This window comes from Balaenoptera musculus, chromosome 8 (assembly GCF_009873245.2).
Source record: "Balaenoptera musculus isolate JJ_BM4_2016_0621 chromosome 8, mBalMus1.pri.v3, whole genome shotgun sequence".
Taxonomy (NCBI): domain Eukaryota; kingdom Metazoa; phylum Chordata; class Mammalia; order Artiodactyla; family Balaenopteridae; genus Balaenoptera; species Balaenoptera musculus.
In genome coordinates, this window is record NC_045792.1 from 101,934,775 (window position 1) to 102,403,048 (window position 468,274).

The window sequence follows — 468,274 nt, forward strand, 5'->3', positions numbered from 1 at the left end:
AAGCCAACCCTGAATCCAGGATGATTTCATCCTGAGATCCTTAACTTAATTACATCTGAAAAGATCCTATTTCCAAATAAGGTCACATTCACAGGTACCAGGGGTTGGACTCGGGGACACTATTCAACCCGCTACAGGAGGCATCCCCATGGAGGGGCTGGTTGATGCCACGACCTAGTATCTCCATCTGCTTTGGCTCAGGTGTCACCTCCTCTAGGGAGCCTGCTACCTCTCCTTTGTGCCCCACAGCACGGGTGCCTGGTACCACCACTGCACCGTTATTCCTTCAATGAACATCTCCTGACCACCTGCTCTATATCAGGCACTGAGCTGGGTCCCGGGAGTTCAGAAGTTCAGGTTGCCAGATTTAGCACACAAAAACACGAACACCCAGTGAAATCTGAATTTCAGATGCAGAGTGAGTTCCAGTTTGCCCCCCCCCACCCCGTATTGTGTATTGTATCTAGCAACGCTAACAGCAGCGGGGGAGAGAAGCACAGCCTTCAACTGAAGGAAGCCTATAGTCTTGTGGGGGAGATGGCAGGGTGCAACAGGGGGAGAACAAGGCATCAGGAGACCCAGGGAGTGCGCCCGGGCCAGCAGGAGTGAGGGGAGTGAGAGGAGGCTTCTTACATCTAAGCTGGGACCCCAGGGGTGAGGAGGAAAAAGAGTTTCCAAAGGTGGGGAGATGGGGCCCTTGCCAAGCGGGCAACACCAAACATGCAGTCCCTAACCCTGAACAGAGCCTGCAGCTTCCGAGGGCTTTAACTGGCCCACCAGATGTGCATTTTAGAAAAAGGGCAAAGGATGGGGTCACAAATGCCAAAGAAAAAGAGTGTTTCAAGGAAGGGGGAGAGAACAGGCCAGGTGTGGCAGGGAGGCCCAGAAGGATCTGGACTGAGACGTGTCCCTTGCAGGTAGCAAGGCTGCTGGAGGCCTCGGGAGAGGCTTCCGTGGGGCGGTGGGAACAGAAGCGAGGCTGCAGCGGCTCGAGAGCGGGCAGCGTAAGAAGCGAGGAGGAGGTAGAGACAGGGAAGGCCTCTTTCTCCAAAGGTTTTTGGGTGGAGCGAGGTGGAGAGCAGGAGAGCAGGGTTGAGGGAGGCTGGGGGAGGGCGGGGTGACTGAAGGGAAGGACCCTGAGGGGAGGAGGCTCAGCAGCTCTGCAGGTGGCAGGGAGGGGAGGGTGGAGTGCATTCAGATTCTTTTCTGGTCTTTTTGTCTTTTCTTCGTTTTGGGAAATGGAAGGACTCTCCTTGGCCAGCTGATCACAGGGTGCAAAGTCTGCCCATCCACCCCCCACTGTGCTGTGAGTGCCGTGACAGGCCGCCTGCGGGGCAGGGCTACCTCCCAAGGCTGTTCCCCTGCACGGAGGACTACAGTGTAAGGCAGCCCCCAGGCCTCTGCTGAGCATGTGAGTGAATAGATAGTCGGGAGCAGTTGAGAGCCGTGGAACGAGGAAGGCAAAGCACGGTGTTTGGGGGAGCGGCCGACTTGGAAGGAAGGGGAGTCCAGGAAGGAGGTGGGAGGGGTGCAGGGCCTGGGAGAGAGGGGAGACAGTGTCCCCATCCTGAGAGGTCAGAGGAGGGTGGAGAAGGTCGCCTGGGTTCCCTGCATGCACAAGAGCTGGAGGGCGTGGCTAATGAGTCAGGCCTAGACAACAGCCTGGTCACTAGGGGCAGAGGCTTGGCAGAGAAGGGAGGGAGGGTGGTGAAGGGGGTGGGGTGGGGTGTGTGTAGGGGTGGGGAGATGTACTTTTGTCCCAGGGAGGGGGTTCCTTTCCTGCCCCAGGCCATGCCAGGTGCCTTACAACATAATCTCATTTATTTATTTATTTTAAAATATTTATTTATTTGGCTGTGCCGGGTCTTAGTTGCGGCACATGGGATCTTCGTTGCAGCATGCGGAATCTTTAGTTGCAGCATGCAGGCTCTTAGTTGCGGCATGCATGTGGGATCTAGTTTCCTGACCAGGGATTGAACCTGGGCTCCCTGCATTGCGAGCGTGGAGTCTTAACCACTGGACCACCAGGGAATTCCCTCATCTCATTTAATCTCATGAATTCTCACCACCTTGCCTGGAAGATGATTCCAATGATGAAGATGACTGCTATTGGTGGTCTCACTATAAATAAGGAAACTTGATGCACCTTGACTAAAGTCACAAAGGACGGAAGTAGCACAAAGGACGTTTAAACCCAGGCCGGTCCAACTCCGAAGCAGGCTCTGTCCTCCACCCCATGAGACCAAGGAAGCCCTGAGCAGGAGAGAGCCCAGAATTGGGGGCAGCCCCCAGGGAGAAGGACACTGCTGTGGGGCAGGAATAGGGCATTGGGCCTTCTCAGGCCTCTCGGGGGCCTAGGTGATGTCACCTCCCCAAGGGACTACTGGGCTCACCTCCCGGGCCTTGCCTGGTGTCCAGCAAATTCCTGCAGCCTGGGGAGGATGGACCCAAGAGTGAGGAGTGGCAGAAGAGACAGGGCACAGGGCATCACAGTGGCGGGCATCTGTTCCCTGAAACAGCTGACCGTGAAGTTCAATGTGGGTGAGGAGACAAGAGAAGCCAAAATAGGGTGGGGAATTGCACTTTGCCCCTCCTCCCTCTGTGAATCCCCTTGCCCCACCCCTTCATGCTTCCTTGGCTGGCAAATACCATTTCCTCCCCTGGGATCTCCTTGCCTCCTCCTCCTCCTCCTCCTCCTCCTCCTCCTCCTCCTCCTCCTCCTCCTCCTCCTCCTTCAACGGCAAGCTCAGAAGCCCCCTCTTTCTACCTTGGCCACGCTCCTCCCACCCTTAGCTCCCTCTTCTGGCCCCTGGCGTGCTAGCAACCAGATTTTCTGACCCAGGAATGGGATGTAGGCCAAAGAGTCATTCATTCTAGTCTACCTACATTCTCTCCACGGTCTCACCCAGTCTCATCCAGCTTTAAATACCATCCAGACCTGATTGCGCTGAAATTTGTAACTCCAGCCTGAACCTCTCCACTGAGTTCCAGACTCTGATTACTCCACATCTCCATGTGAATATCTAAAGAGACATCTCAAGGGACTTGCCTGGTGGTCCAGGGGTTAAGACTTTGCACTTCCACTGCAGGGGGCATGGGTTTGACCCCTGGTCAGGCAACTGAGATCCCTCATGCTGCGCGGTGTGGCCAAAAAAAAAAAAAAAGTCTCGTACCTGACGTGGCCAACACTGAAGTCCTGATCTTCCCCTCCTCCACCCACCTTGCTCCTTCCAAAGTTGTTCACATCTCAGTTGAAGTCACTCCATTTTTCCAGTAGCACAAGATACCTTGAAGTTATCTTGACTCTTCTCTTTCCCTCACACCCCACATCCAGTCCATAGGCACGTCCTGTTGGCTCTCCCTTCAATACGCATCCACATCCTGAACCTTTCTCCCACCTCCGCTGCCATCCAGCTGGTGCAAGCACCATCACTCTCGCCTGGGTTATAGCAGTGGCCTCTGCACTGCCTCTCCTTTGACCTTGCCCCTACACTCTTTTCTCAGCCCAGCAGCCAGGGGGTCCTATGAGCACATAAGCCAGTCCTAATACTCCTTCCAAACTCTCTAATGGCATCCCAGCTTGCTCTAGTCCTGGCCAAGGTCTTTATTTTTTTTAAATAAATTTATTTATTTATTTAGGCTGTGTTGGGTCTTCATTGCAGTGCGCAGGCTTCTCATTGTGGTGGCTTCTCTTGTTGCGGAGCACGGGCTCTAGGCGTGCGGGCTTCAGTAGTTGTGGCGTGTGGGCTTCAGTATTTGTGGCACGCGGGCTTAGTTGCTCTGTGGCATGTGGGATCTTCCCCGACCAGGGCTTGAACCCGTGTCCCCTGCATTGGCAGGCGGATTCTTAACCACTGCGTCACCAGGGAAGTGCCCTGGCCAAAGTCTTTTAAAACATACAAGCCCTAAATGATTCTCTCCTTACCTGTCTGATTTCACCACCCACTCTTCTCCCACCGGCCCACTCTGCTCCAGCCACATTGTGCTACGTGTAGTTCTTCAAACATTCCAATCATGCACCTGCTGGGGAGTATTGCACTAGCTGTACCCCCAGCCTGCAATGCCCTTCCCCCAGATAGCCTCACCTCCTTCAGATCTTGACTCAAATGTCACCTTTTGTTTGCCTTCCCTGAACATCTTAGTTTAAAACTATAAACCTGACTTTCCCCATCTGTCTCCCCTGCTTTATTTTCTCCATAGAACCTATATCATCTAACGTGTTACGTATTTTACCGGTTCATTCATTTAGTTTATTATCTGCCTCTTCCTTCTAGAATACAAGTTCTATGACGGCGGTGCCTTTTCTGTTTGGTATTTTCTTTGCTGTCTGCAACAGCGCCTAGCATATGGTTAGTGCCAGTGTTGCTTGAGTGGCTGTTTGGGGGCCGCCCCTGTGCTGAGCACTGATGATGGGATAATGAGTAAAACCTGACAAAGCCTGTGAAGTTTGTCTTGGGCAGCGTTTTTCTGAGTTTCATGAGTACGACCCTATCTGGGAAGTCCTAGAAGAGAAGACTCTGGCTCCACCCCTGGAGATTCTAGGGTAGGTCCCGGGTGTGCGCAGTGCACAGGCTCCCCAGGTGATTCTGATGCGGGTCAAGTGGAGGTCACACTGGTCTGCTGGGATAGACTGAAGTTAATATTGTTCAGGACGCCTAATGTCTCATTTTCACAGCACCTTCCACTCTCCAGTATACAGTTGTTACATGCCTGTCTCACCTCTAAACAGTAAGTTTTGGACTGGGATGGCATGTTGCTCCTTTCTGTGCCCCCTGGGCTCTGCACAGCGTAGGTGTAAGTGCTAGTCAGTGTTTGAGAGAGCGAATGAATGGAGGGTGAATGAATGGTTAGAAGAAGGATGAATGACTCTGGTTAGAAAAGGAATTTCAAGAGTTCATGATCTAGAAGGTGGGAATTTTCCAAAGACTTCCCCTGTGCCAGAGGGTTGTAGGAGGGACTGGTATTTCAGAGGTCGTGACGCGTTTGGTTGTCTGGGAAGGTGGCTGCTGCGCAGGCTGACCCCGGCGGGCGGGGGAGAAGCGGAACAGAGCGCAGAGGCGGTGCTGCCACCCACCCAGCTGCCCAACGGCGCGCTTCTCTCGGGGCGGCGCGGCCGTTGCCATAGCTACAGACACAGCCAACCGAGGAGGGGGCGGGCCCGGGCTACGTCATTCCCAGAGCGACGCTGCTCCTCGCCTCCCGCCTCTTTCGGGAGCGAGACCCTCCGCCCGCCTCCCCAGCTCTCCACCTGCGCGCCTTCCCTCCCCGCCCCGTCCCCTCCACGGGCTCTGCGCCGGCGCGGTGCCCGCCGGGGCTCGCGGGGGAGCCCGCGAGGCGCATGCGCCGTGCGGGGACCGCCGCCGCTCTGGTGTCGCTGCCGCCGCCGTTGCAGCCGTTACCGCCTCCCTGCTGGCAAGTGTGGGAAGGAGGAGCTGAGGGCCACCGCCGCCGTTGCCGCCATGGGGGTGAGTGAGGGAGGGAGAGGAGACGCGAGGGCCGGGAGGGCTCCCCGCTTACCCCGTCCCCTGCGCCCCCATTGTTCCTTGAACCCCCTCTCACGTGACCCCGAACCCCTCCGGCCTCACGTGACCCCCAGCCCCCACATGACTCGACTCCCCCAGTCTAAGTGTCCCGATGCCCGGCCCAGCCCGGGAATCTCCTGGAGAGCCCCGTCTCCGGGCCCCACCCCCTCCGGTGCCCCCCGCCTCTCGCGTCGTGCTCGCCCTTGCCTTCCTCTAGGACGTGTTATCTTCTTGGCCTCCCCTCTACCCCCGCGCGGTCCCTGGGTATCCCCCCTGCCCCCAGGGGTCACCCATCACCCCGCTGTCACCGGCTTCGCGGCTTCCCATATCCTAGGCCTACACTGGGTTGGAGGGAACCGAGGCCCAGAGAAAAGAAGGCACCCAGCCAAGGTCACACGGACAGCGACTGGGCGCCAAACCCCGATTCAGGGCTCTCGAGACCCCGGCCGCCCGCCTCCCGCTAGTCGGCTTCTCAGCGAAGCTGGTTTCCCCAGTCTCTTTCGAAATCTTTCCACCAGGTTCCTCCTGCTCCAAAAACATTCTGTTCCTTTTCGACAGAGGCCTGCCTTCAAGGCCTCCCAGATGCGCCGAAGTGGGTCTTATTACTTGGGTTGTTAGTAGTCTTCCTACTTCAGGTGGCTTGGGGTGGGGAAGCTGTGCAGAAGGTGAGCAGGGGGACGATGGAGGAGTACTGGTGATGGCCCCAGCCGGGGATGGATAGTGACCACCTGTTTTGCACAAGGCAGCCTGGAGGTGCATTTTATGCCCTTCCTGGCATGTGCTGTTAGAGGGTTGAGCAGAAGTTATTCGCATGTTTCTGTGAGATCACCTTCCTAAGTCCCAATTAGAGTAGCACCAGTCACTCTCCTAAAAATGTAACTGGCCCTCCCTGGTACCATGTATCTTAGTTTTTACATGAAATTTCCACCATCTTTAGGGAGTCCTGACTTTGGAGCCAGAGAGACCTCAGTTCCAGCCCCACCTTCCCTGGCTAGCGGCATGATATTGTGCCAGTGACCTGGCCTTTGTGGATTTGAATTTCCTCATCGATGTAATGAGAATGATGATACCTCCCCTTTAGGACAGATGTGAGGATAAAATCAGAGAGTGGCTGTAAATAGCTACATAGGTGCCTCTTAAATAGTGGCTGTTATTTTTGCCTGTATTCTCAGCCTTTAGTCATCTAAAATAGATTTGTGCTATTTTTAACTCATTGGGTTTGTCCCTACTATTATTAATCTAGATTTTTTTCCTCTCCACTCAAATAGTTATTGACTGAATAAATCAACTTGTTAGACAAAAATAGTTGTCTTATCCATGTCAAAGCACTTTATGTAATCCATGTCAAAACACATTCATCATGTTTCAACAAGGACTTTTGGACTGTGTACTTCATGTATAGAAAATCAAGTCTGGAAACCTTAGGCATATTTAACCTAGATTTTAGTGAAAGGTCCCAGACCCCAGGTCTTGTTGAAACTAAATAAAATATTGAGTCCCTGGTATTACTTGGTAAACGTCTACCCAGCATCAGCCACTCCAGACTGAGCAGAAAACAAGAAGCATAACATGCCATTCTCGTTCAACACTTCCTCATTGGTTGAGTTGAAATAGCAGGCCTCAGAGATCCTGCGATCCTTGCTGCTTCCTTAAGGGCCCTGATTGATCTTATTACTCATACTTCACAGATGTGTTTCTCAGAACAGCCCCTACTTAGTCTCTGCAAAAGAGGAATTGAATTTTCCTCCCTGAAGCAGAGCTGGAACCCCCTCATCATACTCATTCCTTATGGGTGGGGGCTGTGGACTCCCCACCTCAGTGTCAGGAGCGTCATGGTTCCTAATGGTCACCCTCCAGAAGAGGGCCCTGCTCCATTTGACAGCCTGACCACAGGCTGAGAGAGTGCATCAGATGGAGCACTGTTCAGAGTTCTTGCACCCTTGCTGTCTCACGTGTTTTAGGAATTAGAATTTAGAGCTCTGTCTCCCTTTGCCAAAAACTGAGGGTTTTTTCCCCTGGACTCTGGATTCTTTGTGGGATGGAGGCATTAATACTGAAAAGCTAAGGGTTGCCAAATCCTTTTTCTGAAAGGTGCCTCCTGCCCCCATCTGGGCGTTTTTTGTTTTTTAATTTCTGTGTGTGACCCCTATTAGTCATGGAACTACTCTTATGACTAGCAGTCAAAGAGATACTCCTTTGAGGGAATTCCCTGGTGGTCCAGTGGTTAGGACTCCACGCTCTCACTGCCGATGGTGCGGGTTCAACCCCTGGTTGGGGAACTAAGATTCCACAAGCCATGAGGTGCGGCCAAAAAAAAAAAAAAGAGAGAGATACTACCTTGATAGGAAAAGCAAGGGGAGGAGTTTGACAGCTGCATGTGAAAACAACATTTATATCACACTTGGTAACAAGTGTCATACACATTTAACTGATGTAGTGGAAGGAGCATGGACTTTGGGGTTCAGACCTGGATTTGAATCTTGGAGGATTCATTCAACAGGTATGAACTGAACACCTGCTGTTTGCTGAGCACTGGGTATACATCGGCAAATAAAGCAGATGTGACCTCTCCTCTACCTCATGGAGTGTACAGTCTGGTGGGAGTGGAGGGAGAGGGTGGCCAGAAGACCTCTTTGAGAATCCTGTTCACGGGCTCTGTGACCCTGAAAGTTATCTAATCTCTCTGGGCCTGTTTCCTCATCAAAGAAGTAGGCAGGCATTCCTTGCTGAGTTATTGCAAAGGTTAAAATAAATCATCTTTATTAAAGCACTAGCAGAGTGTTTATCGTTAGTAGGTCCTTGTAAACAGAAGTCCTTACAGTAAGGAATTTTTATATCTAGTACATTGTATCATTTTGTCCTTACAACAGTCCTGTGAGGTATAGGCATTGTTAGCCCCATTTTATGGATGTGGAAATTGAGATTCAGAGAAACTGAGTAACTTGTTGGAGAGAGAGTAAATAACTTGCTCAAAGTCACACAGCTATTAAGTGGAAGAGCTGAGAATCAAATGTGGGTCTCTTGACTCAAAATCCCACACTCTTTATTATATAAAGCTCCCTTGGGAAAGACACTTAACCACAATGAGCTTTACTGTTCACTGTGCTTATTTCCCATTTTAATTAGGAGAATTTCCCTGTGTCCCTGCAGGATAGTCTTACCTCCGCAAGGCAGGACAAAGCTAATTGGAACAGTAGGAGACTACTCTTCCTAGCGCGTGCTGGGTTTGAGGGAGGGCCCCTGCCTGTCTGGCCCCGCCTGCCGCAGCCTGCCTCCTACCCCGTGTGCGGGCAGCCAAGCGCTTCAGGGGCTCTTTCATTATCCGCAGTCTCTGGCCATGGCGGCCCCAAGCGTCACTGAGAGTTGCCTGGCTCACCTGTTCCCCTGCATGAATGAGCCCATAAATCTCCTGGAGGCCCGGGCTTGGCCCTCCTGCTGCTTGTGCTGAGGAACTACTTACTTCTGGTGCTTAGAAATGAGATGCTGCGGAGGGAACCTACACGTCACTGCTTTCTGGGTCCTGGGAGTCGCGCTTTCCTCCCAGCACCTCTGAGCCCTCAGCTCTGTGCCGTAGAGCTAACGTGCAGGGTGGGGGCAGGCAGCTGGCACCGACTGGGATGGTGTGCTGGCTTCTGACTGTCCTTGGCTGTTCTGTGAGGCCAGCAGTTGTGTTCCCATTTTCCTGGAGGTGGAGTTCCTTTCACACACGGCGGGTGGCAGGAGGAACGGTGGCCTGGCCTGTTTGATGCCAGAGCTCATATTCTTTCTGCCCCATTGCACAGCCCTGGCGACCTTCCGTCTCAAGTTTCCCTGTCCCTTACCCCTACCTCAGTGTGGACGTAGGGTCTGGGGTGGCGCTGTGCGGGCATGTCACGCCAGCTGTTACCGAGCCAGAAGGGTAATGAGAAGTGAATCACCAAGTGGCTGCCTTCAGGCTCCTGAGGTCTTGTCTTGACCTTACCTTGGCGGAGCTGAGAAGGCCTTGGACGCTGGTGTAGGCTCTCCCGGAGGGAGGCAGGGTGGCTGGTGGGACAGACACTGAATCTGCGGCCCAGCCCTGGGGTTGAGTCTCCCCTCTGCCGCTTACTCTCTGGGGAACTTCGAACAAGTCGCTCCAGCCCTTTGAGCCTCAGTTTCTTGTGTAAAGGGAGGTGATGGTTTCTGCCCTGAGAATTGAACCAGATAATGTTGGTGAAAGTGTTTTGCAAGATGAGTGTATCTCTCAGTGTTGTCTTGAAACCCAGATTCCCAGAGGAAAAAAGGTGGATGATCTAAAACCTCTCTGTGGTAGAGAGGGGCTAGTTCTGCCCCGAGATCCCAGTGTTATGAAGACAGGCTATTCTCTTCTGTTTGCTCCTCTAGGGAGGTAAGAAATGGGCGCTAGCTCTTGGCTTTCTGCACGGTGCTCAGCCTGCAGATAGTAAACAGCTGGTGCTGGGCGAGTCTATGCCTAGAAGGGCCATCCCTGTGAGTCCCTAGTATCTGAGCTCTTGCCTTCTGGTTGCTTGAAATAGGAGTTAAGCAGTGTCATGCCTTGAGGAACCGAGGGTAGAATTTATCCAGCAGCTGGGTATTCAGCGCACCGTTTCCTGGGCCAATCAGTGTCAGGGCTACTGTGGGATCGGAGGAGGCAAAACCTCTCTCCGGTGAGGTCAGGGAAGGGAGGGGTGGGGGCAGAAGAGGCAGTGCGGTTGGTAAAAAGCAGAGCCATCTTCCCAGTGCCTTTGGGGTACCTTCAGGTCTCGGGCTGGGTGGGCAGGCACCTCCGGATGCCTGTGCTGCTCTGCTCCTCCTTGGGAGTGAGGAGGAAAAGTGTCATTTATTGAGCACAGGCCATAGTAACCCTCATGGGCTTAATACTTCAAAGGAGGTATCAAGGGCCCTGCTCATCAGATGAGGGAAGGGGGCTCAAAGAATGGTTGTGTCTTGTCCTAAGACCCGAAGGGAATGAAGGGCAGAAGGAGGCTTTGGACAAGGTCTGTTGGACCCCAGAGCTTGGGCTCTTTTCCCTGTGCTACCAGTTTTTACAAGAGGGTAAGAGGGTCCATTTAGATTTGAGAAAACCTCACGTGAGCCTCCAAACAGGATCTGCTCCATTTGGAGTTACGGGCGGTTTGCAGTTTGCTTCTCTGTGTAAGGACAGCCTCCCTTTGCTCCTCCTCTGTTGCCTATGTGCCCTGCAACTTGGCTTTGCTGACCACGTGTCAGTATGGCCTCTGTCCCCAGATGAACCCCTTGGGGCCCTTCACTCTGCCCTGTCGCTACTAGGTGCTCGGTGTGTCTGCCACTCACTGGCCTTGGCTGAGCAGCTGTTTCTGGGAACAGCTCCGCCGCCTTAAGCCGGAGTGCCCAGCCCTAGCTTAGAAAGGAGACTCAGCTCCCAAAGAGGCTGCCCCCAGACCAGATCTTTGTTTTCTGAAGCCAGAATACACTGAAAAGCCTTACTGAATGAATTTATACTTAGAAACAGCTGTCAGCCGCTACCTCAGATGCCATCACTTCCCTGAAACCTGCCCTGAATGTGTCTAAAATTACTTGTTCCTACCTTAGGAGGGAATGAATGAGTGAATATTTATTAGGCAGCTGCTGGGGGGCCAGGCTCTGCTTCAGGTGTTGTCACGTGCTCTCACTGGGTCCTCACAGTGACCCGGTGGTCCCAAGGGTCAGTACTCTCCCTGATAGGGAAGCTGAGAAGTCTAGTGACGCTCCCAAGGTCTCACGACTGGGACGCGCTTGGGTCTTTCCTACCCTGCCAAGCAGGACCCGGCAGCCAGGATCCGGAGTTTCTGCTGTGGATTGGGGACTGACCCTTAGGGTCTCCAAAGGGAAAGTCAAAGTCAAGTCTTTGATTGGTCACAACCTTCCAGCCAACTTTGCTTTTCCCTGTTGCAGAGGAAGTCCAGCAAAGCAAAGGAGAAGAAACAGAAGCGGTTGGAGGAGCGAGCAGCCATGGATGCTGTCTGTGCCAAAGTGGATGCCGCCAACAGGGTGACTCTCCCCTCCTTCCTAGTCCCTTCGTCCTGGAACTGCAACTTGGTTTTTAATTTGATTTCTTTTGGCGCCACCCTGTGGCAGAATTGTGTTACTACGCATCCATACCTCTGCTGCCTCCTTGCTGCCGGGGAAAACTAGCCTGGCTGGCAGAGAGCTGCGAGGAGGGCCAGCGGATTGGCCCAGGCGTGCAGGGAAGTGTGGATTGAAGTGGAAGTGGCGTCTTCTCTCTGTGGGTCTCCTTCCTTAACACTAGAAGAGGGTCTGCAGAAATTTTTCATAGGGTTTTGCATTTTGGGGAGGAAACCTCCCTGGTAAAATGTGGTATAGTTTTCTCATTCTTTCCTTCAAACATTTATTGCCTGCCCATGAAGTACCACAGGTTGTGCCAGGGATGCAGCAGCCTGGTTTCGAGGGGCCACAGTCGGGGGAGGAGTAGCTGAGATTCTGAGCACCCGGTGGGCTTGACTGGGAGTGGCTCAGCTTTCCAGTGGAACCAGAGAGATTCTGGTCACCCTTCCTGCCCTGGTTCATGTCCCAGTTTTTGTTATTCTTTTAGTCCACTCAGTAAACATTCACACTTACAAGGATGTGGTGCAGGGACATGATTTTTCATTTTGGGTTTTGACCAGGGGAGGTTAGTTGGGGGCCTCTCAAAAGTATGTGAGTGGTGTTTCCCTAGTGGCACAGTGGTTAAGAATCCGTCTGCCAGTGCAGGGGGCACAGGTTCGAGCCCTGGTCCGGGAAGATCCCACATGCCGCGGAGCAACTAAGCCCGTGTGCCACAACTACTGAGCCTGCGCTCGAGAGCCCGCGAGCCGCAACTACTGAAGCCCGCGCACCCTAGAGCCTGTGCTCCACAACAAGAGAAGCCACCACAATGAGAAGCCCACACACCGCATCGAAGAGTGACCCCGGCTCGCCACAGCTAGAGAAAGCCTGCGTGCAGCAACAAAGACCCAATGCAGCCAAAAATAAATAAATAAATTAAAAAAAAAAAAAAAGCTTATAGCATGTAGCCAAAACTAAAATCAGAAGAAAATATATCATTTAAAAAATATATATATATTATGTGAGTGGAGCAAGGGACCTGTCTTCTCTCTTGGGTCAGGTGGGTGCTGAGTAGGTTTTATGCCCAGAGGCCAGTCTTAGAATTAGGCAGTAAAGTCTCTTCTTACCCCGTCAAATGAAGCTAAAACCCTGTTGGGCCTTCTTCCCAGAGTCTCCCTCCTACGTGTGATTTCAGAGCTAAGGCAGGTGGAGGGTCTGTATATAAGGGCGGCTCCTGGCCCTGGGAGCTGAGCCTCCACTTGGGTCCGCACAGCGTGGTACTTCAGGGTGGAGCCTGTGACTCCGCTAGGCGAGTGTTTGTGCTACTCCTCTTTTCTTTCCCTCCACAGCTTGGAGACCCATTAGAGGCTTTCCCAGTGTTCAAGAAATATGATCGGAATGGGTGAGTGTTCAGCATTCCTAACTTGTCTCCTTGAGTCTCTTCAGGAATTCACCTTTCCAGAGTAGGCTTCCTCAGACCCAAATTGTTTCATTCTTCGTTAATGAAAAAGCAGAAAAGATGGCTAGTACCCTGTTGATATAAAATCCCCCAGTTAGGGAGACAAAGGAATCTGCAAATGAGCAAAGACTGCCTAATGTCAGACTGATGTCTCTGTGGGACTTGTTATTCTCTCCGACGAAGAACCATAGAGCTGAAACAAACTTGAAAAATCATCTAGGCCGGCTCCCTCATTTTATGCAGAGGGAAACCGAAGCTCCGAGAAGCTGAATGAGATGTCTGAGCTTATGGAGTTTCTCCCTGACCGCGGCGGGGAGCTTTTAATTCCCAGTCCAGCGTTCTTTCCCTGGGTCTGTAGTATAATTGTTAAAAGCCACTTACTGGCTTTGTGACCCTGGACAAATTACTTAACTTCTCTGTGCCTCAGTTTTCGAATCAGAAATGGGTACCTTCCTCATGGAGTTGTCAGGAGGATTAGATGTAAAGTGTTAGTGCCTGGAACATATGAAAGGCTAGGTCAGTGTTAGTTGTTATTACTACTGTTCTTTTTACTAATCCAGTTCACTGCAGAATCTAGACTAAAGCCCCCTTCCACTTTCTGTTCCTTTGGTTTGTAAAATAGGTAGCATTATCTGTCTTACCCGAGATGCTGTTGGCTGAGGGAAAAACAGGGGCTATGATTTTACAGAGTCATTGCTATGGGTCTGAATCATAACAGTGCCTCTTATTAACTGTATTTGGTTAAGTCAACATATTCTTGAAGCCTCATTTTTTATCTGTTAAATGGAATGATGATGCCAAACTTGGAAGGTTGTTTTAAGGAGGAAAGAAACTATATCCAGCTCTGTAAGTTGCAACTGGTGTGAGTATTTTAATGAGCAAGATAAGACAAATGTAAATGCATGAATTATGAAGGAAGGACTATAGTAGGTAATACTACATTTGCCTTTCATAGCTGTGTCTGAATTTCATAGTATCATATTAATTAATTCTTTCTGTCTGTGATCAGATGCATTATGGTTCCTCTAGAAGCTTTGTCATCATTCAGCCTCTGGGAAGTCCTTTGACATAGTTCAGAGATTCCTCACTGTGATCTCTCTCAGTGTTCCCTATCCCACATTCCCACTGACTTCCAGAAATATGGACCAGCTCTGAAGCAGGCATTGTCAGCTGACTCTGGGCTCATTTGGTGCCTGGAATTGTGTGTGATTTGTGTGGCTGTGATCCTACTTTCATGTACTTAAGGAACTCAGATTAGTGGAGAATTTATACTTGCAAACCAGCCTTGAGAAAATTTATAGCTAAGACAGTTGCAGTGCTGTGTGTGGGCATTTCTGACCACTACATGGTCAGTACTTGGAAAGAAAGGAAGGCTGTTCAGAGCCAGGAAGTTCTGAATTCACAAGGCCACACACATGTGCAGCTCATATGACATACCAGACAGCAGAGGTGACCATGGATTCCAGTGGTGATGTCTTCTGAGGAGTCGAGTCAGTCCTTTCAGAATGTGGCACTACCTGGAGAATATGATTTCACAGTTTGGCCAAGGAGTTTAACTGTAATTTATTTAATTCATTTAGACCTAAATAGCAGATTGAGGGAGCTCCCTGGCGGTCCAGTGGTTGAGACTTGGCACTTCCACTGCCACGGCCCAGGTTCAGTCCCTGGTCGGGGAGCTAGGATCCCGCAAGCCACGGGGAAAAAAAAAAAAAAAAAAAAAAAAAAATAGGTCGATACCTGAACACCTACATCATTCATTAGTTTAGGAAAACAGAGCATGGGGTGAATCCCGATCTACCCTGTTTGATCAGCTGAGAGCACCCACTGTGTCCTCAGAGGAAGCAGTGGGCAGGACTCCTCAGGGGGATGTGGGCCATAGTCTTCTTGAAGGGCCTGAGGTCATCCAGCTGCTTTTGCTGGCAAGATTGGTAGATAAGAAGGAAGACGTCCCCTGGGAGCCCAGTGAAGACTTGATTCCAAATGAAAGCAACAGGAAAAATGCCTAAGGGCAGGAATTGAGGGAACAGAGAGGACTCCGGTGTTTATAACAAACTACAGAAGAGAGGGTGGAGAGAGCAAAGAGCTGGCAGAGAGGGACCGAAGTTTACAAAGTGCTGAGTCTGATAAGGGCTGTGCAGGGAAGGCAGGAAATGGGGCTTGTGGTCAGGGTGGTGGGCTGGCGATGACAGTTGTTAATCTCGGCTTGAACGGCCTAGTTCCTTCACAGGCACCTTCTGTAGTCACGTCCGGGCCCGGCTTTTCTCTGTAGATTAAGTGAGACCAGGCGGGCTTCGTTGTCAGGCTGTCAGGGCAGCGGGTGGTGCCGGGCCTGTAGCCTCCTCCAGACGCCTCCTTTTCCTCTTCTCAGGTTAAATGTCTCCATTGAATGTAAGCGAGTGTCTGGCCTGGAGCCGGCCACCGTGGACTGGGCCTTCGACCTGACCAAGACCAATATGCAGGCCATGTAAGCACGCCCTCTCAGGCAGGGAGCCTGGCCCTCCTCTCCAGAGTCCCTGTCCTGACTGCCCCCCACCCCCCACCCCTGTCTCCCAGGTATGAGCAGAGCGAGTGGGGCTGGAAGGACAGAGAGAAACGCGAGGAGATGACGGATGACCGAGCCTGGTACCTCATCGCTTGGGAAAACAGTTCGGTTCCCGTAGCCTTTTCTCACTTCCGGTTTGACGTGGAGTGCGGGGATGAAGTCCTGTACTGGTAGGGGCCCTGGCCTGGGGGTGGGCGCGGGCGGAGGAGGCACCCCAGCCGGTGGCAAAATGCAGCACGCCCATCTGGGTCTGTGGCAGGCCTCGCAGCCGCTCCACGCTCACTCTGCTTTCCTCCCCCAGCTACGAAGTGCAGCTGGAGAGCAAGGTGCGGCGGAAAGGCCTGGGGAAGTTCCTCATACAGATCCTGCAGCTCGTGGCCAACAGGTGAGGGCCGTCCGTGCACCGCTCGGTTGGGAGGAGCTGCCTCTGAGGCATCCCCCGCGGGGGACAGGGCTCACGGGACTGTTCTGGAAGAAAGGTGTCTAGAACCCTCTCAGTAAGCTTCTCTCTGCCCTGCCATGACTCCAGATTTTGTACACTGGGCTCAAGGAGGCAAGCACCTCTGAGTGCCTGCTCCGCGCCTGAGTAATGGGGTGCAGAGAGGACCTGGAGGGGAAGCCAGTCAGGTGGCGGCCTGATCAGCCCTGTCACAGAGGGCGGCAGCCAGTGCTGTGGGTGCCCAAGACAGGCTAGAGTCGGGCCTCAGGAATACTTCTTAGGAGCAAACGGGAGACAGCAGGCAGAGACACGAGAGAGCAAGCGGGATTTAGCACCTGTTTCTCTTTCTGGAAGGTTCTTTCTCTTTCTGGAAGGTTCTCTCTGCTTCCTTCTCAGCACACAGATGAAGAAAGTTATGTTAACGGTATTTAAGCACAATCATGGTGCCTACCAGTTCTTCAGAGAAGCGCTGCAGTAAGGAGCTGGGCCGCGGTGTGGGACCCTCTGGGTGGTAGCAGCTGCCTGCCCCAGTGTCTTTTCCCCCATCCTGGCCCCATTCGTCCTGACATTGAGCTCTCGGTTCTGAGGTCCTTGGGGTTGGCAACTGGCGAGATGGTGTGGGAGCGCCTGTGGCTTGGTCCCCTGCCCTGCTCCTGAACCCTGGCTCCTGGGGAGGAAGGCAGTCAGCTGCCCATAGCCAACCCTTTCCTCCTGCCTGCCTGCAGATTTGAAATCGACGACTCTTCCCCAAGCATGTCCGGTTGCTGTGGGGAGGACTGCTCCTATGAGATCCTGAGCCGGAGGACCAAGTTTGGGGACAGCCAGCACTCCCATTCGGGCGGGCACTGTGGTGGCTGCTGCCACTGAGCTCTCAAGCTCTCTCCAAGGCCTGTTTTCTCCCCGGTTTCAAGCCGCTTGCCAGGTGCCCTCAGAGCTGTGGCCTCCTCTGCCCCAACCCTGGGGAGGAGTGGTCCGCGCCACCCCTCCTGCTCTCTCCTAGAAGAGCGGGGTGCCGGAGGGAGCAGAGAGGAGAGGATGCTGCCGGAAGAGCCGGCGGAGGCCGGGGCACGAGGCGCATGCTCTCACGGTGGCTGCCTTCTCACTCGGCTCTTGGCCCTGAGCGTGGGTTCTCCGCGACTTCCCTACAGCTGGATTCCTGACAAGCCCCCCTCCCCGCCACACACACTGCTGGCCAAATGGAGTGTTTATTCCCACCTTCATGGAAGTCCTGGAGCCCTGGGTCAGGGTCTGGCTGGTTCCCAAAGAGGAATGGGCTCAGTGTAAGATGTGGGCGTAGAGAGAGTCTTCAGAGAGACTCCTGTTTCATGGATGGGACGCTCCAGTGGAGACCTCAGGAAGGTCTTTTGTGCCACGACACAGGGAGTCGAGGGAGCTCTTTCTGGCTGTGCCTTCGTGGATCCATTTAGAGTGGAGTCATCCCAGGGGACCAGCCGACTCTGGGAGAAAGGCTGCCCCCCTCTCCCCATTGCTGTCAGTCAGGGGCCGAGAGGACCAGGAACAGGTGTGAATGGGGTCTGCCATGGGGACTATGGCTTCTCCGGGCTTTGGGACCTGGCTGCACCCTGAGCTTAACCTCTTGATCTCACGGCAGTGACTCAAGATTTTTATTCACAGAAAAGAGCTGAAGCCCTGCCTGCTCTTCTCCGTCACCTCTCACCACTGTTTCTTCCCCTGCCTCTCACCCCACTCGATACCCCTGTTCTTACTCTCAAGGGGGAATAACATCAGGGAGCCCCTTGTCTTCCCCCAGAAGGCCCCTTGCTCCTGCCGTATTTAGTGCCGTTTCCTCTCATATCTTGGTGCTGTTAGCTCTCTGAAGGTGGGTACCCCCCACCGCCACTCCCCCCTTTGGAGAGCCCCCAGCCAGCAGCAGCCCTTCCTGCACTCCCCAGCCTGGCCGGACGCTGCTCTTCTCTCTGGTGTCACCTGCGGGGGCGGGAGAAGCTTCCTCTCCCCTCCTGGGATAGAGAGGGCGCAGGGTCAGAGCTTAGACTTGCCCTCATCCCCAGACCGTATACCCTTCCAGGGAAGAAAATGACCAAATCCTTATCCAGGAAGAAGCACCTACCGCCTCCCCTTGGTCAACCTTGAGCTCTGCCTTAGGGAGCGTCTCAAAGGCTCTGCCTTTGCGAGGTTGTTCCGGAGGAGGTCTGTCAGTCCTTCCGACCTCGGTCTGCTCACTCCCCACCCTCTGCCCTGACTCAGGCTGCCTGTGCCGGCCACCTCCCCGATCTCCTCTCCCCGGAGCTGCTCTCGCCTCTCCCCCAGGGTCCTGCCTGTGCCGGGCCTGTGCGCACAGCCTCTCCGCTGAGTGCTCCGTGTTGCTCTTGACCTGCCAGCAGTGGACGTGGCACTCCCTCGGAGAGGGCCTTGCAGCTTTACACTGGAATAAGCCCACCTTTGCCCCTATCCTGCTGACTCCCAGGAGATTTTACCCAAGGGGGAGAGTTTTCATTGCTGGAAGGGCATTGGAGGGCTCCTTCCAAGAATCATGGAATGACGGAATCATATTTAGGAAGAGCTTTTCCTCTGATCCCTGCTGTCTGTCAAAGGACAGAGAATGATAAATATTTATTGTCTTAGATCATGGATTTCTGATACCTCCCACCCAAGGGGACCAAAAGGGACCCCAGCGTAAATCCCACATAAAGGGAGTTAAGTGTGCGTGTCTCCCCTCATTGGACACCTGGCACCGAGCCCCATTGGTAGATGGGCACTTGGTGTTGGGCCCTGCTTGTCCAGCCGCCTGTGCCACTTCCCAAGGGCTGCTGGGGGCTCTGGCTGGGTGGGGAGGCGCTGCCTGAGACCCGCAGGTCACCCTGTTGTTGGTGTTGAGCCCATTCAGTTCTCAACCATCAGTCTCTCCATTTCCCCAAGGTCTTGGTTTTAAGAAACATAGCAGGCCTTTTGTACCAGGCTTTTTGGTTTGTTTGGGGCATGTTAAAATATTAATTTTGAGATTTGTTTTTTAGTTGTATCCACCCTATTTCAGGTTATTTTCATTGATGTCAGATGTGTATATGACATGTGTATGGTTCTTTTTAACCCTTCCTGGTGTGTGTTTTTTTTTTTTTTTTTTTTTTTTTTTAGAGGAAACTGAAGATAAACTTCTTGAGATATATATATATATATATATATATATTTTTTTTTTTTCCTTTAGCAACTTATCACTGGAATCAAAGGGAAAAAGTGATCTCTTTTTGCATTGGTTGTATTTGTATGTCACAAATAAAAGACACTTTGTTCAGCTGCTGGGACGGCTTCCTGCTGCTGGGGTGCCATTGGCAGCGTGGGCTCAGACCATCCCAGCGTTGGGCCTAAACCCTGGGGGGCACATAGCTGTGACGCCCCACACCTCTTCCTGTGAAGGAAGCTTTGGGCTGAGAAAACCTCAGGGTGTCTGGGGCGAGGAGCCAGAGATGGGAACTGAGACCGAATGCATGTGTTTGTGCCACTTCCCAAAAGCCCTGGGTAGAGGTCACAAGTCTTCTCCTGAGGGGCACCTGCTCCGCTGCTGGAGAGAGTCCCAGGCCAGGCGTTGTGACATTGGACATATGTGGGTAAAGGTAAATTCCAGAACACTTGTGTGGGAGTTGAATAGACGAGAGTAGAGTGTTGGTGTCTCTTTCCTCCCTTTTACTTTATTGGGTTCCTCAGAATATTCTGTGTCTCTTAAAAAGACTCCAGCCCCCTCTTCCCTCCACTCACAAAAGACGAAGGCTCAAAGGAAGGGTAACTCACATCAGGCCTGACAGGGCAGGAAAGTTATGAGTTGGGGGAGGCTCTGGCCCCTCGAGTGTGACAGATGGAGCTGTGCACTTCTCTCCCAGGCCCGTGCCTGGCCCGGGGGAGCCGGGAGCAGAGGCAGGAAGTGGGCCGGGAGCCAGGGCTCAGAGCGCTTCCTGTGGACACCGGAGGGGCCAGCCTCCTTGTGCTGCTGCTTGGTGGTCACATCTGCCGGAAGGTGGAGAGGGCGGCCAGGACGGAGCCCCAAGCCCTACTGAGCCTTCGAGCTCTGGTGGGGCAGTGATCTGGGGAAAGAGGAGCGGGGTTAACAGCTGTCTCGTGGGTGCCAGCATATTGTGGCCTCAGCCCCGTGGGTGGGGACACAGCCAGGGCACGGTTTGTGCAGCTGCCTTACCTTGGAGGCATGAAGAAAGGCCTCCCAGTCCTTGGGAAAGGAGAGAGCATTTCAAATGCTGGCGAATCAGAATCATTCAACAGACGTCTCCTGTGAGGGAATTCTGCCCCCTCCCCACCCCGGAGCTCTTTGTTCCTTGAAGGCTGTCTTAATCCCAGGCAGGAATTCCTTGGATTGACCATCCCCTTGCCGCAGGGTGAACGGCCGGAGCCGGAAGGACTGGGGGCCCTTCCTTCCCCGCTGCTGGCCCCATCTGCGCCCTCCACGCCACCTTCCTACGTGGCGGGCTCCCTCTTGGGTCCTCCGAGGTGGCTGCCCCCACCCCTCCCTCCACCCGCAGCTCAGACTTTGTCACTCAAGCGGCACCGGCTGGAGTGCCACCCCGTCAGTGGCGGATGGCACAAGAGGCACAGTGGCTGGACGAGAGGGCCTCGGTTTCGGTCAGAGCCTGAGATGGTCTGAAAGGGACTGCGTTTCCCCAGTGTGAGAAACCTGGTCACCAGACGTTTCTACTGGCAGGCCTTGAAAGTGGTCAGTTCAAACACAGCAGGTGTATTCTAGTTTCTTCTGCTTTTCCCTCTCCAAGTGCAACAGGTCGTTTCTCTACCGCCTGAGGTCAAGGGTCTGGGACGGTAGGGGAGGTGCTGCAGAGGCGGCTCGGAGACTGGACAGCCCCATGCAGGCGCGTTGTTACTTGGCTGCGGCGAGGAAGGAAGCTGGCATTTGGTGATTCCCTACTCCGCCAGCAACCACTCACACTTGGTCTTCATGGTGCTGGGTGCCAGGGCAGGGTCTGCATCCGCCTGCAGTGCCCTGGCACGTGGTCATGCCCCTGGACAGGATGTTGTTGACATCCAGGTCCTTGTGGATGTCGATGTCACCCTTCACGATGCAGTCGTGGGTTGTCTTGTTGGTCCTGGTGGGCTCCATGCCTGGTCTTGAGGTCCTGTCTTCCCTCTCAGGGCCTGGCCAGTAGGGGCGCTTTCTCCTGAGAGAGGCCTGCCTTCTCTCCCATGCAGGGGGCTGCCCAGAAAGACGGGGACTGGAGTTGAGAAGGTCAATATCAAGGCATGTCCGCCCTGCGGAAGCAGAGACTCACCCACAGTGGAGGGCTGGAAGAGGGTCTTAGGACAGGGGTGGGGCCAATGGTGATGACCTGCCTTCTCCAAGGGAGGAGGAAGCAGCCACAGTCATCTCATGCTCAAAGTCCAGGGCCACAGACCCCAGCTTTCCCTCCATGTCCCCGCATGATCTCCTGCCGGAGCCCTGGCTCCAAAGCCTGCAGCCCAGCTTAGCCCCCTCTGACCCAGGCCCTCTGAATCCCATCCTTGCCCAGGGTGGGAGAGCAGCCCCCGCGGGGGCCCCGCTGCCACGTGCGCATGCGCACGGTTTCTGCAATGCCTGGATCCTACCTGTGCAGAAGACAAGGTGAACATGAAAGCCTGTCCTGGGGCTTTCGGGATCCCTGCTCTAAGAAGATGAACGTCTGCTACAGGCTGGCAGGGAAGGGCTGCCCTGTGCTCAGGGTAGGCCACCCCAAGGTTGGAGGGAGGAGGCCCTGAAGGAAAGGGACCAGGTGAGAGGGCTTGGAGCCGCCGGCAGAATGGGATTGGGGGGTGCAGCCATGAGCCAAGGTGTGAGAGCCGACCTGGAGATGTCTGCAGCTGCCCGCGGGTGCCACCTGCCCTCCTCCGCACCAGGACCCAGGAGAAGGTTGGTGCGCCAGGCCCTGTGCTGCTGGGTGGTTCTGGCCTGGCACAGGAGGGTGCTATCGTGGGGAGTGGGCCAGAGGGTGCCTCATCCACCCCAGCCCCTCACCAGTGGTGACAAAGAAGTAGCCGCACTCAGTGAGGGTCTTTATGAGGTCGTCAGTGAGGGTCTTTATGAGGTCGTCAGTGAGGTCCCGGCCCTCCCGGCACAGGTGCTGCGTGGCAAGGGGCAGCACACAGCCCTCAGATGGGGTGCTGCCACCCCCAGGGTCCAGCATGATGCGTGGGGGGTGCGTTACACAGGGGCTTCAGGCGGAGCTGGGGAGGGGCCGCCAGGAAGTGGCCTGTACTCCTGGGGCAACCCGTGTCCTGAATGCTGGATACAAGGAAGAGGAGGGGCGGGGACGTGGCAGGAGGGGTGTGGGGATCAGGGATGGGGCTCTCAGGTGCTGGGCCTTAGGGCCCTCTGGGGGTCTGGCTGTGAGATGGGGTGTGGAGAGCAATGAAAAGTTATGGGGGTTCGCCCAGGGCTGGAGGTCAGACGTCAGGAGTCCAGAGGTGGAGAGGGGGCCCAGGGTTTGGAGTAGTGAGTCCAGGCTGGGGGCCCAGACGTCAGAGGGCTCTGGACACGAGGTTACAGCACAGTAGGGGTGAGACTGGGGGCCTGGTCCTCACTGGCGCGGCCAGAGGCATATAGCCTCAGCACAGGCTTGGATGTCACCTATGTGGCAGGAAGGTTCAATGTCTTGAACATGACCCGAGCGGTCCTCAGCTTGCTGTTGGCCTTCGAGTTGAGTGGGGCCTTGATGAGCAGTGCCCAGTGCTCCTTCCAGGCCACGCACAGCTTGTCGTAGAAGCTGTGGTGCAGATCTCCGTGTCGTCCTAGTTGGTGATGATGCCACGCTCCGTGGGGTACTTGAGCAAAAGAATGCTGCACTTGCTCTGGGCCTGTTGCCCACATACGAGTCCTGGTCCAAGCCCATCGTGACCCCCTGGGGAGCTGGGGAAGGAGACCTTGGGTGTGCTGGGGGGGGGTCATCCAGCCCAGCAGCCCTCCCCTTCTGTGGGTCTCCAGTTTACCCATCTGTAAGATGGGTGCCTGAGTGCCGTGACTGCACAGGTGTGGGGGACCTTCCCCAAGCCAGCACCATAGTCACACCCGAGCTGGCTCGTCACACTTGGCCGCTGGCTGTGGGCTGCAGGCAGAAAGGGGTTAACTACCACCTGGCTCCAGGCGTGCACCCCGCACCCCAGCCCACAGCCTCCTTGTGCCCTGGCAGCTGCACCTTTCCAGCCAGCTGCGGGATGCCTAGGCCAGGACAGCTGAGTCCCCCTGGGGCGGGCAGCACCCCGGCCCTGCCCCCTGCCCTCACCCTCCCATGTTGCTCCGCCCCCGACAGCTGTGTCCTGGCGTGCCCTGGATGTCTGGCCCCTGGTGACAGCTGTGCCCCAGGAAGAGCAGATGCCCCTTTGGGACCCTGCTCCGTTCCTGTTCCACCCCCGCCCTGGGGGCTCTTTGCTCCTTGTTGAGGACAACCCAGACCAGGGCCGGCTCTACCTAACCCTTTCTCCCCTTTTTTGCGTGAAAGCCCCCATTTTTAATTTCTCTGTGTGACCCCTAGCAGTTATAGAACTACTATTGTGACTGGCAGTAACAGAGATACTACTTTGATAGGAATAGCAAGGGGAGCAGTTTCACAGCTGCATGTGAAAACAACGTCACACTTTATAACAACAAGTGTCAGTTACATTTAATTGATGTAGTGGAAGGAGCATGGACTTTGGGGTTCAGACCTGGATTTGAATCTTGGAGGATTCATTCAACAAGTATGAACTGCGTACCTGCTCTTTGCTGAGTGCTGGGTATACATCGGCAAAGAAAGCAGATGTGACCTCTCCTCTACCTCATGAAGTGTACAGTCTGGTGGGAGTGGAGGGAGAGGGTGGCCAGAAGACCTCTTTGAGAATCCTGTTCACGGGCTCTGTGACCCTGAAAGTTATCTAATCTCTCTGGGCCTGTTTCCTCATCAAAGAAGTAGGCAGGCATTCCTTGCTGAGTTATTGCAAAGATTAAAATAAATCCCCTCCCTCTTCTTGAACCCTCCTCTTTGGACACTGGGCTCTTCCTGAGGCTCTACAAGGGCGTCCTGCTGCTACCCCCACCATAGGGAGACAGTCCCCACTGGCCTATAGAGAGGCAGCAGCTGCCCTCAGCGGCCTGGGAGGGGTCTCTTCACCCTATAGCCCCGGGGCTCAGTGCCCAGCACTCACTTGATGTGCCAGGAGGGGAGTTCAGGCCAGTGGGGAGACTGGAGACCCCTAGCTCAGGTTCAGACCAGCTCTGTGTCAGATGCTCTGTGAGGTGGCAAACTCCAGAAGGTGTGTGTGTTTGGGTTGAGGGGGTCAGGTCTGACCCCCTCCCTAGGTCTCACAGCTCCATATTTGGAGAGAGCAATGGTTAAGCCAGAGCCTTTAATGGATGGGGACCAAGCCAGGGGTGGGGTCACCCGGTGTTTCTCTAACCCATGTATGGCCAGTAGGTTCTGGGGGTCAGCCCTGGGATGGGGCACCTGGAATCTTCCCAGTCCATATATGACCATCAGGGACTGGGGGCCTGGATTGTGACACTGGTCTCAGGAGTAAGGACCAGCTCCTCCACCATCCCCAAGGCTTGGGATCTATTCCTACTGCTCCATTCAGGGAAGGGGGTGGGGTGGGGGGACAGCTTGGGCCCTGGGATCAGAGCCAGGACCCACGCTGGGATCTCTAGGCCTCATCATGACGCAGGAGAGACTCCCAAAAATGCGAGCGTAGTGGGCAGTCCTGGGGTAGGAGAATGAGGTCCCCATCCTTGCAGACAGCACAGCAGTTGCCAGGGTGTTAGAAGAGATCCCTGCCTCCCAGAGAGCCTGTCACCCACAGGGTGACAGACCCTGGACCAGTCCAGACCCTTCCCTCCCTGGACCAGTGAGCCCCCTTCTCCATGCTTGCTTATTCTCTTTTTTTTAATAAATTTATTTATTTTATTTGTTTATTTTTGGCTGCGTTGGGTCTTTGTTGCTGAGCGCGGGCTCTCTCTAGTTGCAGTGAGCAGGGGCTACTCTTCATCGTGGTGCTCGGCTGCTTCTCATTGCGGTGGCTTCTCTTGTTGCAGAGCACGGGCTCTAGGCGCGCGGGCTTCCGTAGTTGTGGCTCGCGGGCTCTAGAACGCAGGCTCAGTAGTTGTGGCGCACAGGCATGTGGGATCCTCCTGGACCAGGGCTCAAACCCGTGTCCCCTGCATTGTCAGGTGGATTCTTAACCACTGCACCACCAGGGAAGTCCCAATGCTTGCTTATTCTAATGCCAAAGGAAGTGCCCAAGGGACTGCCCTCATGACCCAGTGGTTAAGACTCCGCGTTTCCACTGCAGGGTGCGCAGGTTCGATCCCTAGTTGAGACAGTAAGATCCTGCATGCTGCAGGGCGTGGCCAAAAAAAAAAAAAAAAAGTGCCCAATGTGCAATATTGGAAAATGCAGCAGAAAAAGACCATTTTCCTGCCATCATCTAGAGAGCGCTACTGTTCACAACTTGTGTGTGTCCTTCCAAACTTTTATCTCTGCATATCTATTTCCCTAGGTATGTTTTCTTTGTTTTAGAAAAACAAGATCCTATCACACATTATGTTTTCCTTGCTTTTTTCTTATCTGTTTTAAAACTTTTTTAACTGAAGTGTAACAGGCATACAGATAAGTGCACAAGTCGTGAATGTCCAGCCACTCATGATGGAATTATCACGGGTGGACGCATTCTTGTAACCAGCCCCCAGAAGCCCCCTCGTGCCTCTCTCGATCCTATGCCCTCCCTCTTCCCCCAGGATCCCCACCACCTGACTCCTCGCCCACCACAATGGCTTAGTCCTGCCTGCAGTTGCACTTTATATAAACAGGACCACACAGTCTGTGCTCTTGGACATCTGACCTCTTCTGCTCAACATTATGTTTGTGGGAACCATCCATGTTGCAGCTGTAGTTTGTTCATTTTCACTGCCGTATAGTGTTTCATTATATAAAATACCACCTGGGTTCACTGCTCTCGTGTTGATGGACTGTCCCTAGTTTTGGGGAGGGGTGGGCTGCTGGGGGACTGGGGAGAGAGCAGAGACGTTGGTATTAATCCAGCTGCCTTATTTAACCTCTGCAAGCCTCCTTCCTCCTCTTTGATGGGAGTTCTGAAAGAAGTCACATCACAGGGGCCACGAGGAAAGCCCTGGAACAGAGCACAGGGGTACCTGCTTGACATACATTCACTCTTTTTCCTCCAGACGCAGGCGGAGGAGAGGAACATGAGATTCCTCAAGGGAGTAACCCAGGGAACCACAGAAAGGCCATCCCTTCCCAAAGCCTCTCCAGGGCTCCTGCCTGGCAGCGCTCTAATCTGGGCGTTATTACTTTGTTCACAGGACAAAAGCCTGACAAAGCCCCCGTAGGGCCTCAGGGAGGTCCCTGTCTCTTCATTCTCCCGGGGGCAAGCAGCTGGGGTCTGGGCCACCCAGCCCTGTGTGCCTAGGCTATGCCCCTTGGGATGTGGGGGGAGGTGCCTAGAAGCATCTGTCCTGGGCTGTTTGCATCTGTCCTGGGCTGTTTGCCAGGGCCCAGGGCAGGGTGAGGGCAGGGGGCCTGGTAGCTGGCGGTCAGGCTGGACCAAGACTGCTGGACATTAACAATACCCACAAACAGGGTGGGGGAGATGGGGAGGGGTGGAGAAGGGCCCTGGATGGCTCAGGGCCTGGGAGACCACCTCTCCAGAAGAAGCTCAGGCACAGACCACCCTTTGGGGCACTCTGGGTCCATTCCCACCTTTCTGTGAGTACCCCCCTTCTCCCATGGGGCCGAGGCTTCTCCTCTAAAGCCCCTGTTTTCCGGGTCTCTTGCCACCTCACCTCATCCCCATCCCCTTAGGCAGCCTTTGATGCTATCGACCACAATATCAAAACTGGAACTGCTGGAACTTCTCCCTCTTGGCGGTTACTTTTGTGGTGGTTAAAAGCATGGGTTTTGGAGTGGATAGACCTGCCCTGGAATCCTGGCTAGGCAGCCTTGGAGCTGCGTGACCTTCAGCAGGTCACCCAGTTCTCCAGGCTTATTTCCTCATTTGTAAAACATTTGAAATAATAATAGCATCTCCCTTGTGACATCGTTGTGAAGGTGGAGTGACATTATATAGGTAAGGCCTGGCTCAGTGGCTGGCCCCTCACCCCCTTTCCTGTTCTCCTCTACCTATTGTTCAGTCTCCTGCAATTCATAAACGTCTGAGTGTCTGAGTGTGTGCCAGGCCCTTTGGAGACAGTGGTGAACCAGAACAGGCTCTGCCCTCACATGGCCCCCAGCCTAGAGACAGAGATCACTCCCGTGGGCAGGGGCTGCTGAGCACAGAGGCGGCACAGGCCTGGGGTGGCCAGGGAAAGCTTCCTGAGGCAGTGCCACCCCTGTTACTTCCTATCACATCATGGCACTTTCAATAGCTTCTCATTAAGTGTTCGTCTCTTGTCTGTCTCTTACCTCTGGAATGTCAGTTCTGTGATAAGGGAGTCCTTGTTCACCTTGTTCACTGTGTGTCTAGAACAGTTCCTGGCAGACATAGGGGCTAGGAAACATTTGATGAATAAAGTAAGCTGTAACGGTTAGTGGAGACCTGGAAGTAGGAGCTGGAGTGGTGAAAAAGGAAGGCTATGTAGGTAAGAGATGAAAAAGTGTTCTGTAGAACATAAGATACAAAGAAGCAAAAGGCTTGGGGGTGGGGGGAGGAACCAGAGGGCAAGGAAGAAGGTGTGGAATACTTAGAGATGAGGCTGGAGAGTGATGTCCGGGAATTGGGACTTTGTCTGGTAAGCAATGAGGAGCTTTCAAATTAGGTGTATGACTTGGTTAGATTTATGTTTAAAGAGAAGGGAGGAAGGGAGGGAGGAAGGTCGGCTGCCTACTGCATGGAGACTGGAATTGGAGAGGGTAATAGTAAAGGGGGAGAGTTCATTTAGGAAGTTAGTGTCAGGCGGTCGGACCAGAAATAATGGAGTCCTGGCAGGGAGAGGGGATTTCTGAGTAGAGATTTGAGTATGAATGGAGGGAGGAGTCAAGAGTGCCGCCTGGGTTTCTGGCTTATGTGATTGGGTGGGCCACAGATGTCACTCACGAAGATAGGCGGCTTTGGAGGCGGGACATAATCGAAAGGAACGCCCCCCTCTGTGCCCCGCCCATCGGTGGTAGGATGGCGTCGATTGGCTGTTTCGAGGAAGGCGCCAAAAACTGACAAGGGCGGGCGAGAGGTGTATCCTTACGTCACGTCCTAGGAACATCCGGGCCCCTCTTTTCCCGGCCCCACAGCTGCGGAACTTCCGGCTGGGGCCGCCATCTTGACTTCGCGACCTTGGGTTCCAGCTACTCGCTACCTGCAGTCTGCTCCGTGTGGTCATGTCCATGCTGACTCCACTGCTGCTGAGGGGCCTGACAGGCCCGGCCCGGCGGCTCCCGGTGCCGCGGGCCCAGATCCATTCCAAGCCGCCGCGGGAGCAGCTCGGGACCATGGTGAGGAGCGGGCCGGGAAGGACATGGGAGATGCCGCCGGCCGCACCTGGGGTCCCGCGGCAGGCTGGGGGCCCGCCGGGTCTGGCGCGCTGCACCTCGCGGCCCGCAGCCTAACGGGGAGCGGCAGTGCTGGTTTGGGTCTGGAGGGCGCGAACGAGGGGATGGTGCCCGGGGTACAGTCGGTGTTCAGTCAGCCCCAGGGTCTCGGGTCAGACCGTGTCAGTGGAGCCCTGCCGCTCCCTCGCTGTGCGGTCTCGAGCAAGCTTCCTTAGCCCTCTCTGAACCTGTTTACCCGTCGGTTCATTGGGGGATGCCTGACGGCTGTCAGCGCTGTCGTTGTTACCGCTTTTATTTATTTGGGGTGGGGAAGAGGACCCCAGCAGGCTTTAGTAATGCCCAGAAACGTGGGCGAGTTTAACCCTTAGTGACTTTCACCTGTTTGGCGCATTTCTACATCTGCCTCAGTGGCAGAACTCGGCCTTGAGTGCGAGTCTTCAGGGTCCAGGTTAGTGGGCTTCCGGTTAGGAGCAGAGCCCGGAGAGCGCTGCGGCGGAGGAAATAATAGTGACAGGAATTGCAGCTGAGTGCCTGCTGGGTGCCAGGCACCGTGCTAAGACTGCTGTGCTGGCCTCATTCGGTCCTCCCAGTCACCCCGAGAAAGGGCCATTTTCTCCATTTCGTGGCTGAGGGAGCGGAAGTTTAGGAGCAGTGTATTGACTTGTCAGAGTCACACCTTCAGTGGCAAAGAAGGAATTTGAACTCCAGTCTGACTCCAAGTTGTGCTGTGATCTTAACTGCTGTCGGTAATATGGAAGTGGCTTTAAAAACGCTTACCTCTAGGACGAAGTGAGAGAGTGGCATGGACATATATACACTACCAAATGTAAACTAGATAGCTAGTGGGAAGCAGCCGCATAGCACAGGGAGATCAGCTCTGTGCTTTGTGACCACCTAGAGGGGTGGGATAGGGAGGGTGGGAGGGAGAAGCAGGAGGGAGGGGATATGGGGATATATGTATATGTATAGCTGATTCACTTTGTTATAAAGCAGAAACTAACACACCATTGTAAAGCAATTATACTCCAATATAGATGTTTAAAAAAAAACAAAAACGCTTACCTCTAGCCCCAAAGGTTTGGGAAGGGAGGGCTTTTTAAGACAAGGAAGGGGAGATGCATTTTTTTTTAGAGTTATTGGTCTGTGCGAGGTCTCTGGGTCCCAACAGACCAGCTTTAAAACAGGTTTAACATCCTTGTTCCTGTCCCTTCACTTTATCATCTGGTGGTGGATTTCCCCTAACCCAGGCTGACCCCCCACCCCATATCTGACCCTTTACCTTAAGGCCTACAGTGGACCTTGGATGCTCTGGCCCTGCTCTGGAGCCTGAATCTTGACTCCTGGAGGGGGCTGTCTGGGCAGACTGCTCGGACTACGAGAAGCCTGGGGGAATCCTGACTCTGAGGGTTCCTTTTTTCTTGTGCTCTGTGTAGGATATCGCCATTGGGCTCACCTCCTGCTTCCTGTGTTTCCTCCTGCCGTCGGGCTGGGTCCTGTCACACCTGGAGAACTACAAGAAGCGGGAGTGACAGGAGCTGTCCTCTCCCTCACCCTGTGACCTGAGCACCCCGGCCTGTCCTGATCGTGTCTGCTGCATTCCTGGCCGGCCTCCCCTGGATCCTGTCCCTCAGTTACAGTGACCTCTTCTGCAATCGTGACCTCTTGATTTCTCCATGTTGACATCCTGGGACCACATGTATCCATTTAGAAGGCCCTGCTCGGTAGGGCCTCCCTTGTAACAATAAAGTCTATTTAAACCCTGCTTCAGAGGGAATTCCCTAGCAGTCCAGTGGTTAGGACTCCGCTCTTTCACTGCTGAGGGCCCGGGGTCAATCCCTGGTCAGGGAACTAAGATCCTGCAAGCTGTGTGGCGTGACCAAAAAATAAATAAATAAATAAACCCCACTTCAGAAACTCATCATGCCTTTGGCCTGGGCTCCTGCCTCCATAGTTGAGCTGAGAATGGTGTTGGGTGGGGTGTGGAGAAGAGGGCCTGGCCAGCTGCCTGGCCCTGCCGGCTTACTGCCCTGTGGTAGGTCCAGTGTGCTCAGCCGTTCTCCTCGATACCTGGAAGTGGTGCTTCCATTGCATGCTCTCCTCTGTTTAAATGTTTTCTGGCTTCTGTGGAAAACAAATCCTGTTGTCGTTGGGCAGCCTTTCTTGCTCCCCCTCTAGTCCTCTTGGTTGTACCCAGCTCGGGGCTCTGTGTCTGTGTCTGCCCTCTCCCAGTGGGGCCGGCTCTGCAGCTGGAAGCCCGTTCTCTGTGGGGCCAGCCTTCCCTGTCCTCCTTGGTCGGTGGGCTCCAGCCATTTCTCAGGTGCTTGTTGCCCTTCCTAGTTGCAGGTGGGCAGCGTTACAGTATCTTGCATTTTTATGTCAACCTGGGGCCCCTTTCCTTTTAGCACCATATCTGTAAACGCTTATGCACTGACTGGCTTCCTTGTTCTCTTCCTGCCTGCTTCCCTGTATCCTCCCCTACTTGGCTTGGAGAGTTTGCTGCTCCTCCATCCATCCCAAGGGCCCTTCCTCAGTGATTCTTCCTGGGGGCGCCTCTTAGCTGGGACAGGCATGTGAAGCGCTCCCCACTGCGCTGGAATTCTGACTGCCAGTGTCTGGAAGGAAGGCTCTGACCTGCTGGACCCACCCCTGGAGAAGGACATGGCTTTAGTTCTCTGCATCCTCTTTGCTGGGGTGACATGAATGATTTCTGAGCAGACACAGGTTCAGCGTCCCCTGTGGAGCTGCTGGATGGTGGGCAAAGACGCCAGGTGAGAGCTGAGGGGCTCTAGGTTGTGGGTGCTTTAGGCCCTGGGTGTCAGAACATGCATCTCGCCAGCCACTTTTGCAGGGCTCGCTTTATGTTGACAGGAGCTGAAGGGGGACCCCGCTCTCCCTCCCTTGTCTAGTCTTTCCTGGCCGTTTTGTGTGGTGTCCAGTGACGCCTGGCTGCTGTGGGCACAGAGTAGGCTGTGAGCTGTCTTGTTTCTGTGGTAGCTCCACTGCCCTGACAAGGGTTTGATTGGGTGTCCCCCATTTTTGCGCCCCTGGATCCCAAAGGGACACAGTGGTCCCCTTGGCCCAGGAGGGCTACCTTAGCCCGAAGCTGTGCGTCTTGAGCCACCTCTGAGACTGATGGGAAGCCAGTGGTTACAGGCCAGATCTTCAGGACCCGGTCTGAGAAAGCCCTTAGGAAGCCCAATAGCACCTCCAGCCATTGTGCTCCCACACCTGCTGGGTGCTGCAGCGTGCTGGAGGGAGGCAGGGTTGTAGACTTGTGGGTGGGTGGGAGAGTTTTGGATGTGAGTGAGCTGTCATGCTTGGACCATATCTTCCCCTTGTTCTCAGTGGAGCCACTAAGCCTAAATCTGGTCACCTTTGTGTGTCCCTCTCTTATCCCTAACCAAGTCAGAGGCCGAGGGGCCATTCTTTGTAGCAAAAGCAAGGCTCCTTGTGCTCCCAAACAGCATTTTCTGTGTCTGTTTGAGGATGTCTGTCAGATCCTGAGTCCGGAGGGGTGGAGGTCTGTCCTGATGTGCACACTGGGCGGGGTGGAGGGGTGCGGGGGTGGTTACAGTCATGGCAGATGATATAATGTCAAGAATAGTGGACTGGGAGGAGGCCTGGCTTGGAGGCCTGGCTTGGCCATTTACTGTATGACCTTGAGCAAGTCATTTAGCCTCTCTGGGTCTCAGTTTTCATGATTGTACAATGAAGGTGGTGATGTGGCACGAAGAATAATGTCTTCCCCAAGATGTCCGTGCTGCCCTAATCCCTGGAACCTTGTGAATATGTTACCTTCATGGCAAAGGGGACTTTGCAGATGTGATTAAAATTAGGCATGTTGAAATGGGAGGTTATCCCCTGGGCCTCGTGTAATCATATGGGTCCTTAAGGTGGACGGGGAAGGCAGATATTTTGCATCTCAGAGATGCCACCTGAGGACTCTGCCTGCCTTGGGGCTTTGAAGATGGAGAAAGTGGGCCATGTTCCAAGGAATGCAGTGGCCTCTAGAAGCTGGGAACAGCTCTCAGTTTACAGCCAGCAAGGACATGAGGACTTCAGCCCCAGAGCTGCAAGAAACTGAATTCTGCTAATAGAATCTGCATGAGTGGGAAGCAGATTCTCCCTCAGAGCCCCTGAAAGGGAACGTAGCCTACAGATACCTTGATTTTAGTCTGATGAAACCCATTCCAGACCTCTGACCTCTAAAACTGTAAAATTATACATTTGTATTGTTCTAAACCACTAAGTTTGTGGTGATTTGTTATGACAGCAATAAGGAGACAAATGTATCATTCTCCTGGTGCTGTGAGGCTCTCAAAGGAGAGGCTGGTGGCTGGATCCTCGACAGACTTGAGGTGAATTGCAATGTGAGGCATTTGCAGGAGGAAGGTGCCCCAAGGAGCGTGGGTGGTGTGAGTCGGGGGGTGGCGGGGCTCTCCCTTTGCCGCCTCTGCCCCCTCCTCTGCTTGCTTCCTGCCTTAGGTGGTGTGAACCCTGCAGGCAAGCATCAACCCAGCCAGTGGCCCTGAAGTACAGCCCCTGCTCAGCTTCATCAGCCTGGGTGCACCATCAAAGCCTCCCTAGACCATGATTTTGGAGCTGGCTGCCTGTGGACCGTTGTGCATTCCTGCAGTGGCATCTCCAGAGGTCCGTTTCTGGGCTGGGCACGCCCCCACTCTTCCCACTTGGGCAGCTGCCTGACTCCCAAGCCTGTGTTGGGAAGGATCACCGGGGCCTCATCTTTGGCGCACCTTGAGCCTTTCTCCTGGCCATGACCCCCCTGTGAGGACTGTGGCTTTCCCAAGGCCCATACCATGTCCTGTTGCCTGGCCCCTGCCCCTGAGAGGTTGGGTGGGCCTGGAAGCCTTGTGGCTCTCTAGGGCCTCTGTGCCGTTCCATAAACTCTTCCTCTGTGGCTGAGGTTTCAGAGTCCCTGGGTCCTGGTACGGGGTCTCCTCTCCCTCCACCTGACAGAATCCTAGGGACAGGGATGTGGGGTCTGGACACATGCCAAGCCTGTGAGGAGGCATCTATGCCTTGTCGGTTCCACGGAAAATAAAGTCCTGAGCCGCTGCCTGTCACCTTTGTGACTATTTCCAACAGCAGCCTGAACCCAAGCACCAGTGCTGCCTATTTCATTATAGGCCTCAGCAGGCAGGACCAGCAGTGCTGGACCATTTCTGGGTCCAGAATTGGAGTCCAAATCTGGGTCCAAATTGGGAGGCAGGGATAAACGTCTGGAGCTATGCTGGTGATTCCTGGCAAATATGCTATTGGGTTTTAGACGCTTCAGGATAGAGAATCAAAACCCGAAAATGGTAAAAAGTACCAGGAGAGATGGAATGAGGGTAAGAGAACAGTTATTAACTACTAAATAAATTGGCATGGGAAAGAGTGGGGCAAAAGTTGACCATCCTGGGCTGGATTGAGAGCCAAAGTTTCCCCCTGGGCATTTCCTTCCCATTCTGCCTGACAAGAGGGGGAGAGTGGGCAGCAGGTAGGAGGACCCCTCGTTTACACACCCTGCGTACATTGAGGGTGCAGGTCTGTTCTTCAAGCCCCAGACCCTTGTGTGGGAGGGAGGCATTTACTTGGTGTTGGCAGCCTGCCTGCAGTCCAGCACTGGGCCACAAATGGATTCCTTCTCACTCCAGAGCAACTGTGTTCTCTGTCCCCGCCATTAATCCCAATCCCAACTCCCCCTGAATGCTCCCCACCCCCCAGACTCCCTAGTCAAAGTAAGGAGTGGGGGTAAGGGTGGAGTTGTCTTATAGTTATTTTCAAGATTTTGTAAAGCCAAATAGAAATCATGTTTTTGTCATCAACTATCTTAGCTCATTTGGTAATACCAGTGCTACTGACTGAAGATCTGATTGGCAGTTACAGATTGCATTGTTAAAATTGGGAAAAGGAATGAACACTTTGGTAGGCATGGAATCCAAACAGGGTGGCCCGTTGCTTCCTTGAGTTTGGAAGCAACCCCAAGGCTCAGTGACCCAATAAATAATAATTTGCAATGTGGCTGGGACACAGACTTGGCATTTGTAGCGTTGCTGTGAGAGAGCCACTGGGCTGTGTGGTGAGCCTGGGCACCAAATGCCCCTGCTCCAGGGCTGGATGTAGCTGATAAAGACATTAGATCACATCCCGCTCCTGTATTGTCACGAACTGAGGGATTTGATTGGAGCTCTGGCACAGCCTTCTCAAGTGCTAACAGACCACCGTCACTTCATGAAAGAAGGCCCTCCATAGTGAAAAGCTGACAACCAGAGCCCCAGACTGTAACCTCTCTAAATAACAGCATCTTTAGCATCCAAGGCCTTGCTACTTTTTAAGTTTTATTTTTAGATAATTCACAGACAATTTTAATAGAATACACAGAAAGATCCTGTCTACCTTTTACCCACTTTTCCCCTATGGGTAACATCTTGCATTTGAAACTACAGTACAGAATATTCCAGGATACTTATATATAATCAAGATAAAGAACATTTACATCTCCACAAGGATTCTCTCCTATTTCCTTTTTACAATCACACCCACCTCCCTGCTGACGCCTACTCCTCCCTAACCCTTGGCAACCACTAATCTGTTTTCCATTCTTATCAACTCCTTTCTTAAAAAAACCCAAAAAACCAAACACCCTGATTTTCTCATAACCAGAAGGGCAGGGAGTCCAAAGTTAGGTCCTTGACCCCAAGGGACATGTTCTCCCTGTCGTAAGCGGGACACCAAAGCCCGCTCAGAACCGAGGCTCAGTGGAGCAGGGCGGTGAAGCCCAGGGCTCTGATATTAGCACGATTCCTGGTCTCCTCCATCAGGTGATCCTCAATCGCCTGCCATGAGTTCTGGAGCCCGCAGCAGGAATGTTGCCTTGCGTGATTTTAATTTCATCTTCCTGCTTATCTCAATAACACAATCCGCGCTTCAAACTCCAGTGAAAAAAAAAACTGAAGTGGCCCCAGGAGGCTCTTATCACCACCCGGCACCTTGGGAGCCTGGGAAGATGGAGCCGAGCGAGCGGGCGGGTGGAGGGTGGGCGGGGACTACCTTCCCTTTAACCTGCTTCCGCGGCGGCCTCACCGGACCGTGAGCCCCTCAGGTGACGGCGCCCGAGGGTATCCCGTTGCTAGGGGCGTTACCAAGGAGGGGCCACGAGGAGGGGCTCTCTTCCGGGAGGAGGGCAACTGGTAACCCGGAAGCGGTCGGCAGTGCGGCGCTGTTTAAAGATGGCGGCGGAGGAACCTCAGCAGCAGAAGCAGGAGCCGCTTGGCAGCGACTCCGAAGGTACCAACCGGGGGAGGGCCGTCCGGCCTGGGCTAGCGGGGGCGATGCCGGATGGCCGGTTCCCAAGGAGTGGCCAGGGGTGGGGCGGCCGGCGGCGGAGCGCGCGGACGGCCCCTTCCTCCGCCGCCTCCCCCCCTCCCCCTCACAATGGAAGGAGCCTCTGTCGCGACCCCCGGCCGGGCGGGCGGGCGAGCGAGCGAGCGAGCGGGGCGGGCCCACGGCCTCGGCTCTTCTCCCTCGCGCGCTCCCGGGGCGGGGCCTAGGCCGCCCCGCCCAGCGCCCAGCCCCTCCGTGCCGGGCGCCGGGCGCCGGGCTCCCGGGTCTCTAGCTCTCCCGCCCCGGTCCTTGCAGTCAGCCCCGGGCCTCCTCCGGGCCCGGCTGTCCGCCTTCTCCAGAGCAGCCCGAGCCCGGAGGGACGTCGAATTACGCCGGGCTGCGGAGCACAAAGGACTGGGTGGGCCGCTGGGGATGCTGCGGGCGGCCCGGGGTTGTGAGCGGCCGCAGGTGTGTGCCCCTGAGGGCAGCAGCCTTCGTTTCCGGTGGAGCCGCCTCCTCTGGCTTTGCAGCCTCTTTCCTCCTGTCTAGGCATTGTTTTCTTAGACCCCTGAAGAGCTGGACCTTTCAGAACGGTCCCACCCTCTTCTTTTCACCCCTGAGTTAGACGCGAAGACTGAGTAGGTCACTAGGGTGGGAGGGACAGCCCTGTTGCAGGGCAGCATAGGGGATGGGTGGAGGCCCAGCTGAGGATCCGGGATGCTCAAGCTCAGAAGGATTGGCCTTAAAAATCATTCAGCACCCACCTCCCATTCCAGTCGCACACTTGAGGGACTGAGCTTTCGGAGACCCAGCCCCCTAGAAGGGACTTGTTCAGGATCATGTAAGTTAAGAAAGAGCCAGGGCCAGGATTCACATCTCCTGGCTCCTCACCAGTGGCTGCTCAGAGCGGGGCCCACAGGGTGGACCTGCCCAACTCACTGATGAGTATTTAACACTATGCCTCTAAGGTAGCACCTCCTCATGACATTTCAGTGAAGGGGGAAGGTGGTGGTATAAGTCCCTATTCACAGCTGAGGATAAGCCTCGCAGTGAGGTAGCAGAGGAGGGTTATTGTGATGAAGAGTGCAGGCTTTGAAATTAGACAAACCTAGGTTTGACCACAGGTCTTAGACCTTGGGCAGATTACTTCACCCGTCTGCATTTGTTTTGTTATCTGTAAAATGGGCACCGTTAAGAATACCCAGGATGGCAGGTGGAGGAGGGGTGTGATTGAGCAAAGTGCAGGCTCACAGGAAGCTCTCATCCAGCCCAAGACTCTGCCTCCTCATCTTTCTTTCCTCAAGAGACCCTGCCTGGCTCCAGAGCATTCCCGGGCTGCTGGGAAGTGGTGTTAGAAAGCAGCGGAAAGGGTTTGTTAGAGCTTTAAGAGTGTACCTTGGGGGTGATCACCTTGGCCTCCTCACTTTAAAGATGAGAAAACTAAGGCCCAGGAAAGGAAAGGACTTTGCCAAGATCACACAGTTGGGGTGGAGCAGGGTGTGACACAGGCTTCCAGATTCCAAGTCTGCTGTCCTCGCCTGCTCTTGTCCTCTGCCCAGCTGCCTGGAGTGGGGATAGCCAGGGCCCACTGTAATCCTTGGCCTCCTACCTTCTTCCAGGTGTTAACTGTCTTGCCTACGATGAAGCCATCATGGCTCAGCAGGACCGAATTCAGCAAGAGGTGAGGGGCTGTGGCCAGCGGCCCTACTTTGGGGATGCATAGGGTGGACCTGAGGCCTATGTTTGTCTCTACTTTGGAAGCCCCCTCCTCTCCAGGCTGAGCTGGGTACTAGATACCTTTATGGGGCGGTGGTCACTGTGCCACTCGGTGACTGGCCCAGCAGCTCTCATTTAGGTGTTCTGGCCGATAGGTGTGGGTCACTCCGTTCACCTATCAGAACATGATGGATTTCCTGCCCTCTGCAGATTGCTGTGCAGAACCCTCTGGTCTCAGAGCGGCTGGAGCTCTCTGTCCTATACAAAGAGTATGCTGAGGATGACAACATCTATCAACAGAAGATCAAGGTGGGAGCCTGGCTGAGGGGGCAGGAAGAGCTCTCGGGTAGGGACAGGGCAGGAGCGTGCCTGCCTTCGACCTGCTCCTCGCTGGGTCTGGCCTCAGAGAGGGTGGGATGTTGGGGGAGCCCTCTGGTTCATAAGCATGCAGACTCTGGAACCAAAAAGACCTCGATTCAAGTCCTGACTGCCACGCAGCAGCTGTCTCCTCAGCCGCTCCTTCGACGTCTCTGAGTTGTGGGGTCTTCATCTGTGAAATCAGGATGATGAGAGCATCTGCCTACAGGGTGGTTGTGAGGTTGAGGGAGGTGATGCCTGTGGGGCCTGGTGCAGCCTGCGGGCAGCTGACGCTTTCAGGGCTCCCGGTGGGGCTGAGCGGGCTGGGGCCGGCTGCGGGACGAGGGTGGCAGCGGGGACACAGTCCTGCACCCTGCTTCCGGGATGCACGGAGAGGTAGGCAGCAGTGGGGAAAAGGGGCCTACAGACCTTTGTGCAAGGCCCTGCTGCATCACTTACAAACAGGTGAGTCCTTTAACCACTCACTTCCTTCTCTGTGAGCTGGGAGTTTGAAATGCGACAGTGAGTATGTGTAAACTGTCTAATTGGCACAGCCTAAGGGTTTAGGAAAATTTTTTTTTTTTTAATTTTATTTATTTATTTTGGGCTGCGTTGGATCTTCGTTGCTGCGCACGGGCTTTCTCTAGTTGCGGCGAGCGGGGGCTACTCTTCATTGCGGTGCGAGGGCTTCTCATTGCTGTGGCTTCTCTTGTTGCAGAGTGTGGGCTCTAGGCGCGGGCTTCAGTAGTTGTGGCACGCGGGCTCAGTAGTTTTGGCTCACGGGCTCTAGAGCGCAGGCTCAGTAGTTGTGGCGCACGGGCCCAGTTGCTCCGCGGCATGTGAGATCTTCCCGGACCAGGGCTGGAACCCGTGTCCCCTGCATTGGCAGGCGGATTCTTAACCACTGCACCACCAGGGAAGTCCCAGGTTTAGTAAATATTACTCCTCCCCACTCTCCCCCAAAGATCAGAGATGCTTAGAACCTTCCACCTGAAAGGATGGACCCTTGGGGTTAGCCATTTCAGGGGCCAGTCAGGTAACCCAGGTGATTGAAGGTGGCTGGGCAGGTGGTGAACAGCCACGCCACAGCTCGGGTCAGCCAGTAGCAGGCAGTGGAAGCTCATGGGGCTGATGGGAGTGTCCATGCCTGTCACTCCATCGGTGCTTCCAAGACAAGCCAGAGGTTATTTGGTTGTAAAATCTCCAGACTCCTAATAGTTGTCAGCTTATCCAGATTTAAAATGTGTGGGCCAAACAATGCACACAGATCCAGCTATGTGTGGCCTGTGGTCTCCTCTGACCCCTTGCTCAGGGTGTTTGTGGTTTACCCAAGAGGCCTGTAGAGAGAGGAAAGCACGGACTCTGGGGCCCGATAGACCTGGGTTGGAGTCCTGGCTTCACCCCTTCTGTGTGATCTTGGGCAACACCCTGGGAGGAGGAGTAGGAGGATAATGGATATTAGCCCGCAGCAAAGGGCCTGGCAAAGAGTAAGTGCTCAGAATGATTCTGGTAGCGGCAGTGATTTGGGCTCTTTGTACACATTTTTTCCCGTTCATTTAACATTTCTGAGCACATACTGTGGGCCAGGCACTGTTTTAGGTGCTGGAGATAGAGTGATGACTACAGCTGTCGACTCCTGCCCTTAAGGTGATGGTTCATAGTGGAAAGACAGCCATTAAATGAGAGGTAACCCTAATGTATGTCAGAGGTGGTAGGTGCTGTGGAGAAAAGTGAAGCGGGACGAGGAGATCAGGAGTGGGAGGGTTTGCGGTTTTATTTTTTAATTAAAAAAATTTTTTTTTTAATAAACTTTATTTATTTATTTATTCATTGCTGTGTTGGGTCTTTGTTGCTGTGCGCAGGCTTTCTCTAGTTGCTGCAAGCGGGGGCTACTCTTTGTTGCAGTACATGGGCTTCTCATTGCAGTGGCTTCTCTTGTTGCAGAGCATGGGCTCTAGGCACGTGGGCTTCCGTAGTTGTGGGCATGGGCTCAGTAATTGTGGCTCGCGGGCGGGCTTAGTTGCTCCGCGGCATGTGGGATCTTCCCGGACCAGGGCTCGAACCCACGTCCCCTGCATTGGCAGGCGGATTCTTAAGCACTGCGCCACCAGGGAAGTCCCCGGGTTTGCGGTTTTAAATATGGGGGTGTGTGAGTAATGAACTGAGAGGCAAGGGAGCAAGCTGGCGCAGCCGGCTGGGCAGAGCTGGGTGGGGGCCAGTGTGGCCGGAGCAGAGCGGGTAGGAGACGCGGGGGTTGGAGCCGAGAAAGGACTCGGAGGGAGCTGAGTATTTAATGGGTTTCTCTGGTCGCTGGTGGCCTGGGTGGGGATAGACTGAGCAGTGAGGTGGAGGCAGGGAGACCTGTGCGGAGGCTTGTGCAATGAAACCGGCCGGAGATGGAGGAACAGCCAGGGCGGCTGAGTGGCCCAGGTGAGAAGCGGTTGGATGTGGGCACAGCCGAAAGGGTCTGCTGCTGGGTTGGATGGGGTGTGAGGGTGGAGTCGGCAGTGGCTGGGAGGTGGAGGGCAGGCGGTTGAGGGGAGGCCGGGAGGAGGTCAGGAGCCGCCTGTTGGCTGGGTCGGTCTGAGGCGGTGGAGGCAAGGCATTTGGGTGTGAGTCGAAGTTGGAGTTGAGGGCCAAGAAGGGGGCGGGTGAAGAGTTACGTTTAAATCCCATGAGCCGTGAGGTCAGGAGAGCGAGTAGAGCTGACGCCGAAGCTGCCCCAGGCCTGAGCAGGTTGTGCTGTTCACATGGCAGGGGCTGTGGATGGTCTGTGGCGTGGTTGTCTTCTGGCAGGTGACACGTGGGCTCTTGAGGAAGGGTGCTCTGTGGTTTGGTGGCAGCCGTGACCGCCACAGGTTAGATGAGGAGGGGCAGCGGTGAGGTTGGAGGACATGGAGAGGGTGGGCCCGGCAGCACGTGAAGGGAGGACGGAAGTGGGGCGGGTGCGTCACCACACCAGTGGATGCAAGTGGACGCTGCTGAGCGGCTGGTCTGGGGAGGAGTGGGTTCGACCTTAGGGCTTGGGAGGCCATCCGTGACCTTCACTAGAGTAAAAGCCTGCTGGGATGGAGTTCACAGCAGAAGAGAAATGGAGACAGTGGGCACAGACGGCTTCACTAGAAGCCCCACAGGAAAGCAGAGAAATTGGGTGGTAGCTGGAAAGGAATTCACGGGAAGCAGAGCGTTTTTTTCGAAGGGAGAACTGGTCTGGGTTTATATGCTGATGGATCTAAATGGGTCGGGAGAGAGAAATTGATGATGCGGGAGGAGAGGGGAGACATCCTGGAACGGTGACCTGAATCCAAGAGAGGGGCGGCTCTGGTGGCCGCCTCAGACCCTCTGAGGATAGAGAGAGAGGCTGTGGGTGGGTGTGCTGCAGGGGCCGAGGGGTCCTCAGTCGGAGAGGAAGCAGGGTCATCGGGAAGGTGACTGGGGTGGGGGGGCTTCAGGAGAACGGAGAAGGTATGAGATAGGAGAAGGGGAGGGGCCCAGGCCAGGGGAGTGAGGCCTGCTTGCCAGACAGCACTGAGGGCCAGACACCCCCAACTCATTGGGGACGTTCAATAGGCAGAAGAAATTTCGTTGAGCTGAGGAGGAAACTGGAAAAGAGCAAACCAGTTCCTGTGAGCAGGCAGGGTAGAGATTAGATGGGGGTGAGGGAGGCCGTTTCCCACCCCGGGGCTGTGTGGTAGGGCCTCAGGTGTGGCACTATGCCCCGTACCCTAACTTGTTTGCCCTGGAGCTCTCAGGGTTTGAAAGGCTGTTCACTGGAAAAGCTGTGTCGGTCAGGGACCCATTCTCTTGCCTGTTTTTATGAAACAGCAGCCCTTCGGGCCCAGCAGCATGGCATACCCATTGGCTGGTGACCGCTTCGGCAACCCGTGCACGCAGTGTGTCCATAACTCAGTTTCCTGGGGCTTTGGGGGCTCCTGGCAGTGGGTTGCTAAGTGAGCCCCCACCCCAGAGTCAGCAGCCAAGGCTGCCAGGTGGCTGCTTGGAGCTCAGTTGCCACCCGCTCTGGTGTGACCTTTCTTGGGGGGGTTTCCTTGGCCCGCCATGGTTCTGGCCTGATGTTGATGGGCACGGGGTGGGCTGGGGGCTGCCTCTCCGCAGGACCTCCACAAAAAGTACTCATACATCCGCAAGACCAGGCCTGATGGAAACTGCTTCTATCGAGCTTTCGGATTCTCCCACTTGGAGGCGTTGCTGGATGACAGCAAGGAATTGCAGCGGTGAGGAGGGTGGCCACTTGGGCACAAAGGAAGCAGGTAGGGGAGGGTTCCATGAAGGGCATGTGGGCCCCCTCCTCCCTCTTGATGACTGGGAGGTGCGGTTCCACCTGAGGCCCAATGACGGGCTGGGCCTCTGCTTGGGGCTTCCGTCAGTGGCCAGTCCCCCACCCCTGGGCTGGTCTCTCTGGGCCCCTGCTCTGCTGGCCTACGAGCTCATGCCAGCCTCTTCTTCCCTTCCATCCACAGGTTCAAGGCTGTGTCCGCCAAGAGCAAAGAGGACCTGGTGTCCCAGGGCTTCACTGAGTTCACAATTGAGGATTTCCATAACACGGTGAGCCCAGCCGCCTGGTCACCCGGTCAGCCAGAGTGGAGGGTGGGTGGCCTGGCTGTGGCAGGGTTGACCCATCTCCTCCCTCATCTTGCCCTCCGTCCCCCTCGGGTGGCAGTTCATGGACCTGATCGAGCAGGTGGAGAAGCAGACCTCAGTGGCCGACCTGCTGGCCTCCTTCAACGACCAGAGCACCTCGGACTACCTGGTGGTCTACCTGCGGCTGCTCACCTCGGGCTACCTGCAGCGCGAGAGCAAGTTCTTTGAGCACTTCATCGAGGGTGGCCGGACCGTCAAGGAGTTCTGCCAGCAGGTAGTTCTGCCTCGGGTGGGGAGCCCTGGGGCCGGCGGGGCGGGGCCGGGGGAGGGGCACCGAGACTCGGGCCCTGAGCCGCCCCTGTGCCTCAGGAGGTGGAGCCCATGTGCAAGGAGAGCGACCACATCCACATCATCGCGCTGGCCCAGGCGCTCAGCGTCTCCATCCAGGTGGAGTACATGGACCGCGGCGAGGGCGGCACCACCAACCCCCACATCTTCCCCGAGGGCTCCGAGCCCAAGGTCTACCTTCTCTACCGGCCTGGACACTACGATATCCTCTACAAATAGGGCCGGCCCCGGCCTGCCGCTGCCCTGCCTGCCCTCCCCTCTGCCAGGCGCTAGACATGTACAGAGGTTTTTTTGTGGTTGTAAATGGTCATACTTCACTCCCCCACCCCCTTCCGTGTCACACGACCTTCCATGTTTTATTAAAGGGGACGCTGGTGGTGAGCCGCGTGTGTGCGTGTCCCTGCTCTGCTGCTGCCCCCCTGGCTGCTCTGTGTCTCGCTGCCCCCCTTCCCCGCAGGTGGGTTCCTCTCAGCCTTCCACCTGTCCACCCGCGAGCTTCCCCGCCAGGAGCAGTTTTGAGGGGGCTAGGCCTCTTGGGGATCCCTCCTGCTTATTGGGGTTCTGCTTCCTTCCCTTCAGGCCTCTGCCCCTTCCCTCTTTAGCTGGCCAGGGGCTTCCATGGGGATGTGGAAGTCCCTCAGAGACTTGCCCAGGGACCCAGGACCACCAAAGCTTCAAGCTGCTCCCTCATAGGCCCCACCGCCACCCTGCTGTCCTGGCCAGGGCCTGGGTTGCCTGCCCTCCATCAGGGCTCTGCATGGCGGAAGAGTCCCGGGCAGAGAGGGCCGGCGTGGTGGTGGGGCCTGGCTCCGGGCAGGTGGAGGAGCGGGGGCACCCCAGAGCCCCCCAGGTGGTGCCCACCAGGTGGGGGAGGGGCAGTCCTCAAGCCTGTGCTGGGTCCTCCATGCCCAGGCCTAGCGGGGCTTGCCAGGCCACCATTCTCTTCCCACCCCTCCCCTCAGCCCGCTGCCTGTGCCTGCTTTGCACCCCCACTGCTTGGGCCACGGTGTCTGCATCGCCTTCCTTTTTGCCTTCACTTCTTCTCTTCCCCCCGGCACATGTGGGGTCTCGGCCCCCAGGCTGTGAGCTCCTTGGGGGCAGGCCCTCAATAAATGTGAAGTGCTGCTGCCCACCTCTGCTGTCCGGCCCGTGCCTCCACCTGCCTGGCTCACCGAGAGCTCTCGCCAGCCCCTTTAAGCCAAAGCACCTGTCCACACCTGGGCTGCTTCCCTCAACCCCCCAGCCAGGGCTGGGACAGTAGGAGCTGCAACAGTAGTGGTCTTTATTAGAATAGAGGCTGCTGAGGGGGCAGGGGGCAGGGGGCAGGGGGGCGGAGGGAAAGAATAGGGTGGCCAAGCCAGGCCCTGCTGCAGGCTTCCGTGACTTCTTAGAGCTGGGAGCGCGGTCCGGTAGGCCCAGACGAGTCTGTGGGCAAAGCCAGTAGGTCAGAGCATGTGGGCCATGGGCCTCCCCCATCCTCCCAGGCTTGCCTCCCTGGCTTCCCTGCGTGGGGGTGAGCGGAGCGCGGGGTGAGCGGGTGTGTTAGTGGGCACGAGGTTAGTGGGCAGCCACACGGAGGGCCAGGCCCTGCTTACCAGTCCTGGTCAGGGTAGGCGGCGGGGCTGCCGTCATGCTGGAAGGCAGAGGACAGTGAGAGCCCGCCCGGGGTAGATGGGGGCGGGGCGGGGCAGGGGCTGGCCGGGGCGCGCACCGCGGGGTACATACCGACGGGGAAGTAATGGGGGAAGCGTTGCCGGTAGATGTTTTCGTCCTTCTCCAGGAACACGCATATGATCAGCCGGTCCACCTGCGCCAGGGCCTGTTCAGCCTGGGCGGAAACCACCCACACCCCGGCTCCCCGGCTCCCTAGCTCCCCGGTCTTAACACCGCCCGCCCCAGCAGGTTTTCACCTGCCTCGCCCTTGGGGCGCTCTTCGACCTGAGTTTAGAGCTCAGGCTGCAGAAGGGGCTCATGGTGTGGTGTGCTATTGCCTTCCCGCACTACCCTGTGCCCTGGCTGCAGGGGAGGAAACAGCCCCGAGTAAAGGAGAGGGGACGCAGAGAGCAATGGCAAGGCCTGAACCCCATGTACCCGGCACTCTGCACGTGACTGGTGGGGCTGGTCAGCGGGGCCGGGGTGCGCCCCGCCACCCACCCCCGTCCGGTCCTCTTGGCTGGGCCCAGGCCTCACCTTGTCCTTGTGCTGCTCCAGCCACTCGCGCAACGTGGTCAGCACTACCTCGGCCGCCGCCTCGTTGGGGTAGCCTGCGGACCGGACCCGGTGGGGCGGGAGTGAGTCCCAAGCTCCCACCCGTCCCTCGCCGCTTCGCCTCGGCTCCCACCCACCCCCGTACCGGGCCCCGCCCCTGCCCCGCCCCCCCGGGCCCCTCCCTGCGTCTGGGCCCACCTGCTGCCCACCCGCGCCCTTCCTCCTCTAGACCCCACTCACCAAACACTCCGGTGGAGATACAGGGGAACGCCTGGGGTGGGGGGGTGAGAAGGGATTGGGGACCACGTCACTCTCCGCTCCGCCTCCCGCCAGGCCGTGCCCCGCCCCCGGCTTCACGTCGCCCCCGCCCCCGCCGCCTGGCGCCCCTCACCACCGAGCGGAGCCGGTGCTCCAGCAGCAGGTCAAGGCTGCTCAAGTAGCAGCTGCGGAGCTCGGCAGCCTGGCTGGCGCTGGGCTCTCCGTGGGCGATGGGTCCCACCGTGTGGATGACATCTGTGGGAGGCGATGAGATCAGACCGGCCGGGGCTCCGTACGGTCCTCGGCTCTCCCTCCTGCCGGCCTGGGCCCTGGAGCGGACAGGAAACAAGCCCCCTCCTCCCCAAGTTCTGAGACTCCCCGGGGAAGGACCCCACCCAGGTCGGCACGCAGGTGTACCCTCGAGCCTCAGTTCACGCCTCCACAGACACAGGCAGGCCCACGCTGGGCCCCTCCCCACATCTGTAGGCACCCGGCTGAGGCAATGGGGCGTTGCCTCCTTAGCTCTTACCCTCCCTTCAAGTCCTGGCCCTTCCCTAGCCTCCACGCATCCCCTCCCGCCACCGGCTTCCTGGGGAAGGCGAGGAGGGGCCAGGTCCTGGCACTTCAGAAGTGCCCCGGAGGAGGCCTCAGCAATTCTGTGGACGGTGCACCCCTGATCCCCAGTTACAGCACTCACACAGGCGCCCTGTCTGCGCCCCACCGGGGTGGGAGTGTCGGGGACTCACACTTGGCCGGCAGCCGATAACCGCAGGTGATCTTGGCCTTGCCGGTCTCGCAGCTCTGAAGGGTCCTGCACTCGTCGGTGAGGAGGGGTCCGGCGGCTCGGTGGATGCAGCCGTCCACTGCAGGGGACGGGGCAGTGAGCCTTGGGGTTCCCCGCCTCCCACCTGAGCCCGTTTTACAGAGAAGGCCGAGGCCCACGGACCGAATACTCCCGATCCCCTGGCTGTGCTGGGACTCACAGGGCACCTCGCCTTTCTCCCGCGGCCTCCAGACGCTCCCTCACCTCTCCACCCCCTACCCCCACCCCTGGTCCCACACTTGTTTCACGTCTAGGGAAATCGAGGCGAAGACAGGGGCCAAAGCGGGCCCCGGCGGGAGCCGGCGCAGACCTGCCGGCAGGGGGCGCGCCCGGCCCGCCCTGCTCTTTCCTGGGCTCTCGGCAGGGGCGCGGGAGGGGTTGGGGTCTCCCCGGGCCGAGGTGGCTCCGGGAGGCAGGGTCCGGGACGGCAGGAACCGCAGCCCGAGCCGGGCTAGGGGGAAGTCCGCCCTCCCGGCTCCGGCCCGGACGCCCCGCGGGGCCCCGCTACCAGTCGCCGCCTCCGCGCCAGGAGCCCAGAGTCCCAAGGTCGACCTCCCAAGGCGAGGCCCCTCGGACCTACTTTACAAACTCTAAGACCCACTTTACAGACGCGGAAACTGAGGCCACCTAGTTACAAGAGGCAGATCCGATCCCGGCCTTGAGCTAGGTCTTACAGCTCCTTCCCTGCGCCACGCGGGGAAGGTGATCCGGCTCGCGCAGGTGTCTCCGGGAGTGCACCCCAGCTCGTTAACGAGCCGCCTCGTTAGTGCATCCGGCTTAATTGGGGCCGGGCCTGGGCTTATTTATCCGAGGGCGGCTCTGGGGCTTCGCTAGCGACCTTGGGGACCCGGACCCAGATAAACAACTTGGGCGCGGGCGGAAGAGACTCTTCTCCTGTCCGACCCCGCTCCCGCGGCGCTGAGGGACAGGCGGGGTTCGGCCTTGTCCCTCATTGGCTGCCGCACCTTGGTAAGCCCTTTCCCCGCTCCCAGATTGTCCACTGCCTCATCTGAAAATTAGGCACAGTGACCGCGCCCCCCCCCCGCCCCCCCCCACCCCGGCCTCAGGGGAGGCGTTAACATCCTGGCCAGGAGAACATGACCCACCTCTGGCAGGTCCCCAGCTCCGATTGCACCCTAGGCCTGTGCCAGGGGCTTCTTGGACACCGAGCTCAATGCTCTGCAGCAGGAAAGGACTATCATTTCCTCATTTTACAGATGCGCAAACCGAGGCCCTAGCTCCTTCATCACAGCCCCACCCTCAACATCTTGGCACAGGACCAGGGACACCAGCTGGACCACCCCCTTTTCTTCTGTTTTCTTTTATGCCCTGTGAGCCCAATTAAACCTAATTTTGCGACTTCACTCAGGGATGGCACCAGGCGATTTCCCAGAGCGTCCCAGGAGTGGGGGTGGGCGGGTTGGGTAGAGGAGTTGGGGGAACCCGGGGAGGAAATCTGGGACTGGGTCCCCCGCCTCCTCCTCTCGGGCAGGGATGAGGACGGTGGCACCCAATGGGAGGGGGCGGAGAGTGTGGCACAGTGGGTGTACAGCGTCCACGTGCAGTGTGTCTGTTCTGGGTGGGGGTGCCAGGAGACCCACCCAGCACGGTGTGCCACAGCAGGGGCTGTGGAGCTGGGCAGCCTGGGTTCAGACGCCAGCTCTGCCGGGCACATTTGTGTGACCCAGGGCACTTAACCTCTCTGGACCTCGATTGCCCCATCTGTAAAATGGGATAATACTAGTACCCACCTCATAGGAGTATTGGAAGGATTAAGTTAATTCCTGTAACATGCTTAAGGCATGAGTGAAGGTGACGCCAGTGTTGGCTATTACTAGGTAAGTGAGACTGTATGGGCGGGTGCCCAATGTGTATATACCAGGGAGCGGGGCGGGAGGTAGCGTACAGGGTTAGCACAGGGACCTGCCGGAGCCGGCTCACCTGGGGACCTCCCAGCCCTGCCCCAGTGGTCTCATCCACTTGGCACCTGTGGCAGCCTGCCATCTCCCCGTGCTGTCCACCCTGCAGGCGACCTTGGCCCACTGTGGGGGCCGTGTGGAAGTGGCGCTCAGCGAGATCTGTGTTTGAGGGACTTATTGTTTCCTGCAGAAGTGGACGGGCCTGCAGCCAAGCGTTTGGGGCTGACCTGGGGGCATGAGGGGGGAGGCGGAGGGAGGAATTGGCGCTGGCAGAGCCCTCGGGCTGGAGTCCCCCGAGCAGCATGCAGAACAGGGCCGGGCCGTGTGCAGGTGCCCAGGGAGCAGTTCTCCCAAAGCAGAGCTGAGGGACAGGCCTGGGGTTCCAACCCTGCTCACCCTTCCCCCAAGAAGCCAGTGCCCAGACTGGTCCTGGCACTCAGGGTTTCAGCAGCCAGGCCCCCTCCTGCCCCTGCTCCCTGTCCACACAGCAGCCTGTGGCTCTCCCATCCCTGAGTGCCAGAGGAGGCCCCCAGCCCAAAGGGCTGCCCTTCCCATGTCTCCACCATGACCTGCACCTCCCCTGGCTCTGACCCCCAGGCCCGGTCCCGGCTCTTCCTTGGGCTAAGCTGAGCCCTGGAGACCAGAAGGAGGAGGCTTCCTGGGGTCCCATCCAAAGACAATGTCCTTCCTCCCCACTCCCCACCTGACCCTGGGGCAGCTGGCCCTTGGGCCTGCCTGGTTAGGGGGTGCCCCAGTTCATACCAATTGACCTTCGGTCCCCTCCCTGGTCAGCCACATCCAAAAACCCTCTAAAGCAACTATACACCAAAAAAATTAAAAAAAACAAAAACAAAAAACCCTCAAAGCTCCAACCTGACCCCCACCTCACTCCGAGTCAGCAGAAAACCTGGGGTCTCTCCTGGGGAGACTGAGCCCACATGGGTGGTAGGGCCTTCCTCAGATGTCCCTCCACTAAGGTCAAGGCTGAATCCTTCCTCTCCCGGAAGATGGCCCTAAGGCCACTCTGCCTCCCTCCTCAGCCTCCCCCTCGCTCCTCCACCTTTAAGGTCCTAGATCTGGCTCCTTAATTTCAGCCTCAACAGCTTCTTTTTTTTTTTTTTTTTTATAAATTTTAAAAAATTTTATTTATTTATTTTATTTTTGACTGCCTTGGGTCTTTGTTGCTGCACGCGGGCTTTTCTCTAGTTGTGGCGAGCGGGGGCTACTCTTCATTGCGGTTCATGGGCTTCTCATTGGGTGGCTTCTCTTGCTGCAGAGCATGGCCTCTAGGCCCGTGGGCTTCAGTAGTTGTGGCCCTCGGGCTCAGTAGTTGTGGCTTGCGGGCTCTAGAGCGCAGGCTCAGTAGTTGTGGCGCACGGGCTTAGTTGCTCCGTGGCATGTGGGATCTTCCCGGACCAGGGCTTGAACCTGTGTCCCCTGCACTGGCAGGCAGATTATTAACCAGTGCGCCACCAGGGAAGTCCCTCAACAGTTTCTTGGTGAGCAAGGCGCTGAGCCATGTACATCCACCGTCTTATTTGGGCCTCACAGCCTGGCTGTGCTATTATTTTTCCTGCTTTAGAGAAGAAGAAATTGAGGCACAGAGAGGGTGAGAGACTTGCCCAAGGTCACACAGCTGGACTGCTCTACTTCCTCTAGGACCATGAAAGGACCTGTCTCTCCGTTCCCATCCTGAGCCTCCCTCCCACCCTGGCTGTCTGTACTGTTTGCCCTCCTCACCCAAACACTTTGGGAAGACGTTTTGTCTACGGCTGCTGTCTCCTCACTGCTGGCCCCTGCCCCCTCCCCACATCTACATATCCCCCTCCCAACAGAGGGACTGCTTTGGGGACCTTTGGTTGCTGAGCGGTCTGGGACCACTCCTCTTGCACGACTGTTCAGCTGCACCCACAGGCTGACCACTAACTGTCTCCATCCGATCCAGCAAGGCTGCCTTGGAGACCTGCTCTCCCCGTCCTCCTGCCTCCCTGATCTCTTCTGTCTGGGGGCCCTGTCTGCCCTCTCTCTGTTCCAGCCCTGACTCTCCGCCCTGGTCCAGGCACGTTCCCCAGAGAAGCCAGCCGCCCCTGCTTGGAAGCCCACCCCAGCCTCCTGCCATCGGTGTGGCCTCCACAGCCCTGCACTGAGCCTTCAGGAGCATCAGCTCAGACTCAGCCCCTGCCTCACAAGTCCAGGGCCTGGAGCCGGGCCCTCCTCAGAGCCAGTGGAGGTGAAGCAGACAGGCTCCCGTGGGGGCCATTTGCCAAGGCGCTTAGGATATTTTGGCCGCTATTTAGAGTGCTGTAATATTCATGAAGGGAAGATTAGATATTTAAATTTATTCAGCAATAAATGCATCTCAGTGGGGGAGCATTCCTCATGCTAAACAAACAAGCAAGCAGGGGCTAATTAATTATTTACAGGAACACAAGGAGGCCTGTGGCCTGGGGGAGAGGAGGGCAGCTGTGCCCCTGACAGAGGGCAGGAGACCCTGGCTGGCCCTGGGCCTACCACTCCATCTCCCCCCAATTCCCCTCCACTGTCCTGTGGGTCTGGCCCCCCTGCTCGCCCCCTTCTGGGATTTCTCTTTCCAGAAATCCTGCCCACAAGCTTGCCAGTAGCTTTGGGCCAGTCACTTAGCCTCTCTGAGCCTCAGAACTGGCCTCAGAAGGTTTGTGGGGAGGACTGAGGTTTGCTGAGAGGTGGCCGGGGGGCGGTGGGAGACTGAAGGCCAGAATTATTAAGCAACTTGTCCAAGATCTCACAGTTACAGGAGAGCAGATGCTCAGAGCCGCTTCCCCAGCCTCCATCTCACAGGAACAGGGACAAAAGCTCGTGGAGGCAAAGCCACTCTCAGCCAGGTGGGGGTTGTGAGGCCTTGCCTGGGCAGCCCCCAGCCCTACCCTGTGGGCTCCTGTGGGTCCGCAGGGCAGCGGAGGGAGAGGATGGGCCTGGGCAGTGCCCTCCCAGGGTGCCAAGTCTCAGAGCCTCTGAAAGGAGCTCGCTGGGGCTGTGTGGGCCACGCCTCCTGGTAGCAGAGCAGACCTGGCCCCGAGAGACCCAAGGCTCCCTCCCCCCAGCTCTCCCGCCACGCCACTCCGCTGGGTCACTTCACCTCCCTGCGCCTCAGTTTCATCTGTACAAGCTCAGTAACAGCACCTCCCTCTGCATTTGGTGTGAGCGTTCAGTGCGAGATGGTACCAAAGGGCCCTGCACGTTATCACATGTCGCCCCATTTTACAGATGGGGAGACCGAGGCACAGCCACGGACTCCGTAGGCAGAAGACTCCTCTGTCCCTCATGCTCTTGGGGTCCCCTTTGCCCAAGGGATGGGACACACTGCCAGGTGGAAATGTCACCCAGAAAGCCCTGGCAGAGAGAGGGCTGGGGAGGCAGAGGGGTGAGCTTGAGGCTCATGGGGCCAGGGGAGGGGTGCACCTCTCGAGCCCGGGAAGGCACCTGGGTCTGGGCCCTCGGGACCACCTCCCACTTAGACGTCTCACCCCGCAGGCCCCAGGGGCTGGGCGCCCGGCCTGAGAGCCCTCCCACTCCAACCACGTTGGCGCAGCCTGCAGCTGCCGCCCATCCCAGCCACCTGCACAAACGCCGAATGCCAGGGCTGAAAGGGGGCAGAAGCCTGAGCCGCTGCACTGCCGGGCCACTAACCTGCAGGGGGCAGGCCCAGCCATAAAGCCTGGCCAAGTGACCCAGGCCAGGGCCTCGGGCCCCCTCCTCTCTGGCCCTTCCTGCCCTCTTCATCTCTGGCCTCCATCTTCCTCCCAGGCCCAGGCCGAGACTTGGGATCCTCAGCCCCACATGATACCCCATTGCCAGAACTGCCTCGGCCTCTGCCTACACCCTCCTGGTCACTCATTCAGTCAACAAACCCGTGCCAGCCCCCGCTCTGTGCTAGCCTTGGGCTCATCCCACTGTGGGGGGCGGGATGCAGAGCCCACCCTCGCCAGGACCCACCCTCGAGGGGCCAAGGCGGGTGGGTGCCCCAGGGAGAAGATGGATGAACGACAGCTCCGCGATGTGATCTGAAATTCATTACAGGGTGAGATCAGCTCCTTAAATGGGGATTTGAAAACATTAGGGCTTCATTATGTACACAACGGCAGCTCCTCATTCATCATGCAAAAATCACTCCCGTTATTAAAAATCCCTGTGGCAGCTGCAGGCAGGGGCTTGGAAGCATCTTGCCCGCTGGGGGTGGGGCACGGGCCCCAGAGGCCGAAGCTGGAGTCCCCGCCCTTCTCTCTCCCACCCAGGGAGGGCTGGCTGAGGGGTGGGGGTGGGGAGCGCGGTTCAGCTCAAGGGACTTGGTACCTCAGTTTCCTCATCTGCAAAATGGAGATGCTAACGGTACGCGTGTCCCACAGTGCTGTGACGGGGGTGAGATTCTGCAGGGAGAGCCCAGCAAGGCCCTGGCATCCACGCAGGGAGCGCTCCACACGTCTGGCAGCTGTTAGCACCTCCTCCTCCTCAACTGGGGCCTTTACTTGGGGGACCGTATCACTCCCCTGCTCATGAAACCTCCCATGGCTCCCACAAGTCCATGAAATAAAATCATCAACGCTGAGCAAGGCTGGGGCTCCCTCCGGCCTCCGCCTTAGATGACATCCGGCCTCCGCGTGCCTCCCCCACCATCCTCGACACAGGCATTGGGCAGTGGGGAGGTGGACCCGCCAGGCGCCAGGCCCTGGGCGAGGGAGGCGAAGTGCGGCTCTAATATCACCGCAGTGAAACAGCAGAAGGAAACAGACTCCAGAGCCAGAGGAGAGGGAAGGGAGCTGGGCAGGCATGGGTGCGGTTCAGGGTTGGGAAGGTGCCTCTGAGAAGGTGGCATCTGAGCAGAGCCCTGAGTGGTGAGAAGAAAGGCTTTGGGGAGGTCAGGGGAGGAGGGGTCCAGGCAGAGGGCTCAGCAGGGCAACAGGGGGAGAGGTGGGAGGGGAGGGCTGCATCAGCAGGAACCATTGCCGTGGGAAGGTGCCAGCAGGGCAGGAGCGTGGTCTGAGATGGCCTCTGGGGCCCTTTGCTGTGCCCTCGTCCAGGAATGCCCTTCCCCTCTCTGCCGCAGCACGGCCCCCTGCCCCAGACAACTTCTGGCCACACACGCCCCATGCACCCCCTGCCGCAGCCTGGCACGGAGCCGTGCTCAGGATTGGCTGGTCGGCCCACACAGCCTGGCCTGGAGAGGGCCACGGGGGCCCCCTGTCTGCCTGCTGTGCCAGGCCCCAGCTAATCGGAGCAGAGCCGGGAAGCAATCACAGATCAGCGGCGCTGGGCGATGGAGATAGTGCCAGGTGGAGGTGCGCGGGATGGCAAATGAGCTGGGCAGAAGTCGAGGCCTGAATCCTGAGGGCGAGTGAGCAGGAGAGAGCAAGAGGTGGAGAGAATGCACGTGCCGGAGGAGCCGGCGTGGAGGAGAGAGACAGAGAGATGGAGCGAGAGTGAGACGGCAAGAGACAGACGGAGTGGGGGCGAGGGAGACTCAGACGGAGACAGAGAGAGGAAAGAGGGTGCCCCCCGCCCCCTGGACTCATGGGTCCCTGTGTGGAGAGAGGAGAGGCTGGGCCCCGGGTGGCAGGTTCTGCCCGAGCCATGTGCCTGCGTGGTGGGTGGGGGAGGAATGCACACAGATACCTGGGCTGTGGGGAGGCACCCCTGGGCATGACTGGGTCACCAACAGGTCCCCACTGAGCACCTACTGTTTTCCAGGAGGTGGACAGACAGACGCCCTGTGCATGCCCCTTAGTGGGGGAGTCTGATGGGGAGCAGTTGGTACTTAATCACACGAACAAGAGTCTGATTTTCAAGGATGACAGAATACTGGCCCAAGAGGGGCAGTGGCTGCTGTGTCCCAGTGCCTGCTGTGTTCCAGCACTGAGGACAGTGCCAGGAACGTGGCAGGCCCCTCAGCAAATAGAGCAGTGTGTGGGCGTGTGTGGGCGTGTGTGTGTGTGTGTGTGTGGGGGGGTGTGTGTGTGTGGGCGTGTGTGTGTGTGTGTGTGTGTTGGGGGGCTGCTGGTGGGAGGGGCTGCCCTGACATGGAGATAACTAGGTGGGAAGGTGTGGTGGGCGGGCACAGGAGCAGCATGTGCAAAGGCCCTGTGGCAGGAGAGGGCTATGCCGGGAGCCGAGCCACCTCTGGCTTCTCCCTGGTGGGAGATGCCTGGGACCCTGCAGTGTAAGGGACGCACACGTGAACTTGCAGCGTGGGCATAGGGAGGCGGGCGTGCAGAGCCGATAAGCAGGAGGGCAGGGTGGCTGCGCCCTCACAGGCCTGCAGGTTTGGGTGGCCCGCTGACCTCCGGAAGGGAGGGTCCTTGGCAGTGGCTGTGTGTGGACGGGGCTCCATCCTGCCCTGCCCCTGCCAGGGACCTGCCTGACCCCAGCCGCCCACCCCTTGGGCTGCCCCCGGGGCTCTGGACAGGCGGGGGCAGAGATGGCTGCTGCAAGCAGAGGAAGGCGGCCCTGAATTAATCTGTCACTAAAGCTTGGCCGTGGCAGGCGCAGTCATGATTTAGATGAATAATTGAAACGCTCCGATACATTTATTATCCCTTTAGTGCGAAAGTGGCAGAGAAAGACGAGGGGTAATTGAAAAAGAGTGCACAAATCTCCACCAGAAGCCTGGCTCCTTATCGCCGAGTAAACATTTCAGTCCCAATAAACAGGAGAGACACGCGTCAGGGCCCTGTCGATTCCCATCCTGATTTAGGGCCCGCCTCCCTTCCTACCATACAATAGGAGAGTGTTTGTTCACAAAAATTTTTTATCGAGCCAGTAAGAGGCTCTCCAGGAAGGAGGCGGGAGCAGGAGTGGGTCTGGCAGTCCCCAGGCCTGAGGGTCCGGCTGGGTAGCTGCCCCAGCCCTGTCAGGTCTCCCCACCGCAGACACTGGGCTCTCTACCTGGTGGGCCTCTCCATCCCTCTGTACCCGACGAACTCCTATGCAGTCTTTGGGGCCCAAGTCAAATGCCCCCTCTGTTGGGAAGACTTCTACCAAAATGGATCTCTTTGAGGGCAGGGTCAAGTCCTGAGTCCCAGGGTTTGACACAGGTGTCCTCCCCAGCTCCATATACACACACACTTAGAAAGAGTGCTGGGAAGGAATGGGGAGTGGGGGGCCTTCACTGTGTTATCACACCACCTACCTTGGCCTCAGGGCCTGGTGGGTGCCCAACCCCAGTGAGGCAGGCCCAGGGGCCCTGGACCCTTTGGGTTAAGTCCTTTTGGCCCCAGCGGCCCCTGGGGGTTCCCACTGAGGTTTAGGGTGCCAGAAGACTCCCCTACATACTTGCTGTAAACACTGCGGTTCCCTGCACCAAAGCCCCGCAGGCCAGCCTCAGCCCCCCTTTCAAGAGCTCCTTTCTGAACTGATAGCTTCCCTTCCCCAACAGGACTGTATGAGAACCCCGGGGCGGGCTGTTAGTCCCCAGCTCCTAGGGCAGCACCCAGCACACAGGGGTGCAACTAACCACCCCACAAAGGCTGATCTAGGGGCTTGGAATCCCCTGAACCCTGTTCCTGGGGAGAGTATGTTCTAGTGGGGAGAAAGGCAATAAAAATAAGCACAAAACACAAGCATGTCGAAAGGGCATCCGTGCTCTGGGAACAGGCACAGGACAGGGGAGAGGATCAGCATGGAGGGCTGGGCTGGCTGGGGGAGTTTTCAACAGAGTGGCCAGGGCAGGCTGAACGGGACCAGTGCTTGTTAAATGCATGGGTGGTGGCTGGATAGGTAAATGGGTGGTGATGGGAAGTTGGGGGTGGGTAGAGGCCTGAACCCCTGCAGGGCTGGACTTGGGAGAAGAGGGCACCTGGGAAGACCAGGGTCTGTCTGGGCAGAGTTAGATGGGGACCCAGACCCCCCAGTCCCAGGCTGCCCCTGCCTGTGCCCTCCCTCCTGGCAGGTCGGGGCGTTAAGGCTGGATGGACCAGGGGGCGGTAGAGGGTACAGGTGGCAGATGTGAGAGCAGAGGACATCCCGGGGGCCCAGGGCCTGTTACCATTCCCATCCCAGGTGGGCGCCAGGCCCCCCCAAGCCCCAGCCTCTCCCTATCCCCTGTCCCCTCCCTGCCACCTCCGCCTTGTTCCAATCACATTAGCAGAGTGACAGCCCCAGTGAGCACTGGCGGCGGCTCCATAAATCTCGGCCGGCACTAAAAGGCTGGACTCCGGGCCCACTTCCTCCTGGGTCCTGGCCCACCCCATCCATCTCTGCGTCGGTCAGGCTGCGCTTGGGGCCTGCTCCAGCCTCCTCTCACCCTCAGTGCTGCAGGAAAGGGAGCTAGAGGGACCCCACTGGGCCTCCCCCCTCAATCTGGCCAGAGCAGCTGTCCTTTGACCTCCCAGAGTGAGGTCACCAGGCCATCTATGAGCCACTCCCTGCCCTGCCTGAAACCTCAGTGGCTCCCACTGCCCTCATCAGCAAGTCCTTTGCTTGACATGTAAGGCCGTCTGTCCCTGCCTTTACCTGTAGTTCATTCATTCATTTATTTATCAACCATTTATTGAGCACCGACTGTGTGCGCCAGCCCCAGTCCTAAGTGCTGGAGATACAGTCATGCCTTCTGGAGCTATCATTCTCCGCGGGGAGACAGCCAATAAACAATGAACATAATAAACAAGTAAATTATATAGCACATTAGGAGAGAGGTGCTTGGAGGAAAATAAAAACTAGAGCAGTGTGAGGGGCCTGGGGAGGTGGGGCAGGGGCAGGGAGCTGCAATTTCGAGGGGTCAGAGTGGGCCTCACTGAGTAGACGGCACGCAAGTAAACACTTGCAAGAGGTGAAGGGAGCAGCCACATGGCTCTCTGCGGAAGAGCGTTCGGGGCAGAGGGAAGAGCCAGTGCAAAGGCCCTGAGGCAGGAGTGGGCCAGGTCTGTTCCAGGAACTGCAGGGAGGTCGGTGTGGCTGGCACAGAGTGGAGAGGGCCAGGCAGTCTGACGGGTGGCTGGAGACCCTGTGGGCCGTGGGAAGGAGGTGAGGTGAGAGCCCTGGCAGAATTTTGAGCAGAAGAGGGGTGATGACCTGACTTAGGACTTATAAGTCCCACACCTTTCTGCGATCCTTTGCCTTCCTAACTGAACGGCTAAAAATCCAGCTCCGCACGTGGTCTCTGAGGCCCCTGAGCCCTCTCCCGTCTCCCCTCCTCCCGGCTGGGCTCCGACCACTCCAGTCTTCGGAGTCTCCCCGAATGCCCCACGCTCTCCCTCACTCCAGGCTTCACCTGTGCCGTTCCCTCTGCCCAGCACACCCTTCCCACTGCTCTTCACCGGCTGCCTTCTACCCGTCCCTTGGGTCCCAGTGGAGGCACCATCTCCTCCAGGAGCCTCCCTGGTCCCCAAGCCCGGACACTGAGGCTGTACTCCTCACTGAGCACCCGGCCCAGCGCCCCCCGATCGCACAGACCACCCTGCGTCGTGGTGGTGCTCCCGTCTGGCCTGTGAGCTTGAGGAAGCAGGGACCAGGCTCCTTTGGTGCCCGGCAGATCTGTCCAGGCACTTGGCTCAGAAGAGGGTCCTAGATGGGCCTGTCTGTGGACCCCCAGTCCCCAGTGAAGCCACCTCATTCTGTGAGGCCGCCAGGGTAGCTGTGACCTCCACAGGGACAGCTGGAGGAGAAGCAGGGGAGGGAGGGAGGGAGGGAGGGAGGGAGGGAGGGAAAACGTCTCTAAACACAAACAGGCTCCCCGCGCCCCCCCCCCATCCTGCATCCTGGCCGGTCATCAACAGCTCTTAACGCTGCTCTTATTTATTCCTGACCTTCTATGCCCCTTTTATTTTTCCCCTTTTAAAACCTGGCCTGGGCCCCGCCACGACTGCCGTAAGCGCACCCTGGGATTTATCCGACGGCGCATTAACCCCTGACCCTAGCTCACCAATCGTACCGCTGCCTGCACAGACAGCGGGCGGCCCCGCCAGCCGGGGGGGGGTGAGGGGCTGGGGCCGAGCGGCTGGTGTGGCCAGCCTGTGCTGGCCTGGCCGGGCCCCGGGGCCATAGGGGCTGTTCCCCCGCCCCTCCCCCCCGGCACCTGCTGACCTTGCCCTGTGCCCCTGGGGGCCGGGCCCACGCTGACTTCCAACGCCCTGCCCGCCTGGCCTGCCGGAACCCCTGCTTCCTGGTGGTCCTTGACAACAGTGAACACACACGCATTGCATTCTCGTGGGCTTAACCGTTGGCGGAGCTCCCCCTGACTTGATGAGAACTTGTCCTGGCGGCAGAGCCGCCCTGCGAGGTTGCAGGGCAGAGCAGAGACGCTAATTTTGCCCTCACAGGTGGCGAAACTGAGGCCAAAGGAGCGCAGGGCTGGCCGAGGGCCCGTGGGCGTCAGGGGCAGGGCTGGGCTTTCCCCACCACACCTGTGCCCCGGCCCCGCAACGACCCGGTCCCAGGCCCAGTCCCTTTGAAAGCTCAGGGGGCCCTCCAGCCCCCAGTTACAGACCAGGAGGCCTCTGCTCAGAGGGTGGGGACCTACCCCAGTCACCCAGTGCTGAAGCAGCCGGGCCTGCCAGCCAGGTGTCCGGCTTCATCCACAGTGAGGGCGACGCCGGGCAAGGCCGATGGGGTGGGAGGCGGTAAAGAAGGGCAGAGATGGAGAAATGGGAACGGCGCACCGTGGGGACCAGGGGGAAGGCTGCGGGGAAGGCGCATGGCAGCCAGCTGGGCTCCGCGGGTGAAGGGGCCAGGAGGAGAGAAGCAGACCCCCAGCCAACCCCCAGGCCGCAGGAAGGGCGTACTCACCGCCGCCGCCTCCGAGCAGGGAGCTGTTGGCTGCAAGAGAGAAAGACGAAGGCGGTCAGTCGGGGAGAGGTTGGTGGGGCATGCAGCTGCGTGGAGGGGGCGATGGGGGGCTGCCAGCCAGGCCCGAGGGCCAGCCCGGGTCCCTGGACACAGGGTCCCTGAAGCAGGGGCAGATAACCAGGAGGCGGAGGGGGCTGGGACTTCCTCTCCAGCTGAGGCTCCCAATGGGCCTGGGTTTGGTAGGGTGGTGGGAGTGGGAGGCACCATGGTTGGGTCCGCTCACCCCGGAAGCAGCTGCATGTGGGGTCTAGAGTGGCAGACGACCCTCGGCCGCACGTATCCTTCATTCACTCGTTCTTTCTTTCTTTTTTTTTTTTTTTTTTGGCTGCACAGTGCAGCATGTGGGATCTAAGTTCCCCGACCAGGGGTCAAACCCGCGTCCCCTGCATTGGGAGCATGGAGTCTTAACCACTGGACCGCCAGGGAAGTCCCACGCTCATTCTTTCTTCCCACAGGGTCTCCTGAGCCCCTCTGTGCCAGGCCTGGTGTAGACATGCGGAGCTCACAGACTGTGGGGGACACAGAGCTGCAGCCACTAGGAACAAACTGCATCACTGCAGCCGTGGTAAGTGCCGCCCAGGGGATGACTGTGAACCAGGGCTGGGAGCCTCATGGACGACAGCACTCACGTGCGAGGTCAGGACCCCACCCCGGGGCAGCGCAGGGAGGGCCCAGGGCACTGGGACTGGAACCGGACTGGAACAGATGGGTGACTTGTGAAGGTCAAGGAAGAGAGAGGGCTCCTCAGCTCCGCCGGCCCCTGGCCCCCCGCACCCTCGACCAGAGCTGGACCGCCAGCTGCCGCGGCTGCCCTGTCCGTCTTGCTCTGTCTGGCCAGCTGCCCTCTCTGGCCTCCCCAGGGGCCGACGCAGGGGCGAAGTGAGACTGGCAGCCTCTCCGTCAGAATGTGAGGGCTGTGCAAGTCAGCGCCCCCTCCCAGCCTGGCCTCCAGCTTCCGGCCACACAGCTGCCTCTGTGTGAAGCACTGATGCTAATGAGTGCAAGTGATGGGTGAGACAGGGCAGGTGCGTTCCCCAGGCCCAGGTGTTGCCCGGTGGGGAGATGGGTCAGCTGTGCCTCAGCCCCTCTGGCCCCACGGGTCCTGGCTCCCAGGCGGGGCCTCCAGCTCCGACACCGCTGTGGCATCCCTCCCTGCCTTCCCAGGTCCTGTTGCAGCCCCTCTGTAAGAGGGGGACCCGGAAAAGAGCCCAGGCCAGGAATGGGGGCCATTTGTGAGCCGGCCCAGCCGTAGGCCCGGGGTGCGGCGCGGAGGCTGTGGGCGCTGCTAAGCGGTGTCGGGTGGCTCTGAGTGGCTGGTCTCCCAGAGCTGACAGCTCTTCGCTTGGGGAATAATTAATTCCACAGCCCGAAAACCCAGGGCTGCAAGTTGCCACGTTACTTGCAAGATTAATACAAGCAGCTAATTAAGATGGAGAGGCGAGGAGCGGCTGGGCGCTCCCAGAGCAGCGCGGGGGCCGCGGGGAATGTGGGCGGAGGCGGCCGGAGCCGGAGCCAGAGCGCGAGCGCGAGCAGGAGATGGACCGCGCGGGACACCCAGGCAGACGTGGCAGGCCGCTGGGGGCTGGGCCCGCAAAGGCTTGGAACGTGGCCTCTGCCCCAGGAATGCACGTCGCCAATGACCGAGCGAGGGCTATTTGCCAGGCACAGACTGACCCCATTCACTATCATAACAAAGCCACAAGGGCAGTGCTACTGCTCCCATTTTACAGATAAGAAAACCAAAGCTCAGAGGTTGAGCTGCGTGGCAGCAGGATCGGAACGGGCTCTGTCTGACTCCAAAGCCAAGCCACAAAGCAGGCCAACCTCGAAGCAGACTGCTGAGGGACTGTGGGAGGGAGGCTTCCCCGGCCCCGCCCCTGCCTCCCCCCCCCCGCCCCCCAGGGCTGGGGCCCGCCTCCTCCACATCGGGCAGAGCACACAGTAGGCCCCTCTGATGCAGTCTTGACCCGCCTCCCACCCCAGCAGGTTGGCTGCAAAGACGAGGGGTCGGACGTCCGGAGAGCTCTGCCTTGGAGCCAGCGCGGGAGACCCAGGCATCTTAGGTCGGCGCGGGTCCAGCTCCCGGCCCCCTTGGCTCCCAGGGCAGTCCTGGCGGCTGTCGGAAGCTGCCCTCCACGGCCCTTCCCTGCCTCCCCCCATCACCTCTCTCTCTTAATTAACACCGGCCGCAAACGAGCTGGCTCCCGCTGGTGGAGAGCTCAGTGTCAAATGCACTGGCAGCGAGCCTCAAAGGGGCGGGAGGGGAGGGGCGCCGACCTGCTGTTTTGCAGGCCCCTTTGGAAGGAGATGCCAACATCCACCTGCTCTGCATCCCCTAAACCCCACCGAGTGTGGCCCTGCCCGGGTGAGGGGACTGGGGTGGATTGGCCCGATGTCTCATCCAGGGGCTGAGGAGGGAGGTGAGCCTGGGGCAGAGGCTGAGCTGGGGGAAGGGGGGACCAGGTAGCCAGGTGGCATTACCTGCCACAGGTGGGAGAGGGAGGTGTGGCCCAGCACTGGGGGCTCAGACTCAAGCTGCACGGAGGACCTGGTCACCAGCCTGTCCCCAAGTTCAGCAGGTATCCCAGGAGGCCAGTCTGCAGTGTCCCCTTCCCCCAGCCCACCATGCCTGGCAGTCCCATGGCGGGGCTCAGGGGGAAGGGCTGCAATCTGATGGTCTAGACCCCGTTCTCCTGCTCCTCTCTCCCTTAGGCCCCTGTCTGGCCCTCTCCCCAGGGGCCTGGACACCTGGTCACATGGTGCCCCTATAGGGATGCCCGAGGCACTCACAGTTGGGAGGATGGCCTGGAGGCTTGGGGGGAACATGGAAAATGGGGAGCAGTACCAAAGATACCACAGGCGGTCCCCTGGGTGTACCGCCCAGCCTCCCATCCAAAGCAGGGCAGTTTCAGGCCTTCCTGCTCCCCGGCCCGGGCTGGCCCTTCCCACCTCACCTCACCCGCACGCTGGCCTTGAGTCTCCAGCTCCTCCCCTTTCTGCCGCCCCGCCGCCCCCATGCTCCCCTCAGTTTGGTTTGAGGCTCTAAATCACAACTGGTCATTAGTCCATTTTTCCGATGAGGAAACTGAGGCTCACAGCGTGACTGGTGAGGGGAGGAAAGGAACCAGGATGCTGGTTGTCACACCCATTTTCTTAACCCCTGCACCCTCCCTCTGTCTGAAAGGGCTTCCTTGCTGAGGCAGGGTGATGGGCGAGCAAGACGTGGACGAGCACTGGACCTCAGGTCCAAACCAGAGTCTGTAACACAGCCCCACCCAAAGGACCCAAACCTGCCCCAGCAAAGCAGGGTCATCAAGCTTGTGAGGGGGGGGCCCATGCCTGGCCCTAGGGTTTGAGCGGGGCTTGAGGCTTGTTCTGGCTTTGTGGCGGGCATAGGCTCCTGGGCCAGAATGTGCGCCTCCGGGGCTGTGAGATGCCTGGTCCGAAGCCTGCCATCCGAGTTGGCTTGTCGGCCCCCATGCAGGACGAGGTGGTCCAGCCCTGCCGCGGGCCCTGCCCGTGAATGTGCCTGTGCCGTGCTCTGTTGGACACGATTAACTGGCTAGGAGCCTCAGTGCTGCGCCTGTGACCTTGGGGCGGAAATGAGGTCCACCCCAGTCACTGCCAAATCCTCTGTCCGCTGACAGCGGCCAACCAGGCCAGGGGCTGGGGCTGGGGTGTGCTGGGGGCATCGCTCCCCGCCTCTCACACATTCTGCCAGCCCTTCCCTGCCCCCACACTGCTGCTCACGCAGTGCAGTCCCCCGACCCCCATTTCTCTCTTGCCTACTCTGCACCTTTTCAGGCCCGGGGCACCTGGGGGGGGGGAAGCCCCTCCCCCGACTCCCAGCACCTGTTGTCCTGTGGGTGGGGGAGAGCTGCTTCCCAGTTTGTGCCCCAGCTCCCGGCCCAGTTCAGGGGCTGGAATGTGGCCACTGCCTGGTGAAAGGGAGAGGGCCAGACCCGGAGTGCTTGGCCACTGTCACTTCAGGGGACCCAGCAGCCCCTCTGTCACTCTCTGCACAAAACATTTTAATTGGGGACTCCCCTGGTGGCTCAGTGGTTAAGAATCTGCCTGCCAGTGCAGGGGACATGGGTTCGATCCCTGGCCCGGGAAGATCCCACACGCCGCAGAGCAACTAAGCCTGTGCGCCATAACTACTGAGCCCACATGCCACAACTACTGAAGCCCATGCACCCTAGAGCCCGTGCTCCGCAACAAGAGAAGCCACCACAATGAGAAGCCCGCGCACTGCAACAAAGACCCAACGCAGCCAAAAATAAATAAGTAAATAAATAAATAAAGATAAATAAGTACTAGGGGGTCTTCCCTGGTGGTGCAGTAGCTAAGAATCCGCCTGCCAATGCAGGGGACACGGGTTCGAGCCCTGGTCCGGGAAGATCCCACATGCTGTGGAGCAACTAAGCCCGTGCGCCACAACTACTGAGCTCATGCTCTAGAGCCCACGAACCACAACTACTGAAGCCCACCTGCCACAACTACTGAAGCCTGCGCGCTTAAAGCCCATGCTCTGCAACAAGAGAAGCCACCGCAATGAGAAGCCCGCGCACTGCAATGAAGAGTAGCTCCCGCTCACCGCAACTAGAGAAAGGCCGCGCACAGCAATGAAGACCCAATGCAGCCAAAAATAAATGAATAAATTAAAAAAAAATTTGTTTAAAAAAAATAAGTACTAGGGATGTAATGTACAACATGATAAAAAAAAAAACATTTTGCTTGGGTGCCAGCTGTGTGCCAGGGGCCACCAAGGGTACCCAAGTTGAGTCGAGGGGAGTGTGTAAATGTCCAGGTGAGGAAGGTACCAGAGCTGGAGCAGCCTGGAGTCTGGAGGCTTCACAGAGGAGGCGGCAGCACACCTTGGAGGGAAGGAAGGACATGCAGGGAAATGAGTCTGAGCATTTCCCTGGTTGGACGGACGGGGAGCCACAGGGGTGCCTATGCTGGGGAAGGACGTGGTCGGCTTTGCCTGACTCTCCACAGGCCCAGGGAGGATCAAAGGGGCCAGAATGTGGTTGAACCAGGGCAGCAGCAGAACAGGGATGGAGGGAGGGGGAGGCGAGGGGAGAGGGCGGAGGGGAGGGGGACACACAGATACATCTTCCTCTTCTTTTCTTTTGGGGCCACCCCCTCGCAGCATGCGGGATCTTAGTTCCCGACCAGGGATCGAACCCAGGCCGTTGGCAGTGAGAGTGCTGAGTCCTAACCACTGGACTGCCGGGGAATTCCCTCCTCTTCCTCTTCTGGTTGCTCCCCACTGCACACCCCCTCCTGCCCTGCCAGGCAGCACCTAGAGTGGCCCCCACTTTGAGGGCCCAGGCAGGGAGTAATAGGCATGTATCTGGGGCTCATAATACTTTTAGGGACCATGAAAACGTAATTTCTTTTATTTATTTATCTTTATGTATGTATGTATTTTTGCGCTTTTTATTTTATTTTTTATATTTATTTATTTGGTTGTGCCAGGTCTTAGTTGCGGCAGGTGGGCTCCTTAGTTGTGGCTCGCCCACTCCTTTGTTGCGGCACATGGACTCCTTAGTTGAGGCATGCGAACTCATAGTTGCGGCATGCAGACTTCTTAGTTGAGGCATGCATGTGGGATCTAGTTCCCTGACCAGGGATTGAACCTGGGCCCCCTGAATGGAGAGCGTGGAGTCTTAACCACTGTGCCACCAGGGAAGTCCCTAATTTCTTTTAAAATCAGAAGACGGGCTTCCCTGGTGGCGCAGTGGTTGAAAGTCTGCCTGCCGATGCAGGGGACACGGGTTCGAGCCCTGATCTGGGAAGATCCCACATGCCGTGGAGCGACTAGGCCCGTGAGCCACAACTACTGAGCCTGTGCGTCTGGAGCCTGTGCTCCGCAACAAGAGAGGCCGCGACAGTGAGAGGCCCGCGCACTGCGATGAAGAGTGGCCCCCGCTCGCCACAACTAGAGAAAGCCCTCGCACAGAAACGAAGACCCAACACAGCCAAAAATAAATAAATAAATAAATAAATTTATTAAAAAAAACAATTCCAGGGGAATAAAAATAGAATCTGGCTGTGCTCTGCAATGGGAGAGGCCGCGACCCTGAGAGGCCCGCGCACCGCGATGAAGAGTGGCCCCTGCTCGTCGCAACTGGAGAAAGCCCTCGCACAGAAATGAAGACCCAACACAGCCCAAAATAAAATATAATAAATAGATAAATTAAAAAAAAAAAATAGAATCTGGGTAATAAAGTCTAACCTTTAAAAAAATAAAAAATAAAAATAAAAGATAAAAAAAATTAAAATCAGAAGAAAAAGTGAATTTTTAGGTTGAAAACAAAAGTTATACATAATTTTAAGTATATATAAAATATATAATATATATAAAATGTTAATAAATTCGTCTTTATGCCAACAAAGTCATACAATTAACTTTTATTTTTGTAGAGGAAGGGCCCACAGTGGCAGAAGGGCTTGGGCCTGGGCCAGGTAAGCCCTGTACTTGCATGAGCTCATTTAATCCTGACCTTGTGTGGAAGACACTATTACTAACTCATTTTACAGATGAGAGAGCTGAGCCATGGAGAAGGATCTTCTCACTATGCAAATATGAGCATCTCCTGTGTTACCCCCAGCTTCCTGGTTAAAGGTCCAAAGCCCCCTTTTGCTCTCAGGATAAAGAACAAGCTGCTCCCATACCCCAGGCCCATGACCCTGCTGACTCATCACCTTATCTCTGTCCTCTCTCCCTCCCATCTATCCCTCAGCCACACTCCAGGTCCTCAAACTTGCCCCATTTCCTCTGGCCCCAGGGCCTTTGCGTGGGCTGGTCCCCTGCCTGGAGGAGACCCTCACCATCTCGGCCCTGAGAGCCGGCAGTGTCTGGAGCTGGTCTCCGGCTACACCCTCCCATGGGCCCTGAATCACTGCCTCCAGCATCCTCACCTCCCAGGTGAGCGTCTACTTTGCTACCCTACCCCCACAGCCTTGAGTGTCTCATCTACAGTGCGTCCCCAGCGCCCAGCACAGAGCCCAGTGCACAGCAGGCACCCACTAACAATACACTGAACAAACCTGACAGGTTACGATTGTGCCCAGAGTCACTCAGCCAGGCCGCATGGGGTCCCCTGGCTCTGAAGGAGAGGCTCTCATCCACCAGGCCTCACAGAAGAGCCCACCCGGGGGGGCCCTAAGAGGCAGGATCTGGGGTGGGGGCCATGCAGGTGACAGGGCTGGTTCAAGGGCAGTGACAGGAGGTGGTGTAGGAGCTGCCTAGGCTTTTCCCTGACAGGGACTAAATCCTCCAGCCCGGGTGGGGGAGTGCCAAGGGAGGGGGCGGTGGGCCGTGTGGGCCACCACAGAGGAGACTCGGTGACCCGAGGAAAGCGCTGAGCAGGTTACTGGGCCAGGGAGAAGCTGGGTGAGCGGGCACAGCAGTGACTTTGCAGCAGGCACGGCCCCTCCGGGTGTTTCCGGAGGCTGCGGCTGCCACGTGGCCTCATCCTCGCCTCCAAGGCCTGAGAGGCTGCCGGCCAGGCTTGGGGTGGGGGGACTGCTCCCCCAAATCACCCAGCCCCTCTCCCTGGCCCCTTTCCTCCACCCTCCCCTGTAAGGCCAGATCTCAGCTTTCTATCATTTGACAAAGGCACATCCAGCCCCTGTATGTGCCAGGCTCTGGGACACAGACCGGCAAGGTCCTGCTGGCACAGATCTCATCATCAGGCAGGGAGACAGTCCAGAAACAACCAGATAAACTTGAACAAGAATTATCATTAGCGCCAGAGGTTGTGAAGTGGAGAGAAGGGAGGAGAGAGTGGCAGGCAGGTGGGTAGGGGCTCACCTAGAAGGAGTCGGGGACCCGCTGAAAAGGAAGCCACTTGTGAGGAGCACAGGCCAGGCAGGGCCTGGCCTGTGCAAAGGCCCTGAGGCAGGAGCCCGCCTGGTGGGTTTGAAGCACAGCCAGGAGCCGCTGTGGCTGAGGCAGAGTGAGTCGGGGAGAGAAGCAGGAGAGAAGGTCAGAGGGCAAAGGGGGCAGGAGGGGTCCAGGGGGCTACTGCACTTTCCAGGTGATCCCTTCCCAGACCTCCTCCTTGGTTCTCCCCCAGTGTCTGTGCGTCCCCGAACAGCCCCTACAATTCCACTGCACCTGCCCCATTCCTGGCCTGCCTCTGCCTGGCCGAGCCCCCACTGCTCCCCTGTGCCCCGGAGTCTAGCACAGCGCCCGGCACCTATGAGGTGACGATTGACTGACGGCCCGCGCGATGGAATGGAATGGTGGCCCCAGCCCCACGGGGGGTTTGGGGGAGTGGGCTTTGTTCCCATGAAGTCCTCACCGTTTCCTCCCCGAGTTCCCACAGGCCTGCAGTGGGTGTCCACATTACTTGAGGGCGAGCCGTTCAAAACAGGTTTTAGATTAGAAACGTCCCACAGATGGAATAAAATGTGAAATGTGCTGAATTTCTGAAGAGAAAACAATAGACTTCAAAGGCATCTCAAGCTGTAAGAGCAGTTGCCGTGTTTGACAAGCTCTGTCTCCCAGGCCAAGGTCACTGTCCTGTGAGGTGAGGCTGCCTGGTGGAAAGTGTGAGGCTTACTGGACATTCCCCAGGCTTGGGGGGCCCTCATAGGGGGCAAGGGGCTCACACTTATTGGCACCAGGCTATCAGACCTCTGCTGATCAGCTCAACATGTGTGTACGTGTGTACACACACCCCTTCCTGCCCTGTTTACAGATGGGGAAACTGAGGCCCAGAGAGGCAAAGTGACTTGCCCAAGGCCACAGCCCTCATCGGAGGAGCCAACGTCCTCGTGCTTTGCAAGGTCTGGTCCTGTAACCCTCAGCTGTGACCTTGGGCCAGTTGCTCCACTCCCTGGGGCCTGAGTTTCCTCATCTGTGGGGTGGGGAGGTCAGTTAAGTGAAGGCCTTTGGGGCATGGATGATAATGTTTAAAATGCCTCTAAAACTGTTACGGCGTCATAGAGCTTCGTGATGGCATTGGGTGCAGGAGCTGGGGTCCCCAGCTCTTCCCAGTCAGCCAGGGAGAAGGGTGAGATCAGCCTGCTGACAGGCTGCATTAATAATAATAACAACAATAATAATGACAGCAGCTTCTTCTCATCAAGGTTTGTTCACCAGCCTCCTAGGGAGAGCCATGGGGACCTTACTGGATGCACCGCTCCATTTTACAGATGGGGAGACTGAGGCTCAGATAAGTGCCTGGCCCGAGGCCACACAGTGAGGGTGGTGGAGATAGAATTTCAATCCCATTGATCTGACTCTGGAGCCTGGACCACTCAGCATCCTGCTCAGCCAGATTTGGCTTTTTTGCCTCCAGGACCAAGCTCCTCACTCCATCTTCTGTGAGCAGAGCCCTGAGATTTCCCAAATCTGTTGGGAGTTGTACCCAGCTGGGCTCCCTCTTCCAGAGTCTCCCCCTCAGCCTCCTCCTTCCCACTGGCCCTGTGCCAGGCCCCACCCCCTTCCTCGGCTCTCCTGAACCTCAGATGGGCCTCCCTCACTCCTGCCCCTTCACCCACGTCCATTCTGGTTCTGCAGTCCCCTCCCTGGCCTACCCCGGGCATCCCACCCCCATGCCTCTCCCTACAAAAGCTGCCCAGTCAGCCATTTAAGCTCAAAGCAGGTGACTTGGCTGCGGTTCCTGCTGGCCTAGGCCCCTCCTTTGTCCCCTCCTGCCTGGGTTCCTTGGGCTCTGCCCCTGGAGACCCAACCTCCCAGCTGGCGGTCCCCAAGCTGGACCCCAAACTCTTGGATCCCACCCTCCCACAACACCCATTCTCCAAGCCCCCTGGACACCTTCCACATATTGGTATTTTGTTTTGCAAGAAATTCATGTTCATTGCCCCAAATTGGATAATATACATAAAAAGCAAAAGAAAAGTGAGTCACCCATTAGCTCATTGCACAGATTTGGCTAGCCCCCGTTCACATTTTCCTGGAGGAACTTTTAGACTTTAAACAAAAACAAAAAATAGTTAATAACACATTTATCGAGCAAATTCTTTGTGCCAGGCATTGGGCCAAATATTTTCAGTGGATTCTTTCATTTTACCCTTCCCTCCCTGGAGAGCCTAATGAGAGGGTACTATTATTTTTCTCACTTTACAGATGAGGAAATAGAGGCTCAGAGAGGTTGCATGACTTGCTCAAGGGAGCCAGGCTTTGCATCAGGCAGTCTGATGTCTGAGGGAGTGCTGAGTCTGCAGTGCTGTGGGACCCTGGTTGCTGCCTGGGCCTCCCCTCCCCCAGGAGCCAGGGGTCCCAGCGCTCAGCGTCCCACCATTAGCATAACCACAAACATCCCTGAAACCCAATTACCAAGAGATGACTTGGGCCCCAGCCAGCCGGGCGGGCACAGTCTCCAGCCACGCAGGAACGAGGGGCTGGGGCCCAAGGGAGCCCTGGCGGGTGGAAGAGTGGACGACGAGGGGAATAGGTTCTGGGGGAGGGGCCTGGAGAGGCTGCTTCTCCTCTGCTCCCGGGGAGGTGTGGGTGTGTCCTGCAGGCAGCCTTGACCCCCTGCTCAGCCCCAGCTGGAGAGGCCCCCCTACCCCTCAGGAAGGGTCACAGGTTCCTCTACCCCCAGCTTGCTGGGTGATCCCAGGCAGCCCCTTGCCCTCTCTGAGCTTCAGTTTTCTTCCTGAAAGGAGAGAACCAGGGCTAATGGAGCAGAAAACAAATGACGGCCTGGGAGGAGGAAAGAGTGCAGGTTCTGAACAGCAGGGCAGGTCTGGGGCTGCATTTCTAACTTCCCCATGAGGTCCAACCACCGTCTCCTCCCACCTGGGCAGCTCCTCTGCTGGCCCTCACCCTCCACTCCGTCCTCTTCAGCAACCGGGGCTCCTTTTCTATTGAACACACACACACACACACACACACACACACACACACACGGCCCCTTGACCCACCAACAGCCCAACAAATACAATGTCATAGAAGAGCTGAAGCCCTCCCCTCCCCTCCCCTCCCCTCCCCTCCCCTCCCCTCCCCTCCCCTCCCCCACAGAGGAACCCACCACCCTGAATCGGGCATGTATTTTCTTTAGAGTTTTACTATGTATACCCCTCAACAGGTTATTACCCAGGTATTCGTGTTTTAAATTTTTTTTTTTGGATTTATTTAATTAATTTATTTATTTTTGACTGCGTTGGGTCTTCATTGCTGTGTGCGGGCTTTATCTAGTTGCGGTGCGCGGGGCTACTCTTCGTTGCGGTGTGCGGGCTTCTCATTGCAGTGGCTTCTCTTGTGGAGCAGGGGCTCTAGGCGTGCAGGCTTCAGTAGCTGTGGCACGTGGGCTCAGTAGTTGTGGCTCGCGGGCTCTAGAGCGCAGGCCTAGTAGTTGTGGTGCACAGGCTTAGTTGCTCCGTGGCATGTGGGATCTTCCCGGACCAGGGCTCGAACCCATGTCTCCTGCATTTGGCAGGCGGACTCTCCACCACTGTGCCACCAGGGAAGCCCGTCGTGTCTTAGTTTTATATAAAGTGGAACTCCTGGGATTGGCTGCTACCCTTTGTGGTGAGGCTTGGGAGGCTTATCCGGCAGGCCCAGGCTGCTCTGGTCGGTCTGCTTTCACCGCTATGTAATATTCCAGGCTGGGACTGTCCCACACTCTTCCACCCGTCCTCCCACTGACCACCAGTCAAGCGTGCCCAGTTTTGTCTCTTGCAAACCCAGCTGCAGTAGCATCTTGCACGCGGCCCGTGAACCCATGTGCTGGAATTTGTCTCCTATACGCCTGGCAGTGGGACTGCTGGTTGTGGTATATGCACATCTTTAACTCTACTAGTTATTGCCAAATTGTTCTCCAAAGTGGTTGTTCAGATGATCGTTTTAAAATATAAATTAAATCATGTCACTTCCCTGCCTAAAACTCTCAAATAGCTTCCTATTACACTTAGAATAAAATCCATACTCCCCTCCACAAATGCATGGCTGCATGCCACGCTCCTTTCTCCCCAATTTCCTGGACTTCTTTCTCTTCCTCGGATAGGGCTGGCTCTTTCATGCCCCAGGGCCTTTGCACATACTGCTCCCTCTGCCTGGCACACTCCTCCTCCATCTCTTTCCAAACTGTCTCCCGCTCATCCTTCAGGTCTTCAATGAAAATGTCACCTCCACTGAAAGTCCTCCCCTGAAGTGCCTCCCACCCTGTTCCTCATCACCCTGTTTATTTCCTTCAGAGGGCACGTCATGGTCCTGTAGTGATCCCGTCCTCTCATTTATTTGCTGGTTTATTACCAGCATGGCAGCCTGTGGAAGAGGGCCTGGTCTGCTCTGGTCATTCCTGTGCTCCGGAGGCCAGCACGGCCGGCACTGAAGCTCTGCTCTCAGTGACATTCATTCATTCAGCAGATGTGGATTAAGCCCCATCTGGTTGAAATGTCCAGAGGGGAGTGAGCCCGAGTTGAGGGCAGAGGGGTAGCCAGGCCCATGGGGCCCTGAGCCTTCTCGCACGGCCATGGGGAACTATGGCAGGTGCTAGAGTGAGGGGGTGGCAGGGTCAGGCTTGCACTTTAGAAGGCTGCTCCTCAGAGCTGAGGGGGAGCAAATTGGAGGGAGTGGACCTGGAGGCAGGGGCTGGAGGGATGGTGGTGGCCGAGGATGGGTTGATGGAGGGCCAGGAAGAGAGGCGATGCTAAACCCACAGGGACCAATTAGAGGACCACGGGAGACAGGACTGGATCGGGCACAGGATTGGCTCAATCCAGTCGATGGAAGGAGCACCTTGGTGTGAGGAAATGGCAGGGCTCTGGCCCCCTTGATGCCCCCCACCCCCATCTTCCACCACTGCAGGAAGCTGGGAGGGAGCTCTCCCAGTGATTTTGAGAGGGCGGCAGAAGTCCAGATGTGCCTCCTTGGACCCCAGCGAGGCACACCTTGATCTAGTCCAGCCCCTCTGTGTATAGACAGGGAAACCGAGGCCCTAAAAGGAAAGGAACTAGAAGAAGACCACACAGCTGAATCCTCACGCTAGTTGTTGCTTTTGGAACATGAGGTGTGGTACTGAGACCAAACAGACATTCCCTTCTTCCGATATAGACAGAGGAAAGGGGCTTCCCTGTGGCGCAGTGGTTAAGAATCCGCCTGCCAATGCCGGGGGCACGGGTTCGAGCCCTGGTCCGGGAAGATTCCACATGCCGCGGAGCAACTAAGCCCATGCGTCACAACTACTGAGCCTGCGCTCTAGAGCCCGTGAGCCACAACTACTGAGTCCACGTGCCACAACTACTGAGGCCCACGAACCTAGAGCCCATGCTCTACAAGAGAAGCCACCGCAATGAGAAGCCCGCGCACCACAATGAAGAGTAGCCCCTGCTCGCCGCAACTAGAGAAAGACCGTGCACAGCAACAAAGACCCAATGCAGCTAAAAATAAAAAATAAATAAATAAATTTATTAAAAAAAAACAAAAAAAAAAGACCGAGGAAAGGCAGCCAGCCTTTGCTGTGCAGGGAATTTAAGTTAGACACCAGGAAGGACTTCCTTAGAAACTCCACCCACCAGACACAGCCTTGTCAGGCCCGCCTTCTCTGGGCAGCCCCTGGCTGACAGTCCTGCAGCTGGCCCTCTGGGACACTCAGGACATGCGGTTGGGGAGGTGGCCCATTCAAGGTCATTCAGCTGGGAAGAGGCGGTTTCATCTGGGTCTAAAACTAGAGCTCCTTTGGCGGGAGGGCCAGGGTGGTGCTGAGGAGTCCCAGTTCCCTCCTGTCCCAGGCCCTGCGGTCCGAGAGCCCAGGGTGTCCCCTGTCCTGAGGGCCTCAAGGCGGCCTTCTTGCCCCCTCCCAGGTTGTGTCCTGTGGGGACAAGATAGGACCCCAGTGTGGTTCCAGGCCCAGCTGCCTCAGGTCCCCCTGGGCTGGGCACCCCTCCTCCCAGTCCTGCCACCCTCCCAGCTGGAGCTCCACTCTTGGAGGGAGGAGGAGGGGGAGGCCGGGTGGCAGGCAGCCATTGGTACGCGAGGCCGTGCCTCCGCCCCTCCAAGCCCAGCCTTTTCTGCTCAGCTGTTTAAGGATCCCTCCTCACAGAGGCAGCGTGGTGGTTGCTGGGCAACCCCATCCCCCCACCGTCACTGGAGCCCTCCCCCTCCTTCCCCACCCCTCGTCTGTGGCTCCTCCCAGCACCCAGTCTCAGAAGTGTCCTGAGCTCAGAACCTGCCAGGCCTGGCTGCACCTGTGCCAGGCAGGCGAGGGGCCTTGAGTGACCCCACCCAACCCCAGCCCTGGACCCCAGCTCTGCTCCACCAGGACTCAGGAGGGGGAACCCAGGCTCAGGACACCCCGTCTGATCTTCAGTGGCTTCAGCTGCCCTGAGGTGTTGGAGCCTGTTGGGAGGACAGAGAGGACCAAAGGGAACCAAAGGGGAAGGGCCCAGGAACTGTCTGAGTCCCCGGGGAGGTGGCCTACACAGGGCATCGGGCCTCAAGAGCCCCTGGGTGGTGGTGGGGACCAAGGCAGTAAACTCGGACGGGGGCAGGGGTGGGAGAGAGGGGAGCTGAGGGGGAGGGTGGGGTTCTGAGCCCGGAGAAGGAGGTCTGCAGGGGGTCAGAGAGGCAGTGGTGGGGTGGAGGGGTTGTCAGGCGAAGCCGGGCTGCAGCAGAGGTTTCTGAGCCTCCAACCTCAAAACCCCGAATTTTCTACCCCACCATCCTCCACCCTGCCCCCGCCTTCCACCTCCTCGGGCAATCAGGCAGACAGTGCTCTCTGGCTCCCCAACATCTCGGGGATGTTCTCGTTCTTCCAACTTCCTTCCTGATCAGGCCTGTACTTCTGGCCTCGCCTCTGACTCTCCTTCCCACAGCCCTCTGCCCACAAGCTGCTCCCCATCTGGCCCTCTGTACCTTGGCACAGGCTGGTCCCTCCACTTGGACTGTCTTTTTTAAAAATTAATTAATTAATTTTTTGCTGCGTTGAGTCTTTGTTGCTGCGCTCAGGTTTTCTCTAGTTGCGGCGAGTGGGGGCTACTCTTCGTTGCGGTGCGCGGGCTTCTCATTGCGGTGGCTTCTCTTGTTGCGGAGCACGGCTCTAGGCGCGCGGGCTTCAGTAGTTGTGGCACTCAGGCTCAGTAGTTGTGGCACAGGGGCTTAGTTGCTCTGCGGCATGTGGGATCTTCCCGGACCAGGGCCCGAACCCGTGTCCCCTGCATTGGCAGGCGGATTCTTAACCACTGCGCCACCAGGGAAGTCCTGGAATGTCCTTTAAGACACAACTCAGGTCTCCCTTCCTGAACTTGACTTGGGATGTGTGTAACAGGTGAATGATAGCCAGAGTCAAGAAATGCTTAAATCACCATCAGAAGCATTACTTCTGGGAATAATGGCCTAGGAGTGAGTGGGTGAGGGAGGCAGGGAGCAACAGGCAGCCCCAGGTGCCTGGAGGAGATGGGGGATGGGGTGGTGGTGATGTCATTTGTGGGGGGAAGAGGAGGTTCCCAAGGGAGAGGAGGGCCCATCAGAGACAAGCCTGGACAGCAGCCTCAGTCCTGCCAGGGCAGGGGAGGGTGGGCTGGTGGGGAACCCTTGCCCCTGGGGTGGCATGGTCCTGCCTCTCCCCAGGCCTGGTTCTAACTCTCTCTGGCGTACTTCTCCCCACCCACCCAGGGGCCTGGAGTGGTATCTGTCCATTCTGATCTCCATCCTTCACCTCCCATCACCCCCAACTCATACAAACACATTAGGACCCTACCCTGCCATACTCCAGTAGCTGGAAGTGTGTCTGGCGCCCCTCCGAACCCCTGGAACCATCATCTTGGGGCATTTTTAGGAATCACGATTGGCCTTGGGCAGCTCTGTCACCGTTCCCTGCAGGGCTGTTCCAGCCTGACACTCAGCAACGCCTGATTGTTCTCCCCAGGTGCCCGGCACTGCAGCAGGTGCTGGGGACACGTGGGGACCACAAGAGGCCCAGGATGTGCCCCCAAGGGGCTCACAGTCTACTGGGAGAGACAGACACTAGCAAAACACACGACACTGAACACGGGCTCCATCGATTCTGAGTCTCACCACGGCTTCATGTACAACTGAGGAAGAAAACACACTACCAGCCACGCCCCGATTTCAGAGGTGTGAAAGTTTGGTCTAGTAGGTGAAGAATGGAAGCACACAAACCATGCATAATCACAGACTGAGCTAAGTGCTACCAAGGAGAAGCTCAGGGGTCAGAGAGAACAAGGTGACCCAACTGGGAAAAATGGGTTCAGGGAGGCCTCTCAAAGGACACGATGGTCAAGCCCTGGGCTGAGAGGTGAGTAGGAGCTGGCTTGGTCTGGAGAGGCGGGAGAGTGCAGGGAAGCGGGACCCCTGATTCAGCGCCCGGACAAGGCGGAGCGGGTGTGCTCCCGGCCTGGCCAGCGGCTTCCCAGGCCAGCTGCCCCAGGCCACCATTCCCCACTGCTCCCAGCACCTGTCCTCGGGAGTTGCTGGCTTTGTCCTACCTAACTTTGTCCCTGCTGTGCCTGTTCCCTGGAGCACCCTCTCTGGGACTTCCGCCTGGGCTGGGGCCTTGCTGTCCCTGAAATTCTGCCCTGGGGGCCACCCCTGCCTCTCCTGTACCCTGACCCTGTGCTTATGGGGAGAAGCCCCCAACCCTCTGTGCTGTGCAGGATGGAAAGGTTTAGTGCACAGTGGCAGAAGAGAGAGCGTGGTGGTGTTAGGACTTGGATCAGAGAAGCCGCTGAGACTTTCTGGTGAGAACTGTTGTTCCCAGCCAGATGTGCACAGCCAGCCTACCCACAGGCCACACGCCCACGAGTCATGGAAACATATCAGGGCGCCCCTGGGCGTCACCAGGAGACCACAGTCTGGGATGGCCAGGTATTCAGTGACTGCGATTCTCTGGGTCCCCCCCCCCAATCAGGTACCCCCAGATGCAGTGGACCCTGGGGATCTTGGAGGGCAGTGATCTTCAAGACCAAGAACCCACAGATGGGGCAGAAAGTCCATTAGGAGGCTCTCTGGATCCAGGTGAGAGGCTGGAGGTCTGTCCTCCCTGGAGATGATGTCCAAGCTGGGGCCTGTGGGGCAGGCTGAGCCTCTGACTCTTGGGCAGCTGGCTGAAGTCCAAGGTCATGCCCTCTGAACAGCAGCTCTTGGCCTTTTCAGTGGTGCTGATCCCTGACCACTCCCTCAGGGGGCTTCATTCCTGGATGCCCAGCACTGAGCCTGGGGCGAAGGGGTCCCTGGTGATGCCCATTGACCAGCCAGTGGGGCAGACCCTACCCCTCTCTTGAGTCAGGTAGTCCCTTCTGCTGCCCCCAGCCCGGAACAAGCCCAAACAGGGCCAAGGGTGGCACAACCTTGGCTGACAACAGTCTAATCATGGTGAGTTGTGTTGTTGCCGCACTTCACAGTATACAAAGCACTTTTCCTTGGGGCCTCATCAGACTGTCACAGCAGCCTTAGGAGGTCTGTGATGGCCCCATTAAGATAAGGAACAGGGAGGCTGCGACAGTGCCCGGGGTCAGCAGCGGGGAAGTGGTGAGGTGGTGAGCAGAATCCACATCCGAGGACTCCCAAGAAGGTGGGCAGATGGTGGGGAGGCCGGGGTGCTGCAGGCGGGGCCAGCGTGACCTTGGCTGCCCAGCATAGGGCCCACCGCACCTGGATGCCAGACACTGCCTGGGTTACTGCCGCCCTGGGAGCTGGGGAGCTGGGGCTTGGCGAGCCCACGGCTGAAGCCACAAATTGTCCCTGCGTGACATGTGCTGCCTCGTGCTGAGAGCACCTCTGTGACTGCCTGGCTCGAAGACTAGCTCAGTCTTCCTGGGCCAGGGCCCCACCAACCCATGCCCTCAGGGAGCCCCACAGCACACAGGGGCTCAGCAAGTGTTTGTTGAATGAACGAGGGATCTTTCTGAATCTCATAGCCAACAGTGCCTCTGCCGTACTTACCCTCCCTGGCACCCTACTCCTTCCAAGATAAAGGCCAGACTCTCCAGGCTTGTCCAAGGCCCTGTATACCTGGCCTGGCTGACATCAGTTACCTCATCTTCCACCATGGTCCCCGTTGACTCCTAACCCCCAGCTCCAACCAACAATTCCAGATCTCCAAACCCCAGGCTCTTTCACATCATAGCCCCTGAGAACAAGCTGAAATGAGCTTCTAGTGTCTGCCAAGAACATCCCTCCCTACCTTCCAAGACCAGCTCAATAGCCACCTCCCCTGGGAAGCCATCCTTGGATCTTTCAGTTGACTTGGCCCCTGTGTCCAGGGGTCACGTGGTAATGATGTCTGTTTCAGCAAGATCCTGCTAAGCCAAAACTATTTAGGTGGCCATCCCCCGGCTGGATTTCCAGCTTTGCCAGGGCAAGGTACAGCAAGGTCTGATTCCCTTTGGTCTTTGGTACCCAAAAAGCACCTGGCACGGTGGACCTCCACATTCCCTGAACTGTGTGTAGCCACCAAGTACATCAGCTCAATGGAATATCATGCAGCCATTAAAACCACTATTATGAAGAAGATATTTTGATATCTAAGTGCAACCTGTCAAACCGCTATATCCATGCCATCCACTCCACTCCGAGGCTGTGAGTGCCTGCTTTGTGCCAGCCCTGTGCTTGGCATGGGAGTGGCAGGGATGGAAAGGGGTCCCTCCTTCAAGGGATTCAGTTTAGAAGAGGAGAAAGACACACATAATTCCTGAGCAACACGCCAAGTGCCACAATGGAGGGAAGATGGAGCCCCAGGGCCCCCACGTCCATCTGGGGGTCTGGGGAGGCGGGACGGAGACCATAGCTCTGTAAAAATTACAGCCAACAGTGCATGGACAAGCCTGGAAGGGAGCGGAGGAATGGAGGCTGTTGACGCCACAGGATGGTGGCGGTGTGGGTGATTTTTCTTTCCTTTATTGTTGGTATAATGCGGTTTGGACAATAAATAAAAGTTGGGAGGAAAAAAATAGCTGTTTGGTGAATTGAGTATAAAGCAGGGGAAGGAAGAGAGGGAGATAAGGGGAGGAAATGGGAAGGGAGGGGTGAGGAGGGAGAGGCAAGAAGGGCCAAGGCAGGAGTGCTCACAGTGAGGAGAGGCAGCAGCCTCAGGCAAGGCCTCAGCCTGCTCCCAGGCTGGGGGCGAGAGGGCCGGGAGAGCACAGGACGGGGGAAGAGAGGGGCCAGTATCCCTTACGGTGACCTTCTCCCAGGGAGAAGCCGGGAGGGCATCCCAGGGGAGGGGTGGCCTGGCCAGGCATTGAAGGACAGCAAAGCACAGGGAGTGCTGGGCTCCGGGAAGGGTCTAACACGGGCCTGCAGTTGGGACAGTGGGTGGGAGGTGCTGGGATGGGTCTGGGGGGAGGCGTCCCAGCCAGACTGTGGGCATTCTGGGTGTGGACCGGCAAACAGTGGGGCCTAGGTGGAGGCGGTGGGGTTCTACGTAGAGGCAAGGACTCAGAGCAGCCCTCCAGGGAAAGGGTTGCAGGGCCTGATGACTGAGCTCGGTAAGAAGGTCTGGCCAGGGGGAGGCCAGGCAGACAGAGAGCTCCTTAGTACCCCAGAGAAGGCCTAGAGCATGGGGACTTTCCAGGCTCAGAGGAGGGAGGTCTGGTCCACCGGCACCCTCACGCCCGCACCAGACCCCACACAACAGGTGCAGACATCTCCTTAGTCCCCAGTGTGTGCCAGGCATGGCCCTAGCCACCTTTCTGTTCAAGGTCTCCTTCAACCCTCCTGTTAACCCTTGCAGGTAGGTTGTAAATGCTCCCATTTTACAACAGGGGACACTGAGATTCAGAGAGATTAAGTAACTTGCTCAAGGTCACGGTCAGCTAATGTAGGGAAAGGCGGGGCTGGGATCTGACCCGGGGCACTGCCTGCTCAGGCAGCTTGGTGGAGCAAGGCGAGCAAGCCAGACGAGGGGGTCCCCGCGGGGAAGGCGAGCCAGGCAGGGAGGAAGGGGTTACCTTGGCGCGCTGAGTAGATAGTGGGTAACTGTTTGTGAATGAATGAATGGACGGATGGTTGGAAGGATGAATGAATGAGTGCAGAGAGGAGGGGTGTAAGGGGAGGCGCACGTGAGGGAGAACGCTTTTCTCTCTCCCCGCCCCCGCGCTGGAGGCTGGCTCCGGGAGCCTCCCTCCTCAGACCCCCCCGCGCACTGAGGACCGACACCCCAACCTCCCCACCCTCCCCATCCATTTTAGCCGAGGGCAGGAGGAGGGGGACGCGGAGGCCGATTCTCCCAGGCTGGGCCCGAGTCCCCGCGCGGCGGCGCAGCCTCCCGCGCCCGGTCCCGCCGGCCAGTGCGCAGAGCGGCGCCCCCGCCCCCGTCACCTCCTCCCCGCCCGCTGCCTCCCCCCTCCTCCCCTCCCTCCCCGCTCCGCGCCTGCACGCACGGCCCCCGCCGCCGCCGCTGCCGCCGCGAGGGGAGAGGCGGCCGCACAGCCTGGTTCCCCGCGCCCTGCTCGCCGCCGCCGCTCGCGCAAGCCCTGCTGCTGGCCTTCGCCCCACCGAGCGCACCCACCCGGGCACACGCACCCCGGCCGCCGGGCGCACCCCCGCGCACGCCCCCCGCGGCTCCGCCGGGCGCCGGAGCCGGGCAGATGCGCCGCCGCGCGCCCCCAGCCCCGGGCCCGCCACCGCGCCCCGCCGCGCGCCGGGGGCTCCTCTCCCGGGCCCCCGTGGGCGCCCTCCGGCTCCAGTTCCCGCCCGCTCCTTGGAATAACCCCTGAGGCTCCAGCCGTCGCCGCAAAGTTTCCCGAGGAGACCCGCCTCCCTGGCCGTTGAGCAGGTAAGGGTGGATGCACGGGGCGGGGTCCGGGGTCCGAGCGTGCGGGACGGGACGCCGGGGCCAGCGGGGCGGGGTGGGAGAGTGCAGGGAGGCGCCGCAGGATCCGGCTGCCCGGCTTTGCCCGGCAGCCGCGGGGGCCGCGCAGCCTTTGGGATTTCGAGAGGGGGGCCCCCCCAGTCGACAGCCGAGTACCCATGGCGCTGGCTCCGCCGCGGGGAGGCGCGGGGTGCGCGGCCGGCGGCTCCAGTCTCCCCAGCAGAAGCTGGAAAGGGCGGGGGCTCGGCGGGAGCCCCGGTCCGAGACCTCGCTGCGCCCCCAGGGAGACGGCCCCGCCCGCGGGGGTCGCCTAGCTGGGCTGGACTGTTCCGGCTCCGGTCTCGTACCCGGGAACCAGAGGGCTTGGCGCACGCGAAGAGAGGCAGCCTGCCGGCCCGGGCGCCGCGCTCCCGTCCCCACCAGCCGCGTGAGTCACGGTTGGAGCGAGGTTTTATTTTTAAAACGACTTCAAGGGGGGCATAAGCAGCCTCCAACTTCCCTCCCTGTGCGCGCGGTAGACTGTCAGCCCTGTGCGGGGCAGGAGACCAGGGCGGTGCACCTGGCGGCTAGAACGGTGGGACCTCTGGGCTGGAGGCCGGGGGCAGCCGGTGACCCCCCAAAGCCAGGGGCCGGGCGCATGCCCCTCCTCCCGGGGGACTGGGGAGTGTGTTGCCCAGCTGCAGGGAGCCCTGGCTGATCAGAGCTCTCCGAGGAGGAGAAAGTTGTGGAGCATCGACATCAGGGAGCTGCCCTAGGCTTCCCGGCGGCCCCGAGGGCTGTGAGGCTCTCTGGGGCGTGTGTTTTTAAGAGAACACAGCCCAGCTGGGCTGTGCGAGGCCCTTGTAGCCCAAGCCGGAGACCTGATGTGAATAAATAAAGCCTAGGCTGGGGGCAGAGGTGGGGGGCATCTGGGTCCTGCCCTGCCCCACCCTGGCCCCTGCATCCTTAGGGAGGACAGAGACCAGTCTCTCTCTCCCTCCCCAGGTGGCTCAGGAGTTGGGGAGGCGGCTGCCTGTGTGGGGCTCAGAGCCCCACAGAACGCAGGATGCCCCTGGCAGAGGGATGTGGGCTGGGGCATGACCCTCTCTGCTCAGCAGCCGTGGGGAAGGTGGCTACGCTCAAGGGCTCCAGGCTCAGGTTTCTGGAGTGAAAGCCAACTGCATCTCTTCCTGCCAGCCCCAGGAGGAGAGGCGCAAACATCACCTGTCAGCTGGTGCCGACTCCATGGGCGACTGTTCAGGGCTTCCTCAGAGGTTTAAATGGAAACGGCTTGAGCTGCCAGGGCCCATGCCCAGGAGGGAGTACTGCCCAGCTGAGCAGGCAGAGAGGGGGCCCTGGTAAGTGTGAGGTACAGGAAGAGCCGAGGGGCTGTCACATCCTGGCTGAAGGGTCAGACATGGGCCAGTTTGAGAGCAGGAGAGAGGAGGGCAGACAGAGTGTCTGTGTATGGAGGTGGGGGGTGGCCTCTGTGCACGTCCCTGGCCCCTTGACCTCACACAGACACAGGGCTGGACACTCTTCTGTAAAAAGCCTCCCCGGCATGAGTTTGAGCCAGGCATGCCCCGGGGCTGCTGTAGCCTGTAGCATGTCCCCTAAGCCCCGGTCTGTGTGCCTTCGCTCTACCACTTACTGGTTGAAAGTCCCTGCCTCTCTGAGCCTCAGTTTGCCTTGTTGAGTGTACTCACCTCCTGAGGCTGAGTTTGGCGGGGACAGGATGCATTATGAAATGGGGTGAGGTGGACAGGTGCCCTGCTCCTGTTGAAGGGGTCCCCGAGGGCTGAGGGCACCTGGAGGGCTGGGGGGGTCCGATTCCCCCCAGCCAGGGGCCTGTTGGTAGACATCAGCCTGACGGTGACCCTCAGCACCAGCGCCCTTCTTGGTGTCCCCCCTCGTACCTCCTCTGAGGCCCCCCGTCGTCGTGAGCCCCTGGGAGGTCCACCCGGCTGGTCTCTAAGGAGACGGTGGGTGGGAGGGCTGCTGCCGCCCCATCGCATCACCTGCTGCCAGGGCTCCGTGGGGAGGGCGTTGGCCTGCAAGACTCAGCTCTGCACAGACTGAGGTCTGGTGGCTGAGCCTGTGTCACCCACTGGGTGACCCCAGGCCTGTACCTCTGGGGACCCACTTCCTTGCCTGCACAGGGGGATATAACGGCTCTCCCACCCTGTGAGAACGGGTGGGCACCCTGAGTGTGGGTGTTGAGGGACAGTGAGGCAGGCCCGGAGCCGGCCGACTGCCGGCAGAGGCCCAGTACAGGGGCAGTTGTCAGGAAGTGGCTACCCTGGTGCAGGGGAGGATGAGGCCCCTGGGGCCTGTGGGGCAGAGCTCCCTCTGCCCAGTCAGGTGGGACAGAGGCAGGGAGGCAGGGCTGGGCGGGGCAAGGCAGGTTGCCCCCCTGCCCGGGGAAGGGGCAGATGGCTCAGGAGTTGCGGTGAGTGGGTGAAGGCCCTGCCCTGAGATGTAGATGGCCCCACTGTGTGTCCGCGGGGAACTGGGGACCTGCTGGCAGCCACCTCCCCAGCCAGCCAGGCTGCCCTGGAGTCAGGGCTGAGAAATGGCCTGATCTCAGAGATGGGGCCTGTCTGGGGCTGTGCGGGGGGGATCTGGCTGGGCCAGCCCTTCTGCCCCAGGGTCCTAGGGACTTGTGGTTCCTGGGGAGGGTTCTCTGCCTGGCCTGCTGACCTCGAGCCAGTGACTGGATCTCATTGGGCCTCAATATCCTCATCTGTAAAGTGGGGTAATAGCAGTTCCCACCTTGGGGTACCCACTATGAGATGATGCATATGAAGCTTCTAGCAGAGTTTATGCCTAGCAATGCGTTGCCCCCTGGGGTCCCCACCCCTGGATCACGCTGGGCTGAAGGCTTTCAGCTTCTTCAGGCCTTGGAGTAGCAGGAAGGATGCCTCGGCACCCCGCCGCAGCCACCAAAGTCCATTCCGGGTGGGATCTCACATGCCAGCTGGCTGGGGTGTCAGCTCCAGTGACAGTGGGAGTGTCCAGGAGCAACAGGGGTGAGGCTGAGGGGTTTTGTCTTGGATCCCTCATGGGATGGGGTGTGTGGGCTGTGTGGGCTGCGAGCGTATGGACCAGGAGGGGTGTGAGGCCTGTGGGCGTGGCTGGGGGTCTTCAGTGCCTGCAGTGGGATGGGTGGTGGGTGCCCCAGGGTGCTCACCGTCCGGAGAGGCCGCAAAAGCTCTGGAAGGGTGGGGCTGGCACGGGCCTCAGGCCTGCTTGCTGCCCTTGATGTGTGCATTTGGGGGGTCGCCTCCCCAGAACCTGGGTTGTTCTCCCCGAGACAAAGTTCAGGCCTGCTCTGGCTTGTACCAGACATGAAGCAGCTGTATTCTTTCCTCTGCCACGAGGCAGTCACCCCAAGAAGGCCAGGGTGGGGGGATGGCTGGAGGAAAAGACAGGGGAATGGACGGTGTGACCCCAGGGTGCTCCTGCCATGCTCCACATCACGACCCCGCCCCGCCGGCCTGGCATCCCCTAGAAGCAGCTGGAGTGGAGAGGGCCGTGTTTGTGCAGGCCTGTTTGCCTGAGCGGCGGGTGGATGTCTGTTTACTGCTCCCTGCGGCCCCCAGATCTCAGCCGCTCCCTGGGGTCAGCGGCTCTGCGGATGATGTCAGCATTCGGGGGCCTCGATTCGCCTTGTGGAAGTTGTTTGCTGGATTCACTGCAGCCCTGGGTTTCGAAACTCCCACCGTGGCCTTGCTCGTGCTGCCTCCCACCCCGCAGAGCTGGGGGGGGGGGACATGGGGGGGTGGGCAGTGAGCGTGGGGGAGGGGAGGTCGGCCACAGGCATTGCTGTGGGGATGGGGGGTTGGCTCACAAGGTGTCCTGCAGGGCACTCCTGGCTCCCTGGCTCTTCTGTCTTTCCCTCCCTCCTTCCTTTCCTGCCCATTCATTCATACACTCATTCATTCGTGTTGAGCACCGGTTGTGGGCCAGGTGCAGTGCCGGCTCTGGGGGAAAGGGAAAACAAGAGCAGCTGTTAAGTCTTGCTCTCGGGGAGCTACAGTTGGGAGTGGGGGGTCAGACTGCAATCAGTTACTTTCCCTCCCACCTCGGAGCCTTGGGCTCTGAAGGCAGGAAGGCAGCCCTCTGAGGTGGGGTGACCGGGGAGCCTGCTGGGGCCCGGGATCCGGGAACGGGGTGCTCGAGCCAAGGACGTGAAGGTGGAGCAGGAGTCGGTGAGGAGAAGGGACGGGAACAGGAGCCCGGAGGACAGAACCAACAGAAGGGGCTGCCTGTGGACCCCTTGGCAGGTGTGAGGAGCGTTGGGGGGTCGGGGAGGCATCTGGACGGCGGGTTTGTTCAGAGCTTGTGGCCTGTCTCCCTGGGTCTCTGCTGGCCTGTCCATCTCCATCTCTCGGGACTGCCAGGCCTGCCTCAACGACCGGCTGCCTAGTCCTCCTGGGTGGGCCCCTGGAAGGGTGGGCTTCCTGGGCTCAGGGTGGTCCCCTGTTCCTGAGAGCTGTGTGTCCGCCTGCGTGGGCAGCCTGACCCAGCCTCTGATGGGCCAGGAGGGAGAATATTTGGGCTGGTTTGTGATGGGGGCAGTGGCCCCAGTGTAGACAGAGGGCTGCTGGTGACGGAAGGGTGTTCCTTAGACACCCCTCCCCCCCCTCGGCTTTGAATGTCCCTCAGTCAGGGGCTGGGGAAGAAGGCAGTGAAGGCCGGGTCTCCTGGAGGCACCAGGACCCAGCTGTATGGGGCTCAGCTAACCGCTAGGGGACACTGCCTCCCAGGCAGAGCGCGGGACCCAGGCTTCCGGAGGGTGGCTGGGCCCAGGTGCTGCAGGCTCTGCTCACAGGGTGGGGGTGGGGGTGGGCCTCGCTGTCAGGGAGGCAGCGGCTGGGCCTTTGGGGAATGGCTTTGTACTTAATTAAAACTGGGCTTAAAACCGGGGTGGCCGAGGCGCTGGTCCTGGCCGCTCCTGTCTGCACTGCTCCCGAGAAGCAGCTCTGTGACAGCACGTTTTTTGCTCCCCATTCCCTCCCTCTGGCTGAATTAATCGTTGGCACCAGATTACAACAGATTTAGCAAACTGTAAAAAAAAAAAAGAGAGAGAGCGCGTGCGAGCGAGGAAGAGAAAAGAAAGGGGGATTCACTTCGGAGGAGAGGACAACGGCGTTTATCTACAGAAGCAAATTGCTCTTGTCGCCCTGGTGCCCCTCCAGCCTCCACCCTGACGATGCCTGCCTGGGAAGTGCTGCGGGAACATGTCCTCTCAAACGCCGCTGGGCGCTGGTGCCAGGATGGGCTTTCCCTGGGGGCGGGCTGCCAAGGGCTGCCTGGTGGAGCAGAGGGGAGAGCTGAGTTTTCAGGGGGCCATGGGGGGCGTCCAGGGCTGCTCTCTGGGGGAGTGCCCGGCTGGCTGGTCCTGAGTGGTGGGGTCCGGGGACAAGGGGTCAGAGGGCCCGTGCGGCAGGGATGGCTGACGGCAGGGGTTGTGTCTGTCTTGCTCATCCCCAGGTCCTGGTAGGGGGCCTGGCACATGGTAGGTGTATCCCCAGGTCCTGCATCCCCAGGTCCTGGTAGGGGGCCCGGCACATGGTAGGGGCTCAGTGTGGCGCAGGGTGGATGAACGGATGAGTGAAAGACGAAGCCATGGCTGAACCGCCTCAGGAGCTGGTGTGGGGGGCAGTGGAGTGAGCTGCCCTTCAAGGGACACGCCCCCCTGGGTCCTGGATCAAACTCGGACGAGGGTCCCTGCGGACCCTGCCCAGGAGCTGCCCGCTGGCTTTCCCGGGATGACCTTGATTTCAAACATGCTCCTCTGTGGTCAGACCTGAGGGGCCTGGTTCAGGCTCAGGGAATCTGGCTGCCAGCAGGCCCACTGGGCTCCTAGACTGGGCTGGGCTGCCCCTGTCCTGAGTAAGGGGCTTAGGTTCGGTGGCTGGGGGGGTCTCACTATCTCCCTCAGAGAAGCTGCCCAGGATGGGCCAGGCCTGGAGCCCGCCACAGGTGAGTTATGCACAGTCCCAGTCGTGGCAGAGCCAGGTCAGGACGGGAGACAGGTGTGCACCGTGCTCACACCTCCCGCGTGCCCACACACACTCACACTCCTGCACAGAGGCTCACACCCATCCCTCTTAACCTGCCTTCCCTGAGCCGGGCTCTGGTGAATGACCCCACAGCCCGTCTGACCCCCAGGGCCCCGCTGCTAAGAAGAGCCTTGAGTGGCTGCCACCCACCCAGCCCAGGGCCTCTTCCTGTGCAGCCCCTGCCCATCCCGACCCTGCAGACAGGGCCGTCTGTCGCCCATGTGCTTTCCCTGGGCCCCTCTCTGGGGAAGGGGTGGATGCAAAGGAGTGAGAAGCTGGGGTGAGAGCCCCTCCCCAAGCCCTGCTCCAGCTGAGGAGGCCTGGAGATTGTCAGCCTTGCAGCCTAACCTCAGACCCCAGGAGGGAGCCCAGCAGTCAGGCCGGCATGGCACTCGGCAGGGCCACCTGCTTGGATCCAGCAGCAGGGGAGGGGTGGCCCATTGCTCATAGCTGGCCAGCGAAGAGAGAGGGCTCCTAGCAGAGAGAGGGCGGCAGGGGTCTTGGAAGCCCCTCCCCTCCTCTCTAGACTGTACCCCCTAGAAACTGCCCACCTGTCCCAGGGAGACAGACCACACACACTCCCCTACCCCCTGTCCCAGTCAGAGTCTGGGGCTCTCTGTGCCTCAGTTTCCCCACTATTGTTGGTCAAGGGGTTGGACCACCAGGCTCCAAAGGGCCCGAGAGCATCATGGCTCTGCGACTCTGAGCCCTGAGACCCCCCCCCAGGCTTGGGCTGTTGAGGGGAATGGGCAGTGCCAGGCCCCCACTCTGCCTGGCTTGTCTTCTTCCCACTGTGAGTAGGGAGGCTGAGGCACAGAGTGGACAAATGCCTTGTCCAAGGCCACGCGGAAGTCAAGATCCACCAGGAGGCAGCCGGACTGTGGAATGAAAGTGCCCAGGCTCTGGAGTCTGGTGGACCTGAGTTCCAATCCTACCGCTGTTACTTATCAGCTGGGTGCCCCTGGATGCCTCACTTTCCCTCCGCGTGCCTCAGTCTCCACACCTGTGAAAGGGACCGACAGAGTGCACTTCCCAGGGTCAGTGTGAAGATTCAGTGTGACAGTGTCCACAGAAGGGCTCTGTAGGAACCAGCAGTTACTGCACTTCAGCAAATAGGCCAGGTCCTGCCAGACGCAGGGCTGGGATGCTGGCCCTGCTTGGGGTTCTGAGGAGCTCAGGGCCTGGGAAGGGGTGCACACGCTGGTCTCTTGTGCTTCCTGGCCGGCAGGCTCACGGAGCATTTGCTGAGCTCCTCATGGGGGCAGAGGTCGGTGTCTGAGGCCTGCGGCTCTGGTGGGTAGCAGGTGGATAGATGGGGGAGGGGAAGGGACCCTATACCACTCAGCTGTGATGAGGAGCGTGTTGGAATGTGGGTAACTCTGGGGAAATTGGGGAGAACTGAGCTGCCGAGGTCTCCGGGAAGCAGTAGGGTTGGGGGGTGGGAGGAGTGGAGGGGTTAGGGGCCAAGGAAGAAAAGGGAGAACGTGGGGCTCAAATGTCACCTTCTGCCCAGGGTGAGTCCCCTGGTATGGGGTCAGGCGGGTCTCCCTTGGGTATTTACTTACTGGGCACCTCCTGTGTGCCAGGCCTCGGGGTGGAAGCCAGGCACAGGGACCAGTGACTAGATCCCTCCCGTGAGGGCAGCAGAGAGGCCATTACCGCTGCCTTTATTGACTGTTCACTGTCTACGCGGCAGGCCGCGAAGCACCATGCTAGGGACTCTTCCCATGCAGGACTCCTTGAGGCTTCAGAACAACCCATTTTACAGAAGAGAAAACTGAGGCACAGACAGATTAAAGTGACCGGACTGAGGTTGCACAGCCAGGACAGGGCATCTTACCCCTTACCCCCCAACACATAAGGAAATGGTGGTCATCCTAGAGGTAGTAGCCGACAGTTTGCACTTGCTACGCACCCGGCGGTATTAACTGGATTTATCCCCCCCAACAAGCCTCTGAGGTAGACTAAATTATTATCCTGATTTTACCTCAGGAAACAGACACAGCTGAAGTGACTTGCCCAAGGTCACACCAAGGAAGGGCAGCTATCGAGGCACCCTTGGTCCTTACAATGCTCTTGAAGACGCAAACCCAAGCACAGAGGTTCATCTCTCAAGCTTCCCCCTCCCCCTTGCCCCTCCCCTGCTGTCTCCTCCCATCTCAGAGCCTCGCGCCTCCTGTAGGGCCCCCCACTCGGCCCGCCCTCCCTGAGGCCCCACTGTGTGCAGGCGAGGTGCCGCCCTTTAACCCGCATGGGGTGGGAGGATGAGGGGAGGGCTCTGGCGGAGGTGCCAGGAGCCTGGAGGGAGAGCCAGGCAGGGGACCCTCTGGGCCGGGTCTGCTTCCCGGGCTGCAGGGTCGGGCTGCTAGCTGGCGGTGGGCAGGCTGGGTGGCGGCATGTGCTTCCCCTTCCTCCAGCTGCTCTCCAGCCAGACGCTGCCCGAGACGTCAGCAGGCGGCCCGTGGGGCCGGGAGGAGCTGGCGGCGCGGGGTCGCGGGCGGCCTGCGGCCTGCGGTCACGGAGCAATCTCCATTAGGGCCCAGAGCGAGTGGCTGCAGCTCCTGGAATCCTATTAAAAGCTTTTTCATTGTTCCCTGCGATATGCTCCGCTCCGCCGGGACCTGGGCATGTTGATAATTTATTTGTGGAAGGGAAAGGGGCGAAGAGCGCAGGAGAGAGGAGGAAATGTCATTATTTGCTCAGCCGGCTTTCTGCAGCGCGGCCCTTCCGCTGGCAGCTCGAGTGGGGGCGCCCCATCCTCCCCCCGATTCTGGAGGTTGGGGGAGCAAGGCTCTGCGAGGGTGCAGCTGGGGTGGCCTGGGCCAGGGGAGGAGGGAGGCCTGGGGGAGGTGAAGGCCGCATCCTCTGGGGCCCTGACAGTCAGAGGCCCCAAACCCACACCTGCAGCAGAGGGGGTTCTCCCGGCAGCTTCATTGAGACTCTGGTGTGGACCGGGGTGCAGCTGGGGCCTCTTGCTGTCCTGATTCTGGCATGGGTAGGGGCCGGGGCAAGCTCGCGGGGTCCTGAGGATGCAGAGTCGAGAGACGGCTCCTGGGGTCTCCAGGGTGGGGAGGGGAAGCCGGTTGCTGGGAGGCGGTGACTGGGGGGCCCACACCCCTGCAGCTGCCAGCTGTGTGATTACAGAAGTCCCTGTACCCCGGACGCCTTAAAACAGGAAGAGGCCTCGGCCTCTCTGGGGGACGGGAAGGGATTCAGAGCTAACAACATGGAAACAGCAGCGACGCAAGCCCATTTACAGAGTTCTCACGTGTGCTGAGTGCTTCACGGGCAGCGTCTCACGCAATCCTCACAGCATTCCTGTGCGACAGAATGCCTAGTGTCTTATTACGCGTGAGGAAACTGAGGCACAGAGGGTCATGACCACACAGCTTCGAAGAGGCAGGGGTGGGATTTGAACGCTGGCCTCTCTCAGCACAGTTACTGACTCTGGTCAGGGCTCCACAGAGACCCGGCTTCCCCTTGGTCCCCAGCCCCCCTCTTCCAAGGTGAGGAAAGCCCAGAGGAGGGAACAGGGGTCCCCTCCTGCAGGCACCTTCAAGGGTTGAACTTAATCGTCCCAGGGGCGCTGTGGGGCTCAGGCATCCTTATCCTCCTCACAGACGTGGAAACAGAGGCTCAGAGAGGTGGTGTCATTTGTACCAAGTCAGGGCGGGGCCGGATTTGAACCCAGGCTGGCTCTGGGTTCTCAAAGTATCCCCTGTGCTGGGTGCAAGGCTGCCCACAGGGGCATGTCATGGTAGCCCTGGGCAGTGCTGGCTTTGGGACTAGGACCCCACAGAGGGTCAGGCTCTGGACGGCTCTGCGTGGCCCGAAGTCCCCTTCACATACACAGCCCTGACCGGCCCGCTCTAAACTGCAGCGGTGGGAAAGAGGATGTCACGTGGAAATGTCCCCCATCCCTGCACCTCTACCACAGACACTGCCAGACAGTTAAAGAGTTCATACTTGCTCCAGTCACTCACTGGCTTTGAGATCATCAGTGACTCCCTATTTCCTGAAACACTGACCAAAGCCCTTGGCCTGGCATGTCAGACCTCCCCAGCCCAGCCCTGGCTGGCCCACCAGCCTCTCCTCCAGACCCTCCCCCACTAGGCCTGTGGATGACACGGCTCACACCTCTGCTGTTCCTTGTGTCCAGAAGGCCACCCTCAATCCCCACATCGGGTGACCGCTGCCTCCTGCGTGAAGCCGTCCCTGACCGACTGCAGGAACCAGCCCTTCCTGCCTCTCATCCCCGGAGCACTTAGCCGGCCTCCCTGTGATGGGGTAGGTGGCTGCGTTTACACATCTGCCCCACCTCCACCCACCTTTACTGCTCCTCCTTCCCCTCCCCAGGCCCCTGCAAGGTGCTGCTTATCTCTGGAGTCGAACCTGGGATTCCTTAATTCATCCAACCAAGGCTTCCTGAGCCTGAGGTGTGTTGATAAATGGCTTTCTCTTCACAGCAGCCCTGGGAGTGGGTGGCATTAGCCCGTTTAATTTTATTTAAAAATAAATTTTTTTTTTTTTGGCCGCGCCGCAGAGCTTGTGGGATCTTAGTTCCCCGACCGAGGATTGAACCCGGACCCTCAGCAGTGAAAGCACAGAGTCCTGACTGCTGGACCGCTGGGGAATTCCCGCACTAGCCCATTTTATAAAGGAGAAACCAAAGGAGGTTCAGTCGCCAGGCCAAGGTCACCCAGGCTGAGCTGGGGTTGAAGCCAGGTCCCAGGTAGGAGTAGTGATGGGGTCATGATTAGGTCGACAATCCCTGAGTCCTCACGCCTGCCTGGCACCAGGTAGAGAATTAAATGCAGGAATCATTTGATTCTCACAGATGCTCTGGGGGTGGAGGTGGGGAATGTACTTGGAGGCTCCATTCTACAGATGAGAAAACTGAGGCTGAGAGAGGAAGGGAAGCCTGGAGGCAGAGCCCCGGCCCCGCAGTGACGTCCTGAGAGCCCTGGGTGGGAGGGATAGGGGCTTTTCCCATGTTCTGTGTGCCAGGCCTGGAACTGTCACTTCAGAGCAGGGATGTGGGCAAGCCCTCCCCTCCACCCCCTGAGGCCCAACCTGGCTCTCAGGCCTGCAGCCTGCCCTGGCCAGGCATCCTCTGGGTGAGAGGAGGCTGGGGAGGCGGTGTGCCCAGCAGCAGGGTGGGCGTGGGCCCTGCCCCCACGGCAGCTGCCTGCCTGGCCCGGTGGCCTCACAGACAGACAGGGCTTGTGAGAGCCGGGGGCCTTCAAGGAGAGCTCAGCTCCCGCTGGCAGCTGCTCAAAGGCCTCATTGTAGCAGGAGGGTCCTCCACGGGCAGCTGCCCCCGCCTCAGGCACAGGCAGAGCCCAGCCTTTGTGCCAGCACACTGCCCCTGCCCTGACCCGGGGTCAGCAGGACAGAGGCTCTTGTCTGCGGGAGGCTGGGGGCCTGCCCGGGGAGGAGCTGCCCTGGACCCTCAGATGGCCTAGGATGGGTGTGGTCTGTGTTGCCAAGACCCAGGAACTCTTCCCAGCGCCCAGATCTGGCCTTGGAGGGGGCTGGCTCTTGGTCTGGCTCAGGCTTGAGGAGAAGGTGTGGAAGCTGGAGGGTTAATTTAAAATAATAATAATAATAATAATAACAGCAATAATGACGATGGCTACTGCCGTTCGTGGAGCTCTTACTGTGTGTCTGCTGAGAGGCGTGTGTGTGTGTTTTATCTCATTGATTCCTCAAAGCAGCCCTACAGGTTGTAGACAGTCATTTGCCCCATTTTAGAGACGAGGAAACTGAGGTTCTGCGAGGTTAGACATTCACCTCCCGTCACAGAGCTCTAGGGAAGCATTGGGACCCAATCCAGAGCCCATTCCTAAGTGCCATCCCTGCTGAGCACCCAAATGGCCACCACGGTGTACAGGCACAGAGCCACCTGCCCTGCCCCGCAGAGTTCCGAACCACTGGGCTTGATCTGCACTGCAGTCCCTTGTGAGGGAGGCCCCGTCACCCCATTTTAGGGCCCAGGAAACATGCTCTGGGAGCTGTCTGGGTGCCTGGCCGGTGAGGGGCAGACTGCGTCTATGTGCGGCTTCCCCACCTGCTCCTTCCTCAGGCTTGCCCTTTGGGGTAGGTGGGACAGTTGCCCAAACTTCGTGGCTGGGCTCCAAGGTCCCACAGCAGGGGGTGGCGGAGGAGGTGATGGAGTCCCAGCAAGAGACTGAGCCTCCTCCGACACCCACAGCCCCTCCTGGGAGGACCCTCAGAGACCATGTGTTACATCCACACTGTGTAGTCAGGGAGACTGAGGCACAGAGAGGGGGAAAGGGCCTGGCCCCGGTCCCACAGCCTTGGGGACTGAACGTGGGCCCCCAAAGCCTGTGCTGTTCACTAGGACACCACCGCTGACCTGGGGCGGGGTGGGAGAGAACGGCAAACTCTGAGCACTTTCCGTGTCCCAGGCCCAGTTCTAAGCATTGACCTGGGTAACTAATTAACCCTCACAAGGACCTTATAAGGGCTGTACTGTTATAATCTCCATGACACAAATGAGGGAACCGAGGCAACTGTCCCCAGGCCACACCCTGGAGGTCTCCTGGCTCAGCTGGTTAGATAGCCTCTCCCCTCCCCCAGGACCCTGACCTCTGGCACAGACACCCTGATGGTTCAGGGTCGGAGGTGCCTGTTGAGGGGGGGATGGGACTTCGGGTGGGGCCAGATGGACACCTCGGTGACCTTCTGCAGGACAGTGTCCTGTTGCTGAACTTGCCTCCTTCTCATCCTGAGCTGGGTGGTTTTCCCACCTGTGAAATGGGCGCCGAGCCTGCGCAGCCCCTTCCTAGGGGACCCACAGGTGAAATCCTGTCTGTAGACCCCCTCATTGCTGGGGCCGGGCCTCCCCTTCCCTCCCCTCCCCCAGCTCTGCCCTAGAAAGGTTCTGCCCCAGACCCAGACCCCACAGCCCTGGGGAGGAGACTGAGCCTCCCTCAGAGCCTGGTGGCCTGGGGATGACTCACAGCCAGCCCAGGCCTGGATGCCGGATTAGAAATAATTAATGCTATTAATATTCATAATGAGCGGGCTGGTGAAATGATGAGGGTGACCGTCTGCTCTTCCCTTGGGCTCTCTCCCAAGGATGGGAAATCAGGCTCTTGGGCCCTTATGCCCCAGCACCTCCTGGGTGGGCGCAGGTGACCCCCGCAGGGGAGCCAGGTGCCAGGCTCCAAGTCCCCTGTTCAACCCTGCTGGCTCGCTCCAGGACCCTCACACCAGCCTGAGGGGGTGGGTGGGGGCTGACGGCTCCGTTTCCCACGCGAGGGACCTGAGTCCCAGAGAGAGAAGCAGTCCCAGAGGACTGTCAGCTTCCAAGAGGCCCAGCCAGGGCTCCGTCCCAGGACTTGACTCTGAGTCCAGCGCTCTCCCTACCTGCCCTTCTGGAAACGTGCAGGCTGCCCGAGGGGAGCTGGACAAGGCCAGCGACGTGGCCTGCCTGCTGCCCAGGGTGGCTGCTGTCCCGGGGGCAGAGCCTTATGCAGCCCTTGGGAGGACACGGTGGTCCCAGCCCCGCTCCTTCCTGTCCCGGGGGCAGGGCCTTATGCAGCCCTTGGGAGGACACGGTGGTCCCAGCCCCGCTCCTTCCTGTCCCGGGGGCAGGGCCTTATGCAGCCCTTGGGAGGACACGGTGGTCCCAGCCCTGCTCCTTCCTGTCCCGGGGGCAGGGCCTTATGCAGCCCTTGGGAGGACACGGTGGTCCCAGCCCCGCTCCTTCCTGACCGTGTAGCTGTGGATGCTTCTGGGCCTGCACCCCCTCTGTGCTTCAGTTCCCACTGGTCTCCAGGGGAGGACAGTCCCCCTCCCAGGGCTGTGTGCAAGCCTGGCACAGTGAGGGCCACACAGCGGTTGATGGGTGTCACCCAGCCAGCAGACTGAGCACGTTCCTTTCGGCCGAACTGTGCTGGGTCCCAGGTGGTTCAGCCCCTGCCCTGCACCTGAGGATTCTCATGGGGGAGGGACAGGTTCGCGTGGTCCTGGGCAAACCACACACGCGTGCTGGGGCGGGAGTGAGGGCAGGGCTGTGGCTCACTGTGCAGAAGGGTCACTGGCCCCAGGCAGGGTTCTGACTCATAGGGGGAACCAGAGGGTCCTGAGAGCTGAGGCCGACTCTCCTTTGCCCAGATGTCTGAGCCGGGACTTCGGCACCCACAGCCTGACTCCTGTCCAGTCTCCAAGGCCTTCCTGCTGTAGGTGGCCTTGACTGTCCCCTCAGCCCCCACTTCTAAGTCCTCCTCTCTGAGCCTCGCCAGGGAACAGCCAGATGTCCCCAGTCGTGCACGCCAGGGCTTTGGGCCCAGGTATTGTGCCCACCTGGGGGTTGGCTCCATGGTAAGCCTCCCTCTGGGTGCGGCTCCAGAGCCCTAGGTCTGAGTGCCCTAGCCACTCACCTGGCCTCCTCACTAGGCCTCAGCCTCCTCATCTGTAACACGGGGCCAGGGATGCCAAGACAGGATGATGTGGGCAGAAGCTCACCTCTCGTGGATGCCTGGTCAGGGGAGGGAAGGGGCTGGTCCCTCTGGGCGAAGCAGCTCTGGAAAGATACCAGCACTGACAGCCCTCTGGGCACCCAAGTGGGTGACAGGGTGGGTGTGTGCGCCTTCAAGCTGGGGAGGGGGCGGGGGACTCCAGCGGCTTGGCCTGACACTGTTGGTAAGTGACAGCCGAGTGGCGGCCCCTCCCTCGCCGGGGCCTGGCTCTGGCTGAGTCTTATCATTACAGGGCGGGGGCACCCTCGCCGGAACCTCGCTTCTGGCTCCCGGGCTGGTGGCAGCGCTGTCGGCTGAGCAGGCTAACAGCTGTTTGCATGGAGACTAAATCTGTCCGGGTCTGACAGATGGGCCTTGAGCCGCCACCCTGCAGTTTCAGTGTGGGAGGGGGCTGCGAGCTGACAGCCGTGTGTACTCGGGACCTGGGCCTAGACGACTCTCTTCTCTGAGCCCAGGGTCCCTGAGCATATGGGGGCAGGGGGCCAAGGTCAGTGATTTCCTCCCTGCACAGTGGGCTGGCCAAACTGCCCTTAGGCCTTGTCCACAAGATGGGCAGGGCTGGGGCTCAGACCCTCAGGGGCTCCCTCCTACCCCCAGGAACCTTTCTACGTCCTAAACTGATGGACAGAGCACCCGTGGCCTCTAATCTCACTCCCTGCCCGTCCCCCAGGGACTCTGGGGCCTAAGCGGGCTCCTTTGGATCTTGGGGTCCACCCCCACCCCATCCCCAGGTCCTGTCTTTCCTCTCTGGGGTTGGGGGGCTTCGCAAAGGGCAGCTAGTGACTATTCCAAGGCCACTTGGTTCTGACGCACCATGTTACGTGTTTATGCCATTTCTGCTTGAGAAAGAGGTGGGGGCTATTCGTGAACTTGGCTGGCATCTTGGGCAGTGTTCGGGGGAGGAGGAGGGCAGGGTCTCCAAGCCAGTGCAAATTCTTTCCTTGGAGGATGCCCCCACCCTCCTCCTTTCAGTGAGAAGGAATACCCTCAGGGCCAGGGGATGGCTCCGGACAGGCCACCCCAGAGTCTCAGTTCTGAACCAGGGTTGCTCAGTTCCAAATCTTGAAGGGTGGCGGGAAGCGCAAATGAATATTGTCTGTTAAAAACCTTTTTCAGCAGTGAGGGCTTATGTTTGAGGAGTTGTGAAAATTGTTTTCCTCTGACTGTGGGAAAGGTTTGAAATATTGACACAGAGATAAGCCTCTTCAGAGGCTGGCAGGATGGTTGGGATCAGAGTGGCACACGAGCCTACACGCCTACACGCCTTACCCACTGCCCTGGGCAGACATGACTAATCAATCCCAGCACTCTCCTCTGCTGAGCTGGGGAGGGCCTGCCTGGGAAGGGAAGTTGTCAGGCATCTCTGGCAGGTGTTTTGCAAATGAAGAATGGGGGCTCAGAGAGGCAAAGTAGCTGACCACAACCACCCAGTCTCTAGAGGTGGAGGTGGGATTTAAACCTGGTTCTCTTGACCCCAGAGCTTCGTGATCATGGAAGCTGGTGGTTCAGGGGCTCCTTGCTCAGGTGGAGTTCTGCTACAGTGCCAATAGTGCTCTTGCTAGAGCCCACCCAGCTCCCTGTGGGACAGGCACAGTGTGGCCAGGCTCGTCCTCTCTACCATGGCCATCCCTCCCTCTAGGCCTGCTAACCTTTATCAGCTGCAGCCTGTCTGTGCTGTCTAATTACGGCCACTTACATTCCAGGCTCTTAACTGCAGCCAAGTGGTGCGTATGAATGTGGGACTTCCAACTCCCGCCAGCACGCTGAGCCTGACTGAGGGGTGTGTGGGGCTGGGGAGCTGGTCAGCAGTCACCAGGCCGATGTAGGCTGGGAGCTGCCAGAAGCTGAGGGCTGGGCTGGGCCCTAGGAGGGGCATGCTGGGGGGCAGGGTGGGGGGCTCCCCTCTTTGGTGCCAGCGCTGCCTCTGCACCGCCTCGTGCCTTGTTAGGAGGTAGTTCTGCTGGCTTCCAGGTTACCCTTTTAATTAAGCCAATTAATTAGTGCCTTTAATGAAGCAGATTAATCAGGCTGGGCTCTGCAAACGGGGCTGTCGCAGCCCACGGTTTCCTGCAGGTTGGGATCTGGAGGTGGCTGCTAGGCCAGGCCTGCAGTCCTGGGGGGCTGACGTGCTGGGTCAAGCTGGGCCAGGGATGTCTGTGTCCCCCATGGGAGTGTGGCCAGGAACCCAGGCCTGGAGAGGGGCAGGCAGGGCTGGTCTGAGGCCACAGGAACCTCTGGACCCAGATGCCTCAGCACAAACAGCCCAAGGTTGGAGCGGGAGGGACACAGGGATTCTGCCTTGGGGACCCACGAGGGATGTTTGCTCAGTGGGGTCCTCGGCAGGTATGATTGCCTGGGGGCAGGGGCTTGGGGGAGCTGGAGTCCCTGCCCACCTGCCCTCCCCTCTCTGGCTGCTCCCAGCCTGGTGGCACAGCCACCAGCTCCAGAGCCCCTCATTCGCCTGCAGGTGGGGAAAGAGACTTGGAGAGGGGAAGGGGTCTGCTCAGGGTCACCCGGCAGCTAGTGACAGGGCTGAGATGTGAGGCCATGTCCTGGGTTCCTTCCACACCATCCTGCTCACCACCTCGATGGCCTGGGGTCGGCTTCCTTACCAAGTGCTTCCTACGTACTGGGCACCGTGTTGAGTGCTCCACCCAGGTGATGCCACTGACTCCTGTCTCCAGCCCAGTTCAGGAACGGAGGCCTGGCCTGGGGTGGCAGGAGGTGCCCTAGCCTGTGGATGGCCCAGGCTTCTCCCACCAGGTAGAAGAGAGGAGCCGGATGCTAGCCAGAGCCAGAGAGGCAATCCCCAGTTCAGAGAGGAGCTTTGGGAAGAGACCAAGGGGGCCCCAGCTCCCTGGAGACGTCTTTGTGAAATGAGCACCCACTGGTGTGAAGAGGGTGAGGCCTCAACGCACTTCTGCCCTCAGTGCCCATAGCCAAGGGCGTGGGAGCAGGGCGGGCCTCCCCTGCGGGGCAGATGGCAGCCTGCTCCAGGACGGCCGAGCCCCGCAGAGACTGCTGGCTCAGCCATGACAGGAGAGATTTAGGTTAGACAGAGGAAGGACTGCCTGACAGCAGGGATTATTAACAAGTTTGCGAAGAAGGCAGCAGCCGCTTCCCCAGAAGACTGTGCTTGGAAGCGGGCTTGATCTGAGCGTTTCGGAAAACACGCTGCCCTACATATGCAGGTGGCATTTCCAGCAGGTATCAACAAAGTGGGCACTGGGCTCCCCATAGGATGCCCTTGGGCCCTCACCCCTTTCATCCCCTCTCAGCCCAGAGTTGCCTGACAGAGCGCAGGCCGGCAGCTAGCTAGTGGGCCCCAGACGGTCTACGAGCCAGGGCAAGCCATGGAACCTTCCTGGGCCTCAGTTTCCTCATCTTTTAAATGGGTGAGTCCTTCCTGGGGAGAAAGATGACCTCATCTCTCACTTCTCAGAGAAGACAGAAAGTCCCCTCTTCTTGCTATCTACCCAACCTGTAAACTTTCTTGTTCCAGGCCTCCACCCACCCCTGGCCAGCCCCTTCCTGCCTTGAGGGGTCCTCCCTTTGCAACTCATCTTCTCTTTTCTTGAGTGGCCATCCCTCCTCAGATAGCATTTTCCAGGCAGCTTTTAAGGAGGTTTAGTGTCTCCTATTAAAAACACCCTCCTTGGACCTCCCTTTTCCCTCCAGGTACTGCCCTCTATCTCTCTTCCCCTTCACAGCCAAATTTCTCAGAATAGTTGATGAATCTCCCACCTGCCATTTCCTAATGCACTGAAGTCTGGCTCTTGCCTGCCTTTTCTTTTCTGTGCTGACATTGCCTCCTCCAGGAAGCCTTCCCTGCTTTCCCCACCCTGATCCCGAAGTTGACCCTCATTCACAGCCAGCTGGGGTGACCTGAGAGCAGCCCTAGGCCTTAGTTGTCCCTGAATCTGTCGTGCCCCGCACAGGGCCTGGCAGGGAGCCCAGCCTGGATGAGGCACTCCTCTGGTGCCAGAGCAGGGGCGAGGGGCAGCCAGTAGCTCTGTCTCCAATTTACCGTGAGAGGGACACTGTGGGGTGGGCACAAGACAGGAATGGGAACGAACGCCATCATCACACTCAGAGACACCTCTTTAAATACCAGCTGGAAGCAGCCCGGTTTCTGGGTGGGTGGAGTTGCCCTTCATTAGCAGGAACCACGGGGGACAGGGGCTCTGTACAGCCCCCTGGGGGTGGGGAGGGGAGGCAAAGCCAGAGCTGGGGGTGGGAGCAGGCAGCTCAGGGTCTGCCTGTCCCCATCCCACATGGCTCCCCACCATAGGGTCTAGGAGGAGCTGGGGAGCATCTCACCTGTGTCCTTTCCCAGCACAGGGTACAACGTGACACTTTCTGTCTATAGCATAACTCCTCTCCATTGTCTGTCCCCACCAGGCAGTGAGCGCTGCAGAGGCAGGAACCTCAGCTCTCTCCCGTTCCCCAGGGCCTGGCATGTTAGACAAGCAGTAAATATCCACGGATGGATGGAGGGTGGGCCGTGGGTGGAGTGCCAGGTCTATTCCTTGCCGCTCTGCACTGCCTCGGTGCCCCCTCCGTACAGGGAGCCCTGGTCCGGGTACAGTTCTTAGCACCAGGCCTGGCTTGTGACTGGGTGTGCTCTCGTCCCTTAGGGGCTGCTGGAGCACGCAGGGCACAGCAGAGTGGGGACAGAGGCCACGCTGGCCCCCGCCGAGAGCCACATGGGCCAGTCACTTGGGGAGCTCTGTGAGCAGGGGGGCCCCAGGAGACAGTGTCAGTCCTCAGGGTCTCGGGCCTCCCGCCCACAAAATGGGAGCACAGCGTGTTCTCCCTGTGGGGAAGGGTAGAGGAGGGGGGGGAAAGGGTGCTCAGGAGTCTGCTCTGAGCCCCCAGTTTGGAGCCAAGGCAGGTGGGACCACAGCCCGCTTGTCTCTCAGCCCCCGGGCCATCCGGGCCTGGATGTCGTTGCCTGTTTGGCTTCGTAGGAGCTGTGGCAGGCGAGCCACAGGAGGCACCGAGGGAGCCAGACCTCAGCCCTGGTCTGCAGGGCCCCTGGGGAAACCCACTCCCCCTCCCCAGCCCCACCCATCCACCCAACTGCTTCCTGCTCCCTCCCCAGGCTCAGGTTCAGTAACAGAAGGAACAGGCCCTCCCTCCTAGTGGAAATTCATGCTCACAGCCCAACCAAGCTGTCTGCAGAGAGGAGGGTGGTGAGGAAGGGGGAGCAGCTGCGGGAACAGGAGGCTGTACGAGAGAGTGGACAGACGGATGGGGAGACAGAACCCAGACCTCCATCTGTAAGTGACAGCCGGGGGCCAGGTGGGCCGCCAGCCCTCATGGCCCAGAGGGATGGGGCCTGGGTGGTGGGTCCTGAGTCTGGTGGCAGCAGGCAGGGTTGGTTGTGACGAAGATGCGTGGCCAACAGGTTGTGGGACAGAGGGGACCACGGGGGCTCTGCCCACTAGTGGCGCTCACTGGGGACAGCTGAGAACGCAGTAGGGTTGCCAGGCCAATCCTGGGGTCTCCATGATTTGGGGCTGGGACGGTATGAACCTCGGGCTGAAGTCAGGGGTCTGAGGCACTGGGGGAGGGGCCTGTCCCACCCCCCTGGGAAGGCTCCCAGTCTGTCTTATAAATCACGTCTGTGCTCTTCGGACTTAAGGCGCCAGGCTCGGGGCTGGTCTACCTTCCAGACTCACTACCACAAGGACAGTGAGTCCTCCTTTCCACCCCTGCATCCCTGCCCAGCTCAAGGCCTTCCCTGGCCTTCCATTTGGCCTCTGCTCCCATGCTGCCTCCCCCAAGAAGCCCCCCTAGGCCACCCTGGCCACCAGGCCTCTCCCTGCAGGCCAGTCTGCACCACACTGGTTACCCCTAAACAGGGATCTCAGTATGCCCATCTAGTGGCCCTGGGTGGCCCCTACACCACTCTTGGCCTCGGTTAGCTGCTAGTTTATAAGGCTGGGTGAAAGGGCAGGGACCAGGTCTCTGAGGTGAGCTGGCCGGAGGCCGGGTTTAGGGGAGGGGGCAGCCTACTACGGTTCCTCCCAGTCCCCCCACCTGCGGACTGAGAGCAGGTGGGGCCCCTGTGCTCAGGCCAGAGAGGTGGCAGGACCCTTGTCTGCCCTGTTCGTGCACAGCTCCTGCTTGATAAGCAGTTTCACCTGCCGAGGTGGACTCAGTACCTCGTGGGAAGTGACCACTTGGTGCCAGGCTCAGTGCCAGCTCCAGGACAGAGAGAAGCCAGACAGACCCAGTCCCAGCCCTGGGGAAGCTCCCAGCTAGCAAGGATGCCGGGCATGGAGTGAGTGCTCTCCAAGGCCGAACAGGCCATCATGGCCCCTTTTTAGACGAAGAGAGAGAGGCAGAGGGGCGGAGATCCTGAGGCCATCTGGCTCCTCTCTGCCTAGAAAAGGGCGTCTTCAAACAGGAAGGGGACTCTTGCACGACTCTGTGGGCCCCAGAGGGCACATAAGTGTGTATGGTGGGGAGGGCAGCCCCGCACCAGCACCCATCACCCCAGGGGCCAGATTAGGAGAGGGGGCTGCAGAAACGTGTCCCTCATGCAGGGTGCTCCTTTCTGTCTGCAGGTCTGACGGAGAATTTCCCAGAAAGGAGGGTCTGACATGCGGGGGGCACTGGCGCTCTTGTGGGAGGAGGGGGAGGGGACGGTCCCTTGTTGGGCACTTACTCTGTGCTCAGCACTGCGCCAAGCGTTCTGTCCACGAGCCCACTGAGTTCTCAGAAACCACCCTGGGAGCAGGCAGCAGCGCCCCCAATTTACAGATGCGGAAATGGAGGCATGAATTGGTGAAGTCACAGGATTTGAACTCAGGTGGGTCCAATCCCAAAGCCGTTCTTGTTCCCCCAGGCCACTCCTGGGCCGTGGCTGCGCACACAGCACTGCCGGGCGTCTCCCCATCGCCGGTCTGGAAGGGCGGCCCAGTGTCACCCTCGGCTCAGCCCTCCTGGGACAGCCATCCCCTCCCTGATCTGTGAGCCACAGCGTGATCTGCTAATATCAGGTGCGTTATGTACAATCGCAAACCCTTTACAGTCCAGTTTTCCTAATACATGACAGACTATCAGAGCTCCCAGTGGTGCTGTGTTTCTGAGCGCTGCCCACCCGCGGAATGATGAATCCTCTCGTTCGGTGCCTGGTAGAGGGGGCGAGGCATTTGAGAAGGGTGACCTGCTCCTTATCCCCGAGGGAACCCTGAGATGGGGCAGCTGGGGACTCCTGCCAGCCCAACTGTGTGCTCCTCGCTTCTCATCTCAGCTCCTGGCCTGAATACTCCTGATCTGTAGGAGAAGAGGCAGCCCAGGGCAGGGCTCGGCCTGGACCATCACCTGTAAGTGAGGAGGGCCTGGGGGGTGGGAGCTGGCAGCCGCTCCCCTGTACGCCAGGCCTGGCTGGGGGGGTCACATGAGTTGCGCACCTGGACAGGGGAGTATCAGGGCAGGCCTCTCTCTGGGCAGCTGCCTGGTGCTTTCTGGAAGGGGCAGCAGATGCCCCAGGCCCAGAGGTGCTGTGAGGACACTGGGGAGGGGGCGGCAGCGGAGCCGGCAGCTGTCGGGAGTAGCAGGCCTGGCCCTGTAATTGGGCAGCCTGTTCCCAGATAAGGCTGATGACACTGAACAGCTTCCCGCTCCACGCGGCCTGCGGCCGTTCATTTCCTGCTCCCACAGCCGGCGATCCCAATTACCTCACCTCCTGCTCGCCAGCGGCGGCTTCTGAGGCTGCCAGATGATTCTTCTGTCATCGGCCAGGCCTGGATCCTCTCTGGAGAGCGGGAGGGTATGGAGAGGGCAGCGGTGGGGTGAGCAGAACCAGCGATGGGGGGTCGTACTGGGCACAGCTGGAGGTAGGGGTGTGACACACAGACCCAGGCCATCCTGGGAAGGCCCCATTTCCTTCCTGCCCGCACCCCCAGAGCGGGTTCACTGTTTGCTGAATGGGCTGAGGAGCTGGCGAGTGGGCACGTGAACAGGACAGACAGAGCTTCGCCCACCTCTGGTTTTCCAGCAGCGTTCCCTGGCCTTGCTACCTCCACTCTGCCTGCTTCCTCTCTCTCCTGGGCCCTCCAGAAGACCCTGGACATGTCACTGAGCCCCTCGGCACCCATTGCCTTATCTGTAAAGCGGGGTGATGGAGGCAGTACCCTTGCAGCGGGTGAGATGAGAGCTCAGAGTGGAGAGGGCGAGCTCCTGCTTCAGCGCCCCACACTCAAACCATGCCTGTAGGATGAGGATGGGCACCCATTTTGCGCTGGGGTAAACTGAGGCTCACACGGGTTTGGCTAGTGTTGAAGCAACGAAACAGCCCCTGGCCCTCCTCCTCTGCTGCGACTCCCCAGAGGATAGACTTGGGGGAAGAGAGGAGGAAGGGGCAGCCTGTCTGAAAGGGGCAAAGGTTGGCTCCAGACTCCTATCACCCCAAGGGGATGGAAGAAGCACATAGGACGTGTGGGCTGTGAAGAGGGAACATGCAGGTTCCAGCTCCTCTTAGGGTGGGTGTGTCCAGCCACAGACTTGGGAGTTGGTGAGCACCCAAGAGGGGTGCCGCAGAGCGGGCTACTTGTAGGGGTGGTGGGAGGCTGGACCTGTTCCGAGGGGGCATTCCCAGGGCCTTCCACGGCTGGACCGTGCGGGCTCTGGGTCCCCCAGGCCATACCTGACTGGGGGAACCCCGCTGTGATTGGGGGAACAGGTAGCACAGAGGCAGTGGGCACGGAGGTGTCTGTACCTGGATAGAGGGCCTATGGGGGCAGCCCTGCGGTGGCACAGATACGGAAACCGAAGCCCAGGCCCAGAGAGGGGTGGATCACCCAGCTACTCCAGGCGGATCAAACCGAGGCCTTCCCCTCCAAGTTGGGGTCCATTCCCTCGCCAAGGTGTTTCAGAAGCGCATTTTTAGGTGGAACCGAGCTTGACGGCGAGAGGCCCGCCCCTAGGCGCTGAATGGTTGCCTCTCCCACTGGCCCTGGGGCGGGGGCTCGAGACCCCTGGCGCCCAGACTGGCACTGGGGCTCTGGGGGGATGGGGGGGCGGCGCCCAGGTGGCCCCACAGGCAGGGAAGGGCTGGGCGGCGCGGGAGGCGCAGGGATGGCTAGGGGCCCCCTCCCACACGGCGTGGGTAGGGGGAAGCGGGTAACCAACTCCCTAAGGGGCAACTAACAGACCAATTAAGCTGCCAATAAAAAATTTAATCAAGTAATAATGCACCTTACTTTGTTTAATTAGTGTTCTGTCAAGTGAATGAATATTTAAGGCGCGGGTGGCGGTGCCAGCATCTGCCCAGCGGGCAGAGAGGCCGGACCCACATTTCAGTTGGCCTGACAGCTCCCCACGCAGGCACTGATTGTCGCCCACCGCCACCCAGGAGGCCCAAGAGCGCAGAGCGGTGGGGAGCTTTCCATCCCTGCGCAGGCAGACTGTGGCCGGCCCGTCTGGGCCTCAATTTTCTCATCTGTCTAATGGGAGCAGGAGTCCAGGCGAGCTCTGTCAGTCTTTAAAAAATCCTTGGATTGATTTTTTTTCTGAAACCCCAGAGTCCCAAGTGGGTGCGGAAGGCATTTGGAGCCTGAGAGCCCAGTGTGCTGCCCCGCCAAGTCTACGCCCCCAGGGATGCCCAGTGTCTGTCAGCTGTGTGAGCCTGTGAAGGGGTACCTGGAGAAGACCCCAGACCGGCGATACCCTGGGAGGTGGCCCCTCCACGCCCCCCCAGCCTGAGGACCGAGAGTGGGTCCTCAGGCCTGTGAGATCCCGGCAAAGACTGTCTGGGCTATACTTCATCCTTTCCTTCATTCAACAACTTGGGGGCTTGTGCTCTGTGCCGGGCCCAGTGTTTCTTTCCTTGGAAAATGCAGGACTTGCGCTGCCTCTCGAAGACCCTGTCTGGGAACCCTGCAGGCCCCACATCGCTCCCCTTCCCCACGCCTCTCTCGGCCTCGGCCGGTGTGGGCAGTGGGCCGAGCCCTCTGAGCCAAGCGAGTCAGCCCCACCCTACCTCTGCGGGGCCTATTTGCATATTCATAACCTGGGCGGGCATGCGCATCGCATCGCGTTCGGGCGGGCGGTGGGGCATCCTCAACCGGCGGCCTGTCCCTGCCTTTTCTTCATGGAAAGTGCCCGGCGTTCCTCCACCTCCCTCCCCAACCACCTGAGAGCCTCGCGCTGGAAGGACTTTGGTAATTATTTGTTTCAGTTGAGCTGTTTTCAGTCTAGGCTAGGCTGAGTCTTGTAATGAGTATGGATTTGCCAGTAAATAAGTCCCCCGCTTCTAACCCCTGTAATAAATGCATTTGGAGTAATCTGGCGATCACGCGGTGTAATTGCTGGCTGTCAGGGCAGATGGATGCGCCGCGCGCTGACTTTGCCACTGTCTGCCCTTCCTTCACGCTATGCCTCCGTCCCGCCCCCAGCTAGAGGTGAGGACCCTCTGCTAGGGGAGAGGAGTAGGTAGGCCCTGCCTGCTCGGACCCCAGTCCAGCCTCCGGAGCCTCGGGTCCCTCCTTGTGCCGGCACAGGCTTTCTAAGTCACCTGCCTCTGACCCCGTAGCCAGGGCCTTGTTCAAAATGCATGGTCCTGGGTGCCACCCCTAACTTGCAGGAGTGGATTATCTGTGGGTGGGGTCCGGAATCTGCATTTTAAAACACCTCCCTCTGGCCCCAATTTAGGCAGCCAGGGCACTTTTGAGAGCATCCCTCAGGTGGAATGTCAAGTTCCAACTTTACTTTTCAAAGGAGTAAATGAGACACTCTTATACTTGGCCACCCGCTCCACCCCCCCGCCCCCCCATTTCCATTCCTTCTGTTGGTTAATTTTCCAAACAAATATGGCCTTGTTCATGCCTCTGAGACTTTGTCCAAGCCTCTGCCTGGCATGCCTTGGCCCCTTCTCTGCCTGGATGTCCACCTGGCCTTGCTCAAATGCCCCCTCTTCCATGAAGCCTTCTCGAACTTCCCTAGACAGGGGTCCCTCCTCTTCAGTCCTCTGGCTGGGCAGACAGTTGTCTTTCTACACAAGTGCCTGGTTCCGCCACACTGTGAGGGCTGCACCTCCCCTTTGCTTCTTTGAGCAGCCCCCTGCACCTTGCACGGTGCCTGGCACACAGTAGGTGCTCAATCAGCGTGAGGTGTGTGAACCAATGAACAAGTAATGAGCCTTGGCTGCCTCCCAGAGGGAGCCCTGAGTTTGTGGGCTGACTCGGGCTGGGCTTATGCAGAGGTCTTCCCAAATCCTGGTCTTATATCTGCTAAGTCCTCTGCCCATACCCTGGGACCACCTGGGCATTCTGGATGTGGAGGGGGCATATCCCACCACATACGAGGCCAAAGGAAATGTCACAGATTTCAGCCCAGTTCAGCCCAGCCTCCTCCTGCACTCTGGCACCCAAACTCGGGTGAGTGTGAGGTTATGTAACAACTCGGTCAGCATTTACTGAACACCCGCCCTGTGCAGGCACTGTTCCAGGCACTGGGGGTGGAGCCACACTGACAAACTGACATTTGATGAGACTGACATATGCTGGGACAGGGACACCACCGCTGCAAGGGGACAGGGCTCCTGCCGCACCTCCCGGCTATGAGGGGATTAAGGCGGTGTGAGGGCTCAGTTGCTGTAGTGCAGTCTCCACTCGAATGAAGCCTTTCAGGGAGCAATGTGGTCAGTGAAAAGGCCACTGTAGAGTGGTCAAGGGCACAGACACAGGAGCAGGGTGAACTCGAGCTCTGTGTGCCCTCAGACTGATCGCTTAACCTCTCTGTGCCTCAGTTTCCTCATCTGAGCAGTGTGGAGAGTGATACTAGTGCGCTCCTCCTAGGGTTATTACTGGCTGCAGGAGTTAACAGTTATAAAACACCTAGAAGATTGCCTGTTCATCGGAAGTGCCACTCGTGCGTCAACTAAAAACACAGCCCATATGTATACCAGCTGTCACGGAAGCCCAGGGAATGAAGGAAGGAGAGGAGGAAGACTTCCGGGGGAAGTGACATTGTGCTTTTCTTGAAGGATGAACAGGAGTTCGTCAGGGGGTGGGGGGAGGGCAGTCTCAGGGCCCCAAGAAGCCCCCATTACTGCCCAGCAACCCTCCTAGCAGCTCCTTCCCCCTCTGCTCGCTGAAGCTCATATGGGAATAAAACCACCTTGAGAGGAGTGAGGTTTGGGTTACCTGGGTGTGTGTGCTGGAGGGGGCGGGAAGTGGGGGGTAGCAGAGACAGGCCTCAGTGTGTGCTGAAACCGGGCTCTCCCTACACGGGCAGCAGCTCGGCTGGTTCTCGCCGGCCTGTCAGCCAGCAATCATGTTTAATAAAGGCCCCAAATTAGACAGCCAAGCGCAAGCACCCTCAGTCTAACAATGCAATTAGCACAGACAAAGCCTCCCACTTCCTCCCCGGCCCCAGAAAGGGTGGCAGAGGGCAGGGGACGGGCTGGGCCCTCCCTAGAGAGCTGTGGAGAGGTTTAAAAAGGAACCAGCGATAGACGAAGAGGTGACGAATCGCATCTGAGTGACGGCTCCTCTTGTTGTCAGGCAGCTGCGAGAGAGCGCATCTTTGGTGGATCTTTGCAGGTTACCTGGCTTTGAACAGGGACACCCACACATACCTGAGGTCTCCTTGTCTCCGAGCCCCTCAATCTCTACGAGTCCCCCCCGTCTCTCCCTCTCTGTCCTGCATCTTCTCTCTTGCCATCTGAGGACAGATGCAGGCTGGGTTTCCATTAATAAACATCAGCAAAGGGGGGAAGTATCCCAAACTGCACAGCCCAGGTTTGAGGACAGAAAGCAAGCAAGCGACATTCCCAGCTCCACGTGCAGCCCTTCGGGTGCTGGGGGTGGCTGTCTCACCCAGGGAGGGCCTGCTTGTTCGGGGGTAGACCTGTCCAATGGCTCTGGCTCCACAGGGAGGGGGACGTGAGGTCTGGGAGGCTGATCAATGTCCGCACTGGCGCTGGGGCCCCGGGGTCCTGACTCTTCAGGACCTGGCACTGGAACAAGCAGTCTCTGTTTTCTCTTGGCCAAAGAGCCAGGGCCCTCAGGCCCTGCCCTGGCTGGGCACATGGGGCCGGGTGTGTGTGTGCCTGACACACGGTCCTCGCCTGAGACCTGCCTGCTGGCTGTGCTTCCTCCTCTCCAGCCCTATTAAAACCCAGAGCGTGTCCTGACAGCGACAGAGCAGCAGGGTGCAGAGGGTAGGGCCTCTGGCCAGACATTAAACAGTACAGAGCTCTCTCAGCTCTCCCCTCCCCTCTCCCCTGCCTCCCACTGCCTGGCACCCACTGCCCAGTGAAGGTTGGCAGAGAGGGGGCTGTCAGACAACACCTCGGGCACTCAGTGGCCAGGAGCCCAGAGTTTCACAAAGACCTTAATCAATCATTTGTTCATTCATTCATTCATTCATTCACCAAGTGCCTCCAGGGCCCACCTAGGACACACCAGCCAGGCAGGAGGGACACCATGGTCGCTGAGACACTCAGGTCCTGTCCCCAGCACCCCAGCACAGTCTAGTAGGGGGACAGGCCAGACATGGGGCAGTGATGGTGCTGGGGACATGAGCTGTGATGAAGGAAACTGGGACAGGCACCTGACCCTGACTTGGGGGCCTCGGAAAGGCTTCCCAGAGGAAAAATGGGCTGGACATGTGTCTGGAGGTACGGTGGTGGCCAAGGAAAGGGGTGCAGGATGGCATTTCAGGAGAAGGGCCGGGGTAGGAGAGGCCGAGGAGTGACGGCACAGAGGTCAAGAGTGGGGGCAGCATGAAGCGTGAGAGGTGAGGTAGAGGGCGGCAGGCCGGGGCAGGAGGCTGAGCTTTGTTCAGAGGTGGCTGGGGCCTTGGAGGGCTGCAACCCAGGGCCTGACACGGTCAGATCTGCCTTTTAGGATTTCCCTCCCTCTCTCCTTCCTCCCCTCCAAAACTGAACATTCATGGGGGCTGCGGTGAATGTGGCAGGGTGTGTGCTTGTCCTGAGATAGAGAAGGTTTAAAAGATGAAAAAGAGAGAGTCCACCATCCCTCGGTGCACAGCCAGCCGGGTTGGAGAGGACGCAGCAAGGTTCACCCCAGCACCGCGAGAGCACAACTCACCCTGCCTCAGGAAGGCTTCCCAAAGGAGGCGACCTCTGGGGGGGGGGGGGCCTTGATCGATGAATCGGAGCTTGCCAAGTGGCTATAAAGGTGTATTTAAAGAGTTACTCTCGGGCTTCCCTGGTGGTGCAGTGGTTGAGAATCTGCCTGCCAATGCAGGGGACACGGGTTCGAGCCCTGGTCTGGGAAGATCCCACATGCTGCGGAGCAACTAGGCCTGTGAGCCACAACTACTGAGCCTGCGCGTCTGGAGCCTGTGCTCCGCAACAAGAGAGGCCGCAATAGTGAGAGGCCCGCGCATCGCGATGAAGAGTGGCCCCCCACTTGCCGCAACTGGAGAAAGCCCTCGCACAGAAACGAAGACCCAACACAGCCAAAAATAAAATAAAAATCAATTAAAAAAAAAAAAAAAAGAGTTACTCTCCTGAGGAGATATCTGCCTCCAGGGTGGGCACACGGTGAGGCTTCCTGCTTCCAGGTGCTCCTGGGCACTTTGACCCACTTCATCCTCACAATGCTCCTCTGAGCACCCGTCTTACAGAAGGGCTGCTTGCCTGGAAAGCAAATGGCCTAAGATCACACAGCTGGAAAGCAGCAGAGCCAGGATTTGGACCCAGGCATCCAGCGGCAGCGCCCACACTGATAACCAGGGTGCCCTGCTGTCCCCGTGCACAGGACGGGTCTGTACCGAACACCTGCTGTGTCAGGCCCCTGCCAGGTGCTGCGGAGGAGGTGCCAAAGCATCACCAGGGTCCCGGCCCTCCTCCCCCGGGCTGGGCGGACCCTGGGGAGACCAGTGAGGTTTCCAGTGACTCTCACTGACCAGTGTCCCGGTCCATTTGGCAGGGGCTGGCAGCTCCCCAGGGTATGTGAGGTTTAAAGGGCAGAATGGAAGTGTCTCGTTTCCTCACAAGCAGGGACTGGCTTGGTTGAGGGCTGCTGGGGGTCAGGCGGGCAGGACGGCGGGGGTAGGAGGCCAGCATGCCCACCCGTAGGAGCATGTAGCTCCAGGAGGTGGGAGGGGAGAGCCTTGCTCAGGGCACCCGCCGGCCCGATCGGCACAGCAGCGTTGCAGACAGGACACTTGGCCTCCCCCTGCTGCTTCAGTCTCCCCCGGGAGAGCCGTGAGGGGGAGTCGAGGGGGAGTCCATTATCAGGCAAATAGCAGCTACTGATGTGAAAATGAAATATAGATTGAATACCTGTGCCTTACAAATCATGCCCCCAGCCCAGGTGTCAGCCTGCACAGACGCCGGTTCAGATTACAGAACGCGGGAGGACAGACCTCAACCCCCCCACCCCAAATCCCCAGCAGTTCTCCCTGGGACTCACGGACCCAAAGCAGAGACCAGGCTCTGGCTCCCTGCTGCCCTCAGGGGGTAACGGCACAGACGGGCCTGTGGCTCCTGCACACACACCACCTGGTGTCCCCAGAGCAGGGAGCCCAGGGAAGGAGCTGCCCCAGCCTGCGGCATCGGAGGCGTCGGACTCAGTCGGCCCTCAGGGGCCTGGCAGGCATGGCCCCGCTTGGGAATCGGGGCTGGCTCCAGAGCTGTTGGCGTTCCAGCCTGCAGGTGGCTTGCCAGTCCCGCGCTCCCAAAATGGGCACCAAGGGGGTCTGGGAGGAGCTGAGCGGCGCACTTCCTGCTCCCGTCCATTTAGCCGACGTTCACTTGACTTTCAGTGGGCTGGCAGTGAACTCATCCCCGTTACAATGCACTCAGGGACCCTGACAACTAATTTAATTTAAAACATCCTTGCAATAAAAGCTCAGAACGGAAAACCACCGAGTCCTGGGGGTTATTTAACAAGTTGCCTCACGGATAAATACATTAAAACGATTCTCAAACCAGAGTCATGCGAAGTTAAAGTAAAATTAAGAAAGTCGAATCAAAATATAAATTAATGGCATTGAGATACAGCGTTTGAATTGGCAGGAGTCATGTGAGGGGAGCGTTGGCAAGGGCTCTGCCTTCTGTTCAGGTGACATGGCACCTCTGGGCAGTGCCAGAAACCCCTTCTGTACCAGGCATTGGGGAGCTGGGGGCGAGGTGGCTCCAACCACACCCAGCACCCGCCTGGCCCACCCTTCCACCCTGGAGGACACTTCACACCTACCAGCCCTGGCAGGGACTCTGGCTGGCTTGCTCCCTGCCTCTGGCCCGGCTTTTGGCGTGCCCCAGCTGTTATAAAATGGAGGTGCCCACCACACCTGTGTTGCCAGCTGGCATCAAGAAATAAGGGAGGGGCTTCCCTAGTGGCGCAGTGGTTAAGAATCCACCTACCAATGTAGGGGACACAGGTTCAAGCCCTGGTCCGGGAAGATCCCACGTGCCACAGAGCAACTAAGCCCGTGTGCCACAACTACTGAAGCCCACGCGCCACAACTACTGAAGCCCTCGTGCCTAGAGCCCGTGCTCCGCAACAAGAGAAGCCACGGCAATGAGAAGCCCGCGCACCGCAACGAAGAGTAGCCCCCGCTCGCCGCAACTAGAGAAAGCCTGCGTGCAGCAACGAAGACCCAACACAGCCAAAAATCATTAAAAAAAAAAAAAGAAAGAAGGGAGATTGGGCATGTTAAGGCCTGGTGCAGAGTGGAGCCTCGCATAAGCATGAGGTCCTAGGATGATGATGGTTGTTACCGCTGTTGCACATATTTACTGCTGAGTGAATCTTAGAGCACCCCACAAAGCTGGCAAGGCCAGCATTCCCATTTGATTGACAAGTAAACTGAGGCCAGGGAGGCACAGGCAGAAATGGGAAGGGCTCCACACGCCGAGGGGCTTTTGCCTCCATCTCTTCCAGCCAGCATGCAGGGTCCTGATTTCACTTCTCTGTGTCTCTGTTTCTCTCCCAGCTGAGGGCAGAGAAGCTGGGGCTGGGCTGGCTGCCAGCCTGGTGCTCAGGTCCCGGCTGCAGCCCTATGGGCACGCCCACCCCCACTGTGGGCCTATGCTCCCAAGCAGCCCTCCCAGCCTGGCCAGGGTCAGCCTCTGGGCTTAGCTGGAGGTTGTCAGAACTGTAGGGGACTTGGCGGGAGATGGGCACCCATGTAACCACCCCCTTTTCCCAGGCTGGAGCGGCCCCAGGTGCCGACAGGCAGCATTGGGAACATTATCTGGAGCTGCCTTTCTTGATAGTGCCACGAGCTAATCAGTCTGGGAGGGCAAAGAAGAGGGAATCCCCAGGGAACAGCGGCAGGGAGGGGTGAGGAAGGATGGGGCAGGAGATGAGCCTAGGAGAAGGGAGGTGGGGGGGAGCGTGAGAATGCGGGCGACCCCCGCCCCCAGCTTTTGATGGCAGGGTGGTGGAGAGAGGTGGAGGGAGGGAGAGCGGGAAGGCACTGGGGTGTGTGTGTGTGTGTGTGTGTGTGTGTGTGTGTTGAGGGGGGCACGGGGGATGTCTTCACCTGGAATCACAGCCCATCTGACACCCGAGACAGCTCTGAACTGGGAGGGGAAAAGCGCTGCCAGGCCTGGCTGAGGTGCAGCCTGTAAGCTGTCTGCGCCTGGTGGGGCGGGTGGCCTCCTGGGCCAGCTCGAGGAGGGGATGGTTCTCCGGTGAGCCCGGCCACTGGAAGCCTGGGAGCGGGGGTGGGGGGCTCTCCCTGCCCAGCAGTCCTCCCAGATGTGGGGCCAGTTGCGGGGGCAGGGCTGCTGGCTCTGCCCTGCAATGGCTGGACCCCATCCTGGGCAGGGGGAGGCAGTCCCCTCCCTGCAGGGACACATGCAGAGCGGCGTGTTCACATGGGAGGGGGCGCAGTGACACTCCCGAGCCTGGCCTGGGCAGCTGTGTCACCTAAATGCTTCATCGGGAAACCTCTGCGAGCGGGCAGTGCTGCGGACGCAACAGGCTACTTATTGACAGTCATTAAGTCTTTAGCAAATGGTTTCGGGAGAAAAAATAGCCATGATGACGATTTATCTTGGGCGTCCATCTCAGACCTCAGCTATGAAGGCATGTGCTTCCCCGACCCCCGGGGCGCCAGATCCGTGTCCCTCTGCAGGGGAGCAGAGCAGGGGGTCCAGCAGACCTGTTGGAAGCTGGGGGGCTGGGGGAAGGTGGTGATGAGAGGTGTTGGCAGGTACCAAGCTCTGTGCTAAGTGCTCCCTGCATCTCAGTCTTCATGGCGGCCTTAGGAAGAGATGCTATTATGATATCCCTTCTACAGATGTGGCAGCTGAGGGCCCGAGATGCCAGGTCGTGTGCTCAGGGCCACGCAGCTGGTGGGTGACAGGGGTGGGAACTGAATTCCTGCTGAACCAAGTGAGGTGACCGGGACCCGTGATCAGAGCCCAGCGCGTCCCCTCCAAGGAGGCCAGGCCAGGCCCGCAGAGCTGCAACTAAGGGTTAGGATTCTCCTGGCCTTGGGCAAGCCCCAGAGCCTTTCTGAGCTTGAGTTTCCTCTCCTGGGAAATGGCAGGGCTGGGCCTCGGGAGGAAATGTGCGGGAAGTGTCTGGAAAACTATAAAATGCCAGATAAACAAGAGGCTGTCGGGAAGCTTCCCCACACTCCTTGCAGGTGAATGGAGGGTCACCTGAGAGCCAGGGGCAGGTCCAGCGGGATCCAGCCCCGCCTGCCACTCGGGGGAAGGGCTGCTGCCACAGTGGTGGAGAAGGAAACACCGTAACTAACCCGGGCGTGCTGGGGCCATGGGGCCGCCCAGCTGATCGGGGCAGATTTAACAGGACTTTGAAAAATAAAAACGTAAAACAGCAAACCGCTGCCCGCTCCTCCCGCTGCAATAAAAATGGATTTATTTGTTAGTGGAATGAAATTTAATAACTTTGGTGGGAGATGAGGCGTGAACAATAATAGTTTTTTTGCTCTTTCTCATTTTGGAAGCGGGGAGAGAAGGAAGGAGGAGTGAGGCCGGGGGCCCGTCTGGGACACTATCGGGGAAGGGGATGCTCGGGGGTCTGCATCCTCCGGGGGTTGGTTAAGTAAACCGAGGAGGGGCTGTCTTTATTCATTGCTCCCAAGGAGCAGTGCATACAGTTCATCAAACTTTCACATTTCCCGTGCTGGCCATACTCATCTCTCTGTTCTCCCCGTGCTCCCGTGTGGGACACCAGGCCTTTGCTCTGCTGAGCCCTCCAACTGGGGTGCCTTTCTGCCCTCGTCAAAATTGTACTCATCCCTTGGAGGCCCCTCAAAAGACTCCTCCTCCGAGGCTCCTGTGGTGCCCCCAGCTGAAAGCAGCCTTCCAGCTCTCCTGAGCCCTCCGTTAGCACCAGCCCTCAATTTCTGCCCAGTGCGGGGCTGTGCGGGGGGCCTGGCGTTCCTGGGGCCCGGCACAGAGCAGCAATCTGACAATATGTGTTGAATGAATGCGTGAGTGAAGGTCATGGACAGAGACCCAGTGTCTACCTTTCCTTGTAACCTGGTACATCCGGGGCCGGGTTGAGGCCAAGGACAGAGTCCCTTTGCCAGCTTGCCAGGTGGCCCCTGCCCCTGGACTGGGCTAGGACAAACCTGGGGCCTTCCCTAGACCAGGGCACCTGTTCCTGGAAACTCCTACTCCTCCAGGTACAGCTTGTGCCATTGCACCTCTCTGGGCCTCAGCTTCCCCATCTGTGAAGTGGTTGTGGGGTCTGCACGAGACCAGGGCCCTTTGTCAAGCAGGAGGCCCCAGCATCAGGTGAGGCAGGAGACTGGGCCTGTGAGGGACCCTGAGTCAGGACTCACCAGGCCAGGCTGTGCACAGGGGCTGGGAGTGGCAGGAGGCCTGGGAGGGGGTCACAAGGAGCCCCCCAACCTGCCCAGTGGTGCTTCCAGCTCCAGGCTCCGCAGCCTGGAGAGGCCTGAGCAGCCGAGGGGGACGAGCCGCCTCCTGCGTTGTGCCGGCAGGTCGATAACAAAACAAGTGCACTATTGACCAACAGCGCACTAAATCCTCCCGGCAGACAAGATGATGCGAGCCTGAATCGACTGCTGAACTCATAACCCGCGTGGCCCTGCCCCGCCACTGGCAGCCAGAGGAGGGGACAGGCGGAGTGGCGGCTGGGGCCTCGGGGGGGCAGGGATGGGGCGCAGGGCCTCACATCATCCTCACGCTGCCCTGGGATGGAGAGGCTGATCCTGCCCCCATTGCTGGGCTGGGCCCCAGGGAGGCGGGCCTAGGACAGTCACCTTTTGGGGGCTGCATCGGGAGGAGGCTTTGGAAGCCAAAAGTGCAGGAATCCCAGAAGCTAAAATTAGGAGGTCAGCTGATCCAGCTCTTTTGTTTTTAATTAAAATAATGACATAACATCAGATAAATACAAAAAATACATGTGGCATCTCTGTAAGTCATGAAGCACAATGATAAAGCACACACTCTGAACCCGCCACGCAAATGAAGCCCAGTGGTTAAATGCCCAGACTGCTGGGTTAAAATAACAGCTGTGCCGCTTCCCGCTGTGTGGCCCTGGACACGTTGCTTCACCTTTCTGTGCCTTAGTCTCCACAACCATAAGATGGGGAAAATAAAGAGTACCCCCCACCCTGGTTATAGGGTTGTTCTGAGGATGAAATGAGTTCGGATTTCTAAAGCACTAGGAGCACAGGAAGAGGTAACTGCTCCCGGCGGAATCTGGGATTTCTTTCTCCCTTGCTTCCTGTTGCAGCTTCATCCCACGTGTGGCCCCGGGGTCCCTCACCTGGCCTTTTGGGAGTCTGTGAACCCTAAGAATCCCTTGTAAACTTGAATGTCTGGGGGAAGAGGTTCATATTCCAGGAACACGATCAGATTCTCAAGGTGAGCCCTCTGAAAGTGAAGACCCCTGATCTGCTCCAACTGCCCCATTTTATGAGGGGTCCTGTGGCCCAGGGAGGTGTAGAGCCCCACCCATGGTCAGCTAGAGGTGGAGCTGGCAGGCCAGAGGATGCTGACGGCTCAGAGGATGCTGGGCCATATGCAGGGGAGGGGGCCAGAGACACCCCCCCCCCACTGCAAGGTCCTGAGGGCCATGGGGCACCAGACCCCCAGGGCTGCCTGATGCTGTGCACAGGGTGTCCGGTTGTGACCAACGTGCTGTCCCCCGGCCGTTGTCCTGTGGTCTCTGTAGATCCCTGCTGCCCTGTGCCCATCCTCCCTCCTTTCTGAGGCAGTCAACACCAGACTCCAGGTCCCACAGGTCTGCCTTTGAACCCCACTTGCCACTTTCCAGCTTCTGCTCTGGACAGGTTACTTAGCCGCCCAGAGCCTCAGTTTGGGCATCCGTAAGATGGACAGAATGAAGCTGGGAGGTTTAGGGAAGGACTGACTGAGGTCATATGTGGCACTTGTTAACTTATTAATTCAAAGTTAGTGCCAGTTTCCTGCTGTCCCGAGGCCGCCCAGCTCCGGCCCCAGTTCAGGAGGCGCAGCCCGTAGACGGCGCTGGGGCGGCACATCTGCAGCTGGGCCGGGAGCCTGTGTGGTCTGGCGCGTCAGATGGTGTGGGAGTGGGCGTGTGCGCGTGGGTTCTCGCCTCCTAAATGCACTCCTCCGGGAGTAAAAGCTGGGCCTCTGCAGGGTAAACAGTGCAGCTTCCCGCGGAGAAGCCGGCGTCCGGCTGGGCTCAGGGCGGGGAGGCCCCACAGCCCCAGGAGCCTTGCAGGGCCCAGAGTCGCAGCTGGGACTCCGGGCTGTGCAGCTGGAGGCCTGGCTGGACCAAGAGTGCAGGGGAGGGAGGCTGGGGCCCTGGCCACTGGGGGTGCCGTGGAGGCCCAGGCACGAGGGAGCGGGGAGGCATCTTGCCAACCGCATCCCCAGCTGTCTGCACCACGGGTGACCTGTCAGCCTAGCCGGTCAGAGGGATGTTGGGGGGATACACCCTCCTCACTCCAGTCCTGCCTTCCCCTAGGGAAGAGTCATCTAGAATGTCACAGCTAGACATGAGGCTGGCTCAGGGCAATGGTCTCCTTTTATGATGGGGAAACTGAGGCACAGAGAAAGGAAGGGCTTCCCCAAGCCCTCTGAAGCCTGTTTGTGGGGTTCTTTCCTCTCTCTAGCAGGGGGGTAAGGCTTATGAGGGAGGTTCCCTCACCTCTTCTACCTCCTGAATTCCTATGCATCCTTCAAGTCCCCAGCTCTGGGAGAACTTTCCTGACCCCTGCCCTCTTACCTCTGAGGTTTGTGACCACAGCTTTCTGTGCTGAGCCCTAGTGGGTCCCCCTACCCTGGATCCCATGTGACTCTCAGAGCAACCTTGGGAGGGAGGACTTGTCTTTATGCTATAGAGGAGGAAGCAAGCTCAGAGAGGTTGAGTTTCTGGTCCAAGGTCACACAGTAAATACAGGGTGGACAAGCAATCCCCCTCTGTGCCCTCAGCCTCCTTCTCTGCGTGCCCTCCATTGTAGCCCTTCTCCCATCACTGAACCAGGCTCTCCTCGAGGGACAGCCCACACCTTTCCAGCGCGTCCAGATAGACCCCCTTTTTCCCAGGAGCCAGACACCATTAATCAGCCCTGTGGGCCCCTGAGCTGCTGCCTGGGGTTCTTGGGCTCAGCGCTTTACTCGCAGCAAGCAGATTATCAAATCTCCAAGTTCCAAGCTCTTGGAGCTTGGGGTGGGGAAGGCTCTGGTTGCCCCAGTGATCTCTGACCTCATTTTGGGATCCTGAGCATACCCTTTCCACCTGGGAGTCTCCTGCTCGGTCAAGGAGATGGCACCCGGGCCAAAGGGGTTGTTCCCTATCAAATCAGTTGGCCTCCTGACTTCCCCAGGGCTGAAAAGGGAGGTCTGGGATCCAAGACCCTGCCCCAGCCACCCACAGGATAGGAAGGGTGTGAGGACCCGGGCATGTTGGACTTGAGGAGGCCTGGTCTCCATTATGGCCCCAGAAAGCACTTTATCTTCTCTGGGCCTGTTTCTTCTCCTTGGAGAAGATGAGAGGTGAGGCTGACCCCACAGGGTGGCTTATGAGGACCTTCCCCGGGAATCCTGGGCCACATCTAGACAGGCTGGGACCTACCTGGCCAGCCCCTGACCCCGCTCTCCTGATGACCCGTCATCACCCCATCTGGATAGAACTGGCCCTGCCCGGGGGTGGCCCTCCTGGGTCTGAACCACTCCCTGGGCACCATCTAAAGCCTGGCACTTTAAACGCTTCGCTTCTTTGGAGCCTTAGCACAATCCACTATTATTCCCATTTTACAGATGGGGAAACTGAGGCTCAGAGAGGCTAAGTAGCTTGTCCAAAGCCACCCAGCTGGTAGGTGGCAGAGCCTCATACAGGCTCAAACCGAGGCTCAGGCAGAGGTGGATAGATTACCTGGCCCTGCTGACCCTCCCCTCGGTGGCTGGATTCTTGTCCTGTTCCCTCCTCATTTGAAGTGACAATCTACACAGCTCCTGAGGAGAGGGAGGGGAGACCCCGAACCTGGCCCTGGGGTGAAGGGAAGCTGGAGGGAACAGCCCGGAGGTCCCGCTCCACGTTGTTCTCACTCCATTCTGCTGCCTCCTCACTGGTGCCCCCTCTCCCTGCAACTAGAGGCATCTCCCTAAAACACAGTCTTACGCTGCCAGTCACCTGCCTGGGCCTGGGTCCTGGGGGAGACCATGGAGGGCCTCCACCTCTGGCCCCAGCAACCTTCCCAGCTCTCCCCACCCTGCCCCCCCTTCCCCTCTCTCCCTTTGCTCCTCAAATGAGCCACGTGCCCCGCTGCATATCACCCTGCAGGTTTCTACTTCCTAAGCAAAGCCCTCTGACCCCTCATAGGCATCCCCACTGAGGTACCTCCAGACCTCCCACCTCCTGGGTCAAAGACCCCCCTCACTGCACCCTGGTTCAGCAGCTCTGAAGTCAGGACAGGCCTGGAGGCTCCCTGGGTGCCCAGAGCAGCCTAGCGCTCAGATCCCTGATCTGTCTCCAGCGCCCAGAACAGTGCCTGGCATATCACAGGCCGGCCTTATGCTCTGGGTGAATGAATGAATGAATGAATGTCCTCTGCGCTGGGCTCTGTGCGGGCACTTAGGATCTAGAGATGGCCGACTTTCATGTCACCGCTCTAAGCTTTCAGCCAGTATCAGCTCATTTAATCCTCACAACAGCCATACACGGTGGACACTATTATCCCCATTTTCCAGAGGAGGAAGCTGAGGCACAGGGAGAGATGTGAAATCACCCAAGGTCACACAACCAGGAGAATGTGGGCCCCCCACCCCGACTTCAGGAGCTGGAGGTCTGGTCCCAGCAAACACTAGGATGACTTGGGTGGTTTGTGGCACCAGAGCAGAGGGTGTGACAGCTGCCCCAGCGGTGAGAGGGGGCAGGACCCAGGGGTGCAGTGCAGCCAGGATGGAGCAAATACCTATTGGCCACTCCCCCTTTAGCAGCTGGACTGGCTCAGGCAGAGGGGTGGAGAGAGACTTGATCCAACGAAATAGAGTTCAGATTTAGCAAATAAAAATGCCACATGCTCGGGGCTTCCCTGGTGGCTCACTGGTTAAGAATCCACCTGCCAATGCAGGGGACATGGGTTCGAGCCCTGGTCCGGGAAGATCCCACACGCTGTGGAGCAACTAAGCCCATGAGCCACAACTACTGAGGCTGTGCTCTAGAGCCCGCGAGCCGCAACTACTGAAGCCTGCGTGCCTAGAGCCCGTGCTCCGCAACAAGAGAAGCCACCGCAATAAGAAACCCACGCACCACAACGAAGACCCACTCGCTGCAACTAAAGCCCGTGCACAGCAACGAAGACCCAACGCAGTCAAAAATAAATAAAATAAATAAATTAAAAAAAAAACAAACCAGATGCCCAATTAAATTTGAATTTTGGAGAAATAACCAATAATTTTTGTAGTATTAAGTATACCCCAAGTGATCTTTGGGACTTACTTATACCAAAAAAAGTATTGGTTGTTTGTCTGAAATACACGTTTAAGTGAGTTTCCTATATTTTATCTGCCAGTCCTACAAAGAAGAGGTAGAAAGGACCCCGGTGGGTGAGAGCCAGGTTGTAATGTGAGATTACAGCCACTTTACAGAGGGGAAACTGAGTTTCAGAGCAGCAGGCCCTTGTTATTGAGAAAGCCAAGACAGGACCCAGGCTCTGGACTCCCAGCCCTCGTACTCAGTGGGCTGCCCCAGGAGACCAGGCCAGGAACACCCCCCCCAGCCCCACCCCCAGCCCCACAGCTCGGCAGAGATGCCCCGTGCCCTCTGCCAGGTGCCTGATGCAAGCCACAAGCCACAAACCAGCCAGAGGGTCTCCTCTCCAACTTCCCCTACCACCATCCCTCTCCTTCTCATACTCCCGCCCTCACTCATCTCCTCGGCTTGGGGCTAAGACTCCCTCACGTGGAAGGGATCTGCATGGAGTGAATTTTCACAGCTGGGTTATCACCTCCCAAAAATAGGGCCGAGTGATGGATGGGGGCTGTTGCCAGGCCCTCCAGCCGTGGGGAGCAGCGGTGGGAGTGAGGGAGGGGGATGGGGCCCAGTGAGGGGTCCACAGGCCCCAGCCAGTGCCCTCGACCCTGGGGTGACTCCCCAGCCCCTGGTGGGCTTCAGCCCCCACTCATTGATGAGGGGGAAGCTGCTCTGTGCCTGAGGTCTTCAGAGATGGGCCTGAGCCTCCAGGAGGAACCAGCTGGACAGGCACCAGCCACACCAGGCCAAGTGATTCATCTGCCCAACAGGTGCCCCCGCTGGGAAGCTGCAAGTGTCCACAGTGGGACTGGGGCTGTGCCTGGGGCAGGGGTGTCTGGGAATCAAGGACCCTGTGACAAGGCCGCCCTGCCCTCTCTCCCCAGCTGTGCCCTGTTCTCAATTTTGTCTTTTAGCTTCTTGGTTTTTAAACACCCATCAGCCTGGCCTCAGGATCCAGGTGCTGATGGGCATTTGTGGAGACATGGCTGGGCTTCAGGCTGCAGATGGGAAGGTGGGGGGCACGGGGGCTCCTTGCCCCCAACACACATACACACGTGCTCAGCCCGGACACACTGATGGGCACGCACAGACTCACAGACAGACACACCGGCATGCACACACCCACCTCTCCCCCTTGGTCTCTGGAGGCACTAACATTTAAGCCCAGGTCTGGAGGGGCGTCCAGCTGGTGTCACTGCCCATTATCTCAAGGTCACCTAGCATTGGGCTGACATTTTTTACAGAGGATCCCCCCAACCCACTGCCGGCCTGGGTCTCTGGCCACCTAGGAACCTGGAAAGGCTGCTGCTTGGCCACTTGGGCCAAGGGCCTCCCATGGTGATGGGTGGGCTTCAGGAGACCATTCTGGCCCAGCCTGGCCTCCTTCCCCAGTCCTTCAGCAGCCGGGGACCCAGGGGCTCTCCCCACACCCCAGGCCTGGGCCGTCTGGCATCAGGTCTGGGAGCGGCCTGCCCGTTTGTGAGTCTTGCCCTCGGTCCAGAGCTATGTACAGAGCGCCACCCCCGTGGGTGCTGGCGACAGCCCAGTGCTTCCTCCCTCGTGCGCAGCCCCCTGCCCAGCCCAGAAAAGCTGGAAGAGCAGGCCGTGTCCCTTGCTCAGAAGGACATTGCCCCCCTCCCCCTACTCCGGAGATCAGCACGCTCGCCCTCCGCACAGGTGGGAGATGGGAGACCCCTGCCCCTGGCTTCTTCTCTAGGCCGAAGCCCCCACCCAGTCCCGTCTATGCCCATCCGCCGATGCTCTCAGGGGGCGAGGTGGCCTCGGAGTTACGATATTAAATGCAGCTGCACCGAAACATGGCCTCAATCCAATTACACCAGGAAACAAGAGGAGCCGCTTAGGCTAATCTGGTTATTCTGCCTTGGCCTCCCTCGGCAGCGTCGGAGGGATGCCCAGGAGGGGCAGCTGTCTGGGTGGGCAGCGGCCTGAGCGCGGCCCTGTGCCCCACAGGGTCCCACTGGGTGGCCGCGGGACGGACTGCCCATCTCCAGGGCTATGTGCCCGGCGCACTCGGCTCCGGCTGGCGGGGAAGCCACGAGGCTGTGGAGGCTTCTCGGCCCACAGCCCGGCGGGAGAGCCCGTCACCCATCCTCCTACAGATATTAACTGAGCACAGAGCTTCGAGGGGCCTGATCTGGGCAGGGGGACCCCGCAGAGAAGGGAGAGCGGGGCTCTGCCCTCAGGGAGGTAACCGAGCTGGGGAGACAGGCCACAGGTAAATCCGAAAGCTGGTTTCAGATGGGCGATGGCGGGGAGGAAGGGCCCTCCGAGGAGGACACGCTGCGGCGCAGGCGGGCATGGGAGGCAGGCCCAGGGAGGGAACTGCAGAGCCCAGAGCGGGGAGGGATTGGGCCGGATCCAGGGCCTAAAGGCAGCCAGTGTGTCGGAGTGTGGTGAGCGGGGAGGTGGAGGCCTTGTGGACCCTGGTAAAGAACTTGGATTTGTTCTAAGGGGAGAGTTGCGATGGATTTAGTTTCCCAGGGGCTCACTCGGGCTGCCGGTGGACAGACCGCTGTGCGGGGGCGGGCAGGAGGCCATCGTGGGCTCCAAGCAGAGGCGGAGCTTAGCGCAGGGTGGGAGCGGGCGGGTGGACAGATAGACGAGAGAGAAGTGGTTGGATTCCGTCGGTTCTGAAAGGACTTGCTGACCACTGTGAGGCGGGTGAGGGGGTCCAGGGGAGGCCCTGTGGCCTCTCCCTGCTCCCGCCCGAATAGCTGCCCATGTGGTGCTTTAGGATTGCAGGAGTTCTCCCACCTTTGCTGTGTGCTCCCCAGCGCTGGCGCTGTGGGTGCCTCTGGGAATTAGACAGACCCGGGTCTGCCCTCCGAGAGGTTGTGGTTAAAGGGAGAGACAGATTTGGAGTAAGAACTTATAGGCAGGAGGGGTAGCTATGCGGGCACGTGCAGCGGGTGTCAGAGCCAAGATCCAAGGGATGAGCACGAGTCAGCCAGGGTAGTTGGGGGGAGTCGCGCATGAGAAGTGTCCCAAGCAGAGGCACCAGCAAGTGCCAAGGCTGGGCGGTGGGAGAAATTTCAGCTGTCATGGAACGGAGAGCAGTCCAACGAGGCTGGGGGAGTGATGGACGGGTCTGGGGTGGGAGATGGGCTGGACAGAGAGGCAGAGTCAGGGCCCAGGCCTGAACAAAGCCTATGGGAGCCGAGACCCCTGGAGGAAAGGGATAGGTGGGGTGGGTGGGCTGGGCACAGGCAGTACTGGGCGGTGGATGGGGGAGGGGGGAATGTGGAGTGGGTGAGGAGGAAGAAGAAGGCACTTCTATCTGGAGGTGTAGCCAGGCCTGGAGGAGCTCTTGGGCCTATGGAAGGAGCAATAGGGAGCCAGTGAAAGTTCTTGAGTGAGGGAGTAGTAAGATTAAAGCTTGTCTTCAGTCATAAATGAGGGAAGCAGGGATGTATTGTGGGAAGTGTTAAAATGACCTGGGTTCCAACCTCAGCTGTGTTATTTGTTCACTTGAGACCTTGAGCAAGTTCCTTCCTCTCTCTGAGCCTGTTTTTTTTTCTTTCTTCTTTATAAGGTTCAAACTCACTTAAAAATATATATATATAATTCATGTAAGATAAAATTCTCCTTTTAGGGGCTTCCCTGGTGGCTCAGTGGTTAAGAATCCGCCTGCCAATGCAGGGGACAGGGGTTCGGGCCCTGGTCTGGGAAGATCCCACATGCTGCAGAGCAACTAAGCCCGTGCGCCACAACTACTGAGCCCACGCACCACAACTACTGAGCCCACGCACCACAACTACTGAAGCCCGCACACCTAGAGCCTTAAAAAAAAGAAAAATTCTCCTTTTAAAGTGTAGAATTCAGTGGCTTTTCGTATATTCACAAAGTTGTGCAACCATTGCTTCTATCTAATTCCAGAACATTTTCATCACCCCAAAAAGAAGCTTCAGGTTTGTCCTCTGTAAAATGGGGACACAAATAAGCACCTGAGTCAAAGGGAGGTGGTGAGGGTTGAATAGGAGACAGTGTATAGTGCCTGTTTGATAAGGAAGGGTTACATTTATGATACAGAAAAGGGCCCTTTCCTGTGTCCCCGTTTCACCCTTCCCTGTAGAACTTCCTTCCTCCACGCACCCACTGCACAGGCCCAGACTACTGAGGACCGCTCAGAACCAAGAGAGAGCAAACAGGAAACAGGAGAGGGCGCAGAGGCCGTCCAGTGGGTCCTAGGGTTGCTTTACAGCTAGGTGAGCTCACGAAGCCCTGGTGTGGCCCTAAGGGAGACAGTGACAGGAGAACTCTCAGAGCAGGAAGTGAAGAGGCATCATATGGCCATCGCTGGCGACCACAGCATGCAGCCGGCAGGGGAGAATTTGGGGGGGGGGATCCCCGATTCTCCTGAAGTCCCCACACTGACATTATTGGAGTCTATTTAACGAGGGGACCCTCTATCAACTTCCTCTGAAAGGCCTACACTTTGTAATTCTTTTAACATCAGTTACCGTGAACCAGTTTATCCCGAGTTTATCCCCGCTTGTCGGGCACACTCGGCATCACAGCACGGTGGTCCTGGAGCCTGGACTGTTCAGGATATGGACTGTGTCTGGTGTTTGTTCTGGCCCCATAAAGCTTTCTCCACTTGAACCCAGTCGGTGAGGGGGTGGCGGAAGCCTGTTCCTACAGGCAGTTGGCCGCCCAGCACCAACCCCGCCTTGAGGTCCCAAGCTGAGCTGGGCAGGCATATGCCGCTCCCCATCTGCCTCCTTCAAGAGTAGCTAAGGAGCCCGGGAGAGGATGGGTGCATCCTCCCAACTCACAACGGCGGCTGCTGGGTGGTGGAGCTGAGGGGCCAGTGGTGGGGGGTTCTGCACTGGACTCCCCAGGCTCTGTCCTGGGTGCTGCTTCCCACCGGGTGCTTCTAATAGGCGTTCAGTCCCCACGGCTGTGTCAACAAACCCGCCACTCGCAGAGTAGGCAGCCGCCTCCCAGGACAGGATTACAAATATGTGAGCGCCAGCGTCCTGGGCTGGGCCAGGGGGGAGTCTCTGCCTGCTCTGTGCACGCCTAGAGTGGCCTGGCCGGCCTGTGGATCATGGGGCCTGTGCCTGGCTCCCCGGGCCCCTCCTGGCTGCCAGGCCTGGAGCCCCCAGGAGGAGGAGGATTTGGGGGAAACCATAGAAGACAGGACGGGGGGCCTGGAGCAGTTGATGGCTGGGGAGAAGCCAGACCACGCTCAGGGCAGGCTGGGAGGTCCCCCTGGAGGAGGTGATGATGATGGTGAAGGGGTTGGGTGCAATTGGGGGCTGGGCCAAGGGACTGAAGGTCAGGCTGGGGCCAAGAGCCGGTACTGGAGAGTGAACCAAGGCCACGGGAGTCAGAGCTCAAGGCTAAAGTGGGGTTCGGATTCGGGGTGAGGCTCAGGGGCCAGGAGCTGAAGACCCCACCTCTGGGTGCAGGTACTAGGTGTGAGGGTGGAGTCCCCAACCTGGAACCCCAGACCTCTCCACCCTGCAGGCTCTAGGCACCCCAAGAGGGGCAGGTGGGGTGATGGTGCTGTTGCCCTCTGAGAGGAATCTGGGGGGAATTACTGGACCTTGGCATTCGAGAAGTTTGAGACTCCTGCCCAGACCGCTTTCCTGCAGTTCAGGACCCGGAAGGCCCCAGGATTCGGAGATGGGCTGTGCTGTGCCTGCTATAGCTCTTCACCCCCACCTGTCCTGCCCTGACTTCCTTCTCCTTCACCTTCTCTCCTAACCACGAAAGCACCCAAGAGCTGTTTGCCCCTCCCGTGTGCCAAGCACCTAGTCGCTCCGTCTCCCCTGGCGTTTTCTCATTTCATCCCCTTAACATCCCTCTGGGTGGGCATTATTATCTGCATTTCCCAGGTGAGGAAACTGAGGCTCAGAGAGGCACGGTGACCCCAGAGCAAAATAAGTAAATGAAGAGCAGGATTTGAACCCGAGCCGGTCTGCTTCGGAGGCTGCGTTTTCCCACCCTACTCCACTCCCTTCTCTCTATCCTCTCGTATTAGGTTGTATTTCTGTAAGCTGCTGCAAATCCTTTAGGATGAGACGGGAATAAATAAATAAATACATAAGTAAATAATGAGAGGCTGCAGGGGGATGGTGACACCAGGTCAGAGCTGGGAGTGGGAGACAGCATGGACAGGGCTATTTCCGGTCCCTTCTCTGTATGTGTGTGTGTGTGTGTGTGTGTGTGTGTGTCTCCTGAGGTGCACCAGCCCCAAGGCTGGGTCTCCCAAGGTCAAGGGTGAGTCGGGGCTGACATGCAGCACCCACGGGGGGGCGGTGGGGCACCAGCCCGGGGAGGGTGCTGGGTGCGTTGGAAGGGGTGTGCACGGGGTGTGCACAGGGTGTGCACGGGGTGTGCACGCGTGGGGTTTGGGAGATGCAGCAGCAGCAGCCTCTGCTTCCTCACCATGCTGCTGGCTTCTTAGAGCCAAGCCCCTGACTCTCCTGTTATAATGCAAATATGTTGACACGTTAATCCCTCCACCCTTGGGAGTACACTGGGAGGATTAGCCCAGCACTTGGAAGGGACAGAGCTGAGTTCCCAAGCAAGAGGACAGACGCAGGGCCCTCCAGCCCAGGCTGGAGCAGAGGGTGGGAATGGCTGCTGCAGTTGGAGGAGGCCGAGTCCAGGCTCCCAGATCCCCGCGTGTCTGAAAGAAGGACCTTGGATTCCTGGGGGGACTAAAGGATAAAAGAGACCCCCAAGGGTCCCCGCTCAACACCTTGGCCCCAGCTCTGTGTGCGAGGGTGCTGGGCAGCCCCGGCTAAGGTCCAGCGATCGCCAGGAGCTGGCGGCCACCCACTCTTCAGTGCAGACCCTGCCCACACCCCACCCCGCCACCGGCACTCCTGCGGGGCCGGGTGAAGGGTCTCATTGCACAACTGGAGAAGAAAGGTGCCGGGATCAGGCCCAACCTTTATTGGTCCCTCAGGAGGCCAGGACGGTGACATCTGAAGCTTGTCCCTCCCATCCTGTGAGCATGTGTGAGTTTGTGCATATGTGAGCGGGTGCATGTGGGAGGGCGTGTGCACGCACACGTGCCTTGTACAATCCTGGTTACTGCAGCCCCCTCCCGTCACCTCCTCCCCAGTCCTAGGCAGAGCAACGTCGGGGACTCAGCCTCGGAAGGTGACATGGCTATTTCCGGGCCTGGATTCCTGCCAGTGGCAGCACGAGCGTGCGTGCGTGCGTGCGTGAGTGTGTGTGCGAGTTCTGGAGAGGTAGATGCTTCTGCCCCCCCTTCCCTGAGCCGGCCCAGCTCCCCCTCATCTCTCCATAACCCCCCACCTTGGACAGGAGCTGGGAGGCAGCAGAGAAATTGCAGGGGGCAGTTTCTTCACCTCTCTGAGCCTCACTTTCCTTATCTGTAAAATGGGTGGACAGTGCCCACTCAGGAAAGCACCTAAGAGGGGCCCAACATGGCAGTGGGGTGAGAACATTGATGGGGCCGCTCAGGCAGGGGATCAGCCCGGAGCGAGCAGGGTTGTGCATGGGGGCCCACGTGCTTGTGCTGCCACAGCTCAGCCTTGGGGACCCCATCACTGTTCCTTATTCAATCAGACTGCGCAAACCCAAAGTAGCACCCCCAGGTCCAAAGAGATGACCCCCTGGCCCTGGTGGGGAGCGAGACCACAGGATTCTTGGAAAGTCAAAGACCCTCCTCGGCTTTGCAAACCCCTGCTCCCTCCCCTTCACAGCCTGGGCGCTGCCCTGTGACAATGAGGGGGTTCCACCTGCAGGGCCGTGGTTACATTATTACATCAGCTAATAACAATAGGTCCTCTTTTACAGACTGTCCCATTTTACAGATGAAGAAACAGACCCCAGGAGGTTTAGTCGCTTGCACAAGATCTCCTAGCCTATCTGGGATTCCAGCCCAGGCAGTCAGGGTCCAGGGAGGATCAGGGTACTGGGCAGAAGACAGGGCTTGGGGACAGAGGGCAGCTGGGTGGCACACGGAGTGGACAGGTGGGGTGCCGGGCCACCTCCCCCAGTGAGGAGGCTGGTGGGCATGGCGGGGCCCCTCTGGAGGCAGTGCTGACCCTAGGTCCCGAGGGAGGCCCCGGCAGAGGCAGTTCCCACCCAAAGCCCATTCTGTCCCGTTCAGTTTTGAGCTGAAATGCAAACAAGGCTCAGTGCCTGCTGCCGCCCCCCCCGCCCCCCCACGCCAAATCAAATTCAGTGCTATGATTTCAATGTGGGCGGCGGCCTGCCTTCCGGGGAGGGAGTGCGGGGGAGGCTGGCACAGGGGCCAGGCCCAACCACGGGGCTGGCAGGCGGGAGCTGGCGGGGATGAGGCCATTTGTCTGGGGCAGCCGGCTTGGCTGGCCGGGATCTTCCACCCAAATTAAATTTTAACCCAGCTCATAGATCTTCCAAGTCCGTCCCCTGCCACCCGCCATGTCCACCACAGGCTTCCGCTTGGGCCGGCACAGGGACAGCTTCGTGCAATGTTCTGTGTGCCTGCAGGGCAGCGGGGTCTGCCTGCCTTGGGGAGAAGGGACAGTCATGCACGGACAGGCCTGGAGGTCCTGCCAGGCACTGGCTACTGGGGTTGACCAAGGGCCCAGCCTGTCTGTCCCAAGCGGAAGCTTGGTGTCATCAGCTGGGGGCCCTAAAGGCCTGGGCCAGGGTTCCAGTGGGGCTGTGGCTGGCTCTGCTGTCAGAAAGGTCTGGGTTCAAATCACAGCTCCACCTCTTCCTGGACAGGAGGTGGGTTTCCTAACTTCTCTAGGCCTCAGTTTGCTCAGCTGTGCGGTGGGGGAATCATAGCGTCCCCTGGAGGATGTAGGGGGAATAAGGAAGGTGATGTAGATAATGCCCTGGAACGGAAGTGGGCTCCTCTGGGGGCCACCACCAACCTGCGCTGTCAGAGAGGTGGGCTGGGTGCCCCTTCCTCTCGCCGCAGCCCCTGCCCCCAGCAGACAGCGAGTGGCCTGGCGCCCAAACGGGAAGAGCAGGGGTGGCCACCGCAGGAGCAATCTGGGAAGCCCACAGGCCTCCTTCCTCTGCCCCCTCCCCCTGGAGCACTAGGGGCTGCACCCTGGGATGTGATGGGAGCCCTAGGGCTGGGGTGGGGAGCTTGGCCACCCTGCCCAAGGCCCTCTGTGCAGGGCCAAGGGAAACTTCCCTTAGCTGTTAATTTGTTGTTTATGGAGGTGTAAGGCGCACGGCCAGCCACACACGAGCTGAAGTGCCAGCTCGGGGAATTTTATCTTGTACGCACCACCCCCAGCTCAGAGGACAAAACATTCCTGTGCCTGCCCCAGACCTCCCCTCCCAGGTTTTCTACTCTCAAGTCTCAACCTGCCCCTCCCCCTCCCCTCCACCCTCCCCGGGTACCCCGCTGCCCTCAGGATGAAGTGCAGACCCATTCCCCAGGTGCCCCCAGCTGACTGACCTCCCCCCCAACCCCCCGCCCAGGTGGGCTTCTCTCATTACCTCCCCGAGCCAGCCTTCTCCCTGCTGCTGCCTCCCGCCCTGCTCCAGGCATCATATTGTCCATGTGGGCTCACGTTTAGGGAAGAAAGGGAGGAGAGAAGGAAGGAGGGAGGGTTATCATGCCCACAGCACAGGTGACAGCACTGAGGGATCTGTGACTCGCCCGGGTCCCCAGGCAGTTGCTAGCAGAGCCGAGGTCTGTGGGACTGTAAATTCGCCCTCCTTCCTCCCCCGCGCTGTGACTTCTGCAGCCGCCCTGGAAACAGGGGTAGGAGAAGCAGGGCTGACGCTGCCCCCTCTCCTCCGCTGCAGGGGTACAGAGAGGAAAACCAGAGAAGCCTTTTCCATGTAGCGACCCCTTCCTTGGCCCCGACATCTCCTGGCCGACGCTCCCAGAACACACTGGGTCCTGACACACGCAGGGTGCCTGGTTCCCCACCCTTCATGACCCACAGGCCCTCGGCCCACCTTGCTCTGCTGGCCTTTCCCCACACAGTGGCCACGCGGCCACCTCCCCGGTGGCGGCCACCTCACCTTTGCCCCCAGATGCATGTTTGTCCTGCATCAGTGGTGCACAGTTAATATCCCCACCAGTAAACGAATCGGGGCCGTATTTCACCCGCACCCAAACGTGGACCACGAAGGCATTAAAATAAATGATGGCGCAGTCAAGTGAGGCCCGGGAATTGCAGGTCTGGCAGAAGCGCACCTGTGCTGGCCTCCTGCTCCCCTGGGGCTCCAGCCCCACGTCGGGGCCCAGAACTGGGCCTTCTGGAAGGCCCCCAGGACCTAAGGAGGGAAACAAGCCGGCTGCCGTCCCCTCTGAACGCAGGCCAGACGGGGGATCCTGCTTCTGCGGCCCGGGGAGGGAACAGGCGGGCAGATCAGGGCAGGGGAGCTCCTTCATGGTCTCACCACTCAGACCTCCCGCCTCTTCCACCCATGCCCCCCGCCCCGGCGCTGTAGGTCAGGCCGGCTCCCCACAACCCAAGCCCCTTGTTCAGGGCAACAGGAGAACCCAGGCCGAGGGAGGGGCCTGGGGCATGTGGCTCTCACCGAGCAGGCTGTGTTCTCTAGGCCCTAGAACGGGCAGGGTCAAGCTGGGTGCAAGCCTCACCACCCCCTGAAGGAGCTCTGGGCTAACAGACAGGGACCCAGGCCCCAGGCTGCCGGGCATCGCCAAGGATGCCCCGAGGTGATGGTGGCCCGTAGAATGGGCACAGCTAGAGCCAATGTCCTGCCAGCCTCACTCCCCACAGCCCGGATATGGATGGCTGGAGGGCGGGATGCCTGGCCCAGCGTCTCTGCACTCCGGGGTCCATCGACCACTTTCCTTGTGGGCGAGGGCGGGTGATGGCTTAGCTCCCCTTAGCTTCTGGGGTGAGGGAGAGGCCGGAGAGGCCCAGATTGTGTCAGGAGGGGAGTCCAGGCCTCCTCAGCTGTTTGAGGGCCCAGGGGGGACTCTGCCCCAGGTCACCCAGTCCAGCGTGGATAGACAGACAGGTTCCCACATTATCACTGCCCCCCATCACCATCTGCCTCTCCTGGCCTCCTCCTCTGGCTCTTCCCATAGACACGTGGGCCCCTGTGAGTCTCCTGCCCCCGCCCCAGGGCCCCGGGGACTCAGTTACTCAGACAGTGCTTGCAAAAATAAAGTTGAGCCACCTGGGGACTCCTCCAGGTGAGTCGATTAAAGCCGCTGTGTCCCCTGGGGAGAGACAGGAGGGCGCCCTGGGGAGCCGTAACCAGGAGATGGAGGGGCCTGTGTGTCTAGAGGCTCAGCTGCCAGGCAGGGCTGGGGACGGGCAGCAGGGACTTGGGGGCAGGGAGGCCGGGTCCAGCCCCAGCTCTGCCCCTCTGAGGCCGCGAGACCTCAGACAGGCTGCTCTGGAAGCCTCAGGTTCCTCACCTGTGAAAAGGTGAGGAACCATGCATTCCTCACCATGCTCCTTGTAGGGCCGCCGCTGTGAAGGTGAGCCTCCGCAGAGAAGGCGGGCACTCGGTAACCGCCAGCCTCGCGCTCCCCTGCTTGTCCCCTGCACGTGGCAGCCGGGACTGTGGCCATCTGCAGTGCAGCCGTGTGACGGCCTTAGTCCCTGTGCTCTCCTGGGCAGAGCGCCCAGCTCAGGGCTCCCTGTGAAGTATCTGCGTCCCCCTTCAGCCCCCCGGCCTCCGCACCCCAGCCCCAGCATCCCTCTTGCAGGTACTCACAGGGTCCCTTCTGGCACCATGTCACACACACCGGGACGCCTGTGAGGGGCTGCTCACTGTCTGCCTGGCAGCCCGCGATGGCACCGCCTCTCATCCCTGTGGCTCCAGGGTGCACAGCCCTTTACAGTTTTGTCCTGCACTTAAGTCACTTAAACTCTCTGGGTCTCAGTTGTCTCATCTGTGAAAAGGGGACAGTATGCTTCCTCACAGGGTCGTTAAGAGTATGAAACGAGTCAATGCAGACAGTAGAAGACTTTGAACGTGCATGGCACGCAGTAGGCCCTCAGGAGGTGGAAGCGGCTATTCTGTTGTCACTTCGCAGGGGATCAGAGTGTACTGGAGGGGCTGTTCACACAGCCATGGACAGGGTTAGGGAAACCCGCAAGGGAAGGGGAGGCTCTCTGGGCTGGGGACAGTAGGGAGAGTCACCACGCAGGTCTGAGGGGGAGGGGAGGCAGTGGTAGCCAGAGAGAGTAGCCAGAGCCGTCAGCGGGTCCCTGAACAAGAGAGGGACGCGGCCGGGGAGTCCGTGCTGCACCCGGCTCCCCTCCCTCCCTCTGCGCTGCTGCCGGGGCTCCCCATGGCCGAGCCCAGCCAGAAGCCAGGGCTCCAGGAGCTCGCTGGTGACCACAGCCTCCTGGGCCTAGAGCAGGCTGGAGAGTGATCTGAAGGGACAGCGTGCACAGCCTCTCAAAGTCCCACGGGCCCTGGAACAGGATGCAGGCAGGTGATGGTGAAGACATTTCACATAGGTTAAGAGCACCCACGGGCTCTGGGTCAGAAGGAGCAGGGTCCTGGCCTTGACTCTGCTGTGAGACCAGGGTAGGGTGACCAGCTGTCCCGGGTTGCCCAGGATTTGTGCTAAAACTGGGAAAGTTCCAGGCAAAACAGGACCTGTGGGTCATCCTGGACCTGGGCCAAGGTACCTCACGCCTCTGAGCCTCAGTTTCCTCGTCTGTAACATGGAGAAGGAGCCTTCTACCTGGGCGAGCAGGCCTGGGAAAATCAAATCAGACCCAGCCGGTGGATGGGATGGGCGTGTGGGTCTCCCGCCCTTGCCTGTCCTCAGGAAATGGATCCAAGGGTGTTTTTCCTGACCAGGAGCCTAACAGTCAGCAGTTATTTATCGTCGAGTTCTCAGTGGGTAGGAAAGCCACAAATAAGTAAATTCAGGCAGCAGGGCACAATTATCGAGCCCAGTGCTTTATTTCCCCATCTCGTCTCCAGCCCGGGCCGGCTTTCGGTCAATAATAATTTACGATGCAGGGCTTCCCTGGTGGCGCAGTGGTTAAGAATCCGCTTGCCAGTGCAGGGGACACGGGTTCGAACCCTGGTCCGGGAAGATCCCACATGCCGTGGAACAACGAAGCCCATGCGCCACAACTACTGAGCCTGCGCTCTAGAGCCTGCGAGCCGCAACTACTGAGCCCGTGTGCCACAACTACTGAAGCCCGAGCGCCTAGAGCCGGTGCTCCACAACGAGAGAAGCCACCGCAGTGAGAAGCACGCGCACCGCAATGAAGAGTAGCCCCCGCTCGCCGCAAGTAGAGAGAGCCTGCGCGCAGCAACGGAGACCCAACGCAGCCAAAAATAAATAAATAAATAGATAAAATTTATTAAAAAAAAATTGTGATGCAGCCCCTGCAAGAGAGGGGAGGTGGCCAAAAAACCACGGTAGGTTGGAGTCACCCTCCCTGTACCAGCTCTGCGCTCACAGGTGGCTGTGACGGCTGGGGTCGGGGCTGGGGAGGGAAGCCAGCGGCCCAGCGCACAAGGGAGGAGGCAGAAGGGGAAGCCTGGGCGCCGCTGCAGGGGCGCCCCTGGAGGAGAGCAGAGGGGAGCAGGCAGCTGAAGTGCTGACCGGCCCCAGGCGTGTCCCTGACCACCAATCAGGCCCACATTCTGAGCCAGAGGTATCGCAAGACTAAAATGGGGCAAGGGAACAGCAGTGGGTCTCTCCATGGAGCAGTTTGGGGTTTGTCTCAGGTGGGAGCCGAGGGGAGCAGGGCCTGAGACAGGGGTGCTGTGCCTGAGCTCGTGGGAAAAACCTAAGGGAGGACGTGAACCGGGAGAGGAGGGGAAGGGAGGAGGCTAGCAGTGGTCCTGGCCCGGATCTAATTCACGGGGGCTCCAGAGCAGAAATTGCACAGAGTGGTGTCTCGCTGAGGCCTCGGGGCCAGCCAGTGGTCTCTGGGACCCTGCTTGCTGGAGGAGGAGGGAGAGGGCGTGAGTGGCTGGCGGGGCGGCTGGAGCCGCCGGCAGCCGCCATTCACAATACCTGGTCTAGGGGTTCGGGGGCCCGGAGGCCTTCACCAAAGGGTCTCCAGCCCACATAGCCTTTGCCAGCGTTTACCCTGCTGCAGAAGGAAAGGGCTGTGATTTGGATTTCATAATTTACATAGCTGATCTCATCACGTTTCATGTTCTGTCATGTTTCCTGCCATGACAATTTCATTCTTCCCTCTGGGGACACGAGGGCGTTAAACTGGGATGCGGGGCGGAGGTGGCACCGAGCTAAGCTCCTGTCCCATGGCCAGGCTGGTGCGAGGGAGAGTCAGACACAGCAGGAGTCTGCTGGTCTGGGGCCACAGGCTGAGGCTGGGGCAGAGGGGCTGCAGGAGGGAGGTGGGTTTCCCAGGCAGTCCGACGGGACGCCGAGGGAAGAGCTTTACCACGAGCACTTGTCTCAGGGGTTATGATAATAATGATCGCTGGCTTCCATATGTGCCTAGAGTGCAAGACTGGTCCTTAGGGCATCCACACGGTGCCTCCTTGGATCGTCACCACAGGCCCATGAGGTGCTGTGAGGTGCTTCCCTCATTACTCCATCTCATAGATACAGAAACCGGACGCTCAGAGACATAACACACTGGCCCCAAGTAATGCAGCTGTTGAAGCTACACAAGGAGTTCAACTCCGACCTCCGACTCCAGGCTGTTAACCACCTATTAACGGCCCTCCTAACCCCGCAGCCACATCCCAGTGCCCCAAGGAGGCAGCTGAGGCCCCAACAGGTCAAGGACTCATCCAAGGTCATCTAGCACTGAAGCACTCTCCCTGTGCCCACTGTGGGCACTCCCAGGTTGCCCCTGCCTCCCAGCCCTCCCTCTATCCCCACGGTGACCCCAGCCCATGTGGGGAGGCCCCGGGCTCCACTTTCTGACAGGAGCTGGGCAGAAACCTAATTTGCAAACAGTGGAGAGGCAGCGTGGCTGCCTTAATTAAGGGGGCTCCCTCCTGAAGGCCTCAAAAAACAACCCTCCCAAGCCAGGGCCAGCAGCATGCCCTGGTATGTTCAGAAGGCCAGACTGGGCCCCTGCCCCTGTCCGCCATCCACTGGAAAATGGGCTGCCCCCCTGCTTGGCCTGTTTTAGGGACAGCAGGCTGGTCCTGGGATAGCTGGTAGCACCGCACATGGCCGACCCCCTCCTGGCCCTCATCAGGGGCAGTGTGACCATGGTGGGGGGGGGGCGGGGAGGGGGAGGGAGGTGGCACTGCACCTTCTCAAGGCCAGTCGCCCAGAGAAGCTCTGAACACAGCCTCAAGGAGGGCCCCAACTTCCACCACTGATGCTTCCCTTTTCTTGTCTTTTCTTTCTGCCTGGCACTTACAAAAATTAAACACGGATGGTTTCATCTTGGGAGAATTAGTATTCTAGGCAGGGCTGGGGGATGTGATCGGAATGTCAAGGCCAGAGCCACAGAGCTGGAAGGGAAGGGAAGAGGGGCCCTGGGGTGGGGGCAGAGGGCACCAACCTGCCCGGGAAGCACGGTAGGGCCTGCGAGGGGCAGCCTGCTTCCCGGCCACCTGGCCTCACCTGGCCTCCAGGGGTAAGGATGAGGCTGGGCATGGCCGGAGGGGGCAGCATCGGTCCAGGGCTGGAGGAGGAGGCGATGGGGGCGGCTCAGGACAGAGACTGCGTCTGGCCAGGACCTGTGGCTCCCCGTGGCCCCAGATCAGCTTATCTACACATCCATCCCCTCCCTCATTTGGCCCTCATTTGCTGATGCGTGTGCCTCTCGTGCGCTGGGCACCGAGCTGGGGGGGTGTTAAGGGCAGAGACATGCCTGTCCTCACCACTGCCTGGCACACAGCAGACACTCATCAAACATCATACTGTGTCTCCCAAAGCCTGATCTGAAGAACGTGCTAACAGGTTAACAGAGGTTAACACGTAACCGCTGGAGCGAACAGGGTTAAATTGGTATCTTTGAGACGGGACTTCTCAGAGCCTTTAACACGCTGATGCGCCCGGTGAACCGGGTTGGGGGAGCGCTGGCCTGCAGCCCCCTGCCCGTCTGAGCGCAGCCCTCTGGTCCTGGCCACACAGGAAATGTGCTGTGGGCACAGAGCTGAGTCGAGAGTGGGTTTGTGTTCGGGCTCCGCGGTGGACCCACTGTGTGACCTTGGGCAGGCTCCTGAATATCTCTGTTTCCTCAGGTGGAAAATTGAAACGGTAATAATAGTGCCTGTGGGTTCAGTGAGGTGATGTAAGAACAGCGCCTGCCTCAGACTTAATACGGGGTTGCTACTGTTGTTGTCATTGCTGTATTATTATTATCCACTTAGCTCTGTGTGCCTGGGCTGTAGTCAGAACTCAATCAGTTTAGCTACGGTTGTTGTCACTGCTGCTGACACACTCCTTGCCCTTAAGAGGTCACAGCCAGGGGGTTAAAGACAATTAGAATCCAGGGTGGAGAGTACAGGGCTGGGGCTCTGTGGAGGTAGCCAGAAGGAACCACAGCATGGCTGCAAGAGCAGACCTCAGGGGATTGGCGAGGCCCCCACCTGACATGGTCATCCTGGTCCAGCCTCACTGCTAAGCGGCCATCCAGCCTGGGCCTTGGCACCCGCGGCAATGGAAGTCTGGCCCATCTTTGGGCATCTCTGCCTGTTACAGATTTCTTCCTTAACTGAATCTCTCCTGGTCCTTCTAGTTCTTGGGCCTCCCAGAGTAGGCTGGTCTTCCTTCTCTAGGTCAGCTGTCCAGAAAACGGAGGACAGGGGACCAGCTCTCTTCCCCGAACCGTCCCATCCTCCCTCCGTCACTGCCCTAGCTGCCTCTCACTCCTCTGGGTCTCCTGTCCTGCAGTGTGGCTGTGCATCTCGTGGAGCCCAGACTGAACAGGGTTCCTGTTTAGTCTGACCCGGGCAGAAGCAGGCAGGGAGCAGGGTGCAGTCTGTCCCTCCTTTTAACACAGCCCATCCAGAACTAGGAGCTGGGGCCCTCCGTGTCTGGAGCAGTCGGTCACCTTGCTCTGCAGACACAGAGAAAGCCAGTCTAATAGAGAGCAGGGTGCCAGGGGAGCCTGAGAGGCCATTCTAAAGGAGGCTGGGGACAAGGAAGGGTCAGGGAAGGCTTCCTGGAGGAGGCGGCAGCACTTATCAGCCAGAACCAAATGGCAGGCTCCCAGAGCAAAGACCTTCTGAGTCACCCAATCCGCCCCTATCTGACCACAGGGAGACTGGCAGAGCCGTTTGGTTGCTTACATCGTAGGTCAGACTCCAGGAGCTAACTATTCAGGTGTTATAGGAGGGATCATTTATCTCGAGGAAATGTGGTTCGGGGAGGCCAACCACAGAGGCCAGAGACCCGGCAATGCTGGATCCCCAGCTCCTTGTCTACCAGGATTCAGAAAGTCCCCCCACCCATCATGACCATGGCATCCCTGGCTGTCCATGGGGTCCACGGGGGTGGGGGGATTCTGAGGCCAGAGAATCGCTCTAGCCCAATGCCCCCTGTCTGGGCCTGTATCCTGGGAGGTGAGTGCCGGTTTTTTGGTGGCCACAGGACAGGGAAGCAGCTGCCAGGCGAGGCCGGCCCATGTGCTCCAGGAATGAAGGTACCAGGGGCCTCGTTAGCCGCAGCTTCAAAGAGCCCCATTATTAACAAAGTACGCCATGAATCCTTTTTCTTCCTCTTTCCATCCTTAAGGCAGATTCCCAAATGAAAAGGAAAATATACAATGAGTGGCAATGAGGAAACCTCAGAGGAAAGCCAAGCGGCTGCAGAGCCGGGAAGGAACATCAGTCCACCCTCGCGTGGGGTGTGGGCTTCCTTTCTTTATTTAAAATAGTCTCTCCCTTTTCCCTTCCTCCCAATTCAGCTGGTCTCTCAGGCTGCACTTTAAGTCCTTTTGAAGTGTTACAACCATTTTCTCCTCTTTCAATTAACAACAAGAAAAGGAAGCTAATAGCTTCCTGAGCCACTCGCTGTAAATATTAACAAAGCCTGGCCGCCTGGCCTGGGCGCACGCGTTGCTCCCAGCTGGAGAGTGAGTTTACGGGAAGGAGGGGAGGGGCGAGAGATTTCCAACGCAGAGGCGAAAATCCCTTGGCACAGGCTTCTGCTGGTGCAGGGAATCTGAAGAGCCGGGGAGCCAGGCGAGGGGGAGCCAGGCGAGAGGGCGCCTGTCCCTGGGGGCTGGGGGTCGGCACAGCTGGCGAGAGGGAAGTAAGATACTTCTGGAAGAAAAGGCAGCTTCCACCAGCTGCACCTGAGTAACTTGGAGGATGTAGGTGGTGCGTGCCCTGGAATCCCCAGCTCATGGCTTTGCGTGTGGTCAGTGGTGGAGGTCTAAGGAGGAGTGGCATTTTGAATGCAGCAGCTGGAGGGGTGCTGGGGTCCCCCGGGTGCATGCTAAACCCCGAGCACCTGCCTGTGCCCATAGGGTGTAGGGTTCCTGAAGGAATCTGAGGCTGGGGAGGGGGCTGAGGGAAGGGGATGTGGACGAGGGGAGCTAAGACCCCACGAGCAGAGCCTGGGTTCTGAAAGCTCCTCATCCTGCTCCCTGGGAGGCTGCTGACCGTGACCCCCATGACCCCAAGCCTACCAGACACACCAGCAAAGTCCTGCTTCAAACATCTGCTTGAGAGTTATGGCGTGTAGACTCCGCAGGGCCCATCTTGTGGCCAAGGTGGCCAGGGGGCCCGGGTAAAAGCACGCAGAGGCTGGTGGCCGGGAGGGGACCAGGTCTTCTGCCTGGGGCTCCCACCACCTGCATCCACTGAGGGCCAACCCGGCTAAGAGCTCACGGTGGGGTGCGGTGGGGAACGCACAGCCACTGTTCTGTCGGCAAAGGAGGCTAATTTCCTGAGAAAGGCCTGGCCTTCTCTGCCGCTACGCCAGACTCGTCCGCCCCGGGCTCCCACGGGCTGGACACAGCCGGTTACGACAAGCCCTGCGGGGTAGACCTGGCCAGCAGGCAGCCCCTTCCTGGGAGCCGCGGGCAGCGGGCAAAGGCCACGAATGCCCCGTGTCGTGCACAGGCTGGCCCCACCGCTGCATCCCTCTACGCGGGCAGAGGGGCAGGCCTTGGAGGTCCTTGTGCCCTCGCCCTCCTCCGCCCCTCCCGAACAGCAGGACCACCTGCAGCCCCCTCGAAGGCCTTCCCGCCCTCGGGCTGAGAGCAGTGGTCATGAGCCCAGCTGAGTGCCAGCGCCCTTGGCCAGCCCGCGCCCTCGCCCGCTCTCGCAGCTCCCGCGGCACCGAGTCCCTCCCGCCGCCCGCTGGCTCGGAGGAGATTTCAAAGGCACGAGACCACTCCAGGTGCGGGAGTCCTCCGCAGGCACCTGCTCGCTCTTCTGTCTCACCGCTGCCCAGGGATGACAGTGCCCACTTGACGGCCTTTCTAGGTGCCCACTGCTCGGCCACATTGTGGGGGCAGCACCCTAAACTGGTACAGCCAGGCCTGGAGGAGCCTGGGACCCTGGAGCCGGCGGCTTCTCTGCTCTGGGCACTGCCCGCCGGCTCACACGCTTGCACACCCATCCCTGAAAGTCTGGGTTTTGTCAGGAAATGGTTTAATTAGTAGAGTGGAGGCTGGGAGGGTTCACGCCCGAATGCAGGCTCCCTCACCTCCTCCCTTTCTCACCCGCGATGCTGTGCGGGTGCCATGCTGCCGTGCCAAGCCTTGGGGCCAGAGCGAGCGAGAAGGGGGCAGGGGGGCCGAATCGCATGCAGAGGCAGGAGCTGGAGCCTCCAGCACGCCCCCTCCAGAGGCCTCCCTGCTGCCCTGCCCAGGGCACCTAGGACCAACACCCGCCTCGGGCAGGCTCGGAGCCCCCGGCGGGCCAGCCACCCATGGTGCTGCTTCATGCGGTCACGGGAGCCACCCTCAGCCACCCTCCAGCAAGGAGGAGAAGGGGGAGGGAACCCACTCAGCTCCTGGGCTTGTCTTCAGGGAGGCTCCAAGTCAGCCCCTTCCCCTCAACCCCCCTGCTCCCCACCCCTCCTCCTGAGGACATTGTCCCAGCCTCTCACTGGTCCCCTCCCATGCACGCTGGTAACCTCCAATTCTCCAGGAAAGTCTGGTCATGCCCCTTCCTGCCTGGGCACCCTCGCTGGCTGCCCGCTGCCCTCAAAATGAAGACCAGGCCCCTCAGCAGAGCATTTGAAACTCCCCCCAAGCATCCCATCTCCCACTTCAGCTTAGATCACTGCCCTCCACTAACTCAGAGCTTTGGGACACCAACCTTCTCACTGCACCAAGCCCTCTCACCTCTGAGCCTTTGCATATGCTGTTCCCTCAGCCTGAAACGCCCTTCCTGCCTAAACCCCTACCGTGCTGACTCTGTTACAGGAGCAGTCCACACTCCCAAAAGGAAAAGCTCTCCCTGACCCATGGCCCTGGCCCCCAGCCCTCTGCGTCCCGGAGAGAGGGCACATGACTGTGGCAGCACCTGGGTCCACGCTGGCACAAGCGAGGAGTGACCCACACACTGCAATGCGGGAGAAGGGACAGGCCCTGTGGATGGCCGTCCTCACGGCAGGAAGTCAGCAGCCACGGAACAAACCCCAGGTTTGAGTCACAAAGAGCCTTTTCATCTCTAGAGGTCAGATACAGATGTTGACCTCAGCCTGGAAGTCTAAAATGAAAGAACACCCTGGGTCTCCTAGCTCGAGCCAGCTTTGACCTGCTTACAATGATCTAAACTCTGCCCTCTTTGCCACGGGGCAGCTCTGCCCAGGGAGGGGGGCAGGCATGTTGTTCATTTAAAACGCCACTCGGCTAAGTCACCAGCCATAAAGCCCACCTGGGTTTCCAGCAGCGCATACAGGAACCTGATTAATGACACACACATAAAATCCATCCCAAAGAGCCATAGGTTGGAAAGAAGCAGGAAGGCTAATTGCTAATATAGGAATTAATATCAGTGAGTACTGATCTTCAAGGCAGGTGGGAACTGTAAAGCTACAGAGCGTTTCCACTTCAGGTGGAGGCCCTGGGGTCCAAAGTTGGGGTGGCCACCCTGAAAGATGGATGGGGGGACCCCGGCCACACCTGCACCACTCTAGCTTGCCATTGAACCCACGTGACTATTGTGATGTGGGAGTCCAGAGGACCCCAGAACCACAGCACAGTGTCACCTTCCCCAGAAAGCCCCCTGTGATCCAGGCACCCCCCCCACACACACACCCAGGCTGGGCAAGGAGTGGCTTTTGGCTCTGCTAATGCCCTATGTGTGTCTCACAGTGTGGCCTTCTGCAAACCAGTGGCCTCCCCCACTGGACCATGAGCTCCTAGAGGACAGGGGCTCCTCTTCAGGTCCATGTGTCCTGCACAGTGGCGGGAGCGCGATGGGTCTCAATACACATTTGCCAGATAGATGGATAGATGGATGTAGAGATGGAAAAACAGACGGACAGATGGAAAGATGGATGGATGGATGGAGAGATAGATGGTTGATGGATGGATGGAAAGATGGATGAATGGATGGATAATTGCATGACAGGGACTCAGGAGAAACCCAAGGTCTCTGGGTGCATGGGCCTAAGGGCCACCTTGTGTTTCTGTTGCACTGAGACTTGGCATCCTGCAGGGAGAAGGAAACTGGCCCAGGGTTCAAGGTCCTGGCTGTCATGTAAGTCATACAAACTTAGACAAGTCCCCCCCTTCTCAGTGTCACTGCACCTGCACAGCGCGAACAGTCCTCCCTGCCCCGCCAGCTGTGCTGGGTTGTCCCGAGGCTCAGGGGAAATGGCAAAGCAGAAATGACCTGGAAAAGGGTAAGGGACATTGTCCCCTTGTAAATGGCGTATATGTAGAGGCAGACAGATCCGGCCAAAATGCAGAGAGTGCTGAGACGTGGGATTGTGCGCTTGGCTTTCTTTCCCCCCTTTCAAATTTCTTTTAATACAGTTATGATGTTGTTATTTATAACAAAAAGTAAAATTGTGTAAGCATCTCAAGTACTTACAGATGGAAGCTTTTATTACGCTGACCCAAAAAATTGTTCTTTGGCACTGGAATGCAGGGACCAGACCTATGGGAACAGGGGACGGCCGAGGCAAGGAGCGTGAGCAGAGGCTGTCCTGTGGTCAGAGTGCCCAGAACTGGCCAAGGAGCGGCTCCCGCTTACTGAGACCCTGGGACCATGCAGACTCACTTTGTCCTTGGTCAACTTGACGGAGGACTTTGCTTGCACTGTGTGGCCTAGGCTTACTCGATCCAATATTGTGCCCACTGGGGACTGCATGGCCCTGATGATAGGTGTGTGCCAGAAGGGCTCATTTAGGAGGTATTCCTGGGCCCAGCGCATGCAAGTGGCTATAACAATCATAATCATGCACCCATGCGGGGAAAGTGCTCTCACCTCACAAGCACTGTGGCCAGGCTGCCCTTGGAGCACACACACCCCAGACACCCGAGAGGCACCCGCTCACCCAGAAGCACTCAAGGAGCCCATATCCTCAGTGGGGCCTGGGGAGTGCAGTGCTGCCTGATTCCCAGGAGGACCACACTCAGGGAAGGGGGATGCAGGGGAGGGTTACCCAGAATGCACAAGGCTGGACAGGCCCACTGAGAGCCTTGCTTGGACCCTTGATTTTCTAAATGAGAAAGCAGAGTGGGGAGTTCACTGGGTGCATTTATTAAGCACCTACTGTGTGCAAGGCACTGACTCAGGCACTAGGGGATCAGCCTCAGGTGAGCAGATGTGGTCTCTTCCTTGAACCAGCAAGATAATTCCTTTCAAGACATTATGTCATTGCCCTCACGGTTTGTGCAACCCTGCAGACAGAGAGGAGGCTGAGGGGTGATGTTGGATGGATACTTGCAGGAGGGGGAACAGCATGGGGAAGGGCAGGGGCCAACTCGGGGAGTTAGGGGGAGGTGGTGGGAGTTGAGGCCGGGCGGGCGGGGTGGGGGCGTCAGGCAGGGCCAGGCCTTGTGGGGCCTTGGAGGCTGCCACAGGAGTGTCGCCTTCATCCTGAGGGCTGTGGGAAGGGCCTGACGCCAGCAGGATGCAGCTGCCTTCCTGGATTCATAATTTCGAAAGCAGAGCTCTGTAATGGGGGATCAGCCGGCCATGGCCAGCTGGAGCCTTGGCTCTGAGGACACTGCCACCATCCTCTCTAAATACGGAGGCCCAGCAGCCTCTGCCCCCACCCTCCAAGGTATAAAACAATTTCCTTGCCCCGGCCAGGGAGGCAGATGACCTCATTGGACGCTTTCCATCTCTCCCTTTCACAGAGAAATTACAATTTATAATTGGATGAAATCACGCGGGTGTAATAGCAATAAGAGCCGTGCTGGAGCCCAGCATTCACCTCTCCTGTGGGGACTCTGTCCTCATCTTCCCTCCTGTCTAACCCCCACCTGCCCCTTCCCAGGGAGCTGCACCCCACCTGCCTGCTCACACCTTGAGTGTTTGCCAGACCCTGGCCATGCAGGGGTGATGTCCTGTGAGCTCTTAAACCTTGCCGTTTCTTAACCCTCCTTGCTCCTGGGGAAGCTTGTCCCAAGACCTCCCCACTTCTCCCGTCAACCCATCAGCCTCCACCTGCCCTCCACCTGGCCAGCGCCTGCCCCTCTTCCTACACGCACTCCCTGCAAGGCTGGGCGCCCAGTGAGTGGTGACCCCCCGGCCTGTACTCTAGACTTGTTATAACGTGCACCCTAAATATCCTTGTTTTTATTTGTGACAGCCTCAGACAACACGCATTTCTCAAATCAGCCACCTTCGGCCCTACAAAGAAAAGTGCCCAGATGCAGCCGAGCCCATCTGGATCCAATTTCAAACCAGAGCTAACACTCTCAGATGTGTAATAAAAGCCCTTTTCCAAAGAGGGGCTCCTGCAGGGGGAATATGGACACCGGGGCACTGTGGGCCTTCAACACGCCATGCTAATGAGAGGCGATCCAGAGAGCTCAGGCTGTTTTGGATTCTGAGGAACAGCCAACCCTGCTCCCAGGTCTCCGGGGAAAGGGAAGGTGGCCGTGGAGGGCAGCCGGGGTGTGAAGCACTGACCCTGGCCTTGGTGGGGAGGCCAGGGATCCAGCTTCCCCAGTTCCCCGATGCTCCTGCTTCCCACGGTGGGGAAAGGCAGCACTTGTTCTGGAAGCCGAGGCCACGGTGGCCCAGTTGGATCCTTTGAATGACATTTAGCAAGAGGAGCAGGTGCTGGGGGAAGCAGAGCCAGCTCTGGGCCAGGCGGGCGGCCCCTGCACAGCCGGGAGCTCTCAGAACTTCATTTTTCCCTTCCCGGTCCTCCCACCCCCAGGAAAAGGGAAAGCAGGGAGCTGCGAGGAAGGGTGCTCGGCACGGCCGGCTGTTTGTTATCTGGATTTGGAAAGAGAGGGGAGAAATCCCAGATCACGGGAAAGTGGCGTTCAAGAAAACAGGTTCCTGAGGGATGGGAGGAGAGGGGGCTGCAGCCCAGGCTGCCGGTCCCGTGCGGCTCCGAATTTCCCTGGGCTTAATCGCTTGTATTGCTTTTTGCAGGTGAGGAGGCAGGGAGTGGGTGAGAAGGACTCCTTTTTGGACAGACGAGACCAGGGCTGAAGCAGGAATAACCCGTGCCTCCACCTCCCCAGCAAGAAAGCCTTCCTACAAACAGGAGCAGCCAAGCAAGACTGAGTGCCCCCCCCCCCGCCCCGCCCAAACATCTTCCCAAAGAGGGGCATGTGGGGCCTGACAGCTCGGCAGCGCATGTCAGCAGCTCCAGCCCCGCGGTGAACATCTGAACTCCTCAGCGGGGTAATGGACCCCCTCCTTCCCCCGGAGACACAGCCTGAGTGGCAGGAATACCGATTCTTTGGAGAGTGACTCCATCTCAGCTCTGTCACGCAAGAACGCTCTCTGCACCAGAGCCCATTCCGCCAAGTGACTTAAAGGGATTAAAAACAAAACAAAACAAAACTTGGTAAAGAAAAAGGGGTAAAAGCCACGCAGAAGCCTTTCAGAAGAGGTGGCGGCCAACAGACAAAAGGGCGGAAGTTGAAAGAGGGTGGGGAGGCCACCCTCCCCAAGGATGGGCGCCCGGCCCTAGGGCATGCCTGGAGAGCAGGGGCCCAGAACACCCTCAGGTCGCGCACGGGAGCCCCGGGGCTTCGGGGGGCACCCCTGCAGGCCCCTCACGCAAACCCCTCATTCCAGGAGGAGAAGCCAGCAGTGCCGGCAGCCTAGGGCGCGGGAGGTGCTGCTCCGGACCCGCAGCCACGTCTGAACACGAGGAGCCCAGCAGAGCGAAGCACAGGGTCTCCTCCCTGAGCCCCGGGCACCCCCAGCACCACCCAACACCCCAGGTCTGTGGTCTGCACCCTGAGTGCCAAGGCTGGTGGGCTGGAATGTAAGCACGGCCCAGGCCCACCTCGACGGAAGCGCAGCCTCCAGAGCTGCGGGCTGCCAGGCTGCAGCGAAGGAGGTAAGGCGGATGCAGATGGGCTCCGGTGGCCCAGAAAGGCCCAGGGGCTCCTCGTGCCCAGAGAGGGCACAGGACAGATGGGGCCTGTCCTCTTCGGGCTGGGTTGAAGGTCTGCAGCTCCACCCCGCCCACCCCACACATGCAGCTGAAGCAACTGGTGGCATCTGCTTGCCAGGGGAGGGGTCCTTTGCTACCTGGTGGCCCCTGCGCTGCTGGGCTCTGCCCCAGGGTGGGTGGACCCAGGATGTAAGGGAGTGACCTTTCCTGGAGGAAACTCCTGCCCCTCCCAGCCGTTGCCCCTTGGGGGAGGTCTCACTTTGAGCCCTTCTGAGTTCTGACCAGAGGGGGCAGCCGTGAGGCCTTGGAGAGGCAAGACCTTTGGTGAACTAGCCACTGGCCATGGCACCTGCTGCCCTCCAACTGGAGAGGGTCCACAAGTCCCCTCCATCCAAGGCCTTCCCCTGCCCTGGCCAGGAGAACCCAGGGTGGGGTTGATCCAAAGCCACCATCCAAGGCCTTGCACCTGCCGGCCCTTAGGCATCATCTGCTCTGGCCTCCAGTTCAGCCCTTTTGTTGGTGAGAGTGGCTTGATGGGCCCAGAGATGTGCGTTTATTGCCCTAAGGTCACACAGCAGGCGGCGGCAGCAGTGGCGTGGCGCGGTCTGGCTAGGGGTGTGGGGGGTGTGGGGCCTACTTCTTCTGGCTTCCCAGAGGCCAGGGGGGAGGGTTCATGCCTCCCCAAACACAAATCCCAGAAACCCCAGGGCACCTCTATCGCAGCGCTCTGGGCAGGGCAGGGAAGCCCCAATTCATTACCAAGATGGAAAATGACAATTCCCCGCGCTCTTCCCCAGGAGAGGGGCTGATTTATGACGGCGCCAGGGCCTGGGACATTTGTCAGCGCCGCACTGCACGCACGCCGTCTGAGGGGGCGTTAATAGCTGTGTTATTAGCCACCAGCGTGAAAGATGCCCTGCGGATCGGCTATTTACTGTTATTTATTATAAAGGTGCACCAGCCCGGCAGCGGGGCCGCGAGGCGTCGTGAGCTCGCTGGAGCCCGAGCTCGGCCCCTGCCCAGCCGGCCTCCCTTCCCCCACCCCTACCTACCGCCCCATCACTTGCTCCTATTCTCCTCCCATCTCCTAGGAGACTGGTGGGTAACGCCTGGGGCTGAGGCCAAGCCAGAGGCGGGCAGCAGCAGGCCTGCAACCCAGACATTTATGGAGCATCTGCTCAGTGCTGGGCTCTGCCTCTGCTGAGCTTCCCTCCATCCCAAGGCAGGAAAACAAAGACCGACTTACTGGGCTCTGGGGCCAGACAGAGGTTGGTTAGCACCCTGGCCCTCCAGCTGTGAGCAGTGTGACCTTGGGGACGTCCCTTCCCCTCCCTGAGTGTGCTCCCCTTTGTGCACTGGGGACACAGGCTCCGCAGGGCTGTGGCCAGCTGGAAAGGAGAGGCGTTTGTGCAGGGTTGAGCATGCAGCAGGTGCTCAGCTTTGCCAGCTACTGCTACTAGTGGGACTGACCCCACAGGGCTAGAGGGGTCTGCAGACCTGCTGGTGGGCAGCCCCCATTAGATCCTGCTTGAGTTGGATACTGTCCACCATCATCCTCTCCATGCCAACACTTTGGGAAAGGGTTTGAGAGTTCAGTGCTGGGGCCAGAGGAGGCAGGCAAGGGAGAGGGCTGTTCATGGCTGCTGGAGGGTTCTCTCTGCCCTGGAGCCATCCCTTCTCCTCTCTGGGCCTCAGTTTTTCCAGGGTCCTCTACCTCCCTGATTCCAGGGTCCTGAGGGTGAGTTCCACCCTTGTGCATATCTGCGGGGTGGGAGGGAAGGGACCATCTCTAAGAAAGTGGGGCCAGCCTCTGTGCCTGGAAGCAGACCTGCAGTCGGACAGGGCCTGGTTGGCCACCCCATGTCAGAGCAGACGAGAGGAGACAGCCAGGGGTTTTCCCTGGGTTTGCTCCCTCGGGGCCTGGGGTGGCCCCACCGGGCAGCTGAGGAGGGCAGGTAAGACACCTGGGAAAGGAAAGCCTGGGTTTCCGTCCAGCTCCTCCATCACCTGCTGCACAATTCAGACCTATCCCTTTGCCTCTCTGGGAGGCCGTGGTGAGGGCACCTGTCATTATTACCTCCCAGCGTGGGGCTGACAAAGGGCCAGCCTCCCTCTTCTCTCCCACTGCCCTGTCCTGGCTTTCAGATTCTGGGGTCTCCCTTTTGGCATCCTCATTCATTCATTCATTCATTCATACATTCATGCAACAGGTGTTTATGAACACCTCTGATGCCAGGCTCTATACTAGGCCAGTGAACAAGACAGAACATATTCTGACTTGTAGAAGTTTACATCCTAGTGGGAGGGCTTGACAATCAACTTGTGATAAACAACTGGGGGAGGGGAGGGGTTGCCCCAAGAACAGGGCCTGCATGTGGGGGATGCCACACAGCTCCTAGGGGAGCCCCAGCCCCACCCAAGCCTCTGTCTTATGATCAGTAAGCATCACCATTCCCGGTCTTTCCTGATCAGCCGGCTCCTCTCCCAGCCCCTGGCTGTCAGGATCCCGCTGGCTGCTGAGAAACCCAGCAGTGCAGAGCTAGGGCCCCTGCCCTGTTCTCTGGGCTGCCCCTCACCCAGAATAACAGCCCTTAGGCCCTCCTCCTACCTTCTGAAAAACACCTGACCTTTCCTTTTTCCTTCCCAGAAGGAATTAAGCCTCAGTCTAGGCAGCTTTACTAAAAATGCACACAGACAGACAGAAATATAGGTGCAGCAACATCTTATTAAATAATACAGAGAAAGAAAGAAACAAAATTACATGTGTCTCCTTTCATCCCCCCCAACCCCTCCTGGCCCTGAATAGTTTAATATCGAACACTGTTATCAATATAATTAACCTCCTAAGACACAATTTTAAAGTCTTGTTTTTTAAAGCAATTTGCATTCTCTGAAGTTCAGGACATCCCACCGCCCGGCACAGCCCAGACGGCCTACGCAGTGAGGTGAACTCCAGGTACATTTTTAGTGGATTTGCGTACCTGTCTGTAATTACCGCCAGTGATAACAGCTGATGCATAATGCATGCGGCATGAAATTAGAAAAATAATTAACTTTAGGTTTTAAAAGAATCCCACCCCCTTCCCCCATGCATTACAAGTTCTCAATGGCACCAGTAGCCGAGATCAGGAGCAAAGTTGTGCCACGCAGGGTTGGAAGGGCCTTGAGGTCATGGCATCCTGCCTGAAGAAGGGGCCTCCAGTGGGCCTAGACTGGGCTGGGCAGGAGCAGGCCCGGGGCTTCTGCCTGAACGAGGGTGGGCTCGGAAAAGCCCCACTCACACAAAAGTCGCAAGTCCCCCTCCTGCTTGCAGTTCACATCTCCTGGACCTGCAGCAGGCCCTCTGCTCAGCACCCAGGGCAGTAGATCGTTTATGGTCCCATTTTACAGATGAAGGCCTGAGACCCAAGGCCACTCTTGGTTTGTGGAGCAGCTGAACTGATCCCAGGCAGGCCTTCTCAGGGAAGGGGCTTCCTAGAGGGGAGCTCTCCCCAGGCCTCCGTGAGCACCAGGAGGTGGAGGCTGGCCCCCCTGCCTCTAGGCCCTCCTCCCTCCATGTTGCTTGTAGCTGAGCCCCGAGAGACAGTGTCAGCTGGTGGAGGAGAAAAATGCGGGGTCCCTCATTGCTTTAAACAAAGGTTTGCTGAGGACCCATCACAGGCATGGAGGTGACCCTGCTCTGGTGGAGCTCTCAGCCCGGTGGGGAGGTCACTGCTTCCTGTGGGGCAGGGGTCCTTCTGGAGCTGAGAAACTGCTTCCGCCCCCAGTCTGCCCTGCACACCTCGCTCCTGCCTCGGGCCCTGCTCTGCCAGTAAGGACCCGAGGGCCTGGCAAGGTTTAGGGAAAACACAATGAATGCTTCTTGCTGAAGGAAGGGACTGAGAGAGTGCACAGAAAGGGCGAGGGAGAGGGGCTTCCCTCTCTGAGCTGTGGCCCCCTTGCCCACTCGTGTCTGCCCTCCCTCTTTCTGAAGTTCAGCCAAGACAGGCGGGCGGCCGCCCTGAGTGGGTCATAGGAGGACTTTGGGGTCCCTCCCAGGGGCAGGGTGGGGCAGCCCTTCTTTCCAAAACCTCCAGGCCTGTGCCGGGCACTTCACACAACCCCTCCCTTGTCATCTTCCCAGAAGAGTGGGGTTCTCAGCAACACGTTACAGATGAGGAAACTGAGGCCCAGAGAGCGTCACTGGAGGTCACACAGCTGAGGACTGGTGAGGTCAGATTCAAACCTAGCCCTGGTGTCCTCTCCCCGCTTCTAGTCTACACGCCTCCTTCTCGGGGTCAGTGCCACCTGGAATTCTCTGATTCCCATAGTGGGGACAGAGACTGTACCTGGCACTTCGGGGGACGCAGCATCAGGACAGCCTCACATGAGCTGCCTTCATTGGCAAATGGGGAGGAAGGCCAGGACTGGGAGGCAGGGGGAGGCCTATCCAGACTTCCCTCTACTGCCTGGGATGCCCAGCTCCCTCCTGCCACGTGCCCCCACCCCTGCTCAGCCCCTGGTGCGTCATGTCTAACTGTGCCCCACTCCCCAGAGCCTGTGGCGGTAGATGCCCTCTCCTATCCAGTGTGCCAGGGCCTGTGCTGGGCCTGGGGTCCTGCAGCTGCCCCCCTGCCCTCACTCTGACTCCCCAAGAAGACCCCCCCAAAGAGGGCCGTGGGTCTCTGGCAGCCCCAGCTTGATGGGATTTGGGAAAGACAACGGGGCAGAGTGCCAGGAGGCCAGGCGTCTCCAACAGGGAGGCACCTCCATCCAGTTGGCAGGTATTTACAGATATTACTCATGTCCGACTACCACCAGTCAAGTGGGTATGGGAAGCAGAGCCAGACACAACTTGGGAGGCTTCATGGAGGGGGCGTCCAAGCTGAGGCCTGGGGGGTGAGCAGAAGCTGGCCTGGCAAAGCTTGAGTGGGGAAGGTGTGTTGATGTTCAAGAAGCAGGAACAGCACGTGCAAAGGCCCAGAGGCAGCACAAGGGAGAGCAGGCTTAGGGTCAGTGCTTCTACCCTAGCTTGGGGGGACAGGGCTGAGGAGGCACAGTTTGAGGTTGGGGAGACCCAGCATCACAGCAATGACAGGGAGTCTGCCAGGAAGCAGCTTGGCCTACAGCCTCCCAGTCGACCCTGGAGGCACAGCAGGGGCAGGGGAGTAAAGAAAGGGTCTCTGGATTGCAGAGGAAAGAGACAAGCAGTTAACACAGAGGCTAGACCGGTATGCCTGGAGCAGTCAGAGAATTACAGCAGCTTTTAAACCTCATGCACTTACGAGGGTGTACTTTGCAGGTTTTACCTCACTGAATGCTCAGTAGTGAGCTCCCCTCTAAGGGGAACTTGATGACTACATTCATAGATAAGGAAACTAAAGCTCAGAGAGGGCAAGTAATTTCCTCAAGATCTCACCGCCTGGAAGAGGGTGAGGCAGTACTCAAACCCAGGTGTCTCTGTCCTAGATGGCAGGAGCTAGCGACTGATAGAATATGCCAAGAATGACGCCCCAGGTCTCCTCTCGGCTAGTGGGGGTCTGGATACCTCTAGTCTGAGCCATCTCACTGCTCCTCTCCCCCACTTCCATTGCACACCAAGGATCCGGCTGTCAGTCATGGAGCTGGCAGGTCGTAACTCACAAAATGCTTAAGTCTAAGGGATTCTCACAACAATGAAAAGTGACCCCGTAAAAGACGGGCGATTTACCGGGTTTAATCTGATGGCCACATAAACCATCAAACACAAAACAAGGGAATAAAAGGGCCTCGTGGCACCCGGGCAATTAAAGGCTCCTCAGGCAAGGCACGCTGTCTTCCTCCCCACCCCAGGCCCCTCCCTGCCTTCCTGGAGCCAGGGCTCAGCATCGGGAGGCCTTGGGGAAGGGGGCGGCAGGGGAGACTCAGCCAAGATGGATGAGGGCCGCAGACAGGGGACGAGAAAGGCCTTGGGTTCCTGCCTCCCAAATGCTTCTTGGTTATCCATCAGGCATCTCTGAAAGGTGTAATTTAGACTCTATTATGATGCCGGGGCCTCTGGAGGCTGAGGGCTATGGCCATGAGCTGAGCGGGCACTGGGAACTGATGTTCATGCCAGAGAAGGCGGTCTGGCCTCGTCTTTGGCCTTAACAAGTCCGCCCCCTGCTCAGGGCACTGCTCCGGCATCTGTGCGCCCAGGGGCCAACAGCATCCCTTGTGCCAGGACTCAGAGGAGGGTGTGCGTCCTCTGGCCAGGTGCTGGGGGCCTGGGCAGAGGTGCTCCTGGGCTCAGACCTGACCCCTGAGACCGAGGCAAGGTGGCCTTGAGCAGGCCTGAGGCTTCCTGTCCCCAGGACCTGCCCTGGCCCTGCCTCTTTGCTCATAAGCATCTTGAGACAGGACCTCTAGGCTCCATAACCTTCATGGCTCTGGCTTTGTGCAGAGGAAGGGACAGATGTGCAGCTGGAAACCTGGGCTGGCTGTGACCTTGAACGGGCCCCTCACCTCTCTGAGCCTCAGGCTGCTCAACTGTAAAATGGGACCGAGGACCTGTGTGTATGTGACAGGTGGGTGCAGATACAAACATGTGCCTGTGAGGGCGTTGGGCAGGGCCTGGCCAGAGGGTTGCCCCTTATGCCTGGGTTTATCCCTGTCCAAACCCACTGAGAGCTGGGAACACATGTGAGGGAAGCAAAGACCAACTCCAAGTCCCAAGGGGCAGGGGTGTGAGTGGGGTCATGACCCATAGACTAAGGACAACCTCCAAAGAAGCATCAGGAGTAAGTAGGCAAATGTCCTCAGCCCCTCAGGCCAGCTGCGGCGGCTGGGAGGGGGCTTGAGCTGGCTTCAGAGGCCCAGAGTGTCAGTCACAGTCTCACCAGTCCCCCTTCCTCCCAGCTTCCCTCGGGACCTCATCCCCCTCTGGCTCCTTGCGCAGATCCCGTGCACCCCTCCCCCTCCCCCTCACTTGCTTCCAGCCAGGTGTCCTCGGCTGGCCCTCCACCTGCCTTCGGTCCACCTCATGGATAAAGCTTCATTCCGCTAACAGGCCCTGAGCAGAGTTAGTGCGTTAGCCACGGGCAAAGCCTGAGCTCCCTCCAGAAGGCCTTGGAGCTGCCGGCAGCCTGGGCAAAGGCCCCTGTAATGCAAATGGGGCAAGAGTTGAGGGGTTGGCAAGGAGCAGGGCAGAGGCATTCCCGCCTTGCCTGGCACCTCAGCCGGCTCCCTTCTGTCCTTGAGTGGTCACTGATGGCAAGCCACACCAGGCCTACACAGCCCACAGGCCCTGCCCTCGAGCACCCGAAATTCAGTCAGGGACCTTAAAACACTAGTCACTAAATAGTGCAACCCGCAGCCCACAGAGATGGGCACGAGATGCAGCACCACAAGCCTAGTGGTCAAGATCCTGGCTTAGGTTCTTCTTCACCACTTATCAAGTGGTCTCGAGCAAGTTAACACCTCCGAGTTTCAGTTTTTTCATCTGTTAAATGGGAATAAAAAGGGCACTGACCTGACATTCGCTGGGAGGATTAAATGACTTAAATATTCATAAAATTCTAGGTGAGACCTTTATTATAGTGTGAGCTACTATCCCATCAGAATAGAATCCCAAGTGGCTAGAACACAGGTTGGCACATGGTAGGTGCTCAATAAAGACATGTTGAATGGCTGGATGGACAGATGCATGGATGGATAAGTGAGTGGGTAGGTGGATGGATGGATGGATGGATGGGTGAGTGGGTGGATGGGTGAGTAGATGGATGGATAGATGGGTAAATAGGTGAGAGGGTGAATGGATGGATGGATGGATGAATGGATGATGGATGGATGGATGGATGGATGAGTGGGTAGATAGATGTATGGCTGGGTGGATGGATAGATGGATGGGTAAATAGGTGGACGGGTGGATAGGTGGGTGGATGGATGGACAGATGGATGGATGGAGCAGAGGGAAGCTCTATATGGCATGAGGAAGACCTAGCAGAGGAGGAGACGTTTGAGCATGGTCCTGAAGGGTGACGAGCAGTTTGCTAGACGGAGAGGAGCAGTCCAGGAATACAGAGGGACAGAAGGAAGAAGGGTTTGACATGGTTGAGAAATGGAGACACAGGGTCCCTGGGTCATGGGAGTGAGGGCCCCACCGTCTCATTCAGTGAGTGGCTCCCAATTCTGCTCTGCACACCAGGGCTGCCCTCCAGGCTGCGGCCTCAGCTCAGGCTCCCAGAGGCCATTGTGTCTCACACTGAAAAGTGTTTGTGAACCTGGAGTTATAAAGCAGACCTTTGCCGGCTGCATGAACACCACTTCCCCACTGAGGTTGAAAGATAATTTCTCTTTAATTGATTTTTTTACCACTATGAACAGTAACGTAATATGAGAAAAATCTACACTGCAATTTTTCCACTTGCGAAAACCAAAATTACACCTTGCAGACAATTCCCTCAGAGTGTGGACCCCTCCCTCCTTTTATTTGTTTCCTGTCTTTAAATGCAAGAAAACAGATATATATATTTTTCAAAATAGCTGAAAATTTCGTGATTTAGGAAGGGGGCAAAGTATGGAATAAGTTCTCACGTTACGTGGAACACAGTAGGAAGGGCACCGCTGATAGAAAGAGATTTCTGTAAAGCCATGGGAAAGCAGTTCTGTTGACACCTCATTCTTCTGTCTATAAGATGCACAAGTGCAAACAGGACATGTTGTTTTAACACCAGACAATGAAGCGCCCCACTTTCCCCTGCTCGCCAGTGAGGACGCTGGCAGATTCTTTCTGCAGGTTCTAGTGACGCCCCTCCCCCACCTTGAGCTCACAGGCCTCGCAGAAACAAGCTTTCCCTTCAGTCCCTGGTTCCGAGCCGGAGAGGGATACGAGATCCCTGTTCCAATGAGAAATGGTGGCTCTAAATCCATCCCATCAACATTGAGCAGCCACTTTCAGCATCAGCCATAAAGACTGGCTTAGTGGGGGATCTTGAAAGAAGAGACTGAAACTGCAGCCCGGCTCCCAGTAAATTAACGTCACGAGGCCCACGGCCACGGTCCAGGAGGGGCCAAGGCCACGTCTGTCTTGTTCACGGGCAGCATCTTTGCTCCCGCTGAGATTAACGGTAACCAATGTCATTAGAGGCTGACCTCAGCCCGAGCTATCACCTGTGATGTAAACTTGACATTTGGAAGGGCCACGGGGCATGCACCTCGAGGTCTGACCTCTGCCCCGTGGCCTCGACTGCAGCCACCCCTCAGCGGCAGGTGGGTGGACACCCGACTCGCTCTCACCGCACATGTCTTGTGCTCCTTGCAGGTGTAGAGGCTGCAAGTCAAGTGGGGCCCGGCTCCCCCAGCCGTCCACCATGGTGGTGGCACACCCCACAGCCACCGCCACCACCACGCCCACCGCCACCGTCACGGCCACCGTCGTGATGACCACAGCCACCATGGACCTGCGGGACTGGCTTTTCCTCTGCTATGGGCTCATCGCCTTCCTGACGGAGGTCATCGACAGCACCACGTGCCCCTCCGTGTGCCGCTGCGACAACGGCTTCATCTACTGCAACGACCGGGGGCTCACCTCCATCCCCGCCGACATCCCCGACGACGCCACCACCCTCTACCTGCAGAACAACCAGATCAACAATGCCGGCATCCCCCAGGACCTCAAGACCAAGGTCAACGTGCAGGTCATCTACCTATACGAGAACGACCTGGACGAGTTCCCTGTCAACCTGCCCCGCTCCCTGCGGGAGCTGCACCTGCAGGACAACAACGTGCGCACCATCGCCCGGGACTCGCTGGCCCGCATCCCGCTGCTGGAGAAGCTGCACCTGGATGACAACTCCGTGTCCACCGTCAGCATAGAGGAGGACGCCTTCGCCGACAGCAAGCAGCTCAAGCTGCTCTTCCTGAGCAGGAACCACCTGAGCAGCATCCCCTCGGGGCTGCCCCGCACGCTGGAGGAGCTGCGGCTGGATGACAACCGTATCTCCACCATCCCACTGCACGCCTTCAAGGGCCTCAGCAGCCTGCGGCGCCTGGTGCTAGACGGCAACCTGCTGGCCAACCAGCGCATCGCCGACGACACCTTCAGCCGCCTGCAGAACCTGACCGAGCTCTCGCTGGTGCGCAACTCGCTGGCCGCCCCGCCCCTCCACCTGCCCAGCGCCCGCCTGCAGAAGCTCTACCTGCAGGACAACGCCATCAGCCACGTGCCCTACAACACGCTGGCCGAGATGCGTGAGCTGCAGCGCCTGGACCTGTCCAACAACAACCTGACCACGCTGCCCCGCGGCCTGTTCGATGACCTGCAGAACCTGGCCCAGCTGCTGCTCCGGAACAACCCCTGGTTCTGCGGCTGTAACCTCCTGTGGCTGCGGGACTGGGTGAAGGCACGGGCGGCCGTGGTCAACGTGCGAGGCCTCATGTGCCAGGGCCCCGAGAAGGTCCGGGGCATGGCCATCAAGGACATCACCAGCGAGATGGACGAATGTTTCGAGGCGGGGGTGCAGGGCGGAGCGGCCAACGCCGCCGCCAAGACCACGGCCAGTGACCGCGCCTCCGCCACCACGCCCCAGGGCTCGCTCTTCACCCTCAAGGCTAAGAGGCCGGGGCTGCGCCTCCCTGACTCCAGCCTCGACTACCCCATGGCCACGGGCGACAGTGCCAAGACCCTGGTCATCCACGTGAAGCCCCTGACGGCGGACTCCATCCGCATCACGTGGAAGGCCACGCTCCCCGCCTCCTCCTTCCGGCTCAGCTGGCTGCGCCTGGGCCACAGCCCAGCCGTGGGCTCCATCACGGAGACTCTGGTGCAGGGGGACAAGACAGAGTACCTGCTGACGGCCCTGGAGCCCAAGTCCACCTATATCATCTGCATGGTCACCATGGAGACCGGCAACACCTATGTGGCCGACGAGACGCCCGTGTGCGCCAAGGCGGAGACGGCCGACAGCTACGGCCCCACCACCACACTCAACCAGGAGCAGAACGCCGACCCCATGGCGGGCCTGCCCCTGGCGGGCATCATCGGTGGCGCCGTGGCCCTCGTCTTCCTCTTCCTGGTCCTGGGGGCCATCTGCTGGTACGTGCACCGGGCCAGCGAGCTGCTGACCCGGGAGCGGGCCTACAACCGGGGCAACCGGAAAAAGGACGACTATATGGAGTCGGGGACCAAGAAGGATAACTCCATCCTGGAAATCCGCGGCCCCGGGCTGCAGATGCTGCCCATCAACCCTTACCACAGCAAAGAGGAATACGTGGTCCACACCATCTTCCCCTCCAACGGCAGCAGCCTCTGCAAGGGCACGCACACCATCGGCTACGGCACCACGCGGGGCTACCGGGACGGTGGCATCCCCGACATAGACTACTCCTACACATGATGCCAGCACCCGGCTCCTGCCTCCTCCTGGTGTGGCGACTGTGTGGCTTTGACCAGCCTGCTGCCATCTGACAGAACAAGGAAAAGAAATTCCACGATGACTTTCCCATCAGAAAGCAGAGTTTGGGGAGGGCTGACAATTTTGTAGAACACAACAGTGAAAAAAATAATTTTTTTTAAGGAATAGAAGGCAGGAGGGGGATTTGACATTGATGAAGACATAATTTATACCAAATTATGCCAGGTGGGGAGGAAAAGACTAAAAATAATATCGCAGGAAGGGTTGGGTCGGGGCTTTTATTTTTCCTGAACTGGAAAGATGCTACCTGTGCACCGTCTGTGTGTGCCTCATGCTCTGTGCAGGGCCGTCACAAAGGAGCCATTAGAGAAGCAGCCAACACGCGCAGCCCCCGTGCAGCTCTCACTGCCGGCTGCTCACTGGAGACGACATGATGGAAGGTTTTCAGGCTCCTCACAAAGGAGAGGGGAAGAAAAGATGTTTTGCTGTGGAGATATTGTCCTGAAATCTCTTCCCTGGTTCTTTCCATGCCATTTCCCTTACAGATTTGCAGAAATAGCGCGTCTTTCACTGCATTCTTTGAACAACGATGTAGTTGATTAAAAAACAAACTTTCTTTTTCCTATACTGAAGCCCTCCTCAATTCCATGCACCATAGTCCATGGAAGCACCATGGAAGCTGTGGCTTTTCCAGGGCTTGGAGGTGCATCTATCTACCTGTTTATCTTTATGTCGTGTCTCTATCTATAGATGGGTAGATAGAGCCACATATACAGCCCTTACCGTACTTCTTGGGTCAGTTCGTACAATTTCTTGAGACAATAGAGTCACGAAAATGTTGCTTTCTCCTAGAAATCATTGAGTAAGTAGACAAAGTGTGTTGGGGATGGGAGTGGGGTGGGGGATAACGCTGTTCCTAAGGGCGGAGGCATGTCTGTCCTGGCTGGGTGGCTGGGGAGACCCTGGGCAAGGGGTGTTTTCAGTTCAGTCAGTCCTATCTCAGGTTGGCCAGAGCTGGGCCAAGCTCCTTTCTGATATAGAGAAGAGCTTTCTTTGACTTCCAGTGTCCTCATCTCTCTCCCCCTACACCCCCACAGATGCAATCACCTCAACAGCTACTTCCTGAGCATTTACTCTGTGCAATGTGCTTCCTCCAGAGACAGGTAATTGGTGCAGAGACTTTTTTTTTTTTTTTTTTTTAAATATCAGCTGATTAGACCTAATGGTTTCCATGGCTGCTCAAACAAAGCCCGGAAAAAGACATGAAAATTCTCAGAAAAGCCCTAGGAGACAGCACGCCCCCCAACCCCAGAATGCAGAACACCCCACTGTGCCCACCCCTGGGATGCTGCTCTGAAGAGGAAAGACCAGATCCCTCTAAAAACGCCAGCCTCCAAACGGGTAGTGACTGGAGCCCTCAGAAGAGTTAAGATTTTTTTTTTTCCTCCCTCTGGAATCAATGTTGCCATCATTTATCAACTGACAGTGCTGTTTGGCGAGCCATGAGATTAAAACGATGATGAAATAATGACAGCAAATCTGGAAAGAAGAGAGGAGTGGTGCCTGGGGTTCTGATATCTCCCACATTCCAGCACTCGGGGAACTCGGGTCACCATCTGTCAAGGTGCCAGTTGTCCTGTGCCCAGGAAGGGCGATGTCAAAGGAGAGATGCTGTTCTGAGGGCAGGGAGGATGAGAGGGGTCCAGCTCCTGGCCGTGGTGTTTTCAAAAGGCCTTGACTGCTTTGACAAAAGCCAAAGACAGGAAGAGAAAGATGAACGGCAGTCACAGGGCTGCTGTGACAGGCCCGGGGTCCAGACATTTGCTGGACCTGAAAAGATGCTGCTGGCCCCTCAGGGAAGAGGCTGGGCTTGAAAGAAATGGACACAACAACCACGTGAGCGAGGTGGAGAAGAGGCGCGGCTCTCATTGCCAGGCTGGATGGATGGTCTCACCAAGGGAGGAACCCCAATCCCCAGCTCCAGGGAGAGGCCGAGGGTCATGGACACATTTCATTCTAGACTCAAGCTTTTTCTCTTTTCCCACCTGAAGCATTTTCTCATACAATGAGGTCAGGAGAGAAATGTTTCCAAGGCTGGGACCATGTTTCCAAGGCTGGGACCGTGTAAAGGTCACATCCGTGTAAAGTTCGCCCTCCCTTTGGCACCCCCCAGACACAGGCGCATTCCCCGCGGCTCAGGGAGGAGCAGAGGGGCCTCGCTAGCAGCATCCAGGAGGAGAGGGTGCACGAGGGTGTGGGGCACTGGCTGGGGGTCAGAAGTTCAAGGTCTCTGCTGGTTCTGAAATGCAGTTTCCTCCCCAAGGCACCACCCCTGTCTTTGGCCAGCGTTCCAGGAAAATCGGTCCCAGCCTCCCCACTTCCAACCCCCAACCCCTGCTGCCAACATGCTTGGTCCCCTGTTCTCACTCTTCATCCTCCTTTCTCTTCTCCCAGAGCCAGGCGGGAGGTCAGATCATCCCCTTAGAGGCTAAGAAGGCATTTGGGGAACAGCAGGTGGCCCTGTACAGGGAGGGCTACAGGGGAGACCTTGCAGCTCTGAGAGCCTGCCTGTGCCAGCAGCGCCCTCCAGGCCAGGCCTGGGTGATGAACTTTCCTGCCCCGTAGCACAAAGCAGGCCCAGGCAGGCCTGGGCCTGAGGACACATCAGTCTCCTGCTCCCCCCTCTTGCACTGATGGGGCTTGGGCCCCACCTCACACCAGGGGGAACCCGGGCCCTGCCTGCCTTGCTGCAGGTGTCCTCCTGCCAGCGTAAGTGCTGAAGACAGTGGAGACTCAGCCCAGCCAGGGCCCAGGGGCCCCCCCCCTCATCTTCTCTGCCCTCAGCATCCCAACATCTTTCCAGCATCCTTTCTAAGAACAAGCCTCCAAATGTCTGCTGTCTCATGGCCCCCCAAGCCAGGGATGGGGCCTGAAGACAGGTCCACTCTGAAACCCTATCCCTTCCTGGTCCAGGCCCTCTGAGCCAGCCATGCAACATAATGAGAAAGGATGTTCCAGGGCACCCAGCCTCCTCCACCCCCTAGAAGCACGTGAGGACACAGGGCTTGGGCCACCACTTCTGTCTAGAATCTCCCTCCTGTGGGCGGCCAACCTGACCCTTGCAGCCTCTAACTAGCCAGAACAACCTCACTGACCTCAGCGTTGATGAGTGTATTTTGTGGCATTTAAGGCAGGTTTCAAGTTAAAAAAAAAAAACTCATGACACTTCTTTGGTTAAGTGGTTTACCCTTTGTGGTAATTACATGTAGTGATTGGAATCTCTTTTCTATTACATGGCAATTTTCCTTTAAATTTCCCCTGAAAAAAAAAAAAAAAGGAAAGAAGGCAGCAGGGCCAGGCGAGTCATTTGCATTTTGCGAATGAGGCCTCTTGTAAGCTCAGCTCAGGCGTGGGGCCCAACGTATGGAATGCTTAAGAGATTACTAAGAATAAAATCTATTAATTAGTCATACTCAATTCCACAGACATGATGTGCATCAAAAGCTTCTTTTCTTCCCTTTTCTCCTTCCCTCTTCCTGCGGCCTCCCACAGAAGCCTCCATCTTCTCTAAATTGCCTCCTGCTTCCTGGACCACCTCCCATTAACATGGCGGCTGCATGGCTGACTAGGGGGCCTCTGGGGTTTGGGGGTCGGAGCTGGGGCACCGGCTCCTACCCACTCTGGGTGACGCTGGCAGGGGAGGTGACAGTGGCTGGGGGACCCAGGCTTCCCCACCCAAAGTCCAAAGCTTACGCCTGCCTGTGCCTCTTCCTTCCTCGATGGGCACCGGGCCTCCTCCCCGCTCCCCTAGGGGTCAAGGGAAGCCCACCAGCCCCAGCAAAGAGTAGAGTGCGAAAGGTCAGGGAGAGCTTCCAGGGAGATGCAGGGAAAGCAGGTTTTGCGAATCCACAGCCTCTGCCTCTGTTTCCCCTTCTGTAATGTAGGGGTGGGCTGAGGCTGGGTCTAGCTTCACCCAGAAAAGATGGGGGCTCCAGAAGCCACATGGGGGCTCCCCACCATCTGCTGATTCTGGAAGGTTCTGGTTGGCCCAAGGCAGGTGACGGAGGCCCAGAGTGAGAGTGACAGGCCAGGTGAGGGATCCTGGGGGTCTGAGGGGGCTGACTGGGCAACGTGCCAGGACTGCATCTGAGCCTCCCTCCTTCACCCCCTCAGAGCTGTGGAGCAAGGGGAGGATACCGCCACCCCCCTCCAATGGCAGCTCAAGTCCCAAAGCCAACCCACTCCAGAAATCTGCTTCCTGCTGAACGTGCCAGGGAGGACGGGGCTTCTGAGCCTCGCACTTATGAAAAATACAACAAGGAAAATTGGATGCGGCAGACAGGGAGCAATGGAGTTGGGAAGGCAACCAGGAGGGAGCTGGGGCATTTTCTGGAAGGAGGGGCCTCGGGGCGCATGGCAGCCTGAGTCCCAAGGGCCAGACCACACTCTCAGGGCCAGGGCTCAGGCGGGGTCAGCTGGGGGTGTCCCCTGCGCCCATGTCCCCCATCACTCAGATCAGTGCAGGTGACAGGCAGCGGATGCCTGGCTCTGGATCTGCGCCAGGGTGAATGCTAACAAGCAATTCACAGCCCTGCACAGGCCTTCTAGAATGCAGACAGAGGAGGCATCTTTTTTCTTAAGGAGGGATAAAAAGGCTCAAAAATGAAAATCATTACCGTTTACAAGCAAGCGAGTCTGCTAAATTGATTAGGAGAGATTAAACTCCTTGGAGGTGAAAGGAAAAGGGGATTTTTCGCATTTTTTGAACCTGCCCCCAGTGGCCAAAGGCAAAGCAGGGATTTTTCTGGGCCTGGCTGGTGGGGAGCTGGGGTCTCTGAAGGCTGACACCACGCGTGCCCCAGCGCTGGCTCCGGATATGTTGGTTGGACAGAGCCTGGGCTCGAGCTCGGGGTGGGGCGGGCGGGGAAGCAGTCCTGCCTCCATTGAGTGCCGTGCGCAGCCCCTGGGACGAGGTGGGGGGGTTACGTGGCCCACACAGGTCACTCAGAAGCTGCCCTGGCCCCCAGGCAGAGACTCTGCCCCTGCCCTCCAGATTCCATCTGCCTTCGGGGTGAAAAGCTGGGGGAAGTGGCCGGGCTAGTCCCTTCCTGAGTAGGACTCTAAAGCCACGAGTCCTTCTGCTTCCTTTCTGTTCCAGGGTGGGTCTGTCTCTGATCCATTCCCTGCAGCCAGTGAAAGGGAAATGGGGCCAACGGTAAAGGGAAAACTGAAGTCAGGGAAGAGAAATCTGGCCCAGCAAAAAGAATCAGGCAGTGAGCTCTTTGTCACTGGCCGCATTCAAGCACTTGATGGGGAGGTGGCAGATATTTTCCTGCCTAAGCCAAGGCCTGGTTCTTTGAGAAGATCCTGGTTCCCACTATCACTTTTCCGTCCCTGAGGACCCTTTAAGGAAGATATGGAGAGATTGCTCAAAACGACCAGTGTCCCCTAAAAATCGCAGGTCAGGGCTATCTCACAGCCAGGCCACCCAGCCCAGTCAAAGAATCGGTTTTGCCACCAGACAGCCTGCAAAATCCCCATCCTCAGTGTCTAAGGGGCACCGGGAGAGGAAGTGCAGACATGCGCCGCCCCATCTAGGAGTCTGGACAGGCAGGGAGCACAGAGGGTGACCCACCACCCGCGCTGGCTCTCTTGGGGCCGCTAGGGGGCCACCTCCCAGGCACTGCAGCTCCCCGTCCCAGGCTGCCTCCTGGCCATCCTCGGTGCCAGGACCCGCGCCCCCCTGAGTTCCCACCACCATCCCACTGGCTGTTCTCCCAACAGCAGGCTCACGGCTGCCGGCTCAGTGCACCCGTCCCAGCCAGGTTGACGGCAGCCTGGGGCACTTTTCACTCTACATTTTTAAGCATTTACCATTTCTTTTGAAATGTTCCAAGTAGTTGCCTGAAATATCCACATTTGCTTCTTTAAAGACACTCAAGAAGATTCCCTTGGCTCTTCATTCTCCCTCCCTTTACTTCCTCCCTCCCTTTGCATTTTTAACACACTGTTTTTCTCTAGTTTTGGAAATTCTATTATCACTGGGGTCAGGCCCATTTTTCTCACGTTAATATGATTTCCAGGATTGCCCAAGACCCCACCCCACCTCCCATGCTGCAGGGGCAAAGCCCACCTTTCCCCATGTCTCCCCTGGGGACATCATTCCCCGGGGCAGATCTTCAGCCGGTGGGTGGGCAGCTGCTGCCTTGCTCCCCACTGGAGAGGCCGGCAGGCCAGGGGCTTTTTGAGACCACTGTCACTGCCCCTCCCACTTGTGCTGGGAGGGCAGTGTGGGCATACTGAGGGCACAGGGGGTCCTGTGGGGGGCTGACCCAGCCCCCACTTCCTGGCAAAGCCAGTCCCTGAGGCACTGTGGCCATCGGAGCTACCACGGTGCCATGGCCCCTGTCCTTTCCACTCCCACCCATGCTGCCCCCCACCTGAAGGCCCAAAAGTCCAAGCCCGGAGAGTCCTTGCAGGAACATCTTTGCTGTCACCGCCCTTAAATCTCTTTTACAGCAGTCAGGGTTGACGGCCACTCGGGCAAGATGCCAGGTCCCTGCGCTCCTCCGCGCTGGGTCACTGAGGCCCAGCACAGGGCACGGCACACAGGGGTGCCACTCATCTCTTCCTCCCTCCTTGCTTGTCCCTGGGGCTCAGTGCAAAGGGCCCAGGCGGGTGTGTTGGCAGTGGCCTTCCTCTCATCCTGCACCCACCCCGCTGGCAGCCTGGCCCCAGGAGGGGCTCCTTCTCCCTGAAGCATCTCACTCCACCCTCCCTCGGACCCGCGATCACCAGCTCTGAGCCTGATGGGGAAATCCAGCCACTTGGCGAGATCTGGCCGCCAGCCGGGGTGACCCGGTTCCCCCTCTCCGAGCCAAGCCTCAGGTGGGTGACGAGGGGGGCAGAGAGTTGGGTGCCCCCCCCCGGTGTCTGACGCTTCTGTCAAGAGTCCCCGCACCCGAGCCGCCCACCTGGAAGAACTAACAGGCTTTCTCCTCAAGACGGAGGGAAACAAATGCAACACGAGCCAACGATCAAAGCCACAGCAGACACGGGACTGCCACTTGCTCATCTCCCAGGAGCCAATGTCCAGGGCGCCTCTCACCTGCCCTGTGCAAAGGACATGCTTGCAGAGGGTCCCAGAAACCACCCACCTCTGGCTGGTCCCGTTTTCAGAAGGTTCTGTGTACCCAGGAGGAAGACACACAAAACTCTGAAACTTGCTTAGATATTTTTACCCGACCCAGAACACCACCTGCCTGCAGGCCAGCGGCCTCAGCTGAGATGCCCACCTGGCATCCAGCTCCTGAAGAGATGCTGAGAGCCGTGGGGAGGAAGCAGAAGCGCCCAGTGTTTAGAGGTCTGCCATCTGAGAGGGAGAGAAGCGGGGAGATGGGGTTGAAGGTTGAGGACAGACAGCTGCAGGGCTGAGAGCCAGAGAGACAGTGCAGTTGTGCGCCTCTGCTGGCTGGAGCGGACGCCCCCTAATTATGAATGTCACAAGGCGGGTGTGAACGGAGAGGCAAAGGAGAAAAGTAAACTAGAAGAAACCCCACGCATAGGCCCTGTGGAGCAAATGTTTTTAACAGCCACCAACAGCAATTCCCCTTCCCAGTGTTCAGAGGTTACTGTATCTGGTGAGGTGTGGAGTGCTAAAGCGCTCGCTCGGGGGCCACCCAGCGCTGTATCAGCAGAATCCATCCCTGGCGCCTGGGGAGGAAGAGAGCAGGGAGGGGTCCTTAGCCAGACCCTGGTGAATGCAGGGTCTGCTGCAGAAGGTGGATGCCCGGCCAGCCAATGGCATGGGGAGGACGGGGCTGTGAACAAGGTCCCTTCTGCCAACTGAGGGACCCCTGCTAGGGGCACCCCTGGCTTTCCTTGAGCCCCTGCTCTTTCCTACCTGCAGAATCAGCCCAGTGGGGCCATCTGGCCACCTGCTCCTTGTCTTCTTCCTTTTTCTCTGAAGGGCAAAGCAATCTCGGGGGTCTGAGTGACGGGACCAGTCCTGCTGCTGCCTGCTGCCATCTGACACCTGGCTGGCTGACTTGGCCTGGCCCCGGGCCCACCTGCTTCCCTCCCAACCTCGCCACCAGACACGCAAACACCCACCACGACAACAACACAAGCCAAAGTGCACTGCGAACCGCCCTTGGGCCTCCTTCTTGTAGGTGCCTTGAAACTTCAGTGTTGAGATGAATGTGATGAACTATTTGGTCCTATTTTCTGTTTGTCTGTTTTCATATAAAATGTCCAAGTCCACTTTCCTTGTCCTTTCTTGAAATAAATAGAAAGATTTAACTTTTACTGTCCTCTCGGCTGCTGACTCTCAGCTCGGCGGCCCAGCGTGCCAGGGGCCGGTGTCTGTCACCCACGTGGTCTCGGCTGCCCACACCCCCTCCCCAGGCTTCGCCCCGAGGGTCAGCCCCGCTGTCAGGGTCCACTGGCACAGAGGTGGTGGCCGGGAGGGATGGAAGCTCTGGGTTAGTATATTCCCTGGGCACCATGGGAACCAAAATAATGATTCTGTTGCAGGATGGAGAAGGGACTTCTGGCCCCATCCCGCGGGCCCCAGGGAAGGCGACTGCCAGCTAAAGGCAGACTCCAAGAGGGTTTCCATGTGGAGATGTATTAATCAGAGCCATGGATTATCTTGTAACAGGCTCCAGCAACCATGTGGGCACCCAGATAAGACTGGCACCATACGGGTGCTGGGGACACGGCTCTTCCTCCGCTTGCCTGGGTCCCGCCACCTCTGACACCCCTCATCCCCTAGACGCACCCACCACATTCACAACTCTCCAGGCCTAGCCTGATATCTCACACTCCAAAGAGGGGGAAAAGGAAAAAAACTTATTTTCCGTGAGAACAATAGCAGTTTCTGCTAAATTTAACATATAAAATAAGAGCTCATTACTTCTGCCTTAGATCTGATTTCACATCTGGATACGAGTTAATGAGCTTTTCCTTATATTCCAAGGAAGCAAAGTTATTTCTGGATGTGCCTTGGTGGCAGGTGGCCTGGCTGGGGTGACACGGGGTGCTCTGACCCCACAGGTGCCCGTCGCCCCCCCATCCTCTTCTCTTGGTCCTCACTGCCGGCCCCCTGGAGGCAGGAGCAGCCCGGAGATCATTCCAAAGGGCGGCTCGCCACATAGGCTTCGGGGAAAGGACCGAGTCTGTTTCCCCAAACTCTTCCTAGGGCCCAGCGCACAGTGGGCGCTCAGGAGGGCTGCCTGCTCTTCCTCGCCTGACACTCACCTTTCTAGAACCTGATCAGCCAGCCAGTCAGTAGATATTTACTGAGGGCCTACTATGTGCTGGGGCTGGGGCTGGGGCACCCTTCCAGCCTCACGGAGGGGGAGGGAAGGATGCTCACGGACAAGATTGGGGTGGGGAGGCTCTCTGGGAGCCAGGTCTCCACTGAGGGTGTTTCCTCAGATGAGCAGGACTTGGAGAGCAAGGGAGAGGGCCTGCCAGAAGCTCTGAGGCAGGGGGCATGAAGGCGAGTCCGATTCTGTCCCCCTCTGGAAGACTCCGCTTCCCCCATAAGCACAGGACCCATCTGCTGGGCCCAACTCTGGCCACACCGAGTACAGTTCACTCCCCAAGCAGGCCCTGCCTACCCAAGCGGGCTCTGGGTCTGTGCTGACTTCTCCGCTGGGTGCCCTTGAGGGCCCTTGAAGGTTCAACCCAGGCATTGTCTCTGGAGAGGCTGCCCTCTCCGGGCCACACCTGCTGGTTCTCACCTGGACAGGTAACTGGTTCCAGCACCTCGCTCACTAGGGGCCCCTGGCCAGCAGGTCTTGCCTTCCACCCCTTCAGATCCCAGAGGGCACTGGCCTGGCACACAGGAGGCACCGGAAACGTGAATGGAGGGAGTGAGTCAATAAACACCAGCAAATCAATCAACCAACAGATCAATCTATCAATGCTGGGCCCAAGGAGGACGACTTTCCAAGAGCAGCAGCCCTGGCGTCCCAGTTGTGAGGCAGTCTCTACTTCTCCTCCCACCCCTCCCGGCAGGGGGAGCCTCGGACGGGGCTGACCCAGCTCACCTGACCCTCCACACACTGGCAGCAGCACCACAGACCAGGTGCCCCGGCCACTCTCTTCAAGCCGGAGCGGGGGGGCTGGCTTCCCAGACTGTGTTCCTGAGACCCTAGAGCTAACGGAAGTTCTGCCCAGGAAGGGTTCATGGTCACATGCGTTTGGGAACCACTGGATTAACGCCTGTCCTGGGGGCTCCTCGGGCAGGGCCTTGGAGTCCCTCAGAACTGGGTGAGACCCACAGGCTCCACCACCCACCCCCTGTGCCTCTGTAAAGCGTACGCATGATGACAGCTCGCTGCTCTCATTTTTCCCACCACGACAGCACCGACGCTGCTGACGTGTGCCGGGGCCTCCGTGAGAACGCTGCTTTCCCCGCCACTTGTCCGGGGAGTGCAGGCCCCATCCCTGGCGCCCCCGGGGTTTACCCAGCATCCCTGGCCCCCAGGTACAGGTGCTGAGCTGGCTGGCACTTCTCCCAAGGAGGCCCAGGTGTCTCCGCAACAGCAAAGTGCCCCCAGGTCTGCACAGAGGAGAGACGTCGGAACAGGGCCTGTTCTCCAAACCACCCCGACCACACCCAAGGTCTGCGGCCTGCTCCCGAAACCTGCTAGACGGGCTCTCAGGCTGACCCGAGCTTTCGGCTTCTGGAGAACAGGGGTGGGGACGAGGGCACCTTAGGTTTTAATAAGTGGCCCGGAGGGGCTGGAGGCCCAGACAGGGTTGGGCCCCACAGGAGGAAATCACCAGGAACCATGGGGGAGGTTCCAGGACCTGTATTTCAGGTCAATGGAAAGAAGACCCTCCAAACATAACTGACCCTTTCTGAAGAGGAGGAGGTGGTCTGAGCGGTAGTGAGGCCCATCCTCACAGGAGAGCAAGCAGAGCTGGCCGGCCCCTCAAGGGGGTGCAAGTTCTGGGTGGTGGAGGCAACAGGCTGACAATGAAGGGCCCCTGTCTCCCTATCACGTCTTCAGATGGACCCTGGGAGACAGGGAGGTCTCCCCACAAACCCGGGACTTCTCCTGCTGTGGCCTCCTCTCCAGCCAAGCAGTTTCCAGCCCTTCCCTTCCCAAAGAAATCTCAGGACCCACATATTGCTGAGGTTACGGATATGTATGGGGCAAGTCCCCTGAATAGCTGCTCAGCAGACAAGGGGCACGCCAAAGTCCAGCGCCCCTGCTTCATGTGTCCAACTCCTCCTGTTCGGTCAGGCTCAGGACTGAAAGTTCCAGTTCAAGTGGGATGAAGAGTGGGTGGCCGCCATCCCCATCCCTGGACGCTGCTCTTACCTGGCTATCACCAGGTTCCAGAAGCTTCCCTCCTCCTGCCCCCACTTCCTAGGAGGGGTCCCTGCCCTCATCAAGCATCCTGAAGAAGCGACCAAACCCGGGAAGGGTCTAACACCCCAAATCCCACCTCACACCCAAATTCCGAGGCCAGCTCTTAGCACCCTGCATACAAAGCCCTGGTCGGATCTGAGGTCCCCAGCCAGCCCCAAAATGCTGCCTCAGAAGGGCTGGGTGGGGACTTCCCTGGTGGCGCTCCCGATGCAGGGGGCCAGGATTCGATCCCTGGTCGGGACACTAGATCCCACAGGCATGCCGCAACTAAGAGTTCGCATGCCACAACTAAGGAGCTGGCGAGCCGCAACTAAGGAGCCCGCCTGCCACAACTAAGACCCAGTGCAACCAAATAAATTAAAAAAAAAAAAAGAAGGGCTGGGTGGAGCTTGCTCATCACTCTCAGATGCCCCCAGCCCACCTGCTGGATGCCTCCCCTCCCCTCCTCCACACCCCTCGGCCTCTTGTCAGCACCTGCTTCTGCACGGCCTGCCGCCCCCAGGTCCGGTACCGACACCTCCAAGGGACCCTCTCCTCCCGAGGCAGAGGAAGTAGGATCCCTCGAGCCGTTAACTGACAGCACAAGTGAAAACCCGGCACTCCCGCCTCGGAGACTTACAGAGGAAGTGAAATCTTATTTGCACTGCTGCCAAGCCTGGGACGCGATGAAATGATGCCTCGGGGAGAGACCAGACGGCTCCCCGTGGAAGCCGCGGCATCGGAGTTGGACTTATTAAAAGCCACAGTGGCCACATTTCAACCTGTTTCAGGTGTTAAGTAATTTACCGCCACCCAGAATTCAGTGGCAGGTTTTTATCATTTTTATTTCCGTGATGCAGGCCCGAGGTCCCTGCACAGGGAACTGTGGGTCTAAATGCTCCCTGCACCCCCAGGACTGCGATGAAAATGAGGGAGCAGGGGCCTGGGAGGGGGTGAGGGTGGAGGCTGGCGTGGCAGCAGATGCCCCGATTCTCTCCCGGGTTACACCAGGCTTGGCTCAGCGTGACAAGGAGGACCGGCTCTAAGATCCCCCCGGACCCCACATTTAGGGGCTCAGGGATTCCCCAAAGACCCTGCGGGTGTTTTCTGAAGGCAGCAATAGTGTAAGCTCTGTGAGAGCAGAGGCTACCTCTTTCAGGACCTGTCCACCAACCACACAATCAACAAGTCTTTATTGAGCACCGACTGTGTGCCAGGTCCCGACATAGCAGTGAGCGAGACCCCAAAGACCCCTGCCCTATGGACTGCACACGTTGCTGGTAAGTGTCGAATAAATATTTGTGGTTGGTTGATTAAAATCTCTAAAAGGCAAACAAGCTCTTGAAAGAAACAATGCTGGCATGGGGGGCACCGGAGGGAGGGGCAGGGGGGAAGTGAGCCCACCTGACCGGGCATCCGCTCCATGCGAGCCGCTGCAGCCACCCTTGAAGCAGGGCCTCCACGTCACAGACGAGAAGGCTCAGCGCCACAGTGCTTCTCACTGTTTTGCAGATCGTGCGGTGAGGGACCCGTGCCCCGACCTTCCATGGCCTTGACCCTCTTGGGGAATGCAGAGCCTCACATTCACAGAAAGCCAGGGGCAGGGAGCCGTGCGGTCTGGGGCCCACAGGGTCACAAGCCTTGAGCACCTTCTCAGCAGTGCTGGGCGGAGGACTGTTTGACGCCTGCTGGCTTTGGGGGGATTAAGCCTATTACTGAGGCTCCGGGGGCTTATCCGACACCATTTCTGAGGCCCCCTTTCTCCACCTGTTTTCAGCTACTCCAGGAAGACCAAAGGGAATCTTCAAAGTCCAGGCTGAGCCAAAAGCAGAAATTCTTTAATTAGCTTTCTCTTGGATGGGGGCCCTGGCGAATGGATTAGTTGTGGTGGGCCAGAGAAAGGGATTGCAGTCCCTTAGAGCTGAGATTACAGGCCCGGGTGAAGGGCTGAGGGGCCGTCACCAGGGATGGTGGCTCCCCAGGGGCTGGCAGATGGAACCTGTCACCAGGAAGACACAGGAGATGTGCTCTCAGTGAGGCCTTCATCCCTGGGAAGCTGGCACGGAGAGACGCTTGGCATGGCCGGGCTGTGTGCCTGAGTCTACTAATGAATGTGCCTCCTTCTCATGTGATGGCCCAGATCTGGTACTTCATAATTTGGGGGGATTTCCTAAAGGGGCACCCATCTGTGAGAGGCAAGGCAGTGCAGCCCAATGGTGCCAGGCACCAGACACCTGTCACTGCGTTCCATCCTCACTCATCCCTGTTTTCAAGCAAGTAAACTGAGGCCCAGGACTAAGGCGCTTGCCCAAGGCCACGGTGACAGAGGTTAGTATGGGAACTCGGTCCTGGCCGGTGAGACAGCCTGATTGGGGTCTGTGAACCTGAAGGGAAAGGCACAGGTACACCCCCACCAGAAATCGCTGCAGGGAAGTAAGCCTCCCCAGGCAGGCCTCCTCCAGGAAGCCTTCCCAGACCGGCCCACAGCACCTTGGATTCCCCTACTAGGCACTTACACCCTGTGCTGTACCCAATAGTCCCACTATACACTGAGTGTCTTTTAGAGGCAGGGACTGGGCCTTCATCATTTCATACTCTCTGAATGAAGGAAGGAGGACTGTGTCCTCCTCAGTCTGGGGGCGTCCAGAAAGAGAAGGTGGGCAGGAGGCTGGGTCTCGGGAGTAGAAGGACAGGGAGGACAGAGCCGAGAGAGGAGGCTGCCAGGGATCCCGGGAGCCGAGTTCCAGGCTGAGGTCTCCCCCAGGCCTGCGCTCTCCTGCTGCCCGGCTTTGCCCAGGGAGGCACAGGAGGGGCAGGATGATTCCAGGACTTGGAGACCCAGATTCCTCGGGACTGAAGCCCTTTGAAGTAGGACTTGTGCTCTCCCCCTTGAGCTCTGCATCAAAGGCAGCTCTGCCGTGGTCGGGCCACGCTAGGCTCTACAGATAAGGGCTGCCCTCTTGGGGCAGAAGGCGACTGGGCTCCCGCAGCAGCCACCACCCACCCCAGCCTCCCTCTGGCTTCCCTGCCCCCGGGGCAAGAAGCTGAGCCACCCCCAGGGCGCCACCTCAGGCCCCTGTCTGGGATGTTCCCCTGGGCTTCCCCTTCCTGACCCTCCCGACAGCTCTGCCTCCGGGACCAAGTGCTGCAGGTGACCATGTCGCTCCCCAGGGTGTCCTGGCTGCCTGGACCACATCGCCCTTGCTCGCCCTTGCAGCCTCAGCACCCAGCACCTGCTGAATGAATGAATGTATGGCTGCGCTCGGGGGCATGTGGGAGGGATGCCTAACCCAGGTCAGGGCAGGTGTCTGGAGGAAATGACATCTAAGCCGGGGCCTGGCGCCTGACCAGAGTCAGCCAAGTGGAAATGGGAGGAGGAGGTGCTCCAGGCAGCGGGGAGAGCCCAAGCGAAGGCCAGGAGGTGAGAGAGAACACGCAGTTATGAGACCCAAAATCATTTAGTTGGGCTGGAATGGGAGAGGGTAGGAGAGGGAACCAGAAATGGCAGGAGAGGTTCTGGGGCCGGACGATGAGGGAGAGCCAGTCACGATGCCTGGGGAGCCAAGGTCACTATTAGGGCAAGACCTTCCCTAAATCGAGGATTCCCTGGGGTGTTGGAAGAGGCCATGATATCAGCCAGGGCTGCCCAACTCTGGGGGCCCCCATTTCCATTGTGGCCTCCATGAATACCACCCCCCACCCCCGTTGTGCAGTGCAGCTCAGGCACCAGCCATGAGGTTGCAGAGACAGCTGAAACCCAGAGGCACTGTCCAGCAGCAGGAAATGGCATCCACCCCACAAGAGGCCAGGCCCAGAAAGACCACAGCCAAGGAAGCGTGTGGATCCCTGGGGCCAAGGAGCTGAGGGTGGGAATGAGGCCAAACCCCCCAGGAGCATCACCAGCGGAGGGTGTGGCAAACCAGGGGCCACAAAGGCAGCAGTGGCCCTGCGGAGACTCCCTGTGAGCAAGGAGGAGTTCTTTGTATTTTCTGGGATAAAGCAAGTATTTCCAAGCACCTACTGTGTGCCGCTTGGTGCGAGCTGCAATGGTGAGCCCAGCAAAGGCCTGTTTCCAGCACCACGCCTGTGCATATCAATACTTCCAGCCTTTGCCTCTTCTCCAGCCATGGAGAATGATGTCTCTTATTTAGATTAGGCTTTTCCTGATTGCTGGCGAAGTTCTGCGTCTTTTCACTTGTTTACTGCCCATTTGTTTTTCTCCAACCGGGAATTGGCTGTCCATATCTTTTGCCCACTTTTCTTATTGATTTGTAGGAGCACTTCGCATATCAAGAGAGAAGTAGAGAAGCAGCCTTCGCCTGGGGCAGACCCTCAGGGCCTCCCTTGAGGGTCCTCAGGCCCAGGAAAAGGGGGAGGATTTGCGTGGGTTTCTGAATGCTCCCACTGCATCTCTACACCCTGCCCAGCTCCCAGGGGGCCAACTCTGCTCAAAGATGAAGCACCGTCTGCAGGTGGGAGCCCCTGCCAGGCCTGCATCTCAGCTGGCAAAACCCAGGCTTATTTTTTACTGCACTGAGAAGTCTACACTGCCAGTAGCTGGCAGGGTGCCCCGGATGGCACCTGAGGGGAGCCAGCTGGTATAGCTGGGCATCCAGGAAGAAGGGATGACCATCCCAGCCCAATTCAGCAGGACCCAGCCGACAAAAGAGGCAAGTCCCAAAGCCTCAGGCTGACCCTCCCAACAGAATTCCAGGGCCCCCTCTGGTGCACACCATCCCGGCCCCCCGTCCAGCTATGACAGTCCCCAAAGAGTGACCCAGGCGTGGAGGACACATGTGAGCCCTGCCCCTTCACCCTCAGCCATCTGACCTTTCAGGGCTAGAAGCAAACCTGTGGTTCATTCCCCTCCAGTGCTTTCCACATTTCAGCAGACAAACAATGCAGGCCATAAAACTGATTTCCAAAGCCTATAAAGGCAATAACATTTAGGGAGCCAGGAAAAAAAAACAACCCTCCTTTCCCGGAGTAATGGCTGCCGAGAGTCCTCGTGGGGCCCTTTCAGTAGCTGGGGTGGCAGACGCGGGGACCAGCCCACAGACCTCCCTGCACCAGGTGGTAAATGACCGCTCAGCACGTGTTCCGACAGGGCCACGGCAGCCAGGGAGGCTGCAAACTTCCCGCTTATCTTTTCCGACTGCCCTGAGCCCAGCTGCACTGGCTCCCCAAAACCAGGGAGGGCTCACTGGCACCCTGTGACCACCCCTCTCCCACCCGCCACTAAGCTCCTGGCAGAGGAGTCAGACTGCAGACTGCAGGCCACCTGGTGCCGGCCAAGGTCACCCCCCTGCTCTGCGCCATGCTTGGGTGAGCCTCCCGGGAGGACAAACAACACCGCCACAAAGGTGGCCACAATTACCTCTGCATGACAGAAGGGGGGGTTCCCTGACCTCCCCCAAGCTCTCCAAATACCCCCATCCTGGGCTGACACCATGCCCACTCACCAGACACCTAGAACTACGAGTGGTTGCCATGAGCCCACTGCCCCTCATTCATTCATTCATTCATTCACTTACTCATTCATTCAAAGGGGATGTGACACAGAGGAAAGTACCCAGGATCTGGTTCAAGCTTCCGGACTGTCTGGAGACAAGTCACTTAATATCCCAGCACCACTGCTTCCCAACCTGAAAAGCGGGACTACTAAAAGCCAGCTCCCAGGTCATTGTTATGATGATTATCCTGGGCTCAGAGAACTGCTGGAAGAGGAGGGGACCAAGGTCTGGGTCTGTGGGGCAGGAGGCTGGGTCAGGTCTGAGGGCAAAGTGCCAGGGGCAGGTCTGCCAGCCAGAGGGGAAGGGGCCTGTCTGGAGACAGGGGGATAGTCAAAATGACCCCAACAGTCCCTTCCCAACAAGGATGAAACAGGGTCGGAGGACAGGGCATCCAGGCCCTAAAAATCCCACCCTCAGGGCAAATCCATTGTGCAGCCAACAGATCCACAGACAAGGGTAAGGGAGGGACCCCCTCCCCTTGGGGACTGTGGGGACCCCCTCTCAGAAGTCATTCCTCCTCCTTCTCCTCCAGGATCAAAGCACATCGTGACATGGAATTAGCCGCAAGCTCAGCCTCCAGCTTAACCACAAAGAGGTGGAGAGAAGTGAGTATCTTCTAACCAAGGACACCCCCCACAAAGGGGCCCCCAGAGTCTCTGTGGGAGCATGAGAGGTGGGGAGGTGGGGTGCCAGCCCATGGGAGCTTGGGGTGGGCTCCGAGGGCCTCTCCAGGCTGGCTGTGGGGCTGACAGGTGGCATTTGCATGGAGAGCCTCTGTGGCTCTGGAATTTATGCAGCTGCCTGTGTGATTCCTAAGGCGAGACGAATCTCCAGGCCGCTTTTCTCAGCAGGAACAAGTCTTTTCTTCAAATTGATGGTGACACATTTTTAAACTCGATATTAAGGAGGGAAAGATTTTGCCGCCCCCCCGGGGGCAACCCTTATTAGTCACTGGCTCATCTGAGAGAAGTCACAGTGGCGGACCCAGTGGGCCTGCACAAGGCAAGAGGCCCAGAGGCCAGGCCGCTGACAAGGGAATGGACAGCGACAAAAGAGAGGGCAGAGGGGCCTCCCAAGTCCGGAGCAAAGCACTTAGAGATGGCGCTCTGGAGCAAGGGATGAAGAATCTGTAGGGGTAATAAAGAAGAGTTGGTAAGGGTGATAGAGGGAGACAATGGAGGGAAAAGGGACAGAGTAGAAAGAGAAAGAGGCATTAAGCTGAAATATAAATGGATTTCCAAGTTTAGAGTTACAGAACCTAACATCTTGTTTCCCTTTTTGCTATGGCTGCCAGGAAGCTCAAGGCCACTTTTCATATTCAGTTGCAATAGACTTGTTACAATGGCCTAGCTTTGAGGTGTCTTCTGGGCGGGGCCAAGGTAAGTGCCAGGAGCCAAGCTGCCCAAGCAGCATAAAATACCAAAATACCACCAAGAGCATAAAATACAAGGGCATGGTCCCTCAGTAGACCAGACACCAGCATCCCAAGGCAGGAGGTAGGGCTGAGCAGACCCAGGAACCAGGCAAGAGGCCAGCAGGTCAGAAAGCACGTGCAAAGAGCATCCAGGCCAAGGGGTTCCAGGTGTGGCCAAGAGCACGGGGCACATTCTTATTGGATGCCCAGGTCAGCGTCCTCCTTGTCACTTGTTTCTTTTTATTCCTGTTTTAATCCTTCCCCGGTTTTATTATATCTGTTTTTCAATGGAAACAGGTAGGTTAAACATTTTTAAAAAATCAATTCCAGCTCAAACGCCCACTTGCTCAGTGATAACAGTCACCATTTACTGAGTTCCAGTGACTTGCCAGGCATTTGCATGCATCTCCGTCCTCCAAACCACCTTCGGAGGGGGCATCACTCTCCCAGGTTTACAGACGAGAAAACCGAGGCTCAGAGGGGAGGTGTATCCTGGTCAAGGTCACAAGAGCTCCTAAGTGGCCACAGCAGCCCTGGCCCCTAACATGCCCCCACTCCCATCCCCTGAGCCCCAGAGCCAGCACCCTATTCTACGCACCAGAGGGGGCTCCCATCTGCCTTGTTAGGAGGGAGATGAGGCTGAGTCAAGGTCAAGGCCAGGGAGGCCAAGAGGTGGTCAGGTGACCCACAGAATTCCATCACCAACACTCTGGTCCCCTCCCTGCCAAACCCCAAAGCTTCAGCCACAACCTGCCCCACCTTTGCGTGACCCGTGAGCCTCACCAGAAAGTTCCCCGCCAGCTGCCAAGCAGGCCTTAGCTCCTTTGACAGAGCTGTAAGGCTCCCGTCACAAATGTCAATTCTGGGCCATTTGCTTCGTAGATTTTAATGTTCCTGTTTCTCCTCAACATCCTCAGCAAGGTAGCTCTTGCTTTTCAAAAGGGATGTGGCGTTTGATGATGTTTAAACCTACGTGAAATACAGCCAGGCGGCAATAATAAAACAGACTCGAGCCCTGCTGGTAGGGGGATGGCTGACAGCCGGGCCTCTCTCTTCCCACACGCTACGCAGCCGTCACCGCAGCTAAGCTCCTATTTTTATGGCAATTACAATGTCCGAAGAGGGGGAGACAGCAGCGAGGGGGAGGAGGAGGGTGGGTACCGCTGTACAGGACCACTTGTTGCCGCTGGGTGTGGGGTGCGGCTGATGGAGTTTTAATGCACCAAAGCGGGTGATGCCAGCCAGCCGTGTCCACCCCCCGCTGCCACCCTCCCAGGGCCATCCAGGCTCACCGTCAAACCCGGGTCCACATCCCAGCACCTATCCTCCCCGGAGGCTGCAGCCCAAGCTCCTGGTTCCCGAGTCCTCACTGGCTCCTGACACTCCCACAAGGACATAAATATCTGTGGTCCCTCCCCTGCCCGACGTGCAGGCAGCAGGAGTTCCCGCCACTGTGCCCACTGGGCAGCCTGCTTTCACCCAGCGGTCCTCGGCAGAGAGGAGTTGTTAGTTCCTGTCCTTTTGTGTCCCTCCTGGGGAACTGCTGTGCAGACATTCTTGGACGGGCCCCGCCACGGATGGGCACCGGCCATGTGCCAGCCCTGTCCGGGGATGGAGACCAGGGGTCAGTGGACCCTGCCCCTGCCCTCCAGGGGCTCCGGTCTAGTGGGTGGTGCAGTGAGATACTTCACTAATAAGAACAGTACTTATCATTTACTGAGCCCCTCCAGCGCGCAAGGCATTACAGGCACTAACTCATTTTTTCCTCTTAATCCTCCCATAAGGTGCACATGTGGAAACTGAGGCCCGGAGAAGCAGCTAGTGGAACCAGATTTTACCCCAATCTATCAATATTTTGTGAGCTGGCTCTGAGGCCAGCCCATGCCACACCCGTGGGGGGGCTTCCAGCCCAGGCCTGGCTCCAGGACCCCCCAGGACAGCTGCACCCCTTCCATAAGTGATCAGTCAAGATTACAGGGGGGAGATTCCCTGGTAGTCCAGTGGTTAGGACTCCTCACTTTCACTGACGAGGGCGTGGGTCTGATCCCTGGTTGGGGAACCAAGATCCCACAAGCTGCTCAGCGTGGCAAAAAAAAAAAAAAAAAAGATTGCAGGGAAAGGGAACCCATGATGCAGTCACTGCAGCCACGTGAAACACGGCTGCCAGCAGGGCCTGAGGAAACATGAGTAGAAATAATTTGCAGAATAAATACATGAGCCCCAAAGGTGAGCTTCTGAAATGCAAGAAGACCCCGAGGAGGGGAGAGGAAGGGAGGGCTGGAGGCTACAGGTGGCTTCAGGTCTGCCAGCTCAGGCTCAGGCGAGGCAGCCAAGCTCTGAAGGAGAGCTTCAGTCAACACCCCACCTCCTGGCCCCCGGCGGAGAGGGAACATCCCCCGTCCTGGGCTGTTCCCATGTGACACACACACCATTCCCGACAGAAGGCAGAGCAGACACTGACAGCCCTGCCACAGAGGGGAGGGGGACTAGCCCTCCTGCCCTGCGTGCTCATGGTCAAGAGACCCCAAATCCAAAAGACTGGGGGTCAGGAAGGGCCCTCCTCACCTCCTCGGGCCCAGCAAGTGCTCAGCTCACCACAGGGAGGACGGGAAGGCGGTGCCCTCGACATCCCCTGACCCAGCCCTACTGAGGGCTGGTGCACAGCAGTCCTGGTTCCACGGGTCTGAGCTGCCCTCCCAGAGAAGCAGCAACAGCAGCGGGCCCAGAGCTGGCATTTCTTGGGTTTCCTCTATCCCAGACGTTGCCGTGCTGAGCAAATTGTCTCCCATCAAATTCACGATGAGGGACTTCCCGGTGGTCCAGTGGTTAAGACTCTATACTCCCAATGCAGGGGGCCCGGGTTCCATCCCTGGTCGGGGAACTAGAGGCCGCATGCCACAGCTAAATCTCCCGCACGTGGCAACAAAGATCCCGCAGGTGGCAACGAAGATCCTGTGTGTTGCACCTAAGACCTGGCTCTGCCAAAATACATAAATAAATATTTAAAAAACAAACAAACTCACAATGACCCAGGACGTGGGTCCTAATGCACATTTTTTTTTTTTTTTTTTTGGCTGCACTGGGTCTTCGTTGTTGCGCACAGGCTCTCTCTAGTTGTGGCGAGAGGGGGCTACTCTTCGTTGCAGTGCGCGGGCTTCTCATTGCGGTGGCTTCTCTTGTTGCAGAGCACGGGCTCTAGGTGCGCGGGCTTCAGTAGTTGCAGTGTGTGGGCTCAGTAGTTGTGGCGCACGGGCTTAGTTGCTCTGCGGCATGTGGGATCTTCCCGGACCAGGGATCGAACCCGTGTCCCCTGCATTGGCAGGCAGATTCTTAACCACTGCGCCACCAGGGAAGCCCCCTAATGCACTTCTATCCCTGTTTTACAGATGAGAAAACCAAGGCTCAGAAAGGTGAAGGGGCTTGCCTGAGGTCACACAGCTGGTGCACAGTGGAGCCGGGACTCATACCTAGGACTCCAACTCCCAATTTCAATGTCCTGTAATGGAGACTCCAGAGCGGGTGGGGCTGTCTGGAGATTGGGAGGTGAGGAAGCGGGGGCTGGATCCTTTCACTCTCTTTTAGGTCATATTATGTCCTAGAGGCCACCCCAAGTTGGGACCAGGGCAGGTCCCACCCAGGAGTCCCCAGAGCCAGGCTCTGGTGTGTGTGTAAGCCCACCCTAGGGGTCTGGAGAGAGCAGATTCATCTCAACACCCCCACAAACAGCACTGTCTGCACAGAGCTTTGTGTTGAGAGGGAGGGAGGGGAACCCCAGTTCCTGGGGGGAATCCATGGCTTTCACATGCTGCGCCAGACCCCCTTCACCTCCTAGGGACACAGGGTACCCGTGCGTTAAACGGCGGGCAAGACACAGCCTCCTGGGGAGGCCCGAAGCTGGCTGGGCAGCCCTTTGCCAAGGCACTGGAGGATCATTCCGGGAGAGCGATCCAAGGGCTGCAGATCCAGCCCTTTTCATGCTTGGCCAATTTAATGGTCCCCATTAATTTCAAAACACACACATTCCCACAAGCTCCAGGCTCCTCAGCTCAGTGCTTGGGGTGGAGAGCACGTCAGGGACACAGGCCGGCACACTGGTGTGGGTGCTGAAGGCTGGCGGCCTCAAGGACGAGATGAGCCGGACAGAAAGAGCTCAGGGCCCCTCAGCAGGGGGTGGCGGGCAGCGGAGCCCTACCTGCGTTTCCTGACCATTTGTGTGTTGTGATGGGGAGAAAAAGGCCCAGGAGAAAGGGCAGTGCTGGGAGTTAGGAAGGCCTGCTTTGCCACTTCCCTGCTATGTGACCCTGAGCAGGTCACCGTCCCTCTCTGGGCTTCAGATGTTCCCCTGTCTTCCCTACAAGACTGCAAATGCCTTGGCGGCAGGCACTGGGTCATTAAGCCTCACACTGAGCCAGGAACCTCACAAGCAGCCCTCACAAGCAGCAGTCTGCCACTGTCCTCACCTGCATGATGCTTTAGTCCCGTCCAGCCCTGGCTTCTATGACCAACCAAGAGGGGCTGCGTGGGGTCTGGGCTGGGGCAGGGGGAGGGGGCCCAGAGGGGATCACTGGTTCATCCAGTCCCTCCTGCTGCCTGACCAACTCTCAAGGACATCTGATCACTCATTCATTCAACAAACATTTACTGAGTCTCAGGACAAAAGATCATTGGGTCCAAGGTCCATTGCCCACTGTCACGTTCCCTATGGAAGGACAGGAACAATCTGGCTAATAAAGGGAAACTTGGGAGAAGACCTTGGGGCAGAAGGACCTTCCAGGATCCTCGAGTCCCGCCCATCGGCCAGAGCTCGGCTCACTGGCCCAGGTCCTGCGAGCCCTTGAGGGAATCTCAATAATTCAGGAGGGATCCATCATTTATGAATTTATGTAACCGCTTCTCGACCTTGTGGAAATGAGCCTCCCTCCTCCTGCAGTGGTGGAAATCAGGCCTTGGCACAGTCTTTGGTGTCCCGGGCTTTCTAATGTGGGGAGGGAGCTACCTGCACCCCAGGCCTCCCTGTTGGCCTCCCAATCCACTCAGCCCCTCACCCCCAGACTGGACCCAGAGGGAACTTCTGAAAAAGCAAACGTGACGGCATCCTTCTCAAACCCAAGTCTTAAAGATGAGGGTTTGATTCCTGGCTCGGCCTTTTACCCAGCACTGTGGTCCCATACGTGCCTCAGTCTCCTCATCTGTAAACTGGGGGAATATTATTGCCTGCCTCAGAAATGAGGTGATATGTCCAGTGTGGGGGCAGCCCCTGGCCCAGAGGGAACACACAATAACACACTACCCCCACCCAGAAGCAGGGCTTGGTGGGGTGCTCAGGGCAGGGACTGGGGCACAGGACAACCAAGCAGCCGCAGGAGCAGGAGTCCACCACGAGTCCTCGTGGGGCCAATGAACCCGGACCCATCTTTTCTGCACTGACCACCTAGTCCCCATCCCGCTTCTCTGTTTCCCTGTAGTGAGGACAGATGGCAGCAGACCCACTCTGGGGACCCAAAATTTTAAACCAGAAAAGAAAAGGGAACAAAGAGAAGGTATTCCCAGCTACCCACAAAAAAAGTGGGGGTGGGGATTTCCTGGAGGCTCTTCAGTCTGGCAAACCTTCCCTACCTGTGCCACTACTGTTTAGCTGTGTGGCCTTAGGTAAGTTGCTTCAAGTCTCTGAACCTCAGTTTCCCATTGACACCGTGGGGCTGATATAATAACACCAGGAGGCTAGGAGAGGTAGCATGGGGGGTGGATACAGCCTAGACCTAGAAGGAGACCCTCAGCTCAGGACCCACCACGGCTCATTCCAAGCCCCCCAGAGCTTCCCTTGAGTCCCACCCGCCTCACCCTCCCTGCCAGTGCTCTCCTTCTCTCCCCTTAGAATGTCCTTGTCCAACTTCTAACTCAGATCTCTACTTCTCAGCTCAAGCACTGCCTCCTCCAGGCAGCCCCCCAGATTGCCTCCCACCCTTGCAGGTGTGATTCCCATCCCTCATGCACTTTGCTGTCCCTTCCATTCATATTTTTCACTCTGCATTTGGGAATTGAGATTGAGTCTTCTGTAGCCCAGGATCTACCCCAATGCCTGGTGCACAACAGGCCTGCCATGTACGCCTGCTGATCGAATGAATGAAAGGCTACACATGAGCTTGAATTCTGACTCAGTCACCTGCCAAGCTGGGGCATGTTATCTCCTTCTTGAGCCTCAGTTTGATCACCGAAAATGGAGATCAGAGTCCTGCTTGCTTTGCGGGGATGCCAAGTGGGCGGCATGGAGGGAGTGGCCGGTCTCATCTGTGCTCCCCAGGGGCCAGGGCCCCAGGAGTCTTCCGTGGCTCACAGGTTCCCGCCCACCCTTCTTGCCCACTGCGAAGAGGCTGCTGCTGAAGCTAGCTGTGGAGGCCCGGCCTCAGTAAACACATTTAAATCTGAAGTGACAGGTAAAGCGATTTACGGAGACAGTTCAGCGTCAGATCACTTCCCACAAGGCAGTCGGCGTCCCTCGGCCCCCCTGCTTGCTAGTCCATCAAGGCGGTCTCTAAATCACTGACTCCGAGCGGTGGCCCAGGGACAGCCAGGGGGCCAGGCTCCTCCGGGCCCTCCTGGCAGCAGAAGGGATGAAGCAAGGGCTTTGGCTGGCTTGCGGAGACGAGGGTGATACAAGCAGCTGGCAGATTTTCACAAATCAAAGCCCCAAGACTTAAGGAAACAGAGCACCACTTCATGCCTTATTTTAAATAAATAAGCAACTTAAAAAAACTCCCAGTGAGGCCAGCTTGTCGCTGTGAAACATGGCTTCCCACCTGTTCTGCACGGCCCGGCCCGCACGCCGGGGCCCCTCAAAGGCTCCCCTGACCCTCCTCGCCTCCCGCGCCCTCTCTGCAGAATTAACTGGTCCCTGAGGCGACGCGTGGCACTCTGTTCAGACCTCGCTTCCAGTGCTTTGTCACGTTATATTCTACTTAGTTTCTCTCATGCTGACTTTCCAACACTACTTTACAGGGGCTTACTATGCGCCAGCCCTGGCGTGGGGCCAACGATGCTCCATTTTTCAGACGGGGAAATAGAGGCTTGGAGACGCCTGACCGGAGGCTACAGCACGGCAAGCGGGAGTGCTGGGATTCCCACCTCGCTCCTGGCCTCTGTGCCCATGGCCTTGACTCAGTGGCCTGGGACAGCTTTGCAGTTTAATATTCCTTCTGTCTTTGCACAAAGCATCACATTCACCCCTGCTCTGTCCCGTTATGCCCTGAAGGCCAAAGCCGGCAGCCGGACCCTGGACTGGCCAAGAATGGGGGTCTTTCTTTGTGCCAGGACATTTCCTGCCTGGGATTCAGCTGTCTGTCGGGAACTAGGGGCCCACAAGCACAGGCTTGGTAAGCTGGCAAACTCAAGGGCATGGAAGGGACCCCGTCAAGGTCATGCTGCCTCTCCCCATAGTCCCCACCATTCCGTGGCAAAGAGAAGACATAAACACTCCAGAAGCTGAGGTGCCCCCCCAGACCCAAGCTTTCTCTGGAGGAGATGCTAGGCGTGGCTCTCCCTAGACACAGCCTGGGGGACGTGGGGCCGAGCTGGAGAGGCAGGCGCTGCCCCAGAGAATCTCCTGCTCCAGAATGGGGGCTGCAGGGGCTTCCTGGCTTATCTCACCAGCGTGGCAGCCCAATTTAATTAAGATGGATGCAGTGTGCCCCCGTGGGCAGGAGCCGTGGCCAGCACAGATGGCAGGAGCCTGAGACTCTCCAGACTCTGCCCGAGCAAGTGGCCTCAGCTGGCAGCCACTGGGGCAAGACCAAGGATGGCCCGGGGAGGCCTGCACTGCCCCTGGGGGCTTGAGAGGGTTTGGTCCTGTCTCCTGTGACCTCATGCCCTGCCACCGGCCAGGCACACATCCTTCTGCTCTGTCCCAGCCCCCCTCCACATATCATATAACATCATACATCATATTATACACACAACAAATCACACACATATCCACTATTACAGGCACATAATAGCACATACACCCCAATCACATATCAAATACCAACAGAGTGGGGTAAAAACCAGCCCTGGACTTCAAATGCCAGGGGAACAGTTGGGAAACTGAGTCTGATTTTCCAAAGTCCTGAGCGAGGCTGTGGGTGGAGTCACTCTGCGGGGAGGGGAGAAGTGAAGGGGGCAGGAAGGGAGGACACCCAGCCCCTGCCCTCTCCAAGGACCCCCAGGGTCCTCCCTAGGGATGGGAAGAGCACCTGTGTGGCTGGAGACACCCCTGAGACACAGCTCTTCAGGATGGAGGGGTTCTGGGGGTGCTGACCGCTTTCTCGCACAGGCCCTTCCCAGCCCCCTGCAGGCCTCCCCCTCCATGGTCCCTGCAGCTGGAGCAAGGCCCAGGCAGCGATGGCATCTTCCCTACCCTTCCCCATCTGGCCTCAGGGACAAAGAGAGACTCCCCGCCCCCCACCCCGTCCCGAGAAAATCCACAAGCTCCACAGTGGACCTCAAGCCCCCAGCCCTGTCCGACCCACATGGCTCCCCATGGGCCACAGACCCTGGCGGGGCCAACACTGCCCCTGACTTCAAAAATAAAAATTAAAAAATTCCCACCCCGAGATAATTGCTCGCTCCTTTTCCTCATTGTGGTGGCTCCGCGGTCGGCGCTGAGAAGCAATTATTCAGGGCTAATGATTATAATCAAGTCAAATAGAATTTAATGGACACGTATTCTCTTCCTGCTTGAAACTTTACATATGAATTAAGCACATGTGGGTTTCACGAGGCACAGACCAGATTTATGCAGCCCTGAAAAGCCCCGCGTTGCCGCGACTTTTATTCCGCTAATAAACAGGCTGATTTACGGGCTCTGCTGCGCGCAGGAACCGCGATCTCTGCTGCCCCCTGGTGGGCGGCGGCCCCAGGCCATGGCGGGGGCCCCAGGGAGGATGCCGGAGGGTACCAAGACCACCAAAGACCCCCGAGGTCTGATTAGTGCCAAGGCCACCCAAACACCAGGCTGGGAAAACCTGCAGGGAGGGTCCGCAGGGGATGCAGGCTCTGTGTGGGAGCTCTGGATCCAGGGCCCGCCTCAGCCGTTTTTGGGGGGTTCCAGGCAGGTTCTGGGTCCTCTCTGCTATGAGACTCTTTCCAGAAAAAAAGGAGATCCCGGGAAGACCCACCAGGAGGTATTTAGTAAACTGAGGCAGGCAGGGGGAGGCATAGCTGCTCATTTGTAGGAGGTACCAGGATCCCTTGGCATCCCTGGGCCAGGGTTGACGTCCAGTGACTCTGCTGGCATCACTTCTAGCACCGACAACAGCGGTAGGCGCTGAGGGCTCTGTTCATGCCAGGGGCTGCGTGAGCATCACTGTTCATGGGCGTCAGACCCTAATATCCCCAACTATCCAGTGGGTGGGTTTCCCACCATTCCCATCATGCAAGCCCAGGCGGGTACATGGAGAAGGGGAGCCCCCAGAAAGACACAGCAAACACTGCCACGCCCAGCCCTGGCGAATCAAATGAAGCCAGGACCAAAGGGCTTCCCTGAGAGCATGAGAGGCTGACAGAGCTGCTGCACTCAGAGTCTGGCCAGGCACAAGGGCACTTAGGAAGAGCCATTAATCATGCCTGCAGCCCCGCGAGCAGGCTCCAGAGCCCCCACCCCACTCCATCTGCATTCTGCCCACACCCTGCCTTGGTCCCCACACCCTCCCTCCTGGCCGCCAACCATCAACCTGGCTGGGAAGGAGGTGATAAGATGCCCTACTTTTCCCTCTGGCCACTTTGCAGCTCAGGAAGAAAAGTACCAGTAGGGGGACTTCCCTGATGGCTCAGTGGTTAAGAATCCGCCTGCCAATGCAGGGCACACAGGTTCGAGCCCTGGTCCGGGGGGACCCCACATGCCATGGAACAACTAAGCCCGTGCGCCACAACTACTGAAGACCTCGTGCCTAGAGCCTGTGCTCCGCAACAAGAGAAGCCACTGCAATGAGAAGCATGCTCACCGCAACCAAGAGTAGACCCCGCTCGCCACAACTAGAGGAAGCCCGCGCACAGCAACGAAGACCAAACACAGCCAAAAATAAATAAATAAAATAAATAAATTTATTTAAAAAAAAAAAAAGTACCAGCGGGGCGCCCCCCACACGCTTGCCTGTGACTGACAGGGCCAAGGGCACTAGGCAGGGCAGCCTCGCGGCCTGTGGCAATGTCCCCTCAGCCGGGGCCCCAAGGCTTGGTCCTTCCACCTCAGGCCATCCCTCTGGGGTCCAGGCAGCAAGAATACCCTTCTCTCCTGGGCCACTATGACTTGACTTGTCTTAGATGGGGACCTCACTGCTACCCCCCATCCTAGTGGCCCAAGAGAAACACATCAGAGGAAGCACCAGCAGAAACCCAAAGGTGACCCCACCACTCCCTGCTCCGAGTCAGAACTCCTACCTTCCTGTGACTGGTCACCTGTGCACTGAAACAGGCAATGAGGGGGGAGGGAACACCCCTGTGACCACACAGTTCTGCGAACATCAGCAGGGAGACATGCAGAGCAATGCCACTGCCGGAAATGCAACCCAGATCACAGACAAGCGGGCCCAGAGCGGATGAGCGGCCACCTCTCCCCTGGTCTCTCAAGCCCAGTCGCTTAGCAAGACCAGCACGGGCACCACCAAGACCCAGAGTCACTGGGCCACTCCACGTCCTGGCCAGCACTGGGGTCAGCCACTGGCTGCAAGCCCAAGGGTGCGATGAAGGAGATTTGAGACGCTCCTGGGAGCGCCTGAGACTGCGCAGGTGGGGAGGGGCTAGCACAGTGGAGTTTCCCTATGAGTCACAGCCCAAGACAAGGGGGTCTGCCCAGGTCTGCGAACCTTTCTCCAAGAAGGAGGCTGCGTCCTGTGACACTTGGCAACCACAGAGGGGGGATTCGGCCCCCACTCGCCCTTGTCCTGTGAACCACCTGAGCACCTGCTGGACTTGACCACCCCTTGAGACACCACTCCTGACCTCAGCCAGACAACCACTGCCTGGGAGGAGAGCCGCCACCTTCCTCCCTCTCCCAAGACGGGAGAGACACAACAGACTGCTCAACTCATCACAATAAACTGCCAGCCCGCAAGAGCCGTTGCAGGAAGCTGACAGGGGTGCAGGGGCCTCTGCCCCCACCCTTCTTCTGACATGCTCCCCAACATGCTCCCTCGCCCACCCCAATTAGAAGGGGGGCTGGGAGGGCAGGAGGCGGAGGAAGGAAAGCACTGGTCAGGGGCACCTGCAGCCCCCAAGGTTGGACCACCCCATCTGGCCACCACCTTCCTGGCAGGGCAGTCGGGCGCAATTCCAGCGGAGCTCTCTCCCTTACCAGCCGCTAATGGGTCTCAGAGCTTCGAGGCAGCTCAGCCAAGGCGCTCCTGACACAGCAGTCAGGGTTTCAAGGGGAGAGGAGTCCACGCTGCCAACACGCTGGGCTCCCGTGGCGCCAGCAGGCCACCTTCATCCAGCCACCCGAGTCTCAGTGGAGCCAGGTGGCATCCACGCGTGCCTGGCACAGTGACGAGGTGGCCACCCAGGTCTCTGGCTCAGGCTGGCCAGAAGCCCTCACTCACCGGCGTTGACGATGGCGTCCACCTCCAGCTTGGTGATATCGCCTCGGAACAGGGAGATCTTCTCGTTGAGCTGCTTGTCCTTCTTGTACTTGGGCTCCTCCACCTTCATGGTCACCCCTGGAACAAGCAGAGGCCAGGGGTGGGGTCACAGAGAGGTCCCCACTGCAGAGTGACCCACCAGTGGCCACCAGTCAGGCAAGCCGCCATCAACTGCCCTCCACCTCCAGAGGCAATGTGACACGCAAGGACTGATGACACGGTAATGACAGCCCACACTGACTAAGCACCTACTGTGTGCAGCACACACTCATCTCCTTGAATCTTCACAACGCTGCACACAGGTAGAGTATCAATGCCATCCATCCCCATTTTACACACTAGGTACCTGAGGCCTAGGAGGGTTAAGTAACTTGGCCTGGGTTCCCGGTTACCAGGCCTGCAATTTGCAGGGCCTACGTGCTCACCAGGACGCCGCGCTGCAGGCCACTACACCAAGCAGCAAATCCCAGCTCCAGCGGCCATGGGATTGCAGGTCTAAGGCTCAGTTTCCCAACGGTATAATGGGGATAAAAACCGAGCCTGCCTCAGGCTGTGTTAATAATTAAATGAGGTGACACTGCAAAGTGCCCCGCACATAGCAAGCACTCATAAATGCTGCCGCCATTCTTCTTCTTGGCCTTGTCTTTATGATTCTCCCAAGATACGGGCCTGAAAGGACCACACACCACCCAGCCAGCTGGGCCCCCCAGCGCAGGGCCTACCTTTCGCCGCCTCCTTCCACGTCGGGATCTTCTTCAGCCTGACGAAGTCCCGGCAGAAGTAATGTTCCTCCCGCTGCTTGTCACTCAGGCCCTTCAGAAACGCTGCAGGGGCGGGGCGGGGTGGGCAGGAGAGTCAGGCGGGCCGGGAGAGGAGCAGTCCAGGGGGCCGCCCCACCGCCCACAGGTCTCCTACCCTCACGGAGATGCTCGCCTCGTCCAAGGATGCAAAGCAGCCCCGCACGCCCATCCTTCCAGCAAGCACGCGGGGAGGGGCGCGGAAGGAGGGTCCCCTAGAAGATCTTGCTGTGCCCTCTCTGTTAGGAGGGGAAACTGAGGCCCATGGAGGTGGAGGGTGTCTCTCAGGCACCACAGACCTGAGTTCAGAATTCAACTCTGCTGCTTTCCAGTTGCGTCCACACCTCTGGGTCCCTAATACCTTCAAGACAGCCAGCCCTTGCAGACTAATTTCAAGCTTACTCATACATGCTAAGGCCAGGCAGGTCGGCGGCACTGACTCAGTTACATCATCCGTCAGTTACATCATCATCGTCGTTATTTGTAGGCAGCAGGACACAGGGAACCAGGACACCCGTGCTCCTCAAAGAGCCACAGAACCAAGCAGGTCTGGTGCCCATTTGTGACAAACCCCCTGCATTGGCAGAGGGCTCCCCGCGGAGAGATGCCCGCTGGGGTGAGTCATGGATCAAGGGAGTGGCTGGAATTGTCCCCATTTTACAGATAAAGAAACAGGCTCATGAAGGTCAGGAAGCCACCCGTGGTCATACAGCTAGTGAGTGGGAAGCCAGGCCCCCCATCCACTCACAGACTCTGGGTCCACCCAGGCTGGGTCCCCTGCTGGGCCTGGTCTTCCCTTTGGGCGGCCCCAGGCAGGGGAGCATCTCTCCAGAGCAGCAGTCCAGGCTCGCGGCTCGTGGGCTCCCCCTGCCGGCCTGAGGCCACCAGGGCAGCCGGGCTCTCAGCCCAGCCTTCTCCTCCTCCACCACACACTCCCCAGGTGGAGCAGCCCCCGGTGACCACCAGGGGAGGGGGAGACGACAAAGAGGAAAGACCACAGTCAAGGAACCCAAAAAGCATCAGAAAATGTGCAGAGGTAGGAGGGCAATTAGAGGGGGTAGGGGGAGAGGTAGGGTCTGTCTGCTGGAGCCTTCTGTGGAAAGGCAGAGACGGACAGATATTCAAGAGACAGGTGGGTCCCCCACATGTGCCTCTGCCCTGCCACAGTCAGTCCATCCAAGCCTCTGCTCCTCAAGATGCCCGAGGAGCCTGGAAAGGACCCCGTTCACAGTCCAGCTCAACACTGTAGGGAATTATTACAAAAAGCTCGTTACACCTTGAATCTGCTTACACCAACTCCAGCTCAAGATAGAACCACACTCTCCGGCAGCCACTTTCCACCCCCTTCCCTAGACACCCATCACACACAGGTCCTACAGGTGGTGCTGGGGATCCAACCCCCAGCAATGCAGACGTGGTCCTGGCCTTCGTGCATTTATAATGCAGCAGGGGAGACAGAGGCTGACCAGGCTTTACCCAATCAAGCAAGCAATCCAAATTCCAAGAAGTGCTATGGAAGGAACGCTTGGGGACTGGGAGAGGAGGTAGCCGGACCCCCAGTCCAGTGGGGCTTAGCAGAGACTGGGAAGAGGACTGAGAGGTAGCCAGGGTAGGGAAGGGTGTTCCACCATCCGGAACAGCATCTTCGAGGTCCTGGGTGGGTGCAATCCAGGGTGTGGGGCAGGGGGCAAGCACAGGGGGAGAACGATGCTGAGGGGAGACAGGGGCACCCAAATCAGATTAAAAATGCTTCCACCAGGTAGAGATTAAGAATCCCCCCACAGCAGTGCCATTCCCATTCTTTCAAAGAGGCAAGGGTATCCAGCGTGGATGGTACCCAGCGTGGACAGTCCCCTCTGTCACTAGAGTCCCTGGATACTCACAGCCCATTTCCCAGCCTCCTTCTCAAGGGTCTGCCCTCCCCATGATCTAAGAAACGGGCCAAGAGCTCCTACTTTAAACGCTCCTTTCTTTGTGTGTTGGGGGGGTGGCGGTGGGGGGATGGTGCTGGTATTTGAAGGAACTGAAGTGCTTCTCCAAGCCTTGCTTGCCTTCTTCTGTAAAATGGGGGCACAGAAAGCTCCCTCGCGTTAAATGAGAAGCAGAACAGGCTTAGTTGGGCACAAAACAAAAGCACTCAGCTGCCGGCAGACGGTACCACCAAGCAAAGAACGGGCTCGGCTCCATCCAGGCTCTGCCCCTCCCTGGCAGTCTGAATACAGATCAGTCAGTTAACAGACATTTACTGAGGACCCACCATGCACCAAACCTGGGAGGTGAGGTGAGGTCTGGCGCCTGACCGAGCAGAGGGGCGGCCGGGACAGTTTCCTGGAAGAGGTACCCCCAGTTTCTCTGGTCTGCCCCAGGAGCTGCAAATCGCTCGAGAAACTCTCACCAACCAAGCAGAGGCTCCCTCTAAATTCTTCATCTTCCCCAGGTGGCCACTCCAGCTGCTCCTTTGGAAGTGGGTGCCCCCTCCCCTTCTCCCTCTCCCAGGGCTCCTCCGCTCGTCCTCCCGGCCAGCCATCCAGCGGATGCTGCCTCCCCCTCCCACCAAGGCGGGAACACCCCCCCACACCTGCCCATACCTCGTTCTCCCTCCCGCAGGTCACTGGGCACGAAGGTCCTTCCTCCCAGCCGAGGCCGCCCAGCTCACCTTCCCAAGGACTCACTCCTGCGGCTCCCCCTCCACTGGACTGTCCTGCCTGCCCTCAAACACTTTCTGGTGTACCCCGGCTTTTAAAACAAAACCCTCCCTCAACCACGCATTCCACACGCTGTAGCTGTGGCCTCGTTTCTCTGCCCCACTCCACTGTCTACACTCGCTGTCTCCACTTCCTCCTCCCCCCGACCCCACCTCTCCATCAAGGCCAAGGTCAGAGGCACCACACTGGCCACTTGTCCTTATTCAGTGGCCCTTCCTGGCCTCCCCTGTACGCTCAGCACCCCCAACCCCTTCTTTCTTCTCAGGACCCCCAACTTCCGACCCCAGGCTGCTCGCTGGCCCCCCTTCTCAGCCTCCTTGCTGCCTCCCCTCTTCCTTAATCTACAGCCTCTCCCTGGGTTTTCACATCAGTTCCACGCATTCGAAAACGCTCATGATCCCAAGGCTGCACCTCCAGCCCCTCACCTCTCCCGAGCGTCTGCTCCCCAAGGCCCACAGCCTGCTCTCATCCCCAAATGCTCTGTGTGCAGAACTGAACTTCTGACCTCTCCATCCTTCCTCCTTCTCAGTGAACGGCCCCAGACTTTGCTGGGGCCCCAAACCAAGAGTCTTTCCTTTCTCTTCTTCCCTCTTCCATCCATCTGCAGGCTGTTAGATTTATCCCCCCAACACCACAGACACCATGCCTTCTGCTACCCCCAGCAGGGCTAAGCCTGCGTCATTGATTGCACCCTAGACCCCTCTGGAAGCACCCCACGCACCCCAGCCAGCTGACTCCGTGTGTCCACTCTATGGTCTGTTCCTAACACAGCAGCCCAGAGATATTAGGGACAGAAGTCAGATAGAAGCTGTCTCTCTGTGTGAAGCTCAGTTCAAACTCCAAGTCCTTGCCAGGGCTTGGAGAGCCTGCCTCTTTCCCAACCTCCTCCCGTGCTACCCTCCCCACTGCACTTCACCCTGCCCACAGCCCCTCAGCCTTTCAGTTCCCCCAACAGCCAAGCTGTTTCCCGCCTCATGGCCCTTGTACCTGCTGTGCCTCCTGCCTGGTCTTCCTTTACAGTTCCCTCCTCACTGCCCTCCCCCTCCCAGAGCAGCTGCCTCCCCTACCATCTGTGCTTTGCTTGACCTTGGCCATATGGGGATATGTCATGTTTATGTTGGATTCCCAGCACCTGGCACAGCATAAAGCATGTGTGAGTGTCCCTGGGCATCTGTGGGATGAATCAATGAACCAAGGAGCTGAGACCTGAAGGTTGCAGGCAAGTTTGCTAACAGAACAGGGTCTTCCAGGAGGAGGGAACAACGTGTGCAAAAGCCCTGAGGTCGGAGAGAGCATACGGGTGGGGAAATGGAGAGAAATCTAGAACAGCTGGACGGGAGAGCAAAAGCAAGGCTCTGGCAGCCTCCCCTGGCTTGTCTGAGGCATTTGCTGGCCCACAGCCCGGCCGCTGCTGGGGTTTTGATTCTGCTCGTGCTCCTTGGTCCCCCCAGGTTTGGGCTCATGACCTCCCACCATCATGTTCATGGGCAAGGTGCTCACCCTCTCAGCCTCAGTTTTCTCATCTCTAGAATAGGGACAAGGCCGGCCTTCCGTGGCACCCAAGCTTGCTGTGAACAAGAAGACTGGCTGCGAAAACACAGAGGAAGCTGTCGAGTGCGACAGACACATCAGATATACTCACTCTTTCCTGTGTGTGAAATAAGAAGGCCCAAAGAGAGCAAACGAAAACAAGACAAAACTCGGGAGGAGAAACATTATTTTTCCAACTTGGGGCAAAGCAGGTGCAGGAGCTTTTTAAGTTATTTAGGTCCCCATATTTATCATCTTGCACAACTGTGACCAAAGGCCCCCTCCGAGGCCTTGGCATGCCCAAGTGCCAGTACTCAGAGCTGGCTGGACCTGCGGCCAGAGTGCAGGCCCGTACTGTGACACTGGAGGGGCTGGTCAGCCAGAGCCCAGACCAACCCCATAGGACTCCCGAGACCAGAGTCCCTCTGGCTGGGGCAGGCCCCAGGCACCCCACGGAACTAGTCTGGGATGCCCAGAGATGGCTCAGGTCCCCGAGCAGACACCATCTGGCAGATGCCACCACCTTGCTTTACAAAAGCAGTAGAGCAATCGCCCTGGCCACAGGCAAGCAAAAGGAAGCCAGGGCGGGACCCAGTCCAGGGCTCTGTCCTGCACTGTCCTCCCCAGTACCCGAGGTCTGCTCTGAGTGACCCACAGCCCGCGCAGTCCTCTCCCTCCAGCAAAGACCAAAACACGACTCCGCTTCCCGGAGACGGCAAAGAAAGACCGTCAGAGCTTCCAGCTCAGCTACCGGCTGACAAGGCGCCAACCCTGGGGACACCTGTCAGCCTGCCCTTCCGGCCTGTGGTCCCCAAGCGCACACCTCTCGAGGCCAGTGTGCGGGGTGCCGTGTCCTCACTCATCTCCAGAACAAGGTTGCAGCCTGACTGACCCCGAGGAGCTACAGGCGGCACTGCTCTCTGATTTATGCGAAAGGAGAAGCCAGCTGAGGACCGGAGCGCTGTCTTCACAGCCTCAGCTTCACCGTCAGCGGGGCCGCCCCCAGGCCCTCCTCACTCGCTCTGGGAGGAGGAGAAGCAGGACCCTTACGGTGGGCATATGCCCCACGCATTTATAACACGCGCTACCTCCCTCTGCCAGGACAGGTGCCGACTTAAAGCACAAGTGAGTTTTATTTTTCTTATAAAAGATGTACAACATATGTTTTAATTTTCTTTCTTTTTTGGAGAGGCGAGAGTATTTCACAGCTCAGTGAGACAGGTGCTGTAAAAGGATGTTTGCAGTAAATTTTGATGGGGAGGTCTGACCCCAGATGAAGCTTTCAGCGGCTCCCGGGCACGAAAGCCGAGCTGGAGGAAGCAGGCTGCGTCAGAACCATAAAGTGCACCGGGTGAACGGGAATTCAATGACGTGTTTTAAGAAGTGTCTTTATGGCACTTCACAAGACGGTGTTCGGAAAGGTGAGGGCAGGCTGGCACGGAGGGAGGCTCCTCTTCTGGAGAAGGGTGGGTGGGCAGGGCTGGTAACAGCTGGGCTCTGGGAACACGGCGGTGGGGGCATTAATCACCTCTCACCGTCCCCCAAGAGCAGGGGCTCGTCAAAGCCTATGGCACGAGCAAAGGGGAGACGGCAGGAGGCACGTTGGAGCTTTTCTGCTCTCCCAGACCCCCTCGCCTCCACCTGCACCGGGACGTGCCAAGGCTGCTTCCCCAGAAGACAGGTGGGAGAAGCCCACCCAATTCCCAGGTGTGCCTGGGAAATTTTCTGGTTCGGCAGTCGAATCAGATAAATCATCCGCTCTGCATGAAATTCCACAGGGGTTGAAATCAGTCTTTGCCCTGCCCCATGCAAACAGGCTGGAACACATGAGCCCTATCCTGAGCCACCAGGGAGAGGAAACAGGGCTCAGGACCTGAGGGTCAGGGTTCTAGCATTTGAGACCATGGGGGAGACAAGTTTATATAAGCCCAGTGTCCCCATGGCCAGAACAGGGCAGAGAAAGGAGACAGACCCAAGGGGTGACAAGGGACAGGGGGCATTGGGAGGTGACAAAGGGGGGACCTTTGGCCACTGTGTACAAAATGGTTTCTAATGTGATCCCAGCACAACCTACAAATCGGGTGCTGTTGGTCCCATCTTACAGATGAGGAAACTGAGGCTCAGGGAGCATGGAAGCAGTGGTGCCAGGGCTTGCCACGTCTGATGACACCAATGCCCGTTCTCTTTTTTAGCACACAGCTCTGCCCCTACCGCAGGTCAGAAGGAGGATCTGTGCCCTTCTCCTGGAGGCCAGGTCCCTCCTGTGGTGGCAAAGCCCCCAAATACCCCAGTGCCTGAACTTAAGTCCCCTCGCACCCAACTGCCTTACAGCAGGACTGTTTCCACAATCTTCTGATGAAAAGGCACAACCTGGCGGGGGCGGGTGGTAATGAGACACTCCAGAACTGAGGGAATTAAATTATAGAAATTAACCCCTGGCCAGTGAAATCAAATGCTGCAGAGGTCTCTCAAAAAGACTGAATGTCTCCTAGCCAGGAAGGTCAGCCTGATGATATTTACTTACCTAGAGAAAGAATAGGTCCACAGAAAGAATAGGTCCACAGAAGTGGGCAGTCAGCTTGAACCCAAGAAAAAGGAATGTGCAGAACCCAGGCAGAATTTGGCTATCTGTCCAGAGGACTCGCTGGGCCATGGACTGAGGCATCTGCACCTGGGGCCCAGAGCAGGCACTCAGCACTGCATTTGTACTGGAACACTGAGCAACCGCCCGGGGAAGGGCATCCTCAGTGGGTAGGCGCACCCCTGGCAGGGAAGCTTGCCCAGCCTGCCCAGGGCAGTGGGATCAGCTTCCAAAATCATTCAACCAGCTCCCTAGTTGAGAACACCTGCTGCTGAGCAAACTTAAGACTATGAATTGGCTTCCACATGGCTTTTCTACAGGGAGAGGAGGCCCTGCCCAGGTGCACGAGTTTCCAGACCCACAGCTATTACATTTCCCCAGCGTGAACTGCACCTCAACCCTCTGAACTATACATCAGTCTCTTGTGAGTTTGGTTACTATGTGCCAGTCTTTGAGAGAGGATCATCTCAGGCATAGACAGGCATTTAGATGTCGGGCTTCCCTGGTGGCGCAGTGGTTGAGAATCTGCCTGCCAATGCAGGGGACACGGGTTCGAGCCCTGGTCTGGGAAGATCCCACATGCCGCGGAGCAACTAGGCCCATGAGCCACAACTACTGAGCCTGCGCGTCTGGAGCCTGTGCCCCGCAATAAGAGAGGCCACGACAGTGAAAGGCCCGCCCATCGCGATGAAGAGCGGCCCCCGCTTGCCGCAACTAGGGAAAGCCCTCGCATAGAAACAAAAGACCCAACACAGCCAAAATAAATAAATTAATTAACTAATTAAAAAAAAAAATGTATAGAGGCCTATGTAGGTATATCCCCAACAGAAAGATGAACACATGTCCATCAAAGACATGTACAAGGATATTCACAACAGCTTTATTCTCAACAGTCCCAAACTGGAAACCAAATGCCCATCAACAGGAGACTGGGTGCACAAACTGTAGTACATCCACACCACGGAATATTACACAGCAGTAAAAAAGAGCAAACTGTCGGCACACCCAATAATGTGGACGAATCACACAGATATTAGTAAAAAGAACCAGACACACTGTATGCCTCTGGTGATATGAAGTTCAAGAAGAAACAAAATGAATAGATAGAAAAATGATTAGCAGTAAGGGGTACTGATTGGAAAGGGGCTCAAAGGAACCTTGTGGGGTGATGGCAATGTTCTACCTATTGATCAAAGTAGTGGTTACACAGCAGTATACTTAGGTAAATGAACACTGATTGTAGGAATTCCCTGGCTGTCCAGTGGTTAGGACTCGGCACTTTCACTGCTGGGGGCCCGTGTTCAGTCCCTGGTCGGGGAACTGAGATCCTGCAAGCCGAGCAGCGTGGCCAAATAAATAAATAAATAAAGGATCAAAGCTTGGACTCCAATCAGAGGCAGAATCCAGTTGAGGCAGTCCCTCAGTGCGGTGGTTTTAAAAATATGCCCCAAATTCTTTGATCCTCTTTCCTCCCAAAGGTGGAAACTAATTTCCCTCCCCTTGAATGTGGGCCAGATGAGGCATTTGGGCAACAGCCATTTCACAGGAGTGAGCCATCTGGGAAGGGCTCACTCCACCCCTAACCAAGTCCCCGCCAACCTCCTGAGAAACCCTGAGCCTGACCACCCAGCTAAGCTACTCCCAGCTTCCTGAGCCTCAGAGACTGTGAGATAACGTAAATGTTTGCTGTTTTAAGCCACCACGTGTCTGGGTAATCTGTTATTATGCAGCAATAGCTAACTAAGACACAGAGACGTCTCTGTGTCTCACCCCCACAAACTACCACCTAACGGCTGCTGGGGGGCGGGCAGCTTCACACCTAGGGCTGGGGTTCCTGGGGCAAGCCCACCCTCCTCACACTGCCCCCTGACTGGACACTGGCACTCAGGCGGCCCCATCTGCCACGGCTTCTTTGCAGCACTGACCTCTACCTGGCATTGTCTCATTGCCTTGATCACATCCTCTACTGTTTCTTCCCCCTAAGCTCCGTGAGGGCAGGGTCCTTGTCTGTCTCCCCAGCACAACAGTGCTGGCTACACAGAAGGCACTCGATAAACATGGACTGAATGAATGGAAATCCCAGCTCCTAGCAGAGAGCAGCCTGGGAATCCCTGACCCATCAGCTTCACGAGGTCTGGAAGTTTTCAGTGGCACCCAGGAATGGGAGGGGCGGAGAGCTGGGTCCTAGAAAAAGTGGCAGATCCAGGAACAGGTGCCTGGGCCCCTGGCCTCCCCAGCTCTCTTTCCCACCACCCTGGGTTACTGTTCTCTGACAGAGAAGGGAAAGCAGGGCTCCCTGTGGGGACAGTCCCCGTACCAGGGGGCCAGCCCCCTACTCCCCACCCTGAACGGTGTTCTGGGGCCAGGGCTGAAGGGCTGACAAGCACTCCTTGTGTTCCCGGAGCAAAGTCAAGTGCTTCCTGCTGGTGCTTTAAGATCCCAGTGAAGGCAATGCAGTTCATGACAGTGGTAAGTCATCTTGAACTCTACCTCCAATCCCAAGAGGATGCCTTCCCCTTGCCCGCAACCACAGCCCGCCCTAGGCCTGCCTTCCCAACCCAATTGGCTGAATCCACTTCACCACAACGGCCCAGCCAATGAGCTGTTGTCCCTGCTCTTTTGAAAGGGGATCCAGCCTGAACGGTCACAAGAGCCCAGGGAGCAGGCCCTGAAGGGCAGGGGCAGCTGGACAGGCAGCCGGGGCTATTTGGGGCTCTGCAGGTCAGGTTGCCTGCCTTCCCTGCTCTATTCGGGCCCAGAGTCCAGCCCTGGGATTCATGCCCACCAGGACTCATGCCCTGCCCCAGAGAGGGAGGAAATGGCTTGATTCCTGGGTAGGGGGGGGTGGGGGGGGGGAGGGCGGAGGGGGCGGCGGGGGGTCACTGTTCTCATAGGCACAACGCCCCATCTCTGCCCTGCCCCGCAGCTCCTCTGTCCTGTGTCCCCCAGGAATAAGGCAGAGAGTGCTCACAAGTGTCCAGAGGCCAACGTTAAGGGCAAAAGGGCACCAAACCACGTGCCTAGAGAGGCAGGCCCCCGGGGTAGGCGTGGGGGAGGTGGAACCGGCCTGCTCAGGGAGGCCACTCCTTGTGGCTATCTGATCCCACCAGGTGGGATGCCAGCCCCAGAGCTGTCCCCTCAGCCCATTCCCTGCCACTCTGCCTAAAATGCCACCCCTTGAGAAACCATGCTATGCAAAACCTGGGGAGTTCAGAGCCTACTGTCAGATCCTGAAGCAAACTCCAAGTGACCTTGGCCTATTGGCTCTGGCACTGGGCCTCAGTTTCCCTCGTGCACAACAGATTAAGGTACTAGGTCTTGGATGCTCCCTGGGGGTGCCCAGCAACACATTTCAATGGCGTGAGGCCACCCTCCTCACACTGCCCCCCACTGGGGACCTGGACCTGGTCGGGGCGGTGAAGTAGTTTATGGGGCTGGGCACATGGGGGGCGTGGCTGTTAATGGGGGTCCATACCGGGGCACATGGGACCTTAACTTCCCCAGTTCTCTGGGGTGGACGAGGCTGCTGGTGGGGTGCTGTCCAGCCGGAGAAGGCCCACGTAGAGCCGCCCTCGCCCCTCGCGCCCCCCTCCTGCTTACACTTACATTTTGCCTCCTTCCAGTCGGTGGAGGTGCTCAGGTCCACCTTCGCCGCCATGGCCAGGGGGGCCCAGGTGCGCACCCCGGCTCTCCGCCCCACCGCCGCCGCCCCCCAAGCCCCAACTCCCGCTGGGGTCCGCGCGCGCGGGTCGTACGCGCCCAGGGACGCCGGGGGACCGCACGCAGTGCTGCGGGTCCGCGTGGCACCCGCCGAGGGGCCGGGCCAGGGGCGCCGGGCGCCGAGCAGCTGCCCCGCCGCGCGCAGCTGTGCCAGGCGGCCGGACACTCGGCTCTGCAGAGACATGAGCGGGCGGCGCGGGGCGGCTCCCCGCCCACTTCGACTCTATTTACGGTGCTCGGGGAGTCTCTCCCTTATTTACTCGGGAACCAGGTGACGCGTGCCAACCCGCGGCGACCTGCTCAGGAGCCAGCGGGCCGCGCGGCCAGAAAACCCAGGCGCGCCGCTGGGCACCCTGGAACTTGTAGTCCGGGCCGCTGACGGGCCCCCGCACTCGTATACACACGTGCGCGCCCCGCCCGGCCAGCGGGGTCGCGCTGCGCCTGAGCCCCGCTCTCGCAGGGTCGCGCGTCCGCCGTGCGCCTCCTCTTGGGGCTGTCTCGGCCGCCGCCAACTTCCTGGTGGGAGGTGCCTCCCGCCCCCGGCCCCGCCCCTCTGGCCGGGTGTACTGAGCCGAGCGCGGCTGCCTAAGGGTCACCGGGGACCCACCCCGTCCCCAGTCGCCGGGAGCCGCGCGTCCCCGCCGGCGATGGGGAGGTAACGAGTGGCACGAACAGGTACGTCCGGTTGGGCGACTTTCCCCAGGCCGCTGCGCTGCTGCTTCTTAGCCGGCGGCGGCAGGAACCGAATCTAGAGCAGCTAGGGAGGCAAAGGTGGAAATAGTGTAATTTGAAGGCAGAAAATTAGAGTTCCAAGTGGCCTTCTCGGTGGAAGAATTGGGGTGATTTTTTTTCTTTATATTTTTCCTAATTTTTTACAAGGACTGTAAGGATGGATTTTTTTAATATAAATATTTTAATGTCTTTCTATACCATTTTATTATTTGATAAATATGATACTGGATATTTTTTTGTTTGTTTTTGGCCGCCTCCCGTGGCTTGCGGGATCTTAGTTCCCCGACCAGGGATTGAACCGCAGGCCCACGGCAGTGAAGCGCAGAGTCCTAACCACTGGACGGCCAGGGAACACGCCATAGTGGATATTTTTTTAACCTGGGACAAGAAGCCAGGGTTCCAGAGAAGGTTTTAGCACCAGCTTTGCTCGTTCTTACTCGGGTACACTGGCCCCTTGTACCTTGCTTCTTGAGCTGTATATGAGGAAGACAGCGCTCAGGTCTGACTGGTTGCAGACCTGCCTTGTGCTCCAGGCCTCTCTGGCGCTGAGTGTGGCAATAACTCTTCACAGGGCTGTGAGGAGGATCACAGAACCCTCCTGTGGATGCAGCTGGCACCACTGTGGTGCCCAAGAGAGGATCAGTGGGAGACCTGTGTGCAGAGAGGGTAGATCAGAAGCCAGGGGACAGGAAGGAAGGGCCAAGGGCCCCCAACACTCCAGGACCACCAACGACGAGGCCTGCGCCTTTCCCCGAAAAGGTCAGCAAGATGAATTCAGGATGCTAGGCCCCCAGGCCTGAGGTCACCTCACCACTTGCCGCTTCTCCAATAACTTACCAGGGCAAGAAGGGCCTTGCCAACTGCATCCAGGACAGCAGCCATTCACAGGGGACTAGGTACCAGCTGGCGCTGAGCTAAGCCCTCTACCCCCATTTGCTCTACTTGCATTAACTCACTATGTGCTCCCCACAGCCTGGTGAGGCAGCAGTGCCCCAGGCACACATGAGAAGCCTGGACTGGCCCAAGGTCAACATGGCCTATGGGGGTCAGAGTCCAGGCTTGGGTCAAGGTTGTTTGGTTCCTATCTGTGGTCTGGTAAGTGATTACACAGATGTCACTGATTCAGGCAATGAAGCATGTGGGTGACCATGTGTATTAGCTTCCTGTTGTTGCTATAACAAATTCCCATAAATGTAGCAGCTTAAAGAATAAACAAGGGCTTCCCTGGTGGCGCAGTGGTTAAGAATCCGCCTGCCAATGCAGGGGACATGGGTTCGAGCCCTGGTCCAGGAAGATCCCACATGCCGCGGAGCAACTAAGCCCGTGCGCCGCAACTACTGAGCCTGCGCTCTAGAGCCCGCAAGCCACAACTGCTGAGCCCGTGAGCCACAACTACTGAGCCTGAGTGCCACAACTACTGAAGCCCGCGTGCCTAGAGCCTGTGCTCTGCAACAGGAGAAGCCACCCAATGAGAAGCCTGCGCACCACAACGAAGAGTAGCCCCCGCTCGCCACAACTAGAGAAAAGCCCATGTGCAGCAACAGAGACCCAACGCAGCCAAAAATAAAAATAAATAAATAAATAAATTTAAATAAATAAACAAAATTCATTTTCTTAAAGTTCTGTAGGATACAAGTCAGACATCGGTCTCACTGGGCTAAAAATCAAGGTGTCAGCACCAGCTTCCAGAGACCACCCACATTCCTTGGCTTGTGGGCCCCTTCCTCCATCTTCAAAGCCAACAATGTTCCATCTCACTGACCAGTCTTCCCTGGTGGTCTTTCCCTCTGACTCTCTTCCATTTTCAAGGCCCCTTGTGATTACATTGAACTCACCGGTGATGATCCAGGACGATCCCATTTAAAGTCTGCTGATTATCAACCTTAATTCCATCTACAACCTTAATTCCCCTTTGCCATGTAAGGTAACATATGCACAGGCTCCAAGGATTAGGATGTGGACATCTTTGGGGGGCATTATTCTGCTTACTACACCCTTCCCGGCAAAGTCTGGGGAGGAGAACACAAGGAGAGGCAGGGGACCCAGCCATAGGAAGTATCAGTGCCTATCAGGAGGCTGCCTTCTGCACAGAGCCTGAAATCCATGTCCCCCAGAGCCAGGCCATGGAAGCACCCTGGACACCCTCGGCATCTGAACTAGTCCTTCTGTTTCTTTTTGCTGGGATTCAGCTCTGTTCTCACATGGCAGCCAGGATAGAGAAGGTCCCAGACAATAGCCTACCAGGGTCTGGTCTAAGAGAGGCCTGGGCCCCACACACGGATGGGTCTAGGCAGAGAAGTGTGATTCTGACTTGGCAAGGCAGGACCTCTTCACAGAGTTTCAGCTGGACCTTTTAGAAAAGGTAAAATCTTGCCAGGTACCACAGATGTCTATGTGTGTCAGGAGCATTCCAGGCCGAGAGACCCACGGAAGCAAAGGCATGGGAGTCTGTGGAATGCCAAATCTGGTGGGGCTGTAACACCCGCTGTTGTCTGTTGAGGATTTTTAATGTTGGAGAGGGGGTTTTTTCATGCAGAGAAAAGTTACCTACTGCTGCTTGTATTTAATACTGTATTTATTAAACTTATAAATTAAAAGAACTAGCTTTTCTTAAACATCCAAATGCAACTTGCAAATCTAGTTTTCTATTTATAAATCTAATTTTTGTGTAAAAATAAGAACAATTACTTTCACTTAGTCTTTGATGAATATTTAATTAAATCACAGGTTCAACAGGTTAAATTCTGAAAATGAATGCCAATTGCAAACTTAGGTAATTAAATTCCCTAATAGATTTTAAACTACATTTTACAGAGTTGAAATAGCTGGTCCTCTCAAATGCCTCAAACTCTCAGCAGAAGAGACTTACACATCTAACAAGCATATTTTTTTCTTTTTTGTTTTTTTTTTCTTTACAAGCAGGGAGGGAGTAGGGGGTAAAGATGCCTTCATCCCCCACCTTATTCTCGCCTCCCAAGCCAAGCATATTTTTTTCTAATCAGTTAGCAATTCTTATACACTAATAGATTAAACTTATAAACATGGTAAATCAGTTCTCTTAAATATTCAAACGCCGTTTATGAACTTAGATCCTTTTATACTGTCTCAGTTATCTTTTGCTGCCTCATAAACCACTGAAAACTCATTGGCTTAAAATGACAACCAGGCCTCTGCATCAGCAGTTTGGGCTGGGATGAGCTGGAAGTTTCATCTGCTGGTCTTGCCTGGGTCACTCCTGCGGCCACAGTCATCTGACAACCCAACTGGGGCGGGGGGCCCAGGATGGCCTCACTCATGTGACTGGCAGTTGGCGCTGGCTGTCAGCGAGGCCCCTCGGTTCTGCCCCATGTGGCCTCCACGACGCCAGGCTGGGCATCTTCACAGCATGCTGCTCTCAAGCCCTGCTCCAAGAGGATGTCAGCAGAGGCTGCAAAATGCCTCGAGGCCTGACTCGGAAGTCACACTACATCACTTTCACCACATTGTGTTGCACAGAATTCACACAGTCACGGCATTCAATGCATGTCACAAGGCCAGCCCAGAATCCAAGAAGTGGAGAAATAGACTCCATTTCTTCATAGAAGCAGCCAAATCCCATGGCAAAGGGCAGGCATGCAGGGGTGGGAGGCATTATTACAGTCATCACTGCAGGCTGTCTCCCCTTCATTCCTTTCTAATTAAAATTGCAAATCAAATAGGGCAGATTGATGCATGTTTCAAAACATTTAATAAACATACAGGTATTAGCACAATGATTACAAAACTTCCTAAACTGGTAGCAAGATTCTGGGTTTGCTTTTCTGGCTTCCACACCTTTCAGGGTTGCAAAGGTACCCAGAGGAGCAGATTCACCATCTCAGCAAGACTGAACATGCAGTGAGGTGCGGGACCACAGTAGGGTGAGGGTTTCCAGCTTCTGGTCTTTAAGACCAGAGCAGGACCCAGGAGAACTGCCAGATCTAAAGAGACCCCCAAGGCAGTGCACTCCTCTCCCCAGGGGCTTGATTTTAAAGCCCAGTGCATTATTGTTTCCTGAGTCTTTCGAGTTTTAGCCCTACCCCATTTTACCTGGCCATCTTTCTTCTTTTTACTGCCTCATTCAGGTAGAGGAACCCCTGCACCTCCCGGGTCCCCCTAACATCTTTGCTGTGTGATCACAATTTTGCACCTCCCTTCATCCAGGTTGTAGTGCTCTCTTCATATTTTATCACCTGCCTGTTTCATTTTACTACCTGTTTCGTTGGCCAATATCATATTGTTGTTATACTGAGAGGTGTGAAGGGGAAGGATGGGTTACAAGGTACTAAATGTCCAGAACATGTAGCTATAAATCATAGGCCTGCATGGTAGAGGCCCCGCCATCTGCTTCCTCTCAGGGTGGTCTGAGGACCTGGCCGGTGATCCGGAGCGGCTCACACTGCCTTCCTCAGGGGAAGGGCCTCAGAGGGCCCTGGAGCTGGCTGGGCTGGCAGAGGTCACTAGCTGCCCCTCCTCTGACTTCAGAGGAGGCCTGGGAAGGAGGTGGATGCTCTGGGGACATTTAGCTCGAATAGGAGCGTTCAGTGTAAGAAATTTTTTTGCCCCCTCACCCCCCCCACGCCACACCGCGCAGCCAGTGGGATCTTAGTTCCCTGACCAGGGATCAAACCCATGCCCCCTGCAGTGGAAGCGCAGAGTCTTAACCACTGGACCACCAGGGACGTCCCCACTGTAACAAATTTTCACAACATAATAGAAAGTGAAAGCCTCTGTTATGGGCTGAATCGTGTCCCCCCCAAAAAATTCATACGTTAAATTCCCAACCCTCAATACCTCAGAATGGGACAGTATTTGGAGACAGAGTCTTTAAAGGGGTGATGAAATTAAACCGAGGCCCTCAGGGTGGGCCCTGATCCAATCTGATTGGTGTCCTTATAAGAAGAGGAAAGTTTGGGAGGTCCCTGGTGGCCTAGTGGTTAGGACGCTGGGCTTTCACTGCCGTGGCCCATGTTCAATCCTTGGTCAGGGAACCGAGATCCCGCAAGCCACGTGGTGTGGGGAAAAAAAAAAAAAAAAAAAAAAAGAAGAGGAAAGTTGGATACACAGACACTGGGGATGCGTGCTTGCATAGAGGAAAGACCATGTGAGGAAACAGTGAGAAGGTAGCCATCTTTAGGCCAAGGGGAGAGCCCTCAGAAGAAACCAGATCTACCAGCACCTTGATCTTGGACTTCCAGAACTGTGGGAAAATTAATTTCTGTGGTTCAAGTCACCGAATCGAATCTGTGGTATTTAGTTATGGCAGCCCCAGCAAATGAATGCAGCACCCCTCCCCATTCCCAAACCACAGAAGCAACAACTTTAGCAGTTAGCTATATATCTGTCTAGACTTTTCCCATGCATATATATAATCAGATAGAAAGATACACACACATTTTTTTACCAAAAGTAAGATTCGCCATACACACTGCTGCATGACTTTCGTCGTTCTGCAGTCTATCATGGGCATGTTTCCATGTCAATATCTACCGGAGTGTTCTTTTGAACACTCACTAATATTCCGTCCTCTGGCAGCAACATCGTGTTTCCCAGTATCCTCCATGGATGCACATGTAGTTGGGTACTATTCCTTTTGGCTGTCACAAACAGGGCTGCAGTATACATCCTGTGCCACCAGGCTGGGCCCAGGTGGGTATAATCTGTTAAGCGAGGAATTGCTTTTTGTATTTTAAATAGATGTTACTAAGTGTAACTTCCCATCAATAGGACATGAGAGGGCCCATTTCCCCCATGCTCACGCTCTGCACCACTTGGTATTTCTCAAGAAACAGATATCAGAAACAGCGGGATTGAGATGTTTGAATCTGATGGGACTCAACCATTTGGCCCAGAGAAGGGTAAGCAGAATAGGGAGCAAGGAAGTCTAGAGGGAAGAAGGCCAGAGAGCCTCCCTGGGAGGGGCTGAGGGTCCCATGGGGGGTAGAAGGATGATCAGCTCCATTTGCTCATTCACCAAACTCTTACGAGCATGGACTAGCTCCCAGGCCCTGAGCACACACGGCAGTGAACAAATCACAGGCCCTGCCCTCTGGAAGCAGCATCTAGCGTGGGAGGCCTCGATATGGCCTGGGAGCCCAGGCCGGGGGTCCCTTCTGCCTCTGGCCACCTACCAGCTCAGGGAGCCAACACTCTGTTCCCCTTCCCAAAGCCAAGAAATGGCTGGGTGATGAACTGGATGAACTGGATGAACAAGGATGCCTCCAAAGTTTTCAGCCTGAACCAGCCCAAGAATAGCGAGGCCACTGATGAGAGGGAAGTCAAGGGAGGAACAGCTTCAGGGGAGATTATCAGGAGCTCTGATTCGAACACGTTGGGAAGTCCATTTGCCAACCAAACAGAGACATCGAGGAGGCAGCTGGGTAGACAAGTCTGGAACTTGGGAGCGAGATCTGAGCCGAAGCTAATGTGGGAGTCATCTGGGATTGTGTTTATAGCCACGAGACTGGCTGAGGGCACCCCGGGAGGGCCTGTGGATGGCGAGCTCCCAGACTGGGCTCTGGGCTCTCTGATAAATAATTATCGGATAATAATTACCATCGTTTTATTCCTTGAAGTATCCGGCACAGTTCCTGGCTCTGTACGAGTTTGCTGAATTGAGCAGCACTCTATGGCACTTTATTTCCCCCCACACTTTTCCTGCTAATCAGGACTCAGACTCTGTGGTAACAGGTAGCTCAAAGTTGGAATCACTCGGTTGAGTGGGAAATGAAAATATTCTTTAGGGATTTCTCAGAACATGGAATGGAACTTCACTCTCACTTGGAGAAGGAAACTCAGGTTGTCTTAAATTCCCACTCCAACACTAAAAGTTCTTATAAAAACAAAAATTCCATGTTCTACAGACGCCAGAATTCTGAGCTGCAACCCTCCCCTAACCCCCACTCCTAACTCCTCACTCCCATGCTAAGCTTCCTGAGTTCCAGCTGTTTTCTTTTTTCTGATATTGGGAGAACTTTTTTTTTTTTGCCGAGCTTCAGGGATCTCAGTTCCCCAACCGACCAAGGATTGAAACCTGGCCACGGCAGTGAAAGCCCAGAATTCTAACCACTTGGACACTAGGGAACTCCTGGGAGAACTTTAAAACTGGGAATTTGCTCTGCAGAGAATCTGGTTGCACGCGGTGACCCCTTCAGTCTCTCATTTGCTGCAGGATTTGCAGCCTCAGAGTTGACTCCAAACGCAGCCCTTGCCATTTTGCTCCCCACCTAAAGAGCAGCGGCACTAAAATAGCAGCATGAATCACTCCGAAGCGTCATGCATCGCCAAGGGCCAGGATGCCTGCTGTGGTGGAACTTATGCTTGAGTTCCAGGGACCTGGGGAAGGGGACACTGGCTAGCCAGCCTGTACCACTGCCTCCTGGCCCCCAAGGGAGGGCTCTGAGTTCACTTGGAGAAGCCTGAGTTGGTGGAAATCATAATGTTCAGAAGTGGCTTTACCATGACACTGAATAAGCTTAAACCTCAAGGTGCCTCATTCGCACTCCTTCTAAAGCGCCATGGTTTTTTTAATCTGTATTTTTCTTTTCTCAAAGAGGGCTCTCTGGAACGTCCCTGGTGGCATAGTGGTTAAGAATCCGCCTGCCAGTGCAGGGGACACAGGTTCGAGCGCTGGTACGGGAAGATCCCACATGCTGTGGAGCAACTAACGACCGAGCCTGCGCTCTAGAGCTCGCAAGCCACAACTACTGAGCCCGTGAGCCACAACTACTGAAGCCCGCATGACTAGATCCCAAGCTCTGCAACGAGAAGCCACCACAATGAGAAGCCCGTGCACTGCAACGAAGAGTAGCCCCCAATCTCCGCAACTAGAGAAAGCCCGCACACAGCAACGAAGACCCAATGCATCCATAAATAAATAAAATAATAACAAACAAACAAAAACTTGAGATAGGGGTACTTGTTTAAACTATCCTCAAAAGTGACCTTAGGGAAGTCATAGGCCAGTTCAATCATTTTCATTTACAGACAAGGGGGAGACTAGAAAAGGAAACGCCGTCTTTGGGTTCCTTGAAAATTCCAAAGGTTTGTTTCAGTCTCATGTCTTTTGCACTTCCTGTTGCCCTGTCTGGAACGCTTCCGTGTCTTGCTTGTTCATAACTGCAAGTCTAAGGGGCCTTCACTACCTAAACCCCCCACCTCTAGGCAACTCCTTCCCTGCCTCCTGGTACTCTTTATCCTTACTGTTGTTTTCTTTATAGCACACAAAGCAAAACCAACAACCACCACTCTTTTAGAATTATCTTCTTATTGTAAACTTTATTTTATTTCACAAATGTATATGGTAATTCTTCTGTTGGTCAGGCAACCTGTTCTCAAGTGCTTTGTAAATATCCAATCATTCAATCCTCACAACTACTCTGACACTGAAACTTTTTCATCCACATTTTAAAATGAAAGCAACTGAAGCACAGAGAGGTTAAGCAGGTTGCTAGAAGTCACAGAGCTGTTGAGTTTAAGTACCATCTGTCTCTCCCACTACAAGAGAAGGTCCATGTGTGCAGAAGCTGCATCTGCGGGCTGCCTTGTTCACTGTTGAGCCCCTGTACCCAGAGTACTGTGCCACACACAGAAATATAAAAAAGATGTATGACAGCAGAGACCAGGTCACAGAGAGGGAGGGATGGCAAAGAAGCCTGGAGAGAGGCTGTTGAGGAGACAATATAAGGCCTCAAAAGGCCTCCAGAGGTGGAGAAAGAGCTGGGCTGGGGGGCAGCAGTGGGATTGGCAGGAGTGCGGTGGTCTGGGGATGGTGCCAAGAAGAAAGGAAAGGTCTCGTTGACAGATATAACTTAGCAGATGAGTAAGAGGCCAAACACCTTGGAGTCACCTCCTTCCTTCACGCTCTGCATCCAATACATCAACAGATCCTGTCAGCTCTTCCAAAATGCATTCTGAATCCAACTTTCTCACCCATCCTCTGCTCCACCCTGGCCCATCCTCAAACCCCACCCCACCCCACCACTGCCACATCCAACAACCCGCTCTCCTAGAATCCTGCAACAGCTTCCTAAGAGGTTCCTCTGCTTTCGTCCTCTTCATTGATACAGCAATCAGAGGGATCCTGATAAAACTGTCAGATCACACACATCACTTTTTCTGGCATGTCCCCAATGAACACAATGGCCTCCCATTCTGCAGGATCTGCTCCTGCTTCCTCTAGCCCCACTCCCACTCCCTCCCTGCCCCTGCCATTCTGGTCACCCCAAGGCCTTTGCATCTGCTGTTTCCCCTGACAGCAAGGTTCCTCCCTAGGATTTCCATGAATCTCACTCCTTCACTTCCTCAGGTTTTTTCTCAATATTAGCTTCTCACTGTGTCTGATCTGGACCCCTACTGAAAATGCAACACTACCATACCCCACCCTACCACCCCACTCCTACCGCTGCCCCAATGCTCTGCTTTATTTTTTCTCTACTGCAGATACACTATGCAAACTTTTTTTAGTTTGTCTCTCTCACTAAAATGAGCACCACAAAAACAGTGATTTTTGTCAGGATTGCTCACTGCTTTTCCCCAGTGCCCACAATTACACCTAAAAAATGATAGGGCATATTTGATGAATTAATGATTACCTGCTATGTGCAAAACGCTGCACAACGCACCTGGAAGACAAGGATCTAAAGGAAAAGACACAAAGCCCTTGTAGGCCCTACAAAATGTGGTACAGATACCACAGTCTCTGGTTTAATATGTGATTGGACACATGTGTAGACCATGATGCTGTGAAAGCAAATAATAGGTGGGCAGAAATTTGTGAGTTCATTGGGGGCAGGTCGTCAAGGAACCCTGTCAGATCATCTCAGCCTGAAAGACCTGAGGAGACGCTAACCTGGGAGAGTTGGTGGAAGGGCGATCCCAGCAGAGGAAACATCTTGCAGGCAGGCCCAAAGTGAAGGAGCCCACCTAGTTCAAGGAACAGACAGGTCAGTGCGGCTGGAGACTGGTGCTGAAGGTGGAGGACAGGGAAAGAAGAGGTGGGAAAAGTAGGCCTGCCATGTTAGACAGGCCCTGATCCCCAGTGTAAAAGCCTCCAAGAGTTTCGAGCAAAGGAGGGGGTTATCAGGCAAGCGGATCTACAGTGACCTTGGCTGTAGTGTCGAGAATGGGTCAGACAGCTGGGATGGAAAAGGACGCTGTGGAGACAACCTAGTAGCATAGAGGGCAGTTAAAACCCTGGGAAGGGATGGCATTACCCAGCGGGGGCGGGGGAGAGAGGTCACAGCAGGGCCCAAGACCCTCAACTAAGCTCCCTCCAGACCGTCATGCGGCTGCTTTGTTCCGTGAACCACATGCTGGTCCAGGACGAAAAATCATTTCTCTCTCACGTTCTAAATCCTTTCGCTTCTCTCCGGGTACCTGCCCTGCCTCTTGGCAGAAGAGCCGAGATTTTAAGGACCGCCCAGGCCGCCGCCGCCCGCCAGGTGATGGAGCACCTCAGTGAGGTCTTTTGTCTCCCTCACCCCTTTACCTCCGAATAACGGAGATACCTCCCCTTCATTAAGTGCTAAATACTCTACTGCATAAATATGAACGATCCACGGCCCTGGATTACCAAACCCTCTTCCCGAAAGGTTCATAGAGGTGGTGCGATTCCACGGAGGGTCCCCGCCAAGATGAGATTCCAGGCCTGTCCTACCCAAGCCCCAGCGCCTTCACCACCACGCGGGATTTTGGAACACCCAAATCCAACAGCGGGATCCGGGGACGCGTCGGGGGGCTCTCCCGAAGCCGACCCAAACGGCCAACCGCCCCCCCGACCCCAGGCTGGGACCCCCGAGCCCGACGCTCGGGCGAAGGACCAGGTCTCTCTGCCGCCGGGGAGGAGCGAATTGCCTCGGCCACACTCCCCGCAGAGCGAGAAAGGAAGCGGCCAGCATCGCTAGCAACCCCGCCAGCACCGCAGCCTTGGGAACCACCGCGGCAGACGGCGGCTGTGGCCTCGGACTCCCATAAACCACGGCTATAGTAAAACCCCACCCTGCTCTTTGAAGGGCAGCAATTTTAACCTATCAGAGCAAAGTGTCTGCAACTCACCGCCCAATTGAAATTTTTTAAAATCTGAAGGCGATTCCGTCATGGAGTCCGTCAGCCCAATGGGAGAGGTGGAAATTTCCAGAAAGAACAGGACCAATGGGCGCGGCCAACGCGGCCACGATTGGCGGACCAAGTGACCAATCATTGTCGCAGAGGTCTGCCCTTCCCTCCAATCATAGAGCTTATGGTGGGCGGAGCTTTTAGGGGAACGTCCAATCCCGAGATGCGGGGGAGGCAGGGTTCTCCATATTGTCCAGTGAGAGAGAAGCAAAGATGATGGGCTAGACTTCAAGCCAATAGTAGAAAAGCTCACAAAGACCCCTAGAGGAGCGCGACCAGTGAGCCCGAGAGGAAGGGGCGGGATCTGGGGGTCCCGGCAGCTTCTAGTAGGTTCCAGAAGGCGGCGCGTGCGGTTGGGAACGCGGAGCGGACGGAGTGTATTCAACTGGGTTCCGGGCCGGGCTATGGAGCAGGTGAAGGGGGAGGGGCGGACTGAGGCCCGGGGCCGCTCGGTGACCCTCCGAGGCTAGGCCGCGGCTGGAGGAGCGGGGCGGGAACCCGATCGGGGAGGCCGGGGCGGCCGGGGTGGGGGCCGGGGCCGGCGGAGCAGCTGGGGCGGCGAGGGAGTGAGGGCCGCGGCGGGCGGGCGGGGAGCGAGGGTTGGCTGTGGGGAGCGCGGGTTCGGCTCAGCGCCTGTCGCCACCCGACTCGGCGAGATGGGCTGAGAGACGTATCAGTTCGGCATTAAGTCCGGCTCTCGGCGGGAAGAGGAGTCGCGGCCGGACTCCGGAGGTCTCTCGGGAAGTAGGTCCAGGCTGAGCAGGGGGATGGCGCCCGAGGCGCTGGGAGGGATGGAGGTGGGCGAGGGGCCTTGCGAAAGGCAGGAGGGATCGGGTCAATCTCTGGGAGTTCGTCATGTGAAAGGGGGATTAGAAATTGCGGACGAAGAGGCTACCCAGGACTTGGCACAGTTAACTTGGAGGAATTCGGGGAGCGGGGACGGGAATACACTGGAAGTAGCTGTATTCTTAGTAGCCGGTTGGGGAAAACCCTACTTCTCTGCATCTGAAAAGGCCGGGATGGAAGAGTGTTGAGTGAAGGTATGACGAGCAGCAGGCCGACTTCTTTTCATGATGCAGGAAAGGGGAGGGTGCAGCAAAAGTCCTTGGAATGAATTTCATCCCTACCAGTGTTTTACAAACGTATGTGCGGCTCCTCCCCCTTCTCGTTTTTCTTTTTGTGTGCGTGCGATTCAAGAGTAACAGGACTGATACTTATAAAACTTCGGTTTCAAATTGCAGAAGGAGGAATTAGTTGCTTAGAAAATATAGAATATACAGGTAAACAGTAAAAGTAAGTTATTTAACTCCGCTCAGCATTATTGGGGGGCCGAGTTTGAAGCTGCTGCTAGTTGCTTTCAGTGATTTAATTGTACCCTCTGTGGCCTGAGGGTTGTGAAAAGCCCAGAGAGGTTTTATTCAATTGGAAGCTGTTATTAGGCTGTAATGATTGACTGGGGGGAGTGGGGGGGACAGCTCGGGTGTTCAGGTGTGATCTACAAAGCCGAACCTTTTGCCTTAGTATGGGTATTGCTCTTTTAGCCAAACCTGGGGCCTCTTCGCTAAATTTTTAAAAATTAGAGTGGAAACGGAGAGGTTAATAAACATTTGGCGCCCTTGTGATAATTAAATTGTATCTGGGATTCAGTAGGCTGTGATACAGACAAGAAACAGAGGGCTGATGTGAGAAACATATTGCTGTGTTAAATTCAAGAAAAGCTCTCATCCCGCCATTATCAAAAGAGGAAAAAAATTTTTCTTAATCGCAATTGCCTCTTGTAGAAGTGTACGTACAGGTAGACGGTGAGTGACTAAACTCAGGGACTGCACGTTTACCATGCCCGTTGTACAAATGGCCTGGCATTTTATTCCAGGTGTGTTAGAACCTACTGTCTTGCCCCCATTCAATATGTAGCTTCTTCCTTTTTTGTTTTTTTTTTTTTTATTCTGAGATCCATGTTTCAGTTTTAGGAAATATTCAAGTTGGACAAATTTGAGTGTCCAAAATTGTGTTTTTTTAACTAAGCACCTTTCAAATCTCATAGTGATAAACTTTTAAAATTTGACCCAATACAGACATACAACTGTATAACATGTCAGACAAAACAACTTCCTGTATTATATGTACCACATGCTGATATTTTCTATTCCATTTGATGTTTTAAAGTGTTGCTTGTGTACGAACTTGATTTCCTGACCTGCAGGTAGGTGCCCGGTTTGGAAGATGTTCTGTAGGATAGGCAGGGACATCACCAAGCTGTTCTCAGCTGCCTTGTGGTATTAGTTGAGTTTTTAAACTTTTTGCCTTCTGGCCTGCATCTTGGGCTTTAAGGTTTTTATCCCTTGCTTGCTAAATTTGGTAGTTTCTTTCCTTTTTTCTCATAGAGGTTGTCTCTCTAAGATCTCTCTGGTTGGTGGAGGTTCCCATTTGGTGTGCCTCAAGGTTCCAAAGTCATTTCTCATAACAGAATTCTTTCTTGTATCACTACACTGGGTCATGGGCAGATGATAGGTACCAAGAAAGAATGACTTTGTGTCTTGAGGGACACAGCTTGATCTCACCAAGTGTGTATGCCTTTGAGGGATGACCCTCCCCTCTTGTAGGGCTCCCTGGTTAGAAGCCCTTTAATTAGGATCCTGTTCTGATAGGGCCAGGGTCACTTTATTAAACGTTTTGATGCATTCCTGCTGTTTTCATTCCGGATATTTGAGAGGATAGTGGATTGAACCACAAATAGTGTTTCTTTATTCTTCTCCATCCTTTTAGTAACATATTAATATTTAAGCATGGCAAAAACTGTTTTTTTCTAGCTTTCCTTTACGCGTTAAGGAACAGACCAGTAATCTATCGTGTTGTGACATGTTACCACATCTGTAAGTGGAAACAGATTGTTCTTTGATCATAGGTGAGCGTCTTGATGCTCCTGGAGCCGGCAGGTTGCTGAAGCACGTATCAGTGCATGCTCAGTCCACTTCCTTCTTGGTCGCTTCTTCCTGTGAGGACTAATTAGGCCTGTGTTCAGTTTATCATTTGAACTCTGGAAATCCATGGCAAACAAATTTGTTTTTCCACAAAAGGAACTCATGAGTATGTTCTAGAGTGACTTTATCAGCTCAAAGTAGAGACTTTTGGAAGAGTGGCTGGAGTTCTCACTGATCCACAGGGGAGCCAGCAAAGAACAGTGTCAGGCCGCTTCTTCCTGGTTATTTTTTCCTTGCTGGTTCCCAAAGGTGTGGGAAATGTAAATTAATTAATCTGTGATTTCTCTTTTCTGATCCATAAAGTAACCTGTTTGTCCGTAGTTGCAGAAAGGAATGAGTATCCCCTAAGAAATTGGGACTAAAGAGACATTTTATGGAGAGAAACTGTATTGGTTCCTTTTCTTCTCAGGTAAATGAGCTCAAAGAAAAGGGCAACAAAGCCCTGAGTGCTGGCAACATCGATGACGCGTTGCAGTGCTACTCAGAAGCCATTAAGTTAGACCCCCAGAACCACGTGCTCTACAGCAATCGTTCCGCAGCCTATGCCAAGAAAGGAGACTACCAGAAGGCTTACGAGGACGGCTGCAGAACCGTGGACCTGAAGCCTGACTGGGGCAAGGTAAGCTGCGCGCGCGCTGGGGCTCCTCAGGTGCCCAGAAACTCCTTTTGGGGGCAGTTCTTAAATACCAGCCCTCCTGGCTTGCCTAGTTGCCTATCCCGAGAGACTCATAGTTGATTATCCCCCTTCCCCCAGTATTCTTCCTACCTGTTTGAGAATGTTCCTCAGAATGATGGCATGTTTCATCAAGTCTGAGGTACCATCGGTTAAGACATGTCTTATTTTTTGTACTACTAGGAAGGAAAACACTACCCAAAAACTGACAACACTTAGGGTCATAAGATGAACTGGGAAGGGGCAGGTGTGCACCTTAGATATTTGGCTGTGTTCTGCAGGGTCGATAATGTACCATTGTTGCATCCTGCTCCTCTTTCTGTTTTTTCTTTGGCCTTCATGTGAATACCCATTTTGTTTCATGAAATGTAAAATAGATTTTTTTGAGTTCATCTTAGGAATTTACCACTAGGTGTCTTTTATTTTTTATTTTTCTTTGCTGGTTTAAGGGCTATTCCCGAAAAGCAGCAGCTCTTGAGTTCTTAAACCGATTTGAAGAAGCCAAGCAAACCTATGAGGAGGGTTTAAAACATGAAGCAAACAACCCTCAGCTCAAAGAAGGTTTACAGAATATGGAGGCCCGGTTGGCAGGTATGCAGGCCCCACGTATACTGCTCTTCTCCTTTTATTTACTATTATTTTTTAATTGGGATTAACTTTGAGGCTCCCCCATCCCCCAGTGTCGGTCTAGTAGGCTATGTGGGCATAGTAACTGACTTCTCGTGATGTGCTTTCCTTTGAAACAGAGAGGAAATTCATGAACCCTTTCAACATGCCTAATCTATACCAGAAGTTGGAGAGTGATCCCAGGACAAAGATTCTGCTCGCTGATCCTACCTACCGGGAACTGATAGAGCAGCTGCGGAACAAGCCCTCCGACCTGGGCACGTAAGTCAAGGCAGCACCGTTTGTCTCTGGAAATGGACATGAACGTTGTGCTTTCTTCCTGGGATCCTGTGGCAGGGGGTTCCCTCGACCAGAATGCAGGGTTTCTCCCTTTGTTTTTTCTCCAAAGAGCTGTAGGAGTTTATTGCTTTGTTTACTGTTTATTTGTATTTTTAGAAAGGGTCAGGGGGAGTATATATCAGAGTAATCTAGTGTTTGTTCTAACCCTCCCCTGCCTCTTCACTGCTCTCCTGCTATGCTGACCTAGCACCAACCCTATCCTTTCTTTTTTTTTTTTTTTTTAAAAGAAATTCACGTTCTTTTATTTATTTATTTATTTATTTATGACTGTGTTGGGTCTTCGTTTCTGTGCAAGGGCTTTCTCTAGTTGTGGCAAGTGGGGACCACTCTTCATCGCGGTGCGCGGGCCTCTCACCATCGCGGCCTCTCTTGTTGCGGAGCACAGGCTCCAGACGCGCAGGCTCAGTAATTGTGGCTCACGGGCCCAGTCACTCCGCGGCATGTGGGATCTTCCCACACCAGGGCTCGAACCCGTGTCCCCTGCATCGGCAGGCAGACTCCCAACCACTGCGCCACCAGGGAAGCCCCTATCCTTTCTTTACACATAGGACCCCCTTTCTCTGTTGGTATATTGGAGTGGAAACTCAAGGTTGAAAGGGTGTCAGATCTAAAGAGGTCTCTCTAAACCTTGTACTGCTATCTGTGACTGTCTGAATCCCTCTGGCTCCTGAGATCAGACAAAGTGTGTCTATAACTCATTTCTCTGTGTATCTGCTGGTCTCAAGAAATAAATTTGGTCTGTGTTACCTCATTTTATATGGATATTTGAAGGGTTGAGGATTCCCCATTTGTAACTTTTAGTACAGGGTCTAGGAACCTTCTCATGGGTGAGAAGCTTCTATATACAGTAATCTGAGCTTTAGCAGTAAATGGGGTTTAAGATCAGTCATGGGGAGGACTAAGTGCTGTTTTTTGTTTTTGTTTTTTTAACCAATACCAGGAAATTGCAGGATCCCCGTATCATGACTACTCTCAGTGTCCTCCTCGGGGTCGATCTAGGCGGTGTGGATGAAGACGAGGAAGTTGCGACACCTCCACCGCCGCCGCCTCCCAAAAAGGAGGCAAAACCAGAGCCAATGGAAGAAGATCTTCCAGAGAATAAGAAGCAGGTGTCTCGCTCTCTCTCTTTTTATTTTATTTTTTTTTAAACACTGTTTACTATCATGCATTTAGAAGAAACAGCCAAGTCAACTAGAAATATGTGTGTCAGGTGGGACCATCTATAGACTTTCATTGGCTGTGATTGTTTTTTGAATGCTCAGTATGTGCTAAAGTTACTATTGTTAATTAAAATGGTCAGGGGACTTCCCTGGTGGTCCAGTGGGTAAGAGACTGTGCTCCCAATGCAGGGGGCCTGGGTTCGATCCCTGGTGGGAACTGGATCCTGCTTGCATGCTGCAACTTAAGAGTTCGCATGCCACAACTAAGAGTCCACGTGCCGCAACTAAGACCCAGTGCAGCCAAAATAAATAAATAAATAATAAATAAATATTTTAAAAATAAAATAGTATATTAAAAGGTCCACATAACAAGCAGTTTCATAGGAATCGTGTGTCTCTAAGTCTTCAGGCAGCGGAAGCTACTAGCCCATAGTCCCACGGCCGCTGTGGTTCTGGCCGTGTGGATGTCAGCCAGGGCCAGCCAGTAAAGTCGTGTGTGGCCCTTGTCCTTGCGGAGATCCAGAAGAATGCTGTCTATCATTCCTTACGCTTCTGTTTCCTGGTTGGACGTGGTGTGTAGTTGAAAGTTGTCTGTGTTGCTAAGTGAACAACGTTCAGTCTTCCAGAGCAGGAGGCATGTGCCTGAACGATTTTATTTCCCTTCTTATAAATGGGAACAGCAGATTGTTGCCAAATTTAGTACCTTTAAATGGGTAAGCGTTGGTTGTTCATGGTGCCGCAAAGCTGGAAAAAGGCCCTATAACGTGGGTGGTAGTGAGCTCTGCTGAAGACTCCTGCCACCAGGACAGCCCCTTCTGCTGCTCCTCACCCTCTCTGCTGGTGTTGCCTGACAGCTAAGACCTCGAGACAGCACGTGTCAGAAACCAAACTTGCTCAGCCTCTCAGAATTAAACCTAGCACAGAACTATGTTGTCCTCTCTGAAGTTCTTTCATGCTGAAGGGATTTCCTATCCCCTGAAGAAGCCCTCACTTGCTGACAAAGATCCAGGAGAGTAGGTGGGATAGGGGGAGTTTCAGAGGAAGCAGAGATGAAAGTCTATAATTTTTCATCCTAACAGCTGATACTTCACTGTGGGTGTGGAGAATCTGCTTTTGTAGCCTTGTTAGTTGTGTATGCTGCGTGGTACCTGTGATGTCACAGGCCGTTGCTCTCTTTGCCGTCTGGTTAGGTGTGCTCAGCACTGACTTCTCCCACACCTCATCTAGGCACTGAAAGAAAAAGAGCTGGGGAATGAAGCCTATAAGAAGAAAGACTTTGACACAGCCTTGAAACACTATGACAGAGCCAAGGACCTGGACCCCACCAACATGACTTACATAACCAACCAAGCAGGTGAGACCCAGGACTCAGGTGCAGGAGTTGTTACGTGGTCCTGGGGGTGAGGCATGGGCTGACTCTTCCTTTTTGACCCTCCTGCCTGGCAGCCGTGTACTTCGAAAAGGGCGACTATGGTAAATGCCGGGAGCTTTGTGAGAAGGCCATTGAAGTGGGGCGAGAAAACCGAGAAGACTACCGACAGATTGCCAAGTACGCTTGACCTGGAATGCCTTGAGCGGTGTGGAGGGTTCCATGTCTGCATGGGGAGGGGGCTGCTGGCTGCACAACCTACTTTGTTAGCCGTGGGCTGGAAAGGAGGCTGCAGGATCCTAGACAGGAGGTGTTGGAAGGGCATGGTGCCTGGGGCAGTGATGTGGGCCTTGTGTCTAGTTGGTTGCAGGTGTTTTTTTCTCTGCAGGGGCTGACGTTGTCTGTGTTCTGCCCTCAGCAAATTCTTTTTCCTCTTGTCTTTGTCAGAGCTTACGCTCGAATTGGCAACTCCTATTTCAAAGAAGAAAAGTACAAGGATGCCATCCATTTCTACAACAAGTCTCTGGCAGAGCACCGAACCCCAGATGTGCTCAAGAAATGCCAACAGGTGGGTAGGGAATACGGAATGTTTTGCTATTTTTTGTTTTATTTATTGTAGTCATTACTATTTAATGACAGATCTGTTGTCTTTGGTCATTGTATATGATGCTGCCCCTGTCACTTAATGATGACAACATGTAGGGAATAACTCAGTTTTTTCTGCTGTACTTTTTTGTCGGCCAAGGTTTCCACCATAAATTTGTTGATGTTGAGGGTCAGTGTTCTGAGAGTGTTGTGGTTACTGTAATTTAAGTTTCTTCTTACCTTATACAACCAAATTATGTAGGGGGGGGATTTTATTCACAGAAAGATTAGGCAGAAAATTGAGCTGTCAATACATACATCATTTTCATATAGAGCATATCTTTGTACCAAGTGTACATCAATACCGTTCATTCTGCTTCATAGTACCTACACCTTGATGATGAGGAATATAAAATTTTTTTTTTGAATTGAGGTTAAGTTGGTTTACAACATTATACTTCAGTTGTACAACATAGTGATTCAAAATTTTTATAGATTATACTTTATTTAAAGATATTATAAAATATTGGTTATATTCTTTATGCTGTACAATATATCTTTGTAGCTTACTTAAGCTATACATAGTTTGTAAGGAATATAAAATCATTAAACCAAAAGGTAAATCTTGCCACTCTGAAAATTGAAATTCTAATCAGACTTTTTATTAGGCCAATGTTTATGAGAGTTTAAATGACTATTCCAAGAATTAATATTTTTTTTAGGCAGAGAAAATCCTGAAAGAGCAAGAGCGGCTGGCCTACATAAACCCTGACCTGGCCTTGGAGGAGAAGAACAAAGGCAATGAATGTTTTCAGAAAGGTACCTACAGCTCAGATGATGGAACTTTTGGATAAGAGCAGCGTAGATGTTGCTTTCTGTGCCTTGGCTGACTGTGTGGTAGATGCGCTCTGGTGGTGTGCTTTATTTTATTTTTTAAGTTTGTCTTTTCCATGTTCAGGGGACTATCCCCAGGCCATGAAGCATTATACAGAAGCCATCAAACGGAACCCAAAAGATGCCAAATTGTACAGCAATCGAGCTGCCTGCTACACCAAACTCCTGGAGTTCCAGCTGGCACTCAAGGTGAGGCTCTGAGAATGCGGAGCAGCCGTTAATGTAGCCTGTGCACGAGGAGTGTGTTTTCCTCTTTTCGTGTTTTCATCAGCATCAGCTTGATGTTATTTTGATCATAGATTCAAGGTGGTGATGCACATGTGAAATTTGTAAAAATACAGGGCCTGTGTCTCTACCCTGTCCTGGCCTGTGGATTTATTCGTGGTTGGGAGTATTTGGGAAAGTAGATCCTTTTCCCTCCCCTTTGTCCTTCCTTACATTTTTTGTTGTTGTTTGCCTTTTTAACATTTTAAATGTATGGTTGAGTGGCATCAAGAACCTTCACATTGTTGTGTAGCCATCACCAACATCCATCTCCAGAACTGTTTCATCTTCCCAAACGGAAACTGCATTTTCTTTTTTTAAAATAATTTAGCCCCCAGATCTCAGTCTTTTTTTTTTTTTTTTTTAATTAATTAATTTATATTTGGCTGTGTTGGGTCTTTGTTTCTGTGCGAGGGCTTTCTTTAGTTGCGGCGAGCCGGGGCCACTCTTCATCACGGTGCACGGACCTCTCACTGTGTGGCCTCTCTTGTTGCGGAGCACAAGCTCCAGACGCACAGGCTCAGTAGTTGTGGCTCACGGGCCCAGTTGCTCTGCGGCATGTGGGATCTTCCCAGACCAGGCCTCGAACCTGTGTCCCCTGCATTGGCAGGCAGATTCTCAACCACTGCGCCACCAGGGAAGCCCCGAAACTGCATTTTCTAAACACTAATACCCCAGCCCCCTCTCCCAGCCCCTGGCAACCACTGTTGTATTTTCTGTCTCTCTGAATTTGATCTCTCTAGGGACTTCTGTAAGTGGAATCATACAGTGCTGGACCTTTTGTGTCTAGCTTACGTCACTTAGCATAATGTCTTCAAGGTTCACGTTGTAGCATGTGTCGGCAGTTCCTTTTTCGTGGCTGAATAATATTCCATTGTGTGGATAGGCCACCTTTTGTTCATCCATCCATCCATGGACATTTGGTTGTTTCCACCTTTTGGCTATTCTGGACAGTGCTGCTGTGAACATGGGTGTACAGATATCTGTTTGAGTCCCTGGTTTCAATTCTTTCAAGTATTTTATGCAACAGTGGAAGTACTGTAGTTCTGTGTTTAATTTTTTTGAGGAACTGCCTTACTTTCCACAGCAGCTTTACCATTCTTCTTTTCTTCCATACTCCAGTTAGATAGATCTGCTGTTGTCAGTCACATCAAGTATGGTCAGGTATGATAATGTTCAACACTGAAGGAGTTACTCTCCATAGCTCTCTTGAACATGAGCTACTCTGTGCCTCTTGACGATTTTTAAACTGTTCTCTGGGAGGTAAACCTGGACTATCTTGTGGGAACAAGACAAAATGTTATCTATCTAGACACCCCAGTACCTGAGCCCGTGATGGGTTTTGTTTGATGCCACTGTCTTCTCGGTCCATCTGGCCTAGAGATATCACTGCTGCTGGTGGGACTGCACAAGGGGAATGTCAAAAGCAAGTTGGTTTGCAAAGCAAAGAATAACATTGTTAGTCACCTGAGAGGTGGAGCAGGACTTTCCCAATCTGCAAATGGGAGGAAGGGATGAGTAGAATTGCTTCCAGTCTTAGAGCTTCTTGGTAGAAGTTGATTGGGCCTCAGTGCACACACTACACTGCATAGCATTCTTTTCTCTGTGATTTTGTTTTGAAGATATTTCAGACAAAAATACACAGAATACCTATGTTTTCCTCCTTTTCTTCAACCATAAGCATTGACACTTTTGGCGAACCATTTGTGAAAGGAAATGATACATTCTGGCACTTGACCTCTGAATTCGTGAGCATACATCTCCTGAAATGGCTCTCCCTGTCCAGTCACAATATTATTAGCACCTAATAATAGCAAAACTCAGGCCATAATGTCATCTGCTGTATGTCTATGTTCAGATTTCCTTAGTTGTCTAAAATAAAGTTTTAAAGTTGTCAATATCAAGGTCCATTCGTTTCATCTGGTGGTCATGTCCTCTTTAGTTTCTCAAACTAGAAGTTTCCCCACCTTTTGGGTTTTGGGGTTTTTTTTTCCTTTTTAAATCATAACATCAGCCTTTTGAAGAGTCCCAGTCCCCTTATATGAGATGGTCCATGATCTGGCTTTGTTATCCCGTCTGGTTCTGCTTTCCTTCCTTCTCTACTCTCCTTTCGTTGCGCCTGCTGTTAAATTACCAAGCTGCCAGGAACAACAGAAGCACTAGAGGGAGGAGGGATGAATTGGGAGGTTGGGATTGACATACACACACTACCATGTATGAAATAGGTAACTACTAAGGACCTACTGTATAGCACAGGGAACTCCACTCAATACTCTGTAATGGCTGTGTGGGAAAAGAATGATCTACTTTACTGTACACCTTTACAGCACCTGTAAATCAACTCTACTCCGATAACAATTTTTAAAAAATAGAACAGAAGCATTAGAACAAAAGCAGAATGTTCTGTAATGGCCCTGGGTGAACAGTTAGATTTGTAATTCCAAGTGATCAGTCTGCCCTAGGGTAGCTCCTCTAAAGGAATGAGCCTAATTCTTTTTTTGCCTTTCCTCCCTAGGACTGTGAGGAATGCATCCAGCTAGAACCGACCTTCAGTAAGTGCCTTTCTGTGCTGCTTCTCTGTCCCCTGACTGGCCAGAGGGTTGAGAGAAGGAGAGAGCATATTCTTTGCCTGTGTGTCTTTCGGGTTTGTAACATTGAGGAGCTAGTGTCAGGCTGAGGAACGATGGTGTTCAGATGAAGAGGTGAAACAGCAGCCTTTGGAAGTGTGTTTTAGGTGATGCCTCACCTCTCCCTTTCTGCCTGTAGTCAAGGGTTATACACGGAAAGCAGCTGCCCTGGAAGCGATGAAAGACTACACAAAAGCCATGGATGTGTACCAGAAGGCCCTCGACCTGGACTCCAGCTGTAAGGTGGGGCTGCCCTGGCCTGCAGTGAGCTCTCCGCTGCCTCCGTGTCTCTGATTCTTCCCTCTCGCCTGTTTCTCTGTTTGTCTGTCTTCCCCTCAGTTACCTCTGTTGTCTCGGACCTGCCGCAGCAGTGAGCCAGGTAGTGCTAACACCCTCCGCTTTTGGCTTTGCCGGAATGCAGGAGGCCGCAGATGGTTACCAGCGCTGCGTGATGGCCCAGTACAACCGACATGACAGCCCCGAAGATGTGAAGCGGCGGGCCATGGCCGACCCTGAGGTGCAGCAGATAATGAGTGACCCGGCCATGCGGCTCATCCTGGAACAGATGCAGAAGGACCCCCAGGCGCTCAGCGAGTGAGTCAAGTTAGGGGCAGACGGCCTTCGGGGGAAAAGGTGGACAAAAGCATTGAGAATGCACAACGTTGGCAGCAGTGTGATCTGAGTGGAATATTTATAGTGTAATTCTTACTTGGAAGGTTGGCGGTTGATGGTGAGCTGGAAGGATTTCATTTATATGTTAGTGGCGATGGCTTAAGTGGTTAGTTGGAAAGCCCAGTTTTGCTGGGAGAATGGTCTCAGCTTAAACCTGTGTCCGTGGACTCCTGTGCAGCAGGACCAGGAGCAGGACTGGTCAGGTTCTGAACACTGGCAGAGGAGGCCCGTGTGGGTCCCCCTGGGCAGTCTCTGCCAGGACTCCCTTACCACCTCTTGTTGGTTGGTGGTGTCCAGGGGGGTTTGTGTTGGTTGGGGCTTGCTCTGGGAGCAAGTAAGAATTTTTATAGGTTGTCTCATTTCAAATAACTTGGCCTCTTGTTTGTCAGACACTTAAAGAATCCTGTGATAGCGCAGAAGATCCAGAAGTTGATGGATGTGGGTCTGATCGCAATTCGGTGATGACTTGCTCGTCATGCCCCTTCCCTTCACCCTCACGTGGAAAGAGGAGCTGGGACCGCGGCAAGCAGCACGGAGCAGAAGGGAGAGAAGGGGAAACAAGCGAACAACTTATCTATATATTTATACAGACGTACGAGGAAGATTCAGAGACTTGTACTCGCGTATTCGTGCAGCCGCTGCCTCTGGGCCCTCCCAGCACACGCATGGTCTCCTTCCCCTGCCCCCAGTCGCTGTCTCAGCTGCTCTCCCATAGTTGGTTATTTTTTATTTGGGGCAGTGGGCTTGTAAGGGGAGGGGAGGGTGTTCTTCCCAACCTCAGGTCCCAACTGTCTTCACGTTGTTAACTCCACGTCCTCTTCTCCAATAAAACAAGCCAGTCAGGCGTGGCTATACATTGCTATGTCCCCGAGTAATTTTTTTGCCAAAAGACTTTGAAGCAAATGTCCTGTAGGGGTCACAGCCTGGATTGGGAGAGCTGAGTGCGAACTGAACACCGGGAACCAGGCCCGCACGCTCTCTTCCTTCCTGAAGGGTGGGGTGGGTGTGAGCTTTGCTGGGTTCCCTGGCCTAGCAAGGTGGCCACTAGGTGGTGCTGTCGCTCAGTGAACAACTGAAAGGGGACATGGAGGCTCCTGACCCAGAGTGGCTCCAGCTCCGGAGGGTCAGATGAACTTCCAGGTGATTCCCGTGCTGTCAGTTCTCCACACTCAAATCGCAAAGCCAGAAACCAGTTAGATCCAGAGAACAGTGGGTTCCACTCAAGAACTGAAAACAATTGCTATTGCAAGAGACACTTCAGACCTCCTTTTTGGAAAGGTCAAATCTGTCAGCTGCTGTATGTTAGTTGTATGTTAGTTGTAGTTCTTAACTGCTCTCAACTGAGTTAAAAGTATGTTTTAATTACACTTTTCCACAGTTGCAACAAACTTTCTAAAAACCCTCTACTTGGACTGGGGTGGCTTCTGAGGCTGGACTGAAACTTCATTTGTTCCAGGAGTGCAGCTTTGGGGCTAGGAAGCTGCTGAGGCCAGCAGCTGGCTGCACTTCCTGCTGCCTTGACTTTGCATAAGCTGGCCTTCCCCTGGGAATCCCCAGCAGGCCTCCCCCATCTGGGTGGCACAGTCCTCCACAGGGATTCTGCTGCACCTCTGGTGCTACTGTCTCTTCAGGCTCTGTTCCCTCCATCCCCAAATTGATTGTCTAGAAAGGCTGAATTTCTGCTGGGAGCCAGTGACTATAAGACCTTGCTTTCCCAAAGCTTACATCCTGTTGCAGGTGATAAGAAGACGCTGGGCCACCAGGGGCCCTCTGAGTCACATTTGTGTAGGGACATGACAGGAGTGAGTCTCGTGGGTACTGGCCCCAGAGGAGAGTGATGCAGGTGGAGGGACAGTAGAGGTGGCAAGTCTGAAGTCTTGAAACCTGAAGGCGTGGGGGAGGCAGGTCGTGAAACATCAGGGGCCAATTTCTGTTCAGCTTTTCCCCTGGGCAGCTCTAAGGTTGACAAGTTTGGAAAAGAGGCCCTTAACTGGGGACAGGAAAGACATAAGGAAGTCGTTTCCCTCAGGGCCTTTAAGGATCTACTTTGTGGTGATAAAGGACATTCGGGGCTTGAGCTGACTTGACCTGCCAGGTCCCTAAATAACCCAGATCCAACCCTTTGAACTCCACCGCTCTCCCTCTCTGCAGCTGAGTGATGCTTACAGCCCAAGGACCCCCACCTCATGACAGGTTGGAGATGAGAGATGGCTCCGACAAGGGAACATAAATAGGTGGCTTCTCTAGTTTGAAACGAGCTTCCCTCCAAATGACGGGACCCTTTGTGTGGTCTGGGGTCCACAAGCCCCACTTGCTTCCTGTGCTCACTGGGAGCAAAGGCAGGGCCCCACTGGAACCCCTGCCGCGCCACCACCACGGTGCTGCTGGCCGTTGCTTCCTGCCCCCAGTGCCAGCACGCCCTGGGGAGGGGCCAGGCCCGCCCTGCTCTGATAAGGCGCAAGGGCTGCCCTCTGAAGGAAGCTCCACGGAGAGAGAGGAGAAGGAAGCACGCAGTGGTCTGCAGGTGTGCGGGCTGCAGCCGGGAGTGGCTGACGCTCCGACCCCCACCTCCAGCCCCAACCCCTTGCAGGGAAGGTAAGCCGGCCGGTGGCTGGAGACCCAAGGACCCTTCTCTTCCTCGCCCTCCGGCAGCCCCTCTGCCCAGCATGCCTCTCTCCATGTGGCAGCCTGGACTTTCCACTGCCCTAGAGAGGCTTCGGCTGGTTTGGGACGATGGAGCTGACCTTTGGGCCTGACTGGAGCTATTTTCTGACCTGGGCTCACAACCATTTCTAGGGTGGGCAGCTGCCAGTGCGGGCTTGGGCTGGGCTGTGGGCTGAGCAAGCTGACGGAGCTTGTGCTCAGCTCTGGCATCGAGCTGGGTCATGTTGAGTGAGGCCCTTCTTATTCTTACCGGGCCTCGTCTTCCCATCTGCAAGAAGGGAGAGGGCTGGGCAACATAGACTCTGAAGGTCCCTTCAGCCCAATCATCTGTGATGGAGAGAGGGTCTGAGGTTCGCCTGCAACAACTCAGCTCCCAGTGTCTTGCTGCTGCCGTGGCATTCTGGCTTACGGGCTTGCTCTCTGGGACCCCGCCTGTCCCGGGCACCACAGGCAGCCTACCAGGCCCCAGCTGCCCACCCTGCCTCCTTCCCACCCTCTCCCCAGAGCTGCCGCAGCCATGGCGGGGATGAAGACAGCCACAGGGGACTACATCGACTCGTCCTGGGAGCTGCGGGTGTTTGTAGGAGAGGAGGACCCCGAGGCCGAGTCGGTCACCCTCCGGGTCACAGGGGAGTCACACATCGGTGGGGTGCTCCTGAAGATCGTGGAGGAGATCAGTGAGTGCCCACCGCCCCCGCTGCCCACGGGGTCCCCTGGCACTTCCGGACCAGCCCTGCTGCGTGGCCCTCGATAATGGAGTCACAGTGACTCAGGCACCAGCTTAATCATTTGGTTCCAAAAAAGACATTTCCCCAACTTAACTTCCCCTCCCTCCCACTGTTTTTCCTCCTTCCCTCCTGCTCCAACGGGTTCCACTAAGACCCCAAGGAGCAGACCTGGCCACGGTCCTCCGTTCAGCCACTTCTGGGGCAGGAGAGGCCTTGCCTGGGCTGAGGCAGAGGTCCCATTCTGGGGGTCGAGAGGAGCCCAGAGGGGGATCCTGCTGACTTGGGGACAGGCTCCCACACCCTCTCCCCGGGGCGGGCGGAAGCCCTCAGCAGGCGGGTGACAGGCCCAGCCTGGGTGGGAAGGCCCTGCCCCCACAGGAAGTTACAGCACAGCCGCCTGTGGTATCAGCCCTGGAGGGGAGCAGGGCCACTGACACGGGGGCTTCTCATCGCCTTTCCCTGCTGGGGGTGTGGGCTGCCCCTTCCTGGGAGGGCGGCAGGCTCGCTCCGATAGCCAGAGCCGGAAGGCAGGCCCGCGATAGTGCCGGCCAGCCTGGGTCCTGGGTCCCCCGGCGGTGGGGGTGAGTGGGCTTCCTCAGACCCAGCCAACCCGCCGTGGGCGGCCTGGGAGGGAGGTCAGTGGCTTGTGGACAGCACGGGGCCTCAGGGCAGCCCGGCCACAGGGCTGAGGTGGTGAGGGAAGCCTCCAGAAGGCAGGGCCCAAGGAGGTTGTGAAAGCAGAAGTGGAGAGTAGAGGGTCCCTCAGGAGACCGGGTGTCAGAGACTCAGGCAGGCTTGGCCGAGCAGGGCGGAGAGGGTGAAGACCAGGTGCTCCAGGAGAAGAGCCGGCTGGCCCCGGGGCATGACCCACAGCGAAGCGAGAGGCCTGAACCAGCGGCCAGCCGGACCCACCCCTCCACCCGCTGCTGAGCCCCCGGGGTCAAGTCCCTCCAGATCCTGTCCCCAGCCCCGAGGATACTGTTGTGCCCACTGCCCCCCCCCAACTCCCACTCATTCCTTAGCACATCAGAGGTCTACTGACGGCCATGCTGGCTGGGCCAGCCCCTGATCTGGAGCGCAGCCGGGCAGGTGGGACCCGCCCTTTAGCTGCCGGCACAGGGCTGAGTGTTGGCTGCTGCACCCAGCCCGGGACAATATGAATCCTGAGAGGGGGGCCACAGCAGGGAGGAGCGAGGCGACACACTGGGGCACGGGGACGTGCGGCTCTGAATTGGAGCCCCAAGGCTGGGGAGGACTCCTGGAGTATGACAAGAAACGAGGCTGGGGTGAATGCCATAAGGCATCTTGGACTCCATCCCAGAGGTGGAGAGCAGCTGTGCCGAAGGGTTTCCAGTGCGAGGCTGTCAGGCTAAGGCAGGCCCCTTGGGTCGGGTGAGGATGGACTGGTGAGTTTGGAGGAGGGCTGGCATTGGTAAAATGTGGTGGCTAAAAGTGAAAGGGAGGAAGCTCGGGCCTGGCAGGAGAGCCGTTGTCACCCAGCCCCCAGGGAGCTGACGATGGGAGGGGGCACCTCTGTCCAGTGTCAGGCAGAGCGAGGTGAAGTGGAGCACCTTGAGGGCTGGGACTAGGAGTCACTGCGTTTATAGTCCCAGAGCCAGGCACGTGGGCTGGTGAACAAGGGTTTCTGGAATGATCGAAGCCAGTGGACGTGCCCCTTAGCCAGTGGCTTGGGGGTTTCTGGCCTGGGGCTCACAGCAGGAAGATGAAGCCGTAGACTAGGTGAGACCCCGGGAAGAGGCCGTGGCTAAGGAGGGAGAAGAGGGTCCTCTGACTGAACCAATGGGGAAGCACGGGGGCAGGCCAGGAGAGGGGGCCAACGAGACAGAACAAGAGCAAAGGGTCAGGAGGAGACGGGGAGAGTGGGTGCCACAAAACCAAGAACAGAGTGAAGGCACAGAGGGCGACTTCAGGGCAGGAGGAAGAGGGAGGGGGGTGGGGCAGAGGACGGGACCACTCCCCAGGAAGGGCTTTGACACTAGTGGGCTCTGCTCTTCCACTGTGCTCACCTGGCACCAGTTCAGGCTCCTGAAGGGAAGGTGGAGAGGAATGCACGTGTCCTCCTTCACTAGCTGCATGACCTCGAAGTGCTCGCATTTCTAACCGAAGGCCAATGCGCTGTGTTGACGCGGCCACATGCCTGGGTCACTCAGTGTCCATTGCTGCTCACATCTCAGGAGCTAGAAAACTGAGGCCCAGAGAGGTTCAGGTCTTGGCGAAGGTCACAGAGCTAGTAACCGCTAGATATTTATGGAGTGCCTGCTGCTGCGTGCCCGGCACAGCCCCAGGCCCTGCAGTTGCCTCTGGCTCCGGGAATGCCAGGGAGAAGCCATGAAGCCAGAACTGCGGGAGGACACAGGAGGTGCTGGATGGGGGAGCCCAAGCACTGGAGTGTGTGAGGCGGGAGCACTGAGATTCTGGGTGGGGGCTCCCTGGAAGTGACTCCCCTCAGTAGCCACTGAGCCCAGGGGACAAGCAGGGTGAGCCAGCAAGAGCCGTTCTGCCGTGACCTCCGTCCTAGCCCCCAAGGGCAACCCCAGCCTGGCCCCCGCCCCTGGCCTGGGCAGGGGAGCGGCGGTCACCACCTCTGAATTCCAGGCTGGTGCTCAGCACGGGGGCGGGGCCTCCAAGGCTGACGTGGTCCCCCCTTGCTGTGGCCTCACAGAGCGGAAAGCAGGACTGGTCAGACCATGCATTTGGTGGGAACAGAAAAGACAATGGCTGCTGCAGACCCACTGGACGCTGGACAAATACGGGATCCTGGCGGACGCCCGCCTCTTCTTTGGGCCCCAGCACCGGCCTGTCATCCTGCGGTTGTCGAATCGCCGTGCCCTGCGCCTCCGAGCCAGCTTCTCCCAGCCCCTCTTCCAGGCTGTGGCTGCCGTCTGCCGGCTCCTCAGTGAGTCCCGGCTGGTCCCCACTCTGCCCCCTGCAAGGGTCCTGCCAGGGGGCACGTTCCCTCCCTTTCCAGGCCCAGCTGTTGTCACCTCGGTCTTGCTGATCTGTTCCCCACCCGGCTTGTGGGGCTGGGCCCTGCCCCAAGCTGCCCGTGGGTGGGGCGGGCAGTCACAGGGCAGGACCCCAGCCCCCGCTGAGACCCTTGCTCCTCTCAGGTATCCGGCACCCTGAGGAGATGTCTCTGCTCCGGGCTCCTGAGAAGAAGGAGAAGAAGAAGAAGGAAAAGGAGCCGGAGGAGGAGGTGTATGACTTGACCAAGGTCGTCCTGGCCGGGGGTGAGTGCAGGCGGGGCAGCCCAGGGGCGGCCACAAGGGCAGGCCCCGGACGCCTGGGGTCGGGGCCGGGCCTGGCTGACCGTGACCCGCACTCCAGGGGTGGCGCCTGTGTCGTTCCGGGGGATGCCAGCCCACTTCTCAGACAGTGCCCAGACCGAGGCCTGCTACCGCATGCTGAGCCGGCCGCTGGCACCGCCAGACCCCCTCCTGCTCCAGCGCCTGCCTCGGCCCAGCTCCCTCTTGGACAAGACCCAGCTCCACAGCAGGTGCCTCGCCTGCCGGGTCTTCACCTGCCCTTGTGCCTGAGCTTCTGCTCCCAGAGCCCACACCCTCCCCTGTGTCCTGCTCGTCCCAAACCCGCGCCTGTCCCCAGGCCCTTCCTGCATGGCTGTGCTCGCCCCAGCCCCGGCCCCGCCCCTGCCCAGCCCGCCCCACTGCCCCCGGCTCAGCCCTGACCCTGCCTCTGCCTGCGCTGCGGCCCAGGTGGCTGGACTCGTCGCGGTGCCTCATGCAGCAGGGTGTCAAGGCTGGGGACATGCTCTGGCTGCGCTTCAAGTACTACAGCTTCTTCGACCTGGATCCCAAGGTGGGCTGGGTCAGGGAGAGGGGTGTCTGGATCAGTGGGACACGGGGACCTTGCTTCGGGGGTCTGGGCTCTGGGAATGTTAGACACTTGTAGGGGTCTGTCCATCTGTCCATTTGTCCATCCACACCCCTTTATTAACTCCACCGACATGGTGCTGGGCCCCAGTTGATGGCAAGACCTGTTTCTCAAGGACCATCAGGGAGATAATGACCACAGCTCAGTGTAGACGGTTGTAGGTGCCCCTGGGAAGGCTGCTCAGGTGGGAGGCACCCACACCTGCACTCAGGGAAGGCTTCCTGGTGGCGGTGGCACTGGGACCTGCAGGGACTAGGGCCAGGTGAAAGACGAGGCTTTGCGGGCAGCCACCTGTGTGCCTCTCTCCCTCCCTGCCTGCCGTCCCCACCGGCCACCAACAGGCTCCATGAATCCATCTGGAAAACCTCCAGGTGCTCCCTCTACCTGTGGCCCCACTTCTCTGCACCCCTTCACTGCAAAACTGCTAAATGCCATTGTCTCTAGAACCCTGGGGTCCAGCGTCTTTGCTCCCCGGAAGCCTTTCCTGTGGGTGCCCCTCGACTCCCTCTCTCTCCTCAGCCAACTCTATCCTAGAGTCTTCTATCCTGGAGTCCCTGTCCTGCTGAGGTGACCACGCCCTCCATGCCATCTGTCCCCTGCTCACTTCCTGTCCACTTCTTTTTTTTTTTTTTTTTTTTTGGCTGCGCCACGTGGCATACAAGATCAAACCTGCACCCGCTGCAGTGGAAGTGTGAAGTCTTAACCACTGGACGGCCAGGGAAGTTCGCCATCCACTTCTTAGTTGGCCACTTGGGATCCCCACGCGCACAGGGGTCTGCAGCTGCCTTGCCCAGGTTCCTCAGCCCTTCCTCCTCTCTCCACAGCCTCTGGGAGTTGTGGGCTCCAGGGCTCCATCCCCAGCCTCCTTCTCTCTCCCCTTTCTCCCATGAAGTTCCAGCCTCCTGGATTTAAGGATCATCTCTGTGCTCTTTATAGATTTACCACCTCCAGCCCAGACCTCTCTCCCCTGAGCTCTAGACTCTCATGTCCAACTGGCTGTCTCTGCTCTGGCACCTAACAGGCATCTCAGCTTCTGCCTGAAACAGAACTCTTTTTTTTTTTTGAAAGTAGCCTTCCACTAGGATAAGCCTACTTGTTTTGGACATAGTAACCTTTTAAAATTATTTATTTATTCATTTATTTATTTATTTATTTGCTGCATTGGGTCTTCGTTTTTGCGTGCAGGCTTTTCTCTAGTTGGGGTGAGCAGGGCTATTCTTCGTTGCAGTGTTCAGGCTTCTCATTGCGGTGGCTTCTCAAAGCACAGGTTCTAGGCGCGCGGGCTTCAGTAGTTGCAGCACACAGGCTCAGTAGTTGCGATGCATGGGCTCAGTAGTTGTGGCGCGTGGGCTCAGTAGCTGTGGCACGCGGACTCAGTAGTTGTGGCTCGACGGGCTCTAGAGCACAGGCTCAGTAGTTGTGGCGCACGGGCTTAGTTGCTAGGCGGCATGTGGGATCTTCCTGGACCAGGGATCGACGCCGTGTCCCCTGCATTGGCAGGTGGATTCTTAACCACTGCGCCACCAGGGAAGTCCTGAAACAGAACTCTTGATTCCAAGTCTGCCCAGCACATCCTCCCACCATGGACTCATGGCAAAATCCCTGCACTTACACTATTCTGGGTCTTTCCCTTTCCCTCTCATCTCATCCCTCATTGTGTCCTGTTGATCCTTCCTTGAACTAAACATCCCAAACCACCCGTTCCTCTCTGTCTCTTCATCTGTCCAGCATCAGGCTCTCTCGTGTGGGTTGCTGCAACCCCTCCTAATGGACCTCTCTCCTCCTTTGGCCTCCCCAACCTCCACGCAGCATCTGGAATGAACGTTTACAGGTGCATTAGGTCCTGTCAATCCTGCTTAAAAGGCTGCTGTGGGTGCCTGTGGCCCAGGACCATGCTGATCTGGCCCAGGCGCTGCCCACTCCCTCCCACCCGCCCGGCCTCCCTTTCCTCTCCTTCCACATCCCTGCTCCTTCCTCTCCTCCAGACTGTTGTGCCCTTTTCCCGCCTTCCCTGCCTTCTTTTGTTTGTTGGTTTTTATTGAAGTATAGTTGATGAACAATATGATCTAAGTTACAGGTATACCGTATAGTGATTCACAATTTTTAAAGGTTATACTCCATTTATAGTTATCATAGAATATTGACTATGTTCCCTGTGTTGTACAATATTCCCTGCCTTCTTTTTATTTTTTAAATTTTTTAATTAATTTTTTTTTTTTTGGCTGTGCTGCGCAGCTTGCGGGATCCCCCACCAGGGGTCAAACCTGGGTCCCTGGCAGTGAAAACACCGAGTCCTAAACCACTGGACCTCCAGGGAATTCCCACCCCTGCCTTCTTTTGGATTGAGTAGTTTTCATGATTCCATTTATCTCCTTTATAAGAGTGTATTATCTATGCTGCTTTTTTTTTTCTGTTTTTGGCAGTTGCTTTAGGGGTTATAATTACCATCCAGCGAAACACTGCTTCACTACAGTGTAAGAACCTTGCGGTGGGATCCCCTCTTCCCCTCCCAGCCTCTGTGCTCTTGTTATCACACACTTCCCTTCTACATACGTCAAAGCCCACGATACATTGTCATCCTTGTTGCTGCTATTCTTATTTATTTATTTATTTATTTATTTTGCCGCGCCGCGCAGCTTGCAAGATCTTAGTTCCCTGACCAGGGATCGAACCCGTGCCCTTGGCAGTGAAAGCACGGAGTCCTAACCACTGGACTGCCAGGGAATTCCCTGTTGCTGTTATTATTATGATGATGGCTGTATTGAGAAATAATTCATTACCATATAATTTGCCCGTTTAAAGTGTACAACTCAATGGTTTTTAGTATATTCACAGAGTTGTGCAACTATCACCACAATCAGCTTTAGAACATTTTCATCATCCCCAAAAGAAATCTCACACCCATTAACAGTCACTCCTCATTTATCCCCCACCCTCCCTCAGCCCCAGGCATCTACTAATCTCTTTTCTGACTCTATAGATTTGCCTGCTCTGGACATTTCATATATATGAAATCGTGCAATATGTGGCCTTTTGTGGCTGGCTTCTTTCACTTAGCATAATGTTTTCAAGGTTCATCCATTTGTAGCCTGTCTCAGTGTTTCATTCCTTTTTATTGTAAAATTATATTTCATTGTACATATATGCCACACTTTGTTTATCCATTCATCAGTTAATAGATGTTTGTTTTACCCCCACTGGTTGGTTGTTATGAACAATCCTGCCATGAATATTCATGTACAAGTTTTTGAGTGGGCATATATTTTCATTTCTCTTGGGTATATATCAATACCTAGGAGTAGAATTGTTGAGTCATCATCATGATTATTTTTACTTTAACCAGTCCATTTTTTTTTTAACATCTTTATTAGAGTATAATTGCTTTACAATGGTGTGTTAGTTTCTGCTTTATAACAAAGTGAATCAGTTATGCATATAAATATGTCCCCATATCTCTTCCCTCTTGCGTCTCCCTCCCTCCCACCATCCCTATCCCACCCCTCTAGGTGGTCACAAGGCACCCAGCTGATCTCCCTGTGCTATGCGGCTGCTTCCCACTAGCTATCTATTTTACGTTTGGTAGTGTATATATGTCCATGCCACTCTCTCACTTTGTCCCAGCTTACCCTTCCCCCTCCTCGTATCCTCAAGTCCATTCTCTAGTAGGTCTGCGTCTTTTTTCCCGTCTTGCCCCTAGGTTCTTCATGACCACTTTTTTTTTTTTTTTTTTTAGATTCCATATAAAAATATGAAACGCTTCACGAATTTGCATGTCATCCTTGCGCAGGGGCCATGCTAATCTTCTCTGTATCGTTCCAATTTTAGTATATGTGCTGCCAAAGCGAGCACAGTCCATTATTTTTTTATTACACTTTTAGTTTTGAGATAACTGTAGATTCACAGACAGTTGTAAGAACTAATACATGAGATCCCAGATACCTGGGGACTCATTACCCAGTTTCCCCCAACCAGTATCACAACCAGGACTTTGACATCATACAGTCAAGTCCCAGAACAGTTCCATCAGCAAATTGTCCTGCAAATGCATTTTTAAAATATGGAAAGCAGTCTTTTCTCTCTGCCTACACACTCACCATTCCCTGTGCTCCTTATTCCTGTGTATCGATCTGGATTTCCAGCCGGTATCATTTTCTGTCTGCCTGAAGGACTTCCTTTAACATTTCTTGTCAAGCTGGTCTACTGGTGATGAATTCTTTCAGCTTTTGTATGTCTGTATAAGTCATTATTTTGCCTTTGATTTTGAAAGATATTATTTGGTGTAGAGTTCTTGGTTGTCATTTTTTTTTCCTTAAAAATTCTGCCTCACAGTCTTGTGGCTTGTCTCTCTTTGTTCATCTGTATGTAACGCGTGTTTTTTCTGACTGCTTTTTTTTTGTTTTTTTTTTAATTTATGGCTGCGTTGGGTCTTCGTTTCTGTGCGAGGGCTTTCTCTAGTTGTGGTGAGCGGGGGCCACTCTTCATCGCGTTGCGCAAGCCTCTTCACTATCGTGGCCTCTCTTGTTGCGGAACACAGGCTCCAGACGCGCAGGCTCAGTAGCTGTGGCTCACGGGCCCAGTTGCTCCATGGCATGTGGGATCTTTCCAGACCAGGGCTCGAACCCGTGTCCCCTGCATTGGCAGGCAGATTCTCAACCACTGCGCCACCAGGGAAGCCCCTTTCTGACTGCTTTTATGATTTTCTCTTTATCACTGGTTTTAAACAATCTGATGATCACGTGCCTTGGTTCGCTTCAGGTTTCTCATGCTTGGGGTCCATTGAGCCTCCTCAATCTGAGTTTATAGTTTTCATCAACTTTGGAAAAATTTTGGCCTTTATTTTTTCAGATATATTTTCTGCCCCCCCCCCTTTTATGGGATTCTGATCACATGACTATTAGACTGCTTAAAATCATCCCACAGCTCACTGATGCTCTGTTCAGTTTTTTTTTTCCCCGTCTTATTTTTCTGTGTTTCATTTTGGATAGTTCTATCGCTCTGTCTTCAAGTTTACTAATCTTTTCTTCTCCCGTGTCTAATATGTCATTAATACCCTGCCTAGAAGTTCAATTTTGACCTTTTTTAATATTTTCCATCTCTCCTTAACATGCTCATGCTTTTCTCTACCTTCTTGAACATACAGGATATATTTAAAATAATTTTTTTTAGTGTTTTTGTCTACTAATTCTATTATCTGTGTCATTTCTGGATTTACTTTTATTGACTATTTATCTCCTAATTATGAGTTGTATTTTTCTGCTTGTTCTCATGCCTGGAAATTTTTTTTGTTTTTTGGAAAATTTTTATTTGATGCCAGACACTACAAATCTTATGTTCTTGGGTCCTGGATTTTTTTTTTTTTTTTTTGGTAGTGCTTTATATATCTTTAAACATTGTTTGCGGATGAAGTTAAGACACTTGGAAACAGTTTGATCCTTCTAAGGTTTGCTTTGAACATGAACTAATCATTATAATTTATAATAATTAAATAATAATTAATTAGATCAGAAAAAAAGCATCTTTTAATCTAGGGCTAATTTACCCCATTATTGTGGCAAGAGCCTTCTGAGTTTTTGTTTTTTTTTTTTTTTTTTTTGCCACACGGCTTGTGGGATCTTAGTTCCCTGACCAGGGATTGAACCTCGGCCCTTGGCAGTGGTCACCGCTGGACCACCAGGGAATTCACGTGTTCTGAATATTCTGATGTTATATATATGATGAGGCTTCTCTAATCTGTGTTGGGAATATGAACTATTCCGACCCTCATGCGAGCTCTGGTAAGTGTTCCACCTGCTCCTTTTAGTGTTTCTTTCTAGCCTGGAGTTATTTCCTTATACACATGTGCTGATCAGTACCCAGCTAATGACTAAAGAGGAGCCCTCTGCTGATTTCCATCCAGAGTTTTCTCTCTGTGCAGCTCTCTCCTCTGCAACACTCTGTCCTGTGAATTCTAGCTGCCTTGGACTCCCCAGATTCTCAACTGCACCTGCTCACCTCAGGGAATATGCTGGGCTCCGTTTGGGGTCCTCTCCTTTCCCTTCTCTCAGGGATCCCTGTTCTGTGTGGTCTGTTGTCCAGTATCTAAAATCCGTTTGGTCTTTGTCGTTTTCTTTGTTTTAATTAAATTTTAGGGAATTCCCTAGAGGTCCAGTGGTTAGGGCTCTGTGCTCTCACTGCTGAGGGCCCAGGATCAATACCTGGTTGGAGAACTAAGATTCCACAAGCTGTGTTTCATGTCAAAAGAAAAAAAAAGCTTAAATTTTATTTTATTTATTTATTTTTTAAAATTTATTTATTTATTTATTTATTTATGGCTGTGTTGGGTCTTCGTTTCTGTGCGAGGGCTTTCTCTAGTTGCGGCAGGCAGGGGCCACTCTTCATCGCAGTGCACAGGCCTTTCACTGTCACGGCCTCTCTTGTTGCGGGGCACAAGCTCCAGACGCGCAGGCTCAGTAGTTGTGGCTCACGGGCTTAGTTGCTCCGCGGCATGTGGGATCCTCCCAGACCAGGGCTCGAACTCGTGTTCCCTGAATTGGCAGGCAGATTCTCAACCACTGCGCCACCAGGGAAGCCCCTTAAATTTTATTTTTAATCAAAGTAACATATGGTGGCTTAAAGAGTTGAATTGTCCTAATAGTAATAACAATAAAACAAAACAAAACAAAACAGTTCCCTGCCCCACCTCTCTCTTTCCCAGATTTCTGATCCCTAGAGACTATAGGTTTTGACTCTGTAGCTTTTTATTTATTTATTTATTTATTTTTATAAATTTATTTATTTTTATTTATTTATTTTTGGCTGTGTTGGGTCTTCGTTTCTGTGCGAGGGCTTTCTCTACTTGTGGCAAGTGGGGGTCACTCTTCATCGCGGCGTGCGGGCCTCTCACTGTCGCGGCGTCTCTTGTTGCGCAGCACAGGCTCCAGACGCGCAGGCTCAGTACTTGTGGCTCACGGGCCCAGCCGCTCTGCGGCATGTGGGATCTTCCCAGACCAGGGCTCGAACCCGTGTCCCCTGCATTGGCAGGCAGATTCTCAACCACTGCGCCACCAGGGAAGCCCCTCTGTAGCTTTTTATTCTAGTGTTTACATCTATATGACAAGCTTATATGTGTCTATTCCCTTGACTTTTTCATTTCACGCATAATCTATTCACTTTGTATGAAAGGTGAAGATTTATCTGTCTTATATCCTCCCTCCTTCCCCCACAACACACGCATCTCTTTGCATCTTTCCAGTTGAGCTGTGTTGTAGCTTTTGGTTAAAACAACGTGAGTGTGGCTGTAAATAGTAACACATATAAATAACGTTCTTAGCTAAGCCACAGAGTAACTATACTTCCTTTCTTGGTTTATTTCTTTTCTATTAATTGTCTGTCTGTGTACAATTAGAAGAGAGACCCCAAAAGGCTATCTGGACACTCTCTGTGAGTCTGTGGCTTGCCATGGGGCATCTTCAGAGTGATGAGGTGGGATGTTCCATAACCAAGCCCCTCCAACATTGCAACCTAAGGACAATGCCCCTTTCAAAATGACTGATCACCTTAGGATATCAGTCAGTGTTATTTCCTGGTCAGAACCATGGAATGGTAGCAGTCTAGACCCACTGCTTAACTGTTGTCCTTGAACTTCCCTTCACTATTTCCTGGGAATTCCTATATTGGATTTCTTGATTCCTGGATCTCTTGTGTTCCTTTTTCTTGACTGACTCCCTCATCTTGATGGAGCATATATTTCAATAGCTTCCCCTAAAATGGTAAAATAGTAATAGCTTCCCCTAAGTGGTTTGAAATCCTGCGTGTTTGAGAAGGTTGCTGTTCTACCCTCACTTGCATGATAGTTTGGCTAGGTACAGAATTCTAGGTTTGAAACATTTTCCTGCCAAATTTTGAAGCCACCTTCCCATTGTCCTCTAGTTTCCAGTGTTGCTGTTGGGGAGTCCAATGCCATTTTTTATTTTCAATCCTTCCATGTGTGACCCTTTTAATTTTTCTTGAAAGGGGAGGGGAGGCCCCAGAAGCTTTTAAGAATCTTCTTGGGAGTTGCCTGGTGGTCTAGTGGTTAGGATTCAGCACTTTCACTGCTGTGGCCGGGTTCAATCCCTGGTAGGGGAACTGAGATCCTGCAAGCCATGCAACGTGACCAAACAAAAACAAAAGCAAAAACACAAAAGAATCTTCTCCTTATCACTTGGTGTTTAAAAATCTCTCAATAGTATGTCCTCGTATGAATCTTTCGTCATTGATTGTCCTGCACACTTGCTGAGCCCTTTCAAATCAGGGTCCTCCAGTTCTAGAATAATGTTCTATACAATCTCTTTAATAATTTACTCCCCTCTATTTTTCTGCTTTTTTTTTTCCTGGAACTTAGTAGATGTTAGACCTCCTAGATTAATTTTTAAAAGAAAAAAATTAGACATTTATATTTTCTTTCTTTTTTTTAATGCTTGTTGTCTTTTTGTTCTACTTTCTGGAAAGTTCCTTGACTTATCTTCCAAATGAGCTATTGAATTTTTAATTTCTGCAACTGTCTTTTTAAATTCTAAGAGCTCTTATTTTCTGACTGTTCCTTTCTGAAGTGTTTTTTGTTTTGTTTTGTTTTTTAGTGTAACATACATTTAGAAATATTCACAAATGTAAACCAACAAAACTTTACCAGCCTTCAGAAGCCAAGCAGTATTTCCCACAGGGGGAACCACTAATGTTACTGCTAACACCATAGATTAGTTTTGCCTGTATTTGAAATTTACATAAATGAAATCACGTAGTCTATACTCTTTTGTGTCTGGCTTTTTTCACTCAGCATTATGCTTGTATAAGTCATCCATGTTCATATAGTGGTAGCATATTTCTCACTGGTGTGTAATATTCCATGCTGTCAATATACCACAACTAATTTTCCATTCTGTTGTTGATGAGCATTATACAATTTTCAGTTTGGGCTATTATGAATAGAGATACTGTGACCATTCCAGCATATGTTTTTGGTGAACATATGTACACGTTTCTATAAGGTATATACCCAGAGGTGGAATTGCTGGGTGTGGGGCAGGCATTGGTTTAGCTGTACTAGATAACTACACACTCATACACCCCCACCAGCAGTGTATGAGTTTCAGTTGTTCCACAACTTCACCAGCAGGTATTTCCTACCTTTTCCATTTTAGCCATTCTGGTAGGCGTATAATAGTATCTCACATGGTATTTTGTTTGTTTCTTCAGGCAGCTTTACTGAGATATAACTTACAGACAATAAAAATTGCCCACTGTAAGCAGTTTATTTTTAGTAAAGTTATACTGTTGTGCAACCATCACCACAATCCAGTTTTAGAACATTTCCATCACCCCAGAAAGTTCTCTAGTGCCCATTTGCAGTCATTCCTCATCCCACATCCAACCCCAGGCAACCAATGATGTGCTTTTTTAAAAAAATTTATTTATTTGTTTGTTTTTATTTTTGGCTGCATTGGGTCTTCGTTGCTGCGTGCGGGCTTTCTCTAGTTGCAGCGAGCAGGGGCTACTCTTCGTTGTGGTGTACTTGCTCTAGGTGACTGGGCTTCAGTAGTTGTGGCACACAGGCTCAGTAATTGTGGCTCGTGGGCTCTAGAGCATGCAGGCTTCAGTAGTTGTGGCATGTGGGCTCAGTAGTTGTGGCTCACGGGCTCTAGAGTGCAGGCTCAGTAGTTGTGGCACACGGGCTTAGTTGCTCCGTGGCATGTGAGATCTTCCCGGACCAGGGCTCGAACCCGTGTCCCCTGCGTTGGCAGGTGGATTCTTAAACACTGCGCCACCAGGGAAACCCTGATGTGTTTTTTATGTGGCTTTAATTTACATTTCCCTGATGACTAATCAAGTTGACAACTTTTTAATATGGCTATTAGCCATTTGGATTATCCTCTTTCGTGAAGTTTCTTTCCAACAGTTTTGCCAGTTTTTATATTGAGTTGCTTGTCTTTTTCATATTGCTTTGTAGGAGTCCTTTATATATTCTGTACATGAGTACTTCGACAGATAAATATATTGTGAATATATTTTCCCACTCTGTGCTTTGCCTTTTCATTCTCTTAGTGGTTTATTTTGCTAAGCAGAAGCTCCTAATTTTAATATAATCTGAGTCGTATTTTTTCTTTTATGATTAATATTTTTTGCACCCTGTTTAAGAAATCTTTTATTCTAAGATCACACAGATGTAGGCCTATTTTTCTCCAAAGCCTTTATTGTTTTAACTTTGATATTTAGATCTTTGACCCAAATGGAATTGATATTTGTATGTAGTGTGAGGTAGGGATACAAAAACTTTTTTAATTTTTAAAAAAAATTTATTTATTTTTATTTATTATTTAATTTTGGCTGTGTTGGGTCTTCGTTTTTGTGCGAGGGCTTTCTCTAGTTGCGGCAAGCGGGGGCCACTCTTCATCGCGGTGCGCGGGCCTCTCACTATCGCGGCCTCTCTTGTTGCGGAGCACAGGCTCCAGACGCGCAGGCTCAGTAATTGTGGCTCACGGGCCTAGTTGCCCCGCGGCATGTGGGATCTTCCCAGACCAGGGCTCGAACCCGTGTCCCCTGCATTGGCAGGCAGACTCTCAACCACTGCGCCACCAGGGAAGCCCTTTAATTTTTAAATTAAAAAAATTTTTACCATATGGGTATCCAATTGACCCAGGTCCATTTAGTGAAAAGAGCGTCCTTTCCCCAGTGATGGCAAGGTCACCTTTGTCTTAAGTCAGGTGAACATACATGTGTGGGTCTCTCTCTGACTCTCTTTGATTACATTGATCAATTTGTCTCTCTTTGTGAATGCCACGCTGTCTTAATTACTATAACTTTATAATCACGTTTCTTTTATTTGTTTATATTTTATTTTAATTTAAAAATATTTATTTATTTATTTATTTTTGGCTGCGTTGGGTCTTCGTCACTTCGCGTGGGCTTTCTCTAGTTGCGGGGAGCGAGGGCTACTCTTCGTGTGGTGCACGGGCCTCTCATTGCGGTGGCTTCTCTCGTTGCAGAGCACGGGCTGTAGGCGCACACTCTCAGTAGTTGTGGAGCACGGGCTTAGTTGCTCCACGGCATGTGGGATCTTCCTGGACCAGGGCTCGAACCAGTGTCCCCTGCACTGGCAGGCAGATTTTTAACCACTGCACCACTGGGGAAGCCCTGCATTGGGTCTTTGTTGCTGTGTGTGGGCTTTCTAAAGTTGGGGTGAGCAGGGGCTACTCTTCGTTGTGGTGCGTGGGCTTCTCATTGCGGAGGCTTCTCTTGTTGCGGAGCACAGGCTCTAGGCACGTGTGCTTCAGTAGTTGTGGCTCACGGGCTCTAGAGCATAGGCTTGGAAGTTGTGGCACACGGGCTGAGTTGCTGTCTTCCAGGACCAGGGCTTGAACCTGTGTCTCCTGCATTGGCAGGCGGATTCTTAACCACTGCGCCACCGGGGAAGCCCCACATTCCTTTTAAAAATAGCATCCTGTTCTTGTTTTATGAGTGCAGTATTTTGTCTCTGTAAGGATTCTGACTGGTGTTTGAAGTTTTTTCTGCTCCCTGCGTTGTCTTTATTTCCTCCAAGCTCTTTTTTTCCCCTGTCTGACTATAGTTCATGGGTCTCTGTTGTTCATTCCAGCAGCTTTCCTAAAATGTGGGTAATCCCTGCCTGTCTTCTCATATTTAGAAGTAAGGCTCTAAGAAGCCAGTTGGAAACCCTGAGTGAATGAATAGGGCTTGGCATTTTAGGCCTCCTGGGGAAGAGGGGGCAGGAATGCCACTTTCTGTGGGGGTTTTCTCTTTGGCTTCTCAGCAGTGAATGCTCTGATCTCCTGACTGGGGAATAGAAGGCTCATTGCCAATGTCTTTGGTGACAAGTGGGGAAGGGCTGGGGATGTCTCACCTTTCAAAATGCCAACTTTCCCTTAATTTAGCTGTTTTCAGCACAATGCACACCCAGATGTACCAAATGCAGGGGTACCTCTGTCTCAGCATCTCAAGAGTAAATCTCTGGTTTCTACCTGGTGCCAGCTGGCTGTCATTTGGCTGCAGGGAGTGGGGAGGGAAGTGCTCTTTTTATAGATTTTCTGTGGTCCTCATTTCAGCCCACCCTCGCCTCCCAGAGGATCCCAGACCTGAGCCTGTCCGCCATGTGAACTGGATGCCTTTGTTCAGATCTTAGTTTTTTTGCTGTTGGCTTTCTGATCTTTTTTTTTTTTTTTTTTAACATCTTTATTGGAGTATAATTGCTTTACAATATTGTGTTAGTTTCTGCTGTATAACAAAGTGAATCAGCTATATGTATACATATATCCCCATATCCCCTCCCTCTTGCATCTCCCTCCCACCCTCCTTATCTCACCCTTCTAGGTGGTCACAAAACTCATTAGTGCTTTTGCCATAAAACAAGAAAGGGAAAAGTGTGTGAGATCCCAGCTCTCCTTCCCTGCAACTCAGTTCCTGTTCATGTTTTTGCTTGTTCATCTTCCAAAATTTTGTTGGTATCTCTCACCAGCTGTAGTTGTCTCCCCTCTCTCTTCTTTGTCCTTTTGGGTTTATCCTTTTTATGCCTTTGCTATCAATTTTGGTGGGTTTCAGAGGGAGCATGGGCTTGGTCTTCTGTGGGTAACTGGGATCCCCCTTTGAGTTCCTTCTCTCTGGAATGTTCTTCCTACCACTCTTTCCTTCAGTGGCTTGTCCATCCTCAGGTCTCAGCGCAGCATGTCACCTCCCCAGGGAAGCTTTCCTGGAATGCTTCCTCCTGTGGAGTAGCCCCCCCGCCCCCGCACCCCAGTTCCATTCTCTCTCATCACCATCAAACTTGTGGGCTTCCTGCCTGAGCACACAAGTGAGGTGCCCTTTGGAAGCTACTTCCTTTATCGCTTTGATTGTACTCCTGAATCACTTCACTTACTTACTGACTGGTTTACTCAGTCCCCCTTGTCCATTCAGCAGCATGCAGGGCACGCAGTAGACAAATACTCAATATCTGCACAAAGAGGTTTAGAGGGAAGGAGCTGCCGCTTGCCTGGGCAGATGGGGCTGGCAGGCTGGGAGGCTGGGAGGCTGGGAGGCTGGGATTGGGGTTGTGGAGCCACCAAATGAGCTTGCACAGCACAGAGGCAGGACTGAGGCCTGAGGCGCGCAGGAGCTGGCTGCAGGGGGTGTTCAGGGCAGTTAACACCCGGCCAACCCAGCCTCCCCCTCCCACCACTCCAGACAGAGCCGGTGAGGCTGACGCAGCTGTACGAGCAGGCTCGGTGGGACCTGCTGCTGGAGGAGATTGACTGCACCGAGGAGGAGATGATGGTGTTTGCAGCCCTACAGGTGCCGGGCAGGCCTGGGGACCCTGGGGGGCTAGGTGCGCGCCAGGCCCAGGGCAGGGAAGGTGTTCCAGAGGGGACCCATCTCCGGGGAAGCCCAGATGAGGGCACTGTTGGGCTAAGGGGCTGCCCGCTCAGCCCTCCTTGGTCACATGCTCCTCCCAGTACCACATCAACAAGCTGTCCCAAAGTGGGGAGGTGGACGAACCGGCTGGCACAGACCCGGGGCTGGATGACCTGGATGCAGCCCTGAGCAACCTGGAGGTGAAGCTGGAGGGGTCGGCGCCCACGGATGTGCTGGTGAGGAGGGGCCCCAGTCAGGGGTTGGGGTCAGGGTCAGGTGCAGGGACCAGGTCCCCCCTGACTCCTCTCCTCCCCAGGACAGCCTCACCACCATCCCAGAACTCAAGGACCATCTCCGGATCTTCCGGTGAGTTTGGGCCCAGAATTGGCAGCCCGGCTGGAGGGGCCCAGTGTGGAGAGAGGACAGGAGGGAGGGAGGGGGCCTGTCACGAACCTCCCACCTCACCCTCAGGCCCCGGAAGCTGACCCTGAAGGGGTACCGCCAGCACTGGGTAGTGTTCAAGGAGACCACGCTGTCCTACTACAAGAGCCAGGATGAGGCCCCCGGGGACCCCATTCAGCAGCTCAACCTCAAGGGTGAGTGAGGGCGGATTGGCCAGGAGAGGGACAAGGGCTGTGTGCTGGCCGGGTGAAGGCTCTCACTTGTCTCCTCCTGGGGGCGGGGAAGATGCCCTCTGACCTGTGGCCACTGTTCAGGGCTGGCGTTCACCCAGGGCCCTCTCAACAGGGCTCCCTTCCCCAGCCTAGCCTACCCCTTCTTCCTCCAGGCTGTGAAGTGGTCCCTGATGTCAACGTCTCAGGCCAGAAGTTTTGCATTAAACTCCTGGTGCCCTCCCCTGAGGGCATGAGTGAGATCTTCCTGCGGTGCCAGGATGTGAGTGAGGGCTGGGCAGGGGCCAGGGCTGAGGCTGGAGTGGGGATGGGGCCAGGGCTGAGCCAGGCCAAGGGCAGGGGGCTGAGCTAGAGCCTCGCCAGCCCCTCACCTCCCTCTCCGCCCCTCCCACCCCAGGAGCAGCAGTATGCCCGCTGGATGGCCGGCTGCCGACTGGCCTCCAAGGGCCGCACCATGGCAGACAGCAGCTACTCCAGCGAGGTGCAGGCCATCCTGGCTTTCCTCAGCCTGCAGCGGACAGGCGGCGGGGGCTCGGGCAACCACCCCCAGGGCCCTGACGCCTCTGCTGAGGGCCTCAACCCCTACGGGCTTGTCGCCCCCCGCTTCCAGCGAAAGTTCAAGGCCAAGCAGGTGCCAGAGGGAGTAGGTGGCGGGAATGGCCAGACGGTTTACCTGGCCACCCTTGCCCCTGGATGTCCACAGAGCCTTCCTCTGGAAATGCACACGCTCACTCGCTCCTTCTCCCACCTGGGTCCCTGAGACTGAACGTGCTGGTCCCCACCCTCTGGGGGGGGTGGTCACGGTCCAGCTGCCCACGTCCACCTCAGGGCCCGGCTCAGCTCACATTTGCTGAACGGTGAGAAGGTGCACTCGGGTGGACCCACACTGGGCACTGGCCCTGCCCCAGGCTCAGCATCCTGTCTTCCTGATGGGGACAGGCAGGGGGTCTCAGGGACCTTGGCAGCCCCTCACCAGCATTGTCCCACAGCTCACTCCACGGATCCTGGAAGCCCACCAGAATGTGGCCCAACTCTCGCTATCTGAGGCCCAGCTGCGCTTCATTCAGGCCTGGCAGTCCCTGCCGGACTTCGGCATCTCCTATGTCGTGGTCAGGTATGAGTACCACCCCAGTCCACTCTGCTAAGCACCATCTCTGAAGATGGTAAAGCCATCTGAAGGCTTCCTTCCTGTCCTCTGCGGGGAGACCTTACCGAGGGCACCCTGCGTGCAACCCCTCCATCCTGCAAACACAAGAGAGGGATCAGGCGGGGAGAGCAGGAGATCCCTCACCCGTCCCAGCTCTGCCACAGACCATTTCCTCTCTGGGCCTTGGGCAGCTGATCTGCAGGACAGGGTTGGGTGGCTGCTGTGACAGGAAGTGCCCCCTTTGACTGCCCATTTTCCAAGCCTGCAAAGATAGGAGCAACTGGAGGACGATGCTACAAGAAAAAAGTTGCTATCGAAGAGCATGGACTCTTTGCCTGACGCTGCTAAATGCTATCATCGTGATTATATTGATTAACCCCCATTTTCCAGATAAAGAACTTGAGACCCAGAGGACCTAAGTGATTTACTTGCCAGCTTGCTGCTGAGCTCCGCACCTGGCTGTCTGGGAGGGCTCTGGGGCCATGCGGGGTGGGGCCCCGGCTCACACTCTCCCCTTGGGCACCAGGTTCAAGGGCAGCAGAAAAGACGAGATTCTGGGCATCGCCAACAACCGACTGATCCGCATCGACTTGGCCGTGGGCGACGTGGTCAAGACCTGGCGCTTCAGCAACATGCGCCAGTGGAACGTCAACTGGGACATCCGGCAGGTGGGCCCGGAGTGAGGGTGGGGGAGGGACACGGGGCTGGGCCAGACCCAACCAGGGCCGGGCTGCTCCCTCATCCCACCCCCTACCAGCCCTCTGACTGCCCACCCCGCAGGTAGCCATTGAGTTCGACGAGCACATCAACGTGGCTTTCAGCTGCGTATCTGCCAGCTGCCGCATCGTGCATGAGTACATCGGGGGCTACATCTTCCTGTCAACGCGGGAGCGGGCCCGCGGGGAGGAGCTGGACGAGGACCTCTTCCTGCAGCTCACAGGAGGCCACGAGGCCTTCTGAAGCCTGTCTTACTGCCCCCGCCCCACTCACCACCTTCCATGACCGCTCCAAAGCCCACACCCATTGGGATTCACTGCCCACACCCTCTCCAGACGTGCACTGACCGAGCTGGGCACATTCACCCACTGTCACTGGCCTTGTGTAGACCAGGGACCTGGCTGGGCCAGACTCCACCATCCCCCAGGCTAGGGAGGGTGGGCTCTAGTTTGTACAGCACCCGCCCTTCCCTTGTGTAAGTGACCAAGACCAACACCCCTGACCTAGCTGTAGTCCCCGAGCACATGAGGAAGACTGGCTACAGCTACAGGACGATGACTCGTAGGTTCAGACTGGAGTTTCTCTTTTGTTATCTTTTTACATTTAAAAAAAATAAATATTTTATTGTTGGGTCATCCTTCTTCCTCTGGAGCTGTGCTTGGGGTCACTCTGACACTCTGTCTCTTCATTACCAGCCAAGGAGAGGGGCTTTCCTGAGAGAGGAAAGAGTTGGTTAGAGAAGGGAGAACTAAGTCATTCTGGGGTTGGGAGCTGGGAAAGAGGTGAGGGCAGAGGGCACAGGCTTCAGGCACAAAGAATAGGGGTGGGGTGGTGGTTCTTACGGGTAGGGCGTAGCTGCAGGGCCTCCTTGAAATACTTGGGAGGCAGGACGCCATCAGCGTTCCCTGGAGTCAGGATCACCCCATTAGCAGAGCGGAAGAAGGGGATTCCATCTGCAGACAGAGCCAGAGATGTGACTCATGCCCTCTCTGAAGGCCTGGGGCAATACCTGCTGTGTCCAGACTCACCTGCCAGGGCCAGGGGCCCGTTGATGAACACGGCCACTTCGCAATTTGGCCGCATGCCTGAGTAGACAATTGGAGCTGGGGTCTGGGGCGTCTGGATTGTAGTTATCAAACCTGGGTGGGCTGGGGTCCTGAGCTCATTGCGGTGCGGGTGGGGGGTTGCTCCTGCATGCAGGGCTTGGGCTGCCCCTGGACAAGAGGCTATGACCCTTGGAGGGGGACCTGGGAGGACAGAATGGGTGGGAGTAGCTTGGGGGGGCACTGACCACTGACCACACCAGGGTCCCCAGGCAGTCCCGCGGCCAGGTGGATGTGCGTCCTCCCCCGGCAGGACAGGCCCTTGAGCAGGATGGATGGCCAGTGCCGCCAGAATGTGCCATGGACGAGCATCAGGGGCAGGGCCTGCGGGGCCTCCAGGGGAATCAGCTCCAACTCAGGTACCTGGGATGGATGGGGGAATGGGCAGCAGTGAGACCCCCTCACAGACAGGGGTCTCACATGGCTCTCCCACTTGTCCCCTTAGCTCCCACCTGCAGGGAGTGACCCTGATTGGCCCGGATGAGAGGGCCGGCGCCGGGGTCCCCTGGCCGCAGGGCGAACCGCTGCTTTCCATTGGTGTTCACCACGCGCTGCACATCTTCAAATGAGAAGCTGCAGAACTGGGGCAGCTGCAGGAGGGTGCCCAGGGGCACAAAACCATCTGTGGGCAGGTAGAGTGGTCAGGAGCTGAACTTGCTCTGGCTTGGGCCAGAGTTAACAGGGGAAGCCACAGGCAACAAGAACAGAGCCTGTGTGACCTATAGAAAATCTGCCCTGGGACTTCCCTGGTGGCACAGTGGTTAAGAATCCGCCTGCCAATGCAGGGGACACGGGTTCGAGCCCTGGTCCAGGAAGATCTCACGTGCCGTGGAGCAACTAAGCCCATGCGCCACAACTACTGAGCCTGCACTCTAGAGTCCGCGAGCCACAACTACTGAGCCCGCGCGCCTAGAGCCCGTGCTCCGCAACAAGAGAAGCCACCGCAATGAGAAGCCCGCCCACCACAACGAAGAGTAGCCCCCACTCGCCGCAACTAGAGAAAGCCTGCACGCATCAACGAAGACCCAAGGCAGCCAAAAATTTAAAAAATAATTAAATTAAAAAAAAAAAAAAAGAAAGTCTCCCCTTTCTGAGCCTCAGTTTCTCAACTTATATGGGAATAGGATCTGCCTCATGGAGGGTCACAAAGATCAAGTGACCCTTTTAAGCACAGTACCCAGCCCAGAGTGGACGCTCAATAAACATCAGTTGCCCCAACACACCCGCAGTGCCCAGTCTTGGGATAAGTGTTTATTGGGCCACTGGGCTGGAGGTATCACCAGGCCTGGCCCAGATAGAGGCTCCTCTCCCAGTCTGCCCTGGACATGATACTGGGCTCTGGGCCTCGGTCTTCCCTATACACGGAAGGGATGTACCTTCTGTGCTGTTCCCATAGGACTGCGGTGGGAGCCATGAGGGAAGGCAGTCACAGACAGGCTCACACTGTTCCCTGGGCTCCAACCACTCCTGGGCCCAGCCTCTAAGATGCTCACTTACCAGCCCCCATGGGAAGCCCCAGCTTCAGGGCCCCGTGGCGCAGGGCATAGGACAGAGCCTTGGACAGTTGTACATCTCGGTCCTGAAAGAGCCCAGAGGTGGCCGTTAGTCCCCGTGGTGACCCTGCCCTGCTGCTCACCCTGAACTCAGCGATCTGCTGTAGGAGACCAGAGGGAGAGGTGTCCCTGTGCTCCCCGGGAACAGCACAATCCATCTGCCCCCACTCCCACCCCACCAGCATTTCCCAGGGAGCAGGACTCAGAGTCCCCCTCCCCTGCCCTCCCACATTAGGAGCAGGGGTGAGGGTGGAGGGGGCGCACCTGTTCCCGGGGTCTGTGAGCCCTTCTACCCTTGGGCCCTGCTGCTTCGTGCCTCCTTTCTCTAGAGGCGTTCATGGCCAAGACCTGTGGGGAGCAGTGAAATGTGGAGACTGTTAAGGACCTTCCCATGTCCCCACGCTGCCCAGAAAGTCACAAAGCCTCAGGATGTGAGAGCTGGGGGGAGGGGGATATTCAGATTTCTAAATTCACTTCCCACCCCTAACTCCCTGGTGCAGATAGGGAAACTGAGGCCCAGCAGGCAAGACTTGCCCAAGGTGACACTCTGTCAGCCACAGGGCCCAGGGGAGTCGAGCCCCAGCGACCCAGGCTCCTGGTCTGCCCCGCAAAGCGGGCCTGGGGAGGCGGGGCCGGCAACCAGGCTAACGGGGCAGAAATGTCTGGGCCGGCCAGAGAGACAGAGCCGGGACACACGGGAAGGCTCACCGACTCCGGGGCCCAGGCTGCTGACCCCGACGGGCCCTGACCGCCAGGACCGGCCAATGAGAAGCCGAGGAAGAAGGGGGCGGGTACTTCCGCTCCGGGGGAAAGAGGCGGAGCCTGCGAGGAGAGTAGGCAGGTGATTGCCGGCTGCAGCCTGGAGCTTCCGGACCCTGGGAAGGGTCCCGGCGCGTCAGGGGTTGGAGGCGGGACTTTTGGTTTGGGGAGGCAGAGGCATTAGGGGGTGACAGGACCCAAGACCTCTGGGTCGTAGGGATGCCCGGGAGTCTCAGGGATGTCTGGTAGCAGGAGCCTCGGAGCTCTTGCTGGGACGATAAGACATTTTACAGACGAGGGAGGGGTCACGGGGGTGCAGAAGGGCTAGGAGTACCCTCAGGAGGTTTGTGGCAGAGGGGGCCAGCTGTCGGGCCCAAGGGTGGCTGTGGGTCCCCCGGGGTGACAGGCCTGGCTGTGCCCTCCCCCAGAACTGCCCTATCCAGATCATGGACCCTGAGGTGTCCCTGCTGCTGCAGTGCCCCCCGGGGGGGCTGCCTGAGGAGCAGGTACGGGCTGAGCTGAGCGCTGCCTACGACCGTCGCCCACTGCCAGGAGGGGACAAGGCCATCACCGCAGTCTGGGAGAGCCGGCTTCAGGCCCAGCCCTGGCTCTTTGACGCCCCCAAGTTCCGCCTGCACTCTGCCACCCTGGTGCCCACTGGCTCGCCGGGGCCACAGCTGCACCTGTGCCTGGGCCTTACTTCCTATCGAGACTTCCTGGGCACCAACTGGGCCAGCTCAGCTGCCTGGCTGAGACAGCAGGGGGCCACCGACTGGGGTGACAAGCAAGCCTACCTGGCGGACCCCTTAGGGGTGGGCGCTGCACTGGCCACTGCTGACGACTTCCTTGTCTTCCTGCGCCGCTCTGGGCAGGTGGCTGAGGCAACTGGGCTAGTGGACGTGCCCGGTGGGCACCCTGAGCCTCAGGTGAGATGCCAGGCTGGACGCAAAGACCCAGAGAGCTCGGCTTTGTTTTCCTCATCCCTTAAAGGGGGAGTTGGCCTGGTGCTTATCCGAAAGTCTCTGCTCAGGGCAGCCTCTCAGCCTCCCTGCTGAATCCTGCCCCAGACCCATGGGAAGTTAGGGAATTGGGGGTGGGGGTAGGGACGGAGGACCTAGCTGGACCTGTGGTTTTCCATCTGGAAAAACAGGGCCTGGGTCAGGGGATCACCAAGGCTCTTACTCTGTGCCCAACCAGGCCCTCAGGGCCAGTGAGTGTGGGGAAAAGCAGGGCGGGAAGAGGGGAGCAGGGGCTGAGCCTGACCTCTTACAGGCCCTGTGCCCAGGTGACAGACCCCTGCACATCAACCTCCCTGGGGAGCTGGTGGTGCATGAGCTCTTCTCCAGTGTCCTTCAGGAGATCTGTGATGAGGTGAGCGAGAGGCAGGTGGGACAGAGTGGTGGGGAAGGAGGGAGGGGGTAGAACAATGCAGAATTTTACAGGTCCGGGATGGCAGGAGTGTCTGCAGGCATCTAGCTTTTTTTTTTTTTTTGGCTGCCTCACGTGGCTTGTGGGATCTTAGTTCCTTGACCAGGGACTGAACCCAGGCCCTTGGCAGTGAGAGTGTGGAGTCCTAATCACTGGACTGCCAGGGAATTCCCAGGCATCTGGCATTGAGCAAAGAGCTTGGCTTTGCAGCTAGGCACACTTGGAGTGGAATTCTGACCCTCATCTCTGTGTGCCTCGTCTCTGTGTTCCTCTTTACAATGGAGACAATAATAAATGTCTTGCCTACTCCCCCCAGGTTTGTTGAAAAGAGGAGTAAATGGGAGTCCCAATTACTTTTTTAAATTTTATTTATTTATTTTTGGCTGCGTTGGGTCTTCGTTGCTGTGCACAGGCTTTCTCTAGTTGAGGCAAGCGGGGGCTACTCTTCGTTGCGGTGCGTGGGCTTCTCATTGCAATGGCTTCTCTTGTTGCGGAGCACAGGCTCTAGGCGCATGGGCTTCAGTAGTTGTGGCATGCGGGCTCAGCAGTTGTGGCTCGTGGGCTCTAGAGCGCAGGCTCAGTAGTTGTGGCGCATGGGCTTAGCTGCTCCCCAGCATGTGGGATCTTCCCGGACCAGGGATCAAACCCGTGTCCCCTGCATTGGCAGGCTGATTCTTAACCACTGCGCCACCAGGGAAGCCCCCAATTACTAAACTGACTTCCCTAGGGTGACCCTGGGCTAACTGTTCAATCTCTCCCGTTGTGGTTTTCCTATGTGAAATGAACATGCCCAAGATCTGACATTCTGTGATTCTGGGCACTTGAATTACACACTGTAAAATGCTGTACAAGGGTAACATGCTGTTCTTCATTGAGAGGGGCAGGGATGTGGGCAGTGGGCACTGACAGGTGGTACCCCTGGCCCCAGGTGAACCTGCCACTGCTCACCCTGAGCCAGCCGCTGCTGTTGGGCATTGCCTGCAATGAGACCAGTGCCGGCCGTGCCAGTGCTGAGTTCTACGTCCAGTGAGTGAGCTCTGGGAGACAGGATCCTGGGTCCTGGAGTAGGTGGGTGGTTGAGCGGCATGGCTGAGGCAGCTGGGACTCCACAGGGACCTTCCAGGGTCTAAGCACTCACCAGGCCACTCTCACGTCCTTGTCCAGGTGCAGCCTGACTTCTGAGCAGGTGAGGAAGCACTACACGAATGGGGGACCTGAGGCCCACGAATCCACAGGAATCATCTTTGTGGAGACACAGGTTTGTGGTGGCAAAGTGTGTCTCATTTGGACAAGGAGCTGGGTTGGGGCTTGCAGAGGCCTGGTGATGCATGTCTGTCTCCTGGGCCTGGGTCAGAGGGGCCTCCCAAATCTCTCAGAGCTTCCCTCCAGAGGCACAAGGCCTCATTGGGGATGCCCTCAGCCCAAGGGAGAGGGCCAGGGACCTGTTCAGCCCCCCAGCATGTCTCCCTAGAGGGCTCTGAGGCTCAGGAACTGTGGGCACAGCTCCTGCAAGAAACCCGAGGTCGGAATGTTTGGGTCTCACTGTCTCCCCACAGAGTGTGAGGAGGTTGCAGGAGACTGAAATGTGGGCCGAGCTCTGCCCCTCAGCCAAAGGCGCCATCTTCCTCTACAACAAAGTCCAGGAAAGTTCCACCTAAGTCTCCCTGAAGTCCCCAGCCCTATCACCACAGCTTGGAAGACAATAAAGGACTTTATTCTTGGATTCCGTTGGCGTCTGCTGTTTCTGTGAGACAGAGAGGGGCTGCTGGGAGAGCCCGGGGTGGGTGAGAGCGACAGGACAAGTGACTTGGGGGTAAAAAAGGCCCAGCCTCAGTTTTCCCCTCTGTAAGCTGAGGGCTGTGCCCCCTTGCCAGGCTCCGGTGAAGTTCCAGGCCGATTATGGGGTGGAAACTGCTTTGTGAAACGCGTCTCGCTGCAGAGCGGAATAACAGCCATGTCCGAGGGAACAGGGCAACGGGGGCTGAGCCGAAAGCCTCACTGAGGGTCAGGCCCCGTGCAGCCGCCTCCCCAGCTGGGCGCTGGCGCCTTTCTGCAAGTCCCCGGGCTGCTGTCTCGATGGGTGGGTCCGAGGCGTCAAAGGCCAATGGATGTGCGGGGGCGGGGCTTCGCCGCTGGTCCGCACCTTCAGGCCCGTGGGCGTGGTCTGGGTGCCTAAGCCAATGAGAGTGTGGACGCGGGGCCTGAATAGGAGCAGGAAACGGCGGCTGCCGAGGGGTCCGTGAGTGAAGCGGGGGCGGGGCTTGGTGTGGCTCTTCCTGCACCCCGCCCCCCGAGCTCCCAGGGTGGGAAGGGGGTTCCGGCGTCCCGGGGATGGTTGTACAGACACCGAGCACAGTTGTGGAGCGGGGCCCTGGACGCCCGGTCAGAGGCGGGGACAGGGCCAGGACACTGGGGTCTGGTCTTCAGCAGGGAGGTTCCACCCGCCCCTGAGTCCCCCAGGCCTGCTTCAGTTTTCCTTTGCATCTCAACGGGGCCAGGCCCCTTCCCTCTGCCCCCAACCCCCACCCCTCATCCCCGCTGCAGTGGTTGAAGTCTGCTCCCATTCCCACTGTTCTTTGTGACCTCCTTCACCAGCTGCCCCGCCTGCCTTCATGCTGCCCCTGCGGCCTGCGCCGGCTGTGGCCCCACAGCCCTCCCACTCGGTTCTTCGCAGCGGCCGCCCGGCAGCGGTGAGTCGGGCGCCCGGAGCCGGGCCCGGTCGTTTCAGTAGGTTTTGTGGCTGGCCTGCCCATTCTAGGCCCTGCGCTAGGTGCCGGGATAGTCCTAGGTGCTGGATAGTCGTGATCTCCTTACTCTGCGTCAGGCGCCTTACAGTCTTGTCAGATTACCCTCACCTTCACTGCTGAGGGCACAGGATCAGAGATTAAAGGATGACCCCCAAGGTCATACAGAGAGTAAGTTAAGTGGCACATCTGGAATTGAGCCCAACCAAACCCAATGCACTTTCCACAACTCAGGTGGTTGTCAAGCATCGCTGTGCATAACCCAGGCGGGGTGTGGGGAGCTTACAAAACTGCAGATTCCTGGGCGCTGCTCTGGAGATTCTGATTTGCAGGAATGAGGTGGGCCTCAAGAATCTATTTTTTAAAACATGCTTTTCAGGCGTTTCTGATGCAAGGGGTCTGAAAACAACACTTTGAGACAATCTGATCTGCCCCTTACCTGGAACACTCAAAAAAGAAGGGATGATTTAGAGATCTCCCTTGGCACCTGCCTCAGCCCCCTCAGCATCTGGATGCTGAGTTGAAGGGTGTGGTCCAGGGGGGCTGGGACGGGCAGGGAAGGGGTATCCTCTGTGTTTTCCTTAGCCCCTGCAGGTTTGGGTCTCTCTCCACAGGTCTGGCCCCAGTAACTACTATGAACTGTTGGGGGTGCATCCTGGTGCCAGCGCTGAAGAAGTTAAACGAGCTTCTTCTCCAAGTCCAAAGAAGGTACCAGTGGTCTTAAGTGGAGAGGGGGAAGGGGAGTCTGAGCCAGATGGGTACGCTCCAAATTTCTCAGGAATGGAGCTGAGAGGCTCACTCTGGCTGGTGCACATTCCCTCAGCATTCATAGGGAGGGGGAGCTGCCCCAAGGGGAGAGATCTGGCCGGGTGGAAGGAAAGGCTGTGGGGCAGGAGCCAGGAGTCCTGTCTGATGGGCTGGGCTTGGTTCTCTTGACCTGCCTGCTCTTGAGAAAGCTGGGACCAGGGCATACAATCAGAGCCAGGCAGCAGGTGGGGAGGGCTTGAACAAGGGGAGGGGGCAGGAGTTTGTGCTTCCTGACTCTCTGGTCTTCTAGAGGGATGCGCAGGCCTGAGAGTGAGGGTCACTCCCCAGGGAGGGCCTTTGGGTATGATATGAGCCCTTGTGGGTGGATATTATCAGGATAGGTCATGGGAAGGGAGATGAGGGGAGTCCTGCCCCACCCCAGCTGCACCCTGACCGGGACCCCAGGAACCCAGCCCTGCACAGCCGCTTTGTGGAGCTGAGTGAAGCGTACCAAGTGCTGAGCCATGAGCAGAGCCGCCGCAGCTATGACCACCAGCTCCGCTCGGCAGCTTCCCCAAAGTGTCCAGGAACCACAGCCCATCCCAGGTCTGCTCATCAGGCACACAGGTACAGTAGTCCTGCCCCCAGCTTGCCACCCCCAAGTCTCCTGGGGAGCCCCATCTTTACACTGTCCCTTCTTCTACCTCCCAGCAGCTCCTGGGCACCCCCCAATGCAAAATACTGGGCCCAGTTTCATGAAGTGAGGCCGCAGGGACCAGAGTCAAGGCAGCAGCAGCACAAGCACAACCGGCGGGTGCTGGGGTACTGTCTACTGGTCATGCTGGCAGGCATGGGCCTGCACTATGTTGCCTTCAGGTGCACGTCCCCCTAGGGTGATGGGCAGAGGGCAGGAGGGTGGGTGAAGCCCAGTGTCAGCCATCCATCCATACCACCCCTGTGGCCTGCACCCTTGTGTCTCTCAAGCTAAGAACTACATGAAATAGGTCTCCTCCAGAGCCTCTTCTTATTTAGCAAAGGCAGCTCTGCACTAAGGGCTACTGTCATTTTCAGTTTTTTATAATTTGAATTTAAATCTTTGGTGCTGGTTGCCAGAGAGTGCTGGAGCCAACCAAAATCCTGCACAAGAAGGAAATGCATTGACCTGGGCCTCACCAGCAACTGTCTTCATTTGTTTGGCAGTTGCTGTTTTCCTGCCACCCTCTCATGCGTGCCATTGCCACTGAGGTTTGATAGCAAAGACACCTAAAGGCTGGTGCACACTGCTAGCAGTGTGCCTAGTTCAGTGATGGAGTTAGATGAACAAACCTTTCTAGTCGCCTTCAAGGACCTCCATGACAGAGCTGCTGTCACCATCTTCAGGACAGTCAGGGACCTGGGTCGCCATTAGGCCCTGGACAAGTCCCAGCTACTCTCTGCCCCTCTCCTCACCTAGCACAGGCAGTTAGCTGAGGTCCCCACAAGTGTAAAGCTGTGAGACCCTCAAGTGGGGTGGAGGGGGGTGGGACTTGGGGGACAGCGGGGATTGGGGATTCCCAGAGTCAGTTGTAACCCCCTTGCAGGAAGCTGGAGCAGATGCATCGTAGCTTCATGGATGAAAAGGATCGGATCATCACAGCCATCTACAATGACACTCGGGCCCGGGCCAGGTCTGTCCCAGCTCTTTCCTGCCCTCTCCTCACTGTCCTGGCACCACCCTCCAGGATCCCAGTCCCGACTACCAGGTGCTCTCCCCTGCAGGGCCAACAGAGCCAGGCCCCGGGAGGAGCAACGGCAGGGGCAGCAGCTGCAGCCACCACCCGGGCCTCCTCAAGGCCCCGGGATCGTGCCCCCCGGCCCCAGCCCCTGAGCGGCTCACCTTGGAGAGCTCACCTTGGATGGGGCCTGCGGTGTGCTCCCTTCTGGGACACCCCACTCCCCAAAACGCGTGCAATAAAGTGATTCTCAGAGCTCTTGTCTGGCTCGCTCCTACAGGCCCAGAGCCCCCGGCCCGGGCCCCGCCCTCCGGGTTCTGGCGGCGGCAACCCGGGAGCCCGGCCCCCTGGGCGGTGCGTCCCCTTTCCCCTGCTGCGGCAGGAGGTGGGGTGTGTGTAGAGGGGGCGGGCCCCGCCGGCGGCCTCGCCCCCCCTCCCCCACCCCGCCCCCGCCCCGCGGCCCGGTGGGGAGCGCGTGTCTGGGTCACATGAGCCGCCCGCCCGCCAGCCCGGGCCCGGCCCCCCGCCGCCCCCGCCGTCCCCGCCGTCCCCGCTGTCCCAGCCGCCCGCCGCCGCCACCACCGGCCGCCCGCCCGCCCGGCTCCTCCGGCCGCCGCCGCCGCTGCGCTGCGCTGCGCTGCCTGCGCCCAGGGCTCGGGAGGGGGCCGCGGAGGAGCCGCCCACCGCGCCCGGCCCCCGCCCGCCGCTCCCGGGCCCGCGCCATGGGGCTCTGGCTGCCGCCGCCCCCCGCGCCGCCGGGCTAGGGCGATGCGGGCGCCCCCGGCGCGCGGCCCCCGCGGGCACCATGAGCCCCCTGCTCCGCCGCCTGCTGCTCGCCGCGCTCCTGCAGCTGGCCCCCGCCCAGGTACGTGCGTCCGCGACAACCCGCTCGCCCGCCGTGCCCTCTCTCAAGGTTGGCGGAAGTGGGGAGGCGCGGAGCGGCCGGGTTCTCGGGGATCCGCGGGGTCGGGCCTCGGACGGGGGCGTCTCGGGAGCCCGGCCTGGGCATCCCTCGGGAGGTGTCCCTCCCCGCCCGCCCGCCGGCCCAACTCCGGGGCCACTCCCCCGCCCCACCCCGTCCCCAGGGCGCAGCCGGGGGCGGGGCCACCTCGGTGCCTGCAGGATGCGGTTCGGCGCTCACTGTGCCCCCTCCTGATCTGCGACCTCGAGAACAGGCCCGGTCCCCAGGCTTGGAGGTTCGACGCTGCCGGCAGAGCGTGCCTGGCGGGTTGTACCCAGGGCAGGGCCCAGGTCCCAGGTGGCCTGGAGAGGACAGGTAAAGCTAGAGTGGCCCCAGGAACAGAGTAGTCTGGAAAAATGTCGGAGATGAGTTTAGGCCTCCTGACTGCAAGGGCAGAGCCCTGGGGCCAGCGACAGGGGTAGCCCTTCCTGGAGTGCACCTTGGGTCCAGGTTTCTTCTCTCCTGCAGGGCCCGGTCTCCCAGCCTGATGCCCCTGGCCATCAGAAGAAAGGTAATAGTAACAATAGGAACTTTCTACTAGCCAGCACTAAGAATCTTTTCTTCCAGTCCTGATTCCAGACTCTGTGTATTCCTCACCTTGTGTAATCACACTCCTCTGTAAGATGCAAACTCTTATTCTGCCCATTTCACAGAAGAGGAGATTGAGGCAGGGGGGTTCCTGGGTTCTGGATGAACAGGGCAGGGAAGACAGATGGGGAGGGCAGAAGTGGGGGCTAGTGGAGGGTGGCTGTGACATGGGAACTAAGGAGAACAGCTTCTGGGCGCAGGGGTAGGGGAACCAGGGAGCAGCTGCAGGAAGCCCAGTGGGGACTTAACCCTTACGTATCTGCCCCCAGTGGTGTCATGGATAGACGTGTATGCTCGTGCCACCTGCCAGCCGCGGGAGGTGGTGGTGCCCCTGACCATGGAGCTCATGGGCACTGTGGCCAAGCAACTGGTGCCCAGCTGCGTGACGGTGCAGCGCTGTGGCGGCTGCTGCCCTGACGACGGCCTGGAGTGTGTGCCCACTGGGCAGCACCAAGTCCGAATGCAGGTATGGGGCAGGTGGAGCGTGCCTGGCTGGATGCTAGCGTTCTGGGGACTGAGAGGGTGGCAACCAGAGCCCTGGCTGGTGGGCAAGGTATTCTCATCTCTCCAGCCCATGGAGCGTCCCCTTCCTCTCTCTCTGACTGTCTCTCTCCCTGTTCTTCTGAGCACAGATCCTCATGATCCGGTACCCAAGCAGTCAGCTGGGGGAGATGTCCCTGGAAGAACACAGCCAGTGTGAATGCAGGTGCCAGCCAGGCCCCACTCCTGAGTTCGCAGAGACAAGGCTTGGGGGGGTGCTGGGTGTTGTGGTACACCATAGTGGGGACCAGGTTTCCAAGAGTATAGCCGGGCAGGCCTGGGATCTAGGGCAAGAGAGTAGGATGCTTGGCTTCCTGATCCTCTTTTTCCTTGTCTCTTTCTGTGTCTCTTACTTTTCAGACCAAAAAAACCTGAGAGTGCTGTGAAGCTGGACAGGTGAGTCTTGGGCTCTTGCTGAGGTGGGGTTGGAGCCCAGGCCCAGCACCCAGAATGTAATGTGTGGGTGGGGCAGGGGGTGTAAGAGTGTGTCAGGAAGTTGTGGTCCCCCGCCTTCTCCTCCCACTCGTGTCCCCCTCTCCCCTTTTCCTCTGCTCCCCAAGACTATATGCTCTTCCCCGACCCCAGCTCCCGGGGAGACTCTTACTTCTCACCCGAGACATGTTGCTTCTCCTCCTAGGGCTTCCACTCCCCACCACCGTCCCCAGCCCCGCTCTGTTCCGGGCTGGGACCCTGCCCCCGGAGCACCCTCCCCAGCTGACATCACCCATCCCACTCCAGCCCCAGGCCCCTCTGCCCACGCTGCCCCCAGCGCCGCCAGCGCCCTGACCCCCGGACCTGCCACTGCCGCTGCCGACGCCGCAGCTTCCTCCGTTGTCAAGGGCGGGGCTTAGAGCTCAACCCAGACACCTGCAGGTGAGGAGTCGGGTGTGGCGTCAAGGTGCCATCCTGGAGCAGGTCCCGGTGAGCCTGCTGGTGGGAGAAGAGCCAGGGAAGGGGAAGCTTTGAGTGTGCTGAACTATTGACCAAGCGCCTGCTGGCACTGGGGTCAGCATAAACAAGGCTCACATTCTGATGCGGGAGTCAGACACGAGGGCACATGATGCCAGCAGAGGATGTCAAGTCAAGAGCTGTGGTGAGGGGCACCTGACATCGTCTTTTGAGAGGTTAGAAATGTCCTGGAAGAGGTGACATCACCAGGTGTAGAAAAGAGAAAGACAGCCTTCCAGTTTGCAAAGTTCTGAGCCTTCCCAGAAACCCCTGTGGTAGAGTTTGTTCCACCTTATGTGCTCCGAGAGGCCAGGGGATGTAGTGGAACGCTGGTCCACCCTTGTCCAAGTTGCTTCTCACCACCCCTCCTTTCCACAGCGGGGCCCTGGGGTGGCGTCCTGTGGGCCAGGCCAGCTGGGGCTTCCCAGGAGTGTTAGTGGAGAATGAGGTTCACAGAAGGTAAGGGGGTGAGTCTAGAGGAGCAGGGGCTGAGCTGTGCCAGCATGAACAGACCCCTTCTTTCCTTCTCAGGTGCCGGAAGCTGCGAAGGTGATACATTGCTTTTCAGACTCGGTGGGGCCACTTGCCTCACAGGCCTGCCCAGAGGGGAACAAGAGGGCATCCTGGTGGGCACAGTCCAGTCCCCGAGACCTCAACCTGGGCGGAAGCTCCTCCAAGCCCTGGGCCTCTCAGAGGGCTTTCCAACTGCCCCTTGTCTCTCTGAGGCTGCCGTCCAACAACGTGGACAGAGTTGGGTGAAGAGACCTGGAGGCAGCACAAGGGGTCATGTACCATCTTGGGAGAGAACGGGGTCCCGGCTCAGTTTTTAACCACCTTGTGCAAGTGAGCATCTTACAACTGGCTCCTCCGTCCCCTCACTAAGAAGACCCTGGTCCTCTACAACAAAATGAGAGTTGGGCTTCAGTACAAGAACTGTGAACCCCAGTCCCGATAAAAGAGATAGAAGGAACTGTCCCTGCCTGTGTCACTGTTTGTCACCGTCCAGGCTGGCTGGTTTGGACATGAATGTCTGCGTCACACTGCCTCCTAGACATGGAGCTTGGAGGAGATGAGGCCCAAGGCCCCACAACAGGTCACAGAGCCAGAATCGTGCATCCTTCACGTTCATGTTGTGCTAACAGGCCCTGGGGAGTCCCTGCCCTTCTGCTCATTACAAGGGTTCCTTTCTGGAAGGAGAGGGCCAGTGAGCTTGAGGTGGGACCCAGATCTGCTGAATGACCTTGTTGTCACTGCCCCTCTCTTTCTGAGCCTCAGTTCCCACATGTGCACACGGAGGGAACAGATGATTACTGTGGTCTGGGCCCTTGGGCTCCAAGAAAGTTCGAGAGTCACGTAATAGGAAAGAACACCCATCTTCCCTGCCGGGTTACACTGTGTTTGCAGCTTTTTGCTCCCGGTAGCTTAACTCAAAGGTCACGCACCTGCTCTGCCCCCACCTCACTCCCACATCCCTGAAAGGGAGGCAGCACCAAAGGTCTGTGGTCGGTGGGCCCCACTCACCCCAACCACACAGTCTTCTCCACTCTCGCCTCCCTTGCACCTTGGGCTCCCCTCCCCAGGCGCTGCTTGGGACTCTCCTGACCTTTATCTGACCCAGCCCAAGCTCAGTGGCCAGCTTTCGGCCTGCAGCCTTCAGTGCCCCTGGGGCTGAGTGATGAGGGGGTGAACTGAAGGGCAACCTTGGGCACCAGTGCTTTGCCCCATCGAGACAGAACATTCATGGCAGAGGTTAAGCCAAAGCAGCTACCCTAATGGAGGCCTTCTCTGAAGTGTTAGATTAGAGGGTGGGGTAGTGATCTTGTTGGGCCCAAACCAAGAGTGGGGTTAAACCAGAAGAGGCAATTCCTGACAGTGAGTGCTACTTTCAAATCATTTTCTCAGCTATTCTGTCACCCAAAATGCCAGAGCTCAATTAGAGTGAGACAGATGAGGGTTAGGGACACTAGCTACCACCTCCCAAGCCCATTTAAGCCTGCCCAGCGTGCACACTGCTCCGTATGTGCCTTCTCGCCGAGTCCTCAATTCTGAGTGTTGTAATTATCTTCCTTTTTCAGTTGAGGAAATAGGCTCGAAAAGTCTGACTGACCTGGGGATTTGGCCTCAGGTCGGCTCTCTCCCTAACACTCAACTTAGGTTTAGCTGCCTCCCAACTGCAGGTTCATTACTTCAATGGACAGATGTTCACTCCTGGGTGCTGTGGTGCCTGGAAATAAGTCCGGTTGGGGAACGGACCCAGCCAGACCATTACAGTCATGATTCAGGGGTCATTGTACAGCAGGTAGAGGCAGGCCTGTACGCTCGGAGAGAAAAAAAGGAGAGCATTCGCCGTGGACCAGGGCCTGGCAGTGCACATCACTTGCAGCAATCCTACAGGGGCCCTGCGGGGTGGATGTTATCAAGCCCGAGTTACCAGGCCAAGGAACTTGCTCAAGGTCACACAGCTAGTCAATGAGTGGCAGACCCTGGATTCAAACCCAGGGCTCACTCTGAAACCAGGCTCTTTCCACAGTAACTGAGGATTGTGGATCCTGAAGAGGCTCAGGGGCAAACAGGAGAGCCGTGGGAGAGGGTGGGGGCGACATAAAATGGCGTCTCAAGACCCCCTCCGCGAACCCGCGCCCACCTGACCTTAATTTCACCTCGACCGGAAGTGCCTTCGGCCCTTTCAGAAGTCACTTTCACCTAACCTTATGGACTACAGAGCCACCGGACATGACGCATAAGTCACATGGCGGCGCGGGGGGCGGAGCTAGAGAAGGCCGCCCAGGCGGGCGTGTGGCCGCGGGTTTCGCACGGTCCAATGAGGGCGGGCGGCGTGGCCGGGTCTGGTGGCGACGATGACGCGCCTGCGCAGAGACTGCAGCACGACTGGGGTTGACTCCGGGGGCGCGGCGAGGAGGTGAGCGGGGGCCACAGCCCGGGCTGTGGGGAGCCGGGGTGCAAGGGGGCAGGCTGGATCAGGCGGGGCAGGAGCGGGCCGGGGCTCTGAGTGTCAACAAGGGATAGGTTACGAGGAAATTGAGGGTTGGGGTCAGAGCTGTCTGGGGATGCCGCAGGGGGAGGGTTCTCACGCCTCACGGGGCGGGGCTCCGGGAGTCGGGGCGGGACGTGGAACGGAGACGGGCGGGACCTCTGAGCTTGTGTCGGTGGAAGGCGGAGCTCCAGGGCGGGGGGCGGGGTTAGGACTGGTGAGGGACGGAGACCGGCCCTTGGAGGAGGAGCTGGAACAGGCGGAAGGAGAAGCCTCGGGTTTGGAGACCGAGGGGGAAGGAGCCCAGGCACCGGGGGCGCGGCCTCAGCCGGTGAGTGGCGTGGCTACAGTTCAGGAAAAAGGGTCTAGTCCTGTCGGGGGCGGGACTACAGGGCCGGGGGCGGAACCACGCCCTCTAAAGGGTGGGGCTAAGGAGCCCAGCGAAGGGGTAGGCCCAGGTAATGGCCCGGGGCGTCCACGCGGGGGCGGTCTCCGTGGTGGCCGTGCCTGGGGACGCGGTAGGCCGAAAACTCCCCCGGGAGAGGTGGTGTGGGTGGAGCGGGCTCGGCGGCCACCCGACACGGGGCCAGTGTGGGTGCCCCGCAGGCCCCCGAGGGCTCAGAGTTGGGGCGGCGCCTCGGGCGGAGGCACAGGACCAGCCTGGGGGGTACCCCCGGAGGACAGGGGCTCCCCGGAGCCACCCAGTGGCGACGTGTGGGTGCCTCGGGGCCGACCCCCTGCGGCAGCCGCAGAGGTGTGGGTGTGCTGGGCGGGAGGCAATTGGGTGTGGCGTGAATGGGGTCGCCCGGTTGGGGCAACTGCTGCGCAGCCAGATAAGGTTTGGACTTTGCGGAAAGGGACGGGGGGGAATTGAAGAGCAGAGCTGGGGACTGGGAGGGACGGAAGGGCAGGGGGTGAGCAAAGGGGCTGGACCCTGGCTGCTGTGGCCTCCCCTGACTCCCTCCCCCCGCTGCTGGGGTCCTCGGGCAAGCCCCCTTCTCACTGGACTGGTAAGTGTGGCCGCGGAGCCTGGGGGAGGGGGCGGTGACCCGGGACAAGGGGATCCCCAGGGGCAGGCAAGGTACGGTGGGGTGGAATCCTCCTGGTACCTGCCCGTATTCCATGCCCTCCCGTTCCTCTCCCCCGGTTGGTTGGTCGGGGTCTGTCCCCGCAGAAACATGAGGCTGAGCTGGGTCCTGACAGTATTGTCCATCTGCCTGAGTGCTCTGGTCACGGCCGCCGGGGCCGAGGGCAAACGGAAGCTGCAGATCGGAGTCAAGAAACGGGTAGACCACTGTCCCATCAAATCACGCAAAGGGGACGTCCTGCACATGCACTACACGGTGGGTGAGGGAGTGGAGCTTTTGTGGGTGGGTGGGCCTTCCGGGGACCAGAAAGGACTTGGGAGCCAGGTTTGTCTGCCAAAAGGTGGGTGACCCTTGGGCAAGTCTCATCTACTTTGCATGATCCTATCTTGCTCTTCACTGTCTAATCCCAACTGGCACCAGCAAGCAGTGCAATGTACTGTGAGCTGCCCAAGGTGCTGTCTCTTTCTAGGACTATGGCCGCCAGTGCTGTGGGCTGCCACCTTGATGGGAAGAGCACCTGGGGGTGGGGGTGTCAGAGCAGACCCTCCTCCTCACTGGCCTTCCCATGGTCTCACAGGGTAAGCTGGAAGATGGAACAGAGTTTGACAGCAGCCTGCCCCAGAACCAGCCCTTTGTCTTCTCCCTGGGCACGGGCCAGGTCATCAAGGGCTGGGACCAGGGGCTCCTAGGGTGAGTCGAGGGGCCATGGCTGTGGTCCAGGAGGTGAACTGTGGGAGGCAAGCTCCAGGTATGGGGTGGGGGCAGGGAGCCTGGGTGCTGCCACATGCTGAACATGTGTTGTCCTACAGGATGTGTGAGGGGGAAAAGCGGAAACTGGTGATCCCATCAGAGCTAGGTAAGAGGCCCTTCCTGAGTGGGGATAAGGAGTTCAGGGTTATATCTACGTAAGGGTGAAGACTGGTTCAGCCTCTGCATTGATCTCCACTCAATCCATTCAATACATGCCACTTCCAAGTCTAGTTGTGTCCAGCAGTGAGGACAGGGCAAGACCCTTGGGACGCTTGGCTCTGGTGCCCACTCTCTGCCCTCTACAAGACCTTTAGCAGCCCCCTCCCAAATCCATTACACCTTTTCCATTTCTGGCCTTGTGCTGGGATGGGCAGAGGCTTGGTTTCAGCCTCGTTGTCTGCAGAACACCTCACTCTGCCTGGCCACGGCTCACTTTCTTTGTGCATCTTTGCAGGGTACGGAGAGCGGGGAGCTCCCCCAAAGATTCCAGGTAATAAACCTTCCTGCCCCCCATCTCCTGCACCCATTCCATCTCCCTGTGGCCCTGGTTCTCATTCTGATCCCACTTCTCCCCTGCAGGAGGTGCAACCTTGGTGTTCGAGGTGGAGCTGCTCAAAATCGAGCGACGTTCAGAACTGTAGCCAAACTGGGGAGGGGTGGTGGAGAGGCCCCCATCAGGGACCAGACTGTTTAAAGAAAGAAAAAAACTTTAAAGCCCATGAAGTGAGACTGTGTTTGTCTGTGGGCCCTGGAGACTTAAGAAACCACAGCTTCAGCCTTCCCTCTCCCTCATCCTCCCCCCATCCCTCCCTCTCCTTTCCTGGTTGCAGAGCCTTGGGGTCTAGTAGGTTCAGTGGCATGGAGGTCATGATGGCCAAACCCTGGGTGACGTGGTGGCCCTTGTCCAGAGGGAAAAAGGAGTATTCCTGCCTGCCAGTAGCAACACGGCTCCTCCCCAACTCCCCAGCCACTTCCAGATCCTGGTCTGGGAGCCAGCACTGGGCTATCGCCATGGCTACGTGGCCCTCAGGAAGGCCTGCGGTCACCTGGGGAGAAGCTGAGCTGGCAGCAGTTGTAGAGCAGTGTGTCCCCCCCTAAAAGAAACCAGGCGAGCCTGTTAACTGCACCAAAGGCATATCCTAGCTTTATTAAAGGGCCCGCGCCGCAGTCAATATAAAAACACAAAAAGTCCCGTCAGTTTAATAATAATAAAAAACCCCAAAAATGGAAAACTGAGGGGGCAGGGAAGAGGCCCCTGGGCCAGGGGCACGGGGAGCACTGCGCATGGCACCAGGCCTGGCCGCAGGGCCCCCCGGTATTGCTGTTGCTACGAGGTTGCAGGGCAGCGATTGTCCTGTGGGAGCCACCGTTCACCTGGGTCGAGGACCCTTACTTCTTCTGGGGTGTGCTCAGCTTCTGCATGCCCCGGATCTTGTCCAGCAGGCCAGAGATGAAGGCCTGGAGGGAGGGAGGACATTAGGGAGACCAGAACCCAAGATGACAGGACCCCAGGCTCCTCACCCCACCCTCTGGGGAAACCACCTCCTTACCTCAGTGGGTTTGTAACAGTCAACCAGCAGCTCCTAATGGGGCATGGGGGAAAAGTATAACTATGAGTCTCTAGAACACGGGCCTAAAGTTCACCTATACCCTCTTCCAACGCACTGGGGCCACCCTGAGGCACAGGAGATGCCACAGCTACTGAACAGCTAGGCAAGTACCACTGGCCCTATTTGACGGAGCCAGAAGCTGAGCCCAGGAAGGTCACAGAACTGGCTGACTCAGACCAAAGAAGGCCTGGCTCCAGAGGCTTGCCTACCCACGGGGCAGTGCCTCCAGGCACCCCTCTATTCCCTGCTCCCCTGACCTGGCCCTGCTGCCCCCCAACCCCTCTCACCTTGACCCTGGCAGCTCGGGTATCATCGCTCTCCATGTCCAGGAGTTCATCCACGTCAATCTCCAGCTCCGGGATCTCCTCTTCCTGGGGTAGGGGTGGGGGAGGAGGGAGAGACAAGGGCGTGAGTTGGGAGAGAGGGTGTGAGAGGGGCTCTCTGGCTGAGGCCCCTGCCCTACTGCAGATGAGCCAGCCCTCTTGCCCAGCAGACAGCGGCAGCTGCTCCGAGGAGAAAACAGATCAGGCCTGTGCCAAGGCAAACTGCCCAATGAGGGGGGGAGCTTCCTGTCCCTGCCAGTTGGGCACCCTGGGTGCCAGACAGCTAGGGCTGGGGATCCTGGGCTGGGAACCCTGCAGATGTGTCTCCCCAACTTCCGGGCCCCCCATCTCAACCAGAGCACAGGTGGGGCCAGCTGTCCCAACTCATCACAGCCCCTTCCCCTCCCCCAAACACCTGTCACAGCTTCCCAGGAGTGAAGAGGAAGTGAAGGGTGAGGGGTCAGTGGGAAGGACCCAGGCCTGGTAAAGGGGGAACAAAGAGCCCATGCTTTGCTGAGGGAGGGGGTGCCTGCCACCCCTCCCCCCCCAGGAAGCATCTCTCCGGTCTGGAGTCAGCTGCATCCCAGGGCTGCACTAGGGTAGGCAGCACAGGGCAAGCCCACTCCTCCACCCTGCCCCCCGGGGACTGAGTCACCATTTGATCAAGGAAGGAGTCATAGGGTGGAGAACTAGAACCCAGAGAGTGGGCTACCCTACCCCCCATGGCAAGATGGAGCTCCAGGTTAGCCCATGAGAATAGGCAAGACCCGTACCACCACCACTCAGGCTAGCTAGCGCCTTTTAACCAGTCTAGGCTAGCAGGCAATAGGTAGATCTCCTTTCCCCGCCAGCCCAGACAATCTCCGAGTCTCCTGTCTAAGGCAGCAGATAAGAAAGGAGTGACTTAGGTCAGACAAGAAAGAACATACATTGAGGGCGGGGAGTACGGCGAGCTGGGGAGCGCGCGGAAGCGGAGCGCCCATTGACTCCGGGTGACAGGCGGGCTCAAGGTGGGGTTCCCAGGCGGCCCGAATCGGGACCGATTTTAGGGTGTCGGCGCAGGGTGGGGGACACACCTGGCAGTCGTAGAGGCGAGTGAGCTGCTCCAGGATCCACTCCTCCAGGTTGAGGCGCTTCCGTAGCTCCTTGCGGTCGTACTTGACCGTGACCTTCCCTTGGCGCCTCACTGGGCCCTCGTCGTCCGCGCCGCCAGGGCCCTCGCCTGCAGCCCCAGGGGGGCTCTGAAAGTAGACACGGGGCCCTGGGCCGCCACTCCCGGGTCCAGGGGCCGGAGCCGCCAACGCCGCGCCCCCTGCGGGGCCGCTGTCCGCCATGGCGGCCGCCGGGGCCACGTGCGCGCGTCGGGCCCCTCCCTGCGCCGCCGCCTCCGGGACGCCCGCCGGCTGGCTCCGGGCCGCTGGCTCGGGTTAGCTCGTGAGCTCGGCTCCGCACGGCTCCGCGGCGAGGGCGGCGGCGGGGGCGCCCGGGGGCAGCTGCAGCATGCGGAGCCCCCGGGCCTGGCCTGGCCGCGCCCCGCCCCCTCCCCGCCGATCCGCCCGCCCTTTGTCCCCCGCGGCCGCCGCCCGAGCCGCCGCAGCCGAAGCCGCTTTCTCTGTCTCGATCGCTTCCCCCGCCCCCCGACCACACCCCCTTAAAGGGACAGTCCTGCAGCAGGCCCCTCACCTCTACCCCGCCCCCGGGCAGGGGCTAGGAGAGGGTCTAGTACTTAGAGGTTTGGACCTAGCTGTCCGCTATCCCTTTTAACCTTCCTGCCCCAAGCCCAGGCGTTCGAAGCGTCCGGTAGCCGGATTTGCGCTCCTGCGGGGAACCTAGTGTTCTGACCTCACTGAAGCAAAAACAGGGGACGTCTGAGAATGTAGGGGTGTGGGCACTGTATACAGGACAGAGGTCCGAGGAAGAGACGTGGGAGCCCCCGACTTCTGGGTCCTCAGGCCCTTGGCCAGCGGGTAAAGAGCAGGCTTCTTCGCGCGGACGGACACGTGGGCCGGACGCCCGGGGGTGGAGGAGTGGAGAAGGCGGGCAGGCGCTGCCCAGGTCACCGGACGCCCTACTCGTCGGGGTTCCGCGCCCCCCATGATGGAGGCCTAGGTTGGGGGTGAGCTGAGCCATCCGGGCGGCCTGAAGGGCCAGACCCCAGGCAGCCACCGCCCACCCGCCAAGATGGCGGCGGGGGACGGAATTATGGGAAATGTAGTCCCCAGGGTCCGGCCCCCATGGCCGCCCCTCCTCTGGAGCGGAACCGGGTCCTGGAAGCGCAGAACTTGTTTGGAGCGCTCTCGTAGGGCTGGTCTCCACAGGGCGCGGTTCTCTGCACCCCGCAACCTCTGTGTGTACAAACTGAGGTGTAAAGAGCTGGGAAGTGGGGGAGCCGGTACTCACGATAATAAAGATAATAACAGCTGACCCTAATGAGAGTTCCTCCGGTCGGTTCCACATAGTCGGTTCCAGTGTGAGGGCACCTCCCTCGCTCTCCGGTAGATCCTCGCCCTGCGGCCTCCTCTGTCCTTCAGATCTCACAGGCGCCTTATCTGGCCCACCTCTCTTAAGCAGACCGTGCGTCTCATTCCCGCACCTGCTTTGATTTTCCATATTTTTAAATAGTGTCTCTCATTCATTTGTTCATTGTCTGTCTCCCATTTCTCAACTATGAGCTCCATGAGGCCGAGACCTGTCTGGACCTTGTTTACTGCTGATGCCCATGGCTGAGTGCGCCTGCTGGGCTTCAAACCCACATGCATCGTGCAAATTACCTGACTCTTGAACTCTCAGCACCTAGGTCAGACTCATAGTAGGTGTTCGATAACTATTGGTTGAACAAATGACCGAATGAAGGAATGAATGGCTTCTTCTGTGCATCCATTTCCTCTGAAGGCTGTGGCAAAGATTAAATAGGAAAGTGCATGGAAGATTCAAGGACTGAACCACAGGGGTTAAGTCACACAGCCAGATAGAGATGGAGCTCAGCTTGTATACCCAGGTCCCCTGACACAAAATCACTACTCATACCACTGCACAAGGCTGTGGAGCTCTGTTTGGGATACTTCCACAGACAGCAGGCTCACCCTCTGCAGTCCCAACCAGAGTCTCAGGGTCTGAGAGGCAGTAAGTCCCAACCCCTCACAGACACCCTCTCTCTGGATGCCAGAGAAGTCCTCTGCAGTAGGTGGAGTTCAGAGAGAGGTTGACACTGGCCCAGGGTCACACAGCTGGTGCTGCAGACAAACTCAAACCTAGGACTGTAGGCTTACCTTGTAGCTGCGGAGAATAGATAATGAGAAGGCACTGCTGAGAATGGTGTGTGTGGTGATGGTGGTGGTGGGATTCAGGCCAGGGTAGGGGGCAGGTTAATGTGGCTCGGTGACGGGCTGACACCTCCTCCCTCTCCAGCCCCCATTCTGGCCTTAGCCTCCCTTTGGCCAGCCTGGGGGGCCAGGGAAGGACTGACCCTGCTCTTGCGGATTAGGCAGGACCCACTCGTTCAAAGACAGCCCCATCCCCAGCCTGGCCTCTGGCTCTGAGCTTGGCCTGATGGGAGAAGCAACTTACCCACGTCCAAATTCCCCACCACACCCCACCTCACCCCATTGGGGCGGGTCTGTTCTTTCTGAACTGGAGCATTGATTCAGGCCTTGGGGAGCTCACAGTTACAAGAGAGGATATACCATAGCTTGTTGTGGGAGTGAAACCTACTGGCGGTGAAGACCTGGGTACCAGTCCCAGCTCTGCACCCCCCAGATGCTATGACCCTCAGCAATGATCTTCCTGTCCCTCCTCCCCTCAAGGCTGGTGTGAAGGCTGCCGGTCATGTCCAAATTTCAGGGGTCCCCTGAGGATTCTCTAGGCTGAACAGGGAAGAGCCAGGGATGCTTTTCCTGACTCTCCCTCTCTCCACCTCCTGTGCTACCCCCAGGGCACTCCCAGATTCCTGGGGCTGACTCCCCTGCACATCCAGTCCCTTCCCATGGCCGCCTACCCTGTGAACAGTTAGTGCAGATGGCCATGATGGCCTGCAGCTGTCTTGGAGGCTGGGCTGCCCAGCACAGAACCTTGGAGTGGAAGAACTGGGTTCAAATCCTGCCTCTGCCCTAGGCTTCGAGGCCCTGGGCAAGTCACTTACCTGCCCTGAGCCTCTTCAGAGGGGCAGATTCTGCTGACTTCTGGTGGTTTGGGGCTGAGGTCAGGGCTCCAAGACCATATCCCAGCCCTTGCTCTCCTGTCTGAACCTGTCACCGCTGCTGCTCTTCATCCTTCCAGCCTCAGGCTGTGGCCTCCCCAGCCCCACCCCTCTTGGGATCCTGGCCCCCCTCCACCAGAGGGCAGCTAAAGCTGCTTTCAGCACCTCCTCAAAGCAGAGGCCCTAGGGAGGGTCCCTTGGCTGAGACCGCTCCTTTAATCAAGGGTAGAGGCCGGAAAGGCTGCCTTCCTTCCACCATTTACTGCTTGCCGAGAAACTCCATTACCATTACCAAGGCTGCAAGAAAGTGTCCGAGGAGGAAGAAGCCCTCTAATGGGGGTTGCCCTGGCCTCGGGAGACACAGGGGTGGAGGGAGAGGGGGAGGGGCTCAGGCCCAGGAAGCAGGCTCCCATCCTGTTTTCCAAGGAGCTGCTGCCTAGAGCTTCTACCCCTAAACTCTAGGCCCCGCTAGCCCCCTGCCCCAGAGCTGATCCATGCCCTTTCCTCCTTCCTCCCCCTTGTCCCCACAGCCTGCTCTCACTCCTTAGAGATCCAGCTGTCTACACCTAGGGGTCATCTCATACTCATTTGATTATTTCATCCTCTGACAACCTTCACCTTCTGGACAAGGTGACTGAGGCACAGAGAGACGAGGTTCTGCCGGTAGACTTGAACCCAAGTCAGCGGGAGCAGAGGCCAATCTCTACCCGGCATGGCTCTGCCCAATGAGACCCCGTAGTCCCTGAGTCTCTGAGGGCTATGGCTCTGTTGCTCTGGTGAGAGAGGACAAGGATCACAAGTCCTGTCCCCCTTTCTTTGTCTCTTCAAGGGCAAGGAGTAAAGGCAGGACATAAACTGGCCTTCAAGACAGAGGGCTGCAATCTTCCTATGAAGCTGTGTGACCTTGGGCAAGTCCTTTCCCCTCTCTGCGCCTCAAGTAGAGATAATAATCACACCCCACAGGGCCTCAGCCAAAGGCTAGGAGATCTGTTAGGTTAGAGTTGGTACCCAACATGGTGGGGATTTTGAGGATGGCCAGTGCTAGGCAGGGCTCCCCTTGGGGGTCTGAGAGCCTGGGGCAAAGAGGCCTGTAGGGCTGGCTCCTCCTTGACTGACCCCTCCTCCCCCAGAAGCAGCTCCATCTCTTTCTGGGTTTCTAGGTGACTTGGCTGGCCCCTCTGGATGAGTTCTACTTTAAACCTGCTGCTGCTACTGTCTCTGTATTGGGGGGGCTCCCACAGGGGCCCCCAGGCAGGAGCCCCCCCAGCCAAGCCCTGCGGGAGGGGCTGCAGCCCCCACCCATCTCAGTGCCCATGCGCCTTCCCCGCTCCCGTCCCTGGCATGCAGCAGATTTCAGGGCACCTGCTGTGGGCCAGGAGTGGCAGAGCCCCTCCTCGACCCTCCTTGTTCGTGGACACCCAGGAGGCTTCTGACCCCTCTGGGCAAACGACCAGTTGTCCCCTTCTCAGTTTGCAGTCGAGAGCCCCGCAGGGACAGGCTCCAGGTTGAGCTGTGGGGGGGTGTCTGCGGAACAAGAAGGGCGCTGTTCCAGGGCTCGCTCTGGAAAGCCAGGGTGCTTGGGTCCTCAAAGGAGGCGACAGGCGCCGGGCCTCCCCGGGCTAGGGACGGGGGAGGGCCGCCCGCCGGCGGAAGGCCCATTAGCTTGCTAATTGCTCTCAGGGAGGGGGGGGGGCGGGTACCGAGCTGCTGCAGAAGGGGGTGAGGCGAAGTGAGGGCAGAGAAGGGGGTGGGAGTGTCTTTTCCAGCGCTCAGCTAAGTGCTGCAGGAGTGGGGTGGGTGGCAGGTCTCTGCGCCCCCAGGCCCAAGTCCTGCTCTCCGGTAGTACCCCCCGCCCCTGCCCCTCAGAAACCTTAGCGGGCCGACCCCGGCCGGTCTTCGGCAGCGCCCTCTGCACGCAGTCCCTCCAGCTGCACCCCAACAGCCTCCCCGCCCCGAAGCGCCTTCCTCCAACCCGGGGCGGGTTCAGCTGAGCCACCCCCAGCGAAGTGCCCCAGTCCGGGCGTGCCTCTGCCCCATCCCTCCTCTGGCTGCAGTCGCCACCCCGGCCGCCAGGGGGAGCCGACGCGGGGCGGGCGGGCCCGACGCCGGGGGAGGGGGCGGTGCCGCTGCGGCCCCGCCCCCGCCCCGCCCCGGCCGGGCCCCGCCGATTCTCTGGTCTGTCCCGGACAGACTGGCGGGCGGGCGGTGACGCCGCCGGGCCGGAGCGGGCCGCGCGGGAGCGCGCGGAGGGAGCAGCGGCGCCGTCGGGTCCCCGTCGGGGCTCCGTGGGTCCCCGACCCGCCCCCGGCCCAGCTATGGCGGGCGCCAGGCCCGGCGTCCACGCGCTGCAGCTGGAGCCGCCCACCGTCGTGGAGACCCTGCGGCGCGGGAGTAAGTTCATCAAATGGGACGAGGTAAGTGCAGGGGCCCCCTGCTCCGCCCAGATCCGGGGACTCCCTCACCCCAGCTCCGCCAGACGCCGGGGACCCCCAGCCCAGACTGGCCTGGCCACCGCCCCCCCACCCCCCATCCCAGCCTGGCTGCGCTCCGGAAACTTGAGTCCCCAGTCGTCCTCGTAATGAAGACTCTGTCCCCCACCCCCCACTCCAGTCCCTCATCTGCGGAAAATTTGGCGTTCATTCCTTGGCCCAGAGATTTCGAACCCCAGTAAATTCCAGCCCCCCACTTTTCTCTGGCTCTTCTCACCTCTCCCGGCCGGTCTAATTCTGGTTCCCCCAACCCTGGCCTGGTCCCCAGACCCCTGCCCGGCACTGGACAGTCTGGCTCAAGAACCATAGCCCCCAGTCTGGTTCAGTGTACCCCCATTCTGAGTGGGTGCCTCTGGGACCCTACTCTTCCCAGTGCCCTAGTCTGAACATTGTTCTCCATTCATCACTTTTTCACCCTATTCTGGCTGGCACCCCTTTGCCCTGCTTCTGGATCCCAGCCCAGCTCGCTGCTCAGGTGGGAGCACCAAGTCACCCCACTAGTGGAGACTGTGCCCCCCCCCAAGTTCCTCCACCCCGGGGGAACTTTGCTCTCCACTTCTTAGCATCGGGACTTTGAACCCCAATAGATCCTGACTCCCCCTCCCCCCCCCTTTACCTGACCTGCCCCTGGAGCTTCCCAGAGGCCCCGCTCCCACCTGCGGCTCTGCGAGCTGTCCTGCACCTCACCCTCGTTTTCACACCGCCCCCTCCTCTGCCCCCTGGGCCCCTCCTTCCCCGGGGCTTTCCCCACCGCCTGCCGGAGCTGCCTTGCTGCTCCTTCCCAGCCAGGCCGGAGGCCTGGAAGACTCGGCTCCTTTCCGGCTGGGTGGGGCGGGTAGGCGTGGGAGCTGGGGGGAGGGGCTGGGGGCGTGGCCTGAGGTAACAGGTGTGCCATAGAGGGGTGCCCCGGCGCCCCTGGGGCTAGGGGAGACCCCTCCCCCCAGGCCGGCTTGAAGGGAAAAGTTTCTCCTTTTCCTTCCAGTGTGATAAACCCAAATAAGGAAGTGGGAACAGGGAGAGGGCCCTGGGGGTGGGGTGGGGGTTGCTGACAGGGACTTGGGGCCTGAGAACCTGGGGCCTGGGCTGCCTTTGAAGACCAGACCCCTGAGGAGGGGGAGAGGGAGGCCCTGGAGGCAGTACCCACAGAACTCCCCCCTCATCACACTCCTGGGGGGCCCTGAGCCCAGGGCAGGGTTGGTAATCCCAGAGAGGGGCTGAGGATGGGTGTCAGCACAGTGAGGTGGGGAGGCCCAAGCATCCCAACAGTTCCCAAGCCTCCTATCCCCTCGGCCCCCAGATCAACCTCCTGTCCTTTGTAAGTAAAGGCTGAGATGGGTGGGGCTAGTGCAGTCCCCGTTCTCCAGAAGGTGAAAACTGAGTCTGGAGAATGGAGGCTAATCCCAGGCCCCACAGTGGGGTTGTGGCTGAGGTCAGGAGCTGGGAGTCTGGCAGGGGTCCTGGTTCCCTGCTTCCCAAACCTCGGGACTCTGGAGCCATACTGCCTGCATGCAAATCTTGGCTCCTCTTCTTGACGTTAGGCAAACTAGGTAGTCTCTCTGTGCCTCAGTCTCCTCACCTGTAAGATGGGAAGAACAAGAGTGCAAACCTCGTAGGTTGTTAGGAGGACTAAGTGAGCACCTAGATATTGAGCGCTTAGACCCGTACCTGGCAAGCAGTAGGGGCGGCGTCAGGGTGAGCTGTTGTTACGACCATAGGATCGTCCACCAGTGAGCAGCAGCTTGGGGTGGCACCAAGGTGAGGCAGCGTCTTCTCTTGGCCTGGGGCAGGAGAGTTCTACCTGGGGCCACGTGGTCACTTGGGCCCTGGCCGAGTCTAAGCCTCTGATGACACCACCCCCTCCCCCACTGCTGCTGGTCCTGAGTCACACAGGGTGGCCCTCCTCAGAAAATGGGGCCAGTGCACCCCTTTCTACCCTCCTGCCAGCCAGGGCTGTTGGAGCGAGAACAGAATTCACTGTCTAGTCCTGAGGGCAGGGTGAGTCCCCTTCTGAGGGGACTTAGCCTGTGCTCTGTAGGATGGGGCGAGCCTCGAAGCTGTGAGGCTCCAGTGGGGCGCAGGGTTGGGGGGGGGTGATGGACTTTGAAGCAGACGTAAGGGGCGGCTGGTCTTCATGGGGACCCGAGGGACACAGAAGGACCATGGGGGTCAGGCTTCCAAACCCTCTTCTTTCATTCCATAAATATTCCCAAGGGGGCTGTGAGGGCTTCAGCCACCAGGGAGCTCTCAAACCTTATGAGGAAACTGAGCCCAGGCTTGGGGTCTGGGGAGGCCTCCCCAAGGAGGCAGGTCAGATTTCGGGGATAGAGAAGGAAGGGAGAATATCCTTGCAAAGGAGCAATGATGCAAAGACTGGAGGTGGGGAAAGGGTAGTTAGTGGTCCATGTGACAGAGTCTTAGGGCAAGAGAGCAGTGGGGCTGGGAGGGGACTAGGACCTCAGCTTTGTCCTGAGGACTCGAGGGAGCCACAGAGGACCTATGGGCTGGCTGAGGCTTCGTCTTCGCTCACTGAGAGAAAGACTGGGGCGGGGGGGGAAAGGTATGGCCCCAGGGGGTCCAGGGACCAAACCTGGGCGGCGGCCCTCACCCCCTGACCCCTGCCGTCCATCTCGTCCCCAGGAGGCCTCCAGTCAGAACCTGGTAACTCTGCGCGTGGACCCCAGTGGCTTCTTCCTGTACTGGACAGGACCCAACATGGTGAGGGCGGGTGCTGGTGCAGCTTGCTCAGGTCTAGGGCTCCCACCCCAGACCCCCGAAACCACCCCCAGCCCCCGCCCATGGGGGTGGGGCCCCGCTGCTGCCTGACCTCTCCCACGGTTCCCTGGACAGGAAGTGCTAAGGGCGGGAGCTGAGGCTGGGGCTCCAGCAGGGGGTGGACACTCCCTGGCCTGGGTGGGGAGCTTGGGGGCTCCCAGCTGTCACCCTGTAGCCTCTCAGACCTCCCCTGGCATCTGGTTTCCCCAGGAGGTGGACACGCTGGATATCAGTTCCATCAGGGACACGAGGACAGGCCGTTATGCCCGCCTACCCAAGGTGAGTGATGGGGGCTCAGGACTCAGGATGGGAGTGAGGCTGTGGGGGATGGGGACAACCCTCTTCACCCTTGGCTTTCACCTTCTCAGGACCCCAAGATTCGGGAGGTGTTGGGCTTTGGGGGCCCTGATGCCCGGTTGGAGGAGAAGTTGATAACAGTGGTGGCCGGGCCAGACCCGGTGAATACATCATTCTTGAACTTCATGGCCGTGCAGGATGACACAGCCAAGGTGGGCTAGGATTGATGGCTCGGCCTGGGGGAGCTACAGCCTCACTTGCTGAGTCAGCCATCACTTAGTAGGCACCTGTTGTGTACTAGGCTGATCTCTGCCCCTGTTTTTAATCATCCTCTGACAAAGTGGTATTTAAGCACTTAGTGCGTGCCAGACCTAGTTCTGGGCATGGGCTGTGGCTGGGCCAGCCCCTCTGGGCCCCCCTCACCCGCTCCCCCCGGATCCTGACCCCTCAGGTCTGGTCCGAGGAGCTGTTCAAGCTGGCTATGAACATCCTGGCTCAGAACGCCTCCCGGAACACCTTCTTGCGCAAAGCGTGAGCCCTGGGCCTGCCCCGGGGCGGCCGGGTTGGGGGGGTGCATCGGGGACGGGGGGGGGGGGTTCAGGTAGCTGTTCCCAGGGCGTGACCCTTCCACCTGTGTCCCCAGGTACACGAAGCTGAAACTTCAGGTGAACCAGGATGGACGGATCCCTGTCAAGAAGTGAGCACCCCTTTCCCTCAGCACCTTCTCTGCTTTTCTGACCTTGGTGACCTTTGCCCCCACTGACCCTAACCCCTCCCATCTGCTCAGCATCCTGAAGATGTTCTCAGCAGACAAGAAGCGGGTAGAAACTGCGCTGGAATCCTGTGGCCTCAATTTCAACCGGGTGAGGGGGCTGGGGCCAGGGGCCAGGGTTGGGGGGTGTCACGGTGGGCGCCTGCTCTTTGAGGGCTGGCTGTCCCTGGGTTCTCACCCTCCACTCCTGGCCCCTAGAGCGAGTCCATCCGGCCTGACGAGTTTTCCTTGGAAATCTTTGAGCGGTTCTTGAACAAGCTTTGTCTGCGGCCGGACATTGACAAGATCCTGCTGGAGATGTGAGCAGGGCTGGGCCTGCCTCCCAGCCCCCCATACACCGTGTCTGGCCTCTGCTGGCATTCCTTCCAGTTCAGGGGAGGGGAAGTGGAGCTGTCGGGGTCTCTGTGTGCTGGAGCTGTGCCTGTGCTCAGAGCTGCCTTGCCTGGGGCTCTGTCGTGGACAGTTCTATGCTGACCCTTGGCCGGGGTTGCTGTCATCTGCACACACTGGGGCTGAGGACCCAGTGGCTCAGATGTGTTGTCGGTGAGGGCTGGAGCTGAGATCGGGTCCAGAACCTGGAAGCATGGTGTGGTGGGCCAAGCACTTGGTGGCTTCCAAAGCCCTTGCTGATACCAATGGCAGCACCAAATGGTTAGGAGAGCGGATGGGGAAACTGAGGCCCAGAGGGGCCAGCAACTTGCCCAAGTCCCAGTCAGAGGGTTCTAGAGCCAGGCACGGCCTTCTGACTCCTCACAGGGTGAGGGTTTGGAGCAGGGGCTGGTGAGGCTCCAGCCTGACTCCACTTCCCGCCCTCTCCAGAGGCGCCAAGGGCAAACCATACCTGACGCTGGAGCAGCTCATGGACTTCATCAACCAGAAGCAACGGGACCCGAGGCTCAATGAAGTGCTGTACCCGCCTCTGCGGCCCTCCCAGGCCCGGCTGCTTATCGAGAAGTATGAGCCCAACCAGCAATTCCTGGAGAGAGGTGAGCCGGCGTGGGAGCTGGGGGCAAGGCGGGAGGGCCCCAGCTGCCCCTGCTGACCCCACCCCGCCCCCAGACCAGATGTCCATGGAGGGCTTCAGCCGCTACCTGGGAGGTGAGGAGAACGGCATCCTGCCCCTAGAGGCCCTGGATCTGAGCACAGACATGACCCAGCCGCTCAGTGCCTACTTCATCAACTCCTCACACAACACCTATCTCACGGGTGAGCAAGCCCATCCTAGCGTGACCTCTGCCCTCTGCCCTCTGGCCCTTAGACTGCTTCCCTCCTTTTGGGGTGGCCCCTGCTAGGGATACACGCCGGGAACAGACTGCCTGCCCTGGGGAGTGGGCTTCTATGCTTGGGTTTCTCGGGGTGGTCCAGGAGGCTTCCCTGGGGGAAGGGCTGAGGCCTGCATCTGCCCCGGGAAGGAACAGCCTGTGCGTAGGCCTGGGAGCAGGAGACCCTTTGGTGCTCTTAAGCAGAAAGGAGGCTGAGAGGTGGGGTGGGGCAGGGTGGAGCAGGGTGGGGCGGGGACTGGGGCAGGTAGAGATGAGAGGGACCCCGGGGGCACAGAAGGAATGGGAAGAATTTGGGCTGATCCTAAGTGAGTGGGAAGGCTTCTTGCAAGGTGTTTAGCAGGGAGAGGTGACGTGACCTGGTATGTTTTTAGAAGGATGATGCCAGGTGCTTCGCAGAGATTGGATGGGAGGAGGGGAGGGGCCTGCTGTCCCCAGGAGGAGGTGATGGAGGCTGTTCCAGGGCAGCAGCGGTGGAGGGAGGAAGGGGAAGTGAGGGGCCATGGGGGTGTTGGGGCTGACTCCCCGGTTCAGGCTGGTGGGATGGGGGTGGTGGGTGTTTATCGGAGAGAGGGTGAGACCTGGAGGAGGAGCCAGCCTGTCAGCCGGTGCTGGTGGATGCCGACGCTACCCAGCTTTGGGACTTCGGGGAGAGATGGTGCTGGTTCCACAGCGAATTAAGGAGTGGTCAGAAGCTGGCCAGACAGAGCGTGCCAGGGCCAGGCCACCCCCGGGGCTCTGCGTCCCCAGCATGGCCCGGTTCAGCGCAGGCCTGGGGAAGAGGGCGAGGCTGGCGGGGTGGCCGTGGTGACGGAGCCTCGCCCCCAGCGGGGCAGCTGGCGGGAACCTCGTCGGTGGAGATGTACCGGCAGGCACTGCTGTGGGGCTGCCGCTGCGTGGAGCTGGACGTGTGGAAAGGGCGGCCGCCTGAGGAGGAGCCCTTCATCACCCACGGCTTCACCATGACCACGGAGGTGCCACTGCGAGACGTGCTGGAGGCCATTGCGGAGACCGCCTTCAAGACCTCGCCCTACCCCGTCATCCTCTCCTTTGAGAACCACGTGGACTCGTGAGTGGGCCCCTGACCCTGGGACCCCAATCCTGGCCTGGGGACCCCTGGTGACCCAGCGACAACCACCTCACCATGGCACTGTTGGACTGCTCCTGTGACCTCTGACCCTGGGATCTTTCACTGACCCTGCCGGCCTCTGACCTACCCTGGGGACCTCAGCTTCACCCCCAAGAACCTCTGACCTCTGACCTTGGCCCCACAGGGCAAAGCAGCAGGCCAAGATGGCTGAGTACTGCCGCTCCATCTTTGGGGACGCACTGCTCATCGACCCCCTGGACAAGTACCCGGTATGGGGCACAGAGCCGGGGCGGGGCATGGGGGTGAGGGCGCCCAGCAGACCCTGACCTGTCCGTGCCCACCAGCTGGCCCCGGGCGTCCCCCTGCCCAGCCCCCAGGACCTGATGGGCCGCATCCTGGTGAAGAACAAGAAGCGGCACCGGCCCAGCACTGGCGTTCCCGACAGCTCCGTGCGCAAGCGGCCGCTAGAGCAGAGCAACTCGGCCCTGAGCGAGAGCTCCGCCGCCACCGAGCCCTCCTCGCCCCAGCTCGGTACGGCCCTGGCCCGACCTTCGACCCCAGTCCTGACCCTAGCCTCCCACTTCGCCGAGCTCAGCCCTCCCTGGGGATGCTCTCTCTGCTCCCAACCTGACCTCCCTCCTCACCAAGCCGCTCGCCACCGCTCAGCTGAGTATGGGACCTCTGACCCCTGACCCCAGGTGCTCACCTCACTGAACTTCACCCCAGTTGGATTTGGCTCCATCCGCCTCCTGACCCCTCAATCTCAACCTCCACCTCACACCTCACAGAGCCCTCCCTCTCAACCAGGTTATGACTCTGAATTCTGACCTCTGACCTCAATCACCTCTCACCTAAACCACCTCTCTCCTGAGACCCCTACTGAGTCTACCCACCCAGCTGGTTCTAATTTCAGCTCACCCTGGACCTCTCACTTTACTGAGGTCCCGCTTACATCTGACCCCTGAGTGCTCACCTCACTACGCGCCCTCACTGGCTGTGGCCCTCACTGACCCCTGACTTGGAACCCCACCTTGTCATCCTTTACCCCCACCGTCAAGGCTGTTGTACCCCAGTTCTCACCCTTCTGAGCCACGCTACCTACCTCCCTGCTGGATATAACTCTGCATCCTGATCTTTGACCTTTGATTCCTCTACACCATCGTTCGGTTTGATCCCATCCAGCTCCTGAGCTCCCCTCGTCCCCCAGCCACACTGCTCTGAGAGTACCCCTTGACTCCGTGAGTCGCCTCTACACACTGGGCACAACTCCTCCTGGCTCCTGTGTGTCTGTGTGTGCCCTGACCCCCGACCTCCTGTGGCCTCGTACTCTGCAGGGTCCCCCAGCTCTGACAGCTGCCCAGGCCTGAGCAATGGGGAGGAGGCGGGCCTTGAGAAGCCCAGCCTGGAGCCTCAGAAGTCTCTGGGTGAGGAGAGTTTGCAGCGGGGCCCTGATGCTCTTGGATCTGCCTACCGTGAGGATGAGGAAGAGGATGAGGAAGAGGAGGAACAGACGGACCCCAAAAAGCCGACCACCGACGAGGTCAGGCCTACAGGCAGGAAGAGGGGGTGGTGGCACATCTTCACTTCCCAAGTGTTTGCTGAGCCCTGACTGTGCCAGGCACGGCACCGGGTGCTGGGTCCGCTCACGATCAGATGTTATCCCTGCGCTCCCAGAGTTCAGAGGGGGGAGTGTGTGGAGTGGGGGAGGGGTCTTAGATAAACAGGCACGGAAGCGAGTGTGAAATTGTGTTCAGGATGTGGGCCGGGAGGAGTGAGTTAGGGTGCAGAACTGAGGGGAGGAGGGGGAGTCGGACCTCAGCGGGGACGTTGGGTGAGCAGACCTGAGGAAGAGGGAACATTGTGCAAAGGCCCTGTGGCAGGGCCAGAGAGTGCAGGGGGAGGGGGCAGTGCAAGACGAGGGAACGCTGAGTTTTGAGGAGAGAAGGTGACAGAGAAGGTCAATCATGAGATTGGGTTTGAGAGGGGCCCAGAGTGGGGAAGGGTGGGGGCAGCCATGGTCGAGCTCAGGTAGCAGGGCTTGAGTTTGAGGCTCTTGTGAGCCACCCAAGAGGAGATGGCAGGTGGTGGTTGGAAATGAGACTGGGGATGGAAATTTGGGGCTCAGCTGCATGTGAATAATTGAACCCCTGGGGTTGGGTGAGGAGTTCCAGCTTCTAAGGATCAGGGAGGTAGAAGGCAAACCAGGAAGGTGGGGTCCAGGGCACATTGGAGAGGCCCAGAGAGAAGGCTGCGGGGCAGATGGGACCTGGACTGACAGGCCGTGGCCAGGCTGGGGTCTTTGCTGAGAGAACTGGGCAGTGGGATTGCAGGGCTGGGAGGAGGGTCAGTGCCTCCTTTGTGGTGGGGGGGGCAGGTGAGGGAACTTCCAACTGATGGCTGGGGGCCATGGGACCGCTGACCCTGCATTTGGGGGCCACAGGGCACTGCCAGCAGTGAGGTCAATGCCACTGAGGAAATGTCGACACTTGTCAACTACATCGAGCCCGTCAAGTTCAAGTCCTTCGAGGCTGCTCGAAGTGAGTGGGGTGAGAGGTGGAGGAGTGGGAGGGGGTCTGGCCCTGCCAGGCCTGACCCCCTCCCACTCCCCACCCCCCAGAGAGGAACAAGTGCTTTGAGATGTCATCCTTTGTGGAGACCAAGGCCATGGAGCAACTGACCAAGAGCCCCATGGAGTTTGTGGAGTATCCTTCCGTGTTGCTAGGGCTGGCGGGGTGGGGCTAATCCCTCGGAGGCTGGCTCAGATTGTTCTGACCCCACCCGTAGCACCTGCGCAGGATCCTGATGCTCTAGCACCCCGCTCTGGGTTTTGAGCAGGCCTGGGAGACTGTGTAGGGCCTAGGCCGAGAAGCGGGGGACTGAAGGGGCAGCTTGAGCAAAGGCGGGGAGGTGGGTTCACAGGAGCTGAGGATGGGCCTGGAGCACTGGGCTCAAGGCAGAAGGCGGGGCCGCTACCCGCCGGGGCCAGTACCCAGCGTGGCCCCTGACTGCCAACCTCAGATACAACAAGCAGCAGCTCAGCCGCATCTACCCCAAGGGCACACGCGTGGACTCGTCCAACTACATGCCCCAGCTCTTCTGGAACGTGGGCTGCCAGCTCGTCGCGCTCAACTTCCAGACCCTGGGTGAGCGCTGGCCTGCCTTGACCTTTGACCTCTGGCCCCCAGCCTCACTGACTTCTGCCCCATGACCCTGTTACTCTTGACTGAAGGGGCCTCTGACTGTCTAATCCCAGATCCCCAAACCCAGCCGAGACCTTGGCTGACCCTAACTCCTGACCTTGGCTGATCCTAGACCCTTCCCCTTGTTCATTCTTTCCTGAGTCTGGATCCTTGATGCCATTTGATCTGACCTGAACGACTCCTGGTCCCCCCTCTGCACGGCGCTGTTCTTCCTGACCCCTGACCCCATTTGACCTGCTGACCCTCGCCCTCCCCCTGTTGCCCCCAGACGTGGCCATGCAGCTCAACGTGGGCGTGTTCGAGTACAACGGGCGCAGTGGCTACCTACTCAAGCCCGAGTTCATGCGGCGGCCGGACAAGTCCTTTGACCCCTTCACCGAGGTCATCGTGGACGGCATCGTGGCCAATGCCGTGCGGGTCAAGGTGGGGCCAGGGAGGGCTCAGGCCAGGGTGTCCTGGGGATGGGACTCTCAGCAGCCTCCTCACCCTCCTGGCCCCCCAGGTGATCTCGGGGCAGTTCCTGTCCGACAGGAAGGTGGGCATCTACGTAGAGGTGGATATGTTCGGCCTCCCCGTCGACACGCGGCGCAAGTACCGCACTCGGACCTCTCAGGGGAACTCGTTCAACCCCGTGTGGGATGAGGAGCCCTTCGACTTCCCCAAGGTGAGCCCCGCGCCTGCGCCCTCCCCGGCACAGGGAGCTGCAGCCCAGACCTGCCGGGCTCTCTTAGTGGGGGGACGGGAACCGGGAGCACCGGTGGCGGTTGGGGATGCGAAGGTGGGCGTGCCCCGGCACCTCAAGGCTGGGCCTGTCACCTCGAGGCCCCACCCCGGGTCCTGCAGGTCCCCGCATCAGGCTCACACTCCCTTCCCTCTGTGGGGTGAGAGGAGAGGACAGGAAGCTGAGCCAGCAGGAGGTCCCGCAGCAGGGAGTGGGTGCCGCCCACCCCGTCTCCCAGGCAGGAGGGACTTGCTCCAAGCTCACCCCAGCTTCTCCCTGCCCCCCAAATGGATGGGCCCTCTGCAGCCTGCTGGGGTGGGGCGTGGCCTCAGGCCCAGATGCATGGCTCACTCCAGTTTCTAAGCTGGCAGTGACCAGACCTGTCCCACCATAGCGATGCCTGGAGGGGTCCATCTGCCTGTTCTCTTGACTCAGGGCTCTGGTGGAAGCTGGTCATCCCTTTGGCGAGGTCACAGAGGTGTGGGTCCACCACTGGCTCAGTGGCGATGGTGACTGATGGTCAGTGGTTGGGTCAGATTGTCCAAGGGCCCACTCTGGGCGTCGGCCTTGGTGGCTGTGGTCAGCTGCAGCTCAGACCAGTCTGGGCCCTCAGGTGGTGCTGCCCACGCTGGCTTCGCTGCGCATCGCGGCCTTTGAGGAGGGTGGCAAGTTCGTGGGGCACCGGATCCTGCCTGTCTCTGCCATCCGCTCAGGTGAGGCCACCTGGGCTCTGGGCAGCGTGGGGGGCAGGGTGTGTGGGGACCTATCGGGGCGCAGCCACCTTGCCCTCCCGCCCTCCCAGGGTACCACTACATCTGCCTGCGGAACGAGGCCAACCAGCCGCTGTGCCTGCCGGCCCTGCTCATCTACACTGAGGCCTCTGACTACATCCCCGATGACCACCAGGGTGAGCTGGAGGGAGCTGGGGCGGGGCAGGCCAGGCAGGGTGGGGACAAGGACACCACCAGGGCCTGGGAGTGGCTGGGACTGGTGGCCCCAACTGAGGGTGGTAAACAGAGCTGAGGGTGGGTTCTGTGCTCCCTCCGTCCCTCCGTGAGACCAGAGCCGGGGAAGGCTGGTCCGGAGGCTGGCTCCGGGGGTTCTGTCTCTGAGACCCTTGCCCTCTGCTCCCACCCAGACTACGCAGAGGCCCTGATCAATCCCATCAAGCACGTCAGCCTGATGGACCAGAGGGCCAAGCAGCTGGCCGCCCTCATTGGGGAGAGTGAGGTGAGCCAGGGCAGGTCGGGGGCAGGCAGGAGGCAGCAGGGCTCAGGCTCACCTGGACCCTGGGGGCCCCTGGGGGTCGGGGTGTGGGTGGGGTAGGGTGGTGAGGGCTGACCTCTGGGCCCAGCCCTGGTGGAGAAGCACCCTGCAGCCTTCTCTGCTCTCCTCCACCTGCACCATCCCATGCCACTCCCAGCTGGTGGTCTGGCTCTTCTCCCCAAGTGGGGCTGTTCCCTGCCTGCTGCAGATGCTAACTTCATGCAGTTACCCACACCGTCCCTCCAACCCTGGGCTCCGCCTCCAACGCTGGCCTTTCTGCCCTGGTACTGGGCAGCGTGGGGCCTCAGGGCTCTCTTGTTCAATAGGCTCAGCCGTCTCCGGTTACTCTCCACATTTTAAGGAGGTGGAAACCACCCCTTTTGCATGAGAAAGGCCTTCAGGATAGTCCTGGGCTAGAACTCTTCCTGCTGCCAGCGGGTTCGAAGCCAGGGTTCAGGGCTCAGCCATGGCCGCTTCACCAGGGCAGCTGGAAACCCTGAAAGCTTTTAAAACGCGGGTCCTGGGAGCCGGGCAGTGGCTTCTGCGGGGAGGGGTCAGGAGCAGAGGCTCGCCGCAGATCTAGACCCAGTCTCACGGGGCCCCGCGGCAGGCAGGGAAGAGAGACGGCTGCCTAGAGCTGTTAGTGGGAGAGGCTGGTGCCCACTCTGCGGTCACTTCCTTCATTGATTTAATCAGGAGCTAAGCAACGAGAAAGATGAGCAGCTGTGGGCAAGGGTGGAGGGGGACTTGGAGAGGGGAGGAAACGGGGCTGGGCCAAGGCTTTCCGGAGCAATCTGGAAGTTCCTAAGCATATGCAATGAGGCCTGGCATCCTAGAGACACGACCTCACGTTATCTTCTTCATGCCTCACGTGGAAAGAGAGGTTAGAAATGCTTGTTTTATACCTCTCGTTCTCATGGAGTTGTCCCAGCAGCCCCACATTACAGAGGAGGAGTCCAAGGCCAGGCAGGCTGAGGGAGGTTGTGAAGGACAGAAAGGTCTGGAGACAGGGAATTCCCTGGTGGTCCAGTGGTTAGGACTCCGCACGTTCACTGCTGTGGGCCTGGGTTCGATCCCTGGTCGGGGAACTAAGATCCCACATGCCGCGTGACGTGGCCAAAAAAAAAAAAAAAAAAGGGTCTGGAGAGAACAGCATTTCTGGAAAGAGCATAGAGCATTCTACTTTCTCCCCCACAGGCTCAGGCTGGCCCGGAGACAAGCCAGGAGACCCAGTCTCAGCAGCCAGGGTCCCAGCTGACCCCAAACCCCACACCCAGCCCACTGGACACCTCCCCCCGCCGGCCCCCAGGCCCCGTCACCTGCCCCACCAGCACCTCCCTCAGCAGCCCAGGTGAGGGGCGGCCTGGAGTGGGCGCAGGGGCATAGCTCTGCTGCTGGCTCCTCCAGCTTCTGACAGACTTGCTTCTGCTCTCCAGGTCAGCGCGATGACCTCATTGCCAGCATCCTCTCAGGTAGGGGGCAGGCCTGTTCTGGGGGCGGGTCTACTCCCGGAGGGGGCGGGTGCTCCTGCAGGGTTGGTCTGCCCCAGCCCAGCCTGGCCCGGCCCATCTTTGCTCTGCTGCCCACAGAGGTGGCCCCGGCTCCGCTGGATGAGCTCCGAGGCCACAAGGCCCTGGTGAAGCTCCAGAGCCGGCAAGAGCGAGACTTTCGAGAGCTGCACAAGAAGCATCAGCGGAAGGCGGTTGCCCTCACACGCCGGTTGCTCGACAGCCTGGCCCAGGCCCAGGCCGAGAGCAGGTGCCGGCACCAGCCAGGTGTCCTGTGAGTGTCCAGCCTGCCTGTGTGCAAGTGTGCTGCGTGCATGGATATGAATATGAGGATGTGTGTGCACATGGGGTTTTGCACTACGTGGGCGTGGAGGGACGGCCAAGCACTGCCCCTTGACCCCAGGGAGGAGGGTTTGGTGCAAGGAAGACAGAGGAGTCTGGGTCCCATCCTCTTTCCGCCAGGGAGCGATACCTTTTTTGAAGTCCCTGTAAGAGCGTGTTTCCAGAGACTGTTGCCCAAACAGGCTCCCAACATTTGGGTGGAGCTAACGGGCCTCCTCATTGGCGTAACAGATCCCACCCCTCTGGGCTGGCATCTCCCATTGCCTGCTGGAGTATGCCCTGTCCCCCTGCCCTCCCAGCCCAAGTCCATGTGACGACCTGAGCATCAGCCAGAGGGGTTCTCCCCACAGAGGCGGGGAGGACGAGAGGGAGGAGGAGGAAGAGGTGAAGAGGTATCAAGAGTTCCAAAAGAAACAGGTGCAGTGTCTGCTGGAGCTGAGGGAGGCCCAGGCGGACACAGAGGCCGAGCGGAGGCTGGAGCACCTGAGACAGGTGAGGGGGACGTGTGGCAGTGGGGGAGAGACTGCCTCCTGGACAGGCCTGTCACAGCCTGTGTCACCTGTTGGCCACCCGTGTCTATAGGCTCAGCAGAAGCTCAGGGAGATTGTCATGGATGCTCACACCACTCAGTTGAAGAGACTGAAGGAGATGAACGAGAGGTGAAGGCAGGGGATCTCATGGGCAGACGCGGGATACTCCCTGGTGCCAGGAGGAGGGCAGAGACCCCAGTCCTGCCATTGAGCCTTTCTCTTCCCCCACTGGCTCCTCCAGGGAGAAGAAGGAACTGCAGAAGATCCTGGACAGGAAGCGCCACAACAGTATCTCAGAGGCAAAGACCAGGGAGAAACATAAGAAGGAGGCGTAAGGGCATCAGGGCCGGGAGCCATTTGGGCGCTGGGCAGGCCGGGCCGGGTGCCTGGGCACTGAGCCCATCCTGCCTTGCTCCTGTGCAGGGAACTGACAGAGATTAACCGTCGGCACATCACTGAGTCGGTCAACTCCATCCGTCGGGTGAGTGAAGCTCAGGTGCCACCCTAGCCCACCCCTGTTCCTTCAGTCGTCGTAAACCTGTATCCTGGGGGCCAGCCTGGTGCTACGTTGCCCTAGGGGGATTTCTAGAGCCTTTTCCTTTGGGTCTGGAAGGTTTGCTATAAGAGTCATCTCAGGACCCTGGCCACACAACTCCGGGAGCCTATGCCTGCCTGACTTCTGTGCCCAGGCAGAGCCCTGGGGTCCGGGCCCCTTCCTTAGAGACCCTTGGCTGAGCCCTTGCCCCCCCCACACACACACAGCTGGAGGAGGCCCAGAAGCAGCGGCAGGAACGCCTTGTGGCCATGCAGCAGCAGATTCTCCAACAGCTGACAGAAGAGGAGCCCAAGGTGAGGCCTTGGATGAGGGGCAGGCGGGCAGCAGGTAGGCAGAGCGCCGGCTGGCCTGGCTTTGCCTGTGATACTCCTCTTCCTGCAGCTGCTGGCCCAGCTGGCCCAGGAGTGTCAGGAGCAGCGGGAGAGGCTGCCCCAGGAGATCCGCTGGAGCCTGCTGGGCGAGACGCCGGAGGGACTGGGGGACGGGCATCTGGTGGCCTGTGCCAGCAATGGTCACGCGCCTGGGAGCAGTGGGCACCTGTCTGGCGCTGATTTGGAGAGCCAAGAGGAGACTACAAAGCTCTGAACTGGCTGAGCAAGAGGTGGCCACCAGGCCAGGGTGGGCACTGGGAGGAGGGCAGGAGGCTAAGACACTAAATGCTTTTTTTTTTAAAAAAACTTTTTATGTTTAGAAATTTTATTTTTTTAAACTGGGGCGAGCACCCCGCACTAACTCCCTTCCTTCACCCTCCTGGGGCCCCTTTAATCCCCAGTCCCTCCTTCCTGCCCTCAGTCCTAGGGAAGGTGCTGGGTGGGTCACTCTGGGCCAGAAGGGCCTCGCCCCCAGGACACCCACACCCTAGAGTGGGACTCATCTCCCTCACTTACCCAGGGAACAGTGGGTGGAGACTTCGAGCTCTGGGAAGTTGGGGTCACATTCTTTCTCTATCCTTTGGGGATTTTTTTACATGAATAAAAGTGGATTTCAGGGACCCTGTGTGCAGCGTGGTTTGGGGTGGGGCAGTGCTGGAGAGGACTCGGGCCCTAGATCTGGCTCTGCTACTTCTGGAGCCTCAGTTTTCTCATCTATAAAATGGGATTGTGGGCATTGTGGGATTGAGGTCAGGCCCCCAACAGAGGGTTGCTGGGTTTCAACCTTCAGACCTCCTTGCCCAGGAACTGCCTGCAGATCTTCCCAGTGACCTGACATCAGAGGCCCTCTGGCCTCCCCCAGGCTTTCCTGCCTCTATGCCCTCTGCCCTGGGCTACCACTCCTGCTCCCCTCTCCTCCTACCCCCCACCCCACCCCCACCCATTACTTTTCTCCCTCCCGGGCTCTTTTTGTCCTCCCTTCACAGAGGCTCAGGCCTCTGCTTCAGGAAGCCTCCCCTGCACCCTCTTCCTGTTGCCTGATATGACCCAAGCACCCAGCATCTTCCGCTGAGGCTGCTCCGGGCCACACAGGCAGTTGACTGTATTGGGGGATGGACCTGTTAGGGGTGGAGCTGGGCAGCTCAGAACCTGCCCAACATCAGGGGACCTGGTTGCTCTCAGCAATAGGTGGGAAGTGGATGAGCCTGGAAGTGACCCTTGGGTGAAGGGAGGCTGACAGTCACAGACACTCACAGGGGCTAGGAGACGCAGCAGCCCCCTCATCCCTGTGAGGGAGACGTTATGCCTGTTTTGCAGATGAGGAAACTGAGGCCACAACTAAGTCAAGACGTCCTGACCTGGAGGCAGGGTGGGCCTGGACCCTCTATGGCAGACTGTCTTCGGCCAGCCTGGAGGACCTGCTCCATTGCCTCCCCCTCCTGCCCTGGGACAGCGTGGAGTGGCAGAGACCCTGCAGCGAGGGTGCGGCTGGGTTCTGCAGCAGGGTCAGGCTGGCACTTCTTCAAGGCCTCTCCCAGCTTCCTGGCGCTTCCCGGGCTGCCTCCCTCCTCCAGAGGAAGGCAGCCTCTTATCTGAGCTTATCTCCTGCCAATTGAGTGTTTTCTTTCTTTGTTTTTGCTGCAACCTCAGGCAAACAGATGGGGTGGGGAGGCCAGAGAAACAGGATTTCCAGAGCGGGGCCTTCCCAGGGCTGGGGACCTCTGCCTTGGGCCCTGCTCCCTTAGGGTCAGTATCATTGCCCGGGCCTTCCCTGCTTCTGTGGTCAGTTCTGGTCCTAGCCCCAAAACTGCCCCGTCCAGGCCCCTGAGCAGCTGACTCCCATTTTCCTGACTCCACATATAAACACTACACGTCAGTCCACAGGTCCTCAAAGACCAGGCTAAACTCCAAGCTCCTGGGCATGACATTCCGACCCTTGAGAAGCCTGGCCTCTGCAGCTCCCCCATCCTTCCGAGGGTTTACTCTTTCCTCCACTGGGAATGACAGCCCCCTCCCCCATCTCCTCAAGTCTCAGCTCTAGCTCATCTCCTCCCTGAAGCCGTCCCTGACTTTACCATGCCGGAGGGAGCCGCCCTCACCCTGCTTCCAGGCCCCTGTTATAGCACTGGCTGACAGTAACTCCACTGTGAGAGGTTGGCTTTCCCCTTGCCAGGAAGCTTGCGATAGCAGGGGCTGTGGCGTAATTCATCTCTGTGTACCTAGTACAAAGTGCTGGCTGGTCTGTAGGGGGCGCCAATAAATCTTTCTGAAATTGAGCTCTGAGCTCTGCTCCCAGGTCCTGGTGAAGCTTCTCGGGTTCCCTAGCGATCACTCTACTCACAGCCCTGGGCCGAGCGTTCCACCCCCTCCCCCGCCCTACGCGTCCAGCCAGTTCCCTGAGGAGCGCTGGCCCCAGGCCGGCCACACAGTAGCTGCTCAAAAGGACTGACCCAAATAGGAACAAATGACCCTCCCTGGGGGACTGCGGCACGGTTTGCAGTGCGTGGAATTCCGGCGGCCAGCCGGGCTGCAGTTCCCAATTACCATATTAGAGATAAGGACCTGGGCGTCCCCGAGGTCCGGTCGCGCTCCGCTTCCCGGAGGCCAAGCAGCCGTGGCTCTGCTCGCCGCCTCAACCCCTCTCTGATCTCGGTCCTATGATGTCACTCAGAAACAGCCTCAGTTTCCCTTATATATAAAACGGGGGCATCTTTTGAAACTCTGTCAGTGCTACCGCTCCCCCTGCCCGCGAAGCCCCAAGCGACGGACATAGAGACTCCACGGCACAGACGCGGGCTTTATTAGCACATTTCTAGCGAGCATCGGCCCGCAGCGTTACCGCGGAGGAAAGGGTTCTGGCGAAGTTAGGGTTAATTCCGGCTCGCAACTGGCGCAGGCGACTGTGGTAGCCCAGCGCCGGGGGCGGGGTCACAGGGCCAGTTCCAGCACCTAAGGGCGGAAAAACTTCAAAACTTCCGATGGGGGCCGAGCCCCTCCGCGGTCCTCGCACACACCGGAAGGGAATTGGGCTCTGGGTCAGACCACCTCCTTCTGAAAGGGACGAAACTGAGCCTCCTTTTGCATAAGGCCTGCAGAAAAGACTTCCGCCCACTCCCAAGATGGCCGCCAGCAACGGTTGGGAGATTCGGACTGTGGGACAGAAGGTCACTGGGAGGGGGCGGGGCCTCCTCTCCCCAAGTTCCGGTTCCACCAGGATTGAAGGAAGCGCGCCCAACTGGGGCTTTGTCGCATCTGCGTCGCTGTGCCCGCGCTCTTCGGGCGAGGAAGTCCCTTCGGGGTGGGAGGAGGAAAGGGTTAAGTGAATTAGCTTATCCTGGCAGCTCGAGTCTGGCCCCTCCGCTTCCGGAATCCCACCGCCAAGTGAGATCCCGGGGGAGATAAAGACAACAGCTCCCAGCAGGCCCTGTACCAAGGGGTCTCCTGACTACTAAGCATGAGGTCGCTTGGGCTCTTAGGAATGGACTGGTTAGATCCCAGACGCTCCATGCTGGGGGCGGTAAGAGAGGATGCTTAGGACCCTGTAAGCGCCAGAGCTGGAGATCTAGAACCTGGAAGATGGGACCGTAATTCGAAAATTAAAGAAGGGGTTCCGAAATTGAGGTCCAGGAACCCGGATATCCGAAAGGGGTCGGTCAGGAGCACAGATGCCAGCATGCCCCGCGCTCAAAGGATTTGGGGAACCCAGGAGCCTTGGCCTTCCGGAGCGGGGTCTGGGTTACAGATCCCGAAACGCCCTGGGACACGGGAAAGGACAGGCTGGAGGGAGGAGTCCCGAGACCGCAAATCCCGACATGCAGTGGGACTCGAATGGGACAGCCCAGTGGGAGGAGCCCCGGGAGTACCGGTCCCGGCATGCTCCGGGACTACGGTGCCTCGCGCGCCCCGGCCAGAGCTCACCTTGAAGGAGCCGTGGAACTCGTCGCTCATCCTCCGGAGCTCGCGGCCATATCGCTGTGCAGCCCAGAGGTTGGGGGGCGCCGAGCGCGAGCGGCCCCGGAAGGGGCTGGGCTCCTCCTCCTCCGTCCCTTCTTCATCCTCCGTCCCCGCGGAGTAGAAGCTGTGGCGACTCCGGGTCTCCACAGCCCCAGTGCCTGCAGAGAAGGTCAGGGGGTGGGGACGACGTGAATCTCAACTCCTCTGTGCCCCCAGCCCTGCCGAAGCCCTCAGCATTAGCTCCGTCGGCCCGCTGTGGTCTTTGCGTGCACATCACTCTACCTCTCAGAGCCCCAGTTCCCTCCTAAAGGAAGCTCATGGGGCTTTTGTGAAGATTCGAATTAACTTCTCCTTAATCCCACAAATCTTAATTGAGCCCCAACAATGGGCCAGGCCCTTAGTGTATAGAATGACTTTTCTCTGTGCCTGGCACAAAATAAGGGCATAAGAACTAGTAGTTAGAGCTGCGAGTGCGAGACGCTGGGGCTTCCCAGCAACCCCCTGGGCCGGTAGCTCTTTCCTCAGCTCCATTCCCCCGCAGAGGAAACCAGTCCCCTGGACGAGGAGGTCGCCCCAGCCAGGCGACCTGCAGCTGACCTGCTGGGACCCATTTGTTTCACTGTTGTGGCCTACAGGAGACCTTGGGCCCCCAGAGAACAAGAGCCTGTCAGCAGCGTGTCTGTACCTCTCACAGCACCCACTTTGGAGAAATTGTCCAGAAAGATCTGTTGACTTTAGGTAATACTTAGGGAGCACTTACTGTGTGCTAGTAGGCCCTGGGCATTACTTCATTATTCTCCTAACCATCCTGGGAGGTGAGTACTAACATTGCTTCCACTTTGCAGATGAGAAGACAGAGGCTTAAGAGAGGTTAAGACTTGCCCAGGGTCACACAGCTGTGAAGCTCTGAGGCTAGAAGTCCCTAGAGGTTTGTTGGAATCCAGAGTCCAATGATTATCCATTGAGCTACATTTCTTCCCTTGTCCAACTGCCCTTCAACTCCCTGAGCCTGTGTCCTCACCTCTCTGTGGGGATAAACCTAGTCCTTACTACCAGTGACTGCATAAGGGTCACATAAAGAGCGGGAAAGTGCTTTGTAAGCTGAAAGGGTGTGATGGATCATTATGCAAAGAGGTGTGTCCTGAGTTTGTCTGACCTTTGTACTGTGTGCCATCCCCCCAACTCCTGCCAACCCCACCCCCATACACAGTCCAGCAAAGACCTAGAACACTCCCAGGAGCAAAAATCCAGAGCTAAGCATAGAGTGAAAGACAGGCATGGAAGAAGTGCAGGGGACCAGCGTCCACAGGGAGGCGTTTTGGAGAAAGTAAGATCTAGACCAGGTCTTGAAGCCAGGGGTAACTGTCTCATCCTTCCCCAAAAGGCCTGTGGGTCAGCTCCAGGGCTGCTGGGCCTCCAAGGGTCCCATCTCCAGACACATGGCTGAGAAAGCCAAAAAGGGAAGAGGGAGCTGGATCCAGAAAGGCCTAGGCTAAGCGGGTGATCAGAGCTTCCTGGGCTTCACCAAAGCCTGAGATCAGGTAGGTAGGGAGACCATAAAGCCTTTGAGGAATGAGTTGGCAGTGGGGAACGGGCAGCTAAATCAGCAGTCGGGATTGGGGGTGGGGGCTAAGGAGCCGAGAGCAGCAAGACCCCTGATGAGAACAGGCCCATCTGCAGAGCGCTGACCAGTTCTGTGGGGCGTGGGCAGCAGGGCCGGGTCCCCACCACCACCTTCCTGCTTTGTGACCTGGGGCCTTTAATCCCTTGGGGCCTCAGTGTAGTCCTCTGTGAAATGGACCCCAGACCCCAGGACCTCCACGAGAACAAATGACACAGGGAGAGCACCCTATTCTGCATTTTGCGTGTCCTGAAGGCTCCCAGCTTCCCAGTGAGGCAGAGGCCAAGTTCTCCCTATTTTACACATGAGGAAGTAGAAGCACAGAGAGGTTAGGAACTTGCCCAGGGTCGCACAGCTGGTACACCCTGCCCGGTCACTTAAATGCTCAGGAACCATCAGCTATTATTTTCCTTTACCAGCACTAAGAATCCACACACCTCCACACTTGACAGATGCAAGGCCCAAGGGTCAGAAGATGAGTGATTGGCAGGTGGGCACTTGGTTTGGGCACTGCACCCTCGCCTAGGAATCAGAACAAGCAGAAGAGCACTCGCTGTGTCAGGTTGGAAGTGTGCTTCATGTGTATCAATTCCTTACGTCCTCATCACATCCTATGAAGGAGGTTACTCCCTGTTCCCATTTTACAGAGGAGAAAACTAAGGCACAGAGAGGGTAAGTAACTTGCCCAAGGTCACACAGCTAGTAGATGGCAGAGCTGGGATTCCAACCCAACCATTCTGGCTCCTGTGCCTGTGTGCTTAACTCTCATGCCCCCGGCTCCCCCCAGCAGCACCACGGGCCACCTTGGGGGCTCAGGTCTGGGAAGGCACCCCTGGTCCTTCTGTAAGTGCCAGCTCTACCAGGGGCCTACCCTAAGGAGTGGGGATTTTTACCAAAGCCATGGATTTAGCAACGCCAAGCCAGCCATTGTCAAAATGACACTCCTAAGTGTAAACTGAACATTTAAGTGTCCTTCTGTTTACTAGAAAAAAACCTGAGGGATTTTCTGTGAACTCCCTGGGGGAAGTGGATATGCCCCTCCCACCCTATGCATCCAACCTTCAATCAGCTCTCACCCCTACATGCCCCGGGGCAGGGCAGAGGTGGCCTCTCTGAGTCTGGGGAAGGTAAGGGTGAGGGAGGGAGTGTGGCTCCTGTCTGGTTGTGAGCATGGGTGGGTGCCCAGGCCTGCCCACTCACACCATCCTTCCAGAGAGCCTGCCTGGGGCTGGGGTGGGGAATTGGGAGGGGCCTAGGGCTGCAGGTGCCCCGAGGCCCACCCCAGGCTTTAAGTTCTTTACCCATTGGGCTTCTGGGTACGTGCATGGGGCTGGACACATCCATGTTCATGCTTCTGTGAGCATCCTTGCACACTTCATTACAACAGTGGTGTTCCAGACAGTTCGAGGCAGTGAGGCTTTCCCATCAGGCAGGGCTGGGTTTGGATCCTGCTCTACCACATGTGGGTGGTTCACTTACTGCTCGCCCCCGGCAGGAGAGCAGCGTGGCATTCCTCCCTGAGCAGGCGCGCTGCCTGTCGTGTCTTGGCCCAGGCTTCCTGTGTCCCCAAAGCTGTTTGGGGTACAAAAGCCCCTTACTGTCCTGTAGAGAACATACCCCCACCTTGCTCAGAGCTGAGGAAATCAGAAAACACTAAAGCAGAGGCTGGCAAATGTTTTCTGTAAAGGGCCACATAGTAAATATTTTGGGCATTGCAGGCCACACAGTCTCTGTCACAACTACTCAACGTTGCAGTCACAGCTTGAAAGAAGCCAGAAACAATATATACATGGCTGTGCATTGCTGTATTCCACCAAAATTGTATTTGGGACACTGAAAATATTATTCTACTTTGGGACTTCCCCGGTGGCACAGTGGTTAAGAATCCACCTGCCAATGCAGGGGACACGGGTTCGAGCCCTGGTCCAGGAAGATCCCACATGCCGTGGAGCTACTGAGCCCGCGTGCCACAGCTACTGAAGCCCGCGCGCCTAGGGCCCGTGCTCCGCAACAAGAGAAGCCACCGCAATGAGAAGCCCGTGCAACACAGCGAAGAGTAGCCCCCGCTCGCCACAACTAGAGAAAGCCCGCGCACAGCAACAAAGACCTAATATAGCCAACAAAAAAAAAACCTTCAGTGGCTCCCCATTGCCTATGAGATAAACTCCAAACTCCTGGGCATGGCCTTCAAGGCCCTTACATTATGGTTCTAACCTACACTTCCTTGTCTGCCATCAGAGGGGCATTGGTTATTCATGTCTCTTATCCCCTCTGAATGAACAGCAGTCCCCAGGTCTCCTCAGGGCCTGGGCCAAATCGCTGTAACAACAACAACTGCAGTAATAGTAAGAACAGCAAACCCTCCTCTGTGCTAGGCACTGTTTCTAAGCACTTTTCCTATACTAATGCATCAGATTCTCACAACAACCTTACGAGGTGGGACTAGTTCTAGTCCCATTTTACGGACAAGAAAACTGAGGCACCCAATGTTCATCACAACCTAAGTGTCCATTGACGATGAATGGATAGAGAAGATGTGGTATATATATACAATGGAATATTACTCAGCCATAAAAAGGAATGAAATAATGCCATTTGTAGCAACATGGATGGACCTAGAGATTACCATAGTAAGTGAAGTCAGAGAAAGAAAATATCACGATATCACTCATATGTGAAATCTAAAAAAATGATACAAATGAACTTACTTACAAAACAGAAATAGACTCACAGACATAGAAAACAAACTTACGGTTACCAAAGGGGAAAGGAGGTGGGAAGGGATAAATTAGGATTTGGGGATATTTTTTTCTTTTTGGCCGTACCACGCTCAGCTTGTGGGATCTTAGTTCCCCGATCGGGGATCAAACCTGGGCCATGGCAGTGAAAGCGCTGAGTGCTAACCACTGGACTGCCAGGGGATTCCCAGGACTTCGGGATTAACAGATACATACTACTATACATAAAACAGATAAACAACAAGGATTTACTGTATAGCACTGGGAACTATATTCAATATCTTGTAATAACCTATAATGGAAAAGAATCTGAACAGGAATATATATATGTATACGTATGTATAACTGAATCACTTTGCTGTATACCTGAAACTAACACATCATTGTAAATCGACTATACTTCAATTTTAAAAAAAGGAAAAACAAAGAAAACTGAGGCAGAGTGAGTTAAGTAACCTGCTCAAGCTCAACCTACCAATAGAGGGGAGAGCTGAGTTTGAACCCTGCAGTCTGGCCCAGGGCCTAGCACCGGGCTGCATGTCCTTCCTCCCCTCTCCATCATCCACGCACCAGCCGCCCCAGGCACCAGGCTATGCAATGGAGCTGTCACAGCACACAAGGTGGCCACAGTCCTGCCCTGGGGACACACGCAGTCCACTACAGCAGGGGTGTGGAGGCAGGGAATATGAAGGGTGACAGGACCCTGCCCATCTGGAGGGGGCAGTGGCCCTGTGGCTCTGGCAGGTCACTGGCACTTGTGGATCTTTTATGGAAAAATCACTTGCTTTTTAGACATCGAAAACTAAGTCAAAAGTTTAAGGATGGACTTCCCTGGTGGCGCAGTGGTTAAGAATCCGCCTGCCAATGCAGGGGACACGGGTTCGAGCCCTGGTCAGGGAAGATCCCACATGCCGCGGAGCAACTAAGCCTGTGAGCCACAACGACTGAACCTGCGCTCTAGATCCCGTGAGCCACAACTACTGAGCCCACGAGCCACAACTACGGAATCCCACGCCTAGAGCCCGTGCTTCACAATAAGAGAAGAAGCCACTGCAATGAGAAGCCTGCGCACCGCAACGAAGAGTAGCCCCCGCTCGCTCGCCGCAACTAGAGAAAGCCTGCGCGCAGCAACAAAGACTCAATGCTGCCAAAAATTAATTAATTAAAAAAAAAAAAAGTTTAAGGAATCCAGTGCGGTCCTCTTACACGGTGGCTACTTTCTCCCCTGCAGGCCTCCTTATGGCTGGACCTGGAGCTGGGATAGTCATCCCCTTGACTTATTGCTGCTTCAGACCATTCTCACTCCCTCCTCCCCAAATCTAGTTTCTTGGGCTGTGCCACCCTTCCCGCTCTGGGCCTCAAGCACCCACCGCCCACAGGGTGGGCCCCTCGTGGGTGCAGGAGATTACTGGAGCTCCCTGCCGCTCTCTCTCCCCAGCCACTCCCTTAGCCGCTCGTGTCTTCATTCATTCACAGCACCGAAGTGGTCCTTCCCAGCTCCCTGCCTTGGCACCCCAACTCTAACGATGCTGGGACTCCTCACACTTGGCCAGCTTACACTGCACACGAGCTAAGCCCCCAGCCACCTCTCTCACTGGGCTGAGACCAGCACAGGTCTGGTTAAGGCCAACTCCCTGCCAGTTCCCACAGGCAGCCGACTGGCAAGTGGGGCTGGAGGAGAGCACAGCCATGCCACCTCAGTTCAAATTCACGGTCACGAGACCCACTGGCGCCCTAGATGTTGCCCAGCACAACTTCCACACTCCATCCTCTAGGCCAAGACAACCACTTCCAACCTGTTCCTCTCTCCCCCTCAGCCCCCATCCCTCTCCCCACCCTCACTCCTGGCTCAAGACCTGGCTTCCTTTTACCAAGAAACTGGAAGCACCCACGAGAGACTTCTACTAGTTCCCACGAGGTATCTCCCCCTGCCCTCCACTGCTCTTAGCTGAGCCGCCCCTCCCCTGCACACCAGACTGCTCTCTCCGACTCAAGGACACCTCTCCAGCAAGCTTCCCTTCTCTTCTGCATCCTCCAGTATTTTCCTCGCTCCTGGATTACTCCATCAGCTTCTAAACATGCTCTTTTGGGAATTCCCTGGCGGTCCAGTGGTTAAGACTCCATGCTTCCACTGTAGGGGGCATGGGTTCCATCCCTGGTTGGGGAACTAAGATCCCACAAGCCGTGCAGCATGGCCCGCCCCCCCCCCCGCAAAATGCTCTTTTCTTTTCCCTTTCTATTGTAAAAGACATAATAAAATAACTCTTCCTAGACTCTCCTTGGGCCTTCAGCTGCCACCCGCTCCTCTGTTCCTCTTTGCGAGAGCTCAGCTGCCAAGAGGGGGTGGGCTCTCCTTTCTACCTCCACTTCTCTTCCTATCAACCCTCCCCACTTGCCACCCAAGCTGCACTGGCCCTGTGTCGAGTCCAGTGCTCCACTCCCAGTCCTCCTCCAGCGGCCCTGGAAGGAGCCTCACGGGTTCAGCCCTCCCTTTCCTTACCAGACAGCTCCCTCCTTCTCAGACCCCAGTGCTGACTCCTCCTCTCCTGCTGCTCTCTGCAGGCTGGATCCCCAGGATCAGTCCAGGTCCTCCCCTGTCTACACTGGCTCCCAGGGCCCACAGAACACTACATCAGCGACTGCCAACTTCTACGTGTATCTATCCCTGCTAGAAGTCTCCACCTGGATGCCCAAAAGGCACTTCTAACCTGCTCTGGCCCAAACAGGGCTCCTGATCTCACCCCACGCCATCTCAGTTCCATCTCAGTTAAGAGCCACTCCATCCTTCCAGGTGCCCAGGCCAGATCCCTTGCAGCCATCTTCTCTGTGCCTCATACCCCACATCTGTCTGCCAGCAAATCAGGCCAGCTGTACCTTCAAGAGAAACCCAGAGTCCATCTACTTACCACTTCCACCGCCACCATCCTGGCACAGGCCACCATCCTCCCCTGTGGCACCGCCCCTGCCTCTGCCCATTGCAGACCCAGCTCAACACAGGGGCCCTGGTGATTCTCTCGAGGTCCAAATCAGACCAAAGCCCTCCAGGTTTTCACTCAAAGTGAAAGCCAGAGTCCTTACCTGGGCCTTCAAGGCCCTGCCCATCGGCCCCTCCTCCTCCCTTAACTCTTGATGAGTCTCCAACCCCCCCTCCCCTCACTGGCCTGAACTGTGTCCTGCCCTCAGGGCCTTTGCATGTGCCCTTCCCTCCGCCTGCAGGTCTCTGCCTGCCTCTGTCTTCCCAGAGACCTCTGCCTGGCTCACCCCTCATGGATTCTAGCCTTTGCTGAAATGTTGCTTCTTACCAAGGCCCACCCTGACCACCTCAGTTAAAATTACTCCCCCGGCCCCCCAGCGTTCTGGATTCCAATGAGAAAGTCAAGAGTGTGTCATGTAGTGCATCATCTTCTAACGCATTGTATCACTCACTACTTTGTTTCTTTGTTTATGGCTTGTCTCCCCCCACCTACTAGAATGTGGGCAACCACAAGGGCAAGGGTTTCTCTCTTCTGGTCACTGATGAACTCCTGGCAGCTGGAACATACATTCAACACTTGACACAGAAGATGGGAAGGGACAGCCAGGTGGGGGGGGTAGAAAGCTGTCTCAAGCAGAAAAACAGCAAGTGCAAAAATCTGGAAGTTAAAGAAAGCCTGCGGAGTTCGGTGTGACAGACAGCGGGCTAGGGAGGGTTTTTTGTTTTGTTTTGTTTTTTGTTTTAGAGATTATATCCCTGACTAATAACTGAATACCAACCTTTTTGTTTGTCTGTTTGTTTCTTTTTTTTTGGCTGCACCACGTGGCTTGCAGGATCCTAGTTCCCTGACCAGAGATTGAACCCAGGTCCTAGGTAGTGAAAGCGCTGAGTCCTAACCAATGGACTGCCAGGGAATTCTCTGGGGAGGGGGTCTTAATAAGCCTTTCTGCTCCTGAAAATGGGAGGGCGTCAATTCGGCTTCTGCAGGTGAGGGACATGAGTTTTGTTTTCAGAAGATCTCTGTGGTTGTTCCAGGTGCCAAGGCTTGTGCTGGGCACTGGGGAGGTGGGGACTACAGAGAAATGGCCACTGCCCTCCAGGGCCCATCCTTCCATCTCAGCGCTGGGTCCCCCTGCGTAGGTGTGGAGGACAGCCAATGCTTCCCCAGCCCCACACAGACCCGCTGCCTGGTAGGGCTGTCTGCCTCTTGGGGTCACCTGGCCCTGGCAACTGGCAAGGACAGCCCGCGTGTGGGTGTGAGCCACAGGGCGGAAGAGAACACAGCTGGGGCTGGAAGGCTGGATCCCAGGATCTCAGGGAAAGTGCTAGCCTGGGGCAGGGCACCACCAAGTCTTCTAGCCCCAAGGAAATGCCAAGCAAGTGTGATCTAAGGCAAGTTGCCTCTCAGTGATTCTGTCCTGGCCCTAAGCTAAGAGCTACATACTTTGACCATTTACTAAGCACCAGCTCTATAATTAAGTGCTTCTTAGGTATTCCTGCTAATCATCCCCACAGCACTACAATGGTGGCGACTAATTGCTCTGTTTTACCGAGGAGGAAGCTGAGGTGCAGAGAGGTTAGGGACTTGCTCAAAGCCACCCAGTGAGTGTGGATGTGGCTGGGGTGCAGGGAGCTACTGGGCTGGAGGCCAGGTGGACAAGCAGGTGGTTGTTCTTGGGGCGGGGGTGCCTACCTCCATGGTGGCTGCTGCTGGCTGGCTGTCCCTGCTGGTGACCAGCTTCCCCCAGGAGGCCTGGGGCCGTTTGCGGGTGCTTGCTGGGACCTGGGGGCCTGTCCCCTGTGGGGCTGGGGCCCAGGCCCCTATCTGCAGGGCTGGAGTCTTCCTGCTCACTCTGCTCAAACTCTGGGATCTGGAACATGCTCTGGGCTGCGGGGGTAAGATGGTAGGCGGTTAGGGCACAGCTGGGGCTAACGGGGGCCAGCAGGGGTTGGCGGGGGCGGGGGCGCAGGCATCCCTGGCTCCCTCTCCCACCTCAGAACACCAGGTCCACCCTGCCTCCCAGGCCCCTGGTTGTCCGTTGAGTCTGGCCCAGCAGGAGGCTCAACCTACCCACCCAGGATCTAAATCTCTCAGAGCCCTGGGGCGGTAGAGCAGCCCCAGGTCCCTACCCAGGCCTCGGCCAGACCCGCCCGTGGTGACGGCACACAGGTCTCACCCCAAGCCCGATCTCGAGGACCCTGACCCGGGCCCGCCGCGTCCCTCTAGCACCGAGGGAGTCCGGCCCTAGTTGCCTGGGCAACGGGAACTGTCACCGACACGGCCCAATCAGCTCTCGAAATGTCACTAACTGGCCAGCAGGCGGGGCCACTACCGGCCCGGGCCCCGCCCACCACCTTCCTCCTGGGTCCCTTCTACGTCTCCGGATGCTCAGCTCCCGACTTCCTTATGCCTTGGGCGTGTGTGGGAGCAGATGAGGGGTTCTTTGGGGTCCCCATCTGGGGGCCAGCTCCTGCTGACAAGTCCTTCAGGCTCTCTGGGCCTTAATTCCCACTCCTGTAAAATGGGGATAATGACACCTCCCTCAGGAGTCGGTGATCCTTGTAAACTGAGTGGTGATTACTGTGGGTGAAGGCACTTTGCAAAGCCGTAATTGAAGCTCAGCCGTCGGATGCAACTGTTGTTGTTGTTGTCACTGCTCCGTCTGAACCGGGTGGCCGGCTCGGGAAGTCCCCCTCCCTCCTCCCCGCGGTGGAAACCTCGCACCGCCCGCATCAGGGGCGCCACTCCCTGCGCCAACTCGGGAGCACTCGAGATAAGTGAGGGAGCCTCCGCCCTGGCAGGATGACTGCCCCGGCGCAGAAGGGACAGGGGCCCCTATGAGGGTGACCATAGGACTCGCGGAGCCTCGCGCCTGGCAGACGGCGAGCCAGGTGAGCGGGAACCGCCGCCGCCCAGGGAGTGCGCGGGCCGGCTAGCGCGGGCTGCGGGGCCAGGCGGCTTAAGGCCCGGGGGCGGGCCCCGGAGGCCATCTTGGCTGAGGGCGGAAGTTTCGTTCAGAGACCGGCTGAAGGGAAGTCGTTACCGCCCCGGGTCGGGCGGCATGATTTCGATTTGAGGATGGGGAAGAGAAGCATGGGAACTGCCGGGCCCCCAAAGAAGCAAGGGCCGCTGGCCCCGGGCAGTGCCAACCCAGGCACTGGCCGGACGCGGCGCAGCCCGAGCGTCACGGCCGCTCGCCGCCTCTTGTAACCCCTGACGCCCGCCAGCGGCGCAAGTCGCGCCAATTCTCGAACGGTTCCGCGCCGGGCGCGGCCCGGTTCTGCGTAGCAGGGGCCGGACTCTGAGCAATTTGCGTAGCGAACGGCGGCCGCGCAGGCGCAGGAGGGGGCGGAGCAGCGGGAGCCGGGGAGCCGGAGCCCCGCGTCCCAGCGACCGGAGCCGGCTACCCCAGCGGCGGCCTGAGGACCCGGCGTCGGCCTCCTCCCGCCCCCCGCGGCTGGAGAGTAGACGCAGTGGGGGGTGGGGTGGGGGCAGCGTCCGGAATCCCGAGGACGGAAGGCAGAGGCCCTCCCCATCCGGATTGTTGGAGGGGAGAGAGTCCCCCAGTTTGGGGAGGGGGAGAGCCAGGCGTTGAGCGTCCCCAGCAGCGGCCGCTACCCTGAGCAGACTGGCGTTGGCCGGCTCTCCCCCTCCTGCCAGGACGACTCCAGCGACCAAGACCAGGGACCCCTCTTCTTCAGCCTCTGCACCTCCACCCCCCTCCCCACGCCCGGCTCTGAGGCTGGCCCAGAGAGCAGTGCTCCCCATCCCCCTCTGCCCTGGAGAGGAAAGGCTGTCCTTCCACACCCCTGAGTGAGGGACCCAGGTTGCCTGTGCCCCGCAAAGGCAAGGGTCCCTCTATTCAGGGGGGGAGGGCCTGGCCAGCCACAACTTCTTTCCCCCTGAGCTCCCCACCTCTGTCTCTGCACCCTACAACTCCCACCCCTCCGTATTTATTTCCCTGGCCCCCTGCCAGCCCCTCCATCTCTGTCTCCGGGATTCAGGCCTCCCTCCCTGACATGGAGAGTAACCTGTCTGGCCTGGTGCCTGCTGCTGGGCTGGTGCCTGCGCTGCCGCCCGCCGTGACCCTGGGGCTGACTGCGGCCTACACCACTCTGTATGCCCTGCTCTTCTTCTCCGTCTATGCCCAGCTCTGGCTGGTGCTCCTGTATGGGCACAAGCGTCTCAGCTATCAGACGGTGTTCCTGGCACTCTGTCTGCTCTGGGCTGCCTTGCGTACCACCCTCTTCTCCTTCTACTTTCGAGATACACCCCGAGCCAACCGTCTGGGGCCACTGCCCTTCTGGCTTCTCTACTGCTGTCCTGTCTGCCTCCAGTTCTTCACACTGACGCTTATGAACCTCTACTTTGCCCAGGTAACCATGGTGACGGGTGGGGGTGGGCAGTGGGGTGGCAAGCCCCAAGGGCCCCAAAGAATGATGGGCGTCTCTGCTCCCAGGTGGTGTTCAAGGCCAAGGCAAAGCGTCGGCCAGAGATGAGCCGAGGCTTGTAAGTACTGGGGACACTGGTGGGTTCAGCCTCCAGGTCAGGGGCAGGGAGAAGCCCGGTGTCCATTCCTTCCTCCCTGGTAGGTCTGAGGCGAGGACAGCCCAGAATATTTGTGAAAGGCTTGGAAGAGTTAGGCATCTGGTGCAGATGGCTCAGCAGAGGCGCATTGCATATGTGAAGGACAACTATAATAGAAACAGTTGAGATACTGTGAAGGGAGAGGGTACCAATGTCATCCATGATGGAGGAAGAGTTGGAGGCTCCAGCCCTTGGAAACTCCAAAGCCAAAGGGCACTTCTGGATGACCTTGGGCAGTGATACTCTTGTCATTTGTATAACATCTCACAGTTTATTAAGAGCTTTCACAAACATCTTTAATTTTTACAACTTACCTGTGAAGCTGTTATTATCCCCATTTGAGAGGTGAAGACACTGAGGCCCAGCAAGGTAAAGCAACATGTTCAAGATCACATACCTGGCAGGAGGCACAGCCAGGGCTTAAACCCAGATTTCTGACTCCCAATCCAGTGCTCTTTCTGCTGTACCACAGCCGTCAGTCATCTTCTGACCTCTTTAGCTTCAGTTTTCTCATCTGTAAAACTAGAGGAGCAGGGTTCAGACTGGATGACCTGAGGTTCTGATTGACACCGGGGTCTCCTAGGGGAGGCTGGGTGGTTGGGGAGCGCCAAGGGTGGTCTTCTGGGGCTGACCGTGCTGTGGGCCGCAGGCTGGCCGTCCGAGGGGCCTTCGTGGGGGCCTCGCTGCTCTTTCTGCTGGTGAATGTGCTGTGTGCGGTGCTGTCCCGCCGGCGCCGGGCACAGCCCTGGGCCCTCCTGCTGGTGCGTGTCCTGGTGAGCGACTCCCTGTTTGTTATCTGCGCACTCTCTCTTGCCGCCTGCCTCTGCCTTGTCGCCCGGCGGGCTCCCTCCACCAGCATCTACCTGGAGGCCAAGGTAGGGCCACAAGTGCTGATGCCTGGGTGTCCTTTGGGGTGTTTGGGGTCTTCAGAGTAGAGAGAAAGCTGGAACCTACCCTCTCTAAGGATCCTCTGTTGTCATCTGTGCCAGGGGACCAGTGTGTGCCAGGCAGCTGCGATGGGTGGTGCCATGGTTCTGCTCTATGCCAGCCGGGCCTGCTACAACCTGGCGGCCCTGGCCTTGGCCCCCCGGAGCCGGCTGGACGCCTTCGATTATGACTGGTACAACGTCTCTGATCAGGTGGGCATTCGGCACATCTGCCGCCTCCTCAGTAGCTGTGGCTCTTGGCCCCAAGCTGGCCTGGGCCCTGTCTGGGTGCCCCATTGGCACGACTGCAGGTTGGCACAGCCCCTACCTCCCCACAGGCGGACCTGGTGAACGACCTGGGGAACAAAGGCTACCTGGTGTTTGGCCTCATCCTCTTTGTGTGGGAGCTGCTGCCCACCACCCTGCTGGTGGGCTTCTTCCGGGTGCACCGGCCCCCACAGGACCTGGTGAGGGCCAGTGGAGAGGGGCGGCACTGGGGGTACCTGGGCTGGGTTCTGGGGGTTGGGGGAGGGCAGTGGGGGGCAGGAGGAAGCATCAATGGCGGCTCCCTCCCCCAGAGCACCAGCCGCATCCTCAACGGGCAGGTCTTTGGCTCCCGTTCCTACTTCTTCGACCGGGCACACTGCGAGGATGAGGGCTGCTCTTGGGAGCACAGCCGGGGTGAGAGCACCAGGTAGGAGTCCCGGTTCCACCTCAGGACCCCTGGGCTCCCGGGTTGCCCCACTGAGCCATGGGGACTTACAGCTGGGCCTTCCCACACCCCCACCCGTGCCACGATCTGTACCAGGTGAGGTCCCCTCTGGTTTGCTATTGCTAAAGCCTCCACCTCTCTCTCCAAGATGAAGTTTGCCATAGTCAGAGAGGTCTGGGTCACTGGGCTCTTCTAGGTGTCTCTCCCTCCCCCAACTCTTGTGACCGTGGTCCTAGTGACTGCCGTGGAACTGAGCCTGTTTCTCTGCCTGCAGCATGTCAGGCAGCCTAGGCTCCAGCAGCTGGTACGGTGCCATCGGGCGGGAGCCAGGCTGGTGCGGGGGCAGCCAGACGCGGACCACTCCTCTGCTCTTCTCCCAGGTTCTGGGACCAGGCAGCCACCATCACAGTCTCTACTCTACCCCACAGACGTGATTCCCCTTCATCTCCCCCCAGAACACCCAGACCCCAGTCCCTCCCACCCCAGGCCCCTGTGCCAAGTTCATCTGCCGCTTCTTGCCCGGGATCCCGGGGGCTGTGGCTGCCTCTTTCCCAGGCCGGCTCCTTGCTACTCCTGTTGTAGTGAGCTTGCGCTGTCCCCTAGGATGGGGGGCATGGCCCTGGCTGCCAGATGCTCATAGCACCCTGGCATGATCTACCAGCTCTGCTTCTACACCGGAGCCAGCTACCTCTCCTGCGCCTGCCACTCAATAAACAGTGTCTGTGCCCCGAGTCTGTTCCCTGTCTGTCAGTTGTCTGCTTGTGTTTCTCACACCGTTGCCTGTTTGGTCTAAGGCTGATCAGACACTGGCCCTTGAAGGGGGCTGCTGGGCTGGGCAGGGGCCATTTACCTCCCCCGAGGCTGGTGGGTAAGGAGACGGAGGAGCCTGCAGTCTGAGGGGAAGAGAGACCAGAAGGGCCCTGCTTCCACTCCAGTCCCTTCGCCGCTTGAATGATTTCTACTCTTTCCTCAAGATCTGCTTCAAATTTCACCTCCTTTATGAAACCTACCATCTCCAGTTCAGGGAACTGTGTCCCCTCCTCCCGGGTCCCTTGGCACAGTGATTGCATGGCTACTATGCCTCTTACCCTTAGTGGATAGGGATTTCTAGACACCCTGTTTTCCTGTCATTATGCCCAACCTGGCCTTCAGGTCCAGGAGTTAGTCCAAGGCCTGCGGAGGAGGAGGTGGCCAGTAACTGAGCAGCCCCCGTCTCCCTAGCAGTTGTGGATTTGGCCAGATGGTTGGGCTGCCCCCACACAGTCTGTGGTGGTCCTGGGGGGCCCCTAATAGTGCAGTCACTGCCCTCTGTAGTCACAGCCCTTACAGATCTGTCATCTGTCGCATGGCCGGGAGTCATTTATCAGAGGGTCCGTCTCCTGCCCATGTGTGTGGCCATTTGTCCCAGCTCCTTGGAGTTCCTGGGGCCTAGCACTGAGCCTGTCTTGAAACCCTTCACCTGGGACTCTCCTGAGCAGCAGGCCTCAGGGCCCCCAGAGAGGGCATCCGAGACTCAGAGAATCAGCTCGAAACTGGACAATCACTTTTTTTGAAAGGAAAACTGCCAACATTTGTAGGGCACTTAACTGTGAGTGCCAGGCTCTGTTTTGAGCATTTACAAATACCAACCACTTTAATGCTCAGAACAGCAGCCTGAGGTGATAGTCATCCCTTTTCTGTAAGTGGGGACTAGGAGGTAGGGGGAGTTTGGTAACCTGTCTAGGCCCCCTACTGGTAGAGGATGGTCAGCCTTAGAGCCCATGCTTAAAACCACCCAAGTGAAGGCTGAGGCCCCCAGGCAAGAGGAGGGTCTTTGGCAAGATCAGAGTTGTAAAGAAATGGGTAAGAGCAGAGAGGAGCTGAGTTCCAGGACCTGCCAGGGCCCTGCTGTTCAGACAGTGGGGGAGGGAGTGCTGGCACCAGTTCCAGGCTGGGATGGGCATGGAAGTGAGGAACAAGGGATGGGGATGCAGGAGGTGCCCCACCTTGATTTCCCAGAGCTTGGTCCCAACCCTACCTTGGCCAATTCCAGATTGCCTCAGGGGATCCCCCACCCCTTTGTCCCCTGGGATCTCCTCCCTCATGAGTGCAGAGCCCAAGGGCCAGGCTGTCCCTCGGGGCGGGGAGCTGAGGGCCCTTCCCACCTGGTAGTGGGCCTGGAAGATGCTGGGAGATTAGAGTGGAGCCTGTCCGAAGAGGTGAGCCGGCTGATGTCCAAGTTGGGGCCGTGCCGCTGGCCACGCTGGCTGGCCAACAGGGCAGAACCAGGGCCCCGGTCTAAGACTCCAGGCCTGACCCAACGGCGACCCCTCCCGGGCTCCTCTGCCACTCATTTCCCGGGACCGGCCAGGATTGGGGGGCTGGGCAGCCGCAGGTAAGGGTCTGCGGAGAGTAGCGCCGGAGGCGAGGGCGAGGCACAGCAGAGGGAAGCGCGGCGCTGGAGAGGTTAAATGCGGGAGGAGGGGGGCTTCTGGCGGCGGGAGGGGGGTCCCAGCACCGGCGGCCGCCCGCTCCGCCCCTGCCGCTGCCACCGCCTCCGCGGCCCAGCCGGCAGGCACCGGCGAGGCCGCGCCGGAGCCCGGGCCGCAGCCGCAGCCGCAGCCGCAGCGTGGCCAACAGTGAGTGCGGGGCGGAGAGGGCGGGCGCGCTGGCGCGGAGAGGGAGTGCGGGGCGGCGAAGGGCGCCGGCCGGGCTCCGGGGCTGGGGCGCGCAGGGGGCGACCGGCCGGCAGAGGCGCCCACCTCCCCGCTCGTGGGCGCCTCTGGGAGTCCTGCGGCCGCGCATCCAGCCGCCGCCCGTCACGCTCCGAGGCGTCGGCGTGAAGACGCGGGGAGGCCGTGGGAGCGAGTGGCGGGGGTGCGGTGTCTGGGCAGTGGGCGCTGCGCGGTGGCCCCGCGGTCTGGGTATGTGTGTATGTGAGTGTGTGCGCACAAGTGTGTGGGCCTCTGGGGGCCTTGGCCCGGCGCGCACGGCCCTGAGGGTCCGGTGTGCCCGAGAGGCCGGGGAGTGTGCAGGTGGTGTGTGTGTGTGCGCGCAGCCCGGGCAGAGGGGCCGCCTGGAGCCGCAGGGTGGAGCGTGGGCGCGCGGGTCTTTGTGCCCGCGTGTGTGCGCGAGGGCGCCGCCGCCCGCTGTCCCGGGGGCTGACAGCTGTCCAGGGGATGCTGCACTGGTCCGGCCCTGGTCGCCCCCACCGCGCTGCTTCCCGGAACCCAGTACCCTCCCTTCCCCTCCGCCCTGCCTCGCCTCTGCGCAGCGATCGGGACCCGCCCCAGGGTTCCTCGAAAGCCCAGCAGGGCGCTGGGGGACACTGTAGGCTCCCCGTCCGGTCCATCGCGTCTAGAAGAGGAGCAAGGAGAGGCAGGAGGGGAGCGAGAAGCCGCGAAGATGCTGCCGCAGCCTCGGCGGACGAGCCGGGATCCGCCATACCCGTCCCCGCCCTGCACAGTCCTCTGTGCCCCCTCAGCCTCCAACTGGAAGGCGGGTTCCCCACGCCCCCTCCAGGCCCCCAACATTTCCTCGCTCGTCCTGCCTCTCCCTCGGCAGGCTCGGTCTCTCTTTCCCCCTTCCACTCTCCTTCCTTTCCTTTCCCGGTGCCCTCTTATCTTCTCGCACCCTGGAGTCCCCGGAGGGGGACTGAGGGCCGGGCAGTGGAGGTAAGGGGGAGGACAGAGGTGGGGGGACTGGGTGTGTCCTGGTACCAAGTGTCCGGCCAGAAGGATATGAGGAGAAGACGTCTGTGGGTAGTAGGGCTGGGGGGCTCTAAGGCCATTGGGTGTGTAGGGGTTGGAGAAGGAGGGTGTAGGGGTGTCAGGTCAGGTTATTGATCCCAGCATCCCTGGTTCTGCCCACAGTGACTGCAGCTCCCCAGGAGCCCCCTGCCCGGCCTCCCCAGGCGGGCCGTGGAATTGGCCGGGCCCCTGGGCACGCCATGCGCAGCACCACACTACTGGCACTGTTGGCTGTGGTCCTGCTCTACTTGGTGTCCGGTGCCCTGGTGTTCCAGGCCCTGGAACAGCCCCATGAGCAGCAGGCCCAAAGGGAGCTGGGGGAGGTCCGAGAGAAGTTCCTGAGGGCCCATCCATGTGTGAGCGACCAGGACCTGGGGCTCTTCATCAAGGTGCGTGGGTGGGGGAGAGCTCCTTCAGCAGTCACCCATGACCCCCCTGACACTAGCTGCATGCCACTGGGACCCTGTGCTGGAGTGCTGCTTCCAGACCCGCACCCCTGAAGGCAGGGTGCAGCTGGGGGGGGTGCAGGGCAGAGGCTGGGATCCAGGTCTTTGTGTTTTCAATATGGCGGCCAGGGCCGCATTTGTTTTCCTTGCTGTGCCTGGCATTGGATTCTCTTCCTAAAATGGCTCCTTCCGTGTGTGATAGTGGTTGAATGAAGGAACGCATGAAGGAAGAAATGAATAAATGGCTGTAGCAGATGAGATATGTTACATTTTCTCAGGTCTAACTCACTGGTTTAGGGTTGCCAGATGAAGTCTGGAATACCCAGTTAAATGTAAATTTCAGCTAAAGAATGAATACTTTTAAAATATAAATATGTCCCATGCAGTATTTTTATTTGCTAAATCTGGCAACCCTACACTAGTTCCTATGCTTCTTTGAAGTCACAGATGCCTCAGAGAAACCCAAGAACACTGTGAACACTTCCCCACCCCCTACCTCCAGAAAAGTGCACATATAAACATGTACTGATGATTTCGGAGGATTTCAGGATCCCCCAAGCTGGTCCATGACATCATGGATGCCAGGTTGAGCACACCTTCCCACCAGGACACATGCTTATGATGCGGAGGCTAGAGGGAGGGCGAGTCAGGGATGGGGTCAACTTTGGACCAGTGACTAAAGAAAGTGTGGGTTGCAGCCTTCTGGGCTACTGTCAGGCAAGCACCTCTGCTGCTCTCTCTCTGATTGAGCCACTGTCATATTTTAAAAAATAAAGTAACATTTAACTTTAATACATTAATGTTTATTATTTTATTGAAAGGCACCCCTATTTCCTGTCCCTTCTTTTGGAGGGAGGAGCCATCAACATGGAGCCTCGGTGTTCCAGCTGATTCCCAAGGTGGCAGGACCTGGAGCAGAGATGAGGATGGGGTGGGTCCAGGACACAGGCAGATTGACATTGTCTCTGACACCTCCAGAATGCCCAGCAAAGCTCCGAGAGGCCTGGGTAGGAGAGTGTCTGGCCAGACCACAGGGCAGGAGGAGGGAGGGAATCTGACCTATTTTATCTTCACAAAGGAATTCCTTTTTTCCTGGATTAAAAAAAAAAAAAAAAAAAAAGACGAAGAAGAAGAAGAAGAAGAAGAAGAAGAAGAAGAAGAAAAGGAAGGGCAGAACCAAGCAAGGAGGGCAACAGCTGCTTTATTTCTCTTCCATAATTAGTCATGCAGCAATTATGCACCTACTATGTGCTAGGTGCTGTGCTGTACACCATAGGGTGAGCAGGGAAATTGATATTGGGGTGGAACAGATGCAGACTCTACCCTAGAGGATGTTACATCTAGGTGAAGGGACAAATCCATGGAAAGTTCACTGTAGGATTTAGTAGAAAAGGAGCTTTCATTACTTCCTTCTTTGTTAAATGCCTGTTGTATGCTGGGCCCTGGGGTAGGAGCTGGGGGCAAGGAGGGAGATGCCAGGGGCCTTTGGGAAGAGCTGGTAATTGAAATGAAGCAGGTGAGATGGGTAGAATTTAGAGATGTGTGATTGGGTTGAAAGAGACTCCCAGGCAGAGGAACAGCATGGGCAAAGGCGTGGAGGCTGGAAAGCTCAGAGTGTTTTGTAGTTCTTGGATTTAACAGATGCCTAGTCATTTGAAGCAAAAATTAGAACACACAAAATGACAAAGGATTTTTTCCCCTAAGTAGTGAATTTATTGGAAAAGTGTTGCAAAATAAAATTAAATCACTTTTAATCATACATTTCACTTCTTGGCTTTATTAAACAATTATTTCAGGAAATGGAATCATCTCAGAAAATCCGGGGATAAGGTCACTGTAACTTGAATTCCAAAATGGGAGTCCCAGGAGTGAAGACTGGGGAAAGGGAGGGTGGGACCGGATTGAGAAGGGGCTTACAGGCTGGGCTGGGGAGTTTGGACTCTATTCTGCAGATAGCAGGGAGCGATGGAGATTTTGGGCAGTCACTTTAGGAAGATTAGTTTGGAATGTGTCTTGCTAATGAGGACTTGCAGTCAGAGAGAAAGAAGGTGGTTTATGACCTCCCTCACACCACTTGTGTCTTGGCTCTGTGCTCCTTGGGGAAGGGCCCCTCTGCACCCCCTTCCCTTTATGCTCTGACCTCCATCACTTAGGGCAGTCACTCTCAAAACACAGACTCCCCCTCTGAGGGAGGCAGACTGGTTGGCAAGAGGGGCAGACACATGTCCATTTCATTAATTTAATCATGTTTATTGAGCACCTACTATGTAGCACAGGGTTTGGTTTGGACTTCAGCAGGGTGGGCAGGGGTTTATGTATCCATGACCCACCTAAAACTGGATGCAAAATTTGTTGGTATGTGAACCTTCCTGGAGGGAGGGTCCCTAACTTTCATCAGATTTTCAAAGGCAAGGGACTCAAACTCAGCTTCCAAAGGGGCAGTGGGAGTGGTGGGGTCTGTGGAAAGCTGGAACTCACTGGGCATGATCTCTACCTGGGGACTAATTTCACAAACACACAGTGCTTGCTTTGATGTGAGTGCTTTAACTCTTCACAATAACTCTATGAGGTAGGTACTATTATCACCATCCCCAAATGATAGATGCAGAAATTGAGGCACAGCTCAACTTCACCTAGCACCAAGATTTGAACCCAGGCAGTCTGGTCCCAGAGTCTGTGCTCCTGACCACTGTAAAACTGGAAATCTGTTATATGAAATTAAGGGGCCGATAATTCAAATGTCTCTAAAACAATGTGTTGGTCAAACAAAATTGGGCTCTCTAATTTGCAATGTCTGCTCTAAGGGATTGCCTTCAGGGAGACCAGAGGGCAGGGGAGAGCTGGGAGGGGTAAGGAGGGAAACACCTTGGAGACTGGAGGGCCAGGGGGTTGGCCAGGACGGGAGGGAAGGACTGAGGTTCCTCCTTATGCATCTTGTCCTGCAGGAGGTGGCTGATGCCCTGGGAGGGGGTGCAAACCCTGACACCAACTCAACCAGTAACAGCAGCCACTCAGCCTGGGACCTGGGCAGCGCCTTCTTTTTCTCAGGCACCATCATCACCACCATCGGTGGGGGAGGGGACTGGTCATGGGGTGGGGGTGGGGGCACGGGGTGGCTGGGCTTTCTCACCGGCGAAGGCGCAGGGGGAGGTAGGGGGGGTGCCAGGCAACCCCTAGAGCTGCTGCACGGCCCCTCTGCCCAGGCTATGGCAACGCGGCCCTGCGCACAGATGCTGGGCGCCTCTTCTGCATCTTTTATGCACTGGTGGGGATCCCGCTGTTCGGGATACTGCTGGCAGGGGTCGGGGACCGGCTGGGCTCCTCCCTACGCCGCGGCATTGGTCACATCGAAGCCATCTTCCTGGTGAGCTGCTCCACACCCTGCGCGCCCTTGCGTTGGGCTCGGGATACACTTCCCTACACACCCACCCGGCACGTGAGCGGGGGGCGCCTGAATCGCGCGAACCTCGGACACGGGCTCCCAGAAGAAGGTTGTGGGGTGTGAGAGCCGGAGGTTTTGGTGACTCCTCGGCCCTGCCTACTGCCCTTCCCTGCAGAAGTGGCGCGTGCCGCCGGGGCTGGTGCGGATTCTATCGGCGGTGCTCTTTCTGCTGCTCGGCTGCCTGCTCTTTGTCCTCACGCCCACGTTCGTTTTCTGCTACGTGGAGGGCTGGAGCAAGCTGGAGGCCATCTACTTCGTCGTGGTGACGCTCACCACGGTGGGCTTCGGGGACTATGTGGCCGGTGAGGCCACTTTCTTGGGTTGCACTTCCCTACCCACTTTATTCCTGCCCAGGGACTCTGCAATCTTGCTTCTCCCTCCAAGTTCCACAGGGCGCTTGTGCGCTCACACGTGCTTGCTCCAATCCCTACATCCACTCACTGAATGCACCCTCCCATTTTTCCAGGGATGCAACACCTCGTGCCCACTTACATTCTCGCGTGCTTGCACCCCACGCATGCTCACATATATTAAGTGACCCCTTCACACGTGCCACATTCTTGTACACGTGCACCCCTCACACATGCTCACATTCTTGCACGTGAGCACCCCGCTTACTCTTCTCTTGCACACCTTCAAGTCACTCCCACTCATCTTCTTGCATCCATTCGCGCACTCTAGCTCATACCCACTGTCCTGGGGAGGGCGGATCCTCTCAACGAGTTGGGAGGAGGGGCAGTGAACCAGAGACTCACAGGCTCAAGGCGTGTCTCACAATCAACTTCTTTCTGCCCTCCCCGTGGCGTCCCAGGAGCCAGCCCCAACCAGAACTCTGCAGCCTACCAGCCGCTGGTGTGGTTCTGGATCCTACTCGGCCTGGCCTACTTCGCTTCAGTGCTCACCACCATCGGGAACTGGCTGCGAGTAGTGTCCCGCCGCACTCGGGCAGAGGTAGGCGCCCCTGCGTCGACACCGCGCCTGCGCCGTGGCGCTGATGCACTGTTCACCAGCAGCAGGTTGACTAGTCTGCCTCCCTTCCAGAGTGTGGGCTCCCCGAGGCAGGGACTGAGGGAGCCCCAGTGTGCACCGGCCGGGAACAAAGCGATAAACTCTGACAGGTTTGCAGGTGACTCCATCTCTACTGTCATGGATAAGGTTACCAGATTTAGCAAATAAAGATGAAGGAAGCCCAGCTGATGTGAATTTTGGATAAGTTGCAAATAATATTTGAGTATAAATGTCCCAAATATTGCATGGGACATACTTACACTAAAATTTTATTTGTTGTTGTATTTTTATTTATTGTTCTAAATATTTTGTAGCCCCACTCCTTGCTCCCGGCCGTGGAGCGGGTGGAGGCGCAAAGGTCTCTGGGGGCACGGGAGGGAGAGCTGAAATAAAATCCGGTCGGTCTTTTCTTCTGGAGAAAAGGGCACTTCCGCGCAGATGGAGGAGGGGAGAGCATGTGGCTGGGTGATGAGCTTTTCCCTCCTCCGGCCTTTTCCCACTCTTGAGGCAGGAAGACGAGGCGGAAAAGAGGGGCAATGCCTGATTGGGGAAGGGGCAGGCTCCCGGGGTTGCGGAGACGGTCGAGGAGCCCTGGTCGAGGACTGCCTTTCCTCCCCGCGCAGATGGGCGGCCTCACGGCGCAGGCTGCCAGCTGGACCGGCACGGTGACCGCGCGGGTGACCCAGCGAGTCGGGCCCACGGCACCACCGCCGCCGGAGAAGGAGCGGCCACCCCTGCCTCCGCCGCCGTGCCCAGCGCAGCCGGCCAGCAGGCCCCTATCCCCTGCGGCCCCGGAGAAGACCGAGCCACCCTCCCCGCCCACGCCGCCCACCCCGCCCACGGCCTCCGCGCTGGACTACCCCAGCGAGAATCTGGCCTTCATCGACGAGTCCTCAGACACGCAGAGCGAGCGCGGCTGCGCACTGCCCCGCGCTCCACGGGGCAGCCGCCGCCCCCTCAACACCCACAGGAAGCCCGCGCGGCCCTGCGGCCCGGGGCGCCCCCGGGACAAAGGCGTGCCCGCGTAGGGGCAAGACCCCTGCCCGGGCCTCTCAAAGGGCTCCGTTCTTGCTCTCTTCCCGGCATGCTCTGCTTGTTTAACCAAAGAGCCCTCTCTCGACCGACCGGACTGAAACCTGGGGAGGAGGCTACGGGTTGCTTGTCTGCCACTCTCTGCTCCTGGCCCTCTCCTCACTTCATCCATTTCCAGAACCCCAAGGCTTTCTGTCTCGCTGTCCGTCTGGGCCTGTCCCTCACAACATCTCACGACTGTGCCTCAAAGCCTGCATCAATAAACGAAAACAGTCTGCACCGCTGCGGGCGTGGAGCTCCGGGGACGCGAGAGGGTGTGCGAGTGCTTGCGTCGTCGGGCCACCTCCGGGGCAAGTCAGGCCTCCCCCACGACCCCCAGGCCAAACCCTACCCCCCCCCCCGACCCATCGGTCAAGGCGCGGCACTCTTGGCTGTGCTTGGACAGGTGTCTCTGCCTGGAGGTTAAGGGTAGGGTCTGGCATGGGAATCTGCCAAGATGGGCGGTGCGTCCATCCTCAGTACAGCTATGGGGGAAGGGATGGGGAGACATAATGGCATCTAGTGTGGAGGGCTGTAGCTTGAATTTTTCCCGCGCGAGACCCCCATCGCCATTCCGGACGGGACCCTGCCCCTCCCCCTTCCTGGAGCGTGACCCCTCCTCTTCGCCCCGAGGCCTTTGGCGACTGGGTCCGTTGGGGCAGAACCATGGAGGAAAAGCCTTTCAAAGTAAGAACTCTTCCTGGTCCTCCTCACCCTGTCAGCCCCCAGACTCATCCTAGGTCCACCCTGGGCCCCTGGCTATCCTCTCACTCAGCCCTGGCTCAGGGCAGCTCCCAACAATCACCCCCTCCCCATCCCCACCCCGGCAACTGAGTCTCGGCCCTGGATGGGCTCAGGATCCCCGCCCCCAGCCTGCTCTTCCTTCCCTCCCCAATTCTCCACGGCCCTTGGCTTCCCTCGGTGTATGTGGCCCACAGGCGTTGGCCAAGTCTTCGGGCCACCGTGGCTCAGGCAAGTCGAGCCCGCACGACATCCGGAATCTGTGGACCACGGCCACGCTGTCGCAGCCGAAGCTGAATGTGCCGCTGCCTACTGTCCGTGAGGACTCGGAACTGGAGGGCAGCAGCGTAGGCGGCAAGACTCGCTGGTCTTACAACCAAAAGGCTGGCCACGACTCGGACGGTGGCTGGGAAGAATCGGATGACGGAGAGTACAAGGACAACTTCAAGCCAGAGGAGCTGGACGAGCACGCCTTGATGGAGCTGGAGATGCGCCGCGGCAGCTCCCTGGGAGGCCCTTTAGAGGAGGACGATTCCAAGACCGACAGCGGTCAGTGTGGCTTCACCGGGCTGTGGGCGCCCACAGGGCAGGGGGATGGCCAGGGCCTCAGTTTCTATTGCTGTAAAATGGGGGAAAACTGTGGGACCCAAGTTTCTAGGATTCCCTGGAAGGGGCGCCAACGCTAATCTTCCACGCCTTAAATCAACCAGACCTTCTAGGAACGCCCCCTACCGGGCAGGCGTCGTACAAAGTCCTGGGGTCATAGAGACTAGCAGGAAAATGCGCAAAGGCAGCGCGGTAGGACCTGTGCTTTTAATGGAATCACCCGGATAGTTGAAAGGAGGGAGTTAATGCCTTTTCAGTGGATTTGCGCTGCTTGAGGAGGTGCCTGTCTTTCATTCATTAAGTCATTGGTTACAATTTTTAAGGATTTACTTCCTACTTTGCGCTGTGCGCTGATTGGGACATGCCTCCCCTTTCTCCCCACCACCTCTGCTCTCCAGCCCTTCATCAGGGAATTGGAACATACAACAATATAACAACTGCCATTTATTGAGCACTAGCTGTTGTGCCAGGCACTGGGCTTCCCTTGCATGATCACCTTTAAACTTCACAACCTCCATATTGGGCCATTCTTATTATCCCATTGTACAGATGAAGAACTTGAGGGTCAGAAAGTCAGTCACTGGCCTTAAGTCTCACAAAGTGGGGCAGTCATAACTGGAACCTCGGAGGGTGGGACAACAAAGCCCAGGCTTTAAACCACTGTCCCATACTGTTTCCCACTAAAGTGGAACCTGGAGCTGGTCTCTGAAGCCCCCCCACCCCCACCCCCGGCCAACATGCCTACCCATACATCTCCTTTGCTCCAGGGAAGTCTCAGCAGTCTGCAGATGACTGATCCCTTTTTTCTCTTCTCCCAGAAAAGCCTTCCTCAGTGTCATCGCTCAATATCTCGAAGCACACACCCCATCGAGCCTACTGGGTGGAGCAGCAAAGCAGGGTTGGAGGCACCCAAGGAGACTGGGGAGTTTAGTGGCGGGTGGGGGATGGGCAGGTTGGGGGTTTCAGGGGTGAGAGGGTGGGGGGGACAGGCAGGTCGGTTGAGGGTCTTGGGGCTGGAGGGAGCAGGTGGGGCATTTCAGCTGCGGGCAGAGCTGGAGTCCCTTGTACATCTGAGTCTCTTGCTGCCTCTCTAGCTGCCCCTGCCCCTGACTGAACTCATGGAGAATGAAGCTCTGGAAATCCTCACCAAAGCCCTCCGGAGTGAGCCTCCCCACTCCCCATCCCCCCAACTCCAGCAAGAGACCGTGGGGGATTTTGCAGGGCTTCGGCCTGTGGGAGTGGGGTTTCAGGATGTGTCTGCCTTGTCAGATTCCCTTACCACCCACAAATATTCCAGAAGCCCCATGAAAAGTAAAAAGTTAGGAGACTGGGCACAGGGAGACCCAATGGGGACAGCATGGGGTGACCGTCAAGGGCCTGGGCTCTAGCCTCAGTGCAGCCCCCCTCAACCTGATGTAGGTTTTCTAAGGCTATTTCTTCACTTGCCCATTGGGGATGACAGCCTTTCTGTGGCCTTGGCCCCTCCCTGGTAGCTGTGAGGAGCCTTTGGACAGTGGATTATTTGAGTAAACTTCCTTTGGTTTGCCCTGCTTACCTTACGAATGTGGGGGTGGGGTGGGGAGGGCTAATGGCTGAGACTGGGTGGTCGAAGCGGTGTCCCAAAAGCTGCCTTCTCCCAGTGCCCTAATTCAGGCCGGCAACATCTCTAAACTTGCCTTCCTCATCCATCCTCCACTCCAACACCCCCATCCTACTCTGAATTCCCCATCTGTGGAGCACAGGTCTATGACTTGACCATTCGAAACAAACAAAACAGGCAGGTCCCAGTACCCTGGAGATCCAAAGTTGCCCAAAGAACAAAGACCAGCTGCTGGGGAGGCCATGCCCCTGCTCACTGCCCTGAGTGGAATTCTGCCCTCCAGGTTACCGATCGGAGATCGGCCGGGACCACTTCCTGACCAAGCAGCTGCAGCGATACATCGAGGGGCTCAAGAGGCGCCGGAACAAGAGGCTGCAAGTCAAGGTGATCTGAGAGCACCGCCTCGGGCTCGAGTGACCGCCCGACTCCAGCCCTGGTCCCAGATCCAAGCCCGACCCTGTCCACGTGGATTTTGAGCCCTAGAGAAATAAAAGAGTCTTCTGTACATGGTCCGTGAGTCAATGCGTGGCTGCCCGCGTGAGGCGGACGCACGTGGCCCCGCCTCTCCCTGTGACCTTCACTCGGTCACCGCAGTGACCTTGAGCGTTCTCGGTTCGGGCCCTATCGGCTCCGCCTTCCCGGGATTCGAAATCCAGGACTTCTTGCATGCATTAGGTCTGCTTCTCCCACTCCGGGTTCAGCAGCTTTGTGGGGATATTGGGTGAGCGGTTCAAGTGCCCCGATTGTGTTATCTTGGGGGAAGGTGGAAAAGGGAAAGGGACAGCACCTCCTTTCTAATTTGGGCTGCTAGGCTCCGCCCCTCATGCATATGCAGATACCCTAGCCCCCCGCTGGTCCCGCCCTCTCATTTACATATGTATATCGTCTCCCGGACCCTCCGAGGCGGCCGCTGAACTACCTCTCCCATTTCCCTTGCGCACAGCGCACCCCGCCTCCTTCTTTACGTAAGAACGCTCCTGGCCCCACCCCCTCCCGTAGCCTCTCCGCGTCTCCTCTGGCCACGCCCTCTCAGCGGCCGCATACGCAAGCAAGCACGCCGCTGTGGCTCGGCGGCGGCTGGGCGAGGCCTTCATGAAGGCCCGCCCGCTGGCTTCGCCGGCTCCGCCCCGACACGTCCCGGCGCGCAGGCGCTGCTCGGCCCACTTGCCTGATTAGCATAGGGCGCTGGGCCCCGCCCCCTGCTTTGCATGCGCACGGCCAGCCCCGCCCCCGCTGTCAGCTGGAGGAAGCGGAGTAGGAAGCGGCCGCGATGTCCTTTTGTGTCCTACAAGCCGCCGGCGGCGCCGCCGAGTGAGGGGACGCGGCGCGGCGGGGCGGCGCGGCCCGAGGAGGCGGCGGAGGAGGGGCCGCCCGCGGCCCCAGGCTCACCCCGGCGCTCCGGGCCGCTCGGCCCCCATGCCTGCCCGCCCGCCCTGCCGGGGCCCCAGGTCCGGGGGCGGAGGGGAGCGCCGCTGGAGGGTGGGCGGGCGGTGCGCCGGGGCCATGTGCGAGCGGGGCAGGGAGGCGGGCGGGGGGCGGGCTCCAGGCGGGGTCCGGCTCCGGGTCCGGCCCGGGTCACGGTCGGGACCCGGTCGAAAGCCAGACAGGGTCAGGGTCTGGGCGGGATATGGCGTCCAGGTCTTAGGGCGCCGGCCTGAGACCAGGGTCGGGCTTGGGCTTCGGATCCAGTCCCAGGGCAGGGTTCAATCCGGCACCTGGAGCATGCCGAAGTCCCAGGGGAGGGCCGGGCTGGAAGATGGGAAGGGTTCCCTGTCGGGGAAGGGGCTTTGAAGACCACGTGGGGGCGCTCGAAGGGGCCTAGGGCCACCCTCCTCTCTGGGTCAAAGGTCATCGCACTGGCAGGGGAGAACTTCCTCCTCCTTGGCGCTCCCCCATTACTTCCTGATAACCTGATAGAGGTCCCCCGCGGGCGGAGGGGGAGGGGAGGCGCAGCAACTTTAGGCAACTTCCCGTAGGTGTGCGCAGGTTGGGGGGGCGGGGCGCCCCGTGGTGGAGGACTCTGCGGCAGCTGGAGTGTAAGAGCGAATGTGCTGGAGGGGGTGCAAGGAGGTGGAGCTGCGCCCGCTGGTGTGCCTGGGGCAGGAGGTGGCGATGTGTCAGGTGTGAGAGGCTCTGAATGTGTTTCCACAAGGGACTATGCCTGTGTGTGTGTGTGAGTGTGGGGGCATGGTGAGAGTGAGTGTAAGAGTGTGTGAGCGAGAGTGTGATTATGAGCCTTGGGTGTGACTTTGTTATGGGGTGTGCACCGCAGTAGGAATGTGCGAAGGCAAACGGGAGCATGAGTGAGAGCTGGGGTTTGGGAAAGGACATGTGTGAGTGTGAACCTGCCCAGGAGAGTGATTGTGTGAGCGTGTGTGCGCAGGTGAGGACACCTGAGGACCCAGGTGAGTGGGAGTGTGAGGGTGTAAACACACACCGCATGTGTGAGCACATCAACTGCCCTTGGGTTTGTGTGCCTCAGTTTAGTTTCGCTCTTGAACTGAGGATACCCAGGTGTGGGGGAGATCACTGAGCTCTCTAACATCTGGAGAAAATTTGAGAGGTATCTCACTCCTGGCTGGGGATTCCAGACGGGGTTGAAGGTTGCTTGGGCACTTAGGTTACCCTGTTCCTTGGCCTGGGTGGGAGTAGGGGGTTTCCAAGCCTCCTGCAGTTTCCCAAGTGGGAGACCTGCTGTCAGTTACTGGCTCTGGAGACTCTGTTTCCATGGCAACAGCGGGGGGGGCTCTTCATGGGCAGCCTTCCTTGGACTCTGTCCCCCCCACCCTCTTGCTGAGCCTGGAAGCCTGGCCCCAGGCCCGGGGTTGGGCAACCAGGGTGACAGGGTGTCTCCATCCCCCATCCCAGTGCCTCCCTGTGACCTGACGGGTCTCTTCCCGCAGGTGACCAGCGCCATGTCCAGCCAGGTGGTGGGCATTGAGCCTCTCTACATCAAGGCAGAGCCAGCCAGTCCTGACAGCCCAAAGGGTTCCTCGGAGACTGAGACTGAGCCCCCCGTGGCCCTGGCCCCTGGCCCAGCTCCCACCCGCTGCCTCCCAGGCCACAAGGAGGAGGAGGATGGGGAGGGGGCTGGGCCTGGCGAGCAGGGTGGTGGGAAGCTGGTGCTCAGCTCCCTGCCCAAACGCCTCTGCCTGGTCTGTGGGGACGTGGCCTCCGGCTACCACTATGGTGTGGCATCCTGTGAGGCCTGCAAAGCCTTCTTCAAGAGGACCATCCAGGGTGAGCCCCCACCCCGCTCCTGTGCCCTTCGCCCTCTGGGCCTGGCGCTCCCCAGTTGGTGCACTGCTGGGTGGCAGTAGGCCCCCAGGCTGCCGTGGTACCACTTGGGGTTGGCAGCCTGGAGTTCCCAGGCCCTCCTACCTCCCAGGAACGTCCTTTCCCTTAAGCGTTAAATAAAGCCACCAGGATGTGTTGATGGATTGGATGTGGGGTGTGAGAGTGGGACTCAAGATGCCTCCTAAGTTTCTGGGTACTCTAGGCCCAGCACCTTCCACAGCGGCTCTGAAAAATTCAAAGCAGCCTCTGCCTGCTCCTAAACTTTATTCTTGCTTCCAGCAGCTGCTGCCCTCTCACCAGCAGAGAACATGCCCCCTTTTGTGTTGATTTCCCCAAAGCAGCACGAGCACAAGGCAGGTTTTTATGGGTAACTGAGAGTGGCTACGTCATATTTCAGCACCTAACTTTAAAAAGACTATTAGGCATCCCTGCCAATAGTACTCACTGAATTTTTCTCACTCAGGAAAGCATATCAAAATACGAGTGAGCAAGACGGTGATGTAATAAGCATTATTTGGGATGTGCCCATTACTTATATTTTTATATAAACCATTGATTACTTGGGGGTTATAACATGTAGCCTTTTTGAGAACATTTCTTGAGTGCCAGGCACTGTGCCCTGGTACGTTATGCTCTCAGTTACCCACACAGCAATCTCTAAGGTGCCAGCACTATTATAACTGAAGCCCAGAGAGGTTTTCAAAACTTTGTTCAGGTCCCACAGGTAGAAAAATGGCAGAAACAAGATATGAACTTGGGTCGATTGAGGTCCAGAGCTAAGCTCGTAAAGGCCAGACTGTTGCCTCTGCTTATTACTAATAACTGAACTTTGGACAGATGCCTCACGACTGATTGTGACATTCTAGCAAGTTTTGACTTGGCTGAGACCCGCTGGTCTAAAAGCTCTGTGCTCCCTTCTGGCCCGAAGACCTGAGCCAACAGGTCCAGGTCCGGGTCCAGGTGTCTCCTACCCACCCTGGAATGCTTCGTTCTCTGTTGACAAATATTTATCGAGCACTAGCCATAAATAGTGATCATTTATTGAGCATTTAGGTGCTGTGAGCTGTGTTAAATGTCTTACCTTGATTTTCCCATTTAGTTCTCACAACTCACCTTTGTAAGAAGTAGTTTTTTTTATAAAGTCTTATATTTATTTATTTATTTAATTTATTTTATTTGTTTATTAGTTTTGGCTACGTTGGGTCTTCGTTGCTATGCGCGGGCTTTCTCTAGTTGCGGCGAGCGGGGACTACTCTTCATTGCGGTGCACGGGCTTCTCATTGCGGTGGCTTCTCGTTGCGGAGCACGGGCTCTAGGCGCGCGGGCTTTGGCAGTTGTGGCGTGTGAGCTCAGTAGTTGTGGCTCGTGGGCTGTAGAGCACAGGCTCAGTAGTTGTGGCGCACGGGCTTAGCTGCTCCGCCGCATGTGGGATCTTCCTGGACCAGGGCTCGAACCCGTGTCCCCTGCGTTGGCAGGCAGATTCTTAACCACTGCGCCACCGGGGAAGCCCAGAAGTAGTTTTTAATCATCCCAGTTTTACAGATGGGAAAACTGAGGGTTCGAGGGCTTAGGTGTGGGACTTGCCCAAGGTCACACCGTTGGTAAGTGGCAGCCTCCAGGATCCTTGCTCTTCACAAACTTGTGCTCTGCTGTCCTGACCACTGTTCCAGGTGTGGGGGCATAGCGGGGACTAAGGCAGGATCGCTCCTGTCCTCAAGCAGTTTACATTCCAGCAGAGGCGAGAGAGAGGAAACAATGAACCGCACACAGCTGTTAACAGTACAGCTGTGGTGAGTGCTGGAGGGCGAGGAGCAGGGTGTGCGCCAGGGAACCTGGCTGGGTCTGGGACTCTAGAGTGCCTCCCTGAAGAGGTGTCTTGAGCTGAAGAAGCCCAGGTAGGGTGTAGGAGAAAGCAGGCTGTGAGGAGAAATGCACCACTGGACCGCTAGGGAACTCCCTGTCTTAGGTTTAATAGGATGCCTCTGTGTTGACAGTAACCAAAGGAGGCAAAGACAGAGCAGGAGGGGAGGTGACAGTGACTCTGGTCAAGGGTAGAAACAGTTGCCAGGGGCAGAAGAGGGGCGCTTCTGGACATATTAGGAGGTGAAGCCCACCAGGATCTGTCAGTGGGTTGGGTTTGGGGTGTGAGAGAGGAATTAAAAATGTCTCCTAGATTTCTGCTTGAGCAGCTGGACAAATGGGGTTGCAGGTTTTGGAGGGGTAGGCTGGGGGCTCCATCTAGAACTGGTTAAGTTTGTAGTGTCTTCCAGGCACGCAGGAGGAGGCAGTGGGATGCGTCTAGAGTTCAGGCTGGTCTAGGCCAGAGACGGAGATTTGAAAGCCCATGACTTGGTGAGGTCACCATTGGAGTGAGTCAGTGGAGACAGGTCGGAGGGCCACCCTAGGGGTCTTCAATGGAAGGAGCGTGGGCCGATGCACAGAAGCCACAAGGTGGCAGTGAGGTGGGAGGAAAGCCGGGAGTGTGGTGTCCTAGAAACAAAAGAAGAAAAGTGTTTCTAGGAGAGATCAATGGCATTAGATGCTCCATTGGGCCAAATGACATAAGGATGAGAATTGACCGCTTGATGTAGCAACGTGGAGGCCGCTGTGGCCCTTGATGAGAGCAGCACAGCCCAGAAACGTGACTTGACAAGAAGCTTGGGCCAGGTGCAGCCCGACTCCTCTGGTCCCAGCCCCTCCCTTGCCCAGGCCGGGGCCCCTAGCCCAGTGGCCTTTCCCTTCAGTGCTCGGGCTTCCCTGCCCCATTCACAGCACTCCTGCTCTCCCCAGACCTGTGCTTACCTGGGGTGAGTCAGGGCACTCCTGTCCACTGGGCCTCCTCTGGGCCCCGGGAGGCCGCCACTGGAGCCCTGCCTCTTCCTGGCAGGGAGCATCGAGTACAGCTGTCCGGCTTCCAACGAGTGCGAGATCACCAAGCGGAGACGCAAGGCCTGCCAGGCCTGTCGCTTCACCAAGTGCCTGCGGGTGGGCATGCTCAAGGAGGGTGAGCGCTGGCGGGGGCCTGGGCAAGGCGGGGGCGCTGGGCGCATGGGGTCGGGCTGGGCAAGGCCTGAGAAGTTCCGGCGGACTGGGCTGGGCAGGTGGGCTCTGGAGAGCAGGCCAGCCCCAGCCCCATGAACACAGCCCTGTCCTACAATTCAAGGGGTACGTCTGGACCGTGTCCGGGGTGGGCGACAGAAGTACAAGCGGCGGCCAGAGGTGGACCCGCTGCCCTTCCCAGGCCCCTTTCCTGCTGGACCTCTGGCAGTAGCTGGAGGCCCTCGGAAGACAGGTGAGAGCACAGTGGGGTCTTTGGGGGCTCTGGGGTTGGGGTGGAGCTCGGACATGGGAGACCTGGCTGACGTCATTCACCCGGGATAATCGTTATCTTGGGCACTGGGACCCAAATCTTCCCTTCATCTATTCGTTTACTCATTTCCCCCAAGAAGTATTTACAAAAATACCCTTTTCTATGTCAGGCCTTGAGCAGTACAGCTGGGAGCAGGGAAGGTTTTCTAACGCTCAGAACCTGTCCACAAACAGACGCTTTCCCTGGGAGATAGTGCGGCCCTTCCCGGAGAGAGGTGTCTGAGCCTGGCTGGCCAGTGGCTATTGAGGAAGGCCACAGGGGGACTGACTCTGGGAAGATGCTTGACCCTGAAGGGCTGGCAAGGTGATGAATTCGAGTGCCTCTTCCAACTATCACTGCAGCCCCGGTGAATGCACTGGTGTCCCACCTGCTGGTGGTTGAGCCTGAGAAGCTGTATGCCATGCCCGACCCGGCGGGCCCTGACGGACACCTCCCAGCCGTGGCTACCCTCTGTGACCTCTTTGACCGAGAGATCGTGGTCACCATCAGCTGGGCCAAGAGCATCCCAGGTAAAGGGCCCAGGCGATGTGGGGCTTCCCTGGGTAGGCCGGGCCATGCCTGCTCTGGTGCGCTTGCTCAGCCAGCTCTGCCCCCCACTGCCCTCCAGGTTTCTCGTCACTGTCGCTGTCTGACCAGATGTCAGTTCTGCAGAGCGTGTGGATGGAGGTCCTGGTGCTGGGCGTGGCCCAGCGCTCACTGCCACTGCAGGATGAGCTGGCCTTTGCCGAGGACCTGGTCCTGGATGAAGAGGGGGCTCGAGCAGCTGGCCTGGGGGAACTGGGGGCTGCCCTGTTGCAGCTGGTGCGGCGACTGCAGGCCCTGCGGCTGGAGCGCGAGGAGTACGTCCTGCTGAAGGCCCTGGCCCTCGCCAACTCAGGTGAGCCTGGCCAAGTGCGACAGGTCTCTTTATAAGGCCCTCTGGTTTTTAACTCTGATGGTGGCACAGTCCCATTTTGCAGACAAGGAAAACCGTAGCTTAGGGGAAGAACAGTGACTTCCTGAAAGTCACAAGGCCAGGCAAGGACAGGTCCAAGAACTGCACGCAGCATTTTGAGCCCCAGTGTCCATACTTCTGTGGAAAGGTGAACCATTTAGTGAGAGAAAAGGTGATGGGGACGGGAGGTGGCCGTAGCCGAGGGAGAAAGGGTGGGCCCTGGCTCATGGGCAGGGGCAGTGGGTGGTGCTTCAGCAAATCCTTGTCTGGCTCCTGGTTGGGACCCATCCAGCAGTGCCCAGGCAGATGCGGCTCTGCCCTTTCTGGAGACGGCCCGTGTCAACAGCTCTCTCGCCTTTCCTTGCAGACTCTGTGCACATTGAAGATGCTGAGGCTGTGGAGCAGCTTCGAGAAGCGCTACACGAGGCCCTGCTGGAGTACGAAGCTGGTCGGGCGGGCCCCGGAGGGGGTGCTGAGCGGAGGCGGGCAGGCAGGCTGCTGCTTACACTACCGCTCCTTCGCCAGACGGCAGGCAAAGTGCTGGCCCATTTCTATGGGGTGAAGCTGGAGGGCAAGGTGCCCATGCACAAGCTGTTCCTGGAGATGCTTGAGGCCATGATGGACTGAGGCGAGGGCTGGGCACGGGTGGGGGTGCTGGCAGGACCCGCCCAGCACGGGGTCAGCCCCAGTGGGGCAGAGCTGGGGTCTGGGCAGTGCCACAGCCTGCTGGCAGGGCCAGGGCAACACCATCAGCCGGAGCAGGCCCTACGCCCTCCCCTCCCCCCTCCCAGGGGGGTGTCAGAAGCTGGGAACGTGCATGCCCAGGCTCTGGGCACAGTGCTGCCCCTCGCAAGCCATAACGTGCCCCCAGGGTGTAGGGGGCCTTGCGGAAGCCATAGGGGGCTGTAGGGGACGTGTGTGTGTGTGTGCGTGTGGGGGTGGGGTGGGGTGGGGGGGGCAGAAGCCTGATCTCAGGGAGGGAAGGGAGTGGAGGCCACAGTCTCCCAGTGGGTGATGCTTTTGCTGCTGCTTAATCCGACTTCCTCTCCAGAACAGAGAGGGATTTGGAGAGCAAAGGCCCCTGCTCCCTTCGCTCCTTTCCTCATCATTTGCATTGGGCATTACTGCCCCCCCCTTGAAGCAATAACTCCAAGCAGGCTCCAGCCCCTGGGCCCCTGGGGTGGCCAGGGCGCCCCCATCAGCTCCCACCCAGCCTCCTCACGGGGTAGGGAGAGCACTGTCTCTATGCCCTGCAGAGCAATAACACTATATTTATTTTTGGGTTTGGCCAGGGAGGCGCAGGGACATGGGGCAAGCCAGGGCCCAGAGCCCTCGGCTGTACAGAGACTCTATTTTAATGTATATTTGCTGCAAAGAGAAACCGCTTTTGGTTTTGAACCTTTAATGAGAAAAAAAATATAATACCGAGCTCAAGAACACCGTGTGTTTGGTGTGTCACTGGACCAAGGGTTGGGGATACACAGGATAGAAGTAGCAAGCAGGATATACGTAAACAAAGATACACACGCTCACAAAATGAAAAACGGGCCTGGCACGCTTTTAAGTCTCAGTTTCCTCATCACTCAGCAGCATGTTGGGGATCCCACGGCTGATGGGGAACAGACGTCCCGACTCTGGGCACTGCAGGGTGCCCTCCAACACATCCACCTGCGGGAAGAGGGGAAGAGAGCTGAGCACTGACAGCCTCCAGGTGTGGGTGTATGGCCAGGAAGCAAGTAATGGGCCGGTTCTCACCTCCAGCAGAACGTGGTGCATCTCTCTCAGAAATCTCTCGTCATGCTCATATCCCTGAATCGGCTCTTTGGGCACCTCGACCAGATGCAACTGTGGGCAAGAGGCCTAAATCATCTCTGGGTATCCCCGTCACTCGCCCTGAGGCCAGGCTCCCTGGCCTGGTGTAAAGGGCTGCGGTGAGACCACCCCCCCCCCACCAAGGTGTGCACGGGAGAAAACGAGGGTCCTCACGGTGTCGGCAGCCTCCAGAAGCGCCGCCCACTCCACTTTGGGTATCATACGAGCTACGAAGTCGGGGTTGAACTCCACAGGGCTGATGCGGACCTCGGTGGCCTGCGCGGTGGAGAGATTTAGTTAGGCAGGGACCAGATCTTGGTTCTCCTACCGCCGCCCCCAGGAGAGGGGCCCAAGATCGCCCCCGGCCGGTACCTGGAGGCGCAGGGGGAAGCCACGGGGCCCCACCCCCCGCACATGCGAGCTCAGCAGGTTGTGGGTGAGCAGCTTCATGTCGACGCTACGCGCTCTCGCAAAGCCGGAACCGGAAGGAGGCCAGATTTCCCTCGCGTCATTTCCGGGGCTGCTCCGCTCTATCCTATTGGACAGCTGGGAGGAGCGGAAACGGCGAACTTACTAAACTTCCCGTGCTCGCCGGAGCGGAGGTCGGATGGGATCAAGCGCTGCTCCCGGAAGCGTTTTGGCAGGGGATTGCTACGGCGCAGGCCCAGTGGTTTTGGCTGAGGCAAACCTCAAATTGCTACAAGTCGTGTACAATGCAAATATGTAAAACAGCTGCAATGCAGGGGCCTTCGTGGAATGCAAAGTAAATATGCTTTACTCCTACACAGGCGCCTGACACCATCGTTCCTCGGTTAAGGAACGGAAATACTGCCCCAATCCGTAAATTATGCCAATCAAAACAGCAGCACCCTATCCTTGCATGCAAATAAGCTGCGCGGCAGCCGAAAGCTCCGCCCATTTGCAAGTGCGCAAGTGATCCAGTCCCTCATGCAGATGAGCCGAGCCGTGTCGAAGACTCTGCCCTGAGCGCGGCGCCCGCGCCTGCGCAGTGGAGGCGCCTCGCAGTGGGCCGGGGCGACCTACGCCCCGCCTTTTGCTCCGCCTTTTGCAGGATTGCGTGATAGCACCTTTGTCCCGCCCAGCCTTCTACCTTAGCCGTGAGGCAGGGGCGGGGCAATTGTGGCTTCGAGGCCCGGTATGCCGCTGGCGTGGCTGTGCACCCTGGGCAGTAGAGCGGGCTCGGCGGCCTCTCGGGTGGCCGTCGTTGAGTGTGCGGCAGCGGCAGCAGCGGGAGCTGGAGGGTGCGTGAAAGGAGGCCTAGAGTGGACGCTTGGCGGGGTCCGAGGTTTCAGAAGCGCTGCTGTAGGCATGGCCCCGATCAAGGTGACCGTTGGCCCAGCCAGGCCTGACCTCTTCGCGGCCCCCCCGGCCCACCGCCTGTTTGCCCAAGCCCCTTCGTCCCGCTTGTCTGGGGGAGAGTCACCCTCTTTCTTACCCTCCGGACCCCTCCCCGCTGCCCTAGAGGCTCCTCCCGCCGTCTGTCCCCCCTCATCCCTTCATCAAGACCCTGTGGCTGCAACGTTGTCGCCAGTTTTAGGGGCCTCGTGCCCCATCTCCTGGGACAGTCAAGGCTTTTGGGCCTTCCCCTCGTCTCCCTTCCGCATCCACCTTGGGACACCTGTGTTGAGTCTTCACCATTTTCAGGAGATTGATTGAGTACCGTGGCTTCCCCCACCTTATGGAACCATCTCCTTTACCCTTTTCAATCCCCGTACGTGCCCTCCTCCATACCTTCCCACCCCCATTGCACTCCACTCGTGGCCAATTCCCACACTTCTGAGTTTTTCACCCTTCTCATCTTCTGGAACCATCCCCAGCTCCTTGGGAGTCCCCTTTGCCCCACAGTCTTTTGAGATCTCCCCCCTCCTTCTGCTTCATCCTACAACCAACTGCTGGGTTTCTCAGAGGCACTCCCCTCACCCCTGACTTTCCCCCCTTTTCTCTACCTTCTCTGGCCCCATGAAGCCCTCACACTCCCAGGTAGACTGATCCCTCCCCCTTCAAGGGATTCCTTCTTTTATTCTCTACCCTCTGGATGTAGGAACCTGCACCCCACTCCCCAACTTTCCCACCTTCTGCTGCCTTCCCTTTTTCTCTTCTTGAGGGTGGGACACCCAGCCATGGTCGGGATCCCCTCCCTCCGCGTTGTCAGGGCCTCCTCCTCCCCTCCTCCTCCTGCCCATCTACCCCAGTCCTTTCCTGTAACTCAGCTTGTTTACTCAACCTCTTGCGACACCTGGAGAGGACTCTCCCGTTTTCTGTTGTCACCAACTGGCCCTTAAGAGGAATAGGGCCACCTTGAAACCTGGAGGATGTGGGGTAACCAGGTGGTTGCTGGGGAGGGACCTCTGGAAGCTCTGACAGGGTTGGACTTTCCCGCTGGGTGTCAACCCTGGCTCCACCGGACCAGGCAGGGCTACTTGGCCCTTTGTGCGCCATCCACCACCCGCTGCTGCCCTGGCCTTGGCCTCCTGCACCCCCCCTCACTCCTTACCTTGGTGTCATTCCCTCTAGGTGGGAGATGCCATCCCATCGGTGGTGGTATTCGAAGGGAAGCCTGGGAACAAGGTGAACCTGGCAGAGCTGTTCAAGGGCAAGAAGGGGGTGCTCTTTGGAGTCCCTGGGGCCTTTACCCCCGGCTGTTCCAAGGTGAGGGCTGCCCTTCTGGGGCTCAGCAATTGGGATCTTGTGTACATGTTTGTATTGTTCATTAGTCCTTTACATAGTCCTGGGGTAGCTTGTACCAAGAGAATGTAGATGATGTGACAGTTAAAAAACCGTTATTGGGTTTTTAAAAAATAAGTTGAGGCTGTGAACAGGTACCAGGAATGTAGGAGAAAAGGTGATGCAATGAAATCCAACACTTCTCATTGATCCTGCTGGGTGACAGGCACTGTGGAAGGAACTTGGGACTTGGGTGAATGAGACATAGTCCTGCCCATGGGAAGCTCACGGTCTTGTCCAAGGAACACTTAAGTTTGGATCCGAGCTTCCTAGTGGCCAAGGCAAAAAGGAACTGTGGCTTACACAGTTCTCATTGTCTGATCAGAGCTGTTGAAGTAGAGAAGTGAGGAGGGCCTAGAGATGAAGGGTAGGCTGAGGAGCAGAGGCAATTATCCATCTTCTGATTCTTTGTTTCCCCTCCCCAGACCCACCTGCCAGGGTACGTGGAGCAGGCTGGCACTCTGAAGGCCAAGGGGATCGAGGTGGTGGCGTGTCTGAGCGTTAATGATGTCTTTGTGACTGAAGAGTGGGGACGAGCGCACAACACAGAAGGCAAGGTGAGGTGTTGGTCCTGCGGGGAATCAGGGGCCAAGCAGGAGATTTTTCTTGTGACCTTACTTTCTCCTTAGGTTCGGCTCCTGGCCGACCCCACTGGGGCCTTTGGAAAGGTGAGTGCATCCGCCCCCCCTAGCCTCCATCTTGGAAGCAGGGACTTGGAGGGACATGGCCAGTGTGGGGACCAGCCAGGTCTGGGAGTTCCTGACCTTTCCTTTGCTTCTCCTTTCAGGAGACAGATTTGTTACTAGATGATTCACTGGTGTCCCTCTTTGGGAATCGACGGCTGAAGAGGTAAAAGGAGGAGGGTTTCCTGCACGGTTCCCCTGCTACCCTGCCTGTCTCCATTTCCAGCCTCCAGGCCCAGGCTGTTGCAACTGGCCCGGCCCTTCTTTCTGGCAGGTTCTCCATGGTGATAGAGGATGGCATCGTGAAGTCCCTGAACGTGGAGCCAGATGGCACGGGCCTCACCTGCAGTCTGGCCTCCAACATCATCTCACAGCTCTGAGGCCTCGGTCCCAGATGTACTCCTCCTATTCTTTCCTATTTCATCTGCCCAGCCCTGGGCAGAGGGCGCCAGCCTAGCCTCAGCTGGGGCTACTCAGTTGGAACTTAGGGCCAGATTTCTGTAATAAACACTTCTGGTTCATGTCTGTCTCCTTCATTTTGAATTCCTGCTTTTCCCAGGGCCAGGCCTCATTGACAGTCAAGCTGTGAGGGTAGTGGGCAGGTGCTGAAGGGGGGACTAGTAGGGGACCCTGATTTAACTTAGGAGGTAGTCAGAGAAAGTCCCTTGAAGGAGGTGTTATGAAGCCCCCATCTGCAGGCTGAGAAAGGGCCAGTGGTCTGAAGAGTGAGGGAAGGCGCTCACCTGTGCAGGGGGAGCTCACCTGGGAAGGCCCTGGGCAGACCTGGGCTTGCCCAGGGCCCGTGACCTTTTGCATCTGATATCTGGGTGATGGCTGATCTCATTTTGACTGTAGACCTCAGGGTAGAAACTTTGTCCCAAGCGCCCCCCCCAACACTTGGGCCAAACCTCAGCCCCACCATTCTTTCAGATCCTGCTGAACCCCTTCTGGGAGCACCCACATCCCAAGAAGGGCCCCTGGCCACGTGGGACCATCTGATGGGCAGAAAGGGCTCCGTCAGTGGAGGCAGTGCCGGTTGAGTCCGGGGGCTTCCTGGGAGCAGAGTCTAGGTGAGCTGTAGAGGAGAGGAGATGCTCGTGAGACCTGCCCAGCAGTGGGTGTACTGTGAGGGGCTGGGGGTCAGGGAGGCCAGCGGGGCTTGGGGCTGAGGTCCACGGCCGTCTGCAGGCCCTGCCCCCTTGGGCCTCTGCCTCTTGTCCCTGGGAAGCCCTGTGTCTGGCAGCAGACAGTGATTATTAGACACCTGCCGCGTTGAGCTCACAGCCTAAGGGAGGCAGGTACTCGAGTTAAACTACAAATCCTCGCCACGACCCCTCGCCTGTGGGGTGTGAGCTCTTACTGCTGTGTTATGGCAGAGAGAGGTTAGGTAGGTAGGCCTGGCTCATCCAGCCACTTCAGAGGATTTTGGACTTGGCCCCTGGGAACTTTACTCACGTGTGGCACCGCCCTGCCATGTGCCCTGTCAGCACCAGGCTCCGAGGGGCCCTCCCTGCCCTGCCTGGCCATCTGCGGAGGCTCAGGGCAGGTGCAGAGCTGCCTAGGGCGGGCTGAGAGGTCTCAGAGAAGGTCAAGGAAAGGCCTCTTGGAGGACAGCCCTTGAGGCAGTGGGACCAGTGCTCCAGATGGAGGGAGCAATGTGACCACAGGTATGGAGAGTGGAACAGCCCCAAGGTGCCGCGGTGCTGGGGCAGCTGAATGAGAGGATGCCGGGAGGTCAGCCCTGTAAGCTGCTTACCTTTCACCCTGCGGGCCCCTCAGGCCAGTGAAGGATGTCTGCAGGGCAGTGACCGGTCAGATTCCTACCTGGGCTCCTGTGTGGACGTAGAGTTGGAGCGGGGTGAGCAGGGAGCAGGGGAGAGGCCAGTGCGGGGCAGGATTGATGACCGAGTGACGTCCAGGAGGTGGGTGCTGGAACGGGGGGACCTGTGGGTGTTGGAGGGAAGGGTGAGTCCAGGGGACCACTCGGCTGGAGGTCTAAGGGGTGGTGTCCACGTGGGTGGGCCCTCAGCAGGGGGCCAGCCTCCCTGCAGGGGTCCCAGCTGCTCAGCCTGTCGAGATGGCCGGCCCACTGACCTTTGTCCTTTCAGTTCTCTCCCACTGTCTGTTACCCCTCAGGGGTCCTGGGCTGGGGTGGGGCAGGGGGCTGACCACCCCTCCAGCTTCCCAAGCCCTTGTAACCTGCCCCTGCCAAGCCCTGGGTCACAGTGCTGTCCTGGACCGGACGGTGGGAAGGCCCTTTCTTTCCCGGACCATCTCTCAATCCTCGCATCATACAAATGAGGAAACTGAGGCGTATGTAGTTTCCCCCATGGTCACCTGTGCGCACACCGGTGAGTGGTCTGGAGCCCCTGGGAGCCCCAGGTAGAGGGAGCATCGGAGTCAGCAGCTGGGCTCTCAGAGCCTGGTGTCCGCCAGCGTAGACGGCAGGTCAGATGGGCCCCCTGTGGGCTGGCACCCTTATTCCTCTTCCCAGACGAACTTGGGCCACTCTGGCAGCTCCCCACTCTCAGGACAAGCCCCGTCTCCATGCATGCCACCCAGCTGCCTCTGTTCCTCCGCTCCTGGCCTCATGTCTGGGCTGGCTGAAGTCCAGTGAGGCCTCTGAGAGGAAGTGTCCCCTCCAGGGTCCTGTTGCCACTGGCTGGGCCTTTAGGGCAGGATGAGGGGCTTCCAGGGTCGAGGTGGCCCCTTTGGACCGCATGATGGGAGTTGGGTGTGGGTGGAGGTGGGCCTTTGGCCTCAGTGGCCCTGGATGCTGGCCGTGTGGCTCAGCTTTGGTGTGGTGGGTGTCCTGTGAGCTGCTCCAGATGCTGGAGTGCCCAAGATCAACCATCTCATGGTAAGAGCATCTGGCAGATCTCCACCTCCAGGGCGGACAGGTCAGATTTCAGGCCTATAGATAAGGGCAGGCCAGGCCACTGTGGCCTGGACCAGCAGGTTCTGGAGGCCTGGGGCTACACATGACAGAGCACTGGACGTGACCTGCCTGGGCTGTTGGTGGCCTAAGGGCCGACATTAAAACCAATCAACCAACCCTCAAACATTCACCCGACACATCTGCAAGTAAAACTCCTCGGCATGTCCTGACCTGCCCAAGGCCACAGCAACTTCTACCTAGAAGGTCAAGGATCTTGCTCAGTATCAGCGATTCTGAGCCTTTTCTGGGTCAGAAATTCTTTTGAAGTATTGCTAAGAGCAATGCCCCTTTCCTTAGAAAATGCATGTCTGAATACGTGTGCACACACATGGACACCTACATGCTCTTTAAAAGTTTCAAGGAACTCCTAAAGTCCTACCAGAGTGCCAGGTGAGCCCCGTCCCCGACCTGGGAGGCATCATAGCAGAGTGGGGTTGCCAGGCTTCGGGCTCAGACCACCAGACTGTGAGTCCCAGCCTGCTACTAAGAAGCTGGGGACCTTGGGTAGGCTATTTGGTTTTCCTTGTCCCCACTTCCCTCATCTTTAGAGTGAGAATAATCCAACCCACCTCATAGGGTCATTGTGGGGAATGCATGAGACAGTTTGTGTAAAGCATTTGGCACAGTGCCTAGCACTCAGTAAGTGCCCAATACACGGCTGGAAAAAAAAGAATAAGAACCCCTGCTCTCCACCATGCAGCCTTCATGTTGGTAGGGAAAGAGCTAGGAGTTAGGAGAGAGGCCAAATCTCAGACCTGTCCTTGGTGATTCCCATTCTGTGCCCCTCTGGGCCTCAGTTTCCACATCAGTGTAATGGGGCTAGTGATTCTTTTATCATCCAATGTCTCTAGGCTCCAAGGATCTCCTTATGCTGTCCGGTACCCAAAGCCTCACCCGAACGAGCTGGGAAGACATCTCCAGGGGAATCTCTGTCATCTCCTAGAGAATCAAATCTGGGCTTCTGAGAGCAAGAGAGGGTTGGAAGGGGTCCCAGCATTTCTGGCCTAGATTAGGCTTGGGCTGCAGCCATGCAGGCACCATGATTGGGAGCCCTGGAGGCTGCTGGCCCCAGGAGAACACACCCTGCTGGTCTTGGTTTGGGTTTGGCTGCACAGGCATAGAGGAGTGACAGCAGAGAAAGTATGTGTGTGTGTGTGTGTGTGTGTGTGTGTGTGTGTGTGTGTACATACATGTGTTTGTATAACTGCTAGAGAAGTTTGGGTAGCATCTGTGTGAATGCACAGATTTTTGGTGCTAATAAACATGCATATCAATCTGCTATGTTATTAATATTTGCACCAACTCTGCCTGCTTGAGCTGGGAATCATATTTTTTTCTTAACACAGGTAAGGTGCCCTGCTCAGGGTAGGGAATGTGGGAAATATTCAACATGTGTTTTGGGAAGGAGTAAAAAGTGCAGGGAGGGAGACAGAAAGCTATCTTCTCTCCAGCTTCTTGGATATTGGTTCCCATTGTTCCAGCATAAACTTGACCATAGTGGTTCTGAATTAGAACTAGACTTGCTGGCACTTCCCCGGTGGCGCAGTGGTTAAGAATCCGCCTGCCAATGCAGGGGACACGGGTTCAAGCCCTGGTTCGGGAAGATCCCACGTGCCGCAGAGCAGTTAAGCCCGTGCACCACAACTACTGAGCCTGCGCTCTAGAGCCTGCGAGCCACAACTACTGAAGACAATGAAGAGTAGCCCCCGCTCGCCACAACGAGAGAAAGCCCGTGCGCAGCAAGAGGACCCAACACAGCCAAAAATAAAAATTCATTAATTTAAAAAAAAAAAAAAAAAAGCTCCATGGCTCCTTGGGTTCCACGGCCTCCCAAGGGACAGTGTCACTTCCCTGCTGCTCCCATCAGTCTTGGCAGGGGCACATACTAAGCCGTCCCAGATCCTTGTGTGGTTGCCTCACATCCCCAAGCTCTGTCCCTGCCACTTTGGCCTCCACAGTCACCCCGATTCCTTAGCTTGTGGGTGCTCCAAGCTCCTGCCTCTTCAGCATCTCCCAGCAATGTTCACTACTTGGGATGCCTGTCCCTTTCCTACCCCTGCCCAAGTCATTTTAACCTTCGAGGCTCCACGTCCATCCCATTTGCTGAGGACAACAGTCCATTCCTGGTCCCTTCTCTGAACCAGTCCATGTGGACCGCACCCTTGGCTTCATCAAAGATGGAGTATTTTTTTTTGACATGCAATTCACACATCATAAAATTCACCCTTTAAAAGTGAACAAGTCAGGGCTTCCCTGGTGGCGCAGTGGTTAAGAATCCGCCTGCCAGTGCAGGGGACACGGGTTCGAGCCCTGGTTGGGGAAGATCCCACATGCCGCGGAGCAACTAAGCCCGTGCGCCACAACTACTGAAGCCCGCGCGCCTAGAGCCCGTGCTCCGCAACAAGAGAAGCCACCGCAATGAGAAGCCCGCGCACCGCAACGAAGAGTAGCCCCGCTCGCTGCAATGAGAGAAAGCCCCCACGCAGCAACGAACACACAACGCAGTAAAAAATAAATAAATAAAATAAATAAAATTTAAAAATAAATAAATAAAAGTGAACAAGTCAGTGGTTTTTAGTGTATTCACCAAGTTGTGCAGCCATCACCACTACTAAGATGGATTTTCTTTTTTTTTTTGGCTGCGCCAAGGGGCGCGCGGGATCTTAGTTCCCGGACCAGGGATGGAACCCGGGCCCCCTGCAGTGGAAGCGCGCAGTCTTAACCGCTGGACCGCCAGGGGCGTCCCTGAGGTGGATTTTTAATCTCAGTGACTTCTGCCAAGAGGAGGCTGCTGCTTGTCTCGCCCAGCACTGCGATGCGTGTGCGCGTGTCCTGTGCTTGTGAAGACTCATTCGGACTTCCGGGGGCTCCGCTTCCCACAGTCACATCAGTATCTTGCATCCGGCGGCTGTTGGCTGAGAGTCATCTATGCGTCAGGCACTGTGCGGGGTTCTGGGACACAGCAGTGAATACGCTGGGCATGGGCCCTGCGGGCGCCACGGGTCTCCCGGCCAGGGCAGCACCAGCGCAGCTCTGGTCCCACCTCCATGCGCTCCCAGGCTAGTGGGGGCGCCAGACGCCGCATGAGTGCTTACAATCAGTGTGGTGAAGATGTGAAGAGGAAGCACAGGTTGGTCATTTGGGGTATCACAGAAGAAGGACCCTGCCCACTACCCCACACTCCCATGGGGGAAAGGAAGGGAGAAAAGGACTTTTAGCTGCGGCCGAGAAATGAATAGGTGATAGCCAGGTGAGCAGAGGTGGAAAGGGTGCTCCAGGTGGCGGGAACAGCCTGTGTAAAGGCTAAAGGTGAGGCAGATGAGAGAATGGACTGAGCAGCCCAGGTGAGGGCAGAGAGGGGATTTTGTCCACAAGCCACAGCACGATTGGGTTCTCCCGGTGGACATCTGGGTATGTCCACGGTTTGGCTAGGGGCAGCTTCAGACACATTTCTGATTTTGTTTCCTCTTGGGCTTCTTCCTCAGGGTGTGCTCCCAAATGCCGAGAGTGCTTGGGTCAAAGGGCGCTGGCGGTTTTACTGGTGTCTGAAAACCCTGAGGCCGTTTTAAGGGCCATCAGGGACATGTGTATGTGCTCCTCTCCCCACAGTGTGCCAACCCGAGTTTTACCTTCTGGATTTATTTTTTGCTCGCTTAATGGATTTTTAATGGTACCTCGGAGCTGTCTTTGATGTGTGTCTTTAATTATGAGGGAGGCTGGCAACCTCGGGGCTTGGCACCTGGTCTCCCCATGCTAGCTAACCGGGCTCTGGGCTCCAGCCTCACCCTCCCAGCAGGCAGCAAAGAGGCTGTGGGGACCGCGGGAGGAGATGCAGCTCTCAGAGCGAGGACTTGGGTTTACCCTCAGTTGTCTTATTTACCCTCATTGCCCTCTGAGCCTCACTTCCCTCATCTCTGAAATAGGAATTCTTTTTTTTTTTTTTGCCGCACTGCGTGGCTTGTGGGATTTTAGTTTCCTAACCAGGGATCAAACCCGGGCCCTTGGCAATGCGAGTGCAGAGTCCTAACCACTGGACCACCAGGGAATTCCCTGAAGTAGGAATTCATCTGTTCAAAATCACTAATTCAGCTGCCTCTGGATCGTGGCTCCAGCACTTCCTGGCTGTGTGGCCTGAAGCAAGTGACTTAGCCTCTCTGTGTTCAGTTTCTTCATCATAAAAGGGAGATGGTAATAACAGTACCTGTATTTTACGGCTGTAGAGGGGATTGAGTGACTAACGTATGTGAAGGACAGAGCTGGCATGGGCAAGTGGTCACCATACGGTGTCGGTGTCACTCTCATGGTTTCCTTGGCCCAGACCGCAGCCCTGGACAACCCCACGGCATCCCTGCCCTCACAGAGCTTCCACTCTAGTGGGGAGCAGATGAAGCAAACGAGGGAAGATGAAGAGTGGCTTAAGACTAAGAGGGGAGAAGGACTGGGGTCTCCTTTAGAAAGGGAAAATCTTGGACTTCCCTGGTGGCACAGTGGTTAAGACTCCGCCTGCCAATGCAGGGGACACGGGTTCGATCCCTGGTCCGGGAAGGTCCCACATGCTGCGGAGCAACTAAGCCCGTGCGCCACAACTACTGACCCTGCGCTCTAGAGCCCGCGAGCCACATCTACAGAGCCTGCATGCTGCAACTACTGAAGCCCGCGCCTCTAAAGCCCGTGCTCCGCAACAAGAGAAGCCACTGCAATGAGAAGCCGGTGCGCTGCAACAAAGACCCAACACGGCCAAAAATAAATAAATTAAAAACAAAACAAAACTCTAAGTAACCTACAGGTTTATTTAAAAAAAAAAAAAGGGGAAACCTTTTCTGAGAAAGAGGCCATTAGGCACACCCGTAGGGTGAGATGGAGCTAGATGGGGGAGGCGGGTTGTGCATGTGTGTGGGTTGGAGAGGGTGTTCCAGGCTGGGGAACAGCAAATGCAAAGGTGCTGAGGGCAGAAGAGAGACTGAGGAAGCTGGAGGGGGTGTGAGGCTGAGGAGGTGTGTGTGGGGGGCAAGGGTCAGGTGGCGAGCCTGGGCCGTCCTGCGGGGCCTGGGTGGTCATGGTGAGAGGCTGGAACTTGATTCAAAGTACAGGGGGAAGCCACTGGAGGGTTTTTTGTTTTTGGCCACACTGCGAGGCATGTGGGATCTTAGCTCCCCAGCCAGGGCTCGAACCTGCACCCCCTGCATTGGAGGTGCGGAGTCTTAACCACTGGGCCGCCAGGGAAGTCCCTCCACTGGAGGGTTTTAAGCACAGAAGGGTCATGAGTCAGTCAATGTTTCCGAACAACTCCTTGGGCACTGGGTGGAGGCCACCAGGAGAAGGATTGGTGCCGGGGTGCCAGGCTCAGTGAGAGGCTTGGGGCGAGGCAGGGCCCCCAGGAACGTTGGGGAGCCCTGGGGAGAGCAGGAAGGGAGAGCCGGCCCAGTGTCAGGTAGTGGCGGCTGGGCCGCACTGGGCCCTCTTCAGTGCTGGGCCCAGGCCTTGCAGGCCGCATCCTGAGCCCCTGGGCACCTGGCTTGGCACTCGGCAGATGGCCCTGGGCCCCACCCTCCCTGGCTCTGGCTTCCCACTGCCTCCTCCCACCTGGGCAGCTCGTTTGGGCTACTGGGCTGAGCATTTCTGCTCTTGTCCAACTCTGGCTATTTCCACCCCCAAATGGTAAGTAGGAGAAACACCCCTTCTCAGACACTTGGGTGGGGAGGAGGGAGTCCCTCAGACCCAGTGCCAGAGGGTCAGGTGCCCAGAAAACCCTGGAGGCTGTTTTAGGGTTTTAGTTCTTGAGCCTGGGGCCCTGAACCATCTAGTTAGGGAGCTGGCCCCCAGCCAAGCCGCTGGGGTGCCAGGTGGGGCCTGCCGCAGGCAGGGAGAAAAAGCCACTGTCTGACTCAGTCCTGGTTGGTCCTGGGCTCTGGTTGAACCCAGCTGCCACCTGCCCTGGCCTCCCTGGACTCTACTTCCCGGAGCCCCAGAGCCCTCCTGCCTCTGGTCTTTGGGGTCAGACTAGGGCTACCCAGAGAATTCAAAACCAGAAGGGAAGTGGGAGTCCTTCCTGCTCCCACCCTGTGCAGCTGGGGAAGCTAAGCCCCGAGGTAGGAGGCTGCAGGCAGTTGACGACATTGTCCATTTGTCTGTCTGTCTTTCTCTGCTTCTTGCCTGCCTCCTGAATCCAAATGTTGGCAGCAGTGGGCACCAACCCCCCCCCCCCACCACCACCTTAAAAACTTCCAGAAAAAGATCTCTGAGATGAGCAGTCATTATGGCACTGTAGTAATAGCAAAAGATGCAAATATTTAAAATCTTTGTCAATAAGAGACAAAGTGATGATGGGATAGCGCACTGTAGAATACGATGTAGCCATTCAAAAGGCCAAGGCCAATGGTTCTGAACAGAAATGAAGCAGGTTGTGAAATATATTTCAAAGCATGGAGATGCACACGTAACGTGTGTGTGTGTGTGGTTGCAACCACTTGTGACAGACAGACTTGGGCAGCTGCAGCTCAGGAAGGACACAGAAAATGCTAACAGGGCATGGCATTGGGGACTGGGGTTGGGACTGAAGAGGGGGAGACTTGATTTTTTCTCTATATCCTTAGGCACTCTTGACATTTTTGATCATGCATCTGAACAATTTTTAAAAAATAAATTTATTTATTTATTTATTTTTGGCTGTGTTGGGTCTTCGTTGCTGTGAGTGGGCCTTCTCTTTGCGGTGGCTTCTCTTGTTGCAGAGCACGGGCCCTAGGTGTTTGGGCTTCAGTAGTTGCAGCACGCGGGCTCAGTAGTTGTGGCTCACGGGCTTAACTGCTCTGCAGCATGTGCAGACCAGGGCTCGAACCCGTGTCCCCTGCATTGGCAGGCGTTTTCTTAACCATTGTGCCACCAGGGAAGTCCCTGAACAATTTTTTAAAGGAAAAAATCTAGCCTAAGGATAGGGACCACTGCCAGCCCCTGATGAACATCCCTCAATAGTTAATTGAGCCTTGAAATCCCAGCATCTTGGTGTCAGCTGATGAGGGAGCCCCTCCCCAGCCTCCTCCCCCCCACCCCCCCACCCCCCACCAAGCCTCCCTCTGCCTGACTCAGCTGAACCAAGTCATAGAACCAGATTGAGAGATTGAGGTGCAGCCGGGCATGTCTGGAGTGATGAATGTGAAAGCAATCAGCAAGAGCAATGGGGCGACACGGCCCAGGCCTCCGAGGAGGCTGGAGGAAGGGCGTGACTCGGAAGCCACGGAGCAAGGCAGGGGCCCTTGGCTGCTGGGAGGTGAGGCCCTGTAACCACTCTTCGCTAACCCAGAGCGGGTTCTCCGGAGTACTTCCTGGGCTGGAATCCCGGGGTGTGGGGGTGGGGATGGAAATAGGCGTAAGATACGCAGAGAGTCCAATCTGGACGGACCCTTGATATTATTAATACTAAAGATAGTAACCACACTAGAGACCATTTAATGAACGCTTAAGCCGGGCACCAGCTTGTGGAATCCTCATAACAACCCTCTGAGAGGATTATCTGCATTTCCAGATGCGTCTAGGGAGGCTTAAACAACTGGATGTGCTCTTTTGCTAACAACCCCGCGCGGCTTCCCATTGCCTGGTCAGGCTACCACTTCAGAGCTGTGTAATTCTGGGCAAGTTCTTAACCTCTCTGAGTCTCGGTTTCCTTCTCTATAAATTGGAGATAACCCATAGTCCTTATTTCATAACCTAGTCCTATGCAAATAAGTTAGTAAGTGTAAAGCATTGGTAACCAGGACTGGCTCATGATAAGCCCGTGTTTGCAATATTGCCCTATCTTTCAGCAAATCTAAGATGTCAACGATTGTAAAAGATGCCACTAAAGAAAATGCCACTAAAAGAGGAATGCTGCCAGTTAACTATGTCCCAAGGCTCTTTCATCACTAGACTCTTTATCTTATACTTCCCGAAGGAGCTCTTTTTGACTTAGACATAGATTCTCATCATACATAATTCTGATGCACACATAAAAAGGAAAATATAAGCAAAATAAATTGTTTACGCTGTTCAGAAAACTCCTTCACATCTGGAATCCGACAGAGGCGCGATGTCTGTGTGTTTCCCTGCCACCCCCTCCTGTGAGGAGTCAAGAGTTCGGGAGAGCGGTGCTCCCCCCGGAAATTCATAAGACAACCGGAAGCCACCAGCAGCCATCAGAGTCCTAAGCCAACTTTGCAGGACTGCAGAGCAAGCTGACTCTGGATTTCTGCTTTGGGAGTGTTGCTGATAAGTCTGGTTCCTCTCCCCTGGGAGATCCCACCATTTGGGGCCTGGGGTTAAGAATGCTCCGCTCTTGTCTCTGGGGTTTTCTCCCAAGCTGCTGACGCCCTTCCTGCAGGGTTGATGCTTCTGAAGTGTGGGCACGTGCGGGCAATGACAGTGATGTCACGACTGTTGCTGGCTAGTCAGCAACTCTACCATGTAACCTGACTTTAGAGATTTAAATGTGAGAAACAAAGTGTCTGGGAATCGATGAAACATGAATAATTTCTGAACTTTACACAGGCCATGCTTCCAGCTGCCACAGGACGCTTGCACATTCTGCCTCGGCTGCTTGAAATGCCCTTCCTTCCTCCCCACTTTGCCTAGTTCACCCAGTTATCCCTGATCTCAGCTTCATGGTCACCCCCCGACCCCACCCCCCATGTCTTTCCTGATCATCCCACTGAAGTCAAATCCCTTCCCTGTCAATGCACGTAGTACAGCTGCAATGTTACATTTTGTGTGTGTGTGTGTGTGTGTGTGTATGTGTGTGTGTGTGTGTGTGTGATTTTCTGCGTGGCTGTCTCCCCAGTGTACTGTGCATCCCACGGGGGCAGGGACTATGTGGCTTTTTACTGCATCTCAGTACCCAGCAGTGTCCCACACGGAGCCCAGTAGTGAGCAGTGGGGGAACTGGGGTGTCCTCCTGGCCTCCTGGTTTATCTATGAGAAACGTGCCGCTGGTCTCTGCATTGAACTGTGTCCCTCAGAGGCTGGATTCTAACTCACTTCTTTCACAGACGGGAAATTGAGGCCTGTGAGGTCACTAGCCCACGGGCTAGACGTCCTGTCTCAGTCCAGTGTATATAGAGTATGGGGGGGGGGTCCGGGGAGGGGGTACTCACTTCTGGTCGGGGTTCAGAGGAGGCTTGACATGGGAGGCGGCACCTCCCAAGCCTCATAGGTTGGGAGGGTGATTTGGGTAAGTTTGGGAAACATCAAGGGGAAAGGGAAGCCAGGCAAATCAGAAGATGCAGGTGTGGGCACCTAGATGCCCCGTGTAAGGCCCCTTCTGAGGCCCTGGAAGGTACAAGGCCGAGGTCACCCTCTTGGGTTTCAAGTTGGGTAACCGAGGCCCAGAGATGGGGAGGACTCACCTGCCATTGTCCATTGAGCCAGGAGAGCTGTGGGCCTTGCTCCTGGGTGGCCCTGACTCCACCTTCCCCTGCTAACCTCCGGGCTGGCCCTGCCCGAGATGCTGGAAGGATGCGGGGAGGCGAAGCGGGGGCTGAGGCAGGACTCCGGGGTGCACGGGCCTGCCAGCATCCGGAAGGAGGAAGCTGCACAGGGTGTCTGTGGCTGGGCCTGGGCCCACTCGGGGACTTCCTCTTCCTCTCAGGGCAGGTGTAGCCGCCACAGCGGGACCAACACCCTGACCCCGTCATGGATGGGGGCAAGGGGCCCAGGATCAGAGACTTCCTGAGTGGGAGCCTGGCCACCTGGGTGAGGGGGCAGTGGGAGGGAGTCTGGGGAGGGGAAATGAGCAGCAGGGAGGGGCTGGTGTGGGGTGGGGGGAGAGGGGGCAGAGCTGGGGCCTCAGGGGAGGGGCGGGCTCAGGTGGGGATGGAGAAGTCCAGGCAGCTGTGCGGCAGGAAAAGGGGTCCAGGCCCGTGGCCACTGGCATTCAGGGGACTGGTGAGGAGGGGGCTGCGTGGGCTCAGGAGGCAGGTAAGAGGGGCTCAGGGTTCACTCTGCTGCTGCGGGCCTCCCACCCAGGCCAGCTGACTCCTTTGTGTCCCCACAGGCGCTGGGACTGGCCGGGCTGGTGGGGGAGGCGGAGGAGCCAGAGGGGGAAGAGGAGGAGGAAGGAGAGGGGCCTCTTTGTCCGGAGAAGAGGTTCTCACGTCTCAGCGACGGGGCCCTGCTCCTCCGGGTGCTGGGCATCATGTAAGGGGCATCAGAGGGTGACCCGGGGCAGCTGCGGAGGGGTTTGAGGGGAGGGGGGCCAGGCAGCCTGGTGGGAAGAGCCTGAGGGGTGGTTGGCAGAGCCTGGTTTAGGGGAGGTGGGTCCTCAGTTACCCCTCCCACCTATTGTCCCCTGTGCCCACAGTGCCCCCAATTCCCGAGGCGGCCCTCAAATGATCAGGGGCCACGATGGTCCCGCAGCCTGGCGGGTGTGGAACCTCAACCACCTGTGGGGCCGACTGAGGGACTTCTACCAGGTGAGGGGTCAGGAGGGGGAGGCTGAGCCTGGGAGCCCCCTGCGGGAAGGCCCTTCTCACATCTCCCACCCCGTCCGCCCCAGGAGGAGCTGCAGTTGCTGATCCTGTCTCCACCCCCAGACCTCCAGGCGCTGGGGTTTGACCCCTTCTCAGGTGCTCTCTCCCACCACCCCTTCCTCCTTCTTCCCCCTATCCCTGCCCGTTAACCCCTTGTGGCTTGTGCCCTGCAGAGGAGGCGGTGGAGGAGCTGGAAGGCATCCTTAGGCTATTGCTGGGGGCATCGGTGCAGGTGAGCGGGGGAGGGAAGGGCAGGGTCCAGCTTTGGCCGCAGAGGTGGGAGCCTCCGGGGTGAGCCTCGCCGTCCCCTCCTCGTCCCCCCGCAGTGTGAGCACCGGGAACTGTTCATCCGGCACATCCAGGGCCTCAGCCTCGAGGTCCAGAGTGAGCTGGCTGCCGCCATCCAGGAGGTACAACTTTGGTCGGCCGTCTGGGACACCCTGCCCCCTACTTCTTTGGCTGACCTCCTCTCCCTGTGCCTCCAGGTGACCCAGCCCGGGGCCGGCTTGGTGCTGGCGCTGGCTGGGCCTGAGCCTGGGGAGCTGGCGCCTCCGGAGCTGGAGATGCTGTCCCGGAGCCTGGTGGGGACACTGTTGAGGCTGGCTCGGGAGCGGGACGTGGGGGCCCAGGTAAGAGGCGGCAGGAGGAGGAAGAGGAGGACCACGGGGACCCAGCCATGTGCCGGAGGTGTGGTTGGGGGTGGAGCGCTGCAACAGTCACATGCATCTTGTGGTGCTTGGGGGCAGATGTGGGGCTCTTGGGATGGGTTACTCCTGACTCCTGACCTTTGATGTCCCCCAGCGGCTGGCTGAACTGCTGCTGGAGCGGCAGGCGGCCCCCTTGTTGCCTGAGGCTCCTGCCAGGACTCCCCCGGAGGGCGCCTCACACCACCTGGCCCTGCAGCTGGCCAACACCAAGGCCCAACTTCGGCGTGTCCGGCAGGAGCTGTGAGCGCCGCTGGCTGGGAAGGACCTGGGGGCGGGGGGGGGCGGGCAGGGAGCGCAGGTTAGTTCTGGATGGGGTCCGGATGGGGATCAGGCCTAGCAAGGGCTGGAGGGTGCAGGTCCCCAGACCCCTCCTGCGTCCCTTCCCTCCAGGGAGGAGAAAGCCGAGCTGCTGCTAGATTCCCAGGTGGAGGTGCAGGGCTTGGAGGCCGAAATTCGAAGGCTCCGCCAGGAGGTGCGCTCAGATGCCCCCAAACATGGCCGCATTCCCTAACCCGCTCCCCGCACCTTCCCCAGCCTACTGCCTCCCCCAACCCGGCTCCTTCCCGTCCTAATCCCTCTGGCCAGCGGGTGGCCCTTCCTAGCTCCGCATCGTCTGGCCCAGGCCCAGGCGCTGTCGGGACAGGCCAAGCGGGCCGAGCTGTACCGCGAGGAGGCGGAGGCGCTGCGGGAGCGGGCCGGCCGCCTGCCCCGCCTGCAGGAGGAACTGCGACGCTGCCGGGAGCGGCTGCAGGCAGCAGAGGCCTGTAAGCGCCAGCTGGAGGTGAGGCGGGGGACGCGGCTGCAGGGGGTGGGGCATGGGGGGCGCGGCCTGCCGGGGACAGGGTGGGCCTCGAGAGGAGCGAATTTGGGCCAAGCGAAGGGTCAGGCCTGATGGAGGGAATAGTCACCGCTAGGAGAACGCGGTCAGGTGGTGTCTGGGGACAGGCCCTCTGGAGGATGGGGCAGATGGAGGAGAGAGGTGGAGGCTGTAGGTAAGGGTAGGTCCTGGAGAGGAGGGTGGGGCCAGTTGTAGGGGAGGCGGGGTCTGGAGACAGCACCCAGCAACGGGGCCCAGTGGGGCTTAGAAGGACCTCGGAAGGCAGTTCCTGGGGAGAAGGGGCAGGGCCTACATAGGAGAAGGGCGGGGCCGGGTGCTAGGGAAGTGGTACCTGGAGAAACCTTGGAGGGGGAGGGGCAGATGGAGGGGAGAGGCGGGGCCTGGAGAGCAACAGGGGTGCAGGGTCAGATGGGGGAGGGGAGCCAGGGTCTGTGGCCCCGGAGTGCTGGGGGCATCGCACCACCGGCTCTCTCTGCTCCCCCACCAGGAGGAGCGGGTGCTCTCGGGGGCTCTGGAAGCCTCGAAGGCGCTGCTGGAGGAGCAGCTGGAGGCCGCTCAGGAGCGCTGTGCTCGGCTGCATGAGACCCAGCGGGAGAACCTGCTGCTGCGGACCCGGCTGGGCGAGGCCCATGCGGTGAGATTCCCAGAGTGACCTCTGGTCACGCAGTGATCTGTGACCCCAGTGGTCCCCAGGGTTCCTTGGTGATCCCTGTGACTCCTACTCCTTGTTTCCTCTAGTGACCCTCTAGCCCGCACACTTGGCCTGGCCCTGGCGGGGAGGGCTTCTCTGACCCTGCTCTTCCCCCCAGGAGCTGGACTCTCTGCGGCATCAGGTGGACCAGCTGGCAGAGGAGAACGTGGAGCTGGAGTTGGAGGTTCAGCGGAGCCTGGAGCCAGCCCCGGGCTCTCCTGGGGAGGGTGAGTGGGACCCCAGTGGAGGGGCTGTGGGTGGGAGGCTGCCTGTGTTTTCCTGCACCTTAGTGGGGACAGCTTCTGACTTCATCCCCTTCCCCCGGGTGTGTCGGGGGGGTGGGGTGTGTGGGTGAGGAACCATAAGGGAGCAGAGGGGTCCTGACCTCATCTCCCACACCCCAGCGCCCCTGCCAGGAGCGGCTCTCTCTCTGCACGACGAAGTGAGGGAGGCAGAGGCCGGGCGGCTGCGGACCCTGGAGCGGGAGAATCAGGAGCTTCGAGGCCTGCTCCGGGCACTGCAGGGGCAGCCCGGCGGCCAGGTGAGTCCCCTCCCCCAAGCATCAGCACGTCCTTCCTGCATCCTCCTCTGGGTTTGACCATCCCTCTCATGTGCCCTCAGCACCCCCTGCTGGAGGAGCCGAGCGAGGACTCCGTGATTCCAGAGCCAGACTCAGCTCCCCAGACTCGGCTGGCCTCAGACCATGGCCCCCAGGGCTTGGCTGGTCAGGCAGGGGATGAAGGCCCCCAGGCTTTGGACCCGGCTCCCCTGGCGTCAGATTCAGCCCTCGAGGGGTTAGCTGAGTGTCCTCAGGCAACTGATTTGGACCCAAAGGTGGTGGAGAGGCCCCTCCAGGCGGCCGTCATGGTGCCAGTAGACACGATGGCCCAGGAGTCAGGCCCCGCTGTAGAGGCGCAGGAGTCCCTGAAGAAGGCTGGCCTTGGAGCCCCTCTCCAGACCCCTGCCTCTGTGGCCCCACCTCAGGGTCCAGAGATCAAAATTCAGGCCCAGCTGTCGCTGGGAGGAGAGACTGGAGAGTCGGTGCCCGAGGCCCTGGGGCTGAGACAGGAGGACCCTGAGAGCAAACCTGGACTCTCGGAGCCCAGCCTCTGTGGGCGGTTGGAGGAGCAGGAGACCCTAGACCAGAGGCTGGACCTACCCAAGGGACAAGCAGAGGCCCGAGAGCATGAACAGAAGTTGGAGAGGACGGTCGGGGACCCAGCCCAACAAAAACCACAGCAGAAGCTGGAAGGGGCTCCTGAGGCCCAGACCTGGGAGGGGAGGATCCCAGGGGACATCCTGGCCAGTGGTGTCCCCGAGCAGGAGGCCCTCAAGGAGGAGATGGCACGGCTGAGGAGAGAGGCTGAGGCTCTTCGAGCTGAGCTGGAGGCCCAGGCCTGGAGGCTGGAGGCCCGAGGCACGGAGGCTGCCCGCCTCTCCGAGGAGCTGGCTCAGGCTCGGAGGGCAGAGGCCGAGGCCCACCAGGAGGTGGAGGCCCAGGCCCGGGAGCTGGCCCGGCTGCGGGAGGCGGTGGAGGCCGCTGGCCGGGAGCTGGAGGCTGCGTCGCGGGAGCGGGAGGCGCTGGCGGAGGTGCTGGCAGCCACGGGCCGCGAGCGGAGGCAGTGGGAGCGAGAGGCGCCCAGGCTGCGGGCCCGGGCCGAGGCGGCCGAGGAGCGGTTGCAGGTGCTGCAGAGCGAGAGCCGCCGGCACCTGGAGGAGGCCGAGAGGGAGCGCCGGGAGAGGCAGGCCCTCCAGGAGGTATGTCGGGGCTCGTAGCCAGGGTCAGGAAACAGGGTTCCAGGCCAGTTGCTGGGGTTTTGGGTTATTAATTCCATCAGCAGCTGCTGAGTGCCCAGCACTGAGCTGGGGCCGGAAATAGAAAGGCGAAGTCCCCTCCTGCCTCCCAAATGCATGCCTGGCTTGGGAGAGGGGCAGATGTCCCCTGCCTTTGATGGGGTGGCTGTAGCAGGTGGGCACGGAGCTAGATGGCCTGGGTGCAAATCCTGGCTCTCTGACTGTGGTGCTTTACTCAGCTCTGCCCCGGTGCCTCCCTCTGTAAAATGGGGGTGCTCTTCGTAGCTGCCTCAGCAGGTCTTTGGAAGACCAAGGGAGATAATGGCGTGAAGAGCCTAGTTCATGCGGGGCAAAGGCTCAAGATACGTTGGTTGTTACAGGCAAAGTGCTTTGGGAACCCCATGGGAAGGGGAGCTGATGCCAGGGTCGGGGCAAGGAGGCTTCGGGGAGGGTTCTAAGGAATGATCGAGATTTTGCTAAGCGGGGAAGGATATTTCATCCAGAGGGAACAGCATGTGCAGAGACTTGAAGGCATTAGAGTTGCTCAGGGGCCCAGGAGATGTGGGGGAAGGTGGAGAAGTACATTGGACCAGCGTTGTAGGTGTTGGTACTCCATCCCCGGGCAGGGAAATTCACCCAAGGGTGTGGGCAGACCTGTGTGAGGATGAGTTTGGGGAGGGTCACCTTGGTATACAGGGGAACCTGGGGCCATAAGGAGGCAGTGCCAGTGGTCAAGGTGGCAGGTGAGGGAATTCCCTGGCGGTCCAGTGGTTAGGACTCCACGCTTCCACTGCAGGGACACAGGTTCAACCCCTGGTCGGGGAACTAAGATCCTGCGAGCCGCGTGGTGCGGCCAGAAAAAAAAAAGGGTGGCAGGTGAGGCTGGCTGGAGCTGGAATGGGGGATGGAGGAGAGAGAAGACCTGGAAACCCCTCTATTCATTCAGTCAAGCATGTTTGCGGGCATCTCCTTAGCACCAGGCCCTGTACCAGGCAGCCAGTGCATGTGCCCTTCGGGAGACGCTCACTCACAGTCTGGGGTGGAGACAGGACCGTGCGGGGAGCCGTGGGGTTCCAGGAATCACACTGGACTCGGGCTGAGGCACGTCAGGGAAGGCTTCCTGGAGGAGGAGAGAGAACGGCAGTGAGCCAGGAGGAGGTACAGGCCCGAGTTTGTAGGGGTGGAGTGTGAGGCGGGGAGTGGAGGGAGGTGAGACTAAGACTTCATTAAGCAGGTTTTCTATGGGGCAGGGCTTCGTCTTCCTTATGAGCAAAGGAAGGGGTTGCAGCTGTTTTCATGAGGGCAATGAGGAGTCACTGGAGGGTTTAAAGTGAGCAGAGTGGTCAGGTCTGCGGGTCTGAAGGCCCCTCAGGGGAAGCAGAGGAGACCACAAGGCAATGGGATGGGTGTTCGGGCCAGTGGGGCACAGTGCTGAGGGGAAGGTGTGCTGCAGACGAGGAATCGAATGTTCTGGCTGAGCAGTTTCCAGTTTCATCCCTGTTGCACAGAGGAGGGCACTGAGATCCGGAGAGGATAAGTTATTTGCTCCGAGATGCCTCCTGATGGAGAGGAGTGAGGAACAGGCTGTTGGCTTGGCCTGGGGAGTGTGAGAATTGGAGGTGTGGGTGAGAGGGTAAGGCCAAGAGGTTGTCTCTGGGGTCCACTTTGTAGGAGGTGATTGAGAGATGCTGTCAGACGGACCTGGATTATATCTCAGATCCCCTACTCAGCTGTGTGGTTTGGGGCCAGTTACTTAACCTCTCGGAGTCTCAGTTTCTTTACCTGAAACCAGAATAAAAACAATACCCGTGTCACAGGATCCTGTAAGGTAATGAACGTAGAGAGCTTGGGGCAGTACCTGGCACTCAGTATGGGCTTAATCCGTAGAGAGGGAATGCCAGCAGGTGGGCAGTGAAGGTAGGGGTAGGGCTGGCCGGCTGCAGGAGCCGGCTCTGAGGACCAAGAGGGCGGAAGAGGCTGAGGACCAAGGGGAATTTTGTGAGATTTCCTGGTGGAGCAGTTTCTGGTGGTAACTGGGTGTGGTACAGGCCGGGGTGGCTGGCCAGGGGAGGGAGGTCAGGGAACCAGGGGCCAAGGGGGTTGTCCAAGTGGGCCTTCCGGCTAGGGGGAGGGCAGGAGGCACGGTGGATGGGGCATTGAAGGCTATGGCCAGAGCCTGCAGGGGGCAGGGCAGGGGTCTGGCCCAAGATGCAGGTCTTCCTGGGCACCACTCTTCTTCCTACTCTCCGCCCTGGGGCTCTTGTGGCTGCTGGTTGCAGGCAGCAGGGACTCATGGGACTCTTAGTTTTTCAGTGAGAGGCCGTGGCCAAGGTTGTCTAGAAGTGCAGTGACCCTGGGCAGTGGTCCGGGTGGGGCTGCTAAGCCAGGAGGATCAGACTAAGGGTTGGTAGACCCCATTTCCAAGGGCAGGATTTGGCGGGCGGCTGTCATGGTCGGGCCTTCCCCAGGGTTTCATCCTGCCAGGGCCCCCACCCCCCATACCTCAGAATGGTTTGACCTACCTCGCGGGGCCCACAGGCCAGAGTGGGTCTCCTATCCACTTCCGCAGTGGTATGGCCCAACCGCCACAGGCTGCCTGGCCAGCGGCATCCTGGCCCTCCCCCTCCCAGCTCCCACTGTGGTTAGGCCTGGCCTTCACCAAGTTCCTGCCCTCTGTGGCCACCCTCCTGTGGCTGAGGGTACTCTCCAGACCCAGCTCCTCCGAGCCCCTCTTTCCCTCACATGGCCTGTGTGGCCTCAGAACGTAGGGTGAATCCAGCTGTCACTGGGCACGTGAGGAACCATGGGCTCAGAGAGGTGAAGACGTTTGCCCAGCGAGTGTCTCTGACTCCTGGCCCAGGGGCCTCCCTCACACCCTGGCAGGCTTATAATCCCCAGCTCTTTCATACCCACTCTACAAGGCGACCAGGCCTTGTTCCCATTTTACAGATGGGGGAGTAGAGCCCCAAAGGGTTAAAGATATTTGCCCAGGGTGACAAAGCAAGGACAGAAAACCGGGTCTCCTGACTCTCAGGCCTGGGTGAAGGTGGTGGTCTGCCCTTCTGGCCCTGAGGCTTCTCTGCCTGCCCTCAGGAGCTAGAGAAGGCCACGGTGCGGGGCCAGGAGCTGGGGGCCCGGCTGGAGCATCTGCAGAGTGAGCTGGAACGGGCGGCTCTGGAGCACCAGGAATTTCTGCGGGAACAGGAGTTCCAGCAGCAAAGGTGGGGTGTTGCCCGAGGGGCAGAGAGGGGCAGGCGAGGACTTGGGGAGGGCTGGGTGCCAAGACTTCTCCTGGCAGGTACCAGGGCCTGGAGCAGCGGCTGGAAGCTGAGCTGCAGGTGGCGACCACCAGCAAGGAGGAGGCGCTGATGGCGCTCAAAACGAGGGCCCTGCAGCTGGAGCAGGAGCTGTTCCAGGTGAGGCCACTGCCCAGCTTGCCGGGGCCTCAGCCCGCTCCTCCCTCCATCCTGCACGCAGACAGCCAGGGCTGCGTGCACTCGGAGCGCCCCCTCGGTCTTGCCCCTCAGTCTTGGCCAGTTGCTCGCCTTGTGCCCCGATTTGGGGCCTGGAGGAGGGGGCACTGTGCTGGGAGCCAGGCAGCTCTGCCCGGGCCTCGTCTCCCGCATTCCTCAAATGCGCAGAGCCTGGCGGCTTTACTCTGAGGCAACTGCTGTGTCCCTCACGCGTGGGCTCCACCACTTCCTGAGCTCAACGGCTATTGTCCTAAGTGGGGAATCGTTTCTGATAGCCCTGTTGCACGCGGGCTCAGCGCCGCTCTGGCGCGGCCCCCTACCAGGTTGCCACCGCCCTCACTGCCCACCTGGGACAGAGGCAAGAACACAGGCGACCATAGCCAGCGGGCCCTCAGCAGACTGCGTAGCTGGCAGGTGTGGGATTGATCGGGGGAGGTTTTCTGGAGAAAGCAGTGTTGAAACTGGGGCCCAGAGGAGGAGTAGGGTGTGCAGAAACAGCAGCTCGGGCAGAGGCTGGGCTCTGCTGCAGAACCGAGAGAAGGTGCAAAGGGCAGGGTGGAGAGTGATGGAGCAAGGAGGGCAGGGCGGCGGGATTCGGGGCAGTGGGGGGAAGTGTGACGGGGGAGGGCTGCCAAAGGGGGTAAGGGTCCGCTGCGCTGTGCCCAGGCCACTGCCACTCCCCCGTCCTTGCAGCTGCGCCAGGGTGCTGTGGGACAGGGGCCTGAGGAGCAGGCTGAGCCGAGGGTCACGGAGGCCCAGAGCGCGCGGCTCATTGAGGTGGAGCGCAGTGTGAGTGTCGCTGTGGTGGGCACGGGGCTGGGGGGTGTGCCCCAGAGGGCTGGCACCGGCTAACCCCCTCCCTGCCGGGCAGAATGCAACGCTGGCCGCCGAGAAGGCCGCTCTGCAGGGGCAGCTGCAGCACCTGGAGGGGCAGCTGGGAAGCCTGCAGGGGCGCGCCCAGGAGCTGCTGCTGCAGAGTCAGCGGGCACAGGAGCACAGCAGCTGCCTGCAGGTGGGTGACGGCCTGCGTACCTGTCCCCTGCCCCGTCACTGCTCACTTCCTGCCCCTTCCCCCTGACCCTGCCACTTCCCCCTGTCCGTACCCCCTCTGCCTGCCTCTAGCCCCACGTCAGTGCCCATTTCACCCCGTCACCAGCCCTCTCCTCCACAGCCATCCGTTAGCCCCTCCTGCTTTCCCTGTCCCGACCCCAGCCCCATCTGTGCCATCCCTGCCTTGTGCCACTTGCCCTCCCCTCCACGGCTGCCTCTGCCTTCGGATCCCTAGACCGCTCTCTCCTTTCCTCTGCCCTGCCCTCTGCCTTTTGCCCCTGTCCCTCACCCCCCTTCCGGCCTGGGACGTCACCCAGCAGCCCCTGCTCCCTCCTCTGGCCTAGGCTGAGAAGTCTGTACTGGAGCTGCAGGGCCAGGAGCTGCACAGGAAGCTGGGGGTGCTGGAGGAGGAGGTGCAGGCGGCGCGGCGCTCCCAGGAGGAGACCCGTGGGCAGCAGCAGGCCCTGCTTCGGGATCACGAGGCCCTGGCACAGCTGCAGCGGCGGCAGGAGGCTGAGCTAGAGGGACTGCTGGCCCGGCACCGCGACCTCAAGGCCAACATGCGGGCACTGGAGCTGGCCCACCGGGAGCTGCAGGGCCGGTGAGCCTCCTCCAAACTCCCAGCTCCTCTCCTGGGCACCCCCTACCTGCCCAGAGCAGATTCCCTGGGTGGGTCTGTTGCCACCAAGGCAGCACTGCCACCAGTGGACCCAGCTCCATTGCTGTGCCCTCTTGTGTGGCTGGGCTCTCTACACTTCCGGGGCGGGCTCACCCTGGGGCTCATCGGTGGTCGGGAGTGGTGGGCGCCTGGCACAGCATTCTGCCCTGTGGCTTTGCCCCGGGGCTTATGCTTAGGAGACGACGGACTTAAGGTCCAGACGGTCCAGCTACCTACACGCCCTGGCCTCGGTCCCTGCAGCCCTCTTAGCTCCTTGTTCATTGCAGGCACGAGCAGCTGCAGGCCCAGAGGGCCCATGTGGAGGCGCAGGAGGTGGCCCTGCTGGCAGAGCGCGAACGCCTGATGCAGGACGGGCATCGGCAGCGGGGCCTGGAGGAGGAGCTCCGGAGGCTGCAGAGTGAGCATGACAGGTACCAGCCCTGGCATAGCCCCTCGCCCCTCGGGCCAGTTCTCAGTGTTCCCATCTGTGAAGTGGGTTGGTCGTGAGTTGGTTGCTTTCCCCGTGGGGTCCTGCTTTGCCTCCTCTCCCCATCAAGGCTCCTCTGGCCCTCATGAGGGGCCTGGGGGTGGGGTGGGGCAAGTCCCCTTGGAGAGCAGCTCTCCTTGCCTCTGCAGAGCTCAGATGCTGCTGGCGGAGGTGTCCCGGGAGCGAGGTGAGCTGCAGGGGGAACGCGGGGAGCTGCGGGGCCGGCTGGCGAGACTGGAGCTGGAGCGGGCACAGCTGGAGGCGCAGAGCCTGCGACTGCGAGAGTCCAACCAGCAGCTGGACCTGAGCGCCTGCCGGCTGGCCACACAGTGTGAGGTGTGGTGAGGGGTGGGTGGTGGCTGGGGAGGAAGGGTGGCTTGGAGGGGGCGTTGGGGGCTGGCAAGAGCGTGGAGGGAGTGGAAGGCGGCGGCCCTGAGCCCTGTTAAGTCCCCCCCGCTTGTCCTGATGCCTGCCCCTGACAGCTGTTGACGGAGCTCCGGAGCGCCCAGGAAGAGGAGAACCGGCAGCTGCTGGCCGAGGTGCAGGCTCTGAGCCGGGAGAACCGGGAGCTCCTGGAGCGCAGCCTGGAGAGCCGGGACCACCTGCACCGCGAGCAGCGCGAGTACCTGTGAGGGGCCGTGGGGGCCGGCGTGGCTGTCCCTTGGGTTGTTTATGGGGAGACGCCCTGGGAGGGCCTGGGAAAAGGCGGAGGCTGACCCCCAGGGGCTCGGGGCAGTGGGGATTTATCAGCCCATCCTGGGGTATGTCAGGCTGTGTTAACGGGTGGGGTTGTACCAGGGTGTACCCCGTGTTCCTGCCCAGGCCTCAAGCCCACCTCCTCCCTCTCCATCCTCCCAGGGACCAGCTCAATGCCCTGCGCCGGGAGAAGCAGAAGCTGGTGGAGAAGATCATGGACCAGTACCGCGTGCTGGAGCCTGGGCCCCTGCCCCGGACCAAGTGAGCAGCCCCTCCATCCTGGTGGGCCTGGGATCTTCCCTACCTAGCCCCTGCCCTGCCCTGCCCTGCCCTTCGAGCCCTGGCCCAGCCCAGGTCCAGGCCCCAGTGAGGGTTTGCCTGGCCTTTGCCATCCCAGACATGGCCCTCTTGTCCCTCCTTCCTCCCTGGCCTTACCCCCTCTTGTGCCCTCTTGCCCCCAGGAAGGGCAGCTGGCTGGCAGACAAGGTGAAGAGGCTGATGCGGCCCCGGCGGGAGGGGGGCCCCCATGGGGGGCCGCGCCTGGGGGCCGATGGGGCTGGCAGCACCGAGAGCCTAGGGGGCCCCCCAGAGACGGAGCTCTCCGAGGGCAGGGAGGCAGATGGGACAGGTGGGTCTGGGGGTCAGGTGACCAAGATGGTCCCTACCCCATGTCCCCTACCCCCTGCCCCCAGGGCTTGCCAATGCCTCTGGTCTTCCTGTGTGGCTTGCACATGTGCTCCCCGCTGGCCTTCCCTGCTGCAACCTCTCCCCACTCCCCCAGATGGTTCCAGTAGCTCTTTGCCCTGCATCCCTGCTGTGTCCCTCTTGGCTGGCACCTCCCTTCTGCCTGCGCTGCCACCCACGCCATCCTACCCAACCACAGCGGTACCTAGGACCTCGGAGCAGCAGGGGACTTTAGTGAGAAGTCATTTATCCCAGTCAGCAGATGAGGAAACTGAGGCCCAGGGAGGGGAAGCACCTTGCCCAAGGTCACACAGTGAGTTAGTGTCAGAACCAGCACAGGGTCCAGCCTCCTGTCGCCGCCTTCACTCACCCAACCCTGCGCCCCTTCCTGCCCCCGCCTCTGCAGCCGCCTGTCCCCTGTGGCCCTTGTGCAGCTTCTCCCTGCTGGCCCCTCCACTCTGCCCAGCCCCTCCTGGCACTGCTCCGATACCCTCCCTGCCTGTGCCTCTTGCAGGGTCCCCCTCACCGGCACCCATGCGCCGGGCCCAGAGCTCCCTGTGCCTGCGGGATGAGACCCTGGCAGGTGGGCAGCGGCGGAAACTCAGCTCGAGATTCCCTGTGGGGCGAAGCTCTGAGTCATTCAGCCCCGGGGACACCCCGCGGCAGAGATTCCGACAGAGGCGCCCAGGCCCGCTGGGGGCACCCAGCTCCCATGGCAAAGGTGAGGGAAAGGGTCCCTCCTCCCATTAGCCCCCCAGTTCCCTGTGGACCCACCAGCTCCATGGGGGAAGGGGCTTCCTTCCTGTCTCCCATGTCTCCCCACAAGCCCTGTTGCCTCTGTGTTGGTCCTCATGGCCCAGTGGCTGCCTTGTGCCCCCCCCAGGACCTGGCGTGGGATGGGATGGCTCTGTCGAGACCCTGGCGGAAAGCGAAGCAGATGCCAACAGAGAGGGTGAGTGGGGGCCTGGGACGGAGGGCGGGTAATTGCCCTGCCTGGGGCCCCTGGCAGGCCTCAGTCACCCATTCACTCATTTGACAATGAACCTTTACGACGTGCCAGGTGATGTGCTAGCTGGGGATATAGCAGGGAACATTCTGGTGTGGGGAGGTGGGAGACAGCAAATAATATGCATAAGAATAATAATTACCTACAACAGTTCATCCAATAGAAACCTGATGTGAGCTCCATGTGTAATTTAAAATTTTCAAGTAGCCTCATCAGGAGAAGTAGAAAGAGGCATGTAAAATTAATTTTAATACCATATTTTGTTTAACTCAGTATGCCTAAACTATTATCATTTTAATGTGTAGTCAGTGTAAAAGTCATTAATGAGGTATTTTATATTATTTTTTTCACACTAAGTCTGAAGTCCAATGGTATTTTACACCCAAGCACATTGCAGTTCGGACCGGCCACATCTCACGTGCCCAGTCCTGCACTGGGCAGCTCAGCCCTAGGATATTAGGAAGTGACAGTGTTCTGGGAAAAAAGGAGAGCAGGGTAAGTGAGACCAGGAACACTGGGTGGGCAGGTGGCAGTTTTAATGAGGGCGCTCACGCAGGTCTCCAGGAGGAGGTGAAGCAGAAGCAGAGGCTTGGAGGTGAGAGTATGTCCTGTCCACATATCTGGGGAATGGCTTTCCAGGCAGAGGGAACAGCCGAAGCGAAGGCCTGGCATGTTTGAGGCCTGGCAGGGCAGCCGGGAGTCCCCCGAGGGAGTGAGCCTGAGCTGAGCTTTTCCCTCCAGGCGTCGAGGTGCAGGAATCGGAGAAATGGGCTCTCGCCCCTTCCCTCAGCCAGTGACACCGCGTGGATGGGGAGCTTGGGAGTGGAGTCTTCTCGACCCTGGAGTCTCACCGGGGGCCCCAGGCAGCCCAAGAATTTGGGGAGGCAGGGCACTTGTGGCGAATCCTTGGACAAGGAGGCCTGGGCCCCCAGATCCTCCACAGCCTGCACTGGGGCCCCGAGCTGGAGCTGGGGTGACTTTGTGGACAGGGGCGATGGCCGGCCCCCACAAACAGCTCCCACCTGGGGCTCCGCCATGTGGCCCTTGCTGAGGAGGTGGTCTCTGGGAAACCCCCCAACTGAAGGAGGCAGGCAGGAGTGGGCAAGAGAGCCCCCTGCCCGGTCCAGACGGCGAGCCAAGGACCATTTCCTGGGGACTGTGGCCCGGGCCCATCTCTGAGCCTTAGCTGGGATGTGAGGGACACGAGAATAAAGCTGGGATGCAACCACCTGAATCTGTGCTCTGTGTCTACCAGCCGCATCTAGGAGCCACTAGGTGCCAGGGACACATGTGGCCTGGAATCCTTCTCTGCTGGCAGAGGCCTGTGGCCATTGGCCTCCTTGCCCTTCATGGGGCAGCAAAGGGCTTTCTTCAGGGGAGGGGCCCGCTGGGCTGGCCTGGATGTCCCAGTGGTGGGGGGAGGGGGCGGAGGTTCTGGGTAGCCGGCAGAGTGGGTGGGGTCTGGGCTCCCGAGTGTGGGGCAGGAGAAGTACCCAGAGGGCCTGCGCCCGCCCCCTGTACCCTCTTCTCTCCTTTTATTTCTTCCTGCCTCTTCGTCCTCTCTCCTCCATGCCTTTGGCGGGGGGGGGGGGGGGGCTGAGCCCCTCCCCAGGGAATTTACCGCCCTTGGGGTGTCACCTGGTGCCAGGGGCTGTTGTGGAGGGACACACGAGGTGGGAAGGACGCCGGGGTCTCTGACCAGGGCCTCTGGGATGACTGACGCCCGGGAAGGGGGCCATTAGACTGGGCGGCAGGACGTGAGTCAAGGCACCTGGGGCTGCCCAGAGGAGGGTGGGGCTGCCCGGCTGAGGTGAGGCAACCTGAATCTGGGGGTGGGAAGAGCTGGGAGGGGTGGCCAGGCCAGCCTCCCCAGGGTGACCTACTGCAGCCTGACTCAGGGTTTCCACAGCCCTCCCCTTGGGGACAACCCACCGCTCTGCCTGCCTCCTCTCAGCCTGAGTTTCTGAGGCTGGTGGCATGGGAGTGGACCCCCTGGCCTCCAGTGGGGCTGAGCAGCTGGAAGCCCCTCCTATAGGCCTCGGGGCGGGGGGCTTTGATGGCTGCCCCACCCTATTGGTGGCCCCTGTCAGTTGTCAGGGAGGGGGACAAGGCTCCGGGCCTGATGGGGAGAGCAGGCCACCCCTATGTGGCTCTGACACCCCTTTTCGAGGTCTACTCTGTGCCAGGCTTGGGGAACCACAGGGGGCAGAGCCACATCGGGGTGCGCGCACTGGGTGGGCTGTGAAGGGTGGCTGGGGGCTGAGGTGCTTTTATAGGTCCGCTTGCTTTAGAGAGATTCGGTCAGAAAATCGGCTGCCCCTCCCTGCTGGGGGTCGGGCTGGGCTCCCTCTTGGTGCCCCTTGTAGGTAAGGGGAGCCCAGAGACAGGGCTTGGTCCTCAGGGTGCCTGTGCCCCCAGGCCTCCCCGGCAAAGGCAAGTCTACAGGGGAGAGGGTCTCGCTGGCTGCGGGGGGTATAGACAGGGAGCTGGGCTGGGCCGGGCGGCTTCTGGGACCCTCTTAGCCTGCCCAGCACCAAGAGCGAGAGGCACGCTGAGTGAGAGGTGCAGGGCTGGGGCTGTGCTGGCAGTAGCTGGACAAGGGTGGCCACGTGGCTTCAGGCTGCTCATCTGTCAAGGGGACCGACAGATCCCCTCCCCTATTTGCTGAGGTCAAGGAGTGATCAAAAACGAGGCAAGCGGGTTGTGATTTTTATGAAATCCCTCACTTTCGCTGGCGGCTAAGAATTGGACAGAGCTGCTTGGCTGCCCTTAGGGCTGGCACCCTGGAGGGGAAGGTGGCTCTAAAGTACCTGAGTAGGGCCCCCACCCCCCTTGGGGCACAGCCTGATGTGGACTTACCGCCCTGGGGCCAAACCTGGCTTGGGAGTGTCCGCCCCACAGAGGCTCCAGGTTGTCCACGGACCCCAGGCATGGCTCCTAAGGGGTGTTCCCAGGTCCCCAGGATGGTCGCCTGGGGGCCCAGAGCGCACAGCCCTAGCACCAGCCCCCTGCGCCTGCGGGAGATGGGACCGCCCCGCCCGCCCGCAGCCCGGCGCTGTCACGTTCCAGCGCCTGACTCAGGCCGCGCGGGGCGGGGAGCCGGGAGGCGGCGCCGGCGCCCGCCTCAGCCCCGGAGGCGGCACCAGGAAGCTCCCGCCCCGGCCGGAGCCGCCATGTAACCGGCGCCGCCCGGAGCTGAGCCTCGCGGGCCCCAGCGACCCGCCGGCCATGGGGGACGAGGACGAGGACGAGGGCTGTGCGGTGGAGCTGCAGATCACCGAAGGTGGGGCAGCGGTGGCCCGGGGTGCAGGCCGGGTGATGGCTGCCCAGGCCGGCTGGGAGGGTTCATGCACTGGCTGGGTTCATTTGCCCCCTGTGCCCGCAGCCAACCTGACCGGGCACGAGGAGAAGGTGGGCGTGGAGAACTTCCAGCTGCTCAAGGTGCTGGGCACGGGAGGTGAGGAACCCTATCCACCGGCAGGTGTCCCAGGCATGGTGCCCCGGGCCTCCCGCTTGCACACCCACCTGGGTTGGGCCAGGCCACCGGCAGTGCCCCCCAGCTTCTCCCTGCCTTGCCTGCTTTGCCCTGCCCTGCCATGGTTTGCATGCCGACTCCCAGGGCTGCTCCACGTTGACGTTGCTCCTCCCTGGAAGGTCCTCCCGGATCTGCCAACACTCTTGGGGGCTTGCAGCTCTCCTGTGTGATTCACAGCTCCTCCCCTTGCGAGATGTGAGAGCCTTCTCCCCCACTTTGCAAACTCCCCTCCTCGGGTTTGACCGTCCCTCCCCTCTCTGCATGTACCTCTGCCTCCCTTCCTTGGCTTTGCATCCTCTTGCATCTGTCTCATCTTCCACAGGTTTGCACATGACCCGCCCTCCACCCCACCCCCACCCCCGCTGCAGGCCTCCCAGAGTTGTGTGCCCCCCAGCCTGGTTTGCACGTCCCCTCCCTGGTTTTGCTGAGCACCCTGCCGGGGGTGTGCACACCTTTTCCTTAGAAGGCTCTGTCAGTTTTTGCACACCTGCCTCTCACCCCAGCTCCCTCCCCCGACTTGCACACCCTCCTGCGTTGGCCGCATGCCCACCCTCACCAGTCTGCACCACCCTCCTGTTCATGGCCTACCCTCCGCCCACTCGCTGCTCCCACAGCCTACGGGAAGGTGTTCCTGGTGCGGAAGGCGGGCGGGCACGACGCGGGGAAGCTGTATGCCATGAAGGTGCTGCGCAAGGCGGCGCTGGTGCAGCGAGCCAAGACGCAGGAGCACACGCGCACCGAGCGCTCCGTGCTGGAGCTGGTGCGCCAGGCACCCTTCCTGGTCACGCTGCACTACGCCTTCCAGACGGACGCCAAGCTGCACCTCATCCTGGGTAAGGGCAGACACCTTCCAACCCTGGGGGCCATGGAGGCGGGGGCGCCACCCAAGGGGGCTACTTCGCAACTTTCACCCACCCCCCGCCCCCAGACTATGTGAACGGCGGCGAAATGTTCACCCACCTCTACCAGCGCCAGTACTTCAAGGAGGCTGAGGTGCGCGTGTATGGGGGCGAGATCGTGCTGGCCCTGGAACACCTGCATAAGGTGGGTGAGGACCTGGCCACCTGGCTGTGGCCGTGGGGACTGGGCCTGGGCCTGGGCCTTAGAAGGGGCCTGTGAACATAACGGCCTTGGGCTTTCTGAGGGCTGGTGGCCTCGGTGGGGACGGGAGCTGCTTCCCTTAGGCCTCCTGGAAGGAAGGCCTCGGTGCTGCCTGGTGGGGTCTCCTCCCCTGGGGTCTCCTCGAAGGGGCTTTCCTCTCACAGGGAACTCGAGGCTGCTTCCTGGGGCCACGTTCACAGAACTTCTGCAAACGGAGACCTCATGCCTTGGCTCCCAAAGCCGTCATGAGATGGGGCTCCTCTCCCTGGGAACTTGGGGCCTGCTCCCCTGCGGCCTCTCCATGGTGTCTTCCTTCCTTGCTTTTACATCTTAAATGGCTTTTCCTATCCAATGGCCCAGTCCCACCCCGGCCCCCCACCAGCACTGGAGGTCCCCTTCCCCAGGGACCAGGTGCAGGGACAGGAGCTGCAGGAGCGGAGGGTGTCGGGGGAGGGACCCTCAGTGCCTTCTTGCTCCTGCCAGCTGGGCATCATCTACCGAGATCTGAAGCTGGAGAACGTGCTCCTGGACTCCGAGGGCCATATCGTCCTCACGGACTTCGGGCTTAGCAAGGAGTTCCTGACAGAGGAGGTGAGTGAAGGGCAGTCTCGGCCTCCTGCACCCCCATGCCGGCCTTCCTTTCCCGGCTCTTGCTCCACGCCTGGCTCTGCGTTTCTTGGGGGTGCAGAGGTGAGTAGATCCAGGCCCCGCCTTCGGGGAGTTCCCACTGCCCCGAGCCTCACAAGTCCAGCGAGTCTTACTCTGAGCCTTGGGCGGGTCCTCTTGCCCTCCCAGAAAGAGCGGACCTTCTCCTTCTGTGGCACCATCGAGTACATGGCCCCTGAGATTATCCGCAGCAAGTCGGGCCACGGCAAGGTGGGTTGGCAGGGGAGCAGAGGGGTGGGCGTGCTGAGGTAGGGGTGGCCGCAGGCCCTCACCCGGCTCTGCCCCGCAGGCTGTGGACTGGTGGAGCCTAGGTATTCTGCTCTTCGAGCTGCTGACGGGGGCCTCGCCCTTCACCCTGGAGGGCGAGAGGAACACGCAGGCGGAGGTGTCTCGGTGAGCAGGGTTGGAAGCAGAGGGCGGCCGAGGGGCCTGGGCAGGGCTGGAGGGGGGGGCTTGCTGCCCCTGACGCCCCCCCACCAATCCTCCCAGACGGATCCTGAAGTGCTCCCCTCCCTTCCCCCCCCGGATTGGGCCAGTGGCACAGGATCTACTGCAGCGGCTACTTTGCAAGGACCCCAAGAAGCGGCTGGGTGCAGGACACCAGGGGGCGCAGGAAGTTAAGAACCACCCCTTCTTCCAGGTGAGGCTCCTGGCTCGCCCCCATACCTGTCTGCACACACCGGGGCCGGGCTACTGCTCTGGGCTGGGGGACACTGGAGGGATGGTCTGAGGCTGGCCAGTTTCACTTGATTTGGAAAACCTCTCAGATAAAGAAACCAGGCTTGTCTTCTCAGCCGTCTCTATTGAAACTTGGAAGATGTGTTCTTGCAGGAAAGCATTCTAGGTTCATTGCCTGGTAGGGCTGGCAGGGACTTGAGAATGAATTCATCAGTCCTTTCACTGGACAGGTTCAGAGGAGCAAGGTGACTTGCCCAAGATCACACAGTAAAAGTGTAGAGCTGGGAACAGATCCCAGGTCTGCTGTCAGCCCAAATCTTATGACTCTTGCATCCACTCAGGGTTTTGGTCTTTGTACCTGTACAGGCTGTGTGCCTGTTCTTCAGATGGACATGTCTGAATCAACCACGTGGGTTTTGTTCACTTGTTAAAAGCACACACAGTTTAGGGTGCAGTGCAGAGTGAATTCTGTCCTTGTGAGACCTCACTGGCTCAGGCACTGTGCCTGGCCAGCGTCATTGCCTAGCAGGGCCCTGTAACAGTGAACACCTGTGTCTTGGCCCCTTGCTTGCATTATTTCATGTAAGCCTCAGAACCTTCCTGATTATCTTCATCTTTACAGATGAGGAAACTGAGGTTCAGAGAGGTTAAGTAATTTGCCCAAGATCACTGAGCTAAGTGATGGAGCTCAGATTTAAACCCGCATCTGGGTGGCTTGAAGGCCCATGCTCTTAACTGTTATGTTCTGTTTACATGTGGGTATTAAATTTGCCTTGTCTGACGTAGAAACAAAAGCATCCACTTCTGGGCACTTATAGTGGGCCAGGCACCCAGTTACCCTTGCTATGAGCGCCATCTCCTTGAATCTTCCCAGCAAGTACTGCTTGGAAGGGCCCTCAGAGAAGCTTTCTCAGACAGGAGTCTAAGTCTCTGCGGTGAAGATGTCCCTTTGTGGGCGAAGTGACTGAACAGTGTCAGTTTCCTTCAGTGAATTCCTCAACCCACCCTGAGCACATGCCAGGCCATAGGTGCTGGGAGTAGGTGGGCCAGTAGTCACACTGGAGAGGCGCCCCAAGGTTTTCGAGGCCTGATGGTGCCCTTATTCCCCCTTCTCTTGAGACAGCCTCTTTGGTGATAGCAATGCTCAGGTCCCTGGTGCCAGAACTGGGGCCTTCAAGCCCAGGCCAGGCCTCTAGGCTGCAAGTGACAAAAAGTCCAACTCAAGATGGTGATATCTGTGGAACACAGTCTGGCTGCTAAGAACAGAGATAGGAATGAATAGTGGTCTAAACAAGATAGACGTCTATTTATTTATTTATTTTCTCACATAAAAGAAATCCAGAAGTTGGCAGGCTGGGGCTGCTGTGGTGTCTTCATGAAGCCAAGTTCAATTTTTTTTTTTTTTTCTTTTTAAATGCTCCTCTATTCTTAGCACGTAGCCTCTGTCCCCAAGATTGCCTCGTGGTACAAGATGACTGCTGGGGCTCTTGCTATCTAGGTTGCTCTCCAGGTGGGAAGCACGAAGAAGAAGGAGTGCAAGGGCAAAAAGGGCACCTTACCAACTGTTCACCCTCCTCTTCAGGCTCTTTCCCTGGATTCCTACCTTGTAATTTTTGCTTACAAGTAATTGGTCACTGCGAGCTGCAAGGAAGTTTATAAAATACTATTTTTTAGTTGTGTACATTGGTTCCTGAAATAAAATTGGGGCTATAGTACTAAGGAAGACCAGGAGAATGGATGTTGGGCAGGCAACGAACAGGCTCCGCCATACTAGTTTAAACATAAAAAGGAATGTTTTAGCTCCCATAAATGAAAAGTCCAAGGAAAAGTGGTCTGTCTTCAGGCAAGGCTGAATCCAGGTGCTGAATCTGTGTTATCAGGAATTTCTTTCTTTGTCTCTGGGTTCTGCTTTTCTGCACAGGTACTTCATCATTAGACATTGAGGGGGTCCCCAGCAGTTCCAGGCCCATATCCTCCCAGATTTAAGTCCAGTAGGAGAAAGAGATTTGGTTTTTTTTGCACATCAATTCTATTAAAAGCCCCAGAATTGGCTGAGTGTGGTGGAGGGGTGGTTCTCCAAGAGAAATAGGGATTCTGTTATCAGAGGAAGGGAAACAGAAGCTGAGGAGGCAGGAAGAACAGCTTCCCACACAGATGCCAGTGAGACCTTTGCCTCACTGAGGAGCTGCCTGGTGAGGGTGGCCTGAGTGGACAGGGGTTTCCACTTCCTGCCCTTTGACCCCCTATCTCTCATTCCTTTTCTCCAGGGTCTGGAATGGGCTGCTCTGGCTGCCAGGAAGATTCCAGCCCCATTCCGACCCCAGATCCGCTCAGAGCTGGATGTGGGCAACTTTGCAGAGGAATTTACCCGGCTGGAGCCTGTCTACTCACCCCCTGGGAGCCCCCCACCTGGGGATCCTCGCATCTTCCAGGTGAGTGAGCGTTCATAGAACCACAGATGCGGGGGAGGCAGGATGCTGCTACCAGCCTCAGCCCTGGCTGACCTATGGGCACTGCATAGGCCCCGTGTCCTGATCAGGACTCAGCATCTCCTCTAGATCTCTCCACTCGTGTGGAATCTAGAATTGTCAGTCATAGAGACCGCCTTGGCAGGACATGCCTTTGAATTTCCTGGTTTATCTTGAAATTTCATGTTAATTTCCCTTCTTCTCCATCATATCTCTTTATTGTTATGTAAAAATATTGTTTTAAATTATTCACTTGCTTAAGGGGACACTTAGGAAGAGATGCCTTGTTTATACTGTGGCTTTGCATGTCCCTTTGGCATACCATATCACATTCCTGGGGGCATAGGCCCCCTCCACCCAGTTTTAGAAGCTTAGGCCTGTTGGACAAGTCCCAACTCCTTTGCCCGGCATACAAGGCCTTGCATGATGTGATCTCTGCTCAGCGCCCTAGCCTCAGCACTCTGTTATTCCACTCGGTGCTCTAGCACCTCTGAACTGCTCAGAGGTTCCAGAACACACCTCTGTACCTTTGCATATGTGGGTCCCTCAACCTGGAGGGAATAGTTGCTCACCTGGCAAAATTCAAGCCTTGCTGTCCAGTGCTGTCCGCATGTGAAGTCTTCCCTGCTCCTCTGGCCCTGGGTCACCCTTTCCTTGTGCACCAGCCCGCCACAGACAAAATCTCCTTCTAAACAGTTTGTCAGGTTTTATCCCGACGCTGACTGAGACTGCCTCACCTGGTCTGAAGCTCCCAGAGGGCAGGGACTACGTGTTTAATTTCTGTGTCCCTGAGTCCAGCTTGTAATTTCTGTGTCCCTGAGTCCAGCTTGGGGGCCTGGCCTATAGGACATGGTCCATAAATATTAAATAAGAATAGGCCAATATCAAGTATGGACGGATCAGTTCCCCTCTATGAAGCTCTCACAAGGGACAGCTCTGTGCTTGAATATCCCTCGATCTACTGCGATCCATCCTCGATCTCACAGTCCTAATGAGCAAGTTTTCTTGTGAATCAGTGGTTCCTTTCATTCATTCATTTAATGATTCAAAAATATGTATTGAGTGCCTTCAATGTGCCAGGCACTGACCTGGGCGCTGGGGACGTAACAATAAACTTGACAGACAATAATCCCACCCACGTGGAGCTTGCATTCTAGCGCACAGTGGCGCTGCATTTTTAGGAGAAAACAACACATTGTTAAAATTACCCTTGAGAGTCCCTTGAATTGCCAGGATGTGGATTGTTAGGAAAGGCAAAGAATTAACTTTGGTTTCTCTTTACGTTTCCTCAGTAGCCCCCCTTGCAGAGGAGGCCAAAGTTTGATTTGAAAGGAAGGAATAAAGACTTTTTGTCCTGAGTGGGTAGAGTTGAATTCTCCTAAGTTAAGTATGTGTGATGCCAGGCCACAGTTCTTTCATGTATTCAGCCTATCATATTCTGGGCCACTACACTGTGCCAGATGATGCCCTTGGCACTTGGGGGGATCACTGTGATGAGAAAGGTAGAGTCACAGACTGGTGGGCGGACAGACATGGTCCCAAGAGATCATAGAACAAGGTGGAATAAAACGTCCACACATCCTTTGTGCACCAGGATGCAAAAGCAACATCCCCTACTCCTGGGTCTTTCCTCTGCCCCCGCCCTCCTTCCCGCTGGGTGTGGGCCTTCGGGGACTCCATCTGCACCTCCATCCACCCCTGACAACACCCCTCCTCCGCCAGGGATACTCCTTCGTGGCACCGTCCATCCTGTTTGACCACAACAACGCGGTGATGACCGATGTGCTGGAAGCGTCTATTGCTGGAGACCGGCCTGGCCGGGCAGCGTTGGCCAGGAGCGCCATGATGCAGGTGGGTTGGGCCAGGGTGGGGAGAAGTGGGCTTGGGGGCATCTGGGCTTGGGGACTCCAGATCTGGCTTCAGCAGGCGCACGCTGTGGCTCCGGTGAGGTCCGTAGCCTCTCTGAACTGGGGCGTGGCATGGCCGCAAGGCTCCCGGTAGGACCTCTGACGCGTCCCCTTTGCCCCCAGGACTCGCCCTTCTTCCAGCAGTACGAACTGGACCTGCGGGAACCCGCGTTGGGCCAGGGTAGCTTCTCCGTGTGTCGCCGCTGCCGCCAGCTACAGAACGGCCAAGAGTTCGCGGTCAAAATCCTCAGCCGCAGGTGGGCGGGCCCGGGGTGGGCGGGGTTCTGCTGAGCGGATTCGGGGAGGGCGGGGCCGGAGGTCAGCTGTCCTGACCCCGCCTGCCCTGCCCCCAGGCTGGAGGCGAACACGCAGCGCGAAGTGGCCGCCCTGCGGCTGTGCCAGTCGCACCCCAACGTGGTGAAGCTGCACGAAGTGCATCAGGACCAGGTGACGCCTTCCTGGGCTGGGGCGGGGCGCAGGGACGCTAGAGCCTGCCCGTGAGGGGCGGGGAGGGGGCGGGGAGGAGGACAGGAGGCGGGGCCTGAGAGCGCCATGGGCGGGGCCTGAGGATAGGTACGGGGGCCTGAGGACCCGGAGGTCAGGGAAGTGGGATTTCAGGGGAGTAGGGCCTGAGGACCGGAAGGCGGAGCTGAGGATGGCCAAGGGAACGGGGCAGGGGGAGGATTTAGGGCGGCGGGTTTTAAGGTGGCCAAAGGGACGGGGGCCTGGAAAAAAGTAGGGGGAAGAAACTGAAGCGAGTCCTAAGGTGGTTCTTGGGGTGGTCTTGAGGTCAGGGTTCGAACACGGACGGGGCCTGAAGCCGGGGGCGGAGCTTGATGTTGACCGAGGGGCAGGATCTGGCTGGCGGGTGGGGCCCGGCCCGGTTGGGTAGGTGGTGACAGTAACCCAGGTGGTGACCTTGGCCCGTCGCGCCGCCCGCAGCTGCACACGTACCTGGTCCTGGAGCTACTGCAGGGTGGGGAGCTGCTGGAGCACATCCGCAAGAAGCGGCACTTCAGCGAGTCCGAGGCGAGCCAGATCCTGCGCAGCCTCGTGTCGGCCGTGAGCTTCATGCACGAGGAGGCGGGGGTGGTGCACCGCGACCTCAAGCCCGAGGTGGGCGCGGGGCCTCAGCGGACTGGGAGGGCTTCGGCGCGGAGGGCCAGTCTCTGACGGCCGCCTCGCCGCCCTCATAGAACATCCTGTACGCCGATGATACGCCCGGAGCCCCGGTGAAGATCATCGACTTCGGGTTCGCGCGTCTGCGCCCGCAGAGCCCAGCGGGGCCCATGCAGACACCCTGCTTTACGCTGCAGTACGCGGCCCCCGAGCTGCTGGCGCAGCAGGGCTACGACGAGTCCTGCGACCTCTGGAGCCTTGGCGTCATTCTGGTATGGGACGGGGTCTCCGAGGAGATGTCAGGGTCCTCCGAGCCTGGGGACAGGAGTTCTCTTGTTGGGGTGGCAGGGTTTGGTCTGAGGCTGGGGTCAGAAGTCGTCCTAATACAGAGGCGAGGTCTCTCTGGTGCTGGGGTCCGGGCATCCTAGTTTTAGGAGTTGGAAGTCAGAGTTCTTAACCCATGGGCCTCAGGGGTTAGCCTCTTGGAGAGGGTGAATGGTCCTGCAGTGGCTTAAGTCAGTCTCCTGGCCTCCACTGGCCCCCTAGTCTGGACTGGTCTCACTTTTCACCCCCCAGTACATGATGCTGTCAGGCCAGGTCCCCTTCCAGGGGGCCTCAGGCCAGGGCGGGCAGAGCCAGGCGGCGGAGATAATGTGCAAGATCCGCGAGGGGCGCTTCTCCCTTGACGGGGAGGCCTGGCAAGGCGTGTCTGAGGAAGCCAAGGAGCTGGTCCGAGGTGCGAAGCCGGAGGTCACAGATCATGGTTGGGGAGGGGGAGGCCATGGGGTCACGATGGGACAGGGTTTGCTACTGGGTCAGGTGTCCTGGTGGGGGACTTGTGGGGAGGAGAGTGGGGCTGCTAGGATGTCTCTGGGGCGCAGCCTCTACACACAGCCCCCCAACACTTCCCCCGTCCTGCCTCCAGGGCTCCTGACTGTGGATCCCACCAAGCGTCTGAAGCTTGAGGGACTGCGGGGCAGCTCGTGGCTGCAGGACGGCAGCGCGCGCTCCTCGCCTCCGCTACGGACGCCGGACGTGCTGGAGTCCTCGGGGCCAGCTGTGCGCTCGGGGCTCAACGCCACCTTTCTGGTGAGGGGCGGGGCCTGCATGGGGTGGGGGACCGAGGCTGGAGAGGCGGAGCCTGCGGGAGGCGACTCCGCAGAGTCCTGAAAGGTTGAGTTCAGCCGAGTCCAGGCCTCTGACCTGTCGGGACCCTGACCGTTTGAGAGGCTGGAGGCCAAAGACCTGTTGGCCCTGACCTAGTGGTATGGGAAGGAAGGCCTGGGATGGGGGCCAAAGCTAGGATTTGAAAGTCGAGGCCGGGCCGGTGGGACTTACCGCCTCCTTTCCGCCAGGCGTTCAATCGGGGCAAACGCGAGGGTTTCTTCTTGAAGAGCGTGGAAAACGCGCCGCTGGCCAAGCGGCGGAAACAGAAGCTGCGGAGCGCCGCCACATCCCGCCGCGTCTCCCCCGTGCCCGCCGTCCCGGGCCGGGCACCCGCCGCCAAGGGAGCCCCCCGACGAGCCAACGGTCCCCTGCCCCCCTCCTAGCTCCCGTCACTGTGACCCCCTCCCCGGTCGGGGCTGTGTTCTAGGAGGCCGGCTCACTGCCCCCAGGCCTCCTGCATCGCTCCGCCCCATCCCCAGGGATTGTTACCCTTCTCTCCCCTCCCCCCCCACCCCACCCCCAGACAGAGCAGAAGTATTTTTATAAGCAGAGAATTTTTTTTAATGTCTTACCAGATAGAGTTAGAGATGCAGGGAGGGAGGGGGCCTGCTGGGGAGTGGAGTGGGGGGCCCTCTGCCTAGATGCTGCCTCATCTGGTGGAAGGCACTTCTCCCCCAGGGGGTTGCCCCGGCAGGGAAGGGCTCCTTCTCCATTTCTAAGCACTGAGTTGCCACAGGGAGAAACTGGGACCTCTCCCCTGCCCTCCCCTGAGGTCCTGCTCTTGGGAGGGGGCACCCCTCAAGCTGTCACTTTATGGACTGTTTGTGCAATTACGTCCACCAAAGACCTGTGTCGGGGGTGCTCAGTGAGAGGCCCTGGGGGACCCCCTGAAGCATTTCTGCCTCACTTCATGTCACCTGCTTCCCCCTATTGAGGCTAAGGAAGGAGGTAGGCGACCCCCTAAAAGGGGAGGCCCCCTTCTCACCCATCCCCTCCTCTTTGGCACAGCTGCCCCTAGCTGGGGGTGGCGCCTTTGGGGTCTGGGGTGGGCATCCACAGTCACTGCCTCAGCCCATCCAGGCTGTGCCTTTGACTTTAAAATAAAAGTCTACCCAGTGCTGTGTGTGGCATGTGTGTGTGTATGTGTTGGGGGTGTGTATGGGCAGAGGTCCTGGGGCTACCTTCCGGCCAACGGGGCCTGAGACCTCAAAGAGGAGGGACAGGGCAGACCCTTCTGGGTAAGATGGTACCCTTTGTCCTTGGCTTTTGACATGAGGGTCAAACAGTTATCTTGGGTGTGTATCTGACACCTCTGCCATGTATCATTTAGGATTCTCCTGGTTGTAAGTAATAGAAAACCCAACCTAAGCTTGCTTCAGCAGAACAGGATTTTTAGGCTTTTTGAACTACACAACCCAGGGGTAGCTTCAGGCAAGACCTGATCAGGATGCAAACATACGATCAGGACTCAGCTCCCCAATCTCGGCTTTTTATCCTGTTGTGGGTTTTTTTTGGTGTTGTTGCAGACTTGGAGGACTCTCCTTTTGGCCCCAAGATGGGTGGCAGGTGCTCCAGGGGACTACAGATTGAAATCTGGTGATAAAGAGAGTCTTTGTTTTAGCATTCCTGGCAGGAATCCTGAGATGTACTCCAATTGGATCCAGTTAGGTCAAGTGCCTACCCTGAATCAATCACTGTGGCCAGGGATGCAGTGTGCTGATTGGCTTAGATCTGGATCTTAGACTCCCCTCTGCAAGCTCATTGGGTGGAGAGCAGGAGAAGGGGTGGTCCCTAGAGAGAGGTCAGTTGGACAGGGCTTGGTTCCTGTCAGGGAGGGAGAGCAGGAGGGGAGCAGCTCATACCCATGGCTCTGGCAGTGATCAGAGCGTACCCCTCTCAGGGGGAGTGAGACTGCCCTTGTGTGATCCCTTCCGGGTGGTTGTGCCCATAGGGCAGTTTGGCCTGAGCACCTCTGTGCCCCCCCAGGTCAGGGCTATTTGTCTGTATAGTGCAGATGTCCTGAGAGCCCCAACCCCCTGCCTGGACACTACTCTGGGCTGCTCCAGGCCTTCTCTCCCCATAGCCACCCTGTGGGGTCATCTCAGGGTGGACCTTCCCCTCCTGTTCTGAGGTTTGCCTCTTAGAAGAGGAGGTAACTGGAGGCCTGGGGACAGGAGCTGGGGCCCCACAGATGCTGAAGTCAGGGCAAAGCCAGGTGGGCCTGGTGGGCAGGTGGGACCCCATGGGTGTGGATCAAGGGCAGTTCGGGGGGGTGTGGGAACACCCAACTGTATCCCATCCTGTGGGTCTGAGGGAGGAGAGGGGTGCCCAGGAGAAGGTCGGAGGGAGGGGAGGGGAAAGCTGCGCTAATTCTGACTCTTGTTTTACTGATCGTGTGACTTAAGTCACCTAACAGTCCCAGGCTTCCCCATTGGTCAAGAGGGAGTCATATGGCTGTCAGGATGAACTAGAGAATGAACACATGTGAGAGTGGGGTCATTTAATGACCAAGTATTTACTGGGATTTACTGAGGTCTTCCAGTGTGCAGGGACTGCCCTGAACACTACACGTCTTATCTCATTGACTCCCCACGACTAGCTGATGAAGAAAACACCATTTCCATTTAATAGAGGGGAAAAGTGAGCCTCAGTGAAGGTCAGCACCTTGCTCAAGGTCACTCAGCTAGAAGTGCCTTCCATCCTGGTGGTCTGATTCCAGACTTCCCTCAACCATAGGAGTTCTGTAGTGAGGATGGGCTTTAATTTTACCCCAAGGCTGGATGTTTGGATTGTTTAAAACTTTATTTCTATCATAAATGATGCGGAGACAAGTTTGTACATAAATCTGTGCATTTAAAAAATAGTTTGGACTTCCCTGGTGGCACAGTGGTTAAGAATCTGCCTGCCAATGCAGGGGACACAAGTTCGATCCCTGGTCCAGGAAGACCCCACATGCCGTGGAGCAACTAAGCCGCTGCACCACAACTACTGAGCCTGCGCTCTAGAGCCTGTGCTCTGCAACAAGACAAGCCACCGCAATGAGAAGCCCGTGCACCGCAACGAAGAGTAGCCCCAGCTCACGGCAACTAGAGAAAGCCCGCGTGCAGCAATGAAGACCCAACGCAGCCAAAATAAATAAATAAGTAAATAAAAATTTAAAAATAGCTTTATTGAGGGAATTCCCTGGCGGTCCAGTGGTTAGGACTTGGCGCTTTTACTGCTGGGGCCTGGGTTCAATCCCTGGTCGGGGAACTAAAATCCTGCAAGCCGTGCCGCGCAGAAGGGCCAAAAAAAAAAAAAAAAAAAAAAATCACCGAATTGTCCTCTCAAATGGGTGAATAATGTGGTATATAAATTATACCTCAATTAAAAATATCTCAGTAAAGCTATTTTATATTTTGGCCGCCTTTTTTTTTTTTTTGGATCTTAGTTCCCTGACCAGGGATTGAACTCAGGCCCGGGCAGTGAAAGCGCCAAGTCCTAACCACTGGACCGCCAGGGAATTCCCCAGTGAGTTTTAGAATATTCGGAGTTGTACAACCATCATTGCAGTCCAGTTTTAGAACACTTTTTTCACCTCCAAAAGAAACTCTGTGCCCACTGGCAGTCACTCTGCCTTTCCCCCTGGACCTTCCAGCCCTAGACAACCATCATCTAAACCCTGTTTTGTAGATTTGCCTACATACTTTGATATATACTTTCAAACAGCCATTCACAAATATACTAGCATACAGTCTCAGAAGCAGGGTATGAAAATGTAGCATTTCATTTTATGCTCACAAGCACTGAGTGTTATCACTCAGTGATAAAACCTTTGCTACTCTGATGGATAAAAAGTGGTCTCTTATCTGCAATTTCCTCACCCTCCATCCCACATAACTCATAGCCACCCTAAGAAAGAGGTCTTCCTAGTCTCATTTCATGACACTCAGAGGATGGGAGTGACCCCAAGGAGGGAGCCTGTTGGATGGAAGGGGCTGGGGCTCAGAGGAATGAACAGCCTTGATCTGAGTCCTGCCTCTACCCCGAGTGGTCAGGGAACCTGCAGGGGAGACAGATGAGACCTGGGCTGTAAGCTGGACAGAGTGTGACCAAGCAGAGTGGGCGGGGAGAGGGCGGCCACAGGCAGGGAGGTGGGGAGCCCAGAGGCAAGTGATCAGGGCTGAGGTCTGGCAGCCTGCTTCTACACCTTGACTTTGGTCTCTGACCAGCCCAGCCTTACGTGGAGGCTGTCTCTTCCGGGAGAGCTGGAAGGGCTCACCTTTCTGCATTGAGCCTCTAATTCCACTCTTAAATGGTCTCAGAGGGTAGGCTCGGGCTCCCAGCTCTGTTAAAATGCTGATGCCCTTGAGAAGGCCTGGCAGTCCGTAAACATTCACCTCCCTCCAAGTCATTGTTAACCAGCTGCTGTTAGAACTGAAGTCGGGGTGCTTGCTTTTAGTCTGTGCCCTGCAACCACCATTTCACCCCTCCTTAACATCCCCTGCACCTCTCAACAAGAATATTCCACAATAATGTAGTAGGGATTGCAAACTGGCGCCAGTGCCTGGCCTATAGAGACTTGTTCTTTGGGGGGGGCGGGGGAGGTAGCACGTTTGTTTGTTTGTTTATTTATTTATTATTTGCCTGCACTGGGTCTTAGTTGTGGCACGCTGGATATTCGTTGCCACGTGTGGGATCTTTAGTTGTGGCATGCGGGATCTTAGTTGCAGCATGCAGGATCTAGTTCCCTGACCAGGGATCAAACCCAGGCCCCCTGCATTAACCACTGGACCACCGGGGAAGATCCAGTACATGTTTCAAAATGAGAACTTACATATGAAAGCCTGGATGTTTGACTTTTATTGATGGCCTGATCAGCCAAAGGAGAATCGTGTTGCCACATAGAGAGGGCCCCTGCTTTCTGGTTGGCCCCAGTCCCCACCACTCTCTATTGCCCATACCAGCTCAGTCCCTCATTTATCTTCCTGAAACCTCTAGGTATCTGAGTTTGCAACTCTCATATAAATAGTCTCCTTCCACATTCACTGCTACACAAAAATGTGGTTTGTGAAATGTCAAAGATGCCCCATAAATCTTTTGTTTGTTTCAAAATTTAAATTTAGTTTATATTTGTATTGGGTTGGCCAAAAAATTTGTTTGGGTTTTTCCATAAATAAACTCATATAGTTCAAAATTCAAAGGCTACAAAGGTACATAGTGAAAAAAATTTTCTTCCATATGTCCTGACCCTTAGCCACCGACCTTTTGTTAACAGAGGCATCAATGTTACCAGTTCTTATGTAGTCTTTCAGGAATACTTCATGTATAGTCAAACCAATACAATAATAGGTACATATGATTGAAAAAATTCACCTTCACTGAATGTCAATTTTAGAAAAAAATCAGAAAATGCAAAAAGGAAAAAATGAAAACGAATTGGTGGCATAACTAACTCTCCATAGATAATCTGTGTTAGTTAACATTTTGATGTATTCACTTTCTGAGTTTTACTGATAGAGATTTTTAATGGAAATGGTATCAAATATAAATAAGTTGTTATGGCCTGTCGTAAACTCAGAAATAGATTGTATGTCAATAATTACATGAAACTTTTTTTTGTAGTCGCATAATACTCTATTGCGTGGGTATATTATGATTTATTTAGACCCTTCTCTATTTTTGGCTACTTGGACTGTTTTCAATTCCTTGCTGTTTGTTTTTTTTTTTTTAGTATTTATTTATTTATTTATTTGGCTGCTCCGGGTCTTAGTTGCTGCATGCGGGATCTTTGTTGTGGCATGCGGGATCTTTTTTCAGTTGCGGCATGCACGCGGGATCTAGTTCCCTGACCAGGGATCGAACCCAGGCCCCCTGCATTGGGAGCGTGGAGTCTTAGCCACTGGACCACGAGGGGAGTCCCAATTCCTTGCTGTTTTAAACAGTGATGCAATGAACATCCCTCTACCTGTCAAATATTTGCTCACCTGTCCAAATATTTCCTTAGGATACATTTCCTAGAAGTGGAATTAATGGGCTAAAGAATGTGTCCATGCGTGTACATTTTAAAGGCTTTCCATATATATGATCAAACTGCCCTTCAGAAAGATCCTACCATTTTACATGGCTTGCAGCAGCACGGGCAAGATCCAAGCCGCGCTGCCTCCTTGAAAATGAGAGGACGCGTCTCACCAGCCGAGTGAGTCCTTGCCTGCCTGCCTGCCCGGGTTTTTCTCGGCAGAGTTCCTGCAGGTCACCAGGGGGGCCCTTCTCTCCTCTGCCTGGAGTCTGGCTGGGCTGTGATGGTGGGGGGACGTGAGGCCCCAGAGCGGGATGGTGGGGAGCTCCTCCCTCTCTCCTCTCCATGCAGGGATGGGTGGGGACGTCTGTGTGGAGAAGGTGGCAGTGAACCCCACGGAGTCCCAGGGAGTTGGCGTGCGGTGAGGGCAGGCGGGGTGTGGCTGGGACACCTGGGAGCCGAGCCATGCGATTGTCAAGTCATTCACCCGGGCTGGGACTGCACTGTCGCTTGAGTGAAGCGGGGCTAGAACAGCACCCACCACGGAGAGCCGCGGGGTGTCCAGCAGGGCCCCTGGCAAGGCACCGGGCACACTGTGAGCCCTCCACAAACAGCAGCTTAACTGAAAAGAAATTAAGAGAACCCAGGGAAAATGAGGATCCGCTCAGGCACACCCACGACAGGGACCCATGTCCCGGCAAGGCAGTGGGGATGCTCTCCCCGCCCTCCAGTCTCCCTAGCCCCTGCCCAGCAGCCCCCAGGGCCCTCCTTGCAGCTTCCACCAGGGCTGATGGTGTCCCTGCCGCCCCCTGGTGTGGGGACCAGATGGGGGCCCCTCCCCTGCTGCTCACCAGCCAGTGCGAGTCTGGCTCTCAGCTTTCCCGACTGCCATGCTGTCAGCAGCTTGAGAACAAGCCAACCAGCTGGGCGTGGGTGGGGGTTGGGAACACAGCCGCGTGCGTGTGAGTACACGAATGTGTGTGTGCATGTGAGGACATATGTGTGTGAGCATGAGGATGTGTGTGCACTGAGCGTGTGAACATGTGCAAGTGTGTCTGCACAGGTGTGTGGCTGTGTGTGTGTTGGGCACCATGAATGTGTTGTGAGTGTGTTTGAGTGTGAGGGTGCGTGAGCTTGTGTGAGGGTGAATGTGTCTGCGTGTGAGCAAAATGTGTGTTGTGTGAGTTTGAGTATATGTGAGTGAGAGCATGAACATATGAGTGTGTGAGTGTGAGTGTGTGTGTGTGAGTGTGAGTGTGTGTGTGTGAGTGTGAGTGTGCTCTCACCGGGCTTTCCGAGGGAGGCACATAGCCTCAGGGTAGAAGCTTTGCAGCAACTACCTTATTCTTCCTGTTTATCACCCCCCCCACCCCCGCCGCCAGGTTCCCGGATGTGCTTTATTAACAACAGGGATGTGTGGGATTCAGACCCCCAGCGGGATGGATGGTCTCATGGTCCTGGGTGGGGCTGCAGAGGTGAGCTCTTGAGCCCACACGGGTCTCAGAGCTCAGCCTCTGGGAGCCTCACAGCCTGACTCCAAAGCCCAGCTCCACCAGTTCTTAGCTGGGTCACCTTGGGCAAATTACTGAACCTCTCTGTGCCTCAGTAGCCCTATCCGTGAAACGGGGACAGTGATACTGGCTACCTCATGGGCTTGTGGTGGGGATTAGATGGAGGTGAAACACACAAAGCCTACGGAACACCTCCCAGGTGTCACTAAATGCTAATGATGGAGCAGAGTGGGGGTTGGGGAGTCGGCAGAGGGCAGAGGCGTCCCTGGGGGCGAGGCAGGGAGGTCGCTGCCATCCAAGCCAGAGATCCAGGCTGGCTCCCACAGGACAGTGCACACCTGCCTGTGAGTGTGGTCTTGCACCACATCTTTCTTGAAAGAAAACCCTTGCTTCCTTGCTTAAAGGGCACATGGAGTCCAGACAGCTGTTCTTTTCAGATTTCTGAAAACCTCAAAGGTAAGGACTTTTCAGCAGGAAAGGCAAGGAGACTGATTTCAATAAGGTGCATCTCCCAGCAGTGCCTGCATTTGGCAGCTGCCCTGCTGGTGCCGGGGCAGGTGGGTGGGCGGTACCTGGCCGGGCTTTGCTGCGGGTGGTATGCAGACAGCAGTCACCAGGCCAGGGCCTCTGGGACCCTCTGCCTCCCGTTTGCTCCCCTCTTGGACCGTCCACACCCTCTGACTCTCCCTGGGGCTCAGGAGACAGTCATGTGCAGAGCGAGCCTCTGGGACGCCTGAAACTGCCAGCTGAGTGGCAGCCTGAGATGCCCCGTCCCCTGGGAGGAGGCTGGGGTGGGTTCCTGGGCCCTCTGTGTCCAGCTGAATCTGAATTTCTGGGATTGGGTCTTGGAATCTGCCTTTGTAACAAGCTTCCCTGATGCACGTTCAGTGTTTAGAGCCACGGACCTCACCAAACCCCTAAACTTTCCTGATGGAGAGACCGAGGTACACGGAGGGGAAGGGGCTCAGCCACGGTCACAGGGCTGCAGAAGGGCAAAGCCGGGTCTCCTGGTGCTCCCGGCTTGAGTTTTCCGCCTCATTGGGCCTGCTTTCTGTACCGTGGAATTTTCTGTAGGGACGCAGATCCAATTTTATGGCAGGAGCTCTCAGAAACCAGTATCCTCTGCCAGAAATTCAGGCCATCACCACTCTACTGGGAGGAGGGTAGTCTGTGGGGAAGGGACGTCTGCCGTGCCCCCTGCCCCCATCCTCTGTGTGTTGTCTTCCTGCCCGTTGGGGACCAACAGGCCCTGCTCGCTGACAGATGTTCCAGAAAACCTGTCACAAGGCAGGCTTCTGGGAGGATGCTGGACACAGAAGGGAATCGGGAGAAGCTGCCTTTGAGCCCATGAACCCAGATGGGCACTGCTGGGTCAGCAGGGCGGAGTCACAGACAACAAGCAGACTCCGCAGCTTGGCGCCCCTTAAGCTTACCCACAGGGGCTGCCATGTCCTGCTTCTCCCCCGCCTGAGGCTTGAAGGCTCACACCAGAAGGTTCTTCTTCTTGGAGGGAACCAGATCCAGACGTGGTGTCTTTTGTTTTCTGGGTTTTTTTGGGCCGCGCACGTAGCACGCGGGATCTTAGTTCCCCGACCAGGGATCGAACCCATGCCCCCTGCAGTGGAAGGGTGGAGTCCTAACCACTGTACCGCCAGGGAAGTCCAGGAGGCGGTGTCTTTTGTTGCCTGTGGAAAGAGGAGACACTTTCTGGATATTTCCTTTATCACCGACAAGGGTAATTATGATGTTGAGTCAATTTATTGAGTCTTATGTGCCAGGCCCTGTGCTAAAACCTTCCGTGCCATACAGAACAAGTCAATACCCTTATTATCACTATTGTTGTTAGACAAATAATAGTAATTGCTGATGTTTTGGGCACTTGCCCTGTACTAGGAGCCAGGCACCGGGCCAAGTACTGTGCATGGATGAGTTCATTTCATGAATAGGTCTTACATTATTATTATCTGTTACTGTTCCATTTTATGGATGAGGAAAATGAGGCTCAGAGAGATAAATTGTCCAGTCACACAACCACATCCAGGGGTGTGGGACCCGGAACCCAGGTCTCTCCGCTAAGCTCTTAATCATAATGTTAAACTGTCTCCCAAAGTTATCTCCTACCTTTAAGACGGTTCCCCCTAACAGATGTGTGTTTATTTGCTTCCCTCTGCTAAAAGTTTTAGCTTTCTTTGCACCTAGGTTCTGGTTCTTGCCTCAACTTGTAGAGCCTGAAGCACCATGAATGCCAGCTCTGGACTTTCTTTATTGGAGGCAGATGCACCAGCTCAAAAAGGCAGACACGTCAGCGGCCCTTTTAGAAACAAATCACGTCGGTCATCACGTGACATTGCGGTGTCCCTCATCAAAGCTCAGTTTTCCGTTCCGGTCAACAACTTTGTACCACAATGTGAAGACTGTGGTCTGGAAAGACTAGAAACAGGGTCCTTGAGTAGGTCATTTCAAGGAGAAAAGCAAACAACACGAACAAAAGATGGATGAGGAGGAACAAGTTCTGAAAAAGTATAGGAAACAAAGACCATGAGGTCCTAGTAGACCACTAGCTGAGTGTTAGTAGGTTAGCTGCTGTTTTAAATACTTACCTAGCAGTGGAATATGGTAGTAGAATTGTTAAGGTAAGCACCACAAAACAGTGTCCCATCTCAGGTGTAGAATGGACTGAGAATACCCAACACGGCCTCTTTTTTGATGCCATAATCACTGTTTATGGACTTGTATTATTCTCACCTGTGGCCCTCCGCAAGAAACCAGGTAAGAAATTAGTTTGAGGCTCTATTCCCTTACTTTCGTTTAACTCTCAAGAAAGTGTGTCCAGGGCTGCTATTTGTTTATCCAAAATCCACACCCCTGTCTTCCTTAGCAACAGAAAGCTTATAGTGTTGGGTGTGTCAATGGGATTTTTATAATGCCACATTTCCTTGCCTCTCAGAAAGAGGCCAATAAGATGTAAGCAAAAGTTATTGGGTGAGGTTTCTGGGAATGCTCTTTAAAGCAGGATCACTTAGCTGGGAGGCCTGCCCTTTTGCCCTTGCCCCTTTCCACTCCCTGTGGCCTGGAATGTGGATATGATATCTGGAGCTGCAGTGACTATCTTGGGATCATGAGGTGACCTCAAGGATGGGAGCCTCATGTTAATGATGGCTGAGAGCAGGATAGAAGAGCCTGGGTCATGGATGGCTATGGAGCTGCTGTATTAACCCTGGACTGGCTACCTCTAGACTTCTTTTTACCTGAGAGAAAAATTTAACCTCTATCTTATTCTAGCTGCTGTTATTTTGATTCTTTACTTATAGCCAGGTGCAATTCTTAACTGATACCAATTTCCCACCTCTATTCATGAATAAAGAGGAGTCTGATGTGGATGTAGCAGGGTGTCCCTGGGGTGTGTATACCGGGAGGCAGAGCCTACACTTTGCAGGCCTGGGGGCTTGTGTTGGCCTGGCCCTCTTTGTAGGAATGGACACACATGTGGTTTCATCTCTTAGGATTGGAAGGGGAGAATGAAGGCGTTTGGTGCAGAAGTGCCCAGTGAGAGGAGGGGCAGGCAAGAACAGTGGAGCATGAGTGAGGAGGGGAGGGCTTGGGGCTAGAGACCTGTGGAGCTGTTTCTGTGAGAGGTGGTGAGCCTCTGGGCCCGGGCACTGTCCCCTCCAGGCCTGGGTGACAAAGAACGGGACAGCTCTGGGGAGGGCACAAAGCCTTGCGCTTCTGCCCCCAACTCCAGCCTGACCTGACCCTGAGCAGCCTTGCATCACGGAAATGGTGGAGGGCAGCCCTGATGGCTGGCAGTGGAAGGCTGCTTTCCTGGAGGGCGGGTCAGCAGAAGCAGGGGACACAGATAGGATGAGGCCAGGGAGGAAGACAGGTTTGGGCTTGTACCCGAGCACACAGGAAACACCCGAGAAGGCTCTGAGGTGGGCCGTGGTCCTGCAAGTGTGCAGCTGGACGCTAAGATGCTTGGCAATTCAGACGTGGGTATGGAAAAGACTTCATTTATAGCCTCAGACAGCTGAGTGGGTTATACACGGAGCTGGAATCTGATGAACTTAATTAACATAATAAATCCTGCCGGGCTCCCAATGTGGTAGCCTTCTTATTACCTGGTGGAGACTTACCCCTTTGCAAAGCTGGTTTCAGCAACTGCTCCATAAAGATCCTTGAAGTTCACAGCACTCTTTGCTGTCTCGGAGCCCACACCAAATTTTCTTAGTCTGTTCTGTATTTGCTTATTCAATCAGCAATTCAACCGAATGTATTTAAAGGTATAAAACAGCTTTCATTTTTTTTTAAATTAATTAATTTATTTTTGGCTGTGTTGGGTCTTCGTTTCTGTGCGAGGGCTTTCTCTCGTTGCGGCAAGCGGGGGCCACTCTTCATCGCGGTGTGCGGGCCTCTCACTATCGTGGCCTCTCTTGTTGCGGAGCACAGGCTCCAGACGCGCAGGCTCAGTAGTTGTGGCTCACGGGCCTAGCTGCTCCGCGGCATGTGGGATCTTCCCAGATCAGGGCTCGACCCTGTGTCCCCTGCATTAGCAGGCAGATTCTTAACCACTGCGCCACCAGGGAAGCCCCAGCTTTCATTTTTAAAGCAAAAACTTCTACCTCAGTCCAAGCAGCCCCGTCTGGCTTACCGTTAGCCAAAGGACTCCATCCTCAGAAACATCCCTTTGCCAATTGCTCATAATAAGGATCTGAAACACGCAGCGAGGGTCAGAAGTATGACAGCCAACCTCTCTGCAGTTTATAAAGCCTGGTCTCTCCTCTGAGTTATTTTAATGCTCATTTTATAGACGGAGAATCTAAGGTGGGGTCTTGCTTATGATGCTGTGGGCGGTGATTGGTCTCTACCAATTAGAAAAAAAGAAATCAGAGCTTTTTGTTTTTATCATGTTCCACCACCCTCCAAACTATTAGCATCAAAGGAAAACGGGCTCACTATTCACCAAAATATTTGTTTAAATACAATAGAAGTGCTACTGATCTATGAGCGTCAACTCTGAACCTGGCCCAGCACCAAGCGCCTTGGATGTGTGATTTCATTTAACACGTACAGCTTACTCAGCGTCCTTGCCTCCCACTACACCATCTTAAAAAAGCCCGACTTTCTTGCAGGCGTCCATTCTGTCCCTCCACAGCCCAAGCCCATTCTAGGTCACGCCTTGACCAAAGTCACTGTGCGTGTAATACCCACTCCCGTGTTTCCACCAGCCATGGCCAAGGAAGCACAGAGCCCCAGCGCTGTCTAGAGCCCATAGACGACGTTATGTCGATTAAAAAAAGTCCCATGCTGGCAGATGTGTGTAGCTGGCAGAGGGAGTGGGCTCAGCAATGGCAGAGGTTCCAAGGAAGCCTGGCCCAGCTGTGGGACGGGACGTAGGCACTGGCCAGCACAGAGGCCCGGAGCCCCAGCAGGTAGCTGACAGGCAGGAGTGGGGCTGGGTTCCTTCCACTGCACCTGGCCCATCCTCAGGTGTGATGGGCAGGTCCCTGGATGGTGTTGGGATTTCCGAGGGGATGGGGTTCTTCATTTACCAGCCTTCAGTAGGTGCTGCTGAGGGACCTTCCTGTGGCCTGCAGGGGGCAGGGCAAGGATGGGAGAGAGGACTTGGCTGGGAGGAGGGGGAATGTCGGTGGGTGGCCATGGAGCCTGGGGGGCTCTGTGCCTCTGTGTCCTGGCTGGAGCTAAGGGGACGCAAGGGAGGGCCCAGAGGAGAAGGCAGAGGCCAATTCACACACCAGGCCTGTGTTCTGGTTCAGCGGGCTCCGAAAATTCATGTAATGGGTAGAGCCTCAGCTTGGGGACAACAGGCTGACTCTCCACTGCTCCCAGCAGGAGGTGGAAACTCAGTGTCCTCAGCTGGAAGTAGTGGCAAACTGCCTTAAATGAGCTCTTTGCAAACTGTGTTCCTTAAAGTTCAAGGTATTTGTGAGAAATAATAGATGTTCTGTAAAAAGCTTTTGTCATCCCCTGTCTACTTTGCCCCCTCTTGGAAAGTCATGAAGTTCATTAGTATATTCAAGGCTCTGAGAAGTCCTGCATCCCAAAGCCTGTTTGACTCAGGGATTCCCCCCCCCCCCCCACTCCCTCACCCCCGACTCCCAGGAATACCTGTGGAGTACCAGGGTTCCCTGGAATGTGGTCTGGGAAACTGCAGTGGATGTGGCTTGCTCTGAGGCTGGACATTCTTTTGGGAACAGACCAGGCTTGTCACAGGAGGTGATTTATGGGCTGGAGAGCCAATTCATTAATCTGCAGGGCAGCTATCTCTGTCCACCTAATCAGTCAATGGCAGCCATTTGCCCAAGGCAGTGCCTCTTGGCAGGGGAATTGAATGCAGAGGCCAGCAATGGCTCGGAAGTTGCCTGGGGGAACTTGAGGAGGAGAAAGGGGGTTGGCATTCTTGGCAAAGTCTGTTTCTCTCCAGGCAGGCCGTGGCTAAACAGACCCTTCATGGTGGGATTTTCCTACATATCCTTCCTCAGGTGGCACCATCTGGGAACCTCGTGGTGACCTGAAGGCAGAAAGCAGTAAGAACACCTGCTGTATGTCATGCACCTTACAGATGTCATCTGCTTTCAGCCTGTGGTTGGTCTCACGGAGCCCCATTTACAGGTAGGAAAACTGAGGACAGGGAGGGTTCATCTTTTGCAGCATGGGTCAGGACTGAGGCTCAAGCCAGGCCTGTTGAACTTCAGGCCATGTGTGCACCGCCATCCTGTGTCACTCAGGCCAGCCCTCCCCCTCCCCCCACAAGCCTGGGAGACCAGCCTTTCCTTTTATTTATTTATTTAAAAATTTTATCTATTTATTTATTTATTTTTGGCTGCGTTGGGTCTTCGTTGCAGTGCGCGGGCTTCTCTGTGCGGTGGCTTCTCTTGTTGTGGAGCACGGCTCTAGGCACATGGGCTTCAGTAGTTGCAGCATGTGGGCTCAGTAGTTGTGGCTCGCGGACTCTAGAGCACAGGCTCAGTAGTTGTGGTACATGGGCTTAGTTGCTCTGTGGCATGTGGGATCGTCCCGGCCCAGGGCTAGAACCCCTGTCCCCTGCATTGGCAGGCAGATGCTTAACCACTGCACCACCGGGGAAGTCCCCCAGCCTTTCCTTTTAAAGCAGTAGCCACCACTCTGCTTCTTAGGATTTCTTTTTGGGAGAGAGACTGTTATCCCAGAACTCTTGCTGCTGTGTGGTTCTCGCAGGTCATTGAGTGATGGGGAGGGGACAGAGGGTCCCAAATCTCAGGCAGGTCTTAGAAAGTTCATCCCTATCTGGTTCCTGATTTCTTTTCAGGGGCTGTTTTCAGAGCCTTACCTCTGTAGCGCTGGGCACTGCTGGGTCTGGGGGATTCTCAAAACCTGCACACTTCACCCCTTGAGTCTCCCTGCAGGATGGGACCTTTGGGTCAACACCCTCCCAGGTTGTTTCTGTTTCCAAAGAATCAGACACTCATTCAACAATAGAAGCCTTTCTTGGATTGGAGGCTGGGGGCTGGGGTAGAGAAGCGAACAAGACGGACGTGGTCCCTGACTCAGGGGTTGCTAGTCTGGTGGGGAGACAAAGACAGCAGCTGAGAGGGCAGCGGGGAAGTGGTACCAGGGAGCACTTAGAGGGGGGCGCCTGACCTCACCCACGGGCTGGAAGGGATTCTTCTGGGCGTAAGTTCCCGGGAGGCTAGAGGACCAGGCAGCAGAAATGGGGGCTCCAGGACCCAGGGCAAAATCACACACAGGACCTGTCTGCCGAGGCCACCGCTGAACACCAGGCACCACGTCTGGCCCTGCTATAGCCTCTGGCTCTGTGCCCCAGGTGCCACCCTGACCCTGCAGCCCCTACTGTCCCTGAAGTTGGACACTGTGGTCAGAACTGACTCTCCGCTGTCCCTTGCTCTTCCCTGCCGCCCCCCCCCCCCCACACCTGCTGCGAAGCTTATGGGATCTTAGTTCCCCGACCAGAGATTGAACCTGGGCCATGGCAGTGAAAGCGCTGAGTCCTAACCACTGGACCACCGGGGAATTCCCAGTCTCTCTTTTTGATTAAAGCCACCTTAGTTGGTGTGCAGTGGTATCTCATTGTGGTTTTGATTTGCATTTCCCTAATGACTAATGATGTTGAGCATCTTTTCATGTACTTATTGGTCATTTCTTTGGAGAAATGTCTATTCAGAGCCTTTGTCCATTTTTAAATTGTGTTATTTTAAATATATGATTGGGTTATATCTTTTGTATTGTTGAGTTCCTCAAGTTTTGGAAAGATGACAGCACAGGACGTTAATAACCACGGTGACAGATAGTCCTGCTTCTTTCTTGCCACTGGAACCCTGATTTTGTTTGGGAAGGCAACGTGCCCAGCCCCCCACTCATGACCATATGATTTCCACTTGCCAGATACTCACCTTCCCAGTTCCTCTTGCAGCTAGGGGTGCCCACGTGGTGTGGTTCTAGCCACGTAGACGTAAGGACATTTCTGCAGGGAGGAGGGGAGCTCTGGGAAATATTTTTTGTCTTTATAAGAGGAATAGCTCTTTCTTCCTGCCAAAAGCCTGCAAGCTGAGCGGAACAAAAAGACAGAAGGGGTCTGGCTCCCGGATGACAGCTCTGAACTCCAAACCGGGCACCATCCATCCCCACTTCTTGTTTCAGCCTCTGCCGTGTGGATTTTCTGTCGCAGCCAAAAGCATTCCTAGCTGCTACAGTCATGTGACACCCTAGGAAGAAAATTAACTTCCTATTCTATTTCCCATCTTAAATTAGGCCAAATGACATTGTTCAATAAAGCCCCTGGTGGGAGTTGCACATTGAGAACATGTCAAACCTACAACACAGACGGCCCAGATGTGAATAAGAAGCCCCATTATCAAAGCTCAAAAATGGAACACCTTTCCCTTCTAAAGTAAAGCCCAGGTGAATTAGAATCAGGAATCCTTCCCTCTTTGGTGTCTTATATGTTGGGCTCCAGACCGAGGGCCACACTCTGGAGTTGGCTTCCCTGGGTGGCAGCTGCCACCTGGCCACACCCGTTGGAGTGGACACAGTTCCTCCTCCACTGCCAGAGTGAAGTTAATCCAATCCTAGATTTCCTACCTGCCCCACTTTTCCATAGAGCCACAGTCACTGAGACACATGAAGTGTTATTAGCACCAGCCCCATACGCACAAAATATAAAAGACAAAAAGCAGCCCCTCCATCATCCCAGCTGTGAACCCAGCAACACACATTCCTGGAATTCTGTCTGGATCAGTGGTCAGCCGCAGGCCAGAGAGGAGACAGTGTCAGCTGGAGAAAAGAGGGCAGACAGAGAAATGGGGAGGGAAAAGAGAAAATATGTTTCAGCTTCACCAGGAGACCCAGAGCCCATAAGCCATGAATTTAAACGCCACTGGGGGAAATTGCCCAACGAGAGGCAAACTGTATCTCCTGCTCCCCAGACCCACTTGGGCTCACAGCTTCCTCTCAGAGAGTGAGCGGCATTGGGGACACCTTGGTCTTCTTGGGTAACTCAAAGTTTGCAGTGAAGTCACTCTGGTCTCCAGAATTCACCTAAAGCTTCCCGCCCCCCTCTTTGTGTGCATTCAGCATATGCGAAACCTCTTATTTCTTTGTGAGACACGCCCCACCCACCGCCCCAGCGTGCAGCAGGCCCTTCCCTGAGCAGTGGCCCTGATTTTCTGCAGTCCCCCGGCCCCCGGGTCAGGTGGTTTCCAGCAGCTGCGCTCACTTGGGAATTCCCCCAGGCCTGAGCATCTTGCTTCCCACAGGTGTCTAAGCGGGAGGATCACTGCGGAATATTCCTGATCCAAATCAGCTGCTGAGGCTTCCGAATGCTGGTGTTCCCAGAGGCCCTGGGGCAGGAATGTGTTTTTTCCATGGGCTTCTGAATTTCCTGGGACTTGAGTAATGTGTGTTATCTCTGTAGCGGCAGCAGAAGCCTTCCTTTCTGCCCCTCCTGTGTCTGCAGCAGAGGGTCAGGCTTCCAGTGTCTATTTCCACCCATGGTTCTTTCCCCAATGACCTTCCCAACTCTAGCAGCAATTGGAATCACAATTATACCGTTGCTCAGGTCCCACTTCAGGCGACTCTGATGAATCCATCTGGGGTGGGAGTGGGGGAGGGGAGCACATCAGTATCTTAATACATTTCTCAGACGAGTGTAGCAGCCAGGATTGAGAACTGGGGCTTTCCTGTGGGCCCAGTGAGGTTCTTAAATATAAAAACCCACCTTGGTCCTTTCTTTTTCTTCTATGCATAGTCTTACACTCTTTGTTGTGTTATGGAGCTTTTCTTTTTTTGAAAAATCTTTTCTTTATTACAGACCCCCAGTTAAAGTAGGTCAAGTGATAAATGGAGTTTTGGCCCGAGTTCCAATCACGGTGGAGCCAGTGGGTGCGTGGACTCCTGTGGTTGTTTCCCCGGCTCCTGAACATACAGTTGGAGGAGATGTTCCTGGGGACAGGTGGATGCTCCACCTTGGCCCTCCGACCTGTGAAGGAAGAGCCGTGAGGATGGAGGGAGATATGGGCATCTCTGGAGCTTCCTCTCCCTCTGGGACAGTAAACCAGATCAGTGCTGGATCCCTGGGCAGCTTTTCAAGATCAAAGGCTTGAGGGTTGCAGGAGAGGTGATTCCTAGCACACCCCCATTTACCTTGTCTGTCACTCTGCCGGGAAGGTGGGTGGATCCTGGGGAATCACTGGATGCTTCAGGGAACTTCATCAGGTGGCGACTCCAACCGCAGCAGCTCTTCCAGGTACAGTGTCTTCACGGAGCAAAGCAGCACGCCCCTGGCTCCTGGCATGCAGTGCTCGACCTGCCCGATGCTTTTTTTCTCTATACCAATTCCCAAGGCCCATTTGTGGCAGTTTGCTCTTACCTCTCCCCTTCCCAGTCTTGCCTTAGCACCACGTCAGCCCTCCTGCTTTCTGCCACTGTGTGATCAGCAAAGATCTCCATCTCTAATGATCCACAGGACAACATGCTGGTCTACTACCTGGATGGCGGTGTGCTGATTGGGCTTGGGGAGCGAGTGCTTTTTATGGTTTTTATTTTTTTTGGCTGCGCCTCACGGCTTGTGGGATTTTAGTTCCCTGACCAGGGTTCAAACCTGGGTCCTCAGCAGTGAAGGTGCAGAGTCCTAACCCCTGGATGGCCGGGGAATTCCTGAGCCGGTGCTTTTTAGATGCATTAATAAGACATATGCAAATGAGATGGAAGAGACCAACCCCATCAAAATTCAGGGGCCAGTTGCTTCAGTGAGGTTTCTGGGGGGTCCAGGGGTTTGAAGCACGTCAAGATATTCCTTCCAAGGTGAAAGACAAGTTGCTGCACCTTGCACCACCCCTTACTAAAAGGATGGAGATTTTCTTGGGTGAACCCGGAGGCAATATGTACCACATTTGAGCTACTCCAATTGTTTACTGAGTAAGTAAGCCAGAAGGTGTCAGTTTTGAGTGGGGACCAGATTAAGAGAAGACACTGTGGCACGTCCAGACTGCACTGCAAGCTGCTCTCCCTTTGGGTGTTGAGACCCAGCCGACCAATGGCGCTCGGGGTGCGTGTGAGGACGGAGATGCTGCCGGAGCCACTGGCAAGCATCGGCAGGAGGGCCATGGCACCGACCTCCAGGATTTGGGAGCAAACCCACGCCCTCTTCTACAACTCCCTGTTCTCCTTTTGAGAAACATCCCCTGGCTGGCCGTGGGCCTGGTAGAGGCTGAACACCGGGCATCCAGTGACCATGCAGCTGAGCTTCTCTCTCAGACTGGGTGCCCCCGAAACAGACTCTGGGGTGGAGATTTGTGGGCAGGAGGCTTCTTGGGGGAGTACTCTTAGAAATAAACCTCTGTACAGGAGTGAAGGAGATGGCATTGGGCAGAGGGAGACACTGAACTGTGACGAAGCTGCTACAGAGGGCTCGCCAGTCCCAGGGGAGCTCGGGAACTGGGTTGGCCCTTCAGTGAGGTCCCACATTGAGGCCGGGGAGCTGCGTCGTTGTCCCCCTCCACTGGCCTGGCCATCAGAAGCAGGCTTCCTCCAGGGTGGGGCCGTGTCTTTGGGTGGAGGCCAGGCCCAGAGGGACTCAACTGCAAGCCATCAGAGGGCACCGTCCCTGCGACTGGGGAACAGGGGTGTCAGTCCTGGAGGTGGGGGCCTTGCTGAGCAGCTCAGCATCCTCTAGAGCATCCAGTTGGAAACTGGCTGTCATCAGAGCCGCTGAACCAGGAGGTAGCACTGCAGCAGCACCTGCCCTAGCGTGGGGATACGGTAGCTCCACCACGAGGACGCTGCGTGAGCAGGTGGTCAGGCTCCGTACACATTGACCCCGGATTCGGTCTCTCCCGATCTGCACCTGTGGCCTTATGAACATCTGATCGAGGAGAAAACATCGCGGACCTGGTTTATAGATGATTCTGCCTGATATCCTGGCATTGACTGGAAGTGGATGGCTGCAGCGTTGTAGCCCCAACCAGGGTTGCCCTGAAGAACATGGTGAAGGGAAATCCTTCCAGGTGGCATTCAAGCAAAACATTGAGTTTTCCACTTTGTTTGGACTGATGGAAAACAAGAACTCCGGACCTACAGTGATTCATGGGCAGCTCCTAATGGTTTAGCTCTGGGAGGCCAAATCTGGCCAGCGTCTGATTTGGTAAATCAAGTTTTATTGGCGTACAGCCACACCCCTTTGTTTGCTGGCTGTCTCTGCTGCTTTCATGTCACTACGACACAGGTGAGTAGTGGTGACAGAGAACATACGGCCCACAAAGCCTGAAATATTTAGAACTTGGTAGAAAAGGTCTGCTGAGCCCTGGTCCAGCAGAATGATCAGGGATTTGGAAAGAACAGAACTGGAAGATGGGTGATGAAGAGGTGACAAAGAGGTGTGGGTAAGAAATCGGTGGTGGGAGTTCTCAGAGTGGGCAGACCACCCCAACGGCCCCCAAGGGGCATCCCCACTGCAGACGAAGCTTTCAGGAATCAGGTGGATGGAATGACGTGGGAGTGAAGGAAAGGGTTTCTGCGTGGATGTCTGGTGGCCTCTTTCCCCAGCTGGTGCTGGCTTGATGAGTTCATGTTCACCGTGGCCAAGGTGTTTTCACTGGAAGAGACACATATTCTGGAGATGGATTTGCCTTCTCTGGCCATCCTGCTTTTGCCGGTGCCCCCATCCGCGGACTCTGCGGGTGCTTCATTTCCTGCCGTGGTACAGGATTGCTTCTGATCAAGGAGTTCATTTCAAGGAGTTCAAGAAGTGTGGCAATGGCTTTATGCTCGTGGAAGTCTCTGGTTTTACCAAATACAACACTACTCTGAAGCAGCTGCCTAATGGGACGGTGGGATGGCCTCCTGAAGACTCACTTAGACATGATCTCGAGAGGATGGCGTTCTCCCTTCAGGATGCTGTATCCACTTGAACCCGGGACCAAAGAATGGGGTTGCTTCTCCATGTCTGGAACACATGGGTCCAGGAATCAAGGGGTGGGGTGCGAGTAGCTTTCCTCATCACCCCTAATATCCCACTCAGGGATTTTTTTGCTTCTCCTCCTGCAACTCTGAACTCTGCTGGTTTGGAGGCTTTAGTTCCCAAGGAGGGACTGCTTCCTCCAGGGGACATGATTAGTCACTGGATTGAGTTGGCCCTGTTGGGTGCCTCACCCACTAACCAACAGGCAAAGGGGGTTACTCTGCTCCTGAGGTTACTGGTCACCAAGGGGACATTGGGTTCCTGCTCTGTAATGCATGTTTCTTCCTTCTCTCTCCTCCTTTCCCTGATTTTATCATTATTTAATACAAGCTGGAGGTCAAATTTACAATTTAGGTAGCAGAATTTTCAGATGGGGTGGTGACTGAACTGGAGGAGAAATTAGCGTGTCCTGGAGACGGAGGGTGTGCTTGCCTTGTTACCGAGTCTAAGCGCGTACTGCTCGCCACAGACGGGCCAATAATAGGAGAGAGTTGCTGGGGCAAAGAATAGTGACTTTATTCAGAAAGCCAGCAAACTGAGATGACGCGGGGCTCGTGCCCCAGAGAACCATCTTGCCTGAGTTAGAATTCAGGCTCTGTTTATACTAAAAGGGGAAGGGAGTAAAGTCAAACACTTCCTGGTTCCCATCAGCCTCTGGACAGACGGGATGTGTTAATTCCTTCCTCCCTGCAGTCATTCACGGGCAACGTGCCTTCAGTGATTAACTGGTAATAGAATACAAAAGGTTCTTCCTTATTACAGCCTCCTGGGATGAACGCACTGACTGTTGGGACTTTCATCTTCCCATTTGGGGGAGAGGGTGAGATTGTCTTTGTGTGAAGGATCATTTCATCTTGTTATGTTACCATAGAGTAATTTTTGTTGTTGTACGGAAGTACAAGTGTGAACAGAGGGGGTATATGGGTGCTGAGTAGGCAAAGGGCGCACTTTGCCCGTCATCAGGTTAGCGTCTTTCAGCTTCAAATCCACCCTTCTGTCCTCTTCTATGGTGTGACGCTCGCTGAGACTCTGGTCCCGCTGGACCCTGACAACAGACGATGTTAGAGGGAGTGACTACGAGGCTGGAGGAGGAAGGGCCTTGCTAGCTCCCGTCCCTGTGAGTGTCACCCCCGCAAAACCCCTTCACTCCAGCAGCAGCAATCCCCTCCTGCCGTCGTGCTGGACCCAGTTGCGGTTTTTCCAGCAGGCAGAACTTGTTCCATGTTAACTCCACCTATGCAGCAGGGCCTGTGCAGTAAAGGCTTAACTCAGCAGAAAAGCAGAAAGCAGGCTGCTCCAAGCCTGCATAAGCCAAAGAGAGAACTGGCTTTAACCAGCTCCAGGGAGCTAATGCCGGGGCCTTCGGAACGTCCTTCTTTTTTTTTTTTTTTTTTAATAAATTTATTTATTTATTTTGGCTGCTTTGGGTCTTCGTTGCGGTGCGCGGGTTTTCTCTAGTTGCGGCGAGCGGGGGCTACTCTTCATTGCAGTGTGCGGGCTTCTCATTGAGGTGGCTTCTCTTGCGGAGCACGGGTTCTAGGCACTTGGGCTTCAGTAGTTGAGGCACGCGGGCTCAGTAGCTGTGGCGCACGGGCTTAGTTGCTCCGCGGCATGTGGGATCTTCCCAGACCAGGGATCAAACCTGTGTCCCCTGCGTTGTCAGGCAGATTCGTAACCACTGCGCCACCAGGGAAGTCCCTGGAACATCCTTCTTGATAGAGTGTCTTTGTTCCCCTGGGGCCTTGGTCCCACCAGCGAGTTTCTGCCAGCAATATGATTTTGGTGACCACCTGCTTTTGTTCACCGGGGGCCCTGGCCACACTGTATCAGTCTGGCCCCTAGGGAGGCTGTGGATGAGTAACTAAGATCAGCCATGTGGGTGCCACACGCATGCCTGCAAGACTGACCCCCAGTACAACTCTGGACACCAAGGCTCAGTGATCTCCCTGCTTGGCAATACTTCGGATGTTGTCCCACGTTGTTACTGGGAGAATTCAACACTGACCCTTCTCTAGTTCTTGGCCCATTAAACTCTCCACTGGGAGAGGGCAGCTGGAAGCTCGCACCTGGTCTCTCCTTGACCTTGCTGTGCGCACATTTTTCCTTTGCTGACTTTAATCTTTTTTTTTTTTTTTTCCTCCAAACCTTAGCAATCTGTATTCACACTACTACATTCTTTTTCTAAAGAATGTCCCCAGCCCCATATTGAATGAGTTTCGGGTACCACAAAATCTAGCTCTACCTGAGCCCCTCCCTGGCCTTTGGAAGGGGCTGCTCAAGGGAGGGGCCCGTCGGCTTCAGGGTAAATCCTGCCCCTGCCAATGGCTAAAGTCATAACCCTGGAGCTCACACAATTTAAATTCCAGGTTTGCTGAGCTGGCTTAGAAATTGAGTAAAAAGGGAAAACAGACAAATGTGCAAGTGAAAATTCACTTTATTCCATTGGTCTCCTGGGCCCTAGCTCTCCATAAAACTTTGTCCCAAGAGGTCAGCTGCCTCTTATCTAAGCCTGAGCTCTGTCTTAGCTCTGGGTCTTGTGGAGTTCCCAGACAGTCTTTTTTTGTTTGTTTTTCATTTTCTTTACGCTTTATTTCCTGACATACGATCTTATTTTATTTCTTTTTAATTAAAAAAATTTTTTTTGTTTTTTGTTTTGCTTTTCTTTTCTAACATCTTTATTAGAGTATAATTGCTTTACAATGGTGTGTTAGTTTCTGCTTTACAACAAAGTGAATCAGCTATACATACACACATATCCCCATATCTCCTCCTTCTTACGTCTCCCTCCCACCCTCCCTATCCCACCCCTCTAGGTGGTCACAAAGCACCAAGCTGATCTCCCTGTGCTATGCGGCTGCTTCCCACTAGCTCTCTATTTTACATTTGGTAGTACTTATAAGTCCATGTCACTCTCTCACTTCGTCCCAGCTTATCCTTCCCCCTCCCTGTGCTGGACAAGTCTTGACCTATCCGAAGATGAAACCCTTCCCCCACATGTGGTTTTTTTCCTTCTAAATCCTTCCTTGTCCCACCTGACTTTATCTGCTCTGGCACACACCCTTCCATATCAGCAATGACTATAATAAATGTCAGTCACAATGGAACTACCATATGACCCAGCAATCCCACTACTGGACGTATACCCTGAGAAAACCATAATTCAAAAAGAGTCATGTACCACAATGTTCATTGCAGCTCTACTTACAATAGCCAGGACATGGAAGCAACCTAAGTGTCCATCGACAGATGAATGGATAAAGAAGATGTGGCACATATATACAATGGAATATTACTCAGCCATAAAAAGAAACGAAATTGAGTTATTTGTAGTGAGGTGGATGGACCTAGAGTCTGTCATACAGAGTGAAGTAAGTCAAAAAGAGAAAAACAAATACCGTATGCTAACACATATATATGGAATCTAAGAAAAAAAAATGGCTATGAAGAACCTAGGGGCAGGACAGGAATAAAGACACAGACTTAGAGAATGGACTTGAGGACGTGGGAAGGGGAAAGGGTAAGCTGGGACGAAGTGAGAGAGTGGAAAGGACGTATATACACTTCCAAATGTAAAATAGCTAGCTAGTGGGAAGCAGCTGCATAGCACAGGGAGATCAGCTTGGTGCTTTGTGACCACCTAGAGGGGTGGGATAGGGAGGGTGGGAGGGAGACGTAAGAAGGAGGAGATATGGGGATATGTGTGTATGTATAGCTGATTCACTTTGTTGTAAAGCAGAAACTAACACACCATTGTAAAGCAATTATACTCCAATAAAGATGTTAAAAAAAAAAAATGCCAGTCACATCCTGTGCAGACTCAAGGCCTGTGGATGGCCAGAACATTGTTCCTTCCACGTGGTGCCGGAGCTCCAGAATGCCAGTCCTTGTGGATCATTATGCAGAGAGGGAGAGGTCGCAATGATCACTCAGCATCCCTTTCTCCCTAAGAACAGACCCAGGGACCAAAGTGTGGGTCACAGTTTTTTAGTGGAAGCTTGGTAGCTTCTGAACTGTGGAGTCAAGGGTTTCTGCCAGCCCCTCTGAATTGAGTGCTCCTGTTCATAGGCAGGTGGTGTAGACTGATCTCCTGGAGCTCAGGCAGGTCCAAGGAGGGGCGGGAGCAGACCCTGCCTTTTGGTGTTCCCATGCTGGCCCTGGGAAACCAGCTGTGCAGCCAGACTCCCTGGGGAGCCAGGCCAAAGGGGTCTCTCTAAGACTTTGTGAGGGGGGCAGGGAGTCTCACCTGTGGGGGCGGTCCCACTACCTGCCGGGCTCTCCCTCTCTCACCCTGTTCCTTTGCACACCCCAGTCCTTCAGCCTAGAGGGCCCCTCCTCCAGTTCTTGACCTAGTAAACTCCTGTTGACCCTTCAAGAGTCTGCTGGGATACAGCCTCCTCCAGGAAACCTTCCCGGATGGTTAGGTGTCCTTCCTGGATGGTTAGGTGTCCCCCTCTCTGTTCTTATACTCCCTCCCCCTTTCCCTGGCTCATTCCATGTAGTTCCCATTTCTTTTATTTTCTTTCACAACTTTTTCCAATTTATGTTCTCTTGCTGTAGTTTATATATCCTCATTAAGCCACCTCGAATCCCATCTGGAACGAGGTGGGATGGGGCCAGATGCGGCTGTTCTCTGACCACTGAGTTTGATGTAGGACACCTGTAGCCCGTGTCCTCTGACTGGTAGATCTCATGATTAGCTAATCCAGGCCCCGACCTCTGTGGGCTTGCGGTGAGAGGAGGACCAGCTGCCCAAGAAACGTAAGCCTTCTCAAGCTGCCGCCATGAAACATCTGTCCATGAAGACATCTTTTATGGGGAGTCGTGCTGTGGTTCTGAAATGAAACTGACACCCTAGTTTGGCTCACAGGTGTAGCTCACCTGGGAACTGGCCAAAAGGCAGCTCTGGCTGCAGGGGTAGCACCGGGGCTAGGGGGAGGCAAGTGAGGGGCCGAGAGCAGGGAACTGAAGGAGGCGCTCAGCCCTGCCCCACCGGAGGCCCCCTCCCCTCCGTGTGACCTCACCCCAGACAAAGGCCCTCACCTCTTTGCCCAGGCTCTGCCTGTCTCAGGATGATGGTGAGAATATCTACTCCCTTCAAGGCAGCTGCTGTCAGCAAATGTCACTGGCATGGACTATTCCCCGAGTCTTTGAGTTATTTGCTTTTGAGTAACATCCCGTATGGGACACTCTAAGCCAATCCAGTTCCTTTTACAGCCTCCCCTCCTTGGTGGCAAATCTTTCCAGCTTTGCCTTCGTGGTTTCCTACCAAGTTTCTAGGGGCGAATGTTTCACACACACACACACCTCTGCAAAACAAATACAAATAGATGGGCTCAGATGAATTTGAGTCCCTTCATTCATTTGACAAATATCTATTGGGTGTGTTCTCCCTGCGGGGCACTGTCCCACATGTTGAGGATACAGCAGTGAATGAAAAAGGGAAAAACCCTGCCCCCATTGGGCTTGTCTTTTAGTGGAGGAGACAGACTGCATATAAAGTTAAGAGGTAAACTGTACACTGCAGTAGGTGAGACAATAGTAAGTGATAGAGATAAAGTTCCATCAGGGAAGGCGGTGGAGATGCTGGGTGTGGGGCTGAAACGTAGGGAAGGGACGGCCGAGGAGGGAAGTGGGGGTGAGCCATGCAGATAGCACGAGACACACTGCAGGGAGAGAGCAGAGTGGCTGCAGAGCTGGCGAGGGAGGTGGCTGGCACGTGGCAGGGACAGCAGGAGGCTGGCATGGCTGGGATATCGGAGGTGAGGGGGGACGGGGACGGGAAGCTACGTGGGCCTTGGGTCCCGGCAAGTACTTTGGCTTTGACTCGGGATGTGACGCTGGCCCTGGGAGGGCTTAGAGTAGAGGCAGGACGTGATCTGACTTGCGTTTTAACAGGATCCTCGGCTGCTGTGAAAAGCACAGGCCAAAGCTGGGCAAAGATGGAAGCCCGATCATCAAAAGATCTACAAACAATAAATGCTGAAGAGGGTGTAGAGAAAAGGGAAACCTCCCACTCCGTTGATGGGAATGTAAATTGGTACAGCCACTATGGAGAATAATAGTACGGAGGTTCCTTAAAAAACTAAAAATAGAACTATCATATGATCCAGCAATCCCATTCCTAGGCATATATCTAGAGAAAACCATAATTCAAAAAGATACATGCACCCCCATGTCACTGCAGCACTATTTACAATAGCCAGGACGTGAAAGCAACCTAAATGTCCATCGACGGAGGAATGGATAAAGAAGATGTGGTACATATATACAATGGAATATTACTCTGCCATAAAAAGAGTGAAATAATGCCATTTGCAGTGACATGGATGGACCTAGAGATTGTCATACTGAGTGAAGTAAGTCAGAGAAAGACAAATATCATATGGTATCGCTTATATGTGGAATCCAAAAAGAGTGGTACAAATGAACCTATTTACAAAACAGAAATAGAGTCACAGATGTAGAAAACAAACTTATGGTTACCAAAGGGGGAAAGGGGGAGGGGTAAATTGGGATATTGGAATTGACATATACACACTACTATATATAAAATAGATAACTAACAAGGACCTACTGTATAAGACAAGGAATATACTCAATACACTGTAATGACCTATATGGAAAAAAATCTAAAAAAAGAGTGGATATATGTATATGGATAACTGATTTACTTTGCTGTACACCTGAAACTAACACAACATTGTAAATCAACTATACTCCAATAAAAATTAATTAAAAAAAAATGGTTGGAATCCCAGAGACCCTTTAGGAGGGTCCAGCAGTCCTCTGGTGAGAGGTGACAGTGGCTAGGATGGGGGTGGGAGGGGACAGATTTTGATGGCAGTTGGATGTGAGGTGCAGGAGGAGGGGAGGAATGAGGTTTGTTTGTTTATTGAGGCAAAATTCACATACTATAAAATTAACCATTTTCCAATATACGATTCAGTGGCATTTAGTACATTCGCAATGTTGTGCAACCATCACCCAGATCTATCTAGTTCCAAATCATCTTCATCACTCCAAAAGGAAAACCCTGTAAGCATTAAGCAATCACTCCCCCATCCCCCTCCCCTCAGCCCCTGACAACCACTAATCTGCTTTCTGTCTCTGTGGATTTACCTATTCTGGGTATTTCTTATAAGTGGAATCAACATGTTGGTCTTTGTGTCTGGCTTATGTCACTCAGCATAATGTCTTCAAGGTTCATCTGTGTTGTAGCCTGTGTCACAATTTCCTTCCTTTTTTTTATTTTATTTTTTTTATTATTTATTTTTATTTTTGGCTGCATTGGGTCTTCGTTGCTGCGCACGGGCTTTCTCTAGTTGCGGCGAGCGGGGGCTATTCTTCGTTGCGGTGCGCGGGCTTCTCATTGTGGTGGCTTCTCTTGTTGTGGAGCACGGGCTCTACACGCACAGGCTTCAGTAGTTGTGGCACACAAGTTCAGTAGTTGTGGCTCGCGGGCTCAGTAGTTGAGCTACTTGGCTGAGCTAGCTTGGTTGCTCTGCAGCATGTGGGATCTTCCCAGACCAGGGTTTGAACTCGTGTCCCCTGCATTGGCAGGCAGATTCTTAACCACTGCGCCACCAGGGAAGTCCCTTTCCTTCCTTTTTAAAGCTGACTAGTACACCGTCATATGATTATACCGCATTTTGTTTATCCATTCATCTGTTGATGGACGTTTGAGTTGCTTCCACATTTTGGCCACTGTGAACAGTGCTGCTATGAACACTTATGTACAAGTTTGTAAGAACACCTGTTTTCAATCCTTTTGGGTATATTTCTAGGTGTGGAATTGCTGGGTCGTATGGTAACTCTATGCTTAACTTTTTGAGGAACCGCCAAACTGTTTTCCACAGTGGCTGCACCGTTTTGCATTCCTACCAGCAATGTATGAGGGTTTCACTTTCTCCACATCCCTGCCAACACTTGTTATTGTCTGTTTTTTGTTTAAGCATTTTTTTTGGTCTTTTTTTTTTTTTTGACCGCAAGGCATGTGGGATCTTAGTTCCCTGACCAGGGATCGAAACCACGCCCCTGGCATTAGAAGCATGGAGTCTTAACCACTGGGCCACCAGCAAAATCCCGTTTGAGCATCTTTTCATGTGCTTGCTGGCCATGAGTGGAGCTAAGGTGATGGCCTGAGCAACCAGAGGATGGAGCTGTCAATAAGCGAAACGGAAAAGGCAGTGGGAGGGAAGCTCAGTTTGACAGGTTAAGTTTTATGTACCTGTTTGACCCCCAGTGGAGATGTGGAACTGGCAGCTGCTGTGAGCTGGGGGTGCAGGGGAAGGTCTGGGCTGAGGTGTAAACTTGGATGTGATCAGGATATGGTAGCATTTAAACCACAAGGTGGACTGGGGCCAGCCACGGCAGAGGCTGGGCCATGAGGAAAGAGAAAAACCAGGTGAGCGGTGACCTGGAAGCCCAGTGGAGGGGGTGTTTCAAGAAGGGATAGTGAGGGTCTGGTTGGATGCTACTGAAGGTGAAGTATGACAGGGCTGACAATCGACTTGCTGACGTGGGATCAAGTGACCTTGACAACAGCAGCTTGGCTTGTGAACCTACCTGGTGTGGGTTTAGGAGGGGGTGGGAGCCAAATTGGGAAGAGGGCAGAGACCACACTTCAGAGGGGCTTTGAGGGAAGGGAGGAGAGAAATAAGATTGCATTTAAAGAGGGAGAGAGATTAAGAGGAGTTTTTAAAATGTAAGGCAAGAGAATGAGTCGCTGATGGGAACACTTGAACAGAGAGGAAAAACGCTATGATGCAGAAGGAGTGGGGAGACTTACCAGAAGGGTGTCTTTGAGTCCGAGAGAGAGGACAGGCTGTGGCGCGCACCGGAGGGGCAGCTTAGGTAGCAGCCGGACAGATCCTCGGAGGATCAGGAGAGAAGGCTAAGCAGATGTGCTGGTGGGGGGCTGAGGAAGTTATCTGTGAAAAAGGAAGCAAGGATGCAGGCTGAGAGGAAGGTGGAGGAGGAAGGCAGAGAAGGATGAAGTAGTGACTGGGGAGTAGGGGTTGCCCCCGCCCGGGGAGTGAGGCTAGGCAGCCCCAGTGGCCCACTTGAGGTGAGCCCAGGAATCCAGGTTTAGAAAAGACACATTTGTCTTAAGCAAGCATAATCTGCAGAGATGCAGCTCTGCCCACTGTAAAGTTAATTGTTTACATTTGTAAATGGAACCCTTTAAATGCCATAGAAAAGCCACTGAACACCTCTCTATTCTAGAAGGGTTTTGGGCTACATCTACCTAACTCAAGGTTTCTAACCTGGGGCCCATGGGCTCCCTGAGGTCCTAAAGATATTTTCAAGATTCACAAGTTCTTATTTATTTATTTGTTTGTTTATTTATTGAAGTATAGTTGATTTACAACGTTGTGTTAATTTCTGCTGTACAGCAAAGTGATTCAGTTATACATATGTATACATTCTTTTTTTTTTTAAATTAATTAATTTTATTTTTGGCTGTGTTGGGTCTTCGTTTCTGTGCGAGGGCTTTCTCTACTTGCAGCAAGTGGGGTCCACTCTTCATCGCAGTGCGCGGGCCTCTCACTATCGCGGCCTCTCTTGTTGCGGAGCACAGGCTCCAGACGCGCAGGCTCAGTAGTTGTGGCTCACGGGCCTAGTTGCTCCGTGGCATGTGGGATCTTCCCAGACCAGGGCTCGAACCCGTGTCCCCTGCATTGGCAGGCAGATTCTCAACCACTGCGCCACCAGGGAAGCCCCATTCTTTTTTAAAATAGTCTTTTCCATTATGATTTATCATAGGATTTTTTTAAAAAATAAATTTATTTATTTATTTATTTATGGCTGCATTGGGTCTTCGTTGCTGCACGCGGGCTTTCTCTAGTTGTGGTGAGCAGGAGCTACTCTTTGTTGCAGTGCATGTGCTTCTCATTGCGGTGGCTTCTCTTGTTTGCAGAGCACGGGCTCTAGGCATGCGAGCTTCAGTCGTTGTGGCACGCAGGCTCAGTAGCTGTGGCTCGCGGGCTCTAGAGCGCAGGCTCAATAGTTGTGGCGCATGGGCTTAGTTGTTCCGTGGCATGTGGGATCTTCCCAGACCAGGGCTCGAAACTGTGTCCCCTGCATTGGCAAGCAGATTCTCAACCACTGCGCCACCAGGGAAGTCCCTGTCATAGGATATTGAATATAGTTCTCTGTGCTATACAGTAGGACCTTGTTGTTTATCCATTCCATATATAAAAGCTTACATCTGTTAACCCCAACTTCCCACTCCATGCCTCCCTCAACCCCTCCCTCTTGGTAACCACCAGTCTGTTCTCTATGTTTGAGATTCATGAGTGTTTTTTACAAGGATTCTTAATTTAGGGTTTCATGTCAATAATAACTTAGACACCTGATTCTGGCCTACCTGCATGACCACATGTGAATGCACATTGCCATGTGGTTTCATGATCACCGTGTGTGTTTATGACCACATTGGAGTATTAAATGTCACAGCTAATGGGAACAGAAAAGAGTCAGACTAATGTGGGACAGATGTATTTAGGCAGCGGTTCTAGTGGAGAACTGTGGTGAGATGATCAGTCGAACCTGCTGTGCTATTGCTGAGCTATGGGGGTTTTGTTTCAGCAAAATAACATCATCCTTTATGTTAATTTAGTGCTGTTTGAATTTTACTGGTTGTTTGCTTGGTTTGTGTTTAGTTTGTATATTCAGTGTGGCTTATAGTTCTGTAAGCACTATAAACGTAGCTTTTGTGTTTGTATAAAAATAATTTATTCAACAGATGACACTGGGAAAACTGGATAGCCACATGCAAAAGAATGAAGTTGGACCCTTACTTTATACCATATACAAAAATTAACTCAAAATGGATCAAAGACCTAAACTTAACAGCTAAAACTCTAAAACTCTTAGAAGGAAGCATAAGGAAAAGCTTCAGGGCACTGGATTTGGCAATGATTAATGGACGTGACACCAAAAGCACAGGCAACAAAAGAAAACTAGATAAAATGGACTACATCAAAGTTAAAAACTTTTGTGCATCGAAGGACACTATCAACAGAGTGAAAAGGCAACTCATCAGATGGGAGAAAATATTTGCAAAACATATATCTGATAAGGGGTTAATATCCAGTATATATAAAGAATTCCTACAACTGAACAACAAAGAAAAAACACAATTAAAAAATGAACAAAGGACTTGAAAAGACATTTCTCCAAAGACAATATACAAATGGCTAATAAGCACGTGATAAGATGCTCAATATCACTAATCACTAGGAAAGTGTGAATCAAAATCACTATGAGATATCACTTCACACCCATCAGGATGACCATTACTAAAAAATTTTAAAAAAAAGAAAGAAAGAAAGGAAGAAAGCAAAAGCAAAAGCAAAAGAAAGTAACATCCGTTGGCAAGGATTTGGAGAAATTGAAATCTTGTGCATTGCTGATGTGAATGTAAAATGATGCAGCCACTGTGGAAAATGGTTTAGTGGTTCCTCAAAAAATTCAGCATAGAATTACTATACGATCCAGGAATTCCAGTCTCTGGAGGAGAAGAGCAAGGGGACAACCTGTTCAAGGCAGGACCTCACTGAGGTAGGGATGGTTTTCCTGGGTTCCCTGGGCTCTCAGATGTCCCCTCCCCCCAATGCCCTACTCTTCAGATGATCCATCCCCCTTCCACCTGGGATATGGTCCCATGAAAATCTCTTGTCACCCTTTTATCTCTCCCTGGTTCTTTCTGCTTTACCCACAAACAACACCAAGGTCAAAATCAGCACCAGGAGCTACTGTTCACAGAGTATGTACTACATGCCAGTTTGGATCCTTACTGACAAGCTGGTGACTTTGGCAAATTACTAACCTATCTGGGCCTCAGTTCCCTCTCCTATAAAATGGGCACATAAATACTGATCCTGTGGAGTGGTTGTGAGTTGGGTCATCCTTGGCACTGTTTGGCCTTCAGAATCCATTGCTTCTTTCCTTGATTTGGCTTCATTTCCTAGCGTGTTCATTTAGCTCAAATTTGCACCTTTAAATCTGCTGTGGACTTGGCAACCATATCATCGAGCTCGTTAGGTTGTAGGTTAAGATGTTTAATTAGGCCCTGAGGAGGTTAGAAGGCTGTCTGTCCTAAGGGTCAAGTTCCCAAGCCTCAGAAGGTGGACTCATGACGTCTTTTTGGTCCCCAGAGACATTCTTCTCTAGCTATGTGGGAGACTGTGCAGTTGCCAGAGAGCAAAGTCTCCCAAGTTTCAGGAAGCTGTGGGGTGATTGTGTGACACCCAGATCTGAGAGGGATGGGCCACTGCTCTTGGCTGCTCAGACTCTGTTGTGGTGAGCCCTGGGAGTCACACTGAGCCTTGGGAGCCGCATTTTGAGGAAGAGTGACGAGCCAGACAGCATTTTGGGGAGGAAAGCCAGGAGAGGAGGCTCAGAAAACAACGTCCCACAGGCGGATGCAGTGTAACTGTATCACCCATCAGCTCCTGCTGGGTTATGTTGAGTGATAAACAGTCACCAAAACACAGTGGTTATGATGCTGAAAACTCAGCCTCTGTGCACTGGTGCTGAATTGGATCTCAGAGACAGAGTTTTGGGTGAAGTAGAAAAGAACAGCTTTATTGCTTTGCCAGGCAAAGGGGGACACAGTGGGCTCATGCCCTCAAAAACTGTGTGTCCCCACCCAGGGGGATTTGATGAGGAGTTTTATAGCAATGGTTCAAGGGGGCGGGGTTGCTGATAAGGATCATGGTGTGTGCAGGGCCTGCATTCCTTTAATCTGGCCTCAGGTGGTCTCCTGATGCGCTTCTGCCGTTGTCAAGGTTATCAAACTGTGACCTTCTCTCTGGAATGAAGAATGCTTAATTAAGTAGTTAACATCCATTTATTGGGGGTTTTGGAGAAGAGCTCAAAGATATTGTTATGTGTATCCCTTGAGGTGGAACCAGGACCCTGCCCCAAGGCTGCACTATTGTTTCTTGACCGCTCCTCCTTTATCTCTGCATCCCCTCCCTTCCCTGATTAACAACTGTTTGAACCTGTCCTTTGGAACTCAGGGAAATTCACGGAGGCTGGAGTCTGTTCCCTACAAACAAGAAATGAGGGGCACAGAAGACTTTCCGTGGGGCCCCACAGGGTCCTGCTCAGTTTCAGTTATAACAGCAAAGGTCTGTTCTTGCTAATAGTACGTGTTACCTGTGGTGGCTGCAGCCTTGCTCCATGCCCTCTTCATTCCAGGAGTCAGGCTGAAGGATCAGCCAGGAAAGTACTGTTTTTGAGGCAGAGGGAGAAGAGTGATGGTCGAACCATGAAATGGCTCTAAAGCCTCTGCTCAGAGTAACATATATCAGTCCAGTTCACATTTTATTGGTCAAAGCAAATCAAATGACCAAGTCTGTCATCAGTGGGGCTGGGGAGATATAAGCTCCCACATGGAGGGGTGGTTGACTATTCGTCTGGCACAGAGTAGATGCTCAATAACTATTTGTTTAATGAATGAATAAATGAATCCTCTGATCCTGGAAGGACTTAAGCAAAAGATAAACGCCCATTTGTGTTAGTTATCTGTTACCGCATCACCAATTACTCACAAAACTAGTGGCTTAACACGACAATAAACATTTATCATCTCAGATAGCTTCTGTGGGTCAGGAATTTGGGAGTGGCTTAGTGGAATGGTTTAGATGTGAGGTTTCTCATTACATTTGTAGCCCAGATGTTGGTGAGGGCTGCAGCCACCTCTAGGCTTGACTGAGCTGAAGGCTCTGTTTCCAAGACGGGTCACCAACATAGATGATGAACTGGAGCTGGCTGTTGGTTGAAGGCCTCAGTTCTTCATCATGTGAACTTATTCATAGGGCTGCTTGAGTGTGCTTACAACAGGGTGGCTGGATTCCTTCAGAATGAGTGATCCAAGAGAGAGCAAGAAGAAGCCAAAGAGCAAGAAGAAGTCTTATACCTAGAGTCAAAAGTCATGCACCACCATTTCTACAATATCCTCTTGGTTACACAGGCCTTTCCTGTTCAATGTGGGAGAAAGTCACCATGTGAACACCGGGACAGGAGATCACTTGAGGCCATCAACCATAGTTTGCCTTCTGGTCCCCAATAAGTCATGTGCCTCCCACATGTGAATTCTCTGACTTCCTCTCAAGGTTCCTAAAGTTCAGAATCTCATCATCTAAGTCAGGTACAGATGAGGCTTCTTGGGTAGGGTTCCTCAAGTACTGCTCTTTGAGGACAGCTCCTCTTGATCTGAAGATGTGTGGACTAAAGAGACAGTTATATGGCCCCCCACCCTTCCACGCATGAAGCATACAATGGTGTGAGAAGCATAAGATAACTATTAAAGACACTCCCAATTCAAAAAAGGAGGCATTCAGGAGTCACTGGTCAATAGCAATCCTGAAATATATCAGAACTTCCAGTGTTGGGAGTTCCTTCATTTGGCCTTAAGGGCTGGAAATAATTCCCCATGGCTCTTGGCTCTATGCAGTCTTGGTTTCACCTTCTGAGTCATCTTTCCTTTTCCATGAAGGGTGGCTTATGTTAGCAGTTGATTGATTTTCTCAGCCTTCTTTCTGCCTGTAGAAGTTTACGAGTCAAAGATTTCTTTTCATTTTGTACTGTCTCTGTCTCTCTCAGTTCAAGCTTGTAATATTTCTGCCAATATAATTCTCCTAAAACTTTTTTGGATCTCCTATAGATCTTATTGGGTTTGCTCCATTAGACAAGCCTTTTCGAGGTAAATCCTTCTCTACTTTGAGATTCTGCTGAGACTGCTGAGGGATAAAGCCTTTACATTTTTTTAGAAGCCTTATTAAGCGAATGGTTCTCTGAAGCACCCCCTTACATTCTCTAGAACTGAATGGCAGATTTTATAGCCACACCCTCAGCTTCATCTTTAGATCGTATTTTCCTGATATTTCCCTGGATTTGGTTTTTTTTCACAGAAACTATATATATATTTTTAAATTTTAAGGTCATCTGCCTTCTAGAGAAGCTAGGGATTTTCAAAACCAGAAAGTCCTTGTTCTTTTATGCTCAGCAGTACTTCTTTTAGCTTATTTCTCTCCTATCTCATTTTACTAACACAGGCAAGAAGAAATGAGGTGGAACATTCAACACTCTGCTTGGAAATCTAGATCCCCTATCTCATTAAGTACCTTTTCTACTTTTCACATTACCACAGGAGATAGTGCTGCTAAGCTTTCTGACAGTACATAGCAAGAAACTTCTTTCCTCCAGTTTCCAGTCACATTTTCCTAAGTTTCCTTTAAATCCTCACCCAAAGCATCCTCCAAGTGCACAGGCTTCAACTAACAGTAGACGCTCCTGGCTAAACATCAGAATTGCTATGGTCAGTGATTCCCTTGTGCCCCATTTTCCCTGCCTTCCTCGAATATGCAAGTCCATTTCCTACTCAGGGCATTTGAATTTGCTTTTCTCTCCATCTATACTGCTCTTCCTCCAGATATCCTCTTGGCTTGCTCTCTTGTTTAATTCAGATTGTCACTTAAATGTTACCTCTTTATAGAGGCTGTCTGTGACTACTCTATCTAAAATAACCTCCCCATTCTCTCTTTATACGCTTATCCTGTTTTATTTTTCTTCATGGCACTTTTAATCATCTGACATTACATTATACATTTATTTATTATCTGTCACCCCCATGACAGTGCAAGCTCAAGTGGAAAGGGAACTTTGTCTGTTTTATTCACTGTTAAAACCCTAGTGCCTGTAATAGTGGCTGGCATGTTAGTATGTATCCAATAAATACTTGTTGAATGAATTAACTAAGTGGCCTCTGCAGAGGCACCTAGCATATAAGTAGACGAGTCTTATACTGGGATTCAGAAGCCAATTCTCCTAAGGCCAGTCTGAGAAAGAGGGTCATTGGAAATAACAGGCAACAGGGAGCCACAGCAAGTTCTGGAGCAGGGGCATGATGGCAGGTGTCAGACTCAAAACAGGCTCTGCTCTGCCAAATCTGGCCTTCTGTTTTCCCAGAAGAGGTGAAACCTTGAGTGGGTCAGGGGTTCTGAGCCTTTTGCCGGAGGTGCGGGGCAAGGGGGTATTTCCTTTTTCAAAAATATCACACTGGTGGGCATTTGGTCCATGGCTCAGCCTAAACAGGGTCTATATACACAAATAGCTTTCTGAGGCAGGGGTTGGTCAGGAGGTTAGGAATGGACTCTAAGCACCAAATTTCTTCAGTCACCCTAGGGCTGGGCACATAGGTTGGGGCCCCAGAATATGGCAAAGGCAGGCTTTTGTATCGAAAGATGGAAAAGGAAAACGGATGTGGCAGAAGTTTTAAGAGCACGTGTTGGGGGGACAGTTACTGGAGGGGGTGAGGGCAGAGGCTTCAAAGCAGACAGACCTGGTTAGAGATTCAACTCTGCAAAATGTGATCCAAGCTGATGAAAAGCTATTTATAGTTTTTATTTATTTCACTCGTGAATATTCATACATCTCGCTGTGGAAATATTAATACATTTGATTACAGGGCACTGTCCCAACTCCCTCAGGGATGTTTCATGATACACAGTGTATGCATCACATTACCTTTCTAAAATTTGAAGAAATCTGATTTCTGCAATACCTCTGGCCCTAGCGTGTTTGGAGAAAGGTCTGTGGATTTATAAAAACACTAACCTCCAGGGTTACTGTAGGAGTACCTGAGAAAATAGATACCAAGTGCCAAGTACAGGCACAGGGAAAGACTATAAGGGAGATGGCCAGACTTAGTGGTGACAGAAGGAAAACTGAGATCAGTCTCTGGGAGAGGCTGTGAGGTTAATGGCTCCAGAAGCAAGGAGTTATCTCTCAATGGATGGATGCTCTCCTCTGGAAGCCAAGGAGAAAAGACCTGGTGCGTTCTTGGGATTGCCAGTCTCTTCCCAGTTGCAGCTCCTGGTCCTGCTAGATCTCTGTCCTTTGAGGGGTTTGGGGTGGGGTGAGGCTGTAGCTTAGAATCTGGGTACCAGGTCGGATGGTGTTTCCCTCTGAAGGGAAGCTAATTAGTGTGGATATATTCATTTCTCTTGGGTATACCTAGGAGAATAATTGCTGGATTATATGGTAACTCTATGTTTAACCTTTTGAGAAACTTCCAGACTTTCTTGAAGTAGCTGCATCATTTTACATTTCCACTAGCAGGATACAAAGGTTCCAATTTCTCCACATCTTTGCCAACACTGTTATTGTTTGTCTTTTTGATTATAGCCATCCTCGTGGGTGTGAAGTAATATCTCATGATGATTTTAGTAGCATTTTCTTTTTTAAAAAAATATTTATTTATTTATTTATTGGCCGTGCCGTGTGGCATGTGGGATCTTTGTTTCCCGACCAGGGATTGAACCTGCACCCCTTGCGTTGGAAGCGTGGAGTCTTAACCACTGGACCGTCGGGGAAGTCCCCTAGTAGCATTTTTCTAATGGCTAATGATGTTGAGAGTATCTTTTCCTATGTTTATTGGACATTTGTATATATTCTTTGGAGAAAAGTACATTGAGACCATTTGCCCATTTTTCAATTTGGTTACTTGTCTTTTTATTATTAAGTTGTAAGAGTTCTTTATATATACTGGATACCAGTCCTTCATGAAATATATGATCTGCAAACATTTTCTTCTATTTTGTGGACAGTTTTTTTACTTGCTTGATGGTGTTCTTTGAAGCACAAAAGTTTTTAATTTTGATGATGTCAAATGTATCTGTTTTTTTCTTTTGTAGATTATACTTTTGTGTCATATCAAGAAATCATTGCCTAATCCAAGGTAATGAAGATTTATGCCTATGTTTTCTTCTAAGAGTTTAATAGTTTTAGTGCTTACGTTTAGGTCTTTGATCCATTTTGAATAAATTTTTGTATATGATGTAATTCTTTTGCATGTGGATATCCAGTTGTCCCAGCACCATTTGTTGAAAAGACTATTCTTTCCTTATTGAATTGTACTGGCATCCTTGCCGAAAATCAATTGACTATAAATGTGAGGATCTATTTCTGGACTCTCAATTCTATTCCATTGCTCTATATGTCTGTCCTTATGCCAGTAACACACTGTCCTGATCACTCGCTATTCTGGATACCTTGAGTTTCCATATGAATTTTAGAATCAACTTATTGATTTTTGCAAATATACAGGTTGGGATTTTGGTAGAGATTGCATCGAATCTGTAGACCAGTTTGGGGAGTATTGCCATCTTAACAACATTAAATCTTCCAATCCATGAACATGGGTGTCTTTCCACTTATTTAGGTCTTCTTTAATTTCTTTCAACAATATTTTTTAGTTTTAAGAGTATAAGTTTTGCACTTCCTTTGCTAAATCTATTATTTAGAAGTATTTTATTTTATTTGATGGTATTGTAAATAGAATTGTTTTTTAAATTTCATTTTGATTGTTAATTGCAAATATAGAAATATTATTGATTTTTGTTTATGATCATGTATCTTACAACCTGGCTGAACTCATGTATTAGTTCTAATAGTTATTATTAGTGGATTTCTTAAGATTTTTTGTATACAAGGTTATATCATCATCAAATAGAAATAGTATTATTTCTTTCTTTTCAGTATAGATGTCTTTTATTTCATTTTCTTGTGTAATTGCCCTGGCTATAACTCCAGTACAATGTTGACTAGAAGTGGTGAGAGCAGACATCCTTGTCTTGTTCCTGATCTTAGGGGAAAAGCATTCATTCTTTCAACCTTGAGTATGATGTTAGCTGTGGGATTTTCATAGATACCCTTTGTTTGGTTGAGAGAATTCCCTTTTATTCCTAATTTGTTGAATGTTTTCATCATGAAGGGTTGTTGAATTTTGTCAACGGCTTTTCTGCGTCTATTTAGATGATCATGTGGTTTTGGTCTTTTGTTCTACTGATAGGGTGTATCACACTAATTGATTTTCAGGTGTTAAAACAACCTTGCATTCCCAGGCCAAATCTCACTTGGTCATGGTGTATAATTCTTTTTACATGTTGCTGGATTCAGTGTGCTAGTATTTTGTCAAGGATTTTTGCATTTGTGTTCATTTTGTATTTTGGCATCAGGGTAAAACTGGCTTCATAGAATGAGTTTGTAAGTGTTCTCTTCTATGTTTTGGAAGAATTTGTGAAGAATTGTTATTAATTCTTGAAATAGGTTAGTGGAATTCACAAATGAGGCCATCTGGGCCTGGACTTTTCTTTTTTTAAAAAAAACAAATTTATTTATTTATTTTTGGCTGCGTTGCGTCTTCGTTGCTGCACACGGGCTTTCTCTAGTTGCGGCGAGTGGGGGTTACTCTTTGTTGCAGTGCGTGGGCTTCTCATTACGGTGGCTTCTTTTGTTGTAGAGCACGGGCTCTAGGCGCGAGGGCTTCAGTAGTTGTGGCATACAGGCTTAGTTGCCACGCAGCATGTGGGATCTTCCTGGACCAGGGATCAAACCCGTGTCCCCTGCACTGGCAGGGGGATTCTTAACCACTGCGCCACCAGGGAAGTCCCCCTGGACTTTTCTTTGAGGATAGTTTTCTGATTCAATCTCTTTACTTATTATAGGTGTATTTAGATTTTCTATTTTTTCTAGAGTTAGTTTTGGTAGTGCATGTCGTTCTAGGAATTTGTCCATTTCACCTGTGTTATCTAATTTGTTGGTGTACCACTTACACATTTTCATTTTTAAGAGCACTTTATAATCTTTGACCACCAATGGCTCCTCTCTTCTTGAAATTCTTTCCTCTTGGTTTTCATGACACATTCTTTTAATAGCCACATGACTTGGGATAAGTCATTTAGCTTATCCCCAACAAAATGGGGATGATCATAGAGACTTCTCATTGGGTTCTTGTGAGGATTAAATGAGATGATACCTGGGAAGTATGGATACCTGACAATGATTGTGCTTACCATCTCCTGGTCTTCCTTTAGCTCTCTGACTATCCATCCTTGGTCTTAGCAAGGATACTTTAGGGCAGCGGTTTTCAACTGGGGGTGAATTTTCCCACCAGGGGACATTTGTCAATGTTTGGAGACATTTTTGGTTGTCACAGTTGGAGAGATGCTACTGGCAACTGGTAAGCAGAGACCAGGGAGGCCGCTAAATGTCCTGCAATGCACAGGACAGGCCCCAGCAGCAAAGAATTATCTGGCCTCAGATGGTAATAGTACTGAAGTCTCTATGGGGACAGCTCTACATGATTATTGTAAAGAGTTGAAAATACAGATGGACAAGATGAAAAGGCAGAGGGCTATGTACCAGATGAAGGAACAAGATAAAACCCCAGAAAAACAACTAAATGAAGTGGAGATAGGCAACCTTCCAGAAAAAGAATTCAGAATAATGATAGTGAAGATGATCCAAGACCTCGGACAAAGAATGGAGGCAAAGATTGAGAAGATGCAAGAAATGTTTAACAAAGACCTAGAAGAATTAAAGAACAAACAAGCAGAGATGAACAATACAATAACTGAAATGAAAACTACACTAGAAGGAATCAATAGCAGAATAACTGAGGCAGAAGAACGGATAAGTGACCTGGAAGACAGAATGGTGGAATTCACTGCTGTGGAACAGAATAAAGAAAAAAGAATGAAAAGAAATGAAGACAGCCTAAGAGACCTCTGGGACAATATTAAACGCAACAACATTCACATTAAAGGGGTCCCAGAAGGAGAAGAGAGAGAGAAAGGACCAGAGAAAATATTTGAAGAGATTATAGTCAAAAACTTCCCTAACATGGGCAAGGAAATAGCCATCCAAGTCCAGGAAGTGCAGAGAATCCCATACAGGATAAACCCAAGGAGAAACACACCAAGACACATAGTAATCAAATTGGCAAAAATTAAAGACAAAGAAAAATTATTGAAAGCAGCAAGGGAAAAACAACAAATAACATACAAGGGAACTCCCATAAGGTTAACAGCTGATTTCTCAGCAGAAACTCTACAAGCCAGAAGGGAGTGGCATGATATACTTAAAGTGATGAAAGGGAAGAACCTACAACCAAGATTACTCTACCTGGCAAGGATCTCATTCAGATTCGATGGAGAAATCAAAAGCTTGACAGACAAGCAAAAGCTAAGAGAATTCAGCACCACCAAACCAGTTCTACAACAAATGCTAAAGGAACTTCTCTAAGTGGAAAACACAAGAGAAGAAAAGGACCTACAAAAACAAACCCATAACAATTACGAAAATGGTCATAGGAACATACATATCGATAATTACCTTAAACGTGAATGGATTAAATGCTCCAACCAAAAGACACAGCCTTGCTGAATGGATACAAAAACAAGACCCAGGGCTTCCCTGGTGGCGCAGTGGTTGAGAATCTGCCTGCCAATGCAGGGGACATGGGTTCGAGCCCTGGTCTGGGAAGATCCCACATGCCGCAGGGCAACTAGGCCCGTGAGTCACAACTACTGAGCCTGCACGACTGGAGCCTGTGCTCCGCAACAAGAGAGGCTGTGATAGTGAGAGGCCTGCGCACCGCGATGAAGAGTGGCCCCCGCTTGCCACAACTAGAGAAAGTCCTCGCACAGAAACGAAGACCCAACACAGCCAAAAATAAATAAATAAAAACTAAAAAAAAAAAAAAAACAAGACCCATATATATGCTGTCTACAAGAGACCCACTTCAGACCTAGGGGCACATACAGACTGAAAGTGAGGGGATGGAAAAAGATATTCCATGCAAATGGAAATCAAAAGAAAGCTGGAGTAGCAATACTCATATCAGATAAAATAGACTTTAAAATAAAGAATGTTACAAGAGACAAAGAAGGACAGGGGCTTCCCTGGTGGCGCAGTGGTTGAGAATCTGCCTGCTAATGCAGGGGACACGGGTTCGGGCCCTGGTCTGGGAAGATCCCACATGCCACGGAGCAACTAGGCTCGTGAGCCACAATTACTGAGCCTGCGCATCTGGAGCCTGTGCTCCACAACCAGAGAGGCCGTGATAGTGAAGAGGCCCGCGCACCACAATGAAGAGTGGCCCCTGCTTGCCGCAACTGGAGAAGGCTCTCGCACAGAAACGAAGACCCAACACAGCCAGGAATAAATATAAAAATAAATAAATAAATAAATAAAAGCAAGTGCTAAAAAAGGAAGGACACTACATAATGATCAAGGGATCAATCCAAGAAGAAGATATAACAATTATAAATATATATGCACCCAACATAGGAGCACTTCAATACATAAGGCAACTGCTAACAGCTATAAAAGAGGAAATCGACAGTAACACAATAATAGTGGGGGACTTTAACACCTCAATTACACCAATGGACAGATCATCCAAAATGAAAATAATAAGGAAACAGAAGCTTTAAATGACACAATAGACCAGATAGATTTAATTGATATTTACAGGACATTCCATCCAAAAACAGCAGATTACACTTTCTTCTCAAGTGCGCATGGAACATTCTCCAGGATAGGTCACATCTTGGGTCACATATCAAGCCTCAGTAAATTTAATAAAATTGAAATCATATCAAGCATCTTTTCCGACCACAACACTATGAGATTAGAAATGAATTACAGGGAAAAAAATGTAAAAAACACAAACACATGGAGGCTAAACAGTATGTTACTAAATAACCAAGAGATCACTGAAGAAATCAAAGAGGGAATCAAAAAATACCTAGAGACAAATGACAATGAAAACATGACGACCCAAAACCTATGGGATGCAGCAAAAGCAGTGCTAAGAGGGAAGTTTATAGCAATCCAAGCCTACCTCAAGAAACAAGAAAAAATCTCAAATAAACAATCTAACTTTACACCTAAAGGAACTAGAGAAAGAAGAACAAACGAAACCCAAAGTTAGTAGAAGGCAAGAAATCATAAAGATCAGAACAGAAATAAATGAAATAGAAACAAAGAGAACAATAGCAAAGATCAATAAAACTAAAATCTGGTTATTTGAGAAGATAAACAAAATTGATAAACCATTAGCCAGACTCATTAAGAAAAGGAGTGAGAGGACTCAAATCAATAAAATTAAAAATGAAAAAGGAGAAGTTACAACAGACACCACAGAAATACAGAACATCCTAAGAGACTACTACAAGCAACTCTATGCCAATAAAATGGACAACCTGGAAGAAATGGACAAATTCTTAGAAAGGTATAAGCTTCCAAGACTGAACCAGGAAGAAATAGAAAATATGAACAGACCAATCACAAGTAATGAAATTGAAACTGTGATTCAAAATCTTCCAACAAACAAAAGTCCAGGACCGGATGACTTCACAGGTGAATTCTACCAAACATTTAGAGAAGAGCTAACACCCATCCTTCTCAAACTCTTCCAAAAAATTGCAGAGGGAGGAACACACCCAAACTAATTCTATGAGGCCACCATCACCCTGATACCAAAACCAGACAAAGATGCTACAAAAAAAGAAAATTACAGACCGATATCACTAATGAATACAGATGCAAAAATCCTCAACAAAATACTAGCAAACAGGATCCAACAACACATTAAAAGGATCTTACACCATGATCAAGTGGGATTTATTCCAGGGATGCAAGGATTCTTCAATATACGCAAATCAATCAATGTGATACACCATATTAACAAATTGAAGAATAAAAACCATATGATCATCTCAATAGATGCAGAAAAAGCCTTTGACAAAATTCAACACCTGTTTATGATAAAGACTCTCCAGAAAATGGGCATAGAGGGAACCTGCCTCAACATAATAAAGGCCATATACAACAAACCCACAGCAAACATCATTCTCAATGGTGAAAAACTGAAAGCATTTCCTCTAAGATCAGGAAGAAGACAAGGATGTCCACTCTCACCACTATTATTCAACATAGTTTTGGAAGTCCTAGCTGTGGCAATCAGAGAAGAAAAAGAAATAAAAGGAATACAAATTGGAAAAGAAGAAGTCAAACTCTCACTGTTTGCAGATGACATGATACTATACATAGAGAATCCTAAAAATGCCACCAGAAAACTACTAGAGCTAATCAATGAATTTGGTAAAGTTGCAGGATACAAAATTAATGCACAGAAATCTCTTGCATTCCTATACACTAATGATGAAAAATCTGAAAGAGAAATTAAGGAAACACTCCCATTTACCATTACAACAAAAAGAATAAAATACCTAGGAATAAACCTACCTAGGGAGACAAAAGACCTATATACAGAAAACTATAAGACACTGATGAAAGAAATTAAAGATGATACCAACAGATGGAGAGATATACCATGTTCTTGGATTGGAAGAATCAACATTGTGAAAATGACTATACTACCCAAAGCAATCTACAGATTCAATGCAATCCTTATCAAATTACCAATGGCATTTTTTATGGAACTAGAACAAATCATCTTAAAATTTGTATGGAGACACAAAAGACCCTGAATAGCCAAAGCAGTCTTGAGGGAAAAAAACGGAGCTGGAGGAATCAGACTCCCTGACTTCAGACTATACTACAAAGCTACAGTAATCAAGACAATATGGTACTGGCACAAAAACAGAAGCATAGATCAATGGAACAAGATAGAAAGCCCAGAGATAAACCCACGCACCTACGGTCAACTAATCTATGACAAAGGAGGCAAAGATATACAATGGAGAAAAGACAGTCTATTCAATAAGTGGTGCTGGGAAAACTGGACAACTACATGTAAAAGAATGAAATTAGAACACTCCCTAACACCATACACAAAAATAAACTCAAAATGGATTAGAGACCTAAATGTAAGACCGGACAGTATAAAACTCTTAGAGGAAAACACAGGAAGAACACTCTTTGACATAAATCACAGCAAGATATTTTTTGATCCACCTCCTAGAGTAATGGAAATAAAAACAAAAATAAACAAATGGGACCTAATGAAACTTCAGAGCTTTTGTACAGCAAAGGAAAGCATAAACAAGACGAAAAGACAATCCTCAGAATGGGAGAAAATATTTGCAAACGAATCAACAGACAAAGGATTAATCTCCAAAATATATAAACAGCTCATACAGCTCAATATTAAAGAAACAAACAACCCAATCCAAAAATGGGCAGAAGACCTAAATAGACATTTCTCCAAAGAAGACATACAGATGGCCAAGAAGCACATGAAAAACTGCTCAACATCACTAATTATTAGAGAAATGCAAATCAAAACTACAATGAGGTATCACCTCACACCAGTTAGAATGGGCATCATCAGAAAATCTACAAACAACAAATGCTGGAGAGGGTGTGGAGAAAAGGGAAGCCTCTTGCACTGTTGGTGGGAATGGAAATTGATACAGCCACTATGGAGAACAGTATGGAGGTTACTTAAAAAACTAAAAATAGAATTGCCATATGATCCAGCAATCCCACTACTGGGCATATACCCAGAGAAGACCAGAATTCAAAAAGACACATGCACCCCAATGTTCATTGCAGCACTATTTACAATAGCCAGGACATGGAAGCAACCTAAATGCCCATTGACAGACGAATGGATAAAGAAGTTGTGGTGCATATATACAATGGAATATTACTCAGCCATAAAAAGGAACGAAATTGAGTCATTTGTTGAGACGTGGATGGATCTAGAGACTGTCATACAGAGTGAAGTAAGTCGAAAGAGAAAAACAAATATCGTATATTAATGCATGTATGTGGAACCTAGAAAAATGGTACTGATGAACCGGTTTACAGGGCAGAAGTTGAGACACAGATGTAGAGAACAAACATATGGACACCAAGGGGGGAAAGCCGCGGGGGGCTGGGGATGGTGGTGTGCTGAATTGGGTGATTGGGATTGACATGTATACACTGATGTGTATAAAATTGATAACTAATAAGAACCTGCTGTATAAAAGAATAAATAAAATAAAATTCAAAAATTAAAAAAAAAAGAGTTGAAAATACAGGTAAGCCAAAAATAAAAAATAAAAAACGAACAAAACGAATAATCCCTTGTAATCCTGCTACATTGTTAGGAAAGAATATTTTTCTAAAAATAAGCATGTTTGTACAGTAAGAATATTCTGGCTCTTTTGAGTTTCTCCTGGCTCTATTGCCTACCCGGTTATGTGACGTAATGTGTTTAGTGCCATTTCAGTGCCCAGCAGGTATTGGCCAGTCTGTGGATGTGCTGTTCTTCCAGATGAGAGGGGCAGGGAAATGCCCAGTATCTACAGAGTGGTCCTTAGAAGGAGGGCTTAGTCAGGTGAGGGTGGGGCAGGGCATCTGGTTTGTCTGCAGGTGGGACTTATAAAAAGTCATTCTCTGGGTGGCCTGATGTTTTCCACGAGCTCTGCGTGTACCTGAGTGTGTGTGCACAAGTGTGTTCCCATGGCATCATCCAGCTGGAGGGTAGACAGGTATACTGGAGACTCCATAGCTTTGTTAACTATGGGAAAGAATAGAACTTGGGTTAATTTTGGTTTATTCATTTGGGTTGAATCCTTTGATCGCATAATGTTTCCAAAATATCCTTCTGGGGCTGAGGGCTTCCCAGTCTGGGGGCGTGTAGCTTTCCTCTGGCTGAACATACACACCACTGGCCCCTCTGTGCTGTCACACCTTGAACCCTTCTTTTTTTTTTTTTGGTTGCACCGTGCGGCATGCAGGATCTTAGTTCCCCTACCAGGGATTGAACCTGTGCCCCCTGCAGTGGAAGTGCAGAGTCTTAACCATTGGGCCGCCAGGGAAGTCCCCCACATGCCTTCTTTGTAAAGCTCTATCTCTCGTGTGCTCAGGTAAGAACTGGGGCACAGATGACATCTCCCAGGGGACACCCTGGCCTGGCCTGGGTTCTCCTTGGAAAGAGAGCAGATATTTGACTCAGACCTGCCTGTGATAAATCCAACTCATTCGCAGTGGCTCTGCATCGCTGCAGGTCAAACAAGCCATCAGCCTTGGCCTGGAGAATGGGTGCTTCATCCCCAGAAGTCGGGGCCTAGGGCCAGCGTCAGGCCCTGCTCCCGGCTTACGGATGAGACTCAGAGAAGTGATGACCCCCCCCAGCAGTGCTCAGCTGTGGCTGGGCCTGGGGCGCCTGATCTCCAGGCCACCAACCTCTCTCCACGCTCCTTTCCTCCCCAGGAGGTCTGAGGCAGCCCATCCGAGCCCCAGGGGGGCCATAGACTCAGGCCCTGGGCCCCAAAATGCTGATCTGAGCACAATGACCTGGAAATCAGCAAAGAATTTAAAACACAGGCAGAATTCAAATCTACGAAGAGATATCGCTTGGGGGTGGGCCAGGAGGGAGGACCCCTGCTCTAGCCCGTCTTTTTACAGAGGAAGAAGGATCATCTAGCCTGAAGGAGGACTGGCCACGGCCAATGAGTTTCCACTGAGTGTACCCCCCATCCGCCCCACCCCCCACCCTCCATCATGCGTGTTGGGGAGGACGTGCACATGTGGGCTTGGACGTGCCAAGTATTTGACCTTCTTCCCTGATGCTGCGTGCGCCTTGAAGGATCCACGTGACGCCAGTGTCACTCCCCTACAGTGGGGACAGAACGCTGGGGTTGAGCCATGCTGGCGGGGGGACCTGCTGCTCTTCAGGAGCTAAAACCTGCACTCTTGCTGAGCAGAGCCCCCGCTGAACAATAGGAAGGGCGGAAGGTGACGGCTTAGAAACTCGGCCTCTGGCTCTGCGAAAGGTGACTTTGAAAGTCTGCATGCGTTCCTGACAAGGTCTGGGCAGCTGAGCTTTACTGTGACAAACGATTCCAGTGTGAGGCTGCGCTGTCAGGAGCAGCAGGGATAAAAGGCTTCCTCTCAATGGCTTCCCTTTAAACTTTTCTTTTTATTATGAACTATTTCCAATGTACGCACAAGTGGAAAGAATAGTGCAATAAAGCCCCGTATGCCCATCACCCAGCTAGAGTGGATCATTAGCAAGGCTTGGCCATGTTTCCTTCATCTACTTAATCCTCTCTCTTTTTCTTTCTTTCTTTCTGTTGAAGTACTTAAAATAAAATCTTAATCATAATGTGATTTCACTTCTATATATTTCTCTGCACACACATACACACACACACACACACACATTCTTACATAACCACAAAGTCATGATCACACCTAACAAAATAAATAATAACCCCTTGGGCTCATCCAATACCCAGTCCATAATCAAATTTTCCTGTTTGCCTCAAAAGTGTCTTTTTATATTATGGTTGGTCTGTTGGACAGTGGATCCAGAAAAGACCTTTGTGTGACTTTTGCCTTGAGGGCTCTTAAGGTCTTTCCAATCTAGGGTGGGTCCCCTCTCTTCTCTTTTTAAATTTAATGTTAATGTGACTTCCCTGGTGGTCCAGTGGGTAGGACTCCGCACTCCCAATGCAGGGGCCCGGGGTTCAATCCCTGGTCGGGGAACTAGATCCTGCATGCATGCCGCAAATAAGAAGTCTGCATGCCGCAACTAAAAGATCCCACGTGCCGCAACTAAGACCTGACGCAGCCAAAATAAATAAATAATTAAAAATTGAAAAAAAATAAATTTAATGCTTTTGACTTATTGTAGAAGCCCCTGAGGATTTTTCCACGCTCTGGACTCTGCGTTTGCTCCCTCATAGTACTGCTACCTCTTTCCCCACGTACTTCCCGGAAATGATGTCTCAATTAGAATTAGCCTCAATCGATACTCCATGATGGGGTTTCCCACTGCACCACATCAGAGGCACATGCATCAGCTTGTCCCTCTGTTGGTGATACTAAAAACGATCTGTGGGTTCTGATGGTGACAGTCTGCCACCTCCATGTAAGGGCTCCTCATTTGTCAGCTGGTTCCCACCCATGTTCCCCCAACCAGCCATGTCTCCCAGCGTTCATACCCTTTCGTAGTCCGGCCCTCGAACCTGGCTGGCTCCAAGCCTTGCCTTCGACCCTGGCATGTGGTGAGAGTGACACTGTGATTTCCGAGGAAGTCTTGTAGCTTCCCCCTTAGTCTTTCAGAACCTCACTCTGGGGGAAGCTGGCTGCCACGCAAGAAGCCTGGCTGTCCTGAGTCTGCCATGCTGCAAGGAAGCCTAAGCTAGCCACGTGGAGAGGTCGCATGACGAGAGGGATGCCCCGCCAGTCCCCACTGTTCCTGTCACCTCAGCCAAGGCATCAGACGTGAGAATGATGGATGGAGAGGATGATTGATGACTCCAGTCCCAGCCTCCATCTGACCCCAGCAGTCTGAGAGACCCCGAGTGAGACCCGCGCAGCTGAGCTGGGTCCACGCTGACCGTGAGGCAGCCTATGGAACAGTTGTGGTCAGCCGCAGTGCTTTGGATGTCTTGTTATTGCCCAGAACACCCACTGACTTATCCTCTAAGTGTTGCAACTATTGGTGATTATTGCCTGAATTCATTATTTTATTAGAAGCTACGAAATGGTGTTTTCTAATTCTACCATTTCTCCCACATTTATTTGCAGGAATTCTTTTCTTCTGCACCTAGGTTCCTTGGTGACCCTGAAGTAAGTATGGACCCTGCATGAAAGACAGGGAAATTGTGGGGTCCTTTCCTCTTCATTAGTGGGAGGTCACCCTTTTACAGCAGTGACCTGGCCCTTCTTGGATTTCTGGCCCAGATCAAGGCAGTAGGAAGGGAGGAAGAAGCCTGGGGAAGATGAGTGGGAGACTTGGTTTCCAAGGAAACCACAAGGTAAGCATCAGGTCCTCTGAGGATCATTATTTCTTTGTCCTGCTAAAAGCCAGATGCTGACACCTTCTAAGCCAGCTCAGATGCTTGTGCAGGCAACAAAATGGGCCCCCAAGGGAGGAGATGGGGCTTGGAGACCCTTTGGGGGGGAATACTGCTCCCTCCCCTGGGTCCTGGCTGCCTCTCACAAGCCCTCCCTTTCCTCTCAAAGCACCCTCCTTACCCCAAATCTCCTCAGGCCACAGGGAGAGCCTAGTTTAGGGTGAAATGTACACAGAAAGTTGTCTTCCCTGGGGCTCCGTCCTGGGCCTTCATCTGTGAGGATTTGAGACTGAGGGCCCTGCCTGGTCCTGGGCTGAAGGGTTGGCAGGCCTGAGTCCCAAATCCTCCAGAAAAAAAAGAGCAATGACCCAGTGTCCGGTGACTGGTGGTCACTGGTGGTGTGGTGGTCTCAGTGCAAGATTTGCCAAGAGCCACCATCTAACCAGCAATTATTTCGCCATATAACCAGACATGACACAACAGGGGCTTAGAGCTGCAGGCATATAATCTCACAAATCCTCACAAGCACTCGCTGAAGTGGGAGCTGTCTTCACCCACGTTTACAGAAGTAGGAATGGAAGTCCCACCAGGTCGGGTCACCTGTCCAAGGTCACCCAAAGCGCCCCCTGCTGCCTACCTGTAGAATCGGCCCCAGGCCGTCTGCCTTTGTCAAGGTTCCCTCTGCTGGGAGTCGGTCTGGTGAAGGGCATAACCTTGTATTAATTATTCACCTCTAACTGTGTGTATTTGGATTTTTCAGTTGAACCTTAAATACGTATAAAGGATCCACTCATGTCGCAACCCAGGGTGGTGCCCGAGTTCTGACCGTGGCTCAGACAGGCACCAGCGGTCATGGGGCAGGTGGGGATGAGGGCGCTGGGCCTGCCTGCCATGGACCAGCCGGACACACGGTCACACAAGTGCCGGGTGGTGGAGCTGGGCCTGAGTCTTTGACATTTTCCTCAGTGCAGGACAGACTTCGCTGGTTCTAAAATAGTATCCTACAGCATCCAGTTCAATGGACCCATGGAGGAAATGCCCCTAAACACAATGTCCCCCTCACCAGAAGCCCACGTGAACATGAAGTGTTGTCGCGTGAGCTAACGGGCTCCCTAGGACGTGGGATGGGACATCGTCACCCACAGTGATCACGCCGTCCTGGCTCTCTGGTTAGGAGGGAGGGGTCCGGGGTGGCCGAGGGGGGTTCTTGTCCCTGCGTGGCCTGGTTCACACTAGGACAGTGTCATCCCCGCCCCCCATGGGGATCCTGGGCATCCGAGGGCCATCCTCCCTTGGACTCTGCCTATGCTGGCTTCCTGGAAAGTTCTGCTGCTTCCACAACATTCCCAGTCCTTGTCTCCCATTGCAAATGGGAGATACGTCTTCTGGTGCCCAGGCATCTGCCTTCTTGTTGGCTTTCCTCTCCTGGGAAGCACCGTGTGCAGTGTGGGCTGCTTTGGAGCTGTGTTCACTTGTCTTCACATCTCTGCAGATGAGGTCTTCTTGGGAGGGGCTGGGGGCACCGGGAGCTGGTAGATGAGGGGCTTCTGAGAGTTGTGTGGGAGGAGCTGGGTGTGAAGCATCACCTCCTTGAGGATGGGGATGGCACAGCCTGGGAATTACGGGCTCAGCAAGGGCCTGCCCCGTGTATGGCCCTGGGTGAGGTACCTGCCTCCCAAGTCTCACTGTCATCTGTCAAATGGACACAATGATTCCTCCCTCAGAGGATGGGGTGTGTGTGGTAACTGGGAAGAATAAGATTTCACAAACTTAAGTTGGTGACAGGGCTTTATTTACATCCAATGAAGTCTGACTCTGATGGGAGGGAATGCAGTCCCAGCCGTCAACGGTGCCTCCTCTCCAAACCCTGCCACAGGGACCTTGCACAGCTCACAGCTTTGAGGACCAGTCTCTGGGCTACACAGTCACCATGGAGACACCCTTTGCCATGCCCAGTGGTCTCCTGGAGTCATGTGGTTTCCGTGGCCCCTCTAGGTCAGGGCCCAGGCTCTCTGTGGACACCACGGCCACCCCCTTCTTTGGCTTCTGTGAGTCAGGGCCTCTGGGAGTTCACTCTTCAGAGGACCTGTGGGTGCTGCCCTTCCCCAGCTCTGCGGGATCTTTGCTTTCCTCTCCCCGTCCCTGCAGGACTCCCAGGTAATCTCCCTGTGTTTGGATTTTATAGAAAAAGACTGTTTGGGGGAAACTTCAGCTTGGGTCCAATCACAATGTCCCCCAGACGTAAGAGAGCTAATGCCTGGTTTCCTTCCTGGACTCAGGAGCCGGAAATACAGAACAAAACCCCGCTGACCTCTATCTAGCAGCCCTGCCCTCGGGGGGTGTGGGCGTGGCCCTCATCTTCTCCAGGGGCTCTTCCTGTCTCCAGCCACGAACCGGTCACACCACCCCAGGGGCCGGGAACTTACTGGTCACCTCCCACGAACCCAGAACAATTCTGGGTGATTTTGCCTGGGATATTTTATCTCATGCCCCCAATAAACTTGAGAGAGAGCGACCATCTCACACCCATTTCCCAGGTGAGGAAGCTGAGGTTCGGGGCACCTGCTCATTCAATGTGACACAGCTTGTTTGTCAGATTGAGCCAGGATTTACATTCCGGTCTTGGAACCCCCAGTTCTCTTCTCCCCTGACAAGGAAACCTTAGCATCATGGATTAATTAAGACCTTAGATTGCAGTTTGCCCGGTCACAAAGGCAATACCTACTTAAATATAGAGATTTTAGAAAACACAGAGAAAAAGAAAAGCATAAAAGTCACTGTCTTGCCATCCAGAGATAAAACATTGTGTCTTCTCAGATCAGTGGTTCTCAAGCTGGAGAGTGTACTAGCATCACGGGGAGGGCTTGCGAAAACACGGATCTCCCGGGCCTACCTCTGAGTGTTTGATTCAGTGGGTCTGGGGTGGCACCAAGGATTTGCATTTCTCACGAGTTCCCCGGTGCTGCTGCCCTTTCTGAGGACCCCACTTTGGGAACCACTGCTCCGGATCAGGCTCCCGCAACCTCAGCACCGTCGACGTCTCCGTTGCGGACCTGTCCTGCGCGCTGCAGGATGATTGCTGCATCCCTGGGCCCTACCCACTAGATGCCGGTGGCACCTTCCCCACCTCACCCCCCAGTATGACAACCAAAAATGTCTCCAGACATTGCCAAATGTCCCTTGGGGAATGAAATATCCCCCAGTGAGAACCCCCGCTCTGTGCTCGTCTCCTATGTCCATTTATATTCACACGCTCTCCTGCAACACACACACACACACACACACACACACACTCACACATTCTCACAGACACACACATACTTCTTTTTCCTCAAGAATGTCAAACTATAAATACAGTTTTATAACTTGCTTTTTTTCACCTAACAACACATTGTCAATTAACTCAGCAATTAGCTCTGCTGGCAGCAAAGACAAACAGGTTTCTGCACAGATGATGCGGGACAGATCACTTCAAGCCCACCATGCGCTCTGGGCCAGGAAGCGGGCGGTGGAGGGGGGCTTCAGGTCCTCAGTCTCAGCCCAGAGCAGGTGCCGGAACCTCTGATTTGGGGGGCCATGTCGGGGATGGGGTGTGAATGTCTCACAAAGCTGACAGGCCTCCCAAAGCCACGGGCACAGCTTGAAAGAAAAATGAGCTGTCTGACAACATGATCGTGAACCCCGACAGAGGCGGTTGGGATACCGGTCTCGCAGCTCCCTCCACCCGCAGTGGGTTTCAGAGATGGTCCAAGAGACCCAGAGCTTGCAGACTGGGAGGGAGGGGTCCCGGCTGCCACCTTTGGCCTGGACGTCGCCAGGCTGTGATTGCACCACCGGGCAATCGCTGCCACTACTGTCGAGTAGGCAGACTGCTCCACGCTGCCGTGATGAAGGCCCATGCCGTGGCTCCTGGGGCCTTTCATGGGATGTTGGCTTTTGCTGCCCCTGGTTATCCCTGAGGTCCTTTGGTCTGTCCGTCTCATGGCTTCATTGTTCCTCAAACCAGGGATCAACCACTGCCCACCACCACCCTGCCTGGATGGGGCCTGCTCCTGGGGCTGCTGGAAACTGCAAGATGCTGGCCAGCTGGGAGTGTTGGGAAGGGAATCCTGGCAAGGTGAGAGGTGTCCATCACGGCTGCCCAACACCTGCTCTGCCTTCCTCTGGCCCCCGTTATGCAGCTGTCAAACTGTTTGGGTGGAGTTGACCTTGTTCCCAGCCCAGGGGTGGGCCCTGATTAGTCTAAACCAATCCACGTTATCCCATCCTCTGTTCCACGGGGATTTTCTTTCATCTAGGGGAGTGTATGCTGGAGTCAGTTAGGAGTGGCTATCGTGAGCATCTTTTTCCAACTACCTTGTCAATTTGGTAGCTTGCAATCAACCATGGTGGGAGCGTTTACACCACAGAAATTGGCAAATGCTACAAATCAGAGCTCCGCCAAGCCCAGCCCCCGAGAGCTGGCTAAGCGGCACCCCACTGATGCAGGGATCCGGGAGCCAGGCAGCCCTAGCTGCTGCTGGGGGCCACCCTAGGACCCTCAGAGCGGCTGATGGTAGGATGAAGTTAATGCCTCGGAAGACAGAGCAGAAAGACAGAGCATGCTTTTAGATGATACTGTCTGAGCACACCTCACCTCTGGACTTTTTTTTTTTTTTTGGCTGCATCGGGTCTTCGTTGCGGCGCACGGGCTTCTCTCTAGTTGCGGCGTGCGGGTTTTCTCTCTCTGTTTGTGGTATGTGGGCTCCAGGGTGCGTGAGCTCTGTAGCTGTGGCATGTGGACTCCAGAGCGCATGGGCTCTGTAGTTTGTGGCACATGGGCTCTCTCGTTGAGGCATGCGGGGCTTAGTTGCCCCGTGGCATGTGGGATCTTAGTTCCCCGACCAGGGATCGAACCTGCGTCCCCTGCATTGGAAGGCAGATTCTTTACCACTGGACCACCAGGGAAGTCCCTCCTCTGGACTTTTGAGTTACATTTCCCCATTTTCTTGAGGGCATCCTAAATGATACCGCTTGTCAGCTGGGGTGGGGTATTACCAGGGCAGGACCTTCAGCCCTCAGACCACTAGCTCTGGAGCGACGAGAGCTCATTTTGTTAAAAAGCAGAATTCTCCAGGCTGTAATTTTTGCTGGATGGTCCTTCCCCCTCCTCCTGCCTCCTGAGGGGACTTCTGTCCTGGCTGGGTCACCTTCTCTGCTCCTGGCCTTCGAGATGAACCTTGTCCCTGCTACGTCAGTTCCCGGACCCCTCGATGCAAAATTGGGAAAGTGGGAAAGAGAGTAGAGGAGACGGTGGGATATGACCTAGTGAGTTTGGGAGATTTTTGGTGGGGAGGAGAGGAGAGGAGAGAGAGAGAGAAAGAAGGCTTGGGACACTGATAGCCCACGAGAGGACAGGAGAGATTTCTTGCAGCGTCATTTCCTGAGAGCTATTAGTTGAGGATATTTTGACGACTTCTGGAATATGAGTGTGGCCCTGCACAGAGACTGGACCGGACAGTGTGTCTTGTCTGACCTTTGGCTCCACAGATGCCCCTGCTTGCTCGGGGCTCAGATATCCGGGGCAGAGGTGGGACTGGATGAGTCTGGGGAGCATTTTGGCTTTTCTCCTGGAATTTGTCTAGAAAAGAAATGATGGACCCAGGTATTTAGGGAGCAACAATTCCACAGCTATGGAAACCAAAGTGTTTTTTTCTGGGAAATCTCCCAACTCTATTCATGTTCATTAGTCTCTTTTGCACCAAAGAATGTGGAGCAAAGCAGAATGGAGTGACCTGTGGAAAAACAGAGGGAACAACCCTATTTTAGGAACATTTTGGAAGGAATGGAGAACCTGTTTTCAGTACTGTATCTCTGGGTGTACACCAGTCAGCGTGTGGACAAAGCTGGAAGCTCATCCAATCAGCCTTCATGCGGCTGGTTTTGAGTCCTCAGGAGCTGTTTCTGGTCTTTAAAACAACCCTTTGCAGCCTGGCTCCTTGCCTATTGTCCTGTGGAAGCAGTTTTCTCAGAGGTCACGGTCCCCCGCCTGCTGACCCAGGTGGGGTCTTTGCTGGGCTCTCCTCTCCTTAGCCCCTCGGCAGTGTCTGCTGGCCTCCCTCTGGGACAAGGCTTCTCTTGGCCTCTGGACATTTCTGTCTCTCTCCTGGAGGCCTGGGGCTTCACTTCCTCCCCCTGGAGTCCCCTCTATCTGCCCTTGGCTCTCTTGTCTTCTACAGGTGCTTCTCCGCCATTTCACCTTCACCATGTTCCTCTCTGCAGAGAGGCTGGACGGCCCTGGGAAGTGGTGAGTTTTCAACAAAGAAAACAGTCCCCTCCTTAAAAAGACAGACTGTGATTCGTTGCAGGGCTGGTAGAGATTCAGGGACCGGGCAGAGCAGGGGTCTCAAACTCTGGTGCTGGAAAGGGCCAGGCAGGTACTATAGAGGGGTGGCCTGGGCCACGTGTGAGGCATGAGGGAATGGAGGAGGTGTGGTGAGCTGGATGTAGGGGGCCCTGTGGAAGGGACAGGCGATCACTCAGTTCTAGCTGGCTGTTGTCATGTGGAAGTGAGGAGCTTAGCATCGCCAGAATAACAGCATTACCTTGCAGAGACAGTGATGAGGGCAAATAAGAGGCTACACACAGTACCCGATGCAGAGCAGGCTGCCAATATACGGAGCTACCATCTCTGGGAAGCTTCCTGATTCTTCTTCCATGTTGATCTCACTCTCCTCTGAATGGCTGCAAAAGTTGTTATGCCCTTATGTGGTCCTGATCACATAGTGCTTGAGTGACAGGATGTATTGGTCAGCTATTACCATGTAACAAATCATCCCCAAACTCAGTGGTTTAGAACAACAACAACTTATTCTCATGACTTTGTGTATTGGCTGGGCTTGGTTGACCCAGCTGGGCTGTGGCTTCTCAGGCTTTGCTTCTGCCGTGGCGGCGGCTCAGTCCCACGTGCCTCTCATCCTCCTTAGGCTGGTGGGCTAGCCAGGCATGCATCTCTATGACAGAGGCACCAGTGGATGAGGGGAACACATGAGGCCTCTCAGGACCTGGCTGACTGTCAGTTCTGTCACTGGCCAATGAACAGCACACGGACAACCTCAAAGTCAAGGAGCAGGATAGTGCCCCCAACCACGACCAGGCCACAGCTAGGGTGTGACACACAAGAGGTGGGGTTGGCGCCGACACTTCAGTCTATGGGATGGAATGGGCACAGTCTGGTTTGGGTCAGTGCCTCATTGCAGTGGCTGACTCCGTGGGGCACGATCCTTCCTAAGAGGTCCCAGGACCCTGCTGGGAGCCATCGCTGAGACAGGGGGTCAAGCAGCCCAAGCAAATCGTTAGATCCAGCTTTTCTGTGCAGAGGGCTGGAGAGGGTAGGGAGGGACACACCTGGCAGTGTGGTGCATGCAGTAGGTGTCTACTCAGTGTTCAATCAAGGAACTTAAGTCTAAGTTCAGAAGTCCTGTCTTCTGTCCAGGGGTGAAAGAAGTAGATTTCCCCCTGGGTGGTGGCGGGAAGGAGCCCAGAACAGGGATCAGGGTGGCTTTGATGTCTCTTCTTAAGGACTTGCTGATTTCTCCCCCAGAGCCAGAAGCACTGACCAAGAGAACCGCACAAAAGGAGTCTAGATTTGGTCTTGAAATGCCTTTCTTTAGGGTTTTCTTTTTTTCCTCAAGCAAGTTAGTCTCTTTTCAGTATTTCTTTTCATTTTGTTTTAGATATACCTTCTTTCTAAATAATATGACTGGATTAAAACATTTATTGAGGTATAATAAACATCTAGTATGACGTGCAAAGCACACTAATTTTAAGCAGACAACTCGCCCACATTGAACGTAGATCTGTACCGGAGCAACCAGCACCAGATGGAGACATAGGACACTCCCCCAACCCCTCACCAGAAGGCTGCCCCTACCAGAGGTAACCACTATTCTGACTTCCGTTGCTCTTGTGTGCTCTATTGTCTGTTCTTGAACTTCATATGAATTGAATCCCACGATACGTGCTCTTTTGTGTCTGGGTTTTTTCTCCTAATATTATGTTTGTGAGGTTCATCCATATTGTTGGGTGTAACAGTAGTTTGTTCTTTTTTTTCTTTGCTCTGCAGTAGTTCACTGCATGAATACACCATTATTTATCTGCCATTGATGGACATTTGGGTTGTTTCTACTTTGGGGGCTACATTGACTAACCTTGCTGTGATCTTTCCTTTGGGTGGAAATATGCATGCATTTCTCTTGGGTATTTATGCAGGAGTGGAGCTGCTGGACCATTGTGGAGGCAGGCATATGTTTAGCTTTAGTAGATAGACAGGGCCATGTGGTTTTCCAAAGTGGTTGCATATAATGGGATTTGGAATTTTCTCTCTCTGTTTCTCCTTCCCTCCCTCCCTCCTCCTCCCTCTCCCCCCTTCTTCTTCTTCTTTCTCTTTCCTTCTTTCTTCCCCAACTTCATAGTTAATAGGAGAATTTAGCCCGCTCACCTTTATTGTGACAATTGACATACTTGGTTTTTAAAAATCATTTCCATCTTATTTTATATTTATGTTTGTATTAGTCACAGTACAGTTGCAAGTAACAGAAATCATCTAGTTTAAGCAGAGGGAGATTTATACCAGGACCGAGATGCTTATCAAATCGTTGTAATAGCTGGAAGAACTAGTTTTGGGCTGAGGTTTCAGTAGTGATTGTCTGAATGCCACAACAGAACTGGCCTGAGAGGGAGCAGCTATTTCCGGCATGACCAGGAGGCTGGGGACTCAGCCTGCCACACCACCCCTGCTGGACATGCGGGTCAGGACACACCGCCAGGACTGTGGGCTGCAGGATGGCCCAGCCTGGCCACTACTCAGCCCAGAAGACCATGCTTAACGCTGCCTCTGCCCTGGGGACCTCAGCCCCACCACCATCACCCTCGTTTGCCTGAAGCAGAAGCAGGGCCTGGCCTCACTTTTGTCCTCAGATCTCGCCCAGGTGCAGCTGCTTGGTGGAAGCAAGGTGATGGGCAGAACAGAGCTGCGAGGGAGGCTAGGAAATGCATTTTGTTTTCCACCTTCGAGCCATCAGCAAGGTGCTCTACAAGGGGTTGGAATGCTGGGGCTTTTCCAATTACTCGACTTCGTTGTTTTCTTTTTTCCTTTTTTCACTTTTACTGGCTTGAACAACTGCATTCTTATTTCTGCCCTCCTGCAACCCCTCCGCTCCTGATTTAGAAGTTCCACTGTGCTCCTGGATTCTACTGGTGGTTAACTTTCCATCCTAAATAACCTTATTTAAACCTCAAATTCCCCTTCCCATATCCAAGCTCAGTATTAAAAATACCCTACCCCCTAATGTTTTACTTTCCCACTCTGCCCATACCCCCCAAAAAGAGGATCCTGGGACACTTCACTTCCCCTCTCTTGCTCCCTTGTCGCTGCCACCAACACAATGTCTGGGTTTTATTGATGTCACTTAGAAATTTTAGTTCCAGTCTCAGGCTATTTGATTTTGGTTTTTTGTTGTTGTTGTTTTTTGGCGCGTTGGGTCTTCGTTGCTGCTCCTGGGGTTTTCTCTCTAGCTGCAGCGAGCAGGGGCTTCTCTTGTTGCGGAGCACTGGCTCTAGGCACACGGGCTTCAGTAGTTGCAGCACGTGGGCTCAGTAGTTGTGGCTCTCGGGCTCTAGAGCGCAGACTCAGTAGTTGTGGCACATGGGCTTAGTTGCTCTGCGGCATGTGGGATCTTCCCGGACCAGGGGTCAAACCCGTGTCCCCTGCATTGGCAGGCGGATTCTTAACCACTGCGCCACCAGGGAAGTCCTAGGCTATTTGTTATTAAGATTTCTCTTATAGTTTGTTCTCTGGCTTTCAATTATCCCTCCTGAACAATTATACTCTATTTCTCAGGCACATGATCATCCAGTGTAACTGTAAGCAAGCTTTGTGCTCACTGCTGGTTTTTAAAAAAAATTTTATTTTAATAATGTTAAAAATGATGTCTTTGTATTCCTATAATTTATATTTCTTTGATAACTAGTGAAGGGCACAATGTTTTTTTTATTAATTTTTAAAAACATCTTTATTGGAGTATAATTGCTTTACAATGGTGTGTTAGTTCTCACTGCTGTTTCTTGCATTCTCTGTTTTCTACTCTTTTAAGACTTCCATTCTGATTCGATTTCCAACTTGTCAGAGCACGTCCTGGTCTTGTTTCCCTTGTTGGTTGTGAAGGAGTCTTTCTTTCCCTGGTCTCCTGCGTTCTCTCACCAGTTTGTGGATGAGAAGCCTGCCTCTCCGTCTGTCAGGAGCCTTTCAGTCTGGAAGCTCCAAAGACTTTGTCTTTATCTGTGGAGTTCAGACGTCTCACCCGGCTGTGTCGAAGTGTGTATTTTTTATTCATCCCTCCTGCCTGCAGCCCTTTCAAATCTCAAGATTCATGTCTCTCTTCCACTTGACTATTTCTTAAATTACCACATCTCCTTTTGTCATTTTTCTCCTTCCAGAAACCCTATTACTCACAGTTTCGGGTCCCTGGTCTGACGATCTTATTCGTGCTTTCGTTTCTTTGTGTCTTGGCTCTGTGCTGGGAGCGAGCTCTTCCATCTCATCTTCTAGAATGCAGCTTCTGCTCCCAGAGGACCTTTCCTTTTTTCACTTCCTCTATTAAATGTTAATTCTGGAAATCGTGTGTGAGTGTCTGTTTTGAGATCTCGAATGCCTCCTTTCTGTGTGCTGTGTGCACCCCCCTGGCGGGTCTCATCCGATTCATTGGGGCCTCTTTGCGCACAGAGCAGAGGTAGCCCGGTCCAGCTGGGGATGCCCGCCCAGAGGAGCGGTGGGAGTCTGGCGGGTAGAACAAGGGCTGGTGGCACCCTTCACCGAGCCGTGCTGTGGGAGGGCACTGTGTACTCTCAGGTCTCCACAAAAAGAGCAGAAAGCCCCCAGCAGCAAAAACTGTACAGACCCCAAGGCGGGCGTGACCCCCAACCCCTTCAGTCCTGGGCAAGGAAGTTAATGCAGAAGGATCCTGAGGCCGTGGAGAGTAATGGAAAGAGAGCTTTGTTAAAAGAGGAGGATTAAGACCCAATCAAGGAGTGTCCTTCACGTGGGAGGAAGAGCCAAATGGATAGCGGTGACCAGAGTGGGAACTGTGGCAGGGACAGTGCTCGGGCTTCACTAAACGTGCCTCATTTTCTTCCGGACACAGAGTAAACCACAGTTCCCAGCATCCCCTGCAGATGGGTGGGTCCACGTGACCATGTAACCCGTTCTGGCCAATGGAATGTGAGCAGAAGGTACGGGCGCAGCGATCTGGGAGCATATGTTGAGGATGGCAGAAGCACACGGTGGAAGGATCTTAGGTTTCTGAGTCACTCCCTGGAGCAGAGTACCCCAACCAGGAATGCCCGTGTTGGGCTCTGCATGAGCAAGAGGTAAACTCTGGCTGTGTCAGCTACAGGGATGTGGGGCATGCTTTCCTGGAAGTCTCTTGGTGCAGCTCATTGACCAGAACTGGATCGCATGCTCTCCCCTGAGTTGTTTGCAGGTGGCGTTGGTATCCAAACAACATTCGGGTTTCGTCAGCAAGAAATAAGGTGGGAATTGATTTGGAGTAGACGACCACCAGTGACTGCTACGTTAGTGAGCCTAAACAGCTTTTTATTTATTTATTTATTTTATTATTATTTTTTTTAAACAGCTTTTTATATATTTATGACCTAATTTCACTTTTTGTCAATTGCCTCTTTGTGTTACTTTGCCTATTTTTCTACCAAGGTTTTCATCTTTTACGTTATGACTGGTAAGGCCTTCTGATGTATTAGGGATCGTAGTGCACATCTGTCATTATTCTTGTCTTCCTGACCTCTGATTCCTCTTCGTCCCTTGGGAGTATCCCTTGATTTCTGCAGTGAAAGCTATAAATGGCAGAAGCTCGCTTTCCAGCCCCCCCTTGGAGCGAGGATGCAGGCCTGTGATTGAGACCCGGCCACTCAAATGCTCTCGTCGCAGAAATGCAATTGGATGCTTGTGATGGGAGGAAGCAGGAAGTGTGCAGACTTTATTCTGGAGAGGATGGCAGCCGTGGCAGCCGACCTATGGCCCTGCCGGTGCCCAGAATGGGGGACAGAAGTGGGGTCATTACCTGACCAACTGTAGCACTACTGCCATTCCTGTCTGGGAGGACAGCCCTCCCAGAGAGTCTGTGCTGGACTCAATATCCATCCCTCTTCTGCTTAAATCAGCTAAAGTCAGTTTCTGTTGTTTAGAACAACAACAAAACCCAACTGTGATATTAACCCTTTGTATCTGTTGCAAATCTTTTTTCTTGTTGTCATTTTTCTTGCAACCTTATACACACAATAGCTTTTCCCATAAAGGCATTTTAGATTCTTAGGTAAATAGGTCAACCATTTCCATAGTTGTTTCTGATTTTCAAGTCGTGTTTAGAAAGGCCTTCCATAGGACTTCCCTGGTGGTGCAGTGGTTAAGAATATGTCCGCCAATGCGGGGGACACGGGTTCGATCCCTGGTCTGGGAAGATTCCACATGCTGCGGAGCAACTAAGCCCGTGTGCCACAACTACTGAAGCCCGCATGCCTAGAGTCCGTGCTCTGCAACTAGAGAAGCCACCATAATGAGAAGCCAGAGCACTACAGTGAAGAGTAGTCTCGCTCACTGCAACTAGAGAAAGCCCGTTTGCAGCAATGAAGACCCAATGCAGCCATAAATAAATAAATAAAAAGAAAGGCCTTCTATAATCCAAGATTATAAAAATATTCACCCGTATGTTAAATTTTTAAAGTTTCAAGTTATTATTTCATTCAAATATTTATATTTAAACATTTTATGTTTAAACCTATACATACTTAAAGTCAAATACTATCACTAGAGTTGAAAAAAAAAAATTCGTTCTCGGCTTCATTTCCGAATCCTGAAACCCCCTCTCCAGAGGCAACCACATTCAGCTTTTTATAGATGTTTCCTCTTTTTTGTGTGATCACTGCTTCTCAGTGAAGTGGTTTCACTTTAATTCCTAGTTTTCAGTTTTAGATGTATCTCTTCATTTGCTACCATGGGAAACGAGGTCTCACTTTCTTAGCATTCACACTTCTATTTTCTGTCACCGCCCAGCCCTTTCTAAACCAATAGGCCCCCCCCATTTTCTGTTGCAAATTACTTGTTGAAGAAGCTGGTGGTTTGTCCTATGGTTTCCTGCAGTCTGGATTTTGCTGGTTGTACGCCATCGGCGTTGTTGAACGTGTTCCTCTGTCCCGTGTGTTTCCTGTGACTTGGCGGTTGGATCTAGAGCAGGGGGTAGCAAACTTTTTCTGTCAAAAGCCAGATAGTAAATGTTTTAGGCTTCGTGCGCCACATGAGTTCTGTTGCAGTTCCTCAAATCTGTGTTGTAGCATGAAAGCAGTGTAGATAATACATAAACAAACGAGCAGCGATGCATCACACCGGACTTCGGCCCTGGCTCGCAGACGCCTGATGTAAGGCTTGGTCTGCTCAGCACCTCTTTGGAGCTGCCGTGTTAAGGAGGCAATTCACGTCCCATTGTTTCCAACTGTTTTTTTTTTTCTCTTTTTTAAAATTGAGATAAAACAAACATAAAATTTACCATCTTAACCATTTTTAAGTGTACAGCTCCATGGTTACTAAATACATTCACATTGTTGTGCAGCTGTTACTATCCTCCATCCCCGTAAATCTTTTCATCTTGTAAAACGAAAAGTGTCCCCATTAAACACTCCCCATCCCCCCCGCCCCCCAGCCCCAGGCAACCACCATGATGCTTTCTGTCTTTATGATCCAATTGCTTTTTTTAAAAAACTTTTTTTATTGAGTTATAGTTGGTTTACAATGTTGTGTTAGTTTTAGGTGTACAGCAAAGTGATTCAGTCCTACATATATATATATATTTTTTTTATGTTCTTTTCCATTATAGGTTATTACAAAATATTGAAAATAGTTCCCGGTGCTATACAGTAGGTCCTTGCTGTCTATGCAATTGCTTTTTAACTCGAAAAATATAAAATGAGGTCAAAACTGAAAGTGGAGTTCACCCATGATCCCGACACATTTTTGGGGAAGTGTGTAAATTGAGAAGTGAAAGCTGTCCCTTCAATACCACTCCCCACCCCGCAGAACCTCTACTAACAGCTGGGTAGTTTCTTCCAGACCTTTTAATGTACTTAGAAGAACCTCTATCTTATAACTGTGCAGGCTGCCTCCTTTCTGCCCACAGGGGTGTCTGGAAGGGGAAGGGTGGAGGACTTACCTTCCATCTCCACCTCCGGGAGACCGTTGGCTCACTGCTGAGGGGGTGGGCCAATGCCCCCCAAGCCACTATGGAGCGGGGACACCCTCTCCCCTTTCTGAATTTTCGTTACCTCTTTTCTTGGAATAATGCAAACACCAGACTCGAATGGATTTTTTTTTTTTTTTTTTTTTTTAAATTTATTTATTTATTTATTTATTTATGGCTGTGTTGGGTCTTCGTTTCTGTGCGAGGGCTTTCTCTAGTTGCGGCGAGCGGGGGCCACTCTTCATCGCCGTGCGCGGGCCTCTCACTGTCGCGGCCTCTCTTGTTGCGGAGCACAGGCTCCAGTCGCGCAGGCTCAGTAGTTGTGGCTCACGGGCCCAGCTGCTCCGCGGCACGCGGGATCCTCCTGGACCAGGGCTCGAACCCGTGTTCCCTGCATTGGCAGGCAGATTCTCAACCACTGCACCACCAGGGAAGCCCCTCGAATGGATTTTAAGTTTCTCTTTCTTGGGATGTTCACGAAGTTTCCCCCAGGAGTCAAGGGCGGGGGCAGAGGCTGCACATCGTTCCCTGGGTGGGCCGATCCACTCCCTTGTGTGCGTAGAGGCGGGCTCACGGCGCCCCCACGGAAGCGCCTTGGTTCCTCCCCTTACCAATCCTCTCCCTTTCCATCCTGTGCCATCCAGCCTAGGCCACCCCCTCCCCTGGGACACCGCCCTGCAGTCTCACACGTCCCTTCAGCCGCTTGCAGATTCCACCTCCCCTGACATCCACTAGGTGGCGCTCTCCTCTTCTGCGTTCCTCCCGGCTTCCGTGGAGGGCGGTGGCCCGAGGGACGGAGGTCTGGCGTCTGTTTCTGCTGATTTGGCGCGGCGGGGGTGGGGGGAGCCCCGGTGCGGGGAAAAGGGGTGGGGAGTGGGAAGCTGGAATCAGAGGCAGCTCGCACACTAAGATAACGGGGTGTCAAAGTCAGACGTTCTGGCTCCCTTTGGTGCGGCCTTTAAGAAAATAGGCCAGCAAGTCTCCCATCCTTGCAAAGCTGGTCATGGTTAACTGGCTTTGGAACTCCTAGCTAAGCACCCGCGTCCGGCTTATCACTTTGAGGGGCCACGAGTGGAGTGGGAATTTGGGGGACTTTCTTCTGAGAGAATAGTGTCACCCTTGGTGTCCCCACCCACCTTACCTCGAGGTGACATGGAGAGGCACCCACAGAGCTGCTTGGGGGGGTTGATCTGTATCCCCTGCAGCTTGGGTGGGTGACTGACTCCCACCAGAGACCATGAAATGATGACTGCCTAGTGACTCAGCCTGAGGTAGCAGAAGAGAGAGCTGTGGTTCTGGTAGAGGTTGGTGTCCTGACCAGATCCCCTTTTCGGAGCTGGTGCACCCTGCCGCCTTCCCTGGAGAAGTGCCCTCAGCTGACGGAGCCACAGTGCCTGGAAGGTTCAGGGGACGGCCCAGAGTCAATGGCTGACTGATACAGGGTGTGAGAGGCTGTCCCCTCGCCTCTAGACGGGGGTAAGTCTGCGGTACAAGTTGTGCATCAGGCCAAGGCTGGGCTTAGCCTTTCCTCTTCCCCATCCTGCTTCCCTCACTCCCAGAGGGGCTGGTCCTGACAAGCTCCCCCTAGTAAATCTCTGCTCCTGAAACCCTGTCTCGGGCTCTGCTTCCAGCTACCAGAAGGCAGGTCGTACCGGGAGTGATGCTAGGAAGCTGACTCCAAGGATGAGATTCTGCACTGGATGCCTTGCTGGCCGGTTGTGACGAGGCCCCGTCACTGGTTGGGGGCGGAGAGCTGACAGTCCTAGCTGCTCAACTTGGTCACACCTGGGACAGGACTCAGGTGAACAGGGATGTTCTGGCTTGTGCAGTATCCCTGGTGCTTGAGCGACAGTGGGGAAAATAATAATCGTGAGGGCCGTGGGATGGGAGGCTGTTGCTGGGGACCGCTGATGCTTTGAAGGAAAAAATCCCAACAGTTTAGGCTATTGATCACCCGTTTAAAGCAAAATCAGGAGGATTCCTAGACAGCATTTAAAGAAACCTCTTCTGCAGCCAGAGGGCAGACAGCTGGAGGAAGACTCGGGACTCAACTGTAACAGGATTTCAGAGAGAGCTGAATTCCCAGCCCGGGGAAGTCTCCCCTCCAAAGCCAGGGCCCTGGGGCAGAGCAGCGGGGATCCTGAGACCTGAGATGGAGCTGTAGGGGAGATGCTCTTGAAAAACCTCAAGCCCCCAGACCCTCCTGGACTCTTAGGCCCACAGAAGTGGCCCATCTTGGAATAAAGACATCCCCCTCTTTCTTTTCTTGTTTTTTTAAAAATATATTTATTTATTTGGCTGCTTTGGGTCTCAGTTGCGGCACGCGGGATCTTTCCTTGCGGCGCGTGGGCTTAGTTACCCTGCGGCATGTGGGATCTTAGTTCCCGGACCAGGGATTGAACCTGTGTCCTCTGCATTGGAAGATGACTTCTTAACCACTGGACCACCAGGGAAGTGCCCCCCCCGCCCCTTTTTTTAAAAAAAAATATTTATTTATTTTATTTTTTTGGCTGCATCAGGTCTTAGTTGCAGCACAGGGGATCTTTGTTGAGGCATGTGGAATCATTTCGTTAAGGTGTACAGTCTGCTCAGGTTTCTCTCTAGCTGTGGTGTGTGGGTTTTATCTCTCTCGTTGAGATCAGTAGTTGTGGCACGCGGGCTTAGTTGCCCTGCATGTGGGATGTGGGATCTTAGTTTCCCGACCAGGACTCGAACCTGCATCCCCTGTGTTGGAAGGAGGATTCTTTACCTCTGGACCACCAGGGAAGTTCCCCCCCACCCCCATTTCTTAAAGACTAAGCAGAAAACTTAAATAAGGGGCGCTGTCCTACAAAACAAAGCCTACCCTCTTCAGGATCTGCTCCCACCTCCCCACTTGACCACCAGACCCCAAAGTACAATAACATCTCAGCACGACCTGACCAGGGGAGTGTTTTTACTGCTACGGGGCAGGAGGAATTAATTGTCAATGGAGCTGCAGGAGCAAGTGCTGGGTCCCTTTGACAATGGAACTGTTGTACCATTTCTGGATGGCCTTCATCTGCACCTTCTTATGTGAGAGAGAAAAATGTACTTTTACTGTGTTTAAGCCACTGCTTTTTTGGCTTTTCATGTGTGTAGCAAAAACTAATCCTAACATACATCAGATATATCTTTTCTGTGTGTGCCTTCATTTTCAATTTTTGTTGTTTTATTTTGATTTATTTATTTTTATTTTGTTGTTTATTTTCAATGCTGCTTTATTTTAGGTGTATCAGTTCATATATTTTGAATATTAACCTGTTGCTTAGTCACACATATATTAAAAATTGGAATAAAAATGCAAATTTGTGTATATTTTCTAAGTAATTTTATGAGCAACTAGCATTGTGCCTGGGACATAGTAGACACTCACTAAATATTTGTTGAATGATGCATGAACAAATGCTACAAAGATTTTCTCCCATCTGCCACTTATCTTTTAACTGTAATTATAATGTCTTTTGCTGCACTGAAATTAAAATTTTATGTAATCAAATATGTGAGCCTTTGCTTTTTTGGCTTCTGGGTTTGTGTGTTATGTTAGAGAGAGGCCCTACTCACCCCAAACTTATAAATATACCATCCTATGTTTCATATAACTGATATATATACACACACACACACACACACGTGTGTGAATGTTGAATTGATTAGGAGTTTTTGTGTGTATGGTGTGAGGTAGACATACAACTTTGTTTCTTTCCAAATAGATAGCTAATTACACCAAAATTTTCATTGAATAATAAATCCATGTTTCCAATGAATTGGAATTTTATTATAAATTAAACCAGCTGGCTCAACCAGCTGGAGTTGCTTGGGAGAATCAATAGCCATATTCACACAGATAAGTTCCCTGCTCAGCAACCCTTGGAGTGTGCTATAAAATTCACCCATGTGAGAAACAGCTTACTTGGCTGCAAACTTTCCTACCTGATTCCTGAGAGCCTGCACTGCAATGACTGCCCGTCAGTGAACGTTTGCGTGGGTCACAGCTGCCTCAGTCTGTGTCCATTCCAAGAGATCCACCCATGTTCCCTTTCCCGGAAGTCCTTGACACCCGTGATCCACTCTTGTTCTTTTCTGTCCCCTGTCTGTGGCATAATAAGAAATATATGTCTGGTCTTTGTCCCTAGCTCCTGACACAGGGCTCCTAAATCCCTTGGAATTCCCTGAGTGATAGGAGAATCTTTTGTTCTAAACAGGCAACTCTTGGTGGGCATCTGGATCACTTCAGCATGGAGACTGGTCACCAGGAGGACCAAACCCTGATTAGAACGTTGGAACTTCCGTCCCCACCCACAACCTCTGGGAGGAGGAGAGGGGCAGGAGATTGAGTTAATAATTTATCATGCCTATAGGATGAAATCTCCATTAAAACCCTCTAAATGACAGGGTTTGGGGGAACTTCCAGGTTGATGAACACAAGGTGCTGGGAAGGTGACTCCCCTGGTGAGGGCATGGAAGCCTGCGCGCATGTGCACACACACGGCCCATTTCTTCCATTTGGCTCTCCCTTTGTACCCTTTATCGTAAATTAGTAATGGTAAGTAAAGTGACTTCCTGAGTTCTGTGAGTTGTTCTAGCAAATTGTCAAACCTAAGGAGGAACTCGTGGGAACCTTCGATGTATAGCCAATCCATCAGAAGTGGGGGGGTAGGACTTGCAACTGGGGTCAGAGTGGGGGCGTTCTTGTGGGACTGAGCCCTTTAACCTGTGGGATCTGATGCTAACTCCAGGTAGACAGTTTCAGGATTGAATTGAATTGTGGGACACCTGGTTGGTCAGAGAATTGGTTGATGTCTTAGTTTGGGCTGCAGTAACAAAGGACCACAGACTGGGTGGCTTATAAACAATAGAAATCTATCTCTTACAGTTCAGGAGTCTGAAGATCTGAGATCAAAGTGCCAGGCTGGTCTAGGTTCTGGTGAGAGCCTTCTCCTTGTTGAGTCTGGAACCATCGTACCCTCACATGGTTTCTTCTTACAAGGGCGTAATCCCACTCATTACATGAGGCTCCGCCTCATGACTTAATTACCTCCTAAAGGCCCCACTTCCAAATACCATCCCATTGGGATTAGGGTTTCAACATATGAACATGGGAAGACACATTCAGTCCATTGCAGTTGGTATAAGAAAAAAAAAATCCCACACATCTGGTGTCAGGAGGATAAAAACCTCTCAGACTGACCATCCAGCCAAGTCATGAGCTTCTGCCCAGGAGTCAGTGTAGATCTACACTTCTGGCCATCTCTCCTCCCAGGCACAGCGGACAATCATATTCTCCTCCAAAATGTCCTTCTGCCCAGTGGGAGGACTTCCATCCTCCACTGTCCTTCAGGGCCTCTCTGATTGGGGCTCCTCTGCTCTATCAGTCCATAAACCAGGCTCAGAGTTTTTCTTTCTCAGTCAGCTGATGTGCCAAATGCCACCATATGTTTTCAAACACCTCCAGCAGGGGTGGAGGGTGACCCATCCCTGGATGAGAACCACTAATAGGGTTTTTCCTTAGCAGGATCACACAGGGCACTTTGTCTATATGGTGCTGAGCACATAAAAGATGCTAACAAAATTGACTGATACTGATACTAGTACAAAGCTCCTTTTGCATCTGTAGGGAACAAGCATGCACAGAGTGGGATAAATTCTCCATCTTTTTTTTTTTTAATAGTAACCTTTTATTTATTTATTTATTTTTTAAATATTTATTTTTGGCTGTGTTGGTTCTTCGTTTCTGCGCGAGGGCTTTCTCTAGTTGCGGCGAGCGGGGGCCACTCTCCATTGCGGCGCGCAGGCCTCTTCACTATCGCGGCCTCTCTTGTTGCGGGGCACAGGCTCCAGACGCACAGGCTCAGTAGCTGTGGCTCATGGGCCCAGTCGCTCCGCGACATGTGGGATTCCCCCAGACCAGGGCTCGAACCCGTGTCCCCTGCATCAGCAGGCAGATTCTCAGCCACTGCGCCACCAGGGAAGCCCAAATTCTCCATCTTTAGGTCTTGATTCATGCCACCAGTTTCCTGGGTACCTGCAACTTGACTTCATTGTATCTTATATCAGGGAATTTAAGGTCAGTGTCAAGAGGGGTGGTCCTTGAACCAGACTTGCCCTGGCATGATGGGAGGTGGAAGTGAGTCTCTCCATATGTGGCTGGACTTCAGGCAACTTGGTGTCATGGCAGCCTCTGCAGGAATGGGCAGAAGCTGGTGCTGTGCTTCTGGTACCTGTTTTGTGCTCTTGGACACCTGTGCTTTTGCTCTTGCCTTCACGCCTCTGTATCTTGCGCTTCCCATCGGAAACTGTCTGGAATAGCATCTGTTATGGGTGAATTGTGTCCTCCCTCCCAAAAGATATATTGAGTCCTAACCCCCAGTACCTCAGAAGATGACCTATTTGGAAATAGGGTCTTTGCAGATGTAGTCAAGTTAAGATGAGTTCATTAGGATAAGCCCTAGTCCAATATGACAGGGGAAATTTGGACACAGAGACAGACATAAAGAGAGAACATCGTGTGGAGATGAAGGCAAAGATGGAGTGATGCATCTATAAGACAAGACATAGCAAAGATTGCCAGCAAACCACCAGAAACTAGGAGAAGGCATGGAACAGATTCTCCCTCACAGCCCTCGGAAGAACCAACCCTGCCAACACCTTGATTTTGGACTTCTAGCCTCCAGAACTGTGAGATGATACATTTCTGTTATTTTAAGCTACCCAGTTTGTGGCATTTGTTATGACAGCCCTAGGAAACTAAAAGAGAATCTATCACCACTCTATACTCCGTAAGTCCTTTCCTGGGACCTGCCTTTCATTCTGAAATCTCCTCCCTAGTTCCTTGCGTCTGACACTAACTCCCATGTTTGGATTTTTCCTTTCGGTGATGGACGACAAGCCAAGCCCACACCAAGATTGTGGCTGTCACTGGGCCAAGCCTGAGTGCGGGCCGGAGGCTGCCGGGGGCCTGGCCTATGGCTCCCCAGACTGGCCCACGCTCCTACTGGCCATATGCGGCCCTTACTTTTGCCTCCTTTGTGATTCCTGAGCCACTGCAGGTGGTCAAACTTAGATAAGGACTGGTGGTCAAGAGCAAATGCCTGGGGACAGGGCCCTGAACACTCTTCTGTCCTGTTCTAAGTGTCAGATCTCAGAACCATGTTGCTCCAGCTTCAGGCGTGTGTCACCAAAGGTGCCGGCTCTTGTTCAGATTAGGGAGCATAGCATTACCAATTAACAGTTTTTTTTTTGTTTCTTTTTTTAATCAAGGTCTAAAAATTGCCCTAGATCACAAATTCATGTAGGGCATAGGAAAATAATATCCAGTTTGGGGAAAATGTAAAGGCTTTATTTAATAGATCAATGAACACATGGCTGAGTTGAAGAATAAATCCTGTTTTTCCTGAGCTAATAGGACCAAGAAGAAATGCAGAGATGTTGAAGCCTTCCAAATTCTGAAGTACTCCCACAGCATCACTCTCAACATTAGTTCAGAATAAGATTTGTTGGGAGAGAGGGGTGGGAATGGAGGGATTGCTTTTTTTCCCCCCAAATATATGATCTTTACTGCATTTCCATGATTTTACTACAAATACATGCTTCTTGTAAAAATATCAAACATTACAGAAAAATATAAAGAAAGAAGTAAAAATCATAAAAACCTACAACCTTGGCATTACCACCATTGATTTTCTGGAGTGCATCCTTTCATACATTTTTCTATGCATCACCCCCATATTTTGCATACGGTGGATCATAGTAAACATGTTGTTTTTTTATTGTTGATCCCTTTTACATTTTAATTTTTTGATAGTTTCCCACCCTACACCCCCTACTTCTCCTATCCCAGTTACTCAGTAGTAATACTTTCTCTTCATACTCATTTAATCATGCACAAAGTCCCTATGTACAGACCATAGAGGGGCTTTCAATAGAATCAGTGCTTAATATTTTTACATTGGAACCACATAATATATACTTCTCTGCATCTTGCTTTCCTCACTTCATGCATCACAGGAATCCTCCAGGCCATCTGTATAAATTGCTTGCTCTTTCACGACTGCACAGAAGTCCATGATGTGGCTCTACTGCCCTTCGCTCACCCTGTGTGACGACCTTTCATCGTGTCGCAGGCATTCTCACTGTCCACACTTACATCCACATATCCCTATGTAGTGCTGCTTTGGTTTCCATGGGATAGATTTCCAAGGATGCTATGGCACAAAAGGGTATGCATATTAAAGTTTTAATATATCTTGCTGAATTACTTTCCAAAAAGATTATATCACTTTACACCCCCACCAGCAGTTTGTAAGAGGATCCTTTGCCCCACATCTACCCCAGTCTTACATGCAATCAGTCTTTTTAATTTCCGCCCAAACCACTCTATGTTATTACATTTTAAAATCATTCATTTAAACGTGAAATTTATTTTCTGGACTCTAGGTGCCATTTATATATTTATTTTATTTTATTATTTTAAAAACAATTTAAAAATTTAAAAATTTATTTTTGGCTGCACTGGGTCTTAGTTGCGGCATGCGGACTCTTAGTTGAAGCATGCATGTGGGATCTAGTTCCCTGACCAGGGATCGAGCCCGGGCCCCCTGCATTGGGAGCGCGGAGCCTTACCAACTGGACCACCAAGGAAGTCCCTATATATTTATTTTAAAATACTGGTTACTACTTTTTAAAGAAACAAATTAATAATTGTTCGATGCAGAAAAACTGAAGAACATAGAAAAGCTTCAGAAAGGTACATCCCTAAATCCATAATCACCTGTCCACTGTTAGCATTTTGATGTATTTTCTATTTTTTCTTTATGTATATATTCAGATAGATACAGGTAGAGTCTTACAAAGTAGCTGGTTTTTACATATGGTTCTGTTGTCAGGTATTTTCTTCTTTTTCCTGACAGCAGTCTATTATCACCATCTTTCAATGCTGATAATTTTTTTCCTACTGTATGGTTTTTAACAGATGCAAATTATCCTGTCATATGATTTTTCCTTAACTGATTCCTTACTGGAATTTTTTTTTTTTGCCACCGTAAACAACTCTGGGATGAACATCTTTTTTCCATTATGTCAGTTCACTTGTTTGCTTCTCTCCTAGACGTGGAATTGTTGAGCCTAAGGCAATGCACATTTCAGGGTTTTTGTACGAATTAGTTTCTGAAAGTTCATTTCAAGCCAGAGGCAGATGTTTTGCGAGTGTCTGACCCCAGCTTTTCCCAGACCCAGCCTTGGACATGGCATGCATGGGCACATACCCTCCAGTCTTCTGGGTGTTTGGTGCTTTGTGTCTTACAAAGGGCTTTTGTGTCCATGGCCTCAACACTGACCTTGTGAGGTGTAGAGGGCAGGAACCCATCCCTACGACAGATAGGAAACTTAAGGTCACAGAGGTCAAATGACTCGGGCAGTGAGTGTATCCGTCAGCTCAGGCTGCTGTAACAAACTACCACAGACTGGGTGGCTTAAACAACAGACATTCATTTTCTCACAGTTTTGGAGGCCAGCAGTGCAAGATCAAGGTGTTGGCAGGTTGGACTTCTATTGGGTCCTCTCCCTTGGTTGTAGATGGCCGCTTTCTTGCTGTGTCTTCGTTTTCCTCTATGCGTGGGCGTCCAAATTTTCTCTTCTTATAAGGACATCAGTCACATTGGACTAGGGCCCACCCTAATGGCCTCATTTTACCTTAATCAGCTCTCTAAAGGCCTTATCTCCAGATACAGTCACATTTTGACGTACTGGGGGTTAGGGCTTTGACATATGAGTTTTAGGGGGTACAATTCAGCTCATAAAAATGAGTGAACTGTCTCCCTCTCTCCTGAGAGCCAGGCCTCTGGCAGGGAGTGGGTAATTGAGTGTAAGTGCATTGTTCCATGCAGCCCACACCAGGAACCCTCCAGGAGATAGCAAGTCACAAACACAGGCTGTGCGTCTGCCAATTTGGTTTGGGAGACGTGACAGACGTCACCAGGGGATTCTCTCGCCAGAGTTCCACTCCTTCGGGAGGGAGGAGGAATTCTCCTCGGATCGTTTTTTACCAGCCTTGGATGCAAGGAATCTTCCGGTTCATAGATTCTGACCAGTTTTCCAGAGTGATTCCAGTAAGTGGACTCTCAATGTCCTTCTATTACAATTTTTCATTCATTAGCTTTAGGGGAAAGCAACACAGGGGATAAAGTTTTGAATTGAAGATGCGAGCCTAGAGGTTTTTAGAAGTTTGCCTTCCTAATCAGTAGCCGCACGAGCCTCGTCTACAAAATGAGGATGGACCCATTGTATGGGCCGTAAACAAAAGGCGTTATTAACATTCGTAATGAAACTAAAATAAAACAAGAAAGAAGTAGACACAGAATCGGAATCATTGTATCTGTAAAGGAGGTAGAGTATGTAAAGATTGAAATAGAAAAAGGTATGACCTAACTTAGCTGTGAGATTCAAATCCATTTTCATTTGCTCTGGGCACTAATTATTTGATTGAAAGACAGACTTCTGACTTAGAATCTGTACACAATGCTGACACTGTAGACCCTAATGAGCTAGGCCGCCAGCGATGCTTCCTTGCCGTGGGTGTTAGTTATCTGTCCATTGCCAGTGTTCGTGAGCCGCATTAAATGTTTCTTGGGGAAATCTGAGCCCAAATGGGTATTTGGAAGGGTCTCCCAGTGGGCTGATTACCTCAGGCAAACTAGATCTGGAGTTCAAAACACACGGAAAACCAGCACAAATGAATGGGAAAAAGGAAGCCGGAGACACATTGACCACTGAGATAAGAAAACGTGGTCTTATGCGGGCATTTCCCAGGTGTCGCAGCAGCTCTGTGGCTGGCGAGATTTTAATTAGAATTAAGGGCTCTTGTTTAAGCCTTGGCATCTTAGATTTATACCAATCGATGAACTGAATCCAAATGTGGAGAGTATCACTCGTCACAGGCTCTTAAGGAGAGCCTGGGAGGTGCTGGGTTGTACGGCAGAGGAACACTGCAGATTTTGGCTTTGCACTTGGCAGGCCTGATTCGGACTTCGGAGGAGAACTTGGAGTGGGCCCAGCAAGCCCTTGGAAGTTTCAAAGATGAAACATGAGCCTGTAGTTGGCTGTTTTGCTGACCTAGTCAGCCTGCAGGCATCAGAAAGCAGCTTTCTTTTTGTCCCCCACTGCCTTACTCAAGGTTATATTTAGTGGGTGTATTAGTTTCCTGTGGCTGCCGTAACAACATGCCATGAACTGGGCCGCTTAAAACAATAGCAATTTGTGTTCTCACAGTTCTGGAGGCTAGAAGTCTGAAATTAAGGTGTCAGTAGGGCCATGCTCTCTCCAAAGGCTCTAGGGAGGATCTTTCCTAGCCTCTTCCTTTTCTGGTGGCTGCTGGTGATCTTGGAGTTCCTTGGCTTGTAGACGCATCACTCCAATCTCTGCCTCTGTCATCATGTGACCTTCTTGCCTGTGTCTCTGTGTCTTCACGTGCCTCTTCCCTCTGTGCGTGTCTGTGTCCAAATTTCCCTCCTATTATAGGGACAGCAGTCATCGGATTTGGGCTCACTCTAATCCAGTGTGACCTCATCTTAATTTTTCCTCTGCAAAGATCTATTTCCAAATAAGCTCACATTCTGAGGTTCTGTGTGGACATGAACTTTGGGGAAACACTGTTCAACCCAGTACAGTGGGAGATGAAAATCCGGGTAATCCTATGACTTTTCTGATCACCCTCAGGGGAAAAGTGTCCTACAGTCACTTTAAGTCCAAAATAGGGTCTCAATTCAGAAATTCAAGGTTTCCAGTCCAGTGTATTAGTCCGCACATACGTCTTCATTCTGAGCCAAGGCATGTCGATCTGGCTGCAGGTTGACGGCTGGCTGCAGGGGAGGAGGTCTGGACAGCTTCCTCTTCCTCTCTGGCCTCCTTTTCCCTCCGCAGCTGCAGGGCAGGGGCCAGGGTGGAGCTGTGAGTCTGTGGGTGTTGGTGTGGGGCAGGATGGGGGAGGGGGAGGGGGGGCAGGAAAGGCAGGTCCGAAGGTAGCTCTGCAGCCTGGGGTCTGTGAGATTGAACACAGACACTGCCTCTCCTGGGGGCTGACATGGGCGAGGTGGAGACACTCCAGGGCAGGGGTCCCTCATCAGCGGCCCCTTTGCCCCTGGAGGACCTCCTTTATTCCTGTGCTCACTGACTCCCTTCTCAGACCCCGGGAACTAAGCAGCCCGCCTCTGCGAGGCCTGTGTGTCCTTCCAGGTGACCCACTGGACTCCAGCAGCTCTCTCACAGTGGCCCTTGACCCCTCTGCCTGGACCAGCTCTGGGATGTGGCTGGTCCCTGCTTGTAAAATGGGCCATGGGGGCATCCCAGCCTCTCACCCCTTCACTGTGCTCCTAACTGTGGGGCCCCCCACCAAGCCCTTTGGGAGGCCCAGTCTCTCCAAGCTTGAGTTGGGAGGCAGACCCCCTATTACCCCCTCAGCCCACTTGGGGGAGGTGGGACTTCCAGCTCTCTCCTAAGAATCCCTTTTGCAAATACCTCACCCATCTTGATCCTTTTAGGTTCTAGGCTTGGTGAGCTGTGAAACCTCTTCTTGACCACCCTGCCTCAGGGCCTGACAGGGGTGCAGCTCAGAGATGGGAGAGGCCGACCTCCAAGGGCTCTGTTGGTGGAGGCTGGATGAGGTGATGGGAGACCTCGTGGGGTCACAGGGCAGGGGGGCCTACAGGAGGACTTGGAGACTGAACCGGCCTTGAGGGTCCTGTGGGGTTCGAGCAGGAGAGCCTGTCCCAGGCATCGGGGCTGCTCTGGCCCTGCCACTAAATGCTGAGAACAGTCACTGCAGCAACCAGAGTGGCTCCTGCTAACTTCCAAACATCCCCTTGGGGGCAGCCCTGAGAAATACTATTTTAAAAGGGTCACTGGGCCGCTGGGTGGCAACTAGACATGGGGATGAGGGTGGAGACAGGGAGGCCAGTGAGATGACGGAGGCCTGGTCCAGGGTGGGAGGTGGGGACGGAGTGGGGAGAGGAGCCTGGAGTCTGGGTTTATACTAAGGTGGTGCTGGCTGGGTTTGCTGGGGAGTTGGACGTGGAGTGTGAGAGAAAGGGAAGAACCAAGGATGACTCCAAGGATTCTGGTCTGAGCCACTGGCCGGATGCAGCTGCCGTTCACATGGGGAGGACTTGGCCGTGCTAAGTTGAGACGCTGCCCGGACAATCCAGTGGAGGCGTTTAGTATAAAACTGGACGTTAGGGAGTTAAAGGTAGAAATCACGGCTGGACTGTGGATCTGGCTAAGACCACTGGGAGGCGGGGGGTGTGTGTGGAGAGAGCAGAGCCTCAGTGCCAGTGAGCCCTTAGTGGGCTGGGGAGGGCCAGCGTGGGAGACAGCAGGTGCCCCCAGCACAGTGCCGAGCCCTGGGAACCAAGTAGAGAGAACATTTCCAGAAGGAATGAGCAGCTGTGTCAGGTGCTACAGAAAAGTCAAGTATCTGAGATGGGAGAGCTGACCTCCAGATGCAGCAACAAGGAAATCACTGGTGGTCTTGACAAGAGAGGGAAACTCTGATTATGCGAGAGAGGAAGGGAAGGATGAAGTAGGGGAGAAGGGAGACACTGGCCCGACGTGGGGGAGCCCACGTGGTGCCTGGGGGCAGGTGCAGCGTGTGCAAGGGGGCGATCACGGAGGTTCTCAGGGAGGAGGAAGCAGCTCCGTCAGCTGAGATGAGGGTGGGAGAGGCCGTAGGGAGTTGAGGAGGGGGGAGGGCTGACACCCACGGCCAGGGGGACGCAGCAGCCCAGGGTTGGGTACTCCCAGGTGCGCAGGCATGGGAGGAGAGGTTGATTTAACCTGGGCTGAAGTTTCGCAAAGTCAGGAGCAAGAGCCTGACGGGAGGCTTGGTGGGGGGGAGGGGGGAGGGGAGGGCGGAGGGCGGGAAGATGAGCACATGTGCAGGGGGATGGCTGGGGCGAGCTGAGGTGGGTACCAGTGAAAGGGAGGGCGGGGTGAGGGGCTGCGGAATTGTTGGGGCTTTGGTCCTAGGAGAAGAGAGCTGGTGGCGAGAGGGTGGGAGGTGAGGAACGGAGATGGCGGAGGGTTGCTGTTATCAGTAATGACGTGGTCAAGGACACAGCTCTGGGAGGAGGGTGGAGGACACCATTTCCATCTTAGAGATGGAGACACCAAGGCTGATAATTTACGTAACTAGGTCAAGGGAAGTCTAACAATCTAATCACTACTTTTTTTGACCGACTGAAAGGGAAAGGAGCGAGGGTGAGACTGACAACGGGATTCACCCATCGAGCATCTCACTCTGTTCGAGGGGCAGTGAGGGGAGGGGTAACACGGAATCTGGAGGCCCCCTACCCCCACCCCCAAGTTCCATTCGGGCTTGGCCACCACTGACCGCTTGATCGTGATCGTGGACCAGTCAATTCACCTCTTTGAGCCTCAGTGTCCTCATTTGTAGAATGGGGATAATCACCAGCCGGACATGAGGATGAGTGAGTTAAGGCCCGGGAGGCACCCAGAACAGTGCCGGCCACACAGCTCAGGCTCCAGACGGTTTACTGTTGTAATTTGTCCTGAGAGGCACTTTTCCCGGCCCCTCTGTAGGATTTTTATTCCCAAGGCCCCTTTCCCTGTTGCCCTGTCACTCTGTCCCTCTTACTGTCCTGACAGCAATTCCATAAATCCAGCTTAGGGTTCTCTCCCCCTCCTCAAAGTCCCCCACTCGGAGAAGTTGCTGGAATTTCTCTGCCTCTGTTCTCGCTGCCTTCGTCGGCCTCCCTGCAGGACCCCTGCCCCGTCCCGTAGCTAGAGATGACCCTCTGGAGGCCTCTCACGTGGAATGGCTCCTGCAGGACCTCCTCCCTCTCTGCTTTCTTGTGAGGAATCACTGTGGAGAGTTTTGGTGAAGAAAACACAGGAGAACGGTGGGACCTGACTTGGTGGGCACGGCCCGGCAGGAGCTTCCCGTGATCTGGCCCAGTCCCCACGGGGGGACTCCTTATGGTCCCCTGGGGCTCATCACAGGAAGCCGTGCTAAGGGATCAGCCTGGAGGGAAGGGGTGCACCGGCTTCTGAAAACACTGCGGGGGGCACGCTCGGGTAAAGCGATCCAGTGGTGCTGGCCCAGGAGCTGGTAACTCCAAGATGAGTAAGTCGTGGTCCCCTTCTCGGGACAGGGAGTCAGTGGGGTGGGGGGCATAAACCCATAGATGGAGAATCACAGCAGAGTGGGGTAGGAGCTGTCATAGGCACATGCAGAAGGCGAGGGCCTTCTCGGTGGGCTCCATCAGTGTGGGGTCACTGGCAGGAGGTCACAGGGCAGGGGGAGAGCATGGGGTGGGGAGTTGTCTGTTCTCCCGGCCAAGCTCCTTCAGCTTGGAGGGCCCGGCGCCTGTTGGAAAAGCTTCTCCTACAGCTCTGGGCCTGACTAGCCTGCTAGCCACTCCCCAGCAGCACCCCCCCACCCCCTGTTCAGGTTCAGATCCTGACGCAGTTAACAGACCTGTCCTACCCAGGAGTGGGGAGGGGAGGCGGGGAAGGGGTGGTCACCAGACCAGATACTTATCTCCCGCTGGAGACCCAGAACCTGCCCCTGCCCCGCCCCTGCGCCATCAGTGGGTGGAGTCTGCTGGCCACCCTGGGAAATGGACAAGGGTTGCTGGCCAGGGCAGCAAGGACCACCAGGATGGTAGGGTTTGGGCAGGAGAAGGGCCTGGGGGATTAAGGGTTTGAAGCGGGGCCCCGGACTTAGAAGGGCCCAGGCTTGGTCTAATATTCTTTTGAAATTCTTAATAATTTGCAACTGGGGCCCTTCATTTTCATTTTGCCAGGATCCCACAAATTAGGTAGCTGGTACTGCTTCGAGGAATTAGCTGAGGACGGTGTCGGGAGCTGTTTAGAGGCAGCTCTGGGCAGGGGGTGGGTATGTGGGGAATGGGGGCTTATGTTCTCTGCTCTGGATCGGGGAGCAATGGCCCCCATGTGATTGGGGACCAATATCTCTGGTCTCTCTCTTGAACATGGATGACCACAGGCCCCAGAGGTGAACTTTGATCTCTTTTCATTGCTTTTCTCATTAGAGAGAAAATCGAAGAGGGAAGACCTAGGATTGAAGATCACCCAAATGATCCTCAGGCTGTCAGGAAGGGGAGATTCCCCCTCCCCCCACCCCTCTTGGGTTCTCTTGACTGGTCTGATAATTAAATTGACGCAAGACAGATCAACAGGGGGAAAAAACCAATTTAATTCTTACAAAGATCTCATAGAAATGGGACCCCTGAAATGACCAAAGCAGGCTGTTTCTATATCATTTTCAGACAAAGAATTATTTGTGAAGATTTAACAAAACAAAGAGGCTCGTGCTTGGGGTAGCAGGCTAATGAAGGAACAAAGTTAGTCTGTACAGCTTTCTTAGCTTGAGCCCTAACTTTGGTGATAAAGAGGCTTTCTATCCTCCTGGTATAGGGAGGCTACCTTCACATGGGAGATTTATTTCTTGCTTTCAGGGGGAAAGTGGCGGGGTGGGGGTCAGAGTGGTTTTTGTTATCATTTTTCCCCACTGGCTGTTTCTCAAGTAACTTTAATTCAAAATAATCAATAAGCCATGTGGTATATCTTGGGGCAGCCTGCTCTAAGCCCCAACAAGACAAAAGAAAAATCAAGCCCTTGGTGTTCCATCATGGCTTTGCCAAGGTTCATGTGAGCCTGGGGAAGGCTTGCTGCTGCGTGAGCCCCGTGAGAAGCCGTCACCGAGGGTCCCAGCCCAGGCAAACCCGCCCCCCATCCAAAGCTGCAAAATGCTCAGTGCTCCAAATAGGTGAAAGCTGATGGAGGCGAGGAGCGCCCAAGTGCAGACGCAGTTGAGCCTCATTATTCGCGGATTCCGTATTTGTAAATCCACCTACTTGCTAAGATTTATTTGTAACCCCAAATCAATATTTGCCGCGCTTTCCCAGTCATTTGTGGATACGCGTAGAGCAGCGAGAACTTCTGAGCTGCCTGAAGTGCACATTCCCAGCTGAGGCCCAACAGGGTGACCTCTGACTTCTGGCTTCAGCCCTCATGCTGTAAACAGGTGTCCTTTTCAACGTCTATGTACTGCCACGTTTTTTGCACCTTTGTGCTTTTTCTTGGTGATTTTATTGTTTAAAATGGCCCCGAGAGTAGCGCTGAAATGCTGTCTACTGCTTCCAAACACGAAAAGACTGGGATGTGACTTAGGGAGAAAACATTTGTGTTAGGGAAGCTTCAAACATATGCTGTGGGCTGTGAGTTCAATATTAATGAGTCAACAAAGTATATTAAATAAGGTGTTTTTGAACAGAAACACGCATAAAACAAGGTTATGTAGTGATGGGTTGACAAAACGTCAGGACCAGAGGCTCGCAAGTCTTCCTAACCGTGCATTTTCCCTACAGGCAATGGTTGGGTTTTGATAATTCAGTGTTTGTGGTGATTTTATAGAACATAACTACCTTGAATAATGAGAATCAACTGTAATCTGAAATTCCTAAGAGATTTAGGAATGTGTTTAAGGTTTTTCTGCCTTGTGGAAAATAGATATAAGCTCCATTTTGTGTATGTGTGTGTTTTTTTTGTTCCCCGACCAGGGATGGGACCTGCACCCCCTGCATTGGAAGCGTGGAGTATTAACCACTGGACCGCCAGGGAAGTCCCTAAGCTCCATTTCATAGATGAGGCCACAGGCTCAGAGATATTAAGCAGCTTACCCAGGGCCACATGGCTGGTTATAGGCTGAGCTGAGACTTGAACCCAGATCTTTCTGATTCTAAAACCTGTGCCACCCTTTTCAAATGTTCCCACAGACGCATCCTCAACACAGAAGAGTAATGTCCATTTCCCGGAACATGGAGAAGGAGCTGGAAATGACCCTCCCAAGTGTAAAATTACTTGAAAGTCTCCTGTTTTACCAGAAAAATTCTTTTTTAAAAAAAATTGAGGGCTTCCCTGGTGGCGCAGTGGTTGAGAATCTGCCTGCCAATGCAGGGGACACGGGTTCGAGCCCTGGTCTGGGAAGATCCCACATGCCACGGAGCAACTGGGCCCGTGAGCCACAATTACTGAGCCTGCGCGTCTGGAGCCTGTGCTCCGCAACAAGAGAGGCCGCGATGGTGAGAGGCCCGCGCACCGCGATGAAGAGTGGTCTCCACTTGCCGCAACTAGAGAAAGCCCTCGCACAGAAACGAAGACTCAACACAGTCATAAATAAATAAATAAATAAATAAATAAAAGAACGTGAATTTCTTTAAAAAAAAAAAAAAAAAGCAAACTGGGCTATTCATTTCAGTAACAGTCAAGTGGTCTTAGTTTGCATTCAATTTCCAATCAGTTTCTCAATCTATTTCATCTGAAGTCTTCACATTACCCACTATAAAAAATACCTATTTATTAAAAAAAAAAATTTTATTTATTTATTTATTTATTTTTTGGCTGGTTGAGTCTTTGTTGCTGCGTGCGGGCTTTCCCTAGCTGCGGCGAGCAGGGCTACTCTTCGTTGCGGTGCGTGGGCTTCTCATTGCGGTGGCTTCTCTTGTTGCAGAGCACGGGCTCTAGGTGTGCGGGCTTTAGTAGTTGTGGCACTGAAGTTGTGGCTCAGTAGTTGTGGCTCGCGGGCTCAGTAGTTGTGGCGCACGGGCTTAGTTGCTCCGCGGCATGTGGGATCTTCCTGGACCAGGGCTCGAACCCGTGTCCCCTGCACTGGCAGGCGGATTCTTAACCACTGCGCCACCAGGAAAGCCCCTACCAGAAAAATTCTTATGCATTGTTCGTGCTGCTCCAGAAACTCTCTGCTTTTGTTTTACGATAAAAATGTAATATGACTACTTGAATGTTTTCACCCCAGCAAACTAGGCACACTCATCGGGGTGTCAGACACTTTCCTCCAGGGCAGGGGCTTGATGAGTCTTCTCACCCCTGGGTCCCCTGGGCCCAGCGAGTAGAGGATGAAGAAACAAAGACAGAGAATGACTCACTGCCAGATGCCAAGGTGGGGAAGGGAGCGGACCTGCAGGGTTGGAAACTCACTTCCCCTTGGCGGAGTGCTCAGGAAAAGCCCAGCTTTGGCCACTTTCCTAGAATCTTTCAGTCTTGGTCTCCCGGACACTCGCGCCTCTGCCATGATTGACCACTTGGGGGCGCTCCACACAAGAGAGAGTCACGTTCCCGTTGGGTTTGTTTCCAGTGAGGTCTGCACCCTGCTCTGTGGTCCACCATGGTTGCCATGGATACTCGTGGCCACCAGCCAGGGTAGGGTCTCAGGGCTGAAGGGTTTTGCAGGTTTTAGGACTTCAGTTCAGCTTCAGCCATTTAGGAGACTTCCGTTAATAAACACAGCCCTGGAAGGAACCACCGATGTCAAGGGGAAGAACTGACGGAGCTCTTTCCCGGCACGACCTCAACGAGATGGCCCGACAACCTCCTGGTGTCCACTGGGGTTGGCTGCCCTTCCTCGGGGGTTCCATGGATGCACCCCAGGGTTTCTCCCAAGCTGTAGGGGCCAAATCCCTATTCTCAGTGACTCAGAGTGAGCCTGTGGCCCTGCAGGTTTTAGGGTCACGGAGAAGTCTCCTCTGTCCCTCATCCTTTCCTGTCACCTCAACTTGGCACTTTGATGCTGGAGTCTTACTTCCCCCCTCACACTGACCAGTATTGGATACTGGGGCATCTGATAAACACATCCAGAGACCCGTGTGTTTTCAAAAATGATGGTTACATTTCTGCTTAATGACCAAGGCCCATGATGGGTGTTGCATTCTTTGATCATCTCCTGGAAACTACACGCACACACACACACACACTATTGCCCACATGCACGAACATACACACACTCTCACACTCATGTTGTTCAAATCCACGGGGCCTCAGTTCCTGTGATTCCTCTGACTGGTCTGTTCCATTTTCTAAAACCATCTATATTCTGATTAGTAACAGCTGTGTAGCAATTTGTGTAAATTTAGTAATTTGTGGCTCTGAGGGAATCCTGCGAGGGATCTTATTGAAAAATACATGTTCAGGATCCCGCCTGCGTCCTGCTGAATCCGATTCTCTGTGTGTCTTTCTGGAGAAGGGCTGTGAGCGCCCCCGGCATCCCCTCTCCACCACTATCCGTGTGTCTGACTTGCTTGGGCCACTCTGCACCCTTGTGTGTTCCTATCCACCCCCTCCTGCATCCACCCTCCACCCTGCAGCCACAGCCATTTTTAAGGAAATACCTTCTGATCACATTGCCTTGTTCAGTGGCTTCTCTGTGCCCCAAGGATGGAGGCAAATATCTGGACCGTCCTCAAGCCCTACACCAAGTGGCCTGCCCACCCCTCCCTCCATCAACGGCACTTTTCACTTTCCACATTTGTTAATTTCCTCTCTCGGTTTTTTTTCTTTTCTTTTTTTTTTTGACTGCCGCATGGCTTGCGGGATCTTAGTTCCATGACCAGGGATTGAACCCAGGACCCCGGCAGTAAAAGCCCAGAATCCTAACCACTGGACTGCCAGGGAATTCCTCCTCTCTCGGTTTCTTTTCAGTAATTTTGTTTTCCTTTCCTAATTTATCATGATGAATATAAGATATTAATTCTTTTATTCTTCGTCTTTCTACTTTTTTAATTTTTATTTTAAAAATTTATTTATTTATTTAATTTTCTTTTGGCTGCATTGGGTCTTCATTGCTGCACGTGGGCTTTCTCTAGTTGCGGCAAGCGGGGGCTACTCTTCGTTGTGGTGCGTGGGTTTCTTATTGCAGAGGCTTCTCTTGTTGCGGAGCGTGACCTTCAGTAGTTGTGGCACATGGGCTCAGTAGTTGTGGCTCACGGGCTCTAGAGCGCAGCCTCAGTAGTTGTGGCGCATGGGCTTAGTTGCTCTGCGGCATGTGGGATCTTCCTGGAGCAGGGCTCGAACCCATGTCCCCTGCACCGTGCCACCAGGGAAGCCCCACCTTTCTACTTTAATAGCGAAAGCATTTAAAGTAATAAACTTTCCTCCGAGTGTCATTTTTTTGAGGATTCATATAGATTTTGGGATGAAAAGTCCTCTTTTTCTTTGTTTTCATGAGAGCATGTCATTGGTTTTTTTTTTTTTTTTTTTTTTTGAGCTAAGTGTAAGCTAGGAACGTGTCTCAGTTTCAAAGTCCTGAACATTTTGATTCATCTCTGTATTAATTTTTCCTAATTGTTTTGGATCATGTTTAGAAGATGTGGTCTTAAAGCCTCTAGTTTAAAAATATTCTCAAGGCTTTCTTGACGAACAAAAACAGAAACATGTTCTATGGATGTGTTCTGTCACCACTCAGGTGACATAAAGTTCTAGATATATTTCTACTAAATGAAGATTTTTATTGTCTTTATTGTGTATAGTGAAGTTTCCCCCTATACTTGCATATATGTGTATATATGTGTATGAATATATACTAATGTATGGGTCTGTATAGGTGTACATACATATATCTCTCTCTCAAGGTCTCCTACCATTTCTAATAGTTTTTGTTTGTATTTAGCTGCTATGCTGTTTTCTTTCATTTTGGGCCACGGTGTGTGGCTTGCTTCCAGGGATATTAGTTCCCCGACCAGGGATGGAACCCAGGCCACGGCAGTGAAAACGCCAAGTCCTAACCACTGGACTGCCGGGAAATTCCCGATGCTGTTTTCTGACACAGGTTTACAATGATTTCATTGTCTTCATAAATGGTAACTTTTATCATTACATAATGTCCCTTTTTTTCTAGTTAGTGTTTTTAACCTAAATCCCACCTTCTCTCATATTAATAGCACCATTTGTTTTTGCTTTCTGTTTCCATCTGCTTGGATTTATCGTGCGCATCTTATTTGGGGTTTTCTGTGGTCTTACTTTCCCCCTCCTCCTCTTTCTTCCCTTCTTTTGGATTAATTTTTGCCTTCCCCCTTTTTCTCATTATTTGTTTATTCTTTTTGTGGTAACCCTGGACTTTTCACATGTATTCTTATAACAGAATCTAAATTTAATAATCATCCCACTCTCCTGAATAATAAAGGACCTCAGAATGCTTTAACTCCTAACATAACCCATCCAACTTATGCACTATTATTGTCTGGTCTTTTTTTTTTTTTATTGTCTGGTCTTTTAACCTCTAAAATTAGACATTATTATTATTGTTTCATAGTCAATATTTGGATTTGCCCACATAATTAACAATTTCTTTGCTCATCATTCCTTCTTATTTGTTAATGCTAAAGATAATTTTAATTTTGAAATGATTTTGTACTTATAGAAAATTGTAAGAATAGTACAAATAGCTTTTTCCCCCCGCTGAACCATTCAAGAGTACATTGCCAATCTGATGCCCCATGATCTCAGATAGTTTATAGTGTATTACCTACAAACAAGGACATTCTCCTGCATAACCACAAGGCACCATCAGAATCAGGAGGTTAAAACTCACATGTTATTGCCATCTAATCAACAGAACCCCCCTTTCAAGCTTTGGCAATTTCCCGGTAACGTCCTTTACAGCCATAGGATCCAGTCCAGGATCACAAATACAACTAAATACAACAAAATAAGTTGTATTTAGTTGTCTGGTCTGTTAAGTCTCCTTCAATCTGTGACAGTTTCTCAGTCGTTCCTTTTTTTTTTTTTTTAATTTTATTTATTTATTTTTGGTTACATTGGGTCTTCATTGCTGCACGTGGGCTTTCTCTAGTTGCGGCAAGCGGGGGTTACTCTTCGTTGCGGTGTGTGGGCTTCTCATTATGGGGGCTTCTCTTGTTTCAGAGCACAGGCTCTAGGCACGTGGGCTTAAGTAGTTGTGGCTCGTGAGCTCAGTAGTTGTGGCTCACGGGCTCTAGAGCGCAGGCTCAGTAGTTGTGGCGCACGGGCTTAGTTGCTCCGCGGCATGTGGGATCTTCCCGGACCAGGGCTCGAACCCGTGTCCCCTGCATTGGCAGGCGAATTCTTAACCACTGCGCCACCAGGGAGGCCCTCTCAGTCTTTCCTTGATGTCCATAACCTTGACCCTTTCCAAGAGTAGAGGTCAGCTATTTTGTAGAATGTCCCTCCAGTCGGGTTTGTTTAATGTTTCCTTTTGATTAGACTCAGGTTATACATTTTTGGCTGGAATATCACAGACCTTGTGTTATGTTTTCCTCTTTGTATCTGATCAGAGAGAACACAACTTGAATTTGTCCCATGACTGGTGATGTGACATCGTGACTTTGATCACTTGACTAACGTGGTATCTGCCAGGCGTCTCCACTGTAGAGGTACTCACTTTCCCCTTTGTAATTATGTGCTTTGTGGGGAAGAACTCTGAGGCTCTGTAAGTATCCCTCCATCTTCAAACTTTTACCCACCAGTTTTAGCATCTATTGATACTTCTAGGTTAAATGATTAATAACTATGATGGTTGTCAAACGATAATTTTTCTAATCCCATCATTCTTTCTACATTTATTAGTTGGCTTTATTTATTTATTTGGCTGTACTGGGTCGTAGTTGCGGCATGCATGTGGGATCTAGATCCCCGACCAGGGACCAAATCTGGGCCCCCTGCCCTGGGAGCGTGAAGTCTTAGCCACTGGACCACCAGGGAAGTCCCTATGAGTTGGCATTTTAGTGTAAATAGTTTTTTTTCTCCTCATTTATTTATTCATTCATTTTTAGCTGTATGTCTTTCTGTTTCATTCCATAGGTTCTAAACTGTTATTTTCATTATTTATTTTGATGTTCAGTTATCTCAGAGCCAGTGGGAGCCCCTCAGAGCTGGCTCCCCTGTCCTTTTGATTTATCCCCATCAACTTCTGAGCACATCCTTATTTTCTGGCACAAAAGATGTTATAGGCTCATCTTGTACTTTTCATGCCTCTGTCTTGAAATTGGCCATTTCCCCAAGAAGCCCTGTTTCCTGTTAGGGGAGAAACTGAGCTCTGTGCGCTGGGCAGGTTGATTGCTATTGCTTCCAGGCCCTGTCGGTGGATAAAGCTAGGCAAGATATGCATGTATACACACATTTATATCTACACCCATTTCTGTATCTATCCATAAGTATCGAAAACCATGATTTCACCTCTCCAATGATAACCTAACACACAGGGTTCCTGCCAGTTTTCTCCCTTTCAGTATTTGTAACCCCTTGTCTGACAGGGAGAAACCAGGCTTCCATTCTTCCCCATATTTTGCTTAGTTGATCAATCTCTTCTCAGTAACCAATCTACCACTGTGTTGCCACATGCCGCCCAGAGGCTGGCACTGTGGCCCTGGCAGCGACACATGCTGACGGACACAGGTGTGCTGTATTGGTGATGCAAGTATCAAAAGCGCTGTTACTGTCGCTGCTGACATGGGCTCCCAAACTGGTGACCAACTCTCAGTAAAATCGGAACTCGACAAAGTACAATTTCCCAGCATTTCTCATAAGAGTTGCAGTCCTGAAAAATCAAGTGTTTAGTAAAAAAAAAGCAAAAAACCATATAAAATGATGCTGGGTTTTAGGTGCTAAATAATTATAAACAGGGTCTTGTAATAAAAATTAATTTTGAAATTATAATTCTGTAACATTTAAAAACCACGGTACATTTATAATGATTTTAAATGATTGAAAATCCAATCCAGGGACATTTGGAAGTCTTGCAGGATGGGGTGGAGGAGATTCTTGCCCATCTCAGAAGCCCACCCAGTCACTGTGACACATACAAAGTGCCTCCCTGAGCTCCCTGTCCCCCATGTTTCCGGTTCTGCCCATCGAGAACTGGGTTTAGAGCACGAGCTGGGCCGGCACTGTGAGTGGTACCAGCTTTTCCGACTGCCTGCGGGTCTTGCCACCTCTGTAGGGCTTTTATAAGGCTGTGGCTTGTGTTGTGGAGCAAAGTGGGTCATGGTCTTGGAAAGAACAGTGCTCGTTGGGCTTCTCTTCAAACAGGCACTGGGGATGGCTTTAGCAGGTCTGGCAACGTAGGAACCTCAGCCTCTGTGTTACCAAGCTCAAGCTTGTACTTCTCGCCGCATGATAGGCCAATAAATTGAGAGACGAGTTGCTGGGGCAAGGAATAGGGACTTTATTCGGAAAGCCAGCAGACCGAGAAGATGGTGGACTACTGTCCCAAAGAACCATATTCCCCAAGTTAGAATTCAGGCTTCTTTTATACTAAAAGGGACAGGGGTAAAGCCCTGGTTCCAGCCAGACTCCAAAGGGGATGCGTTAATTTCTTCCCTCCTACAGCCACTCACAGGTGGGCCTGGTCAGGATGTTTCCTATGAACTAAACAAAGGTATCTTAGCTTAACACTGGTTACCTGGGAGGCAGGGATCTCAGAGATGGGCCATTATGTATAATTTAAGCTTATAGGCAACATCTCTTTAGTGATAAACTTGTAATAGAATACACAGTTTCTTCCCTATTACCCCAGCTCACTAGAGCAGGATGTGGAACAGAGAAAGGCTGGGAAGGGCCTGATTAAAGGTGGGAAGAGGCACTTCCTCACCTTCCCCAGTGAGAGAAGATGCCCATGACCACTCATTCATAAAACACCTCCAGAGATGTGCCTGCCGTGGCCCAGAGTGTGCGGTGGGCCAGATGTCGGAGTCCTGCCCCCTAGAGTGGGCAGCCTGGCTATGTGTGGGGTGTGGAGACAGACAATAAACAAGAAAACAAGTAAACATATGCATATCAACCATCATGGTGATACTAGAAAAGCTTTATCAAAAGTCCATGTTCTTTTTTAACTTGTCCAAAAAGAATTTGTGTGAGAAACACAAAGGGAAAAAAAAACACACTGAGGCTGAGGAGCAAAGAGAACAAAGAAGCAGTTCATTGAGGCAAAAGGCAAAAGGACTCAGAGAAGACTGTGGGCATCCTCAGGAGTGAGGGGCACCCTGCAGGGTTTTTCATCTTATTTTTAGCCCTTTGAACGGGTTGGGGTCTTTTTGATTAAGGGTGGAATATTCATTGTGGGGAGGGTTGAGGTGTGGCCTAGTTTGCACCAGGTTGCATCAGCCCCAGGTCTTGCACATCTGTCTCCTGTAGCCACCTTACTTGTGCTTTAAGAGCTGTCTTCCCTTACTAGTTGAGTGCCACACATGGAAGGTCGTACAGGGTCATCAGCAACCTGTGCCTTTCTATTCTGCATGTTCCATGGTTTCACGTCAGAGTTTCTTGTTCAGATGCTATAAAGTTTCTGTCTTAGATGCCATTTCTCCACATGTCATGGCCTAATTAAGTGCAAAACAAGGATGTGGCTCTGCCTTCTGCCTTCTGCCTGTACATGAAGAGACTGTCCTTGGGCTCAGCCCTGCCTTTCCTGCCTCAACGCGAAAGAACAAGTGGGGGCCCTGAGAGGATAAAACAGGAGGATTCAGGGGCCACTTAAAGCTGAGGAGGGGAGGATGGGGAGGTGCCTGCATGAAGGTCTATTCTCTCCTCAGGGTTATTTCTCAGGGGTGGGCAGGGCTAAGGGCGTTGAGGGGCCCAAGCCACCCTTGTCCCTGAGGCTGCGGGTCTCCTGCCAACACTGGCAGTGACGTAATATTCAGTGGGAGCCTAAAGGTACTAAAAGTCTTTGCACAAAGAGGAAAGCGTTGGGAGTATAGTGGGAATAGGGTGGGGATCTGGGCTGGAGAGGCTCAGAACGCAGATGATGGGAAGTGCAGGTTGGTTAATAAGCAAAGGTATTTTGAAATTCCAGCAAAATACAGCATTCTTGGAGAGAAGTCCCCTTAGGTTCTCCCCTTTGGTGACAAACCATCATGGAGATGCACCAGAGAAGACAGGAACAATTTAAACAACTTCCCAACTTTTTTTTTTTTTTAATTTATTTTTGGCTGCGTTGGGTCTTTGTTGCTGCACGTGGGCTTTCTCTAGTTGCGGCGAGCAGGGGCTACTCTTGGTTGCGGTGCGCGGGCTTCTCATTGCAGTTGCTTCTCTTGCTGCAGAGCACGGGCTCTAAGTGCACGGGCTTCAGTAGCTGTGGCACGCGGGCTCAGTAGTTGTGGTGCACGGGCTTAGTTGCTCCGCGGCATGTGGGATCTTCCCAGCCCAGGGCTCAAACCCGTGTCCCCTGCGTTGGCAGGTGGATTCTTAACCACTGCACCGCCAGGGAAGCCCCAACTTCCCAACTTTTAACTTAGACCCAAATTCAGTGACCTCATTCAAATATAGGCCAAATCCCAACAAATCTGACCTCCTTCCCCCCCTCCCCTGCCAACCCCCCTCCAGCAGTCAAGGGATAAATCACAAAATGTGTGGTGCGGGGAGCAGCCTCTGATTGGTGGACTCGGGTCATGTGGTCCTTGACGGCTGACCCCATAGACTGAGGATCCAAAATGGCACCCAGAGCCTGCCTGTGGGTTGGGGGAGGGAAGCAGGATCCCGAGGAACCAAGAAGGCTGCACCACATTGTCTTTTTTTTTTTTTTTTTTTAATTTAACTTTTAATATTAAGTGAAGAGAAACATTTAAATACACAAAAAGCAAACCATTTACTACCTACTATGTAACTTACTTTTTATCGAAAGTATCTTGCGTTCGTGACTGATGCTTTCTGGGTAACGCCATACATTTTAACATTAAAGGTTAAATTATTTTTTACATGCAAGTAGTGTTTATGGTTTTCCCCACATAGGATTACTGATTATAAAAAGATGACACACCACATGGCTTAAGTGTCTCTTTTAATAGAAAAGCCAGCAAACTGTCTAACTCTGTTTCCTCCCAAACCACAAACTGAGTAGTAAATGAGCCTCTAGCCAACATATTCAAAGCTGAGAGGGTTAAAAATGCAAAAACAAGTCCTCAGATCCAATTAAGGGAGCCCTGCTACATACAGGCTAATCAATACCAGTGGAGTCCAGGAAGCTGGAAGACATTCTGATAACCCCACTCTGATAACATTTACCTCAATTAACCTTTTTCCAGTTTCCAACTCATGAATAAAGATAATACGTTGTTAATTCTATTTCAGAAAAATTTTTGCAAGTTGTTTTATTTACAATGCCAACTTTTAAAAGTCACTAAACTAAACTGAACAATAAACTAGGCATAAATTGCTTTACAAAAAGAGGGAAAGCCCAAAATGCCACTTTCTATAGAGAACCCACAGTTCAATTTTATTCAGAGCCAAGAAAAAAGAACTTTTGATCATACTAGAAGAAACTGAGCCATAAGTTTGGAATCTGTACTGAAACTACACATGCAATGAGGACAACATTCTGCTAATACAACTGATTTGCTGCTGCATTTGTGGACCGTTTTTCTAATATTAACAATTATAAACAAAGCAGTGCAACTAGTATTTGGAACAATCCTTACCAGTGTTACAGCATCAGACACAATATTTCACTTCTCCTCACACCACTGGTTCTCTTTGCGTACCTGGGCTTCCTCTTCTTCAGTAAAATCATTTTTGATATTGAATGTCTTTCGAATCTCCTCAGTTTTCCCCTTGATCATATTGGCAACAGTCTTGCAGGTAACATCAAGCAAACCTTTGATGTCTAAGTAGTTTGCTGCCAGTATAAGCTCAAAAAGTGCTCCTTGGTCAACTTTCAGGAATTCTTGATCCCAAGCAGGAATATCATCTGTTCGCTTTTCTTTGTTCTCATCATCCTCAGGAGGAGGATCAACCTTGTGGTGGGTGCACCGCTGAGTGACCTTTTTTAATATTGCTGCATGAACATTTGGCAAGGGGACTGGATCATCTCCTTCATCATCCATTCCCAAATCTTCCAACGTGGTCTTAATCGTCACAGATTGTTTTGCAATTTCAACAGCAACTTCAAATATCTCTCCGTCAGAACTCTGCAACTTAATTGAAGGCACGGTGTTAGGATTCAAGGAGATGGCTGGCGAGAGGCTGATGAGAGCAGGGCGGCGTCTGCAAAAAGAAAGACAGAAAAGCGGAGAACAAGGCCAACCCACCATGTTGTCTTAACGCCTCAAGTGTCCCAGATGGTAGATTCTTGAGCGGCCTAAAGGGAAGATGTCTAAGGACGGTGTAAATTTTGCTCCTTCCTTCCCCACAACTCTAGAGCTTTCTTTATTGTAAAAAAATTTTCCTTTTCCAAGCTTTCAAAACTTTTGAAATGTATGATTTTAAAATCAGGTTTTAAAATGCCCATTAAAGAAATTGGAAAATATACAAAAAGGAAAAACATTAAGTATGCATTTGTTTCCATTTTATCATGTGTTTATAGACCGGAGTATAGACTCTGTAATCGTATCTCCTACCGCTCCCCACGACTTCATCCCTTCCTCCCTGTCTCCTTGCTCTTCATCAGCACCGTCTCCTACCCTGAGATCTCTGCACTGCTCTTCCCTCTGCCACGAATGCATTTCCCAGACATCTGCGTGCCTTCCTCCCTCACCTCTAAGTCTTTGCTCACACACCGCCTTTGTGCTGATGCCTGCCTTGACCACCCTACTTAAAATTGCGTTCTGACCACCCTAATCCCCATTGCAGCACTCTGCTTTGTCTTTCTTCTGTAGTGCCCCTCATTCTCAGCATACTAGCTCATTTCTTTATTTATTGTAATTCTTGTTTACTGTCTGTCTCTCCCTGCTAGACTGTAAGCTCCAAGAGGGCAGAGATCTTTACTGTTTTCTTCATGGGTGCATCCCAGCATCTAGAACAGTGCCTGTCACATAGCAGGCGCTTAATAGATTTTTGCTTGATGAATTAATGAAAACTGGCTTATATTTATTGAGTACTTACTCTAAGCCAGGCACTGTGCCAAGTACTTTACATCCTTCCAACACCTCTTGAAGAAAGTTTTAATAAACTCATTTTACAAACAAGCAACCCTAGGCACAGAGAGGGTAAGCAACTTGCCTGAGAACACACAGCTAGTAAATGGCAGTGCCAGGGCAATTCATCCCTGCCCTGGCTGGTGTGTGTGTGTGTGTGTGTGTGTGAGAGAGAGAGAGAGAGTGAGTGAGAGAGAGGGCACAGTACCAGAGGAGCCCAAACAGACCATCCTGGCTGATCTGAGAGGAGAGTGATGGCTTTCCTCAGGCAGTGACATGATTTGGGCAGAGAATGTGGGGGGGGGGGACAAGAGAGAACTCAGGAAGAGCAGCTAGGAGGCTGCCGTACTTGTTTAGCTGAGAGGTGATGGTTCCCTGCATTAGGGGGTGGCCAGGGAGATGGGGAGAAGTGGTAGAGGTGGACCACAGGATTTGGTAATAGACTGAATGAAGGGTGTTTAGATCGGGTTCTCGCAGATCGTGAGATGGGGCTCACGTGCAAAAGACTGACTGAGGAAGCGCTACCAGGAGAAGCTAGAGGGAGAGCGGGGAAAGCAGGATAAGGAAGATGAAGCCAACAGAGGTGCAATCACAGGGATATTCAGTTAAAAGTGGCTCCAGGAGCTGGAGAAAATGGCAGACCCAGCCCAGGAAGGAAGCCCGCAGTGGCTGGGGGAGGGACACACAACCAGGAAAGAGGGTCTGAGGGGATCAGGTGAGCAAGGACAGCGTTCGCTGCAAGGGGGGGAGAGGAAAAGGTGGACTCGAAGGTGGCCCCCAGGTTACCTGCATCCAGGTGCTGCTGCTGCCGTTACTGAGATGGAGGAAGACCCGGGAGGATGGAGGACGGGACCTGTTAAGTTTGAGAGGCCCATTATACAGCCCAGTGCCAACGTCAAGTAGACAGTTGGTGTGAGTTTGGCGCCTGGGTTGGAGATACACATCTGGGAGCCATCAGGGCACAGCTGGTGTCTGAAGCCATGGGACCATCCGGAGGTGACTGGTCAGATGCAATGACAGTGCATCTTTTACTTAAGGACCCCACTTACCTCTCCGCCCTTCCCCTCGTTCTGGTCTGGCCACACCCCTTCTCCCAGAATGCCCCACACTCCATCCTGCCACAGGGCATTGGCACATGCTGCTCCTTCTGCTGGGATCCTCTTGCCTGCCTCCCTCACTTACTTGATTTCTACTCATGCTGAAACCCTTGGCTCTGGCATGGCTTCCTTGGGGGGCTGTCTCTGACCTCTGCGGCCACATCAAAGCCCCCTGTATACCCTGTCCTGTGAACTTGTACCCTCTTTGGGAACAGCGGCCACAGTTGTCAGTTTACACCCGTTTATGTGATTTGGTGGGTTTTGTCCACCATTGGCCCCTCCGCCCTTTTCCTCCGTGCCTGATGGGGAAACGAGATCCCACAGCCCCGCTCTCACGGTGCTGTTCCTGTCACAGAAGCTTGTGCATTGGTCCCCAAAGCTCCCCAGTGAAGCCCAGGGGCTTTAGCCAGGGATTGGGCCCCCTGCTTCCAGCCTGCCATTTGTCCAGCTTCATCCCTCGCTCAGATGTTCTCCGCCCTGAGCAGACTGCATGCCTTTCTGCCCAGATGCTGTGTGACCCAGTTAGGCGGCCTCCCTGTCCCCATTGCTGAGTGCCGGCGCCAGCATCCATCTTAGTAGCCCTTCCACGTGCCTCCCCCTCGCCGGTCTCCGCAGCCCTCCCGCCTGGAAGTACCGCTTTTCTCCTCTGTATTCGCTCTGTGCTCTATGTACAGGCTCCACAAGCCCTTAGCACATCCAGCCCTTCTGGAACACTTCTTGGCAGATCTACCCTGTGTCCTTTGTCTTCTGAGGGCAGCTGCCAGGCCTGATCCAGCTCACTCTCCCCTGGAACAGAGCCCAGCTCTGACATGCGCTGGCAGGGGTGGGAGGAATGGACTCAAGCTTCAGTGTGTGCACGTCCCTGGAGCTCAAAATGTGACAGCATGTCCTTACCTGGTGTCCAGAAGATCCCCTTGTTGAGGAGAAGAGACAAAATCTCAGGCAGGATCCTGGATCAGCTGGGTCACCCTGACCTTTAGGCATAAGCCCTGCAAATCACGGTGTTGTTATTTTGTTTTGTTTTATCAAGCGTAGTCTGAAAATTTTAGTAATCTGAGAAAATATCCCAGCTACGTGTAAAAGAGTCAGCTGAGAATAACTGAAAGAATCATGTGCATTATTGTATGTAAAAGAGGTCTTTTGACGTTGTGGGGTTTTTTTAATTGGGTAAAATATACATAACATTAAATTTACTATTTTAACCATTCAGTGGCATTAAATACATTCATATAGTGGTGCAACCGTCACCACCATCCACCTCCAGAACTTTCTCATCTTCCCCAACAGAAACTCTGTACCCGTTAAACAATGGCTCCCCATTCTCCTCTTCCCCAGCCCCTGATAACCTCCATTCTACTTCCTGTTTCTATGAATTTGACTCTAGGGACCTCATATGAGTGGAGTCATACAGTGTTTGTCCTTCTGTGACTGGCTTATCCCTTGGCATAATGCCTTCAAGGTCCATCAGTGTTGTAGCATGTGTCAGCATTTCATTCCCTTTTAAGGCTGAATGATAGTCCATTGTATGTTTATACCACTGCACTGGCTATCTTTTCATATCTTCTGTATTCTTGATACTCTGGCATTGCTGGCCTTGATCCTGGAGCGTCTGCCTCTCTCAGGGCTTACTGATTCCTGGAGATAGCAAAAGACTTCCCTGTGAGTGCACCTTTGATGTACAAACCAGCAAGCCAGGGCCCACACGCCCAACCATCCCCTTTATCAAACTCTCGCCCTGCCCTAAATCACCCCAGGGCCAGGTGCTGAATAACTTGGGACCGCATCTATAGCCCAGATCCTGCTGAAATTATTCAAACTATCCAACCCTAGGCTTACTCAGGGTAACTACCCTCCTCTCCCAATCTCTCCCACAAAAACCCCAATAAAGGCTCAGGGCCACGCTCTTCCTTTTCTTCTCTCTTCTGCCTTCCGACTGACACTGGTGCTCCCCTGAGTGGCCCTGTCTGGAGTTTCATGCCTCCTGTTTCTAGGGATCTGTGAGTATAAATTTCTTCCTTCATGACAATCATTTCTGAGTCTGTGTGTCTTACCATACCTGATTAAAAAAATCCTGGGTATGTTTTAACAAAATCACATTTTATTTATCCATCCATCCACCAGTGGACATTTGGGGACATTTGGGTTGTTTCTGCCTTCTGGCTGTTGTCATTTTTTTAATGAAATATTTCAAGCATGCAAAAAGAAGTAGCAAGAATAGTATAATGGGGCTTCCCTGGTGGCGCAGTGGTTGAGAATCTGCCTGCCAATGCAGGGGACACAGGTTCGAGCCCTGGTCTGGGAAGATCCCACATGCTGCAGAGCAACTGGGCCCGTGAGCCACAATTACTGAGCCTGCGCGTCTGGAGCCTGTGCTCCACAACAAGAGAGGCCACGATAATGAGAGGCCCGCGCACCGCAATGAAGAGTGGCCCCCACTTGCCTCAACAAGAGAAAGCCCACGCACAGAAACGAAGACCCAACACAGCCATAAATAAATAAATAAATAAATAAACCCGAAGTTTAAAAAAAAAAGAATAATATAATGAACATCCATGGACAGCCACCTAACTAAAGACACCCCACGCTGCCACACGACGTGTGTCCCTAACTGCCCTCTCTCTCCTTATGGATGGTTCTCTCTCCTCCATTAGTATTATCCATCCCAGCAAGGATGCAACTTTTCCTCCATAGGAAATTCCTCATAAACAGTATGTGGTATCGTCTTGTACGTTTTTGAATTTTGTAGAGACAGCGTATACGATACCTGCAGCAATGCGTTTTTTCCATTCAGCGTGATGTGTCTGAGATTACCCCATGTTGACGGATGCTGCTCTAGTTTGTTCATTTTACCTGGCCGTTCAGTATTCCATTGTTTGAATTTACCTTAACTTCCTTATCATTCTCCTATTGATGGGCATTCCGGATATTTCCAAGTTTTTCACTAAAACGTGAACATCCGTGTGTGTGTGTGTGTGTGTGTGTGTGTGTGTGTGTGTGTCCCCATCTTGAGGGGACAGACCCAGGTGGGGAACTGGAAGACAGGGATATGTGCGTCTTCATTTTATCAGGTCTGGCTAAACTGTTCTCCAAACCGAGGTAGCAGTTTGCACCTTGAGCAGCAAATATAAGGGTTCCTATTGAGACAGAGAAGCTGACTCCCAGCCCTCAAATTCACACCCAAACCAGACACCCCCTTGACCACGGCTGCCCTCTCAGAAGTGAGAATTCTCTGTGGCTGGTCTTGGTGTTAGTGGGAGAGTGGTTTCCCGGAGCTTCTTTCAGCCATGGAGGCATCTCTTGGTCGGGATGTTTCTGGAGGAAACCCCTTGTTTCTGCTGCAGGAGGCCTGCACTGTGTATAAAGGCAGCAGAGGGAACCTGGCTGACAGCAACAGTTCCTGCCTGTGAGAGCGTCCTCAGGACCAGCACGGTGCCCTGGCTGTCCCGTCCAGGGATGTGCGTGCCAGCCCCTACGTGGCCCTGCGAGTGAGCCTGGCTCCGACGTGGGGCTTGGTGTCCTGCTCATCCCAGGTGAGAATGGCTCTGTCAATTTTCTGGCAGTTGGCGTGGCAGATTTATAGGCATCAAACAAAAACCTATTGTCTTAGTAATACGTTTGTTGTGAAGTGTCTATGTGCTTGTGTGTTCTTACAAGGCAGTTTCAGCAAAGAGGAGGCAAGTTCCTTGGAAATTAGGATATCCAAAGTAACTACTCAGGGCTTCCCTGGTGGCGCAGTGGTTAAGAATCCGCCTGTCAATGCAGGGAACATGGGTTCGAGCCCTGGTCCGGGAAGATCCCACATGTCGCGGAGCAACTAAGCCCGTGTATCACAACTACTGAGCCCACGTGCCACAACTACTGAAGCCTGCGCGCCTAGAGCCCGTGCTCCGCAACAAGAGAAGCCACCGCAATGAGAAGCCCGCGCACCGCAACGAAGAGAAGCCCCCACTCACCGCAGCTCAAGAGCCCGTGCGCAGCAATGAAGACCCAACACAGCCAAAAATAGATAAATAAAAATAAATAAATTCAAAGTAACTACTCAAATCAGGCCCTTTGATATTGCTTTAAGAAATCTGTTTTGCCCATAAAATCATGGCTCTGCTGTTTGTGCCCTTCTGTTGACATTTTTTCCACTTTTCCGATAGCAGCCTCTTCCACTTTCCCTTCTGTAATTCAAAACTGTAATCGTTAAGTCATCGGAAAATTGTTTTTGTAATATTCTAAAGTGAAATACTTGCAAATATGTACTTTTTAGAACGAGTGTAAATTTTAAATTCAGGACTAAAGTAACATTTTATGTGTAATTTTGTCTGTACCGTAAATCATGAAGTGTTTTATTCTCTATTCTTTGAGCAAGTCTCAGTTGCCCTGTGTTTTCATGAGATTGGAATTGCTGGTTACGTGGTTTGATGGGCTCCAAAGATGTTCTTTGGGCTGTATATGCTGGAAGCATCTGCTTGTGGAGCTGGTGCCACCCCATGCCTTCCCAGCTGTGGGCACGAAGGGCGCCCGGGGCTGGTTGGTGCCACAGGTCTGGTAAAACCTGTGATGGGCTCTGGCGCCACCCTTGTTAGGGGTCTCAGCCCCTTGCAGAGTTCTCTCAATGTGCACCCCCCCCGAATATTCCTGGATAGCCCACTGTGCTTATGTCCAGGCAGCTACCAGCTGGCTTCTGCTGGGCGCCAACACCAGTCAGCACACCAGTGCCTGCCTCTGCAAGGCCAAGCGGTCCCTTCCCTTGGCCCAGCCTCCTGGTTTCTGCCCTCCCAGTGCTCCAGGTGGCAGGTGGGGGAGAAGGCCCCCCTCCCTGGTCTGCAGAAGGGATTAGGCCTTGCCGTTGAGCCCTCTGTGCCCAGAAGATTTCAAGAACAGCTGTTTCAGGCTTCCCCTCTAGGACCCAGATGTGCCCAGGCTGGGCAGGGGCCCTGGCTGAGCGGTGGACACGTGGCCATGATCGTGGGCGCCCCCTGCAGTGCACTCCACTTGTTAATGGGTCAGCCCCTCCTGCCTGCTCTGATTCCCTGTTCTTTGAAGAAATAGACTTCCGGGGCTGCCTCTCCATTTGCCAGAAACGTCTCCACCCCAGCTTGAGCTCACTGTACTTGGAGTGCAGTTTCCTCAAGTCCGGCAATGCATATGGCCTGCTTAATTGTGTTCTTGAATGTTGAGTGTCTCAGACCCTTCCTTGGAGCATCATTCTGATGCTGTTTCCCATCAGGTGCAGCTGAGCACAGGGATGGGCCGTGGGGACACCTTTGGAGAGCCCACAGCGGGGGAGGGGGGAGGTGTGGGGGGTAGGAGAAGGTGGAGACATGAGCACTAGTCTCCAAACTTCCTCTGGCCCTACTTTTTTTTTTGGCTGTGCCTCGCTGTCTGCGGGATCTTAGTTCCCCGACAACCAGGGATTGAACCCGGGCCACCGCAGTGAAAGTGCCAAGTCCTAACCACTGGAGCGCCAGGGAATTCCCAAACGCCCCACCGCCCCCACCACTTCTTCAACCAGGAGTGAGTGGTGGTACTAGTTCACCTTTAAGGACTCTTTAAGCTCTTTAAAAACTACTTAGGGATGGAATCAAAAGTTTATTTATTTATTTATTATGTTTTAAAACCGCGGTTAAGGGATAGATTCGACAAACATCCGAGACACCTCTCTCTTCCGTGACCTCGTTTGCAATGCTCATCCATTTTCTGCCTTTGTTCTTTGTTAATAAATGCATTTATGGTTCTGAAGTTCCCTACAAGTACCCCTTTAGCTGCATCCCACACATTTGGAGAGTGTTCACTGCTATTCAGTTCTGTTTATTTTTAGATTTCCATTATGATTTCTCAATTGACTCAAGAATGATTTAGAGGTATAGGGTTAAAACAATTTTGTTTTCTTTTTTTGGTAGGGAGATAGGCAATGCATTCAAAAGTTTCA

At 55.5% G+C, this 468,274-nt stretch overlaps 24 protein-coding genes and 2 non-coding genes across 46 annotated transcripts; 18 read left to right on the top strand and 8 right to left on the bottom strand.

Annotated features, from left to right (window-relative positions):
* Positions 1-5,228: 5,228 nt before the first annotated feature.
* Positions 5,229-19,122, top strand: NAA40 (N-alpha-acetyltransferase 40, NatD catalytic subunit). Its single transcript, XM_036862193.1, has 8 exons — positions 5,229-5,465; positions 11,415-11,510; positions 12,914-12,966; positions 15,392-15,487; positions 15,577-15,735; positions 15,867-15,950; positions 16,401-16,478; positions 16,730-19,122. Exons 1-8 carry the CDS (start codon positions 5,460-5,462, stop codon positions 16,869-16,871), a joined length of 714 nt encoding a protein of 237 aa, XP_036718088.1. The 5' UTR covers positions 5,229-5,459; the 3' UTR covers positions 16,872-19,122.
* Positions 19,123-28,239: 9,117 nt separating this feature from the next.
* Positions 28,240-30,257, top strand: LOC118900240 (cytochrome c oxidase subunit 8A, mitochondrial). The gene is made up of 2 exons (XM_036862619.1): positions 28,240-28,438; positions 29,929-30,257. Exons 1-2 carry the CDS (start codon positions 28,325-28,327, stop codon positions 30,022-30,024), a joined length of 210 nt encoding a protein of 69 aa, XP_036718514.1. The 5' UTR covers positions 28,240-28,324; the 3' UTR covers positions 30,025-30,257.
* A 5,418-nt stretch (positions 30,258-35,675) lies between these two features.
* OTUB1 (OTU deubiquitinase, ubiquitin aldehyde binding 1) lies at positions 35,676-43,976 on the top strand. Its single transcript, XM_036860425.1, has 7 exons — positions 35,676-35,785; positions 37,441-37,502; positions 37,748-37,846; positions 42,011-42,129; positions 42,376-42,460; positions 42,576-42,770; positions 42,866-43,976. The coding sequence occupies exons 1-7, from the start codon at positions 35,728-35,730 to the stop codon at positions 43,061-43,063; spliced, it is 816 nt and encodes a 271-aa protein (XP_036716320.1). The 5' UTR covers positions 35,676-35,727; the 3' UTR covers positions 43,064-43,976.
* A 129-nt stretch (positions 43,977-44,105) lies between these two features.
* MACROD1 (mono-ADP ribosylhydrolase 1) lies at positions 44,106-197,474 on the bottom strand. Of its 3 annotated transcripts, XM_036860424.1 has the most exons (11): positions 196,936-197,441; positions 186,439-186,540; positions 185,678-185,794; positions 58,805-58,834; positions 46,057-46,173; positions 45,444-45,565; positions 45,293-45,323; positions 45,035-45,108; positions 44,570-44,651; positions 44,440-44,477; positions 44,106-44,269 (listed from the first exon to the last, which is right to left on the bottom strand). In XM_036860424.1, exons 1-10 carry the CDS (start codon positions 197,231-197,233, stop codon positions 44,473-44,475), a joined length of 978 nt encoding a protein of 325 aa, XP_036716319.1. In that variant the 5' UTR covers positions 197,234-197,441; the 3' UTR covers positions 44,106-44,269; positions 44,440-44,472. The 3 variants fall into 3 exon arrangements, with proteins under 3 accessions (XP_036716319.1, XP_036716317.1, XP_036716318.1); XM_036860422.1 differs by lacking the exon at positions 44,440-44,477 and having other exon boundaries at positions 196,936-197,452; XM_036860423.1 differs by lacking the exons at positions 44,440-44,477; positions 58,805-58,834 and having other exon boundaries at positions 196,936-197,474.
* Positions 79,535-156,661, top strand: FLRT1 (fibronectin leucine rich transmembrane protein 1). The gene is made up of 3 exons (XM_036860421.1): positions 79,535-79,587; positions 143,479-144,400; positions 153,717-156,661. Exon 3 carries the CDS (start codon positions 153,766-153,768, stop codon positions 155,788-155,790), a length of 2,025 nt encoding a protein of 674 aa, XP_036716316.1. The 5' UTR covers positions 79,535-79,587; positions 143,479-144,400; positions 153,717-153,765; the 3' UTR covers positions 155,791-156,661.
* Positions 197,475-209,174: 11,700 nt separating the features above from the next.
* On the top strand, positions 209,175-221,964 carry STIP1 (stress induced phosphoprotein 1). The gene is made up of 14 exons (XM_036861696.1): positions 209,175-209,327; positions 212,305-212,514; positions 213,018-213,159; positions 213,315-213,456; positions 214,475-214,643; positions 215,922-216,048; positions 216,141-216,243; positions 216,511-216,631; positions 217,371-217,467; positions 217,607-217,731; positions 220,322-220,358; positions 220,573-220,676; positions 220,855-221,027; positions 221,495-221,964. Exons 1-14 carry the CDS (start codon positions 209,319-209,321, stop codon positions 221,565-221,567), a joined length of 1,632 nt encoding a protein of 543 aa, XP_036717591.1. The 5' UTR covers positions 209,175-209,318; the 3' UTR covers positions 221,568-221,964.
* A 1,622-nt stretch (positions 221,965-223,586) lies between these two features.
* On the top strand, positions 223,587-244,526 carry FERMT3 (fermitin family member 3). Its single transcript, XM_036860633.1, has 15 exons — positions 223,587-223,700; positions 224,274-224,446; positions 227,181-227,414; positions 227,629-227,748; positions 227,846-228,014; positions 228,232-228,334; positions 241,598-241,705; positions 241,867-242,001; positions 242,082-242,131; positions 242,237-242,361; positions 242,553-242,659; positions 242,795-243,028; positions 243,387-243,511; positions 244,071-244,212; positions 244,325-244,526. Exons 2-15 carry the CDS (start codon positions 224,287-224,289, stop codon positions 244,502-244,504), a joined length of 1,992 nt encoding a protein of 663 aa, XP_036716528.1. The 5' UTR covers positions 223,587-223,700; positions 224,274-224,286; the 3' UTR covers positions 244,505-244,526.
* LOC118900319 lies at positions 232,152-232,258 on the bottom strand. The gene has a single exon (XR_005021099.1). It is a non-coding gene; the product is annotated as a U6 spliceosomal RNA (small nuclear RNA).
* A 271-nt stretch (positions 244,527-244,797) lies between the features above and the next one.
* TRPT1 (tRNA phosphotransferase 1) lies at positions 244,798-247,697 on the bottom strand. Its single transcript, XM_036860634.1, has 8 exons — positions 247,626-247,697; positions 247,182-247,265; positions 246,862-246,943; positions 245,817-245,986; positions 245,553-245,727; positions 245,290-245,346; positions 245,104-245,214; positions 244,798-244,974 (listed from the first exon to the last, which is right to left on the bottom strand). The coding sequence occupies exons 2-8, from the start codon at positions 247,254-247,256 to the stop codon at positions 244,883-244,885; spliced, it is 762 nt and encodes a 253-aa protein (XP_036716529.1). The 5' UTR covers positions 247,257-247,265; positions 247,626-247,697; the 3' UTR covers positions 244,798-244,882.
* Positions 247,698-247,716: 19 nt separating this feature from the next.
* On the top strand, positions 247,717-250,830 carry NUDT22 (nudix hydrolase 22). 2 transcript variants are annotated; one of them, XM_036860636.1, is made up of 6 exons: positions 247,717-247,758; positions 248,105-248,602; positions 248,949-249,047; positions 250,033-250,130; positions 250,269-250,362; positions 250,661-250,830. In XM_036860636.1, the coding sequence occupies exons 2-6, from the start codon at positions 248,123-248,125 to the stop codon at positions 250,760-250,762; spliced, it is 873 nt and encodes a 290-aa protein (XP_036716531.1). In that variant the 5' UTR covers positions 247,717-247,758; positions 248,105-248,122; the 3' UTR covers positions 250,763-250,830. The 2 variants fall into 2 exon arrangements, with proteins under 2 accessions (XP_036716531.1, XP_036716530.1); XM_036860635.1 differs by having other exon boundaries at positions 247,752-247,818.
* A 350-nt stretch (positions 250,831-251,180) lies between these two features.
* On the top strand, positions 251,181-254,484 carry DNAJC4 (DnaJ heat shock protein family (Hsp40) member C4). The gene is made up of 8 exons (XM_036861371.1): positions 251,181-251,214; positions 251,400-251,407; positions 251,700-251,794; positions 252,463-252,553; positions 252,990-253,222; positions 253,307-253,471; positions 254,176-254,262; positions 254,354-254,484. The coding sequence occupies exons 1-8, from the start codon at positions 251,181-251,183 to the stop codon at positions 254,460-254,462; spliced, it is 822 nt and encodes a 273-aa protein (XP_036717266.1). The 3' UTR covers positions 254,463-254,484.
* A 531-nt stretch (positions 254,485-255,015) lies between these two features.
* VEGFB (vascular endothelial growth factor B) lies at positions 255,016-258,319 on the top strand. Of its 3 annotated transcripts, none has more exons than XM_036860637.1 (7): positions 255,016-255,172; positions 255,737-255,779; positions 256,126-256,322; positions 256,489-256,562; positions 256,757-256,792; positions 257,034-257,269; positions 257,876-258,319. In XM_036860637.1, exons 1-6 carry the CDS (start codon positions 255,113-255,115, stop codon positions 257,245-257,247), a joined length of 624 nt encoding a protein of 207 aa, XP_036716532.1. In that variant the 5' UTR covers positions 255,016-255,112; the 3' UTR covers positions 257,248-257,269; positions 257,876-258,319. The 3 variants fall into 3 exon arrangements, with proteins under 3 accessions (XP_036716532.1, XP_036716535.1, XP_036716533.1); XM_036860638.1 differs by having other exon boundaries at positions 255,017-255,172; positions 257,135-257,269; XM_036860640.1 differs by lacking the exon at positions 257,034-257,269.
* Positions 258,320-260,154: 1,835 nt separating this feature from the next.
* Positions 260,155-262,893, top strand: FKBP2 (FKBP prolyl isomerase 2). 6 transcript variants are annotated; one of them, XM_036861985.1, is made up of 6 exons: positions 260,155-260,264; positions 261,511-261,679; positions 262,002-262,114; positions 262,234-262,280; positions 262,629-262,664; positions 262,754-262,893. In XM_036861985.1, exons 1-6 carry the CDS (start codon positions 260,203-260,205, stop codon positions 262,813-262,815), a joined length of 489 nt encoding a protein of 162 aa, XP_036717880.1. In that variant the 5' UTR covers positions 260,155-260,202; the 3' UTR covers positions 262,816-262,893. The 6 variants fall into 6 exon arrangements, with proteins under 6 accessions (XP_036717880.1, XP_036717882.1, XP_036717884.1 ...); XM_036861987.1 differs by lacking the exon at positions 260,155-260,264 and adding an exon at positions 260,566-260,667; XM_036861989.1 differs by lacking the exon at positions 260,155-260,264 and adding an exon at positions 260,607-260,794.
* Positions 262,894-263,291: 398 nt separating this feature from the next.
* On the bottom strand, positions 263,292-265,624 carry PPP1R14B (protein phosphatase 1 regulatory inhibitor subunit 14B). Its single transcript, XM_036861983.1, is given in 6 exon segments — positions 263,292-263,632; positions 263,725-263,757; positions 264,072-264,155; positions 265,184-265,465; positions 265,467-265,573; positions 265,576-265,624. Coding segments are annotated over 6 exon segments (609 nt in total). The 5' UTR covers positions 265,610-265,624; the 3' UTR covers positions 263,292-263,563.
* A 4,860-nt stretch (positions 265,625-270,484) lies between these two features.
* PLCB3 (phospholipase C beta 3) lies at positions 270,485-287,710 on the top strand. Of its 3 annotated transcripts, XM_036861868.1 has the most exons (32): positions 270,618-270,716; positions 273,429-273,506; positions 273,774-273,842; positions 273,932-274,072; positions 274,312-274,391; positions 274,504-274,557; positions 274,648-274,723; positions 274,831-274,931; positions 275,452-275,618; positions 275,692-275,838; positions 276,741-276,981; positions 277,187-277,271; positions 277,347-277,533; positions 278,337-278,542; positions 279,443-279,539; positions 279,620-279,704; positions 280,021-280,145; positions 280,471-280,625; positions 280,705-280,866; positions 281,537-281,636; positions 281,726-281,830; positions 282,062-282,153; positions 283,387-283,540; positions 283,626-283,661; positions 283,779-283,971; positions 284,390-284,531; positions 284,622-284,698; positions 284,811-284,900; positions 284,993-285,050; positions 285,332-285,418; positions 285,507-285,726; positions 286,814-287,710. In XM_036861868.1, exons 1-31 carry the CDS (start codon positions 270,618-270,620, stop codon positions 285,708-285,710), a joined length of 3,693 nt encoding a protein of 1,230 aa, XP_036717763.1. In that variant the 3' UTR covers positions 285,711-285,726; positions 286,814-287,710. The 3 variants fall into 3 exon arrangements, 2 of the variants coding, with proteins under 2 accessions (XP_036717762.1, XP_036717763.1); XM_036861867.1 differs by having other exon boundaries at positions 270,485-270,716; positions 285,507-287,345; XR_005021004.1 differs by lacking the exon at positions 286,814-287,710 and having other exon boundaries at positions 284,811-284,868; positions 285,507-285,562.
* A 568-nt stretch (positions 287,711-288,278) lies between these two features.
* Positions 288,279-299,099, bottom strand: BAD (BCL2 associated agonist of cell death). 3 transcript variants are annotated; one of them, XM_036861814.1, is made up of 4 exons: positions 298,961-299,099; positions 298,477-298,671; positions 289,415-289,608; positions 288,279-288,787 (listed from the first exon to the last, which is right to left on the bottom strand). In XM_036861814.1, exons 2-4 carry the CDS (start codon positions 298,661-298,663, stop codon positions 288,662-288,664), a joined length of 507 nt encoding a protein of 168 aa, XP_036717709.1. In that variant the 5' UTR covers positions 298,664-298,671; positions 298,961-299,099; the 3' UTR covers positions 288,279-288,661. The 3 variants fall into 3 exon arrangements, with proteins under 3 accessions (XP_036717709.1, XP_036717712.1, XP_036717710.1); XM_036861817.1 differs by having other exon boundaries at positions 298,914-299,024; XM_036861815.1 differs by having other exon boundaries at positions 298,859-298,983.
* Positions 299,100-299,175: 76 nt separating this feature from the next.
* Positions 299,176-303,743, top strand: GPR137 (G protein-coupled receptor 137). Of its 2 annotated transcripts, none has more exons than XM_036861812.1 (8): positions 299,176-299,675; positions 300,789-301,160; positions 301,244-301,293; positions 302,021-302,246; positions 302,361-302,510; positions 302,636-302,764; positions 302,876-302,991; positions 303,284-303,743. In XM_036861812.1, the coding sequence occupies exons 1-8, from the start codon at positions 299,622-299,624 to the stop codon at positions 303,441-303,443; spliced, it is 1,257 nt and encodes a 418-aa protein (XP_036717707.1). In that variant the 5' UTR covers positions 299,176-299,621; the 3' UTR covers positions 303,444-303,743. The 2 variants fall into 2 exon arrangements, with proteins under 2 accessions (XP_036717707.1, XP_036717708.1); XM_036861813.1 differs by having other exon boundaries at positions 302,876-302,978; positions 303,284-303,433.
* A 1,614-nt stretch (positions 303,744-305,357) lies between these two features.
* KCNK4 (potassium two pore domain channel subfamily K member 4) lies at positions 305,358-312,942 on the top strand. Its single transcript, XM_036859318.1, has 7 exons — positions 305,358-305,383; positions 306,861-307,126; positions 310,129-310,252; positions 310,387-310,547; positions 310,741-310,927; positions 311,437-311,576; positions 312,257-312,942. Exons 2-7 carry the CDS (start codon positions 306,938-306,940, stop codon positions 312,659-312,661), a joined length of 1,206 nt encoding a protein of 401 aa, XP_036715213.1. The 5' UTR covers positions 305,358-305,383; positions 306,861-306,937; the 3' UTR covers positions 312,662-312,942.
* Positions 312,943-313,043: 101 nt separating this feature from the next.
* Positions 313,044-316,118, top strand: CATSPERZ (catsper channel auxiliary subunit zeta). 2 transcript variants are annotated; one of them, XM_036859319.1, is made up of 5 exons: positions 313,044-313,391; positions 313,643-313,994; positions 314,870-314,949; positions 315,146-315,212; positions 315,935-316,118. In XM_036859319.1, exons 1-5 carry the CDS (start codon positions 313,371-313,373, stop codon positions 316,042-316,044), a joined length of 630 nt encoding a protein of 209 aa, XP_036715214.1. In that variant the 5' UTR covers positions 313,044-313,370; the 3' UTR covers positions 316,045-316,118. The 2 variants fall into 2 exon arrangements, with proteins under 2 accessions (XP_036715214.1, XP_036715215.1); XM_036859320.1 differs by lacking the exon at positions 315,935-316,118 and adding an exon at positions 315,705-315,903.
* An 810-nt stretch (positions 316,119-316,928) lies between these two features.
* Positions 316,929-324,689, top strand: ESRRA (estrogen related receptor alpha). Its single transcript, XM_036860613.1, has 7 exons — positions 316,929-317,099; positions 318,555-318,891; positions 321,836-321,952; positions 322,112-322,240; positions 322,660-322,827; positions 322,926-323,195; positions 323,620-324,689. The coding sequence occupies exons 2-7, from the start codon at positions 318,567-318,569 to the stop codon at positions 323,877-323,879; spliced, it is 1,269 nt and encodes a 422-aa protein (XP_036716508.1). The 5' UTR covers positions 316,929-317,099; positions 318,555-318,566; the 3' UTR covers positions 323,880-324,689.
* TRMT112 (tRNA methyltransferase subunit 11-2) lies at positions 324,638-325,869 on the bottom strand. The gene is made up of 4 exons (XM_036860615.1): positions 325,437-325,869; positions 325,239-325,340; positions 325,008-325,097; positions 324,638-324,920 (listed from the first exon to the last, which is right to left on the bottom strand). The coding sequence occupies exons 1-4, from the start codon at positions 325,512-325,514 to the stop codon at positions 324,813-324,815; spliced, it is 378 nt and encodes a 125-aa protein (XP_036716510.1). The 5' UTR covers positions 325,515-325,869; the 3' UTR covers positions 324,638-324,812.
* A 240-nt stretch (positions 325,870-326,109) lies between these two features.
* Positions 326,110-329,020, top strand: PRDX5 (peroxiredoxin 5). The gene is made up of 6 exons (XM_036860614.1): positions 326,110-326,408; positions 327,600-327,734; positions 328,235-328,366; positions 328,439-328,477; positions 328,597-328,658; positions 328,767-329,020. The coding sequence occupies exons 1-6, from the start codon at positions 326,223-326,225 to the stop codon at positions 328,870-328,872; spliced, it is 660 nt and encodes a 219-aa protein (XP_036716509.1). The 5' UTR covers positions 326,110-326,222; the 3' UTR covers positions 328,873-329,020.
* A 6,382-nt stretch (positions 329,021-335,402) lies between these two features.
* On the bottom strand, positions 335,403-335,475 carry TRNAA-CGC. The gene has a single exon. It is a non-coding gene; the product is annotated as a tRNA-Ala (tRNA).
* A 5,587-nt stretch (positions 335,476-341,062) lies between these two features.
* Positions 341,063-355,235, top strand: CCDC88B (coiled-coil domain containing 88B). The gene is made up of 27 exons (XM_036859245.1): positions 341,063-341,147; positions 341,449-341,591; positions 341,755-341,866; positions 341,950-342,019; positions 342,097-342,155; positions 342,250-342,333; positions 342,409-342,552; positions 342,725-342,870; positions 343,021-343,102; positions 343,253-343,411; positions 343,956-344,102; positions 344,278-344,386; positions 344,564-344,700; positions 344,781-345,917; positions 349,047-349,174; positions 349,252-349,369; positions 350,120-350,215; positions 350,298-350,438; positions 350,821-351,077; positions 351,422-351,565; positions 351,771-351,957; positions 352,104-352,249; positions 352,480-352,578; positions 352,779-352,945; positions 353,516-353,722; positions 353,885-353,953; positions 354,749-355,235. Exons 1-27 carry the CDS (start codon positions 341,088-341,090, stop codon positions 354,802-354,804), a joined length of 4,404 nt encoding a protein of 1,467 aa, XP_036715140.1. The 5' UTR covers positions 341,063-341,087; the 3' UTR covers positions 354,805-355,235.
* Positions 355,236-357,140: 1,905 nt separating this feature from the next.
* Positions 357,141-367,773, top strand: RPS6KA4 (ribosomal protein S6 kinase A4). 5 transcript variants are annotated; one of them, XM_036862194.1, is made up of 17 exons: positions 357,141-357,290; positions 357,393-357,464; positions 358,157-358,375; positions 358,471-358,586; positions 359,127-359,234; positions 359,439-359,519; positions 359,599-359,702; positions 359,799-359,949; positions 362,255-362,419; positions 364,178-364,306; positions 364,486-364,619; positions 364,716-364,809; positions 365,305-365,478; positions 365,559-365,753; positions 366,058-366,217; positions 366,407-366,570; positions 366,837-367,773. In XM_036862194.1, exons 1-17 carry the CDS (start codon positions 357,236-357,238, stop codon positions 367,029-367,031), a joined length of 2,316 nt encoding a protein of 771 aa, XP_036718089.1. In that variant the 5' UTR covers positions 357,141-357,235; the 3' UTR covers positions 367,032-367,773. The 5 variants fall into 5 exon arrangements, with proteins under 5 accessions (XP_036718089.1, XP_036718090.1, XP_036718092.1 ...); XM_036862195.1 differs by having other exon boundaries at positions 365,305-365,424; positions 366,837-367,756; XM_036862197.1 differs by lacking the exons at positions 366,058-366,217; positions 366,837-367,773 and having other exon boundaries at positions 366,407-366,550.
* A 91,265-nt stretch (positions 367,774-459,038) lies between these two features.
* Positions 459,039-460,435, bottom strand: LOC118899610 (S-phase kinase-associated protein 1-like). The gene has a single exon (XM_036861372.1). The coding sequence runs from the start codon at positions 460,433-460,435 to the stop codon at positions 459,851-459,853; it is 585 nt and encodes a 194-aa protein (XP_036717267.1). The 3' UTR covers positions 459,039-459,850.
* Between the last annotated feature and the right edge of the window lie 7,839 nt (positions 460,436-468,274).

Bases quoted from the DNA above. Each gene is read 5' to 3' on its own strand.
- STIP1 (XM_036861696.1), top strand. The intron at 216,632-217,370 runs GTGGGTAGGGAA...TATTTTTTTTAG, and splicing joins TGCTCAAGAAATGCCAACAG to GCAGAGAAAATCCTGAAAGA. The intron at 221,028-221,494 runs GTGAGTCAAGTT...CTTGTTTGTCAG, and splicing joins GACCCCCAGGCGCTCAGCGA to ACACTTAAAGAATCCTGTGA.
- NAA40 (XM_036862193.1), top strand. The intron at 15,488-15,576 runs GTAAGCACGCCC...CCTGTCTCCCAG, and splicing joins AAGACCAATATGCAGGCCAT to GTATGAGCAGAGCGAGTGGG. The intron at 15,736-15,866 runs GTAGGGGCCCTG...TTCCTCCCCCAG, and splicing joins GGGGATGAAGTCCTGTACTG to CTACGAAGTGCAGCTGGAGA.
- FERMT3 (XM_036860633.1), top strand. From the start codon at position 224,287: ATGGCGGGGATGAAGACAGCCACAGGGGACTACATCGACTCGTCCTGG. The intron at 224,447-227,180 runs GTGAGTGCCCAC...GTGGCCTCACAG, and splicing joins GAAGATCGTGGAGGAGATCA to AGCGGAAAGCAGGACTGGTC. The intron at 242,660-242,794 runs GTGAGTGAGGGC...CTCCCACCCCAG, and splicing joins TCTTCCTGCGGTGCCAGGAT to GAGCAGCAGTATGCCCGCTG.
- DNAJC4 (XM_036861371.1), top strand. From the start codon at position 251,181: ATGGGTGGGTCCGAGGCGTCAAAGGCCAATGGAT. The intron at 251,795-252,462 runs GTGAGTCGGGCG...CTCTCTCCACAG, and splicing joins GCAGCGGCCGCCCGGCAGCG to GTCTGGCCCCAGTAACTACT. The intron at 253,472-254,175 runs GTGCACGTCCCC...ACCCCCTTGCAG, and splicing joins CTGCACTATGTTGCCTTCAG to GAAGCTGGAGCAGATGCATC.
- RPS6KA4 (XM_036862194.1), top strand. From the start codon at position 357,236: ATGGGGGACGAGGACGAGGACGAGGGCTGTGCGGTGGAGCTGCAGATC. The intron at 357,291-357,392 runs GTGGGGCAGCGG...CTGTGCCCGCAG, and splicing joins GGAGCTGCAGATCACCGAAG to CCAACCTGACCGGGCACGAG. The intron at 366,571-366,836 runs GTGAGGGGCGGG...CCTTTCCGCCAG, and splicing joins GGCTCAACGCCACCTTTCTG to GCGTTCAATCGGGGCAAACG.
- FLRT1 (XM_036860421.1), top strand. From the start codon at position 153,766: ATGGTGGTGGCACACCCCACAGCCACCGCCACCACCACGCCCACCGCC.
- LOC118899610 (XM_036861372.1), bottom strand. From the start codon at position 460,435: ATGGTGGGTTGGCCTTGTTCTCCGCTTTTCTGTCTTTCTTTTTGCAGA.
- PLCB3 (XM_036861867.1), top strand. From the start codon at position 270,618: ATGGCGGGCGCCAGGCCCGGCGTCCACGCGCTGCAGCTGGAGCCGCCC. The intron at 278,543-279,442 runs GTCAGGCCTACA...TGGGGGCCACAG, and splicing joins AAAAGCCGACCACCGACGAG to GGCACTGCCAGCAGTGAGGT. The intron at 284,532-284,621 runs GTGAGGGGGACG...CCGTGTCTATAG, and splicing joins GGCTGGAGCACCTGAGACAG to GCTCAGCAGAAGCTCAGGGA.
- LOC118900240 (XM_036862619.1), top strand. From the start codon at position 28,325: ATGTCCATGCTGACTCCACTGCTGCTGAGGGGCCTGACAGGCCCGGCC. The intron at 28,439-29,928 runs GTGAGGAGCGGG...TGCTCTGTGTAG, and splicing joins GGGAGCAGCTCGGGACCATG to GATATCGCCATTGGGCTCAC.
- MACROD1 (XM_036860422.1), bottom strand. From the start codon at position 197,233: ATGTCTCTGCAGAGCCGAGTGTCCGGCCGCCTGGCACAGCTGCGCGCG. The intron at 45,566-46,056 runs GTGAGTCCCCGA...CGCCTCCCACAG, and splicing joins TTATCGGCTGCCGGCCAAGT to ATGTCATCCACACGGTGGGA. The intron at 45,324-45,443 runs GTGAGGGGCGCC...CCCCCACCCCAG, and splicing joins AGCACCGGCTCCGCTCGGTG to GCGTTCCCCTGTATCTCCAC.
- OTUB1 (XM_036860425.1), top strand. From the start codon at position 35,728: ATGGCGGCGGAGGAACCTCAGCAGCAGAAGCAGGAGCCGCTTGGCAGC. The intron at 37,503-37,747 runs GTGAGGGGCTGT...TGCCCTCTGCAG, and splicing joins AGGACCGAATTCAGCAAGAG to ATTGCTGTGCAGAACCCTCT. The intron at 42,771-42,865 runs GTAGTTCTGCCT...CCTGTGCCTCAG, and splicing joins TCAAGGAGTTCTGCCAGCAG to GAGGTGGAGCCCATGTGCAA.
- TRPT1 (XM_036860634.1), bottom strand. From the start codon at position 247,256: ATGAACGCCTCTAGAGAAAGGAGGCACGAAGCAGCAGGGCCCAAGGGT. The intron at 245,728-245,816 runs GTGGGAGCTAAG...CATCCATCCCAG, and splicing joins ATCAGGGTCACTCCCTGCAG to GTACCTGAGTTGGAGCTGAT. The intron at 245,215-245,289 runs GTGAGTCTGGAC...CTCTGTCTGCAG, and splicing joins CGGGCCCCTGGCCCTGGCAG to ATGGAATCCCCTTCTTCCGC.
- FKBP2 (XM_036861990.1), top strand. From the start codon at position 260,798: ATGGCCCGGGGCGTCCACGCGGGGGCGGTCTCCGTGGTGGCCGTGCCT. The intron at 262,115-262,233 runs GTGAGTCGAGGG...GTTGTCCTACAG, and splicing joins TGGGACCAGGGGCTCCTAGG to GATGTGTGAGGGGGAAAAGC. The intron at 262,665-262,753 runs GTAATAAACCTT...TCTCCCCTGCAG, and splicing joins AGCTCCCCCAAAGATTCCAG to GAGGTGCAACCTTGGTGTTC.
- BAD (XM_036861814.1), bottom strand. From the start codon at position 298,663: ATGTTCCAGATCCCAGAGTTTGAGCAGAGTGAGCAGGAAGACTCCAGC. The intron at 289,609-298,476 runs GTAGGCACCCCC...CCTTCTCTGCAG, and splicing joins CAGCAGCAGCCACCATGGAG to GCACTGGGGCTGTGGAGACC. The intron at 288,788-289,414 runs GTGAGCTCTGGC...CCCACCCCGAAG, and splicing joins AGTTCCACGGCTCCTTCAAG to GGACTTCCTCGCCCGAAGAG.
- TRMT112 (XM_036860615.1), bottom strand. From the start codon at position 325,514: ATGAAGCTGCTCACCCACAACCTGCTGAGCTCGCATGTGCGGGGGGTG. The intron at 325,341-325,436 runs GTACCGGCCGGG...TCCACCGCGCAG, and splicing joins GCTTCCCCCTGCGCCTCCAG to GCCACCGAGGTCCGCATCAG. The intron at 324,921-325,007 runs GTGAGAACCGGC...CTCTTCCCGCAG, and splicing joins TGCACCACGTTCTGCTGGAG to GTGGATGTGTTGGAGGGCAC.
- CATSPERZ (XM_036859319.1), top strand. From the start codon at position 313,371: ATGGAGGAAAAGCCTTTCAAA. The intron at 313,995-314,869 runs GTCAGTGTGGCT...CTCTTCTCCCAG, and splicing joins CGATTCCAAGACCGACAGCG to AAAAGCCTTCCTCAGTGTCA. The intron at 314,950-315,145 runs GTTGGAGGCACC...CTGCCTCTCTAG, and splicing joins GGGTGGAGCAGCAAAGCAGG to CTGCCCCTGCCCCTGACTGA.
- PRDX5 (XM_036860614.1), top strand. From the start codon at position 326,223: ATGCCGCTGGCGTGGCTGTGCACCCTGGGCAGTAGAGCGGGCTCGGCG. The intron at 326,409-327,599 runs GTGACCGTTGGC...CATTCCCTCTAG, and splicing joins TAGGCATGGCCCCGATCAAG to GTGGGAGATGCCATCCCATC. The intron at 328,367-328,438 runs GTGAGGTGTTGG...CTTTCTCCTTAG, and splicing joins CGCACAACACAGAAGGCAAG to GTTCGGCTCCTGGCCGACCC.
- KCNK4 (XM_036859318.1), top strand. From the start codon at position 306,938: ATGCGCAGCACCACACTACTGGCACTGTTGGCTGTGGTCCTGCTCTAC. The intron at 310,548-310,740 runs GTGAGCTGCTCC...CCTTCCCTGCAG, and splicing joins ACATCGAAGCCATCTTCCTG to AAGTGGCGCGTGCCGCCGGG. The intron at 311,577-312,256 runs GTAGGCGCCCCT...CTCCCCGCGCAG, and splicing joins CCCGCCGCACTCGGGCAGAG to ATGGGCGGCCTCACGGCGCA.
- CCDC88B (XM_036859245.1), top strand. From the start codon at position 341,088: ATGGATGGGGGCAAGGGGCCCAGGATCAGAGACTTCCTGAGTGGGAGC. The intron at 341,592-341,754 runs GTAAGGGGCATC...CTGTGCCCACAG, and splicing joins CTCCGGGTGCTGGGCATCAT to TGCCCCCAATTCCCGAGGCG. The intron at 352,946-353,515 runs GTGGGTCTGGGG...TGCCTCTTGCAG, and splicing joins CAGGGAGGCAGATGGGACAG to GGTCCCCCTCACCGGCACCC.
- NUDT22 (XM_036860636.1), top strand. From the start codon at position 248,123: ATGGACCCTGAGGTGTCCCTGCTGCTGCAGTGCCCCCCGGGGGGGCTG. The intron at 250,131-250,268 runs GTGAGTGAGCTC...GTCCTTGTCCAG, and splicing joins AGTGCTGAGTTCTACGTCCA to GTGCAGCCTGACTTCTGAGC. The intron at 250,363-250,660 runs GTTTGTGGTGGC...GTCTCCCCACAG, and splicing joins TCATCTTTGTGGAGACACAG to AGTGTGAGGAGGTTGCAGGA.
- ESRRA (XM_036860613.1), top strand. From the start codon at position 318,567: ATGTCCAGCCAGGTGGTGGGCATTGAGCCTCTCTACATCAAGGCAGAG. The intron at 322,241-322,659 runs GTGAGAGCACAG...CTATCACTGCAG, and splicing joins TGGAGGCCCTCGGAAGACAG to CCCCGGTGAATGCACTGGTG. The intron at 323,196-323,619 runs GTGAGCCTGGCC...CTTTCCTTGCAG, and splicing joins CCTGGCCCTCGCCAACTCAG to ACTCTGTGCACATTGAAGAT.
- VEGFB (XM_036860637.1), top strand. From the start codon at position 255,113: ATGAGCCCCCTGCTCCGCCGCCTGCTGCTCGCCGCGCTCCTGCAGCTG. The intron at 255,780-256,125 runs GTAATAGTAACA...ATCTGCCCCCAG, and splicing joins CCCTGGCCATCAGAAGAAAG to TGGTGTCATGGATAGACGTG. The intron at 256,563-256,756 runs GTGCCAGCCAGG...CTTACTTTTCAG, and splicing joins CACAGCCAGTGTGAATGCAG to ACCAAAAAAACCTGAGAGTG.
- GPR137 (XM_036861812.1), top strand. From the start codon at position 299,622: ATGAGGGTGACCATAGGACTCGCGGAGCCTCGCGCCTGGCAGACGGCG. The intron at 299,676-300,788 runs GTGAGCGGGAAC...TCCGGGATTCAG, and splicing joins CCTGGCAGACGGCGAGCCAG to GCCTCCCTCCCTGACATGGA. The intron at 302,247-302,360 runs GTAGGGCCACAA...CATCTGTGCCAG, and splicing joins GCATCTACCTGGAGGCCAAG to GGGACCAGTGTGTGCCAGGC.